General features: G+C 44.6%; 1 protein-coding gene across 2 annotated transcripts; it reads left to right on the top strand.

The window, feature by feature from the left end:
- Positions 1–7,504: 7,504 nt before the first annotated feature.
- EXOC4 (exocyst complex component 4) lies at positions 7,505–429,541 on the top strand. Of its 2 annotated transcripts, XM_082075021.1 has the most exons (18): positions 7,505–7,603; positions 28,411–28,600; positions 32,336–32,530; positions 52,797–52,981; positions 55,789–55,898; positions 67,257–67,500; positions 74,751–74,928; positions 122,043–122,188; positions 127,253–127,341; positions 206,946–207,042; positions 312,568–312,787; positions 349,493–349,629; positions 356,887–357,042; positions 370,552–370,730; positions 392,044–392,185; positions 394,690–394,868; positions 396,978–397,137; positions 428,197–429,541. In XM_082075021.1, exons 1-18 carry the CDS (start codon positions 7,518–7,520, stop codon positions 428,432–428,434), a joined length of 2,931 nt encoding a protein of 976 aa, XP_081931147.1. In that variant the 5' UTR covers positions 7,505–7,517; the 3' UTR covers positions 428,435–429,541. The 2 variants fall into 2 exon arrangements, with proteins under 2 accessions (XP_081931147.1, XP_081931148.1); XM_082075022.1 differs by lacking the exons at positions 312,568–312,787; positions 349,493–349,629; positions 356,887–357,042; ... (3 more) ...; positions 396,978–397,137; positions 428,197–429,541 and adding an exon at positions 291,474–291,579.
- The last annotated feature ends 13,058 nt before the right edge of the window (positions 429,542–442,599 follow it).

The raw sequence follows: 442,599 nt of genomic DNA, 5'->3' as shown, positions 1-442,599 counted from the left end.
AAAAAAAGATATATACATTTTTTTTGCATGAAAGGGGAATTGTTAAAAACCAACACTAGTTGCACCGATGCCACCTTTAAAATAGATGTGAAAAGACCTTTCAGTTAACTTTATTGCATTATGTTTCATTTTATAGATGTATAGCAGATTACACTTCATTTTCTTGCTGGGTATTATTGCCTTACCAGATTTTAAATGGGAATTGCAAAACCTTTGCTACATCATTTGGAAATTACTTTGTTACACCACCGCCTCTAGGAACTTTTTGGATGCACTGGCAGTTAAAATTCCTGCCGTATCATAAAGCAGATCTCCAAGAGATTCATCCTCCTTGTGTTTCAAAAGCCACCTGGACCCCATTTTCATAAGGTCATTATGATGGTCTGGCTCTATGCTGCTCACGTCTCTTAATCCAGTGTCAGGTCTTCTAGTGACTGCACCATCGCTGGTGAATCAGTACAAAATAAAGTGGATTTAAGTCTGTTCCTCTAGATTTGGTGCTTCAGTTTGCTCTTTATAACGATGATTTCAAAGCTGCCGTGCCTGTAGCTCTGAGTGTCCTCACTCTTCAACTACCCACAAACACGTCATGACGCCAAATATTTGGGACCAACCGTCACTGCCATCTCACAGATTAGTTACTATTAAATGGTTTCCAAACTGAACTTTGAAACTGCTTGATGGGTACATCCAGAGATTTGAGATTTGTCCAGCCTGAGAGTCAGGCCAGTGAACACTTCATAGAACCACATTTTGGTTGGAACAGACCCTCAGGATCATCGACTCCAACCATAACCCAACTCTGGCACTAACCCATGTCCCTGAGAACCTCATATGAACGCCTTTTCAGGGCTCATATTGCACAGAAAACTGGGATAATTCAAATCAAAGGCAACAAGGAGCAAACATGGCCAAAAAACATGGCCAAAAATCATGGCAGTGACACCTAACAGATATAGAGGCACTGGTATCACGCACATCCAAAATTGCTGCTCTGGTATTGTAGTATTACACTGCAGAAAGCCTGCACCGATGTTTTGTCCCAGTGAATATGCAGGACAAGAAGGTGCTGGGCAGAGAGTGAGGAGGCTCAGATTTCTAATGTAGAACCATAGAATAGTTTGGGTTGAAGGGACCTTCAAAACTCCCCCAGCTCCCCCTCAGGGACATCTTCACCAGCTCAGGTTGCTCAGAGCCCCGTCCAGCCTGGCCTGGGATGTCTCCAGGGATGGTTCATCCACCACCTCTCTGGCCAACCTGGGCCAGGGCTTCACCACACTCATGGTAAAAATTTCTTCCTCATGTCTGGCCTGAACCTCCCTCCTTTAGCCTAAAACCATCACCCCTTGTCCTATCACAACAGGCCCTGCTCAAAAGTCTGTCCCCATCTTTCTTATTGGCCCCTTTTAAGTCCGGGAAGGCCACAATAAGGTCTCCCTGGAGCTTCTCTTCTCCAGCTGAACAGCCCAACTCTCTCAGCCTTTACCACGCAGGAGGACATCGGGGAAAACCCTTCCAGAGGCACCACTGGCTCCCTGTGATGTCCTTCAGATGCGTTGAACCATAGACTGGGTGTAGATCATTCCATTTTTTTCTCCTTCTTGGCATCAAAACTTTGTAAGGTAGGGAGGGTTTGTTGTTGCGTGCTTGATTTTAGTATCACTCGGTCACAGTTTCTCCTGTAAAATAGGGGTTATGATGTTTGCCAGTGATACATTTACTTTGTCAGAAGTGCTATCGAAGTACAACAACTGTCATATTCTCCTTCTCTTCTATCACTTCATAGTAAATTAAATTTGAGGCCAAAAGGACTGCCTGGCTGCTGAAACTTATGCCCCATTTTCTGCAAGGGAAGCCTTGAAATTGGATGTCTGATGTCTCATTTCGGAAGGATTGATACCACTGCTGCTTTTCTTGAAAATACAAGAGTGCATTGCTGCTACTGTGAGTCTGACTTGCTTCAGTTCAAGTTTCTGTTGTTTCTCTTGCCTGAAGCTGCTAGTTACACAAACCAGAAAATATCCAAGGCTGTATTCAGTAGGAGGAAATATTTCTGCGAGCATTGGAATTTATGAAGTCTGTTCTCCGATGGGTTTGTATGTCATGCTTGGCTGTCTCCAGTTTAATAAGGTGGAGCTCTGATCTAAGGGTTTTTCCTGGGGTTGAGGCATTCATTACCTCTCCCTCCCATGGGAATTTGCTGGAAGAAACCAGCTAAGTGGTTTCACCACTTCAACGGGAATCTGGGACTTTGTTTTCTATCCAGCCACCGCTTTACCCCAAGCTGTTGGAATTTACTGGCTCAGATATCACCCAAGGCAAGTGTTGATGCCCAACAAACCCACAAGTCATGACACGGAGACCGATGGTCAGCTTGACACAGAGAACTTAATGGAGCTGGGTTAAAATGAAAACCTTGTGGGCAGGATCTAAGAACTCCTTACAAAAGGTCTGGGGGAAAAAAAATAGCATAATTAATCACAAGAGAGTCAGGATGTGAGCGTTGGGGTTTTTTGTCTGTTACCCGCCTCAGGTTTTCCATGGTTCCAAATGAAGATCAGGCGTAAAGATTTTCATTTCAATGTGCAGCCTGCAGCCCTTCACCTGAACAAGATGAGGAGTGACAGGCTGAGGATTTGGAAGGTACCTGAGGACAACTGGATACCGGACATCAAATGGGAGGCTTGTCTTAGCCAGAAGATGGAACACACCACTTGTAAGTCACGTTTAGGCTTCCTAAGCCCAAGGTTTGATGCATCCACAATACCCGATAATGATGAAAAATGTAATATTCTTCCTATAGTTATTATTACTACCAGAAAGCTCTTAATCTGAGCAAAGCCCTCATGCAAAAATATAGACGTGTTGCTGAGGGTGTGTTGAAGCTCCTGGAAGGTGAATGAAGGTGCACGCGACTCCGTAACAGCATTAAGGTTAACGGCGTTAGAAAGCTGCTCTACCACCTGGCAATTCACTCTTTCCCAGGCCATGAGATCAATTAACAAAACAAGTCATGATAAAAGATTATTCCATGGGATAAATTATTGGGTTTCTCTCTCTTTTTTCTGACGTGTCTTTCTGGCCAGGTCACCAATTGCATGAACAAACTGGTTCAGTCTCACCTCTCCGTAGCGTTAGGGATTGCACAATTGTAAAAATAGCATTCCCTTAGTGAAGTTAAGTAAAATAAAGGGGGAAAATAAACCACAGTAATGTTTTGGGTTTTTTTTTAATGATTTGCAGAGGAGAACAGCTCATCTTCTTTCACTGTGTTTTACCTGCTCATAAAGACAAACCCCTCACACTCGGGCTCTGATTTCCTTCAGGGATTGCATTACCACAGGCTCTGTGGCTTTGACATTGGAAATGCCGCAGTACTTTTCCACTTAGCTTAACCTCAGTTACTATTTTTTCCTGCAGCAGCGGTACACGGTGCAACCTGGGAAATGTCAGGAGGCAAAAAAACCACAATAAGGCGGCATTTGAATCATATCTCTGCCTTGATTCCCAGCATTAAGCCAGACAACGTCTTCTCCTGCCCCGTGAGCTGCTTCCTTCTTATTTACAAGCTCAGACAGAAAGAACTGATGGCAGCTACGTGCTTGGAAGAGATACCCATTGTTATTGTGTAGAAAATCCAAAAAAACAACCTAAGACACATTTAGCTCAGACTTCTATCATGGTTAATAGGAATGAGGAGGTTATCCAGACAAGTGACCAACCAAAGGGCCAAACCCTGATGTTTCAGCACACTTTTATTCTGTTCTTATTCAGGCAGATTGGTAAAGCCTGATAAAGCTTCGTAAGAAAATCAGAATTAAGTCTCTTACAAGATATGGGAGCCTGGGACCTGATTCTTTGACCGTGGACCAATTTCAGTGTAATGCAGCCGATGTCAGGGTGCCAAGCTCTGCAAGAAGAGGTGATATATTATATTAAACGGACTGATAGATGCCAACTGAATTATGCTCGTTTTATACAAGCAAAATTGCTCCTACAATCGTACATGGAAACTCTGGCCTTCACTCTGCTCCCATTTACACTGACGCAAGTCAAAGGTAATTTCATTATAACTAATATAAACGCATCACAGACAAGGCAATTACACCTGGAAGATATCGGTGTGAGCCGAACCCTTTCCTCTGACATTTCCACTAATGTTTGAAATGAAATAACGAAGGAAAACGTGGTATATTTTCAAATGTTAAACCCGGGGACGAGGGACTGGTGTGTACAAGGGCAGCAAGCGTTAGTAACTCTGTTAGATTTAGGAATTCCCAAGTAACACTTATAAAAGAACTGCTTTGCCTGTGCCTATTTAGGGTGATTTTTTGGTGCAGTGGATGAGAAGTGGCCTCGCATTGAGCTCTCTCCTTTTCTTTCTGTTTGAAGGGAAGATGGGGAGGTCCCTTCTGGTTTGGGGAAATCCTTTATTGAGCCCCTCTGAGATTTACAGACACATTGTGATGGTGGTTAATTCATCATGGATCAAATTTGTGGGTCAGTTTGAGCTTTATTTGGTTTCAATACTCATGGGTCCACTCATTCTACTAGATATACCTCATAGTACTAAAATGCTGTTGTGAAAGAAATATGAAAAGTATGTTTCTGTCCCCTGGTTTCCAATCCATCGGTTTGCAGATCAAGATCCTTTCATGCAAGGCGTGTAAGGAGAAAATGCCGTTTTCCTAACAGGTCATCCTCATTGTATCATATATTATTAATTAAGAAAAACCTCAGAGTTCATGTGCTGCATCAGCCAGAAATATGTTGATTTTTTTTTTCTCTTTTGTTTAAAAAATAAGAGAAATTCACAACCTGTAGCTCTGCTTGTGTCGGGAGTGAAGGGAAAGGGCTTGGAAATGAAACAAGGTGGTGGTTTAGCAATTAGAGCCCGGGATTGAAAGTCAGCAAGGTTACAGTTCTGAGGGAGATTTGCTGTTGTTTGTCCTGATGAGGTTCCTCCTAAATGAGGTGATTATTGTAGCTGTCAGGAATGAAAAGGTAGGACACATTGATTTCATCCCCGCTGCAATCTCCAGGACGTGCCGGTACAGAGCAGTCAATATGAATTGCCAATTAAAAAAAACAAACCACGAAACCAAACAATATTGGCAAGTCGGCAGTTTGAGAAAAAACTCCCTCCAGCCAGTGCATAAAACTCCTGCCATTCTAATCACCATCCTCGAGCACAAGCATTAGCAAACCTGCCCAGAAAATCAACGAAGATGAGCTTTTTTTTTTTTGGCGTAGCTGAATAGCAAATTGTGGAGCTGAGAGCTCGTCTGCACAGGGGAAATGAAGCAGAACAGCTATACAGGAACACACTCCTAGTGCACACCCTATCTGGGGATAAAAATCACTTTACTTCGGAGTAATTATTCTGTGCTGAAAACACATTGGTTATTCAGGAAGAAAGTATCTTTTATTTCCAAATTAAAGTGCCTGTGCTCTTATTCTGCCATTCTGCTAATGATAATAGATACAGCCGTTGATTATAATAAATATTCTTCCACAATAGCTACTGTGGAAATCTTCCCCTTGTAAATAAGCCCTAGGAGTATCATGTTTTCAATTACTTTATATTTCAAATATGGCTCATATAAATGGATACTGTTGACTTACCTACACATTTCAGCAATTTTCATGCAATTAAAATTGTTAATGTGAAGCTTTGGGCTGAAGAAACAACTCCAGAATAGCAGCCAGGAGTAGTGTCTTTGACACGACAGAGTGAATATAATTTAAAGAACACCCAGCAGCTATTATCACCTTACCGTAGCGCACTTGGTAAAGAATTCCTTTCTCTGCGATAACAAACCTGGGTCTGGTGTGGTGCTTCTAACACAAACTGTCCAAGGACTTGTCCCCAGAGGTGTCATTATCCCTCATCTGCAAATGGGGAAAGTGAGGCTGCGGCTGGGAGATGAATTATTTGACGTGGCCCAGCAAGATCGTGAAAAACAATCTTTGATTTTCGAACCCTGAACACAGCAGCGTACACAGAATGGTTGGTGTTGGAAGGGACCTCTGGAGATCAGCCACTCCAACCCACCTGCTAACGCAGGGTCACCAAAGCAGATCACACAGGAAGGTGTCCAGGCGGGTTTGAATGTCTCCAGAGAAGGAGACTCCACAGCCTCTCTGGGCAGCCTGGGCCAGGCTCTGGCACCTCAAAGGAAACAAGTTTCTCCCCGTATTCAGATGGACCCTCCTTGTGCTTCAGTCTGTGCCCGTTGCCCCTCATCCTGTCGTTGGGCACCACTGAACAGAGTCTGGTCCATCCTCTGACACCCACCCTGGAGATATTTATAACCATTGATGAGATCCCCTCTCAGCTTCTCTTCTCCAGCTGAACAGCCCCAGCTCTCTCAGTCTCTCCTCATCACAAAGATGCTCCAGACCCCTCAGCATCTTTGTGTCCCTCTGCTGGACTGCCTTTAGTAATTCCTTGTCCTTCTTAAACTGGGGAGTCCAGAACTGGACACCGAACTCCAGATGTGGCCTCCCCAGGGCAGAGCAGAGGGGGAGGAACAACCTCCCTGACCTGCTGGTCACACTTTTCCTAACTCACTCCAGGTACCATTGGCCTCTTGGCCACAAGGGCACATTGGTGATTCATAGTCAACTCCTTTCCTTTTCTAAAGTGGACGATTCTGTGGCAAGAGATGTAGCCCATCGACGGTAAAGCAAGGACTGTGGGCAAGTCCGTTGGCCTGCAGCGGCACTGGGTGTTGAAGATCTGCCATTTCCAGCCACTTTGTGAACTGACTTTGTCACCTCCAGCTGTTGAAAAACCACAATTCAAACGCAAAATGCCGACCAGCTCACGTTTCACTTTCAGAGCCGCTTCAAAAATCTGGGCTGTTTCAGCTTGAGTCACCTCGCTGCCTTTCCAGAGAAACTCGGGAAAGACTATTTCTAAAAAACACCACAACTGAACGACATTAAATTGAGTGATGCTCCAGCAACCCCTTGTACTTGTAACCAGAAGCCACTTGAGGCTGCAGCGCAGTTAATATTTAGAAATACCTATTTGTAGGACACGTTATTCTCAGTAGCTAGTGCATTTTGTTCATTTTACGCTCTATAAACCTCTAAACCCTTCATTGTTTAGTCCGGGGGACGCCCAGCAGCACGTCAGGCCCTGTGAGTGGCTTTGGCCCCTCACACTCTCCGCCATTTTCTGCATTTTCCAGAGCAAATGATGACTTCTGGGCACGGCTCTCTTTGCAGATGTGTCTTGTTTGGTGGGTAATTTTTTCATCTGTTAACAGATTTTGAGCGGCTTTCTAAGCGGAGATGTAGCCCCGACGTTCCTGTCACCTCCAGCCTGCGCCATAAACACTACAAGTCCCAGAAGGCTTCGCGGCGCCGCCTCACCGCAGCGTGACACCTTAAGCCCCGCCCTTCTCGCCTTTTATTGGCTCACAGAGGGGCATACGCCCACCTCCTCTCTTTTAATTGGCTGCGCGGCGGCAGCGCGGCTGGTTGTGTGTGTTGGAGGAGGGTGCAAGATGGCGGCGGGCGAGGCGGTGGGGCGATACCGGAGCAGTATGAGCAAGAGCAAGGACCCGTCGGGGCTGCTCATCTCGGTGATCAGGTAGGGGCGGCCCCGCTCCGCAGCCTCCTGTTCCCCCGCGCAGGGCTGCTCCTGGGCTGACCCAGGGGTGTGTGCGGGCCCGGCAGTGCTGAGGGGCCCTAACCCGGGCTGGGCTTCCAGGGTCCGGAGGCCTCAGTGCTGGGGAGGCCTTGTCCTGAGGGGTGTTATTGTCCTGAGGGGTGTTATTGTCCTGAGGGGTGTTATTGTCCTGAGGGGTGTTATTGTCCTGAGGGGTGTTATTGTCCTGAGGGGTGTTATTGTCCTGAGGGGTGTTATTGTCCTGAGGGGTGTTATTGTCCTGAGGGGTGTTATTGTCCTGAGGGGTGTTATTGTCCTGAGGGGTGTCCTGCTGTCCTCCTGCCCAGCTCACTGCCTTCTGCTCCCATGACTGGCATTCCGCGTCCAGTTCTGGGCTCCCCAGTTTAAGAAGGACAAGGAATTACTGGAGGGAGTCCAGCAGTGGGACACAAAGATGCTGAGGGGTCTGGAGCATCTTTGTGATGAGGAGAGACTGAGAGAGCTGGGGCTGTTGAGCTGGAGAAGAGAAGCTGAGAGGGGATCTCATCAATGGTTATAAATATCTCCAGGGTGGGTGTCAGAGGATGGACCAGACTCTGTTCAGTGGTGCCCAACGACAGGATGAGGGGCAACAGGCACAGACCGAAGCACAGGAGGGTCCATCTGAATATGAGGAGAAACTTGTTTCCTTTGAGGTGCCAGAGCCTGGCCCAGGCTGCCCAGAGAGGTTGTGGAGTCTCCTTCTCTGGAGACATTCAAACCCACCTGGACACCTTCCTGTGTGATCTGCTCTGGTGTCCCTGTGTTAGCAGGTGGGTTGAACTGGATGATCTCCAGAGGTCCCTTCCAACCCTGACTATTCTGTGGTTCTGTGACTTCACAGTATCCTGCGTCAGAGGAGTCAGCCCTGCAGTTTGTGTCTCACAGGGAGGACCCATCACCTTATTTCTATAGAATCCATAGTTGACCCCCATCCACAAACACACAGCAGCACTGAGTAAAAATACACCTGGCTGGGAAAGCTTTAGGACAAGGAAATGATGTGTGCAAACCCCAATGTGTTTTGGTATGTGATAGTGGGAAGAGTGCTGCTTTTGAGTCTAACACTTGTGTGGGATGAAAAAGAAGCAGTTGTGTCGAATCATGTTTAGACTATTGATTTTTGTCTGCCCTTATTCCTGCACTCTCAGCTTTTCTGCTAGAGGATTTTCTGTGAAATACTTGGTGCTAAGCAAGGGCCTGAATTTATTTCACTTGTTTCCAGCTGTGCCTTTTGCAACTGCTTGTATGTATCTTCTGAGCTGCTTCTAGCCAGTGGGTTAGCAGCTGATTTCCAGCACGGAATCTTTTAAATGTTGACTTTATGTGCACTCTCTAAAGTGATTTGGGCAGCAAACAGTCATAACAATATGATATTGTGAGTTATAATGAACTTTCCAACTTAGATTCCTACTCCAATGCTCTTGCTAGAAAGTATAACCATTCTACTACGTTGGAGAAATTATTTTAGCAGTAGTTCTGTATCTAGGACATGTTATGATTTTAAAACTCTCTGTGAATGAAAATGCTTAAGACAAAATTGGGTTATTTCTCATTATTCTGAAAACGGGTCTTTCAGATCTTACAAAACTTAAGTTGGGTGGTGACTCTGAGAAAAGCAGTTGGTGTGTAATGTGTTTTGCTGACTTTCTTTTGTATATTCAAAGTATTGAAAGAGAAAGGGATGGGAAGCTAATGCCTAAATATGTGGCTATGAAGATGGGTGGTGTTACTGCCAATTTTATATTTAGGCCTACACATGCTTACGGGTGCAATTGTTCATGAGTTTGCATGGATTGTTTGTGTAACAAATATGTAAGTAGTTGTGAAAACCTAAAAAAAGTCAGGCCTCTCACCTGGATCTTGAGTTTTTACTGGGCACTTACACTTTATATTTGGCTGAAAGAGAAATAGTGTGGATTTCAAGTGTGTTGTGCTTAATGTTTCTTTATCAGCCTCAAGTTTGAGTAAGTTGGAGAGGGAAATGTGGTAAGCTGTAGCTAGACAACATTAATTTACAGAATATACAGTAATTTGTAGACAGTGGAAGAATTAATAATATATATGCATTGATTGCTGCAGCATTTCCTGTAGTTATCTTATTTTTTTGTTTGCTTCCTATAATTTTCAAGAGTATTTTAAGGCTCTCCTTTTGTATTGTTATTTTAATAAATCTGGACTTATTTCATTTATAACGTAGAAGGGGAGTGAGTGGATGTTACTGTGTTCTCTAGATAAGATATCATGTTTGTCTAATAATCTTTGGCTTACAGGCAGTGATACCTTGACTAGTTTAGGTTCAGTGTTTACACACAACATTGAGATTATTGACTTCATGAAATTAAAATTACTCAACAGAACAGCCTAGTAACTAAACCTCCGGAATTTAATTACAGCTTGGTTTGGATGGCGGGATTCTTTGCAGAGCTTCAAGTGTCATGTTGAGCCAGACCATGGAAAACCTAAAAGTAGAATTGATTGCGAAGGAAGGAAAAAGTGTCGTGTTAATCATATTCATGTTTCTTAGGGTTAACCAAGTACAAAAAGCCAATGGCATGGAAAGGAATGTAAATCACTTTCTTCTTTATGTTATTTTTGTATAGGAGCTCGAGAGAGGGTGAACTTGCAAAGCAACAGGTGAAATTTTTCACCTTCTGTATGCTCATAAAATAAGGTTGCAAACAAATTTAGACCTCGGTGAATTAAATGTATGTTTCTCACAAGTTTGCTCAGCTTCAGAAATATATTACAGATGTTAACAGTAGGCTATTGGTTTGAAACGTAGCGACGTTTTCTTTTCTTGATAGTCTTATTTCCAAACCCATTATGTACAGAGTCTTCTGCCAGTCCTTGGGGTTTTACACTTGCATTTCCCTGTTTATTTAGATTGCTCTTTATTTCTCTTTTGTTGTGTGAAAGGCCCATAAAAGGAGACAGCATATGAAAAGTGGCTGAACTTTGATGACTTTTTTCTTTTGTAAAAAAACAAAACCAGAGGAGCTTCTTCAAGTACTGTGATATTTTACTTGGTTATAGCGAAGGTGGTTATGTGTCTTTGAAGAAGAAACATGGTTTAGGTCAGCGAAATCTGCTTTGTGCAACTGTCTATAAAATGTTTTGCAATGTGAGGCTGAAAGGCCTCTTCTAAATATAAATTATTTTATTAATGAAGGGATAATTTTTCATATTTACTCATCTCAGTAGCTCTCTGTTGCAAGAGACTGAATAGTTTAATTTGTTCTGATATACTTTTATGGATTCATGTATTTATTTCACTGGAATTCCCAGGACAAAGTGTCTCTCTTTCAGGGACAGTATTTGGGGCCAGATCCTACCAAGTTTACCATATTATAGCAGCACTATTTTATGTGAACTGGGGCTCTGGTCTAAAATCTGGTTGCTGCTGATTCAGGAAAGTTAACCATAAATATTTAGGTTTCATCCATGTTGTTCATCACAATCTCTGTATAATTTGGAATTTTTGATTTGTCCTTCGTCTGCATATCTAGGGTGTTGATTTTCAGCAGATTTGAATGTAGAAAACTCGGAGATGAAGGAAGACCTGACAGGAAAGATCCTCCCACTCTTGATTTCTTTACTGTCCCTGTGAAGTGTCAGTTTTTCCTGTTGTGTTGGGAAACACATTTGCTCTCTGGGACGTGTTTCCTGTAGGAGGATTCACGTACTGACTGAATTCACCTTGCTTTTCCAGCTGTTGCCAAAAATAGAGAATAAAGGCAGCCTCAAATATGGGCTAATTTGGAAGAAGTTATTTCCTGAGCAGAAGGGGACGTGTTGCTTGGTAGAGGAGAAACTGAAAATAAAATCCCGGTGTTTGACCTTAACGAGGATCTGGTGGATGATGATAACCCTGCTAAGGTTGGCTGGGTTAATGGTTGGACTCAGTGGTCCTGAGGGTCTTTTCCAACCAAAATGGTTCTGTGGTTCTATGATAACAACACGTCTTTTATAATTCAAGAGTCCTTGGGAAGTTTAATGAATGTTTGCAAAGTCTGCTATTAAAATTCGCACCTTTGTTGTGCCTCAGGAGGGCTCTTCTCCTTGTGCCTTTAGGGAATATGAGAGTATCTCCAAATTTGCCCTGGTCATCACATTGCTGAGAAGCAATGACCATTATTTGCTATGAGAAGACATAACTCCTGGGGTTGTGACTTCAGAGTAGGATACTGGATATGAGTGATTTCTGGCTCCCGATCCACGTGGTGTGGATGTTTTGTGTCGCTGCTGCCCCGTATCCCCGACTTCAGTGAACTGGGCAAACCACCCACCTTGGGTCTCCTGCTGGGATCCTGGTGGCATCTCATTTATTCCAAAACCTCCACATATCTGTGAACAGCACTTCACATTATTTACTATGGCAAAACCCATCTTGCAGCCTGCAGATAGGATGTTTTACAGTGTTCTGCTGCAGTTGTGTTTCTTGCTCAGTGTTACAAGAGTAAAAGGGCACCAGCCCTCCTGGGATATAAAACAACCCAGTATTTGGTGGATGGTACGTGGTGGCTTGTCTGTCCAGCCTGTAGGGACACTGTCAGGAGTGACGGATGCGCAGCGCTGCCCCGGGACAGGGCTGATCTGTTCAGAAAGAGCCAGGAGCTACTGAAGGAGCTGAGGTATGAGGTACCAGAATCATACTCTGAGCAGTGCTGTGGGTTACACTGCGCTCTTGGGCACAGTTTCCCTCTTGTTTTTCCTGAAGGAGGAATAGAGGGTTTGGAAGGTAGGTATATTCATAATATGGATATGAGGCAGCGTGTGGCCAAGAGGCCACCAGCATCCTGGCTGGTACCAGCACTGGTGTGGCCAGCAGGCCCAGGGCAGTGACTGTCCCTGTGCTGGGACCTGGGGAGGCCAAACCTCAAAACCTGGGGTCAGTTTCGGGCCCTTCACACCAAGAAAGGCCTTGAGGGGCTGGAGCGAGTTGAGAGAAGGGAACGGAGCTGGTGAGGGGCTGGAGCACAAGTGTGATGGGAGCGGCTGAGGGACCTGGGGGGTTCAGCTGGAGAACAGGAGCTGAGGGGAGACCTTCTGATCTCTGAACTGCCTGAAAGGAGCTTGGAGCCAGGGGGGGTCGGGCTCTGCTCCCCAGGAACAAGCGCCAGGAGCAGAGGAAACGGCCTCAAGTTGCACCAGGGGAGGTTGAGGTTGGATGTGGGGAACAATTTCTTCCCCAAAGGGCTGTGGGGCATTGGAACAGGCTGCCCAGGGCAGTGCTGGAGTCACCATCCCTGGAGGGTTGGACAGATGGAGATGAGGTTGTCAGGACATGGGGTAGTGCCAGGGGTCGGTTAATGGTTGGACTTGATGATCTTAAAGGTCTTTTCCAACCAAAATGATTCTCTGTTTCTATGATAAAAATATGTTTTTTACAAGTTAAGAGTCCTTTGGAAGTTTAATGAAAGTTAGCAGTTTCTGATATTAAAATTGCCACTTTTGTTGCCAGTCAGGGGGGCCCTTCTTCTCCCTCTGCCTTTAGGAGATATGAGAGTATCTCCAAATTTGTCCTTGTCATCACATTGCTGAGAAGCAATGACCATTATTTGCTATGAGAAGACATAACTCCTGGGATTGTGACTTCCCAAGTAGGATATTGGAAATCGCGGCTTTACAGCCTCTGTCCCGATGTTTCTGCTGGATGATTGTAAGCACTGTGCTCACACTCACACCTCAGCAAACCCACTTAAAAACGTGTTAATTCCTTCACATGTGAGAAAGGTCCTTCAAGTTCCTTAAATAAAAGCTACATTTTAAGGTCAAAATGTTATCATTGGAGACCAGGAACTTTTATTATAGAAATCTAATGCTGACCACATGGGTTTCAGCAGTGTCATTTTAAAAAATAATGCAGAGAATGGTGAAAATTCTGCTCATTTGCTGGAGGACAACTTGAGGAATGTTTTTTTATCTTTTGGAGGACTAGCATGTGCATGTATATTGATTTTTCTTAACCTTTTGTTTTGTTGGGAGATGGTTGAAGCAGCGTTTGTACTCTGAAACAAGCCACCTGGCATTTAGCAAATGCTATTTTTTTTTTGAGACCTTGTCAGATTTTTAATTGGTGAATGTGTCTGCCTTTTATTTACTGTTAGACTTTTTTTCTTTCCAATTAAAGGGTGCTATTTTTTTAAAAACTGGCCTTTAATAGCTGCTTTAATTGGGAGAAAACAAACTTTAGCAGTGACTCCATAAGACCTTATTGAAATCTTTGTGCTCAGCTTTCACACAGCCAAACACACAAGATAGATGTCAAGGAGAACTAAAAGTGAGGCAAAATATAGCGCATTTCCTACTTTTTTGTCTGCAGAAGTTGAAATTACAGGCAAAACCCTGTGACCATATTTTATTTTTCACAAGTAGACTTCTTTTTAATGCTTTTTGGCCATTATTTTCATGATGTTGATAGTGAACTTTGTTAAATGGATTCTTAGTAATGACCTGGCATTTGGTCTCTTTCTGTCTGCAGCAATAGAACTGATATCCCAGCTTGTGATTTAAAGTGAGAAAGACAGATGTGTAGCTTTTGCTCTCGCTGTTACATTTGGGAAATAGCTGCTACAAGAAATAAAACGGAGTTATTCTGATCTGTATGTACTGTAATGGTCTCTTAAAACCACTTTTATTGCTAATGGTGTTTTGCCATGTTATAGAGCTAGTGGTTCCTCCACAAGACAAGTAGCTCTGAAATTAATCAAGAATAAATCGTGTATGTTAGAATATGGTTTTAAACTATAAATTTTCCCAAAATGATCTTGAGGAGCTTGTATAAAATGTAGATGCATTGGCAATTTGTTGGGCTTGTAGCTTGATAAGATACTTGGTTACATGGAATAGCAACAATAGGTGAGGGTGGAAGTGTGAATATACAACCGTATGCAAAAGGTAGTAGATGTGGCTGTGCCTTGTGAAAAGCTCAAGGTATGTGATTTTTCAGCTCTTATTTTAGCTTTAAACAATGCACTGTGCCTACACTTCCAAAACTAGGAATCAGGAATTATCGGTTTTGTTAATTATTGCAAGTTTTGTTGTTTCAACTCTTTCAAAGATATTTCCTCTAACAGCTCTCGGTTCCAGTGCAGTATTGAAATGTTCAGGTTAATAGTGGCGTTTCCGGAGCCTCTTGCTGGTTGATGCAGGGCTGCTGTTCTGTGGCTGGTGTTGAGGATGGGTTCACAGCACAGCGTGGCCAAGGGCTCCGGAAATTCTCTTCGGCGTTTAATTATCCAGGTGGCAGATCTGAGTAGCGTTGTCCAACGTCTGCTCTTGCAGATTGGAAGATACTGATTCTTCTCTTGCAGATTCCAAAATACTGTTCTTTAGGACTTAAGTTTTCTCCTGGGAATGTAGTAATTCATGTTATAGCTGTGTTGGCTTTTAAGATCTAAAGTTAATTACAAAAAAAAAGGTAGAGTTGTACCTGTGTTCTCCTGTACATGGAAACAGTCCTGGACGGGTTCTCTTAAACCATTGCAGTCTGGTGTTTGCTCCAGAAATTAGCTAATCCCTGCCTATCCCTTCATCGTTTGTATTGATGTGGTGAAATCTGATTGAAGATGAGTTAATTTGGTAAAATGATGATATTTTAGATGGCCACAGGCTGCTCTGCCACTTCACTGCAGTGATCCTGCAAGACGCTAAGATCAACAGCTTCTGTGGAAAATGCTCTAACCGACTGTGCAAGTGGCATGAAAGATTAATGGAATGTAAGTAGAGGAGGAAAGTGTTTTATACTGCTCTGTTTGCTTTGCATGTTTAACAGCATTTTGAAGAGACTCTGTTCTGCTGTTTCTTGTAGTGAAGGAGTGAGTTATTTCTTTGCTTGCATGATGGAGATCAAGTTGTCTGGAGGCTGCGTACGTCGTATTCCCCTTGATGAGGATGGACTGTGCTTCCCTTTGTTTTGTTTTTAGGGAGAAGATCCTTTATAATTCTCTAGTCAGTTTACAGCAATACCCCATTTCCTAAACCTGTTGACTTCTACAGTGTGATTTTTGACTCCATTCTTCCCAGCACCTCTGTCTCCATGAAGGGATTAGTTTGTCTCCTGAACATTTTGATTAATTTCCTCAAATCTTGAATTTTATAGTAACTACTAACTTGTGAAAAAAAAAGACATTCGACATTTTACTACTGAGTTATTAATAAATTGCTAAATACGTTTTGGTTCTTTTTTCATCTCATTGCTGGCTTTGTTTCCTAAGGAAGCAACTTTTTCTAGTGGCTTCAATGAGACTCTGCAGAGGTTTCAAAACCTGTGTTATCAGATTCTATGCTTTGAGGTTAAATAGTGCTGGAAGCTCTAGATCACCCCACTTGGGACTTGGCTTTAAGACAACACTTTTCAATTAGAAAATTCAAATAAGTCCATTTAGTGTAATGTACTCTGGAAGTTTGTAGATTAGTGTAGACAGTGGCTGAAATACAGTTTTTCTCATCCCAGGTGCTTCACAAAACCTTTTCATGGTGTTTTGCTGTGATGTGGCTGTGTGGACCGTCGCACAGGCTGGCACAGCAGTTGGGAGGAAAAAAAAGCTCCTGAAATGCTCTACAAAGGCTCTTTTCTCATATAGGATTTTTTCATACCCATAGAAGTAAGGAGAAAAACCCTGGATTTTGTTTCCGCACTGATGTGTTTTATTCTGATCAACTTAGAGGGTTGAATGCTGCTAAGGTGTCTCCGGTGAACATTTTCAAAATGCATCTTTGATCTTGGGTGTTGCTTTATTTTCACTACAAGGCCCAGTTGTTGAAATGATCAGGATGGCACCCACTGTGCAATGTTGTGTTTGCCTCCCCAGCTTTTAGGGGAGGAAGAGGTGGTAACAATTCAGTGCGTTTTATCACAGTTTTTCTGCTGGAAGAGCACCTAGATGCATCTTCTATCCATCTGTGTAGTCAACACTTGATCCTCCCCACAACTTGCGCTTCGAACTCCTGCAATTCTGATCATTTACAGCTTCTCGGTGTCTGAGTAACTGGTTATGGTGGGTTCTGCTGGGCAGCTCAGCTGTGGACATGTTGGCTCATCTCTGTTTTGTTCCCTTCCCATTGCATCCTGACCTCTTACCTCTTAGTCACCTGTTGATGTTTCTTTATTGGCTTTTCTGCCACAAAGAGCTGCCGATGTCGGTCGGTGTGTCCGAGCGGTGGCTCTCGATGGGGTGGCTGCCGGGTTATCTTGGGGTTACTGCGCTATCCATGGCTAAAAATGATCACAAGGGTTCAAACTGCAATGAGAAAGCAAATACTATAATTGGTGTGTGGCCACAGTCATCAGCAAGAGGTGCCTTGTGCAAAAGAACTGCATTCTAATGGGTTTCTTTTTACTTGGGGTTATTTTATTTCTTTTTCATGCTGAAGTCTCTTAGGCACGTTGTGGTTGTTTCCTGCAGAGAGGAGACAGGGCTTTCTAGACATCCATAGTGCTCTGCTTAAATGATTATTTGTTGCTACTTGCAACTGCTTTCTTAGTTTAACTCCACGAATCCTTTGGTCAGAAAGTCTGTGTTGGCAAAGGCTGTGCTTTGTATGGGTGTTTGGTGTTTTTTTCCCTCTCCTGTACTTTACAAAGGCTTATTGTAGTTTAGTTTGTGCTTCAGGTCCTTGGTATGGTATAAAATGGATAATGAATAAAATCCCCTTCTCTAATTTTCCTTCTGGAAGGGTTATTTCTTCTGCTGTGTTATTTACTTTACTGTCTGGTGTGATATAAGAATATATGATACATTGTGAAATGTATTCTTGGGAGTTTTTACCATATTGATATATAGCACCTACCTAGCCAGTGCTCTCTACCTGCAGACTTCAAAGACAGACAGATAAAATTATTGTTTAATTGTGATCCAAACTGCAAACCATTGAAGACCTCACCCAGTTTTTCTGGATGGATCATAGTATGTCCCTTAAACACCGGATTTTGCCCAAGGCTGCAGCTTGTACTTAAGAAGCTTCTTTTGAGCAGGTTTCTGATGTTTTTGCTGGAGAAGAAGGTTACAAGATAAGTGAATCCTTTAAATTGGCCACATTCCTGCATGTGGCCTTGGAGTTGACCAAGCCAGGCTGTGCTGTGTGCAGTTGACACCACCAGCTGGCTGGATTATTGTTGCTTTAAACATGTTTTAAAGTGGGGAAGTAGAAAGTTTAACAAGGCACATGATGTGGTGCAGAGTAATGTGGAAACAGGTGGTAGAAAGTTTAGTGTGGATTGCTGTTAAAATGGGAGCTTTGATCCCCCCAGTGACTGAGCACTCGGTTCAATTGCACTTTGATAAAATGTTCATTTTCCTGATGAGATGAGAAATATTTCAATGTCATCGTCTTTCCTGTTTTTTGGTTGGTGTTTCCGACTGTCTTCAATGAACGTTTTCATTGGAATCAGCGACACCGGGTAAGCTGCATGCTTGAGAAAACCTCATCCACAAGTCATGGAAGGTTTTTTCTGGGTTTCCAACCTGCACTAGTGCACCATGTAATACTCTTTGCTGCTTTAAACCACAAATATTTGCTCTGATAATTTCAGAGGAGAGGAAAAGAGGCTCTATGGGGGCACGCGGAGGCTGAACACCTCCAGCAATGGTCAAACCCAGCAGGACCTGAATGGTCGCGTCCTGCAAAATGAGCCCGCATCTCCTTGTGAGAATTATTTAGTGTGTTGCAGGTGCTCATTTAGCATTAATTTTCCAAAGTTTATGTTTACATGTTGCATGCAGTTTCTCTTCTTTCGCTTCCACAGGAACATAACGCCCGCTTACTGTTGCTACCATGTTCTTCCCATGAAACAAATTCTCTAGTTAACAAATTGATAATGAAGACTCCGTTTGCTATCCATAGTTCAGCAGTAATCACTCTTAACAAGGCAGGTAACATAGGCAGGCAGTTATCCACCCATCCTAGCTGGAGGCATCAAAAAAAAGCCAATTTTCAGAAATGAAACATGTATTATTCATTAACGTGAACAATTTTCTCTTAAAATTGACACTTAATCTAATTTTCTTGGCATTTTATTGGGCAGGTAGGAAACTATCGGTGGGCCAGCAAAAGAAATTGCTCATCTGCCCTGGCAAACAAGACTGAAGCCCTTGATAATACAAACTGTGTGGGGAAATGGGGGATTTCTCAGTGTCAACAGAAATCCTTGGGGAGTCTCAAATCTGATTCCCACTGGAACTGCAATTTTGAGGTTGGTGCCTGTAAATGAAGAGTTTTAAAGGTTGTTATTAAATTCTTTTGGTCACAAAGCAAAATATGGGGGGTAAGGGGGCAACTTGCTTCTCTGATGCTGCAGATTGAAGTGCACTAATAGGGTGGCATATGCCAGAGCTGAATCTTCACTATATAGCAGGAAAATCAACTTGAAAACGCAGATGGAGGAAAGTCATTCATTCATTTGTGCATCCCTTGGAGAGGAAGAACAGCAGATTTCTTTAGTAACCCAAATATTCCCACATTTGCTGTACATGTTGCTGCCTTTGCAAAGGCTTTTCCTACCAAGTGTTGTGGGATGCCCCAGAAAGAGTTTCTTAGTCGCTGGCCTCATGGCTATTCTCATTTATATTAAGCTTGTTGTAGGAGTTGCTTGTGCATTAAATTAGCATCAAAGCTTTTTTTGTAGTAGTTTGGTGTGTTTAAGGGAACGTGGTTGTTACACAGAATAAAGAAGAATTTGTGGTGTTTCCTGCGGCGCTGGGAGCTTCGGTGTTAAATCCCCTTTTGGGGCTGGAGCGTGTTTGAAGCTCCAGAATAAAGTGTTAGGAAGGGAGGTGAATTATTTCCTAGTGTTGCAGCTGATGATCTCGTTGCAGCATTTCTGTCCTGCACTTCTCTGTTGTGCCACATGATGTGTGGTACAAGGGTGTTTGTTTTCTTCAGCTCTTGAGTAGCTTAGTAAACATCGTGCTCTTTCAGTTCACAACAATGAAAGGAATTTATTAGCTTGTGAGGAAATTATGGCTCGTTTTCTGTCCTTTTACACCATCTGCCTGCTGTGTTTTATTTTGTTGTGTGTGTTTGAATGCTGGAGAGTTTGCCTTATTTTTTTTTCATTCTCTTCCTCTCCAAATTAATACATCAGCCTGTACGTGTAAATTTATGGAGGAGATGATGTGGTAGTTCTGCAGTCCGGGTACCTTGGGTAGGTCTGTGGAAAACATTGGTTTGTCAAAACACAAAGAAATAAGCAACACAAAGTCCACAGTGTGAGAATAACTTGTTATATTGTGTATGGAGTGTGGTGGTAGTTGTTGCAGGGGCCACGTTAATTACATTGGTTCTTTCATCCCTGCTTAATGTGTTGCATTTTCAAAGCACTATATGTATTTACTATGGGAAACAGCAGCTATAGTATGTAGCATTTTCTGCATTATAAAAATGAGATGTGTGATTTTTCTCAAACCTCCATAATGTTTTAGTGGGAGAAACATTTCATTTTGCTGCTCAGACAAAAATGAGGCTTTCATGTCTGTGAAGAGAGAAGTTTTAACAGCAGTTTTGCAACTGCTTCTAAATACCATGTTGAGCATTTACAGCTGAGCATCCATAGTCACAAATCTTGCCTCCCAGTGTTTTGAATTACTCTTTAGCTTTTGATGGCCACCAAACTGCTGTTGAGCAACAGGTGAGGGGTCATTCTAACATACTTTTGGGTTCTACTTATGCCAACACACCTGAGATGTTGTTCCTTGATCTGTGGTGCTGAGGAAGGAGGCATCTCATTCAGTGTTCTGGACAGGTGCAGCCTCTTGAAGAGACAGAGATAGCAATTATTTTTATCAGTGTGAGTACATTTTTCTTATATATTTTATGTTTGGAAACTAGATGTCCCTGTCTTTGTGAACTATTGTAGTTGAAGGCTTTGGACATCTTGCAGAATGACAGAGCTGCAGGACCCCTGGAGAAGTTTTTCTACCTATTCCCCGTGCTCGTTGAGTTGCATGGTGGAAAGCAGAGAGAAATAATGCTTGTGATCCACAGATCAAATTTTACCAAAGTGGATGGTCTTAATGGACTTTTAAAGTTCATTTAATTCCAGTGGAAATTCACTGACCTCAGGGGAACTAGAAGGCTGGTTTTTATTCTTGTATTAAATACATTGTACATAAAAAACATGATCAGACACAATCCTGCCGTCTATCCCGTCTTCCCTATGTGGAAGTGACTGCGGTGAATGAAGCGTTTTGCATTTGTGTAAGCTGTGTTTTTAACTATGTAAAATCAAAAGTCAATGAGATTTGGCTCAATTAATTTCAGTTTTACTGCAACGTAGAAATGTCTCTTAACAGACTAACATCCAGTTGGAATGAATCTAATCCTATTGAGCTCTCGCTAATGAGACAGGCACACGCAGCCATGCAGCTGCCAAGTACAAATTACAGGTGTTGTACGGGGAGGTAGATTCTCATTTAGGAAAAAGTGAAGTGATCAGGGAACCCAACTGGAGATCCCCACCGAGTTCATCACCCGCACGCACTCCGTATCTAAACTGATGTTCCTTCTGTTTGTCATCTGTTTTGAATGCTTTTGTTTTTTGGGGAGTTTGAAGAAGCCAATGGATATTTATCACTGTTTCAGAATCCTGTTGTGTTTTGTAATTCCCCCTTCAAAGTTCCTTCTGCAAACTTTGCTACCCAGGCAATTTTGATCCTTTCTATTTGGCAAACAGTGTGTTGACTTTTCTTCCTTGCCACACATTTTAATAGAACTGAAACAAGCAAAGATGCCCTTGGCTTTTCTGCAGTGTTAGCAGGAACATACATAATCTCCAGAATAATAAGTATTCTTTGCTTTGCTTTTCTTTCTGTGCAGAGCAAGAAAAATAAATGACTCCTGTACCAAGGGCCTTAGGTAGGAATTCAGGTGTACAAAGTAATGTTTCAAATGCCAAGTGACATGGCTCCTTTTTGTAGTTACTGCTAGACTTGAAGGATTTAATGTTGTATTTTTTGAAGGAATGGAATATATACATGATAATGAATTACTGGAGTAGAGAGAAGGTGGTGAGGTTTGGTTTAAGTAAGTAAAGTGAGGGCTCATGTGATTGATAAAGTGATTTAAGAAGATGAGTAGGAGAGTCTTCCTGCTGGCTATAAGAACTTCTAAGTACTTGTACTGCTTGGGAATATGTTGCAGAAATTTATATGTTACAGCCATGGTGTTTGAACATATAAATTGTCATCTGGGAGAAGTTTTAATGTAACATTCAAAAAAAACCCACAATCCAGAAGAGGCGTTCTCAGTCTTACAGCACACTTATTTCTGACATTTTAGCTTGAAACAGCTTCTTATTTATATATTGCTATTCACATCCATTAAAAGAAAGGGTTTGCTTTTGTCTTCAGTGCTCTTTGGTTCTTTGGTGCATGATGGTTGGATGGATCACACAGGCTGGTCTGTCAGTAAAGTAAATGAAAAAGTGGTCTCTGCTTTTCCCATTCAGATCTTTGGTTGTGATTTCAACTTTATCCTATTCATAAAGAAATAATCCACAGGTACTTAAGGCAAACGAATGTGGGTAGAGGGGAAAAAAGAACTGTAAGGGTCAAATAGGTGTAGTATTATTTATCCCTTTTTGTGTAGTAAGTCATCCTTTTGTTTTACACTAGAACAGACTAGAGGGCTGTAAATATAGGTAAATGTTCTGGTCAAAATATGAATATGAGATTTTTAGGGATTGTTTCTACAATATTTTCCCCAAACAGGTAATTAAAGAAAACAAGAGGTTCCCAGTACAGGTGCTAATTCTGGGAAGATTTCCCAGTTGGTGTGTCTAACAGAGCCAGCTGGAAATATTGGAACACGGCAATAACGGAGCCTGGAACTTCCTTTGAGTTCAAGTCTTGCAGGTTGGGATCGCAGGCTGGAAAAATAAGTCATTTTAAGTAAAATTAATTGGGTCTTCTCCTTGGTGAGAGCATCCCGGGGAATTGCAAAGCAGCATTTCATGCAAGTTAAGCTCTGCCTTTCTTCCCCCTCCAGCTGCCTGGCAGCACAGGGGTCCCACCTGGAACTCTGCTTGAATGGATCATGGTGATCTTCTTGCAGGTTTGGAGGCTCAAATATCCTGGTAGGGTGAAGGCAAAGTCCCATGTTGGCACATGCTGTCTGTGTGTGTTTGTGGGAGTTGGGTAACTTGACTTCCAGCACCTCCAAAGTACTACTCAGCTTCAGGTGGTCTCCAGTACTGGAGTCTTCTGGAGGATGAGACCAAAGAAATCAGAGTCATTTTGGTTGGAAGAGGCCATCAAGGTAATGGAGTCCAACCTTTAACCCTCCCCTGGCACTAAGCTCTGTCCTAAGGACCTTGTCTAAATGCCTTTTAAACAACTCCAGAGATGGTGACTCTGCCACTGCCCTGGGCAGCCTGTTCTAATGCCCAACAGCTCTTTTTTTGGGAGAAATTGTTCTTAATGGTCAATCTAAACCTCCCCTGGCACAACTTGAGGCCACTTCTATTGAGGTTCCTCTAGACTGGTACTTTGTCTCCAATAGTGATAATACAAAATATGAGGGGCATGGGGCAATGCAGCTTTGGCCACTTGTTGGTGTCCAGTGCGTCTGTATTTCCCTGGGGTCTGCACTTGGTGAGTTCGGGATGTTGGAGGATTTACTGCAGTTATTTTCTTTCAGTATTTGTTTTGTCCTGTTGCCTGTGAATACATTTGAGTCCTTTTTCTGAACCCACTGAATGCTGTGAGCCTGAGATTCTGCAGCAAGGTTTTGAAGTTACCTTCCCAATGTGCTTTATCTTTTCTTAAACTGATCTCCTGTTAGTCTCAACAAGTAGCACTAGTTCTAGTAGTGTATGATTTGATGAAAAATGGTTTTGTGTACGTTATTTGTTATTCTGACTCCTGCAGACCTCAGTCATGTCTCCTTTCAGCCTTTTCTTTTCCAAACCAAAGAGTCTTGGCCTTGGCATCTCTGCGGAGAACAGCTGCTTCATCCCATCCCTTGTTTGAGTTGCCCTTCCAAGGGCAGCAGAAGAAAGAGGAGACCAGAACCATACGTAGCACTCCAAGTATAGACATAGTAAGATTTTATGGAGCAGCAGAGTGATTCCTTTGTCTTGCTCTTCTCTGGGCTACTGCTGCCTATGAAGTTAATTTTTCAGGGAACTGTGACTATAGAAAAAGGCTTGATTGGCAGCTACATTCCCAGTGTATGTTGCTGAGGTTCCTGAAGTCAGGCTGGAATCCTGTTACCCTTTTCTTTTTTATGGGTTGCTGATAATTTCATGCTACTACTGGCTGTGTCGTGGGTGGAAAAGATGAGGTCTTTGGAGTCTGGACTGACTGAAAAGGCGTGTAGTGCTCAGCCAGATGGATGTTTTTCCTCCCCTAAAGCTTCTTTATTTTGCTGAAAGTGGCAACAAATGTACATTACATATCTAAGCAAATAGCAAAATTACAACTTAAATTGATACTTTGTTAGTCATTGTCTTTATATCATTTCTGTAGGAATAAGCTTGTGGTATCTCCAAATGCTTCTGATTTCCAGCTCTACGAGCTTTGTCCTTTCGACACGTTCAGTGGTTTCTAAGATCCAGGTCCAGTTGTACCTCTCTCTCAGGCTTTGTCAACATCTGCGATTGGGCTGTGCAAATTTCTAGTGTTTTCCATGAAAAATATTTTTCCTATAGAGTGCAAGTTACTCTCAATTACAAGGGCAACAACAATGGGGCAGCACAATGTGATTCTGTTTAAAATATGCATTTGACTGGAAGGTGTTGGGAAATTGAAGTTGTGCAGGAACTTGCTGGAGAGTGGGAAAAGGTTCGTGGCATCTGCTGACATTAATGGTGTAGCTTGAGCCTTGGAGATGGGTCTTCAGCTTCTTTAACAAACTGCTGGCATTGCAGATGGATTTGAGCCAAAGCTTGAACAGCTTTGGAAAATCAAGGATTTGGAAATTGGATTTTGTTTAATTAAAACTTAAAACTTTTCTAGTCCATGATATGGTTCTGCTTCTAAATTGTCTGTAGCAATTCACGATTCTCCTGCAATCCATAACTCAACTTAGAGAGAATCGATGTTTTCATTAACTACCCAGACAAGCAATATTGTTCAGCTTGAGACTCAAACAATATGTCAGTTCCTAAAAAGTTTATACCTTGGTGTCTGGAGTAACCATGCTGAAGAAGATTCTTTTAGTAAAAATAAATGGTTTTGGAGAAAGAAAACGTATTCATCTGCACAAGCTTGAATGGAGGGTGATTTATTTCCTGAAACCTTGTTGTACATGTTTTCTATTCATCTGTTGTAGCAGGAACCCCAACCTCACTGTGTCTTAGAGGTACAGAATCACAGGATGGTTGGGGTTGAAGGGACCTCTGGAGATCATCCAGTCCAACCCACCTGCTAACGCAGGGTCACCAGAGCAGATCACACAGGAAGGTGTCCAGGCGGGTTTGAATGTCTCCAGAGAAGGAGATTCCACAGCCTCTCTGGGCAGCCTGGGCCAGGCTCTGGCACCTCAAAGGAAACAAGTTTCTCCTCATGTTCAGATGGACCCTCCTGTGCTTCAGTCTGTGCCCATTGCCCCTCATCCTGTCATTGGGCACCACTGAACAGAGTCTGGTCCATCCTCTGACACCCACCCTGGAGATATTTATGAACATTGATGAGATCCCCTCTCAGCTTCTCTTCTCCAGCTCAACAGCCCCAGCTCTCTGTCTCCTCATCAGAAAGATGCTCCAGACCCCTCAGCATCTTTGTGTCCCACCGCTGGACTCCCTCCAGTAATTCCTTGTCCTTCTTAAACTGGGGAGCCCAGAACTGGACACTGAACTCCAGATGTGGCCTCCCCAGGGCAGAGCAGAGGGGGAGGAACAACCTCCCTGACCTGCTGGTCACACTTTTCCTAACACACGCCAGGTACCATTGGCCTCTTGGCAGCAAGGACACATTGGTGACTCATGGTCACCCTGTTGTTGATCAGAACTCCCAAGTCCTTTTCTGCAGAGCTGCTTTCCAGCAGTTCCACCCCAACCTGTACTGGTGCCTGGGGTTGTTCCTCCCCAGGTGCAGGACCCTACACTTGCCCTTGATGAACTTCATCAGGTTCTTCCCTACCCAGCGCTCCAGCTTGCCCAGGTCTCGCTGAACAGCAGCACAAGCACTGGGTGTTTAATCCTATTGCTTTAACTGTGTGCTTAGTTTTGTTTTCTAGCACATCTTTATATACCACTTAACCTGAAATGTTTACATGACCTCTGCTAACAGGTGTTGGGTGTTTCTTTAGTACCTGATGTAATTCCATCCTCATTGGAGTCATGAGTGGGTTTCTCATCTCGGTGTGATCTTTGTGTGAGAGGTACAGCCAAATCCCCTGTAAAATGTGCAGTTTTTGGTATTTGGGAGGGGGGTGTAAGGCACCAATGCTGATAGTCCGCGGCACAACAAAAGAAAGAGGATTTCTTCTCATTTCCATGTGATATCAGTTATAACCTTCTGCCACCGCCATCTGAAAGCGAAAAGGGGTGTTAAAACTGCATAAAATAAAACACATCGCTCGGGTACATTGTCTTCTTTTAGGGGGTTGTAGGACATATTTTGGCTGTAATTCCGCTGTCCTCCTTGGTGTAACAGTCGAGTAGGACAAGTGTGTGTGTGCTCCTGTCCTCTGGTGCCGCGTTCCATATGGCAGCACAGATTTCCTTGCTCACTTGAGTTTTCTTAGCTGCTCTTTCTGGGATCGTGATCCCCTGTGAAATGGCTTTTTTGTTTTCTTTATAAGAAAGATGGTGGTGGTTTTCTTTGCAGGGAAAAAACAGTAGCGAACTGGAAGTTTTGGGGGTGTGTCTGCCATTGATTTTGCACTTGAGTCCCTACAACTTTCCCAACGGTACTGAAGAATTCAGATAAATCCATCAATTCCGAACTCTTCTTCTGTCCTGCTTGTTGTCGTCGAATACTCTTAAATAAACCATAAGGAAATAGGTTTCTCTCCTTTGTATTTTTCAACGGTTTGAAGCAGTTCTCACTGGCCTTTTAGCTTTTTCTGTAGAGGACAAGTGACTGTTATTGCAATACAAATGATATTTTCCTTTTTCTTGCCAGCAGGAGATGCGGGTTTTAGTTTGACTGGACCTCATTGCTTTACCAAACCCCAAGTCAAAGCCATTATGGCAGCAGAGAGCGGCAGCAGCGTTCAGCAATGGCTGTTTTGTCTCCTTCCAACTATTTGACCTTTTCCCACACAAACAGCTTAAGAAATCCAGAGAAAACACCCTCGTAGTTTTCTCCTACCCTGGATGCATTTTGTTCTCAGTCTTTTGGGTTGGAAACAATGGGCTGTTTTAGTCTTTTACTATTTTTATACTTTTTCAGTGTCCATCTTAAGGTGGTGCCTCAGTTCAGAGGCCTCAAATCCTGTGATTTCAATGAAGCAAGTTCCTATATGTCTACTGGCTGTATTTTTCAAGGTATATCACTTCCAGTGAGTAGATGCTCTGGATTTCTTTGCAAGTTGTGATTGTTTCATTATGTTCCAGCATATGAAGCGGAACAGTTGGTATGCAGTGATTTAAAAAGAAAACTCTTTATTTTTGCTTATTTTCTCATGTGAAGTTCTTTAAAGTGATACAGAAATTATTAATAGAGCTACAGAATGCATTCCTGCTGCCTCTTAAGGTTGTGATATACCAGTGTTTAGGTCATGGCCACTATAACTGATCTCCTTTGTACCATGAAATATACAGTTTTCAATGTCTATATTGGTGGTTTAAAACAGAAACCTCTATGGGCCATACCTATATTTCCAAGGTAAAGGAAGAGGGAAATTCAGGATGCTTTTTTTGAGTGCTATGTACTGTAGGATATATAAGAATATATGTTTTTAGCTACTGCTGTCTCCTGGGTCTTTCTGTTAGTGTTATTGAGTCACTCCAGGTGTTGGCATCTGGATCCAGTGGCAGGATGGGCCTCAAAGGGGTGAAACGGGTGAAGAAATAGAGGGAGGAAGAGAAGATTGTGCTGATTCTTGTGTAAATTTCAGAAATTGTAAGTGATGCCAAGACATAGTTTCCTTTGCCAGTGTCATTAAATTCTCAGCTGTTTCATTGGAGTCTCAAACTTTATCGAGGTAAAAATAAAAATCATATTAGATGATGTTATTCAGAAGCTAAAATAAATGAGAAGGGGTAATAATGACACTTCTTTGCTGCACTGGTGTAGGTTTGAAAGCAGATGGACTATTGGAAGGCATGGGTAGGTTTTGGATGCACTTTCTATGTCCGTGTGGTATTTCTAGTGCAGTTTTGGCAGGTAAGTGGTGGTAACTGCAGCACTCCTGACAAATAGTTGCAATGGTCCCTGGATCTAATGAATTTCTTCTTTATAGTTCTTTGTAAGTAATAAATCAGGATGTATTTCATATGATATACTGTGCCCATATAAATAACACTCTGGAAATGTGATAATTAATAGAAAACGTTACATTTTCATAAATCCCATTGTGTAGTATTAAAGGTCTAAAACATCTGAAAATTGGGGAAATAATAAAACACGACGGTTGTGTTCTTTTAATTATTTTCTTGAAGCACTTTGTTTTTTACTGAACATGAGACAGATGTTTACCAGCAATAAACTTCATTCAGTGTGTGTCTGTGTGCACACGAGTGTACAGACTAATAGGGGGGCTGCTTTGGGGTAGGTGCCACATAATTTAGGCAAAGTCTTCCAGTCCTTCTAGATACCTTGAAAATATCCCAATTTGTTTTCTAATCTTGTTGTCCTTAGGACTTTATCTACCAGCGATGATGTTGAGGATCGGGAGACTGAGAAAGGCCGCCTGGAAGAAGCTTATGAGAAATGTGACCGGGATTTGGATGAGCTCATCGTCCAGCACTACACCGAGCTCACCACAGCCATCCGCACCTACCAGAGCATCACGGAGCGCATCACCAACTCGCGCAACAAGATCAAACAGGTGAAATCTGCGTTGTAGATCTGTGTTTCCAGTGGCTAAATAGTTCTGGTCGACAACAGGGTGACCATGAGCCAACACTGTGTCCTTGCTGCCAAGAAGGCCAGTGGTACCTGGGGTGTGTTAGGAAAAGTGTGACCAGCAGGTCAGCGAGGTTGTTCCTCCCGCTCTGCTCTGCCCTGGGGAGGCCACATCTGGAGTTCAGTGTCCAGTTCTGGGCTCCCCAGTTTAAGAAGGACAAGGAATTACTGGAGGGAGTCCAGTGGTGGGACACAAAGATGCTGAGGGGTCTGGAGCATCTTTGTGATGAGGAGAGACTGAGAGAGCTGGGGCTGTTGAGCTGGAGAAGAGAAGCTGAGAGGGGATCTCATCAGTGGTTATAAATATCTCAGGGTGGGTGTCAGAGGATGGACCAGACTCTGTTCAGTGGTGCCCAACAACAGGATGAGGGGCAACGGGCACAGACTGAAGCACAGGAGGGTCACAGTATCACAGTATCACAGTATGTTTGGGATTGGAAGGGACCTCAAAAGATTATCTAGTCCAATCCCCCTGCTGGAGCAGGAACACCTAGGTGAGGTCGCACAGGAACATGTCCAGGCGGGTTTTGAATGTCTCCAGAGAAGGAGACTCCACCACTTCCCTGAACATGAGGAGAAACTTGTTTCCTTTGAGGTGCCAGAGCCTGGCCCAGGCTGCCCAGAGAGGCTGTGGAGTCTCCTTCTCTGAGACATTCAAACCCACCTGGACACCTTCCTGTGTGATCTGCTCTGGTGACCCTGCGTTAGGAGGTGGGTTGGACTGGGTGATCTCCAGAGGTCCCTTCCAACACCAACCACTCTGTCATAGCGTGTGCTCTGGGTACAAATCCGTGCAACTCATCTTTTTCTTGTGTGTTGTCCTTTTATTATTAATGTAGTGTTGTAAGATCCCACTTTAAGTTTTTATTTCTTCATTGTTCCAGCTACTTGTCATCATTCTGAACTAAAAAATGAATAGAGAAATCACGGTTACCCACTAATTGTGAGCTAGGCCTGATTTTCAAGTTGCTCTGTGGCGTGGCCGGGATTTGACTGTCTGGTCCTAATGCAGTGGTCCCAGGCTGTGTCTTACTGGCAACCCCTTTTCTGTGGAATCTTTCTGAGAACACAAGTAATTAAAAGCAAAACAAGGGGTGGACATGAAGTAGAAAGCTTTGTGATATCAGTTTTCATTTATTTTCTGGGCATGTTGCTATCAGCTTTTTGAAGCCCAAGAGCTGCTAAGCTATGGCCTTTCTGGCCAGTCTCTTCAGATTTTGATATATCAGCCTCCAGCCACCTCCTAAATAGTCTGAGGGATTCTTCAGCTTGCTTTTTGCTCAGAGAACATGCATTTTGGTGTTATTTCCAAGCTCATTTATATTGTGTGAATGTATATGAACCCCGTGCCCCCAAATCTTTCTGTATTTTGAGTGCTCACACTTGGGTAACGTGCCAGCGAATAACTCTGGCACTCGTTGTCATTGACTTGTTCCATCTGCTCTCTCCCTGCAGTGATAGATCTGTTCTTGGGGCTCCTGTCCCATCTCGCTGGGTGGTTTACTACACCCAAACTTAGCAAACTAGGCACCAAATTGATTCCATTTTTTTCCTGGCTCTGTGGAGGTTTCAGCTGAAAACCTTTCCCAGCAGCGCTTTAGGAGCAGTCGGCTTTTACCCTTCCTGGGTTAGGTACTGACCCTTCTGACTTTTTAAATTAATTTAGCATTTTGAAAGAAAATTAAACCATTCTGATGCTTTCCAAGGGCAAGAGTTCACTCTAGGATTTATGTCCAAAGTGCAGCACTTTGAAAGCAAAGATCAATTGTACTAAATTTGAAATATACGGTAGCCAGCGGCCTATTTTCACACAGTGTACTGAGCTTTCAGAGGTCAAAACAAACATGTAGGGGTGTGACCTTTTGGTCCTGCCTGGAACAATCACTGTGAGGGTTGAAGGACCTTTTGGTATTTCAGTTTTCTTATTAGTTTTGGTCGATATGTATTGAAGTAGCTTTGACCTGATCTCAGGGGAGGCCCCAGATCTGGTTTGTCATCAATCTGTATTACACTATCAGACTTTATTTTGGTGTTCCACTCTCGTGGAAGGTGGATGATCAGTTGTGGGAGTGCTAGATAGTCTAGATCCCTCTGTTTATCTACCTTTTGTAGCCAATTCTTGTATGAATTTCTCTTGGGAAAGGCTTAGATTTGAATCTAGCACTAGAGGTATTGCTCCTGCAAGACTAAATTAAGTAGATACTATTTGTCCTTCCTTCTCGCCCCGTGATTGTTTTGCTGACCTGATTTGGCTCTGTGCAGCACCAGAGCACTCATGATGCTGTGCTAGGTCAGTGAAACATTTTAATTTACAGTATTGAACAAGATTAAGTTTGAAATGTGTTTTATATGCGTTTTGGTTGGCTTTTGCAGCAAGTTATGACACTATTCCATTAGCTGGTCTGTTGGCTGAGGGTTTTTCTGTGATATTCTTTTCAGAAGGATGTTTGAGAAGTGATATTTTATTGAAATCGTGGTCTGTTCTGACTATGGATGGAGTCTGTTTTATGTAGCTATTGGTGTTTACCCATTGTCTGTGCTTTGGCCCATCTATGTGTTTCGCTTTTATATTTTTTAACTGCTTTTAGATGAACAAGGAAGGAGAAAGTGCAGCTGAAATGGGATTTCTGGAGGCCTTTGAAGGCTCATTATTTAAAAATAAATGTAAGGGCCTACTTGTGAGAGCCTGTATTCATGTGTAATTCAGTGAGAGCTCAGCCTGAGAAAAGGTTGGACCCTAAGTATTCATAACGTATCACAAAAACAAGAGTGGTGTGAAAGCAACGTGTGAAGCTGCGTTGTTAATTGCTGCCACATTTTAATATGTATTATTGATTTGCATTATGCAAGAGAAGCTGGGTTATACTGACCTTACCAGAGGATATTGGGAGAACTTGAAAGCAGGGATTGCAGGCTGTGTGATGGAGAAGAAAGGATGGAGAAGAAAATCCCTTGATGTTTCCTGAATGGGGTAAAATAGTAGAGACTTTGCTAATTAGAGAGAATGGCGTGAAGCTCCAAAAAAAACCTGAATGGCAAACACCAAGGTGTTTCTCTGAGTGGTGTTATGGCCTTGATAAATAATGGAAATGTTGAATCGAACTGTAATGTAGCTGCTGTTTGTTCTGGTGAAACCAGAGAAAAGAAAATGGGTATTGCTTGCGGTATTAGGAAAATGATTGTACTCCGATATAGTTAGATTTCAAGAAATGGACATGAGGACTTGAAGGAGGAGATGTGCAAAAAGATTGAATACGCAGATGGAAAATGTTTGCAGCAGGAAAATTAGTAGTGGCTTATTTGCTTTCACTGAAAATTGGATTCTTGCTGTATGCCAAAATACCGAATTGATTTTTGGAAAACATGCAAATAAATCTTTAGTCATGGTTAATAGGATCCTGCATTTGTTCACATTATGATACTTGGATTGAATTTTCACTTCTGGTACAGAACCTGCACTGAAAACCATTTCATGATGGGAGCAGTTCTGGTGTTCGTATTGTTTCACTTCAGCCAAAGGAACGGCCACAAAGTTTATGGGACTTTGGTTGTCCTGAGATATTTTTGGAATTCCTAGTAAATGTAGGAAAGGGCTGATCTGTGTTAAGCACCGGTTACAGGGACAGATTTGCTTAATCTGTTGATGTGTTGCTTGTAGGTGAAGGAGAATCTGCTGTCCTGCAAGATGCTGCTGCACTGCAAGCGGGATGAGCTGCGCAAGCTGTGGATCGAAGGGATTGAGCACAAACATGTCCTGAATTTGCTGGACGAGATCGAGAACATCAAGCAGGTGCCTCAGAAGCTGGAGCAGTGCATGGCCAGCAAGCGCTACCTCAACGCCACTGACATGCTGGTAAGACGTGGTGCCTCGTGCTGCCCCAGTGACACCAGAAACACACTGGGCAGCTGTCTGATCTTCTATCTGTGGTGGTTTTTTCCTCATTACTTTGTCATTTGCTGCTTTCTTGTCTTGGGATTTCCCTTTGGTTTGCTTTGATCCTTCCTGACTGGTCTCAGGGTTCCTGTCTCCATCCTGTTTGATCCTTGATTTCCAGAGCTGGTTTTCCCTGTTTGCTTGTCCTGATGCTTTCTCATCTAGTTCTTTACCCATTTGATCTGCACAGAAGATTTCCTTTGGCTTTTGCAACCTGGTGCTTGATTTTAAAATGAATTTCCCAGACAGCTGCCTGCATCATCTTCTTTCTTTATAGCTTAGAAATTATTTCCAACTCATTTTTCTGGAAGAACTATCCTATTTCTTTGCTGTTGCATGTCCCCGAATGCATTCACAGCTTCGGTCATTATTCGGAGGTGAGACTGTCTTTCACCATTTAGGTGTGTTTGCTTCTCATTGTCTTCTTGTAGGTCTTTTACCAGGACTCTTGATTCTTTCTACTTATTTCCAGCTCTTTCTTCATCCTTTTTTCTCCCTCGCTTCAAGTGTTTTTCCTTTTCAGTTCCATCTCTTTTACAAGCATACCTTTCAATTCCAGTCTTGTAGAGGTGGAAGTTTCTTGAACTTCTCTAATAACAATCTCTTTATTATCTTCTTTCTGAACCTCACAAGCACACTTCTTCACCAGGCTCCAGTCCTTTAGTTCCTGGAACTGTCTTCTACTGCTAATTAATCATTTTACAAGGAAGATCCTTCCCCCCTACTCAATCCTGATATGTGTAGTCCTGAATCCAGCTCTGACCTCTCCTGTATGAGAGATGGAGTTACTGGATCAATTCCAGGGAAGGATCACAAGGATGTTAAGGAATAGGAGTATCTCGCATTTAAAGACAGACAGAGAGAACTGGAAACAATTCCCTTAGAGAAAAGAAACCTCAGGGTTGTAAGTGTCTGATGGGATGGTGCAAAGAAGACAGTCAGACTTTTCTCAGCAGTGCCCAGTGACAGAAGAGGTGATGGGCACAGATAGAGATGTAGGAAGTGATACCTGAATGTCAGAAAATGCCATTTGACTGTAGGGCTGGTTGAACACTGGGACAGGTTGCCCAGAGGGGTTGTGGAGTCTGCCTGTGTTTCACAATCAGCCTGGCTGTGGTTCTGGGCAGTGGGCTGGAGGTGCTGATGCTCGAGCAGGGGCTGGATTGATGGTTTTAGAGGTTCTTTCGAAACTTAACCAGTCCCTAATTCGAAAGTGAAGGTAAAAGCGAGAGAATGCCTTTAAGGAAATATTTTCGTTGCCTTCCTTAGTCATTGTGGGGGTTTTTTAGCTTCTGTCCTTTGTATTTCTCTTAATTGTGCATCTTTGCTTCTTTTTAATAGTTAATATTCAACAGGATAAAGAGCTGGAAGACTTAGTGTTGTCACTTGATGTTCCTGGAGCTCTGACTTGAACGTAATTTCCTTCCTTGTGTTTTACCTCATTTTACCTTAAATGCAGCTTCCTAAAATTTGCTTTGTTTCCTCTGAAACCTTTTCAGCAGTTTGGTGTCAATCTCCTCATCACTTTCTCTGATGACATGTGGGATGTGATTTGGATTTTTGTTGCTGTCGCATCCTCTGATTTCCCTCTGTTATTACATTGTTTTCTGTTGCTCATATTCTCATGCTACACCTGATGCAATAGTTTTTCTATAATCTGGTCACAATTTTCATTCTTCCCTTTCTAAACCATCTCCCAGGAACCCTCTCCATTTTAATTCTCCTTAGAGTCTCACTGTTCTTTTATATGAACCATTGTCTTATATCTTTCCCACTCTTGTGAACTGTCTGGGGTGGGTAATGTTTCCATTTGTGTTGTATAATATAGTGTGGAATGTTTATGATACTTTATATAATATTGTGTAAAAATCTATTAGCATTTGTGAAAACAGATGAGCAACTGAATGACTTGAAGCAGCAAATATGAGGAGAATGCGGTCAGGTTTGGCCAAAACTTTGGTCAGGTTTCAGATGCTGGAAATCGGCGTGTGGTGTTTGGCTGATATTTTCAATTAGGAGATGTGAAATAGATGTGAATTGAGGGCGTTCAGTGTAGGGGTGAGACCACAGTATTGAGAGTTGACATTACCAATTAAAATGTTAACCAGTTGCTGCTTTTTACTGGTGGACTTGCCAGTTTGCTTTTTTTCTTTTTTAATTGAAAAAATTTATCTTTTTGGAAGGAAATTCCAGCCAACTGATTTATCTTGTATTCCAGATAAGAAATTAATAGGAGATTATTAATACTTAGTTTTTATCATATAATATACTTTAGAAATGGTTTGTGATATATGTATTTGTGCCATCTTACTGTCTTGCAATATATTGTGTGTGATTTATATTTACGCTTACCCATGTGTGAATGTTTCTAAGCTTGCCCAAGTCTATGAGATAGAGCCAATATTAGACCTCACTGAACTATGGTCTTTAGTTTACCATGCTGGTTTATTTTCTTATCAGAAGAGTAAGATGGTGATGTTGGAATCGCTCACTGGCTGCAGGATAATTCCTTTCTCCTTCTCTATGATATGAATATTGTTTAAAATAATGACTGAAGTGTCAGGGATGCTGAATTTCCATAGATCTCTCTGCCTTTCTGCTTCATTCCTCGAGGTAAACAGATGCTCATGGCTTATAAAAAGCCACAAGTGATGTGCCAAGGAGGTTCTATCCCTCATGTTGAAATTAGGACACTGATTAATATTGTTGCCTGTAGCCTTGTGATATGTACAATCGAAATTAGACCTTTGCCGGCGTCGTGTTAGGTTAATGCAAGGACTCTAATGACATAATTTCTGGTTGCTGCATCACATTTCTGCAGTCTGTTCATTGTATTCCACTCACATTAATTGAAGTAATTTTGCCACTGAAGCATGTTTCAAACCTCTGCATTTAAATTGAAATTTTAATTCCCTCATTGTTTGGAGAAGACAGCTGAAGATGGTTTGTTACAGGTTTCATTATCACTCAAAACTCTCCAGCTGCTGGTTCTAATGTGCAATGACTGAGTAATGCTGGGAAGAATTGTTAATAAAAGAATGGCAGCTTTTCCCAGTAGTATGAACACAATGCAAAGGTATTTTATGACAGCTTACGTTTCTATGAAGGTAAAATTGGTAAGTGGCAGCTTTTTGTTTCTGCTTCTCCATCCATCTAGACAGAGCAGCACAGCTGAGCTTCAGATGTCGTGTATTCATGTTCTGAGTTCCTCCAGCATCTTGAGGACACACGCTCCGGTGGGCAGAGCTGGTTGGGTCAGGTTTGCTGTTCTGTGATTGCGCCTTGCACAGGTGTAATCCAGCCTGCTTTGGAGAAATTACAAGGGTCCAGAACAAATACAACTCCTGTTTGAGATCAAACATGTCTCAGTTATTTTCACTTGATGTATATTATTTTTAAAAAATGAGTCAGTATATTTTTCTGTTAATGATCTGTATTTCGACTCCATTGCCTAAAGGAATATTCACTTGTGTGGCATTTGTAGGTTGGGCTGGATGATCTCCAGAAGTCCCTTCTAACCCTGACCATTCTGTGATTCTGTAATTGAGTGGGCATATGTGTATATTTTCTGTTTAAAGTAAAACATAAAAAGGAGGCTGAGGGGAGACCTCACTTTCTAGAACAACCTGAAAGGAGGTTGTAGCATGGAGGGTGTTGGTCTCTTCTTCCAAGTAATCATTGATAGCACAAGAGAAAATGGCCTCAAGTTGTGCCAGGGGAGGTTTAGATTGGATATTAGGAAAAAATTCTTCCTGGAAAGGGCTGTTGGGCATTGGAACAGGCTGCCCAGGGCAGTGCTGGAGTCACCATCCCTGGGGGGGTTGAACAGATACAGAGATGATGTTCTGAGACATGGGTTAGTGGTGGACTTGGTAGTGTTGGGTTAATGGTTGAACTCTCATCTTGAAGGTCTTTTCTAACCTAAATGATTTTAGGATTATATCATCATGTGCTAAGAAGGGAGTTCTGATGCAGAAGGAGCTTCCTATAAAAAGGCAGCGGGCTGGGTCAAAAGGGAGAGCAGCAGAGCTGGTGGCAGAGGCTCGTTGGGATGTAGGTTGTGTTTGGCCTGGAAGCACGAACTTGTTTTCTGGAATGCTGGAATCCAAATTCATAGAATAGTTTGGGTTGAAGGGACCTTCAAAGCTCCCCCAGTTCCCCCCCTGCCATGAGCAGGGACATCTTCACCAGCTCAGGTTGCTCAGAGCCCCGTCCAGCCTGGCCTGGGATGTCTCCAGGGATGGTTCAGCCACCACCTCTCTGGTCAACCTGGGCCAGGCTCTCACCACCCTCAGGGGCAACAATTTCTTCCTCATGTCTGGCCTGAATCTCCCTCCTTGAGTTAAAAACCATCACCCCTTGTCCTATCACAACAGGCCCTGCTCAAGAGTCTGTCCCATCTTTCTTCTCAGCCCCTTTTAAGTCCAAAAAGGCTGCAATAAGGTCTCCCCGGAGCTCTCCAGCTGAACACCCCAACTCTCCCAGCCTGTCCTCCCAGCAGAGCTGTTCCAGCCTCGGATCATTTAGGGATGGAATGTGCTTCTAGAAGAGATGTTTTTAGATCTGTTATATCTAAAGGTAGATGGTGTGGTTGCTTAACTATATGTTGTAGAGGTCTGTGGTCTTGATCTAATTATTCTCATTTTACTGTTGACCCATGAGGTACCCACAGGGAGAGATTAATATTTTCCATTTGATTAAATAATCTAAGAGATAAAATACTAAAAACAGCTGAAGGAAGAAATGTTGTTGAATCAAGTAATTAAAGGTTGGATCACAATACAATTAAATGAAAATTGCTTAGGCTACGTTCTTTGCATTTTCTGGGTCTAGCTTTGCAATTTTAATGAACTAATGCCACTTTGTCAGAGTATATAGTGTCTTTTAAAAAACCCTTTTAATTCCAATAGAACATGAAAAACTTACTCTGAACTTGATTTATTAGTGCAGGAGCACAGTTCCTTGGCGTTGGGATTGCGTCAGGCAACCAAACAACGTGAAACTGCAGAAATACATGCACAGGATAGCAGTGGGGGTGACTTCTGTTCCCCATTGATTTGGTTGATAGGACGATGAGAAGAAGGTAGGAAGAAGGAAGTATGGAGCCCTCTGACTAGTCCTGACTTAAGTTTAAGCTCATGTTGATTTGTGTTACAGAGCCAGGAACCGATGTGCATGTGTGTTTGACACGAGTGCATCCTTCTCCTTTAGCCTGCATATCTTTGTCCAAAAAATACAAAACCGAAGTGGCAGTAATTTGTTTCTCTAGAAGTAGGTCAGGGAATGCTCCAACACCTACTTTTCTTGTGTTTTTTTCAATGTTAAGGACTCAATTCACTTTCCCTATGTCAGGGAAAGAATAATATATGTCTCCTGCTCTGCTTTCTGAAATGAAGAATAGCAGGTTTTTCTCAGAGCCGACTGCTTTCTTACTACAAGTTTGCATTGTTGCCGGTTTGTTCTTTTTCTGGAGTCAAGCTGCTGGCAGCTTTGTTGCCTTCAATTAAATGTACCCAGGGTGGCATCCAGCTGTGCAGGACCAGAGATGGGGACGAAGGTAAGTTAGGTCATTTGCCATCGTGCTGACGCAGCAGTTAAAGCACATTGAGTTCACCACCGGTGGCCTCATGATGCATTAAATGTGTTTTTGCCCAGCTCTGTCGAATGCAAGATCTGCGTTGGGTTCAGTTTTTGAAGAGCATTATTTGATTGTGAAATCTGGCCTTGATATCAAGAATGTAACTGTCTGAACTGGAGGTGCTGACCAGCTCCATTGACGTATTTTATAAGTAAGCTTAACTACAGGGCTTTGCAACACAACTGAGCTACTCGGTGTGTGAGAACATGATCAGACGATGTTTTAGTAAGTGGAAACGCTGTAAAAATGATGGTGAAGCTACCGAGGCAGTTGGAAGGGAGAGGTTGTGCAGGGAAGGAAATAAATTAACTATGGATAAGAAATATAGGAGAACAGCGTATGAGGACAAGGAACCCAGTTTGTGGTGGGGAGTTGGGTTGAACAAGGAGCTTCAAAATATTCCAATGTCTTCTCCGCAGCAAAGAGCCGAAATTGCTCTGTATGTACTCGTGGTTTCTTCTTGCTCATCCCATAGTGAATGTGTCCTGCTTGATAAGCGTCTCCTATTCCTGTGCACTTCATGTTAATCCTCTGCAAAGGGATTTGGAGTGATTAACATCTTCCCAGAAAACGCTGGATGTTTGTAGCCCTGGGCAGGGTTGTTGAGGGGAGGTTTAATTTTTGGGCCTTGAATGGAGCTGCTGCCTGCGGTTGTTCTCAGTGTAGCACGAGGAGAGTATTTCAATTCAGTACCATGTAGTGAGCAGACTTCTTAGACTGTAAGTAGTCTGGAATAACGAAATTTAAGAAGAAAATACAACGCAGTTCTTGGTATGCGTTTCATTTACTCTCTGCTTTTCAGCTGGAACAATGAAAATCAATACAACCAGTCGCTTATTTGGTTTCTGCATTTTGTATCGCAGAGCTGGGATTCAGGTACTGCTGTGAAACCGGTTTATATTTCGACATTAATGCTGTAAGTGGAAAGAGGAGACTTCTGTTGGTTTGGGATTCTATAGAAAAATCTTGTTACTACAACATCTAAATTTTGGCCCCGCTTGAAATTTTCTTTTGAATTGCAAGTCTAATAATAATTTCCCAATAGCTCTTTCCTAGAAGACTTTCCCGGCTACCCTTGTCTTGTCATTGCTGACTTTAGTGCTTCCAAAGCAGCCTGGTAGAAAACACAATTGGGAAGCTGATATCTCAAGGGTTGGACCCCAATTCAGATTACTGAGGTGCTTATGCTACAAGGAGCGTTTGTTTGTATTAGTTTTTAGTGCTTGGCCAAACCCGTCAGCTGGATGGTTGAGGTACAGCTGAGAAAGAAGGCAGCTCTGTTCTTTATTGATGTGATGTATGTATAGGATATGTTCTAGTGATTCACACATAAACATGCAAATAATGAGTTTTCTGCTGTTTACTGCTCATTCATTTTAAATACCTTTCCTCAGACAGGGGATTTATCAGTAGTATTTGTCTGCTTTCAGGTAGAACTGCAAACCTTACGTATTTAAGTTTGGTAAAATACTTTAAAGTTCCTTATATGAGACGCATTGGTGCTGTCTATTAGGACACTTTTCACCTCTTTTCTGTGCTTTCTCTCTGTTTTCTTTCTTTTCCTCTTTAAATTATCTTTTCTGACTTCTTTATTAATGAACTTTCTGGGCTGGGTTTGAAGACGCTAGAACACGCTGAATTTCTTTCCCTTTGAAACATCATTGTTTCCTTTCGAATACTTACCATTAACTTTATCTCATTCTATTTTATCCTGTAATTTCCATTATAAGACAGTCTATTGCATTAAACTGTTACTGCCTAACATTCCATTTATATTGGTGCCTTCTTGGCTTTGGCCTCTCCGTGCTTGATTCATGAAGCAACAAGCACCGATACCTCTCCACAGATATCACTCTGCTAATACCAACCATTCACTTAAGCTGATGAAAAGATTATTAAATAAGAAAATATGCCGTAGTGAAGGTGGAGTGGAGGTGTCCAGCATCTTATGGTAGAAGTAACGTGCAGATACACAAGATGCTGGCCTTTCAGAAATTAGAGAGCAGTGTAGGGGAAAGGGAGCTGGGGGTCCTGGGGACAGCAGGGTGACCATGAGCCAGCACTGGGCCCTTGTGGCCAGGAAGCCAATGGTACCTGGGGTGGGTTAGAAGGGGGTGGTCAGTAGGTCAGAGAGGTTCTCCTGCCCCTCTGCTCTGCCCTGGGGAGACCACACCTGGAATATTGTGTCCAGTTGTGGCCCCTCAGTTCCAGCAGGACAGGGAACTGCTGGAGAGAGTCCAGCGCAGCCACCAAGATGCTGAAGGGAGTGGAGCATCTCCCGTGTGAGGAAAGGCTGAGGGAGCTGGGGCTCTGGAGCTGGACAAGAGGAGACTGAGGGGTGACTCATTCAAGTTTACAGATATCTAAAGGTTGAGTGTCAGGAGGATGGAGCCAGGCTCTTCTCGGTGACAACCAATGGTAGGACAAGGGGTAATGGGTACAAACTGGAACACAAAAGGTTCCACTTAAATATGAGAAGAAACTTCTTCCTGGTGAGGGTGGCAGAGCCTGGCCCAGGCTGCCCAGGGGGTTGTGGAGTCTCCTTCTGTGCAGACATTCCAACCCGCCTGGACACCTTCCTGTGTAACCTCATCTGGGTGTTCCTGCTCCATGGGGGGATTGCACTGGATGAGCTTTCCAGGGCCCTTCCAACCCCTGACATTCTGCAATTTTGCGAAAGAGAGCGGCATCTGTAACATTATAATAGATCCTTTTGGGAATGAGCGTTTCTGAACATTAAACATTAAACCTTGAGTTGAATATTTCTTTTGCTATTTATGCCATTAGTAATTTTTATTATTAAGCAATGGACTTAATTCTGTGAGATGTTGACATTTTTATCACTTCATCTTGGAATACAGGTGATGTTTTTCCAGTGCTTACTGGTCTTTCCACGCATTCTTTTTCAACTTGGGATTGTACAGACATGGTTCTCTCCATAGTAAAATATTGTACGAAACACCAAGAGAAATTGTTGAAGATCGATTGGGTTATATATGGGTCAATGTTAAATAATCTAGATAGATCTGATTGCATTTATAAAAAATGCAACTTCCAAACTAGCAAATGGTGGGCCAGAAGGTGTAATAAATTTACCTTTTAGTAAAGCACAGGAAGCACTTGATGTGAATTTAACCCAGAAGTTTTTCACTGGAGTAAATGGATTAATTTCTGGTAAAGTTGGCATAATGATACCAAGTAACCTTCAAGATGTTATGATGGAAGAAATGTCACGTAGAGCTGCAGGAAGAGTTTTCTTCATAAATGAAGATGAATGGAGCATGTGCCTGTTTAAGCAGGAGGCAATGCTTGTCCTCACACTATGGTTCAATATTCCCTTTTGTGAATGGATGGATTCTGCAATAAAACAAATGGGTAAATTAATAGGTGAGGAGCTACTTGAAAGGAGTTTAAGTTTCCTGTAACAGTGTTGGTGTGGGTCACAGGGGTGTGAAAAAAATTGTCATCTTGAAGACAACGAGAGAATCAATGGGGGAAACTGCAGCTTGCACTGAAACTAAAATACAGATGTTTTATTTAAGTATGTTAGGATCTCATTGTTCTCTACGTCATTCATATAGAGAGAAGACTTTTGGGACAGAGATGGTCCTGGAAAAACACACTTTGCTTAATGGCAATTAAGATGAAATGATTATGTATTAAATGAAGAGACAAAGTATGGAAAAGTGGAAGGAAAAGCCTTTATTTTCGCTGCCTTCACGATACCTATAGCTGATTGCCAGCCCCTGGTGGTGCTCCAGAGGGATTTAATACAGATTCTGGACAGGGTCAGAGCAGTGCTGGTCATAGACCAATATAGTGTCTGCAGAGGATGATTAGAAGGGAATGTGAGGACTTGGGGGTGCTGGGGGGTGAGAGCTGGGACGTGAGCCGGCACTGTGCGCTTGCAGCACAGAGACCGATTGTATCCTGGGATATATGAGAAGCAGCGTGGGCAGCAGGTCAGGGAGAGGATTCTGCCCCACTCTGGTGAGACCCCCCTGCAGTGCTGGTCCAGCTCTGGGTCCTCAGCACAGGACACACATGGACCTGCTGGGGAGGGGCCAGAGGAGCCACAGGAACGATCCGAGGCTGGAACAGCTCTGCTGGGGGACAGGCTGAGAGAGTTGGGGTGTTCAGCTGGAGAAGAGAAGCTCCAGGGAGACCTTAGTGTGGCCTTTCTGGACTTGAACAAGCCTATAAGAAAGATGGGGACAGACTTTTGAGCTGGACCTGTTGCGACAAGGGGTGATGATTTGAAACTAAAGGAGGGAGATTCAGGCTGGACATGAGGAAGAAATTGTTGGCCCTGAGGGCGGTGAGAGCCTGGGCCAGGTTGGCCAGAGAGGTGGTGGCTGAACCATCCCTGGAGACATCCCAGGCCAGGCTGGATGGGGCTCTGAGCAACCTGAGCTGGTGAAGATGTCCCTGCTCATGGCAGGGGGTTGGAACTTGGTGACGTTTAAGGTCCCTTCAGCCTAAACCACTCTGTGATCCTATGACATGCATATGTGAGGACCTCACACTGTTGGTGGGAGAACAGCAGCTCCTTAGAGCTTGTGAAGGCAACTGCTCATGGCAGGGGAAAACTGGATGAGCTTTGAAGGTCCCTTCAGCCCAAACTATTCCATGATTATATTCTGAGCAAGCAATAGCAATCCCTTCCCAAAACACTCCCAGCACTTGGCAACATGCAGCTTTGGATGGAATAACTGGTGTATTAAGAATAGCACTCAGTAGCTCTTTCTTCCTTTAATTTGTCCCTGTCAGTTTCTACAGCACTTGAAACTTTTGGCATCATTGTCTGTTGGCCATGAGTTCTGTAGCTGAGCTGTTTGTGCTTCTTGTAGGTGAGAACTGAATCTTTGATTTCCTGATTTCATCTGGTTTGCCCAGTAGCTACCTGGGATTTCAAGCCCAGAAGGTATCACAGTATCACAGTATGCTTGGGATTGGAAGCGACCTCAAAAGATCATCTAGTCCAATCCCCCTGCTGGAGCAGGAGCGCCCAGGTGAGGTCGCACAGGAACATGTCCAGGCGGGTTGGAATGTCTGCAGAGAAGGAGACTCCACAACCCCCCTGGGCAGCCTGTTCCAGGCTCTGCCACCCTCACTGGGAAGAAGTTTTTTCTCAAATTTAAGTGGAACCTCCTGTGTTCCAGCTTGATCCCATTACCCCTTGTCCTATCATTGTTTGCCACTGAGAAGAGCCTGGCTCCATCCTCGTGGCACTCACCCTTTATATATTTATAAACATTAATAAGGTCACCCCTCAGTCTCCTCTTCTCCAAACTAAAGAGCCCCAGCTCCCTCAGCCTTTCCTCACACGGGAGATGCTCCACTCCCTTCAGCATCTTTGTTGCCCTGCGCTGGACTCTCTCCAGCAGTTCCCTGTCCTGCTGGAACTGAGGGGCCACAACTGGACACAATATTGCAGGTGTGGTCTCCCCAGGGCAGAGCAGAGGGGCAGGAGAACCTCTCTGACCTACTGACCACCCCCTTCTAACCCACCCCAGGTACCATTGGCTTCCTGGCCACAAGGGCCCAGTGCTGGCTCATGGTCACCCTGCTGTCCCCAGGACCCCCAGGTCCCTTTCCCCTACACTGCTCTCTAATATGTAATTTCCCAACCTATACTGGGGCAATACACATCTCATCTCCATCGGGGTGTCACTCCAATGGAAAGTCTCGGGCAGTTCTGTGATGCTGAAAGATCCTTTGACTTTTCCATTTTGGGGAAGTCATTTGACGAATACTGTACTTAAAATTGCTTATGTTTTGTATTAAAATAAGCAGTTGGATAATCCTTTTTTGTGTGGTTTTTAGCCATTCCGTTCCTTGAGCACTACTTTTGGTTTTGGCACTTTATTACCAGAGAGACATTGATGAATGAGTTACAGTGACAAGAGGAGGAAGTGGAATGATTGATCAGTGACAGGACTGAGGCGAGTTCCAAAGAATGAGATTTATGTAGCTGGACTGAAGGACAGCAAGCGAGGAACATAATTTTATCAATATTTTCAAGTTTATAGAGAAAAAACAGTAACATGGAAATTTCTTTTTGGGAGGGCAAAAAAAAGGCGAGACTGGCTGGGCTGATTGATGTAGGAAGCCAAATTGTGGAGTTTGGCTTGCTGGAATTTGGTTTTCTAGAAAACACTAATCTCTATTAAGGCATTTAAAAGAATCGTGTTACTCCTTAGTCTTCATATGGTCTTTGGTTTTGTTGGGCATGGTGCTGTGTTTAAGAGAAAACAAACCTCACAAAGAAATAACCCTATTACCCTATTCCTATATGCTCATTTTCCCTGTCATGGTCAAATTATTATTAGCAAATAAGCTTATTATAAAGTAATTTAATTATTTAATAATAATTCAATAATAAAATAATGCAATTATTTAATAATAAGCTTATCATCAAATAAGCTTACACTGGTTATTTAGCTCAGGACGAGCTCTTTTCTTCCAACCCGAGCACTTTTCTGTGTGTGTAGCTCAGTATCTTTTCAACTTCTCCCCCTTTCCGCATAGTTCATCTGCACTGGTCTCCCGCTTTCTGCATCATTTATTCAGCAAGTCCTTGTACGTCAAGAAAGGGATTGACCTCAGCTGTTTCCAAAATATTGCAAATGAATTGTCATCTTTAGTTACCAGTTTTCTTACAGCTTTTTGCTTGTAGCTTGTTGATGTTATGAGATTGTTGAAAAGTGAACTAAATTGGTAGCAATTTCTTCTGTCACCTTAATATCCAGCATGTTAATTGGCACTCAGTACTGTTCATCATGGGTGTTTTACAGGTGCTTGTTAATCTTCAGATGCTGTGAGGATTCACCTCTATTTAACAATGACTTTTAGGAAACCAAATCTTCTCTTTTGCCTGTTTTCAAGAGGAAGGAGGCAGTGCCAGGCAGGAATCACTGTCTCTGATCCATGCGCTTTTCATGTTTTCCATGCTTTTTAGCTAAAGGCTCCTTGTATGGGGCAACCTCCAGGGCAGTGATAGAGTCACCATCCCTGAAAAGGTTCAAAAGTTACTTAAACAAGGTTCTTAGGGACATGGTTTAGTGCTAAAGTTGGGTTATGGTTGGACTTGATGATCCTGAAGGTCTCTTCCACCCAAAATGATTCTGAGGTTCTATTCTATAACCTGGATGTTCTTCAAGTTCAGGGTTGTCATAGCTGATGTGTGTCTTGATACCAGTTCATACTATGCTGTATGCTGGTCTATGGTGGTTTGGTAGCAGACAATTCCCAACTTTTGGGTTTAAGTGCAGTTTGGCTGCAAGTCTTCCATGTGTCCCATGGTTTGGGTTTGTCACTGGGAGGTTGTGGTGGCTCCATCCTTGGAGATCTTCAGAGCCACCTGGGCATGGCCAAGCTTGTGTGGGGATGTTGGGCCAAGTGGCCTTCAGAGATCTCTGCCAACATGAACCGTTCTGTGATGCTGTGCTTATCTCCATCATCCATGGAAAATGTGGAAATTCTGCATGCAAAACAGCCTTGACTTGGTGAAATCTTAATTTATTGCTAGTTCCCACTTCCAATCACCGATTTGGGTTTTGAGATTGGGGCGGGTGGGAGGAGAACATAATCAAAAACCACTGAAGTAAACTTATGTTCTCACTCTTCTCCAGGTGCAATTTCAGTCCAATGCTTTCATTCCCATCCCTTTTCTCAACTTATTTCTTCTATGATGTTGAGGGTTTAGATTGCAGGGTCTGGTTATACATGTTTAAGCCATTTTTTAGTCCTTTTCCTTTCCTGTACCTTTAGAAAGCAAGTTCCTTGTAAAAGCAGTAGATCAATCCTTCTTTTAAATGTCAGCATTGTCTTTATTCATTCAGTGCAGCAGCTGAAACCTTCGAGGTTGCTGCTACTTATTTGCTGTTTTATTCAGAGGTTTCAGCTTTTTCCCTTTATTTCATACGGCGTTTGTGGACAACTTGACTCTCTTTTCCTTCTAATTGTGACCTCCTCCATTGTTTTCTTTCCACCTTTCTCATTGGTTTGTTCATATTTTTCATACCTGTGGTCTGAACTCAGAATAGGTTGGTATCCCAGATGGAAAGTGTTTGGTTTTCTGGTTTAAACAACCATTATTCTGTTTTTCACAGAATCCCAGAGTGTCAGGGGTTGGAAGGGCCCTGTAAAGCTCATCCAGTGCAATCCCCCCATGGAGCAGGAACACCCAGATGAGGTTCCACAGGAAGGTGTCCAGGCGGGTTGGAATGTCTGCAGAGAAGGAGACTCCACAACCCCCCTGGGCAGCCTGGGCCAGGCTCTGCCACCCTCACCGGGAACAAGTTTCTTCTCATATTTAAGTGGAACCTCCTGTGTTCGAGTTTGCACACATTACCCCTTATCCTATCATTGGTTGTCACCGAGAAGAGTCTGGCTCCATCCTCCTGACACTCACCCTTTATGTATCTGTAAACATGAATGAGTCCCCCCTCAGTCTCCTCTTGTCCAGCTCCAGAGCCCCAGCTCCCTCAGCCTTTCCTCACACGGGAGATGCTCCACTCCCTTCAGCATCTTGGTGGCTGCGCTGGACTCTCTCCAGCAGTTCCCTGTCCTGCTGGAACTGAGGGGCCACAACTGGACACAAGATTCCAGGTGTGGTCTCCCCAGGGCAGAGCAGAAGGGCAGGAGAACCTCTCTGACCTACTGACCACCCCCTTCTAACCCACCCCAGGTCCCATTGGCTTCCTGGCCACAAGGGCCCAGTGCTGGCTCATGGTCACCCTGCTGTCCCCAGGACCCCCAGGTCCCTTTCCCCTACACTGCTCTCTAATAGGTCATTCCCCAACTTATACTGGAACCTGGGGTTGTTCCTACCCATATGTAAGATTTTTCTGCCCTGAAGAAGCACCTAATGGAGGGTTTAACTGGATTTCTGCTCATTGACTTCCTGGACTGTGTAAAAATCCTTTATCCCATCTATTTTTACAATTAGTTTTTGAAAATTAAAGTAACTGTTGACAAACCTTTAAAGGGAATATGTCAGTTGAACTGTAGATTGGAAAACTTGGGCCCAAGTCAGGAAAGAAGAGTGTTAACAAATACCTTGTTGGTACTTAGGTTCTAGTTTGTTGTGGAACGCGAAATTAAAACCTTCCAAATTGGATGGTAGAGGCAAATGTTTAGCAGTGTTTTCATTTGAAGGTAATTAAGCCCAACTGTAAACTGCCTGTGACCTTTAAACAAGCTGCCTGATGCTTCTGCTGCTATTTGCTCTAAATTTGTGATTTTTATGTCATGCGAAGCAGAGCTGTTTTTTCAGGTTTACTTAATTGATCTTTATTTTCTAAACAGTCACTACATGTTATTGTAGGTAGTAAGTACATAATGAATAGATCTGGATAAGTAGATGTTAATGTCAGAAATAACTATCAGATGATCTGAACCAAATTGTATGTATTCCAGGCCAATATTTTTATTATTATTTGACTATTAGTTTTGGATTTGAGTGTGACTTGTAGTAAAAGAATCAAACTTCTTTCAGAGTTAAGAGAAAACAAGAAAAAGGGGGTGATGGGCATTACCTGCCATGTCTTTTGGTGCTGTTTGCTTGCGGTAAATCAGCTGTTGGAAGAATAACAAGGTGTTTGTTGATTCACCTTTGGCTGTTTTTGCTGGAGCTTCTCTCCACACCCCAACCCCTACCAAGAGAACATATTGGGGGGCTCTTTGGCCCGGAATTACCCAGGGACTCAATCACAATGCCATTATCTACCCCAGTAATAATCTCTTATTTCTATTTAGACAGGTGGGTGGAAGAAAGAGGCTTGAAGGACCCTCAGGTGCTTTTTCTAGACCCTTGGACACTTGTAATTCTCTTCCATATGTCTAATTTTTAGGTTCTCTGAAAAGAAGTTGCTATTCCATTATCAGTATTAACCGGAGTCTTATAGCAATAACTCTTCCCCTTTATATACGATTTTACAAGTGTTAGTGCTTTTGTTAGTATGAACAGCACATGGTAGGCAATAGAATTATTAAAAACCAAGTAACTACTTGGGAAATCGAAGCCAAGGGGAGAAAAATCTAATTAAATGTGATACTATTGCATGTTTTTTAGTGCCTTTAATCTTCATTATCCAACACACCTACAAGAGTCATGATTAAGAAAAATAAAGCAGGGGTGGTGTATTAATCGCGTTAATTAAATCCTCTGTTCTGTGTGTGCACGGGGTGTCAGCAACAGGGAGAACAAGGTTCTGCTCCCTCGCTGACTTTTTGGATAGCACAATATTGTGCGGAATCTCACTGTGTCCCGTTATTTGGATGTTCCCTGTGTTTGCAGGATCGTAGCCAGCAGGTCAATGGAAGGGACTGGGTATGTGAGGCTGAATGTGTAGAACCGGGTCCAGTTTTGGGGGCCCCTCTGCAAGACAAGGTATTTAGATTTTCTTGTAGAGAACCTTTGGGATGACTGGAGGTCGGAAGCACATCATCTATAAGAAGATGTTGCAGTAATTAGGTTTGTTCAACCTGTAGAGAAGTGTGGGTGGTGGTTTTTTAAAGTTTAGGATTCCAAAGGGATGTACACAGTTGCCTTTTACAATGTAAAATGCTCTTGATATTTAGTGTTGATTCTCACAGTATAAACACATTCAAGCCCAAATAATTAAGTTTCTTTCTAGAACACACCTTTTCCTTGATTTATTTCTTTATACTGTAAGCAGAGGAGCAGCATCTGCATAAAAAATGCAAAACTAAGGGTTTTTTCTCCTAAATTAAGGTTATTTGTTGTACTCTGGCCTGTTTCCCACTCATTTATCTCCTTTTGTGATATCAGGGTTTGAAATGAGAAAAGGTTATGGACAACTAGTTGAAATGATATGCCCGGGTAATAATAATAATAATAAATCTTCATGACCTTCAGAGTTGAAAGTGTTTTTATTGTATATTTGGGTCTCTAGCCTGATACAGGTGGTGGTTGTTACTGGCTGAGTGGGGGCTTAAAATTGCCATCTTGATTTAAATTTAGCCCATGATAGACGTAGTCCCAGTTATGAATTCAATTTGAAAAGTCTTATTTGTTTGTGGTCTTGCTCTCAGTTCCCACCTCATTGTTGGTGGCTGTTGTCTCTGACCCACCACGGGGATTTTCCAAGTCCTCACTGTTTCTCAAGACAGTTGAATATCTTAAGGTGGCCCAGGTGGATACTTGGACTTTAAAACCAGTTGTAAACTACTTTTACTCGTGTTTCCAAGCAGTGAGCTGTTGTCACTCTTACTGCTTTTCCTATTCATTTTCTGCCTCACCTTTCTTTCTCCATCATCTCTAGCTCTTCATCTCCCCATTTCTGGAGAGCAAAGCCTTTGTGATGACTGTGGTTATTTGCTGAAAATGAGATTTAAGAACTGATCTTGCCCAGGATGGTCAGGTCAAATACAACTTGTCGAGGTTTTTCTTTTAACAGTTCCATTATTTCATCTATTTCTAGTGTATTTTAAGTTCTGTGCATTCTTTGTAGGCGTCTTTGCATCATGGTAGTTGCTTATGCTACTGCTTTGTGGTAGGTTCTCCTGTACATAAATGGTTCTAAGCTCGTGTTTTATTTTCTGAAATACAATATGAGGTGCTGGTTTGTACCTTGCTTGTTGCTAGGATTTAAATCATAAAATTACTGAAAGGAATAATTTGCACTTATTTTTAACATAATGTTTATATTGATTGCCATCTAAACCAATTGGAGGCTTTACCTTGACTTCCCGTGAACGTGGTTGAGCCTGTAGTTACTTTCCAGACCCAAAGTCTTCTGAACATGAAAGGTTTGAGTTTTGTCTTTGTCATTGGTGGTGATGGGAAATAAAATACCAGAAATGAGCAATTCATTGGGGCTCCCTTAAGTTAAAAGGCTCCGGGTGAGCATAATATTGAAACTTGCCAATGGGGAGTTGAGTCATTGGGAAAGTGGTGTTGATCAAGGATACAATTTCCAGCAAATATGAAGTATCAGAAAGGCCACCACAAAAAACCCACCCAATAAACCCCACCTAAAAAGTCCAAACCATGACTTTGTCCAGAAGAAGGAAATCAATGTGGGGAGTGTGGGGTCTTTTAAGTGCAATATGTGATTGACTGTTCCATTTGTTTCTTAAAATATGTATTTGAGAGCTCTGTGTTGGTCTTAAAATTAATTTTGAGAATAACTAACTCTTTAGGAACTGGTGAGGTAAAAATAGAGCTGAATGATCTGAGGGGAAAGCTTTACATGTTTTGTTGCTTGTGTTTTAGATAATCCTTTTCCTGAGTGACTTGGAACCGCTTTAATGTCATTTTCTTGCTTGCTTTCGGTTTTTCACTCCCTGTGTTTTCATCTCTCACCTTCTCTGATTGACAAACGTTCTTCTGATCTTGTTGTTGCTTTGGTGCCATTGCTGGTGGCTCCCAGGGTGGTGATGGATCCATGACCGCCCGGGGGGACTGGGGGGATATAAGTGCCTTTGGAATTGGGAAATTTGGGATATGTCTCAACCTGCCAAAGGAAGAAGATAAAAATCAGCACTTTACACTTCTACCAAAGGTTCTATCAAGCTCTGTCTGCTGGGCCGTCTCTATTAGTAGGTACTCTGGCATCTCAGGTCTTTGGGGAGAAGAAAATTTGGATTGTTTTGCTTCATCTGTGGTGTTGATTTGTCAGGTGTTCTGGCCAAACTTCCAGAATTGTTCGCAAATAGATATTGGGAAGAAAGAGGGTGGACAGTGCTTTGTGGCGAGTGAGAGGGACCCTTTAAGTGTTGGTCGGTTTAGGAGGAGCCTGTTCAGTCCTCTGGGACCATTGTCCTTATTGGAGACAGACTTTTGAGCAGGGCCTGTTGTGATAGGACGAGGGGTGATGGTTTTTAACTAAAGGAGGGAGATTCAGGCTGGACATGAGGAAGAAATTGTTGTCCCTGAGGGTGGTGAGAGCCTGGCCCAGGTTGGCCAGAGAGGTGGTGGCTGAACCATCCCTGGAGACATCCCAGGCCAGGCTGGACGGGGCTCTGAGCAACCTGAGCTGCTGAAGATGTCCCTGATCATGGCAGGAGGGGAACTGGATGAGCTTTGAAGGTCCCTTCAACCCAAACTATCTGATGATTCTACGAACCCAGGCCCAACCTCAGCATGCTCAACCTGATCTAGGTGAAGATGTCCCTGCTCATGGCATTGGGTGAGCTGTGAAGGTCCCTTCAACTCAAACCATTCTGTGGTTCTGTGTTTAATATGGTGACACAAATTCAATCTCAGGCCTGAGCTCTGTCCTGAAGACTGGCAGCAAGTGCACATTGTCATTGTACACCCAGAGAAATGAATTTCATATTTACGGACTTCTTCGCCAAATTTTTCGGGAGGAAGGAAAAAGCTTCCATTTGGAAACTACTCTTAATTGAAAACACCTGATTACCCCAGAGCTATTTCAGGGTAATTCCTGACTTGGAGGCAAACAAAGTACTATGTTGTTGATGGATGTCCTTTCAGTATAGTTAATATTTACTGGTATTAAGGACCAGACCTCAGCTGGGCTCTCTGCTTACTTTATATCCTGGCTTTTCATTTGTAATATTTAGCTGATGGGTTTGCTGTAAACTTAAATCCTCAAGTGCAATTGTCTTATTTCACTAATACTGTTATATTTTCAGTTATTAGGTAATGTTGTTTTAAAAAAATTTAAATTTATGCTTCTTTCTGTAAGCAAAATAAGCTATTTGTTTCTAGTTTCTAAATGAGATTTTGGACCCTGCAGAATAATGCCATTATTTTTTCTTTTTTATTTTATTGACTGTGGAATTGCTCTATTAAGCAGTTAAAAAGCCAAGTGAACTGGGTGAGACGCAAACTGATAGTGTTGCTTTTATGCACTGATTTGTTATTCCTGGTGGCTTTTGTCCACAATTGTTTGTAGGATATAAATGAAAATCAGGTTCCTCAGTCTAATTCCCACTGGATGTCAACTGGTCACCACTGAAATGCATCAGCAGAGAAATGTCACCTATGGTCTCTATATCTTCCTGCATGTCTGGATCCTTGTCTGTTATTCTGTTGCTTGTATAAAGTTATTTTCCTTAATATGAGGTGAAGATGTGACCTCCTAAGATTTTTCATTTGTGCCATGACATCGCTTGAGGCAAATAAATGTGAACCCTTTTCTCCCCCTTTATAGGATTGGGAACAACGTTTGGTCGTTCTGTAACAAAAAGAATAAAAATAATCAAACAACGTTGTCAGTGTGTTTTTCTAACACATTTCGACTTGATAATATTCCTGTTTTGTGATAAACTGTGCTTTGATTTGGATTTAATGAACTGTGTTTTAACTAACTTGCTTTATACATATGCTCAAAATATTTGAAGACTGCTCATTAAATCTGATTTGTTCAGATTTTGTTTTAATATAGAGTTTTCTTCTAGGAATAGAAATAAAGACTACTTGAAGTTGTTCTGCTTGCTAAGGGTTTATCTATAGAATGATCATGGTGCTCAGATGGTCGCCTAATTAAAGAGGAGGTCTTCAAAATGAAGGAATTGACCTTAAAAAGTTGTTGTGTGTTCTCCTTGCAGGTGTCGGCGGTGGATTCGTTGGAGGGTCCCCTTCTCCAGGTGGAGGGATTGAGTGATTTGAGACTGGAGCTGCACAGTAAGAAGATGAACATGCACTTGGTCCTGATCGATGAGTTACACCGTCACCTTTACATCAAATCAACCAACCGAGTCGGCCAGCGCAGCAAGGAGAAAGGGAGAATGAGGTGGGTTTGGTGTGAGGTGAACTGAGGGCATCGTGTTTAGGATAAAAGAAGACAACGTTCTCCTTGGTGTAAGTAGAAAGTTTTCTGGGAGAATGCCATCAACTCACACCTCAACCTTTCATTTTTGGCAAGCAAATTTCTCATGTTCGTGGCTGCAGAGAGCAGAAAAACTCCAAATATGTTGATGTACCTTCAAGCCTGTGAACAGTCTGTTCTTGTTCTCCCACATTTTAGTGATTCTGTTGGGTTTGTGCTGCTTCCCACAGAATGATGATGAGGTCCCTTCCTTTTACTATTCCTTTCCTACTCTGATCCGTGTACCTTTTTACAAATGTCATGATCACGAGGCTCAGGTCAGGCAGAGGGGAAAAATTGCTCATCTTTTCTAGCAAATGTCCAAGGTTTAAAAGACTTAGAGGTAACTATAAGGTTACTACCTGGAGGCTGTAGTATTGAAGTCTGAGCAGCATGTCTGTGTCTTTCTAATGTGTTTTAAGATGTTAAAACTCCTTAACTGGTCAGTGCCACCGATCAGCGGAAATTCAGCTTAAGTATAGATGCCTGGCTCTTTTTTCTCCTTAATTTTGCAAATTCTGAAGTTGGAGGGCAATAGAGTTGAGAAGGAAAGAAGAAAAACAGTGGTCAGAAAAGAGAGACACAGTATTGGACAATAGGTTCTGTTGAGTTAGGAGAGGAACTAAACAGGGACAGGGAGCAGAAGAGGAGCCAGCATATGATAAAGATGCAGAGAAAAGATAAACGAGCATTTTATTATGAGAAGGAATAAAAAATGCTTACCAAAAATAAAAGGATAGAGTGTTAAGTTGAATTAAATGAATTTATGAAGTATAAGATTGATTGAAGTGGAAATTTCTGTGAAGGGGAGGGTTGCTTGCAATTCTTCAGTCTCTTCCTTACTCATATTTTTAATTAAAAACAGACACAAAGCTTTGGTGTACCCAGACTATGTGACTGCTAATTAACTACAGTTTTGTATGACTGCAACAGGCACCCTTATCTTTTTCTGGTTTTGTATCTTTTTCCACATTCCCTGTTGCATGTAATTGGAAAGCAGCTCTGCAGAGAAGGACCTGGGAGTTGTGGTCAATGACAACAGGGTGACCATGAGTCACCAATGTGCCCTGGTGGCCAAGAGGCCAATGGTACCTGGCGTGTGTTAGGAAAAGTGTGACCAGCAGGTCAGGGAGGTTGTTCCTCCCACTCTGCTCTGCCCTGGGGAGGCCACATCTGGAGTTCGGTGTCCAGTTCTGGGCTCCCCAGTTTAAGAAGGACAAGGAATTACTGGAGGGAGTCCAGCAGTGGGACACAAAGATGCTGAGGGGTCTGGAGCATCTTTGTGATGAGGAGAGACTGAGAGAGCTGGGGCTGTTCAGCTGGAGAAGAGAAGCTGAGAGGGGATCTCATCAATGGTTATAAATATCTCAGGGTGGGTGTCAGAGGATGGACCAGACTCTGTTCAGTGGTGCCCAACGACAGGATGAGGGGCAACGGGCACAGACTGAAGCACAGGAGGGTCCATCTGAACATGAGGAGAAACTTCTTCCCTTTGAGGTGCCAGAGCCTGGCCCAGGCTGCCCAGAGAGGCTGTGGAGTCTCCTTCTCTGAGACATTCAAACCCCCCTGGACACCTTCCTGTGTGATCTGCTCTGGTGACCCTGCGTTAGCAGGTGGGTTGGACTGGATGATCTCCAGAGGTCCCTTCAACACCAACCACTTTGTGATTCTGTGATATTTGAGAATATGAACTCTTACATCAAGGACTGTGTTGTTTCTTTGCTTCAGTGTGCTGCCCTAGCCTGGCTGTTGACCAGCATGCAATAATGTTTATGGAGAGGAAAAGGCCTCAAGTTGCACCAGCAAAGGTTCAGATTGGATATTTGGAAGAATTCCTTCCCAGAAAGGGTTGTGAAGCATTGGAACAGGCTGCCCAGGGCAGTGGTGGTGTCACCATCCCTGGAAGGTTGGAACAGATGTGGAGTTGAATTTCTTAGGGACATGGGTTAGTGCTCCACTATAGGAGCCTTCCCTGCTTCTTTTTCGTAGAAATGATTTCCTTATGGCATTTCCCTGCCCCATCCAACTTGATGCCTTTCATTATGCAGCTGGGCCAGCATGACATGTTTTTGGCAAATAATACTATATGAATTTATTGTGAAAATGGCCAAGTCAGAAGTCTTTCTGAGTAAGAAGCTTCATTTGGAGAGGGATGCATGTAGGTGTGCTCAGAACAGGAATTGGAAGGGGAGGAAAAAGGATGGAAGTTTCTAGTGGGAACCAGAAAAGCTTCAAGGATTAAGTGGTTGACCAGAGCTGTGGAAGTGGGAGCATCTCTTCTGAATATGTGCCTTTCTAGAAAGATCTTAATGATTTCATGCTAATTTATCATTGTGCTAGGAGTAGTTAATTGTGCTGGAGGTGAATGTGTCTGTTGGGAAAGAATCCTGTGCTGTGGCCACTCCAGTGTGCCTGTGCCCTGATCGTGTTGCTGTGACCAGCTGGACAAATCTGGGGTACTACTAAATTCAGGGAGCCCTTGGGGTACCAAATTTTGTCTCTGATATACAGTGTTCCCTCATCATGGCTTTTTTGGCCTTTTTCCTTTTCAATCACGTGTATATACGTAAACATCTGCTTGGATTCATCTGTGACCTTGTGCTTTAAGTTTTATAAACCTCTTGTATCAAACCCATTATAAATAACTATTGCTTAGTCTTACGAATTCAATGAATAAATGAATTATTTGTTGTGAATACTAAACTGTTTGCTTCAATTCTTTCCCCTCACAGTTCACTTGTGAAAGACGCCTCTCCTGTGCCTCTCATGGACGTCACTAACTTATCTACGCCTCGAAAGTTCCTCGAAACGTCCCAGTTCAGTACTCCTGGGAGCTCCAGCAGTGAGTATCTAAGTCCCATGCATTCCTCACAGAATTAATTTGTCCATCTTCAGCTGGTTTTGCAGGAATAATAATGGTATCATCCGCTGTTCATGGTTGGCTGCTGGTGGGGGGTTGTCCTGAGGCAAAAATTTGGGAAGGGATTTGTGCCAAGTTATGGAATGAGTGAGTGGTATATTCAGGACCTTCTTGGCAAGTCATCATTCCTCACCATTCCTCATCATTCCTCACCTCCCCATCCACTTGAATTAAATACACTTAGTTTTCTCTGCCTTTTCTGATCTGGATCACATTCTTGCTATCTTGGGCAGAAGAGAGATTTGCAGTCAGTTCAGTTTTCATAGAGGTTTCCCCTACATTATTTCATGTGGACAGGCAGGTACGTGGACATGTTGCACAAGGTTTTTGCTGTCTTGGAGCCAAAAGGTCAAAACTTCTCCTTGCGGGAACTTGAACTTGGAACTAAAGGTCTGTCTGTGCACAGGAACAACACGGTGATCTTTGTCTACCTGCTACTGCAGCGGACACGGAGCAAAACACTCGCTTTCGTTGATGCTTTTGTATGAGGCTTTGAAAGTGCTGCACAGATGGGAAATTAATCCTCGTATTGTTACAGTAGATTAATAAGTCGGGTTGCCCTTGTTTAACAAATGAATAAAATGAAAAATACAGAAGTGACCTACATCTTTCCCTCCTGCCTTTCCAAAGTTGACTGTTTCAGCATTGCTCAAATGTAGAGAATCTTTCCTTTTCTCATCCTTACAAATCCTGTTGTCCTTTTTCTTTGGCTGCCTGTTTCTGGTTGTTCTTGTTGTGCTTACGTCCCAGACTCCTTCCTTTGATCATTCTTGTTCTTTGCTCTTGTAGGGCTTTTCATTATTCAGCCCCGCTGTGGTAGGGTTGGCTGGTCTGTGATCCTGAGGTTGTACTTTTACATAGCAGAGGTTTGTGAGGAGTCACTAGTGATGTGTCAGTGCAAACTTTCAGAGCTGGAAATGGCAGCTTGGTCATGGAAATCTGGAAGAGAAGAACTGTATGAAATTCTGGGGAAAGAAACCCAAGAATTCCTATTTTTGTCTGTGTCATCAGTGTGAAGTTTCTTGCTAAAGATCATGTGATTTTGGGGAGCTGAGAAAAGAAACCACATAAAACTGAATCCCAGTCTGACCACTGTAAATGTTAAACTACTTTTCCATTAGTTAGTTCTATAGCGAGTGCCATTACTTTGCACCTAGAATATTAATTCTCTGTATAATAAGAAAAAAAAGTCTGAAGTTACAGAGCTGATAGGGATCTCTCATCACACCTTACAGCCCAAGAGGCACTGATCAGTAGTGAGACTGTGTTTTCAAAGAACAGTTTTTAGGTTATCCCCTCTTTTTAGTGGTTCCCTTTACAGTATAGCATATACCTGTTGATTTTATATGTTTGTGTCCAGCTCTGGGTCCTCAGCACAGGACACACATGGACCTGCTGGAGCCACAGGAGCCACAGGAAGGATCTGAGGCTGGAACAGCTCTGCTGGGAGGACAGGCTGAGAGAGTTGGGGTGTTCAGCTGGAGAACAGAAGCTCCAGGGAGACCTTAGTGTGGCCTTTTAGTGGTTAAAAGGGGCCCACAAAAAAGATGAAGACAGGCTTTTTAGCAAGGCCTGTAGTGATAGGACAAGGGGTGATGCTTTTAAACAAATGGAGGGAGATTCGGGCTGGACATGAGGAAGGAATTGTTGGCCCTGAGGGTGGTGAGAGCCTGGCCCAGGTTGGCCAGAGAGGTGGTGGCTGAACCATCCCTGGAGACATCCCAGGCCAGGCTGGACGGGGCTCTGAGCAACCTGAGCTGCTGAAGATGTCCCTGATCATGGCAGGGGGGGAACCGGGGGAACTTTGATCATCCCCTTCAACACAAACCATCCTGTGATTTTTATGAAAAAGGTGTGTTATGAATTACTTTTGGCAGCAGAACAAGAACTGGCCCTAGCATCCCTAGAGCATAGCTAAGTGTTTTCTGACCCATCTGAAATTTGTAAAAATCAGTAAGTTCTTTTTCTATTTGCTTGATGCTATGTTGAGTGTGTTTAACATCACCTGTCCCAACCTGCCCTGATAAACAGTTATTTCGTACCATATTTGAATGATGGTTGTAGGCTACAAGCAACAGGTCAGAACCACAGGAATGGTCTCTAAGAACTGGGTTGTTTGTGAACATTAAGTAGCGTTGCTCATTTGACTCCAAAGGCCTGAAAACAAAAGCTCTTCCGGCTTCATCCTCAACTGCAGTCGGTTGTTATAGGTCAGCTGAGAATCTGCCTTAGAAATTCTCCTTTCTTGGACTCTTCTCTTGTTCTTCATGCCCAGAGCATCGGAGAATGTCTCACCTGGCTCCTCGTTACACTCTGCACTGTTCAGTGAAGTGCTGGGTGAGTCTCTCAGGCTGGGCAAGATCTGGATTAAAATAAAAAACATTTGATCAGCATCAAGTATGCATATGGTTTTGCTTCAAGTGCACAATGTACTTATGCATTTTTTTCCCATGTAATTTTATCGAAAAGTAGCCTTTTCCAGGACTGTGCAACTAGCAGCAGGTTTAAAACTTGTGTATGCATAACAAAAGCTGTTTCTGCCTTGAGTCGCTTAAGTTCTTTGGCTTTTTATTGATGAAACAAAGTGGCCGTGCATATTAATGCGTGTTGTTGTAAAGCACTGACTCATTCAACCCATCTCAGCAAAGATGCCAACATTTTGAGTCCTTTCTGCATTCACTTCCCAGAGGAGATGTTACCTTGTGCTGTAGAATCTTTATAAAGAAATTAAAGCTGTTCCTGCTGCATTTAAAATAAACAAACCCTTCAGTAACGTTCACCTGAGGATTGTAGATAGAGCAGTTCACCACTCACATTTTCCCTTCATGCCAGTTCAGAGAAATAAATTCACTTTCAAATTATATTTCTCTGCTTGAACCTTCTGTACTCCAAAGAGTATTTATGAAGGTTCCTGCTTTGCCAGACTCTTCCTGGAACTATAAAACGTGCTCCCCCAGTACAGAGCGAACCCAAGAGAGCCCTTTCCCGAAAAAATCCTGAGAATAATTTTGAGAAAGTCAACAAAAGATGAGCTGAGGTGGTGATAAATGATCTTGTTATTGGTGGCGTATGTAAATTTTATGCTGAATAGATAATATACTTGAGCAACCCAAACTTCTCAGCTCAAAGAGAAAAATGTTGCTGCCAGATCCAAGCAGCGTGGTGGCTTCTGAGGTCAAGTCTAGTTACGCTCATGGCTCTTTCTTCAAGAGCATTTGACACAGTCTCCCACAGCATCCTTGCTGCGAAACTGGGGGAGTGCGGGCTGGACAATCGGATAATGAGGTGAAGAAGCCAGAGAGTCATGGTCAATGGGGCAGAGTCCAGTTGAGGCCTGTATCCAGTGCAGTGCCTCGGGTCAGTGCTGGGGCTGGTATTATTCAATATAGTCATCGATGATTTGGATGAGGGAATAGAGTGACTGTCAGCAAGTTTGCTGATGACACCAAGCTGGGAGGAGTGGTGACACTGGAAGCTGTGCTGCCATCAGAGACCTGGACAGGCTGGAGGGCTGGGCAGGGAAAAATGTAATGAAATATAACAAGGGCAAGTGTAGAGTCTTGAATCTGGGCAGGAACAACCCCAGGTTCCAGTGTAAGTTGGGCAATGACCTATTAGAGAGCAGTGTAGGGGAAAGGGACCTGGGGGTCCTGGGGACAGCAGGGTGACCATGAGCCAGCACTGGGCCCTTGTGGCCAGGAAGCCAATGGGACCTGGGGTGGGTTAGAAGGGGGTGGTCAGTAGGTCAGAGAGGTTCTCCTGCCCCTCTGCTCTGCCCTGGGGAGACCACACCTGGAATATTGTGTCCAGTTGTGGCCCCTCAGTTCCAGCAGGACAGGGAACTGCTGGAGAGAGTCCAGCGCAGCCACCAAGATGCCGGAGGGAGTGGAGCATCTCCCGTGTGAGGAAAGGCTGAGGGAGCTGGGGCTCTGGAGCTGGACAAGAGGAGACTGAGGGGTGACCTCATTCATGTTTACAGATACATAAAGGGTGAGTGCCATGAGGATGGAGCCAGGCTCTTCTTGGTGGCAAACAGTGATAGGACAAGGGGTAATGGGATCAAGCTGGAACACAAGAGGTTCCACTTAAATTTGAGAAGAAACTTCTTCTCAGTGAGGGTGGCAGAGCCTGGCCCAGGCTGCCCAGGGGGGTTGTGGAGTCTCCTTCTCTGCAGACATTCCAACCCGCCTGGACACCTTCCTGTGTAACCTCAGCTGGGTGTTCCTGCTCCATGGGGGGATTGCACTGGATGAGCTTTCCAGGGCCCTTCCAACCCCTGACATTCTGGGATTCTGTGATACTTCTGTGTAGATGAAAACATGGGGAGACCTGTGAACCTGGTCCTGCAAAATCCCTGCAGGAGCCAAGCTTGAGGGTCCAGTGTTAAGGATGGCTCTAAAAATGAGATTGGAACAGAGTGCAACAATTGCTTTCACTTGAAACATGCTCAATGAATATATTTTTTCCCTATTAACTTCACCTGAGGATCTAACACCAGTTGGGTGACTTTTCTCTGTCACTTTTACCAACAATTAAATGGTCCCTGGGTGTTTCAGAGGAAGCTGCTTCCTGCAGTTTAAGAGGGTTTGTAACTGTGCAAAAAAAAGTGGAAGCCTTTGTAGTAACATCTTGTGTTTTGTCTTTGCAGGACTGTGATTTGTGTCACTAATGGTCCTCACTAAGGGTTTGTTCTGACTTGAGGCTGAGCACTGCGTTTAATTTGTGTGTTTGGGGAAGGGCAGGTTGAGGAAATTTTAGATCCACCTATTGAAAGGCAAGAGGGTAATGTTTAGTCACTCCTCCTGTATCATTTCATTATTCTTAAATGTGGTCCCAGTGTAAGATACTTGGCTACCATGCACTTATATTTTCTTTTAGAGGCTCAGTTCTCATGCTAGTGTGTATTAGGAGGATTTTGAACACGGCTTGCGGAGGTACCTGGTACAGTTTTCTCAGAATGAAATGATTTCAGAAGACTAACATCCTTAAACTATAGATAGAATGGTGTGAAGAGCAGGTTGAGAAAGAGGAGATTTGCCTTGAGGCTTTGAGGTTCTTGATCGGAGACCCATCTTCTGGGGTTTGTAGTAAGAGCAGAAAATGACCCGAATGTTTAAAGGCCCCATTTCTAATTAATTGTCCCATTTGTTGCTCGTTGGCTTCATGCATTGGTCAGAACAAGGATTTGGCACCAGAAATTAACAGGTGACGTTTCTTCAAGTCTTAGATTACACCTTTGGAGCGCTATGAACCTGCATCTTCTTCTCTAGAAGGATTGAAGGCAGAAAGGATCTAAGTGGAAAGGACATAAGTCATGGAAAACAGTACATTAAGTTTTACTAGCTGTCCATAAAAACACACAGCTAATGAAATCTTCTGTAATGAGTAGCAGCAAGTTTTGACCATTCATTGGAATGAAAAACGAGACCCAAGAGTCTTTTATTTTGCTGCTTTGCTTAAATGAGTTATCAACATTGGTTTTTCTGGCGACCAGACCGGAGCTCTTAAAATGCCTCTTGCAGTGGTTTCTTTCTTGTGAGATGGCAGAACTGTACAAATGAGGGTATCAGCAATTGGAGGAGGCGTTTTTATAGGGCATCATCAAACCAGGGAGCAGAGTTTCTACCTTTATAACTATGGAGGTGTTGAATCAATGAAGCACCTGATTCAACTTTTTAGTGATTTACAGAGGGTAGATTTTTCACTGCTTAGACACAGATTTGGGTGTTTTTAGGTGCAGAGCTTCCTTGATGAAAAATTTTTGAAAATGGTTGAATATTTCAGTGGAGAGTGTGGCAAAATTATGACTCCTTTAGGGTAATGATTTGGGAGGCTTTTGAGAAGCCATATTTAAGTGTTCTACTCCATAAGTGGTTTTCAGTGATGATCAGAACAAGAAAATCATTGGGGGTAGTCAGCATGGCTTCACCAAGAGCAAGTTGTGCTTGACCAACTGCATCAGCTTGTAGGATGAAGTGACTGGGCTGGTAGATGAGGGGAGAGCAGTGAATATTACACAGAATCACAGGATGGTTGGGCTTGAAGGGACCTCTGGAGATCATCCAGTCCAACCCACCTGCTAACGCAGGGTCACCAGAGCAGATCACACAGGAAGGTGTCCAGGCGGGTTTGAATGTCTCAGAGGAGGAGACTCCACAACCTTTCTGGGCAGCCTGGGCCAGGCTCTGGCACTCCAAAGGAAAGAAGTTTCTCCTCGTGTTCAGATGGACCCTCCTGTGCTTCAGTCTGTGCCCGTTGCCCCTCATCCTGTTGCTGGGCACCACTAAACAGAGTCTGGTCCATCCTCTTGACACCCATCCTGGAGATATTTATGAACATTGATGAGATCCCCTCTCAGCTTCTCTTCTCCAGCTCAACAGCCCCAGCTCTCTCAGTCTCTCCTCATCACAAAGATGCTCCAGACCCCTCAGCATCTTTGTGTCTCACCACTGGACTCCCTCCAGTAATTCCTTGTCCTTCTTGAACTGGGGAGCCCAGAACTGGACACCGAACTCCAGATGTGGCCTCCCCAGGGCAGAGCAGAGGGGGAGGAACAACCTCCCTGACCTGCTGGTCACACTTTTCTTAACACACCCCAGGGACCATTGGCCTCTTGGCCACAAGGGCACATTGGTGACTCACGGTCACCCTGTTGTCAACTAGAACTCCCAAGTCCTTCTCTGCAGAGCTGCTTTCCAGCAGGTCTACCTGCTGCCTGCCTTTCAGTCAGGTCTTTGACACTGTCTTGTATAAGATCCTAATAGAGAAATGGTTGATGTACAGGCTGGATGAGCAGCCAGGTGGATCCGAATGGCAGGATGCTGAAGCTGGTGATCAGTGGCACAAAGTCGCGTTGGTGGCTGGTAACTGGTGGTGTACACCAGGTGCACCTGGTGGTCCTGCTGGGTTCAATCCTGTTCAGCACCTTAATTGCTGATCTGGATGGTGGGGCAGAGCATACCCTTGGCAAGTTTCCTGATATGACCAAACTGGGAGGACTGGCTGATGCTCCAAAGGGTTGTGCTGCCACCCAGAGGGACCAGTGCAAGCTGGAGAAATGGGCTGACAGCAACCTCATTAACCAGAGAAATTGCCAACCACTCTACAGCGTTTATTTCAGCTCCGACCCTACATTGCTTGGAAGTAGGACAAGAGGAAACATCCTCAAGATGCACCAATGGAGGTTTGGGCTGGGTTTTAGGAGAAGATTCTTCACTGAAAGGATTCTCAAGCATTGCAACAGGCTGCCCAGGGAAGTGGTGGAGTCACCATCCATGAAGATATTAAAAGGACATGTAGATGTGGCTCTTAGGGACTTGGTTTAATGGTGGACCTTGGCAGTGTTTGGTTGATGGTTGGTCTTTTCCAGCCTAAATGCTTCTATGGTTCCATGGAGCAGAAGAATTCCAGGCGCTGAGAGATGTTGGGGATCACCAAGCTGGGAAGCAGCTTGGCAGAAAAGGACCTGGGGGTCCTGGTGGACACCAAGTTGAACATGAACAGCCAACACTGTACCTTGCTGCAAAGATATCTGGAGCTGCATTAGTTCAAGTCTTGCTAGGTCAGAGATCCTTCCCCTTTACTCAGCACTGGTGAGAGAAATATAGACATACTGGAGAGAGTCCAGCAAAGGGCCATGAAGTTGGTGCAAGGACTGGAGCACCTCGCCTGAAGAAAGGTTGAGAGAGATGGGGCTGCTCAGCCTGCAGAAGGTGCAAGGACCATCTTGTTCAAGTGTATAAATGCCTAAAAGGAAGGTGCAAAGAGGACGGAGCCAGGGTCTGCTCAGTGACAGGACCAGAGGCCCTGGGCACAAACCAATGCACAGGAGGTTCCCTCTGAACATCAGGAAACACTTGGGTTTCTCACTGTGAGGGTGACAGCGCTGGCACAGGTTGCCCAGGGAGGATGTGGCATCTCCATCCTAGGACATTGTCCTGGGCAACCAGCTTGGGCAGGGAGGTTGGACCAGGTGACCTCCAGAGGTTCTTGTCAGCTCAACCATTCTGTGTGATTCTGTGATTTGGTGTCATCTTTGAATGGACTTAAACCATGAAAACCACTTGAAATCACTAAATGATACAGAAATGTAGGTTTCATAAGAGGTCAGTCCAGCTAAAACCATTTGAAGTGACGTGTCTGATCTGGAAAAGCCTCAAATGGGCTTCACGCCATCTTTTATTTCCAGTGGTTTGACTGGCTCAACATACAAGAGTTGGTAACTGAGATGGGACAGTAAAGCTGGATGTTCAACCTGTTTTATTTTAGCATGAAGCTGCAAATTGAAGTTTTAAGGCTTCATTATGTTTGAGAAGAGCAACTGTAATAATTTCAACTTTATTTGCCGACATCATGTTTCACTTGTTATACTCTCAAGGAGAAGAGGTTAGTCAAACCAAATCTAAATAGCAGACTCACAGTTTAGAACATTTGATAAAAATGATCATTGCAGACATCCATAGGAGAAATTAATTGTTCATGGTTTCTTTACACCTCTATGATGATCTTACCCCTTAAAAGGGGCACATGTTTTACAGAAGCATTTTGGGTAGGAACTGTTGAATGTTAAAAGCCAGGAATAAGCTCTGACACTCTTGTGCTTTTGTCTTGGTACAAATGAATATCAAAGCCATCCATGTTCTTGGCTTAAGAGTAAATACAGATGGAGGCTTCAGTTCTGAGACCTGATCTGTAGGAACGTCTTCCTTCACCCATGGAGCTCCTGCCCACAGAAAAGAGTGCACAGGGCTGCAATTTTATAGGTGAACTTCTTTACAAATGCCTTTGATGCCTTTTTTTGAAGAGCTGGGGGACAGGAGGGGCTGATTCCTGGTCAAACAACCCCTTGGTGCCATTAAATGGCAGAAGAGGATGTTTGAAGCGGGCAAGATGCAGGGAATGAACATCTGCAGTTGTCTGGGGTTGGAATCTTGTCAGATCTTACAGATAAATGGGCCCCCAAAGCTACCCAGGATACCTGTTTAATAGGCAGAATGTGCGAGAAACATGGTCCCTACTGTTCCATCAAAAGACCAGATCTAACAAAACTTGCAGACCAGTGCGCTCCTGCTAGATATTGAACTATTCCCTTTGCTGTTTTTTTGTAAGAGATGTAAATCAGTGCCCTGACTATTTGCAGGTGTTCAAAATTGGTTTGCTCTTTTGAAAATGCAAGAGGGTTCATCTTCGTCTGCCAGCAGAGTTCTCAGCCAGATTGTTGCCTTTAGTCATCTTAAATGCTGTCCCCGCATTTGGATGCCGCGGTATTTCCTCCCTCTTTGTGTGATATTAAGAACAATTTACAGCCCGATTCCAAAGGGGTCACAGGGTAATGATGGGGACCCGTTCTATGGAAGGTTAAGGCTGGTGGAATCTTTGTGTTCAACTCGGCGCAACAAGTTACTTGGAGTTTGTTTAAACAGTAAGTCCAAACTTTTCTTCTCTAGCATTTCCCAGGTTATCTGTTCCACATCTCTTGTTCCAAAGAGCTCATTTTCCATGTTTGTACTCGGCACATGTGTGTTTTTGAGAATAACAAGTAGCATTAAAATGGGCAGATGGTGCACAAACGTGGGTTGGAAGGTGTGTGATACATGAGAGCTTTGGGCAGGAATATGTTGTTAACTTGTAATTGATATTATTGCTTATGTGTCTTTGTATCTCCTGTGTTATCCTTGCTATTTTTTAATGAATGTGTTTCTAGGTGCTTGCCCCACAACTTGCCCAAATTACAAGTTTAAATAGGCTTTCTTTGAGCAAAGCGTGTGTGAAAGAGAAGAACGTGTTACTTGATCTCTCTGTTGATGACCAGAAAGCAGATGTCGTTCTCCATCGTGATGTGTAGTTACATCACAGGATCCCGTCTCCCCTCGCTCTTACCCGGCCGTCTTGCTGGTGCTTTAGGTTGAGACGCAGAAGCGTATGAATGGTGAGTTTGGATTGAGCGAGAGGTGTTTGGGATTACACTGATGGAAAGAATCAGCCTCTGCTCTGGAGGTTGGTGTAAACTGACATTGAAATCTGTTATCTGCTCGTCGTGATGCTGTTCATAACGTGGCATCGTACGGGCTCTTTTGAGGTATTGTTTTCTTGCTCTTGTGCTGATGCTTCTGTGTCGTAGCCTTAGACAGCTACAGGGCTCCATGCTGCTTGTCACAAGCCGCTTTTGATTTCTGCCATGTCACTTAAATCCTTCTGGTGGATTTTTTGACATGCGTTCAGCTTCTTGGATAAAGCTTTAAGTAACAAGAATCCGTTGAGCAGTGGAAACCACGGGATTCATCTGTCACCCAACAGCCCCTATCAGAGTTGAGTACCAGGAGGGTGAAACAGCCGTTTGGTTTGAATTTGTAGGCGAGGATCCGGTGGATGGCACAAGTTCAGCCCATCCTTTAGTGCCATTTGTCTGTGAAAAATCCGCGGGACTCCAGACCTTCCAAGATGCTTTCACTGCGTTTGCCTTCAAGACGCTTGACATAAGTGTTTGAATACATTTATTACATGTCTCACCCAGTCTTTAACAGACACATCCTTTTGTTTCTTACTGGGTGTTATCTGTAAATGAAGAAATGTTGATTAATGAACATACTTAAAACAAGCATAGTACCTTTTGCTTTTTCCCTCCTTGTTGCTTAGCAACAGATTTTTTCCCTGTGCAATCCGTGGTACTTCAGGAGGACTCTGCCCACAACATCCTCTTCAGTTCTTCTTGCTTTTCCCTTCTATAAGCTTTGCAAAAAGATTTGAGTAACTTCATCACCCCCTTGACAGAAGTAATAAAGCACAAGAAGATAACATTGAACGATCATTCACTTTGGCAGTGTAAACTTTGCTGAATTAATCAGAAATCTGCTAAGGCTGATAATGTTTATCAAGAAAATTCCTCTCTTGTGAAGAATATAGTGGGGAAAAATACCAACTGGGTTAGAAATCGAGGGCTTTTAACTCATTGAAACGCATTCAGGGAATTAGTAGTGATATAATACCTTCTCATTTATGGGTATTTAATTGCACTAGGCTTGCTTTCTCAGCTGAAATTTAACTTGCCCAATTGTATCTGTTTCTGAATCAATCAAATATATGGGCTGTGGTGTTTATATATAGGGAACCCCCCTAACCAAACCAATATCCACTGCTTCCCCTCAAAATCGGGGTGTTCCTGCTTTATTCCTTGGTTGCTCGAAGTGATGGGAGTTCTGTTTCTATACTTTTTCTCTATGATGTGAAGTCTTGTATTTAATAGTTCAAATCTTCCATTATCCTTTTTTGAATCTATTCCAGTGCGAGAAACAAGCCTCCTGGAAATGAAAGAAGATACGGACCTGTATCCAGAGGAGAACAGCACCGTGTTCATGGGCGTGCTCATCAAAGGGCTGGCCAAGCTGAAGAAGATCCCCGAAACCGTGAAAGCCATCCAGGATCGCCTGGAACAAGAGCTCAAGCAGATTGTGAAGAGATCCACAACCCAAGTGGCTGACAATGGGTATCAGAGAGGGGAGAACCTGTCCCAGGAAAATCAGCCTCGGTAAGGATATCTCAACTGCTGAACCTGCATCTCTGCAGAAAGGAACCCTGAGAATGGTGTCGTATCTGTTAATTTTGATTTGAAGGAAGGAAGGATTTGAAGGGGGTCCTGGTGGACAGCAGGGTGACCATGAGCCAGCACTGGGCCCTTGTGGCCAGGAAGCCAATGGTACCTGGGGTGGGTTAGAAGGGGGTGGTCAGTAGGTCAGAGAGGTTCTCCTGCCCCTCTGCTCTGCCCTGGGGAGACCACACCTGGAATATTGTGTCCAGTTGTGGCCCCTCAGTTCCAGCAGGACAGGGAACTGCTGGAGAGAGTCCAGCGCAGGGCAACAAAGATGCTGAAGGGAGTGGAGCATCTCCCGTGTGAGGAAAGGCTGAGGGAGCTGGGGCTCTGGAGCTGGACAAGAGGACACTGAGGGGTGACCTCATTAATGTTTACAGATATCTAAAGGGTGAGTGTCAGGAGGATGGAGCCAGGCTCTTCTCGGTGACAACCAATGATAGGACAAGGGGTAATGGGTACAAACTGGAACACAAGAGGTTCCACTTAAATTTGAGAAGAAACTTCTTCTCAGTGAGGGTGGCAGAGCCTGGCCCAGGCTGCCCAGGGAGGTTGTGGAGTCTCCTTCTGTGCAGACATTCCAACCTGCCTGGACACCTTCCTGTGTAACCTCATCTGGGTGTTCCTGCTCCATGGGGGGATTGCACTGGATGAGCTTTCCAGGTCCTTTCCAACCCCTGGGATTCTGTGAAAATGATGATTTTTTAGTTAGGTTTTCAGAAATGCTTGAGTCTCATTGAAAGGTTGATGTGCCTTGAGCACCTGAATGGCTTGGAAATTTCAGAACATAGTCAAAAAGGGGAGATATGGTTGCTTCTCAGCGAAGGATGTGCAAAAGGGAGGCACTTCCTCCCATGTTTAGCCCTGGAAGAGACTTTTTGGCTGAACAGCTGTTTAAAATGTGCAGTACAGTAAAATCCAGCATTATTTAACTAGTGAGGGGTGCATTAAGCATTTGGTTTTATGTTTTTTTAGCCTAACTTTTCATTCTAAGCGGCTTTACAACAGATTGGATTGTAATGCTGTCTCAGATTGGTATGTATGGTGTAAAGAACACGTGGTGCCAAACCAAATACGAATATCTTGTGTTGCGCTGGTGCCGCTGCCAAGGAAAGTATCAGCTCCTACGTAATTTGACTTGAAAAGATTCAACTCAGTTATTTTTTTCTAGTGTAGCAGAGTCCAATTAAGCTGATGCAGGTGCAAAGCTTTGAAATGGTATATGGGACTAATTATATCAGTAAATATATGGCCAAATTGCTAATTGGTTCGCAGCCTCATTTACACGAATAGCAAGGTGTGGAAGCCAATAGAGAAATGTTGCTGGTGTTCAGGACTCACTAGAACTGTTCTTTGGAAAGTAGGACTCTGTAAGCGTTTGCTGTCGCTTCTAGCTGGAATATTAATCTGTGATACTGCACATTTTAATGATCGCTGTCCACATGGAAATTAATGGTGGCAAAGCAAAATAAAAACCAAAATTTGTCTTCATTATGTTTAATATTTGTAGTGGAAAATCACTCCGAAGGACAACCTTCGCTTGATAAAGTCGTCTTATTTAATTCGTATCATTATCATTGCTGTGGAAAGAATTCATAGAGTTAGAATGCTGATCACAGAATCACAGAATGGACTGGGTTGGAAAAGACCTTGGAGATCATCAAGTCCAACCCTTGGTCCAACTTCAGTCCATTGACTAGACTTGGTGAAAGCTTTTTGGGGGGGTCAGAAGGCAGAGTTTTAGTTTCTGAGGCCAAGAGGGAGCAGAAAGTGTGCCTGATACTCGTTCATGAGTCAGTCTTGAGAGGCTGAATGACCACTCATTGTCCAGAGAAACAGATAAATGGTATCAGATCATAGTTTAATGAGATTAACCTGCCCAGAGGGTTGGGTAAGGTACACGAAAGTGTAATGGGTTTTGGCATGTGTTTAATAGGAGCTTTCGAGCCTTTAAGATGCTTATGTTGTAGAGCTGCGAAGTGTCTTGAATTCCTGTTGAATAAGGAACTGATTCTAAAGCTGAATAGCATGTGAAGTTTACAGCAAGCAGGTAAACTCATTTATATTGAAAAGAATAAGTTATAGTATGGAATGGTGTACTGCCCATTAAATTAGGTGCAGTTTTTAATCAAAACTGACTTTCTGCTGTCAAGAAAACAATAAATCTGAACATGGTCCTATTTGAAGAGAGTTCTGTAAGACCCCAAATTGGAGCATAATGCAGCACCTGAAACTGCTTATTATTCCTTGGGCTGTTGTCCATGATGCTTATTTGACCTCGGGATTCAATGAGGAAAATGTTTTCCAGTTCACCTTAATACAACTCGCACATGGATGCCCCTTAGTCTGTCACCGAGCTCATGTGTTCAGCTATTTTACTTTGAACAGCATCCATATAAATTCTCACTTCTGGCAAATACAATGATTAATAAGGTGAGTGACAGACTTGCTGGGGATGTAGGTTTGTGGCTGGTTTGGTGTCCACAGAACACTTACACACGTTTCTCCGTTGCCGTGTGGTGGCTCCCAAAGGTTGGCTCTTCTTTTGTCCGTATGAAAAGGGTGACGTTTTCCTCCGCTCAAAGATGAGGTTGATAATACTCTGCTTGTGGAGGCTCTTGTCTAATTCTTTTTGGGACCCTATATAAAAATGATGTTGAGCCTACTCATTGTATGACAGAGAAATAATTTCTAGAACCTGTCCAGAAAAGTTGCAGGTGAGATAACAGCCACTAAATTTAAAGAGATCAGACAATCATCTTGCATTTTTTCCTATTTCTTTTTAATTTGACTGCCTTTGCCTCCTTACATAGTAAGCTTGGCCATACTGATTTGTGCCACCACGTTTCACATTTATCCACAAAACCATTGTCAATTGCCCCCAAATTTTTGAGATGAATAATTCTTTTTGTTGTAACTCGGACAAGTAGCTCCCAGAGAGTAACAATGTCTTTTGTGCCTCCCTGGGGCCTTTCTTCATAGAACCAACAAGCAGTGGCCTCTTGGATGAGCTTTTGAGCGCTTCATAGAGTCTATTTTCTTACATGGAAGTCCTGTAGTCCCTGAAAACTTGTCAAGCCTCATCCATGCTGAACAGGTGTTTTTTTGGGGGCTTATTAATTAGAACGTGCACAAAGGTGAACAGTGATTACAGTGTTGATGATGTGGCCCATTTGGTGGTGAATTGTCCTTTGATTTGAGTACTTGGTCGAGCTGAATAGAGAGTTGGTGTGAAACTGGAGGGGATCAATAACTGAAGATGACACCGACCTGGCTGAGGACACCCATGTTCAGCTGGAGAACAGGAGCTGAGGGGAGACCTTCTGATCTCTGAACTGCCTGAAAGGAGCTTGGAGCCGGGGGGGTCGGGCTCTGCTCCCCAGGAACAAGCGCCAGGAGCAGAGGAAACGGCCTCAAGTTGCACCAGCGAGGTTGAGGTTGGATGTGGGGAACAATTTCTTCCCCCAAGGGCTGTGGGGCATTGGAACAGGCTGCCCAGGGCAGTGCTGGAGTCACCGTCCCTGGTTGAAGAAATGTGGAGATGAGGTTCTCAGGGATGTGGGGTAGTGTCATGGGTGGGTTAACGGTTGGACTTGATGATCTTGAGGGGCTTTTCCAACCAAAATGACTCTCGGATTCTATATAATGACATAAGGATGCTTTTCACCAGTGGGATCACAAAGAAAAGACTTGCGTGGCTCTGTAATATAACCGATAGTTAAGTTTCCTAAAATGTGCCACATGGGATAATTTTGGTTGGAAAAGATCCTCAGGATCGAGTCCAGCCACTAACCCGACACTGGCACTACCTCAAGTCCCGGAGAACCTCATCTCCATGTCTGTTCAACCCTCCAGGGATGGTGACTATAACAATAATAATAATAATAATAATAATAATAATGATAATTTTTAAAACTATGCTGGAATCTTGCCTAGTTGCAGCTGACCTCGGCTTTAGTCTAAGTGGCCTGTTCTTAAAGTCTAGATAAGTTTTCTGAAATTTTTAGATATGTGTTTGGAGAAAATTCATGTGTAAGGGCTTAAAGGTAGGAATTGCCATTCTTATCCTTGAGAAGTGGCTCATTAGAGCATGGGTGGTACCTGCATGTTTAGAAATAGGGTGTTTCAAAAAGATGGAGCCCATTTCCAAGCAGCAGTGACTTCAAATTTGGTCCAGCTTTTTGAAACACCGTGTGTATCTTGGGTTGTGGAGAACAGGATTTGTAGAAAAGGCAGTGTTGTATTAGCTTGGAGAGCTGCTATATCTTAATGAACCTGTGGGTCTCTTCTGAATTATAGAACACTGTTGAATTTACAAGCAAAATAATCCGGATGTATATGGAAGATTGATGGGACAAGATTTTGGTAGGGATGTATTACCAGAGCTTTAATTGTAGTTAAAAATCCACCCAGTAAGAGGAGGCGTATTGACAGTTTTACTACTAAATCCCATCAATCGGATTCAATGCGCTTTTCCCTACGTGTTCATAATACACTTCTGGCTTTTTACCTCATCTCAGGGCTTTAAAATAAACACAGGAATTACATACACACCAACACCCTGACCAGGCAAAGGACGTGATTGCTGCTAAAATGTGCGACTTGTCATTAGCGACCTGGCTCAGGTGTCAGCAGTCGCTCTGCATTAATTCACTCTGTTATTGCCCAGACGGTGGGAGTTGCTTTGGGGTGTGTGTCGCTGTCTCTCAACACATTCACTGCATTTCTGGGTGAAGGGGTGATGAGATTGCTCTGACAAATTGCCTGAGACGCTCCCCTGTCATTCCCTGGCCGTGTTGTGTTGAGGTCACTTGGTGCTGCAACCCCATGTACATAAAATCTGGGCCATATGATTTGATGCTGGTTTGTCTTGTTTGTCTGACACCGACTGTGTGTGTCTCTCTTGGGTCACCTTGTTTCAAAAGTGACCTGATAGATTTAGAAGATGGGAAAATTAGAGGTGCAGGCGAACTTGAAAACAGGGAGATATGGAAATACGATGTTGTTGAGAGTGGAAAATGTACTGGGGTGGTAGTTGAAAACCCTGGAGAGTGTGGGTGGGAGAGATTAATGTCTATCAGTCTATAAATGAGAATAGGAAGACATCGGAATGTAAATCCAAATAATTAATATAATCATAAAATAGTTTGGGTTGAAAGGGACCTTCAAAGCTCATCTAGTCCAACCCCTCTGCAGTGCTCAGGGCTATCTTCAAATAGATCATGTTGAATTCTTTTCAGTAGAATATTATTTTAGTGATGGCTCCATAAACAAGTTGATAATGTGAGGTCAGGCTCACCTAGGGACAATAAAAATGAATTTGTCCAACTATCCCACTAGTTCAATCCTGCCAAACTGGGGCAGCAGGGAGGGATGGGCATAACTACATATTCATTTGTAAAGGGATGTTATTAGAAGTTGGGATTGCGCTGATGAGTTTTTCTACATGGCATATAATTAATTTGATCCCGTAACATGATCTTTAGCATTTCAACCCAGGCTGGTGTCAATCCCTCAAACATGAAAACCCCATTTCCTAATTTTTCTACATTTGGGTTTCCTCCTATTTCTGGCTGGCTGACCAGCCACTTGTCCCAACTACTTCTCAGTCACTTGCTATGAGAAGTTATATATATGTAAATATACATAAAAATATTGCTGTGTATATATTTATATATGTGTGTGTATATATATATATGTTGCTGTTGAAGCAGTATTTGCCTCTCCTATGTCCTAGAGTGGGTTGGGGGAGAAATTAGCAGCCTTATATGCATATTATCCCATCTCCTGCACTGGTGACACTGGTGATAGGACAGCAGGATGAAGATGGATGAGTCTGCCTACAGGAACAGCTTTTGCATGGACAGGGTAGTTATTAAGCTTTATATAAAGCTCATATGGAGGCAAATGGCTTTTCTTCCGCACTGGCCTTTCCTATATTGAAAGGTAACGCTGCTAATGTTGATAATACCTCTTTTTCTGGTGCTCTTTACCATCATGTTCTTTATAGTTCTGTTCATTTTATAGTACCAACACCACTTTCCTTTAGGCATTGGTTTCTATTCTTAAATACAAAGAAAAAAGATCTATACAGCAGTTTCTATTGGATTGCCATGAACTATTCATGTCTTTATTTTTAATGACATACATGTGGCCGCTTGAACTGTTGTGTTGCACCTCACTGTGCCCTCCCGGACTCATCTGATGCCTCTTTCTGGTGAATCAAGGTGCTTTTCTGCTTCACTGTGGAGCTGTGGAGTTGACATCCTTAGTAGGTGAACGACCCACGTGGGATCCCCAAGAAATTGCTGTGTGATGCTCACTGCTGAGCTGCTGCAGTGGGATGTGATGGAGACGTTCAGAGCTAGAAATATATGGACATATGGATTTGGGAAGTGTGAACTTCACATTTTGTTGTGCACATGTGCACTTGAGTTGCTCATTAAACGACAGTGAACTTGATCAGAATTTCTCTTTTTCCCAAATAATAAAAAAACTTGGTGAGTCATGGCTGCATCACAAAATATTTAGGACTATGCAAAGCTGTGTTAATTATAATAATTGGGCAGTAAGGAAGCCGGAGGATTGGGTTAAGTGGAATACACATAGATGAGGTTGTAGCTGTAGTGCCTTCCATGTAGTGGTAAAATCTTAATAACAGAAGCAGTTGAGGGTTGATGTTTTAGGTTTCTGATGTTTTGTGTCATTTAAAACCTTACATATTAATATTTTCGTAATTCAAAGTAAGTATCTTGTTTTCTATTTGTATGGATAAGTAATTTTTTAATTGAATTAATAATCTTAGTTTTGAGGAAAAGGAAAATTGTGTCCCTCCCTTTCTGTCTGGGAGCATAAGTGTTGGATAATATCATTATACTCAAGTACGGTTACTGTTGTTATTAATGTGTTTGTCTTGCCTATACTGCCAAGTAGAAAACATCAAAGATGAGCAACTCAGGTATGGAGGAGGGAGTGAAAAAGATCCTTAGAAGTTCTGAAGTACCAAACCTGAGCTGCCAACAGCCCAAGTTGGTCACCAGGGAGGGTTAGAATCTTGGTGACCCCCCAGCTTACACACAGCGTTTGTCACAAGATCGGGGATGAAGTCACAATCTCCTGACTCGTGCTGGTGACAGCGTGTCCGTGGTTCCTCCTGGGAGCTGAGCGGAGGTTGTCCTGCTGGTTTACAGGTTACTGCTGGAGCTGCTGGAACTTCTCTTTGACAAATTCAACGCCGTGGCCGCTGCGCACTCCGTGGTCCTGGGACACCTGCAGCAAACGGTGGCCTCGCCGTGCAGCCAGTATGACGGTGACATCAAGCTCTATGACATGGTTGATGTGTGGGTGAAGATCCAAGATGTCTTGCAGGTAAGAATCCTTCAGGTGGGCCCATTTTCAGCTTGAAACTGCTTTTATAACCAGGATACCAGGGAATACCTCTCATCACGCTCAAGAGACAGCAGTGCTGGAATTTGTCTTGGTTTCTGGTAAGTGGCCAGATTTATAACAGATTGTTCAACTCCAGTGAGCTTAAATATCAGGAACAAAACCAACTGTGGATTCATCTTCATGGCGTATGGAAAGTTTGATTCCTTTTGCCTACCGAGTGATTTATCAGCAGCTTTCAAACAGTGACATTTTTGTTCTGTGTTACCATGTCATGCCTGTCTTATAAAGTGTCACAGCTCTAATTGCTTGTCTTCTCTTGTCACCGTGGCCTGGTTAGAATCAGTCGAGACACTTGCTGCCAGCGTGTTTTCAGGCAATTCTCATTTGGTTCTTATTCTGAGCTGTGGCGTGCTAAAACTGTACCTTGCTGAAGCTTTATTCTGGTGCCGTGCCTATCAACTTGGTGTCTGAGACAAACAGCGGAGCTATAATACGTCACGGGTCGTCTCTCTCATTCTGGCTGTGAGGATAACACATGCACGTTTGAGCTTTTTATTTACTTCTTTTTGGAATTGCCATTATGTATGGTGCACAGACGTACACCTCACTCAGTATTTGATAGAAGAGGTCGAAAAAATGAGCCTGGTGTTATTTAAAGAGGCGGCAAGATTTATGAGGGTCATTCCGCCTCTGGCCTGTTCTTGAAAAACGCTCTTTGCTTCCTCCACCAACACACTCGTGCATTGTAGGGCACGGGTCTATTTAGCTGTTGCTTTAAATGCCTGGTTGACTTTGCTGTGATGCACAGAGGTATTTTTGCTCACACAAATACAGCCGACTGTGTGCGGGGTGTGAGTTTAGATACCTCTTAGACATGGTAGATGCAAGGTATGGGCTCTTCCTCACGTCTGCTGTCTCTTTACCCACTTATTTGTCTTCATCGTAAATTAGTATTTTAATTTCTGTTATATAAATTTTTGTCTTCCTTCAATATTCTTGCAAAACTCAGTTGGGAATGTCCACCCAGAGAGAGGTTTTGTAAACTGTCGGGCGTTTAGATTGCGGCTTGACAATAAAACCCTGGCAGATGTATTGTCAACCTCCCCTCCTCACCCGCTTCCCCCTTTTGCTGTTCCCCTTCCCACTCAGGACAGGCCATTGGGAGGGAAAGAAGGATAGAGAGAAGAGAGTTGGAAAAATTAAAAGTGTTTTAGTAATGCTACTAATAAAAATAGTGAAAATAATACAAAATATGCAAAACCAATCTTGAAAGTCTCAGCAGCTGCAGAGCCGGCAGCTGAAGTCCTGGACTGGACTCTGCAGCCAACCAGAGCTGGATTCAGTCTGTCACTAGGCTTCAGTTCACAGGGATGACTAGCACGATTCTCTCCTATGTTGGCCATAAGGAAAAGGGAAAAAAGGGACGAGATCCTTGTGATCTCCCACTTTTATATGAAGTATCATGTGAATGGGATGTTATACTCCGTTGGTCAGTTTCTTGGTCACCTGTTTCTCTTGTGACATGTGAATCTGTCCTTATCAATAAGTTTGCATTCCATTGCTGTGTTTACCAAAACATGTATCTGGTTCTTCAGGAAAATGCAGTGAATATGAAGCTTTAGCTGACAGGCAAATTCACTAAAAGAGAAACTTGGTTTTTAACAAAACCAGGACAGTAAAGAAGAGTGTCATGGAACTCAAACTTTCCGGCCCTGTTTAAAGGGAGGAATTAACTGAAGGACACGATGAGCAGGCCCGGTGTGCGGCACCTCCAGCCACCTTTCCATCATCCGTAAGGTCTAGAAAAACTTCAAGAGCTTTGAGTTCTGCAGATTTTGCTCCAGGAGGACGAAGCCTTGAGAATAAGAATCCTCCAAAATTTTATATTCTGTGAAGGCTGGTAATTCCCCTTATCAGTGAGAGTTTGGGATGGTTTAATTCCTCGTGAGCATTGAAATTGGGAGCGAGTTATACTGGCTGTTCCAAAACAACATCGCTAAAGCTCGTATACAGAAGCATGTATAGGTGTGCATGTATAGAGTGAATGTGCTTTTTGTGTCGGGGAGAAAATATTTGACCAAGCTTTTTATAAAATGTGTGCTGAGTAATATATAACAACCTACTTGTAGCGGTTTTGTTGTTCCAGGCCTGACAGCGCGGGTGTCGGAGTGAGTCAGAAAAGCTCCCAAAAGAGCTTTTTCAGTGCATAAAAGCATCACTTTAAGATCCATAATCTCCTGCTCTTTTAGGGTAAGAGATGAACATTCACTGACATGGAAAGGATGAAATCTTACAGTTTTTAGTTCAAAATCTTGTAGGTATTTTATACGTTAGTTTCATTGGAGCGGGTTATTTTTTTTTTACCTTATAGTGCAAGAAAACATTTGATCCCAAGACTAAATTATTTCTTTCCTGTTTTCCCAAATAAGGATAATTTTTGGTGAGGCAATCTTGTGTTTGCGGCGGGGGAAGCAGAAAACTCCGTTTTAAGCGTTAATTTAAATGTGCCCGCTGTTGGGGAGGATGAGAATTTGGAATTAAGTTCATAGTGGGGTGCAGATACAATTCCTGCAGGTTGTAATGAAAGACCGAAGTTTATTCTTCGTGCTTGAACAACATCACACGACTCCAGAATTCACCTTTTGCACGTGTACATTGTGCATCTCCGTGTGTGGAATATATTGTAGCAAGGTTATCTCTTTATAGCTGTGTACAAAAGGAATAATGTGCATCGTGGTGGGCTGGAAATTGTCCTTTGTAAATGTGAGAGGGTTGTTTCCAGCAGCTTATTTTTGTAGCTGGATTTCTGAATAGCTGCACTGAGCACTGTGGCGTAGCATTAAGTAGGTGGCACAATGTTATGCGGTGTTTAGGTGCTGAACATGCAGATATATTTTTTGACCTTCTCTGAGAGTGGAAGGACAATATTGAACTTGTCAGGAGGCAGACAGAATAATGACCTCTTGGAGTTGGGTACTAAAGTGCTAGTAAAGAAAAAAAATCACTTTATCACAATATTAGAACAGCCTTGTGCAGAAAAACCCAGTTTGAAGTTATTTACTTGTATGGGAGCCAGCTTAGCCCGTAGCTGTATTGCTGTATTGGTTTGAAACTTGTTTAAACTTTAACTTGGCATTTTGTGTATGGAGCTAATTCAGCTCTTCAGTGTAAGAGTGGGTGGAATATCCCTCTGAAGAACATAATTACAGTGGGACCAAGTACTTGGGTGCAGAGAGCTGAGCCGTTAAAATGGTGATTAGTGACGTACCAATGTGAATTCTCGTTTCAGGACAATGCAAAGAAGGAGTTCTGATTTATTGTTTATTGTCTGGCACAATTCAACGTGTGCACCGTATCATCCCATCCCAAACGATGAAGGCTGTGCTGTGTACACACTTAGCAAAAAGGCAGAAGGTTTTGGGTGCAGCACCGTCTTTGTGTTGTTTTACTTTTTCAGTGTAGGCCAAATCCCCTTAGCCCAGAAAAGGGCTTTCCTGCCCTGTTCTATTAGTGTCAGGGGACTGACAGCTGTCAAATGTTTCTGTGATGGATCCTCCTCACTGTTACCTCTAGCACTGGACTTTTAACAGTCCTTTCACCTTTTTTTAGCACTGTATTTTGATAGCACAACAAGAGAGAGGCACATGTCCCTGCTGAACGATACCAGCATTCATCCAGCTTCCTCAGGAACGTCACCTTTCTAGTGAGAGGAAGGTCACCCTGTCAGCTCTTCTGTCTCAGTGCAGTACCTGCTGCTGGAGAAAACAAAGACTTCATGTGTACACAGAATCTTGTTATCAGCTTAGGATGGTGCTTTCAAGGGAGAGATCTTTGTACCAGCACTGGTGTGGCCAGCAGGCCCAGGGCAGTGACCGTCCCTGTGCTGGGACCTGGGGAGCCCAAACCGCCAATCCTGGGGCAGTTTTGGGCCCCTCAGCTCATGGCTCAAAATGGCGGCATCAGGGTGGCGGGATCACCCCAGTGCACAAAATGGTGGGACTAGGGGCACCAAGATCACCTCAAAACACGAAACGGTGACCCCAGGGGCACCAGGATCACCTCAGGGCTCAAGATGGTGGCCCCAGGGGTGATGGGATCACCTCAGCACACAAAATGGCGGTACCAAGGGCGCCAAAAACACCTGAGGGCTCAAGAAAGCCCTTGAGGGGCTGGAGCGAGTGGAGAGAAGGGAACGGAGCTGGTGAGGGGCTGGAGCACAAGTGTGATGGGAGCGGCTGAGGGACCTGGGGGGTTCAGCTGGAGAACAGGAGCTGAGGGGAGACCTTCTGATCTCTGAACTGCCTGAAAGGAGCTTGGAGCCAGGGGGGTCGGGCTCTGCTCCCCAGGAACAAGCGCCAGGAGCAGAGGAAACGGCCTCAAGTTGCACCAGGGGAGGCTGAGGTTGGATGTGGGGACCAATTTCTTCCCCCAAGGGCTGTGGGGCATTGGAACAGGCTGCCCAGGGCAGTGCTGGAGTCACCATCCCTGGAGACCAGAGATGAGGTTCTCAGGGACATGGGTTAGAGGTAGACTTGGCATTGTTGGGTTAACAGTTGAACTCGATGATTTTAAAGGACTTTCCCAATGAAAATGATTTTACAAGTCTCATTTTGTAGCGGTAGGATTTATAGTTCACATGTATATATGCTTTCACAGTCATCTATCTGTATCTTCTTACTTCTACAGAAGAGAGAGAAAATCCCATAGATGCTCTGGGACATACGTGGTATCTTTAGCAGGCTGTCTGGTGGTCTGTCTACTGAGAAGACACTGACAAGTATTTCTTTCCTTTTTTGGGGGTCTTCTGTCTAATGCTTTCGGGTGTTTTCCAAAAATGGTGTGATTTAGTATCCTAAACACTGCTGAATCACCATAAGGGATCTGGAGCAAGAGAAATTGAGGGCTGCTCTCTGCCCACACACTACTGTTCCGCTGCTGCAGAGCTGGAGATATCACAAACTGTTGATTGAGGAAGCTTTTTGCTTTGCATGTGATGCTCCTACATCCAGAAGCTGTGTGACATTGTTCCTTATAAAGCATAGAACAGTTTGTGTTGCAAGGGACATTAAAGATTGATTTCCAACCTGTATCATGAGCAGGGACATCTTCACCAGCTCAGGTTCCTCAGAGCCCTGTCCAGCCTGGCCTGGGATGTCTCCAGGGATGGGGAATGGCCCACGAGTGCTGGATTTGGGCAGGAGATGGAGTTTTTCTGTACACAGTGAGGTCTGGTGGACACCAACGTGAGTGGTCTTGCCAAAAAGCTGGGCTTGAACTGCATTTGCTACGCCGTACTTTTCCAGGAGTACTGCTGGAGCACTTGGAGGTGTATTTAATGGCTCGGCTGCTGTAAGCTGAGCCGCTCTGTGATTTTTAAAGTGAATTGGTGGCAAAAATTGTTGGTCCTCTTAGGCCAGGGGTGTCAAACATTTTCACCAGGGGACACATCAGCCTCTCAGTTGCCTTCAAAGGGCTGTATGTAATTTTAGGTTTGTATACATTTAACTTCTCCTACATTTATACATTCCTAAAAGGTGAGTAGAGGAAAGACAGTGGTGTTCAGCACTCTTAGTACTGAATTTACCCCTCTACGTCCTCATGGAAAGGTGCAAAGGCTTCAGCTCCATGCAGATCCAAGCCAACTGTGCTCTGCTCCCATTTCTTCTGCTCCCACAGCCCAGGGTTCTTCCCTCGCTCTGGCAGCGTTGCTCATTTTCCCGACAGCCATCTAATTTATGTGTTGGTTTGGCCAAGCGTTTTCTGCTTGCTCAGGTCCTTGAGCTGTGTCAGTTTTGGCACAGGAGCGGGAGAGAGGGAACGCGCCGCGAAGATGGAAAGCGAAGGGTTTATCCTGCCAAGTGCAGCTTTGATGGGCCAAATCCGCTGTCTGGAGCGGCACCTCAAGGCACCTGCTTGCATAGAAACAAAGTGATTGCTGCTTTTATTCCGGGTGACTCAGCACAGGGCTGACAGCTGTGGAAAGCACTCAAATGTCTCCTAAGAGCAGGAGCTTAGGAATCATGTCCAGGCGTGAGCATAACGTCATGATGCTGAGTCTTCGGTTAAATAAGTGAGTCCTGGAATAAGTAACCAAATCTCTATTTGCTGAACCTTTGCCTTTAAAGGATGAATGAACTATTTGTGACGCAGTTAATACTTTTGAAGTAAAATAAGGTTCTTGGTTGAGAGGTGTTAGTGTTAATATGCCATAAATACTTGTTGAAATGTCAGAGCAATATAGAAATTGCTGCTGCGTTTGAGAAGTTCACCAGGTAATATTTCCAACCTGAAGTAGTGTTATTGTTCAGAAAGTCTCTTTAATGGTTTTGCGGTTGTCCTCAAAATAACGTGTGTGACAGTCTTACTGGTTCCTTTTAAAGGAACTTCAGTGTGTGGAACTGATGCCTTTGGACTCCTGACTGGTTTGTCTCATTAATGCTCGTCTCTCATTGAGCCGAGAGGACGATGCTCATGGAAGTGATTTGTCTGCAGGTTTTGAAAAAGGCCGTTTCAGTCAATCTTGGGTGCGTGAAGGATGGAGAGAGCGCAGATATTTAAAAATGCAATTTAAATAATTAGAGTAGGTCACTTAAAACTTTTTCCCCCCCCTCATATTTCATATTTCAAGTGAACTTGGAGCATTCCAGCACAGTGGTACACGTTTATTTTCTGCAAATATGTGCTGCTAAGAGCATGAGAATTTCTTGTCCATGTTTCTAGTCCAGGAAGAGTGACATCTTTCTAAATCTGGGGAGGGATGAGATGATAAGTATTTCTTTACATTTTAGCCTTCCCATTAAGATATGTAATGTCCCCCCTCTCCTGAGAAAATGTTCGCTCCAAATTACCTAATAATTCAAGTAGTCTTACATTTGGAAACAGAAAGTAACTGGTACCTTTCTTAAGCTCTTAAGAAGATGCGCTTGGAATTGAGGATGGTGGAAATTCCCTTGATAAAGGTGAACAAGTGTGTCAGCCAACGCAAAGAGATTTCCCAGCGCTGGGGTGTACGATGCAGGTAGAAAGTCAAAGAACAATAGCAGTATCATACTGTCCTTTAAAAATAAAAGAATATGAAGTAGCAATGCACAAAATTGATCTGTTTTCTTCTTTAACACGATGATTCTGGCTGAGAAGTGTTTAGAATTAACTGGCTTGTTTCGGTAGCAGGTTCCTGGTGACACAGCACAAGTTGGTGAAAATACGACTGTGTTATCAGCTTCTATTTCAGGACTCTTATCCCGGAGCTGTTGATCCAACACATTTGATAAACAGTAACGTTTCCTCTCAAGTTCTAAGAGGTAAAGCCCTGCATAAAAATGAATTATTTGAACAGCGTACAGTCACTTGCAAAGTTTTAAATGCTCTTTGGAGTTTATGCCTAAATATTTAAGCAGCTAAATCCACATGAGTTAAAAGCATAAACCGTCTTGTGAAGGAGGAAAAAGATGCACAATTTCCTGCAAAGAGCCCCATTGGTAAATGATTTCAAAAAGCTGTTTAGTTGTGAAAGTAGAATTCAGCTCTGGCAGGTGTTAAACTGAAAGTGCGCGGTGAGGAAAGGGCTGGGAATATGGGATGGGGGAACGAAGCGTTCCCTGCTTCGATATTTGGCAGTTGGTGTGAAACCCTGTGCCTTTTGAACCCTGGACTGTTGTCAAATGCTCCCGAATTTACACAGCTTGATAGCACGGAGCGTTTTGCAGCCTTTGTTCCGGTGCTGTCGCTTGGAGACCTTTATTTCGCAAGCTGGGACTTCGCTGAGAAGGGCCAAGAAGGTTGTGAAGTGGCCGCCACACCCCATGTCAAGTCTGTGTTTCAAATTGCAAACAGGAATATGGGTGTTTTAAATAAGATGCACAAAACTTCCAGCCCTTATATTGCTGGTTGGCCTTCTGTCCCGTCCCAACAGATGGGATGAGGGATGAGTTAACTCTGAACACGACAGACATCAGGTGTGAGTTAACTCTGGGTAATTCTGCACGGCAATGCAGAGTCAATGACAGACAATCGCTCCGGGGGTCCAGTTATGAATTTACTAAAAGCACATGGTGGTATACAAATTACAGCTATCAGTGACTTGGCAAAAGTATGTTATAGTACCCCAAAACTTATCAATACGTTGACAGCAAAAGCCCTTCTAAAAAGGGTGGATTGGCAACAATTAGTAACTGTGGTGCAAAACTTAACAAGACTTATCAGCTGAACTTACAATGATACTACTTTATATGTTTAAGAAGAAGAGAGAGAGAGAGAAGAGGACAACTAAGATATCACAAAGAGAAAGGGAGAGAGAGACAGAGAGGGGGAGTAAGATATCACCACTCCACAGGTACATCGGTCCCGCGACGACCTCTGGAGGGGGTGGATGTGTTGAAGATTTACACATCGCCCACCTGTATCATGCATGAGGTTGTTTTATAACCCACTTCATTTACATTCGAGGTAGGAGAAGGCGGTTTGTCTCCTCCCTCTGCTTGTTCTTCATGCTAATTAGGAAGACTCTTCTGGAAATGGGTCTGGGGTCTTCAAACTAGGGGAAAGTTCATGGTATTGACCAGAAGTGAGTTGTCTTGCCCATCAGGGGTAGCTGTTGGTTCGTGGTTTCTTCTGGTAGTTGGTTGTCCGACAGATGGTTCATCTCTATCATCCCAATTAGGCCATGAGACCTTTCATGGCAACACTGTTATTGCCCTTATCTTCCAAGGTGTGTGTTTCCATGGCCATAAAACTTTGGGAAAGATAAGATGAGGTGTTATCTATCTCTTCCTCCCAAAGTAACAAAAACCAGATGTTTAAGGCATAACAAGGTCTTTGTTCTGCTAAGCATGGGGGGAGTGCTCCAAGGTTGTCACTGAACTGCTAATTAATGGGATGGTGTAGAAGAAATGGAGACTTGGCTGTGGGTATGTTCAGTATCTTCCATTTTAACTGTTTCCCTAGATTCTTGAACAGCTTTGCTAGGTCTGATGTGCCTTTTGTTTTTATTTTGGTAACTATCCATGTCCGCTACACTGTCAACTAGAATGAGGAGAGACTGCAAGCAGTTCATCAACACTTGCAGACACGTTTTATAGGACTATAAAACCACGTCTCCATTTGATGTGCTGAGCTTATTCCCATGTGATCCCTGTGTGACCGGCTTTAAAGGCACCGAATCGCACTCTTAGTAGAATCATAAAACCACCGGGAACAGGCCAAACGCTCATCATCACCACAAGACGTCTCATCTGACAGTGGTGAGCCGGGATTCACGCAGGGAGATTCCTGTGCACATTGGAGAGCGGCTGGTATCCCAGGGAAATGTTTGGAAACTGTTTTGCTTAGAAGCCTTTCCTCTGCTGTGCTGGGTACTTGTGTTTTCCACGTGTGACATTTACAAAACCATAAGGTAAAATCTTTCTGTCGTCAAGTTTCCCAGCTCTTGCTGTTTATTTCTTGATATGAAATCTCAGCTTTGTTTTGGGGGGCCCTGCATGATTTTTTTCCAGTAATTTGTCACATAGGAAACTACCAAATTGCATTAGCAAAAATCCTTTTTTAGAATTTCTCTTTGTTATCTTATTTTTGTTCCTCTTTGCTCATAGATGCACGAAGGCCCTAGCAATGAACTCCTAGGACTGAGGCCATGTGTCAAGAAGCTCAACCCTGCTCAGCTATTGCAAAGGTTTTATCTGGTACATTCAGAAGGGGCTGCAATGGTATTCATTTCTTCTTGCTCATTCAATCAGCAAGCCATACTACTTGTCTGTTGCTCTCCGTTCACACCCATGCATCCCTTATTTCCCTTTATTCATCAACACCAAACTCTCAGCCTTGCTCTGGGGCATGAGCAAGAGGAGAAGGTGCCACATTTATGTAAGTTGTGGGTGCCACATTCCTGCAGGTGTTCAAGGCCACATTGGATGGGGCTTTGAGCAACCTGCTCTAGAGGAAGGTGGAATTGATGTAGTCAGTACTGCCTTGTTTCAAGGTACATGATGATTTAATTCTCAATTTGCCCCATGCTTGGCCAGTCTGGCACACAGGAGTTCTGCATCCAGCTCTGGGTCCTCAGCACAGGACACACATGGATGTGCTGGAGAGGGGCCAGAGGAGCCACAGAAATGATGCGAGGCTGGAACAGCTCTGCTGGGGACAGGCTGAGAGAGTTGGGGTGTTCAGCTGGAGAACAGAAGCTCCGGGGAAACCTTAGTGTGGCCTTTCTTGACTTAAAAGGGGCCTGTAAGACAGATGTGAACAGACTTTTTAGCAGGGCCTGTTGCGGTAGGACAAGGGATGATGGTTTTAAACTAAAGGAGGGAGATTCAGGCTGGACATGAGGAAGGAATTGTTGGCCCTGAGGGTGGTGAGAGCCTGGCCCAGGTTGGCCAGAGAGGTGGTGGATGAACCATCCCTGGAGACATCCCAGGCCAGGCTGGACGGGGCTCTGAGCAACCTGAGCTGCTGAAGATGTCCCTGCTCATGGCAGGAGGGTTGGAACTTGGTGATGTTTAAGGTCCCTTCAGCCTGAACCACTCTGTGATCCTATGACATGTGTATGTGAGGACCTCACACTGTTGGTGGGACAACAGCAGCTCCTTAGAGCTTGTGAAGGCAACTGTGACTCTGCCCACGCGCGCTCAGAAGCTGCTGCAGCTCTGGACACACGAGCACCACTTTGAACTGTGTTGTGTACCGCTAGTCGTGTACGTAAAACATTTTAGGAACGTCTACTTCACAACTTGCTGCTCATCATCCAAATGACCAAGTCATGTCATCTCACAAGGGTGATGCCATTTGGTGTTTCACCCATGGGGGAGCTGATGTCTGAGTGAAACAAATGGGAGGGTTTGGATGCATTTCTTTTATTTCTGGTGTGCCTAGTTTGATACTGTAGGGAGGGAGTGTATTGTGTGAAGCTTTTGGTGGTTTTAGTAAGAGTTTGTATGGTTTTGTTTTGTTTCTTTTGACAGTATGGATGCTCTGCACCACTGACAATCAGGATATGAATATACAAAGCACCCAACAAATTGGTGATGACTCTTTTGCTGATGATCTTCAGGCTTCGATATTTTATTTCATACTTATTTTATATGGTTGCGCTGACCAGCTGCCTTTTGAAGTGGTTTTATTTAGGAAGTCAGCAAACAGCTCTGTGATTTTAGGCTAATATATCATTAAGTTTCTAGATGTATAAATGTTTCAATGGGCAGTATGAACTCTGGTTATAGATTATAAAGACTGAAGTGGTTGGACTGTGAGGCTTGAGGGTATGGACATGAATGACGGGACATGGTGCAAAATATTGAAGCGTGGAATCAACCTTAATATTTTTTCTTAATTAGTTAAATTGCATTTCTTCTTTGGCTGAAGCGCTTTCAGCTGTTCAAAGCTTTCACCATATTTTAGCCAAAGTACTTGACTAGAAGAGAACACAGGCTCTGCTTCTATATCTATTGTGCAAAGCCCCAGCGAGTGGCTGATGATTCACTGGTGATCTTGGTGCTGGGAGAGGCTGAAGAGCCCGAAGCCTCCGAGCTTTGCAGGAAATGACAAATTCCCAATTTACCATGAGAACAAACAACCCCCCTCTGCCCCCAAATCCTTCTGTTACGCTCAGTAGTCTCCCGGTAATGGCATTGGAAGTCAGCGGTTTTTTGACACCTAAACATGAATTTAAAAAAATATATAGATATCCCAATTGGCTTGTCAGAAATAAACTTGGGAGAAGCTGCTTTTTCTCTGCTTTGAAATGGAAAATGAATTGCACTTTAACTCACTTCTGTCTTGCTCTTTGTGGGAAGCACAAACCAATGTTGTGTGCTCAAAATTGACCGTATGTCATAGGCAGACTTGGAAATGGGTTTATTTCTTTATTGAATGCTCTGATTTATTTTTTTAAATGAATAAAAAAGGCTATCTTAAAGTCTTAAAGCATGATTTTGTTTATGTAGCTTACAATCCAGTTGTATTTTTTGTTGGTTGTATGTGCTTTTGGACTCTCTGGAGGAGGTTTGCTAATCAGTGTCAGGTTTTAGCTGCTGATAGGGAAGGGTATGGTGGGCCTGCTGATCGCATCCTTTTGTTATTTGCAACAACAAAAATCAAGTTTTCCTTGTGAAATATGCACTTCTCTGCCTTACCAAGTGTGATACTGATTTTCGTGATTGTTTAATTGGTGTTTCTCTAACCACACAGTGTGTACATCAATGTGTCTTGACTGGCCAGGAGCCAGCGGTAGGTAATACAAGTTCATGCAGGGATTTACATAAACTCTAAATAACTGTACAGAGTGTTCTGCAAACCCCTTGTCCCTGGCAGGCTGTGTCCTGTGGGACTCCCAACCCTTTTCTCTTCAACAAAATAGGATTTAGAGAGGTCAGGAGGAAAAGAGGTTGATGGTACCAGAAGAACTCAATTGCTGAACTTGAGGTAGCACGAAAAGGGAATTGATTTAGTCCGCACTGCTTCGTTTCACGCTACGTGATGTTTTAATTCTCAATTTGCCCCATGCTTGGCCAGTCTGGCACACGGGAGTTTGCGTCCAGCTCTGGGTCCTCAGCACAGGACACACATGGACCTGCTGGAGAGGGGCCAGAGGAGCCACAGGAACGATCCGAGGCTGGAACAGCTCTGCTGGGGGACAGGCTGAGAGAGTTGGGGTGTTCAGCTGGAGAACAGAAGCTCCAGGGAGACCTTAGTGCGGCCTTTCTGGACTTAAAAGACAGATGTGAACAGACTTTTGAGCAGGGCCTGTTGCGACAGGACAAGGGGTGATTGTTTTAAACTAAAGGAGGGAGATTCAGGCTGGACATGAGGAAGAAATTGTTGGCCCTGAGGGTGGTGAGAGCCTGGCCCAGGTTGGCCAGAGAGGTGGTGGCTGAACCATCCCTGGAGACATCCCAGGCCAGGCTGGACGGGGCTCTGAGCAACCTGAGCTGGTGAAGATGTCCCTGCTCATGGCAGGGGGGGAATTGGGGGACCTTTGAAGGTCCCTTCAACCCAAACTATTCTGAGCCTATGGTTTTATGAAATGCAGAACATGAGAAATCATCTTGATGATTTCCTGATGTCGGTGACCTTACGTGTTTGGTAGGCCAAGGACCCCAGTGGGTTTTCCAATTTAAAAGAGTCAATTTTCAGTATTGAAATAAGCATTCCCTTTGTTTAAAGACTTAACTTGGAAGATTTTCTTTGAAATCTGGCCAGTAGGAACCATTAAAAAGCTGAGAGTCACCCCATTTTCCCAGAAGTGATAAAAATAATATTGATTGCACTTATTTTTGTGGTCATTCTGTCTTCTACCTGTAAAATCCTTATGTGTTTGAGGAGCAACTTGAAAACATTTTGTTTTCATTAGATACGAGTTAAGAAACTCACTTTTTCCTTTCCCTCCTTTATTTATGCTCCTCTTGTCTTGGTGTGAAGTTGAAGGAGGTGGTTGGTCTCACATTGATTTCATATAGAGATCATCCAGCTCGAGCTTCCAGGCTTGACAAAACCACTCTTCACTTCCACATTATAAGATGAATTTGCTATATTTATGGTTGATCAGTCAATGATCACACTTGGCAAGACTTGAAAGGCGAAGCTTCCAGTTTCATGCAGCAAATTACGGTGATGGAGCCACCCATGAGGTGGTTTGTGGATAATCCCCTTTTTATTTCCTCCTCTCTTTACCTTGTTTTTCAAATTATGGGTGTTTGGCACAGCCCTATATGTAACTTGAAATATTATTGAGCTGAAGACCCACTTGAAGAACAGGAAAGACCCATATCCATCAAGATATAGAATATAAGTGCAAAAACAACAGCAGTTTTTATTCTAGACTCAACATGTTGATTCTAAACAAACAATTGGAAAAGACAGTAACTGTGTCCATGCTGGAAACCATGGAAACCCGTTTTCACCTGAGAAAAAGGGGGAGATGAGGGAATTAGTTAATTAAATGTGGCCTTTATACAGTCATTCTACTCTTAGTATGTAATTAAATGCCTTGTAAAGCTCTTTGGGGTCCCTATTTACTGGAGAAGTCCTGAAAAACGTGTGATTGTCGGGGTGTTCTCAGTGAAGCTGTGAGCTGGAAACTGATTAAAATAATAATAAAGTGTTGCATTGTTAATTCATTTTTACTAAAAGCTGGACTCCCTCTGCTTGGCATTTGCTTGAAAAAACCCATCAAAGAGCAGCACGAGGAGAAGAGAACGGAAAATCCATGTGTGCTTGGCTGAGCTGCTGCGGGTTGGAGTGATGTGGTTCTGGTGCTGTTATTTTTAGGGTTACATTGTGATGGAATGGCACTGCTCACTTTACTGTGGTTTCTGTGGTTGAAATGTTGTCTCCCAAAGTGTTTTTTGGTGGAAAACGTGGTGGTGGCGCCTGCTATTCCCAGCTTGGTGGTGGCTGAGGGACCCTGAACAATAACTCTGAAACCATGCTCAGCTCAGGGCTTGTTTTTCTGCAGTATTCTATGGAATACTATCAATTTCTGTGATGGATGGAGTTCTCCAAAAGAGCCAAAGGCTCTAACTCCCTTGGCAATCCAGTGGGAACTGGGCAACTAATTACTTGAGATACTTTGGAAAATCCCAGATCTAATTTTGCATTGTAACAACGTGATTTTAGAGGAGGGTAAACGCCCAAGAAAAATAATGCTTTGTTTAGCTTTTAACTTTTTTTTTTAATAGATGGGGAGGTGTTTGCTTTGCTGTGCTGGTGATCGAGTCTGTTGTGTTGAACATCCTTTGGAAAAGGTTTGGAACAGGAGATCGGACCAAGAGCTGGTTGTTCTCATTTCCAGGACTGACTTGTGTCCGTGTTTCAACACCCAAGATGAAATGATGAACACGACTTATCTACCACTTGATGATTCATTCCCCTTGCAGAAAGGTTTATCGTATCATTAATTTTCTCTACTAGGCTTAAGCGGTTGGAAGTCGTTGCATATGACGGGGAGAATAATCCAAATCAGTTACACCTCCCAGTGGGTCAGTAAATAGATAAATCAGAGCGGTCCCTTAAGCATAATATCAGCAATCTTTCCCTTTTTACTCACAAAGGACAACACAATAAACTAGTAGATTTACACATGATTAGTTAGGACACAGTAAAAGGATGATCTCACTTTATTACTATGATTTGGTGCTATATTCCCTTGTGGTTTAATCAGTGTGTCCCATGCTCAGTGCCCTGTTGGAAAAAACCCTGCATTTCCCAGCCACGTTACCTGCCAGAGTGATAAATGATGGTGCCTTTGAGTTGTTGTCTCATACAAACCTCTGTTGATAATTTGTCTTAATTCATGATGGTGTCTTTCCTTTTAGAGCCTGTCTTGATCCTAATATGGAAAAATTAAGTTGTTACTAAAGATCTGTGGGTGTGACAACTGCAGTGGAGAGTGCTCTGAGAACCTTTATGAACCTCCATAGTGGTGCTGCTAATATTTCCCTGTTAGTATGTACAGATCCCTGCACTGGACTAGAGATGAAGCTGGTGATGTCCATCAGTCTGTCTGCCGTGGGGTATTGGACATGCCATTCAACTCTTAAAGTTTCACCATGGAAACCAGCAGCGTTTGGGTTTGTATTGGTACATTCGTCTTCAACCGGAGCCGGTGAAGATATCGCTGCTTGTTTCAGGGGTTGGACTAGTTGACCTTTGAAAGTCCCTTCCAACCCAAACTATTCTATGTTAGAACTGTGTTCTTTGTGGCTTTTCAGTGTCTTGTAAGATGAGCAGTTTTAGATTTTTGGTCTTTTCAGGTTGATGTTTTCACTCTAGAAGCTTCAGCTTTTTCCTGCGTTGCAAGGCAGTCAGAATCATAGAATGTCGTCCTGAGTTGGAAGGGATCCACGAGGATCATCAAGACCAACTCCTGTCCCTGCACAGGACAACCCCACAGTTCACACCGTGTGTCTGAGGACGTTGTCCAGTCTCTTCTTGAACATTGTCAGGCTTGGGTCTGTGACACCTCCCTAGATTAGATACAGAGGATGAGAGGAAACGGCCTCAAGTTGCGCCAGGGAGGTTGAGGTTGGGTCTGGGGACCAATTTCTTCCCCAAAGGGCTGTGGGGCATTGGAACAGGCTGCCCAGGGCAGTGCTGGAGTCACCATCCCTGGAGGGCTGGACAGATGGGGTTCTCAGGGACATGGGCAGTGCCAGGGGTGGGTTAATGGTTGGACTCAATGATCTTGAGGGTCTTTCCAACCAAAATGATTCTGTGATTCTATGAAATGATTTTTCCGTTTGTAAAGGACACTTTAGTTCCAATGGGACGGCTGGAGTTTCAAGCTTCGATGTTTTTGAGGCGTTCATCTCAGCACATGAGTTTTTTTCAGCGTCTTGCATGCCTCCAAGTTCTCTGGCACTGAACATCCAGTGCTTGGGCAATTAGAAGATACATTTGTAAATATGTTTCTGATAAACCACAGTTTTGCCTTCACACTTAGAGGAACACTGAGCAAAATAAAGATTCCAGGGGCTGGGACACTTGTATCAGCTGTTAAATGGCTGAAAAAAAAAATAAATTGGTGCACGTTTGGGTTTAGATTTTGTGTGATTTTTGGTGTAGGGATTGGCCAAGGCACTGGAAAATATAACATTACAGTCTAAATTTAAATATCCTTCTGTTTCAGCTTTGTAGTGGGAAGCAGCACCAAAGGAGAGAGAATTCAGACATGGAACTTCATGTGTGGTTCAAGACAGGACTGTGAAACGAGCAACTACTTAGTGCTTTGCTTAAAGTATGTAAAACTGTGGTTCTCTGTATGCTTCTACTCATTATTAATTTGTGATTTTAAACTCTTTGTATCTCAGTTATTTGGAAGGATGAGTAAAACCTCTGCGTCTCTGGGCAATAGGTACTTTAGTACATCTGAGTGTATATAGATCATGAAGATGTGATTTTTGGAGTTTTGTACAGCACCTTAGAAATTCATTTTCCCTTATTGCAACCTGTGTGACTCCTTTATATTCTTTGAGGCTGCAGGTTGTATAAAACAGGTTAGAATTTACTCCTTGTATTCCCAATTCCCACCTTTCTTTCTTAGCAATGATTCTTTGAGCATAATGTTCCTTGGTTTAATATTCTTCAGAGACTGAGACTGAGAGATGTTCTTGGTGACGTGTGTTTCGTACCTGCTCTGGTGTCTATATTCCCTTTATAAATACTGCATTTCTGAAAACTAGCTGGATATTCATCTGAGTTTTTGCTTTGACAGGCTTAAAAGCGTTTTGTAGTCAAACACCAGCAGAAGCAAAATGATTTCCTAGTTCTTACCGGCCGCCTGACCACGTATTGACATTCTCCGCAAAGTCATTTGAACGAAAATCCAAACATCAAATAGCCAAGTGAAGGGATTCTGCAGGCGCAGATGCGGATGAGATTAGCAGACTTATCGCCAAGGTCACAAAAAGGTGTTCTGCCTTTTGAGAAATCTTTATCGTGATGTCGAGTGGTTCATTATGGGCTGGAACTGGTGCTACACGTTCCCAAAACTTCAGCCTCCTGCCATCAGTGAGAAATGTAACATTTGTATTTTCTGTTAGCGCTTTAAGACCAGGGGTTCAGATTGAAGGTTTCGTTCAACATTATCTTTGCATTTAGTGTCATCGTGAGCTATATAATTTACAATTTCCTTAAAGATGGACTTAAAGGTTCCCATATTAATTAATGGTATCGAAACACCCTCCTGCACAAGTCGTAATAGTTCTTCATGGTCTGTGTAAGATTATTGTCTGATCTTGTTCTTTTTGATGCACAATGTTGTGCTGTATTAATGATCCTGAGGCTGTTTGGCTTCGTTTTGCAGGTTGTATAGAAGGAATGTAAATCCCTTTAACATCTCTCAGCCCTCTGAATTGTAACTTGGTAAGTGCTGGAAAACACAAGTAGTAAAGTGAGTGAGTAAATCCGCAATACAGTTAACTTTAGGACAATGTATTAATTTAGAATATTTTTTGTTCTGGCTTGGAATCAGATTAGTGTGTGGCTTTTGTAGGCCAAACTGAAGACTAAACAGTTCCTTAAATGAGGAAAAAAACCCAGATAAGCTCAGTCTTAGAGTCTAGAAGGTCAAGATCCATCAAATGGCCCCATGACACCAGCTACTTTGCAAAATGGATCTTCCAGACCCAGTTTGAGGTGAACACTTTCAGATACTGGTCAGTCTGATTGATTTATTAATACCTAAATAATTGCTGTATGTGCATACCGGTCCGATAGACAAACAATTTAGAGTTTGGGATAGATTGCTGAAGCTTCATGCAACATGTGTGTGTTTGGCAAGGGAACAAGAAGGGAGTTGGTGCTTTTACTCTTGGAATAACCTCTGTCTGGGTTAATCAGATATATCCGGTACTGCTTGCAACTCTTCCAGCTCCACACAGAGATCATTTCATAATCTTGTGATTATAATCCCAATTCTGTCAAACCCGCCGTTGTGGAATTAGAGAGGGAAAGCAAACCTTAAAAAAACTGGATCTTTTTTTGCTGTCTTGTAGGCAAAGATCTTTTGAAGAGCTCATGTCCTTCACTTTCCAGTTCCATTCTGCTTTGAACAGGATCGTTCACACCCCCAGTTTTCCATCTGTATTTCTGTTCATCCTGCTGAAAACGCCTTTATCTCTTCACTGTGGTCCCAGTTAAGATATTGGGAAGGCAAAACTTCTTGAAGGTGCGTAGAGTGTTTAAAATACCTTGATGAGCACAGGATCGACCTTTTGGAGCTCAACTCATCATGTCCCTGCTTGAATAGGTTCCACGTGGTATTGAAGGAGCTGCAGCAGCCCAGAGAAGAATCTGATGTTGCACTGACTGGTTACAGGGGTTGTTGCTCCTTTTGGGCTTCAGAGTGACAAATTTGAGGGGTTTTGGGGTGTTATGTGTGTGTGGTGCTAGAGGAGGAAGAAAAACAACCAGTGAAACAAAAACACGCAAAAAACCCGCACAAAACCCAAAGAGACACAGAAAACCCCTTTAAATAACCCCCCAAACAAACAAAACCAAACCAGGAACCCCTCTGAAAATCCACAGAACAAACCAAACAGAACCCCCCCAAAAACCCCACAAAACAAAACCCAATCCAGAACTATAACAGAAAACCTCAGAAAAAAACCCCACAAAAGAAAAATACCCAAACCAAACTATAACCAGAAAACCCACAAAACAAAACCAAATGGAAAACGCAAAAAACACCCACAAAACAAAACCAGAAAATGCCCCAAATACCCCACAAATCAAAACAAACCCAGAAAAATCCCCCCCCCCCCTTAAAAAATCAGTCAGGAAAAACCAACCGAGTGAACTAAAACCAACCAAAAACCAAACCCACCACAACAAACAGCGGCTGGTCCCTCCAAAGGACAAGATGGATCATTTTAGGGTAATTGTCAACTTCTTTTAGTTTGTAATTGAGTTTGTACTTGTTATTTTTTCTACTAAAGAGCCCAGTGGTTGTTTGAAAATCATCTTAGTCCCAGCACCTCGATACGATCCTGATGACGTTGGCATTTATGCACCTGCTTAATTTGGTTTTGCGCGTCAGGCCGGGGAGACTCCGCTTAAACGATCAGCAGAATAAAGCTGACTTGGGCTACTTAATGAATCCAAAATGATTTCCACCAAGTATTTGCTGAACCGCAGCTTATTTTTGCAAGCTTGAAAACGGCTCATTAATTGCTGGGAGACTGACCATCCCTTCGGACACAAAACAAGTTAGATCTAAATTACAGTTTCTCTTAAATCCAGCTGACTTGATCATTTTGATCATCAGTAGAGTGGTCCTGAGTAGTTTCATTTGTTTTAAAGGAACCTGTGGGTTTAAGACACTATTTCTTTTTCCTCATTGTGTCCCTGTATTTTCACAGTATTATAGAACGGTGCTATTTAGGTTGGATTTGATTACCCTCTGTGATTCATCAAAGAGAAGGAAAGAACCAGGTTCAACATCCAGGTTTGTTGTCTCATCTCAGTTACCAACTCTTGTACGTTGAGCCATTCAAACCACTGGAAATACAAGATTGTGTGAAGCCTGGTTGAGGCTTTTCTAGATCAGTTTGACATGTCACTTGAGATGGTTTTAGCTGAACGGTCCTCTTAGAAAACCTAAATTTCAGTATCATTTAGTGATTTCAAGTGGTTTTCATGGTTTAATTCCCTTCAGAGGTGACACCAAATCACAGAATCACCCAGAATGGTTCAGGTTGATGGGGAGCTCTGGACGTCACCTGCTTCAACACTTTGAGAAGATCTTCCTTGAGCCTTCTCTTCTCCAGGCCGAGCCGTCCCAGCTCTCTCAGCCTCCTGTAGGACAGATGCTCCAGACCCTTCACCATCTTCATGGCCCCTTGCTGGGCTCTCTCCAGTATGTCCATGTCTCTTTTAAACTGGGGAGCCCAGCGCTGGACACATCCCTTCAAGTGTGACCTCCCCACAGGTTCACAGTATCACAGTATCACAGTATGTTTGGGACTGGAAGGGACCTCGAAAGCTCATCCAGTCCAATCCCCCTGCTGGAGCAGGAACACCCAGATGAGGTTACACAGGAAGGTGTCCAGGTGGGTTGGAATGTCTGCAGAGAAGGAGACTCCACAACCTCCCTGGGCAGCCTGGGCCAGGCTCTGCCACCCTCACCATGAAGAAGTTTCTTCTCAAATTTAAGTGGTGGAACCTCTTGTGTTCCAGCTTGATCCCATTACCCCTTGTCCTATCATTGTTTGCCACCAAGAAGAGCCTGGCTCCGTCCTCATGGCACTCACCCTTTATATATTTATAAACATTAATAAGGTCACCCCTCAGTCTCCTCTTCTCCAAACTAAAGAGCCCCAGCTCCCTCAGCCTTTCCTCACACGGGAGATGCTCCACTCCCTTCAGCATCTTTGTTGCCCTGCGCTGGACTCTCTCCAGCAGTTCCCTGTCCTGCTGGAACTGAGGGACCCAGAACTGGACACAATATTCCAGGTGTGGTCTCCCCAGGGCGGAGTAGAGGGGCAGGAGAACCTCTCTGACCTACTGACCACCCCCCTTGTAATACACCCCAGGATGCCATTGGCCTTCCTGGCCACAAGGGCCCAGTGCTGGCTCATGGTCACCCAGCTGTCCCCAGGACCCCCAGGTCCCTTTCCCCTACACTGCTCTCTAATATGTAATTTCCCAACTTATACTGGAGCCTGGGGTTGTTCCTGCCCAGATGCAGGACTCTACACTTGCCCTTGTTAAATTTCATCAGGTTATTCCCCGCCCAACTCTCCAGCCTGTCCAGGTCTCTGATGGCAGCACAGCTTCCAGTGTCAGCCACTCCTCCCAGCTTGGTGTCATCAGCAAACTTGCTGATAGTGCACTCTATTCCCTTGTCTAAATCGTTAATGAATATATTGAATAATACCGGCCCCAGTACTGCCCCCTGAGGCACTGCACTAGATACTGGCCTCCAACTGGACTCTGCACCATTGACTACCACTCTCTGGCTTCTCTCCTTAAGCCAGTTTGCAACCCACCTCACTACTCTATTGTCCAGCCCACACCTCCTCAGTTTAGCTGTGAGGATGCTGTGGAGACTGTGTCCAAGGCTTTCCTGCAGTCAAGGTAGACCACATCCACCGCTCTGCCATCATCCATCCACCTTGTTCTCTCCAACACCCCAGCTTCTGGTGGTGTCTCCCTCAGCTTCTCAACCTCCCCATCTTTGGGCTGTGATCATCTTTGCTAGATTAATCTCTTTATGCTTTTAGTGATTTTACTGCCCGTCTGTGCTGTGCATCGTGCTGAGGTCGTGCTCGAACTATAAATACTCACAGACGTTGTACAGAGACGAGCAGCTTGTGGTTGTTCCTTTCTTGCATGGAATGAGCAAATCTTGTATTAAAACTTTCAGGGGAAAGCCTGTAAATTGCCTGTTTTCCTAAGGCATTAATCGATGTATTTAGCACGTGGAGGACCCGGCTGGAGAACACGAGTCAGTCCTGATTCCGCCTTTGCTTTTCTGTACAACCTTGGACAAGTCGTTCATTTGAAATAATACGGATAGTTCACCTTATTACGATACGTGCTAAACTAAAGGCTGTGAAAGCCGATGTCAAGGCTGTTGTGGCTTAGTGTTTAAATTCTCCGGTTCATTATTTATACAGCCCCTTTGTTTTCTTGGGGGATTTGTTCCTGTATTATCCTTTCAGCTGTTGATTCTCGTGCAGTCTGGTTGATGAACCAAATAGCCGTGTTATTTTGGAGTGGCGGATGGATGCAGAAGCTGTTCAGTAGCTATTTTGTTGTTTAGCTCACTTGTTTTCTTCATTCCCTGAACTCCTGCCTTCCCCGAATTTACTGTTCTGGTCCTTCCTCGCTGCTGCATTATTGTCTGGAACAGTTCCTATTGATTTTCTGTGTTGGTGATAATCTCCTCTTCCGAACACAGTTGCGAAGAATTGAAAGTAATTTGGTCAGAGAAGGTTTTGTGCTTCCCGAAATCTAGAGGCCCATGTAAAATCTCTTCTATAACCTCATTGAAAGAGGTTTGATAGTTTTGTTTGAGGTGTCATTTTATTAAGGTCACTTTGTGCATTCCTGTTGCTTTGTTTTCAGCACAGCATGAAAAGCTTTTTTGTTTAGAAAGATCTTATATTACAAATTCAATTTAATATCCCATCTTGGATTCTTCAACAAACCATTTATTGAAAGCAGAGCAGCAAAAAGATTCAAGTTATTGTCTGATCCAACTTGAAGGAAAAAGGAGCATTTTGAGGTGGGAAAGAGATTATTTGCCAATATTGACCCGCATGTTCTGAGTCGCGGAGATAAGTGATGAATCCATGTGCTATAATCTATCGGAATTTGAATGGGTTCTTTCTAAACATTTTATTCCTGGGACAGAGCTAATAGTTTAGAAATTCTCCATTATTATCTGGTATTTAGGCTGATAGAGCAGCAGTTGGGATCAGGCTTCAATGATGCTGCAGGAGGGTTTTTGTGGTCTGAGATTTGCAAGGATGGGGATATGGGTGTTGTCAGGAGGGCTTGATCTACAATGAGTTGAGAACCTTGGCCCTAATCCAGAAAAGCAATTACATGTCTGGCATGATTAGGACCATTTTTAAGTTGTGTCTGTGCTTAAGTGCTTTGCTGGTTGATGGCCAGGCTGCCCAGCACCTCGCAAGACAAAGCAATATTTTTATATTATAATCAGCCATGGTAGGACCTTTTTCAGAAGGTGATTGAAGCCGATTTCAGCATCTTGACTGGGAAAAAGTCCTGCCCGAATCGCCAATCGTCAGGCTCAAGGGAGTTTTGTGTGCTTAATGAGTATTTCTGTCACTTCTGGACGATGAGGATAATGAATAAAGTTGTCACTGATGTTCTGCTGTTTGTCAGCTTGCAAATGGGGTGATCTGCGGATAACAGTTCATTATCTGGTTAGCGAAATCTGTCATGTTGGGGATAAAAATGTCATTCCTCCACAAGCGAGGGGTTGGCTGTAGTAATGGAGCCAGGCACCTGTGTCAGCGCTGTATTGTTTCCATATGTGAATGGATAACAACATTTTATCCGGTGCTTTCAACCTCACAAATATTAGTATGCGGTGAAAACGGGGAATTGATTTTGAAGACACGAGCATCGAGTTGCTCCAAGAATTTGAGTGTTGATGCGTTATCCTCATGGAAAGCCATGATGTTGGGAAGCTCCTGCCAAAGTTGAATTACTGCCCTGCTTGAAGAGGTTCATAAGACACCACAGTCCCACCTGGAACCTAAATAGACGAGAGAATAGGGAAATGAGCATCCACCTCGATCACAGAATCCCAGAATGTCAGGGGTTGGAAGGGACCTGGAAAGCTCATCCAGTGCAATCCCCCCATGGAGCAGGAACACCCAGATGAGGTTACACAGGAAGGTGTCCAGGCGGGTTGGAATGTCTGCAGAGAAGGAGACTCCACAACCTCCCTGGGCAGCCTGGGCCAGGCTCTGCCACCCTCACTGAGAAGAAGTTTCTTCTCAAATTCAAGTGGAACCTTTTGTGTTCCAGTTTGAACCCATTACCCCTTGTCCTATCGTTGTTTGCCACCGAGAAGAGCCTGGCTCCATCCTCCTGACACTCACCCTTTAGATATCTGTAACCATGAATGAGGTCACCCCTCAGTCTCCTCTTGTCCAGCTCCAGAGCCCCAGCTCCCTCAGCCTTTCCTCACACGGGAGATGCTCCACTCCCTTCAGCATCTTTGTTGCCCTGCGCTGGACTCTCTCCAGCAGTTCCCTGTCCTGCTGGAACTGAGGGGCCACAACTGGACACAATATTGCAGGTGTGGTCTCCCCAGGGCAGAGCAGAGGGGCAGGAGAACCTCTCTGACCTACTGACCACCCCCTTCTAACCCACCCCAGGTCCCATTGGCTTCCTGGCCACAAGGGCCCAGTGCTGGCTCATGGTCACCCTGCTGTCCCCAGGACCCCCAGGTCCCTTTCCCCTACGCTGCTCTCTAATAGGTCATTCCCCAACTTATACTGGAACCTGGGGTTGTTCTGCCCAGATTCAAGACTCTAGACTTTCCCAAGTATTCAAATTAAATAGAAAAACACAGGGGAAAAAGTGGAAAGGTTTGGGATTTTTATTTTTTTTATTGTTTTCTCAAATATAGTCTGATTCTCCACACTAGTGAGCTCTCCCCCAAAAAAGAGAAGGCTTTTTGAGCCCAAAGGTTATTCAGCTTCATGTTTTAAGGTGACTCGGAGCATGGTAATTTGGTTGAAATGGAACATTTTGCGGGAAACTTGCTGTAGAATGGAAGCAGCAATTAAAGAAGGCATGAGATGTCTTCTTTCTAATAAAATCTGAGACAAGACTACTCAGTGACCTCACACATTAAGGGCACAGAGGAAAGAGTATTTTTTGCTTATTATTTTTGAGAGAGATACCAAGTGTGTTTTTTATTTTTAAAGGAGGAACAAATGAATAATGAGCCTTTTCAGCAAGTGTAACTTAAATATGTCATCTGAAAGATAGCAGGTCAAAGGAAACAGTGAATTCCAACGTTTTCCATCTTTATCTTTACAAATGAATGTGTCTAAAAGATGCGATGGCTCCTCAATCACGGGTGGGTGAATGGGATATTATGGGGATGCATCTAGTTGTCAGAATTCAAGAGGGACTGTTTTCTTATCCATATGAAAATTGGGTGGTGATAGATGTCAAATATTTGTCTTGGGTAGTAAAGTAAATATTTGCTATCCAACTGTCCCCATCAACCAAGAAATCACTTGCAAACAACAACATATTGCAAGAAGGAGGATGCATGAAATTACATCAAGATTAAAGATGAAAAATAGACACCCAATAAACTAACAACCCATTTAAATAAAAATTAGGAGGTTGGATTCCCTTGCGATGGAGAAAATGAAATTACGGAGTGTTTTGTGCCAAGGCGGTGAAATGACAAATGTCAGCAGCAATGTGTAAAGCTGTTTGCAGACTGTGCATGTGAGACAGACTTTCAGTAGGAGGTGGGGGAACATGCTTTTAAATAAAGAACTTCTCTGTCTAGTGAGATAAAAATTCAGAGTAGCTAGGGCCACGTATAGGAACAAAAATACTACGCTGTGAAAATGGAAGCGTATTGGAAGGTTTTATTACTCTGTGGAGTGGAAATGAAGTTGAATTGTTTTCCTTTTTCTATAATTTATAATATATCAGGGACCAAGACTCGTTAACAAAGGTGCAATGGTTCCCGTCCTCTGTTCCTGGTGGTTCACTTGGGGAAGTGCAAGAGTCAGAACCTGTTGATGGAGAATTTGTCTTTGGTTCTTGCAATGGCCCAGGAGCCCATGGGAGAAGGGAAGTGATTTATAGGCTATGTCTGACATAATGTGGTTCCTGTTAAGCATCCCGAGCAGTAGGCGGAGTATCAAATAATAAAACAGACAGAAAAGGAGGTGAAGTAACATTCTAAATTGTAAAATCCTGAAGAGGCAAAGGAAGTGGAACTCTGGGTTGGCTGCTGGTTTTCACTTTTCCGGTCTTGGAATTACGGTCCTTCAAACAGGAAGAAAAAGAGCAAATAGATAAACAGTCTGGCTTCCCAAAGTGTGTTGATTTGGCACAAATAACTTACAATTTAGAAGTGGAACCAGCTAATAAGCTGAAATATTTTGGTTTAGAGTGGGCGGTAGGAGGGAAGTAAGGATGGATTTTAGGGATCAAATATAATTGCTGTACCTTTAGACCATTCAAAGCAAGACTTCATGGTTTTGTTGAATTGTACTCGATTACGCATTTAAAACCATTACAGGAAATGGTTTATCTGAAATGAGTCTTTAGTTTGAGAGCGGAGATGAGGCCACACCTGGAGTATTGTGTTCAGTTCTGGGCCCCTCACTTCAGGAAAGAGATTGAAGTGCTGGAGCGGGTCCAGAGAAGAGCAACACGACTGGTGAAGGGACTTGAACACAAGCCCTATGGGGAGAGGCTGAGGGAGCTGGGCTTGTTTAGTCTGGAGGAGGCTTAGAGGTGAGCTCAGCACTCTCTAGAACTACCTGAAGGGCAGTTCTAGCCAGGTGGGGATTGGGCTCTTCTCCCAGGCATCAGCAATAGGACAAGGGGCCATGGGCTTCAACTCTGCCGGGGGAAATTGAGGATGGAGATTAGAAAGCAATTCTGTGCAGAGAGAGTGGTCAGGATTGGAATGGCTGCCCAGGGAGGTGCTGGACTCACCGGCCCTGGAGGTTTTTAAACTGAGATTGGACATGGCACTTAGTGCCATGATCTAATAAATGGACTAGAGTTGGACCAAGGGTTGGACTCAATGATCTCTGAGGTCTTTTCCAACCCAGTCGATTCTGTGATTCTGTGAAACTGCCCAGGAACTCTTCTGATAACTAGGAACATACAGGCGGAGCTGGAGGCTTCGGAAGGAACTTTGGAATGAATTTAAGCTCCAAGGTGTTATGTCAGAAGACTTGTTTAGGAAGGAGGAACACGCACCACTGAGATGCCAGGAAAGATAAGCAGCTTCTCCTTAAAGTGTGCGGCTGAGGGTTGGAGAATAAGCAGAAATGTCTTATTTACATGTGCAAAAGATCCTCCAAAATATGTCTGTAGGGGGAAAAAATAGTTCTTGTGTTTTGGTGTGCAGTTTTTTTAATATTATTATTTTTTATGAGTTCAGTCGGTGCACTTGCATTGAAACAATGTTCCAATGAATCGCAGTAGACAGCAGTTGAAATGCAAGGGGTATTGTTTTTTATATAGAATTGATTAAAGAACTGACCAGGAGACAAAGTAACGATCAGTGAAAAAGCATCACAGTGGAACAAAGGTTAGCTCTGGTTTTCTGATGACCCTTGTGGTGATGATCAGACTTATTAGTGGCCTTCAAAAAGGTCTGTGCAGGACGGCAGCAAAATCTTTTGAGTTACTTGGGACAAGAAGGGACTGAGGAATTTGTGAGATGCTAAAATAAATCATTTTTTGAGTTTCCTCGGTTCTAAATTAACCAAAGACAGGCAAGTGGGTGTCAGTTTTGGAAAGCTCAGTACAGCCTACTCTTAATGTGCAAACCGTGGTCCAAACATAACGGGTGCGTATCAAATTAAATTCTATATTGCCGCTATAGAAATGAATGCTGCAAACCTCAGCTGCAGGTGAATTGTCTGTGCTCATCGTGGATATTGCAGAACAAGGAGGGATGAGGGCAGGGGGATCACAGCCCGTGGACAAAATGCCGTCTCAAGAGAGACAGAAAGAGTTGGGCTCGGTTTCCTTAGGAAGAGAATTAGTAAGGAGGAAAATGATAAAGAAATGGTTGGGATGCGAAGGGTGGGTGAGAGTTCCCATTTCTTCCTGCTCCAAGAACAAGAAACAAGGGTCATAGAATCACAGAATAGTTTGGGTTGAAGGGACCTCCCCAGCTCATCCAGTTCCCCCCTGCCATGAGCAGGGACATCTTCACCAGCTCAGGTTGCTCAGAGCCCCGTCCAGCCTGGCCTGGGATGTCTCCAGGGATGGTTCAGCCACCACCTCTCTGGCCAACCTGGGCCAGGCTCTCACCACCCTCAGGGACAACGATTTCTTCCTCATGTCTGGCCTGAATCTCCCTCCTTTAGTTTCAAACTATCACCCCTTGTCCTATCGCAACAGGCCCTGCTCAAAAGTCTGTCCCCATCTTTCTTATGGGCCCCTTTTAGTACAGAAGGGCTGCACTAAGGTCTCCTCAGAGATTCTCTTCTCCAGCTGAACACCCCAACTCTCTCAGCGTGTCCTCCCAGCAGAGCTGTTCCAGCCTCAGATCATTCCTGTGGCTCCTCTGGCCCCTCTCCAGCAGGTCCATGTGTGTCCTGTGCTGAGGACCCAGAGCTGGACCAGCACTGCAGGGGGGTCTCACCGGAGCGGGGCAGAGGGGCAGAATCACCTCCCTGACCTGCTGCCCACGCTGCTGGTGACACAGCCCAGGCTACGATTGACCTTCTGGGCTGCAAACACACGTTGCTGGCTCATGGCTGATCTGCCGTCCCCCAGAACCCCAAGTCCTTCTCCACAGGGCCACTCTTGATAAGTCTTTTATTTCCTACTGACTAGAGCCTCGTGTTCTACATGTCTAACCAAAGACTGAGTTGCAGCCAGACTTTACTGACCTTTCTCAGTAAGTCCAGTCTCCCCTTCAAGAACCCTGCTGTGTTTAAATGAGGAGATTAGAGGATTTGATATTTTATTCTTCTTTTTTCCCCCCTGTCCTGACACTGATCATCATCATTATTGTCCCTTCTGCTCTGTGATGATCATGGCACAGGTGATTCTTGCATCTAAGGAGAATAACATCTTGGAAAAGATGTCAGGAGATTCTGGAAAACCCTAAAAAGAAACATCTAGACACAACCTTTTAAAGAAGGTGTCAGAAGCAAGGGGAGAACCCAGGGACTTGTAAAACAGTTAGTTATTTTAACTCTGACTTCTCAAAAAAATGTAGGAACACATAAACTGTTTTAATATAACAAGTCAGAGGAAGAGCTACTGTCACTGCTTGCAAAGCATAAGTTGTCGAGTGATTCGGTTTCCTCCCAAGAGCTGCTGGTGGGGTTGCGGAGGGAAGAACAGGGGGTGGCCCATGTCCTAGCAATGGGAAGACTCGTACTGGTGTTTCATGTACTTATCTCTTTCCTACCTTGAGGAACCATGGTGTAGATAAAACCATAATGAGATGGGGTAAACAGCTGGCTGAAAAACGAGAAATTATGAAGGGTTTGCTATTAAGGACTTGATCTAAAGGTTCTTTTGAGTGCTTTGTCGGGCTTGGTGCTGTTCAGTATCTTATTGTGTTGAATAATGTAGCAGAGAATGGCAAAATGTGCAAATCCGGTACTGGAGGGAAGGGTTTGGAAGCATGTCAGAGAACTGAAATTGAAAAGGAAGATGCATTTGGCTGTTTCTGGATGTGAAGAGTTGGGTATCGCTGTCCTTTGGCCAAGGAGTTGTGTGGTATGTGGGATTACAAATGGGATGTGAATCAGTGATTCACCAGGAAAAAGTCAAGTATTGCCGTGCTGAGTACCGCAAGAGCTTGGCCTGGAAATAATCCCATTCTGATCAGTGTCAAAAAGATTTCAGGTGCATTTCTGTGTCTTCTTTGACCCATGGTCTTAGGAAGAAGCTGAAGAATAGGGGGGAGTTTAAAGATCAACCAGCAAGATCAGAAATTTAGGAAAAAAAAGAGTTAAAAAGTAGCAATCTTATTTACTTAGAGATAATACTAAGTGGGGGAAGAAGGCGTTTGGGAGTTGAAATGGTGGGAATTGTGCATTTTCCGGGGTATGATTGGATGGGAAGTGCTGATTTTAAACACAGGCACGGGAGACTTGAACATCTCTTGTCTTTACGTCTGACTTAATATCTGGTGTGTGTAAGCGGTGAATGATTTAGGGATGTTATATCGTTGTTGTGTAGCATCTTAAAAACTTCCAGGCATCTGTCAGGCGCGACAACATAACTGGTTCTTTGGGGTGTGGGGATGGACTGAGGTGATCTCTTGAGGTCTCTTCCAATTTTCTGTGTTTCCAGGCAAAAATCACTGGGATTATAGTCCTGCCATCCCCGATGATGGATGAAACGCTAGAGAGCCAATCCACCAGCTTGTGGGTTATCAAAGCTTTGAAACGTTACGGTTTGATTTAGTTCTAAATACTGCCTTGCAAGTTGGGATTCGGAAGAACGAGCCGTCGCAATTAAATGTAGAATTAACGAAAAGGGGGAGGGTGCGCGTTGCATTGAACTTCACACTTGTGATTTAAGTGCCAGAATTAAAATCATCAGCTCCCTGTGTGGTCTCTTTATTTGTAAGAATTCAAGTGACATTAAAATTGGATTAGTAATGAGCTTTTGGTTGAAGGACCGATATTAAAATCAAGAGAATCTGTGGGAGGAGGGAGATGGAGTTGCGGTTTCCTCGTGAAACCTTGGTTGGTGGTGACAAACCATCTATGTGTTTATATAGATGTTCACATCTTCCTCCTCTTAAAAGCTTCGGCCTCATTCCAGCCATGTACCAGAATCTTAACTCGCCTTGATTTATAAATTATTTACACTTGGACTGTGATGCATTCAAACTTTTTGAAAATGAAGGTAGATATTAGTCCTCCATTTCTGACTGATAGGATCAGGGGAAAAGCAGCAGCCTAATGGAAGGGAATAAAGAAGCACTTGGGAGCTGCTGGCTCACACTTGACAGTGATTTGTATGTCTGTAGGTTTTAAAATGTGCCTGTTGCTGCCTTTTCGTTGTCTGACTGTGACCTGTTCTCACCTACCGCCTTCTTGGCGAGGTATTGCATTTGGAGGAATGACTGTGGTCTTGGGTTTATTTGCCCTTCCTTGAAACCACTTTAGAGATGCATCTGTTCTTAATGCCATTTTTATTTGCATTTCAGTAATATTAAGAGACTCCAGCAAAGACCAGACCCATAGTATACTTGGCACTCAGCAAGAATTCTCTGTTGCTTGAGACAAAGGATGTGATTTGAGGAAGAAAGGTCCTGCTGCAAACTCATACTGCAAATGTGCTCTGGATCTCTTGGATTCCTGGTCCAGTAGCTTTTTACATCCTTTGTGGTCTCTTCTAAGCCTCCTTATTTTATCAGTTTGAAATAAAAGTGGCAAAATCTCCCTGCCATGTTATCCAGCTGAGTAACAGCTTCTTCCATCCCCCCTCTCTCTTTTTTATCTACTTCTGCAGATTTTTTTTGGTGGTTTTATTTTTTGCATATCCACTGGATGCTGTGCACACTAAAAGGGGGAGGGAGAGCTCTTCAACTAACACCTTCTTTATCTATTGAAGAGAGATTCGTGCCGCACATCAATAAATAGGTAACTCTCATAGCTGCCAATGTTATTAAATTGCACAAGACAGTAAATTTACAGACTCCCTTGTGAGTCGCAAATGTCTTAAAACCCCTCACAAGTAATTATCTGAAATGCAGGTTCTGTTTGTTCGTTTCTTTTACTCTTGTTCACGGTTAGAAACCATGCATTACTTTTTTATTTTAAGGCTATATGTCTATATGTTAAATGTGGCATAACTGGACACACGGACTGATCTACGATGGCGTTACTGAGCCAGGTTTGCATGTGTGACTGTGGTTGTGTCCCATGAAGGTTCAGCTTTGCAGGTACAACATAATAATAGATTTTAAGATGAATTCCCAGAAACCTGAAATGGTAGGAAGCCCCTTCACCAGCTGAGTTGAATTTGACAGTCCTGTGTGTGGTGGTTTGTTGGGTTTTGTGGTGGTTTATTTGTTGTTGTTTCTTTCCCCTCTTCTTTTTCTTACAGGGGTTGCAAGAAGGTTCCTTTACTTGTAGTGGTAGCAAGAACTGATGACCAATATCTAAACAAATAAGTTTTTAATCTCTGTGTTTTAGGAGTGAGAGGGAATTGGTGCAGGGGGTTTGCTTGAATCTCAAAGGATGGAATTTGCCGTGGTAGCGGCAGCTTTTCTTGTCGGAAACCCAGCGCTTCAATGGTAGCAAAATTGGCAGAGCACTTGAATTTCTGTTGCAACCATCTGCTTGATCCTGGCTCCACCCAGTGGCATCGCCCTGCCAGGTTCACACGTTGGTACACAGTTTAGTCTTGGATTTTGCGAGGGTTAAGCTGTTGGACAAATGCACTCGGATATTTGCTCCTGTCCCAGCTTTTCTTTGGACTTCTCCGTCCCCATCTCTGTCTTTGTTCAATACCAGTAAAATGAATATTCAGAGAGACTGGAGTTGGAACCCCAATTCAAATATCCACCCTCTGGACCAGGTTTGCTTGCTGAACTGATATACTGCTCTGGTTTTCTTTCATTTTTCAAAACAAATAGTACCAATCCCCACCTATGTTGCACAATTGCAGTGCAACTGAAGAATATTATCATTAATAATGGACTATATGGCAGTAGCCTCCGAATGTTCATGTGAGCTACAATTTCAATAGAAAGGACCAGGTTCAGGGATTCCCGCTGGGGAAAAAATAGATAAAATCACATCCTGCGTCTTAAAGAATTAAATAGAGATGTTGTGCAGTGAGGGAGGAAAAGGCTGGATGGGGATGTCACGGTGCTGTTCTGAGCATCAGTACCACTATATTGTTTGCTTTAGATCCTATAAAAGTACGAAGCGATGGTTTGTTTTTTCATTGTTTTTGTCAGGCGCTTACCTTTAAAATGGATTCCTGTTGCTATTGCATTTACACTTCCTTTTGGCAATCTAAGGAAATGTTTTTACCGAAGGAAACAATGACATGCATGATGGGTTTGGGTATTGGAAGCCGCATAGTGATTCCAGGAGCACTTACGCTTTTCTGAGTAAATAGAAGCAACGGTCGCAGGTCTTGCTGGAGAAATTTTATCTAAAATAATTTGAACGCTTGCCGAATTGAATGCGTTTCGACCGGGAGCGGAGTGTCCTCAGTGTTGAGAAACACTTTGGATGTTAAGCTGGGGGTTCAGCGCTTTCCAAGCAGAGGCCTCGGGTGGGATTGTGGGCGAGTTGTCCCCATGTGCGGCTGTCGGTGGAGTCCTCGTCGGAGAGATGAACATTTGTTGGGGTTGTGGAAAAAGAGCTCGTCTGGCACCACAATTTGCTTATAACCCCCATGTTGTGTCCCAGCAAAGAGCTTTGGACCTTCGTCTGGTGCCGCTGGCTGATGGATCTGGGGGCCAGATATGTGGAAGAAACCCCAGTGGCCTTTGCATGTTTGATGCTTGGTTAAAACTGGCTTTTGTTGAACCAAGAGCCTTTGAGACTTGCTGTAGAATCATTTTAGTTGGAGAAGTCCCTCAAGATCATTGAGTTCAACCATAACCCATCCCTGGCACTGCCTCATGTCCCTGAGAACCTCATGTCCGTCTGTCCAACCCTCCAGGGATGGCGACTCCAGCACTGCCCTGGGCAGCCTGTTCCAATGCCCCACAGCCCTTTGGGGAAGAAATTGTTCGCAATATTGAATCTAAACCTCTCCTGGCGCAACTTGAGGCCGTTTCCTCTGCTCCTGGCGCTTGTTCCTGGGGAGCAGAGCCCGACCCCCCTGGCTCCAAGCTCCTTTCAGGCAGTTCAGAGATCAGAAGGTCTCCCCTCAGCTCCTGTTCTCCAGCTGAACCCCTCAGGTCCCTCAGCCGCTCCTTACAGGACTTGTGCTCCAGCCCCTCACCAGCTCCGTTCCCTTCTCTCAACTCATTTTTCTTGAGCCCTGAGGTGATTTGGGTGCCCGTGGTGCCGCCATTTTGAGCACTGAGGTGATCCCACCACCCCCTGGGCCGCCATTTTGAGCCCTGAGCTGAGGGGCCCGGAACTCCAGCCGCTCCCCAGCTCCATTCCCTCCTGAAGGGTCCGTCTTTTCCTTCTCTGCTCCAGGTTTCATTCTGTTAATCAATTTGCTTTTTTACCTGACATTAACACAGAAGGAAAAGCAGCATCTACCTGGGAATCAAAAGCCCCTTGTTTCTTCCTGCACGTTCCCCATCCCTACGGAGGAATTACCGTCATTGTTCCCACTGAATCCCTTTAAAGCGCGGAGCAAGAAATGTCTTCAAGGTCACATTCCTCCTTGAAACTAATGATGGTGTTTTTCCTAATCCCATTACAAGGTCCCCGGTATCATTAGATGCGAGCGTTCCTGTTTAGCTTCATTTGATAAGCTGATGAAAGGGGGAGGAAGAGGCTCCCTGATGCAGAAAGGCGTTCGAGGATCTACTGGAGTGGAACATGTTCAGAAACATTATAATCTGCTTAACGTTGGTATTTTGGTGGCCTGATGCTGTACCTTTTGTAGAGCAACATAAAAGGCAGAAGGGACAGGGATCCTGACGGGTGCTTTAAAAGGCAGGAATGGCTCGTGCAGAAGAGCTTTGAACAACTTGGTATTTTTATTGTTCTTCCCACCCCCCGCAAAAGCTTGAGAATGGGAATCTTGTCTATGCTGTGAGCTCCCCCCTCTGGCATCAGGATATTTGTATTTTTTTTGCTAAATAGTGATATTAAACCCTCAAAACCAGACACCCGGCAGCACCGCACTGCTCCGTGTTTCCGTCCGTTTGCGAATGGGAGGAATATAAAACCACAGTGATTGTAAATTTGACAAGGACAGTCTCTAGTTCCGATGTCATTTCAAAGATATCAGTGGCCTTACAAACTGGGCTTGAACTGGTGGCTGCTGGGTTGGTGTCAAAGGGGAAAATGCCCTTTTATCGACGTCTTGGAGCCACCAGGCTTGTTCGTACAGAACTCAATGCTTTCTACCCTAGTACTTGCCTGTTCTTTTGTGTAAACCCTTCACACAACTCATTTTATGGGCTGTTTCTCTCCATTCGGTGCTTTTCCTCTGGGCTGCTGTTGTATATTCAGATGTGGTTGGATCTTCAAGGATCTGGTCAATTAGAAAATACCAACATGTGATTGGAGACTTAGGGAAACAGTTTTTTCTTGGTCTGGTGCTTAATAAACAGTTTGGTGCAGGCTTAGCAAGAGGCAGGAGATCTAAAAGTCTTCAAGTGAATTTTGCCAAAAAGCAAGAGATTGTATAGGAATTGACAAAGTATTTTCTTCTTTAAATGCAACGTCATCGCCGTTCCTGCGAGATCTGTTTAAAAGCCTTTTATATAAAATGAAGCAACAATATTGCGTTCAACTACAGCGGGCGTCCTTCTTTTAATCCACCTTTACTCCTTCACACGGTTGGTAAATCACTTTTGCGGGTAACACCTCCTATTACAGCCGCGTATGACGAGGAGGTGGGTGGAAATGTCTTTGTGCGTCGTCGTTTTTTCAAGTCGCTGAAGTTTTGGATTGATCTGAAAGAAGATGAAGCAACCGGTGGTTCTACTGTTCTGTTACTCGCTTTAATTAACTTCTATTGTTCCTTACACCATTTCTTTCGCACTAGTTGATGCTGTTTGAAGCAGAGCCTGTCCCTGCAGCTTTGGGTTGTGAGTGAAACAGTCACCTACACTGTAACTGTTTTTTTTGCCTGATTTTTCTCTGCTTTAACAGTTGCTATAGCTGCTATACAGCCTACTGAAAAAATATATTCTCCTAGGACTAGCTATAGTTTGTCATTAAAAACCAACTCAGACTTACAAACCAGTTTTAAATACTAACTCTGCAGTTTTGTCTAGTGATAAAAATATTCACGTCCTGCCAGTTTTTATGAATTAACGTGCATGACAATACCTGAAAGTGTATCCTCATTTGTTTCCTATATACTTGAATCATCACGTATGTGAAATAAATGGAGCAGTTTCTCTGGCAGCTGGTCCCAGTATTTGTGTGACCCAAGACAAAGGTCCTGGAGTCCCTGATTTGGTCTCTGGGATAATCCCAAGTGCACTTACTGTTCATCCAGATTAGGACTTGAACACCAATACTTCTTATTTTGTGAATTTTGGCATAAAATATCCTGTGGTGGATCCCACTTAGGTCTGGTTGTCGCTGCTTTATGAAAACACAACAAAATTCACGTATCCCCGCAAATGAATTAAAATTGGAGACTGGAGTCCTGTTTAATTGGAATAAATCACAAGTCAGGTTTCATGTGGGGTCGGACTCTGCGTGGCTGACCTCCACAGTTTTTATATTTGTGGTAATGAGTCTGTAGGATCCAAATAAGGGAGATAAATTAATTATCAGTTGCAGTAGGTTAGTTGGTCGATGTGAATATCCTGGGTAGCTCGAGGTTCAAGTTCAGGAGCAGAAAGCAGCAATTCTGGATGTTCCCAGGAGTGTTTGGCACTAAAACCCAGAGTAACAAGTACAGACACAGTTAATTTACTCCCGACAAAGAACTCGTTATACTTTTGCCTGGTGATAATTGATGGGCTGCACCCTCGAGGGAAATAAATCTCTGCGAGTCAGATTTATGAGGACCCTCGTGTTTATTTGGCAGCGCGACACTTGTTACAGGGATAAACCGAGCGAACTGACACGTTGAAATACGGTGTATCCTCGTTCTTAACTGGACTCCTGCAGCTTTACACCCATAAAACTTCTTGCTTGGGACAAATGTCTTGGAGAACTTTGATTTCTTGAGGAGCTGAGTATTGGGAAACATGCAGGTGTTTCCCAGGGAAGAATCCCAAGGTATTTTTGTTGTTTTGTGCTGTAGGGATATTACATATTTATTTTATTTTTTTTGTCGAGTGCCTGATTAAGTTTGACATTTGAAAATAGAACTTCACGCAGAAATAAGTACTGTACTTCTGAGTATTTAATTAAGATGTTTAGTTCCTGTCAGGGCTGGTAGTTTCTCTTCCCCGTTAAGGGCAACACGTCTTCAACTGCTGGAATTTCAGAAACCTGTACTTAACCTTTAATCGTCATTCCATTTACATAGAAATCTGATTAACAACTTTGAAAGTTCAGGAGCTGCGAGTAAATGCAATTAAAGCCCTTTTGGAGTCTGTTATTAAGAGCTGGCATTTAATGAAGACTGAGGGCGCACCACTGTTACCGTCCCCGCTATAGCGGGATGTCTTCAGCAATTAGGTGAAGGCATGAAATACATGAAGTGTGCTGTATAATCCGTGAGTTAACACGGTTGGTATTTAAACAGCATGTTGCCTTTTCCTCCTTTTGCCGCTGCTGTGTCAGATGTGGCCGTTTGAGGAGGAAAAGCTCGGATCGGTTGGGTTAAGCGTAGCACAGTTACTTCTGGGCATTAAAATGACGTTTTTTCCCTTTAGAGGATGCTCTGGAAGGTGGGTGTGTAAGCAAACATTAAAAGTGAAGAAATATATCCCTTTCTTTAGCTTTTCTTCAATTACAAACATCACTTTCTGCATCTTCCCCACCTCAAAAATGTGCAGAACAAGCCAAGCTTAACAAAATTCTAATTGCAGAGCAGAAATCTGCACTCAATTACCTGTGCAACTCTTACACTCCTCCTTGACCTTTTTATATGCTACATGAACAAAGGCAAGTCCAGTCAGACCGAATGACAGCGTGTGTTCATCTCGCAGGAAAATACTTCATTTCATGCCATTTGTGAAGCGGGTGGTCATTGTGGCTTTATCATTAAGTTCATTGTGTTTTGGTCCATTTTAGAATCAAGTTGGCTACTTATCCATCCTCTGGACCGCGTGTTTTACGAGTTCTTATCAGTGATATCAAAGAACCGTCTGCTAAAGATATCTGTGTATATATATGCAAAAATACACATTTTATTCATATACATATACACATGCATGTCTATATAGTCATCAAACAGGCTTAGCAATTACAGTTTACTGCCCAGATGCCAACTGGGTTTTCTTGTCAAGAGTTGCAAAAGGATTTATTTCTTTGTTTTCTGAAGCGTTGTACGATATTCAGCCAAACCCCTGCGTGTTAATGTGTTGGTCTCACCCATTCTAATTGTTGTCATGCAGATAAAAAGGTTGTTTTACTATGGAAACGTGCGTCAGAACCTGGATTTTCTTGGGAGGAAATGAATAATCTACCTTCATTCTGGTTTGGGTTTGTTTGGGTGGTAGGGACCTGCTGTTAAAAGTGAAAGCAGCCTTGTTACTTAGATCATTTCTACTGGAATAATCTGTATTTGCGGAACAGCTGATGTGCCTGGGGAAAATTCAATGCTGTCCACTTGTTTTATGACCCAGTTACACAAGTTGACTCCTGGTAGCTTGAATAAATTTGAAATCGGTATTTATTTATTAAAAGAAATAAATAAAACAGCAGAACTGCTGGGGTGGCTGGAAGAGACGACGGCCCAACTCCTGTTCTGTGTTATGAAGGCAAAACGACTAAATTTCAGTGAAAATGCCTTAAAACTTTATGCGTCGCTAAACTGGAGATGATCTTCATCATGTACGTTTGTGTGAGGCGGTGCCGGATTGTTGATTATATGGATGTTAAAGCCGCTCGAGTTAAAAAGCAATTGCCAAACCCCCCTTGAGGCCTGGAAGAGGGGGCAGCACAGACATTACCTCAGGTGAGGTTACCTGTCTCTTTTCTTTTAGCTGCTTATTTTCTGAGCCACGGGCCTAAGTTAAGATGAAACTTCTAATATTGATGCGGCACAGGGGAGTGGGGTGACGTTAGTAACATTAAATAGCTTTTTGTTGTGTGTGTTGGTCAGAAACAGGTTGAGAAAATCAGTGGATGGAAACCTGTACAAGTCAGCGACGTTCGTCTCGGTGCTTATAGCAGGACAAGGGTTTCACTTGAAATGTATTTTATTGGATAATAACGAGTCGCAGGGGTCTTGATACATCAACAGGTTAATTAATGAACATCTGCGGCAAACACTGCTATTAAAATCATTCTGTCAGGCGTTCGTTACTGACCCCATGTCCCTTTCCTGGTGGATGTGGAAGCCGTGGTGGCCGTTTGCGTAAAAGCCGGGAAAATGAAAAACGTGCTGCTGCTTCAAGGAACCTCCAGCCCGTGTTGACGGCTGTGACAACACATAGCGGCTTCTCTTTTTACTGTGCACCCGTTTGTCGAGGGTTTAGATTGCGGGGTGACAATAAAACCCTGGCAGATGTGTTGTTAACCTCCTCTACCCCCACTTCCCCCTCTTGCCCCGGCTCTCCCCTCTTCCCACTCAGCACAGGCCATCGGGGGGGAGAGAAGGACAGAGAGAAGAGAGTTGGAAAAGTTAAAAATGTTTTACTAATGCTACTAATAAAAATAGAGAAAATAATACAAAATATACAAAACCAATCTTGAAAGTCTCAGCAGCTGCAGAGCCGGCAGCCGAAGTCCTGGACTGGACTCTGCAGCCAACCGGAGCTGGATTCAGTCTGTCACTAGGCTTCAGTTTGCAGGGACGACTCAAAAGGTCCTCTCCTAATGTCGGCCATAAGGAAAAGGGAAAAAAGGGACGAGATCCTTGTGATCTCCCACTTTTATATGAAGTATCACGTGAATGGGATGTTAGACACAGTTGGTCAGTTTCTTAGTCACTTGTTTCTCATTGCCCCTCTTGCGAGATGTCCATCCGTGCTTATCAATAACCTCTCATTCTATTGCTGTGTTCACCAAAACGTGTATCTGGTTTTCCAGGAAAATGCAGTGAATACAAAGCTTTAGCTGACAGGCAAAATTCACTAAAAGAGAAACTTGGTTTTTAACGAAACCAGGACAACCCGTTATATTAATATATACGTCTCAAGTGACTTCAGCTCATCCACACACCAAGCAGAGGTTATGAAGAGGTTATAAAGTCCACACACGTCTTATCAAAAGCTTGTGAAATGCCAAGTTTCTAGTTTTAAACCCTCCCAAGCAACCTGAGCGGGTGTGTGATTTGTTGCCAATTAAAGCCGGTTTTAAAAGTTGTGTTTTTCAAGTAGTTACGAGGTTTTTTTTCCATCCCCGGAGGTAGATGCACATTCACAGGTCTATAGTAATAGTTGTGCTAATTGACAATTAGCATAGATAATGAATGTAGTAGCACTGGTGGTGATAGTATTATCTAAATAGTTCTGGGGTTATTTTTTTACCTTTTCCCCCAAATGAAAAACAAAAGGAATTCTTGTTTCTTGTACAATAATGGAATTGGGTGATGCCTTGAGAGAATTAATTCGGGAAGGGTTTTTATTAGTATGTTTCAGTTAAATTAATTTCATGGGCAACAAGAGGATTAGATAAAGCAGGTTGTGCAGCGTTGAACAGTATTCACGGCACCTAAAAATTGTTTTATTCTTTCAGATTTCCCTTATTTCTTTGTCCTTGGTCGTGTTTGCCACGTGTGTACCCGGCCCATTCTTGCCACGGCACAACTTAAGGCTCAGCTCTCTTAGAATTCAATTAATTGCATTTTAATGATTAAGAATTTTGATACAGCAAATTACTGGGTAATTAGCTATAGACCAGTGTCCGTCCCAACAGATGGGATGAGGGATGCGTTAACTCTAGACGCGACACGCGCCCTGACTCAACAGATGAGACCAGGTGTGAGTTAACTCCGGGTTAATTCTGCGTGGTTACGTGAAGTGAATGACAATCACCTCTGGGGTCCAATTCAGTTGTGAGTTTTACTAAAAGTACTTGTTGGAATATTGGTTCCAGCGAATGGTGACTTGGCAGAAGTATAACAGAAGTTATCAACACATTAACAGCGAAAGTCCTACTACGAGCGGTTTATTGGCAACCATCAGTAGCTATCAGTCAGCTTCTGGCTGACACGCCAGAGGCTGTGCTGCCATCCAGCGAGACCTGGACAGGCTGGAGAGTTGGGCGGGGATTAACCTAATGAAGTTTAACAAGGGAAAGTGTAGAGTCCTGCATCTGGGCAGGAACAACCCCAGGTTCCAGTATAGGTTGGGAAATTACATATTAGAGAGCAGTGTAGGGGAAAGGGACCTGGGGGTCCTGGTGGACAACAGGATGACCATGAGCCAGGACTGGGTCCTTGTGGCCAGGAAGCCAATGGGACCTGGGGTGTATTAGAAAGGGGGGTGGTCAGTAGGTCCGAGAGGTTCTCCTGCCCCCGTGCTCTGCCCTGGTGAGACCACACCTGGAATATTGTGTCCAGTTGTGGCCCCTCAGTTCCAGCAGGACAGGGAACTGCTGGAGAGAGTCCAGCGCAGGGCAACCAAGATGCTGAAGGGAGTGGAGCATCTGCCGTGTGAGGAAAGGCTGAGGGAGCTGGGGCTCTGGAGCTGGACAAGAGGAGACTGAGGGGTGACCTTATTAATGTTTATAAATATATAAAGGCTTAGTGCCACGAGGATGGAGCCAGGCTCTTCTCGGTGGCAAACAATGATAGGACAAGGGGTAATGGGTTCAAACTGGAACACAAAAGGTTCCACTTAAATTTGAGAAGAAACTTCTTCCTGGTGAGGGTGATGGAGCACTGGCCCAGGCTGCCCAGGGAGGTTGTGGAGTCTCCTTCTCTGCAGACATTCCAACCCGCCTGGACATGTTCCTGTGTAACCTCACCTGGGCGTTCCTGCTCCAGCAGGGGGATTGGACTAGAAGATCTTTTGAGGTCCCTTCCAATCCCAAGCATACTGTGATACTGTGATAATATGAAATTTAACCAGAAATCAACAGCAGAGCTTAAAGATGGTGTTATCCTTATATGTTCAAAAGGGAAAGGGAGAAAGAGAGTGGTAGAGAGGGAAGGAAAACTAAGGTATAAGGGAGAGAGAAAGAGAGTAATATATATACTGAAGGAGAGACAAAGAAATGGGTGTATAGAAAAAAGGAGAGAAGGAAAGAGCAGAGAGAAAGGAAGAAAGAGTGGGGGATCCAGTCTCTGACACCCTGCAGTGTGGATAACAGGACTTGTAGGGTGATGTGTGGCCTCGATCATCCACGGCGAAGGTGCTGGGGTCAGGAGCGCAGCGTCCTCCCGTGTCTGGTTCAGAGTGAGGGGCCTCAGGCTGCTGGTATTCCCTAAACTGTGCTGGTTTAGGTGAGCTTTTTATAGCTCGCAGAGTAGAGGAGAGTCTGGGGGGGGAAAGTGGTGATTGTGAAAAAGGGACAAGTCTGGATAAGTCCTGGGCCACCTTGAGGGGTCTCCACCGTGCCCCTTTGTTTGCCGAGCTGGGCATATCAGGAGATGGGGCTGTGTGCCCTCCAGCGCATCCTCCATCTCAGGTTGGTCAGCCGGCCCAACATTGTGGCTCGTTAGCTTGTCATTGATGTGCAGATCGCAGTTCCCCCTGCTCTGAATGTGTCCTCTCCTGGCTGAACTAGTTTTGCCACAAGGTTTTCAGCCATGATCCTTATCAATACTCAACAACTAGTTTCTATAGTATCTATAGCCACTTTTTCTTGTTTTATTCCCTCCAGAACTTCCAGAGCGACGCTTTATCTCATACGTAAAGTAAATGCGCATCACACTAGTTCATACTCCTTGGACTCCCAGCTTTTTATAATTTTTCAGGATTCATTTACAGTTGTTTTCCTTACCCTGACATCATCAATATCTGGATATCATCATCTCTCCGCAGTGTCGTGTCTTTCCTCAATGTGGTTTATCTCTGCGCATTCCCCTCGAACCAGGGGCTGGAGGAGAATTTGAATCCAGCTTCCCTCATTGAAAACCTATTGGAAAATCTCTCTTGTGCTGTGTAATCTCACCTTCTGATTCCTCCTGCTGCTTCAAACTCCAATGTGACTCCAGAAGCTGGTGCAACCCAGGAGGAACCCAAAGTGTGTCCGTACAACCAAAATCCCGACGTTTCTGCAGCTGTCTCAGAGCCATAAACTGAAAATGCATCTTGTTTTCAGTTGCTAGAACTTCATAGCAAAATACTAGAGGTATTCTCAGATGTTGAGAGTGTTATTTCAGTGTTTTTTTCCCTCTTACGGTTCCCTCCAAGTCTCCTTCATTTGCAGTTTCACGCTCAGTGGTTTAAAGATGAACCTGGGCGGAGTTTCCTCCAGCACAAACCTGTTCATCAAACACAGATGTTATCAGCAGCTGGTTTTATTTGCTGTATCAACTGCAAATGGGGCCTCAAGGTGCTGCGGAGGGCCTGGAACACTGATGGTTCCTTCGGCAAGAGCCCAAGAGCGGCCCCGGAATTACGTGGTGGTTTTATGAAGATCCCCGATTAGAAGGAGCTGTTGTGATCTTCTCGCCTGACCTCTGCGTAAAACAAACCGTGGTGCTTTCCCTCAATTAATTCCCGTGCTTTAGAAAGTCTTGGCTGAGGGCTGGGGGAGCAATCAGTGACCATACAGCGTAACCTTTGATGTAAGTGCTTAATTACGCTCTGGAAATGAATCTCTGACCGTTCCTCAAAGCTTGTCCAGCTTCGACCTTCCAGCCTTTGGATTCTTTTTTAATTAATTAATGAAGATTTTTATTTTTGACAGTTCTGTATTTCATTCTCGCAGGCTGATCCCGTCACCCCTTGGTCCTCTCTTCGCTAATCTAACAAGACCGAGCTCATGGCTTCTTGTATTTCTTTGCTGTAATTCCAGTCTTTTAATACCTTCCAGGCTTCTTCTGCGCATCGTTCCAGCCCTTTTCCCAGATTTCTCTTGGTTTATAAGTGCTGGGGTTTCATTTGACATTCCAGCTGTGAGACCGATAAAGAGCGATGCTGTCAACTTTGCCTTCTGACAAAGCTGTATGTCGCCATTTCCAATTAGCTAATTAATACGTCTGGTCATAGTGGGACCTGCTCTCTTGTTGATTATCTTAAATATTCCTAAATTTGTTAGATTCGCAGCGTTACACCGTATTCCTATAGATAATGACTTGAATTTTTTTCCCTTAGATATAGAGATTTACCTCTACGGACATAGAAATTCTTACAGGAAATTCGTGATATTATGAAAAATAATAATAAAGAAAACTATATTAGTCTATTAATGCTCTGTTCATTTTATTATTTACCATTTTTCTGCCAAAACACTACAACTTACAAACCTTTTATAATAATAATTTTCATAGGAATTTGAAATGGGCCAAATTCTGGTCCATTCGGTGCAGGAAGGGCTTGGTGTGGCCACTCTTGGATATGCTTTCACTGGCTCATTAAGCTGCTTCTAATTACTGTTGCCTTAAAAACAAAGACCCAATTTAGGCTGGAAATCAGAGAAATTTTGCCTAATGAAAGAGAAACATTCTGGAATAGTCTTGTTATGTCCCTTGGAATTCAGAGGACAAAAAGGAAAAGAGGAATTGAGGTTTCTGGGACCTGAAAATCCCATATCAGTGGTTTCCTCATTTCTAGTTATATGTTAACGAACCTTTATTTATTTTCTATTTAGTAGATGCTGTGTTGACTTTTAGTATTTTGACTTTTGTCAGATCCTTGGTGTAAACGTAACTTTATCTCTCGTTGTCTATTTAAAGCGAAATTTGTCATCATCGTGTGAACACTGGTTAGGCAAGATCTATGTTCCCTAAATCCATGTTGCTGGACATGAATTCTATTACTCTGCCTTAATTCTTTTTTAATAGAGTCTTCTGTCATCTGTTCGGTGATTTTTCTCCCTGATCAATAGGAGGTGGAGAGGCCACTAATTACCTGGTCATCCCATTTGCCCTTGCAAAATTCATGGCGTGGTGTTAGTTGACATTTGATTATTTTCTGGATCCCCCCCCAAATCTATGAAGGCATAATGAAAATCAATGAGTTTGTCACCGTCATGATTTTTTGATGGAGCAAATCGTTCACACCGCAGCATCCATCTTAATTCGGAGTATTTGAGGATGTGAAATACCAATTTGCAGCTTTTAATTGATGGAATAGGACTTCAGAGTTCAGGGTTCCTGTCTGAAACCCCACAAGATGTTCAAATAATGAATGAACTGAGCTGTCACCCCATGGCCAGGCGCCTTTTCTAGGTCTATCTTGAGCACTTGAAGACATCACGACTTACACAACTTCTCGTGAGACTCAACCAAAGGATTAAAATGTGGGTATTGAGAGCTGCAGGTGGAGAAAGCGCTTTGTTCTCTTGCTTTATATACGGCTTTATTTGTTTGACATCGCTGTAAATATCGTACACGGGCGGCAGAATTCAACCGCTGAACCCAAAGTCCTCGTTCCGGATGAATGGGATGTTGCAAACTTTACAGTCACCCATAAATCTTGCTGTATGTCTATGTGATTAACGTCTAACGAGGTTTTTGATCGATGGTTTAGCAAGTGCTAATCAGGTGTTATGGGACCAAATGAAGAAATCCCTTGGCTGGTTTAGACAAGCTCCTGTTTGCTTAGGCAGGAAAACATCTGGTTTTTCTTTTAGTTTAAGCAGGTTTTAAGCTTCGAACTTGCTGTGGCTTCTAACATTGAATTATGATGCTTATTAAAGTCCCCTCCCAGGACTATGAGAGCAGAACAACTGCATGACTTGAGCTGTCGAGGGGATAAATGGAAGCTGATGAGAGCGGGTGACGACCGCGTGTTGCACAACGCAACGAGAAATGAAAACTTGGGGCTATTTATTGCTCTGAGGCGAGATGTTCAGACTGACCCGCACATTATTCATATTTCTTGAGAGTTATAAGGGTTTTAGGCTTCGTTTTAGCCCAATGTAGGATATGTTGGAGATCACTCCTGCTTGGCTGAGAGTTGTCGCAGCTCAGCCGCGCTTAGATTTATTATATTTAATGATTTTGTTCTGAAGAATTAGTGTAAGTGTTGAATACAGGGCACTGGAGCACAAAGAGCTTTTTTTTTCTTCTTTATTTCCCACTGTGGCATTTTCAGAACTGTTTTGAGTATGAAACCACAAACTCATCATTTAGTTTTGTATTTCGCTTTTTAACCAACAGGGATATTCCGTTAGTTCTGAGCTCAAACTTCTTGTAATCTTGGAGCCAAGTACTGTATAAAATGCTTTACATTTCCAAGTCCTTGATATAAATTGACACCAGAGCTGCAGAATCCATTAGAAATACATTTCATCCATAATGGGAGAACAAACTGCTACGCATTCTTCTTTATATTTGTTCAAACTTGATTAAGTTGGAGGGTTTAATGACATTTCTGTGGCGATTTCAGGGTTGTTAAATAGAGAAGATGATAATGCAAAGACGCGAATACAAGCGGATTTGGTAAATTGCTGTTAAAAATTAACACTGTTTATTTTTACTCTTAATAATTCTGCATTTTGAAAGCTTGCTCTCAGGTAAAGTTTTAATTGAGGTGTTTTAGTAGTTGAAGTTTCTTCGTGTTTGTATTATTTTCTTCTTCTCCCCAGCTGTCCCAAATTGTTTCTAATTAGGGACTCGATACCATTTGCCTGGATATTTATTCATATGTAATTTGTTTAAACTTAAACAGCGCAGCACTGATCTATTTCTTTCATTACAGACAACTCTTTGATGGGCTTTGACGGGCTAATTATGAAAATGGAACACATTACTAATAGCCTCAGAGTAGTTTTCTGAAAATAAATCATGACTTTGTGAATGCACTGACAAAAGTGAACTTTTCAGGGGTTTCTTTCCATATTCAGACACAAGAAAATGAGAAGTGAATGACTTGGGGGTCTCTTTCTGCTTCTGCAACGTGACGTTGTTTTAATAGCAGCAAATATCAGGCTACAAGGGTTTCACAAAGGGGACCCCCAAGCCCTTACTGAGCATCTCGCACGAGAGGAAAATCAATTCTAAATTACACTGGAGGCTGTAGGAATTCTTATTTTCAGCTTTACCAGAAGAATGTTTGGTTTGGGAGCAATTAAAAGGCAATTTTTGCATCATTCTCCGGACTTTTTTTTCCAACAGCGCATACGTGACCCACAGCACATGCAGCCACACACGGATGGTGTTTATTTCTACATATGTGCAAAATACATAGGCATACATATGCATGTGTAAAATACACTTTTGTAAGTGAACAGGTCAATATTGTTAACCTTTGTGTTTTGAAGCGCTGTGGTGCGTAATCGGTCTGTAAAGTCGAGCCAATAACCCACCCACCCTCTCCCTGCTGATATTGGGACAGCGGGGATTTGTGACAAGTGCCTTTGGTACCGGATTGAGTTGGTCAAATAATGCAAAATAAGCTTTAGCAAAGTAGAGACTCTAAGATAACGTTTCTGAATATAAAGCAAGCTTTCTGTTAGAATTGCTGAGTCTTTTATTAGTTTGCAGCCCTACAGAGTGCCTAAAGATCCTAAACATTCAAGTTACACTATGATGCTGTTTTATTCCCAATGCTGAGTTCCCCTTTGTTCTGTTGGCAGATGCTGCTGACCGAATATCTGGACATGAAGAACACCCGCACGGCCTCGGAGCCGTCGGCCCAGCTCAGCTACGCCAGCTCGGGGAGAGAATTCGCAGCGTTCTTCGCCAAGAAGAAACCGCAGAGACCTAAAAACCCTTTGTTCAAGTAAGTGCTGGGCTGGTGTTAAAGCTGCACCTAAGCTGTCTGTGGTGCCTCAAGCGCCACAAGGCGCTGGCTGCTGATCTCCGTTTCACAGCGTGAGTTTCGAGATGGAGATTTAATGCCCAAAGGTGGAGCCTCGGGAAGGTCTCTGTGATGGATTCATCGCTGGTTTTTAAAGTGTAGCTTGTTCCAGGGCTCGTCTCGGGAGTGGGATCCCATTATACCCGCTGCTCAAAGCGTGCAGTGATACATTCTGCCTGTCTTTGTCTGTGGTAAATTCAGTACCTGTTACAGAGAGTGATAAAGGGGACCGGACAAAGAGAATTAAGATAAATGTATAATTACTAGATAGACTAAGCGGTTAATCCTCTCACTAACTCTGAATAAGAGTTCAATGAATTAAGTGGTAGGGAGGAGAGCATAAGACAGAGGATTAGAGGCTGGGTGGTCAAGGGAAGGATTTGGGGGAACAAATTTGATGTGCAAGAATAAAAAATGAGAAGGAATCGTTGTTACATCTCCATGTCTGTTCAACCCTCCAGGGATGGTGACTCCACCTGGGCAGCCTGTTCCAATGCCCCACAGCCCTTTGGGCAAGAAATTGTTCCCAGATCCAACCTCAACCTCCCCTGGCGCAACTTGAGGCCGTTTCCTCTGCTCCTGGTGCTTGTTCCCGACCCCCCTGGCTCCAAGCTCCTTTCAGGCAGTTGCAATAAGGTTGTTCAGAATTGTTGTTTTACAATGAGGTTGTTCCAAAGCAGTTGGTGAGGGAAGGAACAAGTTTCATGGTAGGTTGGAGGGAATGGCAGAGCTGTGGTGGGAACACCCGCAGCTTCGGGCTTTAACCTTCTCACCGCGCTCAGCTGCAGCAGGAACAGCGTCTGAGCATCCTCAGCCACCCCTCTGGACCAGAAGCTGCTGCAGGGCTCGTGTTGTCCTTCACTACCCATCTGAGCGGTTAGAAACCTTATTGATGCTTTGCAATCCAGAGTAGTGGTTAAAAAAAGTACAAATTCTAGTGGAATATTTGCTGGAGGGGGAGCGATTGGAAATGAACTCATGTTGTCATTCTGTATTCGCTGGAGATGGGGATCCATGAAGTCTGGGTGTTTTTAATAAAGAAGCCCTCATCTGTGATTTGAGGTAGATCTTTATATGGTGGGGAATTAATGCAGGAGCTTCAATAATCGGAAAGGCTGGGAGTGATGGGCTGTTTGTGGCAAGTGGGAGCTTCCTGTTCTGCATCTTCTTTACAGCCTTGTTTTTTCAGCTAAAACTTATTTATCCATTTTCCAGAACACCCAGTGCTTTGCCCATGCGTATCTGGTGCTGATATTCTTGTAGTACCTAAGGCCCCTGTTAGAAATCAAGGTGTTCTCCACTGCCATGTCTCCCTCTCACAGGATGAGCTGTCCAGGTATAATATTCTGTTATTAGGAGCTTAACTGTTGCCTGGAGGATTTCCGAGGTGCATCCTACCCCTGTCAACCTGTGGTAAATTCATCCCTGCCCTTTTTGTTTGTTTGTTTTAACACTCCTACGGCTGCTTGGCTTGAGAATTCCACTCTTTGGATTTACTCTTGACTTGCAGATGTGTATTGGAGCAAAATAAGGCTGCTCACCTTTTCATACGGTGTCGTTTCTTGGGTGTACTCGGACCATTTAAGTTGGAGGAGTAAGGATGCTCTGATGCACCTACAGCAGTTTGAGGCTGTGTATTAGTTTGTCAGCAGAGAGTGAAGATGGGTGTAATTGTTCAAAGCGAAGGTGCGTAACCTCGTAGGAGCAGAACGTCTCTTACCACTCACCGGCTTGTCACCAAGTCATTGCCGGCACCGCGGTGACAGCAACATTTATTGGGAGCTCTTATTTGGTTATCTGTCTCCTGTCAGCTGTCACTGTATCTACGGAAATCTCCGTTGAAATGGAATTTCTCAGCCCGCTGAGAGATGTACTTTTGATGGAGCGTTATTCTTGTCTCCTCTCCCATCTTTAGGCTCTTTTTTCTTGCCTTTCCATCAGCTCTGTCCGAATCGGGGGAGCCGTCCGCGTGTCATCAGAACATCCGCATTTAATTCCTCACTTCAGAGGCCTCTTAGTGCCGGGCTCCATCTCACGTTTCACCCCCAGGTGGATGCAGGTGTTTGTGCCCTATCCTGGGATAGTTTGCTATCAGCTAATTTTGTAATTACCAGTATTTTTCCTAATTACATGTTGTAGAAATAATGGGAAGAATGAGGACTCCTCAATTGCGTCCTGCTGTCTGGAAATCAGTAGCTGGCTTTTGTTTCCCTATTTTTAAAATGACTGTAAGTCTCTAGGGGAAGAAAAGTCAGGATGGATTTATTTGTTTTAATTGTGGGCTTTAAAAAAAGAACATTTCAGAACGATTTCTTCCTGGAAAGGGCATTGGAACAGGCTGCCCAGGGCAGTGCTGGAGTCACCATCCCTGGAGGGTTGAACAGACGTGTAGATGATGTTCTTAGGGACATGGTTTAGTTTTGGATTAATGGTTGGACTGGATGATTCTTAAGCATCTTTTGCAACCGAAGTGATTCTGCAATCACAAACCTCCTTTCTCCTCATCCACAAGGTAGCCAAGTGCTCATTCAGGTTGCCATCTCCCTACAGATCAGATTTTCAGCCTGGGAATTGGACGTTGGTGGGAAAGGAGTGAATTGTACAAGCAGATGTTGAAAACCCCATGCATTAGTCTCAGGCTTGGCTGTAATTATGTCTAATTCTGTGTAAAAATATTTTGAAAGCTTTGCTGTGGGAGGATCAGCATGAGGAAAGGAGCTACAAGAGTAGAGGAGTTAAGTGGGAATAGGAGTGCGGGAGAAGAGCAGAGGAGGAGAGAGAGACTGGATGGATGTGGGAAAGAAGCAAATGTGATGAGATCCTTCAGCAAAACCCACTGCAGGGCTCTGAGGAATCATCCGAGTTGCCGTCTCAAGGAGGACACTGAGGTTTGTTGCGGTTTCCCTTGACCTGAAGCTTCTGGTTTTGATGCCCGGAGAAGACCTGTGAGCCATGGCCATAGTGTTGCCCTTCATATCTCATTAGGAGGGGAAAGGGAGGACATCATAAATATGGAGCCAAGAAGTTCTTTTCATTAAAGTTTTATCTGTTTGTTGTATTCTGATATATGGTTCTTAGTTCAGTCGCATTAATACCGACTGTCACGGAGGCACCCCGAGGTTAGTTTAAGGGACAACAGGGTCCAAAACAACTTTTATTAAACCGGTGATAAACAGGGTTTTAGCACTCCAACAGTGACTTAAATACAGGTTCGGATATCAGTTGAGGAGAATTATTAAGGGGCAGCAACTAATACAACAGGCGGTCCACAGAATGCATGCACATGGCTTCACCAAAACCAATGCCTGTGCCGTCCCTGAGTCCCAGAGAAGTCCACACTTGCTTGAACACGGTGCGGGATTATTTTAAAGAGATACACGTACTCGTAGTGAGTATAGGAAGTGTACACTCGCCATTCTGCGAGGGTAAATTTATAATACACCCGCAATCCTGCAAAGGTTAATTTACTTACACGTCCAAATGTGCACGGAATATTACACGTGCTTATGTGGAAGCACGGGAGGAAGATACACCCGGGATTATGCGAGGATTAATTTTACACATGCTCCTATTGAGCACGGAAAGTTACACGTGCAAATGTGCACGGAAAGTATAAATACACTCGCAATCCTGCGAGAAGTTTTACTCACAGCCGTGGCGGCGAGGCAAGCGGAGTCTCCATCCCGGGGGGGCTCTTGGTGGCAGCATCTCGCTCGTGCTCCGAGAGACCCGCGACAATGGGCGCAGTCTCGACGAGAATCCTGTTTTAATATTGGCTGATCAGATCTGACTGTAGGCATTCCAGAAGCTTCTCTGCACCCCCACCTGTGGGGTGCCCTTGAAGCCTCCAAACATCCCCCACACTGGCCACAGGCACCCAGCAGCTACTGAAGGAGGGAGGAGGATAGAGGGGGGTTTGCACCCGGCCACACCGACATTCACAGTCCAAATTGGGGCAGTAAAGCCTCATTAATAGTATTATAATAACCTTAACACTGCTCCACTGCTTGTCCCTGTTCTCTGATGGGATGCTGGTGTTTCCAGCACTGAGTCTGATCCAGTTTTCCTTAGCAGGAGAGTTGAGGAGGAGACAGGGGTTGTTACAGCAAATCATCACCATCTTGAGTTTGATGTTGGTGAGAGATGCTTTCCCTCTACATCTTGTGTCCACTTTGGCCGTTTGAAGATGCTTTGTCCCCATCACCTCCTCTCTTCCCCTGGTCCCCAGCGCTGGTGGCGGAGCTGCCCAGTCCATCCCGGGCATTCAAAGGGCCATTGGCCTCGTGGGGTGTCCCCAGCGCTGAGCTCAGGCAGGTTGGACCAGAAACCCTTGGCCATGGGACACTTGTGACCACAGGGACACCCAGCTCAGGGCACAGCAAGCCCAGAGCTGTCCCGATGCTCCCCAGTGGCAGCTCAGAGCTTGTGGTCTTTCACTGTCAATGGCAAAAATCATGTTTATGGGGTGACAGGAGCTGGAAAATGTGCCTCCACCGCTCAGATTTATTTTGTGCAGTGATGGAGCTACATGATAAATAACTTATTACTCCCTGGTGTCCAGGAGAATGTTAGTGTTTAATTTTTATGTATATGACAGTTAGCAATTTAGGTGGTTCAAACCTATGGCTTTGCTTTGGGTTTTACTGCTTTTTGGGGCCATTCCTACTGGGTGCTCCCAGTTGATACAGCAGAGCTGTGTTGATTGGGGATGCAGAACGTGGTGCATCAGTGATGGAGTTTTGTAGGAAAAATGTGCTTTTGTCCACTTTGATAATTTTGCTCTGACATTCAGGGAATCACAGAATCACAGAATCGACTGGGTTGGAAAAGACCTCAGAGATCATCAAGTCCAACCCTTGGTCCAACTCCAGTCCACTGACTAGATCATGGCACTAAGTGCCACGTCCAAGATCCTTTTTATCTGGAACTGACTAGTACTGCTATGGATGGCAAACTGACTGGATTTCTTTTTGGTTCTCGTTGCAGGTTCGAGTCCTCCTCGCATGCCATTAGCATGAGCGCCTATTTGCGTGAGCAGAGAAGGGAGCTGTACAGCAGAAGTGGAGAACTTCAAGGTGGGAAAATCCATCATGTGCTAGTTTAGCTCATTCTGTTTTGCAGGAGCTTGAATATCCTGTCCATGCTACACATCAGGGTGTTAATACCTCTCTGCTTTGCCACAGAGGCTGAAAAGCTCTTTAGTTGTTAAACTCAGTTTATTTATTCTTATTATGTTGTGAAGCAGCAGGATTTATCTTTATTCCCTCTTCATTTTCAGCTAGAGGTCTAGATCTTAAAAATACTCATAAAACAACGGATGAAATGCAAAAAATCTCACCGCGAGCATTGCTTTTGAATGTGATAATTAAACTGCATTGCTTTGGGAGCTGAGCTCGGTCGTCTCATATTTGAAGTTATAAGGTTCTGTTGTATGGACTAAAGTGACCAATTCTTTCTTTTGGACAACACTTGTAGAGTCACAGAGTGTTTGAAAATGGTGAATTTGGTTCTTGCTGGTTTCTGTTGTTTGTGGCCAGTGCTGCAGACACACAGACAAGTGTTCTCTGAGCATGACACCATTTCATTTGTTTTCCTGAATGTTCTTATTCACGAAAATAATACATAGAAGGAGTAAATTCTCGCGTATCATCTATTCTAGTTTCTTACTGGGATAATCATAAGAAAATAATATGTACTCTTCAGATATTACGGTGCTGGGCAAGCGTAGAATTTCTCCTTTAAATCTTACTCAGGATAATTTTTGGTTGGCTTTTAATAGAGGGTGTTACATAATTAACAAGAGAATTTTGAGGTGACTTAGTGTTTCTTCCCTCCATTTATAACTTAATTGTCCTGAGTGGCAAGTCAAATGCACAACAGTTTAAAAAGAAGCCTGGAGACACACACAGTGTCCTTGTGGACAGATTGCTTCATTTAGGTGACGCTACAGAGATAATCTTAGTATTGATGTTTAAGGATATAATGATTCATTCTGTGGTGAATATTCAGCTCTTTCTGGGTGGACTGTGAAGGAAGACTCTGAAATTATGATGTACCAAAGCTGGCAGTTGCCCACACTGTGATATGACAGTATGCAGGAGTAAAATAAAGTGGAGATACCCGTCTTCTAAGTTGTGGTATCACCGCTTACACACACTTGGAAGGTGTTTGGCTTACAGCTCTTTATCTGTTGAGAGTCAGGTTCTCACCTTCAAAATCTGTAACATGCTCTTGTGTCCAGGATCAACTGAAAGAGGATCTTGTGAAGTGGACGCTGTTTTATGGCACCATCATTTTCTTATGCCAGTGGGCAGTAGGATTTAATTAGTTACTTCTCACAGAATCACAGAGTGGTTGGGGTTGAAGGGACCGCTGGAGATCATCCAGTGCAACCCACCTGCTAACACAGGGTCACCAGAGCAGATCACACAGGAAGGTGTCCAGGCGGGTTTGAATGTCTCAGAGAAGGAGACTCCACAGCCTCTCTGGGCAGCCTGGGCCAGGCTCTGGCACCTCAAAGGAAAGAAGTTTCTCCTCATGTTCAGATGGAACCTCCTGTGCTTCAGTCTGTGCCCGTTGCCCCTCATCCTGTCGTTGGGCACCACTGAACAGAGTCTGGTCCATCCTCTGACACCCACCCTGGAGATATTTATAACCATTGATGAGATCCCCTCTCAGCTTCTCTTCTCCAGCTGAACAGCCCCAGCTCTCTCAGTGTCTCCTCATCAGAAAGATGCTCCAGACCCCTCAGTATCTTTGTGTCCCACTGCTGGACTCTCCAGTAATTCCTTGTCCTTCTTTAACTGGGGAGCCCAGAACTGGACCCAGAACTCCAGATGTGGCCTCCCCAGGGCAGAGCAGAGGGGGAGGAACAACCTCCCTGACCTGCTGGTCACACTTTTCCTAACACACCCCAGGGACCATTGACCTTCTTGACCACAAGGGCTTCTCCACAGCTCTGTACTAAAACCACATGGATTCAAAGCCAAGAATTTTCACGCTGTTGAGCACTAAGTTCAGAGCAGCAATGGGGCCATCAGGGAACCTCTGCCACTTGCCTCCAAAATTTCATGTCTGTTTGGGATGATTCCTGTTGCCTTCTGTCATTCCCCATTGCCTCCACACCCTGACCTGCCCAGTTGTTGCTTTGAAAGATGTAAGAGTGACTCCATATTGATACAAGATGAATCTGGAGGCACCACTTGTCATGAGTGGGAGGTTGTGAGTTTTTCAGGAGAGAAGGATGCGGAAAAGCTGCTCAGAATTCCAGCTGAGGGGTTGGAGAGAACAAAACCTACGAACTGACAAAGAAATAAAGAACAAAATACAGGAATTAGTGTGTATGGGGACAAGATTATATTGCCCTTTCTGAATTAATTGGAAGAGCTTGAATGTGACCCAATAGGTGACAAAAAGTCAATGTAGGGAGTCAATATGGACAATAGATGGGGTGACTTTGCTGAGGAATCTTTGCAGTGTAACCATCAAGAGAAGTTTCCCTTTGAACCTTTGTGTTAAAAATGTCCAATCTTCTCTTGCTATTATAAGCTGCTGTTCCCTTTTAGGTACGTCATTAATCTTCTCAAATCCCAGACCACAGCAAGATCTGCATTTTGATGTATTTCTTTTTTCCTCCTTTTTAAAGAGAAATGCAAATTAATGTTCAGTCAGGTTACTGTAATGCAGGCAGGTGACACTGTTTCTTATGTGAGTGCCCCACAGTTGCTTGTCCGGAGAGCTGGATCTACAGGGACGATTTTTCAGTGGCCGCAGGGGGAAGGTGGCTTGTTAGGAAATATTTTTCCTGAATAAGATCTTCAAAGAAACATATGCATTAAAAAAACCCCAAACTAATAGAAGTTTGGTTCATGCCAACTTTTTTGAAATAAGAATTTAATTTAAATAGCCTTAATGTCTGAAGATCACAGAAATGCTTTGTCATTAACCTCTTTCATTTGGACTGAGTGCACACATTATCCCTCAGTGGGAGAGGGGACCTGCTGTAAGTCATTTAGAGATGGAAGGATTCCAGGTTCCAGTATAAGTTGGGGAATGACCTATTAGGGAGCAGCGTAGGGGAAAGGGACCTGGGGGTCCTGGGGACAGCAGGGTGACCATGAGCCAGCACTGGGCCCTTGTGGCCAGGAAGCCAATGGTACCTGGGGTGGGTTAGAAGGGGGTGGTCAGTAGGTCAGAGAGGTTCTCCTGCCCCTCTGCTCTGCCCTGGGGAGACCACACCTGGAATATTGTGTCCAGTTGTGGCCCCTCAGTTCCAGCAGGACAGGGAACTGCTGGAGAGAGTCCAGCGCAGGGCAACAAAGATGCTGAAGGGAGTGGAGCATCTCCCGTGTGAGGAAAGGCTGAGGGAGCTGGGGCTCTGGAGCTGGACAAGAGGACACTGAGGGGGGACTCATTCATGTTTACAGATATCTAAAGGGTGAGTGTCAGGAGGATGGAGCCAGGCTCTTCTCGGTGGCAAACCAGTGATAGGACAAGGGGTAATGGGTTCAAACTGGAACACAAGAGGTTCCACTTAAATTTGAGAAGAAACTTTTTCATGGTGAGGGTGGCAGAGCCTGGCCCAGGCTGCCCAGGGGGGTTGTGGAGTCTCCTTCTCTGCAGACATTCCAACCCGCCTGGACACCTTCCTGTGTAACCTCATCTGGGTGTTCCTGCTCCATGGGGGGATTGCACTGGATGAGCTTTCCAGGTCCCTTCCAACTCCTGGCATTCTGGGATTCTGTGATTCTTCTGTGTTATTCCACTAAATCAGAGAAGGAAGACTTAGGCCATGTATTTTTTTCCCTTGAAGTTGAACGCACAAGTTGCTTACCAGTTGTAATTAAAAAGAGGGTGGAGGAAAAAAAGACGAGTAGATAACTCAAATATCTCCTAGATTAACACCGACATGATGCCCCAGGATATTGTCAGAAGTACAATGGCAGAGGTGATTTCTTCTTCTTGGAGCTTTCCTGTCATTTGTTGAATATATTCTTTTTATAGAAAGTCTTAAATAATAGGGGAATATTTTAAAAATAAAGAAGTTCATCCATGAGCAGCTAAATGATTGAAGCCTTGTTCATCTCAGATGTTTCCTTTTCTTCCTTCATGATCCACACCTCTCACCATGTCTTTAAAGCTGCTTCATCCCCCTTGTTCCTTCCTTCTGTGCCTGCACATGTCCCCAAATCATGGATTTAGCGAAAAACTGCATGTCCCACAGCTGGATCAAGCAAAGAACGTCCCGAACAAGCAGCCCAGCGCTGTGGAATCAAATCTGCAGGTTTATCCCTGGCTGGTAGGTCCAACAGCCTGGAGAGCTGACACAGCCTCACTGCAGCTTTTCCTTCCATGGGGGCAACGTGTTCATCCCGTTTTTACAAAACCTCGAAGAATTTACTGCTTTTGAGATCTATGCCTCTGCCACTTTTGGCAGAAATTGGCTCACAAGTTCAATTGGCGTGAGGATGGGACAGACAGAAGATCAGATAACTCTTATTTTCATCGGAAACCAGCCTAAAATGTCACTGTATTTCACTGCAGAGGTGGCCGCTTGTCACTGGCTGGTGGAATAAATCCCGTGAGTGCACCTTATTTCATTCCACTGCTGCCTTCAGCTCCCAATGATTTCTTGGGAATAAAAGGAAAATAAGGTTTCTTGCTCTTGGTGGTAGGGAGGTGTCACTGGGGCTGCACACTGAGGCAGGAGAGAAATCTGCAGGGAACTTGAGGGTTTTTTCATTAAATTCAATGTAATTGGCATCTGTAAGATGTGATTTCAAGCAAAAATTAAAAGAAAGACCACTGCTGTTCTGGATAGTATCTATGCGTGTTTAGATTTCTGAATTTGTGTGCTGGTGATGCTCTTGAAAAGCTCTAACTCAAGTTTTAATTTTGTTGTGCTTAGCATGATATGTGCATCATATGTATTGTGTGTCATAAGACAGTTTGGGTTGAAGGGACCTTTAAAGGTCACCCAGTACCCCCCTGCCATGAGCAGGGACATCTTCACCAGCTCAGGTTGCTCAGAGCCCCGTCCAGCCTGGCCTGGGATGTCTCCAGGGATGGTTCAGCCACCACCTCTCTGGCCAACCTGGGCCAGACTCTCACCACCCTCAGGGCCAACAATTTCTTCTTTGCGTCCAGCCTGAATCTCCCTCCTTTAGTTTAAAACCATCTTCCCTTGTCCTGTCACAGCAGGTCCTGCTCAAAGGTCTGTCCCCATCTTTATTCTCAGGCCCTTTTAAGTATGGAAGGCTGCACTAAGGTCTCCCCGGAGCTTCTCTGCTCCAGCTGAACACCCCAACTCTCTCAGCCTGTCCTCCCAGCAGAGCTGTTCCAGCCTCGGATCGTTCCTGGGGCTCCTCTGGCCCCTCTCCAGCAGGTCCATGTGTGTCCTGTGCTGAGGACCCAGAGCTGGACCAGCACTGCAGGGGGGTCTCCCCAGAGTGGGGCAGGATCCCCTCCCTGACCTGCTCCCCACGCTGCTTTTGATGCAGCCCATTGCTGCTCCCATTGCCAGGTCTTGTTGAGCTTCTCACCAACCACCACCCTGAGTCCTTCTCCTCAGGGCTGCTGCACCTGAAAGGTTGAGTTTTTACATGAGCTTTACCAGCGCAGTTTCCTCGCACAAGCATCTCGAGGTCTCTCTTCCAGGAGGTTGACATATCGATGTTTTCTGGGGCAGAGGCAGTGGCAGGAGCTGCATTCTGGACATGCCAGTCAATTAATAAAAATCAATGCTAGCCACAACAGAAGCAAAAGGAGCCGTAACTGCAAATGGAAAGCTCAGGGGATGATAATCCTTATTTCAGAAGGTGCATAATCTGAACGGGTGATCTTCCTAACGCATGGATGGCCTGGTGTGCTGGGATTTGGAAGGCCTGAGGTAGGAGAGCTCAGGGGGCGCGAGATGTCTCGCCAGGAGCTGCTCGCTCTTGGCTGCTCATTGTCAAAGGTGATGTTGGTTACTCCTTCAGAATCCATCGGCTGCTGTTGCCGAGTCCTGTGGCCACGGGGAATTCATGTAGCTGTATATTGTGCTCATGGTAACTGCGGCCTCAGTTCAGTTTATCAGAAATGGGAAAGGGTGTTTTTTTTTTAATACGCTGTGAAAAATCTGAAGAGCCTTGAGGGTGCCGGTCAGGATGGAAAATAACATCAGGCTTCTCCGTTATCTGTGCGCGTCCAGGCCCCGCCAGTTCAGAGCAAGTTCAGATTTTCTCGTGTTATACATTTGGGCTGTTTTTAAGAATGAAATGTGGAGTGTTCCCGATCAGCTGTTGTTCCCATGGATGATAATGGACTCAGCATCTTGTATAATTTGGATTTGTTATTTTTTTCACCCTGGAAGCTCAGTGCACTTCAGCATTGATTAAACTTCTCAGTGTCTTTGGGGGGTAGGATTTTATTTGGATTGGAAGATCCACCTTTCATTCTTTTGTTAGATCGCACTGGTTTGGGTCTGAATACCTTATGGTGTTACTATATATACATAGTGGTTTGGACCCGTTTGACGCAGGCGTGTGTTGAATGAGGCGCCCTTGAGAAATTCCTGCCTACTGGGCTTTTCTGCTCTGGAAGAGGGTTGAAAATATTCATGTGTTGTCTTTGTACCTTTTTGTTTTGAGGAATTGTGTCCTCTCTGATCCTGTTACTTGGGTATCTCGCAGGTGAGTTTGTGCTCAAATTGTCACTGACAGGTAAGGTTGGACAAGGAAAGCAGAAGAAAGTCAAGTGGCTTCACAGAGAAAGTCCTTAATAGAACTAAGAATGAAATTCATGTCCCAGAGCAGCGTTCCCCCGACCACTGGATGCGTTTTGTGTGCTGAACTGGAACAGCAGAAGTTCTTTATTTCTTAATGTAGTTACAGAAGCAGTTCCAGTGCAGAGCAGCCCTGTGGTGCAGTACACTTCCCTTTGCTTTTGAAAAAATGTGGATAAGCTCACTTTGCATTGAAATTTTAATTCATCAGATGTGAAAGGGACCTGGGGGTCCTGGGGACAGCAGGGTGACCATGAGCCAGCACTGGGCCCTTGTGGCCAGGAAGCCAATGGTACCTGGGGTGGGTTAGAAGGGGGTGGTCAGTAGGTCAGAGAGGTTCTCCTGCCCCTCTGCTCTGCCCTGGGGAGACCACACCTGGAATATTGTGTCCAGTTGTGGCCCCTCAGTTCCAGCAGGACAGGGAACTGCTGGAGAGAGTCCAGCGCAGGGCAACAAAGATGCTGGAGGGAGTGGAGCATCTCCCGTGTGAGGAAAGGCTGAGGGAGCTGGGGCTCTGGAGCTGGACAAGAGGAGACTGAGGGGGGACTCATTCATGGGGATCAAGATGGAAAGGGTGAGTGTCAGGAGGATGGAGCCAGGCTCTTCTCGGTGACAGCCAGTGATAGGATGAGGGGTAATGGGTGCAAACTGGAACACAGGAGGTTCCACTTAAACATGAGAAGAAACTTCTTCTCAGTGAGGGTGGCAGAGCCTGGCCCAGGCTGCCCAGGGGGGTTGTGGAGTCTCCTTCTCTGCAGACATTCCAACCCGCCTGGACACCTTCCTGTGTAACCTCATCTGGGTGTTCCTGCTCCGGGGGGGGATTGCACTGGATGAGCTTTCCAGGTCCCTTCCAACCCCTGACATTCTGGGGTTCTATGATTTTCAATACCCAGGACTCTTGCGTGGCTTTGTTCTTTAGGTGCGAGTAGCAGAGCATTCTATAAATGTCAGTTTTAAACTCCAAACTGAAAATTTCATGCAAGTCTTTTGTAGATTCTAAATATGCAACACTCAAAGTTGGCCAGTAGTTCAACTATTTATATAATGTATAATATTTCTTTTTTTGCTACATATTGTGTGCAATGTTACTTTTCTTAATAGAATGTCACTTAATATTGTCCGCGTGTTTGTCTCCAGGTTTGCAAGGGATCTCACTTGGAGTTTGGACCTGAGCTGAATGGTTCAGGTGTGACTGCTGCTCAGAATTACCTGGTTTCTGCAAGTTTAGAGGATCAAACTTGGTCTCAGTGAGTCTGGACTCAAAACTAAAGGCTTATTGTGTCCAGCTCTAGCAAATAGGGCTGTGAAACAAAGGTCTGTTGTAATGAGACTGGAATTTTTTTTAACCTTATTTCTTATAAGTAAAACCTTTGGGGGAGTTTTTCTTGTCCAGGTGATAAATGGAAAAAAATCCCTGCGATACAAATTGAAGTTTGGGGAGTGGATTTGTGTTACGTTCCCATACGCTGTTATCTACCCTTGGTCCAAGCCTGAAAATTTCTTACCATAAGGTTTGAAGTAATTAATGGAAATCAAAGAGAAAGTCTGCTAATTAAGATTTTGACACCAAGCAATAGCAGCGGAGGCAAATGTGATCTGATATGACAAGGGCACCGTGTAAGGGCAGGGCCAGGGAAACGTGGTTATTTGTAGGTGCCGTGTTCCATTTGGATTCACCGAGGGGCTGCCGGGGGGAACCAGCTGCGTTCGCCGCTGACGAGAACCGATCTTGACGTTTCGGATAATGAAAATGCGGTTCAGCACCTTTCAGAGATGTGTATGATAATACGTTGTCAGTCAGAGGAGTGGGAGACGCAATAGAATCCTCGTCCGCTTTAAAGGAGACGTCGTGACAAGCGGCCCCGCTTAAAAACCCCTTTTTAGTTGGGGAATAACCAGGTGAAAAATCAGCAAAAAATGAGGCGGGGGAATGGGTTTGATGTCCCGAACCTCCCGCTTTTGTCTCCCCGGGATGCTCGGGATCACAGTTCCCTTTGAGCTGGCAGAGGGGGGGGAAGGTGGCTTTTTTGTGCTTTGACAGTATTAACGCGATCGGCTCGTTCAGCCCTTGTAAACCCACTTATTATTTCCTCTGCGTGCGGGTTTTTTTCTGCTTTAGCGGATTAGCCGCGCCGTCTCTTCAAAGGCTATCCAATCAAGAAGGGGTTATTAAAACCCGGGCGCTTTATGACTGAGAATTAATTAGAGCAGCATTTTCATGCAAAACATCCAATTTTTTGATTAGCAACGGAGCAGGGCCGCAATTAACACTCTAGGAAGCTTAAATTTCCAGCGTTTTGATTCTCAGGAAATGAGATTATCAAACTGGGGTCAGGCACTTGGCAGCAAAAAGGGGATTATGTGCAAGAAAATAATTTGTTTCTTGATTCTTTTTTTGTGTCTCTGAGATTGTTATTAAAGCCACGGTGGGTTCAGAGGGAGGCAAAAATAGGAGGGAGATACCTAAAAATGGGAGCAGGAGGGACCTTTTGCTTTGTTAGTTCCCCCTTTGCTGTGCAAAGAGCTTTTGGTGTTGTGGCGATGGGGAGAACACGCTTTGCATTTTGCATTTCATTTACAGCAACAGGTTTTCATTGCTTTCCCGGGCTTAGTCCGGCTTTTCCCATTGATGTGTTTTGAGATGCAGTTTTGGAATATTCGGTATATTTGTATCCACAGCACTGAAGCAACGTGATGGTTTTAATAGCCGCATCGTTTTGTCTCGTTCCTTTAAGCGAGTGTGTCATTGCTGGTGTCTTAGGACTTATATTGCGATTTATTAGAGGGCGACCTCGGCCAGACGTCGGGATCTGTGAAAAAGCAGTGGAGGAAACGTCACTTTTAGCCAACACTTCAGGTTTGGGGGGGTTTGTATCTCCCACTTATTTCTTCTCACTTTTCAGGGTGTTGAAAGTCAGGCTTGGGCTGTGAAATCTCATCTCGTGTCGGGGACTCCAGGCTCAGCCATCATGAGCCGTTTTTGATAGTCGATGGATATTTGCCGATTGCTGCGCGTTCGGAGAGCGCCAGTGAGCATCTCTGGAAAATCAGCCGTCATCCATCTCCTTAAAACAGCCGTACAATTCGTTTTATGACTCCTTCGTTTCGAGCAGAATTATTCCTGGAAGCCAATACTGTTGTTTGCACCCAGTGTGGTCAGCAGGACAAGGGCAGTGACCCTTCCCCTGTGCTCTGCATTGGGGAGGCCACACCTGGAGTATTGTGTTCAGTTCTGGGCCCCTCAGCTCGGGAAAGAGATTGAAGTGCTGGAGCGGGTCCAGAGAAGAGCAACAAGACTGGGGAAGAGACTTGAACACAAGCCCTATGGGGAGAGGCTGAGGGAGCTGGGCTTGTTTAGTCTGGAGAAGAGGAGGCTTAGAGCTGAGCTCAGCACTCTCTAGAACTACCTGAAGGGCAGTTCTAGCCAGGTGGGGATTGGGCTCTTCTCCCAGGCATCAACAATAGGACAAGGGGGCATGGGCTTCAACTCTGCCAGGGGAAATTTAGGCTGGATTTTAGAAAGCAATTCTGTGCAGAGAGAGTGGTCAGGATTGGAATGGCTGCCCAGGGAGGTGCTGGACTTGCCATCCCTGGAGGTTTTGAAACTGAGATTGGACATGGCACTTAGTGCCATGATCTAATAAATGGACTAGAGTTGGACCAAGGGTTGGACTCGATGATCTCTGAGGGCTTTTCCAACCCAGTCGATTCTGTGTGATTCTTGGTGCTGGGCCTTACCTGGTGGATTCATCCTTTCCAGTGGCACCCGCGGTGTCCGGACACCTCGCTCTGACCTCGCACCTTGAATTGCTTTTCCCAGGTTGGACCCCTGCTCACTTGTGCTTTGCTCCCTTGGCAATGGTCTCCAGCCTTCAACCACGACAATATTCCGATATTTGATTTCAGCTCATCTTGTTCAGCGCTTCTAAATAAGTCCTTGATCTTAACTTCAAGCTCTTCTTGCTTTACTCTTTAACCCATACACTGTTCTCCTCGCTTCAGAGCCCGAGGACCTCTAGTAATTTATCATCAGACGCTGTGTGGTCCTTTTATTTAATATAAAAACCACAAACACTAGGCTATCAAGGTGTTGTATCAATAGAGGAGCTTCTCAAAGACTGACAGTCAAACATGATGGACTCATCTATGAGTTGTGTCATTGTCCATCTTCGCCATCTTCACGACTTTCCTACCGGTGCTGATCTTCTCTCCCCTATTGATATTGAAAACACTGCTTATGGTATAAAATGCCCCTTACAAATTAATTAAGTCTTATTAATATTGCTGGGAAGCGGCTCCGGTCAGATCTGGTTTGTGTTGTGCTGGAACTGTCCTGGGCAGGGAGACTCAGGTTTTCTGGGACCATGTCACAGTTTCTCATTTAGAAACTAATCATGGATTTTCAAGGTATTTATTTGCAGCTTCTTTTCAGCTTGGAGTTTTGGATTACTAAAGAATTTGAGGGCTTTGTGGTGAATTTACGAACACGCTGAGGAATTATCTTGTGTTACGCAGATTAAAACAAAATAGGTAGGAAATATCGATGCCTGTGAAGTGTAATATCCTGTTTTGCATCCATTCCTGGAGTGTTTTTTTGAGGAGGACGAAGCATTTGGAGGGACTGAGCCATCCCAGCGTGATTCAGTGAGATCTTCGAGTCCTGATATCCATGAAAATCAGTCTATGTGCTTTTATATGTTTAATTTGACTCATTCAAGGAATCATTTTAGGTTCCTCCTGAGCTGGGTTTTTTCTTAGCAGGACATTCCAGGGAGCCTTTGGTACCCCAGGCGTAGATTCCTACATCGATCTTCCATTATCGTTAATGAGAATAAAGTTGTTTCAGTCTGGCTCTGGCAATTGCCAAGTGCCAGACAACATCATAGAGAGTCAGGCTGTACAATGAGAAATAGAAATATCCAGTGGGAATGCAGATTAGCTGAACAGAATTAGCTGGGTTAGAATTCACCCTGGTGAAGATTCAGCAATTAGTCCTGTTCTTTTGGGATCTTTAGATTAGCTCAAACTATGATCCATATCCTTCAATACCTACTGGAAGAGATATATACAATGTATAGAATGTTGTAGAATGATTGCCTGACTTTGAAACTGCTGTGGTGACATTGTATATATTTTTTCTATTATTTTAAAATCCATCCTGTTAAACAGTCCAGAGTCTGAAGATGCTCTTAGTTGCTTATGTTTTATGTTGAGGTCTTGCTTACATTTAGATTTTCCAGCAAGTTCTTACTTCTCATATTGAAGTTTGCCCAGATAATTTCTTTAATGTAGATCAAATTCTTGTTTCCTTGTCTGTAATTTCTTTGTTTTCACCAGCTTCATTAGAAAGACCATCAATACATTGCCGAAACGTGGCTTTTATTCCTCCTGCTTGACAGAGCAGCTAATCCCAATTAAAAGAAAGAAGTCAAACAGAATTTTGAATGGGGACTGAACTGCCTTCTGCAAGTTTTATACCCTTCAAGCTGAGCCGCCTCCAGAAAGCAGCAAAATATCACAGAATACAGCAAATTACAACCTATAGCTTAAGGGTGAGTGTGGAGGCAGGAGCTCTTGTCTCGTACCTGTTCCATAGGTAAAGACGTGTTTAATCTCTGGCCCTGTCATCCTAAAGCCTCTAATCTATAGTTGACATCCCTTAAAAATGCGAATCCATTGTTTTTCAAGTAGCATAAAAAATGCGCCAGGGACAGCTATATTAGCATTTGGATTTTCTCCTTTGGCTTAGATAGATGGATATGTATATATATTTTTTACACTGAAGAGTTTTTTATCTTAATAATGTCGCAATGCAAGTTTACAGTGACAGAGTAGTGGGCAGCTTTAGCAAGCCCGGCTTTCAAGTAGGGTTAAAGCCATTTAGGTGAGCACGAATTAACATTTCCCTTGTCTTGTAAAGGTCACCCTTTAATTGAGATTCACCACGTTCCATCCCAAGCCCAGGTTTGAGGAGACCTTTCTTCTCAAAGGAGCCACAAATTGGCAGCATAATCTCATCAGTGGCTTAGGTCGGGTGGTAATAAATCATCCAATTCCAAGCTAACGAAACTGCCACGCAGCATAAAACACGCCAGCTGCTTGAAAGGCTTTTGTGGCTTAGAGTGGGAATAACAGTTGGAGGATCTGTGGATGTCTTGGGTTTTTCCTCATAAGGAAGAACTGTTGGGAAGAAAGTCATTTTTACCGAATTAAAGGATCAAAATATTACACGTTTGGTTTTACGGTAGCTGCTGTTCATTTTGTGCGACGTGAATTGAAGATGTGGTGTCGCTATCCTGTGTATATGTTTGTATATGATATTTCAGAAGTTATTCCAAAAAAAAAGGCAATGGCTTTTGTACATCCATTGTACCCTGAGTTTTCTAGAGAGATAAATGTACGTTGAGAAGGTGATTCCTTTCTGTGAAGATGTAACTTGAATCAATAAAGTCATATGATTTAGAGTTTTGCATCTAGAAATAGTGTGTGTAGAAGGGTAGGGGAAGGGATATTTCTGGAGGCTGGAGATGGAGAAAAGCAACGCCCATGAGAAGCACCAGAGCTTTGAAGCTTCCTGTCCATGGGTTGCTAAACCTCTAATCTCCTGACCTTTTGTTGCTTTTGGAGCTTGAGTTGAATTGTCCATTCAGGAGTTTGGGATGGGAAGTCGACTGCTGCTTGTACACGTTCCAGTGCACAGACATGGCACCAAGAACTTGTGTAGAAATGTCCCTGTTCTGCTGGTGATTGACTCGGAATCTGACTTCTTGTACCCACCTCATTTCATTTCTTGTTTGGTCTTCTTCTTTTCATAGCAGCTCACCAGATCAAGGCCAGTATGACCCATAAGGACCTGCCAGTGCACCAAATGTAAAGGAACTTCATGTTGCTTTTGGATTGGAGTGGACAGATCATAGAATAGTTTGGGCTGGAAGGGACCTTCAAAGCTTCCCCAGTGCCCCCCCTGCCATGAGCAGGGACATCTTCAGCAGCTCAGGTTGCTCAGAGCCCCGTCCAGCCTGGCCTGGGATGTCTCCAGGGATGGTTCATCCACCACCTCTCTGCCCAACCTGGGCCAGGCTCTCACCACCCTCAGGACCAACAATTTCTTCCTCATGTCTGGCCTGAATCTTCCTCCTTTAGTTTAAAACCATCACACATTGTCCTATTGTAACAGGTCCTGCTCAAAGGTCTGTCCCCCTTCTTTCTTATGGGCCCCTTTTAAGTCCAGAAAGGCCGCACTAAGGTCTCCCCGGAGCTTCTGTTCTCCAGCTGAACACCCCAGCTCTCTCACCTGTCCCCAGCAGAGCTGTTCCAGCCTCGCATCATTCCTGTGGCTCCTCTGGCCCCTCTCCAGCAGGTCCATGTGTGTCCTGTGCTGAGGGCTCCCTCTTGTCCCCATGTTCTTTTAAATGACCAGAGACAAGAGCTGGTGGCATTTCTGGAGTACAGAAAGGTCCATCTGGTGAAGAAGCTGTAGAAGGTGTAGACGTGGTGTGCACATTGGATACAAAAGTAGTGACCTGAACCTGGATGATTTCATGGTAAAATGATTCAATGGACATCCTAGCACTGAGAAAAGTTTATGTTCCCCTCAGACTGTACCCAAATATCTCTCTGGGCAGATAATAAAAGTGTGATGAGCACAGGCTCCATGGGGTGACCCTTGTGGTCTTTCTGTGGGACATGTCCTGGGCAGGGCCATTTGTCTCTATGCAGGTGGAGGCTGGACTGTGGGGTCCCAGACCTCAGAGGTTATTCTGAACCAATGAACTTGCCGGTAGCTTTGTCTGTCTGTCTGTCCGTCCTTCCACTGGAGTTGGGGATCACTGGATGATCTCCAGAGGTCCCTTCCAACCCCAACCGTTCTGTGATTCTGTGAGCTGTAGATACTTGGGTGATCCAAGCCGCTTCTGTAAGGATATGGGGTGGTTGATGCAGGAAGAAAGGTACTTCTGGAGGGTTTAAAGTCTCTTTTTTCCATGTTAACTGTCTTTAAAGAATAACCTTTTATGCAAAATGACACTTCTTTGCCTCAGTTCCCTGGAGCGTTTGGACTTTTCAGGAGTCCCAGGACTGTTCTCCTGAGGTGCCTTTTCTTCTGTGGATACTTTGTCCCGTTTTTACCCAACCTTCTCCTAAAATTGAGACCCCTTTTTGCTTACCACCTTTTCCCTTTTCATCAGTGGCCTCACAGTTTCAGCAAATGCCTGATGCTGTCACAGGATCCTCAGGTTTTGCTTCTCCAGTGGTGACTGGGACCAGATCATTTGCCTCATTTTGGGAGAGGAGCGCATGACGATTTCTTCCCAATAATTCATCATTTGATTCTACACCCAGCAAAGATTGGTCACTCTTTATCCCTATATACTTTATACACTAATACGCCACATTTATATCTAATTTCCTAGAGAAATGGGGCAGGGAAGGTAACCAGGCCTCATGTTCAAAATGGCATTTTCAGTTCCTCATGTGCATCTGCACACTGGGGTCCGAATATAAATTCATGTTCTATGTATAGATATCTGCAATTTTCCCACTTCCATTGCCGGTCTCTTTAGCCGTGTAGTCACCACAAAGGTAAAGTTATTAAAACCAGATTTTTCTGTGTGTTTTCTCCATATAAAACTTCTGCAGCTGCACCAAGTTTGCTGGAGAAAGCCAGGCTGATTCTTTCTCCTCTAAATATTGGCTACCACAAATACACACTGAACATCTCGTTAGTGTTTTCATATTTAATTGTAATTACTTAATAGTATAATAGCCAAGGCTTGCTGCTCAGTAGCTGGATTTTACATACTATCAAAAATATTCAAAGTGATTGGGGGCTTGTAGTGCATCTGTGCTCCTCTTTGGGAATTTTAATTACGCCGATCATGTGGTTGTGTTTGATTTAATTGTCATCAGTTGTTATTGGATGAGATCCCTTACATACAAACTGTATTCACTGCACCTCAATGGATCCAGAAACGTGGGAACAAATGGAACGAATGGCACTTTCTTTGTCTGCTTAATGAATATATAAGTGATTTCAAATGGCTTCTTCCCCAGCCTCTAACTATGTATTTTGGATATGTTGATATTATATGGAAAAGCTCTAATTCCAGTAATAATTGGTTTATAACGCACTCAATGCTTTTCCCTCGGCAAGGTGAGATGCCAGTTTGGCCTGACCCCAGCTTAAATAAGGATGAAGCACGTACCCAATGTGTGATTATACAATATCATGATTATTGGGGTCACTTGCCAGCCCTGGAAAATAAAGGTTTGTGCCTTTTTAACCACTGTGCAAATGTGAGAATTTCCTTTTAGTTGGCTAAAAGTTCTTTGCACCGTAAGCAGGTGAAATCTCAAGTCTTGAAGAAGAATTCAGGAGGCGTAATTTTAAATAGTGTTTGTGATGTGCATACCCAGAAGGACGTTACTACAATCAAAAGCAATCAAAACCCATTTCATCTGGAAATCATAGAATGTTAGGGATTGGAAGGGACCTCAAATGATCACCCCAAGCAGACCAGGGTGTTCCAAGTGATCTTTCAGATCCTACAAGAGAGACGTGTTGGAGTAAAACAAACGTTTGTCAAATCCTCACTGTTAAAATACGAATTGAAATTAGGAAAAGCAACGCTCGGTCCTGTCATCTAAATATCCCTGCGTTGTGCCCTTGGGTCATTCCGGTGTCCCCTCGTTGGGCACACGGGCCTGTTGACATTATGAAACTGGACACGGGGTTTGTGGGAAATGCCTCTTTCCGAAACATCCTCCGAAAAGGCTTTAGATGTGGTGAAATTGTGCTTATAATGGAGCGTGTCTCACGAAACCTGATCAGGAGTCTGTGTTGAATACGAAATAATGCCTGAAGCGTGGTTTTGATGGCTCTGTTCTTCACATTAAAGCACCTTTTTGGAGGATCGGAGTTTACGTGCGAAAGAGACATTTCTTAATTGTGAGATGTATCGGTATGGAGGAGAAGAGGGAGGAAAATCCTCTGACACCTACATTAGCCTGTAATGTACAACTATCGCACATCGTATGGGGAACAACCTTCTGTTGGCGGAATAACGGGCTGTATCTCTGACTTAAACCAACCATCAGCTATTTCTAAATTCAACCTTATACATACCAATGTATTTCTTGCAACCTTTTGCTTTCTAATTAGTCCCCTGGAAGAGAATTGCTTAGGACTCTTGTAGTGGTAATAGCTGTGTATATAGGAGGAGATGATATATTGCAAGATACATTCCTACATAAATACCTGACAACTTTGGTGGCGTTAATACACATCTGTTATCCCTAATTGATGAGTTTGGTGCTGTGTTGGGTATTTTATGTATCTGGAGACGGTGAAATCCTCAACAAAAGGCATTTCTGTACTTTGTCAGCTCACCTGATAACTGAAGGAAGTCAAATGTTTATTTAGAGGTGCGATAAGGAGCTGAGCGGTGTCTGAATACCCACCTGCATTACTCTTACCAATACAGATGTTTCAATAGACCAGTTTGACATTATTGCATTAACCACACCGGACCGAGCCCTTATCTCCACTATTACACGTTAATTGTATAACATCTTACCACCGGTATATTCTCCTAGAGCCAATTTGGAATGTAGAATAATGTATTAAAAGATAAAAAGACGAGTGAAAATATTTATAGCGTTTTCCCCTTCTTGTTTTAGGAACTGATTTTATTTATAAAAACTTGATATCATTGCTTTAGGGCTTATCTTTGTGCTATAGTTAAATGCTCTATATTTTTTAACAGTATCACAGTATGTTTGGGATTGGAAGGGACCTCAAAAGATCATCCAGTCCAATCCCCCCATGGAGCAGGAACACCCAGGTGAGGTCGCACAGGAACATGTCCAGGCGGGTTGGAATGTCTGCAGAGAAGGAGACTCCACAACCCCCCTGGGCAGCCTGGGCCAGGCTCTGCCACCCTTACTGAGAAGAAGTTTTTTCTCAAATTTAAGTGGAACCTCCTGTGTTCCAGCTTGATCCCATTACCCCTTGTCCTATCATTGTTTGCCACCAGAAGAGCCTGGCTCCATCCTCCTGACACTCACCCTTTACATATCTGTAACCATGAATGAGGTCCCCCCTCAGTCTCCTCTTGTCCAGCTCCAGAGCCCCAGCTCCCTCAGCCTTTCCTCACACGGGAGATGCTCCACTCCCTTCAGCATCTTTGTTGCCCTGCGCTGGACTCTCTCCAGCAGTTCCCTGTCCTGCTGGAACTGAGGGGCCACAACTGGACACAATATTCCAGGTGTGGTCTCCCCAGGGCAGAGCAGAGGGGCAGGAGAACCTCTCTGACCTACTGACCACCCCCTTCTAACCCACCCCAGGTCCCATTGGCTTCCTGGCCACAAGGGCCCAGTGCTGGCTCATGGTCACCCTGCTGTCCCCAGGACCCCCAGGTCCCTTTCTCCTACACTGCTCTCTAATAGGTCATTCCCCAATTTATACTGGAACCCTCAAACAGGAGGAGAACTGCTATTTATTTTGTGTTTCACAGAGATTCTGGATTGACCGACGCGTTTAAAAGCAAAAAAAAAATCCCCACAAGAAGTTGCTGTCAGGATGCTGAGGGGACTTGGTTGCATCTCAGACTTGTGTGGAAGAGAAAAGTGCACGTGGCCAGTTAAAAACACATAATTTTGGGTTATTTTGTACATGACAACGTTAGTTACGTTGTGCTGTCGTGTTGTATTTGTGACATATTTAGATTAGCTAGAATTATTCTGAGAGCACTGCAAATCTTCTCATAAAAGACCAAAGAGAAGCTGGAGATTTGAGTTGAAAATTTCTCTTCCGTTTTTGCATTTTCTGCTTGTACGCTGTAATATCACAATCTCCATCACCTTAAAAGATATCTTAAAATTTAGGGAGTCTCATTCATCCAGGAGACACTTTTTCATTACTAGAAAGCAGTACCAGGCTTTATGTTTTAAGCCAGTTTAATAAGGTGAAGCTGATCTCTCAGGGCTACACAGGCCCAGCTTTAGGTAAAACCACAATTACTGTGTTGGGGTTTTTCTTAATGCTGACAGTTGACTCTAAATTTACAAGCTCTGGGAAATCACATATTAATAAGTCACACAAGAAGTGTCTGAATGAATTTCCCTCTTACCCACTGGAATAAACAAAATCCACATTGATCTCAGCTCATTTCATTTTTTCCACTGTTCTGGCACACACCGAGTCATTAAAACTAAATAATGCCGTACAATTGAATTAACTGTGGGGGGAGAAGATTGAAACCTCTCTTTCTCCTTTATAATAGGAAGTTGATGCAAATGGCAGCGGATAAGCAAGTTCTAATACATTTTGATGAAAAAGTGGCACGTTGGAGTGGGATGTCGATATAGGAAGTTAATGACGCAGCTACGGAGCAGAACGAGGGGACGGATGTGGTGGATGTAATACCAGCGAAATTAAGCTGGTTAATTCCAGGCCTTGATGCAAAACTCCATTACTCCGCGCCCCGAGTGCAGATTATTACAGTTATCTAATGTGTTTAACCCGCTTAACGCTTTCTGATTGTGCTCATGCAGGAAACCAAAGGATGGAAGTGGTTTAACTTCGCTTCTTCCCCTTCTTAGAAACAGGGAGTTTTTTTAATTGGAATATGGTGGACTCAGCGTCCAGTTGCTGGTGTTCGCATGGAGAGCGCAGCTGGGATTTAATCTGTAAGATTTACATTGGGAAAATAGCTGCGCTTGACTTCCAACCTCTTTTCCACTGTCATCTTGCTTATTATGTTTGTTACTAAGCTTTTATTTTCTTTTTTGGTTTTTTGGCCTAGCAAACTTTGCAGGATCCTGTATGAGCATAATAGAAAGTGAACTGAGAGCCTTCTAGAGACATGTGTTTTGCCTCGTACCCTGTTTCCCCAAAAATAAGACCTATCCCAAAAATAAGCCCTAGCGTGATTTTTCAGGATTTTTGAGGATGCTCGAAATATAAGCCCTACTCCAAAAATAAGCCCTACTTACAGTTCATTAAAAAAGTCGATTAAAAGTGTCCAGACAGCTATACATGTAAAAAAGTAGTAAGTTTCAGAGCAAAAATAAGACCCTGTCTTATTTTCAGGGAAACAGAGTAGTATTAATCCTTGTTGGCTTGTACCAGCCGGATAAAATCCCATCGTCTTCCTTCTGCGATGTGACTGTGAGGAAGGAAACGAGGCTGCGTTGATCCTGCGTGAACCTTGGATTAGTCTCCGCCACAGCTGATTCTGCTGCTGTTGATACTGGAGCTCCGCTGGAATTTGCCAGTAGGACGCGTGACTTTGTATAAGTGGTGGAGTCACCATCCCTGGGGGGGTTTAAAAGGCGTTTAGACGAGGTTCTTATGGACGTGGTTTAGTGCCAGACTTAGGTGATGGTTGGACTCGATGATCCTGAAGGTCTCTTCCAATTGAAACTGTTGTATTCTGTGATTCTACGTGGCAAAACCAGGGATGGAATGTCTGTGGGCAACAGCAGTAGGAATTAAAATTACCAAAGAAAGAACAGTTAAAATAATAATAAGCTTATTTGATAATAATAATTTGGGAAGGACAGGGAAAATGTGCATATAGGAATGGGGTGAAAGGGTTATTTCTTTGTGAGGTTTGTTTTCTCTTAAACACAGCACCGTGCCCAACAAAACCAAAGACCATATGAAGACTGAGGTAACACAGAATCCCAGAATGTCAGGGGTTGGAAGGGCCCTGGGAAGCTCATCCAGTGCAATCCCCCCATGGAGCAGGAACACCCAGATGAGGTTACACAATTCTTTTTAATACCTTAATAGAGATGAGTGTTTTCTAGAGAACCAAATTCCAGCAAGCCAAACTCCACAATCTGGCTTCCTAAAGTTACCCTCATCTGGGTGTTCCTGCTCCGGCGGGTAATTGCGCTGGATCAGCTTTCCAGGTCCCTCCCAACCCCTGACATTCTGGGATTCTGTGCTCTTTTCTGCTCCCATTAGATACCCCAGAACTGACACGTTCGTGCACTGGTTGACCATGATCTTTGCTTTTTCATTAATGACCCTTTGGGTTTGGGTTTCATAGGCTTTCCCACAGAGCTGGGTGATTTCAGAGGAGTCCTTTGCTTTTGGAGCACGGCTGCTGCTGCTGGGTTCATGTTTTCACAGCTCAAATCAGCTGTGGAAAATTATTTCCCTGGTGAGACCAAGACACCTCAGTGTTTTCAGCTCTGCTCGGAGATTTCAGGGTATTGGAGGGGAAAAATCATATAAATCTGTACTTTGACATGACTAGCAAATGTTTCTGGTTTCTGAGGAGTGATAGTTATATGTATTTCCTTGGACCTTTTTGTATTTGAGGCCTACATCTGAGATTCTGGACATCTTGGGATGCATTTGCTTTGTGTGGCTTTTTAAGGAGACAACCATCTGGTACGGGCAGTGCCCTTCCAAAAACAAAAGGAGACTTTGCTTTTCGTCTTCCATTTGAAATAGATCATTAATTAAAAAATACGTTGAGAAATGTAATACACCAGACTGCATGTATTTGGTTGTATAGAGGAGGGCACGGCCTGCGGAGGTGAATGAGAGATCTTCAAACCTCAGCAGAAACATAAAACCACAAAATCCTGTCAAATTCGACATAAATAGCGCTGGGGAGAGGGGAAGGAAGGAGAGGTTAAGTTTTCCTTGTGATTCTCTTCACTTATAATCATCTTTGTTGTAGTTGGAGCAGAGCATCATTTCAAACTGAAGGACAAGAAGCCCCAAACCTCTTCATCTTCTGGTTCTCAGGCTTTCTTGATGGGTCATCTCACTCAGCTGATTGCCTTGACAGCTCCTCATCCAGCTGATCAATGAGGCTTGTGTTGTTTTTATTATACTCCAACATGTTGTCTGCTGCTTAGTGGCAGGAGAAATTCCTGCTCTATCTAATGCGGAGAATCATTGAAGTATCCAAGAGGCCCCAGAAGCAGATGTGAGTTATGTGATTTTTTCTCTGCTTGTTAACTTATATACAAAAGATAAAAATGAATCTCTTTGCTTCAGAAACTCTGGAGGTTAAGGCTGTGTATTCATTGTGACAGCTGGCGGACAGGCTTTGCAAATCGTTAATGAAATTGTGAGCCCGGCTCTCCCAGCGTCTCTCATCTCGCTCCTTCAGGGTCACTTCCAGGGGTTTGGGTCCTTTTGTCCCCATCTGGGAAAAGGATATTCCATGGGACAGGAGATGTGCTGTGTTTTGATGAGTGGTGGACACATTTTCACAGTAAGTCCTGTTCTATATTTCTCTAGGGCTCGTGTTCTTGCCCTTTTAGGAGATACCTTGTTCAGTTGAGCTCAGCCCAGTTCAGCTCAACTGGATGTTGTCATGACTGTGTCTTTACTTTTGCTCTTGATACTCAATTATTGATGCTGTGAATTAGCGTAGATGATCATTATCAGCAGACGCATCGTAAAGGTTTGCAAAGCCAAGGTGACATTATTCCTATTTTACAGGTAGAAAAAATGGGTGAGAATAATTAATTGGGCCATTCTAGTAGTGCTAATATTGGTTAAATTAAGGTGCTGGTAGTTGTTATGTGCTGGTAATACAGAGCATAGCACAGGTTTGTTTCGACTGATAGGAGAGAGGAGACGGCCTCAAGTTGCGCCAGGAGAGGTTTAGATTGGATATTAGGAAGAAATTCTTCATGTAAAGGGCTGTGGGGCATTGGAACAGGCTGCCCAGGGCAGTGCTGGCGTCACCATCCCTGCAGGGGTTAAAAGACGCGGAGATGAGGTTCTCAGGACATGGTTTAGTGTTGGAGTTGGGTTATGGCTGGGCTCGATGCTCTTGAGGGTCTGTCCCAACACAGATGATTCTGTGCCAGTTTCCAGATGAGTTTGCAGCCTGTGTGAGTTCTCTGGTCCCAGCTGCTTGTCCGCTGGTGGTCGGTTCAAAGTGGGGTCTCTAGATCACCGCGCTGTCGTTAGTGCAGTGTAGACATTGCTTTGGAACAGAAAGATTTCGAAGACCTAGAAAATAACTTCGTACCTGTCATTTTGACATTCACTTCTTTATTATTTGTAAATACTTCCCCCTTTTTATTAAAAAAAACCCGAAAGCACAAGGTGTGCTATATTTCATCTTGCAGCAAATTCAAAAGGATATTGACCTGCACATTGATAGTCTTGTTTCCTTCACCTTTGGGTATTTATTTGCCTTTTGGTTCACCTCTCCACAATGTGCTGTGGGTTGCAGGGTATAACAACTGCTCTCAGCTGCTGAACTTCCACTGATCTTCTTCTCCACCTGCTTTGCCGTTTAAGGACCCGCTTCCATTTTATTCTGATGTCAATTGCTGTGACAAGTACAAAGATGTTACTTAGTTCCACTTCAGCTCCTTTGTCAAAAAGAACTCGTGGAGTCCGGTGTTGGAGTCAAACTGGTATTAAAAGACGTATTGTTTACATAGCTTGAAGCTTGTCAAAATGTTTATTTAGATCTATACGCTCTATGGTAATGAATACCAGAGGGACCTTGCTGGGAAACTGATTTTTTTTTAATATATATATATTTTTTTTTTTCCATTGACAGTATTCAGTGGAGAGAAACAACTCTGTATGTGCCACAGATTTTAAACCAGATTCATTTCCATCCTTGGTATGTCAGATGAATTGGGGACCATAAATATGTATATCGCTAATTGCCATTTTTAACTGCTCACCCCACATCCATTCCAGAGCGCTTTTAGTAGTGGCTGTTGCAAGAACTGCTAGAGCTCGGGATGGGTGATTTATATCACCTGAAAGCAGCTGGGAAACCTTGTTTTCAGGTATTATGCAGCATTAGCCTCTGACCCTGCAGGTTGGTGATGTGTGAGCTGTTAAAAGCCCGTGGGAGCTGATGTGGGGAGGGAAGGAATGTAAGAAAGTCATCGGAGTGACAGAGCCATCGTGTTTCATGGTTGGGGTGGCAACTGATTTTCAAACAGCAGAGTTCAGGGGCTTATTGAGGGGTTTTCAAAGGTAATAATAGTTAAAAAAAAATAGGAAGGGGAAGGTGACACCTATGTTGATATGTTGGTTTGTGTTCAGGTTACCATGGCATTCTCCATTTATTTTTTAAGACCCAGGCAATGGAAGAGTCCTGAGAGCACAAAGACTTGTAACAACATCAAAACCCATAGAGAATTATCTTCTTCCTAAATAATCTATGTGGCCATAGACCTGAAAAAGAAACAAATGCAAAGATTTTGCTGGGATGGGAAGGTTGATTGCTCAGGTAAAATTTTGGACCTGAGGATTGATTCTGGTTTCATGATGGACTTTTAGGGGGGAGGACTTTGGGGTGAGGACTTAGACTTGAGGGATTGCTTAGTAAGTTTGCTGATGGCACAGAACTGGGGGGAGCTGCTGACGCTCCATAGGGCAGAGAGGCCCTGCAGAGGGGTCTGGACAAATTGGAGAACTGGGCAATGACCAACTGCATCAAGTTCAACAAGGGCAAGTGCCGGATTTTGCACCTGGGATGTGACAACCCTGGCTGTACAGACAGACTGGGGGACGAGATGCTGGAGAGCAGCTCTGCAAAGAGGGATCTGGGGTTCCTGGTTGATGGCAAGTTGAACATGAGCCAACAGTGTCCCTGGAGCCAAGAGGGACCCGTGTCCTGGTGCATCCAGCACAGCATCGCCAGTCGGGCAGGGAGGGGATTGTCCTGCTCTGCTCTGTGCTAGGGCGGCCTCACCTGGAGCATTCACTGTGTGCAGGGCTGGGGACACAGGACAAAAAGGAGATAAAGATACTGGAGAGTGTCCAGAAGAGGCTACGAAGTCGGTGAAGGGTTTGGAGGGGATGTTGTATGAGGAGCGGCTGAAGTCATTGGGTTTGTTCAGCTGGAGAAGAGGAGACTGAGGGCAGAGCTCATGGGGCTGCAGCTTCATCACAAGGGGAGCAGGAGGGGCAGGGCTGAGCTCTTCTCTTTAGTGACCAGTGACAGAACCCAGGGAATGGCAGAAGATGTGCCAGGGGGGGTCAGTTGGACATGAGGAAAAGGTTCTTCACCCAGAGGTGCTGGACACTGAACGGGCTCCCCAGGGAGGTGTCACAGCCCCAACCTGACAGTGTTCAAGAAGAGACTGGACAACACCCTCAGACACATGGTGTGAACTGTGGGGTGTCCTGTGCAGGGACAGGAGTTGGACTCGATGATCCTTTTGAGTCCCTTCCAACTCAGGACATTCTGTGATTCTGTGACTTTTGCGGGGTGAGGATGGGCAACCCCTGTACCCCTTGTACCACTGACCAAAATTCAGTGTGGACAAGGCAGTCGAAGGTGAGATCTTGGAGCATCCCCCAGCAGCACAATTTAGCAAACTGAATTTGTAAAGGATGTTACAGCAAGGAGAGGCTACAGTTGCATTTCATTGCACTGCAAAACCTGGAAATAGCATTTGTATTAATACTGTAGTGAAAATAGATGCGTAAAGGCCGGCTGACAATACCAGCCACTCATGGAAAGAGATGGTTCAGGCTATTGAGGGAAACTTTGAAATGTTACTCTGTGTTCTGTGCTGTAGTTTAAAATCTAGTTCACTACAAACGAATCCCATCACCAGCCTCTAGGAAACATTTCCCATAGGATGGTTGGGATAATATAGCACAGATAAAACCTCCCAGGAGAGAGAAGTTTTCTCACTCCACTTGTGGCAAAACAAATTTGAGGTTCTTTGCTCTCAATCCTGACTGAGTGGGGTTTAAATTTGTTGTTTGCGTTGTGCACTATATACATATATATGCAGATACACAAAAAATAACCTGTACACTTGGTGAAGAGTATTCAAGAGAACAAAGCTGCTCTGTTTACTTGTTCTATATGCGTTTGTTCTATATGTTTGTATCTTTTTGCATTATGTACGTCTGTGTTCTGGGACCGCGATTACGCTGGGACTGCTGGAGAACTCAAATGCAGTGAGCACAAGTCTAATTATTTTGTTCACTAGAGGCAATAATTGCCTTGTTCAGAAGTAATGAGATAATTCAGATGTAAATTCATTTTTGAGAGGGGAATTTCAATAATGGATAATCTAGGAAATTATATCATGAATGAAAGAATATTTTGTTTATAAAAGGAACAAGGAATGTAAGTACAGAAGGTTAGGGCTGTTTCAGCTCGTTCACAGCTGGAAACCAGATGTGGGAGATTGCTTTGGCGTGCTGGGGACACGCTGGATGTTTGGAGATGTTAGCGGTGGGTTTATAACAAGACTTATCCTGTGAATAAATAGCTTCATTCGCCAAACTTCGCTGTGGACAGTGTTGGTGTTCGCGGGGATGAACTTGATGATGAGGGTACAAGTGGCCGTAGGGAATTTAAATCTCGTAGAAACATTTTAGTGAAGAGAATCCAGTCCTGAGCAGTCGTGTGTTTTCATATTTTTTCCCTTAATGTTTTTCTTTAGCATTCCTGTGAACGCCTTTCATCAGTTTGGGTGAGCCAGTGTGTGTTTTCCTTTAGAAACCGTTCAAGTTTGGTTTTAGAAGGGCTGGGCTTAGCTTACTTGCCTTCCTAATGTCATTTTTCTAATTTTCGAGCAGAACTGCTCCGGTGTGTTTCCAGATCTAGCGCTGACTTGCCTTGGAGCTTCCAATAAGTCTTCATGCCTTGTGCTTTCAGTCTTTGTGTCCTCAAGATAAGCGCTGGTGTCCAGGGGAGCCTCTAGGAGCTCTGAGTGTGGATACAATGCCGTGTGTGTAGGTGCCCACGTTATCATTTTAATTCATGCTTTTTCATCTGTTAATTTAGGGATTTGCACAAATAGAGACGCGTGATGAGGCAAGAGACCTTCAAACGGGTGAAAGGAATGAATGGCTTTATGACCATGGTTTTTTGGTGGCTCTGTGGAGTGTGAGAACAGGGAGATCAGAGGGAGAAGCAACATGTGGCACGTGGCACCAAACTGGGGGGAATTTCCCTTTGCTTCTGGAAAGCAGATTTTAAGAGAGAACACATGGAATGGTTTATTTTTAGTAGGAGCACGCGGACAAATCAAAAATACGTGAATTGAGTAGTGTGAGGAAGGTTTGAGATGCTGAACCTCGTTGAAGGACCCTGGATTAAATCAGAAAACACCCTTTATCTTTCTTTAACCTTCTGCTGCTTTTCCCTGTGTTGTCTTTTGCGTCACCCTCTTTTTTTTGGCTTTAGAAGTATCTGAGCTGCAAATTCCGTGTCAGCCCCTTCTGGTTCGTCCTGCGCTGAAGAGTCGTGGCTAATTTTAATCAAGCCCGAACTGTCATTCTGGTTCATCAATGTCACATTAGCATCATTCCCGTTCATCAATGTCACATTAACGGCAAAGCTGAGCTCCCTGATTATTGAAGTGGAGGGAAATCACAGCTCGGTGTGTGGCCAAATAGCTGCTCATCAGTGGGGTTTTTGATGGGGCCTGATGGTTTAACACAAGCCTTAATCAAGGGCATTAACACGTGCACGTATTCCCTATTTTCATTTCACTTGCACTCTGTCAGGACTGGATCGGAAACCTGGTTTGAGGCTGAAGCATTTGTCATATTAACGGCTTAGACCCTCAATGTTAATGAGTCAAAGTGTTTAAGAATTGGTATTTAACGCTGTGAAGATTGGGAAGGTGGGAAGTCATTGGGGAGGGAGTATGAGCCGTGTTTAATGCAGAAACCGTGTGTCAGAGGTTCAAGGTTTTAGAGAATGAAACTCAGACAACAGAGAAGTGAGGTTGTTATGTGGGCAGTCAGGCTCAAACCACTAATGAGCCTGGTGGAGCAACGGAGCCGGTGAAGGGGAGGTTGAGGTTGGATGTGGGGACCAATTTCTTCCCCAAAGGGCTGTGGGGCATTGGAACAGGCTGCCCAGGGCAGTGCTGGAGTCACCATCCCTGGAGGGTTGAACAGATGGAGATGAGGACATGGGGTAGTGCCAGGGGTGGGTTAACACTTGGACTCAATGATCCTGAGCATCTCTTCCAACCAAAGTGTTTCTATGGTTCTATTATTGTACTAGTTTTGACCCGAGCAAGCAGTCGCGTTATATGTACAAACTGTAGGTTATGTGTATTTGTTTCAGGATTAAAACCACTTTGTTTTAAATATACATGGTACAGCCTTTGGGTTTCTAGTCCAGTCTTCCCATCATTACTTTTGGGGGCTCACAGGACAGACGAAATCTTCCACAATTCAGCAGGAAGGATGTTTTGGTGGGAACGATGTGATTTTGGAAGCACAAGTGATGCTCAGGTGGCGCAGAACCATTGGGAGGACCATGGCTCTGGAACCCAACGCTGGTGTCTCCAGAAACAGCCTCTGTCTTTCATTATCTTGTCAAAAGTTGGACGTGTCTCTGCATGTTATCATGAATTATTATTCATCACATCATTCAGTGCCCCGTTGAGTTCAGAGGAGGCACTTTCCTACCTGTGGGCCCTCCATGAGTCCTTCAAAGAATAATTTGCTTTCTCTCAACTGGCATTTTCATTTAACCACAAGCACAAAAGGTTCCAGTCCAGAGCGAGGAACATTTGGGTAATTTATCAGTAATTAGCTGAAATTGCACGTTAACCAGACGTGGTGCCCCATGGCTGCGCAACAGGAGTCCGGAGTGACGGAACGGAGGTAGCCAGACACCAAATCAGATTCCAGTGTAAGCCCCTAAATTTCTTCACAGTGAGAAAAGTATATTTATGCTAGAATTATATACAAAGATACATACATGTGTGCATTTAAGGCTCAGTGATGGAACAAGTATCAGGCAAAGAGGTTTGTAATCCAGTTTCTGCACTGAAGACCAGGCTTTTCCTAACTGTAGAGAGTTGAGCACGACCTTGTGGAATTGCAAGTAGATGTGTTTTCCCCAATTCCTCCTTCAGCTTCTGCATGAAGTGCCTTCTTGAGAGTTTTTGCCCAACTTTTAGTGTTATAATCAAGCCAGCGCTGCCATAGACTTCACTGGCATCAGGCTTAATTAACGACAGACCACGCAAGCCTTGGTAAAGCCGAGAAAATAGACTGTCGCGTGGGAGAGAAGGCTGGGCTGCCATCCAGCAAGATCTAGACAGGCTGGATGGTTGGGTGGGGAATAACCTGATGAAATTTAACAAGGGCAGGTGTAGAGTCCTGCATCTGGGCAGGAACCACCCCAGGTTCCAGTGTAAGTTGGGGAATGACCTATTAGAGAGCAGCGTAGGGGAAAGGGAGCTGGGGGTCCTGGGGACAGCAGGGTGACCATGAGCCAGCACTGGGCCCTTGTGGCCAGGAAGCCAATGGGACCTGGGGTGGGTTAGAAGGGGGTGGTCAGTAGGTCAGAGAGGTTCTCCTGCCCCTCTGCTCTGCCCTGGGGAGACCACACCTGGAATATTGTGTCCAGTTGTGGCCCCTCAGTTCCAGCAGGACAGGGAACTGCTGGAGAGAGTCCAGCGCAGGGCAACAAAGATGCTGAAGGGAGTGGAGCATCTCCCGTGTGAGGAAAGGCTGAGGGAGCCGGGGCTCTGGAGCTGGACAAGAGGAGACTAAGGGGGAACCTTATTAATGTCTATAAGTATATAAAAGGTGAGTGCCATGAGGATGGAGCCAGGCGCTTCTCGGTGGCAAACAATGATAGGACAAGGGGTAATGGGATCAAGCTGGAACACAAGAGGTTCCGCTTAAATTTGGGAAGAAACTTTTTCCTGGTGAGGGTGGCAGAGCCTGGCCCAGGCTGCCCAGGGAGGTTGTGGAGTCTCCTTCTCTGCAGACATTCCAACCCGCCTGGACACCTTCCTGTGTAACCTCATCTGGGTGTTCCTGCTCCATGGGGGGATTGCACTGGATGAGCTTTCCAGGGCCCTTCCAACCCCTGACATTCTGGGATTCTGTGATTTGTCAGCAGTAGATCCGCTCTGCCGAGGAGAGTTAGAATTAACCTTTAAGCGCTTCGAATGGCAGCGAGAAGGTGCTTCCATCCTCTTGAGCTGTCATCGGACCCGGTTAAAGGTTCACGTCTTGCTTCTGGCGCCGGGGTCATATTGCCTTCCCAAGAGCCCACCTGAATGGTGTGTTAGCCAGGCCCTGAATGTGAAAACAATTAAAAAAAAGGAAATACAGGCCCCATCTTAATGAAAACAACAAAGTATGAGAGCGCAGATATTGAAAATAACTTATTCTGGTGTGCAGTCTTTGTTAGCGAGTCTTGGATTTAATTTGAGTCCTTAAATCTGAAGGTCCTGGTGGCTTCTTGGCCCCGGTGGCTTCTTTGCCCTGGTGTCTTGCTTCCAGTGCTGATGCAGTTGCTCATCAAACAAACCGCTCTTAAGGAGTAAGCTCAGTCCTTTGTTTTCTCTTGTGCTTTTCTCTTTTAAGTCTGGTTTTTAGGATATATTCAAAATCACATTCAAATGACGTAGTGTCTGGGGATGAGATTTGTCAGTGCTCAGCATCTCCCGTCTCTGAATTCTTCCAGCTGAAGGAGCAGATGAATCGGAGCTCTGGTTTAGCGGCTTTGGAAGAAAATAAGAGAAGGGATGATGGAGGGAGACCTGGTCTTGGAAAACTTGTGGGGCTTTACATAGAGATGGGGTGAATGGTATAGAAAATATACAAGGGTGGCAGAGCCTGATTTTTGGGAGTCTCTGGTGACATGGAAAGACTTGGATCTCAAGATCCCCAGTGAAGGTGAATCACAGAAGCTCCTTTCAAAACCAAATGGACTTGCCAATTCAGGAGCATCTTCCAAACGGCCGGAGCAGCATCTGCAGGTGAAAACTTCATCCTGGATGGAGCTCAACAGGTATAAAGGCAGCTTATCGCTACAAAGTTCATGTCTGGGTCTAAACTCAGCTTAGGTTTGGGTTTCTCAGGTGTTGATCAACATTTTTAAGGCTGTAGTGGTGCCTGGAAGGTGTAAAAATAGATGTAACTGGGCACGCAGGGATCAGCTAAGGACAGATGGGTAGTGTTTTGTTTTCCCAGCACTTATTTTATATCTTTAGCATTGTGAGTTGTTGCAGATTTGTGATGATATGAGAATCAGCACCACCAAAGGAAGATTGTTCTTTGAGGATAAATGATGTGTTGGTACCTGTTTGTCTAAGGCTTTAATTGAACCCCCAATCCTTATGTAATTTTTCTGGCTTCTAATTCATCGATGGGTGGCCTTCTAGTACAATTCTTCTTTGTAAGCTGCATCGTGCTTATGGATTTAAACCAAAACATGACCTTTTTTCTTGCGATACCCACCTGTGGTGGAAAAAAAAACCCATCAGGTTTTGAGATAATTCATTTACCAATGAATTGTTGCTGAGATTTTCCTGGAACTGCCACACAGGAGATATGAAAATCAATGGCACAATTTACAAACAAGAGTAATTTCGGTTGTTTATACACAATTACATCTCTACTCCCTAAGGAAACCATTGAAGGAACATTGCGAGTCTAAGAACAGCTTTATTTTTATAAACACTTCTTTTAATTGCTGAGTCGAAGTTGTGTTTATTACCAAAAATTCCCAAGGCTTTTGCAAACAGTCCAATCTCCTTAACACAGGCACGATTTAGTTGTGTATTCTCATCCTCCTGGTTATACTCTGTTTTCCTCATCTCTCTTCTTAAACTCATTTCGTCTCCGAGTTCCCGTATATTATGCTAACTATCCCTGTTTTCTCTAGACCATTTCTGGCTTTGTAAGTTAATAAAATGGAAACTTAACAAAACACTTTTGTTTTTAAATTCTGTCTTCATATACGGGCTTTGGAAGTATTACAGAAATATTCCTAATTAGTCAGTGTAAGCCTTTGGTAAAGTGTCTTAGTGTTAAGTTGGTTTTACAGGGCAATATAAGAAGGAGCAGAGAGGGTTTTTCCTTCATTTATATGTGGTATTAAAGGCTGTATTTTATAGCCTGGCTGGTTTTGGGTGTCTTGCGTATGTCCAGATCAACATAATTCATGGTGGGGGATGCAAAACCCACAGCATCTCTGCATAGGTTCAACCACTTCCATGCTTGGGGTACAAAATCCTTCATTTTAGGGTCGATTGCTGTGCGGTTATGACCAGTTCCTGCTTGCTTTCTCTGACTTTTGTTCGACTTTTATTTGTAAAGGTTCCTGCCTTGTGTGCTTCTTTAGGCTGTTTGCCTGAGCAGTGGAAGAGGATGAACTGAAGGGAGACTCTTTTCTTTCTTTGTCCCACTTGGCAGTGTCCCCTCTCTTGCTTCAGCGTTTTTCCACTCAGTGAGGGTTTCCCAGGCGAGGATTAACCAGTACCCAGGTGAGGAGGAGGAGAATAGTCCAGCGCCACCTTATAGTGCAGCCTTCGCTGCTGGAGGAGGATCAGGGATATATCTGATCCAACAGGCGCTGAATGCATGGGAAAGGATGGAATCCTCTGGCTTAGCGCAGCATTGCTTGTATTGCCTTTGAAACCTTTCCCAAAGGATTAAAAGAAACTTAGGATCATTTTGGTTGGAAGAGACTCTCAAGATCGTCGAGTCCAACTGTTAACCCACCCCTGTCCCTGCCCCATGTCCTGAGAACCTCATGTCCGTCTGTCCAACCCTCCAGGGATGGTGACTCCAGCACTGCCCTGGGCAGCCTGTTCCAATGCCCGACAGCCCTTTGGGGAAGAAATTGTTCCCCACATCCAACCTCAGCCTCCCCTGGTGCAACTTGAGGCCGTTTCCCCTGCTCCTGGCGCTTGTTCCTGGGGAGCAGAGCCCGACCCCCCTGGCTCCAAGCTCCTTTCAGGCAGTTCAGAGATCAGAAGGTCTCCCCTCAGCTCCTGTTCTCCAGCTGAACCCTCCAGGTCCCTCAGCCGCTCCCATCACACTTGTGCTCCAGCCCCTTTCACAGCACCGTTCCCTTCTCTCAACTCATTTTTCTTGAGCCCTGAGGTGATTCCTGCCACCCCTGGCGCCGCCATTTTGAGCCCTGAGCTGAGGGGCCCAGAACTGCCCCAGGATTGGCGGTTTGGCCTCCCCAGGTCCCAGCACAGGGACGGTCACTGCCCTGGGCCTGCTGGCCACACCAGTGCTGCTACCAGCCAGGATGCTGGTGGCCTCTTGGCCACCTGGGTACACGCTGGCTCATGTTCAGCCACTGTCACCAACACCCCCAGTTTCTTTTCCATCCGCTCTTCCCCAGCCTGCAGCGTCCATGGGGTTGTTGTGACCCAAGTGCAGGACCCGGCACTTGACCTTGGTGACCCTCAGACAACTGGCCTCAGCCCATCGATCCAGATCCCTCTGTGGAGCCTCCTGCCCTCAGCAGATCAACACTCCCACCCATCTGCAAACTTACAGAGAGTTCACTGAGTCCCCTTGTACGGATCATTGATAAAGAGATTAAACAGAACTGACCCCAGTGCTGAGCCCTGGGGACACCGCTACTGACCAACTGGATTTGGCTCATTTACCACAAGTCTTTGGGCCCGGCCTCCCTGCCGGTTCTTTACCCATTGCAGAGTAAACCCATCCAGGCCGTGAGCTGCAGCTTCTCCAGGGGATGCTGTGGGATATGGTGTCCGAGGCTTTAGTGAAGTCTAAGCACAACATCCCCAGCCTTTTCCTCATCCACTACATGGGTGACCTTGCCATAGAGGAGGTCAAGTTGGTCAAGCAGGACCTGCCTTTCATAAACCCATACTGGCTGGGCCTGATCACTTGGTTGTCCTGTGTGATGTCACAAAACATGATCTGCTCCATCACCTTCCGTGGCACCGAGGTCAGACTGACAGGTCTGTAATTCCCCGGATCCTCCTTTTGTCCTTTCTCATAGATGGGCATCACATTCGCCAACCTCCGGTCAACCGGGACCTCCCCAGTCAGCCAGGGCTGCTGGTAAGTAGGAGTGTGACCTGGTGTTGGTATCGCTGTCTTTAAAGAAACAAATGATACTACCCATCCTGTTATCTAGGAGCTACTTTATATACAGCTACTAAAAGCAGCCATGGAGGAGTCGGCAGCTCCCGTGTGCTTTTCTTCCTCATTTTTGTTCTTTTTCCCCAAATATGGTACTTGGGGAAGAGCTGACTATAAACTCACATCCGTGGTCACATAAGAATATAAGTTGATACGAGCCATTCAATTCGTTTCAGGACCAGCGACCTGAAAAAGGTGTCTCTTTGTGTTCTCTTCCTCCACCCCAGTCTCTCTAATCCTTTCAGCATGTGCATAAATGGATTTCTTGCAAAACGCTTTTTGGCACAATGACCTATCTTAGTGATTTCCGCCAAACACTCGTTACCCCTTTGTGTGAAAGCCATTTCCCTAAATTCTCCCATTCCAGCATCTTGATTCCTCACTACCTGTTTCATTTTCCTTTTTTTCTTTGCCATTAACAGGAATTTCTGAATACATCTCCTTGCAACAAATTAAATGAGGTTACAGCTCAGCGTCCCATCTGTACAAGAGCTTCATCTCTGCTTTGTGTCTTAAATCTTTGAACTTTGGCTTTGTCCTTTTGCTTGTTGTTCTCTGAATGCTTTGGCACGAGGACGAAATTAAAAAGCACTTTAGCTGTCGCTGAATGGTCGGTGATGCTGAACCTCCTTCTTGAAGTGGAAATTAAAACCTCGTCTTTTACACGCTCCTTTTCTTAAGCAACAGGATATTGATCCGTGGGGTTGAAGTCTTTAAAAAAGATGCTCTGTTATCTTCCCAGTTTATTTTTCTGGAGGAGTGTGTTTTAGTTCTCTTTGCATTTAGCAATATGAAAGAACATGGAGATCAGATTTAGGTTATTAGGGGGATAAATCTCGTGCTTCATTCTGTGCTTTCTTGTACTAGCGATAAAAGCCAGAGGATCTAAAGCCAAGCTTTGTCCGGATGTGTTTTAGCTGCAAAAAAGGTTCCTCTTAAATGCCTATTTGATATAAAAGTGAGATGCATGAAAACCATTCATGTGTTAAGCCCGAGCAAGTGAGTTTAGTTGCTATTTTGGGTCCCAGTGTCTTGTATTACAGCTGGGCAGGATCTTTGTGCAGGATCTTTGTACGAGCTCTGTGCCGGCTCTTCCCACGTGGTCGTGTCCTTCTCTGAGCTGATACGTGAGATCGAGGTGGGACCTTGCGAAGTTGGACCTGGTTTTTGGGTTGTGGTGACTTTATAGTGGCTGTTCAGAATAAAGAGCCTGAGCCCCCGGAGCTGGGATCTCTGTTGTTGCAAAGGGATGGTATGGATTTTTACCACCACCAACATATTAATATCCCCCATGATTTGGCTCTGTCGCTGCCCAAATCCGGACCTTTCACATCAGTTAAAAACAAAAAATTGGCTCCTCTACACTTATTGTCTCGTGTCATATTTTGAACGCCTCGTGTAGCACAGGATTCCAATGGAAATACTTGAGGTCAGTTGGAGAAAGAAGTAAAGCGGCGTCCCTCGGTTGTTCTGCCATCGCATCCCGGTACGCGGGTGCGTTCTGATCTAGTGCCAAAGCATATGGGTCTCCATATGGCGACTCTGGTTTTCTACCACCTGTAGTAAAGTTGATTTTCAGTCACTGAATTTGCCCAAGAGATAAAGCAAAATAAGTACAGCAGTGAAATAAGATTGTGGTGGTCAAGACTGAAGTTTTACGTGACTTACTGTTGTTACAGGAATCACTAGACAAAGGAAAAATAATGAATGGATTTAATGAGTGTTGGTAATCCAGGAACAAGTGTTTCCAACACCTCATTAGTGGGGATGAGATACTTGTTTTCAGAAAGACAAAGTAATTTTTATTTTGATTCTGCTTCTGTGAGTACCTGAAGTTAAAGCACATTGGATGCCTTTAAAAGTAATACCGCTGACCGCTTTAAATGTGTCTTCGTGGTTCAGAAATAATGTGACAAAAAACATTTACAGTTTTGAATTCTAAAAAAACAAGGTAAATATATCCTATTATTTGCTTTAGCTTTATTCTGTTGAGGTGGGTCTCTTTAAACTATAAATATAATACATATATACACATACATCATTTTATATATATTTAACATCTTTTTCTAATCTCGTTTTCAAGCAGCTCTATTAATGCTTTAGATGGTGTAAAGACACAGAGATGTATCAAAGCTAATCGTTGGAATACTTATCCAATAGCAAGGTGATGCAGTAGACATCTTCGTTATGATTTATCGGGCTTGCCAGTAATTCTTGTTGGCAGAGTGTCGAGTAAAGAGCCAGTATGTTAAAACACTCCCGTGCTGGTACGTGCCTCCCCGGATGTCAATAAGCATTGGCGAGGCCAGTGCTGGTTCATCACAGCTTCTCAACAGTTTTGGCCAACCCACCATCTGTAGTTAAAAGCAATAAAAATATATGCCTGTAGGTTGGGTTCCTTCTAGGCTGGAATGTTCCTCTCTGCGTGAAGTCAGATCTGGCTTATGTATGTGCTGTCCAGTGGTGTAAAAAGCAGATACGCAGCGCGTAGTTGTGGCTGGTGTGATCCTGATCTTTCAAGGCTGGACTCAAATAATGCACATTTGGGCTGCTTTTCAACTATGTGCTGCTAGATCTGGTCTAGATAGGAAGACCTGTAGATGTAGGGAGTGGAGCATCTCCCGTGTGAGGAAAGGCTGAGGGAGCTGGGGCTCTGGAGCTGGACAAGAGGAGACTGAGGGGGGACTCATTCATGTTTACAGATATATAAACGGTGAGTGTCAGGAGGATGGAGCCAGGCTCTTCTTGGTGACAACCAGTGATAGGACAAGTGGTAATGGGTTCAAACTGGAACACAAGAGGTTCCACTTAAATTTGGGAAGGAACTTCTTCCTGGTGAGGGTGGCAGAGCCTGGCCCAGGCTGCCCAGGGGGGTTGTGGAGTCTCCTTCTGTGCAGACATTCCAACCCGCCTGGACACCTTCCTGTGTAACCTCATCTGGGTGTTCCTGCTCCATGGGGGGATTGCACTGGATGAGCTTTCCAGGGCCCTTCCAACCCCTGACATTCTGGGATTCTGTGATTATTCTGTTACTAACATACTCCTGTTTCCTGGTGCCCTCCATAGGTTACTTTTCTCATACGTACAGGTTGTTCTTGTGATAATACAGGGATGGCAGAGCTGTTTTCATGTTTTTAGGACTTTCTTCCACTGATAGCTGGTGATAATCATAGAATCATTTTGGTTGGAAGAGACCCTCAAGATCATGAATTCCAATCATTAATCCAACACTCTTACTGCCCCATGTCCCTGAGAACCTCATGTCCGTCTGTCCAACCCTCCAGGGATGGTGACTCCAGCACTGCCCTGGGCAGCCTGTTCCAATGCCCCACAGCCCTTTGGGGAAGAAATTGTTCCCCAGATCCAACCTCAACCTCCCCCGGTGCAGGTTGCTGGGTCGTCTTGTCTAGACTGGGCTTTTGCCAAGAAAGATTGGACCAGATGATCCTTGTGGTCCCTTCCAGCCTGAATACCATCATTCTATGATATAGCCAGGAAGAATTTCATTAGTTTCTTTTAAAATGGTTATGTAATTGAGTGATCGTGATTGTTTTGAGTGCTGCTCCGAGGTCCTTTATAGGGGGGAGCAGGACTTTTTCAAGGCACTGGTGATAACTATAAAGATTTGGTTTGAGGTTGATAGGATGAGAGTAAACGGCTTCAAGTTGCGCCAGGGGAGGTTGAGGTTGGATGTGGGGAACAATTTCTTCCCCAAAGGGCTGTTGGGCATTGGAACAGGCTGCCCAGGGCAGTGCTGGAGTCACCATCCCTGGAGGGTTGGACAGACGGAGATGAGGTTCTCAGGGACATGGGGCAGGGACAGGGGTGGGTTAACAGTTGGACTCAATGATCTTGAGGCTCTTTTCCAACCAAAATCATTCTATGACACTTTGGTAGGGATTTTTTGAACGGGAACTTTCCTTGATCCGCACAGCTCAGGTCTCCTGTGGGCGAGAACAATTTCCCTGATTTGTCAGGCCAGGTAAAAACCGCTGAATAACCCAGCTGTAGTTCTCAAGTCTCCCCAGCGTCTGTTAATCTGTGCGGGAATTGGTATTTTCAATGAGATCCCAGTTTGGTGTGACTGAATTAAATAAATCATAGTAGAACTTCCTGCCCCTATGGCACGATGCCATTGGTGCGTCATGCTTACCAACTGAGTATTTGGGCTCTGAAATAAAAAGCCTGAGGGTGCAAGACCTTCCATTTACACCCCAGTACTAGATCCAACAACATGTTTTGGTGCTTCATAGCAAAAGACCTGCTGAGCGGGATATGAGCTCTTTGCTTCATCTTCTATTGAGGAGGGTTTCTCCATCCTCGTCATCACGACTGTTTATTCTGGCAGATAAAAATACCTTCTAGTGATCACCCGCAGTCTCCTGTGGTGCTTCTTTTCTGTTATCTGTTTTAAAAAGCTTATTTAATGTCTTTACGCAATGGAGAGTGTTTATTTTATGAGTTGGCTTCAATGCAGAAGTGGTGAGTAAAACAGAGCCAAGCTTGCTCTGCCAGTAGCTGTTGTGGGTGAATATGGTTGACTTGCATTTCTATCAGTCTGTTACTGACGTGAGTAGCACCAAACCTCAGGTTTTTTTAATTCCATTTGTTCTCCAGACTTGTCCAAACAGTTTTTCCTTTGTGGAAGCAGGTTTAGAATGGGGATGGACAGGTTACCTTGACTAGAACAAGATCCCACCCGAGTCCTTATCCTTGGACTCCAAGGAAGCTTCATCTGGAGAGTCTTTGAAACAAGCAGAGGTAAAATATTGACCAATTTCTAATAATTGGCCAGTCGTGCATGATTTTCCAATTATCTATAGCTTTTACACTGTATTATATTATTTCTTAGGTTTTGTTCTGGTGTCCAGATTGCAATGACAGGTGTGCAATATTTGATAACCCAAGGAAAGAAGATCTTAAATTCCGGTCTCTACTTTCCCGGCCTGCTCGCTGCTGGCATTTAAATCAAACTGCTGATACTCATCTAGATAAGATGGTTTTTAATGTGTATTGGATGGTGTTCGGGCTCAAAATGATGAAGGCAGTTTAAGGAATTGAATGTAATAGGTAATGACTTCAGGACAAATCAGAAGAGATTTGCTTTGCTGTGTCTACACAATTATTTTGCAAGGGCCTTTCATCCCAAGTTACTGCACGTGGAATGAAAAATTCAAACGTGTGCATTTACGTTGTTACCTCTTATTTTATTTAAAAGCCTCAGCTTTTCTATTCAGTTCCACCTAGGAGCTGTTACAGATTGAAAATACGGTGTTTTCGGCTAATCGAGACGTTCTTTATGACTGAGTGTACTCAAGGTCTTGGGCATCTCTATTTAATTTTCTGCCTGCTGGAAAAAACAAGAGAATTCCCATTAAATTGTCTTTTTTTGGCTGTTCTTTTTCCAACCAGTGTAACAAATACCCACCCAAGCCACCTTTTTGATGTTCCCCTTGCCCAGCAGTTCGGTGCTTATAGAGAACAGGTTTTAACGCACCATTCCAGCTTTAACACACCGGGACATGCGGCTCCACCGCGTTGTTGAATTTCCCAGGAAGAATGTACCAAGTGTTTTAGCTGCTGGTGATGAAAAGGAGCATCACGGCTCCAAGGAAGGTACCGGCTGGGGTGTTCTGGAAATGCTGCACCGCAACACATAGTAAAGTCATTAAAACCCAGTTACCTGCACTCCTGAGATCGCCACCGGATTTGTTCTTAATGGTTTAATGAAATCCAGTCTTGTTGAACCACTAAACCCGCTCTCTCCAAGAAGCCTCATTCCAGGGACCTGACAGATCACCCCTCCGATGCTTCCAGACGTCCTGGCTCTCTAATTCTTCTCCATAACGAGTTTTGTGCTGCGCGATAAAATATTCATGTTCAAATAGGTTCTAAACTAATTATGTGCAGCCGGCAGTTGCCGGCGCAGTCGTTTGCTGTTCGCTTGGCTCAAGTTAATGGCTTGTATTTCAGTACAAATAGTCCCTCCTGGCTCTTTCCTGTCACTGATTCTTATCCTAAATAGAATTTCCATATGTGTCTGGAGCTTATTCTTCATCCAGAGGAGCTTTCTCCTTCTACTTTTGCACCCGTTTCTGAAGACGAGGATGTGTTATGTATTATGCAGTTGCGTTTCCTTAGAAGCAATCACCTAGTAGGTCTTTTCTCTGCGCACAGTGTGCTTATATTCTGAGCTTTCTTTTATTATATTCATTTTAGCAACAATAGAAAATAGATGCTCTACATACGCTGACAGTTCTTTTTGGGTATTGAAGTTACACGGGGGGGAAAAAAGGGAGGAAAGCAAGTGATATGTAATGGGAAGAAACACAGCTAAAAGAATCTCAGCTTTTATCTAGAGGCATCACATTAAACTGGCGTCTTTAGAAAATCCTTGTTGATTTTAAGCTTAAAAGTGTCCTTAAAGAGAAATGGAGGCTGAATAAAGCGGCGCTGGGTTTCAAAAGGGCTGATGACTTTTGAAATGTTCAATATTAGCTGGATGTGATCAAAACCTTCAAGTTTTTATTCTCCCTCCTTTTCTTCAACACGAGCTGGTATTAAAAAAATTGACAGATTTTAATCTCTTAATATTACCATATGTCCACATACTGTAAAAATATCACTGAATGTATGGAAGTCACTCTGAGTAATCGCATGTCCGTATGCCTAATTGTCAGTGGGATCAAAGCCTGCGAGTACTAACATGGAAATAATTTAGAAAATCATCTTATTTTTTTTTAGTCTTCATGTTTATAGCAAGTAATTTAAACAGCTTGCAGGAAAAAAAATCTGCTCTAGTCTATACTATTTTTCCCACATTAGTCTTAATGGGACTCTCATAATTTGACATGTCTAAGCGATTTGTTTAGACATTTAAGTTTCCTATGGATTTGTAAGAGTGTATTTCAGAAGTTAAGATAGATGCTCGCTGCAAGTGTCTAAAGCTGTTTGATACTTGAAAATATTGTTCTATTTTCAATTAAACTTGGTGGGACGTACACGGACTTGATGCCGTCCAGTTGATCTCCAGGTCCCCGTGGACCCCCGTGATGTGTCCTTGGTGTCCTGTGTGGGACGGAGAAGATTCACCCGAGATCTGTTGCAAAGGAAACTTGTGTAAATTCACTGACATTGCAGCACCAAGCTGGGTGGGAGTGTTGATCTGAGGGCAGGCTCCACAGAGGGATCTGGATCGATGGGCTGAGGCCAATTGTCTGAGGGTCACCAAGGCCAAGTGCCGGGTCCTGCACTTGGGTCACAACAACCCCATGGACGCTGCAGGCTGGGGAAGAGCGGCTGGAAAAGGAGCTGGGGCTGTTGGTGACAGCGGCTGAACATGAGCCAGCGTGTGCCCAGGTGGCCAAGAGGCCACCAGCATCCTGGCTGGGACCAGCACTGGTGTGGCCAGCAGGCCCAGGGCAGTGACCGTCCCTGTGCTGGGACCTGGGGAGGCCAAACCGCCAATCCTGGGGCAGTTCTGGACCCCTCAGCTCAGGGCTCAAAATGGCGGCGCCAGGGGTGGTGGGATCACCTCAGTGCACAAAATGGCGGCACCAGGGGCACTCACATCACCTCAGGGCTCAATATTGTGGCACTTGGAGCACAAATCCTATAAGGAGTGGCTGAGGGACCTGGGGGGTTCAGCTGGAGAACAGGAGCTGAGGGGAGACCTTCTGATCTCTGAACTGCCTGAAAGGAGCTTGGAGCCAGGGGGGTCGGGCTCTGCTCCCCAGGAACAAGCGCCAGGAGCAGAGGAAACGGCCTCAAGTTGCGCCAGGGGAGGTTGAGGTTGGATGTGGGGAACAATTTCTTCCCCAAAGGGCTGTGGGGCATTGGAACAGGCTGCCCAGGGCAGTGCTGGAGTCACCATCCCTGGAGAGTCGGACAGACGGACATGAGGTTCTCAGGGTCACGGTTTTGTGGTGGACTTGGCAGTGTTGGATTAACAGCTGGACTCAATTATCTTAAAGGTCTTTTCTAACCTAAATGACTCTTTGGTTCTATGATCCTCTGAATAATGAGGGAGGAAGTAATGGAAGAAGCAAAAGCAGAGCAAGTTAAAACTTAAAGCAGCTGAGAAACTTGACTTATCTCCCAGACAAAGTCAGTCTGAGATTTTTTTAATCGTTTTTTATAATTTTACGAGCTTTAGTCGTCAGCAGAGACCTCAAATGACAGAAGCTCCCCCCTCACCCTCCTGTTGCCCTAAAAGATTTGGGGAAGGTCTGATGGGGTTTTTTTGGCGGCTTACGCATCTGACATGAACCTTACATCTCGAAGGATTTAGGAGGAGGTAAGTGAAACTAATCGCATCTTAATTTATGTTTTCTGTGCTGTGAAGTGGTGCCTCCACTTAGTGGGGGTCTGAAAAGAGGCGCCAAAATACTTTTATATATATACTGTCGAATGAAGTTTTACATTGCGTAAATGATAGCATGAGGACATTTTACTGCAACCACTCTGTTTCGTATTGATGCTGAATTTTGCACGTCTTCAATATTTATGAAATCAAGGAGTAGTTTTAGGGAAAACTGTTTTCCCGGCAGCGCAGATTAGGATATGTGTGATTTGTTTCCTTTTCTCCTTGAATCTATTTTCCAAATAATCCTTGTCCCTGCGCCGTGTAAATATCTAGAAAAGCATTAAGTGATGTGACTTGAATCTCTCATTCAAGGAACCAGAGCAATGCTCTTATATAGGAGGACTTGAGTGAATACATGTTTTATTCTTTATTATTTTGTATTCTTGAATGCTCTTGTTTGGTAAATACATAGTTTACCGTGTGCTTGTTCTGAAATGCTCATCCCTCTCGGTGTTGCTGATTTTCTGCTACGTGCAAGATGACTGATAGGAGGTAGAAATAGATATCTTGATCGTGGCTCTGCTTTCAGGTGTTTGATCACCGGTACATCACTGATAATTTCTTCAATATCCTCTTGATTTGAGGAAAAAAATAACCCCGTCTTTTGAGAAGTGAGTGGAATGAATGTTATCTTACCGAGAGATGAATGTGGATTGAAAATTCAGTTGATAGCAGCTATATTATGGTTTTAGCTTGATTTTCGAGGAAATGAGTCCTATCGGAGAGGAAATGAGTCCTCTAGGGTTGTTCTATCTGTCCCTCCCCACCAATGTGATTGATGTCAGACACATGGAGTCCACGGGGGGAAAAAAATAGCTGCACTGAAGAGAAAAATGAGAGAAAACCAGGTAAAATTTGGCCACTGTGTTTGGGGGGAATCCACTGACCAGGGACGAGACACAGAGCATCAAACCACCCATGTTTGGTGGTGTCTTCTGGGCGAATGTATAGGGAACGTATGGAGATTTATGGTTATTGCAGTGTGGGAAGCTGAAGGGACAAAGGAAACACAACTGTACCTCTGTGTTTTGATCTTTAAATGGCTTTTTTTTGGAACGAGAAGTGGAAATAACGTTGAGGCATCTTTATTATAGACTCAGGTGTGATTATTGCCTATGGTCAACATGCTCCACTGTACTCCAAGCAGAGAAGTATTCGGTGTGTCTGGAAATGGTCGAAGTTTATTGTTCTCGAGTCTGAACGGCTTCTTTCTCCCACCCCAAATTCCTGATTTCTCCCTGTATATGCGTTTAAAAATGAACTCCTGCTTCTTGAGAATAAAGTATCTTGATTTTAGGAGACTTATGGACATCCCTGAGGGTGCACGACGTGGTGATGTTCTTGAAAGGACAGGAGCATCCTGGGGCCTTCCAGCACCGCTGTGGTCCCTTCAGTGTCCATCGGTGACGTATTTGGTAGACAGTTGTGAGATGATCATTCTCCTTTAAGCAGAGCTTAACGTGGAGTATGGGCAAGACCAAAGTTGTATGAATTAGCACCGTGTGGTGCTGAGGTTAATTAGCGCTGGTGAAAGGCGTTAAACTAGATTTTGTCTTGTGTAAATGTGAATAATTGGTACTTGTTTAATATGGTTTAGGCCTGGCCTAGGTCCTCCTAGGAGTTCATCCACCTCCACACTGTCTCTGTGTGTAGGTATTTAGCTCATCAACCCCTTTCCATTTGCAATTAATAAGAGGGTCACAAAATAAGCCCTGGATAAATAACTGTGCTGTTTAGTCTGAGTCAAGAATGTTGTTAAAATGTTTTATTGGACCCTCTCTGCTCCGATGTTTGTTCAGAGCAATTAGTTCATGTGTAGAAATCACAGCAAATGCTCCGTAGTGTAATATTTATTAATAATGGCGCCTTCTTACGTGAACAAAAATGTTGTCACTTATAGCATTTCTGTAAGGGAGGAAGAAAAGGAATTAAACCCAAATCATGGGTTAAACTGAGATAATCCTGGGTAAGTCACTTAAAGCAGGAGAAATCCTTAGGGAAGAACAGCTGTATTTATACAAAGTAGTTCAGATAGTGCAAGTTCCACTTCATCCCCATTCTCACACTGCTCTAACTGCTTAAAGAGTGCAGGAAAAAAAGCTTAATGTGCTGTTATTAATTGTTGTGGATCTTAATAGGGGTTTTTAACTTTAATTCTTTGAGTCATCCCCTTTTTTCTTTGATCTAACCAAACACCTTCCTAATTAAATTTAATAATAGAAAGCCTGATTAGTGAGGTGCGTCGTTCTGCTGGGGGAGAGGATGGTTGAGACCGATGTGAAAGAAAGATAAATAGATTTTTGGAGTCTCAACCCCTCCAAACTATGACCCGAAGAGGCAGAAGAGAAATCACTGAGGTGCTGGTAGGGAAGGGTTAAATGTGAAGTTTGATCTGCTTTCCAGGGAGTGTTTTCCTGACATACATGAGAGTAAAATGGGCTAGAGATGTTATTTTGAGAGCCCTAAAGAAAAAGTCAGCTTTTGATGCACCAAGCCCCAAGAGTTTTGAAGAAAGTGGCTGCATTTAGTTGAATTGTGAATGAGTATTCTCCTGTGAACATCTGGAAACTGTTGAGTTTAATTGGCCTGCAGCTGGCTCGGATCGGAGCTTGGGGGGGATTTCTTGTTTTCCTTCACTTAGCATCTCATTTCCTTTTCCCTCTGGTTTCCTGGTGGCTTTTTTTTTGGCATGTTCAAAAGTAAATGATAACTAATACACATCCCTTTCAAAGAGCCTTGAAGAGAAGTGAGGCGGCTCTGGTGGAGCATCATTTGTAGGCCGGAGCATCGATGGCTTCCAGCTGCTTCTGGGGATGTGAAAGGTGTTTATTGGATTTCTTTGCTTTACATTGTGATCTTTTTCCCCTATTTTTAAATTCTTTTCAGTCCTTTTTTTTGTAATGAGTTAACAGGCAATGGTGGATGGTTTATATAGTGGAACTCACCTTTGAATGGTGAGAAGGGAAAGGACAAACTTCAGCTGACACTTGTCCTGTTGAGATGTCAATATAAACACGTTTTTATACAACTCCTCTCCTAATAGTCCCTTAGAAATAATACAGAGAGTTTTCTTCTTGTTTTCTTACCACCTCAACATTGCCCGTTGGCAGACAGAGCAGAATTAGGTGACAAAAAGATGGTACAAGGTGCCACTATGGCCATAAATTGACCTGCTGAAAGATTCACCATTTCCAAGTATAAAACTCATTGAATGGCCCAACTTGTTTTTTATATTCTTTTTTTCTCCCCAAAGCCACTGGTCATTTTTTTCTGTCTAAATTAACTAATTAACTTTTTGTCTCTCCTGCTTATTGAACTTAAAAAATTAAAACTGGCTCTGTAGATTTAGTGGTTTTACCCTTCTTTTTTCCCCACTGTAAAAATACACTTTGTATTAGAAAAGAACTAGATAACATTAACATGTTTTATTATTACAAGTCATATACCCTGTTTTCCCCAAAAATAAGACAGGGTCTTATATTAATTTTTGCTCCAAAAGATGCCTTTTTTTTTTACATGTGTTGCTGCCTGGACACTATTTAAATTGACTTTTTTAATGAGCTGTTACTAGGGCTTATATTTGGAGTAGGGCTTATATTTCGAGCGTCCTCAAAAATCCTGAAAAATCATGCTAGGGCTTATTTTTGGGGTAGGGCTTATTTTGGGGAAAACAGGGTAATTAAGAAAATTTAGCAAGAGGCAGCTATAATTATGAGAAAATAACATTTTTAGAGAGGATGGGCAGATAGGAAAAACAGATCAAGCCAAATATATATTTACATATAATGTTAAGAAGACTAGAAAACTTAAACATTTGATGGAACATCTGGCAAAGCGTGTGGCACTTTCTTGCCACAATATTTACTGCGTCAAAATGAAAACAAACTTGCGTGCGTTTCAGGGCTTGGACTATAATTGCGTGACAGAATAGAATATATTATTATATGAAACATGGTGAAGCGGCTTCTCTCCTAGAGACCGATATTTCCAATTAAGCTTACAGGATTTGGAGGGCTGCCGGTGTTATGGAATCCAACTCCGGTGCGTTTTATTTTGCGAATAAACATTCGGAGGGTGTTCGTACCCCACTGTTCCGTGGGTAAAGTGGGTCCGTGCTGTTCCTGATGGGGAGAAACTGTTTCCTAATTTCCAGCTGAAAACTTATTAATGACGATTTTTTTTCCCCCCCTGACCAGTTTGTTCTTCTGCCAGGAAGGATTAAGCTGTTTGTGGGAGGGATGAAGAGCAGCTGGTGCTTTTTCATTGCAACCGGCGGGTGATGATAAGCGCTGGAGTAGCTCAACCTAAACGGAGGGGATGTTGGCGTGACTTCAGTGGAGGAAAAGGTTTGAAGGCGTGGGATTAGTAAGTCCAACATGCTGGAAGACGGCCGGTCTAAATGGGAGATGGTGACTGAGGTGGGAGCGGAGTGACCCCTCCAGCAGCGCGGTCACTGCACTTACTCTGATCTGGAAGAAATTCCCCCGCTCGATGGAGTTTCAGGTTTAATTTCGGGGCATTTGGGTCAATCTGGTGTTGGTAGGAGAGTGAGCGGCGTAGAGTCTAATTAATCCGACAGATACTTATAAAGCATGGCAGGCTAGTTAGATGAAAACAAAATATTGTTTTTTAAAGGAGGAAAAATGAAAGACGTTGTGATTTGATTAATGTTTGGCCTTCTGTGGGCCACGCGTTTCTTTTAAAGGGAAAATCAATGGAGCAAAGTAAGTGGGGAAATAGCAGTTGAAAACCCAGTCGATGGTGAGGTGCAGGCTGGTAAAATAAACTTGAAAGGGAAAAGAAGAAAGACTAAGGGGTGAAGTCAAGGGAATAAAAATGATGGAGGAGAGCAGCGTGGAGAAGAGAGGCTGTAAATATGTGTTAATCTATACAGATGTTTTTCAAGTATCCCCCATTAGTGCTCTCAATATCAGGAGACAAGGGAGAGTGTTGGGAAGGAAGGTAAAATAACAGTAGGAAGAGATTTATAGGTAGAAAATCATCATACAAGTCATATTATTAAAGGAAAGTGGAACAGATGCCAGAGGAAAGAAATACTTAAAAGCAGAAGAATATACAGAAGATGAAGGATATAACAGAACAGGTGATGAGATGTTGCAGATTTCCGAAATCTGGCTCAAGTCAAGGACCAGATCGAGAAGTGTGAAATGTGGGCCGGGAGCCGAGCCAACCTGCAAGAAACAGACACCGACTTAAGCCTTTTGTAATAATTAGATTTCCTTGGGTTTGGGTTGGAACAGTTGCCAAAGCAAAAATTATGAGAAAGGAAAAAAAAATGTTGTTTTTTTTTGGTAGCATCTGCTTTTGCTGTGTTTTAGCATTTATTTTAACATTTTTAAAGATAAAATTGCTTTGTTAGCTGTAGACTATGGGAGTACAGGAGCAAATCCATGTTAGGGGACTGGAGATGTGAGGGACTCTTACTCCATGTTGTTCCATTGTTATCCGTGTGCTGTGGCAAAACAAACACTTTAAGTAAAAAATGAGTTTAAATGATTTTTTAAGATCTAAAATGAGGATGAATATTTGGCATTCGTTAAGAACTAAAAATTGCGTATAAATATTTATGAAGAGGAACGGTGCTCGTGAGGGAGCGAAGCCACCTCAGAAGGCTTCATGTCAATCGAAACACCCAGATTCGTTTAAGACGATTTAAATTCATACCAAGGTGGATGATGCAGAGTGAATGGCACGTTTGAAGTGAGTGAGGGCAGGAAAAGAAAGCATCGAGGTTGGGTAGAGGGCTGCTTTTTGTTTTTTATGATTACTTTTGGTTTAATACCAAGTGTTGTAGCGACAGTTCTGTGAAGACGTGTGAGGGCAGCGTGAGGCGTGAGCTGCTCCGGCATGCAGAGAAGCGGCTTGAATGGGGAAAAAAATTGATAAAAAGACTGGAAATGAAAGACAGTGGCTTTCAAATTGATCAGACTGGTTTGTTTATAGTGTCTGAGGAAAAAAATAAAGATTTTTTTGTGTGTGTGAGAATAGGCATAACAGGAAACTTGGCCACCAGCATCCTGGCTGGTAGCAGCACTGGTGTGGCCAGCAGCCCCAGGGCAGTGACCGTCCCTGTGCTGGGACCTGGGGAGGACAAACCGCCAATCCTGGGGGCAGTTCTGGGCCCCTCAGCTCAGGGCTCAAAATGGCAGTGCCAGGTGTGGCGGGATCATCTCAGTGCACAAAATGGCGGGACCAGGGGCACCAAGATCACCTCAGGGCTCAAGAAAGTTGAGTTGAGACAAGGGAAGGGGCTGGAGCACAAGTGTGATGGGAGCAGCTGAGGGACCTGGGGGGTTCAGCTGGAGAACAGGAGCTGAGGGGAGACCTTCTGATCTCTGAACTGCCTGAAAGGAGCTTGGAGCCAGGGGGGTCGGGCTCTGCTCCCCAGGAACAAGCGCCAGGAGCAGAGGAAACGGCCTCAAGTTGCACCAGGGGAGGTTGAGGTTGGATGTGGGGAACAATTTCTTCCCCAAAGGGCTGTGGGGCATTGGAACAGGCTGCCCAGGGCAGTGCTGGAGTCACCATCCCTGGGGGGTTGGACAGAGAGACATGAGGTTCTCAGGACATGGGGCAGTGCCAGGGGTGGGTTATTGTTTGGACTCAGTGATCTTGAGCATCTTTTCCAACCAAAACACTTCTATTCCTCCAGTATAGGAACCCGAGACCTTTCACGCTGCCTGGTAGAGACACTCCGTGGATGCCCCAGAGTTGTCTCAGGGGCTCTGCCCTGTGACACTGGGCTATTTATGGGGGTACAGTCTGGCAGGCTGGATTTCGATCTTTTTTTTTGCGGTGAAGTCCAGTTCTGCCCTCTGTGTTTTCCTAAATTCACCCTTTTCTGGCCATTAAGTCTAAACGTGCCGGCTGGGCCGCTTTCCCGGCCACCACAGGGCTGGGGCTTTGTGAGCATCTTTGGATGCTACTGAAGTTCTGTAGGTTGTTTATTAAGAACCTAAAAACACATCCGACTTTTTGGAGATAGTTTATCACACAAATCATTTTATAGCCATAGATGTTGGTTTTGCTGCTGAAAAAAGCAGCAAAAGCGTTGTCCCAGCTTCCGTAAAGTTTTCAGTTAATATTTATGTGGATTTGTGTGGCTTTGAGCCTTAGCATGTCACATCTTCCTCTGTGTTTGTGACACAGGTGTTACTGGAGTAAGCTGCAGAATTGAAAAGCAAGTTGCACAAAGACTTTTAGAGAGAGAAAAGAAATGAAACAATAACCACAGAATGGCTTGAGGATTCAGAATTTTGGAAATACATGAGCTCCTGGCAATAAGCAAAAGGCTGCGGAGTTTGGCTGGTGGGAAACGCGCTTTTTTATTTTCCCTTTTAAAATAGGCAAGATCTGCTTGGACAGTTATTAGTGAGGGTGTATCTGGGCTGTTGAGGGCAGAGGTAACAGCGGCTCGTGTGTTTTGAAAACTAAACAAACGGTGGGTACTGGCAGGGCTGGGAAATGCTGCAATCACAGCTGAGTTAACTCAAAGGAGGAGACACATTCCTGGATGAGACGCGTTCCTGGGTGTGCCGGCTTTTGTCCTCAACTTTCCTCTGTTCCAGTTGAATAGAATGATGATCCTCATCGTCCTAACGACCAGAGCTTTCTGGAAATGTAAAATTACCAGCTCTCATTAATGCCGGGCTATATCATTCATCAAAGCTCTTCTTATGCCTCATGCTGGCTCCTGTTCTCTCCCCCTCTTAATCTTTCTCTCATTATAACGATGTGTCTGCCCTTTGGACCTATCTGCTTCCAAGGAGCTGACACCTGCAGAGATATTATTTGGTGAAGATTCGTTAACTCTTTAACAGTCAAAACGCTGAGTTTCTGGTAGGAGAAACACAATTTGATGGAAGCTGCTTTGCAGAATGAGCGCGGCTGTAAATATAAAACCCCTGATAACAAAGACCAGGCGGGCGATTGCACAACATGAAATTATTTGTGTGCCTGGACAGTGATTTATTCTCATAAACTGTTATTTTTATTGTCGGCAGGTCCATGCAAATGCGGTTGGTGGCATCAGCTTTTCTGTCGCAGAGATTTTCTGTTGCTTTGGAGACTCCCACCCTAATGCATTTGTCACATGTGTCTTGGGTAACTCGAGAATAAAGATCTCAAAATAAGCCTCAATGCCATGAAATTAGACCTGGCTGACACGTACGTGGAAACGAGTTCTCCAGATGCTACTAATAGTTCTGTAGCACCTTTTATCTGAAGAACTGAAGCACTTTGCAAACACTCGTATCACAGGAGTGCTGCGCTGAACAGGTATTTTAGCCAAATAAATGCTGTTTATAAAGGAATTTTCGAAAGAGCTTTGAGAAATACCCATCACTGTTTCAGTATCTTTATTCAGTGACTGAAGCTCTTACCTCTCTCAGTAGGGAATGCCAATTTGCTGATGTACTTTTCAGTTAAAATCCAAGCTCCATCAGGCAGATTAGCAGTGAGAAAATGCAACTCTCTTTGGAAAAAAAAAAAAAAAGGAGTTTGAAAGTTGCTTTAAAGTCAATTCTGTAATAAATGAGCCAATTTAGAAGATGTATCAGGTGCCACAAAGTAAAGTTGTTGGAAATTGTTAGTTCTGAAACCCCCCAATTATCACGTTAAACAGTCAAGAGGTGCCATGTTCATCCTTTCTACTCTGCATCCATCTCTTCTTGCTGTAAATTGTATTTCCTTTGTAAACTCTGGGTGGATCTCGCCTGTTTGTGTCATTGTGCGGTGACGTTCACACTGTTCTGATCAGCTGCTGGAGTCGCTATTGATAATACAGGTATTAGTTAATGAAGAGCCATTATTTCTCATGTAGTATTTGCCAAGCTCCTGACAATATTTTGATAGCTGATATTTATAGCTGACGTATCATCTTGATTGTCAAGGAATATTGGAGAGATGTAGCAAAGTTCTGCAGGTCAAATAGAGACTATTTAGTATTTCCATTAATGGTCTGTAAAGACAAGAAGGCAGGATTGGAGAGGCTACGTGAGTTGTTATCCACTCAATGAACCACACAAGTAGAGGAAAACATTCTCCAAGACTTGGTTCTTCTTTGTATTTCTACTCAGAAACAGTCCAGAACTTCATTGCTTTGACTTTTATAGACATCACTTTGATACCCCATCTGGATTTTATCACAGTCAAGCTACATTTCAGGTTTTAATACTGTCTCTAAATAATTTCTTCTCTTCTCTCTTATTTACTTCCCTGATCTTTTAATTTAATTAACCAAACCATCATTTTTGTTGTTGTTTGTAAGCTGTGCTGAGCATTCTCCTGACATCTTGAACAGCCTTTCTGTCTCTGTTCTGGTTTATTCTTGTTTTGAATTGATATTGCAGATGGTGTCTCACCAGTTCCTTCAATATTCAAGTATTTCCCTGCTGACCTTACTGGCAATAGGACACACGCTCTATCTTGGATCACATTTGCTCTTGTGCTGCCTTCTCTGGGTGGTCCCTGGTCCTCCTGCGATTGATGGATTTACTTCAATTTGTCTTCTGAAATTTCAAGCCGTGCAGTCTCTACCTTGTGGCAAAAATTATTAGTACCCCAATGCATTGAAATACGCAAATTATGCATTGAATGTATTGAAATATCACAGAATCACACAGAACCCCAGAATGTCAGGGGTTGGAAGGGACCTGGAAAGCTCATCCAGTGCAATCCCCCCATGGAGCAGGAACACCCAGATGAGGTTACACAGGAAGGTGTCCAGGCGGGTTGGAATGTCTGCACAGAAGGAGACTCCACAACCTCCCTGGGCAGCCTGGGCCAGGCTCTGCCACCCTCACTGGGAAGAAGTTTCTTCTCATATTTAAGTGGAACCTCTTGTGTTCCAGTTTGAACCCATTACCCCTTGTCCTATCATTGTTTGTCACTGAGAAGAGCCTGGCTCCATCCTCCTGACACTCCCCCTTTATATATCTGTAACCATGGATGAGGTCACCCCTCAGTCTCCTCTTGTCCAGCTCCAGAGCCCCAGCTCCCTCAGCCTTTCCTCACACGGGAGATGCTCCACTCCCTTCAGCATCTTTGTTGCCCTGCGCTGGACTCTCTCCAGCAGTTCCCTGTCCTGCTGGAACTGAGGGGCCACAACTGGACACAATATTCCAGGTGTGGTCTCCCCAGGGCAGAGCAGAGGGGCAGGAGAACCTCTCTGGCCTACTGACCACCCCCTTCTAACCCACCCCAGGTCCCATTGGCCTTCCTGGCCACAAGGGCCCAGTGCTGGCTCATGGTCACCCTGCTGTCCCCAGGACCCCCAGGTCCCTTTCCCCTACACTGCTCTCTAATAGGTCATTCCCCAACTTACACTGGAACCTGGGGTTGTTCTGCCCAGATTCAAGACTCTACACTTGCTCTTGTTCTATTTCATCAGTTTATTCCCTGCCCAGCTCTCCAGCCTGTCCAGGTCTCTGATGGCAGCACAGCTTCCAGTGTCACCACTCCTCCCAGCTTGGTGTCATCAGCAAACTTGCTGACAGTCACTCTATTCCCTCATCCAAATCGTTGATGAATATATTGAATAATCCCGGCCCCAGCACTGCCCCCTGAGGCACTGCACTGGATACAGGCCTCAACTGGACTCTGCCCATTGACCACGACTCTCTGGCTTCTTCTCTTCAGCCAGTTCGCAGTCCCCCTCACTACCCGACCGTCCAGCCCGCACTCCCTCAGTTTAGCTGGGAGGATGCTGTGGAGACAAATGATATCCCGTTCCTCTGGCGGTCAAGGTGAAGAGTATCCGATTCCCCTGTGTTCTGGGAAGAACTTCCAGCTCTGACTTCACCAGCAATTGTTTTTTTGCATGGTAACTTTTGTGCAGTTGTGATTAAAGAATACGTTGAATCTCTCCTAAACTTGTCCCTAAGGATTTTTATTAATAACCTTTTTGCAGCCTTGATGTTCTTCTTTCAGCGTGAGTAATGATTTTTTTCTCCTTTAGTTTATTAACCACCACACAGTCGTGTTACTAATTTCCAGCTTGGCAGTTTCTTTAATCACCGTGTACTTTTATTATATCCGTTAGGTGCATTGAATGCATTTTTTAAAGAAACTTGGTTCAAACGTATGTTTTAAAGAACTTGGCCACAGAATTCTTTCTGTTTTGGATCCTTTATTCCCCAAGATTTTATTTCAGAGACTTCACAATAAGATCAGCTTGTCACCGTTCCTCTTCTGGCCCTTCAGAGCAGGGTGCATCGTTACACCAAATAATTAATGAAGACATAGATATTTGGCAAATTATTGGGAATTGATAGAGGATGTAGTTCATCACGATGTGCATTTTGTGCCATGTGTTAAAAGTAATTTATGAACTGTAGTTACCAGATGGCCGGTCCAGGAACCTCGCCAGCGTGGGGCTTCAGAAGGATCTGGATTCCTTCACGTCCTGCTCATGGTTTGTGGAACGTTATCTCCAGTGTGTTCATACGGCAAGTCAGCACAGAGATGCTGCTCCAGCAGCTGATGCTGGTGAACAATCACAGAATCACAGAACAGTTTGGGTTGGAGGGACCTTCAAAGCTCATCCAATCCAACCACTGCCATGAGCAGGGACATCTTCACCAGCTCAGGTTGCTCAAACAAAATAGGTGACAGCTATAGCCACGTTAGCCCTGATGTCCCCAGCACCCTGGATACCACATGAACCTCTTGTCTCGATTCCATATGGCTACTCTTAGGAGTGTCCTCAAGCCTTTCATAGTTATTTGAGTTGGAGGAGACTTCTAGAGGTCTTTGGTCCTGCACCCTGCTCAACACAGGGTCAGTGTTTAAGTTAGATCAGGTTTCTCTGTGTTCAGTTCAGTTTTGAAGATCTCCAAGGATGCAAATTCCAGTGCGTCACCTCTCCGAGATCCTTCCCTCTGCGCCTTGAAATCCAGGCAGAATTTCTTCTGCTGCACTTAGGGACTTGACCTCTCATCCTTTCACCCGAGAGCTGTGTGTAAGGGGAGCATCAAACTGAAGTTCTTCTCTTTCTACCTAAGTTTTATGCAATCTGTGGGAGGAGCAGCACAACTTCTCTGAATATCCTTGGTGAATTCTTCAACAAAAGCTGGGAATGGATTCAAGTAATCGCCAGGGAAAGCTTTGCTGGGTGGGTGGTTAGTTTGTGCCAGCCTGACCTATGAGGTGCTGTGGAAAGAGTTTCAGCCTGGCTTCCTGAAGAATTAAAACCTCTGTATAATTACCAATGATTAGTAAGTATACTTAGGCAATTTTATATTTAATTCTGTGTCTTTGTGAAGTTTATATAGCAGCTACTGACAAAGATTTGCTGTGGGTATTTGAGTTATGGAGTGGAAAATGGCTACACCATTGCACGGAGTGATCTGGTTCCTTTGTGAACTGTCTGTTCTGACATTGGTTTTATATGATCGCTAACTAAATGTTACGTGTGGAAGGGACTGAGAGTAAACCGCTATTTCCTGAAAGCCGCAGCCCTGAAGAAGAATAAGTGGTCGTACTAATCCTAGGCTTAAACTGCTCCCTGCCCTCTTGAAATAACGGTGAAAAATTAGACAGGTACAGAGGAAAACTCATGAGTTAAAGAATAAAGAAAACACAGGGCGTTTCAAAAAGGTGGACCCAATTTGAAATGCCACTTGAATTTGGTCCATCTTTTTGAAACACTCCGTAAATTCTCTCTACTGTCTTCAGGGAAAAAAATAATAACCAAGAGAAGGCGAAGGACCTTAAAGGGAGAAAATACTGAGTATTGAAGGCCTGGTTCTTTAGTGCATAAAGGTATAAGGAAAAGCAGTAGCTTGAAGATAAAGTGAGATATTCAGGCTACAGACGGTATTGAAACATGAGCTGACGTAGCACTAGGACAGTGAGAAAACTTGTGTGTCTCCGGCTGAATCATCTCCAGATGCTGCTTAGATGTCTAGTTAAAAACAAGCTGGCGAGTACAACTGAATGGACTCTTCCTACAAGAGGCCGGTCTAAGTGACCTACTGAACCCTTCCCTCCCTAAGATGCATTAATACATTTAGCTTCATGACTTCCCATTAGGAAATGTTTGGGATTTTTGTTCTGTAGGGGATCAGAAGTTTTTTGCATTTTTTTTCTCCTGCTGTGCTGCAGCTCATGCTGGCGAGATGAAAATTAAAAGCAGTTAGGGATGTCAGCAGTGCTTATTCTTCTTATTAAAAGATTTGACAGTTCTATGCTGTTATGACGACCCTGAGCCTATAGGTGTAGTCGTGCTGAAGGTGAGGACAAGGAAGAATCGGTCTGGGCATGGAGGGCCAGACATGAGGAGGAAATTGTTGGCCCTGAGGGTGGTGAGAGCCTGGCCCAGGTTGGCCAGAGAGGTGGTGGATGAACCATCCCTGGAGACATCCCAGGCCAGGCTGGACGGGGCTCTGAGCAACCTGAGCTGGTGAAGATGTCCCTGCTCATGGCAGGGGTGCCACTGGGGGAGATTTGAATGTCCCTTCAACCAAAACTATCTGATGATTCTATGAACCCAACCTCATCCTTAACCCAACCTCAGCTTCCTCAACCTGAGCTGGTGAAGATGTCCCTTGGTTATGGCAGGGGTGGCACTGGATGAGCTTTAAGGTCCCTTCCAACCAAAGCTATCTGATGATTCTATGAACCCAGTCTCAACCTCCTCAACCCATCCTCATCTTCAACTCATCCTCAACTCAACCTCAACTTCCTCAACCTGACCTGGGTGAAGATGTCCCTTGCTCATGGCAGGGGTGGCACTGGGTGAGCTGTGAAGGTCCTTTCAAGCCAAACCATTCCATGATTCTATAGTCTTGAAGTCCTTAAGACAAGTTCAGCACTAAACTTCGGAGTATTCAGCTGCTTCCACTGCTCCTGAGGGACCTGCCAACACCTTTGTCAACTCTGACCAAGTCCTTGACATGGCTTTTAGCTTCGCCCTTTCATTCTGTGTGGTTTGCTTTTCGTTTTGCAGTCTGCAGAACAGGGGATGGAGCCTGAGACACCAGCAAGTATAAGAACATAAAGCACAACCTGCTGAGCACCAGGGGACTGTCACCACATTTTGGGACGCCGGTTGCTGCTCAGGCACCGCTCACCTTCTCAGGTGGAGCCCTCCCATTTCCCAGAAGGGCAACTTCATTTCATAGTCCTCAAGTTGATTTCTCTTGGCAGCCAGACTGGATGTGGTTGACAGATTATGTCTGAGAAGGGCTCCAGTAATTGCTCGTTCTGTTCGGTGACGATGTCAGTGACAGATGGTTGCACTGAATGTTTAAAATGTTTGGGACCCCCGGATGATCCTTCAGCTTATGAACAACAAACTTTGCCAACATTTCTGTTGTCTATTAGCAGAACCATTTATAATATTTCCTTGAATTACTGTGTTTTGCCCCCCCTACATCTTAAGCATGTTTTACTGGGTTTGTACTTTCCTGAAACATTCTCTTTGGATTTTTTTCCTGTTAAAGAAAGTCTCAAGATGTTCGTACAGACTGGCATAAGTAGGTGCCAACTGCGCTTGCAGACTTGTTAACAAATTTATTTTTGCCTGAGAATGGCACATATGGCCCAAAGCGGAAATATTAGGGTCTGTAGTCTTTGTGAGGCCTGGATATTGTCTTGGAAGAAATAGCGTTTGGGTCAGTCATAAATCTTATCTTTATTGCTGGAGGGACTTAGTTTTTCTTCTGAAGTGATGGTCTTCAATCATTTAACAGGCTTGTGACAGCTCCCAAGTTGTGAAATAAGAGGCCGAATTATTTATGGCGTCCATTTATTGCAGTTTAGCACTTCAAACAAGGTGAGTCAGCCTGTGTGACCCATCTGGGTTTCATGGACCATGAGTTACCTGCAAAACTTGTTTTAGGCTGGACCGGCCGACCTGCAGATTGAGAGTTTGATACTTTTTCTACTGCACATTTTTTATAAGACTTGTAAACCCAACTGCTAAGGAAGATACACTCACTCTTACACACTTACTTACAATTTTCTCCTGCTCCGAACCATTTGACATCATAGTCTTTTCTTTTTGATCCCACCAACTTGGAAAGCAAAATAGCATATTCTTGAATTCTCGTGGCTTTCTGCAGATTCCTTCATCCCTTTTTGTGCTGATGAGCCAAATAATGTGATTTTATGGCACGTTTCTATCCATATACAACTGGATTCTGGTACCATTCCTTCATGTCAATAATACACATTTTATATTTGTAAAAAAGCTTCTGATAGTCTTTCAAAACACATCCACGTTCTGGTGTAGCGTCTGTTATAAAGGAGGAGTGTGAACCAACAAGTATGGACCAGGACAGGCAAATCTTTTTGCTCTTATCTGGCTTGAAAAATGATTTTCTAGCTGTTGCACGCCATGGCGGTGGAGGTCTGGATAACTGTACGTTTAAATTGTACATTTAAATCAAATCAGTAAATTACGCAAGCGTAACAAGACGTTGATTAGCGTGCTAGATTTAATGAGGGGCGGGAAGAGAGGAATTGATGTGTGTGTGTATATATATATATATATATATATGTACGTATTTGGAGGAATAATTTAATGTGGCTGGACTGTGTGATTGCCCGAGATACATGAAGGAAACAGAGGATGGGGAATTTTGCCACTGTCTGCACTATTTTTAGTGGGAGATTCAGGTGGATTCGAAGCTCGAGATGCCTCTGAGCAGCCCCACAGCAGCAGCTCTCGCTGCTTTTCCTCTGCGTGGATGTTTTGGTTTGTTTCTCAATTTCCGTGATGAATTCCTCGGTGCTGCTGCTGCTACTCACCCTGGTTTGGAATTTTGAGTCCCTGTGTTTATTTTCTGAATTTAATGGGAAGATACTGGAGCAGGTGGGAATAATCTTTGATGCTTCTTTCAACTGCTTTCAAAAATTTTTGTTTGAAGTTATAATTTGGAAGTTAAGGACTTAGATTTCCAAGTGGCTCCTGAGCAAGTGCTTCAGTGCAGGACTGGACACTGAAATCAGCAGCAACCACATCACCCGAAGGAAACCTTGCTGAAATACGTGCGCAGCTGGGAGATGGAGAGTCTTTTTGAGTCTTCTTGGGTTTTCCCAGCTTCTTGGATCAGAACAGTTAGAAGTATGAGAGCTTTCCCACGTGAAGAAGTGAGGTGTGATGTTGAGATGCTCTGTGGTAGCAAAGCCCAGCCAAGCAGAGCCAACCTGGGTTAGCAGGAGAATAGTCTGGACTGGATATGACCATCCTGCTGCTTCCCTGCAGATCCAGCTTGTTCAACACTTTTTTTGGCATCTTTACACCCATCTGACATCGATACTGTAGATATTCCATCACCAGCTTTTGCACAACTCCTTTGCTAAAAGCCTGAGTAACTCGCAAGACTGTTTTCATCGCTTCATAGATGCGCTGGGCTTGTCAAAGGTGATCTTCACCTTCAGGGAAAGAAGCGACGTATAATAATACTCGTGCAGGTGTTGAAGCCGATGCTTGTTTTATATGCCCTGGGAGGGATCTGCTATCGTGGTATCGATTAGCAAAGCCAAACCAGACACGATAAAGCCCTCCAGGAAAAATCTGAGTGTGGCAGCGATCGCGGACATGGACACGATGGCACAAATACACCATTGGCCTCTTCCCGTGGGATCTGTTCAGCGTCTTTGTATCGGAAGAGACCAAAGTGAAAAAGGATGAAATAAAGCCGAGGAGGAGGAGAGAACGTTCCCCTAGTAGGACATCGTTGTTACAGATTTCAGTGCTCAACCCAGGTCAGGACAGTCCAATAACACCAGACCCAAGGTCAAAGTCAAGCACTCCAGATGTGCAGCAACCACCGTGACTGTCACCTCCAAGTGGTTTGACGTAGGTAATATTCCACGTAGGAAGGTCACGTTCAGGTGAGCCGAGGGCAATGTTGGTCTCTGGAGCATCTGCTTTTCTCTGTGTGCAACTTGGATTTATCTCCTGGGCTGGAGCGGATGCTCTTTTCACATCAGTACCGGCTTTTGCTGTGGGATTTGTCATCGCTGAAGCAATTTGATTTTGAAAATTGGGATTTTTGAACTGTTGCTCGAGCTTTCTGTAGCAATAGTGTGGTTTGGGGAATGGTTTCCTGGTCAGAATTGTCCTTCTCTTGCTTTGTCATTTGGAGTCTCCAATTCCATAAGGCATCATGTTATGTAAAATAAGTAGTAGTTGTGTCAAGTAGTACTCTAAATGGATGTTATTGTTTAGCTGGCAGTATACTAAGTGATGTCTTTGACTGGCCTCCAAGACTCTGCTTTCTCGTTATGTTAGTTTTAGGAAATATTTTAATGATTCTCATTTCTTTTAGCGGTTGTGATGATGAAATAACCTGCAGAACCTGATGACCTTAGAAACTAAAGTAAAAGAAAAGGGATGAAATTAAATGGCAATAAATAACAGGGTCGCGCACCTGGGGATTGATAACAGAAATTTGGGCTCTAAACGAGGAGCTCATCAATTGCAAATGGTGGAAGATAAGAAATGATACCAGTTGATTGCAGAAGAACTGTGAGCTGCCAAAGTGAGGCAAACGTGACCCAAGCAGGGGATTTCCAGCAAGGAAAAGAATGTTCACGTCACTCTACATCTCACAAAATCCCAGAATGTCAGGGATTGGAAGGGACCTGGAAAGCTCATCCAGTGCAATCCCCCCATGGAGCAGGAACACCCAGCTGAGGTTACACAGGAAGGTGTCCAGGCGGGTTGGAATGTCTGCAGAGAAGGAGACTCCACAACCTCCCTGGGCAGCCTGGGCCAGGCTCTGCCACCCTCACTGAGAAGAAGTTTCTTCTCAAATTTAAATGGAACCTCCTGTGTTCCAGTTTGTACCCATTACCCCTTGTCCTATCACTGGTTGTCACTGAGAAGAGCCTGGCTCCATCCTCCTGACACTCCCCCTTTAGATATCTGTAACCATGAATGAGGTCACCCCTCAGTGTCCTCTTGTCCAGCTCCAGAGCCCCAGCTCCCTCAGCCTTTCCTCACACGGGAGATGCTCCACTCCCTCCAGCATCTTGGTGGCTGCGCTGGACTCTCTCCAGCAGTTCCCTGTCCTGCTGGAACTGAGGGGCCACAACTGGACACAATATTCCAGGTGTGGTCTCCCCAGGGCAGAGCAGAGGGGCAGGAGAACCTCTCTGACCTACTGACCACCCCCTTCTAACCCACCCCAGGTACCATTGGCTTCCTGGCCACAAGGGCCCAGTGCTGGCTCATGGTCACCCTGCTGTCCCCAGGACCCCCAGGTCCCTTTCCCCTACACTGCTCTCTGATTAGAAGTCAGCTGAAATATTGGGTGCAGTTTCTGGCTGCTTATATTGGGAAAAATAAAACAAAAATAGGCTATTTCATGCTGGAATAGTCCTGAAAGGTGATAAAACTGCCTCCAAATATATTGGGCACCTTGAAGGTTTAAAGAGCTGTTAGCTGAAAAGAGGTGTTGCCGTAGATTTATTCAGATTATTCAGGGTGAACTTAGTGACCCTGGGAAGCTTTTCCAGTTTTGTTTGTCCTCATTTGACAACCTTTGGATGTTTTTAGTTCAGTTTGGGTTTAAATGGGGGGGATTTCAAGGCAGTTACAGCAAAGATTTGCTGGAATCGTCCAGAGTTTGCTGTTGTTGTATGTGGTTTAGAAAACAGCTGCTGCTCTTGTCTCTTGTAGAAACCAATACAGCGTTGTTACTCAAGCGTTCTCCAAGTCTGAGAAATGCTGAAATCTTTAATAACTTAGTGCTCGCCTGCGTTCTCCTGGCGTTGTGGCAAATATCAGCTGTTTGCGGTGGTTTGGAAATTAGAATCACGGAAAATGGATCAGAACAAAACAGCCCCAAATAAAAATCCTCCGAAACTGCCAAAGTTGAGAGGCAGGTGACTTGGAAATAGTCCATAATTACTAAGCTTGTAACCGAGAAAGCGCCGTCTGCGTTCGAGAGCTTTGGTTGGTCTAGAAATGAAATAAAATAAGCCAAAAGAACCAGAATTACATACATAGAGAGCTAAACCGCCTCGGTTTTGTAATGTAGATGGAGCCAAGGTGTTGTGGCAGGGACACATTTACATTTTAGAATTATTTAATTATCCTATCTTGTCCTCTAAAGAAACAAAACGAGCATGAATATTCATGTCTGCAATTAAAATATTAACGTCAGGCTGAGACTTTGGGCTTTAGGTCTCCAAACAGCCATCAACAGTTTTATTTCAATGCGATGATGAGCGGAGGTCGAAAGGAGGAGTTGCCTTTTGTTTGCAGGTTGGGGAGAGCTTGGTGTTGTCCTTGAAGACCAAAGGACATTATTTGGTCTCTATAAGGACATTATTTGCTCCTGTAGATTAATTTATAGACCTGAAACCACCATCAAACCCCTTGCAGTGACATTTTGTTGGATTTGCCATCTGTAAATGCAAGTTATCTGTGCGACGCAGCTTCTTCTTGCAGCTCTTGGTTAATTCTGATGATCTGTAGTATCTTCAATTGCACTCGTTTCACTTCAACATCGTTACAATGAGCGTGGTCAGTGTCATCGAAGACGTTCAATTAAACCCTCTTGCTGGCTTTAAATTAAGGGAGGTGAAGGTTTCATTGGTAAATATTTCCCGTTTGTAAGTATTAGAGAACAAAAATCTGAACATAGTAGCACATAAAGGTTTCTCTGAAAGTATTAAACTAACCCTTACAACTGATTTGCTACTGAAGAGCAATTCCCTAAGAATAACCAGGCAGAAGAGGTCCATCATGTTGTAATTTCACAGCAGGAAGAAGGGCATACGTTGCATTTATATGAACGAAATAATTAAATTGCTCCGGGTAAACAATTAACTGAATGGATACAAGCCTTTTGGCCATTATTTTGTGTGTAACTAAGCGTACTGTAGAAATAACTGAAAATGTGCCTTTTTGATGGTTAAGTTAGAGGCTTGTGACCATATTTCTTGTAAAATTAGCTAGTGGGAGAGGCTCATCTGGCCCCAAAGGTGACGGGTTTGGGGTCTGCAGCATCCATAGAGGGTCCATTTGGAGTTATCTCAGGGGCCGAATGGTGCCTTGAATCTGAATTTCTGAAAGGAAATTGTGCCAGTGAAGATTGGTTTGGGCTTGGAAATGTGTTGATCAGCAGCTCCTGGTGTTGAATCTGCGTCTTGTTCCCTCTGCTGCAAAAGTCCGGATGCTGCGAGAACCGATGCGTTAGCAACACATACCTAATTAATCACATCTTCTTGCTTTAATAAGGAGAAGCGAATTCTTGCACCTACTCGATTCAAAATTTGTTGGTTTTATTTTGGTGGTCAATGCTTATATTTGCAAAAGAACAACTTGAATTCTTGATTGCCTTCTGCATTATCTGCTATAGAGACACGTCCCACTGACAAAGCTACCGAAATCAGAATCATTTTCTTATTTGAATTTGACTGATTTGTTGGTACTGCCCACAGAAGGTAAGCAAGGAATAATCATCCCTTGGCTAATAGAATCAGATCAGTTTTCTCACCTGGTCATAGAAGGGATCGTTGAACCTCAATGGCTTTCCGCTCATTGTTCCATACAGACCTGGTTTACACAAGTTCTAGACTTCTGTCTAAAAAGGAGTGGGTTTCCTTGTGTGAAAGCCCCTTTTCTCATGGAAAATAGACGCGTCTTTAGGGGTGCAAATGGGTGAGTAGCTGGAGGTCCCATCGTGGCCCCGCACACGTCTGTGCCACCCTCTTCCTCCTCCAGTATCTGTGGGAACTCATCCACCTACATGTGCCCACAAATAAATACGTTTCAGCTGAGTCAACACCAGCTTCTACCATATCTTGCTTTTTATAAGGATTTTGTTGCATGAGGTGACTGAAGACTGTAGTGTTTTGTACATATGTCCCAGCTAGTGACCAAATGTTTGATGTTCTTAAGAGAGTTTCAGTTTTTCGTAGAATCATATAATAGTTTGAGTTGAAGGGACCTTCAAAGCTCCCCCAGTTCCCCCCTGCCATGAGCAGGGACATCTTCAGCAGCTCAGGTTGCTCAGAGCCCCGTCCAGCCTGGCCTGGGATGTCTCCAGGGATGGTTCAGCCACCACCTCTCTGGCCAACCTGGGCCAGGCTCTCACCACCCTCAGGGCCAACAGTTCCTTCCTCATGTCTGGCCTGAATCTCCCTCCTTTAGTTTAAAACCATCACCCCTTGTCCTATCACAACAGGTCCAGCTCAAAAGTCTGTCCCCATCTTTCTTATAGGCTTGTTTAAGCACAGAAAGGCTGCACTAAGGTCTCCCCAGGGCTTCTCTTCTCCAGCTGAACACCCCAACTCTCTCAGCCTGTCCTCCCAGCAGAGCTGTTCCAGCCTCGGATCATTCCTGTGGCTCCTCTGGCCCCTCTCCAGCAGGTCCATGTGTGTCCTGTGACTCCTCTGCAAAGGCTTCATTCGATTCAGGAGAGCATTTGTTGTCCTAAGCAAACTGTTGGGGAGAATGTGAAGTGTGATTTAAAAACCAGAGCAAAGTTGCCATAAGCAGTAAGCACTGAGAACACAGATTTATTTATATTTTTAACTATTTCCGTATTGAGGCACTTCACAGGTTTTGGTGGCAGGATTTAGACCTTTTTGCCTGCAAAGAGTTAAACGCAGCTCTCGACAGCTTCGCCATGAATGCTGCAAAGACCTTCTTGCATTTGTTTTGAACTTTAAAAAAACAACAGCCTGATTAACTGGAGCAGGTTTTCCCCGAGGGAAGACTATACAATATAATTTCATTACAAAATATAGTACTTGGAGATGAACTGGAGTTAGTTTTTTTCCACCCTAAGGGATTTGACATTTCTATTTCTTGACATTTCTCTCATTGTTAAACCAGCTTCTTTGTGCTGTAGTTTTTTCCCCGTCCCCTGGTGAAACTGTAGCTGGATCCTTGAAGCTCTGAGTGGCTTTTCTTGTAGGTAGAACTGATAATAGTTTGAATTAGTTCGAGAAGCAGATGGTTGGAAAAGGAGGCTACGCTATAGTGTGTGGCACTGGGACATGTGAACTATTGCCAAAAAAAAAGAAGATAATGAACCAATAGTCCCTTGAACATGGATACATTTAAAACTGCCATTAGGAAAGGATGTTGTGTGCTAAAAGAGATGTAAAAATAGTAACAGGTTAGACAGAGGTCTGGATTAAGGTATGTTAAGTACATCAGAAATAGCACCTGGCACAGTTTTGTTCCTGGAGCCCATTATTTTAAGAAGAATGGATGTTTGTATGATATTTTTCTGATTTTAGCTGCTGCTCTTCACTGTTCTTTTCTGCAGTCTTTGAGCAAGCCAGCTCATCACATGCCCTGAAGGCTTTGTCATTTATTCGTGGGGGAACAGGGAGGTTATTTTTTCACCTTAATCTGCGATGATCCCATGAAACGGATGTCACGTTGCATCTGAGTAACAGGCAACAGTCTTTGGGCCAAGTTTACAGCATTTCAGTAATTCTCCCTTATGAGGAAAGGCTGAGGGAGCTGGGGCTCTGGAGCTGGAGAACAGGAGACTGAGGGGTGACCTCATTCATGTTTACAGATATCTAAAGGGTGAGTGTCAGGAGGATGGAGCCAGGCTCTTCTCGGTGACAACCAATGATAGGACAAGGGGTAATGGGTTCCAACTGGAACACAAGAGGTTCCACTTAAATTTGGGAAGGAACTTCTTCCTGGTGAGGGTGGCAGAGCCTGGCCCAGGCTGCCCAGGGAGGTTGTGGAGTCTCCTTCTCTGCAGACATTCCAACCCGCCTGGACACCTTCCTGTGTAACCTCAGCTGGGTGTTCCTGCTCCATGGGGGGATTGCACTGGATGAGCTTTCCAGGGCCCTTCCAACCCCTGACATTCTGGGATTCTGTGAATTCCCAGCTTTCTGCCAGCACAGCGCTGGCTGTCAGGGATGGTAGGAGTCCTGTCCTCTGCAACCAACGTCCTGATGGAGTCACAGCTCTATAGGCAAAGTTGTAGTCAATTATTGAATGGCTTGCTTTGCTTTAATGGTGTAAAGCTGCTTTGAGTTATAGAATTGTAGAATCTTTTGGTTGGAAGAGACTCTCGAGATTGAGTCCAATCATTAACCCACCCCTGTCCCTGCCCCATGTCCCTGAGAACCTCATCTCCGTCTGTCCAACCCTCCAGGGATGGTGACTCCAGCACTGCCCTGGGCAGCCTGTTCCAATGCCCCACAGCCCTTTGGGGAAGAAATTGTTCCCCACATCCAACATCAACCTCCCCTGGTGCAACTTGAGGCCGTTTCCTCTGCTCCTGGCGCTTGTTCCTGGGGAGCAGAGCCCGACCCCCCTGGCTCCAAGCTCCTTTCAGGCAGTTCAGAGATCAGAAGGTCTCCCCTCAGCTCCTTTTCTCCAGCTGAACCCCCCAGGTCCCTCCGCTGCTCCCATCACACTAGTGCTCCAGCCCCTCACCAGCTCCATTCCCTTCTCTCAACTTGTCTTTTTTAAGCCCTGAGGTGATTTTGGTGTCCCTGATGCTGCCATTTTGTGCACTTAGGTGTCCCCACCACCCCTGGGCTGCCGTTTTGAGCCCTGAGGTGATTTTGGTGCCCCTGGTGCCGCCATTTTGTGCACTGAGGTGATCCCGCCACCCCTGGCGCCGCCATTTTGAGCCCTGAGCTGAGGGGCCCAAAACTGCCCCCAGGATTCCAGGTTTGGCCTCGCAGTGCCCACCTTGCCGCTGGGGTGAGGATCGGGGCTTCCCTGGTACTCGGCACCAGCAAATATTTTCTTTTTTGACGCCCCACAACACATCGCCCTGTCCTAGGAGTACAATACACGTCTTAAAATTCAGTGGGAGGCGGGAAACCTTTTAGATCTGCAGCTTCTCCTGTGTTGTGGGACCCTTTGTGTTACTGCCTGTCGCTCTGAATAACACAACTTTTTTTCCCGGGTTATATTTTTGCTGCTTTTCTCAGTTGTGAGTGGGGGGAACTTCTCTCTCAATACTCTCTCCATCACCTATGGCTTCTGCTTCTGATTTTTCTTGATGAACAGTGGTTTTCAAAGCAAGTTTAGTGGCCGTTTGAAGCGGAGAGGTGAGCACCGCAGCACAGGGGGACCTCTGAACTCCCTGCTCCTCACAGGTACGGAATGGCTTTACATCTATTTCTAAAGAGAGAACGAGGGCTTTTCAGACTGCAGTTATCGGTGGTAAAACACAGCTTGGAGATCCCCTTGTCCAGGCTTTTTGGTCTTGATACAAGAAGCTTCCACGCTCAGGGAATGTATTTTGTGGCATAGGGGGAGCTTTGGTTTGCGGCCGCTCCTCTGCTTCCTTTTAAAATATCTCCTTGATGCCAAGTTTAATTTTTGCTTTTGCGGTGTCTAGTTGCTCTTTACTGGTGTCTGCACCTCTTGTCATTGAACAAAAGAGCAGATATTTATTTTAATTGTGAAATTATAATACAAAGTATTCCAAGATGTCGGCAAGACTCTGAGCTAGATAGCTACTGTTGATAAGGCCTGAAACACCGAGACAGAACATCTGCGTAATCAGTAGAAACCACAAGTCCTTTTTAAAGTATAAATATTGAAATCTTGCCTCTTTTAGCCTTATGACTGCTGAATGCTTTTAAATGCAATTTAAATAAGAAAACTGCTCGTGCTTGAGTTGTTTTTTCAACATGTACCTTTTGAGCTTTTCTTATCCTTGATACCCAAACAGCAGCAGCAACAAGTAAAGAAGGAAAAGTAATTTAAAGAACTCTTAAGAAAATTCCTGTAAAACAGAGGTCGTTTGAGTTCTTGGTGATTGTTCAGGAGAAAACTTGAGTTTCATGTCTGTAGAAATGCACAGAAACGTATGGAAAGGACCGGTCATTCTCATTTCTAGAGTTTGTTGTATTAGGTACAGCGTGATCCTGACACATCGGCTCCTATGAAATTGGATTTTATTAAAGTCGCCAGGTTATTCTGCTAGCAATGCCGTGGCTTAAGCACCGTATTAGGGTCATATCCTAGAATAACAGCGTTTCTAAATCCCTTGCTGCATTTGAAAGAATTGTGATTAAAGTTCTGGCTGGTTTTCCTGCAATTGCTAATTTTTTTTGGTTTTTAATATCTGCTGAGAGTTGAGTTTCTTTCCTTTTTATTGGCACTTGAGTTTTGTTACAGCCCCATGTGATTTTGTGCCAATATCGCTGATGGTCTCGCATTGCGGGGGGGACACGCAGATTTGCATTAAAATGCAAGAAATAAAAGCTGTAGCAAAATTAACATGGGGCGCAGAATTTCCAGCGCGACTTAATAGCCACAGTGTTGGTTGTTTTCTAAAAATCCAATTCATCTTTGATTGAATTGCAGGCAAAACAAAGCAAGGAGGATAAAGAGGTGGGGAAACCCATCGAAAAGAGATTATGGATGAACAGGTTGAAAAATGCCGCCTGACAGGTCGTACTCTGAGCAATCCGATAATTTCTGCTGGTGCAGGGAATTGTTTTGTGCATTTTGTGCGCTGGCATGGACAATCCATTTCGGTTCCCTTAGGGAAAACCCATGTTATTAGTAGGGATCATTCTGCATATTGCTGGAAAATGAATTAATTCGCACTGGTGTGTGCACAGATGAGGAGTAGGGACCTTCTTTTGTTGTTGTAAATTTATAGAGGCATCACGGTGTGGAATAACCAAGTAGGATTTATTTTTGCCTTATTTTACATGCCAGATTTGTAACATTTTCCAGATCTGTCAAAAGATTGGCAAATTTATCTTCATTAGAACTGATGCATTCATTAATACATGGAAAACAACTATATGACAGCTGTCTTGGTCTGGATGATGGTTCCTCTAGTCCCAGCCATGTACAGTTTTTAAATCCTCATCTATGCACATGTTAAAAAATTCTTTCTGTAGATGTATACTTCTTATAGAAGCTGTACAACCTTTCATACAGCTTATTTTCTTATTTTTCATACCAGGCCCATAAGAGGGTTTATAGCAAATCTGCCCCATCTCAGAAGTGGGTGAGTGAAGGTGGAGAACCTGATGAAGTTCACCAAGGGCAAGTGTAGGGTCCTGCACCTGGGGAGGAACAACCTCAGGCACCAGTACAGGTTGGGGTGGACCTGCTGGAAAGCAGCTCTGCAGAGAAGGACTTGGGAGTTCTGGTTGACAACAGGGTTACCATGAGTGACCAATGTGTCCTTGTGGTCAAGAAGGTCAATGGTCTCTGGGGTGTGTTAGGAAAAGTGTGACCAGCAGGTCAGGGAGGTTGTTCCTCCCCCTCTGCTCTGCCCTGGGGAGGCCACATCTGGAGTTTGGTGTCCAGTTCCGGGCTCCCCAGTTCAAGAAGGACAAGGAATTACTGGAGGGAGTCCAGCAGTGGAACACAAAGATGCTGAGGGGTCTGGAGCATCTTTCTGATGAGGAGACACTGAGAGAGCTGGGGCTGCTGAGCTGGAGAAGAGAAGCTGAGAGGGGATCTCATCAATGGGATCAATATCTCCAGGGTGGGTGTCAGAGGATGGACCAGACTCTGTTCAGTGGTGCCCAACAACAGGATGAGGGGCAACGGGCACAGACTGAAGCACAGGAGGGTCCATCTGAACATGAGGAGAAACTTCTTTCCTTTGAGGTGCCAGAGCCTGGCCCAGGCTGCCCAGAGAGGTTGTGGAGTCTCATTCTCTGGAGACATTCAAACCCGCCTGGACACCTTCCTGTGTGATCTGCTCTGGTGACCCTGCGTTAGAAGGTGGTTTGGACTGGATGATCTCCAGAGGTCCCTTCCAACCCCAACCGTGCCTTTTCCGATGTCACCACGAGCCTACGGCCTCTCCATGTGAATCTCTGTAACTACACATTCCTTTGTTGAAAACGGCTGTGAGCTTTCAAGTATTAAAAAGGAAGGTGAAATATGTGAGCTTGTAAAGTTAAACATTTTATAAGAATATAAAACAACAAATGGCTGTATGTCAAGAAATATCTTTGTCTTATTTCTCTTGCTTTCTCTGTTCGCTCACAGGTTGTTTTGTTTTTCTTCTTTCTTTTTTTCTTGTGACATTAAAACTGAATAGAAAACATGTCAGGAATATTAAAGATTCAGGTAGGAGCTATTTGCCACTACAGGGAGATAAAGCAAGCAAGCTTCGAGAAGAAAATAGTTGCGAAGTGAATGCTGTGTGTAAGTAATCACAGCTCATTAGCTCGAGCGTGTTTTCTGGCTTCGGATAAGGGTTTATGCTCCAGCCGTGCTTTGGAAGAGCTGACATCTGTACACAGTAGTTTTGGGGAAACCGACAAAATAGTAAATATACAAGGTGACAAATACATTAATCAAAGTGCCTGCTGCTGAGTCATGTGGCCTGGGGGAAAAGAAATGGAAAATAGAAAGAAAAGTATGCGTTTTAAACAATTCCTGTACTAAAAGGAGACTTTGTGGCTGCCACACCGATCAAATGATACAGTAAAGTCAAGTGGAAGCACAACCTTTTGTACAGCCCATGAGGGTGAAGGCACGCTGCGGATTTTCAAGGCAGATGGAGTGTGAGCAACTAATAAATCAGGTTTTGAAACATTCAAGAGCAACTTATTTAAATGCATATGGTGTTGGATCTTGGACAAGGCAGTAGAGGAGAGCGTAAAAGGGTTGGCCATGGGAATGTCAGCAGGACAATGTGCCTGTGCTGCATGGCTGCATCCAAATCGGCGTCTTGTGCTGAAGTCCTGCTATGCGGCAAGTGACGGGTAGGGACAATTGGCCAAAAACAAGCAGGAGAAGCCGTTACAGGCAGAAATTTCAGGCGGTGATTGGGATAGGTGGCACAGTCAGCTTGGGAAGTTGGACACGTAATTCTGTGTTAAATGGGAAGTATGAGCATGGATTGAAGAACAGTGAATAAAACCGTCGTTCCTTTTTGTCTATGGCATTTCTCAAAAGAGCTTTACCAGGGGAAGGTTGGAGTCACTGTTTCAATTCCCCTTTTGGGAAACTGAAACACAGAAGCCTGATCAGGGTTGGAGAGCCCATATTGGACCCACGACTTGAATCCAAATCCGTAACAGTAAAAAAATCTTACATGAAGTCCGGGTTGGATGATCTGCATCACTTGCCTGTTGGTTTCCAGATTGATTTTTAAGATTTTGATCCCAATGTGTGTTCTTATGGCTGAGAACCTGTAGAGAACAACAAGCCGTGCTGCTGTCATCAGCACTCTTCCCTCCTTTCCCAGTTTTATACCTGGATGGGATGTGTGATGGTCCAGCTGTCACACTTGGCGTCAGTTGGGATTTTTAGATCGTTGTGGTGATTGACATGGTCCCAACCCCACAGCAAACAGGGTTGATGTTGGTTCGGGTTGGCCAGAGCAATGGTGGCTGAACCATCCCTGGAGACATCCCAGGCCAGGCTGGACGGGCTCTGAGCAACCTGAGCTGGTGAAGATGTCCCTGCTCATGGCAGGGGGGGCACTGGGGGAGCTCTGAAGGTCCCATCAGCCCAAACTTTCTGTGATTATATGATATTTGGGAAGCTCTGAACTCCTCTGTCCCCTGGTGAGGCGCAGAATGACCTTACAACCCTTGAGGTTATAAGGAAGGTATGTATTTATTTATGATGCCGGACACACGGGGAATCATTTCACCTCATACATGTGTAAAATTACAGTAGCTGTGAGCTTGGTTAAATGCAGTAAAGTGTTACATATTCATGAAAGTTTTAGGGACGCCTGTACATATTCATAACCTGTCCCTGAGAAGGTGGTTCTTACTACAATGAGTTCTGGGAGACCATTTCCATAGTCTCCACCTGGTTGCAGCTGCGCAGTGATCGTGACCCCGGCTCCTCTTTCTCTGCACACGGTCACCTTTGGTCCAGTGTGATGAGTTGGTTGGGTCTCAGACTGCTGAGTTGGTTAAAACTGGTGTATCTCCTGTCCTGTGCCCAAGTTTCTGTAATCTAGTTCACCCAAGGATGCACCAAGGATGCACCCAAGGATTATTATCTTTGCAAGGCATCCGTGAAGTCCTGTTTCTCGTACAATAAGTTATACAGAGCTAAGCAAGGCTGGGCAATAGTGATGTGGGTTAAAGGGTTAGCTCTCTAAATGTCTTTAGTGATGTGGGGTAGGGCTAGTTCTTCAAGTGTTAGTTCTTTAAGTGTTAATTAGTTAATTGTCAATTCCCTGTATCACTGGCACAACATCCGTGTTGCTCCATGAGTCAAACAGAACCAGCGAGCAGCCCTGTCTGCATTTCTGTATTTGTATGTTTTTTCCAGTGCAAGCTTGTTAGGTTGGAAAGCTGCTCCCCAACCCATACTGAGGAGCGTCACCCCAAATGCTGATCCTGCGAGAAGTGCTGAGATGTTTTTTTCACTTAAGGAAATATTAGAGAGACGAAACGGGATGTACTTTATAACCTTAAAGGTCAGCTTCCTTAGTTGTTTGTTTTTTTCCTTCAGTGACAAGTGATGGACAGACTGGAAGCCGGGAACACTCCACTGCCCCTTGGGGCAGTTCATCATCTCGCAGAGCCCTCGCCCCCAGGACTGACAGCCAGTATTTTACAAGCAGTTAGCCACCTAATTCCCATTGATTTTTGGGTCTCTTGTAGCGCCAATGTCATCATCTCTGTGATTTCTGTTGATTTTTTAGGAGAACCTAGGGGTGCCGATGTGTTTTTAAACATCACTCTCGTACTCCTGACGGTCTGATCTATAAATTCACAGCTGCCACGATTAAAAAAAAAAAATAAGAGCGTGTGATTGAGAAGCAAACAAGAAATGCAATCTTTCCTCTGTCAGAAACCTTTGCTAAATTGCTTCTGCCCTCAAGTGAGGAAGTAATCAAGTGTTGGCCAGAGCTTATTCTTGTCTATCTTGATAACACGTGGGGTTTTTTTGTGTGTGTCTGATGCATCTCACCCCTCTCCCTCCTGTTGAGAGAAGCAATAGGAGCCCCAAGCACCATCTCAATGGGTCACTGCCTGAAAGAACAGTCATGGGGTGACCTCTCCGCTGCAGTTTGTGGGTGAAGAGGATGGAGGGAACATCCTTGCAATGTAGGAGTGGACAGAACATCTAAAGCAATCCTCCAGATGCCACCAGAAGATGAGATGTCTTGTCTAGTCGGTGGAATCCTGAAGTGGTGGGTGTTTGAAGTGCTTTCTAAAAGAATTTGTCACATCCACAGGAGAGGAGATTCAGGCCAGACATGAGGAAGAAGTTTTTGCCCCTGAGGGTGGTGAGAGCCTGGCCCAGGTTGGCCAGAGAGGTGGTGGCTGAACCATCCCTGGAGACATCCCAGGCCAGGCTGGACGGGGCTCTGAGCAACCTGAGCTGCTGAAGATGTCCCTGCTCATGGCAGGGGAGGAACTGGAGGAGCTTTGTTGAAGGTCCCTTCAACCCAAACCATTCTATGGTTTGATGATTTTACGAAAACCAGTGCCAGCACCGCTGGTTGCTGAGCCCATGATTGAATCCTGCACTGCACTACGTGGATCTACTAAATCAGGTATCTTGGAGCAGTTGGAAAAATGGCCTGAATTCAGTTAAGTTTGATGATTCATGCAAAAGAATTTGAGAGGAGATCGATTATGTTTGTTTTCACATAAAAAGAACTTAAATGTGCACATCGATGCGTTGAGTCACTGCTGTGCCTCACTGTGGCAAAAAAAGAACTTGATGCTCGTGTTAAGCTTGGCTTTGTTGAAGGGGGTGCAGTTGTAAGACAATAGAGTCCTAATGTACAGAAATATGAAAAAGCAGGAGACTTGCAGTATAATACCTGCTAGTTATTGTTCTGTAGCGGCACAGATCAATCACTCCTGTTGAGCTCCTTTTTGTAGTAACCTGCTTTGTCCTCTTTGGGCAGCTCTTGCTTTCTTCCCTTTCATGTAAAGGAAAATTTGGTTTTCCACACCTTGAAGACAGTAGACAGGTAATAACTACATGTTGTTGATCTCCACGTAGTCAAGAATTTTTGGGAAGTACCATAACATCTAAACTTCTTCATTCTCTGAGTCGAGGAGGCAACGCTGATTTCCAAGCTGTGCTGATTGCTTGATTGTTGTGGTTTCAAAGCCTAGTCCTTTATTCTTTTTGCGGTTGCATAGATTAACGTGAAGTGGCTCACTAGAAAAGGCACTTTGATCACAGAGAGGTGCTGAATAATCATTCACTACGTGCTGGAACCCGTTCAGCTGGGAAGTTTTGCCCTCGTGGAGAGATTAATGAAGTTGTCCTGTGCTAATGTGGGGGGGAAAGAGCAAACAGGTTTGCCCATAATCCTCATGGTTTTCAGGTTCTTGCTTTGAGACCACGTTAATAATTATTGCATGTTTTGGAAAGGGATTTACTTATAAGCCAATTATCTTTGTGTCCGAATTTTTTTATATGTGATAAGGTCTGAGGTGTATCTGGGCTGAGGATAAAATGTGTTAAGACAGATATAGCTCCTAAACAATTAGGTGATGTGTTCTGGTGAAGTGACAACATAACTCCCACCTTTTAAAAATACTCCTCTTAGAGACAGGGAGAGCTTTGCTTACATTGTTATTAAAAAAGAAATTACTTTATTACTTACTATGATTATTAAAGGTGTGAGGAGCCTCTCGGAAGATGCTGAGCTACCTTGGTTTGGGCTGGAAAGGACCTTCAAGGGTTGGACTAGGTGACCTGTGAAGGTCCCTTCCATCCCCAATTTTCTATGATTTTATGATTCTCTGATGTTTTCATGTCCTTCAAGGGACAGATGAAGAGAAGGGAGTAGTGTGTGATTCCTCTCTAAATGTGATGTTGAACAGTAAAAACTTCCATATAGATCTTGGAGCTTTATGGAGAAAATAGTTTCAATAAAAACAAAGAAACAATAATGAAAAAAAAACAAACAAATCAAAAGTAAACAAACCCCCCTAGGAGAAGGAAATGCAAACACTATTATCATCTCTGTTCTTTTGTGGTTTTCTTTGTGGGATGTTTTTGTGTTTTCTTTTTCAATGTAGTGATAGAGGAGTTATTAACATCTCGATAAATGAGGAAATCACAGGGTGTCTCAGTGTGATCTTTCTTTAAAAAGGAGGATCAAGCTATTTCTACAGACCTGGCACTCCATGGTTACAGACAGTAACCAGCACTACACCAATTGCAAAATTGTGGATCAGGAAACTCCTTGCAGTGTGTGCCAGGATTTTGTCTTTAAATGAAGAGCCAGGATTTGTGTGATGGGATTTATCCAACCAGCTTGATCTTCGGTACTGTTTCAGTACACAGAATAAATATAGTTATACCATAGTTTAATTCATTTACGAAGCACCCTGAGATGCTTTCTGAAGAATGTGAATCCGTTATGTCCTTCAGGATGTTTCCCGTACTGAATAAATGAATAAAGTCCAGGTGGACCTCAAATTGTGGTGAGCAACCTTGAACTTGAATAACAGGTGGCCAAGAAGGCCAATGGTATCCTGTCCTGTATCCAAACCAGCGTGGTCAGCAGGACAAGGGCAGTGACCCTTCCCCTGTGCTCTGCATTGGGGAGGCCACACCTGGAGTATTGTGTTCAGTTCTGGGCCCCTCAGCTCAGGAAAGAGATTGAAGTGCTGGAGCGGGTCCAGAGAAGAGCAACAAGACTGGTGAAGGGACTGGAACACAAGAGCTATGGGGAGAGGCTGAGGGAGCTGGGCTTGTTTAGTCTGGAGAAGAGGAGGCTCAGAGCTGAGCTCAGCACTCTCTAGAACTACCTGAAGGGCAGTTCTAGCCAGGTGGGGATTGGGCTCTTCTCCCAGGCATCAGCAATAGGACAAGGGGGCATGGGCTTCAACTCTGCCAGGGGAAATTGAGGCTGGAGATGAGAAAGCAATTCTGTGCAGAGAGAGTGGTCAGGATTGGAATGGCTGCCCAGGGAGGTGCTGGACTCACCGGCCCTGGGGGTTTTTAAACTGAGACTGGACATGGCACTTAGTGCCATGATCTAGTCAATGGGCTGGAGTTGGACCAAGGGTTAGACTTGATGATCTCTGAGGACTTTTCCAACCCAGTCAATTCTGTGATTCTGTGAACTTCATGGTGTGAATTTTGGGGTTGTCCTGTGCAGGGACAGGAGTCGCACTCAATGATCCTTATATTTTTGAAATATTAGGCAGTATGGAAATCTCGCAGCACTCCGAATGTTTGTTCAGACTTTAAAATGAGTGCAGAGATTCTGGCTTTCTTGGTAATCTAATGCTTTTTCATATCAAAGCATCACATTTTCAGCTTCATTTGAGACCCATTCAGCTCCGTTCCTAATGGCCCCGTCTCCAACTCCCACCCACAGCGACGTTCAGACGGGCACAGCATGGGGGTGTCATTAACCACGTGACAAATTTCACTTCACCCCCAAGTTTTTCTTCTTCTTTTTCAGTCTCATAATTTATTACTAGATGGATTAAATCACTAAGCTGCTGCTCTTAAGAAGGAACCACTGCAACAATTGTACTTTGACAGCTGCGAAAGTTTGAGGGTTTTTTTCCTATTATGGCTGTTATATTTTTCTTGCTGTACACTAAAGCAAAAAAACCTGAACCCTGCAATGCAAATAAAAGATTCTGTAGTATGACATCACTGAAGTGATGATACGGACTCAGTCCAGATGTGATTGGAGTCCTGTGTACGTCAGAATGTTGTACACGGTTGGTTACTCCCGTAGTCGGTGCTTATGGGGCGGTCACGGCATTAGAGTTGAGCTCTTAGAGTTGAAAAATCTTCAGCGCTCACTGGGAATTAGGCTTTACAGATCCTTTTCCCTAATAACACGGTTAGTTTTTGTCCTTGGAGTCTGTTCATGTGTGTCTGAGAGGGAATGTCATTAATGCTGATGAATATCTCCAGGGTGGGTGTCAGAGGATGGACCAGACTCTGTTCAGTGGTGCCCAACGACAGGATGAGGGGCAACGGGCACAGACTGAAGCGCAGGAGGCTCCATCTGAATATGAGGAGAAACTTCTTTCCTTTGAGGTGCCAGAGCCTGGCCCAGGCTGCCCAGAGAGGTTGTGGAGTCTCCTCTGGAGACATTGAAACCCACCTGGACACCTTCCTGTGTGATCTGCTCTGGTGACCCTGTGTTAGCAGGTGGGTTGGACTGGGTGATCTCCAGAGGTCCCTTCCAACCCAAACCATCCTGTGGTTCTGTATGTGACATGTGTTTGGGACAGCCCAACAATCCAGAATTTACATGCTTGGCTTTTGTTTGAGAGGCTGTGCAAACTGCCTCTCTGATAATCATCTTCATAATGGGAAAACGAAACAAGAAAAACAGGCATTTTTTCCACTCTTCCTTCATCTCCTGCTTGTTTTCTGTGGAGCTGCCTGGTGTTGGTTTCTTTGGATGATGCTCTTGATAGGAGTCAAAAAGGGTGAAGGGATATTCCTGGTGTATTTTTAGGGAGGTGTCTATTGGCTCAGTGATTCATCTGCAGTGGAGGGGTCATGTTGGCTGGTCAAAGCAAATCCACATTTCAGACCTCCGTGTACGTCTTGGGTATCATAAGCTCTCTCTTGCTCCAGTTTAGGCAATCGTAACAAAATTCCTGGCTTGTAAATGGCGGTAAATGGCAGCATTTGCTTTTTTGTGCTTAATTAGGGGTCTGCAGAGGTACGACAGCAGCGCTGGGAGAGGCGAAGGCAAGAGCTGGCATTAGCAAGAACTGCTGCATTGATGGGTTGTTATTGGTATGTACAAGGCATCATCAGGAATAAGATTTACATCTCAGTGTATTTTTCAAGGTAAAATATTTAAATGCAAATAAAATTACTCTTCCTCGTAGCTTACACCTACATGCAGAGCATTCATTATTATTAATCGAAAGCTAAGAGTGGAAAAGACGGGAAAAAAAGCATCTTTTTCTTTCAGTGCCGGTGTTCTGTTTTTCTCCAATCTCGCATAATATGGCCAAGCAGATAAGACAGATTGTTTTATTCCTTGCTTTGGAGTTCATCCCGCTCAATAATATTGATTAGCGCAGGGTGACTTGCTGTAACAAGAATAACACCCCTTTCTTAATATGAGCCTGTATTTCCTAGTTCATGCCTCAGTAGTTCGTGCTTGGATGGATTCTTCAATAAGTCAGTTAAGACACAGACCCCACTGGAAATTGCAGGGTCTGACATCAATAGGGGAAATGAATAATGTCATTTTCCTCAAAGCTGCGCCTCTTTTTTTCCACATTTAAACCGTCACATTGTACAAGTTAACTTTGTAAAATGCAAAATTCAATTCCCGAACTGCCTCTCTCTTTTGGGGACATTCTTCTTGTTTTGAGGCAGGCGGATGTCGGGGTCAAAAACTGGAATAAGCTGATGGGGTGTTTTGATTTCAAGTACGTTGTCATTTTCCTGCCTATAAAGCTATCGTAATAATGTGATTAGGTTCTGTATTTATTATTATTCAATCATTAGAGTTCATGTGCAGAATGAAAAGGACTTGATAACATTTGGGATATATGACTTTGCCCAAGTTTCTATTTGTGGTTATTTGAGGGTTTTAGCCCAAAATGACACTTGATGGGGTTATTTGTCAGATGACACCAGCAAGATGGTGGTGTGTGCTTTGTAACAAGGGAGTATGACCAAAATACAGGGGATTATGTGCTGAATTAATGCAAATTTCAGGTATTTTTTTTTTCTAATGCTGTAATTTGCTTGTGTCTGAGGCATCTGGCCTGTTCTAAAAACGTTTTCTTTTGCAGGGGTAAGAAATGGACTTATTGCATTAGGAAACACAAGGGTTTACACTGAGATTTGCCATACTCCCATTTTTCTTTCTCGATATCCTAATTTAAAGTATTTTGGTGTTAAAAGCTGCCTGTGGAAGTAGCTGTGGTCCAGATGTAATAGCCTGTGCAAGTTGCTGTTTTCATGCCAAAGTCCTTCAGTGTGGACCTGAGGTGTATCAATAATGAGCTCTGAGCTTGTGTTTCACTGCCAAGGACTCTGCCACACTCAACAAGTTTATTTTTCACGTAGCTGAGAGCCCGTTTTTATGTGACAGAGACGTTATAAGACTCCGTCTAGGATGTGGACTCCTGAGAGACTCAATAGTGTTAAATGTGATAAATAATTTAAAATGTCATGTCACTGGCAGTCAAAGCCAAGCTGCCTTGCAAGGTATTGAAGTGCTGCTCCTAACGCGTGGTGCGCTTCAAGATGCATCATATCCACACGGCCAAGAGCGCGGGTGTTTATTAGAATCACAGAATGTGCTGAGTTGGAAGGGACTCAAAAGGATCACTGAGTCCAACTGCTGTCCCTGCACAGGACACCCCACAGGTCACACCGTGTGTCTGAGGACATTGTCTCTTCTTGACCACTGTCAGGTTGGGGCCGTGACACCTCCCTGGGGAGCCTGTTCAGTGTCCAGCACCTCTGGCTGAAGAACCTTTTCCTCATGTCCAACTGACCCCCCCGGCACATCTTCTGCCATTCCCTGGGTTCTGTCACTGGTCACTAAAGAGAAGAGCTCAGCCCTGCCCCTCCTGCTCCCCTTGTGATGAAGCTGCAGCCCCATGAGCTCTGCCCTCAGTCTCCTCTTCTCCAGGCTGAACAAACCCAGTGACTTCAGCCGCTCCTCATACGACTTCCCTCCAAACCCTTCACCAACTTTGTAGCCTCTTCTGGACACTCTCCAGTATCTTTATCTCCTTTTTGTCCTGTGTCCCCAGCCCTGCACACAGTGAATGCTCCAGGTGAGGCCACCCCAGCACAGAGCAGAGCGGGACAATCCCCTTCCTGCCTGGCCTGGTACACAATGTGAAGGCCGTTGTTTGTGCTTTTGAGAAGGGATAATTCAAGTGTGTGCTCATGTGCGAATGAAGAGCTCTTTGCCTGGCTTTGTGGTCCAGATTGTTCAGCTTGAAGAACAGGAGCTGAGGGGAGACCTTCTGTTCTCTGAACTGCCTGAAAGGAGCTTGGAGCCAGGGGGGGTCGGGCTCTGCTCCCCAGGAACAAGCGCCAGGAGCAGAGGAAACGGCCTCAAGTTGCTCCAGGGGAGGCTGAGGTTGGATGTGGGGAACAATTTCTTCCCCAAAGGGCTGTGGGGCATTGGAACAGGCTGCCCAGGGCAGTGCTGGAGTCACCATCCCTGGAGGGTTGGACAGACACGGAGATGAGGTTCTCAGGGACATGGGGCAGTGTCAGGGGTGTTTTAGTGGTTGGACTCAATGATCTTGAGGGTCTTTTCCCAACCAAAATAATTCCATGATTCTATTAAAGCTGCTGAAGTCACAGAAACTTGAGGCTGGAGGTCCCTGTTAGGCAGCAGGGTGATGCTTTGAAGAACCGTGAGGCTCAAGTCTCTTAATGTTATCTGCTCATGTCTCCTCTGTGTGATGGGATCGTGTCAGCAGCTCTGGTCCAGCATGTTCGACTTCAGCCCAACTGGGAAATTTGTCTGACTGGGAAGCTCTTCTGCAATTGAAACTGCGTCTTGTGCTGTAGGAGACCTGCACTTCACAGTCTTTCTGTAATAATTTTGTTAACTATGCAAAGAGGAGCCTAAAATAATGTATAAATTATACGTATTGTTCCTATTGCATTAGGAGTGATTTCTCTGAGCACAAAGAGGATAGTAAAGAGCATATCTGCACGTTAATTACTGATCTTTCACCGGGAATGAAGCATTTACAGACAGGCCTAAATGCTTAATTATCACTTGCTATGTAAAATTCAAGGGGTGTTCAGGTTCTGTTAGACAACTTGTTTCATGTTATTTTCCAGGAGGACCAGATGATAACTTAATTGAAGGTGGTGGATCCAAGTTTGTGTGCAAACCAGGAGCCAGGAACATCACCATCATCTTCCATCCCCTCCTCAGGTAAGACCTTCTACCTATTTCTACAAATGCAAATAACTACAATAAATTGAATTAATCTATTATTTTATGTGACAGTATTGCCACTTCCGAGGTAACATCCCACAGCAGTGAGCTTGCTGCGAAGTTGTTGATGTGCATACATGTCAAAATTTATCACTAGTTGAGCTTGTTGCTGATGCTATTTAATCTTTTTTCATAATTAACTAGTGTACCAAGTGGGATTGCTTGCCAGGGTGACCCCTTTTCATTGAACAGTGTCATTTATTATTGACCCAAGCTGGGAAAAGTTTAGTCGCAGCCTGTCACAATGTTTTTATCGCTGACTGTCCATTATGCTTATTAAAAAGTCAGAAGGATACTTTATGAACTGCAAGGTAAGTTCGTTCTTTAATAAAACAAGTACGATCTGCGGGCTGCAAATTAAACGCCTGATCTGAAGTGCTGTGCCAATTACTGATAACTTAGAAATTCACAGCTCGTCCTGCTGGAACTTTAAACAGAGCAAGTCTATAATAAGCCTCTCCTCACCAAGTCGCTCACCTCTGATACTTTAATTTTACTCCTTTAACTTTGCAGTCTTATGGTTCATCTTCTTAGTTTTGCTGGAATTAAATAATACGATGTTTTTCTCAGTTAGTGTCAATCTCCCACCTCTGCTTTTTCCGTGCAGGGTTTTTCTTTATCGTCAGCCGTGTCCTTTTCTATTATTCAGTGCCAGCACCTTTAGAAAGCATTTCCCTCCTTGGCTCCGTTTGTATTAATCACTATCATGAGTCACTTAGGCAACAGGGCATGTTTTGCTGGTGCTAAAAACAAGCAATAATAAAATAGTAATAAAAAGTAATTGGAATCTTATCCCCAGATGCAGGAATATTCTGACTGGTGTCTGAGAACTGTGGGAATTCGTGACTCCTCGGGACTTAAAAATGCAGAGGAAAAAATGTGTGAATTCCTCCAAATTTAAATGTATGATCTCATGACATGAGATATTGGAATAATCTTGCCAACCGCACCTGCTGCGAGGACATTTTAAAATGTGTTACGTTCTTTCAGCTCTTTCCTTGAAAAAAGGGTTGTGTGTATTGTTCACTCATCATTTCTTGCTAGATGCCCGTAATGAAATGGCTAATTTTATAGGCGTATTTTGGTTCAACCTCTCTCTGTTTTAAAATGGAGGAATTGTACTAAAACTAAATTTGCTAGAGCAGAATTGATAGTTTTTGGCCATTTTATTATAAAAAAAGCTGGACAATGCTTAAGATGCAATGACCACTATGACATGGACTTTCTGTTCATCATCTTCAATGAATTTCCAGGCTTGTTTCAAGCACAGAGAAGGGTGGTGATGCTCTTATTTTTATTGATGAGATACTTCACATTGATTTAGAAACCGGTGAAAATGCTTCTTTCTTTCTCTTTGCCTTCCTGCTTAATTTCCCCCCCCCGCTTTTTGCCATCCAAGTCAAACACGAGTGCTCTGCTTTAAATAGCACTTCTCACAAACACTTCACTTTCATTACCAGCTTGCAAGATAGGCAGTCAAAATAATTTCCTTCATAAAAAATAATTGCGTCGAGATTAAGGTATCTGCGTACAATATATTTTTCGTGCCAACCATCTGCAACATCTTCGCTTCTTGGCTTCGAGTAGTTCAGCAATAACTGCCTGAAGAAAAGGAAAATAGTCGGTGCCCCGGCTTTCCCTTTTCTCACAGGGGGAGTTTGGGTGTAGGTGAAGGATTTAGAAACTATTTGAGTGTGATTTTTACCTACTTTAATGATTAACAGAGTAAATGTGCGAGTCCTTGGTATCTTAGATTTAGCTCATCCTCAACTTTATCATTCTGCATGATGCAGCGTATCAGGGTTGACCATAAGATTCCTTTTCTTTTAGTGATAATGATTCCCTACAGGGAATTCTGTTCCTCACGGGAGTCAATGGCAAACTGGCTTTACCCATTGACTTCTGTTAAAATTGGCTGTATCATGATGACTACGGCTGTAAAATGCTGAATATGGATTTGCTAAAATATTGATGTTTGCAATAATTTCTAGCATACCATCTTATGTGTGCATTCCTCATTGGCTGTATCTTTGTCACCCTTTTCTAGACGTTGTTGTATGAAGTGTCAGGCTCTTGAGGGGTGAAGTTTTCACTTGCTTGACTTTTCATTTGTTCTCAAGGTTCTTTATGACCTTCCTAAATCATCTTTCATCTGTGCCACTGGTACAGGCTTCAAATGAATCTGTTTTGAATTCAAAATGATCAATATTTTATTTAGAAGGGTGTTTGTTTTTTTTTCTTTTCTCAAGTTCACATAAATATGTCGACAGAAAAGTTGTAGCACGGTATGGGCCAGCTCATTTTATTATGAAGTTGAGTGCTCCTAAAAATATTAAGCTAACTGGACCACTGAGAAGCCAGACATTGGTGTGATGATTTAAAGCCTGAGCATCGCACTAAGTGATGGCTTTGAAATATAATTCAGCACAGTGATGTTTGCTGGACACTTGTAACTGGAGCATTCATATTCGTCAGGCTGAATTTCTCTTTCTTGTAGTAATGATCTGAAAAGTGTCACTGTTTATCACATTAGAGTTGCACAATCGTAATATTAAGCTTACTGGTTTTAATAGCCTTTTCTTTTTTATCTTTTTTAATTTACAAAGCGAGGCTAAGCTTGGTTGCTGATCCTTTTGAAGAACACAGTCAGGAGGCTTTCGGGAGCTGTAAATTAACCGTCATATCTCCAATAACCTAAGTTTGTTTAGAGAAACTCTTGACTTAAAACCACAAAGAGTACAAGGGCAAATACATACCAATGGTTTTCAAAGTCTTCCTTGAATTCATTTAGAGCGACGAGCCAGAGTTGGGAAGCGAGATGTTACATCGTTTGGGATGCGGGTCCCTAATTTCCATTAGGACAACTGAGATGCTCCAAGCCCCAGATTAATTACCAGGACTTAATGACACCACCACACACGTAATAAATGAATAGTGAATTCTTGGAAGACAAGCAGAGATGATGCCTGGGAATAGATTTTGCTAACTACATATGAAAACTAATTGCAGTGCCAAATTGATAGCAATACACATCTGATTTTCCTTAATTACATATTGCGGGAGGTGTCAAAGTCTAAAAGTTTCCCAAAGAGTCCAGTTGCTTTCTTCACCCTTGGCTGCTCACCAGCATCTGCTCGCATTGGGAAAGCACTGGTGCTACTGGTTTGTGGACTCACGTCTCCCGTTGGAGGAAGGAAATGTGCGGGATTAATACTAAAGCTCTTACGCTGTGGAATATCGAACAGCCTGAGTGATGTCTGTTGTAACATTTGTTCCGTGGGGGTTTTTTTTTTTGGTTGTTTATTTGTTTCAGCTGGCATTTGAAAGGCACTTGGCTCTTCAGGGTAATAATCATTTTACATATGCTTTATAGAGTATGTTTATTACCAGACAATTGAAGAGCAGATGTCTGCAGTCTTGAGGCTTTAAGGGGGAGGGACCGGAGATGCAGGGATGACGGCGTTTGGAATCGTGAAAGCATCGCTGACGCTAACCGGGTTGAACATGGTTTGGATATCGGGTATTAAAGCCGCGAGGGCATCCATTTATTAATATCAGCCACACTTCATTAAGATCAAGCAGCAATTAAAAGGCTTGTAGGATGGAAGAGAAAGCAAAGTGTTCATTGATTCGGAAGAACAAGTCGCTTCTAAGCAGGGTTGTGTCCTTGGGAAGAAGCGATCGGGAGAGGCTGAATTAACTTGGCAGGTTCTGCCGCTCGATCGCATCTCTCTTGGGGGATCCCCCTTATATCTGGTGGGAAGAACAACGTGTCCGGGATGTTCTACAAGCTGCCTTTGGTTTTAAAGTCTGAGAGCAAGAAAATGAATACAAACCAAAGTGTCGTTGTATTAGAGCACCAAAAAATCAAACAAATATTTGACACTGCTCGTTTGGGGCGCAAAGACTAAATTTTAGTGCTCTGCTGTGTATGTGGTCCAAGGCTCAGCAACGTTTGCTCGTTGTTGGTATTTTGGATTGACCAGAGGCGAGGGGGGAAGAGCAGGTAATAATTTGACGTTTTAATTTAACAATTAAATGATAACATTCATTTGTACTGGTCTCCATCATTTAAAGCAGAAGGCTTTTCACTTGATTGAGTTTTTGGAATTTCCCGTTTCTTCCCGTTATGTTCATGCTAATGAAAGAGCGATTGCTCTTTTCATAAATGAAATAACTGCTTTAGGGGATAATGAAGGAGGACAGTCATTTATTTTTGCTGTCCATTGATATCTGTGTGTTCTTCACCAACTGCAATCAGCTCTGAACTGCTCAAGGTCCATTTTCAACCTGTCCCTGGGAGGGAGGTGCACGACATATAGAATATGTACGTACACGCAGGTACATATGTATTAGCAGTGATGGTTTTCTTTTCACGCTTTGGGAATAATCCAGTCAAACTTCTATTTAATTCAGGATATGTCGAGATAAAAGGTTCTCCATGGAGAGTTTAAATATTGCGTTTATTTTGGAAATGTGGGGAGGGGATAACAAAGTCATTGTCGGTTCCTATGGGGCATCCGAGTCCTTTGGTCTTTACAAACACCAACCGCTGCAGCCGAGCGCCGTTCGTCACTCCGGAACTGTAATTCATACAGAACTATGGATATAAGTAGGAACCGTGCTGATAATCCTTTTCATTAGCTTATTAGTACAGCTAGAATAATAATAAACAACTAAATTGATTTTAAAATGTGCCGTAACATCTTGTAGTTGTGTACTATAAAATTAGTGTTTGACAATACGGGGGGTTTGTTACTTGGGAAGCAAAAGGAACTTGAAAATTAGATTAGTTTCTTAGTTACATATAGTATGTTTAGACTATGATTCCAAGTATGTTAAGAAAAAGACGTGGCATTTTAGCAGTCGTAGGGGTGTATATTATCGAAGTAGAAGGAAAATGTCAAATAATCCTGGGGTGCAGATAATGCTAAATAATGAGACCTGATGTTTTTACCTTTTGATAATCAAACCTAAAATACTTGAGTTAGAGAAATCAATAAAACCGACTCGAGCTGGGAGATGGAATTTATATTTATTGACTACTTAAAGTTTGTACTTCAGATTGCATAATGTTCAGGGGATAAGGGGCTAAGAAAAAACATAAAAATAGGTCTGAGATGCTGTTACTCACACAGAAGAACATTCTTTGCAAACTTTTCAAGTCAGTGACCCCTTAAATGTAGAACCATCCAGATTCCGTGAGTTCTAGTTTTAAGTCTTCCATTCAGACATAGCCCTTATCTTCAGAGAGAGTGAAAATGCCATTTAGTTCATCTAAAACTTGCTTTTGCAAGGCAGGAGTATCTTATCTTTAGAGAGGGGATGGTGGGACAAGACAAACGGGGCGCAAACCAGGACATCTGGACTCCTGCCCATCGCACCGGTACCCGGAGCCACCGCGATGCTTCGTTTTCCCATCTTCATTTTGGAGCCGCTAATGCTCATCCTTGAACGTGACAGATGCTCGATGCAACTTTTCATACACTGGCTGTTTACTTCACTTGACCCGAATCGAAATTTTAAGGGAGCAGTTTGACACCCACCAACTGATTTATTTATTTCTTTTTTCTCCCGCAGTTTAATGAGCGTTTAGAAGACATTTACTTGACGAGTCCCTTGCCGTTGACATTTAGTACTTTATATCTTTCAACAGCGGGAACGAGCGTTTCTTGCAGGCGAATCCCCACTCTTTTTCTCTTTGACAAGCTCTCATAAAGTCGGCGACGCTGAATTATAAAGACACGTTTCAGAGAAGCTTGTTGTTGTGACACTGCTAAGAAAAGGTTTAGTTCTGATTGAGGCCATCGCCAAAACGTGGCACACACACAGGAAAGGGATGGGGAATAACTTCACATTTTTCCCCCCCCCACGATGTTTTATGAGAACTGACAGTCTTACTGTGTGTGTCTGATTAAAGATGACAGTTTATAAAAACCTTAAGGTAAGGCTGTTCATTTTCGATGACAGAAAATAAAGCAATCCTCTCCCCCCGCCTCCCACACAAACAAAAACGCTCGCACGCCAAATAAACCTCTTAATACGTGATGCATTGATTTTATATTGTCTGTCAGAGAATGTGCTCCAGCAGATCAGTCAAGTTTGGAGTTTTCAAACATGCTTCATCCATATGGGAAATCAAAAGCCTGTCAAAAATTTCACGTCTCCAGCTCCTCCTTTCATTCGGTTGAAATACAACCTGAAGGAACGCAGAAATTTTGACATTTGCAGGCACTTACACTGAATAGCTGAGAACAACGTTAATTCCATGATAATGAGTTACCTCTAACCCCTATTCCGTTCATCAAGCCTACAAAGTAGTTCTAGCTCATTAATGGACACAGTGCTTAAGTTTAATTCTAACATTTAACTCATCTTCTCATGGAGCGGAATAAGATTTCCCATACTGCTGAACTTATTATAGTGTAAAGCAGAGATTTATGATGTCATCAGAGCTTTCAGTGACTTATTTATTTGTTTTGAATATTGCATCATGAGACCCAAGTCATATCATAGAATAGGATGGTTCCAATTGGAAGGGACATATGATGCTCATCTAGTCCAACTGCCTGAGCACTTCAGGGCTGACCAAAAATTAAGGTGTGTTGTTAAGGGCATTGTCCAAATGCCACCCAAACACCGACAGGATTGGGGCATCAACCACCTCTCTGTGCAGCCAGTTCAGTGTTCGACCATCCTCTGTGTAAAGAAATGTTTCCTAATGTCCGGTCTAAACCTCTGCGAGTGCAGCTTTGAGCCATTCCCACATAGAATCATAGAATGTGCTGAGTTGGAAGGGACCCACAAGGATCATCGAGTCCAACTCCTGTCCCTGCACACAACAACCCCACAGTTCACACCGTGTGTCTGAGGACGTTGTCCAGTCTCTTCTTGGATACTGACAGGCTTGAATTGTTCAGCACCTTCCTCTCCATGTCCCCTCCTCGTGAAGCTGTAAAGACCATGAGGTTGCCCCTCAGCCTCCATCTCTCCAAACGAGACAAATCCAGAGTCCTCAGCTGCTCCTCACAGGACGTTCCTTCCAGCCGCTTCACCAGCTTTGTTGTCCTTCTGTGGACATGTCCGAGGACCTTCACATCCTTCTTGGTTTGTGAGACCCAGAACTGCACTGAGTACTCTGGGTGAGGCCACACCAATGCTAAATACAGTGGGAATCACAGGATGTTTGGGGTTGAAGGGACCTCTGGAGATCATCCAGTCCAACCCACCTGCTAACGCAGGGTCACCAGAGCAGATCACACAGGAAGGTGTCCAGGCGGGTTTGAATGTCTCAGAGAAGGAGACTCCACAACCTCTCTGGGCAGCCTGGGCCAGGCTCTGGCACCTCAAAGGAAAGAAGTTTCTCCTCGTATTCAAATGGAACCTCCTGAGCTTCAGTCCTTCTTATTTTCCTTTCTTATTATTTTTCATTCCTGTATCCTTTTTTTCTTTTTTTCTTTCTTTTTTTCCACCAGAAGCCTGAATAATGTGATACTCAAAAACCTGTTGCTCTGAAAATTGTGTAGCAAAGCTGGAAAGGAAGAATGGATCCATTTATTTAATCTCACCATCTGAAGTATGAAACAACTTAATCTTAGGATTCTTCAAGGAGCTCAAGTTACACACTGAGATCCACATTTAATGCCTTGGCTTATCAGATGCTGTAAATCTCTTTAGTCAGAAGAGGAGATTCCCCCGTGCAAGGAGCTGGTGTCTTTCCAGCAGCTCAATTGCTTTTGGGGATTGAACTAAATACGAGCTCAAACTTCCTTTAATAGCACCAGCTTCAGTTTCAAATATAGCAAGTACTATGATGCTTAAAAGAAGAAAAATCTGTGAAGCAACGGAAAAATTCACCAGGCAAAAATAAAAATAGAAAAGCATCCTTCGTTTTCCTTGTGGGAAAAAAACTTGACAGATTCTAAGTTTCTAATCTAAGCTGTTCAGAAATAGGGTAGTGAGGGTTTTCCCTGCATATAATAGGGGAAGATCCAAGGATGAAAACTCAGTGTGGCTTAAGTCCAAGTTACAGTATCATCATCCCCAAAAATTTTGGAGAGCGTGTGTGGTGGCTTTCACAGAGCTTTATGAAATTTTGATTGAAATACAGGAGACCTGTTGCTTGATGAGAACAAAAAAAGGCGATTCCTGTAATTTTTATTTGCTATTAAAAGCAAAAATATAAAGCCCAGGATGACAGTATTTTGGTGGCTACGTTTCCCCATTTGAGAGGAAAGGTATCTTGGTTTATTATTATTATTTTTTAAATTATTGTTATTTACATAAATGTTATCTTGTTTAAGCTGAAGAATCTTCTGGGTAGATCCTCTGGTAGTGAACTGGAATTCCCTTAGCGATGGACCGGCCTTGTCAGACTCTCTCCTTTGTTTTTAGTTAGATGATTATTCTTGCTGGGATTTTGCAAAGCTATATAAAAACTTATGTACAATTTAAAATGGTGTAATTTGGAGAATCTTTGCTGTTACCCCAGTTAGAGCAAGGAGGTGAATTTCAGTCTCCTCCAGGGGTACTGCAAGGGAGAAGAGATTTTCAATTATTTCAATTTCATCTGTGATTTCAGCGAGTGAAATCCTAAGTGCTTATTTCAACTATGACCCTCTTCAGTTTGCTAAACAGAGCTGAAAACGATGGTTTTGAGGTTACTTCACTGGTAAGCTGCATCTCCCCATTCTGCTGAGTTCTGTCCCGTATTTATTCCTGTTTGATAAACCGGGTCCTTTGGGCTGGACACATCAGATGTGGCTCCACAACCACTTGCTGGGGTTTTCATGCAAAGGTGCTTGGGGACAGGAAAGTCCTGGTAGAACCATAGGAGATTCCGTCAGACACTTGGTCATACACTGAATAATTTTTGGTGGAATATTCCTGAGGTGTTTGATTTTAAATTCTTCTAATTTTTAAAGATCTGCAGAACAGCGATAAATAAATTTTGCAGCTAAGAAGTTGGCCTTTATTTTTATTATTTTGGGTTCCAGGCACCTTGAATATTGGATAGATCAGCAGCAATTGCTCTGTATGTGGAAATCCTGGTTATGCGACTGCCAGGGAGGACGTTGTTGTGGAGGAAACATCAAGTGGAATGGCCATAAATTCTGTGCAGGTTTGGAGTAGATAGAACAGAACTGAAAGCCACAAATTCCCACTGTTATTAATGAAGGTCCTGAATTTTAGTTTTATTGTAACGTTGTCTCTTCAGGTTGTATTTTTTTACAAAAGGGTTTGCTCTGGGAGGTGCAACATGTCTGTGACAGCTCAGTTTAGCTCTGAGAGTCTTTCTGTAGCCTGATAGCGACAACTCTGCTGCCTGCTCGTACTTGGGTGACCTGGTCACCTTCTCCTTGGGTGATTTATCAACTTCTCCTGGGTGAGTTGGTCAACTTCTCCTTGGGTGACCTGGTCACCTTCTCCTTGGGTGATCAGCTACTCCTTGGGTGACTTAGTCAACTTCTCCTTAAGTGATCAACTGTTCCTTGGGTGACTTGGTCAGCTTCTTCTCGGGTGACTGATCAACTTCTCCTGGGTGACTTGGTCAACTTCTCCTTGGGTTATCAACTACTCCTTGGGTGATTTGGTTAGCTTATCCGTGGGTGATTTGGTTAGCTTCTCCTTGGGTGACTTGGTCAACTTCTACTTGGGCGACTTAGTCAACTCTGAGGCCTCCATCTAGCACAAGGTGGTATGAATCCCATGTGCAAGCTTCAAGCAGCTTTGTTCTCATCATCACATTCCTTAAAGCCATTTTCTTCTGCTGGCTTGGAAAATGGGAATGTTCTTTCTGGAGACCATGTCTGAAATCTGGATGGAACACTGGGAACCAGCACAGGGTTGGTGACCCCATGTCTTCATGGTAGCAGCAAGACCAAGTAGAATTGGTCTCAAACCTTGTGTCTCGTGCCGTTTAATCACTTCTGCCTCTGGAAATTAGAGATAACTCTTATTCCATGTGTTGATTGAGTAGTTTGTCAGCTGCAGATGAGCAGCACTATCGGACGACTGACTGTGGTTGTGCTGTTGGGTTTTATGGATGGTCAAGTGCTGCTACACTCGGGGACAGGGAATGAACAGGAGAGCACAAAGTTGTGTTTCTATCCAGGTAAACTCCAGTGAATCACAGCTTGTTTAAGTGTTATTTGAGTATATGGACACCGGTAATTACTTTTGTTCCTGGAGAAAATCCAGACAGTGACATTATCACCTGGAATTTTATTTTTGAAATGGACCTTTAGATGCGATTGCTACTCATGATAATGGCAACTTGAGATTTCAGGAGCCCAGTAGGACCAGAGGAGGCCGTCACCCTAATTCTGTACCTTCGGATCATCAGGTTTCTGTTGGTTTAGTTTAGTTTTGTTTTGGTTTGGTTTTTTTTCTGTGGAAATACTAAAATAAATGTTAAAAATAGCAGAAGCTATCAGCATATTTTTTTTCTTTTCCATTTTTTGTTGTGACTTAAAAAACAATCCTTGCAATAGTACGTAAGACTAAAGGAGCGCTGGTACCATGGATGCTAAATGATGTGATAAAGCCTATGAACACAAAGACACTTATTTTTTGGGGGGGTTTTATTTGGGCTGTCCCAGCTGATTTATCACAGGATAAAAAGCCTCCATGATCTTTAAGGTCCCTTCCAACCAAAACTAAACAAACAAAAGAAAATGTACACTCCATAAGGTCAAATAACATTGTTAAATAAGTGCAGATCCCTCAAAAATTGTCCCTTCCTTGGTTTTGGGACACCCAAGTAGATAATTTGTATTCCAGGTTCAGTGGGCACATAAGATGTAATTGTTCCGCATACAAAGGAAAATTGGAGACCTTCTGGAAATAACACTGAATCCAACAAGAAGGAAGAAATATTGGGAAGTGTCACATTTAGGTCTCTACTGATAGGTCTCTGGAGCTCTCAGAATAAAGTCACCGTAGTTTTGGAGGAGGATCTGGTGGGTGGCCAGAGATCACTGCCTGGAAAATCAAAACTAATACACAGAGCAAGAAAAGTGAAATGCCCCAAAGCTTTTTGCTACTACAGGGAGGAAATAACACCATCCTCTTTTGCTACATCTTCACAAAAGGTGTTGACAAGCCTTCCATCTAGAATTACTCTTCGTTTTATTTTACAGGGCTGTGCAGTGTATCACTGCGATCCATTCCTTGTTGGAATCAACCCTCTTGATACGTAGCAGTATAATTGATTTTAATGAGAACGGGTCTCGCGATTCACTCGGAAAATCAGACTGAGCCTGCGCCACATGTAAATTGTTAATCTGAACTCAAGGCAAATTGTTAAAAAGTAATAGAAGTTAATGAATTGCAAGGAATCTCTAGATTGTCAGTTGCTGTCTTTTCTCTCCCTCTCCCTTGCCCAGCTCCTAAATTGTTGGTTCATCTCCATCCCAGGCAGCATCTTCCCAGTTCTTTGTGACACTTGGAGTATTTTGGAATATTTTCTGCTTCCCATTTATCAAAATCAATCTTTCTTCTACACAGAGTGGCCAAACTTGCCGTCTATATGATCTGCCAATAAAAAAGTTCATCCAACCTCTACTCAGCTGCCTTTTGGCCCCAAAGTCTCCACCACTGGCACGTGTCCAGTCACACACATTAATTCCAGCCACGTGAAAAGCGCATTTTTCATTTGATGGGATGAAATCTGCCATTCGCATCCCTCAAGAGCCTCCTCAAGAAAATGTTTGGCATCTCTTCCATATTCAAAAACAAATAGAAGTTGTCAAGGACGGAGAGCTATTGTTGAAGGAAGCAGAATGGTGCTTATTATCAGTTGTGGATACGCCCAGGCCAATAGTCAAGTGGTTTTTTTCTGGTTAGCTTGATGAAAGGCAGTAATGGGTTTAATTGCTGGTTGTCACTTATAATGTAGTATATGCGGTATTAGAGTTATTCGGATAATGTGTTGTAATTACCGACCATCAAGCGCTTTACAATGTGATAAATATGATCTTTGAAGTAGCGTAGCTGAGTTCTTTGAATTGAAGGCAATAGCTATTGAGAGTAGAATATGATTTAAAAATGTCAATCAAGTCAGGTAAACTAAATGAAGGTTTGGTTTTTGCTTTTTGCTTTTTCCTTTCTATAAATTCTTCCTGTACCCTTAAACCTTCCCAAAAACTTGGCGGAATAAGCAACATGACCAGAGAGCTGAGAAATCGAAACTATTTCAGAGCTCCATGCGCACGTGTCCAGTTTGAAAAGTCTTGTGTATAAAGTGCTTTCCAGTGTGTTCAAACCCAAAGGGATTACTGTTCATTTTGGCTTTGCTGTAGTAGGAGAGGAAAACTCTTTTAAGTAACGTTGCCCCTAATTCTTCATGAGAAAGGATCACGCTAAATTCTAGTTTAGATGGGGCAAAGTTTTCTAAAAGGCAGAAGTTTCAATTTGCATTGACCTTATCTACACCCATAAATGAATCAACAGATGCAAACGAAGCAGGGGAGGCTGAAATAATGAATTTGTGGGTTTATTATCTTTGTTCTTGTGCCTATTCTGGCAAAGAAAGAGGAAAAAAATAAATGAATCTGAAATCTAATGAATAGAAGCGTTGGCTCCCAATGACCTTGACCTGCTGTTATAATTTTGCTGTAGGACAACCAAATTCCTGAAGATGTTTAATCAGCAAAGTTGAATTTTGATGAGAGCACGTGCCACGGTCCCATTACTGCTGCAGAAGTTAATTATCATTCATAGCGACATTCTGGATTCATAAGGATTAACGCCAGCAAAGTGTCACCTTTGCACATTCTTTCCGTCCTCGGTGTCATGAAGTTGAATGTAAGACACAAAAATCCCACATTGATAAGTCAAACTCCACAACTATTCAGATACAAAATATTGGGTAACAAAGCATCAATTTAAAGATGAATCTCGTATATAATCTATATTTTTAGCCTGGATATTTAATTAAAAGGTTTAACTTGATGATTTTTTCTTTTTCCTGTGGGGAAATAGATGTTCAAGGGTTGTCTCATGATGGGACTCATCATTGCAGCCCCTCTAAAATCATGACCCAGAGTGTTCCCTGGCCCGTGGCATTTAAGAAATGCTCCTTCCTCTAATTTAACGTAGGTTGCTAAAACAAAATAGATAAAAGACCAGTGGTGTGACAACACTGATGTTTTTCTTCTTCCAAAAAGAAGATTAAATAAAATCTTTCTTATAATTCTATCAAATTCCCAAAGCTCAAGTAGATCTTATCGGAGACGCGTCTTGTGTTCAGGTGGCCTGCTCAATTTTAAAGGCAATTTAAAATAGGTTGTTTTCCTCTTCTTTTTCGCACAAAATCAAACTGGGGATAATGGAGGCTGACAGTAGATTTTTACAGAGCTTAATAGGCGGAAATCTCTCTCTGGATGGAATTAGCATCAGGCACGAAAAGCCTTCTTGGGGAGAAGACGACGTCGCTGTCGCTATCGGGTATTTTCTAAGACTTCCCTGTGTTTGGTGGCAAATCCCAGCAGCTCAAAACAGAAAAAAAAAACGTCAAATTGTCAAAAATCATTAGTGGTTGTCACTTCATAGACCTTCACACTGGAGTTTCCCCTTTGGAATTTCAGTGGAATGGGTTTTTTTTCTTCTTCAAGTAAGTAGGACAGTCAGATGTTGTACAAAACCACTGGGATTTAACCCATTTGTAGCTTTTTGGGTTATGGCCACAAAGAAGTGGTGAATTTAGGGGTTGGAGGCTCAGGTCCGTGCTCTGCCAGAATTTTGCTACTTCTAACAGGGCTTTTTATACCCCAATCTCCATGGATACATTTTGAAGCTTGATTTCATCAGGTCTTTGGGTATGGGCAGATAAGCTTTGCTGAAAGATGTTAATTTAGGATGCACCCTGTTTCCCCCAAAATAAGCCCTACCCCAAAAATAAGCCCTAGCACGATTTTTCATTATTTTTGAGGCTCCTCAAAATATAAGCCCTACTCCAAAAATAAGCTCTAGTTACAGTTCATTAAAAAGCCAATTTAAATAGTGTCCAGGCAGCTACACATGTAAAAAAGTAGTAAGTTTCAGAGCAAAAATATAAGACCCTGTTTTATTTTCGGGGAAATGGGGTACGAAGATCAGTACCTCAGACCATTTGTTTCATTGCATTTCTGCATTGTTTCACCTCTGTTATTTATTGTATTTTCCTCAGGTAGTCTCCAAATGCTATTATTTTAGTTTAGTAGCACTGAAAATGAGTTTCAGAAGAAGGAGCCGCAGTTGTCCTGTTGCTGTTGCTCTTTGTAAAGCAAAATAAGTCAGTGCTAAATGATGCTCTTTGTCTCCATTTATAAATGAGAGCTCTTTCCACTGATTTATTCCTAATTTATTCATATTAGGACCTTTATTTATTCTCATTAGGAACGTCTTGATTGTTAATTGGGGCAGTTGGACAAAGGAAAGAGGAGACCAAGTGGGATGTAACCAAGTTTATATCTTATAGCGTATGGTTTATCACGAGTTCTGTCAACCAGGTGTCACGGTCCATTTGATGATGGACTCGTGATGGTTCTTTTACCTTGATCTCAGAGCGCAAAATTAAGGCGACCAAAATGCCAAGGGGTTATAATTCAATCAAGCAGTGTTACTTTATTAATTTGCCCGTAAAGCGGCACACGATAGAGAGAAAGAGTGAGAAAAAGAAAGGGGAAAGAAATGGGGAACAGTAAAGGTAAAGATGAGAAATGAGGTTGTGTTTCTCACCATCCAGTTCCAGAAGCTCCCTCTGGTCTCCGGTCCCGTGGAGTCCGGCCGCTCCTCCGTCGTGGTTCAGGATCCTCTGGTGGGAAGATCTTCACCGTGTCCATTCTGGAGTCACCTTTCATGCTTCTTCACCCCCCTCGCTCCCATTGTTTCAGCCCAGTCTGCCTTGATTTCGCAGCCCAGGCTCGTACTGCGCAGGCTCAAAAGATCCACGCTTTCTTTTGCCAACGCTTACGTGTCCAGCATTCAGGGTCTTTCTCTGGTCCATTGGGTGAGCTCAGGCCTCCTGTCGAGCTTCTGGCCATGCTCCTTTTCGTTGGCCATTGTTTGGGGGAGCAGGTGAGGGACACGTGTGACTGAGGCTGCAGGTGAGAACACATCTTCTGGACGGCAGCTCTTGTCCCTGGGTCGAAGAGACCCTCATAACACTCTATTCCCTTGTCTAAATCGTTAATGAGTATATTGAATAATACCGGCCCCAGTACTGACCCCTGAGGCACTGCACTAGATACTGGCCTCCAACTAGACTCCGCACCATTGACTACCACTCTCTGGCTTCTCTCCCTAAGCCAGTTTGCAACCCACCTCACTACTCTATTGTCTGGACCACAGCTCCTCAACTTAGCTGTGAGGATGCTGTGGAGACTGTGTCAAAGGCTTTCCTGAAGTCAAGTTAGGCCACATCCACCGCTCTGCCAGCATCCATCCACCTTGTTACATTAAAATTTTATCTAACTCTAAAAGCTTCTTTTCCACACCTACATCAACACCTAAATTTTTCTTACCCCTCCGATTTAACCCTTGTAGCAAAATCCCTGTTGAAGCCACACTCTGAATTCCATCTCCACCAGGTTCCTCCAACGTAACCACTGAAGCAAAAAACCGAGAGGGGTGTATTTTTAATATATTCCCTTTCTGTTCCTTTGTCTACAAGAGGTGGATTTTGGGAGCCTTATTTAGATGTTTTGGTGTTGTTTTTTCCCAGATACAAAGTGGTGTTGAAACTCTGGTTCGTAGGGAGTTGTTTTTATAGATGATTTTTTTGCACTTAGTCATACAGAAATAGAAAGGTTTCAGTTTCGTTTATATGCTTTGAATTCCCAAATTTGAAAAGATATCTTAGTAATGCGTTGGTATCCTAATTAAATACCTAATTATATTTAGCAGTTTTTGCCAGTTTCTGTTGCCTTTACTGTGCCGATCTTTGCTGTTTGTGACATTTAAAGCATATGTTTGAATTCTTCCCTCTCCTGTGTCTTGTGATTTTGTTGCTCTTTTTTAGAACTAATATGTAACTTTCACAAAATAATTACACAATAAGAAATACAGGATAATTGTTTGAAAGATACAGACCCGAAGGCATCAGCTTGTGAAAAAGAACCCCCCTGGTTTTGTGAGTAGTTGGGGGTGTGTAAGTACAAACCCTTTCCTTGCAGCTTTTGGGTTATAATTGTGTGTAGTGTCCCCATTTAGAGGCAAAATATATTGAGGGAAAAAAAAAAGCAAACCAAGAATGTGGAAATCACCTTAAACTTGGCCTGGAGGTGCTTTTTACAGTAAATATTTTGACAATTTTGATATCCATGTCATTACAGAGTTGAGGGGAAAATTCCCACCTTGTGTGACAAGCGACCCCAGAGAGAACAGTCGTGTCACAGGCCATTAATGTTCATCATTACCAAGCGTAATGTGATTGGTTTTTTCCTTTGTTCAACTCCATCCAGATTTATCTAGGAGGGGTAGAGAGGTGGCCAAGGGGTATAGCAAGAAGTGAGGTTTGAAGCTCAAGGGTTGTCTCTCTCGTGTAGCATCTGGAAAACACCATTGGCCCAGAAGGCACTTGGACTGCATTGTTGGCCAGAGGTGCGTGACATTATTGTCACTTGGGGTTTAGGAGGGACTGTTGGTTTTTGGAGACAGATCTGAGCTTCCAGGGAACCTTCTGGGGACAGAGCTGGGGGTGGCTCATGCTGGAGAGAACCCAGCGCACATGGGGACGGATGATGTTGAGTTGGTGTCCCCAGGCCATTGTGTTGTCACGGCGTCCCTGCAGTGCCAGTGGAGATGGGCAGCTGGAAAATCACTGCCTTTCACTCTTCACAGTGCTTCAGCTTCAATGCGTAGATTATTTTGTTGTTTTTGTTCCTTTGTTTAGCTGTTTGCTGTGTAACAAGGAGCATAGTAGCATATAGGGCCATTTAGGCGGCCCCTCTTTTCACATGTTACTGTCCCTTTTTGTGCGTATTTCTATAGAAAAAATTCTCAGTTTTGCTAAGGTCACTTTTAAGTCTTTGGAACACAACGTGAGAACTATTACATTCTTTTTATTATAACGCATGTCACTGTGGTAACTAAATACTGATACAGTCTGGTCTGTTGTGTTCAGTTCTGGGCCCCTCATGCCAAGAAAGGCCTTGGGGTGCTGGAGCGAGTTGAGAGAAGGGAACGGAGCTGGTGAGGGGCTGGAGCACAAGTGTGATGGGAGCGGCTGAGGGACCTGGGGGGTTCAGCTGGAGAACAGGAGCTGAGGGGAGACCTTCTGATCTCTGAACTGCCTGAAAGGAGCTTGGAGCCAGGGGGGTCGGGCTCTGCTCCCCAGGAACAAGCGCCAGGAGCAGAGGAAACGGCGTCAAGTTGCGCCAGGGGAGGTTGAGGTTGGATGTGGGGAACAATTTCTTCCCCAAAGGGCTGTGGGGCATTGGAACAGGCTGCCCAGGGCAGTGCTGGAGTCACCATCCCTGGAGGGGTTGAACAGACACAGAGATGAGGTTGTCAGGGACATGGGGTAGAGGTGGACTTGGCAGTGTTGGGTTAACAGTTGGACTAAATCTTAACGGTCTTTTCTAACCGAAATGATTCTATGATCTTTATGCAATCCAGAGCAGGCTGAATTAAAAATATGTACATTCATGGCTCACTAGGAGGTGCTGAGCTTTGTTAGTGTCAGAATCAAACCGACTTTTTCCAAGAGTCCTCAAACAGGTTCTTTGAAATGCGTCATCAGTCCTCTTGGAATATTTGAGGAATTGTTAGAAAACAGGGATGGTTTCAGGGAGAGCATCACTCCACAGCTGCAGACCACGGAGCTTCTCCTCCCTTCAATTGCTGGTAACGAGCTGTGGCAGAAAACCAGCTCAACAAGAGTGATCACAAGAAGTCAAGTCGGAAGGTTTGAACCGGAGCGAGATGCGCTGGAGCAGGTCGGCATTTATCTCTGCCCAATTTCACAACTCCATTGAAAGATGAGATCCTGAGGGTTTGTCCTCTTCTCCCTGTTCCCCTTGAGATGTTACCGATGTTCTTAACATTACAGATTACAACAGCTTAAATTCCTGTTTTAGCCAACAACTTCTTTCTTATTGATCTTGCCATCGTACCTTGTGCTTTCTCCTCCGTCTCATAGACGAGGGTCCAGACCCTGTAGTGAACCACAGGTGGTCAGGAGCTCATGTCTGGGTCGGTTTGAGCTGTAACGAGGGCTCATCGTTCCCTTTACTGGACCACTCACATCCTCATCTCGTGCAAAGCTCAACCGATCAGGAAATCTGCACGTTTTCCTGTAGGATATTTGTAGCTACGGTGAGAAATTTGCTTTGTATGTCAAATAGGTGGGAATATCTATTCCCACGGTTAAATTCCATCCATGGTGAGTATAGCCTGAATATACTTTTTCACCTTCTATATTGCATGTAAAAGAGAGAGCACCGTCTGATTCTCTGCTTGATAAAATAAATGTCAGAAAGGACATGGCCTAATTATCTTGCTCCCGTTTTCCGTCTACATGAAGCCTTGCAGCTTCGTGGTTGTGTTTTAAAACCACTGATTTTTGTCATTGATCCCAGAATTTCCATAATTTCAGTGTTCACCGAAGAGGGTGATGAAGGGTTTCTGTGTATTATAATTACGTGATGACACTCAAATGTCATGTCACGTCTCCTACGTAAAGAATCAAAGATTCTGATAAACTTCCACAAAACCTCTTCGCTTAAGCTCAGACTATGTCACTCCTGGGGTTTAAAGTCTCAAGTGCAACATTAATAGATATATAGCATTTACCTCCAGCTTCTTAATCCCGTTTCTCATTCTGTTGTTGACTTTGTTGTCTCAATACCAAGTTGATGCTTGTAGCTCAAGGGTGAAAATTAAAGCATATTAATGAACCAGACTGCAAAAGGTTGGACATGATAAACTGAAATGTTAATGGTTGGCAAAAAAAGCTTTGAAAATGTGTAAAAATTTGGGAAAGGTTTGAAATTGAATGGATCTAATAACATTTATGTCATCTTGAGACTGAATGTGTTGTATTTACAGATGTTTCTTCGAGTCATGAGTTTGTTTATAGAGATACGACACCCTTCCTTGGGCTATGAATTGCGATTTATAAGCTCATCAAAGCATTAGTGCAGTAGACACCATGAAAAGAAATGGGCACTTGTCATGAATTTTATGATATTTTCAGTACCCTTGAAATTAGAAGCATTTATTGTTCGTTTTTGCCACAGGAGTTTGTTGTATGTCTAATTTTAGTGAAACTGAATGGACTGCATTGAAGACTCTTACATTCAATGGCAATTAAATTTTTATAAGGCATTTAAATATGTTGAAACGTGTGGAGATGAGGGGACAGAAACACATAGAGGAAAAGGTAAAAATCTCCATTAAGCTTTTTATCTGTAAAAGGAGAAGAACTGACGATGCTCAAGTTGAGTTTGCAGCCATCCCTTAGACTTCTCACAGTATTAAAGTATCCAAAAATACTGTGACCCTATTTACTGGAATTATTAGGTTAATTTATTATTAGAATAATTGTTCTCATTATTTTTATGCTTAAATAGATACGTTCTAAGTGGCATAATATGGTGCGGATGGACTTTTTTAATTTCTCTTGGTTGTGTTTTACAATTAATTAAGGCTGATTGTGGGAAGATGCTGCTGTGAGGCTGAGACACCAACAGCTCTTCCATTAATCAGTCTGGACCACATTTTTGTATTGCTGTTTATTCTCCATTTACACTGGAAATCTTCTAAGAGAAGTTGCAGGAGGGCCGAGGATTTTAGGTTTAAAATCAAATTGTATGTGGCTATTAAAAGCTTTTAGGACATTTGCATTGGAAAGATTGTGATATTCTCAAAGTCGGCTAAAATGACAACACCAACTCTGTTTCTTCCCCCACCCGCAATGAATCTGAGCATCTCAGACCTTTGAGGTATCACGAAGATCTGCACCATCTATTTCTTTTTTGCCTTACAAACTCTGATCCTCAGGTATAACCAGCTGGACACCCTCCATTGACCATACTTGTCATCTTCACCCCATGACAATCACCGAGCGATCAACAAAAATAACTCCCTCGTTGCAGACGGATCGAAGCCATTGAAGGGTGAACATCTCAATCGCAGCCTTTGCTAGCAACAAATTTCAAAATCCCCCATTCTTGTCACGTCTTCTGTAGCCAAGGTTCAAAGAATAAGGCAGTCTGATCCTTGACTTTACACACGCTTTAATAAGAAGTCACAGAATCCCAGAATGTCAGGGGTTGGAAGGGCCCTGGAAAGCTCACCCAGTGCAATCCCCCCATGGAGCAGGAACACCCAGATGAGGTTACACAGGAAGGTGTCCAGGCGGGTTGGAATGTCTGCAGAGAAGGAGACTCCACAACCTCCCTGGGCAGCCTGGGCCAGGCTCTGCCACCCTCACCAGGAAGAAGTTTCTTCTCAAATTTAAGTGGAACCTTTTGTGTTCCAGTTTGAACCCATTACCCCTTGTCCTGTCATTGGTTGTCACCGAGAAGAGCCTGGCTCCATCCTCCTGACACTTACCCTTTATGTATCTGTAAACATGAATGAGGTCCCCCCTCAGTCTCCTCTTGTCCAGCTCCAGAGCCCCAGCTCCCTCAGCCTTTCCTCACACGGGAGATGCTCCACTCCCTTCAGCATCTTGGTTGCCCTGCGCTGGACTCTCTGCAGCAGTTCCCTGTCCTGCTGGAACTGAGGGGCCACAACTGGACACAATATTGCAGGTGTGGTCTCCCCAGGGCAGAGCAGAGGGGCAGGAGAACCTCTCTGACCTACTGACCACCCCCTTCTAACCCACCCCAGGTACCATTGGCTTCCTGGCCACAAGGGCCCAGTGCTGGCTCATGGTCACCCTGCTGTCCCCAGGACCCCCAGGTCCCTTTCCCCTACACTGCTCTCTAATAGGTCCTTCCCTGCTCTGCCATTCTTCTGTGCGTCATGCATCAATCACTAAAATTTTGCAATACTTTTGGCTTAATTTCATTCTCAAACCTTATTTCGGGAACTAATTCACCTCTGGGAGAGTTGCAGTTCCTCCTGTCTTTAACGTCACTGCCGTCCCACGGTGACCTGATGCCGAGATGTATTTGGTTCCCCCTCGACATATGTTACAGAAGCTACTGACCCGACCTTTACAAATATTTATTAACATTTCTAAATTGTATTTTACTGTGTCATGTTGAAAGAAATTGTTCCAGCTGGATGAGAGGAATGATTCTGCGATGGCATCGCTTCACTCCATGTGACAACATTTTACAAACACCTCCCTTGTCAGTCCTGAGCCGACTCTCCTCCTCTCATCTGCCCTTTTTACATTGATATTTATCTTTTTTATATATTATTATTTTTATATTTAATATATTTATATAGAAATACATCACATGAATAAGTGCAAAAAAGAGCAAACAGCAACTTGGGTGGTGTTGGCTAAGGAATAAATGGATATAACCTTTCCTTTCCATTCCTTGGTAAGACACCGTTTGTGGTCGCCTTTCCTCGCTGCTTATGCCAGTAACACGTTGGCACTTGGGTGCTAAGTTGTTCAATTTCAATGTCATTTCAATAATATAAATTAATGAAAATGGCATAGGAGATAAATCAACATCATGCTGAAGGCTCTAAAGGACGGTTCTTAAATACAGCTACAGGATGACTTTGTGGGGAGTAACGTGTTCTTTTGCTGGCTTGGACACTTAACTTTTAGAGGTCAAAATAAAATTAGAATGAAAAATGGAAATGTCACTTTTATGGTGTAAATACGGGATATTCCCCAGAGTTGACGGGGAAGAGAAGTAGGCGTCCCAGGGCCTAATTCTTAGAATGCCAACATTTCTTGAAGTAATATTTGCTTTAAAGGAGAATAACTCATGTAATGTCTTCACGCGCAGTACGTAAAGATTTAAATAGTCCGTTTTGGATATAAATTTTACCATGTATAATTTAAGGGTAGTTAAAGGAGGCCTCAGTTTTGCTTCGTGTTAAGTGTAAAGCTACAGAAGGCCCAAGATGTTACTCTCTCTGCATTGGGAAACTGAGTTTATTTTTAATTCATAAGAAGAAATTTTACATAAGGCGCACATTTTATATCAATCAGTTGTATTAATCAAAAACAGAGGATCCCGCTCCTCCCAGGTCTCCATCACCAATCTCCCATTGATGCCTTTGGTACAAAAGGGCTTTGCTGCCTCCTCTTTGCCCCATTAAAATTACATCGTGTAATGGTTTAATGATCCCAAAATGTTTTGAGATGCAAACGGCTGCATCACTGCCTGGTTTTCACCAGCCTTATGTTTCCTCCCGGTGCGTAGGACTTTCTGAACCCGTCTCTCAAGCAGCCGAACAATCGTTGCTTCATGTGCGTGCTCTACTAATAACTGAAATTAATTTCTTAGAAGTGACACCAAAATAATTAATACGGCCCTCTTGGGCTGCGTGTGATAGAAATGATCTGAGGAAGCGCAGATATTAAAGTGTCACCGTCCTTCTCCACACATGTGAAATGTCATCATCAGTTCATAGCAGCCTCGCTTTATTAGAGCCGTATTAAAATGAATGTTTTGCGCATCTTCATAAAGTGCCTATTAACAGCATTTCCTCGCTTTAAGAAATGGCTCCAGTATGCGAATGCTCCCCATTTCGATGAATAAATTTAGCACTTTAATGCTATTTATTTACTCCATGCTGTAAAACGTAATAAGATAAATAATGGGTCCCACAGGGGCGTGTGGTAAGTTGGTGATCATCCTCTCAGCGGGCAGGCGAACACGGCTCGAGCAAAGAAATAATGATCAAAATTCACAGTGCTCCCTTGGATGCCATTTATATACCTGAATCTAATAAAGAAAGAATTACAATCCTTAACAACGTGCTTAGCACTGGGACGTGGACGTAATGAGACCGGCAGTGAGGAACGTACAACTAAATCTGGAGCGGCACCGGAGCGTTTCCAGGTCTGAAAAATGGTTGGAATCTTAGGGAGAGGACAAAAGGTGGATTAGTTAGAGTGTCTGGTCTCTGTTCTGGTAGAAAAGTTGGGATTGTTGTGCTTGGAGTGGCCAAAAAGGGCAGAGATTAATTACCAGGTACCACTGCAGCGCTCAACCAAAACCTCTTCTGGTTTTGCACTCGCTTTTCAGAATAGATTTCTACTCAAAGGGAAATTTTACACTCGATTTAAGTCGTACAGCCGGGAATTCTGAACTAAAAATACACACCTAAAAGATTTTGCAGATAATTTTTCAAATCACAGTTCAGATTTGTACTTGGGGCATGAAAGTAAGAACAACTTGTCTGGAGACTTGTGTCTATTTCTTCATCAAGCATTTGAAAAGTAAAAACATGACTAACGGAATAAAATGGTAAAATGATAATAAAATGATTTGTACTTCAAATTTTATGTGCTTTTTAAGCTTTTGATAATCCAGCACTTGCAAATCCAGTGGTTTTGTTTTTTGTAATCTGGGTCTTGCAAATTAACACCTTCTGGAGTTTCTGCTTCCCATCCCCTCCAGGAGCGAATTATTCTGTCCCAAATTGTTCCCATTTCGATAACTTTTGTCTCTCTGTTTGTTTCTCAGCGACGTCTTTCAGTCTAGTCTGAGTCAGTGAGTATATTTAGTCGGGGGAAATAATCCTGGGCTGGAACACAAGAGGAAAATAGAGCTTGGCTTTGTCTTTCAGTGATTTTGGTCTTTTCAGGCTAAGAGGACACAGTAAAGAGTTGGTAAGATGCTGAAACTTTTGCCTTGTGGCTGAGCCACCATGGAGCATCCTAGGAGGATCTACTGAGGTCAGATCTCATCGCATCATGGAAGACATAGCGTGTCTGGGGAGGATTAAAAATAGGAGAAGATGAGGTACCTTGACTCAATTTCCAGTTGGCTGAAATGTTTCTGTTTTCAGGTACATGCGTTTGTTCGCAGGAAAACATCAGCTTTTCGTAGAGAAAATGGATCCTTGTAATGAAAACAAAAACATTTAGTAGAAAATGAATTCCGGAGGAAAGTTTGAAAGATGGTTTTGCGACCACCCTTAGACATCGAATGTGGTTGACTACACACGCACACCCAGAGCAGAAGGAGAAAGGGGCTGATTTCATCTCCGCCCTCTTCCAACTAGACCCACACATTAAAAACGAATATAATTTACATATCATTGAGATGGCTGGAATTCCCAGCTGTATAGGAGGCTACGTGTCTTTCTGCTCAGTTCCTTTTTCATTCTTGATAAATAAATCCTTGCCTGTGCAGGAGAAAAAAGCTTTTCTGTGTGCATTGGTACGCGGGAGCTATTTCACACGAGCTATTCACGCGGTGCATGAAAAGCATCTTGCAGGAATAGCCTCAATTGGTTATTTTTAGGAGGGGGAGGATGGCATCAGCGAAACCACTGGAGAGATCTCCCCTGCCACCGTGTACACATCTCTGAATAAAAGCCGCCAGTTGCTGCCTAATGAAAAGAGAAATTGGCAACCCCGCGCAGGCTGATTACAGTTGCGCAGATGCTTTTGCTGAGATTTGCACCTTCTTGGGCAAAATTCCTTCTCTTTTTCTCTGTCGCAAAGCTCTGCTACAAGAAATGTTTGCGGAGAAGGAGGAGAAATCAAGTGCTGGACAAGTAAATTAGATCAGGGCCGTTTCAGGCTTCCTAATGGGCATGTTTGTGGATGTTTTGGGAACTCTCATGGCTCCTTGGAGTGGGCTTGATTTCTGTGTCTGCCTCATTCTCATTTATGGAATCACATAACTCTCCGCAGCCTTTTGTTCTTCATCGGACAATGGGACTGGTCCATCTTCAAACCGGCTCTTAACAGCTGCAGAGAGTGTGAATCCAGTAAAGATTAATTTGCTTGCTCCAGTATCGCATAGACACCAAAAGTGTGACCCAAAGTCTGTTGAAGGAAATGCTCATATTTCCAGCATAATGGGCTTCTAATGAGGTTTCTTACTGTTTTTCTCTTTGAGAAGCAGAAGGTTGAGAGAGGGAAGATGATTATTTTCAATCACAGGTGGGGTTGCGGTGTAGAAACGCGAACAGGAGATGGTGATTCTAATGGAATGGTGAGCGTGGATGGTGCCGTAAATGGTGTCTGAGAAGTCGTGAGCGCGCAGCATCTTCCTCGGGTTGCCAGACATCATTGTGGGCAACAAAGAAGGTTCCTTGTGCTGAACCAATCTTAGTTTTATCCGTTTTTTTAGAGAGAAAGAGTCAATCTTGTAGATAAGGACCCTTTTTTCCAGTCGTCCTCATTTCAATTCGTCGTTAGGTGTTTCTGATAGTTCTCTAAAGCCCGTAGCATTTGTGTTTCTCTTCTATCTCAATGAAGACAAAAAAAGCCATTTTATTGTAGCCAGTGTTGGTATCACTTTAGGATTAGCTCTGTGTTAGCACTTGCTGCTTTAATGGGGGCCGCGAGCAAGAAGCGCGTGTGGAGGGTGCTGTACGGACTTCAGAAAAGTACAAACAGCAGCAAGAGCGGTTTCACAAATCGGTTTAATTTCCCAGCGTTTCCTGCTCAGATCTACACAAGCTGGAGATGCATCAAAGGTCAAAGATTGATATCACAAAAAGGAGAAGCCATTTCGGCCTTTACACAATTTTCTGACTTCACCTGTTCCTGAAAGTTAGTTTGTCCTTTGTTTAATAATGTTCTTTATTACTGGAGACGGGCTGTAGAGCTCCTGGTAATGAAACTATGAAGCAAAGGAAACTTTCCTTTTAAAAACTTGCCCGAATTGCACCTTTTGGGCTCTAATTCTGGCCAAAAACAGGTTGGAAAAATCTGACTGTGACCAGTGAATGACGATGGGGAAACCGAGACTTTGCTACTTGGTTTACAAAACATTACCTGGTGTCTTTCTATAGGTGAGAACTGGGGTTTGTGTGAAAATAAGAGTGTCTGCAGATATATTTACAGATGCTTTGGGGATGATTCAACATCCTGGGGTGGATTAGAAGGGGGGTGGTCAGTAGGTCAGAGAGGTTCTCCTGCCCCTCTGCTCTGCCCTGGGGAGACCACACCTGGAATCTTGTGTCCAGTTGTGGCCCCTCAGTTCCAGCAGGACAGGGAACTGCTGCAGAGAGTCCAGCGCAGGGCAACCAAGATGCTGGAGGGAGTGGAGCATCTCCCGTGTGAGGAAAGGCTGAGGGAGCTGGGGCTCTGGAGCTGGACAAGAGGAGACTGAGGGGTGACTCATTCATGGTTACAGATATATAAACGGTGAGTGTCAGGAGGATGGAGCCAGGCTCTTCTCAGTGACAACCAGTGACAGGACAAGGGGTAATGGATTCAAACTGGAACACAGGAGGTTCCACTTAAATTTGAGAAGAATCTTCTTCATGGTGAGGGTGGCAGAGCCTGGCCCAGGCTGCCCAGGGAGGTTGTGGAGTCTCCTTCTCTGCAGACATTCCAACCCGCCTGGACACCTTCCTGTGTAACCTCATCTGGGTGTTCCTGCTCCATGGGGGGATTGCACTGGATGAGCTTTCCAGGGCCCTTCCAACCCTTGACATTCTGGGGTTCTGTGATTCTAAGAATTTGACCTAAAGTCTTTCCAAATGGACAAATAGTTTTCCATTTAATCCCCAAGTCCTCCATACGGAGTGAGCTCTTCTCTGCGGCAGTTTACATAGCACAGACGTGATTTGTACTCATCCCGTTTAATAATCTACGCATTTTCTAGGACAAAGTCGTTGGAATTAATGCACTTGGCTGGGATCACCTTTACACTTCGCTGCTGGGAAGAAAAACGTTTGTCTATAATGATGAGGAAAACATCCCATCAATCTCCCCGTGCACATCACATTACAAGGGGCGCGGGGGGGATGTGATGTGCTGCAGTAGAAAACAAAGTACTTGGGAAAAGCGTCTTATGGCCTGTGGACTTTGAAGCATTAGATGAGAAGTATTTGGTATGGGAGTCATGTCACCTTATACAAATTTTTTTATAGAAAGATTTTATAGACTTTGGATAGGTTTTTGATGAGCGTTTCCATCAGTAGAACGCATAATCCTTGAAATCTTCTGCTATTTGCTATAAAGTTTTTCTAGTTTCCTGGTCAATGAGGCATCTGAGCGTTTTACATTTGTACATGTGTTAAAACATGTACAGATTATCAAGTATAATATTTATTTACTACATATCAAGGGCTGTGAGCTCCGTACACCCTGATGTTGTAGATGAGGAGGGTGAGCAGGGTTTGGCAGGTTGGATTGATCAAGCCCCTTTGTACGAAGACATCTGCTCCTCTTCAGACATGGAGATTTTCACTAAGTCACCCGTTACCGAGTCTTCTGATATCTTCATAAATTAAATGCTTTCATGCTTTTTACTCCTTTGTTTAAGTTAAATTTGGATTGTTCCAGGGCTGACTCTTTCTTGGGCAATATTGTTGTTTATAATACTCCATGGGACCCATGAGTGCTTTCCAGTTTTGGAATCAGTCTCTGAGTTCGTGCATGCGTCTTGCTTACACCTTCCCCCCGTGATGATTGATGCTAACTAAATAAGCTGCCGTCTATAGAAAAACCAGTGCATGCTATTGATTTTATATAACTTTATTTTCTGAAATATTTCACTCAGTTAGAGAAATTGTGATTTCAAAACCCGTTTCTTTTGGCCTGATTTAAAACTCTTCCCCACCTGTGGGTATACAGGGGAGCTGGATCAAACCCTTCAATATTTATGAGTATGTATGAGTGTAGCTAACAGCGACGGTTCCAAATACGCATTAAGCAATCTGATTTTAATTACTTTTAGCTGGCAATACCAGGCCTCGCCTCAGCATTGTTTTCTCCCATCTTTAAGTGGTGAATTTCAACGTCAATGTGATGAGAACAGAGTGAAACTGCGATGATCCAAATGTGTATCAGCCCCATGAGTATCAATCAAGAAGATTCATAGTAATGTTTGCTCTGCTCTGGTGAGACCCCCCTGCAGTGCTGGTCCAGCTCTGGGTCCTCAGCACAGGACACACATGGACCTGCTGGAGAGGGGCCAGAGGAGCCACAGCAATGATCCGAGGCTGGAACAGCTCTGCTGGGAGGACAGGTGAGAGAGTTGGGGTGTTCAGCTGGAGAAGAGAAGTTCCAGGGAGACCTTATTGCGGCCTATCACAAAATGCCAGAATGGCTGGAGTTGGAAGGGACCTCTGGAGATCACCAGAGCAGATCACAAAGGAAGGTGTCCAGGCGGGTTTGAATGTCTCCAGAGAAGGAGACTCCACAACCTCTCTGGGCAGCCTGGGCCAGGCTCTGGCACCTCAAAGGAAAGAAGTTTCTCCTCATATTCAGATGGACCCTCCTGTGCTGCAGTCTGTGGCCGTTCCCTCTCATCCTGTCGCTGAGCTTCACTGAAAAGAGTCTGGTCCATCCTCTTGACACCCACCCTTTCAGTACCTAAATGGGACCTACAAGAAGGTGGAAAAGGACTTTTCATAAGGGCATGTAGTGGTAGGACAAGGGGTGATGGTTTTAAACTAAAGGAGGGAGATTCAGGCCAGACATGAGGGAGAAATTGTTGGCCCTGAGGGTGGTGAGAGCCTGGCCCAGGTTGGCCAGAGAGGGGGTGGATGAACCATCCCTGGAGACATCCCAGGCCAGGCTGGACGGGGCTCTGAGCAACCTGAGCTGGTGAAGATGTCCCTGCTCATGGCAGGAGGGTTGGAACTATGTGATCTTTGAAGTCCCTTCCAACCCAAACCATTTTATGATTCTAAGATGCTTTATTTATCAACATTTAAATGTTGATGTTAGAAGAGTGTAACTGTTTTGCCTCATGTAGCTTTGAGGTTCAATTTGCTTGCAGATGTTTTCCTTCCCTTTTGGTTTCCTGTAATATTCCGTGAAGGAGAGAAACAGAGAAGTTTTATCTGTTGAAGCATGCCAAACTCTCCATTCCTGAAGCAGAATCCAGAATGAAGACCTGAGCCTCAAAACCTTCCCTGTAAGTAAATAAAAGTGGCCTGATGGATAAAGACCTACACCAAGACCCTTTTTATGAAATGTACTCTGGCATTTGCTTCCTCCTCCTTAAATTTGGAAACTCACCCATGAACTACCCGCTCGGGCATAATTTCTGAAGTGGTGGCTCTACAAAGAGGAGCTCAAAATAGTAACAATAAAATCTTTGGAGATATTCAGGACTAGGAAGGGAGTGCTGGATTTCCCAATACACTCAAAAAAACTAAACACAACAGACAAAACAAAAAAATAGTGGCGTTAGAAGGAATAATCATCTCTATGTGTCCATCCCTAGATGGGAGCCCTGTGTGACACACCAGAAACACAAGCAGATACATCTTTGGTGGCACTATCCACGTGCCGCTAAAGATCCCGTAACGCTGATAATGAACCCAAGGCTGTTTCTTCTTAATTTAAAATGAGTTTTGATGTCCTGACTTGCCTTTGGCTACTGTTTGAATGAATTAAGATTTCAATATTGCCTCATATTTACTAACTCACAGTAGAATGAACTTGGAGTCAGACCCTCATTTAGTTAAAATAAATGTATTTCCATGGTATTAAACAAATTTCAACCAGCGGACGATTTGGCCTGGGGGAGTATAAGAGGCTGCGTGTTGGACCAGGTTCTGAGTTGCATTATAATGAGTAAGAAATGTGTAATGTGGTTGAGTTCAGGAGAAGAGGTTTATACCAGGCTGGCTTTGCACCTCATGCTTAGTTTTCCTAACACATAACAGAATGGAAATAAATTAATACGCCGTCAAATTGGAGGCTCGCAGGAGAAGAAATAGTTGATCCAACTTTCAAGTGCACGTCCCTTCATTTTCAGCTGGTAGATGTGGCTTATCCTTCAGGTATTTGGTGTTTGGGCCTTGTGAAGAAAACATTTCAATGAAGAAAAATAGATTAAGGGACGTTTTCAAAGCCAGCACTTCCACAAAAACCTTTCAATCTCCAGGTTCATTTTCTGTACACCGTGACCCTCTTGGGTGTCATCTGCTCTGTTCCGATTGTAAAGCTCTTTTCCCTTGTGGATCTCTCTTCCAAGCTGCCCTTTCTTCCTTTGTGAGCCTTCCCTCCTCCTCCTCCTCCTCCAGCCACCTCACTCGAGCTTTTGTTCACATTATCAGACAGATTAGAGGACCAAGATTCGGGAGGGAACTGGTGCAAATTCTTCTGGGTCACCAGCTTCGTTCGCAATGATGATGCTCTTTGATTGCTCAGTACGATCAGTCCATATCAATTTTAGGACTAAGTTTGAATTTGTGTGGGTTTAACCAGCTGAGGAAAAATAGGAATTTGGAGGAAAGGAGAGAAGAATTGGTGGTTGCATATTTGCCCCCTTTCTCCCCAAACTTTGAATATCTTGGGTTTTTAATAGGCAGTATTGCTGGGCAAAATGGGGTAAGAAAATAATAGAATAATCAAGGCAGATATTCGAGCTCTGTCAACTCCAGCATGGCTTGTAATTCTTTCTTACTCTTCCAAGTAATTCTGCTGGTCCATCAGGTTCCATCCCCAAGGCCGGGAGGTGCCACCGGGTTGTTACCACCGTGTTATTTTGCACATTTACTGCATTTCCCTCGTTACACTCTCCAGTGGTTTTCCATGTGTTTTTACAGCAGGTGTTTGAATGAACATCCCTTGACCTCACACTAAAGTCCAAGAACTTGCCTTTAGGTCTTTAAATTACATTTTTTGAATAAAACTCTTTGATGGACGTTGAAACCAGCTCTGCTCTTCGTCTGTAGTGGAATAACATCATAAAATGTGTGTGCCTGATATTTTAGCCTAAAACAAAGACATTACAGCTTAGGTCTTGGCCGTTCAAAGTGAGATATTATGTGCTGTGAGTATCTCTATTTATATGTTATTACCGAAAACCTGCTTATTAGCAAAATAGAAGAATCAAGTCTTGTTTGTTTGATCACTTTATTTCATGCAGCCCCAAAAAAATAAGGCTGTTGCACAATATCATTCATTTTGCTGCATTATCGCATGTTTGTGGATAGTATGAAATGGATCAAAGCTTTCACACGCTTTACACACTTTCGTGGCTTGGAATTCAATCTGCGAATCAAGCCCTATAACACAACAGCGGCGTCTTCAGGCAACTGTGCAATTTAATAACAGCCCTTCGACAAGGTGGGTTTGCGTCAGGTCCGCGCCGTGGTTAACCTTGACGAGAGATATTGCGGAGAATTCAGGCTGCGTTTAGCCGTCCGCCTCATTTCGTTTCATGTTGCGGCGCTGGCGGGTTTAATAACATCTCGGAGACTCCTGCAAGAGAGAGATGGGTTTTGAAAAGGGGAGGAAGAAAAGGTGGGCAAGAGCAAAACCATCTCGCTGTGTGTTCTCCTCGGAGTCCCGGTGGATTAGCGATCGTCGTTTGCATTGGCAATGACAGGATGGAAGGGATGACTCTTCCCTGGGGACCGGCAGGGGTAGAAATGATGCTCCATTATGTTGCTCATTATTATTCTCCGTGCTAAGTGGCACAATGACTGGGGAGCCAAAGGGCAGAGCTGAGCAGTGGGTTTTAAGCTAATAAAGTTGTACAAAGCGGGAGATGGGTTGGTTAAAACAAAAGCTTTATTCCAAGGTGTCTGAAAGTACCTTTTTACTAGGCCAAAAATGTGGATTAGCTGTGTTGGCTTGACAGAGTTTGATGGAAAAATGGTTGCTTTTCCTTCTATTATCTTTATTGAAACTTTATATAAAAAATACTCTAATTGCACTGTGCTAGAGAATGGTTTCCTCCCTGATTCAGATTTCTGGTCTTGTTCTCTCCCCCTAATATAAACCAAAGTGATGGAGAAATGGTCAGTTTTGAGGATGGACTTCTTTAAGAAAGCTAGTAATAATCTTATTTCCTTAAGCAAACCAGGGTGACCTTCTTCCCACCTCTGAGAAATAGGTTCTGAAGACTTGTCTTACGTTTCTCTCCAGGCTTTGCATGGAAAGCAGGTTTTATGGTCTTAATTCCAGCAAGTTTGCTGATGACACCAAGCTGGGAGGAGTGGTGACACTGGAAGCTGTGCTGCCATCAGAGACCTGGACAGGCTGGAGAGCTGGGCAGGGAAAAATGTAATTAAATATAACAAGGGCAAGTGTAGAGTCTTGAATCTGGGCAGAACAACCCCAGGTTCCAGTGTAAGTTGGGGAATGACCTATTAGAGAGCAGTGTAGGGGAAAGGGACCTGGGGGTCCTGGGGACAGCAGGGTGACCATGAGCCAGCACTGGGCCCTTGTGGCCAGGAAGCCAATGGGACCTGGGGTGGGTTAGAAGGGGGTGGTCAGTAGGTCAGAGAGGTTCTCCTGCCCCTCTGCTCTGCCCTGGAGAGACCACACCTGGAATCTTGTGTCCAGTTGTGGCCCCTCAGTTCCAGCAGGACAGGGAACTGCTGGAGAGAGTCCAGCGCAGCCACCAAGATGCTGAAGGGAGTGGAGCATCTCCCGTGTGAGGAAAGGCTGAGGGAGCTGGGGCTCTGGAGCTGGACAAGAGGAGACTGAGGGGTGACCTCATTCATGTTTACAGATATCTAAAGGGTGAGTGTCAGGAGGATGGAGCCAGGCTCTTCTCGGTGACAACCAGTGATAGGACAAGGGGCAATGGGTTCAAACTGGAACACAAGAGGTTCCACTTAAATATGAGAAGAATCTTCTTCCTGGTGAGGGTGGCAGAGCCTGGCCCAGGCTGCCCAGGGGGGTTGTGGAGTCTCCTTCTGTGCAGACATTCCAACCCGCCTGGACACCTTCCTGTGTAACCTCATCTGGGTGTTCCTGCTCCATGGGGGGATTGCACTGGATGAGCTTTCCAGGGCCCTTCCAACCCCTGACATTCTGGGATTTTGTGTGATTCTCTCCCTGTATCGTTGTACAATTGCGTTGCTTCGTTATCCGCTCCGTGGTTTCCACATGATTAGTAATTTAAGTAATCTCAGATGCTGAAAAACTTGGCAACTACCAGTAAATAACATCTCACTGACTTTTTTTTATAAATGGACAGTGTTCTGCATAAGCAAAGTGAGACAAAATGACTAAATTCTGAGATCAGATGACAAAACAGCAGCAAAGTTGGTGAGCTGTGACTTTTTGCCTCTTGCTAAGACATCTCTGAGTGGGCAGGTGATCTGAATATTTGTTGATTAGTGAAATATTGGCTAATAGAGAGGGTTCATTAACATACTTTTCTTATTTATATGCTTGTATTTATCTGGAAATGTAGTAGTTCACATTGCGTTGAACTGAGGAGAAAAAAAACTTCGTCCCTCACCAGTTTTATAATATGTATCTCAAAAGCACAAAATTTTGTTATAGTTCAGGTAATATGGTAGGATGATTTCAAATTCATGTTATATTTCACAAGGAAAGGATGATTTCTAGGACCAGGGTTGAACTGCAATATATTTTGTAGCTTCATTTGTGCCTATGTCACAATGTAATTTTTACCATGATCTCACTGCCGTTAGGTCTGCGGAGTTGTTGATGGTTTATTTTGACACAGCTGTATGGATGTGGTTGTGACTATCTTAATACGTTGCCTAAAGACTAAGAAATTCCTGAATTATTAGAAAAAAGGCACCTGGATTGGAAGAGACTGTCCAGTATTGTCACTTAGTAAAGCTGTTTTGTATTTGGAGTAGAGCTGTTGCGTATTTGGAGTAGAGCTGTTGTGTATTTGGAGTAGAGCGGTATAGTCTGTGGGACACGAATATTTTTTTGCTCCTAGAAAGGAGACCCAGGGCCATCCATCCTATGGATGCGAGGTGAAGAAGGCACATGTACATAGGACCCTACTGCGTTTTAATAATACATTCCTAATAATAATACTTAACAATAATCCATGATTTATTTAAGCCATTGCATATCAAGCTACAGCCAAAGCAAACATTAAGGTCCTTAGGTTTCCTAGCTAGGACTTCACATGGTTGGGTTGCAGCCATCAGTTGGCTAAATATGCTTTCTACGTTCTTTCTAGTGAGGTAAGAATAATCCTTATACGAGACATCTGAGACATCTGGTCCCTGTGGTAGTTCCATGACTTTATTCTTGACTGAAGCATCAGCTATTTTGAATGCATCTGCTTGTCTTACTGGATCTTCAAGTTGCATCCCCTTAGAATCGTAGAATGATTTCACTTGGAAAGGACCCTCAGGATCACTGAGTTACGCCAACACTGTCCCTGCCCCATGTCCCTGAGAACCTCATCTCTGTATCTGTTCAACCCCTCCAGGGATGGTGACCCCACCACTGCCCTGGGCAGCCTGTTCCAATGCGCCACAGCCCTTTCCAGGAAGAAAGTTTTCCTAATATCTAATCTGAGGATTTTTTTTTCCTCCTATCCAGTCCTCTCTCCTTGTCCCTTCTAGCAGGATTTTTGGTCAAATTCCATGGTCTTCCAAAATTTGCCTGTTGAGAGGGACACTGCATTATGCAGAGGTCAGGGTGGGATGTGTTGACTTCCAGTGCTCCTCTACCAGCTGAGGTTGATTGGTTGAGCTTGGTCCTCCATGCTCATCATCTACCTCCAAAAAACCAACACGTGTTGACCTCCCTAAAGCCAGAGTAGACCTCCTAGTGTTAGTTATTCCTGGGCCATATTGAACATGTCTTCAAAACTGTAAGAACTAAATGCTTTTTGCTGTAATTCTAAAATTCTGATACAATCAAGGCTTCAGAATCTCAACTTGAGATATGAAACTGTATTATAGAATCACAGAATGGTTTGCGTTGGAAGGGACCTTAAGGATCAACCCTTCTGCCATGAGCAGGGACATCTTCAGCAGCTCAGGGTGCTCAGAGCCCCGTCCAGCCTGGCCTGGGATGTCTCCAGGGATGGTTCATCCACCATCTCTCTGGCCAACCTGTTCTAGTGTTTCACCATTTTCACTAACGCTGTACTTGCTGATGAAGAAAAGAGAGGGTGTTTCTTACTGGCACATTTTTAAGTTCCGTACTTCAAAATTTGTGAATATTCACGCAACAGCCAGAGATGTTTTTGAGCGAAGGATCTCTGTTGTTCTTTGCATGAGCTCTCAGCCTCCTTGCTTATGTGATCTGTCATCACCCACAAAGTCCGTGGCCATGTTCCCAATCCTATCAACAAAACCTAATGAAGGGGCTGGATTTGATTATTTTTCGAGGTCTCTTTAGGTTGATGGCATTAACCATCAATCAAAAAAAGCTGTGAAGGAGCCTGGCGAGCCTAAGCCAGCTCCTTTTGTCCCAAACCGGGGGGACGAGCTGCTAACAGCTCCATAAAACACTCCTGTAAAGTCAGCGATTGAGAACATCCTGGGTGTGCTCGGGCAGACCTGGGCGATGCTCACACCCAAACTGCAGATTGAAGTTTTCATTGGGAATTATATATATTTTTAAGACCTTATCTGCAGAATATCAGATCTCATTAAGCATCTGGGGTCAGTTTACAAACCCTGGAGCAGGGGTATTTATTTCATCAGAACAACTTGGCGCTTGCATATGTAAAGAAAGAAAACCCAACCTAGACAGAAGTGTTTGTAGAGCCCAAGTAATGCACTTTTTCAAATACTCTTCAATCCTGCCTTTCTCAGTAATGTCACTGGGGCTGACACCCTGTAGGGCAGCCTGTCTTTATGAACTTTTGTAGACTTTAGAAGTTTGTATTAAAAGATAAAATGGGGAAAGCTTGTAAATTCTATCCAACGCCTTTCTAACACTATTTCTAAGATAATATTCTGCAGCACGTAAGAAATATAAGTGAAACGTGTTCTCAGTTTGTGTTAGACTGGGACTGAGGTTCGAATGAGCAGTCTGTATCTTGTTTTCTGTTCTAATGTCTACTTAAAGGGAATTATTACTCTATTACATCTTTTAACTCTTCAAGTTTATTCTTTGCTTGCTGCTGGTAACAGAATATACTGTTGCAGTTTAAATCTGGCTCTTTGGTTTTATAATGTACTATATGCCAAGCTACATCAGGAAGAAATAAACACTCTTGATGGAACTCTGTGGCGCAGTTTACATGATAAAAGGTCTGTTGTGGTGTTAAATGTTCTCATCTTTATTCACGCCCTGGGATGATTGAGTGAATTCCTGGATCAGGAGCACTTGCGAAACCTGCACTAGTTTATACTGGTGGCTGGACTAAACAGGGGGTTTGTTTGAAGGTCCATTTAATATGATCATCGTCGTTCACTGGGCTTGAACTGAGCGCTGGTGCGATTGGGTTGTTATTGGCTTTGATATCCACTGGTGAACGCTGCGCTGAGAAGGAGCTACGAGGTTTTGCGTCTCTCAAATTGATGCTGTTTAATGGGAGATAAACACTCAGATGCATTTTTATCTACAAAGCCAGTGCCGTTAATGTAAATTCCCTATTTGGAATCCTTAAATCCCATGAAAAATCAGAACTGGAGGAGATCAGCAGCTCCATCTCAACATTGGTAATAGCAAGAGGGTGGGTAACTCACCTTCTGAGCCGTGTGAACAGTAATTGCTGCATTAAGTTCCTTCTGTTTGTTCATTCTTACTGTAAATTAACAAGTGAAGATTTGGGACTTGTCTAACATGTAACTTGATGAGATTTGCAAACAGAGATGTGTCTTCAAAGAGTCATTTAGAGCAATTATTTTAGAGCAGCTCTTTGCTGATGGAGACAAAATAGGCTATTAAAAATAAAAAAAAATAGTTAAATAAAAAGACCAGTGCAGCAGTTATTTTCCTAATGTGCTCCAGTTTATGGCTTTTTAGTCTAGAATCGCAGAAATCCCCTGTTTCTTTTAACTGTTTTTCTACATTAGCAGTGATTTTGAGTTGCTGCACCCATTGCTCTTCTCCTGGAAACCTTATACCCAGGGGTTGGGATGCGATATTTAGATTATTCTGCTCGCTGCAACGGGCTGACTTTTGATCTTCATTTTACTATTTCAGCATGTATTTTATATTTATTATTCTTGCGTGGAAGGCATGTTTGGATCGTCGCTTGGTCTCTTGGACTGGAGAGATTCAAAAGCTGACACATAGTAAAACCAAAGCAAGCGTCATCCCCCAGAAAGCGATAATGAATCAGTGAAAAGAGACAGTACCAATTTATTTTCGTGTCAACCAAATGAGACAGTAATATTAAGTTTGTTTTCTTTGCTTTCCCTGATTAGGGAGGTTGTCCACACGTCTTTAATTCACATTGGGTCTATCCCCAAAGGTCAACGCCTTTTAGACTCCAGAAACAACCCTCTGCTGCTCCATGGCCAGAAGTCATCGTGCTTTGAGGTTTGCACAAAACCACAGCGTGTTCCTGGGCTTCCGGGGATCTCTGAGCCGCTCTTTGCAAACAGTTCAAACATGTTTTGTCATGACTTCTTGCCCTCCGAAGGAGATGTTAAATCCTGTCTGTAGAGCCACGAGTATCTGTAGCTTTCTCTTTCATGGTTTTATGTAGTCCAGCCACGGTGAAAACCCACATTCTAGTTTAACCATGCCAACTTTTCCCGTTTTTGGGCTGAATTGGTCTAAACAACCTTAAATTTCCCATTCTAACCTCCATTCCCTTTTGCAGCCTCCTGTTCCTACCTGCTCTGCCTTAATTTCCCTCCTAAATATTTACATGTGGCAACAGTGTAATATTAAGCCAGTTTTAGTCCTCTTGTGTCTGCTGGTCCTTTCCTGTTACAAACATGACCACATCCTTTCTAAACACACCCCATGGTCATGAGTCTTGCAAAGTGACAGAAGAAATCTTGAAGGACGAGGTCAAGAGGGACCAAAGGACTCTGCACCTTTGGCGATCTATCCGGTTCTGTTCTGTTCTCCTAACTCTACCTGGTAGGTTTGTCAGGATATCTCTAGGCGGATCAATCTCAGCTATTTTTTCTTATCTCCGTGCACATCAGTTGGCAACTGCATTAATAAATACTGCGGCGTTCCCACCGGGCTCCCCAGTCCTGCTGCCATCAGGCTCAGGCTGACATGGAGAAGGAAACAAAAGCGAATCTTTTTGAATGCAGAACTGGAGAAAAGTATTTGCTTTCGTAGGGAATAGTGTGAAAATCCTGGGAGAAAAAGAACTGATTGGGCAACGAAGATGCTGAAGGGAGTGGAGCATCTCCCGTGTGAGGAAAGGCTGAGGGAGCTGGGGCTCTGGAGCTTGGAGAAGAGAAGACTGAGAAGACCTCATTCATGTTTACAGATATGTAAAGGGTGAGTGTCAGGAGGATGGAGCCAGGCTCTTCTCGGTGACAACCAGTGACAGGACAAGGGGCAGTGGGTTCGAACTGGCACACAAGAGGTTCCGCTTAAATTTGAGAAGAAACTTCTTCATGGTGAGGGTGTCAGAGCCTGGCCCAGGCTGCCCAGGGAGGTTGTGGAGTCTCCTTCTGTGCAGACATTCCAACCCGCCTGGACACCTTCCTGTGTAACCTCATCTGGGTGTTCCTGCTCCATGGGGGGATTGCACTGGATGAGCTTTCCAGGTCCCTTCCAACTGCTGACATTCTGGGATTCTGGGATTCTGTGTGTTCCAAATGACTTTCTGGGTAATGGAAGTGGACATTTCTGGCCCACTTGCTATCTGCTGGGGTTTGTGCTTGGAGTTTGCAGGAGATGTAATTTCCCCAGGTAGGCTTTTTAACCAAAATTAAAGGCACACATTTGCACTTTTTCACAAAAGTCACAAAAGACTTGAGCTGTTCAACTTCTGTCTTCTCTCCACAGTTACAACAGGAGGAGGACGGGAGCCCTGGACCTCTCTCCTTGTTGTCCTCTCTCAAAAGGTGGAGGGAAAAGCGACAAAAAGCCTTTGGCTGCACAATACATTTCTTGCTTCATGTCCTGTAGGTTGTAGTTCTGATAAGGAACCAATATACTGCAGATCTCATCCCTTACTTGAATCCTTCTGTCCAGCTGGTTCTCATTTAATCCCCATGGTCATCGGTCCTGGGCTTTGGTATCTTCACATCACAGGAGTGGGACAGTGGATTGAGATGTCTGGACAAGAGAAGATTATTTCTGCTTGTGTAGAAGTTCCAGTGTTTGGGATCCAAACACTTTCCTCAGGGAAGTCCCAAGAATGCAATTTTGGTGTGTTTCTTTCTTAATTAAAATGTCATGTTACTCCACGATATACTCGGTATATCATTGTGGTGGGCCTCTGGAAAGCCTTGTACATGTGCCACCAAGCAGACAATGGCTTTTTCTTTAAACCCTGGCACAGTAAAATGCCAAGAGCTCAAAAGGGGCTGTAGAGAATAGTTTGATTTTGGGGGAAACTGCGCATGGCTCTTTTCCTTCTGAGGAGAAACACGCGACCAGAAGTTTCATGTGATGCTGAAGGGCTTCATGGACCTGCCCAGAGCTGGGAGGTTTTCTGCACTGTACTGACTTCTGCTGCAGCACCAGTACCAGCACCTCCTCTCTGTGGCTTTCAGCCTCTTGTTTTTACAGGTAATCTGTTCTTTCCCTTTTTCCTTTCATCTCAATCAAAACTGTAACGTGTCAGTACCCCGCTGCTCCAGCTCAGTGTTCATGGTGACATGTGTTAAGTTGGTCCAAACTAAGAAGTGACCTTCCCTTCAATCCCACCACGTTCTGCAGTGTCCCACATCAGCAAACGTTACATTTCGTTATTAATTAAAACAGAATTTTTGTATTATGATCATTGCTTTTCTTCTTTGACACCCTCCACCTTCTCCTAAGTAGTTTTGCTTGCCAGCTTGCATGTCTGGAAGTGAATATTAGTAGTTGTGCTGCTCCTACCACGTTTTGTAGAAACACCTTCAGATCATAGAATCATAGAACAGTTTGGGTTGGAGGGACCTTCACAGCTCCCCCAGTTCCCCCCCTGCCATGAGCAGGGACATCTTCAGCAGCTCAGGTTGCTCAGAGCCCCGTCCAGCCTGGCCTGGGATGTCTCCAGGGATGGTTCATCCACCACCTCTCTGGCCAACCTGGGCCAGGCTCTCACCACCCTCAGGGCCAACAATTTCTCCTGAATCTCCCTCCTTTAGTTTAAAACCATCACCCCTTGTCCTGTCGCAACAGATGCTGCTCAAAGACTGTCCCCATCTTTCTTATGGGTTCCTTTTAAGAACAAAAAGGCCGCAATAAGGTGTTTTACAGACGTGGATTAAAATCCTGCTTGAAAGCATGCAAGGCCGCATCAACAGTGGCATAGGACGCCAGGAGATATTTGAATTGGAGGCCACAAAAGCAAAGCTTTACTCAGGTAAGCCGCTGTGACAGGAGTTTAGATGTCGGAGCGTGTCCCGTGGCTGAGCACGGTGGTTTGGAAGCTGCTTTCTGGCTTTAGCTGATTTCTGCATCCTCCGCGAGTGCTGTAGCATCGTGTTTTTCCTTACAAAAACAGGCCTGAATTGGACACCGTGTTGCGTTACAGGGTGTTATTGGCGACTTTTAAAGAGGTACGTGGTTGGAGGAGTCATCAGTCTAATGACATAATATCAGGAAGGGAGATGAGAAAAAAATATTAGCTATGTTGTTGATGAAACAATGGGAGATGCGGTACACAGCAATGTATCTATTGAACAAAAGCAATCGAAAATGAACTGTATTATTTGTCACTCCCTCATTCTGTCAGTGATTGAGGCATTTCAGAGCACAACCAGGAAAATAATAGGTTGCTTTCACAATGGCAGAGGTTTAACAAATGCTCAATCGTTCATCCGACATCATTGCTGTCGTCACTGAGAGCTTTAGCGTTTGCTATTGATGCCTTGCTGCATTCTTATTGCCACTTGCTTTTCAGATTCAATCTCCCCGCAATGGAGGACTGAACATTTCAATTTGCTGCCTGTAGAGTCGTATTGAACTGCTCAGGTGAAAATGAGAGAGATGATTTGGGGTGAGGCTGAAAGCGGAGGCTTTGGGGAGGACGACGACGCACACAAAAATCCTCTGACAAGACCCACGTTCACTAGCACGTGTCTCCTAACTGTACATGACACACAGCGAGTGAATGGTGTTTGTAAGTCGAATATTCTCAGCAGGTATTGATAAGCACTTTTGCATTGTGTGGATGTCTAAATCCATGTTAACCTGACGTTCCCTTTCAATCGTAAAGTTTGATTTCACAGACTCTGTGCTTGGCAGAACTTTGTTTTTGGACTTGGTATGGCTGAAAGAGCTTGGCGTAAGCTTTTTATTCAGTGTTACTCCCATTCGCTTGGTTCATCCTAAAGCTTGAAACACAGTGGATGCCCTCTTAATCACTTGCTAATAATTCTGAGCATTTGCATCTCGGCTAATGAGTCTGCTGGCATTTCAAGGGGACAGGCTATTTCTGTTTGGAGATGGTGAAAGACCTGGCACGTTGTGTGTTTGGAAGGATTCGTTGTCCCCTTTTTGTGGATGGAAAAGCAGAGGTGTAGGAGAAGCACCGAATAGCCTGGCATGGGGAGATGTGAAACTCTCATCTCCTGGTACCCTCTCCCCATCTGGCCTCTGTTGACCGTCTCCATCGCTGTGTATCTGAAGGCTTTGAAAACAATCACAGCAATAAGAGAATAATTTTTTGTAGAGTACGTATGGGGGAATGACCCTGTTCTTTGTCCAGGAGGTGACCTATATATTTAGATTTTAATGTAAAGCTGTTAACAAAATCTTTCTCTGCACTCAGTCTCGCCTCAGTCTTTAATAGTAAGACCAGTTGTTCTCAGGGTACCCAGCTGTGAGACAGCGATGGGGAGCAGAATGAAGCCCCAATAATCCAAGGGGAAATGGTTGACGACCTGCTGTACCACATAGACACACACAAGTCTTTGGGGCCAGATGGGATCCACCAAAGGGTTCTAACTGAGCTGGTGGAGATGCTCACCAAGCCACTTTCAATTATTTATCGGCATCCCCGGCTAACTGGGGAGGTCCCAGTTGACTGGAGGTTGGCAAATGTGATGCCCGTCTACAAGAAAGGCCAGATCAGGCCCAGTCAACATGGGTTTGTGAAAGGCAGGTCCTGCTTGACCAACTTGATCTCCTCCTATGAGAAGGTGACCTGCCCAGTGGATGAGGGAAAGGCTGTGGGTGTTGTGCTTAGGGACACGGTTTAGTGGTGGCCTTGGCAATGTTGGGTTAACGGTTGGACTCGCTGATCTTAAAGGTCTTTTCCAGCCTCTGTGATTCTGTGTCCTCTGGGCTCTGCCTCTTGATTTCTCAGGCTCTTGTAGGAACACAGGAGCAAGTTTTGTTTTGAAATGTCTGTTTAACATGGAGAACGGGACGAACTGGAACCTGCTTTGGCTCTTGTCCGTACGATACTGTTCTAAGTCCTCCAGCAGTGTGTTGCTCCCAGGGCAGCAGCAACATCTGAGAGGCAAAGAGATGAGGCAAAGGCGAGGTGAGTGATGATGGCTTTGATATCAGCTTTCCCCAAACTGTTGAAACATAACTTTTCCACTTGCTTCCACTCTGATCATCATGCAGAAGCTCTGATTGCTTCAGAAAAAAAACTTCTTTAACATAGAAACCCCTGTCTGCACAGCAAAAGCATTGATAGTGCAGGGCTCCAAGGTATTGCGGGGGTTCATGTCCAGATTTTAGCCTGGCCCATCCTAAAATGGGCTAAAAGTAACTAAAGGTGATCAGCTATCACTGGCCACAGAACCCATCAGCTGCCTAATACTTTCGCTCCCCCTCAATTTGGATCCAGTCCAGAGATTAAAGACACGGTGTGTTAAAAGCCCATTCGTTATCAAGCTGAGACACAGCCAGTCCTTCGAGGCTTGAGTCTTAATCACCAGAGGCATAATTTGTCCCATTAGAAACAGTAAATACCCAAGCTAATGTGTGTGGTCCTCTTCAGGGTTCACTTCTCCACTTCTGTCCATTAGTTTAAAAGAATGAGGCTTTGTCAGGAAATAAGAGCATAATGTTCCCTCTTTGAACAGAAGTTTCTTCCACCTTCATCACCGTGGACCCCTGAGAGTAATACATGAAATAGTTAGAAACAGTTTCTCTTGTTTTATTTCTTTCTCTCATTCTCATTTGTTTCGTATTCCTGTGGCTCGCTGCGTACAAATCAATATCATAGCTCTTTGGTTCTGATTTAAAATTTTTAGCTTTGAATGCAGGCATTAAGTTATTTTGAAGAAGCTGTTTCAATCTCGGTAATTTGGAGCCTTGTCGCTAATATTTAGTAGGTACAATTTGTACTTTGCGCTTAGTCGCTTTATCCTCTTTCATTGATCTTGCTCAGCGTCTCTCCCTGTGTATTTGTGCCCCTCAGTAATGTGGTGTAGAGGTTCTGTCCCAGGATTTTCACTCATCCAGTCACCTCGGAGTGTTTGCCCCGTTCTGGATGAGGCCCCTGGAAGCTGTTCCGTGGTTTTCTCTTTCTAGGAGTCATTGGCAGCAGAGATTTCATAGGAAATCTGTGCTTCCTTCTGCAGAAAGTAGACGCTGGGGCTTTCCTGTCTGTCTTTGCCCTGTGGCTCTGGAAACCATCTTGAGAAATGGTGCCCAGACCTTTGCACCCTGAGTCCTCATTGCAGCTGAGATCAGGAGCTGTGCTCTCAGCAGGGCCTCTTGAAATAATTCATGGTTTTGCTTACACTAAAATCACACTCATTAATTCTTCTTGTATATCCAGGTGAAGAAGGGTGACCCTGTGAAGACCCCATCTCCTTTACCTCTCCAATGAGGACAGGCTGAGAGAGCTGGGGTGTTCAGCTGGAGAACAGAAGCTCCGGGGAGACCTTAGTGCGGCCTTTCCAGACTTAAAAGGGGCCCATAAGAAAGATGGGGACAGACTTTTGAGCAGGGCCTGTTGCGATAGGACAAGGGGTGATGGTTTTAAATTAAAGGAGGGAGATTCAGGCCAGACATGAGGAAGAAATTGTTGGCCCTGAGGGTGGTGAGAGCCTGGCCCAGGTTGGCCAGAGAGGTGGTAGCTGAACCATCCCTGGAGACATCCCAGGCCAGGCTGGACGGGGCTCTGAGCAACCTGAGCTGGTGAAGATGTCCCTGATCATGGCAGGGGAGGAACTGGGGGAGCTTTGAAGGTCCCTCCAACCCAAACTATTCTGTGTCAAAGATGCCTGGGTGTGAGGGTGATAGCTCAGGTTTTAGGTAGATTGATGGGTGTGAACAGATTCCCTCCACCCCCAAGGCCATCTATAGGTCTTAGAGGAATAATCCTCAGAGCCTTCAATGTTAGGGCCCAAATTTGGCAAATCTGACGTGAGATCGCTCCTTCCACATCACACTCAGCTCAGTTGGGGAAGCAGAGGCCCAGCAGCGGCGTGGAAAGGCGCTGGGACAAAAACACGCTGTCATCTAAACAGCAGCAGCAAACAATGTGATAACCTTTGATTTCCTATCCCATCAAATACAGTGTAGTACAATAATCTCATCAGTTGACGGAGAAAAATTATGGACTTTTCCTCTGATATATCATCTGTAGTTTGCTTGCCTCGTTTGTAATAAGTCGATATTTTGCCCACTTGCTGTGGAAAGCTCGCAGAATGTGGACATTCAATTCTGAAGCAGTTTGCATTGGCATTTCTTTAATAAACTCTCATAATTTATAGGCTGCATTTTACATCTTCTCCTCATGCCCCCAGAGTTTTTCCAGCCGGCTATGAAAAAATGAGATATTGAGTTGTTACTCTTCTTGATTAAGTCAATAAAATCCATTTGTCTTTTTAAGTGAGTAGCTCCGTTTGGCATGTTGCACAATCCCAGATTCTACATTTTGGGGTGAAAAACAATATCCAAGACAATGATTCATTATCTGAACGTCAGAACTGACCACCCAGTACCTCAAATGGGCCACGCTTGCCCATAGCTGTGCCTGTACCATATTGCGCAGTCAACGCAACAGCTTTAGCTGCAATTTCAAGGTGATGATCTGTAATTATTAGACGATGATTGCTCTGAACGTTGAAGAACGTTTTGTTATTTTTAGATGATAGAACTTTAAAAGAAAAATATATCGCCGTGAAAGATGTAAGATGTAAAAAGAAGCCTGCTAAATGAAGGGACGGTTGTATTTTGGTTCATATAGTGGTTTTCAACCTTCGTTGTATCAAACAATCACATTCCTGTGTCACTAAAGCCCTGTCTCTTTTGTTCTGATGTGAAACATTTGAATTTTGGTGGGTGCTTCGTTTGGAAGTGATGGAGATGGCTGAGCTTACTTACAGCACTTGGGGATCCTGCATTGTTTCCCACCCGTTCTCATGAGGACTGCAGAGAATGAAACTATCCAAATGAAAAAATTCTACTGCACATTCGTATCCTGTTTCCAAAGTCTTCTTGTCCTTTTGTATTCGATCATATTAGGTTATTTTTGGTTTTTTTTTTCAGCATAACTGCTTTAACTTGAATAAAAATGACACCTACAGAAGTAGCAACTCTTCCAGTCTCAACAGCAGCAATGAGTGAGTAATTTCAGGTGGATTTGTGGAGTATGAGCTGCTCTTTGCTACTCTCATAATGTAGATCAAGACCTATACCTCGGGTTTTCTGAATGACAGCTGATTGTGAGAAAAATATATGTTGCATGCACAGTTTAGAACCTTCGAAACTGTAGACCCCAAAGAATTACAGAGCTGTTCTTTCAGCTTATTCTTATGAGCAGATCCATGTTGTCTCGCTCCAAACTAGGGAAATACAGAGTGAGGAGTGACCTCAAGTTGAGCCAAGGGGGTTCAGATTGGATATTAGGAAACATTTCTTTCCAGAAAGGGCTGTGGGGCATTGGAACAGGCTGCCCAGGGCAGTGCTGGAGTCACCAACCCTGGAGGGGTTTAAAAGATGCGGAGATGAGGTTCTTAAGGACATGGTTTAGTGCCAGGGGTGGGTTAACGGTTGAACTCAATGATCTTGATGTTCTCTTCCAACCAAAATGATTCTATGGGTTTTCATGAGAGTTTAAGTGGTGCCCATGCAGGTCACTCATGTCGTGGAGAACCCTGCATTACAATCTGCGAAGTCTGCAAGCCGCCTTCTGTCTTAAAACTTCAATGAGTTTAAAAAATGCCAAAATCCAAGGTAGTACGGGAAATTGTGGATAATGGGCAATGCTGTACGTCTGAAAAGACTTGAAGGTAGAGAATCTCATGCGGGTTTGGCCCATGTGTACTCCGTGTCCCGTTCCACAACTTTTTGTGGTGGTTTGGGTTAATTTTGAATGAGCATGAAACCCACACTTGTTGTCTGAAAATGAGCATTCACTCTAAATAGGAACAGAAGAAGACGAAGAGTTCAGAGCAACTTTGGGGGAAATCAGAGCACTCCTCTCCTTTTAGGACCCCCTGTTGAGTTCAACATCCTACCTGGCATGCAGAGCTACTTTAAACTCAGGCAAAAGCGTTCTGAGTTGAGTTTCCCAGTTCCCGAGTAGATTTGGTAAATGAGGAATGGAAACATCCATAACTAATAAAGAGCAGTAATTATTTTCAAGGGAAATAAACGAGCAAAAGAGCAAACTGGCTCGAAACTCAGAACTGCCACTTCTTCCCATGCTTTCTGCTGGCTTTGTCTTGCAAGTGGCTCTAATTTAAAGGAAAATAAAGGATGTAGAGGATGAGCAATCCATGAACCCCACTCTCCCTGTCACAGAATTAATGCCGTAGCCCCGTGATGGGATTGCGAGCAGGTTGCACACAGCCTGGCCGTCCTCTTGCATCCTGATTAAGAGACTCATCCTCACTTTGTGTCTTTGTCATCTGCTGTATCACCTTGTAATTTGTTGTTTCCCCCAGCTCACGGGAGCTTATTATAACCCAGCTTTGCAATATGACTGAGGCCGGGCTTTTTATTTTTACCTGCTGTGATTCTCAAATTACACCTTAAAGGTCTACTTGTCAAGGATGGTGGCTCCAAATTTAATCTAATTTAATAATAATAGTATTTGTCTATTAACTTTCTTCCTGATCATGAAAAGCTATTAGGCTCCCTGAGGAGAAGAATGGAATAGCATAAAAATCCAGGCTCTCCTGAGATCCCTATCAGTGCCAGTTCCTACTCCAGGTCTGTGTTTCGGGTTTGTTTGAAATCAGTAAGTGCCAGAGCTTTACTTGGAGTTGTCTGTGTTTTGGGGTCCTCATCAACACCCGTTGCTACAAAACTTAAGCAGCAACAAGAACCTCCAACTTGTAACCTGAAGAGAAGGGAAGAATCTCATCCTGGTTGCACATGTTATCTCAGTGTGATTTGGTAGAAACACTTTTCTTCATTAGTTCAACTTTCTTGTCTTCTCTTGAGCCTTCCTGTCAAGCTGTTCCTCTTAACTCATTACATTTTCAATCAGAACATGTTTGCAGTTCCCTCCTGGATGAACAACGTGTTCCTGTCTCTGCGCAGCCCAGATTCCCAAAGGCAAGTTATTGCTTCTTCTACCACTCCTGACCTGGGCCAGAAGGCAAAGAGAAGCTCAGAAACCCATCAGGATTAGCCAAACTAATTTAAGGCTTCCTTCTCCATCACTATGTCGTGATTTTAAGACGTGATGTCATATATACATGCGTAATGCTCTTCCATTGATACATCCCTCTTGAAGCAAGCTTTGTATTCATTGCCAGCTTTGGCCTCATTTCTCATTGTCCATTCCTGCCGGCGGCCGAGGTTTGACACAAGGTGTGTTGTTTCATCCCTCCCAGCTCACACAACTGTAGATCTTATCCACACACAGTTTTATTTGGAGATTTTAGATCAGATTACATTTTTAGAGCTGTATCAGAATAGCCAATAGTCCTGTCTACTCACTGCACAGTCACTGCAGTGCTTACCCAGTTTAACCAGTGGCAGATGTGGCCCGTACGGGTGCCCTTCTGCCATAACAGCTTTTTCATATTCCCTATTTCTGCTGTTGAGCAGTAGGATGTGTCTGTGGGCGACTCAGCGGTACCTGGACAGGGGAATAACGTTCAGCTGGAGGGATTGGAGACATTTTTAGCAGCAGGTTCCTTTTAAGTCTTGGTGAGGCACGGGGCTGCCTGCTAAGGGAGCAGCGCCCCAGATTTACTAAATAGGGCTTTTTTCCAGTTTTGAGTGCTGTCAAAACTGCCACACAGGGTTGCCAGGAGCTGCAAGGACCCACCTCCTGGTGAGTTATTGCTGGATCCGGCCTGCGGTGCCACATATCAGCACGGGGACACCTGCTCTTGGTTGCATCACGACAGTAGAAAACAGTATTTTTGCTGTTCTACACAATTATTTGACATGAGCCAGCGCTGACACTTCAAAACGGGAAGAGTTTTGAGGACAAAAGTCCTCAATAACTTAACATTGGAATGTCTCTTTCAGTGCTTCACGGGGTAAACTCCCAAATCCCTTCTGGATTAGAGTTGCTTCAGAGCTGTCATACTTTGGGTTGGCATTGTTTTGCAGGGTATTTGCAATTGCTGATTCACAGAGCAATAAACCCCCAGGGTTTTGATTTTAATCTCTGAAAACAAAGCAGCATAAGAGAAAAGGATTTCACCTTGCAATGATTAGCGCTTAGCAAGTGCGTTGTGACTTTCCGGAGACATTCCGAGTCAAACTGCATCCGCGGAGACAATGCATCTTTCTTTCCATTGAAACTGCACTGCTGAAATTCCATTGCAAATCAATTAAAAAGTTAGTCTTTTTGCTTTACTCGGGGATTTTACATCAGATTACGTTTTTGGAGCTGTATCGAAATAGCCTCTAGTCCTTTCTGCTTGTGGCACAGTCACCGTAGTGTTGAACCAGTGGTAGGTGACACAGCAACATCTGCTAAATGGAGATAATTCACACTTTTCTCTGATTAGGGAAACTACAAAAGCCAGAGGTAAAGAAAGCGGATTTAATTATCCAACTGATGCAATACTGCTCTTTTTTACGTGCATTGTGGTAATGAATCAATCAGTCCTTCAACCTCAACCGGGGACCCAGCAGTGCATAGATATAAAATAATAGAATAAAAAGGAAAATAACAAAACGAAGCAAACAAGGATGAGATAAGAGAAGGATAATGACTCCTCCCTTTTTACAGATGGGGAATGAAGATCCAGCAGGATTAACGGACTGATCATTAACTCAGGTGTAACCCTGGTGCTTTATAGATGGAAGCAGGAGTTGAACCAAAGTTTCCATCTCCCTGTTCTATGTTTCAGTCCCATCCGCCGACTTAAGGAATAATTTTTCCCCCATGTTCTCTGCCATTTTATACAGTTTGGGTGACGTGGTTTGTGGCAGCATTCACGTATATTTGGAAAAAAAAAGGTTGCTTATTTCAAAAGGGAGAGAGCGCTATTGTTAAAGCTGCATTTAAGTAGTTATGTGTTGCTATTGCTACTCTGCCTTTTGAGAAGGTGCTTCAGTTTGGCTTTTATTGATAATAAACGCAGTGCGGTAAGCAGAGGTGATGGCTGCCGGACTGTTTAACACATTTGGGGATTCTGGAGTCAAAGAGAAAGGGGGAAATCTATGAACTATCAAAATGTTGCCGGCTTTTTATTTGGAGATCAATGTAGAGTCTCTGAGCACATTACAATGCAAAATGGCGCATAATATCACAGCCCTAAATTGTCCCAAATTATTGCATTTTGAAGCCAAGCGAGCTTTGTTGAAATAATGGCTTTGCCACAGAGGCTGTCTCATTGATTGGATTACATCTGTGTGTCATAGCAAGAAAAACGAATCTGTGTCAGGCTGAATTACAGGTTTACATATATTATTTAAGCATTGCTCTTTACCGCTCCCTCTGTCGATCATCATCTCCTTGCACATTGCTCTATTTTTAATAGTTCTCAAAGACGAATGTTACTTTCTTCTCAGGCAACAGCTTTAAACCAAAGGTTATTTTAGCAATGACATTAATAGTAATTAATAATTAAGGTGTTTATGAATGCATGTGTTACTGTTCTCTGGTGAGACACCCCTGCAGTGCTGGTCCAGCTCTGGGGCCTCAGCACAGGACAGAATCACAGAATCCCGGAATGTCAGGGGTTGGAAGGGCCCTGGAAAGCTCATCCAGTGCAATCCCCCCATGGAGCAGGAACACCCAGATGAGGTTACACAGGAAGGTGTCCAGGTGGGTTGGAATGTCTGCACAGAAGGAGACTCCACAACCTCCCTGGGCAGCCTGGGCCAGGCTCTGCCACCCTCACTGGGAAGAAGTTTCTTCTCAAATTTAAGTGGAACCTTTTGTGTTCCAGTTTGAACCCATTACCCCTTGTCCTGTCATTGGTTGTCACCGAGAAGAGCCTGGCTCCATCCTCCTGACACTCACCCTTTATGTATCTGTAACCATGAATGAGGTCACCCCTCAATCTCCTCTTGTCCAGCTCCAGAGCCCCAGCTCCCTCAGCCTTTCCTCACACGGGAGATGCTCCACTCCCTTCAGCATCTTTGTTGCCCTGCGCTGGACTCTCTGCAGCAGTTCCCTGTCCTGCTGGAACTGAGGGGCCACAACTGGACACAATATTCCAGACATGGACCTGCTGGAGAGGGGCCAGAGGAGCCCCAGAAATGATGCGAGGCTGGAACAGCTCTGCTGGGAGGACAGGCTGAGAGAGTTGGGGTGTTCAGCTGGAGAACAGAAGCTCGGGGAAACCTCAATGTGGCCTTTCTGTACTTAAAAAAGGTCTATAAGAAAGATGGGGACAGACTTTTGAGCAGGACCTGTTGCAACAGGACAAGGGGTGATGGTTTTAAACTAAAGGAGGGAGATTCAGGCGGGACATGAGGGAGAAATTGTTGTCCCTGAGGGTGGTGAGAGCCTGGCCCAGGTTGGCCAGAGAGGTGGTGGAGGAACCATCCCTGGAGACATCCCAGGCCAGGCTGGACGGGGCTCTGAGCAACCTGAGCTGCTGAAGATGTCCCTGCTCATGGCAGGGGGGAACTGGGGGAGCTTTGAAGGTCCCTCCCCACTGAAACCATCCTGTGATTCTATGATTTTATTACCTGAAAAATGTCCAGTGTGGATCCACGAGCCTGAGCAACCTCATTTGGTGATATATGGGGAACAAGTTGTTTCTTCTCTTTACGTTTAGTGCACAGCAGGTGTTCTGTTGCAAACCCCTGTTCTTCAATGCGCGACGCCCCTCGCTGTAGGATTACAAAACAAAAAAGGAAGGAGCAGCACACAAATGCAACTGGAGCTGGAAATATGAGTTGGAAGTAACAGAGCAGGAAATCGGGGCTCCTACCAGCCACCCTTCACTGCACCTCACGCTGCTCATTGAGATCTTCTCCTGTTTCTCATCTCCATGGTTTCAGGAGGTCCCCAATAGCCCGTTTTGAAGGAGCCTGAAGAACCGCATTTCTTGCTCATCAGCGAAGCGATGCTGAGCGGGAATGAGCTGGAGCAAAAGTCAATACTTATAACTTTTTCATCAAACCTTTAAACGTTACATTAAAAATGTATTGGTTGAGATGCAAGAAGGGGGGCACAGTAGGGAAGGCGAAGCTTCGGTAAATCTTTAGATAACAGTTTGCAAACTTTACTGCAAGGAGTAGCAATTCATTCCTTTTTGCACAAAAATCACGAACCCCAGGTTTGTTCCTACAGGGAAGGATGCGTGTGGGTATGAAAGCACAAGAGATTCGCTTTGTCATTATCTTTTGTCTCATTTCAAAGATTTCTTGCAAATTAATTGCAAGAACCGAGGGATGTGGGAAGACCTGTGATGCTCTTATTGTTTAATTTGCTCTATAGGTTTTGGAAAGGGGAGGACGTACAGGATAAGCTGCATTTCTCTGCTGTAGCTGTTATTTAATAGTCAGCAGTGCTTCAGGTGGAGCCTGAGGGAAATAAATTCAATATGGGAGGGGAAGAATTTGATACCACGCAACTGGGCAAACACTCTAGTGCGTAAATAGGCACATTAACTAGATGTATTAAGTAGCTCTTAATATATAACATTATATTCTGAGGGTAATTTAGAGCTCGGCAATCTGATGTGGAAACTCCGGTTAGTCAACCTCTGCCTGTGGTGCAGTCCCCTTAGCATTAGCATTATTCTCATTATTTTGTATTTAACAGTGAAGTCCCAGAATTGGAGCACATGGAGCATCTTTGAAAATTTTAACCATAAAGTCATAGAATCATTGAATTCTTTAGGTTGGAGAAGACCTTTTAAGATAATTGAGTCCAACGGTTAACCCAACATGGCCAATTCCACCACTAAACCATGGCCCTAAGAACCTCATCTACACTTTTTTAAGCCCCTCCAGGGATGGTGACTCCAGCACTGCCCTGGGCAGCCTGTTCCAATGCCCCACAGCCCTTTGGGGAAGAAATGTTCCCTAAAATCCAATCTTCTTATTTAAGACCATTTATAAAAAAGTAAATCCAAATCTATCTGTGTTGGACATAGATGAGGTTCTCAGGGTCATGATTTAGTGCCAGGGTTGGGTTAATGGTTGGACTCGATGATCTTGAGGGTCTCTTCCAACCCAAATGATTCTATGATTCTATGTAGGGTTGTGGACCGACACAGTAAAACAAAACCACTGCAGCTCTCAAGAGTAACAAAAATAATCCTTCGCTGTTAGACCAGACAAGGGAGTATCTGTTAGTCTCTTGACCAAAAACCCATCTCACCACTGTATTTTTGTCAGAAAAGGAGCATGGAGGAATAAAAACTGTTTGGTAGCCAGATGTGCTTCAACAAAACGTCTCTTTCCGTCCCATGCACAACTGGCACCTTTTCTCAAGGCTGCTGGGCAGAATTGGACCCGCTCATCAACTGCGATGGAAAGTGGCTTAAAAAGTAGATATCTGTTCTGATTCAAGTGGGGAATCACTCCCTCTGAACCAGTGCTGAACGCTTGTCTTTATTGAACATTTTTAAATACTTGGATATTAGCAATTCCAATTAGAAATGCTGGCAAAAATCACTTTTTTGAACTAAAATGGCTGTTATACATTGAGCAAGAGCATCGTGTGAAAACTCTGGGTGAGCTCCAGGACCGACACGCTCTTCGCTTTCGTTGTGCCCGTCGTTTCGACGACGTGCAGTTGTGTTTGCTCACCTAACACAGATTACAATCTTTTACGGTGGGTTGTGAAACAACCGTAGGGCTTCATTTTACAACCTATTTGCAGAGGGTGAAATTGTATTGAGCTTGTCTATAAGCGCTGGGGATTTTTTTTGGCAGGCAAAAAGTCTTCAATTGCCTGTCCACTTTCCTTGTCCAGTTTCACTAAAAGATATAGAAGAAGTTAATACTTGAGTTAAATTTAATTTTAGTTTGGTTTTCTAAGCAGAAGGAGCTGGTCAATATTTTGTGAAGCGGAGCGGAAAAATCTTCTTGGAAGAATTTTCTTCATTTTCAAAGCTTTATTGTGAAGCTCTATTGCTTAGAGTGGAGTTTAGTGAGAGGTTGTAGGTGTTGACATCCCCTCCCCTGCATTTAATATCTCTGAATAATCCCGGATAGCCCGTTGTACCTGTTAATTACCTGTCCATGCATTATTGAAATATCTCGGTGCACCTGCTGATTTCTCCCCCTGAAAAAACAGTTGGGAATTATGGGTTAAAAACATTGTAATATTATATTGTTTGTTGTCTATATCTCATTAACATTTGTTCATCTGGAGAAGTGGAGTGGGTTATTTGACCTATACCATACCTGAATATTACAGTGGGGAAAAAACCTTATTTATTCTGTAATGCAAAACACTGATTTTCTTAAATAACTCTGGAGGAGATGTTGATAGGATGTGGAAACTTGGTGTCACCACTTACGCTTTGGATGAGAGTATTAAGTGTTGTATGAATGGTAATTATAAATGAGGATCTCGTTAATTGGTGCTCAGAGTCTCGGGAGATATGCGATGATGGTTGGAACCTTAGAAGACTTGAAGTGATTGGATTAATTGTCCTTTTGTGACCTGGTTTAGCAACCCGACAGTGACCGTCTAGTTGTTTGGGCAAGGACAGATGTTGTTTCTCATTATTATTATTATTAAGAATCAGAAAAGCAGTAAAATAAGTCTAGGACAGTATTATATTTTATACGGTGGCATTTAATGAGTGGCCACGATGGGCGTTTTTCACTGTTGTTTCCACACCCAAACTGTTCTCTGTCATTAATGACCCATTTGACAGCTTTTGTTCCTTAAAATTAGTAGACTCAGTTACAATCATTCTTTAATTATTAAAAATCACATCATTTTTCTTTCCTCCAGTGACATAACAGCATTTTGAAGTGGTTTTCCCCTATGGCATAAAGATACTAAATCAGTGTGGAAGTGAGTTTTTGTTTTCAAGAAGTGACTGCAGTGCCAGTTCATGTTTGTAATGGAGGAACTTGTACATGCACATGTATATTTTGGGCATTTTAGGATCATTATCTTAAATTAAAGGCTGTCAGGCCCGCTCATAGCCCCCCATCTTGCTGTATTGAGGGGTTTTTCTCCTTCCACCAAGGTGCTTTTTGTTCATTCACTAAATACAGCCCTAAGAGACTAGAATGAAATGTAGTTCCATCTGATCTTGGGAATTGCCAAAGTTAACAACTTTCAAAACCTAAAAATAAGAAAGGGCTGCTTTGCAAACGCCATCATTGATGTTCTGTCAGAGCTCGCGTTTTGTTGAATTTCTCAGAATTCAATATATGGATTTTTATCCAAAGCATATCCAGGCGCTGGTGACTCTCTCCATTTGGCTGATCGAAGATGAGCGTGTGAGGAGGGAGAGGGAAAAAGGGTGGTATTTTTATATACTCATGTTTTTATTACGTGAACTGAGCTGTGGCCCCAGGACGAGCCCCATCAGCTCCTTGAAACCCTTTCTCAACCCACCATCCGTCCTTACCGGTCACCAACTGGTCTCCAAAGAAAGAAGAGACTGAACAGACTTTCATCTTCTATGGTCGTTACTGTGTTAGGTGAGAGAAGGCCATTCACTAGATTGAATCTTCCAAAGGCTGAATCTTCCAAAGGTTGAATCTTCCAAAGGTTGAATCTTCCAAAGGTTGAATCTTCCAAAGGTTGAATCTTCCAAAGACTGAATCTTCCAAAGGTTGAATCTTCCAAAGGTTGAATCTTCCAAGAGCTGACACTTTATAAATGAGGTTTTTGGACGGACTTTACTTGACAATAATTTACTGGCTTTTCTTCTTCCATGTGAAATCGTTGTGTGCTCTGTGCACAACTCTGCCTTCCACTTCTGGCTTCATCCAAGGGTGCAGGTACTTTAAGCTCATTTTGACCACAGGGAGTAGAAAGAGGAGACATTAAGTTAATGAAGTGGTGACATTTTTTCCTTTCCTTTTCCCTTCATTCATTTTCACTGGTCATACCCCAGACCCAATTAGCAGAATCCTGACCTGGAATGAGAGGATGGAATTCTTCCTTGGAGCACACTGGGAACTCTAATTGTGTTGAATTCATTCTCGGGTGGCAGGAATCTTACCTACATCTGATTTATTTAACATTGCCAAGGTCATTCCTTGGCTTGCGTCAGTCTTTGGGATCTGTTTAGTACCTGGATCCATCCTGTTGATATGAAATTGTTGAATCTCTGTTGTTTTCCATCATTTTCTGGCCACAGTGGCACTGACACACTATTTCATTTACCTGGTTGTTGATGTCGTGCTGTCCTTAGACTTCCAGAAAAGGAGAGAGATAGAAGAGAACCTTCAAATACCAACTGCATTTATTTGAGGAATCAATAAGTGATATTCTACATGGCTGCATTCAGACTTAATGGAGAGGACCATTGTTTTGCTTGTAACAGCATTTTATAACTTAATAGGATGCAGATGAACTGAACGGCTCAGGGAATACAAAAATATCTTCTATATTTCTTTGATCTACTGTCAAAAATATTTTCGGATAATGTGTAGTCAAGAAGCCACGTGGTTCAGAAGCCAAAGTAGCGGTGGTCTGAGTAGGAAGAGTAATATTAGTTTTAAATGCTAGGAATTCACATATGATTCATTTTCTTTCAAAAAATCATTACTAGCTCTCCCTCGGAACGGAACAATGATGAAGAGAGGAATATCTGCTAACTCAGTAGTTCTTCTCCACTACTTATGCTTATCATATCTGAAAAAAAACCCTAAGAAATCAATTCCTGCAATCCCTCACCGCGTCAACACAGCGCTTATCAAACCCAGCCTAATGGAAGTTGCCTTGTCTGTTTGAAAGCATATAAATCTCAGGGGTCAGGATAGAATTTCTTTCTTCTTTTATACTTACAGATGCTGCTGTGGAATAAAGAGGGTTTTTTCTATTGAATGAGGGTTACTCGCTAAATTTTTCCAGTTGAAGCAGCTTTCAAAAAATTGTTTGGTGGTAAGAACAGAACCCAACCAGGTGTCCGTTCGACATCTGAAAATAAGAACAGGTTTCATTTTGGTTTAGTGGTTGAGTTAAGTTTAGCAGGTTGACGAACTGTGTTGATCCAGGAAGAAGAAAAAAGCAACAAAACACACAAATATTTGGGATGGATCCGGGTTAATCCATAGTGCCAAGAAGACCAGCGAAGAAATTAAAGAGCACAATGAACAGGAACATGTTCCAAAGCGTGTGATGTATTGCACATAGAGGAGAACAGCCGAGTGGTTTTGCAAGATAACTGGTTGGGGATTTGTTTGTATTTTAAGCTGGTTGGCTGGGTTTTGAGGACTCTTGTTGGGTTTTGAGGTCTTGTGGTGACGGCAACATGTCAAGGTGGACTTTTCTGGGTGTGAAAGTGAGAGGCGGCCCGTGCCCCCATCTGAAGACCCATGAAGCTGGTGGGTCATCCAGACTTGGGCTTTGGGACAAGCCCTGGCAGTAGGAAATTAAATAAACCATGTCGGCAATGTAGGAAATAAAACACTTCCTCTTGACAAGGACATTGCTCCCAAGCACAGAGAGCAAGTCTCTCTCTTTTCCGTTTTCCTTTCTTTCTTTCTTTCTTTCTTTCTTTCTTTCTTTCTTTCTTTCTTTCTTTCTTTCTTTCTTTCTTTCTTCCTTTCTTCCTTTCTTCCTTTCTTCCTTTCTTCCTTTCTTCCTTTCTTCCTTTCTTCCTTTCTTCCTTTCTTCCTTTCTTCCTTTCTTCCTTTCTTCCTTTCTTCCTTTCTTCCTTTCTTCCTTTCTTCCTTTCTTCCTTTCTTCCTTTCTTCCTTCCTTTCTTCCTTCCTTTCTTCCTTCCTTTCTTCCTTCCTTTCTTCCTTCCTTTCTTCCTTCCTTTCTTTCTTTCTTTCTTTCTTTCTTTCTTTCTTTCTTTCTTTCTTTCTTTCTTTCTTTCTTTCTTTCTTTCTTTCTTTCTTTCTTTCTTTCTTTTTCTTTCTCGTTTTCTTTCTTTTTCTTTCTCTCTCTCTTTCTTTTCCTTCCATCCTTTTCTTACTTCTTTCTCCTTTCTTTCCTCTCTTTCTCTTTCTCTTTCTCTTTCTCTTTCTCTTTCTCTTTCTCTTTCTCTTTCTCTTTCTCTTTCTTTCTCTTTCTCTTTTTCTCTTTCTCTTTCTTTCTCTTTCTTTCTCCCTCCTTTCCTTTCCTTTCCTTTCCTTTCCTTTCCTTTCCTTTCCTTTCCTTTCCTTTCCTTTCCTTTCCTTTCCTTTCCTTTCCTTTCCTTTCCTTTCCTTTCCTTTCCTTTCCTTTCCTTTCCTTTCCTTTCCTTTCCTTTCCTTTCCTTTCCTTTCCTTTCCTTTCCTTTCCTTTCCTTTCCTTCTTTCCTTTCCTTTCCCTTCCTTTCCTCCCCTTTCCTCCCCTTTCCTCCCCTTTCCTCCCCTTCCCTTTCCTCCCCTTTCCTTTCCTCCCCTTTCCTTTCCTCCCCTTTCCTCTCCTTTCCCCTTTCCCTTTCCCCTTTCCTTTCTTTCTTTCTTTCTTTCTCTCTCTTCCCTATCCCAGGTGTTCAGCAGGATATTGGGTCACCTAATTGCATTTTGTTTTCCACCGGCTGCGGTTCTTATCCCAGCAGCTCAGGACTGTGAGTTCAGTCAATACTTGTGTATTCATGGGCAGTAATCAATAAAAAAAATTAAAAGGCAGTCATGGTAATTAGGCTAAAGCTGCTGCTTATGAGTTTTCAATAATTACTTTAGCTTCCTCCTTTTCTAACGTCTCAAGAAAATGGTGTCTGATTGAAGGAGGGGATCTTGCTTGACTGAGGACGTGTCAAAATTCAACAAAGCCAAGTGGGAAGTCAAATTAGTGCTTTTTGTTTCAGCACATGAAGGGGACTTCACAGGGAGGCGGGGAAAGAATAGTCTTGATTTCTGGATGGTGCCAGCCGGCAGCTGTGCCGCTCTCTCTTACCTGCATGGCCTCATTTTCTTGCCCTGTAACATTAACTCCCCTGGCAGTGACCCAGGAACTGGTGTTTCTCAGAAGAGCTCTGGGGAGATGAACCATCTGGAGGAAGACAAAAGGTTTTGAGGAATGTGTTGCTCGCTTCTCCTTGGCTTTGTCACAGCCCTGTGTTTCTGAGGCCACTTATTTCTTACGGTCGTATTCTGAGATACAGAAGTGAAGAGGGCGCTTATGGCTTGTCCACCACAGGGCTTCTGGTGGTAGTGCTGCTGTTTGAGCTGTGGATGGGAGGAAAATAATCATAGAATCATTTTGGTTGGAAAAGACCTTTAAGATCATCAAGTCCAACCGTTACCCCACCCCTGGCACTGCCCCATGTCCCTGAGAACCTCATGTCCATCTGTTCAACCCTTCCAGGGATGGTGACTCCAGCACTGCCCTGGGCAGCCTGTTCCAATGCCCCACAGCCCTTTGGGGAAGAAATTGTTCCCCACATCCAACCTCAACCTCCCCTGGCGCAACTTGAGGCCGTTTCCTCTGCTCCTGGCGCTTGTTCCTGGGGAGCAGAGCCCGACCCCCCCTGGCTCCAAGTTCCTTTCAGGCAGTTGCAGAGAGCGAGCAGGTCTCCCCACATGCTTCAGTGCTGAATAATCAGCCATCTCTTCATTAAAAATGTGCTACGGCATTTTCTGTCATTCACTGATAACTCCCTTTGCTCAAGCAGGCTTGAATCCATCATGATGGAGAAGGGCCTGAGTTCTCCATCGCTGCATCAGCAGAGGTTTGTGGAGATGCCGGAGAGCAGGGCTGGGGTCAGGCCACAGCGAGGGGGAAAAAACCTCTATTGCATCCTTTCCCACCCAGATCCTGCATCGTTTGGAGAGAGAATATGCAGCTGATGAGGGGGAATCACACAGAATCACAGAATCGACTGGGTTGGAAAAGACCTCAGAGATCATCGAGTTCAACCCTTGGTCCAACTCCAGCCCATTGACTAGATCATGGCACTAAGTGCCATGTCCAATCTCAGTTTCAAAACCTCCAGGGCCGGTGAGTCCAGCACCTCCCTGGGCAGCCATTCCAATCCTGACCACTCTCTCTGCACAGAATTGCTTTCTCATCTCCAGCCTCAATTTCCCCTGGCAGAGTTGAAGCCCATGCCCCCTTGTCCTATTGCTGATGCCTGGGAGAAGAGCCCAATCCCCCCCTGGCTAGAACTGCCCTTCAGGTAGTTCTAGAGAGTGCTGAGCTCAGCTCTAAGCCTCCTCTTCTCCAGACTAAACAAGCCCAGCTCCCTCAGCCTCTCCCCATAGCTCTTGTGTTCAAGTCCCTTCACCAGCCTTGTTGCTCTTCTCTGGACCCGCTCCAGCACTTCAATCTCTTTCCTGAGCTGAGGGGCCCAGAACTGAACACAATACTCCAGGTGTGGCCTCCCCAGTGCAGAGCACAGGGGAAGGGTCACTGCCCTTGTCCTGCTGACCACGCTATGTTTGATACAGGACAGGATACTGTTGGCCTTCTTGGCCACCTGGGCACACTGCTGGCTCATGTTGAGCTTCCCGTCAATTAGTACCCCCATTAGTACTCTGGATAGCTTGAAGACTGCGTCAAGGTCATGTTGAACTCATTATTGAAGGGGAAAAAAATCCCCCGAGTCCCACTGTGACTGTATTTAGACCTGGTGATTGCTTGTATTAAGAATGAACTCAACGTATGTGCCACCTGTATGTACCAATGTGTGTGCATATGGGAAACGAGTAAAAGGCATCTCAGAGCATCCCACTGATTTCTCCTGAAAAAGATCTGTTTCATCTTTGGTGAAGTGTTGAAGGGTCTTTGTATCCACAGTGGCTTCACTGTGCAATAAAAAGTCAAATAATCTTTTAAGGTAGTGCGAAAGCTGGGATCCTCCGCTCTGCTGGGCTTTGGCTCCATCCTCTGTATGGAGAGCATGGGCTTGCTTCTCGGCTTTGGTGCGTCAAAGGCACTCAGTGGTCCTTCCCTGCTGAGACTGGGTAAGGCTTTTCTACCTTAAACACACACCTTTGTAGTCACTAAGAGAAAAAGATATATATGTTTCATCATCCTACACACTCGTCGCTTCTACATAAATTGACTTATTACTCCAGGGTTCAAAAAAGGGTCTCGTGTCCTGTGAATTTTCCAAACAAGCTGCGCCGTAAGAGCAACGTCACGGTGGAGAAGAGCGGCCTGATGCCTGAATCAATTCAAAAGGGACGCGGAGCCCTTTTTACCCTTTCTCTCCATCATTTCAAAGCCGTGGAAATGGAGCCTGTGTCTTCTCTGTGTTATTCCTGCATGCAGAGGGACAGGAGTGGGTCCCATACAATTCTGGTTTCGAGCAGCATGTTCTGATCCACTAGAGACCTTATCAAAGCCATTAAAAAAGACAGAAAGAAGCTGGATATGTGGCCTTTTCTTTTTCTTTTTTAATAGCTGAATCTGTCACACTTTCTTTTAGCCCTTTTCCAAAAGTTCTCGGTCTTTTTGTGTGGGAAGTGTTGGAATTAATTTAAAAGTGTTAGTGAGGAGTCCTGGTAGACACAGCTGTAAAAGCACCGGGACCTGCAAAAGCCCCCCGAGAGCTGTCAGAGCTTGGCTCTTTGTGGAGAAACATAAGCTTTCTTTTCTATTTTTTCTTTTTCCAAATGCACAGAAGCTTTTTGTCATTTCTCAAGATTCGAGGCAGCTTTTGAAAGCCTCGATTTCGCACGTTCTGATGGTCTATTCTTGCTGTGCTGCCATATGGTGCTGACCCAGACGTTCCTGCTCGCCGTCGGGCTTGTTACACTGTGGCTTCGTGGGAAAGGAGGTGAAATCCCTAAATCCTCATGATTCCACCCCAAAATTACCCTTGTTTCACCCTCCTGGTGCACCAGCCAAGGCACAGACCATTAACAGACTGAACACTTCAAAGTTGGGATTCAAGATGTTAAGAGTTACTCGGTGTGATTCGTAAGATTTTCACATAATTGCAGCCCTCAATTTTCTCCTTTTAATTTATTTTGGGATCTGGAAGCTTTAATAATCAGTTGAGCTTTAGTGCGTGTAGATGCTTTCTAATGAAGGAATAAAGATGGTGCCTTCTCCCAAACCTTATACTTTAGAGATATATATATAGTTTAAGTCAAAAGTTGACAAATACTTGGATATTGATGGCCTAGATGAGCCATACAAAGAAATATTGGGTCAATATTTTTAGTGGTGTAGCCAGTGATCTCCAGATCCTAAAAGTTTTTCACGGTTCCCTTTAAGATCATCTTTATTTGCTGTTGCCCATAAAGCATGAGTTTAAAGATCATTCTCCTCCGACAAGGTTGTATTTTAAATAGTGCGGACTAGATTTAGTAGCTTTGGGAGATTCCTTGTGGTCCTGGTAGGGTTTAGTAACGCTCTGAGAACAACGTGCTTCTACATGATTATTTTCTGGCATTGCTGATGGTCTTGCAGGTAACAACAACCTTGATGAACTTAATCAATTAAGATACATCGGACATGTAATGTTACACTAAGGGTATTGCCAGAATGGAATCCCTGCTAATTCCAGGATGGATTACGTCTGTTTGAATTGGCTGCTCTTTATTCCCGTTGCCATAGTCAGTGCCCAGAGCAGAGGGATAACAGTTGTGCAAGGTGGCGGAGGATGTTTTGACCCAGACAAAGCAGGACCGAGGCTTGTTTGGGATTTGAGCCATTTGTGAGATGGAGACGATCTGAAGTTAATCTCGTCACCTACGTTAAACTCTGAAAAAGGAGCACAATTTTTGCTGTTAAACCAGAGAAGCGAGCAGCTTTCACACCGCCCATGAACCTGGTGTCTCAGCCGGCGGAATCACCTTCTCCCATAATAGGTGAGTCAATGGGAAGAGAAATGCTGGCGGGTAATGGAGATTAGTTACAGCTTCCTTTCAAAAAGACAAAATAATTCAGTTTCTTGGAAAATACGGTGGCCTGAATATATGGGAGGTTGGGTTAGATGGTTGTAGGGGTCGCTAAAGGCCTTGGCCTGTGAATTATGTAAAGGGATTTGCATTTATGAAAACTAAAAACTGAATTTTTGTCCTTGGAGATGGACGGCAGGACTAACCCTGCATTCCTCACAGCACCGCTGGTTTTAAGATGATAAAACAGCTCAACCATCATTTTCAATGATCAGTTTAGGTCATAGTTGGGTTTTTTTGTTATATTGTATGTTAGAGACTTGTAAAATATTTCAGTTGGTGATGGTGACAATTTGCAGGTACAGAGCTGATGGGACATCTCTCCCCTTCTTGTTTTGGAAGGTGGTTTGGATCTCTCCAAGCAAATGCACTTTCAGGCACGTGAAGGTTTCTTTACAAGCCCTTAAGCTGATTAATGCTGCTCGTTAGGAAATTTGATGTCTTTAATGAGTTTCTTCTGTGTTGCTCTGCCCGGAGCTGTTGCTTCTAGAGGTCCAGGACCACTATGGCTTTGTCTTACATGGTTTTGAGACCACGCATGATAAAAACCCCGTGAAATGACGGAAGTTTATTTCAGTAAGATAAAAGATGAATCAGAACTATGTTGTAGATGTTCCTTCCTTGGTTCTCCTAGTCAATATGTGTCCCCATGGACCAGCAGACATGTTGTATGTTATAACATATTGTATGTTAGAGACTTGTAAAATATTTCAGTCTGGAGTGGGATCCAGAGGCCAAAGCAAAGATATATGGGGGCATCTCAAATAGCATTAGCTAACCAGGTCTTGGCAACTGAGCAGAGCTCCCAGCTCATATGTAGACACCAAAATGAATGTGTCTGGATGCAGAGGTAAATCTTACTTCAGGTAACAAGTTCCTGGGCTAAATCCTCAATTATGCAGAAGGAGGAGATGATAAGAGAGTGCACTCTTAGCCATCGTTTAAGATCTTCAAGGCAGAACTCAGTAATTCCTTTTGCTTTTCTGAGACTACATCCATCTCAGTTCCCGCGATAAATTAATCTTGATTTGGCCAGATCAGTGGATGAGGCTATTTGGTGCTAAGGCCCTGCTGCTATACTACGTGTGGTCTGAGGGCTTTGTTCTGGACTATTTAACCCGGTCTCCCATGTTAAACTTTCCTATCCCGCAGTTTTGCTTTGTGGAAACCTGGAGGACCAAGCAGCGGTTGGTCCTCCTGACGTTCTCATTTGTTTGGTGTAAACCTTACAAGTTGGTTACTACCCCGAGGAGTCTGGTTTGTGAGCACTCAAAGAGCTTTGCGAGCGCAACCCGGGCGGGGAAGGGGAACGATGGGCAAACCACTTCAAAAAGATGCAATGCTGATGTAGACACTTTGTCTTCATTACAGCTTTTCAACATTTACCTCCCTTTGGAGTGGCTATTTGATGCAAACCAGGTTTCAAAACCCACCTCAAAGTCCTGCAGATTCCCTCTTAATTTAGTGGACATACAACTGCAACTTTGTTGTGCTCTTTGCATTAGTGAGGACACAGATGAAGCCCTTTTAAGCTCGTCTCCAGTGGTTCCCCTTTGATGTGTAAAGAGGTTTGTGCAAGTTTTGTTCCCTTGTCATCTTTACCTTTCAGACTCAAGGAAGCCAAGTGAATCACAGCTATTAACTTTGCATTGTAGCACTTGGTAAATCATACACAACAAAGGCTTTTAGTTGAGTCGCACGTGGCAACAACAAAATGCAGGATTTGGAAATGCACTTACAGAAAGTGAACTTCTCCCCTCTTTATGAATACTTGTCACATTTACACAGAGAGACATACCTGTTCTCCATGGAGGCGAAAGGGAAAGGATGCTGTCAAAAAAACTAAAGGTCTTTAGCATCAGCTTTTAGAATCATGGAATCATTTTGATTGGAAGAGACCCTCAAGATCAGCGAGTCCAACCATAACCCACCCCTGGCACTGCACCATGTCCCTGAGAACCTCATCTGAGTCTGTCCAACCCTCCAGGGACGGTGACTCCAGCACTGCCCTGGGCAGCCTGTTCCAATGCCCCACAGCCCTTTGGGGAAGAAATTGTTCCCCACATCCAACCTCAACCTCCCCTGGTGCAACTTGAGGCCGTTTCCTCTGCTCCTGGCGCTTGTTCCTGGGGAGCAGAGCCCGACCCCCCCTGGCTCCAAGCTCCTTTCAGGCAGTTCAGAGATCAGAAGGTCTCCCCTCAGCTCCTGTTCTCCAGCTGAGCCCCCCAGGTCCCTCAGCCGCTCCCATCACACTTGTGGTTGCCTTTTTCTTGACATCCTCTATAGGGACAGTGGGCATGGAAATATTTTTTGGCTAATAACACTAGAAATAATTATATTTAGGTCTGCGGGGTTTGGATGAGGCCAGTGCAGAGGTTGAATTCAACAGCCAAGTGCTGGTCACATCATTCTGGCATGTTTATAAATATCTCCAGGGTGGGTGTCAGAGGATGGACCAGACTCTGTTCAGTGGTGCCCAACGACAGGATGAGGGGCAACGGGCACAGACTGAAGCACAGGAGGGTCCATCTGAACATGAGGAGAAACTTCTTTCCTTTGAGGTGCCAGAGCCTGGCCCAGGCTGCCCAGAGAGGTTGTGGAGTCTCCTCTGGAGACATTGAAACCCATGTGGACACCTTCCTGTGTGATCTGCTCTGGTGACCCTGCGTTAGCAGGTGGGTTGGACTGGATGATCTCCAGAGGTCCCTTCAACCCCAACCAGTCTGTGATTCTGTGGTTTTCCATATAGGCTTTGGGATCACTGTGGTCGTTACCTGACTGTAAAGCCTGACTTCTTCCCTCTTTCCCTTCCTGGCATTGATAGGTAGAAAGGAGTTGAAAAGCTATTTTTTAACTTCAAGCCATGTCATGGACTGGAAGAGGAGCGTTGGCACAGCACTGGCACGTCCAAAACACGTGGTGGCTTTGGGGACGGCCGCTTCCCTTCAGCCTGCGCTTCTTTCTCAGCAAGGCACTCAGCTTAGGACAGTGTCTTCCAAAACGATATCTATATTTCAGGGGTTTGTGTTGAAAATGTGCCACCCAAACCCTACAGGGTTGTTTCTTGCTTTCTGAAGAGGACATTGAAAGGAACTGCCTTATTTTGTGCTTCTTCAGCACGCTTTACGATCGTGGTTAATAGCACCACGCTCCATCTCACCTTGCGAGGCCACTGGGTGATAATTTCCTCGAAATGAAGAGGAGATGCAGGAGGGATTGCAGATGGACTTTCTGTCCACCTGGGTAAGGACTGGGGTCCCTGGAAACAGCACTAGGGTAATTGCAAACACAACCATCGATTTTTAGATGTCACCATGCCCGTTAAGCAAAAATTCCTGCAAATTTCCATTATCCTTATGAAATCCTTGCCTGATCTTGTTTAGCGGGATGATTTATAGCGAAATACTACGTAAGTTAATGTATTTCTATTTTATCCATCACGCCACTGTTGCATTTAGTTGATGATTTTTCTCTCGGTGCTTGTGGTACAGGCTGAACAGTGAACTGGGTTGCTGTGTGTTTATAGGGCATTAAGGTTTTTCCTAATCTGTTGTGTGAAACCTTTCACACAGGTGTATCTGGATTTCCTCCGATCGCATCTCTTGCACCGCTCCAAAAATGGCGCTTTGTCCAGAGAAAAAGCCATTTATCCCATTCTGTGATCATCTGCTTACTTACAGTGGGTGAAATAAAAGGCTAAATATGCTCCCAGAAATGCTTTGTGTATTGTTCCTGTGTTAAATTGCCTAACTGAGATTTTTCCCAGTGCAAGCAAGAGGATAAGCAAGCGTTAACATCATGGGTTAGCATGTCTGGGATTCGTCTTTCTTCCAATATACCGTGCAGGAAAGGTGGTGGATCCTGGCTTCACAATTCGATTGTTTCTGAGAAGAGATTTGATTCCGCTGTAAGTTATTGAACGCAATAATGTTTTATTGCTCTGCGTAAGCAGCTCAAAATTTCTCGCAGCGCCTTCGAAGGAAGGAAAAGCAAAGAAGAAAAGGGTGTTAGGGAAGAGGTGACTCGGCAGGTGGACACCAAGGAAGAGGAGAAAGACGTGGTGTGTGTTGGATAAGGCGACAGTGCAGCTGTGAAAAAGGGAAATGCCATCTAGGAAACATTTTCATTAGGAAATTAATGAGGTATTGATGAGAAGTGTTAACGCTATTATGCTGGATGCATTTGAAACTTGTCCTGTGATAACTATGGTGGATTCTGACTACGTGTCTTCAAAAAAGGAGCGAAGGAGAAGCTGTTAACAAGACCAGAAACCTCTTCTGCAGGAGAGGAGTAAAACTAAAGGTTGACTGGCTTCTGTTAGCAAAATAAAGGGGTGGAATGATGGATCTGTGCAAGCTTCAGTCTCCAGCCTGAAACTGGAGAGGGCCTAGAACGAGATAGGTCTTGCATTTGCTCCCCAAAATGTGCAAATTGCTCTCCAGGGTTGGGAGTGTTTGTCACAATTTTTCAACGTGGTCAACAAAATAGGAATTAGGGTCTATCTGAACGCGTGCCCAAGCGGAACTCTTTTGTTTGAATATCAATTCGCTATGTATTTCTGAATAAATCTTGTTATGCATAATGATCTTAAGTTCGGCTCGGCCTTTTTAAGTGGATGGGATTAAGAAGGAAAAGAAACGTCTTCCAAAGGTTATATTTCCATCAGATTGGACAGAGGTTGAATCTTGGTCTAATGTTAATGCTAAAAAGCCTACTTGGACTTTCTAATATCACATGTGGTGGAGCTGGAAAAGGATAAAGGAGTTTTATATTATATTTCTGCTGCTGTTTCAGTTTAATTGGAGAAGTTTCCCTATAACACATTTTTCATGAAATAGGTGCTCCTGCATTTATATTTCTGCTTTTGAGAAGGTCTACATACATCAAATAAAATCAAACCCTTCTCTATTTTTCAATATCTCATTTCTTTAGGATGTTTATTTACAAGACTTCCTTTCTTCCCCCAGACCAAGTTCCTTTAAGCTTTTCTTCATCACAAACTCCCTCTCACAGCTCATCCCTTTTTTTGCTTTGAAATAAGCATCAGTATCAGATTCCGAGAATACTTCGCGGTGAAGCAAACAGAGGATAAAAAGAGGACAGTGACTTAAATATTAATGTGTGGTTTATGAGATCTCTGTATTCAGTTACTGGGTCTAGTTGTAAAGATAGAAGAGGATGGTCTTCTTATGGGATGGGATTTTGGAGACCTAGATTGGGGGTTTTGTTTATTTGTTTGGGTTTGTTTCTATTGTAATTTACTGACTTTAATTGGGCTCAATGATCTTGGGGGTCTCTGCCAACCAAATGATTCTAATCAACCAAAAGACATGGACTTGTTGGAACAGGTCCAGAGGACGGCAACAGAACATTTCTCGTATGAGGACAGGCTGGGAGAGTTGGGGTGTTCAGCTGGAGAAGAGAAGCTCCAGGGAGACCTGATTGTGGCCTTTCAGCCCTTAAAAGGGGTCAAGAAGAAAGATGGGGCCAGACTTTTGAGCAGGGCCTGTTGCGATAGGACACAGGGTGATGGTTTTAAACTAAAGGAGGGAGATTCAGGCTAAACATGAGGAAGAATCTGTTGGCCCTGAGGGTGGTGAGAGCCTGGCCCAGGTTGGCCAGAGAGGTGGTGGATGAACCATCTGTCGAGGGTTTAGATTGCGGGGTGGCAATAGAACCCTGGCAGATGTATTGTTAACCTCCTCCCCCAGCCCTTACCCCCTTTGTGCCCCTCCCTCTCCCCGCTTCCCACTCAGCACAGGCCATCGGGAGGGAAAGAAGGACAGAGAGTTGGAAAAATTAAAAATGTTTTACTTATGCTACTAATAAGAATAGAGAAAATAATACAAAATATACAAAACCAATCTTGAAAGTCCCAGCAACTGCAGAGCTGGCAACCAAAGTTCTGGACTGGATTCTGCAGCCAACTGGAGCTGGATTCAGTCTGTCACTAGGCCTCAGTTTGCAGGGACGACTCGCAAGGTCCTCTCCTTATGTTGGCCATAAGCAGAAGGCAAAAGGGAGGAGATCCTCATGATCTCCCACTTTTATATGAAGTATTCACGTGACTGGAATGTTATACTCCGTTGGTCAGTTTCTTGGTCACCTGTTGACACAGGGTGTCAGCTTTAGCTGACAGGCAAATTCACTAAAAGAGAAATTTGTTTTTGAACAAAACCAGGACACCATCCCTGGAGACATCCCAGGCCAGGCTGGACGGGGCTCTGAGCAACCTGAGCTGGTGAAGTTGTCCCTGCTCATGGCAGGGGGGGAACTGGGGGAGATTTGAAGGTCCCTTCAACTCAAACTATTCTGTGAATCTGTTAAATCCTACTATTTCTCTTTGCCACCAGTTGTACGAGTGTGGGTTACTTAGTGTAGGGCATTATGGCCTTGGAACATATCAATTCTTATCTGCTCAGGCCCGTTGATAAATGCATGGACCTGACCTCATTGCCATGGAGAAAGAAGTTTATGTGGCCATAAATACATGTTGCCAACGACCAAGCAATCCTGTAAATCCATAGCTCAGTTTTCCTCACAATAGCATTTCTGGATTTGAACACCTTAAGACCGAATTCTTGAGGACCAGTGTTGTCTCCTGGTCATGAAGTGTGGTGAGACCCAGCCTTATTGGGATTCCGTAGACGTAACGTGCAACGCAACTACAACAGCAATTTCCAGAGTCTTTGGCTTTCAGATAAGTTGTCTATCTCTTGCTTCGGTTATCTGGTGTGTTGTAACTCAGCGTGTTTATAGTCATGTACAGTAGCCCTTGATGTCAACAGCTTTTTACATTTCATTAAATTGCCTGCAGATCCTCCGATGCTTTTAATCACAGAAGTAGATGCTGACATGATAACGGGTGGCAATCAAAAACACGAAAAACAAGTTTAAAAGTAAGTAGGAGCAGCTTTCTCGCCGCGGATGTCGATATCTTTGACAAGCGAGCGCTCGCATTGTGACACACGGTAATAGAAAACAGCCCGTTGTGGTAAAACACCACCAGCACCTCGAGAACAACCTGGTGCCTGCCGTACTGAATTATACGCCGAGTTTCTAGGGTCCGTGTCCAACAAACCTCGTGCCGATAAGAAGCCTGATCTTTCAGTTTAGCATTGAAAGAAAACATTTAAAAAAGAAAGGAAAAACCACCGCCAAATCAGCTCTCTTCAAAGCCTCCAGGAACTACAGTAACACAAATAATAAATGGAGAAATAATAAAGTGTGGAATGATGGCGTTCAACTTTAGGCTGAGGATGGGTTTGATGAGCAGAGAGTTTAACATCCTTTGGGGCTTCAGCCTTCACTGATCGTAGAGTGTCGGGGAAGACATTAACATGTTGTTGTTGTTGTTGTTTACCTCAGAAATTTAGGAAAAGATAGAGAGTGAACAAAAGATGCTCCAAGGAGCCTTTCTGGAAGAAGTCCAACCATTGCCAAGTTACACAGATGAATTGATTTAATTAGGCTGTTTAATACCACTTCTGCCACCGCTGTTGAAACAGACTCATCAAAGATATTAACTGATGCAGTCTGGGTATTGCGTATTTGTTTTAAAGATGCCGATGACTCTTCCCTGCTTCCTGGGACATTAAGAGCTCTGCGAAACATACAGTTTCATCATATTCTTTTTCTCCTCAGTTTTTCTTTTTACTGATTAAAAATGTCTGTACCATGACTGGAAACACGTAAGTGGAGACAGAGGCAAAAATCCTCTTTCCTAGGACGTAGCTTGTAGAAGTTATTTAGGAGAAAATGACAACCCTGTAGCTGGGTACCATGCAGTAAAAAAAAAAGAATATAAGGATGAAACTGGTGTGGAGAAAATGAGATTTTACGACCTAAGGGGTTTATCTGCTATGTGGAGGAGCCGTGTCTGTGTTGACGGCCAAGATGTCCATCCAAACCATAGTGAATGTTTGGAGTGGACGGCGTCTTCCATCAGACTCGTGGTGACCTACCAGTGATGCCAAATTCACTGAAATTCACTCCGCAGGTGCAAGAACTTTGTTTCAGAGCGTGCTGAGGAATTCTGAACCATGGTCTTGTTCTTCACAAAGGCTGAAAACCCTGATCTTGGTGAACGTGAAGACTGAGTCGGGTAGTAGGGCAATTGTCGGCACTTGTAAAACTCTATATAAAGGATAGTGAGTCATTGGCAAAGCTGTTCTTGACTCCAGGGATTTGTGGATAAATCATCTAGCAAAAGTAGAGGTGGGTTTTGATAAAGTTTCTGTTATTTCTTTTGGAATGAACCACTTGTGGTTGATCACGATGGTCTGTCTTTGGGCATAGCTGCCAAAGGATTTTGGTAAAGCACTAATAGTATCTTGATAAGAGCACCGTGTCAGCCACATTGTGTTGGAAGAAGGATTGTGTAGTCCTTTTTCATGCCAACTTTTCAGGCTTACTTGACTGTCAGGTGGAAAATACTGGGAAAATCCAAGTTGCCCTGAGGATGGTACTTTAGACTTCGTATCTGCAGGCCTGAAAGTATCTGTGAATTAAATATTGGATGTTCCACTTCAACGTAAGGAGGGTGTCAAACACTGGAGCAGGTTGTCCATAGAGGTTGTGGAGTCTCTGTCTTTGAAGATACCCAAAACTCAACTAGACATGGTCTTGGGCAACCTGCTCCAGCTGTTGAACGTGGATGATCCTCCAACCTCAACTCTTCTCCAACTCTATGTCTTGAGATGACTTTCCATTTTCCAGGCTGTCAGAACAAGATTAAAGGTCGACAATGACAAGTTTGGCTTTCGTATTGTGTTAATTTAGGGCAAGGAGAATTCTCCTGTGTAATCCTGGAAGTGGTGGAGCGATGCGGGGAGTTCAGTGGACGGCGCAATCACGTCTGACGTGCTTCAGCTTTTTGGGGGTCTGGTGCACTTTAGCGGGGCTGTGCAGAGCCTGATTTGCCGCTCTTGTGTCCCCAGTCATTCAAAATTGCTTCATAATTACCGTGTAAAAACTTTGAAGTAGTAAAGGCCACATTGACAAGACACAGCACAATTTCTTTGTTATGCATCCTGTTATGTTGGCATATTTGTTTAATTAAATTCCTTGCTAATTAGAGCTGTATGTACTTGCGTTAATTATTATTTGCTTAACACAATCAACAGTGTAATTCTTTTCAGAAAGGCTGCACACTTTCTCGTTCAATTAAATTACTGATTTTGTGTGCTTTCTGAAAGAATAGCTGCTCCATTTTTGCCAAATGATAGGTCGCGTTCTTTAATTGGAACGAAATTCAATTTAGACTAGCTAAAACTTAATATATTATATTCTTAATTGGTGATTAAGCATAGAGACCAAAAAACTGGTTTGATTTGTACCTCAGCACAAAGATGTATGTTTTTTCATACTGGATCGCAAAATGGAATGGGTCTGCTATTTATCACCTGCCAAGACCTTTTCCATCTGACAAAGAAAAACTCCATTTGTCTTGTTTGTCACGAGACATCAGAAAGAAGCTCCTTTCTCCTGCTAGAAGAGTGTAACCCAGTGCAACTTCTGACCTTTTACCAAGCCTTTAATTACTTTTGAAAATGTAGAGTGCTATCAATATATTATACAGCCAGGGACCTATTTATTTTTTAATCCTATGCCCATTAGCTATAAGTTTGATCTCTGAATTTATATTTAGTTCCTTAAAACAGAGAGGAGAGTGATAACATAAATATATTTAATCATGTTCAATAAGGAACCTAATAACCAAGTATCTAATTGTTTCTGCGACTCGATGCTGTACAATATGAGTTTGTGTATGTACGTACACCCACACCCATATGTACCGTCTCTCTATATATCTGGCAAATTCACTGCTCTATTTTTATAGCATTGACTTCTGCAGGTTGTTTCTCATTTGCGCAGCGAGCTGCTGATCGATACGGCAAAATGTATTTAGTATTGGGGGATCGCTGAACCACAGTATATTAATGTATTTAAGCTGAGAACCTCAGGAAAGTGGTAAGAAAGAAGCAACTCAATAGACTAATGCGGTAGGAGCAGATGGACGAAATAATTCTTCTAAAGCGAAATATAAACACGGCCAGGATTATGTAGCAAGATAGGGAGGATTTGTTCTCATCCCAAGAAGGGTCAGGAATGTTTCTTTGCATTTTTCAAGGCGAAATGTGCCATCGAATGAGAACTTTATCAGTGAAGGAGCAGAATATTAATGAACATGATGAGCCTCCGAGGCTCTTGGATATCTTGGTAATCACTGAAATGAGACTGGGCAGATAATACAAACACTCCCAAGTCTTCCCGCAGATGACACAGGAGCCGCATCCCCTCTTCAATATTCACTAACTGTGGTTAGTTATTTTTAACTATGCCACAAAATCAACAGAAAGAAGATTGAAAAATAAGAAAAGAAGTGCAGAATTTGGCACCCGGTTACGTCCGTCCAGTTGTAGCATTTTTTAATCTTTCATTTGAATGCTGCCCTGTGACTGAGATACCTGGGGAATAGAGTAGTAAAACCAGTAAGAATCGCAAAGTGTTTCAGTGCCACGGGCTTAAATGCTTTGCTGAACAGCCATATATTCTTTCCAGACTTGTTAAAGTGCATCTTTTCTGTGAATAATCACCGTCATTAATCTACTGGGAAATAAGCATTTTAAAGAAATGAATGATTTAGCCCTCCATACAGAGTGAAGGGCACAAGTCCGCCGTTAGATATTGTAATTGAAAAATCACAGGGAAAAAATAAGATGCAAATTGAAGAATCACAGGAGAAAAAGTAGAGAAGTGGAAAGATCAATAGGAACATTAATGAGAAGTGCTGGAAATGCCTGTAAATGGCTCTGGGCACCACTGTTCAGGGAATAATTTCTAAGTCATGAAGTAGTACCATTGCCATCCAACACAAGGAGCAGCTCAGAGATGCGAACCCGATTCCCCAAGACCGACTTAATCCACGTTGTGCGAAAAACATCAGACGGGCCATTCAGTCCTGGCCGCCTGGAAAAGGAGGTGAGAATATTTCACTGTTTCAGCCTGAAGGAAAAGTTAAATAAAGATGATAAGGGCTTCCTTGGTGCAGACTTGCTAAAGTTGCCCTCACAACACAGTGACTGCAAACGAGATTGAGAGAGGATACCAACCAGGTCCAAACTTCTCACAGCCATTGCAAGCCTGTACACCAGTTGACTGAATTGATAACACAGAGTCATAGAATCACTGAATATAATAGTTTGGGTTGGAAGGGACCTTCAAAGCTCACCCAATGCCACCCATGCCATGAGCAGGGACATCTTCACCAGCTCAGGTTGCTCAGAGCCCCGTCCAGCCTGGCCTGGGATGTCTCCAGGGATGGTTCATCCACCACCTCTCTGGCCAACCTGGGCCAGGCTCTCACCACCCTCAGGGCCAACAATTTCTTCTTTGCGTCCAGCCTGAATCTCCCTCCTTTAGTTTAAAACCGTCACCCCTTGTCCTATCACAACAGGCCCTGCTCAAAAGTCTGTCCCCATCTTTCTTATGGGCCCCTTTTGAGTAGGGAAAGGCCACAATAAGGTCTCCCTGGAGTCTTCTCCAGGCTGAAGCCATCCCACCTACCCTTGACACTTCACAAATCTCTCAAGAGGTTTTTAAGTTCATTTCTGGGGACCAAACCTCCTGGTTATATTTTCCAGGCCTAAAACCTTCTTCTGGGAATAGCATTTTTGTTAATGTCTTTTTACTTTTCACACTTTGTCTAAATATTCCTTTCCTTCCTTTCATTGCCATGGCATAAAGCAGTTTATCACAAAAATAATTCGGCTTTTGAAGAGAGGTTAATTAATATGAAGGCTTTAGGCACACTACCCCATGTAAAGCACTTTAAGAGCCTTTATTTGCTATACTCATGGCCTTATTCTATATGTAAACCTCTCAATTAACGTCTTGCCTTCCAGTATCTGCATAGATGAGATGCTTGAACTTAGGTCGCTGGCATCTTGGGTTGATGCCATAATGACGAGACCTTCCTTACGCAGCAAGCTGAAGGAAATTTAAATCATTTAAACCTTTAAATCACAGCTCTGGAGGTTGTAAAATACTCAAGGAGTTTGCGAGGCTCTTTTGCAAAGACCAGCTGCAAAAGGATAGAGTCTGTCCTAATAGTATTTGGAGCAAGTGCTAAATTTGAGACATCACTGGTAGGTTGGAAATCAAACTCTTCAACATCAGCCCTTGGGGGACTGGGGCTGCTTTTTATTTCGAGCATTAACTATAGCAAGGTACTATATTTACAAGCACCAAACAGACATGTGGAGCAAGGGGACTTTGTGCTTTAATGATTAATGGAGTCTCTGATATCCCCTGAGTTGATACTTTTCGGAGATTGGATCTTCCTTTCTGCCCGCAGGCTGCGTCTGAATTTCATTCCATTTCGGAAATGGGGCTGCAAACACCTGAAATGCGCTAAGGCACACACACCATCCCCCGAATCGGGGACATTATTGAACGTTTCTGTAAAGAAAGCACTTTTGGATGCGTTCTGTGCATTTCTATAAGGCGAAAGCTCAGTTTTGCCTTGAGGCAAAGTCGCGATGTTAAAATGGGTTGTTTGTTGTGTTCATTATGCTGTTTTGTCTCGGGTAATGGTGCTATAGCCAGTTAGAGAAAATCTGGTTATTTGAGGCAGCGATCACATAGACCCCTTAAACTATGACAGTAAGACTTTAATACTAGGAGCTATTTTCTGCCTACTTTTTGTTTCATTATCATCCCATCCCGTAATGACATGGTTCTCTTTGGTCAATTTTTGCCTCTGGGAAAGAGAAAGAAGGCTAGATGGAGAAAATATTCATTTGTTGTGGGTTTTGGAGCGTCTCATTCCAAAATTGGACTGCTCCTCACGCTGATGGTCCTTTGCTCACCTTTTTTCTATTGTTGCTTGTATAATTGTGTCTTTGTTTTCTTCTGGTGGCTGTAATCTGTGATTGGGAAAGAAAGGTCTAAACGATAGGTAATATTAGTAATTTCTCTCAAAAATTAAGTGGATAGAATACAACTCCAGAGCATGCAGTGATTCTGGGGGTAATATCCCATAGGATCCAGCAATGTGTGTGTTTCTCCAAGCAAGTTGCGCTACGAACACCAAGCTGGACTCCAACATCAAAATACGCTGCCCAGTTGAATCAAGAAATGCCACTTGTAAATAAATAGGTTTATCCAAAAAACAGCTTCCAAAGGAAGTCTGACTGCTCTTCAAGCACAACGTGCCATTAGGTCCCATACGAGAGTCGTCGTGTTCTCGGCATTTTCTCCAGAATTGGGTAGGGATAGCAGGTTGCTCACACATCAGTCCCCAATAAACTGCTTGTATCAAGTTGTACTAAAGGAAGGATTAAAACCCCCTTGGCTGGCCTGTGTCCCTTTTACCCCATTAAATTCACATTTGACACGTTGTTGTCATCTATAGGGTGACTTTGTGCAGCAAAGGGCTCGATGTCACCAGGAATCTAATGAAGAGGTTTCCATCCAGCTCGTCCCCATGCACATAATGCTCGCAGAAACGGAGATGGATTAATTTAAGCTGGCTCTAATTAATAAAAACAGAACTAAGGTCTGGCTGTGCCGTGCACTACAGAAAAAATAAGCTTCACAAGTAATTGTCGTGGCTGTTTAGATGTAATTGTTTCATTAGTCATCTAATAGTTCTGCAGACAGCTTCCACTTTCATGTCATATTTGTGTTCTAATCCTTCTCTTTAAGGCTGACTACAGTAAGGAGGAAGAAAAGAAACAGTTTTAATCCATCATTTATTCCAAATGCCAAAGAGGAAGGAGGGTTTACAGATGCGGGGGGGTAGGGAATGTTTAATAAGACAACAAAATTCATTCACCAGCTTGTTTCGAGGGGATTTTTAATATTCTGGAGCTAAATTAGACAGCGGATCCAGCATAGGCCCCGGGCTCTGACATGTGTTTTATAATGACAGTTAATTAGATGCTGTCTGCAGCAATCATAGGCTGTCATTCCTAATCCATGTCTAGTAACGTGAAGGACAGAAGAACTTCCTCCCCCCTCCTTGCCCTAATTGAAATCGGTTGCCAGAATTAACTCTGAATAGATGAGACGGTAGGTTGACAGTTAACGAAGCTTTTCCACGCGTGCCATGGAGCAGGACTGTGACTCCTCCTGTGCTCTACACCGTGTTTATAGAATCGTTTCAGTTGGAAGAGACCCTCAGGTTCATCGACTCCAACCATAACCCAACTCTAGAGCTAAACCATGTCCCTAAGAACCTCGTCTAAACGCCTTTTAAACCCCTCCAGGGATGGTGACTCCAGCACTGCCCTGGGCAGCCTGTTCCAATGCCCCACAGCCCTTTGGGGAAGAAATTGTTCCCCACATCCAACCTCAACCTCTTCTGGCACAACTTGAGGCCGTTTCCTCTTGTCCTATCACCTGTGTGTGGGAACTGCAGCAAAGTGAAATATGTTATTTTCTGATAGCACAGAGGAATGTTTCTCAATTCCTCCCATCTCCAGCCTTTCTCCAAAATTACTCATTGGGGAGGTTTCTAACATTCAAGAAATGTCTAATCCTGCTGGACTCCTCCGGTGCTGCTCCTTTCCTCCTCCACCATTGGGTAGTCATTATCTAGAAGATGTGGATCAGGCTCTTGGAGGAGGTATTTCAGTTGTCGCTCATGCAAGTTTCCATAGAATTCAGAAAATCCTGATTCCAGTTTCTCACTGCGATGCTTCGGGAAAATTGGCTGCAGAGGAGCTGTAACATAAAACAAAGTTCTCTTCTTCCCGCATCTTTCTCTGTCTCTGTTCCTCTCTCCAATCTTTCTGCTTGCGCACATGTCTTTCACCTCCTGGGATGTAAAATGAGGGTGTTAGTTTCCAGAGATCACAGGGCGGCTTGAGGATAAATATATAGGATGTTTAGATAGTGGAACCTCTTGTGTTCCAGTTTGCACCCATTACCCCTTGTCCTATCATTGGTTGTCACCGAGAAGAGCCTGGCTCCATCCTCCTGACACTCACCCTTTAGATATCTGTAAACATGAATGAGGTCACCCCTCAGTGTCCTCTTGTCCAGCTCCAGAGCCCCAGCTCCCTCAGCCTTTCCTCACACGGGAGATGCTCCACTCCCTCCAGCATCTTGGTGGCTGCGCTGGACTCTCTCCAGCAGTTCCCTGTCCTGCTGGAACTGAGGGGCCACAACTGGACACAATATTCCAGGTGTGGTCTCCCCAGGGCAGAGCAGAGGGGCAGGAGAACCTCTCTGACCTACTGACCACCCCCTTCTAACCCACCCCAGGTCCCATTGGCTTCCTGGCCACAAGGGCCCAGTGCTGGCTCATGGTCATTGAGGGGCTATGAACCATTGATATTGGCATTTGGGGTCATAGTGTCTTAATAAAACATCAAATGTCCATCCTCTTTGCTTGTCATTTATCTCTGGCCTTCACCAGTAGAGCTGGACGTGCCACCATGTGATTTTGGAAACCATGTTGCTGAGCCACAGTTCTGCCCATCACCTGTACAGGCAGCACCAGGGACCTGTCTAATATTAATAGAATGGATATTTGGGGAAATTTCTTCCCAGAAAGGGCTGTGGGGCATTGGAACAGACTGCCCAGGGCAGTGCTGGAGTCACCATCCCTGGAGGGTTGAACAGATGCAGTGATGAGGTTCCTGGGGACATGGTTTAGAGGTGGACTTGACAGTGTTGGGATAACAGTTGGACTTGATGATCTTAAAGGTCTTTTCCAGCCCAAATCATTCCATGATTCAGTTAATGTTTGAAAGGCACCACCATGGCCTTCAGATGGTTCTTTCAGTGGAGCTCAGAGCGACTCTTCACTCTCATTAGTTTGAACAGCACAGGTAGAGGAATCCTGAAGTGTAGGTGGGTGGATTGTTAGTGTGTTTAGATTTATTCTTTTTAAATCATTACTGAATAAAACTTTGTCCAGTGAAGCCAGTTCCACAGTTCATTTATTCCAGGGTCCTGTCCGACTTTCCCTTTGCCAAGGTCATGTCAGACATTCGACTCCCTTTTATTATAATACCATAGTACCTGGACAGCTGCAAAGTCTTTTCTCCTCCTGGTTGTTTTGCCAGCTCTTCTTTCCATATTGACCACTTTCCACTGTGACTCAAAAGTGACGTGGACGTGACATCTGCACCTGTAAAGATGCTGAGCTGGAAAGTCTCTGGTAGGAATTTCAGAGCTTAGGGCAGGATAATTGACCTGGTTGGATTTCTAAACCTGAGACACTCTCTTGAAAACCACAATTGTTTGGTTTGGTGTGATGATACTCCAGAAAATATGGAATTACGGCTTCAAAGCAGTGATGTTGACAAAGCTTCTGTCTTTTTGCGTCATCGAAAAAAATAATGCTGTAATTGCTTCATCTAATCCCTTATTAGCCTGTAATATGGTTCCTGTCATGTCAGACTTTTTAAAATTTAATTTAAATACAATGCTAACAATATTTTGCCTCTAATTTATCCCCATCCTGGCTGCTTCAGAGACTTATAAGTCGATTGTTATGGCATTAATTATGATTTCACAGTCAGGCCCTGTTCCTCAATGGGAGTGAGACAGTTTTGCCCCCACGGTGTCTTCAAACAAGGAATCTACAAACAGCCCTATGATGTGTCCCCCTGCTTTAGAAGATTAGATATAATGGAAGGATGATAAAGCAATCAAACAAATCCTATTTACGCAGCCCTGAGAGTATAACTCATGCATCAGTGAGCACCGTCAATGGCAAATTACCTTTGGAGTTTAAATCTCCATTCTGAAGTTTCATTATAATTTCATTTTTGTAGGCTACAAGCTTCTCCTTTCTCAAGACCGTGAAATTTATATCCAGGTGGTATTTTTACTGTACAAGCAAAAAGCTTAAATACAAAATATTTAATGTCTCTGTCTATAAATTGATATTTTTTAATAGTTTACTCAATGCTGCTGACTTGGAGGTTTTGTCTCTGGTTTCTCAATAGCTCAAACTTACTCTATGTGTGTGGATTTTTTCGTAAATCTAAATAATGAAACCAGCAGCTGGAAATTGATTTGCTGAGGACGGTTCAACATCCTCTCATCCTTGGGTCATTTTTTCATCATCCACTTGGGGTTTTATTTGGAAAAAAAAAAAATAGTGTGAAATAATGAAAGAAATGTTAACCTTATTTTTTGTGCTCAAGAAGTGGTGTGAAAACGGGTTCTGTTGTGTGCACGTCAAGGGCTGGCTGTCATCTGGCCTCATGTGAAAATGTGCCTGCGTTTCATTTCCAAAATCAAAAGGATTTTGCAGCCCGGTGACCTGGGGGTCCGCGTGGTGGGGATGTCCTTCTTGTCCATCCCCAAACCCTGGCTTGAGTTTGCCATCAATCGTATCGTCCTTGGAGGAACTTTCTAATGATCTGGCTTTGCAGCTGCAATTTCGACGTGCAACGTGCTCGGGGTGAGTGTGTTCAATCACAAGTGTAGACTCCAGAACATAAACGTTTGGGAGAAGGAGGAGGGTTTGTGCATTTCTGAGGAACCACATCTCCAGTGATGGTGCCCTCCTGCTTGGGTACCTGATATTGGACAAACATGGGCTTATAAAGGGGTCTTCCGTGCTTCTTTTCTTCTTTTTTTCTTAATTTGGGCAGCGCTTGGCATCTGTGCTGCGTGGGATTGTGCTCTGGGTTTCATCCATTCATTAATTTTTCTAAGTCATTAAATCATAAGACATTTTGGAAAGCAAGTCACTTTTAGCCACGTTTTACACATAGAGAAACCCACTCAATGGTTCATTCAAATCATATCACACCACAGTGAAGATCAGAATATGTTCAAGGGTCTTAGTTTTTCCTTCTGCTGTGATGGGTCCATGATGGTTTGGTCTTCTTAGATGTCTTTATGTGCTGAAGTAACCCTGTTTTGGAAATAGATGAATTCTCTGTATGTCTGTAGAAATTCAGGAGGACTTTGCTCAACGAAAGGTGACAAGTATGTATCTACAGTTATGTTCTGAAGTTCTTGTTGACTCTGTCCATGGAAACCATGTACTATCAACACATCTTTTGTAATGGGTTGAAAGTGTAGTTGGTTGATCTCCTTGATTGCACTGAAGCAGCTTGAACACTGTTACTGCCTTTTGTTCAGGTTGATCTGATCTGGTTTGGTCACCAGAAAAAAATGATGTGGCGATTAAAATTAGACCATTTCATACAATTACTAAGTTGAGGAGGGGGGATGAATTTGGAATGAGAGGAGGGGGTACTGCTGGGAGTACTACAAAGATTTTCACCCAACCTTTTTAACACAGGGTCTCCCTTAAATTTCAAGCAGTAATAGGGTATGTATACCCCGAGACATCTTAAATATTTGTAGATAAGCTACATTCAGAAGTGCTAACGCAGATCATCGCACACAGATGGACCCGTCACTGGGGTCAGTAGCGAGAAGGTGACGCTGCTAGAACGGCTTTCCAAGCAATACATGGTTTTCACTTTATTGAAATAACATTTATTGGTATGTATCTAGGTTTTGTTATTTCCCCGTGTTTTAGATCTTGATGAGAGGTTGAAAATAAAAGGCAACGTAATTAATTAGAGAGGAGTATGGTTAAACTTAAACGTAACCAGCTTTATGTGGATACTTCCAAATTTAACTATCATAATAGCAACCACAGTCCTGGCTGGATTTAAATGAATTTTTTTAGTTTCCCCTTAATTCCTGTTTCTAAGGCTTGTTTCTCCCTGTGTGAACTGAAACGGTGCTGGAAACACATAACGTCCCCGTCCTGCTCGCTTGGGTTGCGATGGACGAGCAGTTTGGGTGAAAAGGCGCCATCTAAGGGATCACAGCCAACAAAGTTGGTTTTTACTGATTTTCCAATGTGTATCAGTTCTCATCAGCAAGGAAGAATTAATCATCTGATCCCTTTTTGTGTTCAGAGGATGGAATAATGGAATAAATGGCATTTTTTTTTTCTGAGGATGCCTTTTCTGTTGTGACTTCAATCAGTCTTTTTTCTCATTAACGTAATTTTTGGATCCTCGGCTCTTAGAGGTCATAGGAAAAGAAGGAGGTGAAGGAAGAGAGCAGCTAAAGGTATAAAATACGAGGGCCATTATTATTTTTTAATTAACTTTTCATTCAGGCGCTATTGTCAACACAAGGCTTTGTAAATCCAGCCAGTGATGAGGGGTTTTTTTGACTGAGATCAAGTGTCAGTGCCTCTTTAATGTTGAATGCATCTTCTGTTGAGCTATAAATGCATCACCTTTCAATATACCACACTGCGATCCAAAGGTAGGGATGAGTGAAATGGATAAAGAAATGCAGAAGGTTTTCTTTTCTATTGCTTGAATCCAAAACTCAAACCAAATCATTATTTTGTTCTTAGGGAACTGAGAGGTCTAAGATGGCTCCAAGATTCAGTTTAGACTGATTTCCTTGGCTGGGTCTTAAACTTTTGCAGCTCTTATTATTCTAGTCAGAGCATCTTTGAGCTGTGTAGGTCTTCAGTGTTCACCTAATTTTACTAAATACTGATACACACTTTTGGAGGGAGTAGGATAAGCTGAGAATTGGCTTCTCACAGCACTGATCATCTGCTGCTTTGGTATATTCTCTATTTTGTATTCTATCTTCACAGTTCCCTTCTCATAGCTCCAGTGTCATGTCACAGAATCACAGAATCCCAGAATGTCAGGGGTTGGAAGGGCCCTGGAAAGCTCATCCAGTGCAATCCCCCCATGGAGCAGGAACACCCAGATGAGGTTACACAGGAAGGTGTCCAGGCGGGTTGGAATGTCTGCAGAGAAGGAGACTCCACAACCCCCCTGGGCAGCCTGGGCCAGGCTCTGCCACCCTCACCGGGAAGAAGTTCCTTCTCAAATTTAAGCGGAACCTCCTGTGTTCCAGTTTGAACCCATTACCCCTTGTTCTACCATTGGTTGTCACCGAGTAGAGCCTGGCTCCATCCTCCTGACACTCACCCTTTATATATCTGTAAACATGAATGAGGTCCCCCTCAGTCTCCTCTTGTCCAGCTCCAGAGCCCCAGCTCCCTCAGCCTTTCCTCACACGGGAGATGCTCCACTCCCTCCAGCATCTTGGTGGCTGCGCTGGACTCTCTCCAGCAGTTCCCTGTCCTGCTGGAACTGAGGGGCCACAACTGGACACAATATTCCAGGTGTGGTCTCCCCAGGGCAGAGCAGAGGGGCAGGAGAACCTCTCTGACCTACTGACCACCCCCTTCTAACCCACCCCAGGTCCCATTGGCTTCCTGGCCACAAGGGCCCAGTGCTGGCTCATGGTCACCCTGCTGTCCCCAGGACCCCCAGGTCCCTTTCCCCTACACTGCTCTCTAATAGGTCATTCCCCAACTTACACTGGAACCTGGGGTTGTTCCTGCCCAGATTCAAGACTCTACACTTGCCCTTGTTCTATTTCCTTAAATTCCCCTCCCCCGCAACTCTCCAGCCTGTCCAGGTCTCTGATGGCAGCACAGCTTCCAGTGTCACCACTCCTCCCAGCTTGGTGTCATCAGCAAACTTGCTGACAGTCACTCTATTCCCTCATCCAAGTCATTGATAAATATATTGAATAATACCGGCCCCAGCACTGCCCCCTGAGGCTCTGCACTGGATACAGGCCCCAACTGGACTCTGCCCGATGTCCTTTTGAATCTCCATTGGTTTAATGCCCACTCTGCTGGAGGACCATATTTTGGGTGTATTTTTGATGATTAATAGTTTGTTTCTTTCTACCGTTCATATTATTGTACAGCGGTGCCCAGCACAAATTCAGGGATACCCCTCACAGGCGATGGGTCTGTTGGGAAAGACAAAGGCACTGAATACCCAGCTCTCTAATTTGTTTTTCCTCCATAGTCTCTACCAGCAAGTTAACGTTACATTTCCATTCAGTTATTTCTCCTTTTTGTGTTGCTTTGTGCCCTGTTTCTTTCCACTTTTCATTCTATTTAACACTCCTACTGAAAACTGCATGTCTCCGGAATCATACGCTTGGCTTTTAAAGATAAGCCGATCTGTAGCTACTTAGGTAGAGCCTATCTCAAATAACGTGCATTTGCAATACAAAAATACATATATATAAATCGGCAAATACATAGAATTGGCAGAATCTTGCGTTTATTTAAAAGTTTTACACAGGCCTGTCTGCTGCTGCATGTATACTTCTGCTTTGCTATCTGTGCAATTATGATTATATAGATAAGTGTATGTATGTGTAAATATATATAGAGAGAGAGGAACTGAGAAGAGACTAATCTTAAGCTATTATTTCATCAGGGGCTGAAGGCTGCATAGTAAGTTTAAAAAGGAAAAAAAACAAGAAGAAATGAGCTGTTGGATTCATCTTTCCAGTCCCCCCTTTCCCCTCGTCGGAGTTTCTGTCTGAGCAATATGGCAAAGTTTGTGACTCCGTCTGGAGAGCCCCACAGCGCAGGCTGGTTTTAATAAAGCTTCTCCCCTAAGTCTGTAATTAAACGATATCACAGAGCCTTAAATGCATCTGCTGGAAAAGTCAGAAGGCTAAAACATCCTGTTAAAGGGAGGAGAGTGTTGCCGATGTTAGAGACGCTCAGTGTGGAACCGCTCCAGAAAAGCTGTTTTAAACCCGCTTGAGCGCGGTTCATTGTAGGAAGAGGTGTAGGCTGGTAAGGGTGCTCCTGCTTCCAGTTTTGAAGACGCAAAATATAGTTTGAAGAGAAGCTCGTTGTGCTCAGGGAGATGTAGGTGTGTGTGTATATGTGTATGTACATGTGTGGGGGTCTGAAATCTCTGCGTGCAGTATATATGGGGGGTTAAGTATTGAATTATTCTATATGAGTTGTATGGGCAGTGGTCCAGAGAGAGCAATTGTTTATGTGTCAGTGCTAAAGGGTAAAACTGCAGGGAAAGAAAAGTTGAAATTAATAGATGTATTTTCTTTGCAAAGCCTGAGAAGCAGAAATAAGCACTATGAAGTGGTGATAAGTAATTAGATATTTTATCTCTTTCTTCTCTTGGGTCATTTTTGTTGACATCAGAAGCATAACTAAGGAAATGTATTTCAAAAGTATATTGCTTTCAATCTGATGATGCCCCCTAGACAGATAAAGATAAAAATGATATGCAAAAGAACCCATGGACTATTGAATTTAGTCATCCCTTTGGAAGGATTCCCTATCAGAGTACCCTAATTTCCATGTAATAAGTTATGGCTCTTTTAACTTGTGATGCTTTTAAAGTACCTGAGACACCTGAGAGTAAAAGTTTTATTCTTTCTCTAACTTCTCAATCATTAGGAATATGGATTATACAGTTGTAATTTCTAAGCTCCTCTATATGGAAGATACCTACCACATTTTCTAGCCATGTTGAACCTGTTGGGCAAATGAAGATGAAAAGTCTGTTTCCGATGATCAAGCAGGTTTGTGGACTTGTGAGATAAAGACTTGATCTGCTAAGTAAAAGGGGGTGGCTTTGTCATGCAGGGGGATTTCGGGCTGTAACTGCACTTCAGGTTTGAAGCACTCAAGTCTTTACCCCAACTAGAGTCAGCAATTTTTCCCCATTTTTCCCAGGAGCAGAGGAAACGGCCTCAAGTTGCGCAGGGGAGGTTGAGGTTGGATGTGGGGAGCAAGTTCTTCCCCAAAGGGCTGTGGGGCATTGGAACAGGCTGCCCAGGGCAGTGTTGGAGTCACCATCCCTGGAGGGTTGCACAGACGGACATGAGGTTCTCAGGACATGGGGCAGTGCCAGGGCTGGGTTATGGTTGGACTAGATGAACTTGAGGATCTTTTCCAACCAAAATGATTCTGTGATGCAACTGGTCCACTTCAGACCAAGGTGGCATCTCTGTGTGGTGTGGAGAGGTGATCTCCAAGGTTGAGTTACGGCTTATCAGCCGAGGTGTGCTAAGTGGTTGGACGTGCCCTTATCCCTGTTGTAACCTGGTCCTTTATGTGTGATCCATGGTTTACCTGACATCCAGAAGGGCCAGGAACACACGGCTGGTAGGTACTAAGTCATCGTCATTTGGTTGTTGCACATGTACATCCAGGTACAGGATTCACTTTCGGTCCTTTCCTCACCTCATCCTATTCCTGATGCTGATGCTCCTTGATCCCCTTTCCATCCCCTTTCTCCACTCACGCTGCCTCTCTGCGACGGGGCTTAAAAAGTGATTAGTAATATCACCCTCGTTTGCTTCTCACCGCATCACTTTTTATTACTGAGGCAGAATGGTTGCTTCACCTTTTGATTATTCGCAACAAGCAAGAACTCTAACGATGGCTGAAAACATGGAGGGGTTGAGCAGACGTGGAGATGAGGTTCTCGGTGACATGGGGCAGTGCCAGGGTGGGTTATGGTTGGACTCAATGATCTTGAGGGTCTTTTGCAACCAAAACAATTCTATGATTCAGCAACATGAGCCAAGTGATTTCTTCTGGGGTCAGGATGTGGATTTGCATTATCACCAACTCAACTTGTAGGAGTTTAGGAGGAAGAGGGGTGGTCTGGGTCGTCTTCTTTGTTTTCTGATCTCTATGCCTATGGAATTCTTCTTGAAACTGTGACTGAGATGAACCCGAAACACTCATCAATAGGAAAACAAATGAAAAAGAAAGACGCCTGTTTTTTAATTCTTACCATTTTTAGATTGATTTTGTTTGAGTCTGACTCACTCTTTCATGTTTATGAGGCCATATTGTACATCCGTAGAGTTGTCACGTTCGGCTATGGTGCTGTGTGCATAAACCTAATAGAAACTTTTCTTTTAGGAAATATATTAAAGGAACAAATCATGAAACCATAGACTTTTTTTTTTTTTCCTTATTCATGCCTGATCTGCACCAATATTTCTTCTTTTTAATGGCTGGAGGGAATAAATGGGATTATTCTGTTGTGGCTCCTACTCCAGTCATGAGTTTTGAATGTCTAAGGGAGAGCCTATAGAAGATGTGGCAGACTGGAAAAGTATATTCTCCCACTTTCTTCGTTAGTTTTGCTTTTAAAAATAGTAAAGTTGGTAACAACCGATCATGTTCTAGACGCTGCTGCCTTTGTTGTTCCCTCCTTCAGTTTGGGCCACACCTGCCTGTCTTTTTATGCATCTGTGCACAATCCAAACATCATCCAGTTGTTTATCTTGGGCGATATCGTTCTTGTTTTAAATGGAAAAAAATCTAATTTAGTACATGGACACATCCCCTTCCCAGAACTGAAGTGATTCCACTAATCTGAAATGAAATGGTGGGAAAGCGTCCCAAGAACTGACCCCTCCACAAGCCTTGGTCTGGATTAACTCGTGTCAGGGGGGTGAAAAAAGGCATCGATGAGCTTTTCTCTGCATAAATTTCTCTGTATTCATTAGGAACAGAGTCAGACCGCGATACCCGTTTGTGTTCTATCAGTGCTGGCATTGCACATCCTAGTAGAATTTGCATCCCTGGAGGGGTTGAACAGACGGAGATGAGGTTCTCAGGGACATGGGGCAGTGCCAGTGTCAGTTATGATTGGACTCAATGATCTTGAGGGTCTTTTCCAACCAAAATGATTCTATGACTCTATAATCAAGGCAGCGTTGGAGACACACAAAGGAAAGGTTTGTGTTGCCGCATCTCTGAGGTTACAACCGTCCCCCATTGAGAGTTTTAGCAGGGACTAAAAATTCCTAGAAGATGGAACACATATTCACCTAAAATGTGTCCTTTGGGGTCACAGGTGATGTGTGCTGGCACAGGAACGTAAGGAAACCTCTTCTTATCTTTCCAGCTGTACTGAGATAAAGAGAAGACTAATTATTGATGCTGAGAATCTGGCTCTTCAGGGTGTAAGAATAAACTCCTAGATATTTTTGCAGTACAATCAGACTTATGACTGCACATGGTGAAGTGCAAATTCCATCTTTTTGAATACGGTTTCCATGTCAGGATTGCTCCATCACAGTGCTTTAATATATATATTTTCAAATGCAAATGGTGATTTGGGGCATTTTAGTTGATGGTGTTTTGCCCAGAAAGCTTCGCTCTCAGAAGTGAAGGTGCTTTCTGTAGTAGGACTGCTTTAAATTGTCTCGTACATGACACCTAAAATCTATCTATTCTGAAAATGTATTTCTTCAGAAGAATGAATTTGGCATAATAATGAATTTGAAATCATAATAAATTATTCACAGCATATAAGCGCTGTTCACAGTATTAGTTAGAGGAAAAAGATAAAGTGCAGTGGTCTGAAATGATTCACACAGGCTGAGTTAGGACAAGTATTCAGATCCCGATTCCCGGTGCAGTTTTTACAATGCAGGAAAATAAGATTCATGGGCAAAACACAAAATAAAACTGCTGCAGCATCCTTCCTACCCATGAAGTTGCATTATCTGCCTCGCTACATTTCCCATCGTTGTACTTCTATTTTTCCCTATTTTTGGTACTTGAAAAAAAATTGAGAGTTGTAAGAAGAGAATGTGAACAAACTGAGCACAATTTACAACACGCGCAGCTGTGAAACTAGGAGTTTATATCAGCAAAAACATAATCGTATTTTGTAAGATTGCTGCTGAATGATATCTCATGGTTCTCAGTATCTATTTCCACCTATTCATCTTCCCAATGGGAATCCTCATGGAGGTTTGTCACACCTTAGGGGGAAATAAACACAAACACGAGGCTTTATTTACCGGACGACGTGAAAATACAAAGTAGAAGAATGGCTGTCCCTGTTGCTGGTAGAAACATCCTTGTAACCCAATACATGTGTGGGTTTTGCCATCCCTAACAACGCCACAAGCTTTGCATTGACCCTGTGATCCTGTTATTGTAACTGAACTAATAAGAACTAATAAGAACTCCTTGCTGTATTTTGAGAGATAGTTAAGAGTTAATGAGGCTAACAGCTTCCTGGCTGTGTGCATGTGGTGTGTTGCTTTAGCAAATAATAAGATTTGGAATGTTATCACCGTAGCCCATCACCGTGCGCTTTCGAACCGGGAAGATGTGACACCAGAAATCTGACATCAGCTGCAGCGGTGCTGGCTGGCAGGGCAGCTGGGATTGCGGGGGATGAAAAGCCTGTTCTATCAGCCCATCCATTATAGATCCTTAATTAGTCTAATTCCCATGAGATCATAAATGGGAGTCTCCCCATCCTTGCTGTAATTTTATGCACGTTTCAGAGGGGAGGTCCTCTTCCAATGCATAACGTCATAGGAGATCTCAGAATCACAGATGGGTTTGGGTTGGAGGGACCTTCAAAGCTCATCCAGTGCCCCCCCTGCCATGAGCAGGGACATCTTCAGCAGCTCAGGGTGCTCAGAGCCCCGTCCAGCCTGGCCTGGGATGTCTCCAGGGATGGTTCAGCCACCACCTCTCTGGCCAACCTGGGCCAGGCTCTCACCACCCTCAGGGCAACAATTTTTTCCTCATGTCCGGCCTGAATCTCCCTCCTTTAGTTTAAAACCATCACCCCTTGTTGTATCACAACAGGCCCTGCTCAAATGTCTGTCCCATCTTTCTTACCAGCCCCTTTTAAGTTCACAATAAGGTCTCCCTGCAGCTTCTCTTCCCCAGCTGAACACCCCAACTCTCTCAGCCTGTCCTCCCAGCAGAGCTGTTCCAGCCTCGGGTCATTCCTGGGGCTCCTCTGGCCCCTCTCCAGCAGGTCCATGTGTGTCCTGTGCTGAGGACCCAGAGCTGGACCAGCACTGCAGGGGGGTCTCAAGATGCAGGGAAGTACAATCTGCATCAGCTTATACCATCAAAAATTATTTCACCTGTGTGTTTGCAAGGACAAAGTCATCTGTAGTGTCACCATTAGCACTACCGGGCATTTTGTGTCCCGCATTGCAGGATGGAAAAGCTCTACAGCCTCAGTAACATCATCCTGGGCTGTTCCAGCCATGATTCATGAGCTTGGTAAGCAGTGTGTCTACTCAACACGTTCTCCTGTTCTGCTTACATGTCTGAAGACAGTTTTGTCTCACTCTGAAAAGCTGGTCCTTTAATCTGATCATCCATAACTGAGACTCATAGTGCACTTCAGACTTTCCACAACTCCATCTTACACAATTCTGTTTACAGAACCAAACACTGCTTCTAATGTACTACATATCATCTGTACAAAGTAATTATAGGATAATGAAACCCACACACATATAGAATCATAGAATCATTTGGGCTGGAAGAGACCCTCAGGATTAACATAAAATGATGTGTACCATGGCCATAAAATAGTTTTCCCACTGGCAATGCAGCCCTTATATGTTTATGCTGTATTTTAGAGTAACTCTCCTCACTTTTTTAGGCTAATAATTATTTGTGTTTTATAAGGATCACTCCATGCCCAGAAACCAGCTGTCTGGGCAGAAGATATCATCTGTCGGTAATTCCTTATTTCGGTTTTTAAGATCAGGGGTTGAAAAAGATGTCATACCCAAATGGAACTACACAAAGAATTAGTTTAATTTGGAAGAACATAACTCCTGGTGTCGGAAATTGTTGAGGACGTTGAAGCAAATGCCCTCACTCTTCAGAGAAGAGGGATGTGATCCTTAATAGGGGTACAGCATCCAATTCGTCCCGATTTGCTGCCTCCAGTAGCACAGCATTGTTGCTCAGGACTGTTATGATGCAAATCCATTTTCCTCATTAGCTTGGACTAGACCATGGATGCCAAATGAGGTGAACGGTCAGAGGTAATTCAGATACCTGCTTTTCAGCTGTATTTACTCTGGAAGCTCTTTCTGTTTTCCCCAAACACATTCCGCAACCATCTCACCTTGTAAAACGAGCCCACTGATCCCCATCTCAACCCTTCAGAGAAACAGTGGTGGCTACTGAAATTCTGGTGTAATTTCCCTCCCATAATTATCTTCAAAGACACGTGGTAAATTTGCCGTCATTTCTTCTTCCGTGGCTCTGGCTCCGTAGACAAGTTGTGCACTTGCTAATGGGCAGAGCCTGCAGCACAGCTGGTTCTCTGATTGCTTTTTCGTGCCTCCCTACATAACGATGTTAGTGTGCCCCAATTGAGTTAAGATTTTCTGCCAACTTACTAATGAATGTGATTAGGTTGGATCTGACTGTAGCTTAATGTCACCTGGCGTGATTTGTAATCTAGATCTCAAAAGTTCACTGGCAGCTATTTATATACAGGATCGTTGCGTTCCTGTGCAAATCGCTAACGCAGCAGCACGGACACAGCTACGTCGGGTGCCACATCCATGGCCTGAAAGCTGCCAAGCTTTCCTTTGTGATGTTGCGTAGAATCAGAATCATTTGGTTGGAAAAGACCCTCAAGATCATGGAGTCCAACCATTAACCCACCCCTGTCCCTGCCCCATGTCCCTGAGAACCTCATGTCCGTCTGTCCAACCCTCCAGGGATGGTGACTCCAGCACTGCCCTGGGCAGCCTGTTCCAATGCCCCACAGCCCTTTGGGGAAGAAATTGTTCCCCAGATCCAACCTCAACCTCCCCTGGTGCAACTTGAGGCCGTTTCCTCTGCTCCTGGCGCTTGTTCCTGGGGAGCAGAGCCCGACCCCCCCTGGCTCCAAGCTCCTTTCAGGCAGTTCAGAGATCAGAAGGTCTCCCCTCAATGAGGGGCCCAAAACTGCCCCCAGGATTGGCGGTTTGGCCTCCCCAGGTCCCAGCACAGGGACGGTCACTGCCCTGGGCCTGCTGGCCACACCAGTGCCGGTACCAGCCAGGATGCTGGTGGCCTCTTGGCCACCTGGGCACACGTTGGCTCATGTTCACCGCTGTCACCAACACCCCCAGGTCCTTTTCCGACGGGCACTTTCCAGCGTGCCTGTGGTCAGTGAGAAGGTAAAGTAATCGCCACTCTTAATATATGTCTACTTGCTTACCTGGGTGTCTTAGAGTGACTTGCATTGTGCATACTCTTGTCTCATAATTTCCACGTGACTGAGAATGGTTAAAACCCAACCCAGCTCAATAGCATCTCAGGTCAGTTTTGTGTTCTACATGAAAATCAGGAGGGATCCCGTTATGTTTTCTGTAAGTTACTTGCACGCATGGTAAGAAAATATCATCTATTTGCATGATCTGATCCCTTAATGGATAAATGTTGGGAGCTGAATTAGCTATGGTAACCGAAATCTCCTCGGAGGTCCCTGTGGGTCAGATGGATGACTACCAGAGGTTCTAGCGCATCTTTTTACTGGAGGTCAATATATTATTTCTCTCCCTGGGGCTCTCAAACCAACGTCTTTCCCCACTTCTCAATCCCCTTTGCAGAGCAACAAGTATTCATTACAACAGGCTGATAAGCAACAAGAATCTTCAAAGGAGGCTTCATATTTACTTACTCGTTGCTCCTAATTTTGTCATGGCCCCAGGCTTATCGGGTTTTCCTCAGAAGAGGGAAGGAAGAGGCCGAGATGGGCTTACTGCAGAATATAGTTACTCCCTAGTCAGTAAGGAACTGAAACATTTAGAAAATATGACGACATACTTAGTGACTGTGGCTTTTTCCTCAAACCAGGACTGTAAAATTGTGGTCAAATGTTTTCCTGATTTATTGAGGAACTTTTTGGGGTTGTTTGGGTATATGTTATGTTCTCGCTTCTAGGCCTGTTGCTCATGTATGTGCAGCAACAGCTGCTCTTTGCTTCTGTTTCCTTAGAAAATTCCCCTCTTTTACTTGCACTCATATTCTATGGGGTGTGAGTCGACTTTCACCACTGGTGAATTTGGCTCTTCCTGAAACACAGAGCAGCTTCCTTAATTAACCCAATGTTGGCCCATCCAGATTCTGAAGTTGGGCAATAAGGTAGATGGAAATGATCTTGAATCTACATTCTTCTCCATCTGATGTGTTTCAGGACCGTATCTTTGACAGCATTGGGTACAGGGCTAAAAGGTGGAAAGGATGTTTAAGTGATGAACTTGGTGTTGACTGGGATAGAGATACTTAATGCTCCGCCACAGATTTCTGGGGTAACGGTGTCTTATTTCTGACTGTAAAATGGAAGAGGTCTAGAGGTGTGAAGAGAGCAGCAATATCCATGAAACTGCATTTCCCAAGTACTTGCAAGGACACACAGGCTGTGGAATGTGACCATCCTACAACTGGTGTTTGAACTGGACCTCCTGGCCCTTTTTCCACGTTTATTAAAAGGAAAACCAACTGCTGCAGAGAGGACAAACCGGAATCGCTCATCAGCCCTTCACTGTAGACGCCACAGTGTTGCGATGCCTAAGGTGTCCATGGCAGGACATCTAAACTTGGCCCTACATTCTTCTGGAGGCAGCGGCTCCATCAAGCCCCAATACTCTGGGACATCCCCAGACGGACCCTGGAGTTACCATCTCTTAGATGGGTATTTTCGTTTGACTCAATGTATTTTTTGGAGTAACCCGTAATTTAACTGACTTGTCCTACCCTCATCCACATACCGGCAACTAATCAGTCACTCGAACGCTAATGAAAGATCACACCATCTGTCTGCTTATTTAATGGAGTGTCGGCACATGGCAAATAGGAAGTAATTGGATTGACAGACACAGAGCCAGTAATTAGACCGTTTTGTATCAGATTGGGAAAAGCAGAGAAGCGGAGAGGTGTAGCAAAGTCAATCCGATCGTGTCTGCTGTTGTAAGCTCACCAAACTCACCTCTTAGAAACTGCTGGATGGAGTCGTTCCTCGCTGCCGTCAGCTCCAAAGCCACCCTTGCATTCGTGTTACAAACCGTTATAATGCAATCTAATATTAAAAAAATCAGTTTGCATAAAGATGATGCCCATTTATAAAGCTGTCACCACAGCTACTCTATTAATAGAGCCATTTTAAAGATTTATAGTCAGCATATGTTACTTTTTACAGGGGCCAGATTGAGAGCTGTGGGGTTTGAGCACGAAGAATGTGCCACCAGATCAGATTTTAAAATAATATGAATAATAAGGTCATTTTTACGAAGCTGTTGTGCTGAGTAGAGAATGTGAAGTTGGGGAGGGGTTATCATTCCATTTCAGTGGTGGTCAACAAACTGAATGTGATACGACATTAAAGGAAATAGGATTTAATAATTCGAAAAGCCAAAGTTAGTGAACTCCATATTTCAGTTCACTTTGTGTAATAGGATGATATTATATGATGGTTTCGTTAACATCTTTATAGATGGATGATACTGAAGTGTTTTTTAATGTAACCCTACAGTATTTCTATGCAATAGGCAGGAATTAATTTAGAATTGACTGTCAAGATCGTTTAAAATTATAATGCTTTTTAAGCATGACAGCATGTATTTTCTACCTTGCCCAATACCGACCCCATCAGTAGTAGTGAAATTGTGTTACATGTAGCATCATGGAAAGTAAAGCATTACCTTTACTTTTATAGTAAGTTGGAAAGAGAAGAAGTGATGGGATCCTACAGGTTTGACTTCATCTCATGGTCAGAGCTGGGCAGAAAGTGCCTCGAAACGTACACGTGCCCTGGGTTCACGTCAAATAAATACATCGCCCAACTTCTAGAGGGAGATTGATTGACCAGGGTTAGTACATTTATCCTCTGGCTTCTGCGGGATTTGATTTAAATTACAAGTGTATCGACAGCGGGTAATTTAGTTCGGTGGTCATTTTGGATTATCGTCTCCATCATGAAGCAATCTTGTAACTTGGAGGCAAGTTGCGGGTTTTGCTCAACGTTGGGCCAGTTTGGGGCTAGAAGCTTTTTACAGTTTCTTCTTCCCTCGATGTGCACAATTGGGGTTTGTTGGCATTTTAATGCTACCGTACCCTTCTGCAGTATTGAGGATCTCTTGCTTTGCAAACATTAATTGCTTGTTGCAATAATAGGGAAATTGAGGCTCTTTATACCCAAACAACCCCCAAATTTCCTCAATAAATTAGGGAAATATTTGACCACATGTTTTCTGCTTGCAGGTTCGCATTGTAAAGAACCTGTACTTTGCTCTAAAGGATTAAAAGGAGGTTCAGAGCATATAGAGAATAAAGCCACTTTATATTTGTTCTCAAAATGAACTCGGAGCCCTCATACCGTAGTTGGGAGTCTGTAGGGGGCGAAAACCCATCTCTTAACAAATACGCTGCGGGAGGTCTTTAGGATCTGAACAAAGCTCTGGTTGTTCAGATTTGATCTGAAAGACCCCGGTGAAGATGTGGATCAAAGTGAATTTGTCTGCCGTAGGGGCATGAAAGGGCAACGCCAAGGAATGGCCAAGAGCCACAGCCCATACGTTGCTGTTACATCCCATACTGCACTGTAGGCACTGAAGCCGCCGTTCTCCACTTTACACCGAGGTGCTCTCAGGGAGAAGGTGTGAATATATATTGTAGATCTCTTTGATGAGATGTATGACTTGCATAATAAATAAATTGCTCCAAAGCCTCAGATCCCTCTGGTATTTTTGTGGGCTCGGAGCTCAGAAGGAAATGAAGATGCCAAACAATGGCTGCGTTTTGGTGGTAGAAGACAGGCAAGTTTTCTCTTTATTGTTAGTAAGCATTGCATTCTCATGCTTGTTACATGCTTCTAATGCTTAAAATGTGCTCTTTGGGGTGTGTTTTGGGTTGATGCTGAGAGTCATGTCAGAATTCCACTGTGTCCCTGCCATGTTTTCACCCATCATTAGGGTTCTTGCTTGCTGTTTGTTGCAAATAATCAAAATGTGAAGCAACCATTCTGCCTCAGTAATAAAAAGTGATGCGGTGAGAAGCAAACGAGGGTGATATTACTAATCACTTTTTAAGCCCCGTCGCAGAGAGGCAGCGTGAGTGGAAAAAGGGGATGGAAAGGGGATCAAGGAGCATCAGCATCAGGAATAGGATGAGGTGAGGAAAGGACTGAAAGTGAATCCTGTACCTGGATGTACATGTGCAACAACCAAATGACGATGATTTAGTACCTACCAGCCCTGTGTTCCTGGCCCTTCTGGATGTCAGGTAAACCATGGATCACACGTAAATGTCCAGGTTACAACAGGGATAAGGGCACGTCCAACCACTTACCGCACCTCGGCTGATAAGCTGTAACTCAACCTTGGAGATCACCTCTCCACACCACACAGAGACGCCACCTTGGTCTGAAGTGGACCAGTTGCATCATAGAATCATTTTGGTTGGAAAAGACCCTCAAGATCATCGAGTCCAACCATAACCCACCCTTGGCACTGCCCCATGTCCTGAGAACCTCATGTCCGTCTGTCCAACCCTCCAGGGATGGTGACTCCAACACTGCCCTGGGCAGCCTGTTCCAATGCCCCACAGCCCTTTGGGGAAGAAATTGTTCCCCACATCCAACCTCAACCTCCCCTGGCGCAACTTGAGGCCGTTTCCTCTGCTCCTGGCGCTTGTTCCTGGGGAGCAGAGCCCAACCCCCTCCATGCCCCAACCTCTTTTTATATAGTTGTAGAAATCCCCCAAACCTCCACCAGCAACTGCAGCCACAGCTCCCGCTCGTGTTGCTTTCCCTGTAGCACTCATGATTTGTATTTCGGGTGCGTCCTCATTAACAGAACGAGCTGCTGTGATTCACGCTTGAGTTACTCTTCTGTTTTTTTGTGCCTTCAAAGAGAAGCAGCTGCACCACATCTGCTCGCAGAGGGAGCTGCTCCCGAGTCTTCCAGACGTATAAATGCTATATGCAGATTTGCAGTGCTGGTAATTGCTCCGTTTCATCTGCAGAAAGGGAAATAACATCTTTGCACGAGTGGCGTCTAGAGGTGGAAGAGGAATAAAGTTAGATTTTTGCTGCTCTAGACTCATAGGCCAGTGGATTGCTTTTTAACTGTGTAGGCTAACGCCTTTACAAATTTACAACTAGGCTCAAAACCTACCCATTTCCTATTTCTTAAGTAACATGGCCGCATTTCGGTGGTCTGTACAGTAAATTTTGCCATGTTTTGCCCAGGACTGTGATGTCGATATGCTTTTCATAGCCTTCGTTTCACAGTAACAACTCCAAGTTATGCTGCTTTGTTCCTTTGAAACCCAGTTTCTCCGGGAGGGTCACAAAACTCTGGGTTGTTCCTCTCTCAGATTTACCATTTTTGGTTATTAGCTGAGGCTGGGCAGCGGATGGAAACGCAGCTGATTCCTCAAGCTCATTTGTGCCCTCAAAGAGATGAGAAGACAGAGACCATGAGATGTGACCATCATTCCAACCACCGCAACAGAAACCTTCCATTGCCTTGGTCTTGGTGATGTTTGCAATGCGTTAATTACCCCGTGCCAGCTTCATCAAGGAAATAATTACTCCTGTAGATGACATTTACCTCTGACAAGATGAAAATGAAAAGCGAGAACAAGGTTTTGCAGCTGTACTTCCACATCACCTCTACTCAGCTGGGTTGGAGTAGAAGGATTCATGCCCACGCGGTTGGGTATTTATGAAGATTCGGCTACAACAGCAACGCCAAAAGCAAATTAAAGCAGTTTTGAGGCCACGAGGAAGGGAATGGAAATGTGGGGTGCTGTTCAAATTACGCAGCTGGAAAGGTTATAATTAGGATGGTAAAATTTGCCTCCAAGGTTTGACCTCCTCAAGAAAAATCCATCGCGGTTCTGCTGACGTTCTCATGGTTCCAGCCCGATGAGAAGCATCTGAGCTGTAGGGTATGAGATACGCATTTCGATACATTATGAAGCTTTAGATCTAATTAGTTCTGGCTCCTCATCTTGTCATCCGAATCCCAGCCAATATTCCCCTGCGGAGACATCAGTTGCACCAAGTCGGAAAGTCGTGTAGGTGATAGCTGAGCATTAAATATACAATATTTTTAGCACGAGATGATAGCTAAATTATAATTCATTTTTTTTCTGAGTGTGTGTGGCATTTGTAGCAGCTCGGAGGCAACAAAATCCTTAGTTTTTATTTAGACCTGCCTGGAAAGGAGGTATTTCTTACCTCAGTCACATGGATGAGCAGCTAGAAATAATCTTTAAAGCTTGTATTTTTTAGCTACTGTTAAAATAAAGAAGTTGTGGACTATTTCGTCTCCAACACTAAAGGTGTCAGCTCAGTGGGGACACGCTCGGGAGCCTTTACATTAACCAAAAAGCTCTATCAAGTAGTGGAGCTTTCTTTGCTCGGGGGTTTCTCTGTGTATAGGGGAGGGACTGAAGTGATGGGGACTGACGGTGTCATCGGCCCCTTTGCCCCAAACAGCCCATCAAACTCACCTTGGTGGTGCAGTTAAAACTTAATATTTTACTGAAAAATGCCCCAAATTTGGTGCTTTCTGTTAAGGGTAATCATTTGCCATAGCTGTTACCTTCCTGGATCTTTTCTATGCTATATAATATTTCAAAATAGCAGAAAATTAATGCTATTTGTCTCATATTTGATGCGGGTTTTTTTCTGGGTTTGTTAAGATTTTAAATGCACTTAGTGTAGCTGAATCTCTATTGAGTGTCCCAGAGCTGTTTACACTTTTTTTAATGATAACTATAATTTTATTCACATTTTGGGTGACCTAGAGAAAAGCTTAAACCTTTAGTCATGCTGTTGTCCCCTGCACACAGCTCCCTTTGGACTTGCTTCATACGGAAGCAGCTCTGTTATCTTGCGTGTAGCCGCAATATTTATCAGCAGCGTGTTCCTCAGTGAAATAATATAGAATAGAATAGAATAGAATAGAATAGAATAGAATAGAATAGAATAGAATAGAATAGAATAGAATAGAATAGAATAGAATAGAATAGAATAGAATAGAATAGAATAGAATAGAATAGAATAGAATAGAATAGAATAGAATAGAATAGAATAGAATAGAATCCTGATAAGCTGATAAGGTAACAAAGTAATTTTCTGTGGTCAAGTTTTTTATGCAAAACAGTGTGTTTTCTATTACTTTAGTACTTATTTGATTGATCGTCAGTAACAATCAATCTCTGGTCTATGTGCTGCAGTGATTTTTTTTAAATTTGATTTTATTTGTTGTATTTGGTATGTGTGTAATGGTTAATATTTTTTGGTATGGGAGCATCAGTAGGTCTCACTTTGACAGAGAGGGAGGAATGGGAGGATAGACTAGACTGTGGGATGGTTGAGAAGTAGGTTTTATTCCAACTAGATCGTTAAGTGAGCTGAATATACTGAAATAATTGCTCAAGAGCAGCAGTACCACTTTGGTTGCACATAGTTACTGAAATCGCCTCTTTGCTGGGCAGTGTTATCGCAAGGGTGGTAAATTATGGATCAGAGCTGTATCTTCTTGGCTATCAAAGAGCTTGGCAGGAGAACATCATCTTGCTGTCCCTTCTGAGCCTGCACCTCGAATCCAATGGTTTTGGGCCCCTCAGGCCAAGAAAGCCCTTGAGGTGCTGGAGCGAGTTGAGAGAAGGGAACGGAGCTGGGGAAGGGGCTGGAGAAGGAGGTTGAGGTTGGATGTGGGGAACAATTTCTTCCCCAAAGGGCTGTGGGGCATTGGAACAGGCTGCCCAGGGCAGTGCTGGAGTCACCATCCCTGGAGGGTTGGACAGATGGACATGAGGTTCTCAGGGACATGGGGTAGAGATCGACTTGGCAGTGTTGGGTTATGGTTGGACTCAATGATCTTGAGGGTCTTTTCCAACCAAAATGAATCTATGATTCTGTTGACCCTCTCCCAGAACAGCCACTGTTGGGCTGGGCTTTCTGGATGGGGAATGAACAACCGGGGATCTTCCAGCTTTCTCTCTTAGTTTGAACGTGTCTTCAAACCTTCAAGAACTTGTAATCTTGGATATTTTAGCTCTAATTGCACCAAGTCTGAACAAGCGGTTCGGCATTTTCCATTCTGTCGGTAATCAGTATCCGGTTCAAAGAATTTCTGATGTTTGCTCAGTATTTCCGTACTTTGTGTAAGCTCAGCAAAAGCTTCATTCCAGGTATTTGGGTGGTTTATGACTGAGATAGAGGGAAAAGAACAGTTTAGGATCATACACAAATGAACCAAACTGAAATGTAAATTTGGGCTGAATGTCTGTAACAATTTTCTTAATAAGCTTTCGGAATATTTTAATTTTTTGCTGTCAATTCGTTTTTTTGAGGAGGGAATTTCAGACAGTATTATCATCATCATTAAAAAAGGAGTGGTTAATGTTCTGCTCTTTCAATGACATGTCTTCAGCTCCATTTAATGATCTTTTTGAAGACATATGATAACAAGAAGACAGAAGAAAGCCTAGGGAAGGTGAGAGCTGTAGCTTTCTAAATCAATCATATATCATTTTTACATTTTATGTTCTTTATTGCATATTTTACACCTAGCTAAGACAGTCCTCATAGCCAATTAAGTTGTGAATTAGAATGAATTAAATTTTATGAAATGGTTTGCTTTTTTTTCCCTTTTTTTTAAAAAATCCAAATGACTGTCATTTTTAAAAAGAGACTTCGTGTTACTGAAGGTGCTTTTCTGTCTAAGGGGAATGCTTAATTGCAGCCGCAAATCACCCCAAATGCTTTCACGGGAGGAGAAAACAAGTGAAAAAACGTGCATCATTTTGAAAATGCGGGTTCTGAATTCAGGATAAGATGCAGATGTCTATATTTTATTTTGTTTTCCATTTGATCACTTCAAGAAGTTCATCCTGGCCAGATATCTCATCAAATTATCCTTCAGAGCAGCGACTTCCCTACAAGCCTTTTTAGGATTGTGGGTAATTCCCCACAATATTTCACAGAATCACAGAATCCCAGAATGTCAAGGGTTGGAAGGGCCCTGGAAAGCTCATCCAGTGCAATCCCCCCATGGAGCAGGAACACCCAGATGAGGTTCCACAGGAAGGTGTCCAGGCGGGTTGGAATGTCTGCACAGAAGGAGACTCCACAACCCCCCTGGGCAGCCTGGGCCAGGCTCTGCCACCCTCACCAGGAAGAAGTTCCTTCTCAAATTTAAGCGGAACCTCCTGTGTTCCAGTTTGAACCCATTACCCCTTGTTCTACCATTGGTTGTCACCGAGTAGAGCCTGGCTCCATCCTCCTGACACTCCCCCTTTATATATCTGTAACCATGAATGAGTCCCCCCTCAGTGTCCTCTTCTCCAGCTCCAGAGCCCCAGCTCCCTCAGCCTTTCCTCACACGGGAGATGCTCCACTCCCTTCAGCATCTTTGCTGCCCTGCGCTGGACTCTCTCCAGCAGTTCCCTGTCCTGCTGGAACTGAGGGGCCACAGCTGGACACAAGATTCCAGGTGTGGTCTCCCCAGGGCAGAGCAGAGGGGCAGGAGAACCTCTCTGACCTACTGACCCCCCCTTCTAACCCACCCCAGGTCCCATTGGCTTCCTGGCCACAAGGGCCCAGTGCTGGCTCATGGTCACCCTGCTGTCCCCAGGACCCCCAGGTCCCTTTCCCCTATGCTGCTCTCTAATAGGTCATTCCCCATCTTACAGTTTACAGTGATTCTTATCCAGAATCTGCTTACACACCTCATTCTGCATTTTTTTATTCAGATAAAGCATTTTTTGCATTTTGCAGGTGTGCCATACACAGTGATTATGTTAAATAAGTGTAATTTTGCAGCACCGGGGGAATTTTCTATCCACGTGGCTCATTCTCTCACATGTAGAGAATCCACCCCACGGCATGTTAACCTGGGTAGTTTTTCCTTCAGCTTTTGTGTGGCGGTGAGAGGTGGTTTTAAATGCGGTTGTTGATGCCGTTTCAGAAACTCCACTGAATTACACCTGAATGGCTCTTTTTCCAGTAGAATAATCAGGGCAAATGGGAAGGGAATCGAAGCTGTTCCTCCAAGGCCCTTCTTTGCGATCCCATCTTGCAGTGACCTATATCTCAGATTTCACTGTTTGGAGAGTAAAAAGAAAATAAGAGGGTATAAAAAGGCTCAGTGACACAGCCTTTCACCATCGCAATGGGTTTTCATTGAGGTTTTTTTGGCCATTTGGATTTATGCATATGCAGGTACGTCTGAAACCCATTTAAAGAATCAGGGCCAGACCTTCCCTGGTGCTCCGCGTTATTCAAATGCCAAGAAGTTTTCTCCACTTTGATTTTCACACGTTTTCTATGAGTGTGTCATTGCCTAAAATGTGATTTCTTACCGTGTTCACACACAGCCATAAATGTTCATCTCTGGGATAACCACGGGTCAAATTGCTTTTTTGACATCTTAATAGCTACATGGATAGTTTGTATGACTAAAATTGGAACATTTGTGGAAAGTACTCGTGGAAGGTTTTTTTAGATGCTGTTGAACGTTTTTTCTTTATAAAGACTGAATAATGTGTGAATAAGTATTTGATATTTGAATAAATAAATAGCACAGTATGTGATTGTGAATGTATCTGGATGTTTCTGCCAAGTAGAAAATAGAAAATACCTGTTAGGTCTTTAATGCCACCCGATACTTCTTATTTCTAAAACTTCATTTTCAGTTCCTTGTCATTTGGCTCGTCTTTCATTGCCAACTGAGGCTAAATATTGTTTTAGAAAAATGTGTCTGAAATGCTTGTTCTTTCTGAGAATGAGGAGAAGAAGCACATCGTACATGTTGGCAAATTCGTGTGACCTTTTCTTTGGCTGGGAATTTGCATCTTCACATTTCTCAGCGAGAAGAGCTGTTGTGTGAAGGGTGCGCCTTTTGCCATTCCCCTGAAAATACCCCAACATTTGCATTACTTTTACATCTTTGAAGAAATTAAGTCCTCAGACTCTCTGAAGAGGCTTCTGGTTGGTAGAAGTTGAAGTTCCTGGTGGGCACAATTCTGCCCATAGCGATCCAGGAGCAAGCCAAGGACAAGAACGTTGCAAAGGTGCCAAGGACTCCACTCATGATGGTTTTTGGGCTTCCATAGCTGTTGGGTTCCATCTCCCTGGAGGAGGACGCTTCCTGAGAGAAGCACCAAGAAGAGCGGAGAAATGTAAAACAAACGAGACTGGGAACCAAGGAGGATCAGAGAACCAGTGGCCAAATTCCCACAAACAGGAGCCATAAGAAGAAAGGAGAAGGCAGGAAGAAGGAATCTTGGAAGCAGTGCTGACGGCCCCTTTGTAGAAGCATCTCACTTGGTGTCACAGTGACTCACGCAGGTGACAATTGGCTGCTGGTGCACGTTACTCCAGTCACGCTGCAGAGAGTTGCAAGTCCCAGAGCTGTGACATTTGCTGTGCGAGCGCCAACCATCCTGTTCTGAGGACAAGACAAGGATCTGCTGATGAGAGCGATAGTGTGTCAATGTGTAATTAAAAATGATGCTGCAACGTCTTGCAGAGCAAGCCCAACCAAGGTGACCCAAGTGACTCCAATTCTTGCTTTTCCAAACTTATAAGTGTTTGACTTTCATAGACTCATAGAAACATTTTTGATTGGAAAAGACTCTCAAGATCATCGAGTCCAACGATTAACCCACCCCTGGCACTGCCCCATGTCCCTGAGAACCTCATCTCCATCTGTCCAACCCTCCAGGGATGGTGACTCCAGCACTGCCCTGGGCAGCCTGTTCCAATGCCCCACAGCCCTTTGGGGAAGAAATTGTTCCCCACATCCAACCTCAACCTCCTCTGGCGCAACTTGAGGCCATTTCTTTATGTCCCTGTCTCCCCTCAGCTCCTGTTCTCCAGCTGAACCCCCCAGGTCCCTCAGCCGCTCCCATCACACTTGTGCTTCAGCCCCTTAGATTAATCTGTTCTTACTGGCATCCTGAATAATCCTTCCGATACAGAACACGTAGGGTGCATCACTGTGGCAACGTAACGTGCTCCAAGGATTCTTGGTGCAAATCTGCTGTACCTCTTTATCTGAAACCTGGTGATGCTTGGGCACCTTGGTCATCTGCTCCGTGGGGTTTTCCTCTTGGTGGGTGAAGGTTGGAGCTGCACGGTGGCTGCCTCAGGTGCTCGTTTTGCAGAGCAGATGTGGGACTTACTGGTGAAGATACAGTGAGGGGGTCCTTGAACCACAGCAGATCACGGAAAACTGGATCCCAGTTGTCCTTGTTTTAGGCTGCACTAAGCGGTAATGTATTATACCATTGTAATATCAAATTTCTGAACTCTTAGGGCTGTTCCCTCCTCAAAGAGATGCTCTGACATCCATCCTACACTTTTCTTTACTTCTTTTTCCTTTGGTAGAGATCTTTTGATTAAATGAACACTTCAGAAATGGTCCGTTTTTCATAACCATTATCATTTAATCAAGCTATCCGTGAACATTCAAACTTGAGGTCTCTCATCCATATCCTCTAGTCCTCCATGCCTTGCACAGTTTCATTCTTAATAACTTTCTCCTGCTTAAATCTGCTTTCCTAAGCTCTTGACCATTTGTTCTTCATCACAAGTGTTGCTGAGCACTCATAATGACTTGCAGAGTCCTTGCTCTGTGCAGCTTTCTCGTAATCTGATTACTTTATGGTTTGTATCAAGTAAAATTGCGGTACATTTTTTATCCTTACCAGTATTAATTGAACCACTGTTGTCTTGTCTACACCAAGAAATTAAAGCCTATTAGAACACGTCAACCACCAGGACTCAATTCTCTAATCAAGGTTAAGTTTGCTGGAGATTAAGTTGTGGGTCTTTCGGAGGGATCTGAAATGGCGATTAATGGCAGGTACAGGGAATCAAAACTCCTTGATTACACCTTTCACCAGCGCTGACCTTTCCTACAGCCTCACACAAGTAATTTAGTCGCTGGTTTAGGAAACACTTAGAAACTCCATCAAGCTATTGTGGGATAAGCAGTTGCCGTAGGTCAGCACATCTGAGCCTTAATAGTTAATGTGGCCGTTCTCCCTCGAAAAGTTTTCTTCCATTTCTGTTGATTTAGCCATTTTTCAGCGTGTGCTGGATTTTATTAAGAGTTTAAAAGTCGTTCCCTTCACTTCACTGGAAGTTGCTCGTTTCAAAGCTGCTGTGCCTCTCCCACCTAGAAGAAGTGCCATGGTATTTCACTGCATGGTGCAGGTATTTTAAGAGTTAATTCACATTTTCTTTTGAGAGTTCTATCTGTCACAAGCGCCGTGTAAATAAACTTAGCAAGAAAGAGTGGAGAACACTGCAGATTTATTGGCAGACATGAGAAGAGACAGTAAGTTAGTTTAATAAGGTCCCATCAACCTTGACAACGTTCCCTTAAGGATGTCGGTGGTTGTCACTCCAAGCTGGTGACATTAGACCTATTATTTCAGAGGTAAGCTGGGTGGTGGTCTCTCTGCTGTCTTCCCACATGACTCTGTGCTTTCTCTGTTTGATAAAACCGATTCACATTATCGATCCGTGAAAGCCAGGGAATAAAACTGCCATCCCTTGCACTTCTCACCATGCAGCGTCTCTCTTTGGAGACGTAATCTGCAAATTTAACCGTGAACGGGTCTCCCTGTGGAAGCAATAACTGGATCAGCCCAAATGTGTCACTCTAGACTGATGGAGTCAACATCACGGAGGCTTTAGGGAGCAAATTGTTGAGATTTGAATGAAATCGTGCTGCCAAAATTGACAGGAGCTGCTCAGTCAGTTATCCGAAAGGGGCTGAAAATTACGGACGCTTAAGCAAACCTCATTGAAGTGTTTCGGCAAATGTTTAGTGGTGAGCACCTCTGATAGACACTGACCGTGCTGGAGCTGGTAGAGGTGCCTCAACTGGAAAAAACAACGTCTTTTCTAGCGAAGAAGAGATGGATTTTAGGGTGCAGAGGGTGTATTGGGAGATCCAAGGTCAAACACTTGCTTCTGCTGCCGCTGTGTGAAATTTCTGCCTTTTGGACAGCATGTCTCAATCCATTATGACTCCTGATACTCAATTCCTAATCATTTTGATACATCCCATTTTGAAAGTAAGCGTAATTTCTAGAAGAAACTCCTGTGTGTTGAACAGATGGCATCGCTGAGCTAAAGATACTTTGCAGGAGGACATGGCAAATGTTTTGTGTTAAAACATTCCCAGAATGGGCACGCTGTTCTGCGTATGCAGGAATGGGATCCTAGCATGAAACAATAACACATAATAAAAATATAGTATAATACAGACATACATAATGCAGTATGGTATCAGCATCATGCATATGCATTGCCTTTTTTCAGTTATATCTCTAGACTTTAAGCTGTAATGTCTTTCTGTTCAGTTTGGGGATGGGGAGCTCACCTGTGGGAATCGAGCGGCCAACACCAAAATGAAGTTTGTCTTTTCAAAGGCATTTCTGCCATCCTGAATATTTTTCATGGGGGTTTTATTTTTAAAAAGACACCTTTCCAGCATGTCTCAAATAGAGCAGTCAGTGATTTTTGGACTGATAAACACAAATTGTTCCCAGGTTGTGGATTTTCACCAGTTCCCCATTTTATCTGCTCTTCAGCTGTTGAGTCTTCTTCTCACCAGCTGTTGGCATTTTATGTTTTGGGGTTTTGAATACCACCTTACAGACCTTTTCTATTCGTCGTGGTTTCACTACATCGCATCCTTCCCCTCCTGTTTTCCAGATTTATCCAGGAGATCGAGCACGCCATGGAGCTTGGCCCAACCAAGCAGTGTCCGCTCCGCGAGTTCCTCACCATGTACATCAAGAACATCTTCCTCAATCAGGTCCTGGCTGAGATCAATAAAGAGATCGAAGGCGTCACGAAGGCATCTGATCCCCTGAAGATATTGGCTAATGCAGATACCATGAAGATCCTCGGTGTGCAGCGGCCTCTTCTGCAGGTAGGAGCTGAGTGAAGTGCAGTGTGTCACTCGTTGTCCATGTCTAACCATGACCTGGCTGTACATCCACTGAGGAAAGTCAGAGGAGGCCATGAAGATGATCCGAGGCTGGAACAGCTCTGCTGGGGACAGGCTGAGAGAGTTGGGGCGTTCAGCTGGAGAACAGAAGCTCCGGGGAGACCTTAGAGCAGCCTCCAGTACTGAAAGGTGACCTGCAGGAGAGATGGGAAGGAGTTTTTACAAGGGCATGTAGTGATAGGACAAGGTGTAATGGCTTGAAACTGAAAGAGATTTAGATTAAATATTAAGAAGAAATGCTTTATTGTGAGGGTGGTGAGACACTGGAACAGGCTGCCCAGAGAAGCTGTGGATGCCCCATCCTAGAAGTGTTCAAGGCCGGATTGGACGGGGCTCTGAGCAACCTGGCCTGGTGGAAGGTGTCCCTGTCCATGGCAGGGGGTTAGAACTCCAGTGTCACTGCTGGTGTAGTCTTTCCTCTGCCGGTCTCTGTATGCAGGTTGGTAGGCGTACGTACATTAAGCACTCTTATGTTTTGCTTGTGCCAGAAGAGGGTGGTGAAACACTGGCCCAGGTTGGCCAGAGAGGTGGTGGATGAACCATCCCTGGAGACATCCCAGGCCAGGCTGGACGGGGCTCTGAGCAACCTGAGCTGGTGAAGATGTCCCTGCTCATGGCAGGGGGGGAACTGGGGGAGCTCTGAATGTCCCTTTCAACACAGACTGTTACAGAATCACACACTGGTTGGGGTTGAATGGACCTCTGGAGAACACCCAGCCCAACCCACCTGCTAAAGCAGGTTCACCAGAGCAGATCACACAGAAAGGTGTCCAGGTGGGTTTGAATGTCTCAGAGAAGGAGACTCCACAGCCTCTCTGGGCAGCCTGGGCCAGGCTCTGGCACCTCAAAGGAAACAAGTTTCTCCTCATGTTCAGATGGAACCTCCTGTGCTTCAGTCTGTGCCCATTGCCCCTCATCTGTCGTTGGGCACCACTGAACAGAGTCTGGTCCATCCTCTGACACCCCCCCTGGAGATATTTATAACCATTGATGAGATCCCCTCTCAGCTTCTCTTCTCCAGCTGAACAGCCCCAGCTCTCTGTGTCTCCTCATCAGAAAGATGCTCCAGACCCCTCATCCTCTTCACAGCTCTCCTCTGGACTCCCACCAGTAATTCCTTGTCCTTCTTAAACTGGGGAGCTATTCTGTAATTCTATATGTCTCTTGTTAAATATATCAAGCCACCGGCAATCTTCACATCTTGCTGGGCACGTGCCATTATTAAAGCACCTTGTAACCACTGTGACAAATCATTACCAGCTTTCTTAAACCCCTCCCATAGAAGTTTATTTTCAAGATTTTCAATAACGTGTGCCACCCTTAGAAGTTCTTGGGACACTTGCAAATCACGGAGCCATGCGATGGGACTAAATACACGTACCAAACTACCAGGAGGAGTAGAGATGAGGTTCACTGCTGCCAAGGTGCGGCGTGTTTGTGATCAATATGCTGCTGTATTGCTTCCCCAGCCAGATAAGTGAGATTTGGCTTTGTGGTTAGAGCATTTATATGAGAAGTCGCTTTTGAAACAGCTTTTTCAAGCTCTAATGTGGAGTAGTAATAATAGCAACAAGCACAGTTCTCATCCCAACTACCTGAGTGACAGGACAGTATGGAAGCCCCCCAAAAATTCTGAATTATACGCGTCGCATGGGACTGAAAGGAACGAACTGACAGCCGGCTCTGACTCTTGCTGTGATTTGGGTCAAGCCCTTTTAATCCTTTTAAATTATTCCCTCTTATCTGTAAAATCAGCTCCTCGGGCTGAATAATATTTGTAAAGCTCTTAGGAAGTAGCACGCGTCTCCCCAGGTTTATACGGCTGCTTTCTATCTTAGTTTACAACGTAGTATAGTGATATATAACAATAGTAATAACTATCATTATTTTGGGGGAAAATTGCTAGAATTTTTGCACATATTAATGGTCACTAATGCTGTTCCTGTCCGGGCGCAATGGCTGTGGGATGGTTCTGTCAGAGGCAAACTGAAATTAGATCCCAACAGATTTTTCAGAAGTTTTTGAGGGGGACGGTTTCCTTAGAAGGTGGGAAAAAAGTTTCTTTACGTGGTTTAGAAAATCTCCGTTAGTCAAAATGATGTTTTGCAGCAGCACAGCATCCCTGATCTGCTTCTTTCCAGCCTTTTCAGGATGTAGAAGAGTACAACCCATTCTAAATAATTACCAAAATAAACATCATTTCAGCCTCAATCACAGAATCGACTGGGTTGGAAAAGACCTCAGAGATCATCAAGTCCAACCCTTGGTCCAACTCCAGCCCATTGACTAGATCATGGCACTAAGTGCCATGTCCAATCTCAGTTTAAAAACCTCCAGGGCCGGTGAGTCCAGCACCTCCCTGGGCAGCCATTCCAATCCTGACCACTCTCTCTGCACAGAATTGCTTTCTAATCTCCAGCCTCAATTTCCCCTGGCAGAGTTGAAGCCCATGGCCCCTTGTCCTATTGCTGATGCCTGGGAGAAGAGCCCAATCCCCACCTGGCTAGAACTGCCCTTCAGGTAGTTCTAGAGAGTGCTGAGCTCACCTCTAAGCCTCCTCTTCTCCAGACTAAACAAGCCCAGCTCCCCCAGCCTCTCCCCATAGGTCTGGTGTTCAATATTTCACCCTCAATCTCACATAAGGTGAGAGCAAGGCGTTATCTCTGGATATCTCACTTAGAGCCCTCTCGTGAGCTGAAGATGGTTTTGATGGCATTTGTCTTGTTTTTTTTAACCCTCGGTGTTGCAGAATTAGTGCCGATCAGGTGTAAGATGTAATAGTAAAAATGCAGCAGGAACGATCCTGAAACAAGAGCAGAAATGCCGGTAATTCCTCAGCATTGTGAGAGCCGAGGAAAAAAGAAGTACACCAAATCCGTGACACATGTAGAAGTCTTCCAAGACTTGATTTTCAGAACAGGGTTAAAAACCAAAAGAATCAGGGCAGCTTTGGCTTCTGCAACAGGAAATCCATCTGAAGATTGAAATCATGAGTTACAATAGAAGGCAAAATTCTACTTATTCATGGTCTGAGGAATCCGTTCAAGATGTTATTTGGAGTTTGTTTTGAAAGATCTGGAAGTAAATAGGTATATTCTGCGTCAGATTTTGAAGTATTTCTCTTTTGTTTTCTGTCATGAGAATTAAGCTCAGTGAGAAGCCAGACTCAACCTACGCAGGCATCTGACCTTATCGAGAGCTGAAAATACTTTATGGTAACATTAACACACCAACTTTGGAGCAGGACCATGGAGGTTGTTAACCTTGCAGATTTCTTTTAGATTCTTAACGCAATGATGTATTTTTGTGGGTTGCGGCTTCATTTGTAACCATGAAAATGTGTTCTATAATATCAATATATTTTCTTACAGTTCATTTGGGGTCGAAGACTCTCGGCCAGTTCCTATAATTTGTTTCTCATGATGGATGGAAATAATTTTGAACTGGAATTATTCTTGGTCAAAATGTACATGGTCAGAAGGTTTGTCCATTCCCAACATTATAGACGGGTAATTTTGTGAAAGAGAAGACAAATTGCTGCCTCTTTGAACCAAGTGATCCAAATAGCTCCCTAAAATAATTTTATTGATTTTACATTAAAATAAATTGACAGTGCCGGAGCCTGAAATTTTTGCCCTCGTCACCTCGTGGGTATGATGAAAATATAGTGTATGGTGGGAATGAGCCTTGTGCTCTCCAAGCAACATTGTTCGTGGTTCAACCATCCCACTCTTTCCTATCCCCAAGATCTTTGTGAAGCTCCTGCGATAGGGGCTGGCGCTGTGATTTGAACAGTTTTATCAGTTCCCACCGCCCAGTGATAACAGCTGCTTTTTGATAACTATCAGCACGTGTTTGAACTGAATTAGCTTGTAGATAAGAGGTTTTCGGGCATCCTGTGCCGTCGTGTCCTCACAGGTGAATCGTCTGTTTCTGTAAAGATTATGCTTTAAAAGAAAATAGTAGCTGCCCTTTGTAAATGTTGCGTTTGAGGAGGAGGATGGTCTTGTTCGCCCTTCTTGAATCCTTAAATGTAAAATAGTATAAATCCCTTTCCTCTTAAAACTGACTGAATAACCATGAAAGTTAATTTATCTCAAAATTATTCCGCATTAAACTTCACGCTGTAAGTGTTGAAATCAATACTAAATTAGGCTACGAGCAGCTCGACAGCTCCTAATGTAGCCTGCTCTTGTATGATTCATGTCGAGGTGATAAATCTTGGTGGTCATTGCTAATACTGACCTTAAAAACGTGTTTCACTATCTCCAGCCAACAAAAAAAAAAGGTGCAAGTTGCTTTGATCTGAACATGCAGCTTTTTGCAGGGTAATGACTTGCTGGAGCTAATTACCCCACCGCTTATCCCAGGCATGAAGTCACTCGCTTGTGACCTTCCAAGGAGACATCACTGGTAGCTTGAGCATCTTTTCTTCCCGTCAAATTTAGATTGGATATTAGGAAATAATTCTTCCCCAAAGGGCTGTGGGGCATTGGAACAGGCTGCCCAGGGCAGTGGTGGAGTCACCATCCCTAGAAGGGTTGGACAGACGGAGATGAGGTTCCTGGGGACATGGGGGTAGTGCCAGAGTTGGGTTATGGTTGGACTCGATGATCCTGAGAGTCTCTTCCAACTGCAATGATTCCATGATTCTAAATTACTGCTTATTAAGAGGGATGGTCACAGTGAGTAGTGTTTAAATGACTCACCAGTAGCGATGGGTGCCTGCTTTGGTAGCGAGTGGATGTTACTATTTATTAGCACAAAGTAATTAGTTGTCTTTTCAGATTGGCTTTCAACAATCAAAATCCATGAAGGAGCAGACGTGACTGATCGGTTGGGTCTTTCCCATTCAAGGACTTTTGAGGCAGCACCTGTGGTTCTGGTCCTTATATTTCAATTTTATATAGTGTCTAAAACACGATATAAAGTGCTTGGCAGATGTTTTCATCTCTTGCATGGTATATCTCTGTCCATTGTGGTATATCTCTGTCCATTGCACATCCAAAAAGTCAAGAGGTTAAGACCCACCGACTGCGTCCGTGGCAGAATTTCCAGCTGAATGCTCTTTTTCAGTTTGAAATAAGAGTCAAAAGTATCCCTCTGTTAGAGTCTGACTCTTTCTATTGCTTTCAATATTTCTTTAGATAATTTTTCCTCTAGGGGGAACATTTAATGTGGTTTCTGCCTTTTGTGGGAGCTTTTACAAGGCTCTCATGTAAGTCATCTGCAGATGCGTTAAGTTCTCCACTGGGGCTGATCGTGGAGCTCTATGTTATATAAAAGCAATCGCTAGCTTAAGGCAAACCGTTATGGCAGTGCTTCAATTTATTTTAAAAATCAAGTTTAAGTTGCACATTCAGTAAAACCCAGGTAGAGGACAGATTTAAGTTGCATATGGACATATCGAAGCAGCCTTGCAGGCAGAATTAATTTCTTTCTCTCCAGATCTGGAAAAGTAAAGTCAGGTTTTACAAACCATCCCATGGATGTGACTTGTGTTTGACCTGAAGGAAAAAGTCACACGTTTGAGGTCTCTGTAGCGTATTAATCACTGTGCTCACTGGGTATCTGTTCCATAGGTGGGTATAATCTTGCATTGGAGTTGGCCAGAATCCACACAACCCTCATTCGTTCAGCGCCGAATCTGGATTAATATTCCCCATCTCTCATGACTTGAGGCTCAACACCAAGCTGGTCTTGGCCGTGTGGTTTCTATCTGGAACATGTGAGAACTTCTCTCCTAGCTAAACTTTTTGAGAGCTGGTAAAATCACCTGGAACCTGCTCTAACAGAAATTAACACCACAGAGATATATAAAGCCCAGGTCTTGATTGAGAGCAGTAAGAGTTGGGGACAAAATTACTTGACCACGGTCCTACCTGAGACCACCAGCTTGTTTTGTTCACCTCACAAGTGTCTGTCATATGACAGCAATTTTCAGCCTATCCCAAGCCAGATTAGATTTGACCTTCATCACTGATGAGTTGCCACCATGTCCAGATCTTCAATAACCATTTTTTTTAGTATTTACATACCAATGTCATAGGATTGCAGTTACGTTAGTTGGAAAGGACCTCTGGGAGTTGGTCTCATCTGCTTGAACCTCTGGACCAGAACCAAAGTGTGGCCAAGACCACAGGTCAGTTGTGGCTTCATCTCAGTGAGTCTTCAAAAATTCCAGAGATGGAGCCGTTCTGCACTGCTGTCCTATTGGAAAGCTTTTTCCCAGCCCCAGCTTTTGGCTGCTGTCCCTTATTATGTCACATGTATGATATATAAGAGACCAGGAGGCTTTGTTTAAGTCACTTATTATTTTTACTTGTGCAAATTTGAAGCCTACATGTGATGCAGCTCTTGCATCCATGTAAAACGCCATTGGGTGTGAAGCAGAATAACTAATCTGAGGACCATATTATGGCTTTCACACTTCTACCTATGGTTTTATCTTGTTATGGGCGACCTCTGTTTTAAATTATTCTGGTGTATTAAAATATACATCCCCTTTTTGTGCTACTAGGGTCAGGCTAGCCACAATGGAAGTGTGCATGGAGGGGTTGCATCAGTAAGTCTAACCAAAGATGTTACGGGCAGAACAGACCTGTTAATAAAAAGACATCACCCAGTCTTGTACCTCTTAGCAATTACATTGCACTTTTGATTAGTAAATCTTGAATGTTTTTTCAATAATTTAGTTTAAGGCATTTAGACGAGGTTCTTAGGGATGCGGTTTAGTGCTCGAGTTAGGTCATGATTGGACTCGATGATCCTGAGTGTCTCTTCCAACTGAAATGATTCTGATTCTGGTTAACTGGTAAAATTGTCTATTCAAAGAGGGCCTTTCTAACATGGCTTTATCTCTCAGTCTGGGCCTTTGTAGTGCATCAACCAACATTGTTCCCAGGATCCAAGAGCTAATAATTCAGCTTGAATTCCTACCGTTAGTTTTGCTCACTCGGGGTTGCGTCTGCTGGGTTGTTTCAGAGTATGGCCAGGGCTGGGAAAGCTCCATTTCCAACCTTGAGCTCTGGGTTTGAGCAAAAGCGACGACCATTGCTCTGGACGTCCTTGGGAACCAGCAGCTTCAGGTTGGAAGAGCCCAGAGGTGAGAAACCTGGCTGGAAAGGGGTCAAACCTTGTGTTTTCAGGGTCGGTTGGAGGGCACAGACCAACTGCTGTCTCTTCTGATCTTTCTGCGGCAAGCCGAAGAAAAGTAATAGTTTCTGACACATCTGCTGACAGGGACATGAACGGTCAATCCCACCTTCGTAAAGTCGCCTTTTTTGAGAATTATTTGTCCTTCCCAGCTATCAAAGGCATCCTCAGTTCCTGGCCTGCATGGGAAGAGCAGCCGGCAGTCAAGGGCCATGCAGATTATCTCCATGACCAACGTGAATCCATGGGGATCGGCTGCTCTAAGGGAGCAGAAGGGACATTCGGCCCCCGAGGTCACCCTGGGAGCCGGAATGGGTGCGAGGAGAGGTCGGCTTTGCCTCTGCACATTTTCTATATCTCTCTCGGGTTTTTCTGGTCATTAGTCTGATAAATGAGACTCTCGCCAAAGTGGAAAGAGAACCATACTCTCATTCTCGCATGCTGGAGATGCCCTGGCAAAAACAAATAAGAGAGGAATAAAAAGTAACCATTACTTTCTTCTTGGCCTTGGAGATTGACATCTCACCAGCAGGTCCGGTCCGTCTCATCATCCCAATTCCCTGGGCAGCTTTTGGATTAATCCCATCTCCGTAGATGTGGTATCTAATGCGCCGGTAGGGCTTTTATCCCCTTTCTCTTACTCCTGAATTAACACAAGATTTTCAGGTGATGGGAGAAACATCCACATCTTGTACGATTAAACCTTTTAAGGGACCTTTTCTGTCGTGGCATTTACAGCGTTCACCTTCACCCTGGGCTGTACAGGCGGTTTTCATTGAGTAGTCACTAGACTGGTAGAACCACTAAACTTCCCTGTAAGTTATTCTTTTTTTAATATCTTTTTCTTCTCATAGTCTTTATTTTTTTCCAAAGTTGGGAGTAAACAACATGTATCTGCTCCAGCTTCAGTTACAGGCCTTGACTGATTATTTTAATTACCAAAACAGCCTAGCCGGGCTCCTTCAGCAATAGTATTGTGCTCGTAAATCCTCATTTTGCCTCACATGGCTGAGCCCACACGGCTGGTGTCAGAAAACGGCCCCTCTTATCTTTCTGTCCAGAGGAGAAGCCATTTCGCTTCGGCCACCCTGCTGTTTGTTTAAAGCTTTAGCTGCACATTTCTCATTTGTAACCTCGTTAAGCTACAGCATCCGTGGCAGGAGAGCATGTCTGGGGTGCAGAGGCAGAGCTGGCCTTCTCCTTAACCCAGAGGTGCTTTCCAAAACCTAAGTGTGATAGAGCAACCACAGAAGGAACACTTCACCCAGCTTTTCTTTCCTTCCAGCTGCATTTCTTCCTGGGTGTTTCTTCAATTTTAAACGGGTGTTTTGATTTCGCTAGGGTTGTTTCTGTGATGAATGACCGTATCATAGAATCATTTTGGTTGGAAAAGATCCTCAAGCTCATCAAGTCCAACCACTAACCCAGCCCTGGCACTGCCCCATGTCCCTGAGAACCTCATGTCCGTCTGTCCAACCCTCCAGGGATGGTGACTCCAGCACTGCCCTGGGCAGCCTGTTCCAATGCCCCACAGCCCTTTGGGGAAGAAATTGGTCCCCACATCCAACCTCAACCTCCCCTGGAGCAACTTGAGGCCGTTTCCTCTGCTCCTGGCGCTTGTTCCTGGGGAGCAGAGCCCGACCCCCCTGGCTCCAAGCTCCTTTCAGGCAGTTCAGAGATCAGAAGGTCTCCCCTCAGCTCCTGTTCTCCAGCTGAACCCCCCAGGTCCCTGAGCTGCTCCTCATGAGATCTGGTCAAGGAGTAATGGCTTTAAACTGAAGCAGAGAAGATGTAGAGTAGATATAACGCAAAAATTCTTCCCCATGAGGGTGGTGAGACCCTGGCACAGGCTGCCCAGGGAAGCTGTGGATGCCCCATCCCTGGAAGTGTTCAAGGCCAGGTTGAATGGGGCTTAGGTCTAGTGGAAGGTGTCCCTGTCCATGGCAGGGGGGTTGGAACTAGATGGTCTTCAAGGTCCCTTGGAACCCAAATCATTCCATGATTCTATGATTTGCGATGTCCAGGAGGCTCTTAACATCCCCTTGTGAGTACGTACCAAGACAAAGCCTGTTGAACATCATTAAAGGAGACCCATATCGCTCCATCACCAACAACACTTCATGAGTTGCTTTCATAAATACCTTTTCATTAAGAAAATTTAATTACTTGCTTTTTCAAAGCACAGCAATGGTAGAGTTTGGGTTCTTGGTTGTGGCTTTTTTGGCTCTCTCTGCATCCGTTAGCTGAAGGTTGTATCTCTCTATCACAACAGCACTGGTATTTTCTCCCTTCCCTCTGCTTTGTGAATCCCAACTCCAGATTGTAGCAACTCAGTCTCATGCACCGCACTTTATAGACGGCTTCAAGAGAAGAAACTTGCCTGTGTTCTTGCCAGGCTCATTCAAAGTCACGTTCTCTTTTTTTTCCCCTTGCATTTGAAGCTTGGGCCCATTTCATTTAGGAAAAATAACTCTAATTTGTAGTTTTTCAAATGTTTTCCTAATCAGAAGTGCTGTTTGAGGAGAGCCATCGCATTTTAAATAATTGATGGCTACTTTATTGAGTTGTCAGCACTAATTCATCCGTCTTTTGAAGTGCTGGGCTGTTCAAAGGAGTAATCTTTTTACAACGTGCTCATTTTTTGAGGAAAAGTTCATTTTTATAATTACTTTTTCTTCTTTTTTCCGCTGTGGAATGTAATTGTGGAGGGGGAGGGCTGAAGTACCTTGAGCTCATGCCGGCTCTAAAATGCCTTTATTACCACTTTTTGCTGCTAATTTCTCTGCCTCCCTCCTTTTGCAGAGGTTTAATTATACCTGTTTTTAAAGTGCATTTTGAAATACGACACCTCGTTCTCACAGAGAACAAAAGAGAGATTAATCTATTGTTGAAAGGAAAAGTAAAGGAGCTTTCTCTATCCACATATATTTATTTTCTTTTTGGCAGGGGCTGCCCCTCCCTGACAAGCAGCATTTGGTGGGAGGGTTGCAGAGAACTAGCTGTGATTTTGAAGGAAGGGGCTTGTCAACAGGAGAATTAAAAAATGGAAAAGGGATGCTGCGATCAGAATATTCCTCCTTGCACGGTGGGTTTCCCCTCCACTGGCAGAACAAAAGGTTATTGCTGGGGTATATAAACTCTACTAGCAGTTTAAAGGTTAATTATGCTCTCAATTACACAGAATCACAGAACCCCAGAATGTCAGGGGTTGGAAGGGGCCTGGAAAGCTCATCCAGTGCAATCCCCCCATGGAGCAGGAACACCCAGATGAGGTTACACAGGAAGGTGTCCAGGCGGGTTGGAATGTCTGCAGAGAAGGAGACTCCACAACCTCCCTGGGCAGCCTGGGCCAGGCTCTGACACCCTCACCATGAAGAAGTTTCTTCTCAAATTTAAGTGGAACCTCCTGTGTTCCAGTTTGCACCCATTGCCCCTTGTCCTGTCACTGGTTATCACCAAGAAGAGCCTGGCTCCATCCTCCTGACACTCACCCTTTAGATATCTGTAAACATGAATGAGGTCCCCCTCAGTGTCCTCTTGTCCAGCTCCAGAGCCCCAGCTCCCTCAGCCTTTCCTCACACGGGAGATGCTCCACTCCCTTCAGCATCTTGGTTGCCCTGCGCTGGACTCTCTGCAGCAGTTCCCTGTCCTGCTGGAACTGAGGGGCCACAGCTGGACACAATATTCCAGGTGTGGTCTCCCCAGGGCAGAGCAGAGGGGCAGGAGAACCTCTCTGACCTACTGACCACCCCCTTCTAACCCACCCCAGGTCCCATTGGCTTCCTGGCCACAAGGGCCCAGTGCTGGCTCATGGTCATCCTGCTGTCCCCAGGACCCCCAGGTCCCTTTCCCCTACGCTGCTCTCTAATAGGTCATTGCCCAACTTACACTGGAACCTGGGGTTGTTCCTGCCCAGATTCAAGACTCTACACTCGCCCTTGTTATGTATAAATGTTTCCCCGCCCAGCTCTCCAGCCTGTCCAGGTCTCTGATGGCAGCACAGCTTCCAGTGTCACCACTCCTCCCAGCTTGGTGTCATCAGCAAACTTGCTGACAGTCACTCTATTCCCTCATCCAAATCGTTGATGAATGGAAGGCAGGAAATTCAAAGTTTCCCCCCTTGCAGCTAATATGTAAATAAGACCTTTGTATTTCAAAAAAATAAAATAAAATAATAGTTTTGCTCATGCACACAAAGCTGGCAGAAAAGGTTAAAAGCTTTTTAGTGCATGACCCACGTAGCAACACCATAAAGCTCTTGGTTGACGCCAGGTTCTGCAGCCCCAGTTTTGGTCATTATGGGCCTGATCCGGGGCTTGCTGGGGATTTTAAACCATTGGGATGGTCTTTAATTAAAATATTCAGGGACCTTGAGTCTCTGTAAACTGCTACGTGGAGTAAAAATAGAGTAAAGTGATACAACTCTGCGGGAGAGCCCTGCCCCAGGCTGTGTGCTATTTTAATTAATTAGGTGCTGATTACAGCTGCTGGAAAAGGTAAAGACAAGAGAGATTTGGATAGAATTGAATTTGTGAAGGTGTTATCCTAGATTCCCATCTGGACTGACCTTGAAGTCGATGGAGTTACACCAGATTTCTTCCAGCGCAAGTGAGATCTATCCCATTAGCTCTAAATAATGTCTGTAGTCAGTCATTTTAAACATTAAAGGACAGAAAAATAGATGGTCATTCAGCTGCATCCGATTCCTGTGTGCATGAATAGCAGCAGCCTACTAACGTCTTGAGTCACGTACAATTAAAAGAAAAACAAGCTTGGAAACGAAGCAAACCAAACATTCAGCCCTCCCAAGGAGCTCCAAGGCACTTCTAGCAGAAGCCACTGAGATTTCGACGCGTAATCGTATTTATTCTCATTTAAGGGTTGTCTCAGAAACTGTATTAAGGGCGGGTTGGTGACAGCTTGAACACCCCTCTTTGGTATTAACGTGGCATTTCATATTTAACTCCTGTTCTGTTGTTTTCCATGGCACTTTATCACCACTTTGAAATAGTGAAGACGACCCGTTTGCCCATTTTCCTACAAGTATTAACTGCAAAAATGTACACGAGCTGGTGCATTAAAGTTCTTATCCAGGTGCTAGTTGAATCATCCATCTGAAAATAAAACTCTACGTGTTTCGGGTCTTCCTAGGGTTACTTGAAGAACTATTTCCCGTTGTTTAAGAAGAAACGCTTTGGTTTCACATCAGGGAATGGTTTTGGGTCTCCATGGGTGGTGTAAGAAAATGGTGCTGTGGTGTAATAGCTGCATTCGCAGACTTGTAGGGATGCGTGGTTGGGAGAAATACATGGAAAACTCTTCCTAGATCAGCAAAGGTGATCTCCTTGTAGAAATGGTCTCAAAATGAAGCTCCATTTGGGAGGTGGCTCTTGTGCCCTCATTCGCTTCTCCATTTAAAGCCCATTTGCAGCCAACATTGGCCATTTATTTTGCGCCTTGGACACCTGCTGGGTTAAAAGCAACGTTTGGACATTCAGATTCGCCTCTTTTAATATTGGTGGATATTTGTGGATTTTGATTTCATTCCTAGTGCTTCCTGATGAATTTGTGTAGAGGATGCGCTTGTTTTCTGGTTGGTAAAGCCAAAGTGTGGAACGAGCACAACCTGTGGGAGTGTGTGTGTAGGAGCATCATCCAGATTCCACCTCCAGTGCTCAGTCTGAACTCTAGGAGCAAGTAAAATAATACTTCTTATATCGGAAGAACTTGAGGAGTTGCCACATGCTTTAGAAAGATGAATTCTCTTGGTTCTGCAGATAAAAGAGTTTAAATGACAATAGGAGTCCGGGTGTTTGGTGGGTTCCTTAAAGAGTTAACCAAAAGTTTGTCAGAGTGACCAACAGTCCATGGCTTCCTAGTTATCGTTGCCTCTTCAAATTGGTGGACCACGCTACGTTTAAGAATCGTCCCTGCTTAGAGCAACATCTAATTCTTCTGGCCATGATGATGGTTTTTAGCCCTTCCTATGAACCATCTGCCAAAAGCCACTGGAAGGAACAAGAAATAGGACTTAGAGCAATCACTGCACCACAAAGCAGAGACTATAATCTGAACTATCAAAAGAAAGGAGGAGAATAGAGAAGAGATGAAGATTAAGCAGCTGATGCTCTGAAAATAAGAACCTGCTGTTAGATCAGGGAGGAATGTCCATGACAAATGGACTCAGGCAAATGGGATCTACTCGCTGTTGAGTGTAAACCAACAAATAGCCGGAGGGTGTCAGGGCTTACTTGGGTTTTTAGGTTCTTAAAAATAATTTGGCAACACTTGCCTGGTTTGTCAAGCCAACAGAATCACTTAATTGAATTGTCTGTCTGTGTATAAATGCATATTGATGTTTCTATATCGCAGCCTCAGACCGATAATACGGGCTGAGCGTCTCTTAATTGCATTTGACGTTACATTCCACAGCTGGGCTGAAGAGCAACCGGAAAAGCTGCTTTCCATCAAGTCACATTTCAGGTGAAGGGGAACAAGTAGTTTTTACATTAATAGTTCACCAGGACCATAGTGCTGGAGATACAGAGAAGAGCTGGTGGAAGTTTTGAAAATGTTGGTTTGACAGTGAGCTAATGCAAAGAGTTTCACCTGGGAGCCGAGATGCTCAGGCAGGTGTGTTTGGGTGTCTGGAAAGATATTAACTTCAAAAATAAACTCCACTTTTGATATAACGGGAATGAGAGCTCCTGAACATTAAACTAGCTTTGAAGCGAGGAAGGTGTTTAGAATCATAGAATCATTTCAGTTGGAAGAGACCCTCAAGATCATCGAGTCCAACCATAACCCAACTCTGGCACCAAACCATGTCCCTAACAACCTTGTCCAAATGCCTTTTAAACCCCTCCAGGGATGGTGACTCCAGCACTGCCCTGGACAGCCTGTTCCAATGCCCCACAGCCCTTTGAGGAACAAATTGTTCCTAATATCCAACTAAACCTCCCCTGGTCAACTTGAGGCCATTTCCTCTCGTCCTATCACTTGCTACTTGGGAGAAGAGACCAACACCTTCCATGATACAACCGGCCCCTTCACTTCTGTTTTGCTGGACATTGGTCTTAGCCTGACATGTTTTCATCAGCATTAAAAAATAAAAAAAGAAAGAAATTGCCCTTATGGAGCCAAGAAAACAAAATCCCGTGATAATCTGCAGCTTAAGTCAGTGTTCCAACTCCTCTACACATAAATCAGAAGGGAGAAGTTTTGGGCAGGGCTCAGACAATGGTGCCAGATCTGCAGCAGCACAAAGACTTCAAAAAATGTTCTAAATTACGTATATCTATATGTTTTATCTTATTTATTTCTTTATGGCAACTTGAGCTTGAGCCCCAAGGCCCTGGGCTGTGGGGGGTGGAGGAGGGAAGAGGGGACGTGTGTGGCGATGGTGTGGGCTGGTTGTCATTGGAGTAGATATGAGGGTTTGAACCCCCTTGAGATCCTCTTTTCCAAATATTGGATGGTGGGTGGTTCATCCCGACGTAACCCCCTCCCTTCTGTGCCACGTGCCTTTACCAGGGCTATTCCTTCAATCCCTCTCAATATTTTCACATGGGTACCAGCTTGGCTTTTTCCTTTTAAAGTGCTTTTCCCCCCTGTATCGTTTGGCACCGATCCATATGTAGGTAATGAGAGAGGTTGTTTTTCCACTGATGAGGAAAATGATTTTAAATGTTTTTCTTCTAACAGGTTAGCAAGTGTTGAAATTGATGTAATGAAATAATGACAGGGGAGCATCTCACCGTGAGTTTACTGACGTTGGGAAAAACAAGCTGCTTGACAGGCTTCAGGTTTTGCTTCTGGGTTTATCCCCTTGCTCTTTTGCTTTGTTTTTAATAATCAAACAGCTCTTGAAGGCGTAGGGTGGCCTCAAGGAAATAATCGTTAGGTCCAGTCTATCTCCACCAGCCAAAACCACCAACCTCAGCTCCTGGCACCACATCTGTATTTGACCCCTTGCTTTTGCAGGAGGTGGAACATCATTGCCTCTTCCTTTTTTTGTCCCCAAAACCCCAGTGACTGTTTAAAAATTGTAGCCATGCCATAATTCAAGGTTATTTATAGATTATTCCTTACTTGCCGCCTTCGGGTGCGTCATTTCTTGCAGGCGTGGTGGTAGCACAAGGGTCCAAGAGAGGTTTGAATGAAGGTGGGGATGACCTGGTTGGCCCATGGAGGATGTTCCATGCATAATAAAGTATCAAAAGCCTGAAATAATCACACTGAAGATAGATAAATGACATATTCAAGTTTAATGGTGATACCAGAGGAGGACACAACACAAAAGAGGGCAGCGGTGTGGTGGCCGGGATGGAGCAGAGCGTGTCCGACCAAGGACGGCGTTCAGTTCCCATCCCAACCATTGATGGTTTGGGGATTTCTTGCATCTGATTCAAAGAGTTGACTTTGGGTTGCTAGGGAAAAAAGAGCTGGTTTGATTTGGGTTGGTATTTTGACTGTGGCTTCAGGGAGCGGGTCAGCATAGACAAGACATAACGCAGGAAAAGAAAGTTGTGGTATGAATTTGTGGAACTATCCTTTAAATCTTCACTTTGGGAGATTTTGATCCACAGGGAGGAATAGAGGAAAAGTTCCAGAGGGGGATCTGGAAAGGTGCAGAATTTGGGAGCTGACAGCCTTTTGCAGGTGAACTTTCCTTGAGAACATTCAGAATGTGCCATGACCCGTCCAAGGGCTTTTCCTGCCTCATTTTACACCTTTACATCAGATGACATTAAGTCCACAACTTCTTGCTGGGCCCATATCCTTGCACTAATTAAACATAAAGATCATTTATTATGAGCTTTAGTTCATCCCCTTAATTTATTTTAATTGCGTAATAAAGCATGATTGGTCCATTTTTAAGCACCTTTATGATGAAAAAATTAGCAGCCAAGTCACAATTTGAAGTATTTTCACTTTTGTGATCCCTTCTTTTCAATAGGGTAACTGTCCATATCTCAGCTTTCCCATCGGTTTATGGTCACGTGAAACCTCCAGCATCCTTCCTGGTTTATTTTTATATACCACACTCTTAGGAAATGAAAATAAAAGGAGCAGAGAAAACTTGAATACTGTGATTGCTTTTTCAATCCATTTTAGAGACCTGCCGTAGGAACCAAATGCAAGAGCATTTAAAAATATGTTTATGTTGACGACTTATAGCAGGAAAATGCTCATTTTTTGTTCTTTTCTGCTGTCTTCTAACATGGATATCCTTGGTGCAGCAAATCATTAAATGGAGGGTGGGAATTTTTAGGTAAAGCTGGTGGAAATTGGTCAATAAAAGCATGCGTTATGCTGACCCTTTGGGGACCTTTTCCGTATTTTGCTGTAAATGGATTAGCACCATTTTTCTTGGGTGACTTTTATAAACTGTTTCTTGGCGAGATATGTGGGGTCACAACACAGGGCGAAACCCTCGCTTGCTTTATTCAGTTTTCTCCGCGATTGCTCCCTGGATTTGCCTGAGCTAAGGAGGTCCATGGAGGCGAATATCAGGATTTGTCCCGTTTCCAGCATTCTCAAGCAGCTTTGTGTCTCGCCATTGGGAAATGGGAAGGGCCGTGTGTGTTGATGGTGGCCACAGGGCAACACGGCTCCTGGAACGGAGAGGAGAAGCTTGAAGATCGTGGTTTCAGGTTGGGGGAGAAATTAGACGGGACCATATATTTGTGTAAGTGCCCAAATGCGGTTCAGTTCATGATGTTGCCATTCAGGTCTTCCCTATGAGAAGGAAATTCTAGGGATGGCTCAAAAACCTTCTTGTTGAAGGTTACCCCAGTATATATATATACATATATTTTAAGCAAAATTAACCCTTCCAGTGCCATAAGTAACATCTGCTTTTAGGGGGTTATTATAATCTAAAAAACCCACTGACAGAGTGTGCTGGGGATGCTTGGGGCCGGGTGCTGATACCCTGGGCAAGCAGGGACAGGGAAGATGCAGCTTTTCAACTCTAAATTGATGGATATTGGGACAGCTTAAGGCTCAAATGATTGAAAATCCACAGCTCAGGACTAAGGTGTGTTGGCAGATGAAGGTGGATGAGTCTGGTAGTACATGCCAAGCAAGGGTTTGCCCAAAGCACATCTATAAGTAGTATTTTCATGAGCATTTGCATCCACATTCATTTAACGCAGGGATAATGAGATTTCTCTGTCTTATATACATCCTTCACATTTAAGTCAAGCATGCCAGCAAAAGAAGATCGACAATGTTGATGTGGCTCCGATTTAGGTAACCACAGAATGGCAGAGGTGGGTTCTCAGAATTGTCTTGTTCAGAATGATTATTATTTAATGTGTTTATTAACATGTTGATGAAATTTAGGTGCAGCTGTTAGAAAACACTCATTTTGTGAAACTGTTAATGTTGGGTTTGTGTGAGACGAGATAATGTTTTGTTTTCAGTTCTTCCGATTTCATTAGAAACAAACTATTAAAAAAAAAAAGCATCTGATGCAGGTTCTGTTTGCGTTTCCCAAGAGTGTTTGTTGCTCTGCTACGTGCTTCAAATAATCATGGAATCACAGAATAAGGGGTTGGAAGGGACCACAAGGATCATCTGGTTCAACCTTTCCTGGACCCAAAAGCACTTTCTGGCTTCTTGCAGAAGATTAGACATGGCTGAGAAGCTGACTGAGAGCTGTAGTTGTATCACACTGATGCTTATAGAATTGTAGAATATTTTAGTTGCAAAGTCCTTTAAGATCATCAAGTCCAACCATTAACCCACCCCTGGCACTGCCCCATGTCCTGACAACCTCATCTCCATCTGTCCAACCCTCCAGGGATGGTGACTCCAGCACTGCCCTGGGCAGCCTGTTCCAATGCCCCACAGCCCTTTGGGGAAGAAATTGTTCCCCAGATCCAACCTCAACCTCCCCTGGTGCAACTTGAGGCCGTTTCCTCTGCTCCTGGCGCTTGTTCCTGGGGAGCAGAGCCCGACCCCCCTGGCTCCAAGCTCCTTTCAGGCAGTTCAGAGATCAGAAGGTCTCCCCTCAGCTCCTGTTCTCCAGCTGAACTTGTCCCTCAGCTGCTCCTTACAGGACTTGTTCTCTAGACCTTCATGGATTCTTCTCCTCCTTTATTAATCTTTTAGAAAGCGTAGCTGACCAGAGGTGCTTCCTGAAGCAGTAATTTAGTATTTAGGGATGTGGAGCATCTTTCAGATGAGGAGAGACTGAGAGAGCTGGGGCTGTTCAGCTGGAGAAGAGAAGCTGAGAGGGGATCTCATCAATGGTTATAAATATCTCAGGGTGGGTGTCAGAGGATGGACCAGACTCTGTTCAGTGGTGCCCAACGACAGGATGAGGGGCAACGGGCACAGACTGAAGCACAGGAGGGTCCATCTGAACATGAGGAGAAACTTCTTTCCTTTGAGGTGCCAGAGCCTGGCCCAGGCTGCCCAGAGAGGCTGTGGAGTCTCCTTCTCTGAGACATTCAAACCCACCTGGACACCTTCCTGTGTGATCTGCTCTGGTGACCCTGCGTTAGCAGGTGGGTTGGACTGGATGATCTCCAGAGGTCCCTTCCAACCCCAACCAGCCTGTGATTCTGTGATCCTTGTGCTACTTGCTTCAATTCACCATTGGCCATCAAGATGCTGAATTAACACATGGTGTAGGCGTTCCCAGGCTGTCAAACTGGCGTGATGGAATAGTATTTTACCTTGCTGTGTGGGCCAGCATCTTCACTGCAGAATGGCAATCAGGAGCGTCTTTGTATCCCATGCGATCAGTGATTTTTGAGAGCAGAAGTCTGCAATAGAAGATTTCATTCCCATTGCTACACGAGCCTAAATCCACCAGTTTTTGGTTTCTCTTGACACAGAAGTTGCAAAATTTGCCATTTTAGGTGTGGGGCTGGTTTCTTGAGAAACAGCTTGGCCTGGCTGCTCTCAGAGCTGGACATTTCAGGAACATTTCCTCCCCTTTTCATCACGGTGCTCTGTGGCAATAGGCAGTGATGCTGCTGGAAGAAGAAACCTTGTGAATACAGAATCACAGAATCCCAGAATGTCAGGGGTTGGAAGGGCCCTGGAAAGCTCATCCAGTGCAATCCCCCCATGGAGCAGGAACACCCAGCTGAGGTTCCACAGGAAGGTGTCCAGGGGGTTGGAATGTCTGCAGAGAAGGAGACTCCACAACCCCCCTGGGCAGCCTGGGCCAGGCTCTGCCACCCTCACCGGGAACAAGTTTCTTCTCAAATTTAAGCGGAACCTTTTGTGTTCCAGTTTGTACCCATTACCCCTTGTCCTACCATTGGTTGTCACCCAGAAGAGCCTGGCTCCATGCGACTTGACCCTGTGTTTCAGTAACACATCTCACCTTTTAAGCACTTAACATTTAAAACAACTCTTTGCTCTCTGAAAATTCCCATATTTTTTGCTTAGTTGGCAGTAGCATAATCTCTGATTGCTTCTTGCCCTCTACAAACTCCAAATGGGACAACTGTCCCATTTCTTCAACACTTCCATTGCCTCAGCACATCTGATGCATGTTTCCCATAACGCTCACCCATGTTTTTTTCTAGGTAAGAAAAAAATGTTTCCTCTGCATAAGAATGAAACAAAAAAAACCCCAAGCAAACAGGAACTGAGTAGTAGCCTGGTAGTAACTAATCTACTTTATTTTGCTCCTTCTCCGTGGAACTGAATCAAACCGGCTGCCATTAATTGCAGCAACATCTTGATGTCAAAGACAAATTTCTCCGCCACTCTCTTTGCATTTCAAGAGCTTTTCTTAGAGGCAGAAGGACGGCACGAGCGACCGTGAGTGCCACCTGGCTTCCCGATAAAGCTCGAGTCTCATCTGGTTCACTTGTCGGCAAGATTACTCCTCTTAGCAGCAACGGCACTGCCAGAGAGATCTTGCAAATATGACAACATTCAAGAGACAAATTATCTCCATTCAGAGTTAATTTCTGTTTCCCAGCAGGGCTCCGCTGTGGCCCTGCTGGGTTTGGAAATGCTGCTGTTTGGTTAATAGATGAATGTTTTGTGGCTGACTCGATCTGCGCTCTGCTGGTGCCAAGTTTGGCTTCCTCTGCTCCCTTCGCCTTCCCACTCGCAGCCAACATTGCGAGGCCTAAATGGATTTATTCACAGGACAATAACTTGACTGTCATTAGCACGGGGGAAAATAATGTATGAGCAAGCGATAAAACAAAATGCTCATTCTCTGCCATCCATAAGTGCCTGAGAGGTCTCTGAAAGATGTGCTGTAGGGAGCCATCTGCTCGGAAGGGGAGATGGGACTGTCAGGAAATGATGCACAAGTGAAGATGGGAAAGGAAGATCTATAGTATCATCCAGACCATTTGCTGAGTGGGGCTGCTCATTACAGCTCTGGCTGGGGATTGAACAACGACGTCTCTGCCGTTATTCGACGCCTCTCGTAACGAGCTGACCCAGTGGGTCTTTCATTTCACAATTTGATGGTTTTTTCCTTCTAGGATGTGATTTGAGGGGAAAATACAACCTTTTCACGCTGCCCTTCCGCTGCATTTTGGAAGCGGGATTTTTGCGGTAGTGCAGGGTTTTGCGTTTCTTTGCTACGACAGAAATCCTGAGCTACGAGCAGATGGTTGCTAAACCACTGAGGAGCTCATTTAGTTCTTTTTGCTCCTTGCAGGCAGCTCGGAAGGGTGGAAATATTCATCATATAGCGTGGGAAACTGTGAAGCGCAACACAATACTTGTTTGCTTTGAGTTTGGTTTATTGGATTAACATAGGGGTCTGTAGGCAAATCCTGGTGAAGTATAGTTGGGGTCTTGTCACCTGGATATTGTGGCTGTGAAAGGGGGACAGGACAAAGTTGGGTGAAGTGGGGGTTCCCCTGACACGTAATTCAGGGTTTATCGATAGGAACGTTCCTCAATGACATTTCATTTTACAGTGCTGGGCAAACAGTGCAGCTGCCTCCTACCACAAGTATTTATTGCAGAGCTTGGCCCCCATCCAGACCTTGGTTCATGTTGAAAGCTCTGTGAGAGCTTTTCTTTTTCCATCCCTCTCTATGTGAATGAGATAAGTTGCTTTGCTGTGCCCCATCTATGAGGTTCTCCATATATGTCCAAGTGATCCCATTCCCGCGCTGTTTTAAACTGGTGTGGCCGACCTTTCCTACTGGAGATGGTCAGTCTGAAAGGGAAAATACCCTGCAGGCTAATGGCATTTTCCAAATTCATCGCTGCTTCCCAGAAAGTGTGGTACATGTACACAGCTTTCTTGCTTCCCATCCTCCCACCATGGCTCACACTTGGGAGCATCCTACTTCAGAAATGGTCCCACGGTTGGACCCATCATCAGGTGGGGGCTGAGTCAAGAAGAGGCAAAGTAGCTTTATTCAAGCAGGAGAAAATAGTGGTTTGATACTGGTTAGATCTTGCACCCAGCCCACGAATCTCATGGTAATTGCTGCTTCTCTTTGCAAGAATCAAAGGCTGGTGGTGTCTGTTCTCCCGTCTTCTGAGCAGAAGAGTTTGGCAGACCTGAATCTCCAGGGGTTTTAAGTGGTCACTGGGTTTTGATTAATGCAACGTTAATACAAGCTGTCGGATACTTGGAGCGAGCTGCTCACCATCTCCATGCATGAGGAATTTCAAATAATCCTTTGCGGACATCCAGGGACAGAACTGTGATCTCCTTCGTCTTTGATGTGTAGAACACAAGGCTTAATTTATGGAATAAATCAGAAGTGATACCGTCATGTGCAATGTATGAGTTTTCTCCTCTCTTTGCTTTTTGGACAGAGCACTTAACTCTACGGATTCCCCGTTGGGCTGGTGCTGGACCCCAATACTGTGCAAGGACACCCTGAGTTGCCCTTAAATTGGTCACCTTGAACCCTGCTCATGCCACAAGAGTAAATGCAGAAAAGTGAACAAACAGAATAACTGAAACTATAGAACTTTTGATTCCTCTGCTTCCTTCGGCAGGAGAAGAGACAGTTTATCTTGTTGTAGTTTCCAACTTAGGAAGCTCTACATAATACCATGGGTTTCATAAAATGAAAATTTCACTAGACTAAGGATATTAGGATCTATTTGTGCGTGTAGTCGTGTATGTGTGTTAATTTTTACCTTTACATCGTACTTGGGAGGAGGAGCCGGGGAAACTGTTCCGAGAAGACCTCAGCACTACTAAGGTTGTGTCTGGAGGTGGTTGGAAGGCGTTTTCTTGCTGACTTGTATCGTGATTTCTCCATACCAGCAATATATTTGTTCAAAATCCTTTGGAAGCGAAGGAAATTAGGGCTGAGGAGTCCAGTGTCTCTCTTGTCCTGGAGAGTCAGGGCATTGGCAAGAAGGCATCCAAGTTCAAGTCCTTCTGCTGACCAAATGGTCTAGGAGGAATATTTATCTCCTTTCTATTGGTTTCCTAACCGTTGAGACAGGCAGAGATCAGTTTCCTCTATAAATAGCATTTCAGCAAAGGTCTGTTCTAATAGAAATGTGGAAGAAGTCTTGATTTTGCCCATTCTATTGGGCGCAACCTAAATTAGAAACATCAGAAGTTGCTGTGAAACCAAATCGTCCTCTGGCCATCTCTGGCCTCTTGTGTGCATTGAGATGTAAATTCCCCTTATATGTGTGTGCATATACACACATATATATATATATTATTTTTTTTCCTTTAAAATTAAGATGAAAATCAGCTTTGCAGAATCTAATAGCTCCAACTTAAGGGCAGCTCTCTGGGAGCTGGTGGTTGTTGATGTGGTCCATCAATCATTGCTGTCAACATTCACGTCCAGCCCTCCGCGCACAAAATTACATTGCGTTTGGCAACAAGTTCTCAACAAAACCAACATACTAAGGGTTTTAGCAAAAATAACATCCACAGAAAGCAATACGTTAAATTAACTGCCAAGTTTAATGTACTTTTGGATGTTTCAATAGGCATTGAATCAATTGCGTGGAGCTGGCTGGACCCTCATGTAGGACCTTTGCACTCTCGTCATGTTTCCCAGGGATTGCTTTGGAAAATTGTTTTTAATCACATTAATTACAGTTGAGTTAATGAAGAGTGAGACAGAAATGGGAGGTTTGAGTGACCTGTGTCATTCAGGGTGTTATATTGGGTGTTATATTGGGTGTTACCTTCTAGAAAGCCACTGGTGACATTGGCCTTGTCACTCTATGTTGTCATTGAGCCCTGAAAGTGAGGTTTTGGGACACTTGTTCCAAAATCGGACAATTTGCCTTGTAATTCCAGTGAAATGGCCTCTTTCTGATCCCAGAAGCTCATGCTGGGTTTGCTCTTAGAGCTCAGTCTAGGAGAATTAAGCCATTACATGTCGCTCCTGTATTTATTTGGCCATTTTCTTTCTAGTGATCTGTTGCATTTTCATTAATTCTCGTTGAATTTAGATCCTATTTACAGCCCTTGCATTGGTGTCCACATGCACGGAATAAATCCGGGGGTACAACATCATCTTCTTTTGGGCGTTCAGCCATTCTCCACCTATTTTTTCCAATTGCTTTTGTTTCTGCATCAACCAGCTGCCCTTGTTGTGGTCGCTGTGTCTTTCCAGGAGCATCTCTCTTCCATATGGAACACGTTTGCCCTCTCTCTAGCAAGATATTTATAATAAGTAAGTATATTTTAACTGATGGGCCTCCAAGACTGAAGAAAATAGACCTTGCAGCACATAGAGTATTCATAAAAATCATACAGATGGGTCTTATTCTTCAACTTGGGCTAGCCATATGAAAACATTTATTAAAAACTAGGTTCATTCTGCTTCCAAAATTGATGGGCTGCTTCTGAGCATCATTAATTTCATTGTCCACGTCCCATTTGTATGGTGTTGCAGCTGCTAATGGTGTTCTGGAGCAGATATTACAAAGGAGAAAGAAACCTGCCACTCAGCACAGGGGAAATAAATCGTCACCGTGGCGCGAGTTTACCTATAATTGGGTGAGTTGTGTAAAAATCCGAAGAAGAGCCACTTCTGGGAATATTCAGGGGGGGCTGAAAATGTCAGGGACGAGCTTTTCAGTTCCCGCAGTACAAACTGTGCTCGAAATAACTGGATATTATTCCTTTTCATTGCAGCCTTGCACAAATGTGTATTGATTAATAAAGGAAGAGTGTGGCCGGTGCCTGGCACTTGTGAGTGATAAACAGTTATGCAGCAGTAAAGAGGGTATATTAAAGGGTAAGAGCTAATGACTTTTCTTGTGTATGTAACACATTAAAACCAGCATGAAGCTGCAGCTATTTTATCATGCTGCTAATGTCCCTGACAACATTCACTTGGTGGGAGTGAATGAATGGAAATCCATTTAGAGGAGTAAATTAAAATACCTTAAAAAATGCCTTTAATAATAGCTACAGAACTCAGCAGGATCAGAGAAGTGAGAGATACAAAAGACCTATTAAGTTCTCCAGTCCATCTCCCTGCCAAGGCAGCGGTATTTCTTATTACGCATTTACTACTGTATCATTCTGTGAAGATTTAAATGTCTCAAGTGCCAGCTCCTCTGATGGGAGAGTCATCGAAAGGCTGCGAGATTGGACTGTCACAAACTTTCCCTCATGTGCACCCTAATTTTTCCTTTCCAGCTCATCTCCTGCGCCGCACATGTAGATCCGCAATGGAAATAGGTGGAGGAAAGTCCTTATCCAGATGTTAACTTGTGCACGTCCTATTTTTTAAGCTCGTAACAATGCTGAGTGAGCGGCCTGCTTGGAATTCGGGATGCACATATGTTTGTTTGAAGACTGTTGAAAGGCATCTCAAGTGGATACTTGAGTCCCACGGCTGTGAAATAACCTCAGCGTGTTTTCGGAGGCAAGAACCACCTTGGCAGGGGATGCTCAGTGGCTTCTGCTGAGGGTGGTGAGAGCCTGGCCCAGGTTGGCCAGAGAGGTGGTAGATGAACCATCCCTGGAGACATCCCAGGCCAGGCTGGACGGGGCTCTGAGCAACCTGAGCTGCTGAAGATGTCCCTGCTCATGGCAGGGGGGGAACTGGGTGAGCTTGGAAGGTCCCTTTAACCCAAACTATTCTATGATTCTATGTTCCATCTTCAGCAGGATGGACCTGCTGAATCAAATCCTTTTTTTGGCAAGCTCCTGGCCACTGGCTAAGAGTTGATATGCTGCGAATTCCCGTTTTCTGGGGAATTCAGGAGATTTGAATAGTGTCTTTTTGGAGGACAGATTCAAATTGCTAGTTCTGGAGATGAAGGTTCCTCTGCTTTTAGGTATTTCTGTGTCAGAGCTTCTGGCATAGCAAGGAGGGTGTTGGTCTCTTCTCCCAAGTAGCAAGTGATAGGATGAGAGGAAATGGCCTCAAGTTGGGCAGGTTCAGGTTGGATATGAGGAAAAATCGTTCACAGAGACGGTTGTCGGGCATTGGAACAGGCTGCCCAGGGCAGTGCTGGAGTCACCATCCCTGGAGGGTGGGACAGATGGAGATGAGGTTCTCAGGGACATGGGGTAGTGCCGGGGTGAGTTATGATTGGACTCGATGACCTTGAGCATCTCTTTCAACCAAAATGATTCTATGATTCTAAGGTGGTTTTGGCTGGTTAGTTGTTTTTAAGCATACCTTGGGCATCTTTTGCCATGGAATTTATTTGAGCTCAAAATCAGAATAAATACATCTGACCTCCAGTATAATCAGCCATAGAAGTTCACCCAGTTATTTCTGCACTGAGTCCAAAACTCCAGTTTGAATGTAGCTTATCTTTCTGAAAAGCGGCCATTCTTGACTTAGAGCCTTGCAGAGACCTCGTGTGCTTAATTACCTTCACTGTTAAAAACACGTAACTCATCTCTGCTGTGGTACCATCCAGCTTCAGCTCCCGTCTGCTGGATCCCCTTGTGGCTGGCTTAGAAGGCTTAAATGAAATAAATAAGGAGCCTGAAAAATATTTTAATGTTATAGACACTCAGGAGGTCAAAAAGAAAACTCTTTTTTTGATTTTCTGTGCAGATTTCTGCACAGGACAAGTGTCTCGATAACCATCAAATCCCATTCATCCAGAGCAAGTGGTTGAGTGGAGCGTTTCTCATTGAAGAAAAGCTGTTCACGTGTAGTTATGTAGGCACATCGTTCTGTCTTGATGGTGGCAAAATCATTTTCTGGTGGGGTAAATGATCTGTAGTCTTGTACTTGAGTGAGCGTCAGCCTTCAGGGGTCAGTAAGAATAGCGAAGAAGAGCTGAATTGCAACCCAGATGTTAAGTCGAGGTCCTATATGATGTGAGAAAGAATGTAGAAACTGGCTGATTCTGACCTTCCATGCTGTAAGAAGGGGCTCAGTTTAAGTAGAAATGGGGGAAATCTTCCTAAGAAAAGTTATCCTTGATGTGAAGCGGAGCCCGGAGCACAAACCTGTCTCAAATTTGGACAACGAATATGATGAAAAATGCCATCCAGCCATAACCGCAGTCATTGTGCCTCCTCTCTAATCTTCCCCAGCTTTAGGATTTGGCTTCATGTATTGCAGAAGAGGCACATGAGCTTTTAGACTCTGCAGGCGTTTGCTCAAATTGCAGAGCCGATGAGTATCACTTACCTTTTTCTAAATTATTGCGGAGCGTATTTGGATAATACTCATGGCAGTGTCCTTTTTTCTGTGCTTTAAATAGTTGCGATGGATTGTGCACTTACCGGACTTCAGCAGGTTGGCCGCAGTTAATGTTAACTTTGTATAGAATAGAAGCTCGTGTGTTCAAATCATGGGCTCTGTGAAATCCTAAATAATGAGTATAGTGTTTAGAGGAAGAAAACATGAGGACATAACAAGATGGATGGATGATGGCAGAGCGGTGGACGTGGTCTACCTTGACTCGAATAAGGCATTTAACACAGTCTCCCACAGCATCCTCACAGCTAAACTGAGGGAGTGCGGGCTGGATGACCGAGTAGTGAGATGGACTGTGAACTGGCTGAGGGGAAGAAGCCAGAGAGTCATGGTCAATGGGGCGGAGTCCAGTTGAGGCCTGTATCCAGTGCAGTGCCTCAGGGGGCAGTGCTGAGGCCGGTATTATTCAATATATTTATCAATTACTTGGATGAGGGAATAGAGTGACTGTCAGCAAGTTTGCTGATGACACCAAGCTGGGAGGAGTGGTGACACTGGAAGCTCTGCTGCCATCAGAGACCTGGACAGGCTGGAGAGCTGGGCAGGCAAAAATTTAATGCAATAGAACAAGGACAAGTGTAGAGTCTTGAATCTGGGCAGAACAACCCCAGGTTCCAGTGTAAGTTGGGCAATGACCTATTAGAGAGCAGCGTAGGGGAAAGGGACCTGGGGGTCCTGGGGACAGCAGGATGACCATGAGCCAGCACTGGGCCCTTGTGGCCAGGAAGCCAATGGGACCTGGGGTGGGTTAGAAGGGGGTGGTCAGTAGGTCAGAGAGGTTCTCCTGCCCCTCTACTCTGCCCTGGGGAGACCACACCTGGAATCTTGTGTCCAGTTGTGGCCCCTCAGTTCCAGCAGGACAGGGAACTGCTGGAGAGAGTCCAGCGCAGCCACCAAGATGCTGAAGGGAGTGGAGCATCTCCCGTGTGAGGAAAGGCTGAGGGAGCTGGGGCTCTGGAGCTGGACAAGAGGAGACTGAGGGGTGACCTCATTCATGGGGATCAATATGGAAGGGGTGAGTGTCAGGAGGATGGAGCCAGGCTCTTCTCAGTGAAAACCAATGGTAGGACAAGGGGCAATGGGTGCAAACGGGAACACAAAAGGTTTCACTTAAATTTGAGAAGAAACTTGTTCCCAGTGAGGGTGGCAGAGCCTGGTCCAGGCTGCCCAGGGAGGTTGTGGAGTTTCCTTCTCTGCAGACATTCCAACCCGCCTGGACACCTTCCTGTGTAACCTCATCTGGGTGTTCCTGCTCCGGGGGGGGATTGCACTGGATGAGCTTTCCAGGTCCCTTCCAACCCCTGACATTCTGGGATTCTGTGATTCTGTGGAAACAGTTCTGTGTGATCAAAGGTAATATAGTAATAAGCAGATTTTATGGTGCGTGTTCTCTTCATCAATATTCTAGTTCACTGGAGCAAACGTTTTCTGGATCACACAGCGCCAGGTAAATAAGAACTACCCAAGACCTTGTTTGTACACTCACTTAGCTGCTGCGGTCCCATGTTTAAAGGTGAGAGAGAAATACAGCATATCCCAGACTCCGTTCGCATCTGTGGGGATGAAAACACTCGAGACCTCTCAGAATAAAGCCCATAAAAAGAAAAACAGGCAGAGTTACAGTTAAAAAAAAGAATGTCTCAGAGTTAGGAGTATTTGTGAAGCAAAGTTGTAGTAGGATGTAGTATAACCATAGCAACGGGCAGGGCTCTGCACAACTGATACCAGAATAATGAATTTTGCTGAAGAAAACTACTGTATGAGGAAAGCGGGCTATCAGATTTCGAGACCGTAAAAAGAGGGTTTTTTGCATTTAAACACCTATTTGAATCGATACATACTAAAAACTTCAGCTCTTTGTAAGCCCTGGATGTGCCACAGAAGAGAACAAATTGAAAAGCCCCCTTATCGCTCAGTGTGAAATAACCACTAATCAGTAAAAAAGGCAATTTCAACTATCGTCTTTCCTCTGTTAGCTTAAAAAAAACCATATATTTCAGTTGGTTCAGGGTTGTTTTTTTCTTCTATTTTAGTGGGGGTAACCGCAGAGCTGATGTAGTGAAATGGGGGTGCAGGTTGGTTCCCCACAACAATGATGGAGCTGGGGCAGCACCCAGGTCGTGCCCGTTCCCCTGCCCACGGGGCTTATGTTGCCTATTTTTTAGAGATCTAGGAGGTTTAAACAGCCAGTTTATCCCAATATTCAGATGAAATTGTGTCCCCATCTTGTGGTTTTCACTTTTGAATAATTTCCCTCTCTACCAACATGTAGTATCATCTAATGAGATGAGAGAATAGATGTTTTAGTACCCTCCCGAGATATTCGTTAAACTGCTGGAATTTGGGCAAAGGAAGTAAACGCATTTGTGGTTTTTATCTCACACCTTCCGTTGCCCTTCAGGGCGCTGACAGCACTTTATTTATCAGCTCGCAAGAGCCTGGCCGGGTATTTAAACAGCTCAACTGATAAAGCGAAGCACGTGCTGGGAGGTCGCTGCGGAGCTCCGTTTCACCCGCCCGCCGATTAACGAACCGTTATTAATTGACAACAGAAGAACCAAATTGTGCCTGGCAGCCCAACTTTGCGGAGCATCGCGGGTCAGGGCGCACGGGGGTGGCAGGTGGGGACGTGGGACGGGGAGGCAGCTCCAACACAGTGGGTTTCCTATTTTAGAGCTCATTGGCTTGGGTGGGATTTTGGCGAAGCTCCCGCAGCTGCTGAAAGCCTGTTAGTCTCTAAATGTCCTAATAAAATTAATCGTAATATTAATGAATCGTAGAATAGAACAGCCCAAGCTGGAAGGGACCTGGAAGGATCATCTGGTCCAACCTCTCGTGGGAAGAGGAGCCAAGATGAAATTATCCAGCACCTTCTCCAGCTACATCTTGATAACCTTCAGTGATGGGGACTCTACCATGTCCCTGGGGAAGTTGTTCCAGCAAATTATTATTTTCATTGTAAAAAATGTCTTATGTCAATATGGTTTATGTCAGGATGAAAACTCTCCCAGTGCAACTTGTACCCATTGCCCTTTGTCTTCTCCATCTGGCTCCTTGTGATGAGAGAACTTCTGTTTTCTTTGTAGCTGTCCTTCAGGTACTGGATAAAATAATAGTAAAATAAGCCCAGATCCTGAATCCTGGGCCCAGGATCCTATATGGTATTTGGGGAACTGCACATTTTTGGGCGAAGTTCTGTATGCCAGGCCAGTATCCGAGAGCACATCAAACTCAGTCCTCTCTCCACAGTCCCGTCATATCTCATTGTGTCCTGTGGCATTACGCTGGTGCGGTACCCGACAGAGATTTGGAGATTTGGAGAGGAGGGATGGAAGTGGCCAACGCTACAATATGGAAAGTGGACCCAGAGGGGAACGAGGAAGAGTGAAGTTTTGATATGAGAAAAGAAGGTGAAATGGATCTTTGGTGGATGTCCTTTCTTTGGGATCTTGCTTAAAGAGGGGGACTTGCCCAGCGTGTGGCTTTTCCTGGTCCAGGGATGGCACCAGGGACCATGTTGGGGTTCCTGAGCCAGAACATCCCTCCAGAACCCTGGGTTATGGCTTTGCGAGATGCTTGAGCCCAATGATGAGATGCTGGGAGATCACCCCATGCTATGCTGACATTCAGACGGATCCAGATCCTGCTTTCACCACGTACCCATCAGCTCGTTGTCTTCATCCCAACCTCTGCAAGTTCATTTCTGCAACTCATCGCAGAGTGAGGAATCAGCCTGACACCCACAGGTACAACAAGATAGCAACACCAACCTTCCCGGCAGGAAAGGAGACACGCCACGATCTCCTAAACCACAGCCATCCCCTTTCCAAGTGCAGCCCTCAACTCTGCACCCCATCTCCATGGGAAGAACTAGAGCAATCTGTGGGGAAGTTTGTCACCATAATGGATGGTGACACGGCACATGGCACCTGAGACAGGTGAGGCTGCATCGAGCAGAACAAATCTGTACGAGGGTGTGTTCCTGCTGGGGCAGGCGAAGGATTTTTCCTCTGACATGGAGCTGCTGGAGAGGGGCCAGAGGAGCCGCAGCAATGATCCAGGGCTGGAACAGCTCTGCTGGGGGACAGGCTGAGAGAGCTGGGGTGTTCAGCTGGAGAACAGAAGCTCCAGGGAGACCTTAGTGCGGCCTTTCCGGACTTAAAAGGGGCTGATAAGAAAGATGGGGACAGACTTTTGAGCAGGGCCTGTTGTGATAGGACAAGGGGTGACGGTTTAAAGTAAGGCGGGAAATTCAGGCCGGACATGAGGAAGAAATTGTTGGCCCTGAGGGTGGTGAGAGCCTGGCCCAGGTTCCCAGAGAGGTGGTGGCTGAACCATCCCTGGAGACATCCCAGGCCAGGCTGGACGGGGCTCTGAGCAACCTGAGCTGGTGAAGATGTCCCTGCTCATGGCAGGGGGGGAACTGGGGGAGCTTTGAATGTCCCTTCCAACCCAAATTATCTTATGATACTGTGATTAAATATTTGTGGCTCTTCCCCAAAGACTAATGCCCCAGTGTGTGGAGCCATCTGCTGAACACACCTTTCCAGTGCATGGAAAGGAGGATGAATGATGCTTTGGAAAGGCAGATGCTGTGAATTTATCGTTTTCAGGGGTGGCTGAGAAACTAATACAAAAATAAAACAAGAAAATGAATGAAGAAATGTTGCAAATCAAAGTGTCGGTGTGAGACGTAACCAACTTTGTAAACGGTCCCAAACCCGGAGCTGTGGGTCAGCACTGAGCTTGAAGAGGTTTGAAAACCTTCTGTCTCACCTCTCCTGCCTTTAATTACAGTTGCGCTCCCTATAGCACTTTTTAAATCGTAAGGTGTCAGCTATGCTCCAGCTTAAAAATTAGATTAGGCTTTATTTATTCTTCCCTTTAAGGCAGCCACGTCCTGCGCTCATCTGGTGCCTTCCTCTGCCAAGGCATCTCAAGGAGATTTTTAAGTAATGGGCAATAATATACTAATAATCGACAACCTTTCCAGTGCCAAGGTCTCTTCTTCCATCTGCTGTGTTTTCAAGAGCCCATCACACGGTGAAGACGACCCTGCACAGGTACATCCCCGTCTTTGCCTTCTTACCCCTAGAAAAATGAACCAAGGGAACGGGCATGAGAGAAGCTGTGATTTCTGCAAACAATAATAAAAACTATTCAGAGTGGAAATTGTTCCCCTAATCTAAGTGTTACTTGGCAAGGAGTTGCAGAAAACAAAACGACAGGTTGAAAACCTGGAGGTTTGTGTGGGCTTCAGCTGTTGTTTTCACAGAATCACAGAATCGACTGGGTTGGAAAAGACCTCAGAGATCATCCAGTCCAACCCTTGGTCCAACTCCAGTCCATTGACTAGATCATGACACTAAGTGCCATGTCCAATCTCAGTTTAAAAACGTCCAGGGCCGGTGAGTCCAGCACCTCCCTGGGCAGCCATTCCAATCCTGACCACTCTCTCTGCACAGAATTGCTTTCTAATGTCCAGCCTCAATTTCCCCTGGCAGAGTTGAAGCTCATGGCCCCTTGTCCTATTGCTGATGCCTGGGAGAAGAGCCCAATCCCCACCTGGCTAGAACTGCCCTTCAGGTAGTTATAGTTATAGTTTTGAGCTTCTGTGCATCGGGGAAACAGTTTTATTGTATTGAAATTGCATTTTAAGGGATCCTTGAAAACAAACATACCTCCAGCTACACCATTTTACATCCAGCGCCCTCTTGCTGTAGAGGAATTCAGGCATTTTAAAACTTCAGGTGGGGTTGCACAAGACAATAATCCCAAAGGTATTATTCAAATAGTTCTTCTGGGTCTGCTTGTTCTCCATCACTGGTAGAGAGTGAATTATTCCCACCCTGGAGCTGCTTTAAGTTACCCAAAGCTTCAGCACAACTAAGAATTAAGGACTATATCAAGGAGCAATGACAAATGTTTGCAAAATACATTAAAGACAAAGCCCACAGTGTTAATAATGAGTTGTGCTGCACTGTGTTATTCTATTGGCTTGACAGTAGCTAATGGACAAGAGGTCGTAAGAAGGAATTTCATCTATTTTTAGTAGCCTTGAGACCCTTTTAAAACCTTCCCCCCGACGTGCTGTAGGAGTAATGAACGATCCCCTCGGCGCGGTGTTGGGATTCAGCCCCACGCGGCGTTTTCGGGTGCGAGGGGATGAATATTGTTCGGCGGACGCGTTTCCTTGTTAGCGTGGGTTTCTTTAAAAGGCTTCACTGAAGCGCCTCGCCGTAAAATTACGCTTTGATCGTCTCCATTTGCCGTTAATGAATCCAGATGGGTTAGAGGCAACTGGATTGCGGCTCTCTGATAATACGTGCGCTGCCTTTCATTTCAGAAGATCCCGCGCTGGCCCAGCTAACGAATCCAGCTTTATTAACATGGCCTAATGCGTCCTAATGCATGGCGTCCCCAGAGACACATGCAGATGTGTCAGGTTTGCTTTGGGAAAGGTTGAAATGTTACAGAAAAATAACCATTACATAGCCGGGACTGTCTTCTTTCATATGGTAATGGCCTTTTTTCTTTCTTTTATTATTATTTTTTTAAATCATGCAAGTAGCTTTGTGTTTCCTTTAAATCAAAAGACCTTATTCTAAAATCAAGAGATTGGCAGGAGCTTAGCTGTGATTTTAATGTTGTTGTAGAGAGCAGAAAGTAAGTGGGAGAAACTACATAGAAACCTCTTTTAACATGCAGTCTTTGGATTTTTTTAGTTGTTTTTTCACATTTTGAGTTATGTAAAGAAATAGAAATGGGGCGGATCGAGGCCGGGTTTGATTCCTCTTTGTTTGGTGGCCCCACCTCATGAAGGTGACACGAGGATGCCTGGAAGGACAGATCCCTGGTGAGCAAGAGAGATCAGTTGAGAGCATCGATGGGCTGGAAGTCCCACCCACATCCCACCAGTGAAGTATCAGGGAAAACCAAAAAGTTTGATTGTCCATGCAAAGATGGGAAAAATTGCCTTTGTCTTCCCGTTACATGAGTTAGGAAGGATTTTTTGATTTCTTATTTTATATTCCCTAAGTGTTAACTTCAGTGCCTCACCCTTAAGGATCAGGATCACACCCCTGAAAGAGATTTGGATTCAATTTGCACAGCGACTTCTCTATTTTCCATTTGTGCAATCAGAATTGTTTTTGTAGAAATCATTTTGGTCGGACCATAGAATCATTTTGGTTGGAAAAGACCTTTATGATCATCGAGATGTTCTGGTGGCTCACGTCAGCAGGTTGGAGAGTCGCCTTTTCCTCTGCTGGCAGACAAACAGCGGCCACGGCAGCACTTTTCAGCCTTGTAGGAGTAAAGTGAAGCGCGTCTGCTGCACTGATTCAAGTTGTCAGTGCTTGAAGGTTGAAGGCCAGCAGCTCCTTAACCAGCTCAAATTCAATGAAGGTGTGACTATGCCCTACCTCTAACCTGGTGGATCTAATTTCCTCAAATTACTCGGTAATTTTCATTTATCAGTCCAAAGATAGAATCATAGAATCCTTTTGGTTGGAAAAGACCCTCAAGATCATCGAGACCAACCATTAACCCAGCCCTGTCCCTGCCCCATGTCCCTGAGAACCTCATCTCTGTCTGTTCAACCCTCCAGGGATGGTGACTCCAGCACTGCCCTGGGCAGCCTGTTCCAATGCCCCACAGCCCTTTGGGGAAGAAGTTGTTCCCCACATCCAACCTCAACCTCCCCTGGTGCAACTTGAGGCCGTTTCCTCTGCTCCTGGTGCTTGTTCCTGGGGAGCAGAGCCCGACCCCCCTGGCTCCAAGCTCCTTTCAGGCAGTTCAGAGATCAGAAGGTCTCCCCTCAGCTCCTGTTCTCCAGCTGAACCCCCCAGGTCCCTCAGCCGCTCCCATCACACTTGTGCTCCAGCCCCTCACCAGCTCCGTTCCCTTCTCTCAACTCGCTCCAGCACCTCAAGGCTTTTCTTGGCACGAGGTCTTGAGCTTGGTCTTGAGTTTAGTCTCAAGTAAGAGGTGCTAGGTCACTCTCCCACTTTAGCAGGATTTGGGTGGATTGTTAAAACGCTGGTTTTGCCATGGCTGGGGTCAGCCAAGCCGGCTAGAAAAGAGCCCGGGCGCTGTTTGAGTCCCGCAGCCGATGAGCTGTGCTCACACCTCGGAGCCCAGCGCTGTGCAAACAGCATCGGCGGCTGCTGCAGCCTCTCTGCACCATCGTCTGCTTCATTTGCTCGCGATGACTCCGCGTTGCCAGCCCCGTAGGGTTGGTTTTTCTCCTCCCTGCGCGTCAACCCCACGGTGGGATTGAATATTTATTAAAACAGTGATACTTGTAATAACAGGAGAAGCAGCATAAACAGGAGCATCTGAGAGGCAGCTCTGCCAGCCTACATTTTAGTTTGGACAAAATAATCCCAAATTGTTGCTAATTACAATATGAAAGATCTATTAATTCCTGCGATTTGCTTAAGAGCAAGCTTAGTATGATAAAAGAGCAACCAAAGAGAAGGTTGGGTGTTTTTTTTCCTCCAAGTGCAGTTATGAGCCAAGGACGTACCAGGAACAGCTCAGGCGGTGACTAAGGCTTCGTTGAAACCCCCACATGCTTCCAAGCCCTGTGCTCTGAATGAGGATGAGGTTTGCAGATGCTTTTTTTTACCCAATCAGGGACAGGTAGCGGAGCAGAATCAATTCCTGTCACTCACGGGGTCGCTCCGGAGGAGCAGGATTATGGATCAGGGCAATGCTGCCGCACTTTCATCTGGAAATCAATAGAGGGACGGAAGTTGGGCTTGTCGGGATGTGGCAGGGACGGCGATTTGGGGTTTGATGAGATTTTGCTCTGCGAACAACCGAGTCACTAACTCCTCTTCACATCCTGATTAACCCAGAGAAGGGGGTAAATTCAGCCTTGGTGCAGCTCTCTCCATGTCCCTGGGGTCCCCCCATGTAAATCTGAGTCCATAATTTCTCAAACAAACCAGGGTGTCCAAACACTTTGGTCTCCTCCTTTGCCTTTGCACAAAGCTCAAGAATAACCCTTCACTCTACCAAGCCTAATATTAATTACATTTATATCAACCAAAGACTTTGACAACTTTCCTTCCATGTTGTTTTTAGCAACCAAATTAAATACAGCAGCATTGCAATGTCATAAATACAAACTGCACCAAATCACCTTGGGGACCCTCAGAAATCCCAAAATTCATATGGAACTGTTTGAATATCAAACTTTATCAGATATATGTTACCTCCTTTTGCAGGCCATCCAGGCTTGCTCGTCTATAGGGTGTGGAGCAGGATTTTGGGGTTGCAGACTTGCCTTGTTCCTATGGTTGTAAATACACTGCTTGGGGTGACAAAGGCATTTCAAGGTGCTACTTAAACATCAGACACCGGCAGCTTGTGCGAATGGGAGCGATGGGTAAAATCCTTCGTCTTGAGGATAGTCTGCGATCTGTAAGTCCAGAATTATTGCTCAGGTTGAAATGCTGGGGGTTTGCAAGTCCAAGCAGAGCTTAGTGAAGCTGCGAGTACCTGGTTCCTCTAAAAATCACAGTTCTGCAGTTTGAGGTGTCATCCATTGAAGGAAAGACCCAGTGAACTCCGCTGCTCCTCAGCCTGTGGAAAAAAATCCATACTCTTTCAGACGTGACACTCAAAGCCTTGAGCTGCTCTCTTCCATCTCTTGGTTTCTACTTTTTCCTCCTTGGTTCTGTTTTACGTCACTCGGTGGCACAGGCTGCTCCAGCATCTGCTCGGCGTCGGGAAGCATCAGCTGCACGGTTGCATCTGTGACGCTAATTAGCAAAACATGAGAAGGCTGAAATTAAGATTCACGCTATTCATACTTGCGCTTTCTTTTCGTTTCCAGAGCACGGTGATTGTGGAGAAGACCGTTCAAGACCTGATGAACCTGATGCACGACTTGAGCGCCTATTCGGATCAGTTCCTCAACATGGTGTGTGTGAAACTCCAGGAGTACAAGGACACCTGCACCCTTGCCTACAGGTACCGGCAGGCTTGGAAACCAATGTATTCTGGAGATACTTTTGGGCTTTTTGCTATTTTGTCATGAGTAGGAAGGAGTTACTTCTAGAAATCGTCTCTGCTGGGATGGTCAAGGTGGGGAAAAATCTGGAACAGTGATCAATGGTATATAAAGAGTCTTGGTTTCCCAGTGAGTTTGTGCACATCGCACTGTGGTTTAGGCTCTTTAAACGTGGTAGTAGAGTTTAGAAACCACACGGCTTGTCTCTTAATCAGCCAAAAGGTGACCTTAGGTTGGAGATGGAGAGTGTAAGGCATCATGGTTAACACAAAAAGCTGTGTATAGCTATTGCTTTCTTGTCGAGATCCTTCCATTTAAGTGTTCCCAAGAGATTCGGCTATATTTTAATTAATTATATTGAGATTTGGGTATTCAGATCTCGTGACAACTTAGGAATTAGTAACCGCAACACATAGATACGCACACACTGGGTTTTGTGAAACTTTCCATGGACTTATTCTTTCAAGGAGTCATTGAATGCTCTGTCCTGGGCTTCGTTTATCAGTGGGTTTGGGTGATCTGAGATCTGCTTTCCCAACCATGGTGTGGAAACTGAATGCAGCGTGATCACCCTGGCTTAACACACTGGGTTGTAGGGTTTGAGTCCTTTGGCTACTTGATTTATCATGGATTTCCAGCGTAAACATGGATAAATAACTTATTCTGTGTACATCCCAATTCTCCAACTGTAAATGGCTTTTTTCTGGAGAGGGGGCCAGGACCGTGTCCCACGCCACGGGGATAAATACTCGCACTGAAAGCCACTAAAGATGCTGCGGCAATATGAGCTATAATAGCTGCTATACATAATCTCCTTTAATGGCTAATTGAGGCTGGCGATAGCAGGGGAGGCTGAAAAAAGCCCCTTGTGTTTTCTGACCAAGAACATTAAGAAATTATTTCCTATTGCCTGGTTTCATTCAGGAGAAGCTTCATCTGGCAAGCGGCTGCGGATGGGCTCATTATTATTATTAATAATGCCAACAATAGCAGTGAGCACATATGTGGGCTAAACTTCGCCTGAGCGCCCGTGTAAATTGGTAACTGTGCCTGTGCCGTTGTCCAAAATGCTCATATTTTATATGAAACCTCCCCGACTTGAGCCAAACAATAGATGTAATTTCTTTGGCTTGAACTTAAAGGTCCTTCCTTCCTTCTTCCTTTGCTGATACCATTCCTGGATTTGGCACCTGCTGAGGAGTAATTAGGACAGCCCTAATTTGGCAATATCCTGATTGCAGCAGGAGGGAAAACAGGAAATGTTCTCGTTTTGCTGCTCGCAAATGACTGACAGAAATAGAAATCTAGATACATTTCAAACGATGCTTTCCCGGCTGGATCCGCGGGGACGTTGTGCCCTCTGCAGGGATCTCGCGTCCGTACGGCTCCGCGCGGGGTTTTCCTCGGATGTTTGAGACGGATCAATCCTCCTGTTGGTGAAGTTAGTGGAGGAAGGATCATTTCTAGCTGCTTCATGTCAGAACAAACCCCTTAGAGCTGCGAATGGATACGATGGGGCGAAGCTACTGGGACAAGGGAGCGCGTGTTTGTTCTGGAGATGTCAAGACAGTGAGAATTTGGGAAGCCGGAGAGATGGTTTATGTAAGATCTGCACGTGGCATTCGTTCATTCCCTGTGTGTTCCTTGAAGGGGAATATGAGCAAACGTGGATGAAATGTATTCAAATCCAGGCTCCGCAAAGCGTGGCTGTTTAATTCGGCGTCCTTTGCAGAACAGGCAGCTCTGTCAGGACGTCAGTGCTAAGAAATGCACAGCCGAGACTTTTCGTGTTCGATTTCCATTTGGCGCTGATTTTTCTAGTGAATGCAAAAAAAAAACCCACACCAAAACACACCAGCCCTAACAGAGCTGGTTATGAATGGATTGGGCATTTCTATAACTAGCAAGCACAGATTTTCTTGGTTTAATTGATGACAAATTTCAGAAGCATATTTAATCTGATCTAGGTGAGGTGTCTTCTGCAAATTAGCTGTTTGTAAGAAGTGCAATTTCAGTTTGACACAAACTGTTTGCCAACGTGAGTTATGTTTTCTGACAACTTTATGAGGGGTTGGAGATTAAAATGAAGCACAAATGGGAGACGGAGCCACAAAACCTTGTGCTGTGTTTGTGGCACTTTTCTTAAGTCTTCTCCAGCCCACGTCCAACTGCTTACTCAGCAGATTTCTATGAAGGCCGCTCTGCTCATGGGTTAAGTCTATACAGTTAAACCATTTTTACGAGGCTTTGGGAAATACTGAAAGGCCATAGAAGGAATCACAGGGACAGGGAAAAACCTGACCAGTTCGGAGTAGCTGCCCTTAACATGGGTATTTCCTTTTACTCTCTTGCCAACACCCTTCTCGGCTGAGTTTTGCCGTCTTGAGCGCTAAACTAATCTCTTTCCATGTCTTTCTACAGCAACTGGCTTCGTGTTTAGTTATGTTCATGTTGAAATTGCACATTCTTATTTTGCTGACCAGGTTTAAGGTCTGTCCTGTGCGTCCACCTCCTTCTTATCAATCTTCGTCTTCTCTCCCTTGGACAGCCATCCTCTTGCACGTTTTTCAACCTACTCAAAAAGTCTGAGTCACCAGTCACCTAAATGACTGTTTTTAGCCTGTAAAAAAGAGATGGACATCGCCAAAGAGTGATTCACCTTAATTAAATGTGCCTCAGCTCTCTCCATCTGCTGTGAAGGCAACTTGTGGTGACCAACCAGCCTCCTGGATGAACCATCTCAGCTGAATCTATAAAATTACATGGGGTAAAACGGGGCCTGAATCTCTCCAAATGATGGAAAAAAGAATCACAGTTCCTGCATTCCAACCAGGCAAACTAAAATTAAGCCCCTTTTATTGATAAGGAAATAAGGAGCAGATTAATTTATCCAGGGTGTGAAGTCTGCGGTCACATAGGATTACTCACTCTTGCCACTCAGGTTGCTACTTCCTATTGGTGTCTTTCTCTTCTTGAATTAATTTTTTTGGTTTTAAGCTGTCTTTTTGATTCTTTTGGGGCAGGGATCGGTCTCTCTCAGGCCTTTAGGTACCTGGCACATGCTGCTTTTAAACTCTTAGCAGTGAGATCAGTGCTCAGCGTGGAAACGTCACCCTGGCCAAAAATTCAACAACACATTTGGCACAAGGCAACGGAGGCCAATTAGCCCCCAGATGTTTTCCTAATGAAAAGCCATGGCTCCCCAGCTGTGTCCGGGGATGTTCCCCATTGCTCTGGCCCCACTGGTGCAAACCTGGGCCCGTTCCCACCAGCAGATGCTTTCTGGATAGAACCCAATGAGCTGTGGTGGGGTGAACCCTCCTGCCATCACCTGTGTAAGTGTTACCCTCGTTCCCGACCCGCTCCTGGGTACAAACAGATGGCGTTTTCCTTGGCCTGTTGAGCTGTGAATTAATTAGTTGCTTATGGCACTGGTGGTAGCAAGTAACCCTATTAGAGCAGCAGGAATAATTGCATAGGAGTTGGGGAGAAGGAGGGGGGGCGTTTGAAAGGAAGCGTTTTGAGCTGTACTCAAACATGTCATCCCGTCTTGTGATAATTTACTTGAGGACCCGAATTAAATTGACATTGATAGAAGTTACGGAGGTTGAAAACTGGCTGAGATGCCAGAAAGAAAAAGGAGTCTGTAATTGATGGGGCGTCTAACGGAGATTGGGGGATGTACCACCCTATTTAACATCTTCCTTAATGAGGGGGTGGTTGGAGTAAAACCAACCTGTCAATAAAAATTAGGAGGTGTTGCAATCACAGAATCCCAGAATGTCCGGGGTTGGAAGGGCCCTGGAAAGCTCATCCAGTGCAATCCCCCCATGGAGCAGGAACACCCAGATGAGGTTACACAGGAAGGTGTCCAGGCGGGTTGGAATGTCTGCAGAGAAGGAGACTCCACAACCCCCCTGGGCAGCCTGGGCCAGGCTCTGGCACCCTCACTGAGAAGAAGTTTCTTCTCATATTTAAGTGGAACCTTTTGTGTTCCAGTTTGAACCCATTACCCCTTGTCCTATCATTGGTTGTCACCCAGAAGAGCCTGGCTCCATCCTCCTGACACTCACCCTTTCCATATTGATCCCCATGAATGAGTCCCCCCTCAGTGTCCTCTTGTCCAGCTCCAGAGCCCCAGCTCCCTCAGCCTTTCCTCACACGGGAGATGCTCCACTCCCTTCAGCATCTTTGTTGCCCTGCACTGGACTCTCTCCAGCAGTTCCCTGTCCTGCTGGAACTGAGGGGCCACAACTGGACACAATATTCCAGATGTGGTCCCACCAGGGCAGAGCAGAGGGGCAGGAGAACCTCTCTGACCTACTGACCACCCCCCATGGGACATAATGGGGACATAATTCCAAGGGACCTATGGAGTGGTGGTGGTGTCCCTGCATCGATTAATTTGAAGCTCCCTATTGATTTCAACGGAGAATTTGATTTTGGGCTCCGGTGATTCATAGACCCATGAGTACCACATTGCCAAAGGGTGAGAAAAGCAGGAATTGCATGGGTAAGGCTCTTGGAAGAACATGGACACCAAGCTCAGTTTGCAATTTCTATAGCAGCTGAACAGCCTCCCCTCTGTCCTTCCCCAACATTTACTCCAAAAAGAACCGGATTGTTGAAGACGGCAGATAATAAGGATCATAAAACAGAGAGGTAGCTCTGTCCTCTGTGTAACTCCAGCAGAAGCCTCCCAAAGATGACTTGCATCTGAGGGGCTGTGATAAGGCTGTAAATAATTGAAGAGAGTAAATAGTGGAAGTGGTGAGAGCTGAGGCAGCTGGAAGGGGAAATAACGCGGCATAATGGGATGAAATTGAGTAAAATAAAACACGAGCACAGTATCAGGGTTTTTTTTTTTGGTCCGAGAGTTAAATTTGTTCAACTGTGAAATAGACTCCCAAGGGAAGGAGACTATTACTTTAGTCATTTAAATCCAGAGAGGACAAAGCACTGGGTAATATATTCAATGGAACAGTTGTCTTGCCTTGGCAGAGAAATGGCCAGATATCATCAAATTCAGTTTTTCCATTACGAATGTCAGAGATTCTGGTGGAGCTTTATTTTTCCCCTCGGTTTTTACCGGGGTGAAAAGAGAGGTCTTTTTTCACAAGTGGAAAAACACCAAGTTCCCAACAACAGCAGAAAGCCAAAGTGAAATTTTGACGCCAAGGTCTTCTGTGGCTGGAAACAAAACTCATTCTTTTGTCTGCGGCAGATTGGACATGAAATTTAAAGAGAAGGAGAATTTCTATGTAAGTGCATGTGACAAATTCATTTTCACAAATCCCGTGTACTTACTGAGCAGAGGTTGTTTTCTTGGTGGTAGGCGAAAGGAGTTAAAGTTGCTCCGTGGTGGTGCTCTGCTTCAAGATAGGTCAACGTTAGCTCCTATCTCAATGCCCTTTTCACCGTTTTCCTTTTCAAACCATATATACGCAGTGTGGTGCCACTTCTGTTTCTGTTTATTGATCAAAACACACCTTTAAGGAAATTTAAACTAAGTCTTACATCTGGGCAGGAACAACCCCAGGTTCCAGTGTAAGTCGGGGAATGACCTATTAGAGAGCAGTGTAGGGGAAAGGGACCTGGGGGTCCTGGGGACAGCAGGGTGACCATGAGCCAGCACTGGGCCCTTGTGGCCAGGAAGCCAATGGTACCTGGGGTGGGTTAGAAGGGGGTGGTCAGTAGGTCAGAGAGGTTCTCCTGCCCCTCTGCTCTGCCCTGGGGAGACCACACCTGGAATCTTGTGTCCAGTTGTGGCCCCTCAGTTCCAGCAGGACAGGGAACTGCTGGAGAGAGTCCAGCGCAGGGCAACAAAGATGCTGGAGGGAGTGGAGCATCTCCCGTGTGAGGAAAGGCTGAGGGAGCTGGGGCTCTGGAGCTGGACAAGAGGACACTGAGGGGTGACCTCATTCATGTTTACAGATATCTAAAGGGTGAGTGTCAGGAGGATGGAGCCAGGCTCTTCTCGGTGACAACCAATGATAGGACAAGGGGTAATGGGTTCAAACTGAAACACAAGAGGTTCCACTTAAATATGAGAAGAAACTTGTTCCCGGTGAGGGTGGCAGAGCCTGGCCCAGGCTGCCCAGGGGGGTTGTGGAGTCTCCTTCTGTGCAGACATTCCAACCCGCCTGGACACCTTCCTGTGTAACCTCATCTGGGTGTTCCTGCTCCATGGGGGGATTGCACTGGATGAGCTTTCCAGGGCCCTTCCAACCCCTGACATTCTGGGATTCTGTGATATGCTCACCATGGAAGACAGTGGGTGATAGGATCTAGAAGGAAATGCCAGCAGCCCTGACTCCCACTTGCCCTTTCTAAGAGGTAGGAAAACACCTCCCAGATCCTTGTGGTCTACTCAACAACCCAAGAGTGGGGGAGGACTTTCCTTCCTCACCAGTGTGACCAGTGAAGTAGCAAACATTGACAAGGACTATGCTGCTGGTTGTTCATGAGCAATCCTGACACAAAAAACAGGCAGCTAATTGACTTTTCCAAATACAGCATCCCATTTGTGTCCCGCAATTGCCAGGGAGATTCAAATTAGTTACACTGCCAAAAGTATTAAACAGGGAAAGTCTTCATAACTGGAATATGCTGTAATCTTTAATTTGATTTCACACGTACATAAAAATTAGCTGAAATCTCTATTATTAGATATTTTGGATGACTGAAGATAAGATTCTGGACCCTTCATTTCCTTTCGTTGCTTCGGCCCTGGTCCCCAGGCTGGACCAGCTGGTGTGCGGTGAGCTGGTGGCTTCCACCCAGGTCTTCCTGGGCAGGTTTCCACGTTGCAGTCACAACACCATCAGCAGCGGCTGCCGAGCTCCGTTGAGATCACAAAGAACAAATGAGCAATGGAGAAAACACCTTCCCTCTCTTCTGCTACAGAACGACCTCCTCCAGTTGTGTCAGTGATTGCAAGTTGAACCATTTCAAGGGTGGGGAGAATATGGCCCTTTTTCCCTTCGAGACTCTGTCAAAACACATCAAGAGCTGTGAGTTTTAAGAGAATTTTATATCCTGTCCACCCATGTTGCTGTGCCCTTCACACCAGCACTTTGTTGAATTCTTCTTTGGACTCTTTCCTTAATGCTTAATGCACCTTTGTATGTGATCGGCGTTTTAATGAATTGGTGCGGAATTGCGTGAAAAGCGCAATTTGCTTCGCGTTAATGTGATTGTTGCCGCTTTCCCCGCAGGAGCATCGTGCAGTCGGATGAAAAGCTGGTGATCAGCGCGTCCTGGGCTAAAGACGACGATATCAGCAGGCTCCTGAAATCCCTGCCCAACTGGAGCAACATGGCTCAGCCCAAGCAACTGAGACCCAAGAGAGAGGAGGAGGAAGACTTTATCAGGTAAAAGGTTTTATGAAGTTATAAAGGGGTTTCAAGAAGAGTACAAATAATAGTAAAACCGTCTGGGAACAAAATAATGACGGTGTTATCATAGCTGTTGTGTCCCCAGATGTGAGAAGAGGTTGAGATGTGGTCTTTCGTCAAGCGGAGTAAGGAAACTTGAGTCCATGCGCCCTAACACTCCATGATTTCAAAGCTTTGCTGAACTGAGAACTCCTTATGTGTTGCCTGGATTTGGTTCTGTTGATGGTATCGAGAAAGGACATTATCTGTTTGGGCAATTCTTCTAGGCTTTGCTTATCAGTCGTATAGTGGATTGGTAGATAAACCACTCTGAAGCTCTTTATCCTTCAAGAGAAAGGAGAAAGCAGAGCTGCTTCTCAATGCAACAAGAACAGAAGAGAGGGAGGTTGTGGTTCAATGAGGACACTTCAGTGACAGCACCGTCTTGTGCTTTCCTGACCTTTTGCTGATTTCTGCTTCCTCTGTTGTTCGTCTCAAATCCTGGGGTGAGTTCTGGGCCCCTCACGCCAAGAAAGCCCTTGAGGTGCTGGAGCGAGTTGAGAGAAGGGAACGGAGCTGGTGAGGGGCTGGAGCACAAGTGTGATGGGAGCGGCTGAGGGACCTGGGGGTTCAGCTGGAGAACAGGAGCTGAGGGGAGACCTTCTGATCTCTGAACTGCCTGAAAGGAGCTTGGAGCCAGGGGAGTCGGGCTCTGCTCCCCAGGAACAAACGCCAGGAGCAGAGGAAACGGCCTCAAGTTGCACCAGGGGAGGTTGAGGTTGGATGTGGGGAACAATTTCTTCCCCAAAGGGCTGTGGGGCATTGGAACAGGCTGCCCAGGGCAGTGCTGGAGTCACCATCCCTGGAGGGGCTGGATGGACGGACATGAGGTTCTCAGGGACGTGGGGTAGTGTTGAACTTGGCAGTGTTGGGTTAATGGTTTGAAGTGGTGATTTTTAAGATCTTTTCCAACCAGAATGATTCTATGAAGAATTGTGCTTGTGAGCACACCCAGGAAAGTGGCTTGGATTGGAGAGGGAAAAAATGATTTTTAATTCAGGCAGATATTTGTCCTGGTTGATGGTGCTGCCCCGATCACCCCTGTAGTAAACAGAGCAGCAGTCTGTGACCAATGGTGGGGCCAACTGGTTGTACTGGGCAGCAATTCTCAGATCTGGTGTTGTCACCAAAGCTCTCCTCCATTTGAGCCGTGACCTGGTCGTGTTTCTCCTCCATCCCAACCCCAGGAGCTGCGTAAGGCGAATCAGATGAAAAATACCAATCCTTCCAGAGGGGATTCTTTCAGAGACAACTTACTGTGTCCAAACCAGATTGTTTCTACCTTTTTCTTTCCAGGCAAGTGAAAGCCTGTAAGTAAGTAGGCAGATTGCCTTTCTCTGCATGCTGTAAATGGCTTCGGCTCTGAATCATTGACACATCCTGAAGAAACAGGTCCTCTTTGTCATTCCAGCGAGTCAAAAAGCTTGTCGGCACATTCCCATCACTATTCATCACTTCCTTGATTGGCATTTGGCTATAGAACTGTAGGAGTAAGTGAAACTGTTGCAAATTCAAGTTGAATTTGCCCAGATTGTCATTTTACTTATTCACTGAAGTCAAGCACAATAACAGAAAGATGATGCAAGTCTAAGAGAGAGGAACGACCAAGAGTAGGAAATATGTTGAGTCACAGAAATCATTGCTCATGCTCCAGTGGGGATAATCAGCTTTGGCAGTGTTTTTAAAACTCTTGGGTGGTGAAAGGGTGAGGATGCAGAGCCCTCGAGCTCTTTGCGCAGCCCCTGGGTTTGTTGAGATTCATGGATTCCGTCGTAGCCTCCATCTTTGCCTTCGTGTTCACCCTTTGTTTCTTGGCACAGAAATTCCAGGCCAGGCTAAATCTGATGGCCAAACTCATCCTGATGCTACCAGTGCCAACATTGTGATCCTAATACCCATTTTATTCCGATTTTGTCATTTTACTATTGATTAATTGAAGTATTTTGTATCAGAAGTGGTAGAATAGAAAGCCTCTGAGGTCACCTGCATTGAATTCACTGGAGAAAGCTCCTGTACTGTGTCCTTTTTAGCCTAGACATTGGGAAAAAGATCTTTTCTCCGTATCTGTTTGCACAGAGCATCCTGCATTAAGCCTCAGCTCCTCAAAGTGCCATGTGAATGCTCTCCTAGCATTAATTTAAACAATAATAATTGGTCTGGGCCACTTTTAGCCATTGATGGCAAGCGACATGGCTGATAAACTTCCTCAAGAATCTGTGCGTGGTTGAATAGATCTCTCCTGAGAGCTTCAAAATAAAATGAATTGCATGTCCAATTTTTTGTCATCTTCTTTCCATTTAAGCAGACTCTTCTCAGACTTTCTCCTAATACAAAGGAACACCATTTCTTCGCTGCTGTTGCTTCTTTCTCTTCCTCTTGGCTCTGCTGATGAATCGGGAATGATTGTGCCAAATGGAAATGGGTCCTGTGGGTACTTTGGTTATTTGGGTTGTGGCTGTGAGGAGAGAGCCTGGGAGAGCTCATTTCACTCCAGTTTAACCAGCTAAGATATTTAAAACCTTGATATACAAATAACCACCTGTGTTCATGGGCTCCACTCCTTAGGAGGCAGCGACTAAAGCATCCTCTCTAAAAAGGAAACTTTAAACTCGATGAAACATGGGAGCATGATCTTTTTGTACATAAATAAAGGCCGACAGCAGTTTTTTTGACTACGAGCATCATCCCTTTATGAATGTCGCTAAATTAATTAAGTCCTGAAAGTTTACCACTGTTTTGTTGTTTTCTTTTACCGTGGCAAGAAGAGTTTTCACTGAACAGTTTTCTTTCCCTCCCCAGTTACAGTTTCCTGTAGCTCATTTGTTTAATTAAAAAGAAGAATCCAAATGCATGTCTTTGCAAAAAAAAAACCCCACTTAATGCATATCTGTGTTGACAGTGATTGATTTTGTTGTCTTAACCCGCCACTATCTCTTTTGCGGATAGATGTCAAAAGGCAGGGTAAGAAACTAGCAGAATCTCCCCATTAATATTCTGGTGTGGTTGGCCAGACAAAGGGCCCTGATTGAGCATAGTATAGTAGCTCAGAACTTGGCAAGGGGAGAAAGGAAAGAAAAGTCATGCCTCTATTCATATGATTAGTTTTTAAAGCTCTGAAGGCTATTTGGCGAGTGTGAAATATGCTGCCCTTATCGCTTTGTAAAGGTTAGCCTTCACTTCCTTACTGAATCAGAGATGTTGGTGATAAAACCCAAAGATGTATCATTCCCAGGTTTGCCTTTGACGAGGAAAAGCGATGCAAAAAGAGCTTCAGATCTCGTCATGCTCGAGTTACAGCAGAAATTGCTGGTTTGCGGGGCAGCTCTGAAGCACAAGCGGTGGCGAGAGCCCTGTGCACCCCAAGGGAGCCACATTTTGGGGTGCTGCCAATTCACATTTGCCTGGGAACCCCATGTTGGTCGGATGATCCCACCACAACACACGTTATTCTGGTTGCAGATCTGAACTGCCAAACCTGTGTTAGGAAGGGAACAGTGATTTCTCTCTTACCTTTTGACTCCAGCAAGCTCCTGAACTCCAAACTTGGGATCAGACACTCAGGTTAAAGTTAATGGAGCAATTCAAAACCTCCTTTGCAGCATCTTCATGTGCCACATGACTTTTTATTTCACTGCTTTTGGTTTTTTAGTGAGGATAAGCCTGACTGCATGGTGCTCCGGCTGTCCGCTCCTTCCTCCCCTGTATCTCCCCTGAGGATGCTCATCCTCACTTGCTCTGCACCAAAAGGAAAGGGGTGTATTTGAGCAATGTGGAAAGATATCTGTGCAATAGCAAATCTGTCACCAAATCATCCCAAATGGCATTGGTTGGGATGGTTACACTATCCCTGCTTCTTATTGGGATCTCTTCTCTCCCCTGGTTTAGTTGATGCTGATTCTCTGATTGCATTTCGGATGTAAAACTGGAGCCTGCCTGCAGATGTGGGTCTCCTTTGGAAACGTGTCGCTGTTGGACAAGACAAAATTGTCAGGCTAAAGGAAGAGAGCAGGGCTGGGTTAAAGGTGTCGCTGCAGACGGCATGATGGGAGCAGTAAAGGTACCATCAACATTTGGATATAGAAACATAGAGTCATCTTGGTTGGAAAAGACCTTTAAGATCATTGAGTCAAACCATTAACCCAATGCTGGCACTACCCCACGTCCCTCAGAACCTCATCTATGTGTCTTTTAAACATCTCCAGGGATGGTGACTCCAGCACTGCCCTGGGCAGCCTGTTCCAATGCCCCACAGCCCTTTGGGGAAGAAATTGGTCCCCAGATCCAACCTCAGCCTCCCCTGGTGCAACTTGAGGCCGTTTCCTCTGCTCCTGGCGCTTGTTCCTGGGGAGCAGAGCCTGACCCCCCTGGCTCCAAGCTCCTTTCAGGCAGTTCAGAGATCAGAAGGTCTCCCCTCAGCTCCTGTTCTCCAGCTGAACCCCCCAGGTCCCTCAGCCGCTCCCATCACACTTGTGCTCCAGCCCCTCACCAGCTCCGTTCCCTTCTCTCCACTCGCTCCAGCACCTCAAGGCCTTTCTTGGCGTGAGGGGCTCAAAACTGCCCCCAGGATTCAAGGTGCAGCCACATCAGTGCTGATAGATATAGGGACTGTGTCTTGGGGACCACGATCTCACCTCATCTCCCTTGGGCCATGCAGCACATCTCACCTGTGCCCTGGGAGAGCACGTCATCCACCCAACGGCAGCAAAGACACCGGGGTATGAAATCTCCTCTTCTTCCCTTTTCCCGGGGCAGAGCACACACAGCTGATGGGGTGATCAAGCACAGCTCTACTACAAAGTTTGGGTTAATCCCAGGAGCAAGATTCAGAGGTAGAGGAACTAGTGGTCTGAGCCGTGATTTTGCACCACAGTGAACTGGAAAGGCCCCCATGAGCTCTTCTCCAGAGGATTCTTGAGGGCAGGAAACATCGGAGGTTGGTCCAAAGCTCCTAGAACTGGTCACAGCTTGAATTTCTTCAGCTGTTTCCAAAGGGTGCTGTAAACTTCCCAAGTTGGGAACAAGCTGGGACAATTTGCGATGGACCCTCAAGTTCTTCTCTTGGTGCTGAGGCGGAGCCGTGGAGTTCAGGTCCTACCTTGGGCAGGGTGGTCTTCCCCTGGTCCTCCTCTGGGCAGCTGGGAAGCACTGGCCGAGGTTGTCATCAAAACCTACATCTCCGTTTGCTCCATCCGCTGTCTGCTGGGTGTTTTACATAGTGTCGCGTTCAGAGCTTTCCATTATTTTTATTCTGTTTTGCTGTCTTAGTGTTTCTCCTTTCCCGAAACCTTGATGTTTTTTGGAAGGCTTTTCTTTACCTCCTAGCTCTCCCTCCCATTCTCAATTGTAGCTTTTCTGTCTCTCTGCCCTTGTTTCTTTTTCTCTCAAGAATAAAATATCTCCCTCTCTAATTTCTCAGGCTCTATTTATTATATTCACAGTGTTTTGGAGGGTGAAAGGATGATTTTGCAGGGTTGGCAGCAGGCTGTAGAGCTTTTTTCCCTCTACTGGCACTATGAATCTGAGCACCCCATAGCTGTGAGTTTCCATCTGACGACAGTCTGCTCCTTTGTATGAAATGGGTTTCTAGATCTCTTTTTTTTGGATCCTATGGGATAAATGTGCACCAGCATGACCACAACTGGGCTAAATCCTGTTGGTATCAAGAGTCTCATCTGAGAGGTGTAAAATTGACTGAGCACCTGGATCTTCACAGGGCATCCCAGAAGTTTTCTTCTTTGCTTGTCTTGTGAAGGCAAAGAAGTTTGGGAGGATTTGGGCTGGATTTGGGGCTTTTTTGAGGGTTACGTATATTCTAAACCAGAATCCAGGAAGAATCTCCCAGCTTCGGATTCATTAATCCTACAAATTGCATTGCCTGTTGAAATGAGTGCAGCCATACCCAGCTCTTCCAATGTACTTTTTTGGGGGGGGTAATGTGTGTACCCCTGAACTGTATTGCAGGGACTGAGAGGGAAGGCAAAGCAGAAACGTGGAAATTCCACTTTTCCACAAAGATTTAATAACAGCTCCTACTTTAGCAAGACTCTATCACTAAATCACATCATTAGAGCTACACAATATACTCCAAGCCACTTCCTTGTCTGCTGCGATAAATCAAATAATAAAAACGTAACAAGACTAGAATATTCAAATAAATTTAAGCGAGAAGGCAGCGTGTGATGTTACAGCTTAAAATTGTCAATTAGCAATGTCTGGTTTTGGACAGTGTTGTGACCTCTCAGCGGAGATTTGGGGCTGCCACCGATCGCACCGCTGCCTCTTAGAGATGCACAAACTCTTGTCGAGGCTTCGCAAATCCCAAAAACCCTCGAATCCGGGTCATTTTTAGGACTCCGATGCCGTTTGGATGCGCTGCGAAAAACGTGCTCACGCTGAATTTTTAAAATCCCTTCAGGTGCTGAATGTTTGAAGCAATTGAAACAAAATCTTCTGCAGGACGATGGCGGGGCTGGGTTTTATTGGTTTTGCGGCAACAATTGGTTTTAGAGGTCTTGCCTTTGCACAAAAAGTCCACATGGGTTATTTGTTTGTTATGTTTAGAGAGCAGTGTAGGGGAAAGGGACCTGGGGGTCCTGGGGACAGCAGGGTGACCATGAGCCAGCACTGGGCCCTTGTGGCCAGGAAGCCAATGGGACCTGGGGTGGGTTAGAAGGGGGTGGTCAGTAGGTCAGAGAGGTTCTCCTGCCCCTCTGCTCTGCCCTGGGGAGACCACACCTGGAATATTGTGTCCAGTTGTGGCCCCTCAGTTCCAGCAGGACAGGGAACTGCTGCAGAGAGTCCAGCACAGGGCAACAAAGATGCTGAAGGGAGTGGAGCATCTCCCGTGTGAGGAAAGGCTGAGGGAGCTGGGGCTCTGGAGCTGGACAAGAGGAGACTGAGGGGGGACTCATTCATGTTTACAGATATGTAAAGGGTGAGTGTCAGGAGGATGGAGCCAGGCTCTTCTCGGTGACAACCAGTAACAGGACAAGGGGTAATGGGTTCAAACTGGAACACAAGAGGTTCCACTTAAATATGAGAAGAAACTTCTTCCTGGTGAGGGTGGCAGAGCCTGGCCCAGGCTGCCCAGGGAGGTTGTGGAGTCTCCTTCTGTGCAGACATTCCAACCCGCCTGGACACCTTCCTGTGTAACCTCATCTGGGTGTTCCTGCTCCATGGGGGGATTGCACTGGATGAGCTTTCCAGGGCCCTTCCAATCCCTGACATTCTGTGTGATTCTGTGTGTGATGTTTGTTAAACAAATTCCGGTGCAAGATGGACAAACCTTTTTTTCTCTATTTCTTTATAATTAAGAACATAATGGGAATTTCTTTGAATTAGTCAAGGGGAAATCTGTCTTGGTAGTTTGTATATACAGTTTCTAACCGTGGTCTCTGGGCTGACTCTGCGTCTCAAGGGCAGGAATAGAAAACAAATGAGTTGTAGAAATTTCTGTATGACGTAAATACACAGAAAAATCTGCTGATCCGAAAGGAGCTGCAAAGATGGAATAAAACCTATGACAATCCTATCATTATAATCTTGCCGTTATAAAGTGTATCATGTTTTGAGACTGTATATATAATATACTATACATATTTTAGGCACCTTATATTAGGTAGCATATTGAGGTGTTGCATGGCAAGCTTTTGACCCAGTCATAGTTTTCAGTGACGTTTTCACAGATGTTCAGTTTAATGCAGTTTTGGTACAACACTGTGACAAAGCACTAATCTTCCTAGAGCGTTTGCTTCTTTATCCTCTCCACACTTTAATAGATATTTAGAAATATCTCTTTTACTCTGTTTCCAGGGTGCTTCCCCTACAGCCACAGCTCGACCCGCTGCTTTAGCTGCCGTTTAAATTCATTTTGTTGCTTCTCCTCTGCAAGCATCCAACTCTCAGCAGAAAGCATCCCTTGGAGTTCTGCGGTCCAGAGGGTGCGAGGAAGGACAGGAGGTCCTCGTTGGGTCACTGTGTTCCTGGGGGGCTCCCAAAGGTGTCCCCTTTCCTCCTGCAGCCTCACGTACCCTCCCAGTGAGCTTCCTCCTCAGCACTATTTGCCAAAGGGATAATTGACTCTAATTTCTTGGCAGAGGAAAGGGAGAGGAGCGGTAAATGAACGTAAAGCTGCTGCCAAGGGTACATCAGAGACCTCCTTCCTCGTTCTGCCGTATTGATGTGGACACTTGGCTGCTTTTCAGCCCTGCTCTGGCACGGTCAATGCTCCTTAAATGTAACACAGGTCATCTTGATTTGTCACTCATGCTCTTCCCTGGCCTTTCTTCCCTCACGTATGAGTTTCCCGTCCTCTGCTGAAATACAGATGAGGGGAAGACTCCTCTGTTGTCATCAGTCCATCTGTTTCCAGGCAGTTTAGCTCAGTAGGATGTTTAATTTTATTAATTTTTTTAATTTTATTAACAGCTCATCCCTTAAAAGCATCACCATTGCTCTTGGTTGCTGGAGGAGAGGAGGGAGAGGCTGGTTTGCCTGCAGAAGACTTTTTTGGGGAACCAGGACACCAAGCCCTCTCCATCCCTGCTGGTACCCAGCCAAGGATGCGCTGTGCATCCTATGCAGTATCCGTGACATCTAAAGCCACCTGGTCACAGTGTTTGGAAAGCAAAAAAATACAAACGGAAATTAAGATGGTTTAACAAAGAGAAACAAAATGAGGTGCGTAGTTAATCCGAGGATTAAGCTAGCGCAGCCAGCTTGCTCTGGCAAAGCGGGGATTTAAGAGTGAACCCTGTTGCATGGTGCACAAGTCCCTTGGGAATTGAGACTAAAGGGCGATGCGGCATCAGCATCAGATATCGGTGTAAGGAAGAGTGATCTCCCGCAAAGAAACAGTGAAGAAAGGCACTTGATTTTGCTTTAATCGCAGCGTAGTTGATGCGCAATATTAATCTCCATCTTGCACGTGGCTACGTGCGCCGCTGAATTAATCGCAGGAGCGTTGCCTTTTGTTACAGATCTGTACAACACTCCGTTATGAACTGCTTGGGTATGAGGTTTTCTTGCTTTCTAAAGCAAATCACCTCCACGGCCGGGAATTTCCATCTTTTATTTGGGGTCTTTTATTGTTCTCAGAAGCTTTGGCAAATTCCAAGGCGAATTTCATGCGTAAGGTAGGATGGGATTTGAATTTTCAAAATCGTGGCAATTCAAACCAAGGGCCCAACATTGAACCATCAAAAACTCATAAATTAAATGCAGAGGGTGGTTGCAGATTTCTGTGTGTGTGCCGGCTGTGTCTTAGATACACATTTACAGATATGAATGTGACAAGTATTGGCTGAGAAACTGTACGGGAATCAAAGGTCTGAAGATGCTGTTTTAATGTGGGTATTCAAAAGAGTGGAGTTAAGGTTGGATATTCAGTTGATATGGGGTTTTACGAGTGTTTAGCCTTGAAAATGTAATAAAGGCGAAGAAATGTATGTAGTGAGTATTCTCTTAGAACACTATTTGCTGCAGGGGGCCGTTTGCTAACAGCAGGTTTAAATCGAACTTACAGGAATCCACCAGAACTCTTCAAAGTTATCATCTCCTAAAAGGGATTTACCTTGCGAAAGGTTGTTTCAGTTTGTGCGAATAAATGAATTGGGGTTTCTGCAGTCAAGGACGTGCATTAAAGAAAACCATTATATATGTTTGCTGTCCTTTTTATACAGATTTCTGGGGTTATTTTAAAGCGAGTGGCAGAACCTAATTTTCCCAGCAACACTTACAACTTGCCATATAAGTCCTTATTTGTATTCCTCCCAGGAGTAAAAATAAGAAATGCTTTGTATGATATGGATTTTTCCCAACCAGTGTATTATTCATGCACAGGCCACCCACCAAAGCAACACCAAACCCATTTCTCTTTGCATGTGGGAAGGCAGCAGAGTTATCCCTGTGATAAAGCCGAATTTCTAATTGCGGTAGAGACTCTTCATTTACCAGCTCACAAGTTGTGGCTCCCAAAAAAAGCGCTTTTTCTATGGCATTTTGTATTGGAAAGCCATGGTAACGAAGGTAGATATTCACCAAGTGTTTTCTTTCTTATTTTTCTGAGTGATTGATGCAGTTGCCAGTGGGATTTGATAGACGAAGTCAACGGGAGTGGTTTGGTTGGAGGGGAAAACGTGTCCATGCAATGTCTTCTGCTCCCCAGGTGGGGGTATCTGAGTGTTTGTAGGTGGGTAGAGCTAAAGGACGTGTTCCGCGTTCTCTGTAGAAGTCAATACTGTGTTTTACTTGAAGGGATGAATATGCTTTAGTGAATAAATAAATGGCCAGTCCTACCTACAAGTTTGTCCACCCGATTCAACCTTCAAACGCCCATTTGGATGTTGGAGGAGTCGTTCAGCTGTCCTCACTCCCCAAAGCTTCGTAGCCTCTTGTGACTCAGAAATACCACAGAACCCCAGAATGTCAGGGGTTGGAAGGGACCTGGAAAGCTCATCCAGTGCAATCCCCCCATGGAGCAGGAACACCCAGATGAGGTTACACAGGAAGGTGTCCAGGCGGGTTGGAATGTCTGCAGAGAAGGAGACTCCACAACCTCCCTGGGCAGCCTGGGCCAGGCTCTGACACCCTCACCAGGAAGAAGTTTCTTCTCAAATTTAAGCAGAACCTTTTGTGTTCCAGTTTGAACCCATTACCCCTTGTCCTACCACTGGTTGTCACCGAGAAGAGCCTGGCTCCATCCTCCTGACACTCCCCCTTTAGATATCTGTAAACATGAATGAGGTCACCCCTCAGTGTCCTCTTGTCCAGCTCCAGAGGCCCAGCTCCCTCAGCCTTTCCTCACATGGGAGATGCTCCACTCCCTGCAGCATCTTTGTTGCCCTGCGCTGGACTCTCTCCAGCAGTTCCCTGTCCTGCTGGAACTGAGGGGCCACAACTGGACACAATATTCCAGGTGTGGTCTCCCCAGGGCAGAGCAGAGGGGCAGGAGAACCTCTCTGACCTACTGACCACCCCCTTCTAACCCAGCCCAGGTACCATTGGCTTCCTGGCCACAAGGGCCCAGTGCTGGCTCATGGTCACCCTGCTGTCCCCAGGACCCCCAGGTCCCTTTCCCCTACACTGCTCTCTAATAGGTCATTCCCCAACTTATACTGGAACCTGGGGTTGTTCCTGCCCAGATTCAAGACTCTGCACTTGCCCTTGTTATATCTCATTAAGTTTTTCCCCGCCCAGCTCTCCAGCCTGTCCAGGTCTCTGGATGGCAGCACAGCTTCCAGTGTCAGTCAGGGAAGCTTGTAAAGTGCTTTTCTGAAGTTCAGAAAGGATTTAATATACTTCCAATAGGCCGAGCGGGTCAAAATTAACCCCATCCTATGGTGAGGACAAACAGCTCAATTAGCACAGCCACAGTCCACTGGAGCTGGAGATGCTCCTGTCTCGGTCCTCAGCCACGGCCAACACACAAGGATTTCTCCCAAGCCATCAACAGCCTAAGGCAGCATATTTTTTATTGTCAAGCAGCAGAAAACCCTCAAAGAGATTTTTTTAATCAGGGCTATTTTTACTTTTTGCCTTTAGTGAATTCAATTGAGCAATTTAGACCCATTTTAGGGTTGTTCTGATTTTTTTTTTTTCCTCAAGTGACAGTGAAGTCCCACAAATCCAGGGAGATGATGGCAATAAAACTGCTTAGATCGTGTATAAAATGCCACTGATGGGATTATTTTGCTGCAGCTCGTTGCAGCTATTATGCTCAGCAGCATGATTCCTCATTGTAAGTTCATAAAAGAGCTAATGACGGGAAGTGGAGATTTGCAAAGTTGAATGAAAGTGAAATGCAAATTCATAACAAAAAGAGCAACTAATGCAGGGAAGAATGTACTAAGGACCCTGGTAAATGTGCCGTCACTTAGAGTCTTTTGCAGTGAAATGCACTTGGTTTCATCCAGGAGCTTTTGTAATTAGACTTAGGAACCGTGTCCTGATTTTCTCCATCGCTTTACACAAAAAGTCACGCTGGAGCCTTCTCCTTTACCTGCAAAAGCGATGGGAGTATTTGCCATGCAAACAGTTCTGGGAGAAAACCAAGCAAGCTCTTTGTGGAAACAAGCATTGGGAAAGCTAAATGTGAATGTAAAAGATGGAGCATGACAGCGGAGTGACCCGTTAAACACCTTGAAATAACTTTTTTCAGCTTTTTTTGGACTAAACTCCTCTGTTCTTGCTCAGCATTTCTCGCCAGGTGCTGTCTCTGTGCAAATACGGCACTGACTGGTATTTGAAGTCATTTGTTTGTCGCTTTGTCATGATAAACCACCAGGTTCCACGGGAGATTTCTTTTGAAAGATATGAGAAAAAAAAAAACAAAACAGGGATTGGAAGAGCAGATTTACAAGGAAAGATTAAAAGTACTACTGCATTATTTATACATATCCCGGGGAGACACGGAAAGCACCTGCGAGTCTCAGCAAGCTGTAAATGCTGGGTGGGCGGAGAGGCGGGGAATAGGTTGGGATGAATTGGTAACTATGAGGAATGAGGTGAAATCCAGAGATTAAATGCAGGAAGGACAGAAAAAAAACCCCTCTCTGAGAAAGAGGTGTTGTAAACTGCAAAATAACCAGACTTCAGAAACTCTGCCAGGCAACGTTCTTGAGACCCAATGCTGGATCACTTCACAGAATCCCAGAATGTCAGGGGTTGGAAGGGCCCTGGAAAGCTCATCCAGTGCAATCCCCCCATGGAGCAGGAACACCCAGCTGAGGTTACACAGGAAGGTGTCCAGGCGGGTTGGAATGTCTGCACAGAAGGAGACTCCACAACCTCCCTGGGCAGCCTGGGCCAGGCTCTGACACCCTCACCCCCAAAAAGTTTCTTCTCAAATTTAAGTGGAACCTCTTGTGTTCCAGTTTGAACCCATTACCGCTTGTCCTATCATTGGTTGTCACCGAGAAGAGCCTGGTTCCGTCCTCCTGACACTCCCCCTTTATATATCTGTAACCATTAATGAGGTCACCCCTCAGTCTCCTCTTGTCCAGCTCCAGAGCCCCAGCTCCCTCAGCCTTTCCTCACACGGGAGATGCTCCACTCCCTCCAGCATCTTTGTTGCCCTGCGCTGGACTCTCTCCAGCAGTTCCCTGTCCTGCTGGAACTGAGGGGCCACAACTGGACACAAGATTCCAGGTGTGGTCTCCCCAGGGCAGAGCAGAGGGGCAGGAGAACCTCTCTGACCTACTGACCACCCCCTTCTAATCCACTCCAGGTCCCATTGGCTTCCTGGCCACAAGGGCCCAGTGCTGGCTCATGGTCACCCTGCTGTCCCCAGGATCCCCAGGTCCCTTTCCCCTACACTGCTCTCTAATAGGTCATTCCCCAACTTATACTTCTATGTTGGCTGGTGGGACCTTCTCGGTGGTGTAACTGGTATCTCTCCCTTTGTGTCCTGCGCTGCATTTCTGACAGTGCCTTTGGTTTGTGTTTCAGGGCTGCTTTCGGCAAAGAGTCCGAAGTTCTCATTGGCAACCTGGGAGATAAACTCATCCCTCAACAGGAGATCCTGCGGGACGTCAGCGACCTGAAGGCCTTGGCCAACATGCACGAGAGCCTGGAGTGGTTGGCAGGCCGCACCAAGGCTGCTTTCTCCAGCCTCTCAGCCAGCCAGAGTAAGTAGTTTTGTCTAAGAAATGGAAACCAACATAAATACATGGTTTTGGCAGGAGTGGGCATCTTTTCTTCTTGATTTCAAAGCAGTTTTATGTCCAAGAAGGCAAAGAAGCTCCATCTCTTTATTCCTAGTGAATGCTGTGGGGTGACATCTGCTTGGATCGTGGTGGTCACCATATGAGGGTGCCAAGAGCATCCCTTCTAGCATAAGTTCTAAAAGGTTGAGCTTTCAGCAGTCCCTGCTAATGACATTGCACAGTGCTGAGACAGGTTTAATATTCTTTAAAACATAGCTAGGTCTCTGAATATTTAAAACTATATATGTATTATAAATTCATTAAGGAAATTACACCACTTTTAATGAGGAGTGCCATAACGTGCAGGGCACTAATGCTCAGCTGGCAAAGGTAGAAGCCAACCCTTGGTGAACCAAGGTGCTGGGAGGGCAAGAAAGGAGGAGCCTGAAGATACCACTTCTGCTCCTGGCTGTCACGCGTTGCCCACAACACCTTTGTGAGAGCGTTTCACTTCTCTGTGCTTCAGCTTTTGCTCCTTCCCTTGGGGAACAGTGATTTTTCTCTGTCTGGAAAGTACTGGAGACATAATTAGTGTTAATTCTCTTGTCGCTGTCGTTGGCGATGACTGCGTGGGGTCACCTTCAGAGGAGGGTTGTGGCTGTGCCCCAGAAGTGTTGCTCAGCATAAACAGATCTCAGCTCTGCCGCTTTCCACTGGTGCTTTTCCGCTGTTATTAACTCACGAGGAGTCACCTACAGCTCAGCTGACATGGGGTGAAGCTTCTCCTAGGACCAGGGTCTCACCTGCCTACCAAGACGGTCCCAATAGTTCTTCTGCATTACAGGTTGACCCTAAGGAGGTGGCCATGAATTTGTTAGAGCACTTCACGTTGCCCTAAATCCCCAGAATAAAATATTGGGTGTTTTACAAACGCTGAGCATCCCTTGTTGACAAAGGGTTATATTAAATGCAGCGGCCTAGAGTGCGGAAGGACGCGTCTGCATGATGCTGTAGATGAGGAGCAAAGGAAGAGAAAAGGTCTGCAGAAATAAATCGTATGTAAAAAATGCTGGAGAGCTCAGTGAGATCCCAGGACACATGGGGAGGTAGTGAGGATACACGGAATTTCCGCAGTTTGTCACGCAAACACGGAGCAGAGTCCTGGGGGAAAGTACCCACAGAGGAACAGGGCTGTGGGCGGGTGGGTCTTCTGAGCTTTCGCGTGGAAAATCACCTCAGCCTTATTTTCTGCGAAGTGATGGGGGAAATTTGCTGGTGGTAATCAAATGGTAGTTAAAACAATTGTCCCTTGACAGGAGAGCATCTCTGGTTGACTGACAACCCTTCCTATGGCTTACGACCCTGCTCTAGGTCAGGACCTTTAACCTCTTGATTCCAGCTCTCCGCAATCAGTTTGTTGGAGTCCAGAAGGGTAATTAAGATTATGTATCAGCTCACAATTAAAGACCCAAAATACTACAGGTAGCTTTTACATTCCTGTTAACCCATGCTTTGAGTTCTCAATACCCACGTGACAAGAAGAATTTCTGTGTCCTCACAGGGTGTACTGTAGGGGATTATTAAAAAAGAAAAACCCAATGGAAAATACTATCAAAGTTCAGCAGCCTAATATTTATTCACAGAACTGTAGTCACTGGGAGAGTTGTTGGGGCTGAGGAGTTGGGCTCTGGATAGCAACAGTTGTCAAAAATAAAACATCATTTAGAATTTCAGTTCTAGTTGGAACTGATTTTTTTTAATAAATCAATATTTTCCTAACATAAAAGAGCATAAGCGTGACTTTCAGGCTTCTGAGAGGACGTTACACGCAGCAGTGAATAAACATAAAAGTACAAAGTGTAATATTTCACTTGGCAGCCTCCTCCTGACAGTAAAAATTCATCTTCCTTTGTAATAACTTTATACCAATGCACTAAAATGTCTGTACACAAATGCCAGGAGTACCTGAAACAAAAGGAAGGACGAGCAGTGTTAGAAAATGATAGAGGCTGTTGACCTCATGGTTATAAATGAAACTTGGTGGAGCACGTCTCATAAATGGAACGTCAATAGAGCTGCCTGCAATCTAGGCGGGAGAAGTAAGAAGCGATGCCGGGGGGCAAAGGTGGTGGTAGGAGTCAGATGTATTTACAAATCCAGCAAGATACGGTGATATACGGGGAGGGCGATTCTTTTGGGGAGGAATGTGAAGAATAAATAACAGAGGAATAAATGAGTTGAGGTGTCTCCATCCATCCCAGCTGGGCGGGAGAAGAGCGATGCTAATGTGCTCAGACTCTGCTGGGAGGGGGAAAAATTAACCATCTCTTGTTTCAAAGATTCATTCAATGTTAATGCCGTAACGCTCAACTGTCAAACGAGTGATTCTGTTCTTTTCTGTCAGGGTTTGATCATCTGAATTTTTGAGCATCTCATTGCTGGAAGCCACAGCATGTTAATGAGCATTGGGGTGTGGGGGGAAATAACTGACTGAAAATAAAGCTCAGTAAAGGGGGTTTCTGCCCCTGAGCACTGTAGCTCATAAAATTCAGACTGAGGTTGCCATCTCCTCTAATACTGGGGTGCTCCCCCATAGGTAAACAGAGTTGAGCCCCAGAGGGACCTGGGGGGTTCAGCTGGAGAACAGGAGCTGAGGGGAGACCTTCTGATCTCTGAACTGCCTGAAAGGAGCTTGGAGCCAGGGGGGTCGGGCTCTGCTCCCCAGGAACAAGCGCCAGGAGCAGAGGAAACGGCCTCAAGTTGCGCCAGGGGAGGTTGAGGTTGGATGTGGGGAACAATTTCTTCCCCAAAGGGCTGTGGGGCATTGGAACAGGCTGCCCAGGGCAGTGCTGGAGTCACCATCCCTGGAGGGTTGGACAGACGGACATGAGGTTCTCAGGGACACAGTTTAGAGGTGAACTTGCTAGTGTTGGGTTAATGGTTGGACGTGATGATCTTGAGGGTCTTTTCCAACCAAAATGATTCGATGATTCCGTCAGTGGAGCCAGCTTTGGCATTTCAGCATCAGTAACGCTGACTTTAAGACATGCCCCCGTGATACCCAAATATTCCAGTTCAATGCAACTGGAATCTGTAGTTCATCATACGCAAGTCAACGGGCCGTTAGGCACCTGGCTCTCTTTTTTGGTGGCTGACTTTGGGCAGATGACACTTGTTATGTTCCTGTGTGCAACTCTGTCTCCTGCGTTATTTTTCTCCTTGGACTAGATGCCACATGGATGTGTCTGTGCTTGAACACGAGCAATATCTCATCAACTGGTGGCAGTGGTTAGGCTTGATCTAATGTACTTACCACATGTTGGGCCAATCCATGATGAGAACACGTGTCCCTATCTTTGATCATTTCTCTTCTCTGTCCCAGTGACTTGAGATTAAATTAAATCTTGATGCCATTCAGGGCATCGTCCAAGCATTCCGTGAGTGATTTGGACCAGAATTTTTAATATAATGCGAGAAATACCATAATCTCCATCGAGTTAATTACATGGCGGTGGTGGCCACGTGTTAGTTGGTGGCTTTTCCAGCAGCGCTTCCTTGGCTGCAATTGGGCGATGTATAGGCATAGCAATGAAGATTCACAAACCACAAGGTAGAAATGGTCACATTTTGGGAAATCCTAAAAAGGGGGTTACCTGTTGGTGGCTTTTTGGTTAGGCCGTCAAAAAGCCCCTTCCTAGAGATAAAAATTCAATAACCTTTTGCTGTGGATGTGCCACAATTATCACTCATTTAAAAACAGTTTTGCTAATAGGGTGTTTTATCACGCCGGGCAGTCTCTGCATTCTTCATTATTTAGTGTTTGCTAAGCTGATGGCTCTTCCATAGCTCTTCCCTTATCTGCACTCCTTCAGAATTGGATTTTATATTTTCCAAACCAGTCAGATATGACAAAGTCATTTTCTTTTTCTCTTGTCTTTTGAGGGAATACAAACTTCTTTTTTTTTTTTTTGACAATAACCATTTAAGGATTAAAGTTGCTGGAAGACGACGAATTAACGGAGGAAGTCAAGTAAATTTTAAATAGGTTATATATGAAAATGGAAGTAGGGTTTCCTCTCCTCTTCCTCTCCTTGTCGTGTGCAGATACAACACACTCTTACTCTTTTCCCTTGGCGGAGCTTCAACCTTCTGAATCCCTCTGAATATTTAACAAAGATGGAATTATTATGCATGATGAAGGAGTTGGGACAATCTTTACATTTTTAAGACGGTTGCATGCTGTGTGTAGGTAGGAAGATGAAAGTTTAGCCATCAGCTCAGCAAGTTGCCGCTGCCCTTTTAAATTCATCTGGCTGTTGGCATCTGGTGCCTTCACATCCTTGTAGTCAGCGGTTAATGACTGACTGGCTTAAACACTGAGTTTTAAATGACTTTCTCACTGAATTCACGTAAAACATTGTCTTTCTCTTCTAGGTGGCTTATTAAAGTAAAATTTTGGCATGTGTAACGTGTGTCCACATTTGTAAATCAGTAGATACTCTTGCACCCACCCAAAGGTTTGTTCATTGTATCATGTTCACTTTCTGTATGTGCTTTCTCTTTGTCGTCCTTAACAAAGAATATTTTTAATACCATTTTAGTACCTTATTATCTAGAAAAGCAGATCTCCGGCAATAGTCTCAAGAAATCCATCTCCTCTCCTGTTATTACCTTCTTCACAATATGCAAATATCCTGAGGCTCCGTATTTAGTCAAAATAGGGAGGTCCATCAAGGAACCCCCCAAGAGGAAGCTTTAGGTCAGAAAGGTATTGAAATCAAGGCAGAAATGGAAGAAAACTCTGAGTGCTTTTTGTTGTGGGCTCTTTGTTGGGGTTTTGTAGCACCCCGGGTGCTGGATTCATGCAATTGGGTGGGCGTCTTATTGTATCAAATCCACACACATACATGCACGCGTACCCTTTTTTTGGAGAAACCCTTCAAAAGCGTGAAGGACTCAAAACATTAGTTTTTTTTAAAAACCAGACCTAAACCAGTGATTTCTTTGACAGTTGTGAAAGCTCTCGACTTTCAATACCAGCTCCTCCCAGTCTCCTGGTGTCCCTCGGAAGTTGGCACTGGAGCAACGATTCCTTAAAAAGCAAAGATTCCAAGTCTTCTACACAAAACTCAGTTTCAAATAGACATCAGGTTGACCTTGTGTCTACACTGGCAGAAACTGGAAGGTCAGCTCTCAATAATTAAGGAAAAATATGAGTACTTATTTGGACCTCTGCAGCTTCACCCTGCCTGAAGCTGAGGGGAGACCTTCTGATCTCTGAACTGCCTGAAAGGAGCTTGGAGCCAGGGGGGTCAGGCTCTGCTCCCCAGGAACAAGCATCAAGAGCAGAGGAAACGGCCTCAAATTGCGCCAGGGGAGGTTGAGGTTGGATGTGGGGAACAATTTCTTCCCCAAAGGGCTGTGGGGCATTGGAACAGGCTGCCCAGGGCAGTGCTGGAGTCACCATCCCTGGAGAGCTGGACAGACGGACATGAGGTTCTCAGGGACATGGGGCAGTGCCAGGGGTGGGTTATGGTTGGACTCGATGGTCTCAAGGGTCTCTTCCAACCAAAATGATTCTGTGACTCTGTGATTCTAAAGACGCAAAGAATAGGTTCTCAGGGACATGGGGCAGTGCCACTGTTGGGTTAATGGTTCGACTTGGTAATCTTGAACGTCTTTTCCAACCTAAATGATTCTACGATTCCATAGGGGAAACACCCCAGTACTAGAGGAGATACACAGGAGACCTTCTCCGAGTGCCCTCAAGGCCATCTCAGCCCTGCTGCTGTGAGCAAAGCCGTAGCTGCAGCACAAATACCACGATGGAGCTGTTGCTCCACTACCCGTCACTCCACAGACACGAATTGCAGTTTCTCACTGGCAAAGCTGCGTCTCCACTCCGCCAATTTGCATTTAGACGTGGAGCTAATTACTGCGTTTGGTTAAGGCAGCTGCATGCAGGTTTAATGAGAGATGTGGAAACGCCACGCTGCCTTTCCAAAGAGGGGGGTTTGCACAGAATTGAGAAAACGTGGTTTTCCAGCTCTCCCCATTTCATATGAGCCGTGTTTGGGGGGATGGAGACGACCCAGCTCCAGGCAGGACCTTTCTACCCCCTCTGGCTGTGGCCACCTTGTCCCCACCTCTGCCATCAGTCCCACAATGACAGCCGTAAGTGTGTATTTAAATGATGTCAATACGTCAAAGTGATGCAGATGCCAATATGTAGACTGGGAGATAAATCCCTCTTGTTCTTCCCACAGAGGTCTTTTCCCATTGGATTCTTATCTCTGTTTTTTTCACCAATCATCTGAGGAATTGAAATTGCACCTTGCGACACACAAAAAGCCACCGTGGAGTTTGTTACTGTCACAGGCTTTATCCAGGAATGCAGTGATTTTTCTGTGGCACACTCAATTCCCACTGCCACGTTGCACTGTAATCCTGTGGTTTCCAAATTGGGGTTGTGAAGGAGCCAGATTAATGGCAGAAACGCTGAGAAGTCAAATCACAATGAGGTTCTGCTCTGGTGACCCTGTGCTAGCAGGTGGGTTGCACGGGATGATCTCCAGAGGTCACTTCAACCCCAACCATCCTGTGATTCTGTGAGACCAACAGTAAATCGAAGGAGTTATAGCTTCACTCTTTATGTTGCAAAAAGAGCAAAGTCTTTCACTGGCAGCTGGATGTGGTTACAAACACCATCAGGATCCAGTTTGGTCTCATCGTGTGTTTTTAAGGTGTTATAAAATCATAGAATCATAGTATAATTTTGGTTGGAAAAGACCCTCAAGATCATCGAGTCCAACCATTAACCCAACACTGTCACTAACCCATGTCCCTAAGAACCTCATCTACACACCTTTATTTATTTAGGGGCATTGCAGGGTGTGCAAGGTCAGAATCTGGCCCTTCTGAAGTATCTAAAAGCGCATTCAGCCTCTTAACCTCTTTATCCAGGATGCTTCGAAAGCAGGTTATTCTTCTGCCATTCAGGGGTGCTTTCACCCCCAAATCAAAGGACAATGTATGGAAGATGCCATCACCACTTGTGCTGATGGGCAGCACTTTGCCCTCTGGACTTGCAGTTGAGCTGTAACTTCAATCGAAAGCAGAAAGGGGTGAAAGAAAGGTTTGTGCTACAGCTTTTTACCAAATACTGCAGCTCTCTGTCACTGGCTGGCTCTTACTAAGGATAATAGTGAGCATTTGCATTGCGTTTTCCAGCCATAGATCTCAAAATACTTTGGGAAGCTTAGTGAGGGCCATTACGGGATGGAGATTATCCGGGAGCACTCTGCAGCCTGAGGGTCATCGTCCCTTTTGCCTGGCTCGGCGGGTCTCCTCGGCCTGAAATTGGCTTTGATGGCTGATGGAAAGCGTCCTGCGACACTCGGGAAAGCGATTCCTTTTCAAATGGATGGCAGAGCCCCTTTCTACCCCTCCTCCGGAGGAAAGGAGCTGTAATTTACAGTCACTTTAAGGCTCCTTTCTGCTGACCGAGTGGTGTAAAGGGGTCTCAGTACAAATGAAAATCAGGCTCAGCGCGGTGGTAAAATTGATGCCTTTTATTTCGTAGTCAGGCCACACAGCGGTGCTGAACTCAGACGGGTCTTTGTGTTTAACCCCGGCGTTTCTAATGAACTGAATTCAGCTCTTAAACGGGGCTGTATTTCTCTCAACTTGGAGCTTATTTTTTTCTCCTGTCACTGAACTCATAACGCATCTTGCTGTATTGATTGCTCAGGGGGAACATGTTTATTTTAGACATCTATTAATAGAGAGCCTTATTTAAAAGCCAGATTAAAGATGATCAACATGTGCCTGACCTCATGCAGGAAAAGGACTTAGTGAATGCTCTTGCTTTATTGTTGCAACCAAAGTAAGTTTCTCTCTAAAGCAGAAAAAGCTGTAAATTTCTAACAAACGCAAGACATCTGCCATTAACATAAAAAGATAAATCTTGAGTGCTTGTATTATTTGATGATATCTGTTGCTTCAGTATAACTTGGTCTAAATGACAGCTTTCCCTTTTAGCTTCTCAAGCAGCCTCATTTTCCGGCATTTTCTTTCTTTTTCTGCTCCAGTAACGGAACAGTTGGTGCTGTTCTATAAATGCTCAAATCGTGGTCAGATCCCCTTCTCAGGTGCTCTGAAACCTTCACAATACAACCATCCGTAATGCCTTTTTCCATCTCGTAGCCAGGCACACGTTGTCAGAATGGAGATCGGGCGTCCTGGGGTCATCCCGTTCCACCTCTGCCTCGCAAACTGATCAGGATCGTGTTAACTCGGTTGGTGTCTATTTGGTGTTTTACACATGAATGCAAGTTCACCCTGTTGTTCAGCTGGAGAAGAGAAGCTCCAGGGAAACCTTAGTGCGGCTTTTCCAGACTTAAAAGAGGCCAGTAAGAAAGATGGGGACAGACTTTTGAGCAGGGCCTGTTGTGATAGGACAAGGGGTGATGGTTTTAAACTAAAGGAGGGAGATTCAGGCTGGACATGAGGAAGAAATTGTTGGCCCTGAGGGTGGTGAGAGCCTGGCCCAGGTTGGCCAGAGAGGTGGTGGATGAACCATCCCTGAGACATCCCAGGCCAGGCTGGACGGGGCTCTGAGCAACCTGAGCTGGTGAAGATGTCCCTGCTCATGGCAGGGGGGGAACGGGATGACTTTGAAGGTCCCCTCCATCCCAAACTATTCTGTGATTCTATGATTCTTTTCCCTGAGCTGCCCACAAGCTACATGAATGTGAGTGGTCCTGCAGCAGGCCCAAGAAGTCAAGCCCTGCACCTGGCTCGTGTGTATTAAACTGGCCTGGGAGCAGCTGTTTCAAAACGATGTTGCACATCTTCATTCAGATCTAGTTGGTTCAGAAGACAACCAGAGGAAGCCAAAAGGGAAAATTCTTCTTGGGCATCTTACCTGCATCACCTTGCTCGTGTCTGCACAACCCCACAGCTCAGCCTGTCCCTGTGCTGACGTCTCTGGGATGCTGCAGAAATGACCTGTGGTGTATCCTTGCTGCTACAAACCGCACCACTATCCACTGCTTGGGCTTTGTATGTAATCAAGAAATGAGATACCTGCCTTAAGTCATGGGTTTTCCCAGGTGGGAGTCCCTTTGAGCAAGGACAGGGGAGCTGTGCCCTCCTCAGACACGGTATGATGGGGATCTATCAAGTCCAAACCATCTGTGATCACCTGCTAATTAATTGCCATTTCTATGTTTAATAGCAGCTACAAATGTATTTATATAAAGTAAGGTTGGAGACTTCTAGCTAATATTTAGACCTTGGGTTCAGCAGATACGTCATGTCACCTGGAGTTACTCCATACTGAGCAGTAAAAACTTAATTGAGGGAGCAGTGTCAGGGTGCAGAGGCCTTTCAGAAGATGTTCGGGAGGAAATAGTATGAAGTATCCATCCATATCCAAACTTAGAGCATTTATGAGCCTTTTATAAAGAGCCATAAGCAACACCATGGATGTGTCTTCTCCCGAAATGCTTTGGGATTGAATGGATTTAACATATCAAAATGAAGCCTGACCAAGAGTGGAGCAGAGCAGTCCAGGCAGTGAACAAGAGTCCAGCCGGTCCCGTCTTAGCTGAACTGGCTTTTGGAGGACTAAAGCCATGGAAGATTTGTTTGAGGCAGCAAAGTGTTAAGATTAACCTTCAAGACCAGCAGGGAACTGCTGTCCTTGTGGAGACCAAATGACTGTTTTGGTAAACCTGAGCATTAAGAGGTTCTTTTGGTTTGTTTTATTACACTAGTGACAAAATTTTGTAGCTTAAATGTGGGTCTGCTTGGCTGAATCTCAGGCAATGAAACCACACAGTCATCAACCAACTAGAAGCTCTTGTCTTCTTTTCGGAGTGATCCCCTAGTGCCTTTTCTTCCCCTTGAATGTCTGCAATGAAGCTGTTCTTGTGAATTACTGGTTGCAGCTTTCCCCAGCCTCAGTGCTTTACATCAAATATTTAATGGTTAGGAAATGAGACGTTGTTTTTCTGACCTGGATGCTCGGCGTTTATGGTTCTTTATGTCCCACACCAGGCACACCACCGCCCTGCAGTCCCAGTATTGATCTGGTGCCATGGGGTCAGCACTTACCATCCTGATTGCACTAATTACTCTTGCTCCATCTTTCTTTCCTCCCACCCACCAGCCTTAAACGCAGGGGATTGTCATGTAAATAAGTGACCTAATTAGCAGTGCTTTCCAACCATTTTACAATGAGGATCCCTCATGAGTAATATCAGCAAATCGAGGTTTTTGTGGAAATAACTCCACAAAGTCCCTGCTGTCCACTGCAGTTGGTTCCGTGCATTAGGATCTCTACCTTTCCTGAAGAAAATGACTCATTAGTGTCAAAGATTAACAGCACTAAGTCCATCTGCTTCTTCTTGGTTTGTTGGAGGTGACAACTCGCTACACTGTGAAGGGGCAAAATCATTTTCAAAACTGGGTGACCGGACTCAAAAGTATGGTCAATTGTTGATGTCACCAGTGAGTCACTTTGCCACCCTCATGATGGTCTAACCAGCATTTAGATTCATGTGGGACTTGGGGGAAATTGCCCTTCAATAAGCAGGAATTGTGAAGAAGTCCGACTATGAGACTGATGCCGAATGTAACTGATGTTCCTGCTGAGGTTGAGGTCAATTTTGTGCTTGTCTCTTTTCCTGTGGGTGGATTCCGTGTGTTTCCCATTCTTGACCCTACATTTGAAAACCCCTTGTAGTTGCCATGGAACAGCACCTTCCTGTGTATCCTCCTGGGTAAGACTCACTCATTCTCCTTTGTCTTCCTCCTTTTGTTTTGCAAACCAATCTATTAAAAACTAACAACCCCCAAAACACCTCTATCTATAATTGTCAACAGTCAAAAAGAAGACCTTGAAGGTATCTACTTAATTGTATTCATTTTCATTACACGTTCTTCACCTTGTCCCTGCCTCTTGCAAAGAAGAACTTTGCAAAGTTTGGAAAGGATCTTGAACACAAGACACAAGTCCCTTCCCTTCATTAGTAAAGTTGCACTTCATCGGGACATCGATTGACTTCAGGACTTTTGTTCCTTGCTCTTCCAGTGAGTCCAATAGGTTGGGAGGTTTAAGGTTCTTTCAAAATATATCCATCTCAGGACATCTTCTACCATAATAAGTTTTGCAATGATGTTTTGAGGGCATTTATTGGAGGACTCTGAGATTAAAAACAAAGAGAAAGTTAAATTAATGCTTGTGTTTGTAAGGGGTGTTTTGTGGAATCTCAGGTGGTTTGGAGCATCAACCCCTTTCCTGGCCTGGTTGACCAGTCCCTTAACAAAACATCTTGATCCCTCAGTTTTTAGTTCAAGACTCAGTGCTTTATAAGTGCCCTAATAACAATCACAGATTTTTCTTTTCTAGTTCTGAGGAATTCTTACGTGCAGGTGGACAGTTCTTTGTAGCTTTGAGTCTTTTTTTACATTAATCCAAGTGCGTGGCCAGAGCTCATCTCTCTTATTCTTTTAGCTGCCAAAAATTAATAATTTCAGTTCCTGTTCATCCTGACAGTGGTATGGAGAATCTTCCACGGAGTCAATGCGTAAAGGTCTGTTTCTCCCGTAATACAGAATCACAGAATCGACTGGGTTGGAAAAGACATCAGAGATCATCCAGTCCAACCCTTGGTCCAACTCCAGTCCATTGACTAGATCATGGCACTAAGTGCCATGTCCAATCTCAGTTTCAAAACCTCCAGGGCCGGTGAGTCCAGCACCTCCCTGGGCAGCCATTCCAATCCTGACCACTCTCTCTGCACAGAATTGCTTTCTAATCTCCAGCCTCAATTTCCCCCGGCAGAGTTGAAGCCCATGCCCCCTTGTCCTATTGCTGATGCCTGGGAGAAGAGCCCAATCCCCACCTGGCTAGAACTGCCCTTCAGGTAGTTCTAGAGAGTGCTGAGCTCAGCTCTGAGCCTCCTCTTCTCCAGACTAAACAAGCCCAGCTCCCTCAGCCTCTCCCCATAGGGCTTGTGTTCAAGTCCCTTCCCCAGTCTTGTCGCTCTTCTCTGGACCCGCTCCAGCACTTCAATGTCTTTCCTGAGCTGAGGGGCCCAGAACTGACCACAATACTCCAGGTGTGGCCTCCCCAATGCAGAGCACAGGGGAAGGATCACTGCCCTTGTCCTGCTGACCACGCTGGTTTGGATACAGGACTCATTTTCACTCATTCATTCCCAAATGTTGACCATTTTAAAAGATCTTCTCCACCTATCGAAACCAGTGGAAAATAGGCAAAGAAATTAGTTTGGAGGTGAATTTTTGGCTCTATGTAGATTGATGCAAGCAACTGTTGACTTCACTGGAGCTGTGACTTTGCCGTTTTTAATGAAAATTAGGTGAGGCACCTGGCTGGTTTTAATTAATCAAACACCGAGAACCGTGCGAAACACTGAAAGGACAACAAATTCTTTTCATAACTCAAAATCAGATGAATGGGTTTTTACCAAGTTGTTTCTGAGCTAATAGAATCCAGCCCAAGAATTAACATTTCTGAGAGGGGTAGGAAGAGGAAAGTTACATTATAAATTATTGAAAACAGCAAAATTTAATACAGGGGAGTTTTCATAGTTGAGAAGCACTGGAACAGCAAACCTGGACTTACCAAAGAGATCCTTCCATGTTGAAAGTCTTCAACTGTGGGAGCTCTGCTGCTCTTCATGGCACCTGCACAATTTCCCTTCCTTTGGTGAAAAAAAACCCTGCTTTTCAGAATTTTTGTAAATGAACCAAAAGGTGTTGGGTTTTATTCCAGCCTTTTCCAACCTCGGATGCAAAGTGCGTAAAGACGAGCGTTGAGGCACCAAACCTTCCGGTGAGTTCCGTACGATGGAGGTAGAACCTCCCACCGCACTTTGTGCCTTTCCCTCTCTTGCTCAGGGACACTTTTGATAATCCCTTTCCAGAGGCCGCACATTTAGAAAGTAATGGAAAACACACCACTTTTCGAGGAGTTATTGCCTTGTTAAAAGTGCTGATTTTCTTGTGAGATTTATGCCTGCCAGCAGAGGCAGACGAGGAGCTCCGCAGGCAGCTCTAACGAGACAATTCATTAACTAGCGAGTGTACACACGCCATAAAAAGCATTAATTCACAAAATGAAAAACTAATAGAGTGTTTAGCCTGTTCTTTATCACCGGTGACAGTCTGTGCTCTCCTCATCATTAGTGTTTACTGAACTGATGGGGACCGCAGCCCGGCCTGCTTATCACCGCTCATCGCAAATGAGGTCGTGATGCTTTTTTCCAGCGCAGCTGCCTCATCCTCTCTCCTACGCTTGAATTTTAACATGGGGTGAAGGTCAGAGATGCATGGAAGGAAGATCTCAGTGCCAGCCTTCAGTTTCATCTTGTTTTTCCCAGGTTTTAGGCACAAGTTCTTCTTTCGCCATCCACATCAGAACCTCAAGGAGGTTGTAGCATTGAGGGTGTTGGTCTCTTCTCCCAAGGAACAAGTGATAGGATGAGAGGAAATGGCCCCAAGTTGCGCCAGGGGAGGTTTAGATTGGACATTGGAATAATTTCTTCACCAAAAGAGTTTTCAGGCATTGGAACAGGCTGCCCAGGGCAGTGGTGGAGTCACCATCCCTGGAGGGTTGAACAGACGGAGATGAGGTTCTCAGGGACATGGTTTAGTACCACAGTTGGGTTAATGGTTGGATTCTGTGATCTTGAGGGTCTTTTCCAACCAAAACCATTCTCTGATTTGCAAGGGAAGATCCCTTCCTTAAGTATCTTCCCCTACAGTCCTGGTTGCCTCTACTAGAGACCAGGATTCATTAGTAAAAATTTGCTATGAGTAATATTAATGAGAAGCTCTCCCTGAGCTTGCTTTCCTCTTTAGTTCTCCTTGTCCTTTAAGTGTTGGCATAACTTTGCTGCTTCAGCACCGGTGAGTGGCTTTGCCATTGACCCCAGTAAAAGGTGAGCCAGGCCAGCGCTGAGTATTTAGCTAATTCCATCCTTCCATCTCTTGTTTGAATAGTCCCGACCTCTTAAATATGCCCTTTCTTGGTATTTGTTTTGTTTTAGCAAGAATCTCTGTCCTCTCGCGCATTTCTCTGTCGATCGATATGTTCAACCCTGCGCTCAGCCCGTGTGTGAGTGGTAAATGTTGTTCCCATCTCAGGGTTTTGCAGAGGTCAGGCTCAAGAAGGACGGTTGTGACCATCGCGTGGGAGAGTGGGCTTGGCTTAGATAGGCGCTGACTATCGTCACCTCTGCTCATGAGCTCCCAAACTTGTCCATAGTAAGAAGTGTTTGTAGAAACAAGCATCTGTAGAGACAAGCTCATCTTGGTGTCAAGAGTTGATCTTACCCATCGTTGTGGAAGTGAAGATCAGAGCACTGGTGTTCAAGGCCACCGGCCTGGCCATCTGCATGGGCTGGAGAACAGCCTTTGGTTTGGAGCCTATGTGAAGAAGACAGCTGGAAAAGCACAATGTTACATGCCAGATTGGACTAGATGACCTTTAGAGGTCAATTCCAATGCATATCATTCTATGACGATGATCTTGGAAGTCTTGGGAGATGTCATTGCTCTTACTTACTTTTTTCTCTATATTTAAAATCTATAAAGAGAACAATTTATGTAAAAATGAGCAATGCAGCAATACCTGCATAAATATTTGAAGTATTCAGCCATATCTAAGAGGCCCAAAGGACTTCTGACAAGGAAAAGGGAGGATGTCAAACCCCAAATCATGCTTTGGTTCCTGAATTCCCGCAGTTCTGAAACGAATCTCACGAACTTTAGGAGAATCAAAATCCAGTTCCAGATTTTATGGCTTGTTCCCGTTCTTTTCTATAAAGCTACAGCTCTGAGATCCCCAAACAGACCAATTTAGAGGTAGGCATTGAGTGATCTGTGCTTCAGAGCTTCAAACAACACTCCTGCAGCCAGAAACCGGTCCAAGTGGCCATATGGGTTGCATATAGTTGTTGTTGTTCATTATTTCTCAAGCACCACAGGTGTGCAGAGCACTTTGCAAGAGGATAAAAAGAGAAGGCCCCTGCTCCTCGGAGAGCTCACACTCTAAATTAGATGGAGACAGCATCTCGAAAGCGATAAGGGATCAAAGCGGGAGGAACGATGTGTAACCACAAAAAAGAAAAGTGGCTTGAGAGCCCCTGGTAATTATTCCCATGGAGAGAAAATTATTTGAGTTGATTGGCTTTGTCTGGTTCTCTTTGGTTATTTAGGCTTTTTAATCTCCAGCAAGTTCTAACCTAAGTCCCGGCTCCTGCGGCCGAATGCAGACGTCTCCATACAGTTATGTGGAGGAGATGCCCCACGCGACTTGTGTCACCTTTCGGTGGGGCTGTGGGCATCTCAGCAACGTTCCAGTCCCCCCACAAAGCCCCTGCTCCCCAGCATCACCACAGCGGCAGCTTTTCTTCACCCAGCTCTGGCCCACATTGCCAGACCATGGCTTAAGAGAGGTGTGTTTTTAGTGGTGACATATTTAAAAACATATTACCTTCATCGTGCTGTTTGGCTTCAGAAGGCGGAGGTCTCCTGGTATATGTCTTCCTTCAGAAATCTCGCCAAAATAAGTCCTTCATGTTGTGTCTGATGTGCTGCCCTACTGTATCTCCTTTAAAAAACCCCACGTAATCACATATCGAATTCTTCCCAGCCTTTTTCCTTCAAATAACCAGATATTCTTGCTTGGGGGTGTTAGAGTAGCGTTTTTGCCTCCCTGCGGCATCATCCCCTCGTGATGCTAAAAGCTGTGGGAGCAGGAGATGTGCAGAGCTCAGAGTCAGCTTGAATGGCAGGAATGGATTAAAAAAAATATATAAGACTTTATTCAGGTTTACATGCTGGGAACTAAAGCATAAAAAGAGAAGGTAGAGCATGAGATTCCCCAGAAAAGTCTCCAGCAGAGAGAAGAGTCAACCTGGAGTTTCTAAAGGCAAAGTCCAGCACATAACCCGTAAAAAATTTCCTTTTCCGTGTGTGTATTTGCAATTATTTTGTAGTTTCCTCTTCTGGAAAGGAAGGGAGTAAAGAAATTAACATTTTCAAATCTGTGAACGGGTTCCTAATGTTGCCTGTGGGGCACCGCGAGCGTTTCACGCCGCATCTCTTTTCCAAACAAGACGTTCTCTTTTCCCCAACGGAGTTGTAAAATTTCTTTTCCCTTTCCACTGTAAAGCGAATGCGTGCGGTGCTGTATAAAACCTGAGCATGTTGCAGGTTTATTTCTCAGGTTCGAGTTGCACCGGGGCCGAGGCAGAGCCCGCAACCTCCGATTGATTTGTTTTCTCCCATTAAATCATTCAAAGCCGTTAGCAGTCGCTCTGCTCAAGCAGGGAGCGGGCAGGACGCGCTGTTGTAGACCTTGATTGGTTACAGAGGTTTGTTTATGGGCAACGCGGCGGGTTTTGTTTAATATTCCGCAGGTCTGGTAATTTACATCCATCGATTTACAAGGCACAATCTGTCAAGAGGCACCGGCGTTGCATTGAAATGTAAAATGATTGAAATCATTGGTGACAACGAGTGTGTTAAGTTTATTTTTCTCAGGTTTGCTGGAATGAGACGTTGCTTCTCCTTGGAGGGAGAGATCTGGGCTGTGCTTACAGCGAGCTAGAAGAAATCCCAACAAAACCGTAACTGTTACCTGGCATCACGGGAGGATCATCGAATAGTTTGGGTTGAAGGGACCCTCAAAGGTCCCCCCGTGCCCCCCCTGCCATGAGCAGGGACATCTTCACCAGCTCAGGTTGCTCAGAGCCCCGTCCAGCCTGGCCTGGGATGTCTCCAGGGATGGTTCATCCACCACCTCTCTGCCCAACCTGGGCCAGGCTCTCACCACCCTCAGGGCCAACAATTTCTTCCTCATGTCCAGCCTGAATCTCCCTCTTTCAGTTTAAAACCATCACCCCTCGTCCTATCACAACAGGCCCTGCTCAAAAGTCTGTCCCCATCTTTCTTCTCAGCCCCTTTGAAGTCCAAAGGGGCCGCACTAAGGTCTCCCTGGAGCTTCTGTTCTCCAGCTGAACACCCCAACTCTCTCACCTGTCCCCAGCAGAGCTGTTCCAGCCTCGGATCGTTCCTGTGGCTCCTCTGGCCCCTCTCCAGCAGCTCCATGTGTGTCCTGTGCTGAGGACCCAGAGCTGGACCAGCACTGCAGGGGGGTCTCACCAGAGCGGGGCAGAGGGGCAGGATCCTCCCTGACCTGCTGCCCACGCTGCTGGTCACACAGCCCAGGATACGGTTGGTTTCTGGGCTGCAAGCGCACGTTGCTGCCTCCTGTCCCATCTTTCACCCTCCAGCACCCCAATTCCTTCTCCTGGGGGCTGCTCCCCGTCCCTCCATCCCCAGCCTGGGTTGATACCAGGAGTCACCCTGACACAGGTGCAGGACCTTGCACTTGGAGATCACTTAAAGTAAATGAATTTCATCTGTTTAGGCTACAAGATAATGAGGGCTGATGGAGCAAGGTGTTGGCTGCTTCTTACCCAGCCACTTTTTAAGTGGACAGAAAGGCTCATGTTCAACTTGGTGTAAATGGCTTATGAAGGAAGAGGAGGGTAAGAAGTGGATGGCTGCTGATCTGCTAGTTGGCTTTTCCAGGATTTCAGTTTAAGACCTGAGGGAATGGCAGAAGATGTGCCAGGAGAGGGTGAGGTTGGACATGAGGAAAAGGTTCTTCACCCAGAGGTGCTGGACACTGAACAGGCTCCCCAGGGAGGTGTCACGGCCCCAAGCTGACAGTGATCAAGAAGAGACTGGACAACGGCCTCAGACACACGGTGTGAATTTTGGGGTTTTCCTAGGCAGGGACATGATTTGGACTCGGTCCCTATGGGTCCCTTCCGACTCAGGACATTCTGTATCTGCCTCTTTAAACAGCTCAGATTGTGCTCTAGTGGGTTGAATGTCCATGCAATGCAAGGTCACCCTTTGCCCAAAGGACCGACCAACTGCAAAGCCAGCTCCAAATTCCATTTTTTATTCAATGCCCGTTAATAATTTAGGCTCTGCTTATTTTTTGCTGCTACAGCTCTTTCTGTGGGTTCATGTTGCCGAGGATGATGGAGTAAAACTGTCTTGAGTGAGACTTAAAGAAATGGGATTTTCTCATTGGCTGTGAAATGGTCTTTTCTGGATGCCTGAAGAAGGAGAAAGGAAAATTGATGGGCTCTGAAAGGCTTCCTTTGGTCTCAAATAGCAAAAGTACACTTGAGTGTCCTCATTGTGCATGGGAAAAATTGCTCATCATCCCCCAAGCCAGCACCAAACACTCCTCCCCACAGACAGGACTTCAGGGCTCTGCCTTTAAATAAGGAGCAGATTGTCACCGTCTCCCTCCTCCTCTTATCTCCACTGACAAATATAATTACAGCTTCACTTAAATTGCTGTAAATGAATTCTGGAGGGTAGAAAAATGGTGCGTGTATCTCTCCGCTGCAGAAATGAGCTGACTCTTGCGTTTCAGATGATGGGTCCATCCATCTCCGCCTCTTGCAGGGAGGCATTGCCGGAGCGAGCTGGCACGATCGAACCCGAGGCTGCAGCCCCAGAACTGCTAAAATATGGGGGTTTTATCCTCCATAATAAAAGTGAGGCTTCCTGCTTTCTCCTGTGACCAGATAAGCACCCCCAGACCTGCGTGATCTAAAAGCCGCGTCACCCTCAAGGGAAACAGATGTCACTTGGAGGTCTCGGAGACAAAGGGTGGGTGGCAGCTGGACAAACAGCTCTTCCAAAATCGCTTCCCAGAGTCACCTCGTAACACCGTTATCTGGAAATTAGAGGCTGGGTAAATAAACCCATCCCCCCCTCGCTGATAATTTAATCTTCTTTGTGGGAGAGACCTCAATGAGCAGGGAGAAGCTTGGAGACGTGTTGGGGTGTGCAAGGGACATCCTTGTTAATCCCATTCCCTCTTTATTTCTCTTACACTCCAGGCCAGTTCATTATTTTCAGCAGTATTTGCCAGGCTCTGAATTTCTCTACCATAACTCTCCATTAAAAAGAAACCTCATAAATATTACGGTGATGGGAGGAGTTGCGGAAGGAGGCGACTTCCAGGAGCCATATTTTAATTTACATCGATGGTTTTCTCTCTTGTAATTCACAGTACATTTAGATGCGTAATTAGGCATTTTGCTATGTACAAGCTTTTCCTTTTGCTTTGTTACACTCCTTTAATTGTACAGTTCTGTCTGGTGTATTTACCTCCATTTCCATATGTTTTGTGCGAAGTAGATTGGGGCTTTTTATCTCCTCATTTTATTTTATTTTTTCAGAGTGGATCTGGAGGTGTTTTTAATTTTAGGAGCGAATCCAAAGCCCTGTTGAGGGTCCTCTTTCAAAGCAGGTCCTTGGCTGTACAAACAGTGGCAAGTGACATTTACTCAATCAGTCTCCATCAAAATGAACATTTCTTGTCAACAGTTCCTGGGTGATGTACAAACCCTTCCTGTGCGGAGCTGCGTTGGTGTGCGGTTGAGTGTTTATCGTGTAATGAACGTTAGTGCGAGAACAGAGAAGATGTTTTCAAAGCCAAATTAATTGAAAGTAGAAGGGGTAGAGAGATGTGGGGCATTGGAACAGGCTGCCCAGGGCAGTGCTGGGGTCACCATCCCTGGAGGGGTTGAACAGACACAGAGATGAAGTTCTCAGGGACATGGTTTAGAGGTGGAGTTGGCAGCGTTGGGTTAACGGTTGGACTCCGTGATCTACAAGTCTTTTCCAATCTAAATGATTCTGTGCAGGCTGAGAGAGTTGGGGTGTTCAGCTGGAGAAGAGAAGCTCCGGGGAGAGCTTAGTGTGGCCTTTCCAGACTTAAAGGCTTCAATAAGAAAGATGTGGACAGACATTTGAGCAGGGCCTGTTGCGATAGGACAAGGGGTGTTGGTTTTAAACTGAAAGAGGGAGATTCAGGCCAGACATGAGGAAGAAATTTCTTACAATGAGGGTGGTGAGAGCCTGGCCCAGGTTCCCAGAGAGGTGGTGGCTGAACCATCCCTGGAGACATCCCAGGCCAGGCTGGACGGGGCTCTGAGCAACCTGAGCTGCTGAAGATGTCCCTGCTCATGGCAGGGGGGGATCTGGGGGAGCTTTGAATGTCTCTTCCAATCTGAACTAGTCTATGAAGAGCGATGCCAGGGATGGAGAGCTCCATAAGGCATGTTCAATGTTTGAATGTTTGATGTTCATGATGTTCAATGTTTGAACCAAATATAAAACATCGCTGAGTAAGTTTAGGCTGGAAATTTGATCCCAAACTTGAGTTTTACTGCTAGAGAGGTCAGGTTTTGAAGCAGCCAACAAGGGCAGAAATCTAAATGTGGCACACAAGTTTATACTCAAGGCTGTGGGACACGAGGGCTTGGGGGGACTGGACTTGATGATCCAGAAGATCCCTTGCAATCCCATTATTTAATTCAAGTGGAAGTTTTCTAAGCTGATTTCAAACATTGCTAATCATCCGATGCAGGAAGTCGTTTCTAAAGTGCTGCTTGAGCAAGGACTTGAACTCGGATATTTGGGACACTCTTCCTCTAATTAGGGCGGAGTATGTGATAACAGCATGTTACTCTCGTTAGTGAAGCTGCTTCTTTAGCTCGAGTGGCGGCGATTTGTGTTGCAGGGGAGAAGGTTCAGGTACTGTGAGAATATATAAGGGATGACGGCTGCAGAGTTATTGACACTTCTCCAAAAGACGATGCTCTTGTGGTCGGGATAAACTCGAGGTGGTTTTTTGAAGAGGTCTCAGTGGGGAGGAAACGGTTGGTCCAGGACCAGCTCATACCTGTTGCCTGCTTTTTAATTGCTTTACTGCCTAAGAGCTGTGTTTTATTAAAAATAATGAAGAAAGCCTTCTCGATGCCTCTGAAGGGGTAGGGACAGGTAAAGAAGTCTAAGGAGACCAAAAAGGAGCATCGTTCCTGTCACTGCCACACTGTGGGTCCCGAGCAGCGATTTTCTAACTCCAAGCAGAGCAAGATAAATATTCTGGGATTTTGCAGCTGCAGAAATACTCATCACAGAGCACTATCTTCCCAAGCAAATGCTTTCTGGTGGTTGATTAAACCCCTCAGGTTCACTTTGGAGCTTAATCAATTCCAAAAGCAGTTTGTTGCTTCGTACACACCCTAATTATTGCTCAGCCAAAGGTGGGAGAGAATACGCATGTTTAGGATGGAAGCGGACAAGGTGCTGTGGTTGCTAAAGCTGAGCAGTATTGATGAAGTAAATCATAAATGCATGCTGTTTTCTTTCCCAGCCGTGTCTTCTGGCCAGGACAGCCACACCAGTGTGGAACACCTTCCCGCGTCCGAACAGATCCTGCAAACCCTGAGTGAGCTGGCCAGGTCTTTTCAAGAGATGGCTGATCGCTGCCTCCTGGTTCTGCATCTGGAAGTCAGGTAGGAGCCTTGAGTTCATGGATTTTGGCTCAGCTCGGGAGGTTTTAGGTTAAGATTGTGTCCAGAGCACATATTATGGCACCCAAGACATATATTTTCCTGGTATAGCATCAAAGCTCAGTCCAGAAATGCCAGATCTCCCATCACCGTGGATAGAGGCAGGATACTGAAAGTGGAACTTCCCAGGGAGGTCTGTTTTATGTGTCAGACACTAGGAAGAATGGTTTTTCAGGGGCTTTATCCTTAGAAAACCGCATAATGATGTTTTAATAGTCTAACAGGCGTCCGCATATTTATTAGCCACTGCGCTTTGGAGCTTTTCTTACTGCTTTTTCAAATAGTAACAGGAACTGGGAGACCAGCTGGATTGTTTTTTAAAGGGATGGATCATTTTATGATGTCTCTGACTTCACATGCAAAGATCAAAGGCAGCAAATCCCTTTCTTCAGGCTGCCAGCTGCCCACTCTGGGGCTGGGAAGACATTTTTCCCTTATGCATTGTATCGGCCAGGTGTATTTTCATTGCTTCTCTTTCCTCTGAAGCATCAAATATAAGTGGATGTCAGAGACGGGCGATGAGACTTGATGGACCATCAGTTTGTTCTGCCCTGACACATCCTGAGCCGTATTGTGTCCTTGTGTACATTGGCAGAGCTCTGATGAAGTCAGTACGTGGCTTTAACAAAGAAAAAAATACACATTAGTTATTGTCAGCAGCCTTTCAACCTGCTATCCATCATCTGCTGGCCACTTGATTGCAGGCCAGATGAGCTGGGGCTTGAAGGATTCGAGGGAAAGATTGTTAAGGTATGGAAATGGAGCAGCTTTCCAGCTGCGGTGTAATGGGAGGTGATGCCTGAGCTAACCTGGACTCGTGGATTGGGCACCAGCTTAAATGGGTTTCTGGCCTCAGCCCTCTGTGGTTTTCCATCACACTCGGGTTAAACAGAAATAAGTGCAAATGTAATTCAGGAAAAAAAGCTGTCATTTTAGAGCAGACCATTGCCCACCTCCTCGAGTGCTTCTAACAGTTCGGTGTTGTAAATACACCAAAGTGTGTTGCTCTGTGAAGTGGGGGAAAGAATTGAGAAAAAGAGATGCAAACAACCAGGAAAATCCCCAGCGAGGTGGGAGCTTCCACATATTCATCACTCTGCATTTGCAGCCACCTGCAGCGACAGAAAAATCCCAATCCCTGATGTCTGTTACTAGCAGGTTTCTCTGTGACTCCTACACGAGCTCCCCGGATTTGTGCCGTTTCCAACATATATTCACTCACTGTGCTTTAAACCGGTATCACAGCACATTTGTAAAGAATCTTGGAATCTACCGGCCTCTTGCTGTTGCAGGTGCAGCCTAAGAAAACCCAGCGAACAGCAAAGCAGATTCGAGATGACACAATTATCCCCTCGTCTTTCTCCTCCTTTAGGGCCCCCCATCCATTCACAGCTTTGCCAGATGCAGGTTGGCACCAGCTCGGTGTTGACTTCTCTTCCAGCACCGTGTGGGCATGACCTGAGGACAGTGATCACTGAGAACCTGCTCCGTGGGTTTATATCTCCTTCCTTAAAGGAAAATATGTTGGAACATTCCGATCGTAGAGTTCTGCGTCCAGTTCTGGGCGCCCCAGTTTGAGAAGGACAAGGAATTACTGGGATGATGTAGGTCAGATCTGTTAATGAAGTGTCTGTCGTATTCACCTCTCAAGGTGGGGCAATGTTGAGAGGATGATGTGTTTAATAGAGACATAACCATGCATTTCTTAGAACTATTGTTATTTTTTACTCATATCCAACCTCAACCTCCCCTGGCGCAACTTGAGGCCGTTTCCTCTGCTCCTGGCGCTTGTTCCTGTGGAGCAGAGCCCAACCCCCCTGGCTCCAAGCTCCTTTCAGGCAGTTCAGAGATCAGAAGGTCTCCCCTCAGCTCCTGTTCTCCAGCTGAACCCCCAGGTCCCTCAGCCACTCCCATCACACTTGTGCTCCAGCCCCTCATCAGCTCCATTCCCTTCTCTCCACTCGCTCCAGCACCTCAAGGCCTTTCTTGGCGTGAGGGGCCCAGAGCTGCCCCAGGATTTGCGGTTTGGCCTCCCCAGGTCCCAGCACAGGGACGGTCACTGCCCTGGGCCTGCTGGCCACACCAGTGCTGGTACCAGCCAGGATGCTGGTGGCCTCTTGGCCACCTGGGCACACGCTGGTTCATGTTCAGCCACTGTCACCGACACCCCCGGGTCCTTTTCCAGCCGCTCTTCCCCAGCCTGCAGCGTCCATGGGGTTGTTGTGACCCAAGTGCAGGACCCGGCACTTGGCCTTGGTGACCCTCAGACAATTGGCCTCAGCCCATCAATCCAGCTCCCTCTGTGGAGCCTCCTGCCCTCAGCAGATCAACACTCCCACCCAGCTTGACGTCATCTGCAAACTCACTAAGGGTGAACTTGATCCCCTCATCCAGATCATTGACAAAGATATTGTTGCGTTGTAACATCTCTCTCTCCTCTCTCGCAGAGTTCATTGCTTCCACTACCTGATCCCACTGGCCAAACAAGGGAACTATGCCATCGTCGCCAATGTGGAGAGCATGGACTACGACCCCCTCGTCGTCCGGCTCAATAAGGACATCAGTGCTATTGAGGAGGCCATGAGCGCCAGCCTCCAGCAGCACAAGTTCCAGTACATCTTTGAAGGTCAGCCATTCAAGTTTGGTTAAGTTGGTTCTTACGAAATGATTTTTTCGTTCTCATCCCAAAACTCAACACTGTTCTTCTGGGGGGTAAGGCAGCCTGTGGTACCGTTGCCACCTACAGCAGATTGATAAGCAAGACCCATAGAAACACAGGCTACTCAAAAACCCTGTTGCCTCCGCACCATTTCTGAGTGTATCTGGCTGAGTAGGAGCATCAGGCCCATGCTGAGGAGGAAAGCAGTAAGTTGATGTACGTGCAGGACAGTTTTCCCTCAGGAAGCCGTAGGGCCTGTGTACATATTATGAGCACATCTCTGTTACGGAGCAGTTCCTATCCAAAGTGTAGCCATCCCATTTCTAAAATTAAATTTAGAGAACATTAGCTCTTCTGATGTCTCATCTGTCGTGATTACTTTGGAGAACATAAGTCACGTCTTGGTTCATCTCCCCTCTATTTACTTGTGGTGCTGATGCACAGCGCTGTTGCCTGCGCACCAGGATACGTGTCCTCTGTGGTCATTGTTCAAAGTCAGAAGAAGGTGGGGACTGGAGATGCACCCGTTGCCCAGTACAATAAGTCAGCAGGGATGAAGGTTTCCCAGCCTGGCTGCCCTTAGTTTGGCCACTACTTACTGGTTCTAGATAAGATGTAGCTCCTGGTGGAGCATTTTTTAATCAGAAGTTTTCTGAGCTGTGTGAATCTGTGGCAAACTGAGTGATCACCTGCACAACTACCTGAAAGGAGGTTGTCGCATGGAGGGTGTTGGTCTCTTTTCCCAAGGAACAAGCAACAGGATGAGAGGGGAGGGCCTCAAATTGTGCCAAGGAAGGTTTAGATTGGATATTAGGAAAAATTTCTTCATGGAGGGGGTTGTTGGGCATTGGAACAGGCTGCCCAGGGCAGTGGTGGAGTCACCATCCCTGGAGGGGTTGAGCAGACATGGAGATGAAGTTCTCAGGGACGTGGGGTAGTGCCAGCGCTGAGTTATGGTTGGACTCAATGATCTTGAGGGTCTCTTAACCAAAATGGTTCTGTGATTTTACATTGTAGAGCTGCCCTTACAGCTCAGGTTTACCATGTCTGTTCGAGGCGAGTCAAATGGCTCCACACAGAGCCTTGGGGACCACTCGCATCTTGCTAAGCCATGAGGTTGAAGTTGATACACAGGTCTTTATGAAACGCAGGCACCTCTTAAGCCTGGTTTTGGGATTTACAAATACCTCACGCTGGTTGCGTATACATGAACATATTTTCTTAATTCAGACTTTTAATTGATATCTAGTCTTGTACAGATCTGCGTACTGAGCGGATTTGGCTGGGTTTTTGCTATTTGCAATGCAACATGACTGGATACGTCATTTTGGGGGTGGCAGTGACTTTTAGCAGCTGATTATGTCCTTCAGCGGGAAAGATGAAGACATCACTCATCACTCAAGAAACTGCTCAAGACTGATCAGAGAGAGGCTGCACATCAAGTGCATTGAAATGTGGCTCATTCCTGCTCTCGCAGACCATGAGTTTACCAGGGAAAAATACCACCCTTGGTAACATTAAAATACTCTAATATCATTTTGTAGGAGCAATAGTGGTCCATTGCTCTGCCCAGACAGAAAGGGACATTACACAAAACCTGATTATAAACCTTGAAATGCCCTGGAAATATCAGTGGCTATAATTATGCAACTTGGAGTTGTTGTAGTGTTTAAGGGCCATTTTGTGCTTTTACTAAAGAAGGAAACCTTGAGGAAAGTCCTCCAAAAATGCACAGGGAAGATATTTCTTCCCCATGAGGGTGGTGAGACCCTGGGATGCGCTGCCCAGAGAAGCTGTGGATGCCCCATCCCTGCAAATGTTCAAGACCAGGTTGGATGGGGCTCTGAGCAACCTGGTCTGGGTGAAGGTGACCCTGCCCATGGCAGGGGATTGAAACTTGATGATCTTTAAGGTCCCTTCCAACCCAAACCATTCTATGATTCTATGCTATTGAGGGCTGTTTCCACATCCAGTCCAGTGTGTCTTGTGTTCTGGTTCACATGTACCACTCAACAGTGCTGATTCATGGGGTTTATGATGAATTATTGTCACTAAATGTCTTCCTCACCTGTGCAGGTTTGGGCCACCTGATCTCCTGCATTCTCATCAACGGCGCCCACTACTTCAAGCGTATCAGTGAATCTGGCATCAAGAAAATGTGTAGGAACATCTTCATCCTTCAGCAGAACCTGACGAACATCACCATGTCACGTGAGGCCGACCTGGACTTCGCAAGGTGAGCAGGAAGCCCCATGTTGTGTTCGTTATTATTTTGATGTCCACATGTACAGAGGTAGCTACTTCCAAAAAGTTTCACCATTCGTGCTTGCAACTGGATGGATGTCAAGTTAAAAACGTAGACATGTTGATCGTAAAACATTAATGCTAATATTCACTTTCCCTCTTGTTGAGCAACATTCGGAGCAACATGGGTCACTTGAGCTCAGCATGAGCTTGGGCGTTACTTGAGCTCAAAGTAGAGGTTCTACCAAAGCATCTGGGGCTTCTTGTTGGTGTGGTTCTCTTGAAACTAAAACTCAGGCAAGGAGAAGCTTCTAGGTATAGGTCTTGTGTGGAATTTAAACTGGATGAATCTGGGGCCTGGATTCATGCCCAGATAAGTAATACTTTGATTTGTTGAAGGCTTAAACTTGGATCAGCTCACAGGAACAGTGTGTGTGAACCTCAGGGATGCCAAATGTTCCGTTGCTCTTAAACTAGAAGTAATAGCAAAACAAAACCAAAACTGGACACGATAGATCCCCTGCAAGTTTCTCACCAATCTTTCTGCTTTATTCACTAAAGAAGGAGTATTTAAGTAGTAAGCTAAGTGGTAATGTAGGCCAAGACTAAATTGCACATGGGCCTGTACTGGGTGATCCTCTGTGGCAGTAGCTGGTTCAGCAACAGGCAGCTGAGCCCAAGAAACAGCCAAAGGAAGAGTCTGGAACTCGCAAATTAAGGCACGTAGATGAAATGACAGAGTTTTGCGTGGCACTCGGATATGACCCACCACAAACACTGGAAATAGCTGGTGTCATCGTTTGGCCATCGCTCTTGGAGGCTGAATTACGAGAGAAACGTGATTCCCTCCGATGAGGGAGAGTAGGTATGACTGAGTGCCTCATTTACTTGGGCTCCCACATGGGGAATGATCTCATTATTGAATTAGTTTCTTCATAATAACATTGGCATGGAGAAGTTATGAATGCGGACGCTTGGAGGAGGGAGAGAGAGAGAGAAAGATCCATTACTAACTCTTCAAGGAATAGAGTTCCCAAATTCAATCTTTCCTTTTTTTAATGATTTTTTTTCCCCGATCTGTTGAAATGTGAAATAAATTAGCCCAGTTTTTTGGCAGGCAGAACAAGCGCTTGAGCATGTGCTGACAGCAACTGGCACCCAAATAATGCAACGCTGACCAAGTGCTGCTGGAAGCTGGCGCGGGGTTGAATATCTGTGGAGCTCCGATTCGTAGCTCTGCACAATTCGACGTGGAGTTTGAAGGGAAGGGTGAGGTGGGAACGTGTTCCCCACTCCCAACCTTGCTCAGTGGGTGATGCTCCAGAGCAGCAGTTTTCACATCAAACCTGCTCTAGTTGAAGATGCTCATGGCAGGGGTTGGACTAGATGACCTTTGCAGGTCCTTTCCAACCCATACTATTCTATGAAACACACATACACCAGATTTCTTCATCTATGAGTTACATGGCAAATAGATTTTCTCCTGCACCATTGGTATTATCATCAACAGCTGTGGAGCTCTATAGAGATACCTGAGCTTTCTGCGCAGCAGCATCAGTGGTTTTGTGGTACCCGGGATGCCGATTTCTTCCCCTAATATAAACTCAACAACATTTGTTTTTAGCTTTCATGACTGCAACGCTTCTTTCTTTCTGTCGGGGCAGATTTCTGTGATCTGGAGAGTATATTTTATGCTTTTCTTCTTCAGATGACTCCTGAATGCGTATTAACCAGATTCTCCTTTTAGATAAGCGAGGCATCTCGTGCATCGAAACCCTGCCCTGCTCACCTGAATTTACAATTACCCGAGCAAGTTCTCATGTCACCCCAGGGACTCCGGTTACCAAGGTCTATTCAAACTATAAAATAAACATAACAGTTCACCCCCAGAAAGCATAAAATAATATCAACGTAGGATAAAAGTGATTTGCACTTCTGTGATATTGCTCATATAGGAATCCGTAAATGCTTTGCGCAGTAGCTAACTATCAGTTTTGATTTTTTAAAGACGAGAAATGGAGAGCAAGTGGTTATTTGGTGTACGGGAGCAGTGGCAGAGCTGATGGAGAAATACTGGTTCTCTTCCTTCCCCGCTGCACCCCCTGGTAACTGGGGATAATTCCTACCCTGCCTCGCTTATCCAGGGACCTGGGTGATCCTAATGGGAGAAAATATTTCTGAAGTGGGAAAGACAAAATACGTGGTGCTTTTTGGGTGGTTTTGGGGGTGTTTTTTTCCCCACACACAGAAAAATAGCTTTTCTCAGGCTTTTAGAGAGCTCTTTGCCCTCCAGGTTTGAGCTCAGCCTCATCTGAAGCCAACTGGTTCATGCTTCCCCTGGACAATCAGTTCGCTGCCCCCATTGCTCCCTCATCCTCTTGATTTCTTTGTGAAAGCGTGAGACTCGGGGTTCAAGAGGCAATCAGCCATAATTAACTATCGGTGCATCACTCCTTGCACATTACGTTTTAATTATGGAACAGGTCCTGGGTCGTTCCTTGCTGAAAGTAAACGCATTTCAAGTTCGATGTGCTCAAGTTTATTGGAAAGACCGGACTATTTGAGAAAGGTCTTTCAGCATTTTCCTGGCTGTCGTGCTTTTGATTGGTTTGGGGTTTATTTTTCACTTTCGGTATATTCTTCAAGGCTTTCTGTGGGCCTCAAAGAGCGCTGGGCATCCCCGTTCTTCTCTTCGGCAGCAGAAAACCCAACCAGGGAAGCTGGAGAGGGAAGATATTTCTCCTCTGAAGCCAAAATCATATAGAGGATTCACAGCAGAAAATCTTAACCCATGTAACACTCGCTGGTTCTGGTGAGACTCTTGCTGTTAAAACCACGTTTTTTCCAAAGATCTGTAACCTGCAGGATTTGCTGCTTTGGGAGCAGCACTATAGCAGGGGGAAAACGTCTTTCAAATGCGTTTTGCTTTGAGATTCTCAGTTCAAGGTAGAGCGAGGTTGGGAAATTCTCCGCAGAGCATCACGAAGCAGAGACGGAGCACGTTTCCATTGGAAAACGTGCGAGCTCGAGCAAGGAGTTTCTCTTCCGACAGGAGAAAGGGGAAAATAAGCCGGTTCTGACTGCTGAGGTGTCACAAAAGGATTTGTAGCATTTGCTACATTTCCTGCAAATATTAATAGGTTTTTCCCTTAAATGTGTGTTTGGTATCTAGGCCAGCAGAAGTGCAGTCAGCCATTAGGGCAGCCACTACTCTGTTAAAGAAAAAGCAGTGTTTTCTTCTTATGTGTAACACCTATGCACACTCTGCAAAGTCTGGGACTTAGCGTACTTTCTAAATACGTCCAAATTTTGGAAGTTTCCAACCCTGAATTAGTTTTATGCTGTTGGAGGGATACAATTCAGCTTCAAATTTGGATTGCGGATCTTTTCCCTTCTGCCTCCTTTCCTACTCCCTCTCCATCCTCACCCAAAATTCCACTGGCATCTTTATACAGAGATTTAATCACAGGCAGAGTTAGGTTTCTGCTACAGACTTATCCTTAAATAAAATATCATTCAACTCTTAAATGTTCATTTTTCATTGAAAAAAAAAAAAAAAACAACCTCCTTTCTCAGACACACAGCAGGGATAAAATTGCCCCATTTTTGGAAGTTAATTGAGGTGGTTGCAAGGGGCAGGTAGAGACCAGTGATGAAATGTGAACATTTCATACAGCACAATGTCATTTTGACCTCTAAGTTAAAGGTTTTTCAGTGGTGCTGCTCACCTGAAAGTGTCCTTCCTCGCTTAAAGGGTTTCCAGCACAGAGAACCAGAGGTGTCTGTAGACCTGTGAGTTAGATCGGAGGTTTTCCTGCTGCTGCTGTTCCAGTGCGGAGCTGCAAGGACCATTGTGGGATTAAATGATGCGAGGCTGGAACAGCTCTGCTGGGAGGACAGGCTGGGAGAGCTGGGGTGTTCAGCTGGAGAACAGAAGCTCCAGGGAGACCTTAGTGCGGCCTTTCTGTACTTAAAAGGGACCCATAAGAAAGATGGGGACAGACTTTTGAGCAGGGCCTGTTGTGATAGGACAAGGGGTGATGGTTTTAAACTAAAGGAGGGAGATTCAGGCTGGACATGAGGAAGGAATTGTTGGCCCTGAGGGTGGTGAGAGCCTGGCCCAGGTTGGCCAGAGAGGTGGTGGCTGAACCATCCCTGGAGACATCCCAGGCCAGGCTGGACGGGGCTCTGAGCAACCTGAGCTGGTGAAGATGTCCCTGCTCATGGCAGGGTGGGAACTGGGGGAGCTTTATGGTCCTTCCAACCCAAACCATCCTGTGATTCTATGATTCTGTGTCTATGTGGAGCCACACGGTGAGATGGGAAGGGTCTAGCGTGGGTTTGGGAAGCAGCAGATCTGCCTCAGCACCACATAAACACTCCGGTTTTGCTTGTAAGCTTGAGTGAATCACAGCAGCAAAGTGGATTTAGAGCCTCTGGGTTTAGCAGTAGCTCAGTCAGTGACTAGAAGCAGAAATGCCCTCACGCTACAATTTTCCTGTGTGATCAGACCCGTGACTTCCAGCACAAACACCCATGGAGATGCCAGGGTTGTCCCATCCAGCTCCGATTCTTGCATGGGGAGAGCTGGAAAACACCACTGGGACCAATCCCCAAACCGCAGTGGTGGGATTTCAGCGGGTGTTTGATTTCGGAGTGCAGTTCTGGTTCGGGTGCTCGGCATTGAGGGCTCCTCTCCTGCTATGACTGACAAGCGGAGGGTTTTTTTGTTTGATTATAAAGGAGCAGGAGAGATTTGTGCCTCTTGCCTACCACACATGGCTGGCCCAGGCAGGACCAATAAGCAATAACTTGCTGCCATCTACTGGGTGCTGCGAGGGAAGGGGGAGACAATATGCATTAGGAATTCCTCAGACAGCCCAGCACTCTGAAATAAATCCTTTTCATTGCCAAATGTTATTTCTCTTTCCGATTCCTTTCTTGAGAGATACAGAAGCAGCAGGTTGTGTTTGATACCTGTGTGCTCGTGTTGCCTGAGGATGGAGCTGGTCAATGGAAGCTGCTCTTGGTGCTTGGATTGTGCATGTTGAGCCCCAGATCCGATGGATCCTCACCTCGATCTCCCTCCTTCAGTGGCAAAGTGCTCTGCTGCTCTCCGGTGCCTCTGCAATGCTCCTGTCTTTTGTGGTTCAGAACTGGATGAAAAGGGTGTCTCAGGTGTTATCTCTTGGGGCTGCACTCAAGCCAGGAGAAAACTTGGGGCATTTAACATTATTCAGTTTGAGTAAAACCCACATCAGTTGAGTAGACAACTTGGGTACCAGGCGCTGTAACTCGTGCACAGCACTTAGAACAGGGCTGGCAAACTCATCGTCACTGGGGCCACATCAGCCTCGCGGTTGCCTTCAAAGGGCCAAAGGTAATTTCAGGGATGTATAAATGTAGGAGTAGTTACATTTATATAGTGCTAAAATTACATTCACGGAATCACAGGATGGTTGAGGTTGGAAGGGACCTCTGGAGATCATCCAGTCCAACCCACCTGCTAACGCAGGGTCACCAGAGCAGATCACACAGGAAGGTGTCCAGGTGGGTTTGAATGTCTCAGAGAAGGAGACTCCACAACCTCTCTGGGCAGCCTGGGCCAGGCTCTGGCACCTCAAAGGACAGAAGTTTCTCCTCATGTTCAGATGGACCCTCCTGTGCTTCAGTCTGTGCCTGTTGCCCCTCATCCTGTCGTTGGGCACCACTGAACAGAGTCTGGTCCATCCTCTGACACCCACCCTGGAGATATTTATAACCATTGATGAGATCCCCTCTCAGCTTCTCTTCTCCAGCTCAACAGCCCCAGCTCTCTCAGTGTCTCCTCGTCAGAAAGATGCTCCAGACCCCTCAGCATCTTTGTGTCCCACCACTGGACTCCCTCCAGTAATTCCTTGTCCTTCTTAAACTGAGGAGCCCAGAACTGGACACCGAACTCCAGATGTGGCCTCCCCAGGGCAGAGAAGAGGGGGAGGAACAACCTCCCTGACCTGCTGGTCACACTTTTCCTAACAGACCCCAGGTACCATTGGCCTCTTGGCCACAAGGGCACATTGGTGACTCATGGTCATTTGGCCCTTTGAAGGCAACCACAGGCTGATGTGGCCTCCGGTGAAAATGAGTTTGACACCGCTGACTTCGGAGATGTAAAGCAGGTGGAGCAGATCACGATAAAGGACACTGCAGGTAAAATTGGGTTTGAACTGGGGTTGCATGTGTGGCAGATCTGTTCTTTCTGTTGTTGGACACACTCTTAGTCCTGCTGTTTCAAAGCTTCCTTGCCTGAAAGCCTCGGCTTCTACCCCTGTGTTAGGAGCAGACTGTAGTGGGGGCTGACGTTCCCAGAAATATTAATCATAGAATAACTGGATAATATGTGAACCCAGACATGAGGGATGTGGGCACAAGAGAAAAAATCAAACAGCCAAGTTCTCACTGTGGTCCAGGAGCAGCTGGTGACTCCTGGGTCCCTGTTGACCTCACTCGTTACCTCTCCTGCAGGTCAGGTGTGAGGGTTTTTGGTTCCACATTCCCACTTCCATGGTGAAATAGCTGTGACAGTGTCCCAGATGTTCGGTCGCTATTGATGGCTGTCAGGATTGAAGGTGGCATTTCAACACATACGAAATGGTTTTTTCTCTGCATGGCAGGGACAGCAGATGGCTGTCAAATATATATATTATAGTGTCTCGTCAGGGCTAGACAACCCTACAGATTGAACCCTGGTTTTTTATCAGTATCCTGATGTAGACAAGCTGGTCACTGAGCCGCCCCCTCTCATCTCTGTGTTCAAGGGAAAAACTCTTCCTTGTTCATTAAATCTGCAATTGTGTTAGTCTACAGGAATTCCTCTCCCCTCACTTTATAGCCCAAGATTCTGAGTGCTATGGAAGGTAAAAATCACCAATACTTTGCAGCACAGATCCTGGGCAGACCCTTCCCTGCAGAGGAGCCAGAAGCAGAACAGGCTCTAGAATAAAAGCTTCTCGTTGCTGACAGCGTGGGAAAGACGTGTCATCTCCACCACGACGCTGGACTCACGTTGTGTATCTGTGGAGCATGCCCTCATTTTGTTTTGGCTGCTTTTAATTAACAAAGCCGCTTTAGTTTTCAATTAAGGACTTGGTTACAACAAAATCCGTATTTTCTTTTCCTTTCTTTTCTCTTTCGTTTTCTCCCCCCTGTAGTTTCCACTGAGCTTTGATCTCAGTGCAGGTTTAATTAGCTGTAATTAGTGGTTTCACTGCATTAACCAAAAATCTCAGCGACAGAGGATTAAAAACACCCCTCTGGCTCGATGAGCCCCCCCCATCCCCTTCTCCTTTTGCTTCCCCCATGTGCTTTAGGGGTCCCCAAACGGTCCTTCACCAGACGGGTGCTGTTGGGTGATGCCCCGTGCATCCCAAACAGCCGCCCTGTTACGGACTCATTAAAATTACACTGGAACAAATCACCCATCCGTGTAGTTTAATTTCCAGTTAAATTTGCAGCTGCTATGAATTCTAGTAGGGCACCAATTTCTGCCTTCACAACATTTCACAACAGCTCAGAGAAGAGTTGAGAGAAGGGGAAGGGGCTGGAGCACAAGTGTGATGGGAGCGGCTGAGGGACCTGGGGGGTTCGGCTGGAGAACAGGAGCTGAGGGGAGACCTTCTGATCTCTGAACTGCCTGAAAGGAGCTTGGAGCCAGGGGGGGTCGGGCTCTGCTCCCCAGGAACAAGCGCCAGGAGCAGAGGAAACAGCCTCAAGTTGCACCAGGGGAGGTTGAGGTTGGATGTGGGGAACAATTTCTTCCCCAAAGGGCTGTGGGGCATTGGAACAGGCTGCCCAGGGCAGTGCTGGAGTCACCATCCCTGGAGGGGTTTAAATGACACGTAGGTGAGGTTCTTCAAGACATGGTTTAGAGGTGGGCTTGGCAGTGTTGGGTTATGGTTGGACTCGATGATCTTGAGGGTCTCTTCCAACTAGAATGATTCTGTGATTCTATTTCATAGATCACTTCTTGGGGTTTCTGCCTGCATTACAGTACATTTACAGCAAAGTGCCTGCTCAAGACTTTCAAAACTTCCAGCTTCTCCAGTCCTGCATGAACTTCTGGAAGCCATAGCATGTCCATGGCCTTTGCTGGAGGTGCCCAGCTTCTCAGCACAGAAATGAGAGAGGTTTTTGGAAGGCATGACCCTGATCTGGGGCAACCTAAATCACTGCTATGCTTTTCTCCATGGAGGTTCACAGGGAAATATCGCAGTTGGCTACGTGAGTCATCTGGTCAGTCACAACAGAGCAGGAAGAAACCAGAGAGGTAATTGAGCTGGTAAAGTAAGAGAATCACGTCTCCTGTCAAAATATCCACTTGACACATGTTACAGATCAGCGTACCCCACACCAAGCCCCACCAACCACTCGTGTGTTGGAAAAGGTCTCGTTTTCTCCAACCGGCTCAGAAGCTTTATGGATATTTATGGAGACAACACGGGAAAATGCAGCGTTCCCAGGTAGCTCATCTTGATGCCCAGGACAGGAGATTGCAGATGGCTCCCACTTCACCATGGGTCAAGTGTTTCTGCTTACCACATCCATACCAAAATAGTCTGTTTTCACTCTCATGCATGACCCAATGTCCTTGCAGTGCTGGGAACCAAAACATTCTCCTTGTCCCTTCCTCAGTTCTCCAGGATAAGCAGTTGGTGGAATTCAGATCTAAGCTTTATGTCCATGAGTGTTTTAGAGGAGTTTGTCCAGTTTTTGTCTGTGAATCCCTAGCCCGTGGTGCTGAGATGTACAGAAAAAGCAACACCCCTGTCTTGAAGCCTGAAAATGGTTCTCAGTTCATCTCACCAGAGCTAGGAGGACCCACGCTCTGAATCCCGTGTTCCCCCAGGACTCAGAAGCCATCTCTTGCTGTCCCAGGTTTGTCAGTTGGGAAGGGAAGCCTTCCCAAGACCAGGAATTCCACTTTTCTTACCGAGCCATGTCCAGTTCTGGGCTCCCCAGTTTAAGAAGGACAAGGAATTACTGGAGGGAGTCCAGTGGTGGGACACAAAGATGCTGAGGGGTCTGGAGCATCTTTGTGATGAGGAGAGACTGAGAGCTGGGGCTGTTCAGCTGGAGAAGAGAAGCTGAGAGGGGATCTCATCAATGTTCATAAATATCTCCGGGTGGGTGTCAGAGGATGGACCAGACTCTGTTCGGTGGTGCCCAACAACAGGATGAGGGGCAATGGGCACAGACTGAAGCACAGGAGGGTCCATCTGAACATGAGGAGAAACTTCTTTCCTTTGAGGTGCCAGAGCCTGGCCCAGGCTGCCCAGAGAGGTTGTGGAGTCTCCTTCTCTGAGACATTCAAACCCGCCTGGACACCTTCCTGTGTGATCTGCTCTGGTGACCCTGCGTTAGCAGGTGGGTTGGACTGGATGATCTCCAGAGGTCCCTTCCAACCCCAACCATCCTGTGATTCTGCGATCCCCTCCAGGTATTTCTTCTTTACCGCAAAAACAGGCTTCTTTGTGCATCCTGATGTGTCCTGGCACGTTTGGAGATGGGGACTTAATGCACCTTCTGGCTGAAGTCTGATGTCTTTAAATTCCTTTCAGTTCACTGTCAGTGACTGTAGATGGTAAATGTATTCCCAGAATAATCTGTATTGGAGTTGTGCGCTGGCCACTTTTCTGTCACCTGGGTCCTTTCAGCCCTGTCCCCTTCTGCATGGTCAATACACCCAAAGTGGATCAGTTACATCAGCTGCTGGAAGGGTTTTGTTTCTCCCATCTTTGGGCATCCTGCCGGACATGGGATGTGAGTAGATCCGAACACCCCTGCTTTGTGCAGGTCTGAAATACTCCCCAGCACAGCGCTTGATCCTTTACCTGCCTCCTCTGCAAAACTACCCCCAAAATGTGTTTTATTTGCTATGCAGAACGTGTAGTCAGTACACAACAAAAGACCGTTTCTGGTTGTGTTTTTGTGTACCCCACGATGCCAACAGCTCCGCAAACACCACCTTCCTCCTCTCATCCTCTACACAGCAGGCCTTGATGCGACACAGTAAATTAGAGCAGGGAAACGATCCAGTTTTTTGGGGAAAAGGCTACGTTTTGGTTTTTTTGTACCATTTTTTTCCCTTTCTTTTTTGGCAGGATCAGCTCCCCGGTCTGGTTCACAGCGGGCCTTGCAAACAGCTGTGCTGGCACAACCCAAGGAGAGGGAACAAACAGGGAAATGAGCTGTAAAGGCTCTGAAATGATAATGTTCCTGAAAATGGAACTTTATCTTAAATTAGGATAAGACATCAAGGGTGAAGAAGGGGATCGCTCGAGGCAGGAGGAGCAGAAGTCGCCGCTCTTCCAGCACCATCTTTGGGCCATTTGGCCTCACTCCAGCCTAAGGACGGGCAAGTTTTGTTCTCAGTTTTGCTGAGCAGCAGATTTTTCCATTCATGCGTGTGTCTGGGAAATGCTTTGCCTACTGCTGATTCTCCACATTAGGATAAAACCATCCAAAGTGCCCTAACGGTGATATACCAGATGTTTGGAAGCAAAGAGCCTGACTCGTGAGGGATGACATTTCTCGTGTTTGTCCTTAAGTAATTTTCGCGTAATGAGAGCACTTGAGCACATGAAGATGGAAAGAAAGTGGCTGAACCAGTGGGTGATGGCAGCACATCCCTCCCCTGCCTTCGGTGCTGCATGGATTATAAATTCCTCAAGGAGGGGATTTGTAATTAAAACACACACCAGGCATTTCGCAAACACACAGTCCATGGCAGCTCCAAGAACATGCGCTCAAGCCCAACAGAGCATTTAAGCCTGAGTTTAACTTTCAGGTACACACGTTGACCCGTTGATCTGATGAGCACTTGCTTTATAACTACGGGTCCGCCGCAGTCACGTCTCCATCGGAGCTGGTTGTCCTTGGTTCCCTTTACGGCAAGTAGCAAGAAGTGAGCATGGTTAGAATGCGATTTTCTGAATTGCTTTAAATTTTCTTTGAAATAAGGTGTCACTTTTTCACGAGGGTTGGGGAGCCATGGTGGGATTATCCATGGCAGATGTCTATCTCTAGGCAAGGTGAGCACATCCCGTGCTGTCCGGGGTGATTTTACGGGCGGGCAGATCAATGCGTAAGTGCCCTCGATAGGTTTTTACACCCAGTAGCACAGAATCCCAGAATGTCAGGGGTTGGAAGGGACCTGGAAAGCTCATCCAGTGCAATCCCCCCATGGAGCAGGAACACCCAGATGAGGTTACACAGGAAGGTGTCCAGGCGGGTTGGAATGTCTGCAGAGAAGGAGACTCCACAACCTCCCTGGGCAGCCTGGGCCAGGCTCTGCCACCTGCACCGGGAAGAAGTTTCTTCTCAAATTTAAGTGGAACCTCCTGTGTTCCAGTTTGAACCCATTACCCCTTGTCCTGTCATTGGTTGTCACTGAGAAGAGCCTGGCTCCATCCTCCTGACACTCACCCTTTATGTATCTGTAAACATGAATAAGGTCACCCCTCAGTCTCCTCTTGTCCAGCTCCAGAGCCCCAGCTCCCTCAGCCTTTCCTCACACGGGAGATGCTCCACTCCCTTCAGCATCTTTGTTGCCCTGCGCTGGACTCTCTCCAGCAGTTCCCTGTCCTGCTGGAACTGAGGGGCCACAACTGGACACAAGATTCCAGGTGTGGTCTCCCCAGGGCAGAGCAGAGGGGCAGGAGAACCTCTGATCCAGTATTAACTGGATTACGGGGCTGAATTAATTCCGTAATTTCCTACATCCCTAATGACCGAACGCGCTGTGATGTGTGAAATCACGTAGCATTCATTCTTCCCCAGTATCGCTCTGTATGGCAGAGAAAACATATTAAAATACCAGCAGGTACTGTAAGGTGCTGGTCCTGCCCGTGCTTTCCACTGTTGACTCAAGGGGTTTATTTTGACCGGCCATTTCACTTTTTCCCGGAGGCGCTTTTAATCTTCGCTCTGTAACCTTTAAAGATATAGGTTTTAGTGGCCTCTGTAATGATTTTCGTTGCCTGAATGTGGATGTCTTGAGTTGCTCCGAGTAAAGAGATTAATTCAATTTTCCTAAACTGGAAATGGACTGAAAAACTGAAAGGCTTCATTGACTTTCTTTGCTTGGTTCTCGGTGTGTTAGTGAAACAATCAATGGAAGTGAACTTCTCAGCCAGCAGAAACCAGCATTCGCATTTCCAGGGACACAAGCTCAGGAAGATGTGAATAAACATTTTTAAGAAGAGGTTTTGGCTGTTAGACTTGGCCAGAGCACATTCCCACTCTGCATTAACATCGGGATATATCCTCCTGGAAAGGAATTACAAACAAATTCCTCATTTATGCCTGAGGTGACAGTCTTTTGCTGATATGTGCTTTCTTGAGACTAATAAGTTTTGAATGTCGGTGGGTAAAAAAAAAATCAAAGTAATTACTTTGTGTTCCCAAGCTCCTTATTTGTGTAGGTGCATGTGTGTTTATCTCTCTCTGTCATGCTGCATTGCTAATGGTAATTAAAGGGAAGGGATTTTTTTCTTGTTAGAAGTTTTTCTTCTTAATTTCTGCCTTTAGTGACTTTGGCCTCCGTGACGATACTTAAGCCACTGACCAGGTACTTGTAGAACTGCAGTTGCTTTAATATAAGGTCTAAGTTTAGGAAACTCGGCCTGTCCAGCTGGAATTGGATCGTTTTGTTTGTTCAGGTCTGCAGTACATAGAGTGGGTGTTTGATTTCTTTGCAGACCACATTTTGAAAAGATGTTCTGTGGGTGCAAGTCCTGCTTTTCACCATCATCTTAGAATCATAGAATTGTTTTGGATCCAGAAGACCCTCAAGATCATCAAGTCGAACCGTTAACCCAGCCCTGTCACTAAACCATCTCCCTAAGAACCACATCTATGTGTCTTTTAAACCCCTCCGGGGATGGTGACTCCAGCACTGCCCTGGGCAGCCTGTTCCAACGCCAGGTCTCAGTCTGGACCAGGAGACCAAAACTGCAGCCCCAGCAGCGTGTCCAGAAACTGCCCAGGTTAATACAGGCTTTCTTATCCTACAGAAATACGAAAATGAATGTAAAAGCTCATTTCCAGGTCCACATAAAGCATGAAACACTTGTGTTACACCACTGGCTTTAGCCACGAAGGGGCCAGGCAAGTTTTTCTATGCCTAGAGAGAAGCTTTATTTGTTTCCTTGCTTTAAAAATGCCATAGGAACATTTTAGCAACCCTCTTTTCTGATTTAAGCCCAAGTACCCTCTCCTCCCAACTTCATTTGGTCCCGTGCACTTCCACAGCTTCAGGTACGGAAATCATATCAAGCATCATACAAGAGGAAACGGCCTCAAGTTGCACCAGGGGACGTTGAGGCTGGATCTGGGGAACAATTTCTTCCCCAAAGGGCTGTGGGGCATTGGAACAGGCTGCCCAGGGCAGTGCTGGAGTTGCCATCCCTGGAGGGGTTGAATGGACACAGAGATGAGGTTCTCAGGGACATGGGGTAGTGACAGTGTTGGGTTAATGGTTGGACTTGATGATCTTGAGGGTCTTTTCCAACCAAAATGATTCTGAGGCGTTGGGGTGTGGCTGTGACCACACTGGGGACAGTGAGGCTGGAGGGTGATGGTGATCTGAGCAGAGCCATCAAAGGTGGAGTGAAAACGTGCATTTTACAGCATCCCTCCTGAAACAGGCGCTGTATTTATGGCGTTGAGCACTGCTAGGCACAGCTTAGCGGGTTAAAACAGGAGCTTCGTGGCACGTATCGCTGGTATCTCCTGGTGGCACTTGTCATGTCCTCACTCGCACGTGGGTGGTGAATGTCTGTTGTTCCATCGCTGCGGTTGTTGGTGCAGCTGGTGGAGCGGCTCATCTCACCTGCAAAGCAAACACGTGCTGATTTCTGATTCAAAAAACCCCAACAGAATGGCCAAAAAGGAGGGGTGGGCACGTAAAGCTTTGCCTGCAGCTCTCCCTCCGGGAATTCGGGGGGCCAGTGAAGATCAGGAGAGTTGGTGGCAGAGATTTCTGTGTTAGAAAGAGCTTGGAGGAGGGATGGAGAGGGACATTTTACTCTAGAACCTGTGTGCCATGCAGAGCTCGAGGAGTCTCCAACGTTCTGTTGAGCTTTGTGGGAGGCCATGAGCATGTTTTTGTACCCATGGATGTGGAATAACATCTCTAGCTGGATTTCTTGATGTATTTAAATTGCGATTCAGTCTCTTAATAATTTTTGTGATCATTACTGTTCTGCAAGTGATCACTGCCCAGGGTGAAGCAAGGAAGGAGAAGGTGGAACACAGTTGGGTTTGTTTTTAGTTTAAGTTGGCTGGTTGGTTGTATTTTTTCCTCTACAGTAGCCAAGAGTGGTACCTACCAGCACAGGCAATGGGCTTCAGTGGATCATCTGCTCTCTTTGGAGCAACATCTCCCGTTCTCACCTATGAGCCATTAGAGCTGGCTGGTGTTATGGGGAAGCTCTGCCAAGGTGAGGTGGAAGGGATAGGAGGAGAAAGGCCTTTTAAACACTCTTTAATTCTCCAACCAGATGAGGATATTACGAGCAAATCCTGTAGACTCTGAAGCGCTACGTCTTGTAGTTTCTGAAAGGATACGTCTTATAGTTCCTAAAAGGGTCAAATAACATCACTGAGTTAGTTCTGGTTTGAAATGTCTCTGTTGTCAAGTCTTGGGCTGCTTTGATCGATGCTGTTCAAACAAGACCACAATTTAACCCCAGACTCCCGTTTGAGCCTGAATAAACACCCAGAGTCACCCCACAGGGACAGGTCCCCCTGTGAGTGGACAGGGATGTGAAGTCCGTGTCTTTGCTCTCACATCCCCTGCTTGGAGCTGCTGTTTGATCTAGAAATTGCTTTCTGCTCCCGTGTTTAAAGGTGGGCTCTGCCCGCGCTCAGTTTGTGTGCTGAAGGTGTGAGACCCTGCTGGGAGCTTCGCCTTAAATGCTCAGCAAACAGAGCTGTTAGAGGAAGGACAGGATTTTTAAGAAGGGGAGTCGGCATGACACACAAAATAAAATAAAGGCAAAGAAAGGGGGAACCATCAGTGTGTGAAGAACAACCTTCCCAGGCATTTGTGCGCGGCTGAAATAAAGGTAAATATCAGATTGTCAGCTTGAAGTGCATCTCTATTGCCTCGCTCCAGCCTGCAAATGAAAGCAATTAGAAAAATGTCCTGCCTTTTTCACAGTAGGCTGCATCTTTCTAGCACGAGCCCCACAGATAGAAAGACACATGCAAGTCCTTAAGTAGCAGATTGGTTTACCCTGTCAGTCAGATCTCATTAGGAACCGCAATGCTTCATACTCAGTGATCTGCGAGGAAATAACAGATATCGGTGCTGCGCGATACGTTTTTCAGAGTCGTTGCTCATCACTTTTCTATGTGCTAACGTCATATCACTCGCAGAGGTCTCGCTTTTAATTAGATTGAACTGGCGAGCAGAAATGTTTCACTTGGAAGGTGTAGGAGCAATCGGGGCACGGCTGGTAGGGTGTAAAATATCAGTGCAAGGACAAGGTCATCAGGTGAGGATGTGGTTCTGGGAATGGGGATTTCAAGATCACAGCTGAGAACAGGAGAGAGGAGCAGGGGGTAGCAATGGCCTGGGGCCAGTTCCTGCTGGAATATAGGAGGGAAAATGAGCAAAGGACAAAAATATCACACCTGAGAGGACCAACAGGGTCAACCCATGACATAGTGTTAGGGCAGAGCAAGAGATCTGGACAGAAGGGTCCAGGGCGGGTATAGCCCAGGAACAGTATGGCCGAGCTGGCCAATTTCTATGATGTCCCTTAATGTCCTTAAACTGAAAGAGGGGAGATTGAGGATGAACATGAGGAAGAAATTGTTGGCCCTGAGGATGGTGAGAGCCTGGCCCAGGTTGGCCAGAGAGGTGGTGGATGAACCATCCCTGGAGACATCCCAGGCCAGGCTGGACGGGGCTCTGAGCAACCTGAGCTGCTGGAGATGTCCCTGCTCATGGCAGGAGGGGCACTGGGCGAGCTTTGAAGGTCCCTTCAACCCAGACTATTCTATGATTCTCTGATTCTATGATCTCCCGGCTCTGGGATTTAATCAAATTCATTCAGGCCCCATGGAGCCAGTTGCCTTTCGGACAAGTTGCCATTCCCCAGTTTCTGACCTGTGCCCGTGGAGGGGCAGCTCCACGTCATCTTCTTTTTCCCCCCCACTTTCTTCCCTCCTCAAGCGCGTGCAGCAGCATCCTGGTTTGGATATTCAGCCGCCCCAGTGTTTTTCACCATGAGCTTTTCCAGAAAAGTCAGGGACCATCTGAGTTGAATGCGATTGTCACAACTACCTTGAATGCGATGAAAACGCTGCCCCAAAAGAGAAGCCGTGATCTTTGCAGCTAAATCACTAAAAAAACATAGTAAACTGAGAGATGATTCTTCAACTGCAGAAGGCAACTGTCTCCAGGGCACAAAAACCACACAGTCGGAATGGGGAATGCAGATCAGACAATTCCTGTCCATCCGAGGTGGATCCTCTGGTGAGGCTGACATTAAAAATTCTGACTCAAATGCAGGCAACGCGGAGTTAAGGAGGTGAATTATTGATGGAGCGCCAGTATTACCATATCTGACAGATGGAGACTGTCTGAGAACATTTTGCAGAGTGGCATCTGCACCGTGCCTGATTGGCGTCCCTGAACTTTCGCGCATCAGATGTAGAATATCAACATACAAACTCTGATGTAGCAATTAAATCTGTCCCGTAATGAACCTGGGCTTCATAGCCAAGAGAAATCCATATCCTCAGGTAAAGACCAGAAGCCTCGACTCTTGTATTTTAAGATATTAAAATAATTACATCCAGACCACCGCGTTTGAATATACACACATGATGTCAACATATACAATTCTGTATCGCTTTCGGGAAATGGTCTGCAGCGTGTAATCTCTTGCTGGGATTTTATTGAAGGCTGTAAAGCTTGCCTTGTACTTTCCAATTTGTATTCCAGATCTGAGATCAAATAATATAGAAAGGATGTAAAATTCAGATGACGTCTCGCATCAGCTAAGTGCATTAACATCTAAAGCTGAAGTCAGTCTCTCAAGTGCATCCAGAAGTCGTATATCAGATACGTATTCCACATTGTCATGTGTGCAAAAACAAAGGGAAGAAGAGGCGCAAATAGCAGCAAGTTTTATGCTTTCATGAAGAACAGCTTGTATTATGAAGCAGCTATATGTAAAATATGTCTTTTTTAGTAAGATTCAGTGCCTTCGTATTCCAGGTTGTTTTCTTAAGCCCAATGCAACTTGGAAAACGATTGTAATTTTTTGCCATCTGTTAACTGTTTGGTGCACTGTGTGAAATTCGTCCTTCCTTCATTTGTGGCATTCAAACATGCAGATTCTGAGGATCATCAGGAAAATGTCCTTTTTGTCCCTGGAGGGGGTTGCCAGGTGGGCGCCAGTGGGGAAGTTGACCTGGAGAGATGACTCGGTGAGCATCAGCGTGGAGATGGTTGTTACTGGGTTGTAGCCATCCCGCTGCACACACAAAGGACTTCACCCCAACCCTGTCATCTCAGTGAACCTTCATTTTCTCAACCGCAAAGCAGTCTGTGGAGAAAAAAGGGAGAGTTCCATACATGGTGTCTCTAAAGTGCGTTGAGATGTAGAAAAGGGAATAATAGGATCATTTTGGTTGGAAAAGGCCTTTAAGATCATCGAGTCCAACCGTCAACCCACCCCTGGCACTGCCCCATGTCCCTGAGAACCTCATCTCCATCTGTCCAACCCTCCAGGGATGGTGACTCCAGCACTGCCCTGGGCAGCCTGTTCCAATGCCCCACAGCCCTTTGGGGAAGAAATTGTTCCCCACATCCAACCTCAACCTCCCCTGTTGCAACTTGAGGCCATTTCCTCTCATCCCATCACTTGTTACTTAGGAGAAGAAACCAACCACCCCTTGCTACAACCCCCTCTCAAGCAGTTGTAGTTTAATAGTTGTAGAAGTTTAATAAATTAATTTTAAAGACCTATCGGTTCAGTTCTCACAGCAGAGTTCTTGCTGGTAGTCTGGAGGTTTTGTACAGTTGGAGGATGCATTTTTGGAATGGGATAAAAAGAGCTGTTCAGAGCGATTTCCCTGCTTTTGATGGCCATCAACTACTCTACAGTTCAGAAGCAACGCTGGGATTCTCTTCTCACTCTATAGGGACCAACTTTGTTTCCAAGGAGCAGTGAGCAAAGGGATGTGTCTCCAAGATGCTCCATGAGTAGGACAAGCTGACCTGTTTTTTCCGTGCAGTAGAGAATGGAGATAGAAACCACATCTATGGCTGTGGGTCTTACCCTGCCTTGATAGCGTTGTATTACAAATGCTAAGGGTTTGTGCTCCCCGGCAAAAATTATTGTAGCGCAGATCTGTTGGCTTAAAAAGTTGAGATCATTGGAGCTAAAATGTCAAGGCCAGGCTGGACAGGGCTCTGAGCAACCTGGTCTAGTGGAAGATGCCCCTGCCCATGGCAGAGGGGTAGAACTAGATGATCTTTAAGGTCCTTTCCAACGCAAACCATTCTGCGATTGTATCAAATTTCACCAAGAATGACCAGAAGAGGCCACAGTTGTTCTGCACACAGCAGTCAGGACTTGCTCTGGCTTAGGTGAATTAGGAGCTGTATTTTTTAAAAGCAGCAATTAAAAGTGGGCATCTTGCTTTGTCTACTACAACACTACCTTAGAGAGGCAATGGCTTCCCTCTGTAAATACATCTTTTGCCCTAAGTATTAATAAATTAGAGAGGGAAAAGCAATTTCAACCTAAAATATTGCTGTGAGAGCAAATGGGTCGCAGCTGGCCATAAATACCTCCAGCCTACAGACCTGAAGGAGAAGTATTGAGAACTGACATATTAGGTGTGATGAAACATTCACCTGGGCAGTGGCCAATGCAGAATGCATGGGGAGGAGCGTTGAAGCTCTTAAGCATTAACTCCTTCATCCAAGAGACCCACAATTCCACGTTGATGTCCGTAGTTACGGCCATCTGAAAATTCGGCATTGAATCCATCCTGTATGCCTATTTTTTTTCATAATAAACAACCTCCACAGGGCACTTCAATGCAATATAACTATTTTAGCCTAGGATGAATTGACTTCACCCCATTTCTTCTCCATTCCTAGATGGGAGATCATGTTAATCAATCCCCTTGAGGTCTTGGTGGTGGTGGTAACTGATGATGATGAGCAGGTGCGTAGGGTTTGCTGGTTTCCTCCTGGTTTGGAGAGGTCTGCGCGTAAACCTGAGCACTCCAGGGTCTGTAGGTTGTTTCACCATCCTCGGAGACTTCTAGATTAGCACAAGATAATGACACCAATAGCGCTATCAGAAGAAACACAGAATCACAAAATAGTTTGGGTTGGAAGGGACCTTCAGAACTCATCGAGTCCAACCCCTGCCATGAGCAGAGACATCTTCACCAGCTCAGGTTGCTCAGAGCGATAGTGCCACAAGGCAAGTGAATCCAGTAAAAGGCTTTTCCATGAGAAACAGCAAAAAAAAATTACAACAAACCAAATTAGGTGTCAGCATGTCCATAAACAGTCTCCATTCCCTAATTTCTGAAGCCACTGCAACGTTCAAGCCAAACAAGCAAAGGTAACCCAAAGAAAAAATGAGCTGGAGTTTTCAAGAATTTGGGGCTGTTTGTCTGAATCCAGCAAGTGTTTCAAAGTTTCTTTGACGCATCAAGGGCCGACCACAACCTGCTACAGGCAGATTTGGACTTGATGGACCTTGTAGTTTCCTACCATAGTTCGCATGTCGCAGCCAAGCAGATCCCATCAGATACGTCCTTCACCCATCAATGGCTACCAAATATTCCCGGTTTTATTAAAAATCAGCAAACTTGCAGCACTGAGCATCTCCCCAATTACAGCGCTGGGGTTTCATAGCCCGTTCCAAGCCACTTGATCCTAAATAAGGCTGTTTTTTCTGTTATTCCCAAAGGGTAGCTCAAATTGTATCATTTTTTGCTGACTGGAGCAATCTTTGCATCGAACTGCTGACTCTCTCTTCTTTTGGGCTACATTCATTTCCAGGTTTCCTCTCATTTATGCACGAGGCAAGAGGAAAAATTGCTTAATATTCTTTATAAAGTGGCATATGGTATAGATAATGTTTTTTTTCCTTTTTACTATATGCAGTAAAAATGCAAATGCGTGTGGCTTATTTGCAAATGTTGGCATTAATAACTGATATTTAAACAGGCCGGATTAGCACTTTTACTGATATATTAAAAAGATTTTTTCCAATCATTTGCACACTCAAAATCAATTTTAATACAACATGTAAATTGAATTTAATTTTTTTCTATAAAATTGCATTTATCTGCTTGAACCATTAAATTTACTATTTAATATGTACTTTCCAGCTCACTTGGTTAGAATTTCATTGCTCTTTATCTGTATAAATTTAATTAGCCTTGATATCATCAGTATATTATAGAACTAATTAAAGATTTAGATAAGTGCTGAGGGTGCTTATTTAATACTCTATAAAGTTCCATTCGGAGAGTGAGAAATTCCACCCTTCATTATATCAGCCAGCATGGAGCTACATGGAGTGTCGCAGACATTGTTTTTGAAAAATTATTTAATGGGCTTTAATGGATTTATTCTTCCTTTGAAAAGCCGTGTAATTAGTGCCTATCGCTGTTGTTCGGGGAATGGTTGTTAAATGACACGTGTACGTGTCCCCTCCACCACGATGACATCGCCCAGGGCACCAAGATCCCCAAACATCACGCGTTCCACGTTGGCCAAGTCGCAAGTGACAAAGCACAAGAGGAAGGGAAAAGGAAATAAGAAGGAAATATTAATAAGAAAGTAGTAGATAAGGTAGAGCTCAGCGGGTACCGGGATGAAAAGGAGGAGAGAGAAAAGGAGAGATGTTTTTGAAGAGCAGTTGCGTTCTGCACATACCTCACCTTTTCCTTCGCTAATTAGCTCCGTGTTTTACAGGTGATTTTTCATCTGTGTTTTACAAAAAGGTTCTCAGTAGAGGGAAGAGCAAGTGCTTCGGTGACACAGAGCTGCACACAGCACCCAGAGGGCTTGGCTGTTGTTTCTTCTTTCCAAAACTGGACATTAAAACAAAGCTGCTTAATCTCTATAGAGGCCAATGCGTAGGTGAGGGGGTTGGTCTGTAGGGTTTGTACGCTGTCTGTGTGGTTTAAGCTTTAGAAAGTAATTGGGTTTTGTAATTTGTTTTTCTTTCATTATAAGACTGTACTACTTATCCTTTTAAATACATCCATTTTTCTTGCCAGGCTCTATAACCTGATCAGAGTTCAAAGAATCATAGGATCATAGAATTGTTTTTGTTGGAAAAGACCCTCAAGATCATCAAGTCCAACCGTTACCCCCACTCTGGCACTGCCCCATGTCCTGAGAACCTCATGTCCGTCTGTCCAACCCTCCAGGGATGGTGACTCCAGCACTGCCCTGGGCAGCCTGTTCCAATGCCCCACAGCCCTTTGGGGAAGAAATTGTTCCCCAGATCCAACCTCAACCTCCCCTGGTGCAACTTGAGGCCGTTTCCCCTGCTCCTGGTGCTTGTTCCTGGGGAGCAGAGCCCGACCCCCCCTGGCTCCAAGCTCCTTTCAGGCAGTTCAGAGATCAGAAGGTCTCCCCTCAGCTCCTGTTCTCCAGCTGAACCCCCAGGTCCCTCAGCCGCTCCCATCACACTTGTGCTCCAGCCCCGTCACCAGCTCCATTCCCTTCTCTCCACTCGCTCCAGCACCTCAAGGCCTTTCTTGGCGTGAGGGGCCCAGAACTGCCCCAGGATTGGCGGTTTGGCCTCCCCAGGTCCCAGCACAGGGACGGTCACTGCCCTGGGCCTGCTGGCCACACCAGTGCTGGTACCAGCCAGGGTGCTGGTGGCCTCTTGGCCACCTGGGCACACGCTGGCTCATGTTCAGCCGCTGTCACCAACACCCCCAGGTCCTTTTCCACCGGGCAGCTTTCCTGTTGCGGTCCCAAAAGCAGGTATGGTACTGATCAATGTGCGAAGGCTTCACATCTCTCATACTGATTCCTACCTTGGACAAATTACTTAATTTTTATCTCCGTTCTTCCAGCTGTAATAAAGCTACTACTATCCTTACATCAGAGCCCTGATTATTTATTAAGGGCTGTGATTTGCAGAGGTACCACGGGAGTGTGTAGCACCGTTATACCATAAATTCACTTTTATGTCTTTCTCTCATGTTTTATTTTCTTTCACAAACCGTTTCACATCCTGGGTGTTTGCACATTGTAGCTTTTCAAGCGCTTTTTACTTTCTTGACACTCTTCTCCTGTAATAACAGAGCTCAGAGGCATCTGTGCCTCCTGCCCCAAATTGTGCCGTGTGTTGCTGCATGTGGTGATGGCACATCGGCTTTGGGCTTCCAAGATGCTCCTCTCATCTCTAGGACAAGAGAAAATGGCCTCAAGTTGTGCCAGGGAAGGTTCACATTGGATATTGGGAAAAATTTATTCACAGAAAGGGTTGGAAGAGGCTGCCCAGGGCAGTGGTGGAGTCACCATCCCTGGAGGGGTTCAAAAGATGCATAGACGAGGTTCTTAGGGACATGGCTTAGTGCTAGAGTTGGGTTATGGTTGGACTGGATCATCTTGAGGGTCTCTTCCAACCTAAATGATTTTGTGATTCTATTCTATAATTCTATGAATGAGGTGGCCTCTGGTGCACCTAGAAAAGATGGAGATCATAGCAGCAAGCTGGCATTTTTGGCTGATCTACCCTCATTCTGGGTTACCTCTACCATCCATGAAGACAAATAGGTGCTTCTTGGCCACGGTTCATCTCACCGCAGGCAGACGTGAGAGGTGTCCATCTCTTGGCATGGTTTGTAGGAGAAGCTGAGGTTGACTGGCACAGCAATAACATCTCTGACGTGGACACCTGAAGCTGCATGAATTCCCCAAAAGGACTTTGGGTTCTTCTGGAGGCAGAGAATGGGCATTACTGTGGTTGATCCCCAGGACTGCTCCGGGTTAATTAAAAATCAAGAAAGAAATCTTCAGAAATGGTGATCAGGTCACGCATTCCCCTGCAGAATAGTGTCATGGGGGTGATGATATTCTCTTTGTATGTTTTAGGGCTGTCTGCAGACTCTTGCTTTAAAATGCTGATCACTGACTCGTGTGTGCAAACATCATTGCAGTCTTCATGAGCTGAAGAAATTACAGTAATTGCTTTTTTATGTGGATTTTCCTTCGCTTGGTGTTTCAGGTTTTCAGAACTTGCTTTGCAAAGTCCTGCGTGCTGGAGCTCACCATGTGCTTCTCTTCTCGGTCAGGCCAGTCCCGAAAATCCATTTATTCTGTATTACAGGAACTGAAGCCACCTCTTCTTTTGCTATATCTTCCCTTTTTGCATTCACTCACCTTGGCTTTATATTTAAATGTAATAGTTCCACCAAGATCTGCGTGTGTGAAAACTGAGTCACTTTCTAACTGCAGCTTTGGTCTTTTTATTCATCTTCACTTAAATGCTCATTGTTCTGTCCTTTGCTTTTTGTCTGGATTTAGTCTGTAAGTGCTCCATACTTAACCTTTGTTACTTTCTAATTAGGCGACCTAAAAGATTTTTGGATGCTATAAAAATGATCCCCTGTTCCCCAAAAAGGGAGGGAGATAAGGTACAGAATTGTTTTGTTCCCTTTGGGTACGTCAGCGCCCAGATCTGAGCTCTTACCTTGTGAATTGCTTTCTGTGTGCGCTACCGCAGAATACGCACCGAGCTTTATAATGAGGGAATAATTAAAGTAAGATCCTTTATTCTGAAGCATCACACTGTTTGTCTGAAGGTCCTTCTCTTAATAAGGGATCAAGTCATTCTCAGGGAAATCAGAATTTAATTTTGAATTCACCTGGCCATCTTTTGAAAAACTTTCTCAGTGCAGGCCTTGGGTTATAGGTTAACATTAGCATTTAAATGGAGAACGGTATTAACAGCCCACAGAGGAGCTTGTCTCATCCTGATTGCCTTTCCAGGGATTTTTTTTCCTAAATGAGAAAGCCTCTTTATTTTCTCACTTGTTCTTCAAGAATGGAGTTCAAGAGACCATCTTTTTTGGTATGTAGATACTCAGAATGCATCCTTGCAAAATGGCTTCATTGTTGGCAACTTGGTGTTTTGTTTTAAAACTTCTGTTTAACAAAAAAAACCAAAACCAACCTGGTTTATGTGTTAATTTGCTTCTTCAGTTTTGGTTTGTCCATGCGATGTTTTTGTCTTTCACCTGGGAATCATTTCCACCAGTGATATTTATCCTTCCCTATCTGCTCTTAGCACAAAGATGTTCTTCATACGATGGTAGTTCTTCCTGGGCTGATTGGAGGTTGCTAAAGGCAGCAGAAAGAGTAGAGTTGCATTTGGGCTTTGGATTAGACATCACTCGCTCTAAGGTTTGTCCTAAAAAAATACCCAAAGAATTCAAGGGTTAGTTCAGAAACTTTGAACCCAATCCCATTGCCGACAGTCAGAAGAACAGGTCACAGATGTCTTGGTTGGTTGACTCGCCGCGATGTCAGATAATCGCATGAAGGAGCATTGTAAGGATGGATTTTATTTTTAGAAAAAGAACAGATCTTTGTCATACAAGCCATCAAAACTAGTTTGTCATCCTTTATGAGCAGGATAGTAAGGTCTTTGGACACATTAGACAGTCCTTTGCTCCTCACTCCCCAAAATATGGCCATCAACACTGATGCTGAACGTAACTGGAGAGTTTGGCCGGGCATTTACCATCCTAAAGAGCTAAAACCTCAGAGCCAGAATAATGTTTCCAACTACAATTGTTGCTGTTTCCATAGCAAATCAGAAGAGATGCTCTGTAAGAACCCCTACGACATTTATGTGTTAAAAATCTGTTGTATCAGGTCAACTCAAGAATCCCCGTCTATGCTTTTCAGCATAATACAAATAAATAATAACTGTGCGAATAAACATACAAACAACAAGATTTCCCTGCTGAGGTGAGTCACCCAAGTGACTTCGTTCCCATCAGTCGCATTTGTAACTTCATACTCAGGTGTGTAAAGACCCGTGAGTTCAGCTTTGATCTTTTCTTACCCCAAATATCTCACTGCTGAGCACGGGGAGGATCTCCCCAGGCTGATGAGCTCTGTAGGATAAATCATCTTCATGTGCTTGTCTGTGTTCGCGTGGAAGCCGAGTGAAGGCTTGGGAAGCTAAATTTGCTTTTCAGTTAGCTATGCTAATCTGCTATTATTATTTATTAACCTATTTGTCAGGTGATAGAATCAGCTTTTGATAAATATTAATTCTTCTCTCTGGCTTTAAATCTCAACTTTAAAAAAACAAAGCATTTCACTGAATCGAGATTTCCCTCACCTGTCATCCATTCATTTCCCCCATCCCTTACTAACTTGCTTTTCTCAACCTCCTCTTCATAATCAAAAGAGCATTTATAATGGCAGGGACAAATACACTTCTGAAAGTAAAATGAAGAGCCTAAATAAAAAATCACAGAACAAGAGGCTCATCCCACTCACTCTTTCATATTTCATTATTTGATAACATCAGAAGATGAGTCCATCAGAGCTTCTTGGGCAAAGGCAAACAGGAGTGTGTCTGATCAATATTTATTAATACTTTCAAAGACAAGGGAGGCAAAGTTGAGCAGACTTGGTAATGGAGTGAATAATTACTCATGCAAATAGGGTTTGGCCGAAGGCAATGCCGTGCCAAAGCGGCAGGTTTTTAATTGCACCCAATTAAAAATGCATACCTTTCGCTGACTCGGGCTGTCTCGCTTGCTCCCTTTCTTATTTTGTAGGAAATTTTTAATTAAAAAATAATCTGATCCTGACAAGAGTGACAGATGAATCCCGTGTTTATGAGGAGTGGAATTCTTCAGGAGTCCGGGATTTGGGACAGGCTGAAAAGGAAGGCGGGTGGGAGGACACGGGGTAAAGACGGGTCTGCGATGCTGAGCTTGTCTGGTCATGGGTCTGGTCGAAGGAGCAGCTTTAGTTCTTGCTCCTTCCTCTTTTAAGCTGCTCCGTCCCCTTGTGCAGGCCACAAGTCCTACACTTAGGAACAAAAACTTGCCATTTCGCAGGGACATCACCCCATCCAAGATACTTCTCTGTCATTTTGAAAACCCAGCCAGAGCTGGCAAAGGTAAAAATCTCATTTCACATCTGCTCAGCATAAACTCCCCGAAGGTGATCAGTGTTTCTTAAATCTTAGTGTTCACCTTGGCAACTGACTTGTTTTTCTTCTACATAGTGTGCGTGTGATTGTATCGGAGATATTGCCAAGATTCTCAAAGTTAACCTTCTATTAGATTTCCGACTGTGCACTGAAGCATCTTAATAACTACCCCAATCTTCTAAGTTCGAGTTTGGGATCTGAGTTTCTGCAGGGTCCCAGATACAACTATTTCATTGTGCCAAGTTCAAGCATAAACTTCACAGGACTATCACTAAACAGAGGAGCTGAAATTAAAACTCATCCTTAGATTACTGACCCACAGGGCTTTAAGAATCGCTGCCTGTAACTAAATGTCCGTCTACCTGCTTTACCTGAAAAATGAGTTTTTCTGGCTGGGGGTTTACAGTGGCGCCAGCGTTATTCGATGAGCCTGAGCCTCTGCTAGGCCTCTATCACCTGCAACGGTGTGAAATCTGCTGGGTTTTCATTTGTTTTGTGTCTACCTGCAAGAGGAGGCAAGATTTAAAGAATATCCATTAGCGTGGCAGGAGGTGGATTGGGCACACGGGCCATGTGCTCCTCATCCAAGCCTTGGTTTTCCATACCGAGAGGTTCTTAGGGAGTTTTCCGTGCGTGTCTCAGGAGAGCGCTGGGGCTTTGTCGTTACACCAGTATTACAGCGTTAGCATCGTTAGCAATTAAACTGCTAAATCTGTGCCTGTGATTGGCGATGAGGTTGGGTTTAGTCTCCCCCTCCCTGAATCCAGGACTGAGAAATATCCTCCCAAGGTTTTGCAGCTTCTGCTGTTGATGTTTTATCAAAAGCAAAGATTCGATGCTGTGGCTCTGCAGGGGACCAGATCAGCCTGGCAAAATGCTTCTTGTCTGAGGCACAAAGGTATTTTCAGTCCCTGTGTCACACACCGGCCTTGTTCAGCACTATCGGCATCACTGAGTGAACCAGAGACGTGAACGTCGAGGGGAGCAGAGCAGTAAATAGCACCATGTCATACGTGGTGAGACAGTAGCTGTTGGGGGACCACGATTTGTGCCATTGGGTTCCCTGTCACAGGCACGGGAACTGGAATCAGTATCTGACGCGGGGTGACTCAATGTTACCCAAACCTGATGAGTTTGTAGCTTGGGGGGCGTTACCCAAATGCCTTCTGCAACAGCAGGTGATACAGGGATGTGCAAGATCTCCCCCATCCTCACCCTTCCGCATGCCTTTCGAGCTGCAAAAACATCCTTTTTTATCATGTAGTAAATCGGGGAGATTTGGCGCTCTGTTACTGAGCCTGTCTCAAGTGGCTTGCACCGTTTCCCTTTCTTTTCTAAGGGAAATGTTCTCATTTAGAAAATTCTCTGCCCCGTTTACCCCCTGCTTCTAAGGAACAACATGTCCTTGTAGCAGAGCCCACTTCAAAACCTCCTCGGGCAGTTCTGCGATGCTGGTGAACTGGTCCTCCGTAAGCTCCAGGAGCTTCATAGCCTGGATCTCAAATGCGTGGAGCCTCACAGCTTGATTGTATTTTTCAGCTTACCATTCATCCCCAGAAGCTATTGATTTATTTGCATCTTGTGCCTTCTACATGTATCCTCCTCCACTCACACATGCTCCCTTCTGTTCACCACACACTCGAATCCTGTCGTTCCTTGTTCTCTGAATGGATGATTTTGGAGTTTTCTTCCCTTGCACCTAACGACACCAGTTATGTTGGTGCAGAAATTCAACCGCAGGAGCAAATTCTCAGGTCCCAGCAGCAGGCAATATCTTGAAGGAGACAGAGGAGAGAAAAACACAGAGTTTGGATGCCCGGTAGCCCGGCCGCGCTAACAGAGGCGAGCCCCGAGCCATTTCGAACATGTGTTTTGGCTGCAGCTGGTTACGGTCGTTGCTGCGGTGATTTGCAGTCTGGCAGCACGCTGAGCGCTCCGCAAAGTCACAGCTGAGCCAGACCTCAGAGCCCGCAAAGCGAAAAACAAGAGGAATTTAATATGCAGCTTTGCCGGCTTTGCTCTGGTTGCTCTTTTAATGCGTTCAAAGAGGAGAGAAAGGGAAGGAGGTGATAACTTTTCCTGGAGCCCATGCGCTTGGGTTTTAAATAATTTATTCCACCAAGACCTGAGGGTTAGACTGCGGCCTGCCCTTGTCCTCCTGCAGAAGCGTGGAGGGACCTCCTCTTCGGCTTCTCTGGCCCGTTTCTGCCTCGCTTTGCTCTTCAGCTGAAGAAGTGCTGGCTATTAATTCAGCCTGGAGACAAGAAGCTCCGGGGAGACCTTATTGCATCCTTTCAGCACTTAAAATGGGCCGGTAAGAAAGATGGGGACAGACTTTTGAGCAGGGCCTGTTGTGATACAACAAGGGGTGATGGTTTTAAACTAAAGGAGGGAGATTCAGGCTGGACGCAAAGAAGAAATTGTTGGCCCTGAGGGTGGTGAGAGCCTGGCCCAGGTTGGCCAGAGAGGTGGTGGGTGAACCATCCCTGGAGACATCCCAGGCCAGGCTGGACGGGGCTCTGAGCAACCTGAGCTGCTGAAGATGTCCCTGCTCATGGCAGGGGGGAACTGGGTGACTTTTGAAGGTCCCTTCCAACCCAAACCATCCTGTGATTCTGTTATTCTGTTTGGTTGAAACCAGCCCTCATTGCCATGTGACATGTGCAGACAGGAATCTTTTCACTTTTCCTTTCCTGAGCTTTTCAGATCCTTGTTTTTTTACAACATCTGTATGAAGCTATAAAGTTAACCAGTTCCCCCAGGAAAAGAGCAACTTTCCATCCTTTTTTGGTTTTGATACCCCAAACAGACCTAAACCTTTAGCATAGGTTCATTGCTTGCTGCAGTGGAGTCTGATGCAAGAACCTTCCCTTTATCCCTGAGCTGGAAGGGTCTGCCCAGGCTTGGAAACCCCTCATGGAGCCTTGTAAAGCTTTACATTATCACAGCTGCCTCTAGACAGGATGTTTGTCTTGGTGATATCCGAACCACGGACTCCTGCCACCAGATCTTACCCCTTAGTGCAGATGGGGAAACTGAGGCACGGAGCGCAGCTGTGTGGATTGGAAGCGCTGTGCCAGGAATTCACAAAGACCAGAGTCCCAAATCCCCTCCTGCCGCGTGACCTCTGGGCAACGCTTTCCAAGAGTCACACGCTCCTCTTCCCGTTTCAAACCTTGATCAGTTTGCGCTATAAAAGAAGGAGAGAATCAAAATATCTCAAAGGACCCGAGCAGCTCTCGCTGGTTTTACCTCTTCCCCTGGGCTGTGGAGTCAGGGTAAATAATCCAGTCCCATGTCCCGTTTTTTCTGCACTGGCTGGATTGGCAGCTGTCAGAACAGCTTCAACGCTTCCCTGGCCTGTGACACATGTTCCCTTCCCGTAAGTACTTGCTCAGTTCCTTTCTTTGGAAATCTATTCTTTCACTAATGCCATTTTACTTCAATTTAAACGAGCCTGCACCACAGCCTCTATATTATGCCTTCTCTTCAGCTGATCTTTTACTTATTAAAGGAGGCAACTTGGCTCTTGTCTCAAATTTGATTTTGCATTATTTAATTTCTTTTTCTCTCAAACTCTGTGTCTCAGTAGCATTGGAGGTCTCTGGAGCTTTGGGCTTGAAACTCTTCCCATGGTCCGTATAAGCATCTCTCTGCAAGAAGGTTTCATTAGGAGCAAAGAACTCCACTTCCCTACCCTATGATTCTTCTCCCTTTCCTTTCCTTTCCTTTCCTTTCCTTTCCTTTCCTTTCCTTTCCTTTCCTTTCCTTTCCTTTCCTTTCCTTTCCTTTCCTTTCCTTTCCTTTCCTTTCCTTTCCTTTCCTTTCCTTTCCTTTCCTTTCCTTTCCTTTCCTTTTTCTTTTTCTTTTTCTTTTTCTTCCCTTCCAAGTGACTAGATATACATCTGTACATCACCATGTATATATATCTTTATTAATGTGTATTTATATACTGTTTTCTACATGCTGGATACCAAATAGTGACATCTAACATTAACTATGAGGAAACGGGAGCCCTCAGTTCACCACAGTTTGTGTTTTGGCTGAGTATGGGGGAGCGTGGGGAGCAGATTTGTGTGATTTGCTCCCCTGTGTATGAACATGAAGGGGCTGGAGCACAAGTGTGATGGGAGTGGCTGAGGGACCTGGGGGGTTCAGCTGGAGAACAGGAGCTGAGGGGAGACCTTCTGATCTCTGAACTGCCTGAAAGGAGCTTGGAGCCAGGGGGGTCGGGCTCTGCTCCCCAGGAACAAGCGCCAGGAGCAGAGGAAACGGCCTCAAGTTGCGCCAGGGGAGGCTGAGGTTGGATCTGGGGAACAATTTCTTCCCCAAAGGGCTGTGGGGCATTGGAACAGGCTGCCCAGGGCAGTGCTGGAGTCACCATCCCTGGAGGGTTGGACAGATGGAGATGAGGTTCTCAGGGACATGGGGCAGTGCCAGGGTTGGGTTATCAGTTGGGCTCAATGATCTTGAGGGTCTTTTCCAACCAAAATGACTCTATGATTCTAATGCCCACTTGGCATCTCCTGATGTTCCATAGGAATACGTTTGTGCTCTTTGTGCAGCAGCTGATGCAGCCTGCCCTGCCCATGGCACTGCTGAATAAAACTGACAGTTGATGTTATTCCACAGAAATAAGGATCTGGAGCATCAAGTATCACAATTCACCAGAGTGGGGGTTTTTTGTTTGCTTTTGTGGGTTGGTTTGTTTGTTTGTTTTGTTGAATAACAGTAACAGTTGATGTTATTCTGCAGAAATAAAGATCCAGAGCATATATCACTATTCACCAGAGTGTTTTTGTTTCCTTGCTTTTCAGGCAGTATTATGAGATGCTCTACAACACAGCAGATGAGCTTTTAAACCTCGTGGTGGATCAAGGGGTGAAGTACACAGAGCTGGAATATATCTATGCCCTGAACTTACTGCACCGGAGCCAGACGGGTGTGGGAGACCAAACCACGCAGAACATGAGGCTGCAGCGGTTGAAGGAGATCATTTGCGAGCAGGCTGCTATCAAACAAGCCACCAAGGACAAGAAAATCACCACCGTGTAATCTGCTCCGTCACTCAGATGAACCGAGCAGCAGGGGCTGTCAGGTTGCAGGTCTAAGCCTCTGCATTTCTCCTATAATCCAAGGCAAAAGCGCTTATCTTCTGGGTGGCATCGTAATAGCGAGAAGGGAAATGATGTTTGAGATTTGGTTTTGGGGTTGCTTTGAGGGTTTTGATGTGTAATCACATACCGCTTCCTTAACCTGTTCTCGCAAGAGTGATTGCACAGCGGGAACAGGACTCTTGTCAGAGATTTGGGTGGGATATTGGGCTTTGCTCTGTTGCTGCTGCTTTGCCCGGAGATCTGAATCAAACTGCTCCCCCCAGCGGGGTGGGGAACGAGAAGATTTCACACTGGGTTGGGTCAGAGTCTTCAGTGGAAGTTCAGACCACACTGAAGCAAACAGCACCATGACCATCAAGCACAGACCTATTGGTCACGTATGGGATCGTGATGGTTTTGAAGCTGTTCCAGCTTTTTCAGCCCTGCCAGTACTGTTCTCCACAACCGTTGTAGATGCATTTAAGTTTTCTGCTGTGTCCACCAGTTGCTTATTCCTTTGGATAGTGATAAGCCAGTTCTTATAGTGGGAGGTAACACGGGACCATTTGTTTCCATTTCTACTTTTTCATTATCCCGGAGCCATATGGCATCCACTTCTACAGCACATACTGCACTGGATGATGGTGGATGTAGGAGAAAATTGCCAATATAAGGTAACAGCAAAACTTAATTCTCTTTTTCTGAATATATTTTCTGAGTCTTTCCAGCTCAAAAGATATTTTGTAATTGTCATTTGATGTACTGGAAGGACACGCAGGCTTGTGTAGCTCAGCACTAACGATCAGCAGGGCAGCTCCCAGCTCTGCAGCCTGAGGTGGGCTCAGCTCACCATTGCTCCCATATAAACCACCTGGTAAGAGGTTCCTTATTCACTGAGACTGAGGAGTTTATGCCATCCCCCCAAACCAAGAATAAATTGCACTTGTATTTTCAAGTAAATTGTTGACCCAGCTGAGTTTCACGTCCTGAGGTAGGTTTTCTGTGTAACTGCTTGTGTGTCAGTATTGAAACTGCAAAATTAAAGGATGTTTAAAGACTCTTCAAAGGCTCTGGTGCTTTGTCTGGGTTTTTTTTTTTTTTACAAATTGTTATTTTTGTGGTATTTAAAAGATTCCCTTCTAGGTCTGAATTCATAGTGTCCTCCAAGGTCACGTCATTGTAGAAGTGGGCTTCTGGATCAGAATCCCCAGCTACCACAGGCCAAGTGGACAAGAAGCTTCTCAGCCACCATGATAAACGCAGAATGCAGTAGTTCTGGTTGTTATGAATCTTCTTTTGGTTTTCTATTCTCATTTTATTCATGAACTCAGTTTTTCTTATGTTGATACTGGCCATTAACTACAAGAGTCTCCTCCTTTCCTTGATGAATTTGCATGAGGAAGGGTGGAGAACTCCACCACGGTGACATGTATGATGATGTGGGGTCCTCCTGGGGTAACACGTGAGATGTGTATTCACCTGCTCTCACACCAGGTTGTGCTGCAGTGTAGATACAGGAAAGCGGGTTATTCCACATCCAGACTTCGGAGGAAGGTAAAGAAGCTGCTTGGTACATGTAAGACGGATTCCAGACCCTTTGAGGTAAAGATGTGTGAGGAGCTCTGCATTCAGACTGGGCTGCTGTGGCCTAATGTCAGGCTCTTTTTGATTCCTTTTGGTTTTAATTGCTTAATAATCTGAGGCTCTGCCTCACCTTCACATGGCTGTTCTCAATCCACATTTTCCACCCACCGAGCAGCTGTGCTGGTGGGTGCCATGACAGATTGCCTGAAATCAATAACATCTCAAAATTGGGAGTGTATTTGCTTCCAAAGCAAATTATTTAAAAGACTCTTCTTTGAACTGAACCTCACATTGTCCATCACACCCCCAAAAGATTAAATACAAAGCCCTCACCGATGTCTGCACTGGCCTGAGGTGTGAGAAGGCACCTGATGGACCTCGTGGCACAAGAACACCATGGCATGACCATAGAGAGAACATCCAGGGACTTACCTAGAGCCTGGTGTAAAGAAAAAGGTTTGCAATTGAGGTAATTACAGTTTATAATGAGCTTACATCTCAAGCACTCAAACTGTCAAAACATTCACAAGGGAAGTTAGTATTTTCTCTGTGTATTTTAGGAAGGTCTCACCAAAGACACAGTGAGGCTTGCCAGAGGGCACAGAGAAAGGCATGAGCAGCACATACATACGTACATATATACATATATACTCTGCACAAGCTTTCTTGCTGCCTCATGAGATGTTGCCAGAGAGAATCCTCATCAACCTTAGCAAATCCTTACAGAACACTTTTTCCCAGGAAGGCTGCTTTTGAATGCACCTTGTTTTCTTGCCAACAGGTATTTCAGAATTACACACGCTGAAGAGGATGATTTTGAAGCGTAGAAGTCTCCAGATAGCTCATGTTTAGGCAAAGCATCTAGTATTGCGTGTGCGTGTGTCGTTTTTAGCTCGCCCACTCTCCCTGCTGCTTTCCAGGAGAGAGCACTAAATAATCAGCAGGCCCATCCTCTGCACAGTGCAGTTACGCTTTGCTAAACAATCTCCCAGTACATTTCCAGCTGCGTATGTGTTCCCAGACAGCGCCACTGACATGGCAGCGACCCGCTTGCTACAAAGCACCTGGACAATATGAGCAACGGGGGCAATTTTGGCACCAAGCCTGCCTGGAAAAAGAGAATGCCCTTGTGAGGGATCTGGCTCATGTGTTGGTGCTCATTGCAAATCCTCCCTGGCTCATAGGGGATAGAGTGGGTGGAGGAGAGATCTTTTGGGAACATCTTTTCACAGAATCCCAGAATGTCAGGGGTTGGAAGGGCCCTGGAAAGCTCATCCAGTGCAATCCCCCCACCGGAGCAGGAACACCCAGATGAGGTTACACAGGAAGGTGTCCAGGCGGGTTGGAATGTCTGCAGAGAAGGAGACTCCACAACCTCCCTGGGCAGCCTGGGCCAGGCTCTGCCACCCTCACTGGGAAGAAGTTTCTTCTCATATTTAAGTAGAACCTCTTGTGTTCCAGTTTGAACCCATTACCCCTTGTCCTATCATTGGTTGTCACTGAGAAGAGCCTGGCTTCATCCTCCTGACACTCACCCTTTACATATTGATCCCCATGAATGAGTCACCCCTCGTGTCTCCAGAGCCCCAGCTCCCTCAGCCTTTCCTCACACGGGAGATGCTCCACTCCCTTCAGCATCCTGGCGGCTGCGCTGGACTCTCTCCAGCAGTTCCCTGTCCTGCTGGAACTGAGGGGCCACAACTGGACACAATATTTCAGGTGTAGTCTCACCAGGACAGAGTAGAGGGGAAACAGAAACTCTCTTGACCTACTAACCACCCCCCTTCTAACCCACCCCAGGTACCATTGGCCTTCCTGGCCACAAGCACCCAGTGCTGGCTCATGCTCATCCTGCTGTCCACAGGATCTCCAGGTCCCTTTCCCCTACACTGCTCTCCAACAGGTCGTTCCGCAACTTATAGTGGAACCTGGGGTTGTTTCTACCCAGATGCAAGACTCTACTCTGTTCACTAAGCTCTTATTGCGGGTAGAACCAAGCTGTTATGTTTCATAGCAAATAGCTATTCAGACAACATGTTGGCTTATCCACTCACGATGTCCACACACACACACGAGAACCCATCTGGAGCCACCGTTGGAAGGCCAACCCTGAAGGTGGTTGGAAGAAGAAGGTGGGACTGACACACCAGTGGCTTCTAAGTGTCTGGAAAGTCTCACCAGGTGTCTGTGGAACCCCATAAACTTCAACTCCATGTAGCAGCCACCACTCTCTTAAGTATGGTCCAAGTCATAGAATCATAGAATCATTTTGGTTGGAAAAGACTCTCAGGATCATTGAGTCCAACTTAAGCCAACGCTGTCACTAAACCGTGTCCCTGAGAACCTCATCTTAGTCACACAGCCTCTTATTGATGCTCGTATGTGCTCATGGTCTTGCACAGATTTGGCAGGCTCTGGCTGTCCTGAGTTTATCAGTTCTTAGGGATTCAACAATGGCACAAGTCTCCTGAGAACACCAGCCCTTAGGAAACTTTCTGACACTACTTTGCCAGCATTTACTTTTCCATTCTTCAGTGTGGTGTTCTCTGGTAACTATTTTTCCATCCCAACGTGTGGAAGGCGGTCACAAAGATGGGGCATTTATAACGTTCACAGGGAAGATGGTTTCCAAAAGGGAACAAACTACATGAAGGTTTTGCAAACTTTGCAAAGACCCAGGAACCCCCTTAAATCTTAGATCTGAGCTATGCACAGCGTAACTTACCCCATGACCCAATCCTCAGTCTTAAAAGACCACAGATAACTTCTCCAGTCCTGTTCTCTGCACCAGTTCTTGCCTATAGCAGTTTGGGAGTCCTGACATGACCCTACAAGACACAATGTTTTATGGATAAGGCTTAGAGATTTTGTTTTGTAATGCTGCATGAAACGCTGCCAGCTCTACCAGCACTTAGAGAGTAATCGTTCTATGGATGTGGCCCTTTGGTGTTTAAAGAGACAAGGAAATACTCCTCCAGACAGCAAAACAAAATATTTTCATGGGGACTGTAAAAGCTCATGAGGGCTTCACAATCTCCTCTTTACAGCCCCGTAATCTTTAGTGGATTTTAATTATCACATTATGTTTGAAACCTGTGCCAGACACAAGAGCAGAAGTGGAAGGCAAAGCAAATTGCTCTGGTTCTTTCCACAGTTGCGTATCAGTCACCATCTCATCCTGTCCCAAGTGCTTCCTCTTGATTAAGGATGATATAAACTTGCCTGGCAGATATATACATACAAAATATATATATATATATGTACACACTTGCACACAGATAGACAGATAAAGCTCCCCAGGGATAACATGGTGTGGGTCTCCTCAGTCTCACAATCTGCCACACATGTGGCTGGAAAGGTTTGCTGAGGAGTCGTTCCACCGAGACTCTCGTTTTGCCTTTTAGTGGCTGCGTTTTTATTTTATAAGCATGAGTCATAATTGCAAATTTCTTTTTGAATGTGGTAGATAGCAATAAAGAGGAGGGTACCAGACAGGGAGAGGGGGAGAGCTGCCAAGAGGAAATTAGCATTGCAGTAATGTTGATTCTAGTGCTTTTAGACAAGTAGGGAGCGTTTTGGGGGTGGAAAGAGAGTCATTTTACTGTGCTGAGCCATGAAGAAGTCACACAAATGGCCCCTTGAGGGCCGATCCTTAGTCCTGAGGATTAATTCCCATAGTGGAAACATGCTACGATCTACAAAGCCCCGTCCATCACTGCAGACCTTGGCCACAAATCTGACTGTGCTTTAATTTCAGGAATTTATTACCCAAGGATTCATCCTACAGCACTTCAAATACCCAGTGACCCACATCAATTATATGGCAGTAGCAACTCGAGCCTCGGGCAAGGCTGGATGTCCAGAGCCGTGTATGTGCAGAGCAGGGGATGTTCTGCCCTGAGGAGTTTGCACTCCAAACAGGCGTGACGATGATCAACTCGAAAGGAAACGCAGATGCAGGGAAGTCAAATGCTGCTCTCCAGGCCGCGGTCCCTGGTGTAACCAGCCCTGCTCTCTCATTACCAGGCAAAACCGTCTTGTCAAGCCGAGCTGGAGCTGCCTGTGTGCCCTGCAGTTTGTAGCTTTTCACATTGAATAGGGAGCGTGGTCAGAAATGAAGCATTTTATTTTATTTTCCTTCCTTTGCTGATTAGATCTAACAACCGAGCCAGGAAAAAGGCAGCTGTGGCCAGAATATAATCATTAAATTTGCTTTTGGATGACCTGTGTGAAATTCATCAGGAGCGATTTGTTGGGAAGTTCATTGCATCGGTGTTCATTATTTACTCTGTTAGGCTTAGGCACAGCGGCAATCAGGGGAGAAAATTGGACTGTTAGAGCCTTGTACTTCAGTGTTTGTAATCTTCTCTACCGAGCTGCAGCATGAAATATATTTGGCGCAGACAAATCTCTCTCTCCGCTGCTGCAGTTCAGTGTGCTCAGCCGGTGGGGTGGCTCTGACAACCAAAGAGGTGAAAGCAGATCTGGGGAAAAGAGAAATAGGAAGCAGCCTGAATCCTGACCTTGGTGCTGAGCATTTCTAAAGGCCTGTGGTGACTTAAATGAATATCACGGTTATTTTTCATGCCTCTGCCATCCAGCTGAGAAAAAGCTGCTGCTCTCACTCCTGGTGAATTCTCCCCCCTCCATCACTGGATGCTGATGAGCACAAGCAGGTCAGGCCGGAGCTGAGCGGTACAGGGACTAAAACCCAGGGGATCCACAAGAAAGAGACTGATGAAGAACTGGTTATATTAATATTTGTATTATACAGATTTTGTTTTCCTGCTCATCAAGGGAAGGATGCAGGAGGAACCAGCCTCCCCTTCACTCATAGTTGTGCTGTTTGCTGGCCTCCTGCCCTGTTAGAGACACCTTGTAATGACAAGCAGTGACACATGACATGGCTTCGTGATTCTGAATGCAGGTAACTCCATCAGCTCTGTAATAACCAGATATCAGGTGTGGTATCAGCGCTTCTCCGTCAGGACTGGCTGTCAGAGTCTTTGTGCCTGATGCTAAAGGACAGTCTTCAAGGCATCTCTGATCCTTGTTTGTCCCCTAAGCTGGTGGCACATGGAGGGATCAGAGGAACACAAAGGTTTTGGGATACGAGGGGCTGGGGACAGACAGTGTGTTGGACTGAAGTAAGGGAGATCTCAGCTCCTGGTTGGGACAGACTCTGGTGCCACCTCGTCCTCCTGGGCAAAGTCTTGTGCCAGGGAAGGTTCAAATTGGATATTAGGAAAAAATTACTCACAGTATGGGTTGTGAAACAGTGGAACAGGCTGCCCAGGGCAGTGGTGGAGTCACCATCCCTGGAGGGGTTTAAAAGGCACATAAACGAGGTTCTTAGGGACATGGTTTAGTGCTAGACTTAGGTTATGGTTGGACTCAATCATCTTCAAACCAAAATGATTCTATGATTCTACAAAAGTCCCCAGCAAGCTCAAACTTTCAGAAAGACAGAGAGCTAATGAGAGAACTGGGCTTCCCCAGACCCCTCTGACCCCTTATCCAAGACTTTTCAGATTATTGCTTTGCTCACGCAGGGTGCTGGCAGCTGTCCCCATATGGGGACTTCAAGGCAGCCAGCACTGATGTGGCAACACACACCCACACGCAATCCCCAGTGGAGATGCAGCAAGAAACACAAAGAGGATCAAGGGGAAATAGAATCATAAAATAGTTTGGGTTGGAAGGGACCTTCAAAGGTCATCTAGACCAACTCCCAAATTAAAGTCCAGCTACTGGCTGCAGGGAACTGATTTAAGGAGCTGCAGGCTGAATATCAATAATAACACAGCCATAGGAATAAACTGAAGGGAAGGAGTCAAATAGCCCCACACCTCTGCCCCATCACCATGAAAACAGGACCTGTAAAGCTGGGTTTAACATGATCTGAGCAGCACACACGCTGTTTTACACCTTGCTTCTCTTCCTACTCAGGAGCACCAAGGCAACATTTCAGGTTTTTCCCCTTTCTCCCAACATCCAGCTAGGTCCCTGTCACGAAATATTACACGGAGGCACCCCAAGGTTAATTTAAGGGACAACAGAGTCCACAGCAACTTTTATTAAACCAGTAAGAAACAGGGTTCTTGCACTCCACCAGTGACTTAAATACAGGTTCGGATATCAGTTGAGGAAATAATTTGAAGGGGCAGCAACTAATACAACAGCGGTCCACAGTGTGCATGCACGTGGCTGCACCAAAACAATGCCGGAGCCAGCCTTGGGTCCCGGAGAAGCACACACTTGCCAAACACGGTGCAAAAGAGATGCACGTACTCGTAGTGAGTACGAGAAGTGTGCACTCGCGATTCCGCAAGGGTAAATTTATAATACACTCGCAATTGTGCGATGAAATAATTTACTTACCCGTGCCAGTGTGCACGGAATCCTACACGTGCTTATGTGAAAGCACGGGAGGAAAATACACTCGCGGTTGTGCGAGGGGCTCTCAGCGGCCACTCGCGACTGTGCGAGGATTAATTTAAAGTACCCGTGCAAATGTGCACGGAAAATATATGTGCAAATGTGCACAAAAAGTATAAATGTACTCGCAATCCTGCGAGAAGTTTTACTTACACACGTGGCGGCAGGGCAAGTGGAGTCTCCATCCCGGGGAGCGGGGGTGGGGGGGGGCCCGTGGCTCCCGGCGGCAGGGGCCAAGCTCGTGCTCCGAGGGACCCGCACAAGGGGCCGAGTCGCCGACGAGCGTCCCGTTTTTATAGGCTGATCAGACCTGACTGGAGTCACTCTAGGAGCTTCTCTGCACCCCCACACTGTCTGTGGGTGCCTCTGAAGCCTTCCAAACATCCCCCATACTGGCCGCAGGGACCCAGCGGCTCAGTGGCGCCTCGGCACTCCCTTCTCCTAATGGGCCTGGGTGGTGTGCTCTGGGCCACACAAAAGAAGCTGTTAGCCTCAAGTAGCTGAGAAAGAGGGAGATGTGCCTACTCCAAACTGGGAGAGAGAGAGGGGGGTTGCATTCCGCCACAGTCCCTTTATTGCTTGGTGCTTGTTGGTGAATCACCGAGTGGATTTAAACGGGGCTTTTGCAAGTGCAAAGAGCTATCAGAGTGCTAGGGCTGCCTATAAATCTGCTTTGCATGTGGCACTTATTTGGGAGCTGATTGTTTTTATAATTGAATAGTAAATCAATGTATTTAAGGCCAGCATTTGCTGTTAACACTTCTGAGTATGAAATGCTCCCTCTGTCAATAGTGGAAGATTTTATTAGGATAATAACCGCTGATTTAGAGCTTCAGTTCTGGCTTTGTTCTTTTTTTTTTTTTTAAATACTCAGTTCAGTGTTTGCTGTTCCAGAGCCTGGAGAATTTGGGGAACATTTCACACCACAGACAAGCACCATGTGAAATGCAACAAGAGACAATATCTGGGGAAACATCTCCCACTCTCTGTGCCACACCAGCCCCTTTGGCAATGAAGTAACAGCATATTAACAAGTTTTCCTTCATTAGCACAGCTGGAGTCAATTCTCACCTGCTTAAACTGCTCTAACCCCTTCTTTAAGCTTTCAGGGTGAGAAACTGAGTGCTCTGAGGGCTCTTTGAGACATATTTTTGGGGCCACCTCAAACCACTGATCTTCACGGAGCCAGGCTGGCCGTGATGTTTGTTGCCCTTTCCTTACTCCCGTGGCTACCCAGCAGCCATTCTCCTCCTGATCGAACGCTGGCCTAGAAGATTTATCTCTCCTTGGTGCATCCAGAAATCTCCCTTCTCACATGAAGAACAGGAACGTGTCAGATGAGGCTGTGAATACCTGAGCCCATGTACTGAGCTGTTGCTCATTAATCACTCAGAAGAGAAGCCCGGGAGTTTAGGGGAACTGTAAAAGTCCCTCATCTGCATGATTAGCTCTTTCCCAGTTGATTACAGATTAAGGACACTCTTCAAACAGCTCCCGTGTGTTTAACGATTCCTTGAACGTGAGTAGATTACCCCAAAAGCTCTGGATAACCAGAGACAACCCCTTGTGCCATCTTCTCTCCTCCTTTTAGAGGATCAAGAGAGTCTGCATTACCAAAAGCAGAGAGATTGGATGGGAGGACACGAAGATATCTGTGGACACACAGCCACCAGCTCCTATGGAGGAGTGACCTCTGCCATGTGGAGGACATGGAGGAGGGAAAGGTTGAGTAATGTGGTCTGGGCACAGAGATGACACCGTGGAACTGGAATGGATGCCTTACAGATGGCTGGTCAAAAATGGAGACAGTGACATGGGACCTGACAGATCTTCTGCAGCAACATGGGCAGAAGGTCCCTCCTCTCCATAACTCTAGTGGCCACAAGACAGTCAGTACAATGTCCCAGAGTGGCTACTCAGGTTAGTAAGAGCTCCTACTGTTAGGACAAAAGTGGCCCCAACCACAGAATGGCTGGGGTTGGAAGGGACCTCTGGAGATCATCCAGTCCAACCCACCTGCTCATCCAGGGTCACCAGAGCAGATCACACAGGAATGTGTCCAAGTGGGTTTGAATGTCTCCAGAGAAGGAGACTCCACAACCTCTCTGGGCAGCCTGGGCCAGGCTCTGGCATCCCAAAGGAAAGAAGTTTCTCCTCATGTTCAGATGGAACCTCCTGTGCTTCAGTCTGTGCCTGTTGCCCCTCATCCTGTCGTTGGGCACCACTGAACAGAGTCTGGTCCATCCTCTTGACACCCACCCTGGAGATATTTATAACCATTGATGAGATCCCCTCTCAGCTTCTCTTCTCCAGCTGAACAGCCCCAGCTCTCTCGGTGTCTCCTCATCACAAAGATGCTCCAGACCCCTCAGCATCTTTGTAGCTTTCTGTTGGACTCCCTCCAGTAATTCCTTGCCCTTCTTAAACTGGGGAGTCCAGAACTGGACATGGAACTCCAGATGTGGCCTCCCCAGGGCAGAGCAGAGGGAGAGGAACAACTTCCCTCAACCTCTCACACTCTTCTTAATGCACCCCAGGATACCGTTGGCCTTGTTGGCCACAGGAACACAACTGTGTGGTACAAAGATCTCCAAACAGGGCAGGTACCAAAGGAATCGGACACCTTGCGGATGAGCTCCATGAAGATGCAAGCACAGGCTGGAAGCTGAGACCACTGTGTGCTCCACCAGACACCATCACCCTTCAATGCCACAAGCGCGATGAGATAAAGAGCGTGATCCTTCTCCATGGAGGTACTGGGCACGTTCAGGGAACATTTTGGGGGTGGGAACACCAAACCCCACCAGGAAATGGTGCCCACCCGGGACCATGGAGAAGCTGGAGCTAAAATGTGATGGCAGCTGCTGGGGGCACAGAGGGGTGAAGAAGAGGCAGAGGGAAGGGCGCAAATCCTTGGCAAAGCTTAAAAATGGATGCGGCTTCTGGAGGAAGATGCATTTGGTCCTTGGGGTTGACCATGCTTAGACTTCAGCGTGCAATTTGCACCATCTGATTTATGGAAGAATAAAAGCTCAGTTTTTCCTCCTTTCTGCTAAGGAAGGAGAACGTGTCCTAGATAAGCCCTTGTGCTGGACCAGGGATGTGGCACTGGAAGCTGGAGGTCTGGGCTGACATTTCCCACCACCTCAACTATTTTCTTTGTCCACCAAAATTACCATTACCACCTAGGCATTTTTTCCCCCAAGTCTGCTTCTTTTTTTTTTTTATGGCCCCATTCAGGAAAAATCTGTCTCCAGCCCAAAATATAATACCTAAGGCTAGTTTCACTCCAGTTGCCATCCCCCCATGGAAAAGGGTCTTAAAGGAGCCATTTCATCTTAAAATGGATAACCCAGCAGCCAGACCCTGCACTGCCGAGCCAAACAGATGGGGTGGGGAGAGACAGGGAGGGAGGACAAGTGTGTTTCTGAGGTTTTAATAATCCTTTCTCCTGCCTGAATCATCGCAAATCCCAGTGGAAGGGCAGGCATTTTCCAGATGGTAAGAAATAAACTGTGGGACACTTCCACGCTGAGAACTCATTAGCCCTGCTGGCTCTGCTCCAAACTCGATGGCAAGTCCATGTAAACTGTATTTGGACCTGCCCTTTTTCTATCATCTGTTCCCCTGAAATCTCCAGCCTCATCTTACACGGACAAGCTGCCCAGCTAGCTATTAATTTGATTATGTGTGGCCTTTGCCTCTTGGAGAGCTTAGAGCTCAGGCAAATATCTTCCCATAAACCTACTGCAGGCTAATCCGAGCATCTCAGCTGCCTTCATGCCACCCATCTGCTTGCCGCTCGTTTGATGCTGACCGGTCTGTGTGGAGTCTGGGGAATGGGGAGGTATTTGGCTGGCTTCCAGGTTCCAAAGGCAGAGCACTGGATAAAAAGAAAAAAAGAAAAAAAAAAAAAAAGCGTATATGTACATGTACGCAAAGGGATTTAAGCCCAGCCACAGCCAAATGTTGCTACTGTGTTTTGTGCAGGCTGCAGTGGTGGTGTCTGTCCTGCCACACACCCCCTGCACCCCACAAACCGGGAAGGGGGTTCTGCTGGGCAGTATCTGTACTTGGTGGCTGTCACTGCCACGCACCACAGATGATGGAGCCTCCAGAGCAATCGCGAGGCTCCAAGTTGTCCCCTTCGTCTCTGAGTCCCCAACAGGTGTCAGCTGAGGGACAGCAAAGCCACATGAGCAGCACCAGCTCCTGGCAGGGCCCTGTTGCTGTAGGTGTTTCTGGCTGCAGCAGCAACCTGGCTTGGTCAGCAGGGTGTTCCTTGTGTGGTTGCAGGATGTCAGACAGACAAAGTCGTGATCATAAAATCATAGAATCACAGACTGGTTTGGGTTGGAGGGATCCTCGAAGCTCATCCAGTGCCACCCCTGCCACGAGCAGGGACATCTTCACCAGCTCAGGTTGCTCAGAGCCCCGTCCAGCCTGGCCTGGGATGTCTCCAGGGATGGTTCATCCACCACCTCTCTGGCCAACCTGGGCCAGGCTCTCACCGCACTCATTGTAAAAAATTTCCCCCTCATGTCCAGCCTGAATCTCCCCTCTTTTAGTTTAAAACCATCACCCCTTGTCCTATCACAACAGGCCCTGCTCAAAAGTCTGCCCCCATCTTTCTTATGGTCCCCTTTTAAGTAGGGAAAGGCCACAATAAGGTCTCCCTGGAGCTTCTCTTCTCCAGATGAACATCCCCACTCTCTCAGCCTGTCCTCATAGGAGTGGTGATCAAGAATAAAAGGTTCTCTGCAGTTTTTTTTCTCTCTAAAAACTCGTAGCTTTTCCACAGCACAAAGCTTCCCCAGACTGCAGACAGCTTGAAGCCCTTTAACAGCCCTTGTAACAAGCCTCAGCTACAGATGTTTCCACAACTCAGTTGCATAAAATGTGTCCCACCTCCTCTGAGCGTGACTCAATTGCTCTTTGTTTTAAAACATGGAAGGCACAGTAAGAAAACTCACTGCAGCATGTTTTACACACCGGAAGGTCTGTGCAGGGACAGCTGACATGTCCTGTGGTCACCAGGAGTCCCAGCGCAGGAGTGACACAGGTGCTGATAATTGTGAAGTCGGGGAGTGCAGGGTTTGCACCCGAAAGTTCTCTTTGCAGAAGGCAGAAGCTGCAGGTTTAGACTACAAACTGGTGTGGTTTTGAGAAAGAGAATATTCAAGATATCATGAAAGCTTGAAATACCTACAGCAGCCCAGTGAGTAAGTAACCGCTGTCCTCAAACAGCTCTGATGACTCAGAAATTGTTCTCCTCGATCACAACAAATCCCAAAGCTTCCCAAAAACATACTCCCAGAGAGGATCCCTCCTTCTCTGTCTGGATTTTCCATCTTTTCCCGAGCTCTACAACTTTTGCTGCCCATCCCTGAACACAATCCTAGAAATACACCATCTGCAGAAGAGCCTTTGCAGGGCAGCCTCTGTGCCCCAAGGGCTGCGGGAGGAGGCACCGGGTGCTTAGTGGAAAAGAACTAAGTCTCATTAAGGGTTTTAACATTTATGGCCAGCGAGATAATGAAGGAAGGTAATTTGGGGTAGCTTTATTGCGCTTATCATAATGTTTCCCCGAAGCACAAAGATAAAAGTCAGCGGATAATGTCCATAAGATGTGAATTTTTATATCTTTTTTTTTTTTTTTTTTAAGCAATAACCGTTGCAGTCAAATAGGGGTGTGTCATTTTACGAACACAAAGGCAATTACGTGATGTGGAAACCCAGCATTATGAGACTCTCGAGGCTCACCTGGCTGTCATGACCCATACTGGAGACCCGTGCAGTTCACAGCAATCCCTTGTCCCCAAAGTTGTTTTACCATGTGCTGCTCTCCCTCTGTTTATCTCACAGGCATTTGAAGACACCCTGACAGAACTTCTCATCCTTTATTTCTGGCTTTACTTTCTCATTTTGCCCTCTTCTGCAAAGTAAGAAGATGGGTAGATGATGGATCAGGAATGGAGGAGTCCTAAAATGAGGGAAAACAAATAACTTTCCTTTCTCTGCACTAATGAACTTATGGATCTAGCTGCCACAGGGCATGACTGGAGCCAAGTGGTTCCCATGCACAATTCAACTTATCACAAA

The sequence above is a fragment of the Streptopelia decaocto genome, assembly GCF_964273445.1.
Source record: "Streptopelia decaocto genome assembly, chromosome: 1".
Lineage (NCBI taxonomy): Eukaryota > Metazoa > Chordata > Aves > Columbiformes > Columbidae > Streptopelia > Streptopelia decaocto.
The sequence above is the reverse complement of the archived record's forward strand: the minus strand, read 5'-3'. Positions and strand labels throughout refer to the sequence as shown.

Coding starts and splice junctions, on each gene's coding strand:
- EXOC4 (XM_082075021.1), top strand. CDS start 7,518: ATGGCGGCGGGCGAGGCGGTGGGGCGATACCGGAGCAGTATGAGCAAG. Junction 55,899..67,256: donor TACTCCTGGGAGCTCCAGCA/GTGAGTATCTAA, acceptor AATCTATTCCAG/TGCGAGAAACAAGCCTCCTG. Junction 394,869..396,977: donor GTTCCAGTACATCTTTGAAG/GTCAGCCATTCA, acceptor TCACCTGTGCAG/GTTTGGGCCACCTGATCTCC.